The following is a 504,489-nucleotide window of genomic DNA, read 5'->3' on the forward strand; positions in this document are numbered from 1 at the left end:
GCGCCACTTTGTCCCGCGCATCAGTGTCGGTAGCGCTGGAGACGTCGGCAAGATAGAACGTAACTCGTTTCGCATCGCGGTACCACCGGAACATGCTGTTAATCGCAGTCTAGTCGATGTTGTTGGACTTGTCGATGCCAGCAGGTTTACCCAGAAGTATCGCAACCCGTGTTGCTCGCTTGGTCGGCACAAAACTTGATCTTGTCATAGCCAGCCTTGTGCTGCCAGCAGCTGGTGTGTTCGCCAAGATCCGCATAGACGACTTCGTCTGGGCCCCACGTGTGGGAAAGGATCGCGTAAGGAGGCGCATGTCGGCAACGAAGTGTCGGTCAAGCTGTACCGGCCAGCATCGTCGCATTGGAGTAGCCGCATCGTAGGGCGCAGGAGCTACGCGACTCGGCGCATCGTTGGAATGAACAAGAACTTGGATTGTGGCGATCTTGCTTCAAGAAGCTAAGCCAATGTCAACACCTCATCATAGTGAGGACCGATCAGCTGGCCCTGCACCAGGCTGCAGGTGCGGGGTATGGCTCAGCCGCAAGCCAGGGATGGCAGCAGACGAAGGATCAAGATTCGTGCATGCCCGCCGACGTTCCGTTTAGTATGCGAAATACCACAGCCAGGCTTGCTTCCCAGCCAGCTTGCGGCTCGGCCCGTGGATCAAGCAGTACGGAGCGCGCATGCGATCCCACAATTGACGTTTTCGCGAAAATAAACCGAGTTGTTGCGGAGTTACCAACTATTGGGCTTGTGGGCTGTGCTACTCGCTTCAGCCTTCGCAGTAAGAGGCAACGCCAACGAACCCATTCATCGAGTCCGATCAGGGAAACTGCCCGATCGTCACAATGGCTCAAAGTGAGCCAAAGCAGCAAGAAGCTTGCTGAAGCTCAAAACTTCAGTACGCGTACAGGGCCTGCACAAAACTGCTACGCCTGTGCACCACACTTTGGCGCAATAACCGGAACGTGGAATTGACTGGCCCAGGTACCGCTGGCAAGGACGGACATCCACCCACCCTGCACGACCTGACATCTCCTGAGCTGCCGTGTTATGCCAGCCACAGTGCGCAATCGTCGCCGTAGTGGGCAGCGTCCTCGTTATTACGAAATCCGAATCGCGAGCGAAGCGCTCGGCATAGCGTCGTTCGTGGATTATACGGTGCTGAAGGGATCACAAGCAGGGAATAGGCCACCGACGCTAGGTGGGCGCGGTGTTAGCGTACAGTACTTCGCCACACGGTCGATTCGCGGCTTTCTGGTAGCAGAAATCTGCCGCGCGTAACTAGAAACCCCGATCCCAGACACGTCGTCGCGCTTTAGTATATACACTACGCGCATGTGCACGAACCCCAAACGCGTAAGCTAGCCGAAGCCTTGCATCTTCCAGATGGAGACCTCAACTCAGCTATTCCTAGCAAGGCTCATCAGTTCGACTGCGGCTTTCTGTGAGGTCCACAACCCGAGCCTTCCGCCCTACTGATCAGCGAAAGACCAGATCGCCGCGTCTTTGACACTTTTATATGGCCCGAGATCTTTTCGGGACTTTGTGACCCATTCCCTCGACAGCGCGGTTTCGCCATTCCCTTACTTGCAGATTGCGAATCTTATGGCTGCTAGCATGGTCTTAGCTTGGGAATGGCCTGCACCATGCTTTGCTCGTTGCCGTCTGTACCACTGCCCTGTCCTCCACGCAGCAGTCCTTGCATTAGCGCTCATTCCCGCAATACTGCTTATCAGGGCACCAATGCCGCGATATATTACATTATATCAGCTACACTGTACTTGTTATTCTAAAGCACGTAATGGACCATCTCGCCTAAGAGAATATTACTATTAATGTCTACATCTACTATTTACTCGTCCGCATCCGTGCCGGAGCTCATCGAGAGCATGTGCTCCTGTGTGACATAGCTTCCCTCCTGTGTTCGTTAATCCCTAGTTCACACCAATCAGGCGTGAATCAGCGCTCGCTTCGTCTTCTTAGTTCTTCCTGGGCTTGCCATTCACTCCTGTCTTCATGTGCCACATCGGCCATTCGTTCTTGTTCTCGGCTCTGTAGAATTTTGGGATAGTCGATACTATGGTGGAAATTGAATTGCAGCCATGTTACGTAGGGTACTCGTCATTCCCAAGTTGCTCGCTTTCTGTGTACCAGTTGGACTTGCTGATCCATTGGCCCGTAGTAAAAACCTTGGCGGTGGGTTGCCGACATAAGGGGCAGGTTACGTTTGCCGTTCCTCACGCATGACGGTTCGAAAGTATATTGCCAAGCATTTCGTATGGAATATGTGAAGACTTTCACATGCAATGGTGCAATTTTGGAAAAGGTCCCCTAGTGACTCGGGAGCAAATGGAGCAGCCTTCCTCGGCGTTGATTCGAAGTAATGGGCTTTGAGCCCATTGGCGTTTCAAGGTATGTTCTTCCGTCCATGGGAGCCCATGTTGGTTGAAAGTCTTCGCGGGTATCCGGACATGGTTGTACCTTCCGCTATAACGTGTGGTGAAAAAGGTGGATGCCCATGTCGTCTCTCCTCTGTGGTTATCGTTTTGGCAAACCATAAGGCTATCCTCCCTACGATTCGTTGCATGCCGCATGCATCCGTCGCAGTATCCACAACCGCACTGTATAACCATAGATGCCGAAGGCTGTTCATGTATGGACTCCCTCCTTAGGGAATTGGTGGTGACACAGTTTTGGCATCGGCCTGCGATATTTTGCCCATGGACCGTGGTGTATATGGCTAGAAACTATACCTGGTGTCAGTCAGCAATTTGTATACTCATACTCGGAGTTGATTTACATCTCTAAATCGTTGTCCCTTTGGGTACTATGCCGCGATAGACTCGTTTCCGGTTGGGGCTGTGGGGCATAAGTAGCAGCTGGCCGGGAAGTTCGTGGTTGTCCATCGTCTCCTGCAGCTAGAGTTCTCGGCCCGGTGCCTCGTCTCTCAACACTGGTCACACCTGCGCGGTCTTGAGCGAACAAGGGCACTCCAGACCTCAGGTGAACTGATGTTTGGCCTTGAATCTCGTCGCCTGTGCGAGACTGTAGCCTCGAGGACTTTCGACCGACGGGAGGGCTGGCTTCGCGCGGCCTGTGCCGGAACGTGGCTCTCGCCGTGATGCTTGTAGCTGGCTAGGACGCCTGGGTGCCGCACCACTGCCGCTTTCCTCAGGCCTTAGGTCTGCAGGCGTCTGGCTCCTGAGCCGTGCACCATCAGCTTGAAGGCTAGCTCTGGCCGAGGAAGGAAGAGGCTCCAGTGGGGGGTCTTGGCCAGTTATTTGGTAGTGTGTATCAATACGGTCCTGCCCTTCGTCTCTGACGACGCTATTCATACGCCACGACTGACAAAGGGTGGGTCAGGCCCGTCAAGCTTCATCCAAGTATAGGTGTTCCTCTGTGGATTATTGACATGATCGTCGTCGAGCAATGGATCGAGATTTGTATATGGACATATCCAGAAGATGCCAGGTATACCATTCGCTTGGATATATTGGGCTAGCCCTTGCGAAGTTAACATACGGAGGCTTTCGAACTTCAACAACCGGATTCCCAGCTGTTCTTTCTTGCACGCATAACCACGGCGAGGCTGGCCGCGACTAAAAGGTGGCAAGGTAGAAAGTACATAACCCTTCCAGGCGGCGAGCCTTGGATTCGAGCAGTTTCGCATCCACCAGTTTGCGGGCAGCGGAAGTGCTCGTAAAATTGCCTGCCCCGTACTGTGCGAATATTCGTAGGCTGGGTCCCATGAGTACTCGGGCCATCATCCGTGGCGAATACATCAGCTTCGTCATCGGCGTCAAGAGAGGAAGTATCCGGAATAGGATTGGTATGTTTAGCTGTTTCGGCATGTCCAAGTGGCACAGGCTCAGACTCAAAGGGCGATTCCGCCGTGGCTTGCGCATCGGGTACGGATTCGGCTTCTGTAGTGGTATGTGACCTCATGGAAACATCCTCATCCGAGACCTCGATCGCAATTGGGATCTCGCCTTCGGGCGTCTCATCTAAGTTCTGGGTTGGTGCCTGCTCTGTTGTGGGTAGATCTGGTCGTCCCTACCGCACCTTCTGTTGTTTCAACTCCAGGATCTGGGTTGTTTCCTACTCTATTGCGGGTAGATCGGGTCCTCCCTAGCGCGCGTCTCCCTACTAACCCTTGCGACTCCTCTAGCGCTCAACGGTCTGCTCGATTCATGGTAATAACTTTGTTAATAATTAAGAATAGGAAGATTTGATTAGCGACGTGAACTAGCTGGGCAAGCTATATACACTGGAGGAACAGATTCTAGAAACATATTCGAAACCCGATTCCTAGAGTCTGTTGCTGCGGAACGAGTTCCTGTAAATAGCATCTCCTTCCTGGTTCTTGCAATCAGTCGAGTTCTTCAAAAGTCCCCGCCTCTGGCTGGGCAGGTACTTATTCAAAGCAGCACAGAAACCGAGCAATGGCTCGTCCCATGTCGTCTTGATGTAAACTTTACAAGCCTTCCTGACAGGGCTATCATTGTACCGCACGTCCACGGCCACCGCAAGCGCATACCTCGACGACCGGCGGAGTACAGAAGCCGTTGACCTCCTCGGACATACCATGGCGGTAACGATCCCGACCTACACGTATCGCGGGATCTACTGGAAAATGCCTATAATAGAGTAAATCACCTTAACAAGGCCAATTGGTTGAGGCATGCGGGATAACAGCACAGGACTGTGCTTTACAGATTATGATCCCGGCCGCTCACTTTATGTTGAGCTTCTCACGAGTATCGGGGATCATGCATGTGCTTAAAGGATGGCGTAATTGTGACGCTTTACAGTCAGCATACAAACGACAATCCATTCACAATTACTGTTTCAGCCTTCTGGGCATCTCGGACTTGCATGATCGTAACGGTACATGGATCGCCGGAATGACTTGTCAGGACTCTGGCAGGCATGTGCCCATGCCACATTACTTGCAGCGACCCACTGCATCCCAATCTGGAAAGCGAAAGCGGACGCTGAACCGAATTGTACGAATCTATTTCAGTCAGGGTAATAAACTCATATACATTCAACTCTGGCCGAAAGGATAGGGTAAGCTATTATAAGTAGTATGAACGAATCTTTTTAATTTGGTGTACGCACTTCGTGGCTTACCAACGCCCAAACGCTAATGTAGCAGGAGTCTCCAAACACAGAATTTTACTCAGGGGCGAGCCACTACAGCGGAGAATAAGTACCCGAATAACAAAAAACCCACCTACCATTATTGATATCCCTTTCTTCTACACATACTGCATGCATTACAACGCGATATTGATCGTTGTCCTGAAGATACCACCATTCAACGGTTATTGGCTTAACGCAAATCTTGGTGTATTTATGTTTGATCGACGAGGTATTTGTCAGGTCATCTACCGTATGCACCCATGCCCTTATTGCTAGCGGTACCGTGTTGTTTGTTCAACGTGGAGTATGCTGTCAAGATAGGTTTTGGCGTCGAATCAGTAGTAAGCTCAAGCATTAGCGTTCTGTGGTCTAGCAGTGTGGTCCATATTAGGAACACTACAGGAATGAGCTGGCTACTGGACAGTATTTGTGCCACATCATTTACGCACGGTGCATGAGCCCAATAGTGCCCCAGCCGAATAATCTGACACCTGAATGGGCAACGCTAAGACTGGACTACACTGATTGCTAGCTGCGCACTCGCCTAGCGCGCTGGAAAAAACAGGAGCTTTGAAGACTGATGACAGGCCATGATCAAGACCCCGCCTGGACACCACAACGATCTGTCGCTGGAGCCGCAGACCACTACTTCCGTAAGGACGCATACGCACTTGTGCAAATATTTGATTATACCCTAATACATAAAACCTTGATATTGAAAAATGAACGCTGAGCCTTGGACTTCCATGTGTTTCTCTCCGTTTTCCAGTATCGCATCGTATTGTTCCGAGCTATAGCGTCTCGCCCACAGACCGTTGCTCGTCAATTTCGTCGTTTCGTCTCCTGAGTTCTTCCTGGGCTTGCTCTTCGCTCATTTGCTGATATGCGATTTCAACATCCCCTTTCCTGCCGTCGGCTTTGCGTAATTCTCGGATAGTTAACAGGATGATATTTATTGAACTGTAACCATGTCGCATAGAACTCTCGGTCGTCCCCAAAACGCTCGCTTTCTGTATACCATTGAGACTGGCTAAACCACTGGCCAGTTGTAAAAAACTCTCCGTACGGCTGCCCGACACAGCGGGCAGGACATAGGCAGGAAGCGACGCGCAGCATTGCGAAAGTGACGCGCCAGGCATGTGGTGTGAAATATGTGGACAGACGCACCGACACACGTAATGGAGCAGTTTTGAAAGAGGTCCCCTAAGGTGTCATAGCAAATCGGGCAGTCTTCCTCGGCATCAACTCGAAGTACTGGGCTTCGCGCCCTTCGCGTCCATTGAGTTTTCAGCGTACGATCCTCAGTCCATGGAAGTCCAAGTTGTTTAAAAGTGCGTACAGGTATCCAAACCTTGCTATATCGTTCATTAAAGCGTGTAGTGAAGAATGTCGACACGGATTGTTCCCTATGGCTGCCATTATTTCCGCAGATTATATAGTTAGTTCCATAGTTGGCTGCTAACCGCGTGCAGTAATCGCAATATACACAGCCGCATTGGATAACCATAGTAGCCATAGACTGTTGGTTTATCGATTCGCCCCTTGAAGAACTCGTTTCTACACAGACGCGACATCTTCCTGTGATATCCCGGCCATCGGGTTCATTATATATGGCCAGAAACTAAATATAGCGTCAGTCTGGGCGTCTTCCATAGAGTTTCCAATGGGGTCTTACGTCTTCCAGCGGATCAGCAGTGCCTGGAGGTCTATTTCGTGACTCCGTAGGATTATCTGATCTAGGTATGCTGGTTGCAGCTGGTGGTGACTGGGTCAATGGTGCTGGCCTGAAAGGACTTGCTGGTCTTGGGCTTTGAGGCCTTTCGATTGTTGGCTGAGGCTGACTTTGTGGGGCTTGCAAAGGCCACTGCTGTTCCTCTTGGGTCTCAGTCCGCGGAGTCACTAGCACTCTGTCCTGTCGTGGCGCCGGTTGGGTTGAGGGGGGCAAGTACCACGCCGGAAGCTAGATGCGTCTGGTTCCTGAGCCGTGCACCATCGACCTGGAAGCTCGTTGTGGCCGAGGGTGGATACGGCTCGATGGGAAGGTGTTGGCCAGTAATCCCGTAATGCGCATCAATACGGCCTTGCCCTTGATTGCCAAGGACGCTATTCCACACTCCACAACTAATAAACGGAGGTTCGGGGCCATCAAGCTTCATCCAAGTATAAGTGTTCCTTTGTGGATAACCGGTACGGCCATTATTGAGTAATGGATCAAGATCGACATATGGGCATATCCAGGTGGATCCCAGGTACGTCATGGTCACGGATATAGCCCCTTAGTTGTTGTGCAGTCAACATGCGTAGATCGGTGAATCGGGATGACCGGATTCCCAGCTGTTCTTTCTTGCACGTATAACCGCGGCGAGGCCGGCCTCGACTGAAGGGTGGAAGAGTAAGAAGTATAAAGCTCTTCCAGGGTGGTGAGCCTTCTATACGGGCCGTCTCGATTGTATCAGTTTGCGGACACCGGAAATTCTCGTAAAACTGCCGGCCGTGTACACTAAGGATGTTCGCAGGTTGGGTGCCATGGGTACCCCGCCGTTATTTATAGCGAATATATCAACCTCGTTTTCGAGGTCCACATAGGAAGTAGCCGGAAAAGAATCGGTATGCCTAGCCTCCGTTTCGGCATGTCCAAGTGGTTCCGACTCAAAAGGGGTTTCTGCCGCAGTAGTATATGATCTTAGAGAGGAGTCCTCATCTAACATTTCGATCGCGATTAGAATCTTGCTACGAATGGCTCTGGTTTACCCCCCGAAAAGATTCCTCGTGCCCGACGGGCTGCTGGGTTAACAATGTCCAATCAAGTTTAGAAATAAGAAACTGGAAGCGCCTTTCTAGAACAATACGCATCAAGCAATTCGAAAAGGTATTATGTATTTGCTCTTTGGACTAGTACATTGGTGGAACAATATGAGGGAATCTAATATTAGCCCGGTGTCTTAGATACAGTAGAAGGAAGCATACTCCTTTGTATATACGTCATCGGATTAATATTGATCCTAGCCAGCGGGGAATCCGTCTTCCGATTCCATTACCTGAGTGGCTGATCGCTTAGGGCTGCTAACAGGGTGTTCGTGGGAATGATTAGATAGGAAAGATTATCCAGCAACGTATTGCTCTCGACCAAACCCCAACTAAACATACATCGTCTTGGTCGTCTGCCAACGGCGAGAATTGATTTACCTTCCCGTCGTAAACACCTGCAGGATGAGTTCGCGGCACATTGGGTAGCTTGTATTGTTAATTTTCCCATGCATGGTCATGGCTCTCGCTAAACACGACCTATGAAGACGTGAATAGAAGAATTATGGTAGCATGTTAGAATGCAATTGTGAAACAGCCCTCGAACTTTTTCTAACAGATCGCGCAAAATTAATTCGTTGCAATGATCCTTAGCTAATCACCAGGTCCATCACAGCGGAGCGGTTTCTGATTAATCCAGCCATGGTAGGCCCCTTTGTTCTTTGTCAGTGGAACCATGTAGGCGCTTTGCAAGTGGAAGAGATGGCGTCTCTGCATTGTTTGCCACGAGGCAGCCCCTACAATCTTTGGCAGATCCATGTTCACGGAAACTATTGATATTCCCTCATTCTAATGCCACTAAGCCCTGGAGGCTCCGAGCTTACCTGGACGTAAGTACTATCATGTAAGATCATAACCAAACTTTCACCGACTATATCAGGGGTTTCGATTGACCAATCTGTTTATTATAGATTCTTAAAGGGACTACTGTTTCTATATCACTATTCTGAATCATCTACATTGTGGCAGAAATACCGCTCGAAACCTTGAAGGTGTTCCTCCACAAACGCCAAAACATCGGCGTCGTTGGACGTGGCGGTAACAGTGACCCATACGAAGTCCCCAGTATAGGCTGTGCACGACTCCATCTCCAGCTCTTCGATTGTTTCCTTGGCAGAAGCTTCATCAACAGGTGGGAAGTATCTTTTGTTCTCCCATGCCACGCTCTCCAGCTCCTCCCGGGACGGAGCAACACGCTCCGACGATGCCATGACTGGATCAGAAGCGCTCCCGGGCATGATGAATGGGTCAGAAGTGACGACCGTTGCCGTTACTCTCTCGTCCTCTAAAAGTAATCGACAGAACTCTTTCGTTCTGGGCTTGGAAGGCAGGAGGAATGTTAGGGACGAGTTCTGCTTGAACTCTCTCAGGCCAGAAACTTCTTGCCAACCTGCCCTTTCGGTAATGTGATAGTTCTTTTTGTATTGAATCGTCAAAATACCGGCTTGATTGAGCCGTAGTAGAAGTGGCGCAGAACCAAGGTCCCCCTGATCGTCGAATAATCGCCAGCGCCACGGTAACAACACGTCGTCCTTTACAAAGCCTTCCACGTATTCTCGCATAAGTCGGATGAGGGTCTCCCAGTCATCAGCAGATCTCCATTTCGCTGATACTGGAGTGTGGCATAGAAACCAGTCTTCTTTCACCATGGATCGTATTCCAATGCTTTGGAGAGGGCTTCAGTAATTCTACAGTCTTTGAGTGCGAGACTATCTCTGTGCCTGTTGTCAACCAAACTGTAAAGCAGACATGTGGAATAGTAGCCTTCGTGTTGTTCGAAAAGATCCGATAGGGGTTGTGAAAGCGCAACGTTTGTTTCGTTTTCCCAGTCCCATAGGTTCAAAATGATCTTGCTGTCCGTAAGATGTGCCTCGCACAATTGCTCATTATAGGTATGTTCCTGAAGACATGACTTTAAGTCAGCGGTACCTTTCGCTATGTCGTGGAGTTCACCTGTGCCGTCACTCGAAATAAAGACCAGGTTGATCCAATCGCTTGTGTTTCCATCGTAGAACTTTTGCATATCTTGGGGATGACCAATGACAAAGGGGTTGAAGCCGATTGCGGAAGCTGCGTCAAGGAAATCGCCACTCCTGAACAGTCTCGCATAGGCAAGTGCATGTTTAATCTCTGTGGTTGAGTCCCCTCGCCGATGAGCTTCCGCTCTGTGGATAGGGTTGCTCAAATCCATGTTTGCGTGGTGCTTGAGAATGAAGCTTGACTGGGCATGTCCTTAGGTATATATGAGTTCATAGGCATCCCACTTTTCCAGAAACCAGAAACCTAAATTTAGAATCTTAGTCCACATTTCTGGGAAGAACGTCTCAAGATGTTTGCCGCGCGCTTAATTATCTTATGTTCTGTAGGTTGATATAAAGCGAGACACTCAGAAGTCGAAATCCAGAACAATATTCAGAAGGACCAAATCCAACTTCCTCGAAGCTGTACAATACCTACCTCAAGGTATTTTCTAACAGCATGAAGGCATCATACGCCCTATTGAAGTCGTGGAAAGGGAGAAAGAGAAATGGGATGAAGAAGATGCACGAGCTCTATGAACTTTTCGGAGCTAAAGTCTATGTTTATGTGGAGAAAGATGGCATACCATATTCATATCAGTCCCATGGCGACTTTCCTAGCTGTCCAGCTGGCCCGGTGTTGGCATCTAACAAAATGACCCCTGATGACTTCATCACTGTCGCTGAGAGACGACGACGCGATCAACCCCTTTCGCCCTCACCAATCAGCAGTCATAACTTCCAGAAAGAGCCGGTCAACATGAATGGCAACCAAAGACCGCAAACTCGAACATACTTCAATATTCCAAAGAATTGAACATTATACATTTTAATTCATGTTCTGTAAAGCCTCCTGCAGTGAAGATATCGTAGCAATGACAGATCGAATCCCAGATGTTTGTGATGTGCCCGTGGCTCCCTCGCGAGAACATTGTAAGTTGTCTAAGCGGCAGGGCGAGTTACTTATGTTTACCTGCCCCTCCTGTCTCATTGAATCGACCATTATCATGATCATAGACGAAGGAGACGATGTAGTAACTGTTAGCAAAGTTAGGAAGTCTTTCCCTTCTTTGACCTCTCTCCAACTTTGATCGGAGCATAGATCTGCCACTACCAATGGATTGTCTCCACGATAGTGGATTCGAGTTTTCTTCCTCCTGAGCGCCATGAGAAGGGAAGTCAAATACGGCCCAGGCTCGATGTGGCACCCTATTTGCAGCCCTATCTCGACGGGAGTTTCACTATAGAAATGGAAGGGCTCAACAATGTTGATGTAAAATAGAGACCCAATGAGGCTATCAACTTGCTCATCAAGGCGGGAGGAGATAGCTGGGGAGTACTGAAGTGAAACATCAATTGACGCTCCGGGCCAAAGGCGTGACACTAGAGAATTTACTTGGAAACCAGTATCCGAGGGACGCGGACGGAAGCTTTTGCGGAACCATTCTTCCGTTCTGGACGAAGTTGACTTTTCCACCATGGTGATGGGGCGTCCTCTGCAGTATAAACACAGTTTTGGACCTTGAGTACGGATATCCTTGAATGGAAAGTTTAATCCTGGGCCAAATTGAATTCCGTTCCTGTGTATTTTGACCCATTTCAGTCCTCGGAGATGGTGTATACAGTCCTCAACGCTAGCTCCTTGACAGAAGAGCATAACGGCGAAAAATATTCCGATGTTGCTTCCGATGACAAGATCGAAATAGTTCCCCATTGGCGCTGTCAGTATGCTGCGGATGCTTTTCAAGTATATTGACATCGACTGGGCGTTCTGAATGTCGCCTTCCAGGACCAGAACCCTGACTCCCGCATTATGTGGTCGAAGGCGACAGGTCACGTCGTTTGGCTCCCCACAAAATAAGCATGTGGCTAGAAGAACAGTCCGAGCATTGGTAATAACCGAAGCGTATTTTGCCATGCATGAATCGCAAAGTTCGTGCCCACACGATAAAGTATTTGAGGTCATGCAAGCAAGACATGCATAGCAGATTTTGGAGTCTCCAATTCTTTGCAATGATGGAGGGATGGACCTGATGAGCTCCATGTGTTTCCTAGTATAGCCTTGACTGGCAACGATTTGGCTGGCCAGCCTAACAAAGTGATCTTGCAGCATGGCGGTGAGTCCAGTAGCCCTCGACTGATCCTCGATGCTCGCAATCAACGAGCGATAGGTTTCTGTGAATATAGGTTCAGGTGGCAACCCTATCTGAAACTTAGTTATACCAGGTCTACTTAGTTAACAGCGAATACCTACAAATGTTGCTCCGAATTGCGTCGGACACAAGCACGGATGCGATGAAGCGGTATGCCGATCCAGCTGAGGCAGGATCTCGGGAGCTTCTCTTAACTAATTCGGCGATGTGTGTTGAAAGAAGTTCGGGCACAGGCTGTGTAGCTCGTGATGCGCGAACCAAACTCAAAGTATCCGTGGAGGCTTCTGCAAAATGAACACAAGTTACCCGTAGCAGAGTCCCGACTTGCGACCGCGTAAAAGCCCTATGGAAACCGGCATTTACATGAACTCCTGTTGAGAAGTCAACCGCTGTCTGCCCTTTGGTTGGTTTTTCCTGTACCATTAGCCCAGAAAAGCAATCGCGCCATGCATTTTCTGCTGTTTTGAAACTGTGTTCTCGCAGTACGTTGCACCTTGCTAGAACCTCAGTCGTAAATGTCCACTCCAAGTCTTTGGGAGACATTCTCATGCTTCTCTCCCTCTCCGTCAATATGAGAATGACCGGTTTTTGGCGCAATACTGGAGGAGCGGGATAGACCCAACTTGCTAATTCAGCCAAAATCTCAGCAATGCCGCCGTGCTCTGCTTCCACGAAGATGCAAGCATTAGACAGTGATAAAAGAGCTCGCGAGTAGAATCGGCGTGCAATTTCGGGACCAGTCAAAGACTGTGCACGTTGAACGGGATGTCGAATGATGTTGGGAGGGATCCAGCCAGCTTTGATCACTGGCATGGAGGCCTGCAGGTGCAGGCTACAGTCTAGGATGACGGAGGAGTCAGAGTGAAACATGTGTACGTAGCCTGGTAGTTCGCACGTCTGAGGCCCTCTGATGATAGTTATCACGTCGACCTCTTTGTCAGGTCCTTGATCCAACCGTTGAAATGGGCCAGACATCTCTTCCAGGAAGGGGCCATCAAGTCCAGGAGCCCCGCGGCGGAGATTCAACCACAATGAAGAAGGCATAAAGGGCATACATGAACAGTGTTGCTCTTTTGCCGCCAATCTGAATTTTGTTTGTTTATATAGTACGGCCCCTTTTGAGAATTCGGAAACTAGAACAAGATATCGTGCCCAGATCAAAACCCCACCACAACATGCTTATCACCGCTGCCCTATTCTTAGAACCTCTATCCAAAGCTTACATGATACTGAAAGAAGCATAGTTAAAAACGTGAATACACTCGTCAAAGCCAAAGCTGCCTTCGCTGTGGTGGACCAGGTGCCCCCCTGGGCCGTGTAAACGTTGATGAGAACTGTGATCAACCCGTTCGCAGAATTGAACATGGAGGGCCTACTCCTTAGGTCAGTCATGGAATCGAGTTCGGGATTACTCGTACATGAAAATGTGGCTCAACAGCCATATATAGTCGTGTTTCCACTTATACCAGAGCCATATAAGTCCAATAACGCCTGTCGTCGTGCACACAGCAACGAAAGGAAGAAGTGAGTGGCTCAGTAGGACATGATATTGCGAGTAGACATTAATCTGCTGGAGAGCTGTGAATGTAGCAGGAAAGATGGAGAACCCAGAGAGTAAAAGCCAGGCACAAGTTGCAGCAGCTATATCAAAAATTAAAGGCACCGCATTGGATTCAAGAACCATTTCCTCATAAGGGATTTCCATGATGATGACGGCGCAGACCACGAGACTTTGGAAAATCAAAGAGACGCACCGGGCTTATATTTGTACATGTCTATGGAGCTATTTCTTACTTCCGGTTTCCGAGCTTCATCTTTCGGATCCTTGAAGCCAGCTCATCCTCTGCGTGAAACACCTCTCGCTCTATGATCGGATTTCTCATCACATGTTTCTCTACATTCCTGGTCTCGTATCGTGTAGCTCGACTCGTGATGGCGTAGCGTTCACGCTCGACTGTTCGTCTGAAGTCGTGACGAGTATAAGCCGTGTAGTTAGGGTCACCGGTATGCCTGAACTCATGGCAGGCATACGACCGTGTAACAACACAGTGGTTGCCTCGATGATGCCGTTCTCGTATTGTGGTATAATTCAGTTGGCGGGGTGGTTGATGTGCAACTTGCAGCGGTTCAGGCAATTGCGGATAAGGAGTTGGTGGACGATAACCGTCCCGAATACCACAATTGACAACAATCGGCCGTGGTCTCCGACTTTTAGCATAGGTGGGGAGCTTAAAATGTACAGAGGCCATTATGGCACACGTCTATCGATGTAGAGCATCCAGTACGGTGCATATCGTTCTGATGAAGAAACGGAAACCAGAGGCTTCCTCCATTTGGCTTAAATACGACGACTCGGGCAGGTGGTGGGAAAACTCGTAACTAGATTTGGTCGCGCGAAAACTGCTAGACAGCCAATGCAGCTTGTGTGCGGGCTACTGTGGCCCCTGGTCGTAGATGCGCTAGTAGATAGCGACATGGGCTACTGGTAAAGGACTGTCAGTGCCAAGTAGCAGTCAGTACCATACTCGTCAGCTGGTATTTACCAACAAACTACCTGTTCTTTTCATCGCTGCCTGTACCAGCCTCTACATCTTAGGCCGAATGCCCTGAACTCGCGCTCCTTCTCCAGCGTCTCGGAGGCTTCGGCCAGTTCACCATTTACGCCACACCGTCGATATACATCACTCTAGCTTGATTCTCAAGTCTGCATAAATTCCCTCGCCAGCGATCTACATTCCTGGATGTTATCTACGGGCTTCCAATCTCCGCGAGAAGCCTCAGACGTCTTCGTTGAATCATAAGCTCAACGCGACGCCCTCGTAGTCTCACAAATTGACCTTTTTTCTGGCAGCGGCAGTGCGAGCTTCCGTGTGTCTTCAACACATTGAAGCGCATCAGGGAGTGTGGCTACGTTCGTCAACCCAGAGACGTCAAAGCAGTGCGTTTCCATCAAGTACTGTTTATGATTGTCTTACAATCTCGTCCGGCCATGAACACTATGGGCGCACCAATTGAGAGCATGTAGCGAGTATTCTCGGGCCCGAATCGTGGCGACGGTAAGACCTGTTTGCAGTAGTGGTGTGAGAACCATCAGGACGGTACCCAATCAAGACATTGAAGCCAGGAAATCATACAGCAGGAGGCGCACGCATTAGTAGCGTCGAGCGTTACCCCCAGTGATGGGCACAGTACCTAAGTGCATCACTGAAAGCCGACCCCACCCAGAAGCGCCAACTCTGGTCCGCTAAAAGTTACCCATTTGATGGTGAACTGGTACATGTAATAGGGCCCTACCACCCCTACGTGAAGCTTAACCCCTTCAATTGAACTAGTAGCTCGACGCGACAACGTCCGCCCAAGTGTCATCGGGGATGTCATCGGGGATGATTGCACAGGTCCGAAGTGAAAAGCAAGTAAATACGTGCATTGATGAATGGTAATGTTGCGTCGAGACGGTATCAAAAGTAGATACGTCAATTTTACCATGAAGGCGAGGTTCTATTGCATCTGCAGCGAACCGAGAGTGAACCAAGATGCAAGGGTGCATCGCTAGATCCAGCATGAGCAAGATCTTACCAAGATGCTCGATCTCCACTCAGAGCGTCCGAATCGGCTCTTGTAGAGAAACATCGCTTTTTGTTTCTACCTACACTCCTGCAACGCAGTACTGCCACGGCCTCACATTGGCCAGGCAGATGGTCTTCATTGTTGGTTAGCAAACCTCTGCTTGAATCGGTTTAACGCATCGTCAAGTGATTAATGTTAGGAATGCCGCAGGTGGATTGCAGTGACGGCCCAGGTACCCAATCAAATTACCATGGGCAGTGGGAGGCATGGCGACATCCGGCCTCAAAATACGCCGAGATTGCACAACTGTCAATCGGTTCTCCAGTCTGCGGAACGCCTCGTTATATAGAGGTTTTGTAGAAAAAGCATCTTTAAGCCGACTTATCAGGCTATTAGCTGCAGCACCAACTCAGCAGGGGCTTATCATATCGTAAAGCCTTGAGATGGTGGAAGCCCAAGACTGCCTCACGGCACATATGCAGATGGGAGAGATGTTCAATCCCTCGTCAGAACGTGCGTGTGTACACTTGTACAGCTCTTCGACCCCCTCCCTTCTCAGTCTGTTTGCCTCTCAACCTCGTAAACCAACAGCAATCAAGGGATCATGGCTGCGATACAGTAAGTGGCTTGGCCAGATTCTTGTGACGACCCAGCAGGACGGTACCCAATCAGTCGCAATGGGCAGTGGAAGGCATGGCAGCTTCCAATCTAGAAATACGTGGGAATTCCACAACAGCCAACTTGCATATGGTTCCGTCAATCTTTTCGTGGCCTGACAAAATGGAGAGCCGCATCAGAACAGATCAGCGCTCTCAAGCAACTCGTCTGTCTCTAGAGCAGGAGCTGGTTGCAATGAAAGCATCTTTGATCCGATTCATCGAACTTTTAGCAGCGGCCACACCAACTCAGCAGGAGATTGCGATGCTGCAAAGTCTTCAGATGATGATGGACGTCCAACATTGCCTCTTGTCACACACACAGACGGGGAACAACAACATAGAGCCAATTGGGAACTTGTTTTCGACTGTAATAACGCAACTGCAAGGGCAACAATTCGCCGAATCATCCGAGGACGAAGAGATGGAAGACGACAGTCCACCTGACTCTCCAGAAAGCAGCACTGGCGGGTGGATGCCAAAGGCGACGCTGCGTCCCGCAGGACTCACGCGAGCGGATGAAGGAAATTTCGAGGTAGATAGCGAAGGCGAAACAGGCAACGAGTCTGATGGACACAGCGAACCTGATGCAGGCTACGATCCTGGCGAGCACAGCGAGCCCGATGCAGATGGCGAGCCCGATGAATCCAACGAACCTGATGCAGGCGAGATGAACACTGAGAACTTTAACGCAGAAAACGACAACTTGTTTGTTAGTGGAGATTCGGAGCCTGACCATGGACCTGGTCTTGGTAGCCTGAGCCTTCAGCTTGACACGAACGGAAGCGCTAATTCTGATCTCAACGAGACGATGCGGCAGCTAGCCGACTCACTTCAACGGGAGCGCTTGGATGACCTGGCACGGGCTCTGCAGTCTGCGCAACATACGGGCGCAGCTTCTGAACCTGCACTCCAGCCCGCATTCCGGCCTCAAAGTATCCCTGAGCTGCTCCTGGCGATCAAGTCATTGGAGGTGGAATCATTGAAACAGGGCGTACTGCGCAGATATTTCCTCAAACAGCTTGTTTCCCTGAGAAACAACATCAAAACTCAGATACTACACGAGCATCCGGGTCGCGAAATAAAATCGAACGTGTTGAGTTCGCTATCACTCAAACGCATGATGGCTTTGGCTTACCCAGACATCCATGGCGAGGAAACAGTGAGCAAGTCGACAAAAGAATACCAATCTAAATACGCGACGTTCAAGCAGCAACTTGTCGCGGGCCGGGTATGGTGCAAGCTTGACAGTGTATTTGGGAATTGGACATTTGCTCTCATACCTACGCGTTGTCAGAGCAAGATCGAGAGGCTTAAGGGCGAGAAGTTCGTAGCGTTCCTGGAACTTTTATACCAGAGGTTCGGGGAGATACAGGAGTTGAGCCTAGAAGCAGCACGATTGCTGGAGGGCAATCTGGTAACGGGATGAGGGGCGGCATATGCGCCAAGTCGCCAATGCAGGCATATCGTGTATTTTGAATTCCATACAACACGCTCCCTTAGTTCCACTCGTATCATGCACGTCTTTGCTTGAGTAACATGGGCCCCGTCTGAATCAGCAACTAAGTGGACTTGACGATCGTAATGACGAAAACATAGAGGCACTTAGCATATTGATACATGTAATACTCCTTACCGATGTGAGTCAAAGATGAAACTATGTTATGTAAAACCCTGAAGATCTACTGTGCTGACCCATCGTCTTGATAAAATAACCTTATTTGCACGTCGCGCTGGCCCACCGCTGACCTTTGCGCAATTTCAGCATTTTGGTGCGCAACGAGCAGGTTCAATGCGGTCGCCTTTTGAGACAAATCGCATTTAGGCTGCACCATTCGCAGCACCTCGTGGCACAGAAAATATTTATTGGAGCCATGATCGCTCCGCATACGGGGTTTTTTCACCATGGCATACCTATGGCCACGAGTCTGTTGCAGAACGCGTCGTTGGGGACTGACGACCACCTGGGTGTAAGTAGCGGACTTCCGGTAATCTGATAGTAGCTTCCGGTAACCAGGAACATGTCACCCCACCTAGCAGTAGCATTGTTTTCTCCCACCATTTCTGCCAATGGCACCGTAGCATGGCCACTCCTGATGCCTCTACCCTGCACGTTAATTTAAGGCTCGTGAGCTGAGTACGTGGGATGGGCACCCAACCGAGCCTGTCTTCTCGCGCTTCAAGCTTGGTAACGACGTCGAAATGTATTTAATGGGCTATGAACGGTATAAGTTGCATCATGATGTTCGGCCGCCTATTGTCCAACACATTGCCATCGTCCAGAATGGGGTCTACTCCACCATCATGGCAAGTTCAAGGCCGTTACATCCTCGTCCCAGTTGTAGTTACACGCGACATTGTTGTGGTTGTTCGCCCAAGTGATTGTACGCATCGGGATATACAAGTGCCTGCGCAATGTGGGGCCACGGTCAGAGCCATCAGAAAAAAGTCTGAGCACCTGCTCGACCTAGTGGTATGCCATATGCTGCAATGGTTGGCGCTCACTAATACACCATAGCCAAGCTCTCGACTACTGATCATTTACAAAGGGAAACTGCTCTCAGAGTCATCGCCGCTGACATCTCAGGGCTGGGTAAATGGCGACGTTCTGAACGCATTCGTAATCCCGAAATAAATCGGGATCAAAGCTTTGTCCAGTCCGTGATGCAAGCCTCCGTCCTGAAATCTGGGGATAGTAACTGAGGTGGGGATGCGGGGAATTCGTTTGGCATTTCACAGGCCGTGCTTTGCGGAGGCTGGGAATATGGAAGGGATTCTAGCTCCGGGATGGAGGTGCCAGGCTCTACCATGAAAGCTTTAGTGGGGATACAGTGTCTTCGGGATTAGCAAGTCACCTACCTTGCACTCTTGTATGGGCCCCACCAGGCGCAAGGTCCGGCTTCTGTACCCGACGAACCCGGAGATACTTCCTAATTAGAACCCACATGAGGATGCCCAGTACTTTGCCGATGACCAAAGCTCCGACCGCGAGGCCGACGGCTGTAAGCACAGGCAAACCCGTAGTCTTAACTGGGTCCGGACTCATGGATCTGTCAGGATCCGACGTGGGGGAAACACGATGGCTCGAAGAGGTCGTCGTCGAAGAAAGAATGTCCGAGGCTGAGGAAATTTTCAATGTCGTCGTCAATGCAGTCGTTGGACAAGTTTCCTGATCACAGGGGTCGATAGGACAGCAACCGGAGAATTTGTTGTTGGAACACACATACCACCGCGTGCCAGCGGGACAACTTGAGTACCGAAGGTTCCAATTGTGCATGATTAAGTGTGGAACATAGGAGAGTAGTAAAACCACGATAGTAGATGCAGCTTAGAAGGAAGAGTGGCGTGCATAGCGACAGGAGCTACAAGGTTTATAGCCAGACGGGCTGGGGTATGTTTCAGGGCCTTGACGACAGCGCAACTGGTGGAAAGCAATGGTCAAAGAATGTGTGGAAGAGTACGACAGAAGATGAATAACGCCGTTATCGATGTTTCGTGGGCAAAGAAGAGAAGCACGCAGAAGGGATGGGGGAGGACTCAGGGATGTTCGTGCTGCCAAAATATCGGAGGCAATCGAGAAAGAGACTTCAAAGTCGAGGGGTGGGAAAGAAATAATCCATGTCTCCACTTTGCGCAAGGGGTGTACCTAATGAAGCACGCAAGCGCTCGCTTGCCGATCACCGCGCTGGTTTCTTGAATCGGTGATCATATGAGGATTGAGCCCAGCAAGGGTCGCTCAAGATGTCCGTCAATAGAAATGGTCTGCGAAAGAAAACGGCTAGCAGAAGTGAACCGAAGGAACGGTAAGGGCGGGGCATGGACACTGGTTGCAAGCAAAATTGGTTGCAGGCAGAACGGTAAATAGCTAGGAAAGTGATGCGGCCGCTGCGACCTGAGGTGAGTGAATCTAGCACTTAGTACAGTACATAGTTTCGCCCCCCGGTGAGCAAACAAAAAAGTTGTCCCAACCAAACCAATCACGACGAGTGAATCAACGCGCACATACGAACCACATGATGCGTCCTTAGAGCGAATCAAAAGCACTGGCACCCTTCAGCCCATCTTGGCCTGGTTTACTCATTCGTCGGACAACCAAACATGCCCAAAGAAAAAGAAGCAAAGAGCACGATTCGTTGAGACATCGATAACGGCGTTATTCATTCTACCTAGGAGCATAGAAATAGCTCTCACTGGGGTAGCTACAAGATTGGCCCAAGAACAAAGCCGCAAGACAAACCATCGTGTCGCTATAGTAGTTTCTCAGGACACATAAAGCCATATATTGAGACAAGTAGATCTTGAGCATAATGGGGACACTTCCGTTTCAGGAGGAAGTGGGTGACAGAGAAGTCGTAGCCTTGCCGATGGGGTTTAACGGCGTCCGCAAACGGCGTCTGGAAACAGCGACTCTGCCAGAAACCGACTGCTTTAGCTGGCGGGATTGCGGCCAAGCATTGCAGTTCTGGGATTGCCAGTCACAGCAGCGGAGACTGCCTCGCTTCACCCATTCCCTCTCGTGCCCCTCATCTCGTCTTGTACTCTATATGTGGTAAGTAGGATATCAAGATCAATGCCATCTGATGTAACCCACCTCTTCGGACTAAGAAGGGCTGTGCATTGAAGAAAGACGCCTAATGCGGGCTCTATAGGATAATCTATGCCATCCTCGACGCACCGAAGCTGGCACAGATAGGTTCTAACCTCTAGGCACGGTTGGTCTGTGGTAACAAGGCAGCACGAATAAGGCTCTGGGATACTGCATTGCGTGCACAGAAAGGAACTGCTGACAGAAAAGAACGGCTAGCAGAACAGGGCGGGCAGAAAAAGACTGATAGCAGAAAAGAACTGCTGGCAGAAAGGAACTGCTGGCAGAAAGGAACTGCTGGCAGAAAGGAACTGCTGGCAGAAAGGAACTGCTGGCAGAAAGGAACGGCTGGCAGAAAGGAACGGCTGGCAGAACGGAACGGCTGGCAGAACAGAGCGGCTAGCAGAACAGAGCGGCTGGCAGAACGGAGCGGCTGGCAGAAAGGAACGGCTGGCAGAAAGGAACTACTGACAGAAAGGAACTACTAGCAGAAAGGAACGGCTGGCAGAATAGGGCGGCTGGCAGAACAGAGCGGCTGGCAGAACAGAGCGGCTAGCAGAAAGGAACGGCTGGCAGAAAGGAACGGCTGGCAGAAAGGAACGGCTGGCAGAACGGAACGGCTGGCAGAACGGAGCGGCTGACAGAAAGGAACTGCTAACAGAAAGGATTGCTAGCAGAGAAAGGAACTGCTGGCAGAAAGGAACGGCTAGCAGAATAGGGCGGCTGGCAGAAAGGAATTGCTGGCAGAAAGGAACTGCTGACAGAAAGGAACTGCTAGCAGAATAGGGCGGCTGGAGAGAGGAGCTGCTAGCAAGGACGGAAAGCAGGAAAGAATGTTGGTATGAACGCTACAAACAGGAAATGAGAAAGAGCTCAATCGCATTCATGGATGGGGTGGGTACAAATGGGACGTTCAATTGGGGCTAGCCCGTATCGTCATCAGTGAGCAAACACCCTAAAAATAATCATTACCACCCACTTCGTCAGTAATCAATCATGGCGACCGAATGAAGAAGCCACATGATGCAGGCGCTCATGCAATCTATTTATTTAGATATAGGCCAACGAAGCATTGCCCGAGGTGAAAGCCGCAAAGGGCACAATGGGGTGGGAAAGATCGAAAACGCCGTTTTCGATCTTTCGTACGACAAAGAACCAACTGCTTATTTCTCCAAAAAAAAAAAAAAAAAAAAAAAAAAAAAAAAAAAAAAAAAAAAAAACCCTAATTGCACACCGTACCAGGTTATAGCTATAAAAGAAGCTCTCTGGTATTCTCTGTGATAGACTTACTTGGTGGGACTGGTAAAGGTTAATCACGACATCGTACATGTCCGTCTGCCACATAGCTTGGGAGGTCGGTATATCAGGCAAATCGTGAAGCAATACCGAGCAATCACGCACAAGACGCAGCGAGCGACGACCACGCCTGATGTTGAGGAAGACTGACAAAGCACTACCAGCCCTACCAATGGGGTAGGGAAAGATTGGTTTAGTTAGCGTCTCTCTGGCGGACGAGCGCCCCACCAAAGCTAATCTACCCCGCTTTACTCAGTGACTTAGTTCGCTACCAATTCCATCGCAGCTCCCTGATGCAAGATAGTTTGCCCACACATGCTTCACATTCTAACCTCTCATTGTTACAGGTCGTAGAATTGACCCTATTGGCATGCAACAAAATTCTTTCCTCCATATTCGCGATATTTTACTACTGTAACATATGTATTAATATGGTCATTAGTATGGCGTACGGCACCTATTGGTACCTCCAACACTGCCTCGAATGCAAGCCAGGTCTTACGGCTATCCAACACTGCACGAATCCAGCTCACCAGCTCATTTCCGTTACGTCGTACCTATAACCTCACGGAAATGGATGATGTTGTAGGTCGATATATGGGAACGCGTGATCTGCCTCATCGTATCACAGAACTTAGGATCACCGCAGGCTGTATTTCATCAGTAGCAACTATAAGAAGGTCTGCGATCACATACCAATCACGATGCTCTTCCCTGGGGTAGACTGAGACTGTCGCTTGATAGCGAATGATGTCTCCTCCAGGTATAACTGTTCTTCGAGTCTGGACCAGCCGGTTCTTGATGGAATGTTGATATTGCGGTGGGTATTATAAGCTATCCATACCTGCAAGCGAGAAGATTCGCTTTGGGCCCCGCTTAGACGATCGAGCAAGCCCACCGCCGAATCGTATTGATGCTCAGAGTCTAATCGCCAGTATAAATCCAGCTTCCGGAGTTTATCGTTGTTTAACATGGTAAGGGATCCAGTACGCTTGTTTCTCGTATCACTGTGCTTCCTCTCTAGCAGGGACAGTATCAAGGGCAACACGCCAGCAATGCCGATCCCTTGCGCCGTGAGAAGCACAGTTTCATAGCGGCTTAAGTTATGGGTGTCCCGGTACGGTCCTCGGATGAATGCCCGTATCGGCTCTCGTCTTGTCCTCTGGGCCTGGAAAGTGAGTTTCTCCGAGTGAAACATCCATTTCGGCAGAAGTAGTCCGAATTCGTTCGTTTCCAGCCGATTCTTCTCCCACCATGAGATATATATTGGATCAGACCTATAACACTGTCGTAATGGCAGATCTCGAGACTCCAGGAAAATATAGCTAGGTCCGGCCTCTTCTTTTTTCCCTATGGCCACGGTCATGTAAACCATATGTTCCCGCACCTCCACACTGGTAATGGAAGCTGAACGACGAAAGGGGCGTATCTTTATGGCTTGCGACAAGAACAAGGAGAAACCACAAAGAAAGACTGCGATCCAGGCCGTTGAGGAAAAAGATCTCGAAACCTCCCATGTGTGCCATAGCATAAACCCCATGGCAGCCACGGCCAGAAACCCATGTGACTTTTTGGAAATATATCGCATACTGGGCCATAAATTCATCCCAGTGACTAAGCTTGCAAAGAAGCAGAATACTGCGAGGCTGCCCGATATGATTTGCTCTCTTTTTGCCACCGACGCAAACGAAATGCCGTGGAAAAGTGCCTGTGCGACCGCACTGATTCCTAGCCAGGTATGAATCATGTGAAGAGTGTCAGGAAGTACATAGTGGAAGAAGGGAGTACCTGCTCCCAAGAATACCGGGAGCAAATGGACCAAGGAAAGCTTGATCGATACAACTGCCTGACTCTCGTCAGTCAATCGGGGTAGGAATAAAGTTAGAATGGCGTTTTCCAGCATCAAGGTGGTAATAGCAAGCACCTCAGTTACCGTAAGAGATATCCATGGCAGTTTCAAGTAGTATCCGTATCTCAAAGCCAATGCATAGAGATGCTTGTGGTACTTCGTGTAAGTAATCAGGGAAATTGCTAGGGACGCAAAGAAGATTGCATATAGGATGTACGAATCCATAATCATAGTCCCTTTATGATAAAAGAATACAATATCCACTATCGTATCCTTACATGAAGGGAAGAAAGCTGTATATATCAACTACTGGGGTCTCACTTTCTCGTTTTCTGTTTCTATATAGCAGAAACAGAGCTGTTGGTCGCGTGCTTTACATGCGGTATAATACTAGATAATTACAGCACTACTATCATGATCTCTATCAGCCCGGTAGGCAATGGTACTTAGAACTTCCCAGCTCGCTTCTATCGGCGAGTTCAGCCAAGAAGTACTGTACAAGAAACGACAGGAAGACCTGGTCAAGAGCATCGACTCGCTAACACCAGCCTGATTCCACGTTTGACATGAAGAGTATCTCAAGACCCACTCTTCCACAAGTACTTAAAGGGCCCTCATGTCTTGTCAACATTGCCTCGTTCCAGTTGCTATACACTGCTGCACTCACTGGAAATCCCAATAGACACAATGTCACAGCACGCTGCTCCACGTGACGAGACTTTCCCCCTTTGCACCAGCGGGCTTTCTCCCACTAGATCTTCTTTTGGAGTTCCGCCATGGCATAGAAACAGCACCCTGCCACCGTTTCCTCCCCCTTCTCATTCAGTCGAGACTGCTCTAGGAGCTGACTCGGACAAGTATCGTGTGGCAGCCAGTTATTGGTTCCAGATGTACAAGCATTCGCAGGCTCAGTTAGCTGAACTATCAAAGATGCAAGCCGAAGGCTCCAGACACTTGGTAAGTGTATTTAAACGTTGTTTTCAAAGATACCTGCTCATATTAGTGCAGGCTACATATCCACCAAGCCCAAAGACCCCGACATCAATGACCCTCCCCCAAGAGGAATCAAAATAGTCCTTAGACTTAGTCCATTAGCACAATTACCTCTACTTCATGTGTCTCCTGCGTCGTTCATGTGGTCGTGAAGTACGTTTCGGATGCTTCTTCGAACTACTTATATTAGCAGCAGCCCAATTTTGTTTCGTTACTGTTTCTCACACGTAGTTCACCACCATCACAACGCTCATGAGGATAAGACCGATCTTTAGAGGGCCTTTCATTTTTAACCGTTCTTGTTAGTTGTTTTGAACGTGTCAACCGTAGATCTGACCATCTGGCTATTTATAACAGATTCAATGTCATGTTTCGCGATCTAGCTACCCGTCGCTCGATTTCTGGATTCCGGATCCCGAATCCTTGCGTAAGAGGAGCTCTCATAAGTAGCTCTTGTCGAGCTACGAATAGAGGCGTGTCACCCATGCCAAAATGAATGAATTTCTGATAGGCATAGGCCAGATCCAGATCGCAAATCTCTCGGTCGATCTATGCCGTGATAAGGACGAAAATGCGATTAACAAACTACAGTCGGTTTTCCAACGCCACTGTGAACCAGAGATAGATATCAATCATATCGATGTCAAGTTGTGGCCGAGTGAACTAGACGAAGTCCTGGCTTTTTCTGCTATTCCGTTGGAAGACCTAGCGCGGACTCGCCCGCCTTTCCGACAGATCCGATCGTCTCGAAAGATTGAATGCATTCATGGAAGGCAGCGTCTCGAGGCGGCTATGAGAACGTCTGGACCAGAGACTTGGTGGACGGCGAGGTTATATTGTATTCCCGAGGGCACCGATCCCCTTCTCCTTCTCCGGCCGCATGCTGAACGATACCACTTCGAGACATGTCGTCCGGATGGATATACATATTGGAAGATACGCCAATACCAGATTCAAGGCGATACGGGATCGGAGAACGAGTGGACCGGCAGGCTGTCGCTACACAAGCAGAAGGCTTTGAAACGCCTGCTAGACATCCCGGAGCTTGTCGTACAACTAGATCGTTTGACCAAGCGCTTCCCGGGCCTCAGAGGTGGGTTGGAGCTTGGAAATATAGAGAAGCATCTAGCTTCGCGGGGTAGGGAGGCGATGGAACGATACCTGAAACGGACCTTCAAAGTTTGGGAGAAGATAACGCTGGAAGAAGAAGACATCGGGTTGGCCACGGACACACAAACAGTTGAAAACGTCCAACTGCTCGCTCCTTCTGCAAGCCGAAAAGACCGGGAACTTATCACGAAATTAATGCGTTCACGCGTTCTATATCCTCTGATTCATGATATAGACCGGCGTAGGAGGATCGAGTCCGCTATTCTTGACCTTGATGTAATAATTCCTAGCATCAAAACATTTCACGAAAACATGAAATACTTCAGCATTGGCTCAGAAATACTTAAATCGACGATACTAACAAGGCTCAAAAAGGGACAGTCGCTTTACGAGGCGATGCACCAAATATGGCATCGTCCTAACAAGTGCTATATCGAGTACAAGGGAGGAAGACTTTCGCGAGATTCAGTTAAATCCAGATTTTAGCTGGGCTTACCAGGAGATCTTTATCTCCGCGATGCGATACTCCCCCTGGCTCTCTGACCATCCGTCTCGCCGGGAGAAAGGAAGCAGTACCAGTCTTGCAGGGTCGAAAGACTATTATCTCCTGAAGCTGCTACGAAGATCTCGTATGCTGGGCTTTGCGTCGAAAAAGATTGATTCTGAGATCTTTAGGCTTTTCTCCCTGCAGAGTCAGACAGAAGACCAAGAGATCGAGAGCTCGGATCAGAATGAGGAACATATGAGCAGGCGATGTGGTCGTCCCTTCATGGAATCTTCAAAACATATGGTTAACCACTTATTCATTCCGCAGCTCCTAGATTCCAGCAACACGGACCATCTTACTACTCTTTTCGTACAGCGAGATATCCTCTGCGCGTTTTTAGGCGAACTCCCCAACTACACCGGTTCAGCTAGGTCACCGACCGGCTTGACGGTTAGGCGACCAGTACTCCGTGCTGGTCAGAATCACCGAGCTACTGGCAGCGTTCGCTGCGATTTAGGGCCACCAATGGAGTCCATTTCTCTTTCAGGAAGCGATGGGTCGATAGGCACTGAAACAGAGGACACACGTTCGTACTTCCGCCCGCAACCAGAGGGGGGGACAAACGTACGAACGAGAGGCACTGGTTACCATGGGCCGCAGGACTCCGAAATTGAGGAAGATACGCGTTCATACTTCAGTCCCCAGCTGAGGGAAGGGCCGCTTGTACGAACGAGCAGCCCTAGGTCCTATTTGGGTCCTCTCCTCCAGAGATGGCCTCTAGGCGATGAGACGAGGTCCAACTCGCAGGTGAACATCGAGGGAAACTCGCTGATTATGGCCGCTGGAATGTCTGCAAAACAAAATCGCAATCAAGACTCGTCGATCAGTGACGCATCTATAAGCCAGGCTTCGAGAACTAGTTTCAATACGCATATATCTTCTTCGGCTGTCTCTGCAGTAACTTCGCCGTCGAGACCTTCGCTGACTTACCCAGATCATGTACCCGACTATACGACACGATCAATCTCTCCGTTAAGCAGAGAAACCCGGAGCACTCGAAGGACGTTCATTGAACCAAGTTACAATAATTAGGGTGGGATTAAATTAGACCATATTATATTACAAATTGTGTACATCTAGTATTTCAAGCTTGTCCCTCCTTCTCCGCCATGATCTTGATTCTCTGTGATCGCCGTGGTGCTTCTGTAGCGACGGCCTTATGTCGGCGTTGGGCTCGATGACTGCCTTGAGTGCAGACTTCCTCGTAGAGACTGTAGGGTGACGGCTCCTTCTTCCAAGGCTCAGAGTCATCATCTTGCTTAGTGGCGTGTGCGTCCAATGCATCCTCGCCATGTCGTGGAGAGAGTGAGAGCAGTCCATCAACAAAAGCCTCGGGAGCTTCAATAGGCTTCCTCTCTTGAATAACGCCGTAACTATCGTCTGAGAGCAGGAGGATGATGCGGTAATGCTCCCTGGACGAGACGTAGAACTCGACAGGTATTTCTCGGAATGTAGTCTCGGCCCCCATGTACGGGTGCGTGGCGAAGATCATACGCCATCGTGTGTCGTTGATGGGTTCCACGACACCAGTACCATTCACCGGCGTGCTTCCCGCTGGGTGCCACTGAAAGACGTTCCCCTCTATGTCTGTCGATGCCTCGAAAGGACGGACCGCAGCGTCGGCGCAATGAAGAACCACAGTCATGCCATGGACGGGTACGTCTTCATCGCGGATGACCTGGCAAATAATGGACATGATAACAATATCACTGTGACCTTGTGCTTGAAAAAGGGTGTACAATAGCTTGGATGCGCAGACTTGTCAATCATTTGGTCTTGACCATGATACTTATAGGGCAAGGGTTGGTATGGAGAAGCGCGCGCTTATGTGTTCTCTTCAATTCCTCACTATAAACTCGTTACCCCATGCTCACACGGGCGAGTCGTGGTCAAAACTACTTCTGTAATATACACGAATCTGCTCTTCTGGTCTAGCCGAAATGACATCTTTATACCGTTCGAATTCGCGTATGATAGCGTTTGCGATGTCACCCACCAGCGCATCGCGTTTTTCCAGGCCGGCTTTGTACTGCCCGGCCTTCTCACTGACGTCCTTCCTGGTCTCTGTTTCATCGGCGAGCCTATACTGCAGGGATCTCAGCTGACGAACAAGCTCCTGGTTCCGGAGCCTAAGCTGCTCATTTTCCTCTTCGAGTAAAGAAATGTATGTATCGGGACTGTAAGTTTTATCCGAGTCCGTCGCATCGGCTGCTTGCTCAGCTGCCGGCTTGCCTGGGGTAAGGGGAAGAGCCTTTTCGTGTCTGGACGTCATGTTGGCAGAATGCTCCACCTCTACGAGCAAAAGGACCCCCGTTATATGACTGACCCAAGCGGGTCACATACCGGGTTCCGTAGACTAGGATCTCGTTGTTGGAAACCAGTTTTGAAGAACCCCCAAGCACTATGCACACACCCTTGACAAACCCTGCGGAGTGTATTAGCTAGCGGTCTATGCACATGTTTACTTGGAGGGCTGTTTTGTGGCGTCGCCGCGAAGAACGATGTAACCCACACCACACCACGTGATGAACAATTACTGCAAGTATGCATTGCGCTAGACGAACCATCCACTAGGGAACGATCCAATTGTTTGCTATCTTACATTTACGAGGTACGCTAGGGGCGCCAATCCTGTTAACGTGCTTGGTGGGTGCCATCTTTCAGCCGTGAATGTACGTCCACGGAAAAACTCCGTAGATCATTCGCTAGAGCAACTGTCGAGTCCCCGACTCTCACCAGATCCCGCTCGATCCGTTCCAATCTATTGTTCCGAGATAGCTCCTGATCGATACGGTCGAACCGCTGCTCAAGGTGGTTGCTTTTCCCCAACTCGGCCTCTAGATGCTCGAGTTTCTGCATGATGTGTCGGAAGAGGCTAGAGGCGTTGAGTAAGGAGGCATACCCATCGGAACAGTAGACTTACATCTTGCAATTGCTGCACTCAGGAGCCGGGACCACCAGTTCTGACGAAGTGGGTCCCGCCAACATCTCCTGCGTGTTGAGAACGTCCTCTCCAAATGTCATGTTGTACTCCGTGTCTGAAAACATGATCTGCTCTGTGAATTTGAATTTGATGGCTGGGCTTCCAGGGTGTTTTCCGTGTCTTTCTTTTGCACGCTTCTTATGGCTCTTCGAAAGTGTATTTCCAGCTTACTAAAAACTAGTTGTGTCATTCTGGAAAACGTCCGCTCGTTTTCCCAAAATAGATTCCCGGATTTGAGGGCTACTAGATATATACAGCTTGAAACGCTGGTGTCTGGCCATTGAGGTCTTCCTTAGACACGCGCGCTTATCAACATGAAGACCTTCTTGCCGCTTTCCGCCATGAGCTTCACCAATATTAGCACGCCAAGGGCATGCTTGGAACAACCGCCTATGCAACTGGTGGCGAGTTCACCGGTGCAAGTCTCGTAGGTGTCATGTAGAACGGCATGGTCTGGAGCTAATCAGATCGCAGAATCAGGAACGTTCTCGGCAAGCCGTGTGAGGCCAAACTCGTCTTTACCGATGACAACTTTCTCCCTGTCGTTTTCTCGTTCGGCCGGCTTCCCTGCATGGGCACACAGGTGGCGGCATTCGACGTGCCTACCGAAGCACCGAATGGGGATGCGTACCTATTTTGGTGACATTTCCAAACCCACACTTTGTGGGTAGGGTAGCACTAATCGAGATACAGGAAGTGCGCTGGGCAATCCGCTCCCACCTGCACGAAGGCAGTCATCACCAACGGCACCAACAGCCCTGAGTTGATCACATCTGACCAGAAAGGAAAGATCGGCTGCATCCAAGAGGCGTCATCGCTCCTTACATCGCTAGTCACATCCATCTCCGGATCCAGTACCTTCGTAGAAACTGTAGTCTCGACCCACCAATCACTCACTACAACCTTCTTAGACACACAGATCCATGCCACCAACACCGTAGACGCCCACTCCACTTCTTGGAACCAGCCCGGCGCGTCTATGACAACGTTCAGTACCGTGACCACCGAATCGTCAAATCGAGTACCACCAGAAACAACGACCAAATCTCCCGAGGGTCCGAAAGCGACTTCCACGGGGTCAAGGCTTCCGACTGCTTCAGCGCTTAGTACCCTGTACACAACCATCACTGCAGTGCAAACGGTTACTTCTTTGATCACCCAATCATGTACAACCTCAGCCGCCCGGGAGGCATAGCTTAGATATATAGCTTCATGAAATCTTGTAAATTATTCGAACCTAACTTGGCAAGTCCAGACACCATGGAGTCGAACAGTGATGCCGTCCTCTCAATGATGCTCAGCAATGAGATTGAGTTTCACAATACCACCAAATATCTCTTGAGCCAGTCCAATGTCTGCTGTGCGGCATGGAAGGTGGCTTCTGAGATCACCTCCTCCGATCTCCTCGACACTCAAGTAAGACTAGCAGAATCGGAGGAAAAATTGCGATTGGCGAAAGCTGAGCTCCAGCAACTCAAGGCCAAGATCGGTCATCTGGTAAGTCAGGCTATGTTACTCTCTGAGAATACGCGGCTCACGCTCCAAGCCGGCATCGAATTCGTTCGCCACAGTTGCCCGCTCGAATTTAGAGCAACATGAAATGAGAGACGGTCACGGGGATTGTATGGAACCAGCAGACATGGCTGGATCAAAGTAGGGTAGATTGTTTAGAACTAGGAACAACATACCGTTTTCTAGATTCAGAAAGGTCTTATTTCCAGAAACCGCAACCCAGAACGTGATAGCAGCAATCCTGCATAGCGACAATGTCCGTCTGAACTGCTGCCGCACAGAGCCACATATATAGCTCTCCCCAAGTCTCTGAAAGCAGTCCATCAGCACCTTTCCACTTGCATACCACTCGGTTGTCAAGAAGGCATTGCTGCAATTATCAACACTCAATTCATAGTAACATGAGCCCGAAGACTCAAACATCTAGTCGAGTTGCTAAGGCGACGAGGACGCGCGCGCAAAGAGAACACAAACAGGAGAAGGCAAAGCTCCGTAGGCGGCGACTGACGATAATCAGAAAACTGGACGAATTCCATGAACTCTGTGGAGCTGAAATGTACATGGCCATGTATATGAACTCCCGGTGGGTTGAGTATTCCTCTTCCGATAATCCAAGCTGGCCACCACAGCGCAGTCAAATTGTAGGTCATGATGCATTTGAAGGTGGCACCAGCTAATTGCGCCGGCCGTAGGGCAAGCAGTATCCGACCCCGCTGATTTACGGGCCAGAAAATATGCCGAGCAGAAATGGGCCACAGCCGACACCAGGTTATTCAGGACGGGTGAATCTAGAAGAGAGCGATACGTATAGTTGAAGATGTAACACGAACTCATAATCTTATTATTCTTCTGTCATACTTTACGAGTTGCCAACGTTACAGTAATGAAAAGTATACTGCGCAAGGTTTGCATGCGCCATTGGTCACCCCTCGCAACGCTCAGTGACCCCACTTCAACTAGACTGTACCTCAAAACATCAGCACAAGTGGAAGTTAATGCTCCATTGTTCATCACGACATCAATTTGTGCATCATGACTGGACACGAAGATGTAAACGAGCTGGAAAGGCAGCTCCAAGTTGCCCTGAAACGCGTCGAAGAGGTTGAAAGAGAACGATAGGAGGAACGACAACGCGCCGAGAGTGTAGCAACGCGGCGAAGGCGCAGAGAAAGGGCGAGAGGAGGAGCGACGACGCGCCGAGAAAGAACGATAACGAGCCGATATTTCCGAGGAAGAGACACGACCAACAACACTAGACGAACACATCGATGCTTGCCATGCCTCCGTATTTTCTAGATTCGCCATCGAACCAGACCGGCAGCTGGCATCGAAGGGTCCAATAACCAATCCTCGTGACAAATGGTGTCCGAAGAACCTGAAGCCATGGTCCGACTTCCTCGAGCAGCAAGAACTGCCTTAGGCACCTCCTGGGTTAGCTTCCTCACCGGGAGTCGTGTTTTTGAGAACCGAAACTTTCTAGTCGGCCTAGGCAACAGAATTTCGCCGCGGCTGATCGCGGACGAAAAGACCCTCGAATATTTTCTACATAATACCGTGGAGGATCCGGTCAGGGCCATTCTAGAACAGCTGAAAAGAGTGGAAGCTGTCGCCAGCGCCTATCAGCTTGGAGATGGTATCATCTTCGAGAACCCTCCTCACGCTATCAGTGATCTCGCTGAGGAGGTTGTGGCCAGGGAAACTCGCGTCGCCGCCTCGGACGCCAAACCACCGACAATATCTACACCAGCTACGGCCAAACCAGATCTGTGTTTACCGCGGCAACAGTTCCCTGTCGGCACCACATGCTATACTCTATGTTTACGAGTAAAAGCTGCCCCATAAGCTGAATGCTGCACATTTGCGTGTAGGGCTTCGGGCGATGAACATATACAAGGAAGTGGTAAACCGGAAGCTTATACCGACCTCTGCAGACCCCGATGCGCGCTTTCAGTACCATGCAAAGAGGCTGGTAGCATCCGCCATCACGCAAACATATCACTACATGATGGAAAGTGGTCTCGAGTACGGCCAGCTTACCACGGGCGAGACGATTGTGTTTCTCAAAGTCGATTGGGCCGAACCCCAAACCCTGTACTACCATTTGGCGGATCCTGGCCCAGAGGTATTGGCTCACCTACTCAATGCAAACGTCTGCTCGGCTGTCGGCCAATGCTTATTTACACTAATGGCGCTCGGGGCGCATGGGCGACGTCAGCAGCATGGGCAGGACGAGCGACAGAGAGCCATGGATGGCCTCGAGACGTGGGCTGAGGATCTCGAAACCACACTACGGTCTGTTCCAGAAAATGAACGATCGGCATCGTCAGAAAACACGTCTTGCTATGTTCCGACGACCTAGGAAAAGGTCGATCGCTCACCGCGTCGCTCACCGTATGTCCTACGCCAACAGAGACGCCGCCGATGGAATGACGGGGTGCGTAGGGACAGCTAAAGAAGGACTTACCGGAGTCATCCGACGATGATGAAACAGCACCAAAACCACCCGATAGTCCCACCCCCGTGGAACAAGAAGGGGCAACACCTGACGCATCGGACTCATCCAGATAGAAGCGGCGTGCAGGAGCAGTCATACTGTTCACAAGATGCCTTTTGGGGTTGGTCCTAGGGAAGCTCCTGCATTCTACATGCCCGAACGTGTCGCTTCACCGCAAAGGTGACGCAGGTAACCGTGGGCATCATCCTGTCAGTCATGACGAGTGGATTCGCCTCCGGGAACAGCTCGAGCAGTCTCTTGACGATGGGATCATACCCCTAGACGATGGTGGTGCGCGCAGTGTACTCTTCAAAGTGACTCTCCTCGCCTACGGCTACACCTTTGTCAGCAAGTGCATCGTGCAGGCTTTTGTCGAGGACCTCGGGCACGAGGCTGCCGTCTATCGGCGACTTAGGCCGCTCTAAGGTGCGTACGTGCCCGTGTTTCTGGGCGCAATTGACCTCCGTTCAATGAAAAAGGTTTATTACTATGACCATCGAGTCTTTGTTGTACATGTGACCTTTCCATCTTGGGCTGGACTCAGTATTCCGCGGATGGATGAAGGCGAAAGACAGAAGTTCCTTCCGCCTGCCATTCGAGCCCTGCAGACACTACACCAGGAGGGTGCGATTCATTGGGATGTGCGATCGGCAAACTTGTTGTTCAATCCCAAGACGACTGGGATCATGCTGATCAAGTTTGAGCGGGCTTTGTTGCTTCAACCACCTCTACGTCCGCTGACGCAGCTGATGCCGAACAAGCGGAAACGCAGGATGAATCTTAGACAGGCTACTCACAATCCAGGAAAGAAGAGAGACATGGGCAGTACATTTGCGGAGGACATTTCGAGAATGACATTTATGTTCTTAGATCATGGATAACGCAAATCAGAGGTAGAGTTCCTCCCGTGTGCTGCAAAACAGCCAGCCACGGCGAACAGTCAAATTCTCACGCTGACCGGTGATACACCTATATTATCTAGAAATACAGCTTCCTCTCACTGCTTGACCAGCACGAGACCTTTGGCAACAAGTTGGTAGCCACTCAAGTCCTCTAAAGCGCTCGTGGTTGTGCCCTTAGCCCTCCCATCTGGACTGGCCGAGCTCTTCGACAACTTACTCATATACAAAGCAGGAAAAAGACACAGCTGAACCGTGGGAGCTTGCCCCGTCCGACTCCCTCCCTCGGAAGTTGTGACATCAGTTGAGGTCATCGTATACGAGTCAAGTTGGCTCCCGTGCTGAGGAAAAGCCCAAAAGCAGTCCCGATCGGTAAGGTATAGCTTCGCCGCCAGTTCGATCGTGCGATGCACGGCATCTTCGAAAAGAGCTGCTGGTATCCAATCAGACACTTCACTGGCATCGGACTGCTTCGACTCCGTTCCCAGCAGTGGGGCCAGTGCGTGGCACATGTAACCCGATAACGTCTTAGAGCGACTAGCGACGAAATCTTTGAACGAGGGCTCCGATACCCAGGACCTGTAAGCAAGGGTGTCAAGCTGGCGAACATCAAGCCTATCTATGTTGGCCAATCAGCATGAGCAGCCCCTTCTGGGTGGCATAACTTACATCTTGCCAGTAACTGCTTCTTGAAGCAGTCATGCATTGGCGACTCTGCGGTTGCTATCTCTTCGAAGGGATGCTGCCACACAAGAGCCCAAAGTGATGTGGCCACAAGGGACCTGCGGACATCAACCATCTTCATTCCGAACTTCTTACAAGATGCGAAGAAGGATTTGAAATCCAAATCCTGCCCGAAAACCTTGCTGGCCCACTGTGAAAGCACCAAACTTGCACTTTGATCTTTTGACGGATCCAGTATGCGTCCATCTCCCTCAAGCGACGCGCATGCGTCAGCAACAGAATCCTTGATCAGTTCGAGCTCAGCCCTAGGGTCGACGTCAATGGGACCAAGACGGCCGACTTCGCTGCAACTAGCATGCTCTCTAGCTGGCTGGGCAGCGTGTAGTTGCTTCCTCAGTACGAGATTCCCACGCTGAAGGCTAAGCAGCAAGGCCGGTTTCTCTGGAAAGCCTTCTATCGCTCTAACGCAATGGCGAAGCTCATCCCTCTCTTGGCACGCGTCATTCAGGCGGCCGACCAGCGTGAGGACCTCGTTCTGCATCAGCTTGATCTGGCGCTTTCCAGTAAGAGAATCTTCTTCCATGACATCATGATGTATGGAAACCGTCTCTAAGCCTTGAGACATGAAAGCTCCTGTGTACGTCGCAGGCAGCGGATCAACTCGGTAAGGACGTGGAATCCCCTCAAAGGAATTTGTGCTAATGAAATCAAGATGATTAATTAGAATGATTAATGGATGGGAAAGGTGAACTGTTGGTCGAAGTAAAGTCCAGCCTCGAGGGTGGTGGTCAGGATTTATTGTTTTTCCTGATTTGTCCTCGCCTGAAAAGCAAGGCCTCCAAAAGATGGCCGAAGCGACTAGGCCCATTCATCATCTCGTCTTCGGCCGATGTTGAATAAGAACCTCGAACTACGAGACTAGGTCGAGCCCTCACGTCGCCGACGTCGACGATGAGGAAACTTATTCTCAGAAGAAGAGGTCCGAAGGGATTTTTTAAATAGAAGAGCATGCACAATGCGAAGCTGTCTCCCCTTCGTGCTGTTTGGGGACCCAGGTCGAACCGCTTCATTCGTTCCATGAAGTTCGCAACAGCCTGATCCGATGCATCACTGTTTTGGAAGCGGTACATACCCACAATGTCGTGGGTTGCACAAGCCAGTGGATAAACCGCAGTGTTGGCTTCTCAATGCAGGTCGTGGTAGGCCGCGAGATTGTTCACCAGAGCCGTAGATCCTATACCCGACCGGAGATCTGGTGTGACGCCCAGGACGTGGAATATCACTCGCGGGCACAACTGTCTCAATCTTGGACAGCTTGCAAATGTCGGATTGGTGTTTTGGGTAGATTCTCCTACAAGTCGGCTTGCTACTGTCCTGCACATTAGCATGCTGACATGCCTTGTAGCCAAAACGTCGCATCCGTAAGACGAGGCTTCCTAATTCTGCTATCTGGTGAAAACAACCTTGAACGCTCCAGACGATATAGCTAGATCTGCATTCAATCCCTCGGATAGCCAGCAGATTGATTTGAAAATTTTCGCATACTGGGTACTCCGAGAATTGAATTGATCGTAAGAAAGCCCATGCTGATGGATATGCGACGATCCTCCGAAATGCGACGGGCGTCGCAATCCCTGCGAGCTTTTGATAGACAAGATGACAAGGCTAAGTCCTCCATTTCATTGTTATTTGCGAACGTCAGGATCGTTAGTAACGCTTTATCCGGCAGTTTGTGAAGCATTTTGGGTGGTCTGATTATACATAAAGCAAGAAGATGCGTAGGTTCGTGTGTTGCGTGGCACAACCACAGAAGTGGAGAGTTCCAGCGATCCGCGGCATGGTAGTACTAGGAGCCCTGTAGTATCAGCCCTGGCGCAAATTCTTTGGCGTGCCAGCGCAATAGTAAATACCAGAAGGGTGGGCTACAGGTACTTCTGGAATGTGGGGTACGTTCCTAATCGTTTTTTAGCGGCGCACTGGCCCAGGGTTTGTCGGAGGTTGGCTCAGTCTCCCTTCTATATGGCCAGAGCGACAGAGTCGGAAAGTTATTGGCGGTGCCAACTACTACCTTTTCGACGTCCGAGATCGTGTGACTATGGGCCAGTTGATCCGGCTTAAGGCAAGTGTTGAGAGAAGAAACAAGAGGCGAACACTTTCTGTATCCTACCCAGCGAGAGGAGCCCCAGGATGTGTCCTGAACAACATTGTGCTCGAAAATTGGCCACCCCCTGCAGCTAGGTCGTTCGCGGACGGCAATGGCAGCCACAAATGATACTGCAGAGAACGCAATAGTAGGGCCACGCGCGTCGGGACGGACAACGTGGGTAGCGTTGTAGAGAATGCCAAATTCTCGTACAGGAATGGGAGTAATGCACAATGTTTTCTGGTGGAAAACGGCTGGTTTTATGCTCTATGTAGCTGTACCCATTTCTCTGTCCGGCGCTACGTGTAAGTCATGGATGCAGGTGGCAGAGTGCTACTTCAAGCTCCTGCCTCTGAACGCATTTACAGCCACTGTCTCCATCCATGATTACTACAGTCGAAGTAAAATGTGTTTTGTCCTCTGTTACTGTAGTTCCGACATGGACTTCCTGGTTAACATGGTTTTCTCATTCACTGAGTTTGTAATCTTCATCGACTGGGGCCTCGGCAACACTTTAGATGGTCTAGGCACGCACCTTATACATCGAACTCCGGTAAAAAGGGTTTTGGCGGCACAAGCTACAGCGTAGTGTCGCGCTCAACTTGAGAATCATGTCGGGAAGACAGTTTCGAAGGACAAGCTATGGCACTGCAACCTTGCTCCTTCGTGGGAGGAGCCGTTTCCCGTAGGCCCAGACATGGCATCGGCGGCAGCCGGCACATGTTCCCTGTAGCTGCGGGTTGGCTCAACCGTGAATCAGTTCCACTCATTTGTGTTTGGTACTGCGAGAGTAGCCGCCCAATTGCTTGTTGAATTCTGTAGAGTTCTTTTTTCGTCTTCTCAATCGTCGCAGTCCGGTGACCTTCGCATTTCCACCGCTCGATATTATAGACCATCTTTTCGACTCGAAGGCGTTTCTTGGCTACCAGTGCGCACACATTGCATGCGTCACGTTGGGGTTCCGTTTTCCAGATGAGTTTCAAGCCGCACGTTTCTCCGATGCGGTGTTCCTTCGTACATTGTGTAGAGAAACGGCCCCATTTCCAGTGGCCACAGGCCCAAAGAGTTTGGTAGAAAAAGCACATCAGATCTGAAAACATGAAGAGAAAAGTGCACGAGGAGAGAACGGGGGAGAATAGATCAAAAGGCAAACGCGCGAGGTTTGCGCTTTTATTTACGCTGAGGTTCCCTGCGAACCAAGCTGCCGGGACCTACAATGCTATCAAAATGTGGCCGGTAAAGAACCAATCAGCTCATGAGGGACACTATCAGTATCGTTCATCGCCCCTTTCGAGTTGCGGTCCCTTTATGATGTGAGAACATCAGTTCCTTATGGAATAGAATAACACCGTGAAGCCATTGGGAATAGCCCGAGATAACCAAGGGGCCTTCAATCGCCGGTCACACGGGCTGGACCGAGCCAATCGGGCCACTCCACCAGGCAGAGACCAGCCGCGCCGCTACTCAGTGCGCCATGTGTATGCAATGAAGCTAGGTAAGGAACAATTGAAACGGAAGCGTCAGGACGAGTGTGCGGCAGGTTCACAGAGCCGCATCTAATATTGCACACTGAACTCGTTACTATGCAGGGCCTGAGCGCCTCTGCTATTGGCTGTGAATGAATGGACTTCTGACGTGAAGCGCCCTGGAACAATAGGGCTGCGGGCGCTTGGGCCAACTGTCCCCGGCGTAGTGCTGGCGCGTAGCGACAAGCCAGTTCGAATTCATGCGCAAATAAAAGAACCTTCCCTCAACATAGCCAGCCGTCAACTCGCAGTATATCCATATAATAAACCATTGTCTTTAGGCTCGCGCAAGCGCAGTCAAACTCCTACTTCTGAATCGCTACCGAACGACGTCGACCGACGCCCTCGAAAGAAGCCGAAGCACCTCCATCCAAGCCGACCGCCACCTAGGTTCTGGGACAACCTCAGCAAAACCCCCCTCATCCGTGACGAGCTGGGCGAAGTCAATCGGAGAAACGCAGTCTAGTACCCGGGAACGCCTGCGGACGATCGTCTCAATACAAAGACTGCTACCGCAAGCCGGTCCTTCCAGCCCGCTTCAGCATACCTCGAGGAGTCGACGCCCGCGCATCTGCGCCGAACCAAACGCTTTTCATGGAAAGGAGGCCCGGATTTGTCAGATCTCAGAGGAGTGCGTCATTACTTCACCGATTCAAATGTCGTGTCTAACACAGCATAGTTCCGCAACGTGAGCCAATCCAGCCTTGGGCGACGGAAGCGCGATTCGCAATTACCAACGAAGTGTAGCTCCAACACGGCGAGCACCAAGAGTACCGGACCATATGACCGTGCTTTACAACAACATTCCATCGACCACAGTGTTTTCCCCCACAGATATGAGTACCCAGATGGCGGCACCCCTCCACCTCCCGATAATCTCGAGGAGATTAGAGCGGTTCTTGCCCAATCTCGACCATCGTTGTCTCTTTCACGCTTCACGAACGAGGACTTCAAGAAATTTGAGAAAGAGGACGCGCACCCAAAGAAGGAGTGGAAGATCTTCAATGTGGTCCCTATCATTGAAGGAGACGTCGCAGACCGCAAATGTGTGTCCGGGCAAATACCTTTCAATAACCTCGATCATCTGACCGACAACTCACTTGTATCTGGGTTTCTGGACCGTTACTACGTTGCTTGCCCATAGCAACTCGGCCGGAAAGTACGTGCCGATCTCGATGGTCTTGTTATCCCTTCCATCCAACATGATCATCCAATCATGCCGAATAATATTCTCCCCGTATGGCCCTGATGGCTTGGCTGCTGTCGCAGTACGGCAGGCGAATTACAACGCCGCTCTCAGTGCGAGAGGGACGCAGAACATTCTTTGGTACGGAAGCTCTGGGCCACAATACGACGGAAACTCATGTGATCATATCGACATATTCCTCTGGCACACTCAAGATGTTCACCAGCCATGTCAAACAGTCGATGCAACCTGGAGGCCGCCCGGAGTATGTGATGACCCATTTAAACTCATGGGCTTTGACTGGTAACATTGGAAGCTTCCAATAGGGGCTTACAACTTACTGCAATGGTCTGGGTTGGGTAAAATACTGGAGGGACGAGGCTACAAGGCTGGCAAACAGTGGGCTGCGCACAAGTTTTGTATCAACCAAAGCTGCAGGGCCTCCAACTACAGGCCCGCAACCTCAAAAGGTTATGAATCATTTGCGGACGAGTTAGCAATGGATGCACCAATCACCAAACGTAAGAAGCTGACGTCAATGAAAGGGCAGCCGATTCGGTCATCTTTCGAGGACGGGCGGCTTGGGTCAAGGCCACTAAACAACAGACTGAATAGTTTTCGCAGCTAAGATATCGATATGTAATCGACGGCTGATTAAATGCTTTGATTCGCGTAGAGTCCGACCCCTCTCTCCTTCCGTGGACGGTAATAATAAGATACAAGGTAAGTGGTGGAATGTCCCATTACAACGTCGCCTTGTACCACACATGTAAGCTCGGCAACGCAGGCCTTTCTGCGGCCATATATTCCTGTTCGCATTAGAAGGCAACGATACGATCAATATCTGTGCATAATCATACTAATAAGGTTTCCTCACAATTATTTGTTTTCGTCTATCATTCCGTCCATTGCCTCCAGTATGTGCTCGAGATGTGCCTACACGCTGTGCGTGGAATTTAACCGCTAAATACCCCACTGGCGTAGGTTGGAATCTAGCGCGTTTCAGGTTTCTACAGGTGATGTACGAGCTACAGTTACTTGTTACGCATGTATCCAGCGTCGCAGATAATACAACTTGCTTTCATTGACTGGCATTAGACCCTACAACATCAACCTTCATCTTGAGCTATGGCCGAAGGATTTGCATAACATGTTCGTTGCCAATGTAAATGAGAACGGGTGGAACTAAACTACTTGGAGCTGTTTGACTACTTCTCCATGGCAATATCTGAGTTTGAAGTTATGGACGCTGTGGGCAACCTGTCGTCGATAGAGCTCGCGAAGGAAGCCACTCTTCAATACTATAAGGCAGAATATAATTAATCCACCTCAATCATAGTCGTTTCTCCAGTAATAGTGCTATGTAACTGGTGCAGCTCGAAGGTAAGATCCACAGCGGACTCGTACGCCCCTTTCCAGCACTTCCGTACAACATCGCCAACAAGAAGTCCATCCAAGAAGGAAAAGTCGCCCCTTTGGAATAAGCTCTGGATCGCATCCTCGTGATCAAGAGCGTTCGTAGCTAGGTGCGAGAAGGGCATTTCACCAGTCGCTATAAAGTATATGGCCGTTCCCAAAGCGAAGATGTCGGTTTTTTGGTCACAGAAACTGGGATCCGCTCGTGGCATGGACGACATAATGCCCGCTAACGCCCCACCATCGTGGATGACCTCTCTTTCATCATTGAGGACTCTTCCTTCAAAGTCGGAAAGTTTTATGTTCAAGTCCGAGTCCAGTAAAATGTTTCCGATGCTTATATCGCAATGAATGACCTTTTTTTGGTGGACGTAAGCTAAACCCTCAGCAGCTTCATATGCCCATTTCAATCTTTGAAGAGGAGGGGTACTGGGGTTGTTTCGTAAATAGGCCTCAACTGAGCCATTTGGCATGTATTCGATGAGGAGACCGTCTTCGTGGATTCCTTTCAGACGAATAATTCGAGGGTGATTTCCCAAAACTTTGAGAATCAGTATCTCAACCTCTAGACCTTTGAGAATTTGGTCCCTGAACTTCCGTCGATAAGACCGACCGCTGTCTGTGAAGTTACCCGTGTCATCACGGGGTACTAAAGGAAACTTTAGTACAGTATCCGGTTCCCCATTGAAGATAGCAATAAAGGCACTAGACCCGCTCGTGAGGATTTTGCCAGTGTCGACACCGGTAGGGTACCAAGGGTGAAAGGTATCAGGATCATCGTTTTCCATGGTTGACGGCAGCAAGGCAAAGTATTGACCACAGGGAGAAGTAGGTTATGTCGTTGGCGGGGAAAAATATCATTAGTTAATAGAACTTTGTGCGAGATTCTGTTGTCACATGATGTTCGCCTATCATTGGTCCGATGAGTCCAGCACTGCCGTTCCCCAAAAGGAACGTAGGACTACAATATTATTGCAATTCGGAGCCACAACGCAAAATTGTTTTTTTCGTGGTTCTACTTGGTTATTGTTATTCTAAATACTGAGTATATCTCCACGTACTTTCACTGCCCGTTCTCTGGCTGAATCTAACACAGGATGAGACCATCCTACTCTCCTTCGCACATCCACTCGCAAAATATGTTAGTGTGGGTCTTACCATTAGTGCAGGAAGTTCGTCTATAGAAATCAAACACAGTATTTCTTACCGATGGTTGCTAGAGGGATTCAACATTTAGGACAAATACCACCATGAACAGTACTGATTCCAAAGGAGTTGTTGTCCTTCCAACCTGGACACTCGCTAGTGCCAGCCTTGGAACAGGAGATAGGGACCTTCTGTTCAATAATGTGCTTGGGACTGTTGGTACAGTTTTTGTATCTTTTCTTGTGAATCTGGCGCTCACACATTGTAGTAGCCGGGAAACTGGAAAAAGTTGATGGAAATGTACGCTCGCTGAGCAATACAATTTAGTTTAGGATGCAAGAGCTTGAAGTGACTAGAGAAACGGGAGCAACAGTACTTCCCATCTTTATAACAGTCATGCAAGCCAATGTTTAACAAGAAGATCAGCTGTGGAACATAAGTCTCCGAGTTGGTAAAGTTTCAATCACATGTGAACATGCTCAAAGCAGACACTCACAGAAGTGTGGCTCGTTAGTGCTAGCTACCCCGCAAAAAGATTGTGGCGTGGTGTCCTCCATTTTCCAGCCTACACTAGAGATCTTTTCCCAGTCGCTACAAAAGCGCACCACCATCGTCTCGACCTTCTTCAAAGTGCGATGCAGCCCCCGTTCTCTAAGCCATAAGGTACAGACATTCAAGAGGTACTCTCATGGGATAGGAACTTGGAAGGCAACGTCTAAAATGGTTTATCGGATTGTTGATCATGGTGTGTTGCATCATACTTGAGCAGCGCAAAAACCGCTCTGATCTCTTCGGGGTTATCGGGAGGTGGAGCGGTGCCGCCATCCGGATATTATATCTACTGGGATTTCCGCATTGGGATGGACTGGGCGAAACAACAGCAGATGCCACTAAGCTAGTGCACCGTGGGGTATTGACAAGCGCTACAGGGCGAGATTAGGTGGAACGCTCTATTAAAGCTCCTAACACCCCACAAGATTTTGAGACGTTGGCAAATGAGTTAGGAATAGATACACCAACCACCAGACTTAAGAAGGCGAGAGACAGGCAGTCTAATCAGCTTCATATTTAGTTTGATCAAAATGAGAGTTCCTAGACGGTATTAGACCTGCAATACAGTTCTAGTTTCCCAGGATGTCTTGGAGTGGCCGCCCGGCTAGCAACGGCGTACTTTACACGACGAATAACAAGTCGTCACGACGCATGTCAATGAGGTTTCTTGCGCCCTTGAAAATCTGCTATTCACAACTGTTATGGTTGATGTCGTCAAGCAAATCGATTACACTTCATGGCTGATTGGGGTAGTTATAATTCTTCACCAATGTCAATTCGCTGTTGACTATTTATGGGAAAACAGCATTGATAGTTGGTGCTATACCTTATTTCCCGTCCGTTCTCAATTGCGTGAGGCCAGACGAATTCCTCCCAACATTCGCACACATCAGATCTTCGGCCAGAGAACATTCTAGTCGGCCAAGTCGATGCCTCATCTATAAGTGTTTGGTTGTGCGAGTTTGGTGGATCAACATGTGAGGGGATTGGTTTGGATGGCGGTCGATTGCCGGACACACCCTTCTTTGATCCCCGAATGAAATGGGAATCAACGCCAGCAACCGATATCTTCAGTTTAGGGTCGATTTTCTACACCATTCAAACAGGACTTTGGCCGTTCAGAGGTCGCCCACCTTGATGGAGTTCTGTAGAAGAGAAACAGGCTTATGAGGCTCAAGTGGATGCATGGTTTACAAATGGGTATTTTCTTTCAGTGTCACATCTCACCGGCGGGAATGTCATCAAAGGATGCTGGGATCATGAATATAAGACCGCTGAGGAGGTGCTGAAGGCTGTTCGCATGGAGATGGTCGCGGCGGGCCGATAGGAAATACGCCACGCATCTACCATTCTTCCGTTTCACGGTCGACGACATTAGTCCAGTGGGCCACCCATGACCCAAGGATCACGGTGCTTTCTGGGACGTCGATCATTATTAGCTATCAACTACTACTTCTTGGAATGTCATACTCTTTCTATTGAAGCACCATGTCCAGTCTTTATTATTCCTTCTCAACGCCGACCAACCCCATGGTACAGGCGCTTCAAACGATTGAGGCCAAAATGGGATGGGGGTTGTCGCTTCCTGACTAAATCAAGTTGGAGTTTGCCAGGGTCCTCTGTAGTATCGAGCCAATTTTCCAAGTAAGACGTGCTATGGTCGGACATATTGCACTCACGAGTTTCATGTGTCAAGCAATAATGCACCAACTTCAAATGGATGCACGCAGCGTTGAGATGACAAGCGACCTAAAACTCATATACGCTCCATCAATTCTTAGCAAACTGGCCTATCTTGTGGATGGTCAAATCATGAAGAAGAATTTGATGTCATATGATTCTACATGCGAGACTTCGTGGGCAAGTGGTGCCAAAAAGAAAATAGGCCGGTTTCTACCGCATTTTGGTGGGCAATTAATTTCAACCCCACTCTGCTAGCGGGCCACCTACAGCCGATCGCCCATAGAAAGTACTGTTGTATGTCACATGCAACAGGTGCAAACCTCCTGAGGACCCCAGCTACAAGTCCGATGAAGGGAATCAACACTGCCACGCATCCTTCTACTATGCCCCAGGCATCATGGGGGGTTGGGGTAGAGTGCGCGATACTAGACAGCAATTTGGCTAATCGTTCCGTGCACACCCTTTAATTTATAATTAGGACGTACTTTCACTATCTGCGGGGTGCCCACCCTCTGAATACCACGTCGACGTATAAGACAGCATGTAGAGTTGTTATTACGTTGCAGCATCACAAATAAGGAAGCCGTCATGTGTACTTTATACCTCTTGTGCACCGCTGTGGTCATTACAAGACTGATTGGTCTAACTGGCATTTCACTTGTGTTCCATTATTCAGCGAGAGGTCCTGATTTTTAGGGAGCCGTGCCACTATCAGCTCCAATCCATGGTCCGTCTCCACCCTACGCTATTGTTCTTGTGGACAAATGCCCATTAATGCCTGGTAGTGCGGGGCTGGGTTCTATTAATATTTTCCTGCACGGGGTACCAAAGATCATACTCGCCATTGCAAGGCAAGCAGAAGTCGGCTCCCGGCTTATATTTCATTGCTCATCAGAACAACTTACTCCAACGCTGTCGCCGCACTTGTCTTTCCTGCTCCTTCAGTACGATCAGAAAGGTGTCGACTATGGATTCCCAACCTTCAATTCCTGGCCTTCATCAGAATCCAACAATGGCGGATATGATTCTCAGTAGGCAAATGTATGGAACAACTCTTCTGTGCATTTATCCGTAGCTAACACACACAGCTACAACGGGCTCCCCTCTGATGAAGATCAACCCGATATTGAGGAATATATGCATGACCTCGCCCAACTCTTCGTCAAATACCAGGCTGACAAGGTTTTCGGCATACATCTGGCTCATGGCCACTTTGCCATCGAAGATCAAACTGTCCTGATCGGAAACAAGCCTCCCGAAGGTGGACGATGGACTGTGCCCACCGCGATCGACTCGGATCCGACCAACATCCACGGGCATGTGTTTATTCTGACTGACACTGGTTTTCATCCTTACGAGTATCAAGCCGGTTGCCCACCTGATTTGGCAAGTGTCGACCTCAAGTTCCTCCCTGCATTGGCCAATTTCATTGATAGGAACGGGCTACGCAATGTCGTCGCGCTTGAGGTCCTCGATAACTCGCAGAAGGATATGATGGAGGTAGTCTTCATCAATGCGACAATGATGATAAACTCCTCTCGTCTGCCTGGGTTTACCACGTTCCGGCAAACTGGCTGGGCGTTCACAGCCGAGGATGGTAATGCACGTGTTCGTCAAGATGGGAATCAAACGCATGCTGCTGGTCCCAAAGGTGGTCATGTCACTATTACCACGCCACGGGATTACTCGGATGCTTTGGAGTTCTTGTATAATGAACATACTTAGCTAGTTACATTCTATGTAGACTATACTTCGTGGCAATATTCTCTCCCAAGTCCAAGGTAACCCAGAGTGAGATAAACGGTGGATAAGGGCGTGAAGGAATTACCATATTGCAAGACGATAGTTGGTTTAATGCAACTTGCACACCCTCTTGGGTGATCTGAATACAACTTCCTCGTACATTGGATGGTTCGTTGGGCCCCTCGCCACGGCATGTGGCCAAATGATTGGCCATTTCCCCAGAAACGGTGAACGTAATACAGGATCCGTACCTACCACTACAATCAAGAGCTGTCTCGAGGTTGATTATGTTGAAGAATGAAAGGCCATGATGCGCAGTAGCCCATTCTGCCTGCTCTTTATTGAGAACGTAATAGTTACATCCAGTTCCAGATGCGTTATTCGGGGCAGCTATTGCAGAAATCAGTGATGTTTTTATCGGAGTAACGAAGCACTTACCCTCTGAAGCCATGAGTACGGCAGCCTGCCTTGAACCATGAAGGCCTTCGGAATGCGATATAGTGTGCGCTTGATTGAAAGAAAAGCTGCCTTGGCTGAGGTCATCGCCTTGTTGGTCTATCCTCACATTATATCAGTCTCATAGCTCGTGTATTACAGGGTTACGATGTACCTTTGGTTACTCGCCTCCTTTTCCTCGGCGGCTCGGATTGATGCTGTTCAACCGAGGGATAATCCGTGGCTTGATCAGCCCCCACTCTAGCTGTCAGCGCCGGATTCACCTGTTCCGGAACCTGTGCAGGCTGGCTGTGGTGGTCCGTCGACAGGTTAACATCACGTCGGGCCTCTTTACTTCTGCCTGAAACTTCTTTTGATAGGCTTGTTGATGGCTCAACACAAATGGCGACTTCATCGTGGGGTGTGAGTTTCTGTTGGAGGAATGGCATACCATGTCGTCCAAGGAACTCCACGTACTTCGAAGTCTCCAGCTTATCGACTAGAGGCGAGCCTCGAGCTTGGAGTTTAGCTATTATACCTTGTTTATTGTTAGTTGATTGTGGTTATGAAGGGGCATGACCATTTACCAATAAGCTCACCCGCATCCGCCGCTAGGGTGAGGTTGTATTTGATATGCTCGCGTAGTGTCTGTCCGTCGAACTGCCAGCCAAGCCCATTTCCACTGTCGACTGCTCCAATGAATCCCTGGATGTTCTGGAGAATCTTTTCAGCGAACCCAAGGACGAAGACCCCGCAGTCAGATGTATTCCTCTGTTGAGGAACTTGGACCTCTTTTTTCTGCACCCTTCCTCTTTCTCCACGAGCTTCGAGGTAATACGTCCAGTCTTTGAAAGAGTTGCTATGCGTCGAACAACCTAAAGAATCGAGAAAACAGACTACCCGATCATGGTGGCCAATGGCTGGAACGTATCGCTTGTACATGACAAGGAGGTACCAGTGAGAATCCTCATTGATGGGCATCAGAACGAACTCCGATTCCAAGGGACACTTTCCATTCTCGAACCGCCACTTCATATTTGGATCAAACCGCTCAAGGAAATGACTGCTGAGGAAACAGACATCATGATTTCCGGTGATGAGGTGCATATATCCGTTGACTATGGTGTCGTTGAGCCATCCCTTTTCGTCGAGCCGATGCATAGAAGATGGTACGTCCCTTAGCCAGGCGGACTTCGATGTTGATGGGGCCACAAGAAGCGACAAAGACGGGTAAGAGTCGATGCTGAGTGTCTCGGTCTGGGAATGTAACAATGAAGCGGATGGCAAAGGCGGCGCTGCTGAGTGCGGGTATGGGATTGCGGCTTGATTGATAGTGTGCACGTTGCCATCCTGACTCGAACAGTCCTCAGGCTCTTCAAGAAGACTACTAGTGGCCTTTTCTGGTAATGGCAGGGGTAGTAGCGTTAATCCTTGTACTGGCCGGGCTGTCGACGGCGACACTGATCCTAGAGCGACATCCGGGGGGTAGTATGATTGTTGTTTCGAGGATGTCGGCAGCGGCGAAGGTGGTGAAAGTAGGGACGATATCGTGATCGTGGGGTTGGCGTTGGGGGGGTCACTCCTTTCATCCCAGTCTATGGACACGTCGCTGTAGTCGTCCTTCTGGGAATCTGGGGCTGACTTTAATGGCCCACGTTGCGAAGACGTCGAGCTCAGTTCTGGAGAGGGGGACAGCGGCGAACTGCAGAGGGTGGTGGTGGTGTCGGCTTCAGAGGAAGTTCTGGTAATTGACAGTGACGATGGCGATGATTGTGAAGCGGTCACATCTGAGGGTAAAGATGAAGGCGACGTTGGCGAAAGATGCGACGATATCGATGGCGCAAGTGAATGAATCACATTATATGCAGCTGACAGAGCCGGGGATGGCACAGTTGGTCCGTTTGCCGTAGAGTTGGTATCGCCCCTTCCATCATCTCCCATAGCCATGCCGCAATTGTGAATAGCGGGGGATACTGGCAATGATTGTGACAATGGTGCCTCTGGTAGGCATGATGAGGATCGCGGTGGGGTCGTTGTTGTCTGTTCTTGGGCGATGGTAGTCGAGGAATTAGAGTTATCGTGCTGGGTCGGCGTCGGCGAGATCGGTTCGTTGGATTTGATGGTAGTGTGCGTTTTCGGTAGCGACGTTGGTAAAAGTGTTGGCCCATCGTAGTAATCTGGAATAGCTTGCGATGACTTCGCAAACTTAGTTCGAACAATCAGCCCGTAGAAGTCCTTACCACAATCATGTGGTAAAGAGGAAGGGCCTTCGACCGGCCCCCTGTGTCGAATGGCAGATCTCAAAACCCAATCCGTAATCGGATTGACGCAACTCTCCACTTCTTTTGACCATTTGTGTTCGAGTGACTTGCGGTAGATTGATGCGTTAAATAACACCACTGCCTCCTGCCAATCGTGAGTAATTGCGATTTGTCTGAGTCGGTCCCAGTATGATCTGCTTTTGGCGGAAAATCCATAATGCTGGACGATGTCTGAGCCCCAACGTCGGGTGACGGTAACAACACTCGCAAGGCGTTTGTGGTGTTCCTGGGCATTGAACTCCTTCCCGCATTTGTAACCCTCTATGTCGAATACAAGCGCATAACATGTATGCACCAAGTTACGCTTGTTTTTTTCTTCTACCAAAGTAGAATATGTTTGCCCATAGTGTTGCTTCTTTTTCTTTGAGCTGAGCTTCTGTCCCGTTGCGTAGCAATTCCGAACTTTCTCGGCATCCTCGGTCGGAAGGATAGAGAGGATCGTGTCCAGGTCAGTCTCTAGATTTGCAGTCATTTTGGACGATGGGGAGTTAGTTTGACAAGTTGATTCGAATAAAGTGGAGATAGGTAAGAAGTATGGATATCAGACGGGGAAGTCGCTCGGTATTAAAAGGGACACACCCACCTTTCCTAGAAACCACAAATTGCCGAGGTCCTTGCTTGCGTAGTGTTGCAAAAGTACTTGGTGGGTGAACAAACAGCAATTTCAATCTAACATACGCCAAAATTGGCCCAACAAGTACTTCCAAGGGGAACATTAATAAAGTACCTCTAGCTGCACCATTTCGCGGGGTAACGAAGGGCACAATGTACCCACCTTGCCGTTTCGGTAACCTATTAGCCAGGTTCACCGGTCAGTGGACGCAAGCCACACCGGTGGGTTACCAAAATTGTCGACCTCGCAAGCGACAAGTTGGATGCCACCCTTAGGGTTGTCAACCCCGATGGCGTGCGGGCAGATCGTCTTGTAGTTCTCAACGATAGTAAAGTCTACCTCATATGTACTGAGACGTAATAGGCCTCTTTAACTTGAAAGCTGATTTTACTTACTGATACAGAATGGTTCAAGGAATAATTGGAAGAGACACCTTCGCAATCTAAAGTCGTTGCCATACCAATAGACAGAGTGCAAACTCGTAAAATGAGATGAGGTCCGAGGTAAACTATGTAAGCCATTGGGCCACCGGGATATGTTCCCGCACTATTGCCGACCTTGACCTTGATTCAGGTTGGGAAGAGATTCGCTGAGGTGCGACCCCCATTGCCATGGCTTGCATGATGACGCTCTGATGTCGAAGTTGTCACCTGTGGCTACTAATACGATCGCGGGACTATTCTTTTATTAGACGGGGTCGATCCGAGAACAGGGATCCAGACCTCACCCTTGGGGCTGCCGTTAAGGCGTGGTATGTTGAACCGACTACCGAGGTAACATATACTTGCACTGTGATTATCACCACCAGCTATAAAGCCAAAATCATAGCTCTTGGTTGGCATGGGGCTGTATTAATAATATAGCATGGCTCCACGGCATCCTGGAAGCTGCACGTCAGGGCAAGCTGGACGATAATCAGCACACTTCAATAGTGCACCAGTAAAATGGCCTGAGGGCGATGGTGTTGATTATTTTAAATATCCACAGCGAGGGCTGTTGTGAACATCGTTCTTGAAATATACCGGGCAGACTGTATACCATTTGGAATGGCCGTTTTCGAGGATCAACACATTGTTTACTTTGGTTGTTCACCGATTTCGTTGACTTGCAGGTTGTTGACCTTGGATCCTGCATCAGGCCTCCGTATTCTTTGGTATTATCCTTATGGATGACCTGCCAACGACGTGATATCATTCCTGACATCCGTGCCAGCATGCAGCGGCTCGCTCAGCACCCCTGATTGTCAGAGGCGAATGTGATGGATCGTCCTATTATTGGTCTTACTAGGCCGGAGATGGTCATGGATGAGTGCATGCCGCCCTTATGCAAGCCATTGGTGGTTGCAGTTTGAGGGTGAGGACTACGTTATCTCGAATCGAACTAGATGAGACTCGAACGGTATAACTATCCCTTTACTTCTGCTCCTAGGATGCCCCGAGTCATCTAGTTCATTCGTTTACTCAATTCCACTGAATAGTTTCCAAATCAGCATCGTTTCCAGAATATCACGTAGCTCCTGTCAGTACACAGTCAACGTCTCTTCAGTATCGCTATCCAACGTCACAGATAAGTCACCAGTTAGTGTATACTTACACCCACACAATTTCCTCCACTATCAAGCATCACTAACCCAGGTTACTAGTATGTATCATTATCATCGCTCATCTATACGTCTGCCGTCGAAATTAAGATCACCATGTCAGACAACAAAGGAAGCGACGGTCTGAAGGAGGAGCAGAAGAAAGAAGAGCAGAAGAAGGAGGAGCAAAAGAAGGAGAAGCAGAAAAAGGAGGAAAAGCAGAGGAATCATGATGATACAATCCCTATAGACCAGGTCATGAGTGACGATGGTACAAGATGGAGTCTATGAACCATCCTACGTGGAGTGGGGTACCACGAATGGGCCGACGTTTCTCCGCACGGCCAACTCGCCGTTGCCCGAACACCTCCATGACTCAACACAGCCTAGGCTCACATGTTCCATTCATGTATTTATAGACCCCATAGCCGACAAAAGATCACCTTTCGATGAATCCCCTTATTCTTCTGCCACCCGAGAGAATCTTCTACCATGGAAGCAGCAATTCAAACAATTTCCATATCCCCCGAGCTCAGCGACCATGTATCTACACTTAGCTCTGTGGAAATCAACGACGAAATAGCACAACCTCGTCCCATAAAACAGAGTCAAGGCGCAAAGCCCAAAGACGTCAGGGTATTTGCAATTGAGTGGCCGCAGCCGTTCAATTCTGTCTTTGACCAAGCTTTCAAGGAAGTCTTGCATGAAGCAGTAAGGCTCTGTCCCTAAACTAATTCTCTGACTGACTAAAGCAGAGATCTACCGTCAAGGCTGCGCACCCTAACCTCCAAGTCATGCGTCCCAATACTCTCTTGCTTGAGTCGGGAGGACTCACTCTGGATGAGAAACAGCTGTGCTTGATTTTACCTATAATCAAGTCGTCTGACCCCGCTGTAAAGGTTGCTTTCAATAAACGCAGCGAGCCTCTTCATTACATGGACTGGAAATCTCAGCTGTACATCATACAGCCAGGACATGCTTTGCATATAGTGGAGGGAAGGATCTTATTCATTACAATTCTATGTAAAGAGAAGCCATCCTAGCTGTTAAAGAAGTCCCATGTGTCAATGAAAAGCTCTTCGTCGAGGTCTTGATTCATCAACACGTCGAGGAAACTTGTGGTGTTGTCCCACTCTGTCGAGTGATCATTCGTGACCTGTGCAGTTCCTTCTTGGGCAACGCCCGTGCCATAAAGCCCTGTTGGCATAATATCTTCCTCATTACCACGGCAATCCACATCTGACTGGATGTCCTCCAAGTCCACTCGACCAGCGTCCCATTGAATTGATGGTGAGGTGCAAGCAGGGAATAGTACGTCGCTGGGAATGCCCTCCATGTTCTCTCTTTGCGGGATAAGTGGAGGCAAAAGGGGCCTGTCGGGCGCGGGTGATGACGCGGAAGCAAGCGCTCGCGCCGTTGTACTAGCCGTGTTCACGTTCCTTTTGCGTTTTTTGGAGCTGGAGGCCATGTTCGTGTGGGCATCTTCTTGCCTAACGATGAGCCAACATCTCTCTTCATCCTTCCAGACCAAAGGTGGGGAAATGTTAGGCCTGCTGAGTTGTCCTAATGGGATCAAGTTGAGTGGACCAATGCCAGCGTTCGGATCGCAGGCTGAGAGACTCTCCAGACCCAATTCGCGACACAATTCTTTGTAACTAACAAGGAATGAGAGTCTGCATTTAATTGGGAGGGTCGCGACTTACTCTCTTCCCAGCAGGCAGTAGAGGCTCGTGGCGGGATTAAAAAGATACAAGTTCTCTGGGACGTGGATATCATCGCTGAGTATGCCCTCGCAAACCGTTTTCGTGATCTCGTGGCCGTCGTCCTTGAAGTGGCCAGCTGCGCTCCATCGAAAGTTGACCACTACTTGAATTAGATCGGTATTAGTCTGGAAAGGGCAACTCACCACTGTATGCACAATTCACAAGAAGTCCCCAAGGACCAATCCGCTTGGCTACGGCCTCTACCAAGCTGTTGATCCAATAGGCTGACTTCTCCGGGCGGTGTCCGACAGCTGACAGTAGGTTGTCATTCCCCTGTTCGTGGTACTGCAGGATCCGGAGGCATCGAAGCAGATGTTCCCAGATCCAGTCCTCAATCTTGGCCCAGTCTCGCTGCTTGTTCCTCATTTCAGCGATTGCACGAATTGCCTCTTCCACGCTTCTGGCACCCCCTGCCAACCGGCTTGGGATAGCCAGCTCAGGGCTTGCGTAGTTCTTGCACTGGCTAAACTGGGACCGGCCGGTTTTGAACTTCTGGACCGCAAAGGACGCGGGACTCTCATCCCGGAGGTCATCCACGACCCTGTCATGACGGGACTGACTCTCTACTTGGACTGCCCTGTGGTCCGCACGCTGTCTTGCGATTGAAGTACTGTCGGTAGACCTTTGCTCGCTCGCTGCTGAATCTACATTTGCTGACTCGCCGTATTCCGCAGATAAAGAGGACTTGCTTTCTTGACATGATACGTTGGGCTTCACGGCATGGTCTTCACCAACATAGCTGCCGAGTCTGTCAGCTTTATTTCCATTGCGTGGCCATGAAGACTTACCCGCCATCAAGCCATTTGCCAGGCTCACACTGGGCATTGTAGAATCTGCGGATAACTTCTGCGGCTTTTGGAGCCTTGCTGCAGCACGGATAACCCCATGATTTGCACAGCTTAATCTCCTCATCCGGTAGCTGTGGTAGCCTCAAAGGGCTAACATGGATCTTCACGGCTACCCAATGATGTCGTGTCGATAGAACAAAGTATACAAAAGCCTCCGGCGTCTCGAGCTCGACAGTACGCACTTGCTTGTCGTTGATCAAGATATGTGATACAGCCATGAAGCGTTCTTGAGTGTATAACAAACGGTTCCGTTCCTCGAATACCTCGAAGCAGAGAACAGATTACAGAGTACTGTGGACTGAGATTCACTCAAGATTCACTTTCATACACGACGAGCAGCTTGGCCACGCTAATGCAGCCCATGTTGAAAGTCAGTTTCAACCACGCTAATGCAACCGCCCTTGGCTCAACCTGGGTCACATCTATCACCACCGTTACAGGGGTGGGATGCCGGCAAGCATCCGTAACATGTACACCCGCATCCACTGAAGTTCATCATATTACCGCTTACCGGTCATGCTATGCCGGTGGCAACGAACAGGATTCTCTCTGTATTAATTTACCTGAGCTCGACAATGGCTATATGGTTCCGTCTAGGATCGTGTGGAGATTAGAACCGGAAAGATGCTAGTCCTGAGGACCTATCCCAACAGATATAAGCCCCGGGCCTTCCTGTACGGCTCATGCAATGATACATGCCTCCATTGCCTTGTTCCTACCTCATTCTGCCTCGCTCTGCCTCTCTTGTCTGGCTTGTTGACCGCGATACTACCTGTGCCTTTCCACAAATGGATGTACACAGTCCATACCTTGCGTTCGCCTTACTCTTGGCGATCTGCCTCTATGCGGCGGTGTACGCCGCATGGTGGGTGTACCATACAAAACGATATGTGATCGCCTTTGTTCCTTTCATCTACTTGGGTCCCACCGTCCTATTCTTCGTGTGGGCGCACGACAACATGGCATGGACGGTACGACTATGGACTTGGGGATCCTGTTGCATCGTGCTCGATGTATGTACACATCTCCATTTCCTGTGCTGGGCTGACAGTCATAGTCATCATTTGTCTTACAGACACCTTTCAGCGACCAATCCATTCCCAGAAGCTACATCGATCTGATTCCCAGTCAGTTCCAGAAGATCGTCCCCGAGTCAGGCCATTCTTTGCGTTATTTGTGCTATTTGTGTATTGGTTCTGAGCTCCTTCTATTGCTGTTGTCATTTTTTCTCGACCCGAGATGGCAAGCGGGTGCAGTGTTCACTCATTGTCTCTGGACGGCATTGTGGTCCCGAAGAAAAGTACGTTCAGGCATAGCCCTGTTTCACCTGGCCGGCGCTGTCAGTCTGGCATTGGGATTCCATTATGCGTTCCTGATAGTACGTACTTCTCTGATTCGCACTAGGCTGTTGCTAACAGCTCAGAACTTTCTATTATCCATGCCCTTTCTTGGGCGACCGCCCACCGACTTTGTACATCTTGATTCATCTGCACCCAGACAGCGTACCCCAACCCTTACCCCGATAAGCCTGGAAAAACTGCGGGTGGGCCTGTTTGGCGCGAAAGGAGTCGGTAAGACTCGCTTACTCCATAGGGCTTTGGGTCGGCCATCAGAGCCAGTAAGTGAGGCATAAGCACAGGTCTTTGGACGAAGCATGCAGGACTGATTGCAATATCCTTAGTATAAAGCGACTACCGACCAATTTTTCTCGGTCTCCTGTGCCACACTTGGTGGCACATATCAACTGCTCCATATCTTAGATACTGGCGACTGGAACATGTGTGTGTCTCCGCAGTCAACATGGGCACCTGTAGTGGATGGCGGAATCTTCCCTTTCCACGACCACGGTACGTTGAAACAGATCAAGAACTGGAGCGTGCCGAGGCTGTTCGCCGGGAAGTACATCTTGTTACTTGAAAAGCGCCGAAGGGGAGGACAATCGCACGCGGCAGAAGCAAAGTCATTCGCAGACAAACATGGTTGGGATTACCAATACGAGGGTGACGTGGACCCATTTCAGCATGTCGTCCAGGCCCTCCAAGCAAGGAAAGCTGTTACAACGTCTCGCTTTTCAGTGGGTTGAACGAGACGGCCGGCTCATGCGACCAGCTCGGGGGCCCCAGGCAGCCCGGGAGCTTGGGGGATGATTGTGCCTACGTACATATCACATTGGGTGCAGATTGGAATGTACCTACTATTGCCTGGCTCTTGTTTGCCCTTTTCCAACACTCCTTTGCCTGCAGCCTATGCTTTCGCGGCAATGATCCATTGATTCGTTCCAAGCCGCTGAGCTTGCAACAGTCAATATAAAAATTGATTCCATGCCAATTTTATCGAGATAATCGGAAACTCGTTTCTTCCACGATCTGCCAATGAGAGAAACCCAAAGAAGGCAGGATCAGACTGACTTGTGACACAAAATCCAACTGACGTAGAGACTCAAATGGTGCAGGAAAGAACCCCGACACAGAGGGAAATCGTCGAGCGGTGGTTGGGGGAACAAGCGGTATGCGGTGGCGGTTGGGAATAACGGGAGCCCTGTACTCTGGCCATCACCCTGAGCAAAAGCTACTGAGGTGGTCACCAACTCACCTTTCCTATGAAGCAACAACCCACGGTCTGAGTCAAGGGCGTTCACAACCACGGCATTCAGCCCTGCGTCAGTGGCTGGCGGTCCATGTACCCCTTGATAAGAAACAAATGATCCCTCACTTCCTATGAACAAGGATCAAGCGAAACAGTATATGATGGTCCGTTGCTCTCGCCCGGTTTGTGTGGCCTTCTCGCATAACTCCACCCTGATTGCAGCCGAGCCATGGAGCCGTCATCAAGCCAACCCTTGCAGGAACGCTCATCGCCAGAGGAAGTCGACCCAACCTGGGTACACTGCTTCTACCCTACAAAGTATGTGACGACCCTGATGATGGCCAATGGCCCAGCCAATGGAATACACTTCATGGGGGGTCCTACGACCGACCCCAATTTCTGCCTGTTGGCAATGAAATTGGAAGTATCAGAGGTAATCAAGCGAGGATCAGTTCAGGTGGTGTGGAACTCTGATCATGCACTGGTGGCAACACCGTCCAAGAACGCCGAAAGCGTCCGAGGCAAAGGCGAGGCCCAGAGGCAAGCATTGCTCAAATTTCGACAGAATGCAATCGGCGGCACCGAGGTTTATGGCAATCAGATGGGACCAGTCTACCGAAACCACCATGAGTATCGGTCCGTTTGGGTGCAGGTTGAAGGCGGCATCTTGGTCCGTGATATCAAGGTAAATACAACGCCATGGATTTCTTGTTCGTCCACAAGCTGACTCTTTATAGGACTCGTCAGAAGGGACGCAAAAACTGTTTGCTCAGCTCGTGGTCCAGGCCTGCCTGCCTCTGAAAGACGAATCACATATTTTACGTCGCCTGACGGCTCGACACATCACTGAACATTGCCAAACCCTTTTTAGCAGGGAGTTGAAGATCCGCGACGAAGACAGAGACCGATCTAAGCTTCACCTGTTCGCTTTGGTCCGTCGTCTTTTCGAGCTGGCCGGAGGCCGGGAGGATCCCTGGCAGTACCATACATGCCTTCAACGTGGTTACGCCCCTGACAGAAGCCTTGTTCTTTTGGGCTCGATCGCCGGTGCATCCGGCTCTCCCAATCTGCAGGATCTTAGAATAACCCAGACGCTTCAGTTTCTGTCCGGCTGCAAAGCTTTCGAGAATGAGCGTCTGACAAAGGAAGCCCTCAAACAAAGGACTCACCTGATTATAGGATTGCTTGCCAATCCGTCACCAGCTGTAAGAAACCCCCAACAACTTCCTGTTCTTTGACTTACCTGGTCCAGGACCTCCCAGTCGCCTTTCTAGTGGATCTTTCACGCATCAAGTGCGCTGAGTTTCGCATCTACAAGATGGAGACTACGCTCCAAGTTCCGATGCTTGAAGACCACATCACGAGTGCCGGGTTCTTTCTCTGCTGGCGATCTTGTTTTGATCCATCCGTCGAGGTGGTTGACTACGTAAGGTCGCCCGAAGGACGTCAACTCCTCAAGCCCCATTTCGACACCCACTACGAGAAGTCTGATGTTGGTCGCCTTGCAATCTCATTGCTCGTGATACATTGGTTCTTCTATCTGCGGGACACTAACAACAATGGTGGAGAAATACACTCAGGCGTTGACTGCCTCAACAGCTTTTGTTCACTGCTACATGGCCAGGAACTTCCAAATGCGCAGTGGGTTGTTGCAAAGCAACTTCGTGCTCTGAAACAGGTGTTCCATTCGTTGGCTCCTGAACTTTCTACATTCTTGCAGGGTTGCGGCACATGGACCAAGATGGTTGGTGATGACGTAGAACCAGTTTTGGCAGACTTCTGGCAATCTCGCGTTCAAGGTGTCGCGTTCAAGGTGGCTTTCGACAAGGCGACTGCTCCTTGTCATGGTATTTCCTGCCATGTAGTCTGCTAGATCTGCTAATTTCATCTGCATTTACCAAGATGTCACAGGCTGGGCGATCCTCTACAAATCCAAGTACTTCCTCCTCACCCAGTGATCTATCTTCGCTTTCTGGTCTAGAGTCTCTCAGTCGGAACCCGATAACAGTCTGATATCATCCGCTGCGCTTACTGCCTTGTATTACCAGCATGTCACCGCCTTTGTATGGGCGGTACATGTACCTCTTTTCAACACTGAGTGTTCTCTGGTGTTCCGGCCCCCTTATCTCTCTCCTAAGCCCTGTGGGCAACACTTCAGCCGCAGTAGTGCATACGCCTCGCGGTTGCCTACTTAGCCAAGTCGCCCCAGGGGAGGCGAACCACATCGACTGTAAGAGCCGCATCCAGCTCCTCAAAGGTATTCCTTCTCCCACTGCCCCTGGCCGAAGACTTTACTCCTTCCATGTTTACGGCCACAAACCATCCCATGAAAGCGTTACGCCACTACCGTGATCAACCCTTGGAGCTTCTATCATTTATCCCAGTTTCACCTTATCCAAAATGTCTGATAATGACGAGAGCCGTAAGGTCAATCATGCTCTCCGTATTGATAGGTGGGTTGCAGAAGCGGGCGACCTCCACCGGCCAACACGAAGCCAAAATCGACAGCAACCGCTTTCTAATGATGGCTCCCTTGCTTTCCCTGCGACGACTCAAGTTGGGAGGCTACGGAACCCAAACGACTCAGGCCACAGCTCACCGCGCACACGTCAAACAAAGACAACAAAGTCACGACTAGAGGTTTGCGACGAGGATGATACCTACATCCCACAACTCAAGACCCGACCCATCGACCCCCTTCAGCTGGTCGCGGAAGTGAAGGGGATCTATGCTGGCTTGGTCATGGTGGAATCCAAGTGCATCGAGGTTGACAATGCGCAACACACCCAGAGGGATGCCAAGCTGAATAACGAGCAGTGGCAGGCTCTTATCGCTTTGCACCGCACCTTACTTCACGAGCACCATGATTTCTTTTTGGCCTCTCAGCATCCGACAGCCAGCTCATCATTGAGAAGACTCGGGGCTAAATATTATATGCCAGGGAGGATGTGGAAGCACGGGATCCACGCCTTCCTTGAGTTGCTGAGGCATCGTCTGCCTGCTTCCCTGGAGCATATGTTGACGTTTATTTACCTCGCCTGCTCGATGATGGCGCTCCTCTATGAGACCGTCCCGGCTTTTGAAGCGACGTGGATGGAATGCCTGGGTGACCTAGGTCGGTACAGAATGGCGATTGAAGACGATGATTTACGTGACCGAGAGGGACTTCCGTGTCACGACGTTGGTACTCGAAAGCCTTGGATGTCATCCCAAATACTGGTCGGTTATACCATCACCTCGCCGTCCTGGCACGTCCGAACGTGCTCCAGCAGCTGTTTTACTATTCAAAGGCCCTTTCCGCTTCGGAGCCATTCGACCCGGCCTGGGAGTCGATCATGACTCTCTTTGATCCGTTGCTGGGTTCTGACAGCCAACGCTCCCGTCTCCTGCCCGTTGACTTCGCATTTATTAAAGCTCACGGTGTTATGTTCAGCGGTAAACTTGGCGATGAATATCAGCCTTCCGTGACAGACTTCCTTAACAAACTTGATAACCACATCAGTAGAACAAGTCGGAAATGGATGGAAAGCGGGTAAGTGATTTGTGCAATTCGAGTGATGTGCAATGGTTGACAGTAAACAGTTACTACATTGGAATTACCAACTGCTGCGCCTTGTTGGGTTGGGGCAAAGAGAATAGCTTCATCTATCAGACAATTCGGCCCAAAAAACCGAACAATAAGGAGACGCATGAGGACTACAGGACCAGAACCATTCCCGACCCGAATGACAACCAGAATGAAAAAGCCCTAAAACAGGCTCGTGATCTTGCCGAAGGGACGTACCGCAAGGTTTTTGCCAGATTTGCCGATCCTAACATTTTGCCCTACCTTCATACCATACTCGTATTCCATCGCTACCTGATCCTCTACCCCTCGGCTATGAGTCTACTCGAGACTACCTTCCCTTGGAAAATGGTCTCGATGCTTCTGAACTCTCTTCTCCTATCCTGCAAGAGTTATGAAAGGATCCAGAGGAGCGAGTTCCCGCGGCCAGTCAAGCAGTTGCCACGGCCACTCCCGGAAGACTTTGCCCTCCGGGGTCTACTGTGGGCTGACAAGTACTTTCCGTCGGACTGGTTCTCCAACGACAAGATCGACGACGATGAAAAGTACTTGGAAGTCGCCTCGATGACGGGTGAGCGGAAAGAAAGAGTTCTCTGGCTGGCTGTTTCCATTGCGCAACACAAGAAATGGCTCCTCTACGACGACAAACTTCACCAATTTTCGGTTCCTTCCCGATTTGAACAGGAGATCGATACCAGCATGAGTACTGACACCGAGGAAGCCGACATTTCGCACCAATCACGAGCTTCCACACCTGCCTTGTCTTCAGCCGGCAACGATGCCATTGGCCAGGCTATGCATGACGACGAGGACATGCCGGACATCGACGATTGTATGACGCGGCAGCTTATCGGACAATGACCTGGCTGTGGTGGTCACCGACAAGCAGCCCCAACGTCTTGCCTAGCCCATCCACCAATCCCTTTTGGCCTATGCCGAGTAGGAGCACCCACTTCGCTCTCCGCGTACCACCTTAGCTAGTTCATGTAGAAGTATACATAATTGAGCTCCTAGTTCCACACAGGTACGGATCTCGCTGCGGCCGGGTTGTAGGTGCGCCCCATTCCATATCCCGTGTGAGTCGCACTTTCCACTAGCGCCGATTCTCAACTTGATTTCCTTGGCGAGCCATCCCAGGGAAGTACATTGTCCGGCTGCTTCCAAGCAGAACTGGACTTGCTTTTCTCCTACGAGATTACCAAGGGACCCAGATGGCTTTCTGTATATCTAGGAATGCCGCGATCCATATCATAGACCACCTAATGCAGCACTGTTTGGTTCCTGACTCCTATTTCTCGCGTATCAACAACATATAGTTTCCTCTGCTCATCATGTGCGACTATACTCAGGGCCCCGACCCCAGCACTGATTTGGGACACGAGCTCGAACTAGGCTGAGGCTGGTCTTGTTTAGGCCGAGTACTCGTGCAGCCATCTCCGCTTTCGTGTGCAGTAGTGCTCTCACTATGAGCGTTACACACCGAATGTGCCCTCCTCACCCCCCCCCCAATATTACCACAGGGGAGCTGAGGTAAGTGGCTGGAGTGGTGAACGGAGCGGTGCTTCGATACAACGCTGATAGATCTCCAGGGGCGATGGATTATGCAGTTAATGAACTGGCGTATGCGGTCGTCTCCGGTTAACAATTCCAAGTCGAATAGCGACCTCACAAGCCCGCGCCAAGGAAATACAAGATCAGTCACTGTTCGAGCCGACCAATACATCTAGCAACACAGTTGGCATCGTTTGTGCGGTTGAGAATTTCGAGCGGCTAGAGATGCATTGGTCGTGGCCGGTGTGTATGGGAAATGACCATAAATGACAATCTCTGTTCCTTGCTAGTGTGAGATGTCGAGACCGCGCCACCGCAAATGAAGGAACCTGGAACAACACAGGTTTATGGCATGACGAATGGATGGCAGCACCAAGAATGGGTGAATGCAGGTACTGCCAGGGAGGTGTTGGTGCTCCAGCTCTTCCTGGCCATTGGTCGGGCTTCGCTAACCGAAGCCCATCACAGATTCCAATACCTGTAACGTGATACATGTGCATTCGGTCGCTGCGGCTTGTGCAAGCAACCCCCACCAACACGTATAGAGGGCTTTAACTGGTACATATTGGGACTGCTCATTCAGATGAAGTGTTGTATTACCTCGCATGGGTGCTCATTTCGCTTCCACAGATATTACACCCATCGCCATGCGCAAATGCTAGCGCGGAGTACCTGGCTTGCCCCTTATTCAATCATGAAAGACTTGTATATCTTCACGTGGGCCACCCACCTACGCACTTCTTTGTCCCATTCACAGTTTCCTTTTTGCTTACTTGGCACGGTCTTACTCACCATTTGTCCCCATACTCTCCTTCTCCAACCGCCTCGCTTGTCCTTCAATATGGAGGCTCAGACGACTTCAACACAACAACCCCGACACACACGTCTATATCGTAGCCGAACTTCCAACCGTTCTGAGCATAGAAGTAGTCATGTGAGGAGTCATACTCGTCACGAACGCATAGCGTCGCATGGGGAGACGCCAAACGGGTCAACGGATAAGGCATCCAAACGCCGCCGAAGATCAGGGCTTGATAACGACACAGTCGTGACAGACGCTGCAACATTTTCGGCAAGTGATGTGGCTCCGTGGGCGTATCAGTCACAGGAGCTATTGGGCGGCAATGGCACCGATCCGAGAGTGGATGTTGATATTCCCTTCGTTGCTAATAACGAGACCGCTTATCCTGACCCATCATCAGCTGGCGCGGTCCATGAATATCCTTACTTTGGATCGTTCCTTACACTGATGCATCCCGCACCATATACTATCAGCTCTTGCTCCATGCCTCCTGGCAAGTCGCATTACGCGGAGGATGAATCACACAGACCCGTCGAGCGAATTGGGACGACGCCGCGGACAGAAACTACCGTTGATGGCGAGTTGAATACGGATGGGCTGGTCATGGCTACTGTCGACGTATTGCCCAGCGCAGTAACCGGCGGCGTGACCCACGTTGGGATGCCACAAGCAGCCTCTTGCCTCACCGCATACTCCGAGCCTGCCGGTGGCGCTTTGTCTGGAGGTGGCATCTCATCTGATGCTCAGAGTTTGCCAGTGTCTGTGTCTACCCCTCAAGACCGTCAGGACACTGAACAGCTCATCCATGTTGGAAGAACACGGCAGCTTAACAGGTGCATAACCGACGATGAGTGGATCAAAATTCGCCAATTCGCCGTAAGCAACCCGAGAAGTAGTTATGGGAAGATCGGAAAGAAGTTTGATCTGCGTAAGGAGTAAGGATGACACACCAATCACAGTAATTCGAATACATCTGACTCTGCTTTAGGACCATTGGGCGTATCTTGAAGGAGAAAAAGAGACCATTGGAAGGTGACATCCCAACTGATGCCATAAAAAGTGAGTTGAATTATCATAGCCCTTATTGCCCATAAGAAGCTGCTAACAATACGAAGACGCAAGAGCGGAACATTGTAGGGCCCCTAAACGCTTATCTGACAACGTGAAGGCACAGATGTGCCTATACCACCAGAAGAACCCCAACATTACTCAAAAAGATATTGGCAAGAAGTTTGGTGTGAATCAGAGGTAAGGACAACAAATCGGGTTGGGATATTTGAATCTATCTAACTTGGAACTAGTACTGTTTCTCTCATTTTGAGGGTGCAAGGCAAAGCGGCATTTAGCGAGGTCAATGGTCACCCTTCGTAGACACACTAGCGTAATATAGATTGTCATATTCTATGCTACAGTGTAAGGTAACAAGGGGGTGTAAAGTTTCTTCCATCTTCATCCCATCAGTCTACGAACTGCACTTTCTTTTTACATGACGACGAGTGTGGAACCCATGAGCGCCTCGCCGTACATGCTACGGCTTTTCACAGCTATGACCGAAAGGCTTGGAACTCGGCCCTACCTTGTAGCCTGTCATGCCAGCTCCGTGGTCCAACATCTGCAAGTACCTTCACCTAGCCGCCGGGCGGAACGTCCCAAATTCAGCGCCAGGGATTGTCTAACATGCGTTATAGAAGTGAGCCGCAGTCTAATTTCCACCGCGAGGGCTGTCGCGGTAAAGGTTGAGCCCACGACCTTGTCAATATGCATGGAGTGGAAGTCTGTTATAAGACGTGACCATCGCTCTCATTGCTCACGCACAAGAACCGCCTCAGACCGGAAGCTCTTCTACACCTGTTACCTGCCCTTCGCTCGTCCTTCATGGCTACGCGCTGTCTTGACGATAGCTCAACCCACTCACCAAAATTTACTGTCTCGATCGACCGGACTTCCTCAGAAGTGCAATGCAGAACGAGCAATGGCACCTTATCAAAGTCGAGTATGGGTCGTTAGCTACATACCGGGTCCCAGGTGCAGCCCAATACAGCGTTTTTACTACCCTTGGCATGCCGTCGACGAACATGTCCCCTCCATATCCATTACCTGAACTCCCATACTGTCAATTACATGACGCCTCTGGGTTCCAGTCGTACGCGCCGCAGCCTTCCGATCCTCCCATGCCCATGCTCATGCCCGATATCAATCATCTCATGGAGAGTGTGCAAGCGAGTCCCTGGTATGGATTACCACCTAACATGGAAAGGAAGATTGACAGCAGTCCGCCGAATGACACATTCTCACTTCATCCCTCAAAGTCGAAGAGCTTAAAGATTGAGAAACCAAAGAGAAAGAAGTGCCTTGACTGCAAAAAGGAAGTTTTAGACCTTACACGCCACATGCGTATCCATACCGGTGCCAAGCCTTATGTGTGTCTTTCCGTCTCAATTGTCAAGTGAACTTTTCTCTAACCGAAGAAACCAGTCCTGCGAGCACCCCGGGTGTAGCAAGTCTTTCGCTCAAAAGGGCAACATGAAGGTAAGCGTCCTGCATTCTCTTTGGGTTCATGAGTATACTAAAGCTACAGACTCACGGACGTCGCCACACTGGCGAGAAACCACACATCTGCATGGTTTGCGGCAAGAGATTTGCCCAGGGCGGAGGGCTTCAATCGCACAAGAAGGTCCACGAGCACACCAAGAAGTTCACCTGCAGAATCAACAATTGAAACTAAACGTTTGACTACAGCGGACGCCTTAAAGTATGATCTCCTCCCGTCCATATGACATATAATTACTGCTAATGTCAACCCTCTCCGATCCACTTTAGGCTCACCAAAACAATTTCCACGCCCAGTATATTTTGGAGTTGACCGAGAAGCTCGCAACTGACATCAATACGCTGTCGGATAAAGAACGCGAGCTCTTGCACGAGTTCTTCGAAGTCTACAAGCATCTCGACTAGGGCATCAAGGGCCGGGGAAGAGGCCATCGGGCCATGGCATGCACACACGACCACTCAGCTCCGCAGCTAGCACTGCCACAGCTAACGGAAGGGCACATTAGTCTACATCATGGCTTGTAAGGCGAGATGTTCCTGGGAGACTGCTCCTGTGCTATTACGATGTTTATTTTTCTCCTTTGTTTGTATTCTGTCTGTTCCCTGGTCTTCTCGCGACGAACAATAATCTGTAATACAATCCGCATATCCAAATCCCCAACCGCTTCGTTGCGTTTTTCTGCCTGTGTATGCACACACAAGCATTTTGGTACCTAGTGCATTTCTTTGTCTGAGATACCGCCATGCATGCGCACTTGGCGCCCTCGTTGAACCAACCAGGCGTGGGTAGACGGACATCCGCCTCAGGCAGCCTGCTAGCGCCATCGTAGCAAACATGGCTTTGCCCAACCCGTTGCGGATCAAGTCGCATGGAGGCTGCATGTGACGCAGTTGGAGAGAGCCATGCTGTGTTTGCTCCTAAGCGAACCCCACCGATCGACAAGGGTGCGATTTCCGAGGTCGACACCCCGATCGCGGCCCGAGGAGCCCAAACAGGGGTCTTCCCCACTTTTGCAAGATCGGCCTGCATTCTAGATAACTTTTAATTGCCAATCGCCCCGCAGTTTCGATGTCTGGACAACATCGTATAATTGCCTGGGCGAGAGATGCATTCGCGATAGCCGGTGCGAACGGGAGGTGACCATCATGAATGGAATTTGCTGATCCTTGCTCCGATAGGATGATCGAGGTCGACACATTGCAGATGGTGGCGCCTGAGACAAGCAAGGTTGGTTGCACGATTGCCTCACTAGGAATGGTTGAGGAGGGTGTAACATATCACGACAACTATTAGGACGGGATGTTTGCTTTCACAACGAACACAGAAAGTAGATGACAAGGTAGCTTTTGGGGACTCATTGGTCTTTTCTCATCCATTCACGACTCTGTTGTCACTCTGCACCACCTGAGCCTGGACCGCATCATGATGGGAAAATACCCTGTACTCATCACTTTCGGATGTGCAATCTGACACACCATCCTCCTGTCAAGCTTGTTGCAATTTCGGGCATGTGTTTCCACTAGCGAGATATATCGTGGGTAGTGGCAAACCTCCTCATTCGGATTATTGAGTCACTGCATGTACGTGTACACGAGACTTTGAATCTTCTCTGCTCGATTGCACCGCTGCTAATCCTTGCGTTTCTCTTGCGGAAGCCCATAGCAAGCACCGATCCCAGCAATTTGATACATGCATCTCGATCTGCTGCTTGTGCAGGCAAGTCACGCCAACAAGACGCAGATAGGGCCGTCACTGGTACAAGCTAGGGCCTGTCCATCCAGGAGAAGGGCTGCAGCACCTCGCATCGTTGTTCATCCGGCTTCCTTAGAGATAGCGTCCATCACATGGAAGCGCTGGCACGAACTGCACGACTATGCCCGACAAGCTTGAAAGCCGGTCCTCCCTAGAAGCCTGTCATGTCAGATCCATTTCTGATCTCGATTTGTGGAGGTACCTCCGCCTAGCCGTCGAACGGCACGTATCCAAAATCCGGGGCTGGGGATCGTCCGACCTATACCTTCTGATGGAAGCAGACTGCAGTCCAATGGGGAGGCCAGTTCCACTGCGATGGCTGCCGCGGCGAGGGACAAGCTATGACCTTGTCCAAATGCATGAGGGCAGAAGCTTGCTATAAGACGTGAGCATTGCGCTCATTGTTCTCGCACAAGAACCTCTCCAAGCCAGAAGGTCGCCAAACTTTCCCATCCGTTTCAGCATCCTATCGTTCGCTTAGCTTCACTTTCGCCCGGCAGTATGTGCGATATGAGACAGGTATGATACGAGCACTTGTCTACCGGTAAGCCTACCTAACCTCTTTTAGATTGAATACGCTTGCAATTACTGGCGCTTTAAGCGTCTGAACCAGTGTCCACAATACGAGAGAACCAAACAGTGCGCTGGTGAAGTAACAGACAGGTGGGTTCTCAATGATAGGCTATTTCGCACGTAAACCAGGTCATATCGACAAGGGCTAAGCTGACTGCGTAATAGTGAGTTGCACAGAGAGCCGAAAACAGCGTCGGGGAAGATGCTATGGCAGGAGAATGGATATGGTAGCACGTCGAAGGACTGGTCGAAATGCAAGGAACGAGCTGATACGCAGCGGTGATCTGATGGCCCAGGGCGCTCTGACGTACGCTCCGCTGTCTAGGTGTTCTTGAGGCTCAGCTGGTTACATTACTCGAACGCGTAGCAGATCATATAGACGATCTTCCATACGTGATCAACCACACCAGCCGGCTTGCTCGAGGCTGACATCAATTGACTGCAACACCAACAACATGATGGAGTTGCCGCCGAATTATGGCGCATATGCATACACATGCAAGCTCTGTACGCGTAGCGCAACGCCTCCTTGTCCGAGATAAAGCCGTACTTGTGCATTGAACGCTTTCATTGAAGCGGCCAGGAATGTTTGTGCATACGCCTTCGCCTACTGGCACCACGCAGCAAACAATCGGAAGCAAACATGACTTTGCCCAACCCGAACTGGATCAAAGCGCATGGGGGCTGCATAGTGCAGCGCCATGTTGTGTTTGCCCTTATGCGAGTACCACCGATGGAAAGGATGTGATGTGCACAGTCGGACCCCGATCGCGGTCCCGAGGAGCTCAAATAGGGGCCCTCCCCCACATTGGCAGCATGGGCAGCATTGGCCTGCACCCTAGACAGCCTTCCATTGCCAATCGCCCCGCAGTTCCGATGTCTGGAGATAACGTTATCCCCGGCAGCCTATGCGACGGGCCACCGCACGTCCATCGTGACGTTGTCGGCCCTCAATTCATCGGGTCCTACGGCACCTATTACTACGAACCCGGGCCTGGGTGGTCTGATTCACTGACAGTAAGGCTAGAAACCCGCTCTGGTGATGCTATGACCTGACACCTGTCTGACAGCTTGGCGACTTCACCACCCCCAATCAATTTGCATTCGCACAGCAGTCTTCCGTCAGCTGCGGCTATCCACAACAACAGGGCTTCGTCTGGGATTCCCTTGCCCCGTCCAGTCAACATGGCGAGCTAGCACAACCATGCACACAACCCCCAGTAGAGGCTTATCTGGGAGATCTGGCGGCTACCGATTACGGTCTGCAGCCAGAGATCCCAACTAGTTCTCAGGCATCACCTGGCCATCAGGCTGTTTCTGACCAGAAAAGGAACAAAGAAAAGAACCGTCAAGCTGCCGCTAAGAGTCGTAAACGAATCAAGCAAGAAAAGAAGGATTTGCTAGATAAAGAGGCTGAATTGTGTGGCAAGAATGAGAGACTCAAGACTACCAAGCTGGAATTAGAGGAGGAGAGGCTGTTACTGACACGGGAACTCCTCCAACACGGGAACTGTGGTAACAGCGATATCGAAAGGTACATCAAGTCGAGAGCGAACGAAGTCGCTAATACTGCAGTAGCTGCCATGCCGACCACCTGGATTAGTGGTCGTCCATAGGCACTTTTGTGCTGGTGCAAAATGTGGTGGATGCAAAGTCTAGCGAGGACATGATACACAATAGACCATGCATACAAGAAGCAGGACGAAGATTGCGCTGTGTTCTGGGCCGTTGGTGAGGCCCGAACCTTCCAAGTGATCGAAATAGCGATGCAGTCCCATTGGATGCATTGCAACGTAGATACCGAGGATGTCGCTCGGGACACCAACCTTGCTGCGGCTATTATGAATCCGCATCTCCTTGGGGATACATCGTGAGTCAGCTGGACCGTGACGCTGCACTTATTTAGTGGTACTGTCTCGCCCACCTCGTGTCGTTGGTTTCCACGTTCATTCAGCGCCAGCCTGCCTATCTCTATCAACATGAACTCCAATACCCAGCAACAAGAATTCGACCCAGCTGCATGGGCTGCCGACCCTGTGGCGTACGGAGAGCAGTTGTCTCACGATGGATCCTTGGCAACTATTCAAGTGCGGCTTGTGGCCGAAGGGCTTTCCAAACACGCACTTCCCCATGGAAATGAGAAGAGCTCTACATCCGCCCATATTGCTATACCGAAGAACCAGGCAGAGGCGATCTGTAGGTAGATCAATGGCCTAGTCACGAGCGCTCGCTAATGTCCTCAGGCGCATATCTTACCACGGAAGAAGTAAATCTGATGAGAAAGCACGGAGAAGGAGACTATTATTATGTGTACATTCCACCAGAAAGCCATTTCTCGCGTGCATTAAACCTTTGTTCTGGACGAGGAAGGGTATTGTGAGCTCTTCGCCAAACACGTCGTTTGGGGGATGAGATTCGATCTAGCAGGGGTCTGGTGTGGAGGATCGACAGCCTTTTCGATTCGCTAGATAGCCCGTAGTCACACTAAGCCATCCTTGGCCGAGCGCGTCGCGTCACGGCGCTCGCGTGTCCAACCGGGGTCAAGGGGTACGCAGCAGGTACGCAGCAACGAGAGAGCCGCCACGAGCAAGTTCCTACCACACAACGGCCGAGCAATCCGTCCTTGCCTTGACTTGTGTTGTTCCGGTACACCATGCGATGCACCGTGCGAGGTCAGCCGGCGCAACACATCACATTGAGGCAGAACGCGCCAGGCTAGCGCCTCTTTTCCCTGCAGGTTGGTCCGTCACGACGCGATACTCGCTTGGGCCGCCGGTGAGCACCATGAGATGGGAGCAGACTGCCTCGGCGGCGCTTAGATGATGCAGGCAACTGGCGGTGGCGTCGTACTTCTGGCCGAAACGATTGCCTTGTTTGCACCTATGTAGTTGCTGTATGGACGGCTCCCAGCGTTCGTCCTCGGAACGTTGCAACTTCGACAAGGCCGTCGCTGCAACCACACGAGAACATATCGGTTGATGCAAGCCAGTCCAAGGAGCAGTGGCCTTCGAAATCTGCCCCGTCTATATAAGCCGCAGTGCCCGTCGTCCGCTTGCCTAAGTTCTCCAACTGGGAATGTTCCATACCAGGTGGTCCCGTAACCTGTCGCGCCTACTGCCGTGCAACAAGCAGCCACCGTCTTCTTGCTCGTTCTCCGCAGATTCGCCCTTTCCTCGACTAGAAGGCTCCAACGAACTGTTGTCTGGCAGCTTTGGCCTATCGTCGTGTCGTCGTCTGCGGCCTCATTAGTGCCCTGGTTTGTTGCCTAGCGGAACGCACCTGTGGCATGGATGGCGATGCACGAAGAAGGCCGACTGGGCCGCCCCTCAGTGCCCCTTCGCGCGATCTGGTTCAAGATCCCAATGCGGATCGCTGGCCGTACGCTACCGGCGCAAATCAACATCAGCCTGCGCCAATGAACACGTTCCTGACGGCTCGGGGCATGGTCGGGGCTGCTGCCTATAGTGGTTACCGCCAGGACCCGGCTGCGGCGTTCTCGTTCGCCTTGCCACACAACCCAATGTCATGGCCGTCCGAGTATCGGCAAACACGCTTCATTCCCTCTCTGGAGTACGGCATCCCGCAAATGAGCATGCCGAGCACCACATACGACACAAATCAGCTTTCTCCGCTGTGGCAACCAACGCCACGCAGGCCGGCAGTTGTGGCCGCGTCTCGGTTCCAAGTTGAACCCGCCGATGCAGGTACGGCGCCTGCCCTCCCTGCTCCAGCTGTTTCATCGAACACGTCGGAAATCGATCAGTCAAGCCCAGGGGCCGAGAGTACAGAGCTTGATGACCAGCATAGCGTTGCATCAACGAGCAGGATGCCACAAGCAAGCGAGGCGCCAAACACTGCCTCGGAGCCGATAAACCTAACTGAGGCTTACGAGCAGTATCAGACAGACATCAAGGAAATCTTCACCAACATCTACTACGGAGTCCTCGATTCGGCTAGCGAATCGCTATTGACTGTTTCCGGCTGGTTGCTCTCGAACGTTGTCGAATTGGGTACGTTTCAAGGACGGTCCTGTGCCACACAGCACTTCTGCTGACGATCGATATGCTCTCCAGGTCTGACTGTCGATATGCCCGAACTATATCAGGCCCGTCTCCAGCCTTGGCAAAATTTTAACCATGCTTGGCTAGCTCTACTACAGAAGCAAAAAGACATGGTTGGCTCAGGGATGGCGCTACAGAGGGACCAAACACTCGTGAGCGAAGAGAGGCTCAAGGAGATGGGCAAGGAGATTGTACGTCTCTGTGATGGGATTAAAAGGCACGGCCTCGTGGACTATGAGTACGGTGTATGGGAAGAACAAATCATTGAAAGTATGTATTATCTGCAACTAACCCAGCGATTTGGGAGTCCTAGCTGATTTGAAACCAGTTCTTACGGAATGTCTCGACTTCTACGAGAATTCGGAAGGGTCCGGCGACACATCCATTGCGAACCCTTCAGCCTCGACGTAATCACGTTCTGCGTGGTGGCGTACAAATAACCCATTTGCCCCTGAATCTAGTGGATTAGTATGGGTCGAAAACCTGGGTAAAGGCGAATTTCATCATCATGTGCCTCGGGAGACTCCTATGTTCACTTCAGCAGTCCGGCCTAGCCATCTTGCACGCATAACAAACTATATCCCGATTGTTCATCACTACTCTGCTGCTCACTTTCTTTTTTCCATGCTAGGCTTCCATTAGCTACGATCCTCGATGCAGTGCTGCCATCAATATCATGAAGTGATAGAAGCCCCGTATGTTGTCCATTTACCATAGCAACACGCATCATCGAGGACTTTTGCGTGGCAGGTTTGGTGGGTTCCAACAGGCCTTGACTCTGCAATAGAAGATGAGATGTTGCTGTGGTTCATGGTTTGCATGTGGCAGAAGCTTTGGCGATACCGACGAGCGTTCATCTGTCAAAGTTTCCAAGATGGCTTTGCGTGCCGATTGAGGAAGCTACTGTCTTGTGATTTGTGATCTAAGTCTCGATGTGTAGGACAGAACCCCGCTGGTTGATCTTGGCGATATCCTGACGGCTGTACGCCCTGTCGTCAGGTTTCTCGCAAAGGGATGGCCCCTACTTTGTGTACAAGTCCACCCCTATTCCTGAATCGACCACCATGAAACTACATTACTCCGGTCAAAGGGCGATGCACCACGGGAAGTACCGTCTATCGATATTAGAGCTACTCGCACAGCCTGTCTTCCGGAAGTAGCAGTCTCCTGATAGCTGGTTACGAACCAACTGATAGCCCTTTACGTGCTTATGATGTCAAATGTCTGGTATGTAGTCAATCTATCGTAGCACCAAGCATCGCCCAGAGCTTTTGCGAAGCAACTGGGCCTATTTTGGCTGAGTCACGCTTCCTCTCCCTCATAGCCTGCCTCCTTCCAATACCCCTGTCGAATTATCAGTCGCGGAAGTGAAAGTCTTACCTTGAAGGCTGCAAGGGTCACTTCATGCACACTCCAGGACTCTCCTGCTATGGGCACACACATTCTGGTAGACCCCAATGAAACGCAAACCACAAAGACTCGCCCATGATACACCTATTTATACCCATCCAGCTTTCAGAGATTCCGGCTACCCTCCTTTCTACTTTCCTCATCCATTCTCACCTTCCTCGTGGTATCATCATCAGCTAGCATCATGAACAGCACACCCAAGAACCGTGCTGGTGACGACTTCACCGCCGAGATGCGGGATAAACAAGCACGAGGCAAGGATCCATACGGTGATCCAGAAGAAGAAAGAAACATCGGCGGCGAGTCTTTTACATCTCAAGAACAACATCGTCTTGCCCTCCAAATGGTGGACGATCCAGAGGCTCTTATGACCGAAGCACAACGCACCGGCGATGTGAGTCGAGCAGCCGCCGTTTTTGCACGTTGTACAGCAATTAACCCAAAAGGAAACTTGGCATACAGAGTGTCCCAGGTGTACGCCGAAAATATGTGCGCATCCTATCCGACATTCCGGAGCAATCTGGACAATGCACTTCCGCGAACTTGTCGAAGAAAAAGCCCCAAGGCGGACAGAAGTCGCACTAGCCGTTCGCCAAAGGTCCGAACGATTCGCTTCCCTAAGATACCTGCAGCGGGCACAAGGGGGCTCGGTACCGCGGCATGAGGGAATCCTCGACTCGAATTGTGACGCCCCAGAGGTGCGCGATTGGTTGATGGGGAGCGGAGAGTGTAGGGCAGTGAAAATACTAGTTACAGTCTGGCATAGACTTCATGATAATAGTAATGTTGAAATCAAATTGGCCATCAGGGCGCGATGGTGTTAATGCAGTCTTTGTATTATATCATGTATCAGTCGTTGATAATTCATTCACACAAGTATCGATAGCCGACTAAAGATTTCGGCGACTCTTTCAAGGTCTCGGGATACTTTCGGCCCAGCACCTTTTCTACCTCTACAGCACCTTCCTTTCTTTTCTTCCTTTCTTAACACCTACTATTAATACTAGCCCGTTATTTATTACTATTTTTTTAACAGCCCTTAAACGACGCCTTAACGCTAATTTAAAAGCTAAATAAACTTTGGAACCATTATCGCGATAGTTTTACTTTCCCGTAAAGATATTATCGATAAAATAATAACGGGAAATAATTTCCCCGGTTACTTCGAAAAAATAACTTTTATTTATACGTATAAAAAAAAACGAACGGGGTAGAACGAAGCTTTTACGAACGGCTTATTGCGAAACCGAAGGAAGGTCGACGATATTCGAAAAGCTTCGACGACGAAAAAAGCCGCGTTACGAATTACGGTTTAATTATACCGCCTAACTTCGAATACTTTAATTTTAATTTTAAGTGATATGGATAGACAACATAATACCCGACGATCGATATTTATTAAAATCGCTTATACCTTAAATATTATTATTAAAAATTATCACGAAAAAAATAAAAAATTAACTATAAAAATTACGAAAAGCTTTACGACGTTTTTATAAATTAAAACCGGGGATAATATTAACCCCTATCCGAACGAACGTTTATAAGAAAACGGCCCGGCTCGTACGAAACCTTTTGCGACCCTTACGCGTAGTTAAGTTAACGTTGTTCGAGTAAATTAAAATTATCTATTTTAAAAAAATATAAATAAATAAACTTAATAAATTTAATAAACGAAATAAAGAAAAGATTTTTAAATCTTAGTTAGGATCCCCGGAAGAACATCGAAACTAAGCATATAATTAATATAATTTCGCTTTATGATAAATTATATATAAAACTTTAAACTTATTTTTTATAAATATTTTAAATGTTTATTATATAGTTACGAGCGTTATAATTCGCCCGAGAAATAAGGAAACGAAGAAAAAACTTTTTCGAAAAAAAAAAAGAATTAACGCGAAGTTTACGAGCGGACACGGTCGAGGTCTTAATTACGTAAATAAATTACGTAGTCCGGGCTGCCCGACGCGGTTTTCGAATATTTTCGACGATATATTCGAAACCGATACTTTTTTACGAAAAAAAGTTATTACGTAAACCGGTATTAAATTAGTAAACGTACGTTAGGCGCGTTAAGAATCGCTTTCGGGAATAAATAAGAAATCGTATATCGTTTCGTTCTTATAAAAAGTTCGTTCGTTCCGGCTTTTCGGCGTAAACAAGCCCGCCCGGTTAATTAAAAAACGAACGCCACTTAGCCGATATAACCTAAATTATTAAGGATACTACCCGAGCCGAGTGTGTACGCGAATGGATAAGTGCGAGAATTGTAGTATTCGGCTTTTAATAAGTTATAATTACCCGTAATTGTACTAAAATCGCCCGCGATATACAAACTGTTATAAACCGGCCTTAATTAGTTACAAAAACTGCCTAATAAAGCCGGTCGTAAAATACGGTAAGCTAGTACGTTTAACGCGAAGTAAGCTAACTAAGATCCGCTAAACGGAAAATTTACTTTATAAGGCAACTTAACTTTAAAGAATAAATCAAAGCGGTACCATATAAAAAGATATTAATTCGAGATTAGATACGTTAATTGCCGACAAGAATAACGCCGAAATAGCTATAAAGGACCCGATTTACGCGTTTATAAACGCCGTAAAAAGATTGCTTTAACTTATCTACAAAAGTAGATTAAAACGTAGCCGACGGAATATTCCACGTATTAATTATAACGTAGACGATTATATAATTATTATAAACTATAAATAAAATAAACCATCGAAAATCTTCGACATATAATAAACTAGGACGGCAAATTTTACAAGTGGCGTAAGTTAACGTTAACAAATCGCCGCCAATATATATAATTTTATTATAATAATATTAAAAAGACTATATAAACATGATTCTCGTATAGGAATTATTCATTACGAACGACGGCCGGAATAGATTTAATTCGTACCCGGGTTATAATATTTACGTTTCGATAAATAATTAGGACGGTATTACTTCGCAGCCCCGAGTAATAATTTATATTAAGAAAAATAATAAACTTAAAACGAAATAAAAGCGATTATGGAAAACTAAAAATTTTTTATAACTAAAAATCGGTTATTAGACCTTTATTAACGTATATAAACCCTTATATAAACTATTAAGTCGGGCGATACGATTCCTTTAAACCTACGACTACCGCCTTATTACGTAATCGCAGAGGATTTTAACGTATAGTGCAACGCCTAAAATCCAAACGTGCTTTAAACCCGAAACGCGGGTATCGAAATTTACGACTGGGCTGTTAATAACGGATTTAGCTACATCGGGAAGATTAAGATTCCGATATACGTAGCGGGACGGATTATCGATTTAACCTTCTTAAATATTCCTTTCGCCGTAACGGAAATGGACCCGAAACTTTAGATAGGAATAGACTACGAAATAATTTAAATCTTGATCTTTCGGCCCGATTATATATTAGGAACGTAGTTTCGATACTCGGTATTAGAATATAAACTTATAGTTTTTGCCGGTACGATCGAATTGGGTATATAAAGTTTTACGCTACTCCCGCTAATATTAACGACGGATTAATTAGACTAATAAATAATAAAAATTTTAAACTTTTTACGAAAAGTATTAAAAACGGTTAGGAAATAGTTAATGAAAAATGGTTACGACGCGCCGTGGTGGATTAACGCTTACCGGGAAGCTCGGGATACGTTCCGACGAATAAAACGATACTATTAAAAGGATTGGAAGTACTTAAAAAAACGAAAACGCTTTTTCGCGGTAGTCCGGAAAGAAAACGGGAATATTAGCGATAGCGAATCGACTCGATTTAGTTTAATAAAAACCTATACGAGGTAGTTCGATAGCATAAGCTACAACCTGTTTTATAAGCGCCTCCTTTTATCATTGACGATAAAACGATTAAAAACACGGAAAAGAAAACGTACGCCCTGCGTAAAACTTTTTTAAAACGATTTATAGACGCCGAAAATTTCGAGGATAACCTTTTAAAAATCTTAACGATATTACGACGCGTTTTCCCCTAAAACACTTATATTTTTAAAAAAAAATTTATAGTTATTACGATCGCGGTTAAGAATACCTCCAAAAATCGACGATATTTCGGTACGGCTATTAAAAACGTATTAGCATATTATCGAAAAATCGGTACGATTTTTTTTTTTAAGTTTATTTAAAAATAAAATATTACCTACGTCCGTTCCGTATAGCCGAAGTTATAATACTACGAAAGCCGAATAAAAAAAACTTTTCGAACCTTCGCTCTTGGCGACCGATCGCCCTTCTCTCTTATTTGGGAAAAGCTTCGAAAGGTTCGTCGCGAAAAAGATAATAAATATTACGTTCATATATAAAGTAATTAATTTATAACAAGCGAACGCCTTATTAACACGAACTATTTCGGACTTCTTCGTTTACTTAATATATAAAATCGAATATTTCTTAAAAAATAAGGGCACGGCCTCGATTCTTACCGTAAACGTAAAAGGCGCATTCGACGCAACCCTCAAAGAAGGCAGTATAAACTGCATTAGAAGGATCGCCTTCTCAAGGGAAAAGGATGGGTAGCCGAGAAATTAATCAGCAAACGGCTGCTACGTGAATATGAGGAGGGGGCTAGTAAGGTTAGGGGTTGATCGTCTGGATCTTGATTGATTGGCATAGTATTTGATTTTTTCTTCTTTACACACTCGGTATTACATAAATGTCTCCCTTTTTTTTGTATCGCTACACTGTTAGCACCTATATCGCAGTTATTTATCCTTATAATCTAGGAATAAATTCCTCCATTCATAACTACAGTGGGTGGAAGACACTTTTGCTTGTCCTTTCTATTCTTGCAGCACAGCTCAATAGCGGCGGTGTCGACGTTCTCTGATGTCAAGAGTAGTTGGATTTCAGGGGTCTTCTAGTCACATAATCACCGCTGGGGCACATCCCCACCAGAGAACTCTTTAGATGTACTTTACGTGTAATCCCTACATCGAAAACATTCTTTTATTTCATATATATATATAGCACCTCTAGAAGCCTATATGGCTTCATCTAGCATTCCTTTCTAGACTAAGAGCTAGCGTTAATACATAGGTTGACACACTGTCCTCCTTTTGTTTTACAGTAGCAATAAATCTTATAAGAGTCGGGTTTTACAAGTAAGGGGCTCTGCTACCATTCCAAATTTATTACTAACGTGACGTAGGAGCTTAGATCTAAGAACCGTAATTTAGGAACCGCGATCCAGGAAATGCGATACAGGAATTGAAATTCGGGAATCGTAATTTAAAAACTTTATTTAAGGAACTAAAAACGTTTTAATTTTCTTCGGCTACCTAAATCCAGTGTGCATTGCGAGTGCGCGCGCGACCTAAAAAAAGTACAGTGGAATTCGAAACGGTTTCTCTTTTTTAGGGCAAGGTCTTTTCTCAAAACTGGCCCAGTCGTACTTTAGCGCTGAAAGGTACTTAGAGCAAACGTGGGGGTACTTGTGGATGTGCCTGCAGGACGGAGTGTAGAGAACGGCTGGTTCAAGCCTTAGCAACCAATACGTGGCACTGAGCTGTGTATACACACAATTCATAAACGCCAGGCGGCGATGCAGAGGCAGTTTAAGAAAGCGAAAGACGTGTCGCCCAAGTCTTTAAAGCTTGAAATAAGGTAGCTAAACTCTGCCCTTATTTACTTATATCTTCATTGTCCCAAAATCTTGTTATAGAAGTTCAACCGCCTCTTAACTTGCCCATTCGCTCGGTATGCTCTCGCCAGTTCATGTTGAGATGCGAGTCGATCGAGATCCGACTTGGTGCAGTGCTACATAATAATGACGTTGAGTAAGGTTTCCCCTTCATTCCATCTTACTCGTCATGCCAAGAGCATTTCCGCTCTTCTTTTCTTTCCTACCAACGCATTATATTTTCCTTGTTCCTGTCGTACAAATTGGTTCAAACGAAACATATTCTCTTTACGGGCGAGGTCGCGTTTACCGTCACAAGAAGGTCAAGCAACCCAGACAGGCTACGGTCATTCTTCATGATTTGACCCTTCGGAAATAAACTTTGTCAGTTAGCGTTGATCCACTTCCTGGGAATGTCTAGTTAATTGTCTGGTAGTGTTATCAGGGGTCGGGGATTAACTCTATGGGTTTGCATGCCCCTTCTTACGCTCTTCGGCAGCTCGCTCCACGACAGCCCGGGACGACTGCCAACGAAGTCCCACTGCCTGCCCTTCCTCGCAAGAGACATAAGGCTGTTGTCGAGGCCTGCACTGCGTGTCGAAAGAAAAAGATAAAGGTGCGACCCCAGCGGATGTTGATATTATCCGGCAGGTTTGCTAACTACAAGAACACGCAGTGTATGGCAGAACGGCCCACATGCTCGGCATGCGCCAAATCTGGGAGAACATGTGTGTTTTCTGGAGATGTAGGCAAAATGCGATTGCAAGCACAAAAAAAACGAATCCAAATCTTAGAATCCGAGAACCAGAAGTACGAGACATTGTTCCGACACATGCAGACAGGGGATATGATAAGTACCAATGATCTGGTACGGCGTGTCCGCGAAGGTGAAGCCCTGGAATCTTTGGTTCGTACAGTCAACGAGGGCGCGTTGCTCCTTGGTCTCGTTGGTAGCAAGCTCCTGGGTCCCGTGCTCGAAGCCTCCGGCCTACCCCACCCTCCGTGCCCTTGTACCCCAACAGCACACCAGCAAAACACCATGGCTGTTGGTGTCAGCGCTCTTTAGAACCCGTGTCTTCAACCAAACCGGTTCTGGTAGGCGCATCGGTGGTGTCAGAAAGGAAGACGCCGGCTACATAGTCATTATGTCTTGGACTTGGGCTGCTGTCCAAACTCGGCATTGCCCCATTTAGATATCAATAAATGTGACGATTGAGCGCACGCCTCGGACACAAGCACAATTCAAAGCTTATCTGAGCACACTACCCGGAGCATTTACGTTAGCCGGAGCGGCCAAACGACGACAGATTTCATGCTAGGGAAGGCGACCAGGCGTGCTGAAGCGTCACGCTGTGATTACAACTTGCTGTGTAAGAAGCCCTCCGACTTGTCGTGTTGGCAACGCGATACGTAGATGATTGCTACGCCACCGTTACTGTTGCAGCTAGGAAATTTCGTGAGGTGCAAGCTCTTTAGTAAGTCGTCCCGTAAAGCGGGGTATTGAAGCGGAGGCTGTGGTACGGTCCTGGCGATCCTGTGGATCCTGTCGTAGTGATTTTTGCGGCCCTATGTGAGAATAGTTTCTCTAGAAATCAATGAAGATGTGCTTCACAGAATATTTTTGGTGTAAATACTTATCGAAGAACCTACCTATCGTCATGCAACCTCTCGAAGTAGAAAGGGCATGCCTTTATACGCTGCAACATCTTCGCACAACTGTGATGCTGTGGGCCCTGTGTGAGTAGAGTATATATGTGCGGCGCGTTCGTGCTAAATCTGTGGGTATTTAAAAGTCTGATAACCCTGCCAGAACAAAAATAGATTCACACCTCGCGAGCCAATTCAAATAGGTATTATTCTAAGCCCACAAATACAATACATGTTCATTGGCTATGCCAATTGCGGCTCTTAAGGAAAAGTCACGTCTCATCGAGCTGCTGTTCGGCTTGCTAACTTGAGACCGTTTCTGATTATGGCCTCTTGAGATATCAAGCGGTCAGCTCGGGTTGTCTGGAATGGCTTGCGCCTCGTCGAAGGCGGCCGCTGACTTTTCCATGTGTTACCAATACTACTTGCTTTTATGTTTAACCTCTTATCAGTATGGTGCCAACTTGCATGTTTAAGTTGTGTTGTGGGCTACTTTGTGGCGGGTGACGTCACCCACCAAGCCAATAGCATGTCCAAATTACTCGGCTCATTGTACGACCTCACCTTCGTCGCCAACAGGAGCAGCAGTGCTTCCTGTAGGTACTCCAGTGCCCTGGGCTGGTCACGCCTGTCCGAAGGAAATGCGGCTTGTTGGGCCACACAGTAGACCTCCTGCAAACAGAGCCTGAACCAGCACCGTGGCGACAAGCTTGTATCACTGTTTGCTTCAGTCAACCGCTACTCCAATGGCTGGGAGGGGTAATTGCAACTATGCGTTGCTTCAATCAATGCTACTCGGGATATTACATCTGGATTCAGATGGATATACGTCTCAAGCTCATTAGCTTCGTAACTTCTGTTTTTGGTCATTCCTACCTATTGCCATCTCGGCCAGCCCATATAGCCCTTTGCAGTTCGGCGGTTTGGTAATCAAGATATCGACCTTCGCATGCCAAGTTGAAATTGTCAACCAGGATGCCAGCAGCTTGGAGACATATCGAGCCTAAACCCGAAGGCAACATTGCGGTAGAAGTGCAGGATATACAGAAATCGAAGAGGAAGCTCACCAAACTTGCCTGTAATAACTGTCGCACAAAGAAGACGAAGGTAGGTAGCCCCCTTCTGTACATTCTCGGTTGTAGTAACCTGGCTTTCAGTGTGATGGTGGCCGGCCAGAGTGTGGACCATGCAAAGGTCGAGGCCCTTGCGTTTACGAAAACAAGAATGGGCAGGCGCAGATACAAGAGCTGCGAGGCGAAAACGACCAGCTCAAGCATGAGAACGAACAGCTCAAGCATGAGAACGAACAGCTCAAGCATGAGAACGAACAGCTCACACATCAGATGAGCAAACTTGATTTGGCTATTAAGTCAAAGGTTTCAGCCGACGTACAGAGGGCACCGGGGGTACAGCTCGAGCAGCAGTTTATGGGCTCCTTGACTGAAGAACCCTCCTATACAGAGCAGCCGACTAGCACCGTCCTTTGGCCCAGTTTACCAGCTGAGCAGCAGCATGCTCTACCTTCGCAGTGCCCAGAAGGTCTGTTCCGCGCCAAATCTGACCTTGGATGGAATAGCTCATGTCCCTGTGGATGTGGCCAGCTCATGGTATAGAGCTCTGTTGTATCTTCTCGGTGTCAGCCATCGAAAATAGGGCTTACGGGCAACATTAGTGATCGATGACACGAACAATCATCCTTTGTGACGTGTAGTGTCCCTTTCGCGCTCGAATCAATGTTGTGGGGGAGGGGTGGGGCTTGTTCGTGAGTTTCATAGTGGCATGGCACTTTGCAGCGTCTTCGATCTCGAGCATCACTTTTTGTACAGATCTTCATTTGACATAGTAGTCAGCTCACCACTAGTAATTATTATTTACCGTGCACACAAACATCCAGATGATTCCATATACTTCCGCGCTTCAGTCCCACCCAGTGTACACTCGATCGATTCGTGTGCTACAAGAGCCGACACGGATAGACTTGGGTGTGTATAGTCGTACCTGTTCCAAGATGGGGTTTGAAGCTCGCATATGTAGTAGAGATTAATAAGTCTTTCGCTTCACAGAAGCTTGATGCTGGTTCATCAAATGGTAGAAGGCACTGCTACCGAGTGGAAAGACTTGATCAACGAGGATCCGGCCAGCATTTCTCTGCGCTGAGATTGTCGAGGTCCATATCTTCAGAACGTGACATAGAGTGTTGTCCGAGAACGCGTAGAGGAATTAAACGGTCGTTTTCCTCAGCCGCAAACAATCCTGATTCCTCCGCTTCCGAGCTGCCCTCATACGCGATCGAACTAGAGTTGCTTGCCCTTTGATGTTTTGGTTGCTCTCCCTTCTAGTGGCATCCAGGCTCTTCCCCGATGAAAGTTCGGGTTTCAAGCAATCCTAGACCTGTGAGCGCATCTTATATGCGCCGCTCCGCATGGCCTTCGGAAAAGGGGTTTGTTAGGTCCAAGCCCTCATCTTGTTGGCTTTGGTCCAAAAGTAGCTCATTCATGGCGACCCGATTGACAAGATCTCTGGCACGGCAAAATGACCATCCTTCGGAAACCGGAGGTCACTAACATTATATCAGCATGCAATTATACAAACTTGGCTTCAAACCTTTTGGCCATCCCAGCGCCTACGACGCGCGCGCGAGAGTGTGTTGCGGGAATGGTTCCATGCTATAATCTAGTCTGCGCGGTTACTATGTATCTTGCAGGCGTTGGATGCCCCTATGGGTATCATCTTCGAAACCTGTAGACCAATCGTTCTGGGTACTCACGCTTGTCTGACAGGGGCTTCTGGCGTCACGGTTTAGGCGGGGCGCCTTTTGCCGGTACGTTTGAGACCGCAACCTCTTCAATTTGCCAACCACACCTACTACTTCTCATGACTTTTCTGCATTCAATAAGCCTAAGAAGCTCGCACCTACATTTACTTCTACAACTAATCACGATGGAAAACACCGACCGAAACCGAGTCGACTACACCTTACACCCTGAATGGTTGTGGCCCGCCTACAAGTTTGGGCTCAACCCCGATGATCAATCCACTACCCTTCACGAACGATTCAACACGTAGAAAATGCCATTTCATAACGCACATGCCTTTCATACTGATCTCTTCGACCTCGCGCATTTATTCCAAGCCCTTGAACAACGCAGACAACTACGGTTAGGGATATGCTCGAAGCTTGGGAAGGAATCGTTTTGCCTTTGGGAATGAAGGAGAGCGACTTCGAGCCATGCGACCGTGGGACAAAATTCACGCAGCTGTCTCGAACAAGAGCACTTGATGCCTTCCTTGCCTTGTACACATTTCTTCCGGAACACGAGAAGGGATTCATTGATGCCGACATATCGAAGCGAATCGAAGCGGAGATTGGCTCAAGAAGAGCGGCAGCGGACACACCTAGAGAACGCGTCAACCTCGCCAATAAGGACGGCGTCGTCGACGATAGCAAGCGGCATGATCCCAGTCACCCGCGCAGATGGAATACCGAAGGGGGACAATATGTCGACGACCTCGCCTCGATACCCTCGACCACTTCCTGCTTCAACGGAATGGAGGTGGACGTCGACAAGGGCCAGACATCTGTTCCACCTTTGCCGAAATACATCTCGACGGAGGGCACTGCCCCCCTCCCCAATCCCTACAAACACTCCCGAAGCGATATCGTTCTAGGGCCAAGAAGCCCAACTCGGTCTTCGAGACTCCGACAGTCAAGCAATAGAGTCAGCAAACGGACTACAACTCCCCGTCCATCTACCAATCGAGAAACCAGGAACAGCCGCGTTAAGGCGGCCGAGACACCAAAAGCAAGGTATAATCTACGATCACGCCCCGTAGAATTGGAGCAGCATCTCGATCGACGAAAGCGCAGGAGGTGCGGATGAGATGCAACTTGAACTTCTCGGCGTATAGGAGCGTTCTAAGATCAGCCTCGTCCGCGACGCGCCACTGGCGTTATTGCACTCGATATAGCCTTCTCCCCAACTATCTAATCCAGCATGGACACTACCATCGGTTCCCACGTTACCGTAGGCAAAAAACATCATCGCAGCCTCTTGGAAGTGCAAGAAAAGAGCAACAAGCAGGCGAAGTCGGTGATCCTACGAAATCGGATACGGCTACACAGAGAAGGGCTGAGGAACCGGACGAGATCTCGACTACGACAAAAGAAGCTCACTCACCACGCGTCGATCGCACTCTGGACCTTGCAGCATGACGACGATACAGCCAACAATGGTGACAGTGGTGATAGACCACTGTCTTCGTAATGTTCCGAAGAAAATGCCAGGCTGTCGGCGGCGACCATATCCCCCTTTGTGCTGCTCTTCGCCTGTGCCTGTCTCCGCACCGGCGCCTTCTCACCGGACGTCCAGTTCTTGGGTGACATCACTATCTGGCAGCGAAGACTCAACGCCAACATCCGACGCGGCACAAAGGCGGACGGTGTGGCAGCTAACACCGGGGTACTAGGTCGGCTAGTCGGGCGAGTCGATCCAGCCGATCACGGAACAGAAGCGCCAACAGCAGTGCCCAGAGGACTAGACTAGTGTGGCATACGACGTACGAGCTTTCGTATTACAGTCATTGTGCTTGCGCTCGACAGGCAAAAAAAGCACGGCGAGGCGGAGCAGATGTATCGGCAGACACTGGAGGTAGAGAACTGGACTGGACTGGATGTATTATCGCCGTATTGGGACAGTGTCCCGCCTCCCGAGGGGCATCTGGCGTGCGAGAGTCTACCTACATATACACGAGATATCCCGCATATCGAGCCTACTGGCAATCCCTTGGTCAAACCGTCTCCGTGACTCCTCCGTGCGAGTTCGTTCTCGGCGCTCGTCCCGTTTTAGTAGCTACTGCTTCATGTAAAGTGTCTCCTATTACTTATCGGTGGTGGGCATGCGTCTTCATAATATTTCGTCAATGTTACGAAGAGCTGAAACGCTTCCGGACTGTGTATTAGCCGCTGCCAGTATTCTTGTGGGGTTTTCGGGTCGGGGTCGAACTTCGGCCATCGAGCCTGGTGTCGTCTCGTTTTCCGACAGTGTACTAAGTGTTCTGGCGTTCGTAGCATTCGGCACGCGCATCGGTCGTTCTGTAGGTGCCGGAACTTCTTGTGATACCAGTCAAAGTCTCCGTGTCCTGATCGGAGCGCGAGGAGGCTGTGGAGTGTCCGTCTGGGGAGGTCCAGCTCCTTTGGCGCCTTGAGCGTGGCTTCGGTGAATTCGAGTTCCCGGTAGCGCTTGCAGCCTTGGGAGGCCTCGTCCCACCACTTCGTAAACTGTTCCTGGATGGTCGTCCTTCGGTACCTCCCTACGCCCGCGTACGTGGCCTGGGCAGAGCGGCTTGGTGGAAGCACCGCCCCTTCTTTCGCGAGCCTGTCGGCCTCCTCGTTCCCTTGGATCCCCTCGTGGCCCGGCACCCAGCGAACGCGGACGTCGGCTATGGTTGCTAGCTCCTGGAAGGCGAGGAAGGCCTCTTGCGAGCTCTCTGGCGCATTCCCTGTGAGACCCTGAATAACCGACGTATTATCGAGGCAGACGTGGATTGTCGTGCCTGGGTCCGTTCGATAGGTTCGGAGTAGACCCTGCCATACCCCGACAGCCTTTCCGTTAAAGACCTCCGTTAGCCTTAGTCGGCCTTTTCCCTAAGCTACTTTCCGTCTTTTCCTGTATAGGGCGAAACCTCAACCTATTAACTCGTCAGGTCTTTTCGACCTATCCGAAAAAACGATAAAGTGGGTGTCGGGAAGCGTTAACTGTTACGTTGCGAACTCCTTCGCCGCTGTTTTTTTATTTTTTTACGGCTCCGGCCTCGGCGCATATTTTTTCGGAAGGTACTGCGGCTTCGGGAAGCTAGGCAGAAGTCTGGCCGCTTTCTGAAGCCTGGTCCGCGCGGGTTGTAGAGAGCCGTAGCCGCGGCCCGGTAGATAGGGCCGCAGCGCTGTCCGCGCGGTCAGTATATGGTCCTTATCCGTCGATTAAAGCCGCTATTCGAAGCGATAGTATGTTATCTTTAATATAATTCGTACCGTTAGGATATCCGCATCCCTGTATAATATAGCTATAGGTGTTATCTTTTATATAAACAACACAGCCCGGATCGCCTCCCGTAGGACCTGTTTATTTCGTTTATGTACGCTTCTTATCGGGGTCGATACCTCCAAGCTCAGCTGCCGGCTCGTTATTCTTCGGGGCTTCGTGCGCCCCTCGTACCATGCCTCGGCCCCGTAGGTAAGGATGGGGAGGACGTAGGTAAAAATGGCCTTCCGAAGGGCTCTTGGCGGAGGACCTCGCCGGGTATTTACTAAGCTCCGAAAGTGTTATACGACGATCCGTGCCTATGCCGTTCGTTTCTTTACGTGTTTCATAAACCGGAGTTTCGAGTTAAATTAAACGTCGAGCTATCGTACAGGTTAGTTTACGGCGCGTATAGTAATTTTATAATCCCGTGCCGTAACGTTAGGTAAATTCTCCGGGTTTTTTACGCGTGTAAAGTGGAGGAGCTCGCTTTTTTTCGGGTCGATCGTAATTTTATTTTCTTTACCCTAGTTCAGGACGTCGTTTAGGTCGGTCTTTAACTGTCGTACGTTATTTCGAAGGGATTTACTTATTCGGTAGAAGTAGATATCGTCCCGTATCTAAACCGGTGTCTTATATCCTCGAGTAAAATATCGGCAATATAAAAAAAAAAAGAACAGGAGAGGTAAGGAATCTTTATAACAGGCCGCATTGGATCGTTTATAGTGCTATTATAACGTTTTCGAGCCGAATCCGCGCTTACCTTTCTTTTATAAAAAAGCCTACAAACTTTACCAGCCGGGTAGCCCAGCCTTACTATTTTATCCGGAGTATAAGCCGTTTTTTAAAGGTTACATCGAATACGCCTTTTACGTCTACGGTAAAAATCGAGGCCGTGCCCTTATTTTTTAAGAAATATTCGATTTTATATATTAAACAAACGAAAAAGTTCAAAGTAGCTCGTATTAATAAAACGCCCGCTTATTATAAATTAATTATTTTATATATAAGCGTAATATTTACTATCCTTTTCGCGACGAACTTTTCGAAGCTTTTCTCGAGGCAAAAAAAAAGGGCGATCGGTCGCTAAAAGCGAAAGTTCGAAAAGTTTTTTTTATTCGGCTTTCGTAGTATTATAACTTCGGCTATACGGAAACGGACGTAAGTAATATCCTATCCTTAAGCAGGCTTGGAAAAGAAATCGTACCGATTTTTCGATAATATATTAACACGTTTTTAATAGCCGTACCGAAAATATCGTCGGCTCTTAAAAAAATATTTTTAACCGCGATCGTAGCAGTTATAAATTCTTTTTTAAAAATATAAATATTTTAAGGAAAAGCGCGCCGTGGTACCGTTAAAATTTTTAAAGGGTTATTTTCGAAGTTTTCGGGCTCCGTAAATCGTTTTAAAAAAGTTTTGCGTAAAACGTACGCCTTTTTTTCCGTATCTTTAATCGTCTTGCCGTCGATAATAAAAAGAGGCGTTTATAGAACGAATTATAGCTTATGCTATCGAATTATTTTATATAAGTTTTTATTAAACTAAATCGAATCGATTCGTTATTACTAATATTCCCGCTTTTTTTTCCGGATTACTACGAAGAAACGTTTTTATTCTTTTAAGTACCTTTAATCCTTTTAGTAGTGTCGTTTTACTCGTCGGAACGCATCCCGGGCTTCCCGGTAAGCGTTAATTTACTACAACGCGTCGTAACCATCTTTCGTTAACTATTTCCCGACCGTTTTTAATACTTTTCATAAAAAGTTTAAAATTTTCGTTATTTATTAGTTTAACTAATCCGTCGGTCGGTATCGGCGGAAATAACGTAAAATTTTATATACCTAATTCAACCGTGCCGGCAAAAGTTATAAGTTTATATTTTAGTACCGAATACCGAAACTACGTTTTTAATATATGGTCGGGCCGAAGGATTAAGATTCGAATTATTTCGTGGTTTACTCCTATCTAAAATTTCGGGTCCATTTTCGCTACGGCGAAGGGAATATTCGAAAAAATTAAATCGATAATTTATTCCGCTACGTATATCGGGATTTTAATCTCCCCGATATAACTAAATCCGTTATTAATAACCTAATTATAAATTTCGATACCCGCGTTTCGGGTTTAAGGCACGTCTAGGTTTTAGGCGTTATATTATACATTAAAATCCCCTACGATTACGCAATAAGGCGGTAATCGTAGGCTAAAGGGAATCGTATCGCCCGGCTTAATAATTTATATAGGAGTTTATATACGTTAATAAAGGTTTAATAACCGATTTTTAGCTATAAAAGGTTTTTAGTTTTCCATAATCGCTTTTATCTCGTTTTAAATCTACTATCTTTTTTAATATAAATTATTATTCGGGGTTGGAAAATAATACCGTCCTAATTATCCACCGAAACGTAAATATTATAACCCGGGTACGAATTAAATCTATTCCGGCCGTCGTTCGTAACGAATAATTCCTGTACAAGGATTACGTTTATATAATCCTTTTAATATTATTATAGTAAAATTGTATATATTGGCGGCGATTTATTAACGTTAACTTACGCTACCTGTAAAACTTACCGTCCTAGCCTGTTATACATCGAAAATTTCCGATAATTTATTTTATTTATAATTTATAATAATTATATAGTCGTTTACGTTATAATTAATACGTAGGATATTCCGTCGATTACGTTTTAATTTATTTTTGTAGGTAAGTTAAGGCAATCTTTTTACGGCGTTTATAAACGCGTAAGTCGGGTCCTTTATAATTATTTCGACGTTATTTTTGCCGGTAATTAACGTATTTAATTTTGAGCTAGTGTCCTTTTATATAATACCGCTTTAATTTATTTTTTAAAATTAGGTTACCTTATAAAACAAGCTTTCCGTTTAGCGGATTTTAGCCAGTTTACTTCGCGTTAAACGTATTAGCTTACCGTGTTTTACGACCGGTTTTGTTAGGTAATTTTCGTAATTAACTAAGGCCGGCTTATAACAATTTGTATATCGCGGGCGGTCTTAGCACGGTTACGGGTAGCTATAATTTACTAAAAGCTGGGTACTATAATTCTTGCATTTATCCGTTTGCGTATACATTCGGTTTCGAGTAGTATCCTTAATAACTTAGGTTATATCGGCTAAATAACGTCCGCTTTTTAATTAACCGGGCGGGCCCGTTCGCGCCGAAAAGTTGGAACGGACGGACTTTTTATAAAAACGAAACGATATACGATTTTTTATTTATTTCCGAAAGCGATTTTTAACGTGCTTAACGTACGCTTATTAATTCGATACCGGTTTATGTAATAATTTCTTTTCGTAAAAAAGTATCGGTTTCGAATATATCGCCGAAAATATTCGAAAGCCGCGTCGGGTAGCCCGGGATTACGTAATTTATTCATGTAGTTAGGACTTCGACCGTATCCGTTCGTAAGTTTCGCGCTAATTTTTTTTTTTTGGAGGAGTTTTTTTTTCGTTTTTTTATCTCTCGGGCGAATTATAACGTTCGTAGTCGTGTAGTAGATATTTAGAATGTTTATAAAAAATAGGTTTAAAGTTTTATATATAATTTATTGTAAAACGAAGTTATATTAATTATATACCCAGCTTCGATATTTTTCGGGATCCAGGTTAAAACTTGGAAGTTTTTTTTTTATTTCGTTTATTAAGTTTATTAGGTTTATTTGTTTATATTTTTTTAAAATAGGTAGTTTTAGTTTATTCGAGCAACGTTAGCCCAGTTGCGCGTGGAGGCCGTAAAAGGCTCCGTACCGGGCCGGACCGTTTTCTTATAAACGTTCGTTTAGGTAGGAGCTAATACTATTCCCGGTTTCGGCTTATAAGAACGTCGTAAAGCTTTTCGTAATTTTTACAGTTAATTTTTTATCTTCTTCGCGGTAGTTTTTAATAATAATATTTAAGGCGTGGGCGATCTTAGTAAGTATCGATTATCGGGTATTGTATCGTCTGTCTATATCGCTTAGGATTAAAGTTAAAACGTCGAAGCTAGGCGGTATGGTTAGGCCGTAGTTCGTAGCGCGACTTCTTTCGTTGTCGAAGCTTTTCGAATGTCGTCGACCTTTCTTCGGCTTTCCGTAGTAAGCTGTTCGTAAAAGCTTCGTTTTACCCCGTTCGTTTTTTTTTTATACGTATAAATAAAAGTTATTTCTTCGAAGTAACCGGGAGGGTTATTTCCCGTTATTACTTTATCGATAATATCCTCACGGGAAAATAAAACTATCGCGATAATAGTCCCAGAGTTTATTTAGCTTTTGGGCTAGCGTTAAGGCGCCGTTTAAAAGTTATTAAAGAAATAATAATAAATAACGGGCTAGTATTAATAATAGATGTTAAGAAAGAGAAAAAAGAAAGGAAGGTGCGCTAATAAAGACAGTGCTGGGCCGCGAGCATCCCGACACGTTTACGAGTATGAACAACCTGGCGAAAGTATTCAGAAACATGGGACGGTATAGCGGGGTAGACGAAGGCATTTAATAGATACCGGTTAAAGGGATTCAAATGCGGTAGGCTGGCTGATAATCGTATTATGCCTTCTTCTCTAGATTGAGCAGTATCTAGGATCTGTCTAGTATCAGGTAATCTCGTCATAGCGAAATTGACATTACAATAAAGAACAAACTAAATTCTCCATCAAAGCCATACTAACAGCTTAGGAGGGCTAGCCAGTGAATGGTGATTGCAAGTCTTATAGTTGCCCGCCTAGCCGGTTAAGGATTGTTCGTGTTGCGTGCTATACTTGCGCTTCGGCACCTCTCGATCTGCGAGTAATACGCGTTCTGCAGCCGTGTGATGGCGTAGGCTGAAGCACGTGTGCCCTGAATGCGTTCCGGATCGCATGTGCCGGACAAGAAGGCCATGAGTTGCTTACTGTATCCGAGCGCTCGGTCGGATCACAGGTGTAGCCAGTACACTGCCCTCGGCCGTGCGATGGACGACGATTCGGCGCACGTACCGTTGTCGACTGGAGTCGCCCGTACCCCCTACCTGCCATGAAGCGTGGCGGACACCCGTCAGCTTCTTGTCTCTTGCCGCGGTGGAGTGTCCTAAGCGCATATTATACTGCCGGACCAGCTGCGAAACGATTCGTAGTCGATTATTATCTGCTGTTCGTGTGCCGTCGAGTGGCACAGGTCTAGTCGGGGGCGCTGCTCATCGCACACAGGCGACTCTAGTTTCGGCGTCGTGTGACGGCCGTGGCCAAGGCGACTGCGACGGCGACAGCGAGGAGGATCGTTACTGCGTCGGTTATTGTACTGCGGAGGTTCCGGGCTAGGCTAGTAGAAGGCGGGGATCAGAGCATAAAAGCGGTAGGATCGAGGGTCTGCACGGGTGAAGCTTGCCAGTAGCTACGGCAGCCGCTGTAGAGCCGAGGAGCGGGCGGAGCTGGGATCACGACGAGCGGCAACGGCAGAAGCACCCACCAGCTTCCGAGGGAGGTCAACGAAAGAGTAGCCCACCCGGGAAGCCTTTCTAGCGCCACGCGAAAAGCGAAGGGCATGCTGGAGGGCAAACAACGGTACTTTCTGCACAGTGGGAACCGATACAACAGCCCGAGATCAGCTGTCTGTTGATCGAACGGACGCGCTACGGCTCACAGATGGAAGGCTGGGCGAGCTGAACGTCGCGACGGACGCGTCGCCTAGCGTGCTCTACAGGGGTGCCGGCTTTGTCGGGTGGATGCTTTCCCTTCGCCTGGACCACCCCGCCTTTCACTGGGTCCGGTCGCCCTAGTTCTCGCCCAAGACCGCCTGAGCTGCTGGAAATCCAAGCAGCGGCACACCTCGCCCCTTTGGCATACGTGTGGCCGATGGCACGCGTTGTCGCAACACAAACTAGCCATAGAAATCTGATTGTAAGACAGACCTGAGCCACTTATTCATCATGAAGTGTCGTGAAACGTAGAGCGAGTCAAGCCTTTCGCGTTAAAGTAATTCATTTATCCGAGTTATTCGCGCTATCCAGGCTAGGCCTTCACAATCAGGTCTGCGAGAGGATCCAGCCGGAACAGTGGCTGTCGCTCCCGTGCTCATTACACAGCCTTACGAATTGTTCGATAGTATTGATGTCAGCGGAGACACGCGAATCTCGGTCCTATTTTTAGTAGATGACCCTCCTCATGCTCAGTTGTGACGGCCATACACGTTGCTTAGGGGCCTTACACCTGACCGCCAGCCGCCGACCGGCTGACTGGCACAACAGCCCCTAGGAAGAGCCTAAGGGAAGACTGAATGTAATACTGTAGACTACCTCTTTCTTTCCCTTCTTATTTTTGCTGTCGTCGCCAACAGAAGCACCTGCCATAGTTGAGGCCTTGTCCAAATTCGTATTGATGCCCGCCGTGAGAAGTAGCATGGTTCGAACGAGAATTTGTTATGTTGCGCATTGCTATTCTGCTCAGGCCGCCAAGACCTGCTATCCTGGAAGTGCGTCGTCTAGTCGTTGATAAACTCCCGAAATAACGCCATATCCTCAAAATCTCCTGCCAGTTTCTCTATGGCAGCCCCAGCAGGGTCTATCTGTGCCAGCTCGAGGTCGCCCATAAAGGGGGCTCGGAGCTCATGTTTGCTGTAGCTCAGACCGCGCTCCTCGATGTGGCGCAGCATCTCATGGGCCTCCGCGCTCGTGATGTTCTTGTCGCGGAGCATCATGGTCAGCAAAGCCCGACCGATGGCCTCGGCCACGCGGAAAGGCCGCCGCAGCGTCTCGTACCCGTACAGGCAGAGCAGCAGGTACTGGTACCACTCCGGGTCCTGCGAGTCCCGCAGCATCGCGTTGGCCACGTACGTCATGGCGGTATGCCACAGCAGCGTGCACGTCGACGCCTCATAGTTGGACCGGAAGTGGACAATGAGGTGTTTCAGTTGGTTCACCGAAGCCATGTAGGCGGCCAGAGGAGTCCGATCCACAGCCGAGAATGTTCGCAGACGGAGGTTTTCGTCTTCGTCTCTTTTCAGAAAAGGTCGGAAGATGTCCAAGATGGCGGCGTGAAACCACATGCTGTGGGATGTCAGTCGACAAACAATATTTTCAGTTATTGAAGCGCCAACTTACTGAAGGATGACGGCATGATGAGGGTTTGCATCTGACCGATGGAGTTGAGCCGGCAGGTTCTCCGCCCACGCCAACAACTCTCGATACTTCATCTCGGCAAAGTCAAGGCTCAGACTTCCAGATTTCACCAGATCTCTGGGGTGGTGGTAAAGCAGAGAGACCTCGTGCATTAGGGCCCATAGCTCGCAGACTTTGGGGAATGTCACCCCCATGATCTCTTGGACTTGCGAACCCTTGTCGGACGGGGTTGCAGCTTCACTCGACCTTGAACTATCCTCGGCCATGTCAACTTTCGGGATAGGTACCGTCGGTGGGAGCTTCGGTACTGCGACGCCGGGTTGCTGGTAAAACAGCGATACGATGCTGAACTGGTAAGACTTACTGCATGGTTTAAGAGTACCTGAGAGGAACGAAGAAGAGTAACCTACATCGACCAGTTGAAGAGCCCCCAGGCGGTGTTGGAGATGGCGGCGCGTGAGCTCTCCGGGATAGCCTCCATCCTAATTCTGGCAACATCCTGGTCGACACCGAAGAGGCCCAGGCGAGTGCCCATGCGAATGGCGGCGTCCAGGAAATGGAGCACCTTGTGGTCCCTGCCCTGGCCGACGAAGGCAAGGCTCAGCAACTGGGCGCCAACCATGCTGAGTAAGGAGTCGTGTTCCTCGGCGACCGTCCAGAGCCGCTCTGCCTCGTCACATAAGAGCTCAGTATATTGAGCTACGCTTTTGTCGATGGCCGTATACATTTGCTGGGATCTGGTTAGCTCGCTTGCCGACAGGTGGACTTACTAATAATGGGTATGGAAAAGGTAAGAAGTACTCACACACCCCCAGTAGAGAAGTGCGTTGACGACCAGGACAGAACATGACTGCTCTCGGTGCTCCACCAAGTCGGATATGAAACTGTCTGGGTCAAACATGCCTAGGAGGGGGTGGTCTGTCTCGAGGTACATGGAGATGATCCTGGCCGCCGCCTCATTGGGTATTGGCACACTGGTCCAGTGCCTGACCCTCAACGACTTTAAACGGGCATCACAAAACCCATCATTCCATCTCGGGGAACGGTTTGGCGCCGATTGTTGAGCGCGGAACGATGCAGCAGCCGAGTCATTGTCGATATGTGCTGCCTCGGCCGATCTTTTAGGAGAGACGAACATCATTCCGCCGTGCCATGGCGGGGAATTGTCGGGTCTGGTGGCATCCATCAATCAATGTCACATTGAAACATGAAATTGGCAGGGAGTGTCTCTTCCGCCGCACGCTGCTAACCTTGTATTCTCCCGTGCTGCGCTAATGGGACGGAGCAAGTTGCTCTCTTCCAGCTCTGACATGGATATGCGGCGAAGTGGCGCGTAAGTCGAGGGATTCTTGGTCATTAGTTCCAGTTCTAGTGATGACCTTTGCGGGACGAATGTCCGGGGTAAGGAGTGCTCTGAAGGTGAATCTAGGCTGTCGTTGTCGGTTCCCCTAATGACAGATAGGACGACAGACGCATCGCCAGCTGTCCGCAGGAGTCGGAGTATGTCCAAGGCCTCCGCATACGGCGCGAGATATACGAGCTTGACGATGTCGACGGCTCCCTGTGCCGCGTCCCGTTTGTCATTGTATACGCACTTCTTGGAGCGTCTGACACAAGAGTCGCAACTCGGCCGAGTCCCATCACACTGGAAACGAATCAGATGATAGATACCCGCAGGGCGAATGTTCGGCTCAACTTACCCGAGTTTTTTTCAAGCGACAAAGATTACAGGCCAGCTGGGTGCCGACCCGTTTCCTCTTGCGCGTCTCGTTGATGACAGCCCTCACTAGTGGGGGTGGAGCAACTAAGGCTGTGTCCGGACCTGGGGCAGCAGAGGTGGTGAAATCGGATGGCAGCAGTCGCACGTATCGCTTGGAGTCCATTGCAGCAATTGGGGCATCATGGGGAATCCTGGTAAAACTAGGGTTGACCAGAGCCCGCTCCATATAAATGGGATTCTGGTGGTCGCAATGTTGTAGTTTCGCACCCCCGCCGCAAGACCGATGACTGCGTTATGCCGTATGCCTTTGGTGGAGCCGAGACCCTACGTCATTTGGTCTCGCATGTCAAGTGTCAAGAAGAATCAAAAGGTAGTCAAAACAGGAGTTTAGGGTTTCTTATTGTTTCAATTGCGTTTGTGTCTCGATTCGTGTTGCCCAACTGCTTAGCTGCAGCTGGTTGACGTGCGCATATGAGAGCCACATGATGCATCCCTAATGCGAAGCTTATGACCCGAAGACCATGTGCAAAGAAAACAACTTAGTGGAAACAACCCAAAACGCCGTTCTTGATTCACGTAATAGCAAATGACCAACTGCTACCGGGACAACTACAAGCAGAATGATATAATCGTGCATTGGAGGAGGGCATCTGGTGTGAGCTACGTAGTACAGTCTGTTTCATGTATGGGACGCTTTGCAAAGAATTTCGAAAAGTTGAAGCTGGCAAGGATTTTAGCTGGTTGTGGCAGCAAGGTATTACGAATCAATCGTATTACACCCGACAGTCTGGGCACGCTACGTCGAGTGTTTAGCTGGGGCGGACGGGGCGAAGATGGAAGTACGGGTCGTCACGACATCCACGCAGGAAAGAAAATGGGGACGATGCATGCTGCATCTACAAGGCAGCAGTGCCTGGTATGCTCCTAGCTATGTTTCGTAATCCTGACAAGCCCTATGATCTAGGTGATGCCCGGTTTATCATCAAATACCATAAGGTTGCGGTATGGCCATTTTTGGGACTAGCGGAGCGCTTGGGGCCACTGCTGGGTATTATTAAATTTACTTGATGTCCAACTCCCTCGCAATTCACTGTAGTGGCCGTAGCGGAGCATGATAGTGATCAACCCCGCTACTGGTAGCGCTAGCGAGCAACGCCAGGCCAGAAGCCAGGCGTCGAATGCCACTGAAAAATGGAATTCCTAGAGAGGTACTCCATACTGGAGCCCCCAATGGTCGCTCTCGGACTGCGACTTGGCCCTTTGGACCTTTTGTCCTCCCCAGCTGCCCGGGTCGGCCGAGTCAATCCAACCAGACGGGACTGGCCAATGACACGTTAGGAGAGATGGACTGGGCTGGCGGAACCGATGCGGACCTTGACCAAAACCCTGACGTCCACGAGCATGAGCAACCCTGCTTCAGCCGCTCTGCCGCGCTTGACTGTTGCCTCCAAAACCGGTTTCTCCACCGAGTAACGGCTTACTGGACTCATGCACCAAGCTCGTTGCGGTCCAAGATGGAAGATCGCATGCATATCCCAGGCGACGGATACCAACTACTTACCAAATATAAAGTGGCTACCGGAGGCAGTCCGAGTCTGCGTACGCGTTGTCGATTGGTGCTGTTTTCCGTCATTGTCTCCACCACCTGCTGTTATTACATCTTACTTTTGCCCCACGGCAAGGTTAACCAGGCTTGCAGGCTGATTTACCATATTGGTCTTGCTCTTCATAACCTTAGCATTGCGTCGGACTAAAAGCTCAAAGATCTAGCTATCTAGCGTTTGGCTAGCTATCCATTGTAGTACCCTACGTTTGTTTGAGGTACGTACCTTTCAGCGCCAAGGTACGACTGGGCCCTGAAAAAGCGAAACTATTTCGAATTCTACCGTACTCCTTTTAGGTTGCGCGCGCATTCGTAATGCATACTGGATTAAGGTGGCTGAAGAGAATTGAAACGGTTTCTGGTTCCTTAAATACAGTTCTTGGATTACGATTCCCGAATCTCAATTCATGCCTTGTAGTTCCTAGATCGCGGTGCCTATATCACGGTTCCCAGATCCAGGTTCCTGCATCACGCTGGTAATAGATTTGGAATAGTAGCAGAGCCCCTTATTTATAAAACCCGACTCTCAATAGACATCAGAGAACGCCGATACCGCCGCTACTGAGCTGTATTGCAAGAACAGCAACTTTTGTATAGAAAGGACAAGCATAAGTCTTTACTACCCACTGTAGTTATGAATGGAGGAATTTATGCCTAGATTATAAGGATAAATAGCCTATATTTCCACTACGATACAAGGTACCAACGGTGCAGCGATAAGAAAAAGGAGACATTTATATAGTACCGAGTATGTAAAGAAAAAATTCAAATACTATACCAAGCAATCAAGATCCAGTTAATAAATCCTTCGCCTTGCCAGACTGCTCCTCATGTTCACGTAGCAGCCGCTTGCTGATCAATCTCTCGGCTACCCATCCTTCTTCCTTGAGAGGACGATCCTTCCAATGCAGCTTGTACTGCTTCTTCGCCCCCTTCCCACGTACCCCCAAAATATCTACGCCTTCATAGACGCCATCATAGCTTGCCTCGAATTCACGGACCATTTCTTCATCGATGTCTCCACGGGGGACCCAATCGCGGGTGCTGTCTGTCCACTTGAGGAGGAACACGGCGCGACGGCCCGAACCCCAGCGCGCGATCAGATGATCAACCTCACCAATAACAACTGATTCAGCTTCTCAAAGTCAGTCGATATTGCTGAGGAGATATTTCATGGGCTGATGCATACCTTCATTGGTCTTGCCAGGCGAGTGTTGTAGCTTTTGCGACCTTTTGGTCTGGCCATGCTGCCCAACTAGAGCCTCAGGATTAGGAACATGTTGGGGACAATACGCTGCGCCCTGGGGCTTGTCAGTAGTGAACTGGAGCTGATATGTTTGCTGTCCATCCACTATTACGCATTTCAGGATACCGTTGGAGAGCGGTATTTCCTCATAAGATGCAGCGCTGAAAGGGGAGATGATATTCGAAGATGCTGAATGGGATACTATCAACGTCTCGGCTGGTCGTCCAATGGGGTTGTCGCGGTGAGGGGGCTGACTCATTGGTGAACGTGGTCGTTGAGAATGGTCGGTCCTCTGACGCTTGCGAGCGGACAGTGCTTCTGACGTCACTGTCTGGTCTCGAGAACTCACGTGGTTATCACTTGTGCTGCCATGAGGATTAAGGAGGTTGCCGTCGTTCGATGCGGATAGCTCCTCCTGGGCTTTGCGTTTCGTGCCGGCAACTACCGAGCCTCGCGAGTCGGTGTTGCTGGCAGAATCAGGTTGTGTCTTCGAGGCAAGGCTAATCGTGCTCCCATCAGTGATTTTAGAGGAACTCGGTGTCCCTCTACCTATCGACTGATCGTTACTGGTGGCAATGGTATGACCCTCCAGGGTCTGGCTGTCTTTGTTTTGAGATAGATGAGGGACGCTCTGCACCGATGCTTCCCGCGCCTTTCGGCGCTCGGCAGCAGCTTTCATCCAAGGTAAATTTTTAAATTCTTCCCTCGGAATCCCGTGGAACAACGGATTCACGGCGGTAGGGGGCTTGATAGCAGAAAGTGATCTTGGTTCTGCCCCTGGTGGCCGGACTTCGGAGACAGCCGGGTGGCCTAATCTGACTGGGGGCGTACCAACGAAAGAAACGCTCTCCGGACCTTGGGGCCTGACGACAGGCGGGCCAGAGGCGAAAAGGGCACGCGGAAGACTTAGACCCGCGTTTTGACGGGAGCTGACAGATGCTTTTGCCTGGTGATTGTTGCCGCTTCTCTTGGACGGAATCGGTGTAGGATTTTGAGATTCGTCATCCTCAATAAGCGAGATAGGGTCTTGGGAGTGAGCTCCTTTCCCGCTGCTTGATGATGGTTTCGGCTTCATTGGAAATCCCATGGTGGAGGTTGGCACGAGATTGGCCCTGCGACAGCTAGCCATGTGCGCATCATCGCCGCTCAGCTTTTCTTCGTGCGGAGTTTCACTGGGCTTAGGGAGCGGCACACTGGGGGTTGGAAGATGTGACATGGTCACCCGTGAAAGGATATGGTGTGACTGTAGCTTTCCAAGTGATGTGTAAAAGAGATCTCAGACTCGAAGTTTGATGTTCTTGAGATATTCTGGGGAACGGGGGATTTGGTTCGAACAGTAGAAATTTATACACAGAACAATCGGCGCATCACATTATTAGGAGTCTTCCCCCAATTCTTACTGAACATCTTCCGTTGCGACCCTGACCTTGTGGCCTGCTAAGACTTCGTGTAATTTGTGCCACACCTGACATATCCGGGCGTTGATTTCGGTGACTGGGAGGGCAGCATGGCGACCAATGAGTTGGCATAGCACATACTAGAGACGTCAGTCATATGTGCCACTCTCAGTTTCGGTCAATCCCTCCCGGTGAATACACGCGGAGAAATTAATAGAACAGAATTGACCGCAGTCCAGCTGCGGTACCACATACAGCCCACCGACATCTGATGACTGATTGGTCGAGATCAAGACGGAGCGCCCTTCATCCGAAGCCAAGGCAGTTAATTGGTCCTCTGGAGATGATACGAGAATGTGACCTTCCTGGTCTGGAATGAAAGCTGAGAACGTGGCTGCGGTGTTGACGTGGTTTCGCCATCATGCGTGAATGATTGGAAGAGACGAGTCGCGGAAAGTCCTGCATCCGAAGCCAAGGCAGCCGCGTGGCCGCGATGACGCGGCAACAGCGATCTTTTTCTGGAAATAAGACGATAATAAAGCGCCCTCTCATCCGAGGCCGCATAGTTGGAGGCAGTGCTGACGTAGCCTCGCCGGAAAAGGGGAGATGAGCAGAAGAGGCGAGTCGCGGAACGTCCTGCATCCGAGGCCAAGGCAGCTTGGTGGTCCTCTGGAGATGAGGCAAGAATGGGACCTTCCTCATCTGGAATGAAAGCTGACAATGTGGCTTAAGTGTTGACGTGGTCTCGCCATCATGTGTGAATGATTGGAAGAGACAATCCCGGAACGTCGTACATCCGAAATGAAGGCAACAGCGCGGCAGCGATGCCAACATGGCTTCGAGTAAGCGAATGTTATCAGAATGGGAGCAGCTCTTGGGAGACGAAGGAAGCCTCCATGGCTGCGAAGGGTTTGCTGGTAGCTGATCTCTAGAAAAGACTCAGAGTAGTGATGAAGTGAATGTTATTTTCAGCGTGACTTATATGAAGATTGGTGTGTAGTGTGGAAAGTAGGCAGTGCTGACAGTAGAGTTCGATTGAGCCGGAACGCAGATGGGATTGAAAATGTTAGGTCGGACTCGTAGCCATGGACAGGTATAATGAGTGTCGTGGTCAATCTTGTGGCAAAGAAAGAGAAGAAAGAAGTCAAGTATACATCGAAGAGACTTTGTGGGAAGGCAGTCTTATATATGTATTTAGGTGGAGACAGGGGTATATGACCGCGCGATGCCGAATCGGGAAGGGGGGCTAAACCCGGGAGGTGCGACAGCGCTTTCTCGACTACAACTTCCTATCCCCGAACCCCCCTGCAGCACACTTGTTCCCCTTGAAAGCCGCCCCTGCGGCCGCCCGCCAAATGTCCTCGGGACTTCGGATCATATCCTCGGTCCAAAACAGCCGACAGTCCGAGTACTCGTCCACGTACTGCGCGGGCGTGCCGTCCTGCCGGTGGTCCGGCAGTATGCTGTCCCGAAAGTTGACGGCGCCCCCGTTCGAGCGGTTGATGACATAGTCGGTGAAGCGCCCCAACTCGTCGGCGATTTCCGTCTTGTTGATTTGCCCGTCTCGGTCCGTCACCTCCGGCAGCTTGCGCGTGGCCCTGCCCGCGAAGCCCTGGATGGCCTGGAAGCTGGCCACCTGCGTCCCCTTGACGCCGCCCACGCCCTGTGTGAGCCGCCTCGGCTGCGGGCGCCCGCCGAACGAGACGGTCTTGACGGCGGCGTCGTGAATCATGCACTGGGAGAAGATGGTGCACGACGAGGAGCAGTAGCTGTCGTACAGCAACAGGATGTCGTCGGGGGCCCCCGAAGGGGCGGGTGAAGTTGGTGCGGTCGCCGTAGCCCGTCCCGTTCATGCCGAAGCCGAAATAGGCGCTGCTGGTGTCGACCCGGTTGCCCAGGTTCCAGGCCGACAGGTTGGTGAATTTATCACCATGAAGCTTGTGCGGGGTGTACTGCTGCGCGTACGACTCGAAGTGGCGCAGGTACTGGTCCAGGTCGTAGCCGTAGTTGAGCGGCGTCTGGCACAGCAACACGGCGACGTCTTCGTACCCTTTGTCTCTGAGGAAGTAGCCCGAGTTGATATTGTCCAATGACACGAACTCAGCCTCGGGATAGCCCGGCCAGGCCTGTTTGCCGTCCCTCTTGGTGACGATAGTGTCTCTGGTCGATCTGACTTCGGGCGCATGTTCTTCTGCCTTGGGAACTGGAGCCATTTTGGCACCGGGCAGGGCAAAGGGACAAAGCTTCGGAACAAACGAAGAGGCATCGACAACGCCCGTCCAGTCACCAAACAGCTCGGCTCGATTACGTATTTCCACAACCGAGCCGTTTTGGAACGTCAGAGTCGTCGTCTCGCCAGGGTAGACGAATCTATTTCTTGTAGTACTGTCAACTATATTAGTAGATAAAATGGCTATAGTAAAAACCAATGTATCGATTTATGAATAAGCTAGTAGCCCCTACGCTATGTACAAGTGATGCCCCTTTTGATAGCAAAGGTAGCTGTAGCCCCTGAGCCGGTGATGCCAACGGGCCCCGTGCAATCTTATACTGAGGACCTCGGGCATGAGGCCACTCAAGGTAGACAAGTGAGGGTGGGATGCTATCCCCATGGCGAAAGACCCAGGCAGAGTTGGTGCTCACAAAAGTAAAATCCAAGCCATATTCTCACATACATCTTGACTCGTCACCCGGACAGCGATGCGACGTCTTACGCCCTTCCCGACAGAACGAGTGTCCAGCCTGAGGGTCGCCTGTCCAGTAGGGACACCAACAAGACACCAGACTAACCAAACAGCCAGGGTTCCCCAACAACTAGTAATAATACAATAGTGGTATAAGAGAAATAATGGTATAAGTATTACTACTGATCATTCCATTCAAGAGCTTTAAGCATCGACAATTGACCTGGCTATTCCGGTGTCTGTTCGATGTCACTTTTGACCTGCCAATAGCCCGTACCTCACCCAAATTGGCCGTTGACAACATGACGTGCCAGGGCCAGGTCGAGACCCCAGCCGTTGGATACTAGACAGGCTGCTTGTCGGTCTCCTGAGATGTTGCCATTCAGTATCGCATGCACAAAGTGGTGTTATATCTGCCATTTTCACGTTCCGGTAGTTGGCAGAATGGTGGGCCTTCATGAACTGAGGTTAGGGGAGATATCATATGCACTGGCTTTTGCTTACGAGGTTGGGTAGTAAGCAAAGACCGATAGCTCATTGCTGATGAGAGGCTTCCCTCAGTACTAAAATTCAATTGAGGCATCATATAATCCATCAATTGTCGCATGAGCATGAAGGTCTCTCGCCAGGCAGGGCACTGGTATAGTTCTTTAAAGGCCAACCATCCTTATACATGTAGCGAGAGCATCGTCGCAAAAAGGATGGGATGCAGGAGCAGGAGAGGGAGAGGTCATATAAGTCAATAATTCGTGTCCGCAGACTCGGCTAGCCTGCCCGGTAAGTAGGTAGGTGCTATACAAAATGTGTACATGAGTGGAGACTAATGAAGGTTGGCCTCTCGGCCTCCAGAATGTCCCCTAGTAAAGTACCGACCCGGCCGTCGTGTCGTCACAATTTTCCAGATATCCTGTGTGTTTTCGTCTTTTGAATCGCCTTTGCCCATCTTGGAAAGAAAAAAAAGATGGGACTTTCGAAGCCCAAAGGCTCGATATACACCCCGCCAACGCCATGCTGAGAGAAAAATTCGAAGCGGTAATAAGACATTGTTCGTACAAACAGTGGCCCTCAGGCCTCAAAGGCACTCTTGCCTTCGCGCCGGTTGAGCTCTCGGAGCACGGCCACGACCCCGTTAGAGCGTAGACGCTCGAGAACCATCTTCATGCCGTCTCTAGACTTGATGATCTGGTCGTCCGTCTTATTCGAAGCGATGGACTCGATGCTGCTCTGGATGCGCTTGGCGCCCCAGCCGGAGATCCATCCGAATCGGCCCCGGGAGTTCTCCTCGTTGTTCACGGCCTTGTCGGTCTTGCGGCTGCCGAGGCTGGATCGGTACGAGAAGGTGGTGGAGACCCAGGTGTTGGCCGACGTGGAACGGGAAACGGCAGAGGAGAGGGTCGAGACGTCGGCCTGATCGGGTGGTGTGGCCGAGTAGTGTTGAGACTCGGTGACACTCAGCACACCGGTGAAGTTCAAGTTGCGACTCTCCGTCTTCATCCAGCCCTCCTTGATGTCGACGATGCTGTTTTCCAAAACATAGCTCGACTTTTCGCCGGCACCGCCCGTCACGCTCGCAGGCAGGAGCTTGATGATGGCCGAAGGCATGCGCGATCTTTTCAGGTGGATGCGCGTGGTGTAAAGTCGGCCGGTCTCCGGGTCGACGTGGGAGTCGATGGTGTCGGTGGAGAGGACATGAGCAGAGAAGGGATTGAGCTGAGGGGAGTAGTATCGGAGGAAGAAGGCGAGGGTGACGGTCGGGAATGGGTGGGTGTAGCTATGGTTGGTCGTGTGCGTGAGAACCATGGTGGCGGTTTGCGGCGGAAGCACTGATCCCAGTTGGTTCGTAACGGTAGGAGAGCTCGAAATCGGATGCAGCCAGTCGAATTGATCTCTACGAATTGAGTGGTGAAAGAACAAGGACCCTTCTTATTCTCTACAGACGAATTGATCTGGTCGGGTCGGGTCGGATCAGGGTTTGGGTGGGTTGGTGGTTTGGGTGAGGCTGGATCGTCAGTCGCAGTCAAAGGCAGTCGAATTTTGCCTTGACATGACAGACGACGATGATTGAGGATGGAGAGGGAGATATAACGACAAGCCGAGATGGGAAAGAGAGCGGGGGAAAGTGAGGCAAGCTACTGAAATGGCCTGGATTATTAGATGGAAATATTGTATGCGGCCGGGTGTCACCACTTTCCTTCCAAACCGCAGGCCGTGGTGTGTGGCTCCGACGCAAAGACTCGAATGATGTCGAACAACGCCCCCCTTGGAAGGAGAAAGTTGGGCCTAGACGGTGGTGAGCCTGCAAGCGCACAGCGCACTGCTGCCACACACGCACTGCACACACCCTCGGAGACCGATAGCTCCGCCCTGGTAGTTCTGGACGGATAAATTCTGCCTCCCCGATTGGCTGCAGAGGCTCTGCGCCCCGCCGTAAGCTCTTTCGAACCACTCCCATTGGCTGCCGTCGTCATCTGGTCACGCGATGCGGGGTCGCTGGCTTTTCTGGCTGCTGCAGGCCTGAAGCCTGCGCATCTGAGCAGTCAGCCGAAACGTTTTGCTCTGCAGAGGACAAAAAGCCCAAGCTCAATCCCTGGGCAATTTCCCCAGATTCCGTCCGGAACGGGTTTCGTGCGGCTCAATTGACTGCCAGTCGCCTATGATGCAATCTTCACACTACCTCTGAGATAATCAATTGCCATTGAATCTTTTGGAGCCAAATTCGTATTGAAGCGGGAGATGTGATTTCCTCAACCTGGCTGACCGTCATTTCTTGACATCTTTGGATCTTGTTTCATATGTTGCGTTGGTTTATCATGCCGGATGGGTAACGTCGCTGCAGCAAAAGCCATGCACGAGTCGCCGCATCATACCATGAATCTTACGATCATCTCTGCAAGATCTCGACTGTGTGGATCGTGGCTGCATCGGTCCGATGAATCAGCAGCCCCCATTGATATTAACTGCCAGCACGTCGCACACCAATTTCGTCCTGGATCCAATGATATATTGTTCCAACTGATTCGCTGATTGTGTGATTGCCGACAAGCCAAGCGACACATTGTTGAGCAGTCGTCACTTGTAGCTTTGGGCTGTACACATCGTACGCCAAAATCGAGCCATGTCTGCCCATTGTCCCGATCGCGAGGAGTGCGGTGTGACCAGGTCGTTTTCGAGCTCGGAATGTCCCACATTCGAACGCCCTTCGCCATCCATGCGACGGGCGCCCGGCTCCGAAAGCGACAGGGCACTGGACTTCCTTCATCATCTCCACTTCTTGCAGATTAGCTTTGCGGGAGGAGGGGAGTTAAGCTTACTTTGACCCCCGGTGCTATCGTACGTGCGGTGGATGTTCTTAGTCATGGATCCCAACGACGACCTGCGCAGCTCGCACGATCTCCGAGTGGCATAGACAGCAACTCGCATCTTTCAAGATCAACACAGTGTAAATCTCCTGGGGCATGGCAGTCTGTCTCTGATTTGCATCTTGCAACGCATTCTCGAGAAGACTGGTGTTCTCTTTTCCTATTTTCACTCACTTAGCGGCAGTCAGGGCATAGAGCCTGCCTTGCGTCTGAGCTGATTGAACTCTCCTGGTCGTACATGATGTTAGTGCGGCACAGACTACCAGTCCGCCCTGTACATTGGGCTACGTGGAAACCACTTGACCTATGTGAAGCCTGCCAAATATTTCCCTTGCCACTGATGATTTGACTACTGTTGATGGGTAGGTGGACGAACAGGAGCTGTCGCCTCATCAGGGCATCAGGGCAAAAGCTCAAGACCGCAACACAAGACAGCCTTATCGATTAAGGGTGACCAGAGATACTCTACCAATGCGAAAGGATTAGTCACATTTCCATCGGCTCTCACAGCTTTGATTCATTACTACCGAGCACAATTTCGATCCGCAATATGTAACACCATGCTTCGTCTCCCTCTCCTTCTTTTCGACAAGACAGGTTGCCATTAAACCCACGTTAGACTGGGTTTTGATAAACACACTAAACACACCTTGATTGAATGATGTTCTCACCAAGGTGGCCATCCGAGCCCCTTTTCTGAGCACCCAACCATTCCCAATACTCTCATTGGAATTTCATTTCTTTCCTCCCGGGCTGAGGGTTTCATCCCCTTTCAACCGATCATTTTACGTGATTTAATCCATCTGAGCCCAATGCTCACATCAACCATAGCTTTCCCGTCAGAGGCCTGTTCCTCGCGCAAGAGCAGGTGGATCCATCACATCCGTCTTGAATAACCGCGCTATTCCGGCCCCCCTGATCTCACCAACACGTCGCCTGGTTTGACTCTCTGGAAGCAACGCTTTACCAACGCCATTCTCCAATGCCAGTGTCGATGTACACTCGCAAGCGAAAGGCAACAGTTCGAGCCTCGCTGTCGTCGTGCAAGACGGAGGGCTCTGCCGCAATAGTGATCCGGGGCTTCGGGCGTTCCAAAATACATGGTCAGATTCAGGAAATTGAGTATATTTGAGCCAAGGTGCGCAGAACTTTGGAAAACCCAATGCGTCAATTGACCAAAAATGTCGTCTCTATTGCCACTGAACCACAGTGCCGCCGCCAGCGGGAGCGCCGACGAGCTTCCCAACCTTTCTGCAGCGCCGCAAACTCTCTGCGAAGCAAAGTTTTCCAGCAAAAAAAGAATAGATATATAAAAGGATTCCTGCCATCTAGCTATCGCACATCATATTCCCTAGGAGAACGTTCTCTTCCTAGGGCGGCCTTCTATTCTCATCAACGACATCTGTTAGAGATCCTTCGACTACGGCCTAATCATTTGCACTTGAAAACTTCGACGTTGTTTGGCCTTTTAAACCAGAGACCTTCGACTCTAGCTTGTTTGAAAGGCCCAGAGTGTGGCTACAGCCTCCTCGGGATGACGTCGAAGTCGTGGCGGGAATGTGTGGTTGGGAGGGAAGGCGCGCCTTCCCTCCGCAAATGAAAGCTATCAGCGATCCTTCGATATATACCCATGATGAGCAGAACGGTTTACCAGAACATAAACTTGCAGAAGCAGTCCGTCTCCTTGGGGAAACTGTCTTCCAAGTTGTCTGGCCGTGCAACTGAGGTATCCAGCAATTTCACCCTGCAGCCGAGTGGCTAACGGACATATCACTGTCGATATATCAACCCCTATATGATAGTCGCATGTCTGGATCCTTACTTCGATCTAGTGTTCAATAGTTATCTTTTATTTTTCAATTCGGCTCGTCAAGCGCAGCACTTTTCTTGGTTTTGACGAGCTGTCAGTCTTTGTCGCTTCGTGGCGTGGGAACGAGCAGTAGTTGAGTCCGGGGACGACGTAATATGGTCTTTGATCTCGACGATGGAGCCACCCACAGGAAATTGCATCAAGATATTGGATTCTAGTGTCGCAACAAGAATCTTCAACCATCTTTTCGTGGGCGGTTCATCAGAATCAGTCCTCATCTCTCAGATTGCCTGAACAAAGCCAGTCGTGGCGAATTCACGAAATCCTCTGGTAGGTGAGCTAGGAACGATTCCACTGACGAAGAGGCGTGTGGCCGCCCCGTGTCTCTGGAAGGCTTGACATATGAGGCAACTGGTGTAGATGCACGATGATCCCGATGCCAGGCCACAATTGCAGCTACAATCTCTGGGCGTTGGGTGTGGTGGTTTCTATTGGTTCCATAAATAGAATCACTTGTGCCCAAAAACATGACTGATCGGCACCTGTTCGGGCGTGAGCCAATGCATTTGCAGTTCCAAAGTTGTAGCTGCTGCTGCATCCAAAAGCAAAGTGAGAGTGGATATCTATCACCAGGGTCTACCAATACACAGACCCCAGGCCCCCAATCTCACGTAAGCCCTAAGATCTGGACCTGTTTCAGAACAAAGAACTGCTGCGCCCCTTACGTACTACCAACGTCCTAGGAAGCTAGGCATCGTGAAAATCGGCTGCGCCTGCGCCGTACAATGAACAAGATGCACGACACGGGGCGCGCAGAGGTGCAAGGCACCGGCAGATCTCTTGCCTCTTTCTCGCATTCAGCCCCTCCCGCCCGTCCTGTCTGCGGTTTAGCCTTGTGGGGGCTACGCAGGGGCGCTTCGACCATGGCCTGGCATTCGTCCAGCGCAGCTCACGATGTGGGCCCTCTGAAAATTACACTGGGCACTGGGCTCTCTCTCAATGCCCATCGCTAGCTACTCTTCGCAGTCATTGCTGAACTGCCGTCTTTTGGGCGGCCCACTGACTGCTTGTAATACCTTCACCCGTTCAACGTCTGACAGTAGTCTGATAGCCCCCGGTTTTCCTTCGATGCCACCGCTTTCCTGTCCGCCATTCATTGGGTCCCGTTGGGTCCGTCCCATATAATAGCCAGATCAGATGGCCCCCGTCCACTACGGGCCCTTTCTCCCCCAGGACGTTGAGCCCGCCTCCGCTACGCAGTAAACATGGCATATAACGCCCTGAGCACCTCGCTCCCGCCAGACTCCCGACGTCTGGACGAAGTCGCGGTCTCCGACGTAACCTCTTCCTACTCTTCCGCGACCATGACGGGCAACAAAGGTACCACCGTGTCGGCCATGTCGCAGTCGCCCGTGGCTTCCGAAGTCCCCTTGTCGTCGGCCGGCGACCCTCCTCGCCAGGAGTCTACGTTGGAGAAGAATGGCCAGCGCACGCCCACGTCCAAGAAACCCGACCGGACCCAGTACCGCGTGTTCACGCATTTCCAGTGGGAGATTCTCTCGATCCTCGTGGCCCTCGGCATCGTCGTCGCCATGTACGTCCTCCTGGTCCGGTACAACAGCCAGCTCGTGTCCGATTGGCAGTTCCCCATCAACCTGACCACGCTCCTCGCCCTGATGTCCACCATCATGCGGGCCGCTCTGTTCGTCCCCATCACCTCCATCATCTCCCAGGCCAAGTGGCAGCTGTTCGGGGGCGACAGGCCGCGCCCGCTCCAGGACCTGCAGGACATCGACATGGGCAGCCGCGGCATGATCGGGGCCCTCAACGTCTTGCCCCTCGCCGCGCGGGCCAGCATCCCGACGCTGGTGGCGGTCTTGCTGTCCATCGTGTCCCTCGGCATCGGCCCCTTCGTGCAACAGGCCCTGCGCACGGTGCCGTGCGACCAGGTCGTGCCGGGTCAGGCGATGGTCCCGTACACGCACTATGTCAGCAGCCCGCGCTTAGTAGACAAGGGCGTTGCCTATGCGCAATCGGACATCCAGGCCATGATGTACAACACCCTGGCCATGCCGGATGACCAGGGCAACGAGATACGCTTCCAGTGCCCGACGGGCAATTGCACCTTTGATAACGGGAGCCCAGCCTGGAGCCACCAGCGACCCGGTGGCGGTCCGCAGCGCAACGGCTCGTCCGTATTTTCCACCATGGCCATGTGTCACAAATGCCTCGACATGACCGACTTGGTGGCGTTTGAGGAGAGAGTCATTTCTGATACTGTTAGTACCCTGTCCCCACAGCTGCCCAATGGGCTGTCTCTGGAGTTGGGAGGCGCAAACATGGTGGGCATGGGAAGACCTACAAAGTTTGATTCCATGACGGGCAACGTCACCTGGGCGAATGCCAAGCTAGACCAGGAGATGCTCCACATCGCGAGCATGTCGATGGGCAACATCACGATCCTCACGCACAACAACGAGAAGGACGATCGAGAACAAGGAAGGGCTGAGCGCCGCAAGAGCATCGTCGCCTCGACCTGCTTCCTCTATGCCTGCACCCGGACTTTCAACGTTTCCATTGCTAACGGTGAGCTGTCCGAGGAGCTGATCGATACCGCAGCAGCGAATTCGGGACCTTCGGTGTTAAGGGATGACACGACCTTCCCGACCTCAGATTACGAAGTCATAATGAGCCCTTGCTGGGTGGGCGACAACGTCTACACACTCGCAAACGAACCCGGTCGCGACTCCGACCGGCTCGAGGACGTCTGGTCCTGCTCCCGCAACGGCACCCAAGTCCCGGCCGAGAAGTGCGGTGGCACACCGGATATTCAGCAGTGCTACTACCGTCAGGAAGGGAAGCACGCCATCGGCATGTTAGGAGCCTTCAGGAGATCCTTCAACATCGAATGTCTGAACGTGAGGGAGGCCATCACCTGCCGCGACAAGGCCGACTTTATGTCGGGCCCGTCGACGCAGGGAGACCACGGACAAGGAAGCTGGGCCGAATCCCTGTACGCCGCCAACGTGACGACCCAGAAGATCGACGACATGTTCGACCGCTTTGCCACCATTGTTTCGAATCGCTACCGCATGGCCTTTGGCAGCAGCAAGCCCACCTTCATCGAGTCAATGACCGAGGGGCCCTACGGTCAGGTCCGCGGAACGGTGCAGCAGACTACTGTGTGCAACCTCGTGCGTCTCGAGTGGCTGGCCTTCCCCACTGCCATCATGGCCCTCACTCTCGTCATCCTCCTGTGGACTATGTTGGAGTCCTGGCTCAATCGCAAAGACCGGCCCGTGTGGAAGGACAGCATCCTGCCATTTCTGCTGTACAGCCATCGGTTCAAGCGTGAGGCGGGTGGTGCGGGTAACGGCTCGCCTGTAGTCGTTGGCGAGAACCGGGCTATGTATTCTTCATCATCGCCACATGACAACAAGACGCTTTTGGAGGCCGGGGAGATGGAGGACATTGCGCGCGACATGGATGTTCGGTTTGAATGGCCCAAGACTGGGAAGCGTAGGGACATGGAGGTTGACTCGCTCATGGGCGAATAAGGCCTTGGCGAAATAGGAGTCAATATTGAGATTATAGACCTGGTAACTGTGTAATAGAGCTTCTCTCAACAGAGATCCGATCCCTACATCTATCCAAGGGTGTCAGTCAACCAACCAGTGTGATCCTGTTCTCGCAAAGGCACACAAGTAACGACCGACAAGTGCGGCGGTACACCAGTCGTCTAGCAGTGCTACCACCGCCAGGAAATGCGGTTGGATGGAGTTCCCAAATACTGCTATGTTTCAACGCCTTCACTAAGGTCTGCATCTGTCCTTGGGCTCAAAAGGAGAACACGACGCTATCCTCCGACCAACTCCTGGGACTGTTGAATTTCCCATTCTCCTTTCGGTTGGGCTTCGCCGCCGACAAACGCCCCCTGGAGGGCCTGGTGCTCTTGGATCACCATAATAAGGGTGGTCGTGCCACATAGCAGCTTGTGGATGTTTTGTCGATACGCTCAGACTACCACCTCGCGTCCCAAGAACACCAAAACATTCAAGTTGACCATTCCGGTTGTGAATATGCTCGTCTGCAAACCCACATATTAGTTCTTGAGCATGCCAGAAGGGGGTGACATCTTCCAAACGAAGAAGGGTACATACTTATGTCGATCTGATTACAGATGTCGTCATCGGGTCGGTCGCGGGTCCCACATTGGAATAACTTGGCGACCATTTGACATTCGGGAAGAAACATGTTGACGTCGGGCCTGATACAATCCTCTTCCCTTCCGATATCCAAACATGAATACATTGCATTACCGCTGTATGAGTGAGTCAAAGACCTACAAACAGGAGATATAGTAACGCATGCTTACTTTTTCCGCCAAACCACAGTGCCGTCGTCGTTTGCAAAGCAACTGTTAAAGTCCAACTCGGTATGAACCCAATTGCCGTTGTTGTCGAGACAGTCGGCCTTCAACCCCGTGTCAAACTCTCCGATGTAATCATAGTGTTGGCAAGATGCGGTGAAGCTTCCATACACCAGCGCGGGGTTGCTGAGGAGGGTAGTGGCAATAATAGAGGAAACGAGCATGATAGCGGCGCTGTTGGTGGGATTGGAGCTGTATTCGCTATTGTAGATGGGTGGCGCACTAAGAACGAAGACTTAATAGTCAAGTTGGGAAAGCCTCCTTTTATAACCGTGATGCCGCATCTGCTTAGGCGGTGACAGAAAAGAGTCAGCCTATACATTCCGTATATGCATCGTACCATACCCACTGGCGTTTTTACAAAAGACTGACGATGTGCCGGGCCTTGAAGGCCGCTTCGGGCCTTGTAGCCTATTCGGATCTCACCCGGATGGGTCTGCGGGGCCAACCAAATAAATACTGATGTTCCGCGCCGCAAAGTGGCCACTTTTTACGGATATTTCGGGGCTATCACGGCATAGATATGGAAACTTCAACTCTATCTGCGGAACTCTAATTGCGAAAATGGACATGGTCCCTGGAAAAAGCCATATGTTGCCGAGCATCGTAGGGCATGCCCTACTGTTCTGCAGGGTGGCCATTATGGCGAAGGGTACCAGTCGCCTGCCTAGACTTGACTGGTGAGGTGATTCTGGTCCGGCTGGTCCACATCGCTTATAACAGATGCGAAGTTATTTGCGGCGGGGTTTCGTCTTCGGCGAGATAAGAAAGTGAAGGAGATACATGGTCATTTTCCTTACCCACCTCATGTCGAGCATCCCATTTCGTCAGGCCAGGGCGTTGCCGGAAGACAAGCCCTTGCGTTCCCGAACCCCTTATGTTGTCCCTCAGACAGGTCTTTTGATGATAGGAACCCAAATTCCTCTTTGGGTGTACACATAAGGTACACAATGTGCATTGAGGATGGAGGCTTGCTTGGGTGAATGTATAAGTCACACGAGCATATGTCTCATGTTAGGTCGCCGCAGTAATCGGGCCGTCATGGTAGGGGATCAATCTCACTGGTATACACCGTTTTATCCAGCTAATATCTAGATAATTCAGACATAATATGATATATCTTACACATGACCCCTAAGATATGTTGCACACAATAACAAGTGATCAACGATACGGGTGTATATGAAGAAGACGAACCATCACCACTACCACCATCAGTACCACCAACAGCAGCCATTCAACCGCCTGGCCGATGGCTAGGTCAGGATCATGCGGACACTAGACCTATCCCATAACATACAAGTCAGACAAGAGACACCAGTTGTTTGATTTTAGATCATTTAACTTCTTAATTGTCATATATAGCAATTCATCAAAAAGGCTCGAAAGCCTAAGGAATCAGGGTATCTGAGCTCATATATACACATAAACAGCATCCGTCTCCATCTTCTCCCTCGCCAGTCGTGTGAATAAAACACGTGCAAGACTCTCTATACTAGTAGACATCAACATAATAATGGCGAAACCAAAACCAACACGAAACTCTCGTATTTAGTAGCTCTAGATCTCATCTATCTTCTCCTTCTTCACGTCCGTCTGCACATCGTCCGGGTGCGGCGCCGCGACCCCGATGCTGGACCAGCGGCCGTGGAAGAAGTCGCTGAGCCCCTTGGACGTGTTGCGCAGGTTCTCGGCCACGACCTCGCGCGTCGGGCGCTCGAACAGCTGGTCGATCTCCTCGAGCGTCTTGTTCTTGGTCTCGGGCATGAAGACGAGCTGGTAGATCCAGCCGATCACCGCGATACCACCGTAGAAGCCCAGCATGAGACCCTCGGGCCGCATGGCCTCCTGCATGGCCGAGAAGTTGTAGGTGACGATGAAGGAGGCCAGGAACAGCAGCGCGTCCGACGTCGTCATGCCGTACGAGCGCAGGTACGTTGGGTACACCTCGGACGGGATGACCCAGGTCAGGCAGGCGTAGCAGCCGAAGAAGCCCATGTAGAGGATGAGACCGATCATGTACATGGCCGTGGAGCCGGCCAGGTTGGTCGAGGTGGGGATCTGGTGGCTCATGGCGATGAGCACGAGACCGACGAAGAAACCGGGCAACATCATGTTGGCCCAGAAGCGACGGCCGAACTTCTCCATGTAGAAGATGGCGGGGATGGTACCGATGAGGAGGGAGCCACCGCCGACGAGGGACATGTAGTTGGCCTTCTCGTCGTCGAAGCCGATCTGGCTCATGAGCACCGACATGTAGTACATGATGGCGTTGACACCGGTCAGCTGGCCGAGCAGGATCATGATGTTGGCGTAGATGAGGGCGCGGCGGGCACGCGGCACGGTGAAGAAGTCGAGCCATGGGAAGCGCTTGTTGGTAGCGCCCTCGGCCACGGACTGCTGCTCGTCCAGGACAGACACCTTCATGACGAAGAACTCCTCGCGCGAGGCCTCGGTCTCGACACCACGGATACGCTTCCACACCTTGAAGGCCTCGAACGTCTTGCCCTTGTGCATAAGGAAACGCGGCGACTCAGGCAGGTACAGCATACCGATAAGCATGATGGTGGAGAAGACGAGAGAGGAGCCCAGGATGTAGCGCCAGTTGCCGGGCACGTGGAGGAACATGGCGGCGACGGCATAACCGAGCACCTCACCAAGAGCAATGTTGAACTGGTATAGCGAGACGAGGTTACCGCGAACTCTCCGCTCAACGGTCTCGGCGACGTAAACGGGGACAGTACCACCTTCCAGACCGACACCGAGACCGAGGATGACACGAGAGGCGACAATCATACCTGTGGAGGAAGATACGTATTAGCGACATGTTCGAGTCGGCAGCAATGACTTATAGTCGGATGAGAAGGTGTGTGTGTGGACTTACCGAAGTTCATGGAGCCGGCCTCCAAGGCGCCACCGATAGTGTACAGGATACAGGAGATGATGATAGACCAGCGACGGCCGAAGGTTTCGTTACAGGGACCCAAGGCCAGGGCACCGCCGACAGCGCCGAGCGGCATGGCCGAGTTGACCAGACTGTTCTGGCGGGTGTCGAGGCCGAGATCCTTGGGCAGGTACAGGTTGGCACCGGAGATGAGGGACTGGTCGAGACCGGAGAGGAGACCTCCCATGGAGGCGAAGGCGACGATGACCCAAGTGAAGTGACGGGGGTCCTTGAACTGAAGGTCGAAGAAGCCGTTGCGGAGACCACCCTCGGCCGCGAGCTTCTGCTCCATCTCGTTGATCAGAGAGTCGACGACGGCGCCGCCGGCTTGGGCGACGGCCAGGGCATCTTTCTCGTTCAGGGCCGGAAGGCCATCGTGGGGGTACTCGACCTGATCGGTGCGAGCCTTGCCCCCAGAGCCGGGGGCTTGTGTTACCTCAGACATGTTGGGGTGTGCGAACGTGGTTGAACTGACGGTATGATCGAGCTGAACGAACACACACGGGACGAGGAGAGAAAGAGGAAGGGAGAGGGAGATGCCAGGGGAAGCTGAAGGCGGGCTTGAGGTCCCTTTTGTGCAGGCGAATGGATACTGGGAGAGCAGTGCAGATCGGCAGGAGATTCGAGCGGCACTTGCCTTGCCCTTTTAATCATATCCTGGTGAACTGTATTTTCTGATCTCTTCCCCCCGGAGCAGCCTCAAGGTCTGATCGTGGTAAGTCGTAGTGCAGTGGCCACCACCGTCACGAGATTGATCAAGACGCGACGCCGTCATGGTGGGGACTTGGACTCGAATACGTACAGGTGAGTAGCTGTGTTCCGGGGACAATAGCACCGAAGTAGCAGCGATTATTTCCACTGGGGCCCCAGCGGATCCCCTCCGACAAAGCAACCACTCTCCAGCTTTTGCCCTCAGCGCATTTCCTGGAGTTTTGATGGGACCCGGGGGGCTCTGGGGCAACCCTCCGGGCCATGCACCAGACGGCCTAGAGCCTAGAACTTGGCCCAAAACAGTCGACGCATAACTGGGCCGTCGTCGTATGGTTACCGTGGTGAGATTTGCGGATGGACAAATTTTTCGCCTTCCCCAGTCAAAGCAAAAGTCGGATCTCGCCCATGACCAACCAAGATTGAGACGGCACGAGCACGCATTGCACGAACCGACTCCGAGCTCCACTCCCAGCGACACCGGCCTGCTGGTCGGCTGGCATGCCTGACTTGGACCTGGCCTACCTGCCTTACCATAACGGCCGTCTGCCCCTAATCCAGTCAAGCAAGGCCAAGGGCGGCATTGATCGTCGCTAAAGGCTTCTTTCGAGGCTAGCTAAGCGTGTCGATTGCCTTGGCTCCCGAGAGGAAGCTTTTTCAGACATTGGCTTGGAATTGGCCCTGCCCTGTAGCGGGAATTATTTTGGTAGGTTCGCAAAAAGCTTGGAGTGCGCGGCCATTTTAGCCAGGTTGGGAGTTGATGGTCGTAGTGCAGGTCCACCCCCCTGTAAGTTGCCTGGATGATGACTGAGCCGTACTGACTCGCCGGCGCGGGGGCTCCTTACAGTGACGACCCACAGCGAGCCCACGTTCTGGCCGAAAAGAGCCCGGGTCTAAGTCAGACGACTGGTTCTGCGACAGGCAGACGGCAGCAGACGGGCGGCGGACTCAGCAGGACTTTTCGATGGCCAAGCAATGGATTCGATTCTCTAGCGACTTGTCACCCCCTAGAGATTCCGATTGATTGTCGCGCTCCTTCACCGCGTTGACCGTGTCGAAGCTTGGCAGGTCCAGGTTTCAAGGATGGGGGAGACTATTAGGTAACATATTTGGCAATACTGTCTCAACAGCAAGTGATTGCGCGGAAATCTAAGATTGATATTGCATGGGCTCCACTGCTGTTGGGGTTCTGGTAGGTTTTGGTTCATCGTGCAGACTGCCATTGAATGGCAGTCTGTAGGTTAATACGCTGCATTGATAGGACGACAGCTGCTATGCTGATCTATGTCGGTTTTAGCCCGACCACGCACTTGGGAGGCAGAGTTTGGGGCAGAAAGAGGGAGTGGAATTGGGGTAAATCTGAGGGGAGATTTTGGGGAATTCACCGAGTGTGCCCGACAGACGTGCGGAGACCCCGACTTTCTGCACAGTTCAGGTCGTTACAGTGAGTGGGAGAAAAAGAAGTGGGTGACGTAGGAGAAGTGGGACCAAAAACGACAGCATGCCATGCATGGAGAAGGAAGAGAGAGAAAAAAAGTCGAAACTGTTCGTTTTCTAGCTGCTCTTTCCGGCGTGGGATGGTTAGTGGAGCTGGTCCCACCGAAGCAGCCCCTCGAGTCTTCTAGTTCCCTAGCTGAAATTTCCCAGGCTGGCGCTAGGAGTTCCTGTCAAGCTGTGGGAAGGAACACTAACTTCTCCAGGTCTAGTCCCCAGCTTTTTTGCGTCCCCAGACCCCGGGCCTGCCAGCACGGGGAGCAGTTGTCAGTTCCTCTCCCCAGAATCATTCGATCGTCCGCTGAGAGCTCGCAATTTCTCGTACACGCAGGCATAAGCAAACTGGCATCTAGATCGCAGCGATATCATGTGCAATGTTCTTTTCTTTTCCTTCTGCCGTTTCTTGCCGATTCTCGTGAGACCTCAGGCCTTTTCGGGTGTTCGGGTGCCCCCAAGTTGGTGGTGCCGCATCTCTTCGTCTGTAATCGCCCAGCCCTAGGTTAGAGCAGACACCAATTACGCCTCCCGCCATGTCAAACCAAGAGCCAAAAACAAAGATTTCCTAGCGGCGACTTGGCGTGGCATTACGGGATGGCGTTTGTTTCGACTGGAAAAGTAGGTATCGTCTTTGGACAACTTTTGCATTGCATACATCTGCGAGGGTCTTGAGATTGCCCTTTTCGGAGACAATTTCCCTGTGTCATAGCAACCCTGGAAGCGTAGCGTTTCTCCCGCTCACCTACTTTTTCCTCTACAACAGCGGGGATTACAGCGATTCGCTCCTTTAGTCGCAGCACGCTTCCAAGTCCTGTATTTTTGCAGGAACCAATCAGATCTCACGTCAAAGGGCTGAACTGTAGGGCTTTAGTAATGCAAAAGAAGGTTACGATACGGCTAACGGCAGGCGGCTTGTGAAGGAATTAGACTAGACTATGTGAGACGAATCGCGCCCCCATTCTTATTTCCGTACTATCATCGAAACCGCGCATACGCTTGACCTGAAAGATACGGCTTGACGACATCACTCAGCACTACGGCGATAGACTAGAATTGTTCTAATTGCATTACTACAGTGGCGTTGAACCGCTGCCCGATTTGCATACTCCTCTTTCCTTAAGCACTTGCTCGTCTTCCTGGTAGGCTGTCAGTTCTTGTGTAGTCTTTTCTCGCCAATCCCTTGGTTTTCGATCTGTGCCTTCAACCTGGGTGTCCCGAAAGTGCAACCTGCCCCTGACCGTCCTTGATTCGCCCTGCTTCCCCAAGGACCACTTCGACTTATGTGGACCGTGCTGACCAATGTACCTGTCAGCCCTCATCACGATACCTCCTCCCACCCCCACGACAGGGATGCATTTAGCCACTGCATTGCCATCCAGAACAGAACGCAGCTCTCTGGATTTCTTCTTGATTTCACCTTGAACCACAAATGTGACTTTCTGTATGAACTGTAGGGGACGCTTCGTCTTCTTGAACTGACTTGATATGCCATAGCTACTTCCATTTCAGTCGATGACTTCGCCTTGACACATTAACGGCCTTCCAGAGACCACATCTCGCCTGGAGGCTCACTGTAGTTGTCGCCTCACGAATCTAGTCTAGTAGCGGGGTCGAACCGAACAACATACCCCACGATTACAACATGGGGGACCAATCCCAGAACCGTGGGGGACGCACCAAGGGCCCCGTGCCCTGTCTTGGCCACGAGACATCCAAGTCCACGATCGACGTTACATCTGACTCATCCGCAACGGCGTAAGGTACGCGTGGGGGTGCCAACCTGCCATGGAATCGTGAAAGAAAACAAGCCCTACATAAGGTAAACCTCCGAGCCCCCCTGCTGATCAGGGGGCGGGCGGTTATCCGTCTTCCAGATCGTAAACGGGCCCGGACCCTCCCCCAGGGCTGCATGCTGCAAGATCTCGCGATGTCTCCTCTTCCCGTCATGTAATCCACCCTGGGATCTTTTCAGGAACGTTGGCACGTGGAGATGGTTGCCAAGAGTCTAAGCCGGGTGCAGCTGGACTCTCGAGTTCTGCAAGTACACATTTGCTTCGTTGCTCCCCTATCACAGAGGAGATATGACACGTATCACCCACGCCAGCTGAAGTTCTTGGCATAAGCACTGCACAACCCATGGAGACGTAACTCGACCAATACATAGCTGAGGCTACCCCCTCGTCATGAACTACCTTATTGTCCAGAGCCTGCATGCGACCTCTCCGGCATACCAAACGCAAGCCACGTTAATTCCAGTCTCTCCTCCATTGTACATGGCAACACATGCCGAAAACGTCGGTAGTTTACGAGAAACACGGCTGTCTGACCCAGGATCAGAGCCAACGTTTGTTGAAGAATGAGCCTAATATGGGAATTAAAACTTCTATTACCAACATCCAGTAGCATCTTCTTGTATTTTATTGTGTGTTCCACGAACGGCTTTTGGTCGCGTTTATACAATAATCTCTGCAAGGTGCAGCGCTGAATTTCCCAGTAATGCAAGAGACAGAGTCCTGTTCGGTAGTATATGTATTCATATATGTAACTCAATAATCCATACCACGTATCCACGTATATACAACTTCCGACTGCTATCGCCGCAACTCATCATTACCTTTCCATATCTCATCCCGATACAAATCGGCACCCCTTTCCTTCATTTCGTCTTGCTAGCCACCCTCTTCGCTGCATCTCGTTTGAACTCTTCGGCATCCTCGTACTGTTGTCATAGCAATATTCGTTAGTTTATACTGTCCTCACAGCTACTTCCCTCCCTTCAAATTTAGAAAAAAAAAAAAAAAAAAAAAAAGAAACTCACCAACTGTTTAACCGCCCCCCTCGCCCCCTCCCACCCCCGCCTCCCGCACCCCGGCACCCCCAACGGATTCGTCTCGAACAGCCGGTACGCGCACGGGTTGATGGGCCCCCGCGCCAGCCAGACATACAGCTCCCGATCGTGCCACCAGAGCCGCCAGTTCCGGGGCGCAAACACATAATCGAGGCGCTCGTACAGCCCCGTCCCCGCCGCCGCGTGCAGGAACCGGTTGAAGCCGTCCGCCCGCACGAACCCGGGGAGCATGGCGCGGTCCCGGCGCCATTCCGCTCGCCACCAGCGGTGGTAGGCGTCGACTTGGCAGTTCATCTCGGCTTCGAGGGGGAGGGCGGCGGGTTGGCGGTATCCTGGCGGCAACGGTATTGGTTCTTTTGCGTTGGTGTTGTTCTTCTTGGCCGTATCAGCAGCCCAGATCTGGGTTACTGCCATCGAGGCCAGTTCGCAGACGTTCCAGGCGGCTTCTTGCGGCGCGAAGCAGCTGAGGAACGCGACCGAGTCGGCCCAGCGCGGCGGAAATATCAAGTGGTACAGTCGCGGCAAGTGTGGTTGTTCTTCCTTTGCTTCTTCTTCTTCTTCCTCCTCGCCCCCCGTCTCCTTCATAGAAGCCTCGTTCCTGGCCTTTCTCTCCTTAGCCACCGACCCCGAAGTCCGTAGGGAAAGCCCGTCAGCCCCATCCATCTCCAGCTCGGGCATCATGTTGCAGTCGAAGTACTGATACCCCGTACACACAATAACCGCATCCACCTCGAGCACGGTCCCATCATCCAACAAGACCTCGCGCTCGCCCACGAACCGCTTCAGCCCGCGCACCGGCGTAATAGCCCCCCTCTGCACGGCGGGGAACCAGTGCTCGTTAGCCGTCGGGTGCCGCCGGGACAGGCTCGGAAAATCCGCAAGCCGCCACTCGTGCCTAACTTTCTGCTCGGCCCGCCTCCGCCGCTGCGCCGGCGTCTCGTCCGGTCGGAGACGGGGCTCCGACCGGGCGGCGTCGCCGATCATCTTGCGCAGCATGATCCAGTCGACCAGCGGGGCCATCAGCCGGGGCGCCCACGCGTCGAGCAGGTACTTGAGGCACATGACGGGCCAGGTGAGCTTGGTGTCGAGCGGGACCCCGTCGTCCTCGTAGCGCGAGATCACCAGCCGGCCGCGGCGGTACGAGTGGTAGACTTTCGAGGCGGTGGCGGGGCCGCCAGGGGGGCCGTGGCGGCAGAGGGCGGTGGCGATGTCGGCGCCGGTGTTGCCCATGCCGACGACCAGTACGCGCTTGCCGACGAATGGTTCCGGGCTTGATGTTTGGCACCAAGTGTTAGTGACGGTTGGTGGTATGGGGAAAGGGCACGCAAGGGAGAAGGCAAGGGAGAAGGGAGAAAGCAAGGACACAGGTAAGGGCCATGCAAGGGGCGTCGTCTTCACCTTTTGTATGCTTGGCCGTGGATCACGATGCCCTTGAACTTGTCTCTGCCCGGCAAAGACGGCCAGGACGGTATGCTTTCATTCCCACTGCCGAAGACGACTTTGTGGAAAGGAAGGATCCTATCCCCATCAGTATCGGTGACATGGACATCCCACCCATCATCTGCCGAGTTTCGAAGCACCTTTCTGACCGTGGTCTGGAACCGCACATGCTCCAACAGTTGGAAGTGGACTGCGTAGGAGTGAAAGTACTCGCCCACTTGTTGGCCCGTAGAATAGGTAGGGGAGTCTTCCCTCATGGTCTCTTGGTAAGCCGTATGCCTTATTTTAATGGGTTCGTATTTGAGTTATTCCTTCGAAACGTACCTCTGGGTAGGGGAAAATCGCTGAACCCTGTCTGCATTGGACCCATTAGCACCTCACCCGGTACAGCCGCGGAGGGACAAAACCCACCACAAACTTGCTAATGTTACACACGGTGCCGTCGATGACCGAGGTAAAGGCGGGGTTGCCGCTATAGGACCAGAGGCCGCCGATTCGGTCGCGCCTCTCGAAGGCAATGGCATTGAAGCCTTCTTCTCGCAGCGTCTTTAAGGCCGTAAGTCCCGCGGGTCCTGCGGTCCAAGATAAGTGAGTATGGGTCTTTTTGAAGTTTAATGTCCAAGATATTTGTATATTGCCCTGTGGCTAGTTGGGAAAACTTTTGAAAACTCCAGCTGAAAGCACTCTTACCTGTACCAATAACAGCAATATTGACTTTATCCATCTTCGTCTCAGTGACAGAACCCCAAGTTGACCGATCGACAGAGTGAAGGCTAGCAATGCGACATGGTTGTGATGGGAACCGTTGGATACATATTAAATACTCGGAGACCGGCATCAGTCGAGAGCCAGAGCCGGGCGTCACATTATTAAAGTACCGGCTGACATGCTGGCATAGTCCTACGCGGGGCCCTGTAATTGGCTAAAGCAATTGAAAGCGTGTAAGTCCGCAGGTAGGTACTTTTGGATTACCTGCAAGCACTTAGCGCCGAGTTCGTACCCGCCGGAAGAGGTTCCCCTGGCGTCGCGCGTGGCCGCCATAATACTAGGTCCGTCATCCTTCAGCTCGCCCCCTCCTTGCATAAATTTTACAGTGCATACAAACATGTGCATGTGCTACTAGTAAGTTCGCCGCCCCATCAATGCCAAGGAGCCGATGATCCGAAAAAGAAAGCCGAGCGATACTAGTGGCTCAACGCGAAATCCTGCCGAAAGGCGAAAGAGTCCTGCTCCCCTATCCAAAGTACTCACTTGCCTTGAATTATTTGACAAGTCAGCCCAAAAGTCACCGCGTGGCGAGTCATTGCCGATTGGACGCATCGTATGGATCAATAGGTCCTTTTAATCTTATTCTATTACTACTCATGATGATGCGCAATGCATGGGCAGAAGACATTGGTTCGTGATCTCGTATACACCGCGTAATCTCGCCACTTGATGCTCTTCAACTCCCCGCATGGTTGTGTTCCTACATGATATCCCAGATACTCTTGTATCGTCTCATCGAGAATCCTATGTTCGTGTATGCGCGCATCGCGGAATGTTTCGGAACGGACTCTTTTGTCGTTCAAACGTTCTCGGTTCCTTCCCTTCCTCCGTATTGTTCTCCAGTGGTGACTTCTACTTGGTCTCGACGCGCTGTCTCTTCTTCCGGGTGCCCGTCTCTTTGTAGGTGAAGGCCTGCAACTGTTCGCGAACGCGCGTTCTCAGATTGTATCGCTGCGAAGTAGTAGTAGGGGGAGCGGGCGGTGGCGGAGTCGGCGACGGCGACGGCGACGGCGATCGCGTAAACACCGGCGAGGGCAAGGGCGAATATGCAGACGAGGGCGACGGCGACGGCGAAGGCGACCAAGGGGGAGGAGGAGGATGACGCGACCAGATAACCTCGCGCCTATCGGCGTCGACGGCGCAGATGCGGATAACACACTCGAGCTTGGGGCCGAAGAAGGGCCACTCGTCGCGGTAGAAGTGGCCGGTCCGCGGGATGCCGTCGAGTCTCTTACCGGGCGGCAGCAGCACGTACGCCGTGCCCGAGCTCCCTTCCGCCAACGCGGTCGACAGATTGCGCCATGCCTGCTTGTTCTTACGGTACAGTCTGGTGAAATCGCCCGACGTGTGCTTCTGGCAGAGCGGCTTGTAGCCCTTCAGGTACCATCGGTTCTCGGCCAGCACCTCGTTAAGGAAGCCATTGGCCGCCATCCCACCCGAGTGGAAGAGGGTGGTATTTCGTTTGAACTCGATGACTTGTTTACACTGCTCGACGCTCGGGGTGTGGACTGGGTTGATGATGGTGCCGTTGACGGCAAAGGGTTCGTTGAAAGGCAATTCGCGCGGTAGATTCTCCCACGGCTCGGGTCTTGCGGGCGAGGGGGAAGAAACTTCTCCAGGCTCGGGAGAGGAAACGCTTCCGGGCGAGGAGGGAGCCGGCGCCGACATGGTTGACGAGGATGATGTGGATGCGTCAGGGTTGAGGACAGCGGGCCACAGAGGGGAGCGTATGATTCGGATTGGCAGATGGGTGACGGTGTGGAACCACTTGCGAATGCACCGGGTTGGGGAGGAGGACCTGCCCGGTGCAGGTGGTCGGCCGGTGCACTGCTGCTCAAGCTGTTCAAGCTGTTCGACCCCACCGCCGGCGACCACCCCACCGTCGGCGCCGGCAATGATCACGATTATCCTGTGCTTCCCTGTGCGGGCCGGCTTTGTTTTTGCCCCCATGGGGGATTTGGGTGCTATCTTTCTCCTTCCTCCTGTAATCACTGCGCAGATAACATAGGCCAGTCCAAGGAGCAACACTATGATAATTAGACATATACACGCCAACAGATCTAATACTGCAGCAGCCGTGAGGATAAGGAGATGGCCGGCTCGATGGCAGAATCTCTTCCATCGGGTCATCCTCCAAAATCTAGGAAGACGTAAGGAATAGACATGTTGGAATTATTTGTGCAGGCTGGGGTCAATAGGTCATTAGTTCTAGTTTACTGGCGCATCGCAAATTTTACGCCCTCACGATGGAAACTCGCTCACGGGTCAGCTTCAAGGGGTCCTTGGTACGTATTGTATGCAAATACAAAACCTTCGAAGCCATATTGTGACATGTTAATTGTTGTTCACCGGCTTCATGCCTATCAACCAGCCATTCCATCATCGTCGTCAACAACAACAAAACATCTACAATGTTGCCAAGCCGTTGACCTACATCCCCCACCAGTTTGCTTATGCAATCAGAAGCCGTTTTTATTTGCTAGTCCCCATTTAGGGAGCATGATAACTTGCGCCAATACTTGCTCGGCCGGTGCACACTTTCAGTTGACTGTCCTTTATTGAGAGCCTCATTTTCTCAGGATTGGCTTAGCCTGCACATACCACAATGATTGAAACGCATGACCATCCACAACCTGAATCACTGAGCTGTCCCGATCTAAGATTCGTGGTATTAGGGACGCAAGCCGGGTTCCAATTTGCGTCAATGTTTACCCTCCCATTGGCACAACTGCAATACATCGTTGATGACCAGGGGCGTCAGACACGATAGCACAGCCCATGGCGGCAATTGGAACAATAAAGTCTGCTTTGGAATGCGGCGTGAAGCCGCATGCCCATCTTATATACCGCTAGTAAGTCAAACTCCAGCCTCATGCATGCCGCACCATACGGGACGAATGACTGGTGCGGCGGACGCCATATTAGCTCCCGACAAGCAGACTGACTCGGGCGAGACCAGTTTGTCCCAATCGAAAACTAGAATTACAAAAAGAAAAATAATCCCAGAACCCCAGATCAAACCAATCCACCCATCCGAAACCTCGAGCCTTCCATCCATCCATCCATCAGGGTATCAATCATAGGCCACCAAATACGATCCTGCAGAAGATTATCTCGAATCTTAGGCTTGCCCTCCACATCATCGACCGAATTGAATGAAGCGTAGCTGAACAAACGAACAAACAAACGAAGCGAACGGGACGAACAACGATGACGAAAGTGGCGGTGGAAGGCTTACATGGCGAGTTCGTAGTTGTTGAAATTCGGCATGCTCATCATGGCGTGGAACCCGTGCGACCGGGGGTCCGGACCGCGCGATAGGTGCAGGCCCTGCCGTTCGGGCAGCTTGCTGTAGTAGAGATCCTCGGGGAGTGACATCCCTGTCCTGTAGCCGACGACAAGCGACGCCCAGTCAGTCAATCTCCAATGATACACGATGTATAATAACGGGGCGAAACCGAAGGCGAGGTAGGAGGAGCTTACCCGCAATAATCGCATCCACACGGTTGCGGGCCGGTCCCGTGGTGGTCGCAGCCGTACGCCATGTCCCCCGTAGTACCACAGCACGTCCACCTATCCACCGCCATATGTTAGCACCAGACCAATAGGAAGTCCCAGTGCAGGACGAGTGATCCCCCCCTGCTTACCGGAAGCCCTGGGGCCAGTACTCGTACAGCTTCTCGTCGTCGCCGCCAAACTCGTGCTTGTACTGCTTCTTCATGAACTCGACCTCGGACAGCTGGGCCCGGCCCCAGCCCAGCTCCCAGCCGGCCTCCTCGCCGCCCCAGGTGATGAGCTCGAGCTCGCCGAAGTGGACGGAGCCGTCGTGGCACTGCCGGTGCTTGTCGTACCAGTTGTTCTGCCGCCGAGAGTTGATGTCTTCGTCGGAGGCGGCGGCGGCGTCTTCCTCGTGGTGGTGGGGGTGCTGGTCTGGTCGGTCTAGCATTTGGGCGTCTCCTTCTGCATGAGGGCGGATGGAAGTCAGCTTCTTGGGACATGTAGGTAGCCAACATCGCCACGAGACTAACAGCGAACGACATAAAGGGGAGAAAGGTCAGGGAACTTACCGCCACATGACGAGCACTTCCCGTCGTACTGGCGCCCGTTGGCGCCGCAGACCACGCACTGCTGCTGCTGCTGCTGCTGCCCATTTCCAGGCATTTCTATCGCGGACGCTAACATCTTGGATATCTGGCTGGTTGCGAAGGCTTAGCTGCTGGAGATCTAGGGACCGATCATTGAAAGGATGACAGATATGACGGGCAATAAATATTCAGTAGCTAGCCATTCATCTACTTACGTAGCTACCTACCTTGCCAAGCTCCCCAGCTGTCCCACCCCGCCAGCCATGAGACTCGAAGGCGTCAAGCTCCCAGCTTCTTGGGTTTCATCTTGGGTCGTGCGCCCGCCGTAGCGCGTCATGGATGAGGGCAGAGCCGCAACGCAACTGCCTGACTTTTTCGACGTATCAGAACAGGAACAGGAAAGAAAGATCAGCCGAAATTGTCGGAGATAGCAACTCGGGCCGACAAACCCAAGCTTAGAGGGAAGGGAAGGGGGGGAGGGGAGAGCTTATTCAATCAAGGCTCGTTCCATCTCCTACTTACACACAAGGTAGGTACACACCTCTCCACCCACATCGCATCCGAAGCTATTTCTGGTTACTGTGAAGCTTCGTGAGCAGACAAGCATGGCAGGAGACTTTATTTGGCAGGATCATGATGACATCGGCATATGGATCAACCACTTACATATATGTGCATGATGTCCTTGTGGTTCAAGATGGGGAGCAAAATACTGTCGGTAATTAGCAGGATGTTAAGATCTAGGTATGCGCAATTTGAGACTTTCCTTCCTACTCCACGTTCCCCGTTGTCTAACACACGACCAAATTCGTGGTCAAGGAAAGACACACCATGCCCTCGCCACCCTGGGCGTCGCCATCACGGCCACCACCGCCCCCAGCAGGGCCATCCGCGCCGCCGCCGTCGCCGTCGGCCACCAGGGCCGACAACTCCGATTCCATCTTCCAACACGTGCCGACCCGGCAGAAAAGGCAATGGATCCAAACGCCCAGCCTCTCGCCCGCGCAAGCAACGGGGACCAGGTAGTCGGCCGCCGCAGCGGTCCCATTCCCATAAAAGTCGAGGCCGGGGACGCGCCGGCGAGCCCGTCCGAGGGGGTCGCGCCAATCGCCCTGTCGGACCTCGTGGAGCCGCGCCCCCTTGTGGTCGTCGTGGAGGCCGCTCCTCCAGGACCTAAGGACCCCCGGCTCCTGCAGGCTGCATCCGACGCTGTAGCGGATGTGGCCGCCGTGGTTGTTGCTTTCGTCGTCCTCTTCTTCGAGGGCGTGCGTCCGCAGGTGCGGGCAGACCCAGTACGGCGTGCTTTCGAGGTACCGCCGCGCTCTCTTCCTCGCTTCCGCGTCGTCGGTGGGGGCCACGAGCTCGTGCCGCACCGCTAGGAACAGATTTGGGCGGTTTTTGGTTTCCCTGTGATAGAACCAGATCCTACGCCGCCAACGAGGAGCAGCCGGGACGGCCCCGGCGGCAGGTAGAGGCACAGCTGCTTCAATCGCTCTGTTGAAAAGATGCGCGGGGATGCCGTGGCCGTGTTGGCAGTAGTGCTCTATCAGTTGAATCTGCCGCCGCGACACAAAGAAGCCGGTGTCAAACAGCCAACGCGCCCGGGTATCCAGAAACTCGCAACGACCGAGACGTCCGAGATATCGGTATTCGGGAAGGCGGAACTCCGGCGAAAGCTCGGTGGCCGTGTCGTAGAACGGGTGCAGCTTTACGCAGCCGTGGCAGTAGACGTAGCTGGCGGTGAGGTCTCTGGCCAGGAGCTGGAGGAGCTGGCGGCAGTTGTCTTCGGTAATAGCGCCGCGAACCCTCCGATGGCATGGCTTGCCCCACCGAGTGCGACGGAAGGCCGTCCAGTCCAGGTTGTGCAGGTAAGGGGTGCACAGGTGCCGCGCTGCGCGGGATGTGAGACTGAAGGCTACTAGAGACACGAAGGGGAGGTCGCTTACCATGTCGCTAATAATCTGTTCAACCAGTTCCACCGGAAAGTCCAGCAAACCAAGACGAGGACGGGGCGCCGGGCGACTTGGCACAAGAGTAGACATGGTGTTATCGGATGACAAGCGTGGGGAGTAAGCGACACTATTTCCAAGCCGCCGGGGTGTAAGGGTACGTTTTATTATAGTGGCAGATGGCCAAGAAGAGAAGAAATTCCCTCTTTCTCCAAAAGTCCTCCCCACATGTAGTCATATAATTGCCTCTATCAGTTCGGTGGTTAGGTTTAGTTTTGCGTCGATCCAGGGAACCACCTGAGCTTAATCTCCTTGGCAACGTAAAACGATCGTGATTATCCCCTTGGTTCTACAATACAGAATTATGGCAAGAGCTCTTGCTTTTGGTAGAAGGCTTTCCATAAGGGATCTGTTGGCCAATTGGTTTATCTGACTACCACTGACCCTGGGATAATGATTGATCTAGCGTGTAGACTCGCGCGTCTGCATCAATCAGAAACTGGCACACCCTGTTACCCACTGCAACTCTTCTCAGGCAATATTCCCTCCGCTTTAGTCAAGCCACAGCTCACTACACCGAGTAAAAGACAAGCACACGGTGCCCTCCTCGTCTCCACCACCGACAAAGCCATTCCGCGAGTTCTTGTCTGGTCGCGGCACCCACATGGAGTCCATGTCCCAGGTGACGGCGCAGCGCTGGCACGTCAGCCATTCCCGCCCGTTCATGATGGGGTCGAAGACAGGGTCTTCAGGACGGTCGGCGCAGTCCCACTCCGCCGCCGCCTTGACGAGGTGGAGGCCGGGGACGCGGCAAATACTGCTCGCCGGCAGCGGTATGGCCTTCTCCCTCGGGTCCGGGTATCTTTCCATATGCCTCCAATGTGTGCCAGGCGCGCGTCTGTTCCAGCTAAACCCGGGGGGGTAGTAGCCCTCGCCGTGGTCGGACGCGTTCCCGATGGCGTGCGTCCGCAGGTGGGGGCAGATCCAGTACGGCGTGGCGTCGAGATACTTCCGCGCGGCTCTCTTCGCACTGGCGGTGCCGGCTCCTTGTACAACGAGCTCGTGCTTGACGAGAAGAACCATGTATTTCTTGTCCACGCGTGGCACAAACTCGATCCTCCGACGCCAGCGCGGGGCGGATTGCGGCGAGAGCATGGCTTGGTACAGCCACGGCGTCACCCGTACCGGGATTTCAATGTCGCGACAAAACTCCTGCGGGTTGATTCCGTATCCGTACCGGGCATAGTGCTTCATCAGGGCGCATTGGCGCTGGGTTATGGAGAATTGGCCCATCCCCTCGAATAATGAGACAGGCTCGTCGACACCTAACAGTTCTCGGCATTAGTGTTACTCTTCTTGGAATAAATGGTATGTCTTTGGGGATAAACAATGGAATCCAGTGGAATAATCACCAGATGTCACTTACGCTGCATAATGCAATCCTGCCTGTAGTTACTGGGATTCACATCCAGCACGCGGGCGATGACGCCGTTGGAGGTCTCGGTCGCCGAGTCCCAGAAGCGGTGCAGCTGCACGCAGTGGCGGCAGTACACGAACCGGTCGACCAGATCCTTGGCCAGACGACACTCGAGAAACTCACGACAAGCCCTGGCATTGACGTCTCTACCTTCCGGTCGAAGGCGCCAACGCCGGAAGGAGATCCAGTCCACGTCGCGCAAGTGGTCGCCATGCAGCACTAGCCGGTGCGCGGCGTGGCAGGTGATGCTGAAGGCCACTTGGTCCACCACTGGAAGCTCCTCAATGACGAGATCAAACAGCTCCATGGGCAATCCCAGTAGCAGATCAAACAAAGACGAGCTGGACATGGTGGTGGTTGGCTGGGGTGCAGTGATGGTTGTTGGTGAGGCCATTTTCCCAACGGCGTTGCATGAAAAGATGATTAGGTAGGTTGAGTCGCAACGGGCGCAGAAGGAGAAAATCTCCTTTGCAGAAGGAGAAAATCTCTTTTGCAGAATGGGAAAAATAAATGCATCCGAAACTTGCACCATTAATTGGTTCGCGTCCTTGTATTCACGTGGGCCAGTTCACCTGAAGTGCAAACCATAACAACCACTCGATTGAATAATATGGGCCACGGAATAATTGACTTCGGTCCCTGGGAAGGTGCAATCAGTGGGATAACCAACATTGGTCAACGGGATAACCAGCATGAGTCAACGGGATAATCGGTATCGCGCAACACAACAATGAACGAAGTGGCTCCATTCCTATCTGCCCAGGGAAACCACCCAAGCTTCCAATGAGGTTTTCAAGAGACGAATTGGCAGGTACGACTGGGTCAATTGTGTTGAAGGCAATTGTTTCCTACTTACTTAATATGCTTCTCGAACATGTGAATTGGCCAAAGCAGGTGTGCCACGCGACAGACAGAGTTACCATCCGGATACACATACCTAATATATGATTATTGCAGACAACATTCTCAAGATGACTTCTAGCAGGTCAGGGTGGTTTTTTCTAGGGCAGGAGCAATTGCGGCAAGTTGAAGGGGAAGTCTCTGTATTATGTATTCCACAATAGCACGGTTGAACAATCTCGTTATTTAGAATAAATCAAGTGATGGCGATGTATTCTGTTCAGTATCCAAGCCTGCCGCTTTTCGTAAACTACCGTCCCCAGTGTTGCTACCCTACCAACCACCCATAAATCACCCTCGCGGTGGTCAGTTACCATCTAATACCATCGCCCGGTGAGTTGGGTACCCAAGATACCGGTGTATGTGGACGGTCGATGGACGCCACCGGCCGTCCCGGGTGACGGGGAACCAGCTCGACTGGCCGCCCCAAAGTGGTATGGTGCGTCGCGGCAAGCCACACCCTGCCCGGCCCGAGGACGTCGCCGCCGCCAAAGTCCCACCCCGACCGCCAGCTCCAGGACGCGTCGCAAGCGTTGCACCAGAACCAGCCCCAATTATCCGGCTTGTCCGTGACGGGATCGCCGCGTCGCCCGTCGTCCGGATCAGGATCCAGCGCGAGGCCCCTGCAGCGAAGGGCGGGGTGGCCCCCGAGAGCCCTTCGTCGCCGCCGCTCCTCCCAGACCGGGCGGCGGACCAGGCCGCCCCCGCCCAGGACGCGGGGCCTCGTCGTTCCCGGGAACCACTCGAGGCTGGGGCCGGGGCCGCAGTCGCGGGCGGCCAAGGGGCCCACAGGGGGGCTGTACTTGGGGTCGTGCGTGATCAGGTGCGGGCAGAGCGCGTGGGGCGTCTGGTCGAGGAACCGCCGCAGCGCTTCCCTGTCGCTGCCCCCGTACACGAGCTCGTGTCGCTCCCGGACCAGAAAGTTCCTATCGTCTCGTATGCCGAATTCGATGCTTCGACGCCACCGCGGCACAGGTTCCGTTGTTGGTGGTGGTGGTGGTGATGGCGGGGAGGAAGCCAACGAAAGAGACGCCGGCGCTATCTCCCTGCAGAAATGCGACATGGGGATACCGTGGCCATACCGGAGAAAGTGCTCGACGAGGCGCAATTGCCGCAGCGAGATGGAGAAGCGCCCCTCTTTCTGGTCGCTGGCTGCCTCTTCTATGGTTCCCGTTGCAAAAGCCTCCACAGGCTCTGCAAGTATGCTTGTCACAAGACATGTCCGCTGCGGCCGTAGAAGGTGGTTCATTGCGGCGGGTGACGTCTCCGTGGCCAAGTCGTAGAACGGGTGCAGTATCATGCACTCGTGGCAGCAAAAGTAACGGTCGGCCAGGTCTCGCTCTAGAATGTAGAGGAATTCCCGGTGCGAGGCGGCATTTGCCGGCTCATTAAAAATGTTGAGCAGGGCTTTACGCGAAGCCCAGGTCTTATTATTTCCATGGAGGGTGAGAAACACCTGCCGCGCCGTGCGGCAAGTAATGCTGAGAGCGATCTGCGATTCGGGAGGCACTTCACGCAAGATGAGATCAAAAAGCTCCTGAGGCAGGTCTAATAGCAGTTGTAGTCCATTGCGCGTTTTCTGAGAACTTGTTTCTGTCGACATGACGGCGCTGTGTGTTTGGGTTGAGTCGGTAGCTGAAGCTGAGCATTCCATCTTGTCACGGTTGCTTGGAGAGTATGTAGACACAGTAGTAGTATACGAAACGATTAGTGACGGAACTATGAGAGAGATGTTTTTATTATAAAGAAAACAACCCGATGCAATGGAGAAAGTTAAACGGAGAAAGCACGTCCACCCAAGAACACCATTACACCTCGATCCAGCTTTCCACAAACTCTAGTTTCACAATGCCGAATCGTTACAATCCAATAGTTTGTTTCTTCATCATTGGTACTATATATATACAAGAGCGAGAGTATTACTACAGCGTCTCGTCCTCCAGCAGCCCCATCATCTGCTGACTACTATTAAACCACCCCCCCAACAACATCCCCTGCTGCGGCAAGCTCACCCCCTCCATGGCCTGGTACCCGGCCCACGGCCCCCCCGCCGGCGGCATGTGCGCCTGCGACGTGTTGATGCCCGGCGTGCCCATGCGCGCGCTACTCACGCTCCTCGCGCGCTGGTGTGCGGCCGCCGCCTGTGCCGCAGCGGCAGCAGCATGATGGCTGCCGCTGCCGGCATCCGACATGTCGCTGCTCCCCTGATAGCTTCCGCCGTTGGCGGCGGCGGTGACGATGCCGCCCATACCGCCGTACGTGGGCGCGGGGCCGTAGCCCAGGGCGTTGAGGTAGGTGTCGAGCTCGCGGCCCACCGACTGCTGCTCCCGGCTGGTCTTGACTTCGACGTACTTGAGCGCGACGTTGTAAAGCACCTGGAAGAGGCGCTGCATGCGGGCCGCGGGCTCCGAAAGCTGAGACACGGGCTCGAGCGACGCCACGAAGCTGTGCAGCCGGTCCAGGTCTGTCTGGTCAGTCGTCTCGATGACGTGGCAGAAGATGACGATGAAGGGGATGAAAGGGGTGTAGAAAATTGTCCTGATAGAGTAAGGTTGTCAGTATTTGCAAAGGTCTGTTGCGGGTGTCGGCAGTGACATACCATTGGAAGTAGATATCTATAAAGGGGGAGCCGTATGGAGTCAGAATAGCCATGCAACTATCATGCTTCCCCAAGGCCTGCCGCGCCGAGGCGATGCAAGCTTTCGTAAAGGTTGACGTCGCACCCCTGGGCACCGGCACGGCGCGATATATGAGTGTGAGTATGGAGTGGTGAAGCACTTCGTCCGAGTCGGCAATGTACTGAATATCTTCCAACGCAATCGTTTTTGTCCACGTCGGCAGATTTTGTTCCTAGCAGCATACCGTGTTAGTCAAGCCTCTCAACAAGTGACTGTTAGTAGGAAAAAGACGAACCTCTATCTTCTTCTTCTCCTTCATGATAGTAAGCAGCTCGTCGACCAGACTCTGCGCCCTGGCCGTCCGTACACCGTCATCCTGTGCCAGAGCTGCAGGGCTGTAGAGAAGCTCGTATACGCGACCCTGGCAGCGGGAGACCTTGATCCAAGTCAGGAGGCAGTGCTCGATGGCCGGATGGCGGTCGATGCTTGACGTCGGTATCGGCACCGTGATATCGTAGTCCTGGATGACAGATGGCCGTCCAAGCCGGAGGGAGAGCCCCTTGTCCAGAACGTACACGTTCCAGAACAGCCAGGCGTTCTGATTCCTGGCCGTCGGGGACTCGTCTCTCCAGGTTGCACCGCGGTGAAGGCCAAGGTTCAAACACATCTGGGCAGCCACGGATATGAAAGACCAGGCCTGTGACGGTTTTGATCGTGCTATCGAGTAGTCCGCCTAAAGCATCATTAGCGAGTTGTCAGAGAAAGGCTGGCCCTGCTTCCAGCAAGGGTAGGTAATAGCATACCGCGAGTCCTAGCGCTATTACGTTATCTATCGTGGCCGGCATGTGGAAAGGAAGCGCAGCTAAGGCAGCCTCGAGATGGTTTCGACAATTCGTGGCTTCCCTGTCCAAGTCCTCCGGCCGAAGGCAATGCTCGAGCTTATCCACTTCTAGGCTCATCTCCTTGAAGAGCCAGGTGAGACCCCAGAGCACAATGATGTACTCGGCGTCCGAGAATTTAGGCGAAAACATGACCCGGAGGACGTAGTCTGTATATACCGACGGCGAGATCATGCCACAGAGAGACAGATAGCTCACAGAGAAACCTTCTTTCGAGATGCGCAAACACGTCATGGTCAGCTGCACGTCCGGAAGCGGCCGCTCACGTGTGGGGCCCGTCGTGAGAGAGCCGGCACTGGCTTCTATCGGCGAGTTGGGCACATTGAGTTGGGTCTGCTGGGCTTTGACGAGCTCCTGCAACGAACTCAAGGTATCGTCCAGCTCCAGCCGGAAATCCTTCAGGGGCCCGGCCCGGACGGCCTCGTCCAGGAAGGTCCGGGCAAAGTTGGTATGCGCCGTCATGGACGAGCCGCCCTCGAACTTGGGTTCGGGGGGCTCGGGATGGTTCGTAGTGTTGTAGAAGCTCACGCCCGAGTTGGACGTGGGCGTCGACATGCAGAACCCGACTTTCTCGGCGGGCTGCGATGCCGACCGATCGGCCCTGTTGGAGGAGTTCTGGGCCACGGCAAGGTTCCGTAGCTCACTGACAACCTCGGAGAGGCGCTCCTCGATCCGATCAATCTTCCTCTCGCTGATGGGGGACGAAATGTGTCAGTGTCATTGTAGTCACATGACTTGTGCGACCATCTGGTGGCTTACTATTGGGTGGATATCAAGACACGTTGTCGTTTGTGCCTGATACTCTGTGACGCCGTGTAGGTGCATTTTGTCCTCGACCGAACACAGCTGGAACACGGCTCTTCCCGATCACAACCAACCTGGACAAGGATAGTTCAGCACTCCGGACGACTGAAGAAGGAGTAGGCGTATGGGCTGGTAAGTATACACACCTTTCTTGCTCGACATGGGTCACACTAGAGATCGGTTGGATATGTCAGTCACACTTCGCAAAGGATGGTCACAAAAGTGCATAGAGATCTGCAGATCCCTATACCTGTGTGCTGCCGGGGATCTGCAGTAGTGCCGATCGGTTATCGGGCGCCGGTGTCACTTACCGCTCTGCGTGGGACGGGCGTGTCGTGGGATGGGTCCTTGTTTGAACCCTCGTCCCCAGAGTCCCCCTCCTCGTTGATCATGTCATCGTCCGGGTGGTCCCGCATATCCATCATGGTGTGGGGGGCGGCAGCGGCAGTGGCAGCGGCGGGCCAATGTGCTTCCGTTGTGCCTGTGTAATTGGTATTGTGTCTCGCGGCAATGCTATTAGTTGGATGGCAGAGCCAACTGCCAATGCATTAAGCGAAATGCCAAGACGACAGAGTGGAACGATGCTGCGATGTACCGAACAACCCAGGCGACCAACCCGTAGGGCTGGACTGCTATCTCCGATTCCGCCGTGAAGGATGGAGCCGAAAATTCGATCCCGCTCGGAGCCGGCGCTCGGGGCTTGACCGAATCCAGAAGGTGGCGAATATGAATTAGATGAAGAATAAAGATATGCTTATCTCTCGGCACAAGCTGTTTGTTTCGGTCCTGGTGTAACGGATTGCTCCCAAGAGTGGTCGGTAGCAAATGAATAGCAAAGGAGCGCCCTCGGGAACGTTGGAGTGCGAAAGGGCCGCAACTCATAAGATGGGATCCTCCAGCAATAGGTGACAAGCATGATGTTCCTGGCTCCGCAGCCCGAGGGTTGCGAGCCTCCGACACACGCGCTGATGGGGCCCCCTGGCTAAGAAAAGTCCTATGCTCCAGCCCACTTATCGTCGGGGCCCGAGCCACCGAGTTTTCCTGGCACTCGCCTAGGTCGATCGTGTCCCACTTAGTGCCGGTCTGCCGTTTCATAGTCACCTGTCAACTTCCAGATTCGGCGTGGCCCTGCCGTACTTAACGAAAAACAAGCCGCTCCCACGAGCGCTTGCAGACTTCTGCATTTAACAGAGTTCAGCGCTTGTTGAGGCTTCCATGCGCTACCTGCTCCCCGAGCTGTCATGGCATTATTGGCCGGCCAGTTACCATGTTTCAACCGACCGAGGAAATGTCAAAGTCTCCTGGTGACAACCCCAGTTTCACCGCCGCAGCCCTACAGCCGTTCGTTGATGGTCGGTCGGCATTTTGGCAGGAACCACTGTGTTTCTGCTCGGGGAATGGCATCGTGGACGAAACGAGCGCATCGAACTCCCCATTGACCCGTATGGGTCAAAAGCTAGTGGCCTTGACACGACCGACTAGCGCCAGGGGGTGGCCTGACTTGACGACGTGACTGCGAAAAAGAGAGGAGCACGAACTGTAATGCCTTCTGTCGCTGTCAAAGAAAGTTCAAATACCTCGGTCCGAGAGCAGTCGGCAGTTCGTCGAGGCTCCTCTCGGGGAGGTGGGCAGTGGGCTTTAGTTTCAACGGGTTGCTGGTACCATCCAGCCGGATGGACCCGCCGTGCGCGCCGCTGGAGACGGTGCATCTCCATTTCCAGAACCATTTCCGCTTGGCTTGGCATGCGATCGGCGCTTCAAAGAGGCCCAGTACTCCCCCATAATAGGATCTGTCAGAATGCAACCTGCCTTCAAAACTTGCTCATCGGAAAACCGGGGTCGTGGTAGCAAATGATGGATTTGTATGACTGCACATAGCATTCCGTTCAGTTTCCAAGGCGTGTTTCATGAAGCGACGAGCCGCATGGCAGCTACTTGCCGTCAACCCGCATACAGAAACCTCCATGCGCAAATCTGCTCGAGATATCAGGGGTGTGGCAAAACCCTTGCGTTATTCAACGCGAGTGACGAACCCTTTGCTTGGCCAAGGCAGTTCACGATTGTCCTGAAGGTGGCTATCGAATGAAGCAGTTCTCGGAATCCTAAGGCCCACCGGAGATCGCTTCTGGTCGGCGATCTGGACGGCAGCCGTTCTGCCCGGCTTCGAATCAGAAGTCGGGTGCTCATCCGCATTACCCAGTCCCGCTCGAATAGGACACCGAGCTGCCATTCAATCTGGACCTGGTGCTGACGGGGAAATACCAGCCCGCTTGACCCATTCAGTTACAAGTATGCGTATCTTCAAGTGCGAACAAGCCGACGGGTCCATTCGTCGGATTCGGCGGGACGATATTCGATTGCGGCATGGATGGTGCATCCGTCGCCTTGATGTCAGCTGGCGATACAGATCTCTTGCCCCCACCATAGTGCTCTTCTGCTTGATGCCAGACGCCTGTCCTCTTGAATACCGGGGAGCAAATTTCGGAGCAAGACCTAAGCAGCGCAATCACCTGCGACGAGTCAAGCCCCTGATGCACAATTACTCTCCAGAGCAGCTCTTGTCGATCCGATCGTCGGTTGCAGTCGATCCGAAGGTCCAGGCTTCGCCAAGCCAAATGGCACTGCAGGTAAACATGAGAGATGGAAGTCTGGGTCACGCCACCTTGGACAGGTATGTATGTAGCCCTGCGGAATTGAGGTTGGGAAAGGAAAAGTAAACAGCAAGGTAGGTAGGTTGCCGATGGAGTTTCGTCGGTGAGAACAAGGCCACCCGGAGGGACAACAATCGGCTGTTGAAGTCAAGGCTGTCCTCCACGTGGTCGTAGCATGACAAGATGGGATCCTCGGGTTCGCTCCACCCGGGGAGGGCATTGATATATACTTTACAATTGTGCCCTGGCTTGATGTTGTACCGGCAACTCTCAGGCGACCAGCGGAAGTAACATCGAATTATAGCGCGGTACGTCCCGGAAGCAGCAATCGCATGCACAAGAACTCACATCCTGGATGGCTCCACTTGGCGGGGATGGGATCGAGGCAACAACGAGCCTGGAGTGCATACTACCTAGATGAGCATGCAGGCTCGAGAAGAGTTGGAACCTGAGACTCAAATAGGCAAGTGAGGAAGAAACAGCAATACTAGGATCCGTGGAAGCAACAGCGGTCAATTGAGCAGCCTAGTTGCTGCTGCTAGTAGACATCTTGAACCGACTCCAAGCGAGCCAACAAAACGAAAGCAAATTTTCCTCTCCTCTCTAAAAACAAAACTCCTACGGAGTATTACCATCAGCAGTTGTAGCGCTCTTCCCCACTGAGCAGCTGCCAAAAAAACGCAAAAAGAAACGCTTTTGCTCCCCCGCACAGGCTTGAACTGTGAACCTCCCGATCGCTACTTGATAACAGTCGGACGCGCTAGCCAATTGCGCCACGGAGGAATCCAATCTATTGATTGAGTGGCTATGCTTGCTTGCTTGAAAATCTTGGCCTTTAAAGCAGTCCATATCCCTAAGCTGCTGACGAGCCACATGTCATCACCGCTCAACAGCGCAATTGTTCACGAAACAAAACTCCTTGCTCCCAACTACATACTTAAAACATGTGCCCATGCAATGTGTCGCTTTCAGGTGTCTTGCCGACTAACACGGCATTTCCTTGGATATCCGGAAGGGATAAGTCGACCCAAGTGCGCGAAGTGAAATCGTGCCACATTGGTTGCAGGGCAAATCCGCTTGTAGTCCTTTCAACGTGCATCCCTTACGAAATCCACTCGATGGTATGGGATCCCCGTCGTCGCCGCGCAAAGTGCTTCTGGGCAAACTCGCCCAAATCAATTCAATAGAAGTCTAACTATCCTCGACGCCGCCGACCGTACTGTCGTCGACCCTTACTGACGCCTTTGCCATTTGTCGCTCTAAACGCCTGAGGAAAAAAGAAGAATGCAAATTTGGCCTGAACGCAACAACAACAGCAGCAGCATCCGGCTAACCCTACTATAGACAGAGAAATGAAGCAATAAGAATAAACCATGTCGAAATTAGGTCGTCGCAACGTCACTTCTCCCAGACCATGATTACCACGCGCAACATCTTGCAGGTGCAGTATTACACACCGGCGCTCATCCATCCAAACACACCCGCCGCCCCGCCCAGCAGTAATATCGTAATGATGGCCGCGCCGGCCCGATCGCCCGCGGTAATGGGCGCGGTGTGGCCCGTAAAGTCGTCGCCGCCTATGCCGGCATTGTAGTTGCCGTCGCTGGTGCCGCCCGTCGAGTTGGTCAGGGGCGGCTTGGACTCCTTGATCAGCAGGGACGAGACGGCGCCCAGGACGTTCATCTGCTGCCCGGCCCCCACGCTGCCGTCGAAGGCGCCCGTCGCCCACGCGAAGCCGCACGCCCGCTGGTTCGGGCCGCCCGTGCACGTCTTGATGGCGGCGGCAGCCGAGTCGCGCAGGACGGGCAGAGCTCGCTCCGCCATGAAGGGGGCGATCGTCGTCGCCGTCGAGATCCACCGCGCCACGTAGCCCTTGAAGCTCAGCATGTCTGTCGTGCACGTCATGTGCTGCTCGCACGAGATCTCGTACGCGATGTTGTTGGGGAAGAAGGTGTTGAGCGTGGCGTTAAGGAGGTCCTCGGTTCGCTTCCGCCAGATGTCGCTGCCGTTGGTCTAGAAGACGTTTCATGTCAGCCCATACCCAAAGGAAAATGTCACGATCACTTTAGCACTGAGTTGTCGGTTTGCTACTTACGTAGTTGTACATGTGGGCGGCGCCCAGCAGGTAGACGCCGTTGTTGTACGAGAACTGGGCGCGGTTGATGTCGGTGCAGTTGGACTGGACATGGGCGCCGTCGTAAATGTTGTACTTATCATCCATGAAGCCGACGCTGACGACCCAGTCCCAGGTCTTCTCGGCCCAGTCGGCATAGGTCTGGTTGTTGGTGTAGCGGGCGAGGCGGGCGCCGAGGTTGAAGAAGCAGCCGTTGGCGATGCTGTTCTTATAGTCGTAGCCGTTGTTGCTGAAGGGGATCTGCCACCGCAGGCCACCGTTGCACGTCTTATCGTGACGGTTCGGATCCGCCTGCGTGTTGAAAACGCCCTGCGCCAGCGCCAGCCACTGCGGTTGGTCCTTGGGCGGGTTGGGAAAGTTCTCCTCGGCCGCCTGCATCGCCGTCATGCCCCAGAATCCTTGATCGTCGTTGCCCAGCGAGGCCGTCACGTTGGGCGGCATGTAGTCCTGGTTGGGCCCGACCTGCCATAGCAGGGCTTCTTTGATGATGTCGTTGTAGGTCGTGTCGCCGGTGAGGTGCCAGTAATCAATCATGGCTCCCCACATTGCGCCTCCTTCCCACCAGTAGTAATCGCCAGCCGGAGGTGGCCCGGGAAGGATACCGGGCGTCTGCCCAGACTGATTTCCTTTGTAGTAGGTCATCAAGTCGTAGGCAAGCGACTTCGAAGCCGATTTGATGGCATCTGGAGTGAGTCAGTAGGGGAGCGATATGCGCACGACCATCTGGCGACTTGGTGAACTGGATGTCGGGAGCACCACTGCGCCAGCAGATGGGAGAGATCGGAGGTGCGTACCATTGGAATCAATCGAGTAGGTAGTCGCAGCTGATACGACGGCGATGCCAAGAAGGAGCGCCACGGCGGCGCGCTGAACGAGCGAAGCCATCATGAGATGGGCAACTCGGTGGAGTTGGGACAAGAAACGAACGAGCGACGGGGGGCGGCACGACGGGGGACAGACGAAAAGAACAGAAAGCGATTACGCAGAAAAGAGCGGCACGTGTGACAGTGCAATCAGGTCGTTTCGGTTTACCTCGTCGCACATGAGTCGGGCCAAGACCTGGGTTTCCTGTGCTCGTAAGACAGAGCGCGCTCTGAACGACGAAGCTTGCAGATGTTCGTGCTCCAGGGTACAAAAAAGAGGGAGAAATAATTGATTACCATAGAAAGAAGCTGCAGAGGGATGCCAAGTGATTGATGGGTGAATGGATGGTGAGTGTTTTGGGTCAGCAAACTGGCAAATTGGCTCAGACGCGGCGGGAACTTCAAATGAATCAAGAGCTGCAGATAAGCACATGTACATATAAACTGTATAGTAGTACAGCAAGCGTACCGGGTATACGAAAATCAGGACCCTTCTAGTGTACACAGAAAAAAGGTAAGGAGACGTCAGCAGTACAGCGTCAGGTGGCGCAGACGGGTCAAACGGCATCGCTAGAAGACGTAGAGGGCGTCGGCGACAGGCGTCCTCGACCACTTACATGTTGTGAGATTGCGCGACATGCCGACTAGACGTGACTAGACCCGAGGGAGCAAGCGATTGGGGAAGGGGTTCAGAGAAAAGAGCCCCCATTCTTGCTCAAATCCAGTTACCGGGACCAACCAAGTCCAGTTGGGAGGAGTCCGTCACAACAAGCAACAAGCAAGACCCAACCCAACACACCCAACACGCGGGATACACCGTACATACTACTACACGGGGCTAAAACGGGCATGTTTCAATACTTGCGACGCGACAATCTGAACCTTGCCATGGCCCATGGGGGACAGACAGTTTGGACTTGATCGTCGTCTCATTTCGTAATAACATCGCCTTGATGGGAAAACCCAAACACAAAAAGAAAAGGGCAGGTGTTCATGTCGGTAATTGACAATCGCTCGACGTGTTGATAGCTACCACCGCCCACCCCAGAAGATCCATGGACAAGCTTTTCGACGTGGGGTCCTCGCTTCTCGCTGTCAATCTCTGGTTGGGCATCTCAGGGCCCCCAGGCTCCCTAGCCCATGTGGCCCAGAAAAAGGCTTGTTTTCCCAGACGATGGGATTAGCGCCCGGCTTGGCCCTGGGGTTATCGACAGGGAAATGAATCTTGGGCGGTCGCTACGTAAGCCATTTGGCACAGCCTCCCAGCGAGTCCCACCCTTCTATTTCTAGTCATTGTGCTATTCTTCCACCTTACGGCTAAGCGGAACGGTATGAGAGGTGCGTTATATCTAGGTTGCTGGGTGAGTGGTAAGGGGGGCATTTGCATGAGAGGGAGCATTGCTTGGGAGAACCTCAGGGTTCCGGGGAAGTGTCGGGGGTGGAGACAGACACTGGGCAGACCACTACTGGGCATTTGGAGATTTGGGAAACTCCGCAGTAGGCTCCAGAATCCTGCCGTATCACAGCAGGCCGTCTGTAGTCGGGTCTGAACAGAAAGGTTCCCAGGTAGTGGTACGATTATGTGTGTAGTGGCAGACACGCACAGTCTCGTATCTCGAGCCCTGTTCGGAGCCACCGCAGCTGACATGCATGCATCCGCCTCAAACTAGAACTTTGGGTGTGAAGCAAATATTTCGGACGGGAAGAACTGTAAGTTATGGTTGCGGTTCCTACCAACCACCTCAATTGGTTTTTGGGGGTTTCTATTCCAAGCAAAAACTGGCATTACGCAACCCTACTGTAGTATTTCGACCTCGAGAGTCGGAAGCTCGCGGGAGCGAGTCTGTGGACCGGCCCGGCCAAATCCATTGCGTAGGCCCTGCGCTTGTTCCAATCGGGGCTACCATCATATCATCTGGCCATACCATTTCAACGTGACGAGCTGATTGAAAAATTCAACACACAATATTTATTAGTCCAACCTCTAGTGCCCCCAAAGAAACACGACTTACGATGACGGTGGTACACATTGTGCAGTTCCGCTTCAAGGATGGCACAAGTGCGGAGGCAGTGTCGCAGGTCTGTCCCGCCTAGCGTTGGTTGGAGAGTTGGTTCTGGCGATGGTGGCTTGGAACTCATGTTGACATTACTCGCCCGTCCAGGCCTGCGCGCACATGCTGTCGCTGAAAGAGACATGCCTGCATGCTCAATCCAACAAACCCTACATTACCGCCCTGACAGGTGGTAAGGACAACTCTCCCGAGGGCCTACAGGTTGGTGTTTCCCTCCTTTTCCGTCGTTCGCGGTCCTTGTTTGTCGTTCGCTGAACCATCATCAACCCATTGTGGTACAGAACGGCATTCAGTACGCCTTCGTTGTGCATTTTGCAACCACCGAGGACAGGGACTACTACGTCAAGACCGATCCCGTCCATCAAGAGTTCATAAAAGCCAATGGCCCGTTGATTGAGAAAGCCATCGTGGTGGATTACACCATGGGGGAGTTTTGAGGCCAAGGATGCACACGGTTCCTGTTCCCCTCATATGGGCATACGTGCAACCCCGCCCAAACCCTGTCGCAACTCAACTCGAGTCTGGTCAACGCCTTTTCAGCCAGGCATAGACATGGTCGCTTATCAGCAAACGCAATGCAAATAAACGCAGAGAACTACATATATAGAAGTTCAACTTCGTCTTCTACTTGCCAGACCTTATGTTCTGTGAATGTACTATCTACATAAATGATATGAAGCAAGTTGCCAATGGAACGATTTGTGTCAATGGTCGTCAGCAAGTCGACTTTTGTCACTCGCTGAAGCTACCCTGAAGACAGGAGGCTTCTTCTGGGTTTGCAGCGTCGCGTCTGCACATAGTTGAGGCACTCGAGTGGCGCATCCCATTGCACTCTCTTCAGCGACCGCCATCCAAGATCAAAGCATACCTAGCAGGCAACAGAAGCAATGCGCCAATCTTTCAGTAGATCCACCATTAATCCCGCCGGACGAGAGACTATCTCCGTCTGGGCGTAGCACTCGCTTACAAATATCATACCATAGCAATTCTTTGTAATCGTCATGTATTTGACCATGAAGTTGGAATGAATGGTAGGTATACTATAAATATACTTGCATAAAAGATTGCACTTTCCCGTCCTATTTGGAATATCATCACTCAGCCCAAACAACTCAGGAAACCATGGCCAACTTAGCAAAGACGATTGTCGCGACAGGCGCCACATCCGGCCTGGTAAGCTTTCCCCGCCCCAAAGTTCAGCGCAGCATCCGACAACAGCAGTGAAGATACTGATCTCGTCTCCTCTCTTTCCCTTCCCAACAGGGTTTCGAGCTAGTCAAGCAACTGCTCGCCCAGACCCAGCCCTACAAGTTCATCCTCGGCGCCCGCGACACGCAGCGCACGCAGGCCGCCTACGATGAGCTCAAGTACGACAACTCCAAACACAGCCTGACCATCCTGCCCCTGGAGCTGGCCAACCTGCCCACGGTCAAGAGCTTCGCGCAGCAGGCCCTGCAGACGCTGGGGCAGGACCCCGTCGACTACCTGCTGCTCAACGCGGGCATGGCGCGCAACGACGATGCGCCGGGCCCGGGCCCCTCGCGCTGGAGCGACTCGTACCTGGTCAACCACCTCTGTGAGTGAGCACCGGCCGGCCGGCCGCCTCATCTGGCTCTATCTTGTGTTTCGGGGCTGCTTTTTGACTGACCTGACTCTCAGCTCAGCATTACCTGACGCACTTGCTGCGGTCTAAGCTCGAGGCCTCCGGGTCGCGCATCGTGGTCGTGTCTTCTGGCGCAATCCGGGGTCTCACAGATCCGAGTAAGTCACCCTCGTAATTCCCAATCACAGGTATATATATGTCCGCCAGATTGGCCAGATTCTATGCCACACGTTCCTTTCTTCCATCGTACTCACACATCTTCCCAGGCGTTCTCGACCAAGACAACAAGCGCCACCCCGAGACCGAGCGCAGCGTGTACTCAGCGACCAAATTCACGCAGCTGCTGGGCGCGCAGTGGTGGCAACGAGCGCTCCAACCAACCAAGTGCGCCGTCGTCGCCGTCTCCCCGGGGCTGATCCCGGGGACCAACCTGGCGCGGCACGTGGCCCCGGGGCAGCCGCGGCCGGACCCGAACCACCCGGACGCCAAGAGCGTCGAGACGGGCGCCCAGAGCATCCTGGCGGCGCTGACGCGCGACGACCTGCCGGCGGACCCGGGGCGGCTCTTCCTCACCAGCTGGGGCGAGTGGTGGCCCAAGGACGTCTACGGGCTGAGCCTCGACACCGCGCTGCAGGATAAGTGGTGTCCCGGCGTCGAGGAGATTGAGAGGGAGGAGGGTATCTCGGCTTAGATTGTTCTGTAGGATGCTACTCACGAGAAAAGAAACACCTAGCATGATCATATTCGGTTCTGCTCCTGTTTCCCAGTCTATCCCGGCGTCAATCGCTAATAGGTATGGCCCAGTGCAAGTCATCCAGGGCTGGGTCGTCCAATTGAAGATCCCGCCGGGCGGCACCACCCACGCCCAGAACGTCGGAAGATGCAAAAAGGCACGCACGGCCTGGAGACAAAAAGTGAGTGCACGTATCAAGCTTGCAGACGAATCGGAGCAAAATGCAAAAAGTTTGGCGGCACCCGGAATCGAACCGGGGTCTACACAGGACCATTATGATGCTAGACCACAATGTGTTGTACTGACCACTATACTATGCCACCTGAGGTGAATGGGCTTGCCAATTGTTGAGATTTTGGTGGCTTACCCGTTTCTATAACGACCAGGTCAGTGACAAGCTGCATGCATTTGACGAGGTGGTCTTGATGGACTCAAGGGGTGTCGACGAAAATTCAGATCCCGGCATCGACTGGATGAGCTTATCCTTGGTGGGCGACAGAAGAACATTGGAGCGCACGCCTTGTCCGGTTAGCTCTGATGGGAAGGGAAGCCGTGGTCCTGTCTGAGACAGCAAGGTCGGCCACGAACTTGAGGTTGGAAATATTTTCAAGAAAGTAGCACGATCATGTCTGGGTGAAATGGGAATGTTCTAATGTGGATAGGCAGATGTATATAAGCATGAGTTCTCAAGGGGGTTCTCTAACGTCATGTTGTTAAATACAGGTGATTTGTCAAGATATAGAAGCACTTTAAGAGAGCGAAGAGGCAGTGTATTGGAATGTGTCTGCATATTCAGGGGGCAGACGCGTACATCTTATCAGCTTCCCGCTACCCCTGAACTACATCGCACATGTCGTATGGTGTGTTTTCAAGACTCGATGCCGACAACCACTGCCGAGCGTCGCGGGTCTCTATCACATCCACCTGAGCATACCATTGAGCCCACACCTCGTCCATCCCAGTCCTCCCAGGAGCACGTCATGGTATGCAAAGCCCCCAGCAAGGAGCAAACCTAGGCAGCCGCCTTTCCAGGGGCTTCGTAACCCAATCGCGCTGAGGAAGACGCTGGTGCCAGTGGCGATGCAAAAGGCCGAGACTAGCCGGATAGGACTCAGGAGTCCCAGAGTATACCTGGGAACCCTGGTACTGAGGCTGGAGGGGGTTCCCTTCGCATCACCTCCTTTTCGTCTTTGATAGGTGGTCGAGCGTCGATTGGTGTCTTCTCTATAGTTGGAGATGATGTGAGTGCCTGATTGCTTATCACCTCCATTGGTTCCGCAAGAAGTGATTTGTCAACAAAAGGGGCCGCAACTGCCGTATCCCTCCTTTCCGCATCGAGAAGCTGAGTTGTAGCTGGCAGTTCGTGGGCAGTAGAGTCGACAGGCCCCCGTGGCAGCTCTCTGGAACTAGAGCAACAGCAAATCTCCTGGGTATCTCGGTGATGGCGCCGGGACGTGTCGATCTGGTGGCGGGACTGAGGTAATGAGCCGCAGGACGGACAAGGCGCCTCCACCAAAGGCTTGGTCGCTCGATGGCCTTCATGGTCTGCGTGGAGGCGGCGACCAATTCGCTCTTGCATGTAAAATTCGGCCAGTAATGTTACCAACTTCAACCATTCTACGTCTTGCCATTGAGGCTGTCGTTTTCGGGGAGGCTCTGTTTCCGCCCAGAGATAGTAATTGCCTCCCAGCTGGTTATTGGATGCTGATTCGTCGTCTGTCCGTCCATCATGGCTCTCGGCGTAACCGAGAGTATCCCAATGCAGAGCATCCATGGTGTTATGAGGTGTATCCGTGTGAAGCTTAGTTGAGAGTAGTTACACGGATCAACAAATGGGGGATATCGTACAATTCGCGGAGTGCTTTTTTGTTTCCTCCAAAGAAGCATCAATCCTAACAGTTCTTCTGCGGTGGGGATGCGGTTTGGCTTTGTAGGTTCCACGTCAACATTGAGGCGTTCTCGGGGGTGAAATCGTTCAAACTTGGGTATACTTTTGGTTTCCCAGGGGACCGCCAATGCCAAAATAGTTGAAACTGGACTGTGTGTAACCTTCGTCCCGTAATATTTCGACTTTTGGCTCAAAGGCTTACCGACGAAGGATGGACTGTAGTTTGGTTCTTGGTACAAGCCCCCGGTTTGAAGATGATGCAGCGCTTGTCGACAACACTGTGTGAAACTACCTGTATAACCTACAACACATGGGAGACGGCTCGTCGCCAGCTCTGAGGGGCTGGCAGATGCCGGCTCTATGCTCAGCGTAAACCCAGGACTGACGGTCTTAGATGCAGAGTGCGGTTCCATATGTGTCCATGCAGACAACTGAGGAGGCGAGTAAATAGCTTGATGAGAGGCTTATTTCCAGTCATCAAAGGTCATCACCGGCATCCGAATACCAGGCCACGACGGATTCGCTGTCGTTATCAGGCAGGGCAAGTTCACATCTCCTGGAAGATGTTTACGACTAGAGCTGTGGGCACATATTGCGTCCGTATCGACGAGCCTAGGGAAAGCAAAAGTAAACGAATGGAGTAATCGATTTTTGCATTGGATTTCATGAGAAATTGGGCTATGTTTATTACCTATGAGCCATGCGTGAGGTGAAGTGTAATTCGCTAGACGCTGCCGAAATCCAGCAGCCACGACTGCGAGTTAAGCTAATTTGGCTCCACTTCTGCGTTTTGCTACATATTCCGCATTTTGGAGCAAATCTTTCAACAAATCGGGGTGTTCCTCGAGCCTAAACAGCCCGCTTGGCTTAGTGGTAAAGCGCATCACTAGTAAAAGGGAAGTCACGATCCTCCACAAGGAAAGCACGACCGACCGACGACATGATGAGATCACTGGTTCGATTCCAGTAGTGGGCAATAACTATCCTTTTGCACCTTCCTCAGGAAGGTGCGATCAATTTTACCTTCTTTTTTCTTTTCAATTGGGAAGTCGCGATTCAACTTCGGAAGGCGCGACCTTGACATTTTGAGATAACTGGTTCGATTCCAGTACCGGGCAACTGCCTTTTTACCTTTGTTCCTGATCAAGAAGGCGCGACCGTTGAACAATGAACTCTAATGGGCAACTTCCATTTTTGCAGTACGCCTTAATTCTTATCTGTTTCAATGCGAGGCTGATGCCCAGGAACTCGCGGTCTTTCTTTTCGCAAAACAAAGCAAGGCGCGAGATTGATTTCCAGTCAAGGCGAGGTTTGGATGAACTCCACCGTGGGAAGGGCGAAAACGCGAGGCGCGGCGCAACTGACTCGATCCAGCAATACGAGGTTCGCAACTTAATTATTTTCGCTTTTACCAGGTAGAACACCCAATACAATTAATTTGACTTGTAGTAGATTGGCTGGGTGAGCGTCTTTCTGTCCTACACACTGCGATTGAACAATATAAGCGAATATCGAAATTTCATTATAGCAGCTGTGAAAGGAGAAGTCGTATGGCGCATACGGATATGCTAATATGCCATTAATCTTGGTTGAGAGCGTATTCCAAGGGGTCCCTGCTTGAAGCACGCGAAGCACGTGCGTGCCTCTCGGCTACTCAGACTCAGGCATACACTCTCGAAGCCACAGGGGAACGTAGCAGATTGATTGCAAGACCAGATGCGCCTCGCATTGCTCGTAGTACTTGGGGATTATGGTGGAAGTCGGTACTGAAGTCCCAAAACTCAAATAGAATGACGGGCGCATGCACCCAAAGTAACCGTTTGATGAACGTTTTGGCGCTGGTCACGCGAGCATGCGAATTGTGGAAAGTTGATGTAGAGCTACAGTACATCCATGAAGAGTACTGCAGCTATGAAGCTTCGAGCTTCAAAGCTCCCAACTCTTGTGTCATAAGTCATCATCTCTCCTCGGATTACTGGAGAAGGCAAGCTGGCGAGCGAATAATCGGACAGCGATTGAAGAAGACCCTGATGATCCAATAGGGCAAGGCTGGTGATTATCAGATTCGAAAGGGCGAGAGGAGAAGAAGCCGAGGCGATCTGGTGGATGGTTTTGGCTCCAGATTTCCGTCATCGGCCGGTCGAGAAAGGGCTCGGTGGCACGGGGAAACCGGATAGGCGGCGAATCACAAGCCAAGGGAGATCTTCCAGGACTCCAGAGGCCTCGCCTGGCCTTTACCACCCTGCTGGGCCCGAAGCAACAAAGCAGAAGCGCAGCAGGAGGGTGGCAAGCTAGGCCCAGCTGAGCCTGAGCCCGGTATCAGCGCTCCGGTTTTTACCGCAGGCGGTCCAATCACGGGCCTCGCCATGTCACCCATAAGCCCCCAATCATCAACCGTCGCTCTTCTGGTCGCTCCAACTGAAAATTTTCGGGTAATGGTGATTTTGTCTGTACCAGGCAGGGCCCCGACCGCTGGAAGCCAGTGCGTTATCGCTGATAAAAGTAAAGCCCGCAAATCGCTGCGATTCCAAATTTCTCCAGACTAGCATTTTAGCCTCTCGTCCCCCCCCGGGCCCCTGCCATTTCATTCACATTAATCCTCAAATTGGGCTTGAACTTTTTTTCTTTCCCATCGCAATAACACATTCATTATATATCAATAAACAGGAGCGACGGGCTTTTCTCTTGATACGCATTTCATATCATTTCCCCGACGTTCTTCACGGTTTCTATTCTCGGCAATAGACAAAGACTTGGACACCCCCGTCCTTGACTCACTTTCTTTCCTGCATCTCCAGAGCAAGAAAGCGGCAGCGCAAGCACTGCAAACAACCGCGTCCACCGGATCTCCGAAGGACCAACATTCGCGAAACAAACCCAACTCAGAACCCCTCAACAAGAGTCTGACTGACTCATCACCGGTCGGTTTTGTCGTTTCTCATCTGAGCTCTTTTCGAGTTCTTCTCGGATTACTCAATCAAAACACCGCATACACACAAACCGCCAAAATGAAGGTCTTCTCCAATTCGGTCACCTTCAACTATTCCTGGGAGGAGGTATCCATTGCCAACTGGCAAAAGTACGGCCCCTGGAACGACAAGTCGGCACATGTCATCGCCGTCGACACCCTCAACCGATCCGTCGACCCCGAAACCGGCATCCTGCGCACCGAACGTCTCATCACGTGCAAACAGTCCGCGCCCAAATGGCTCCAGTCTGTGCTGGGCAGCGCCGACACCAGCCAGGTCTTCGAGACCTCGTACGTCAACCCGGCCGAGAAGACGGTGACCATGGTCTCGCACAACCTGACCATGTCCAACCTCATCAACGTTGAAGAGACGGTCGTCTACAAGCCCGTCAACGGCAAGCAGACCCAGTTCGTCCAAGACGCCCGCATCACGGCGCTCTGTGGCGGCTGGCAGCGCATCAAGAACAACATCGAGGACGCGCTCGTCACCCGCTTCCGCGAGAATGCCGTCAAGGGCAAGGAGGGTTTCGAGTGCGTTCTGGCCATGAGCCGACGTGCATTCGCCGAGGAGCGCGAGCGCGAGCAGAGTGGACAGCTGATGATGGCATAATTCCCCATTGCCCTCTCATCTACAGCTAGCTACAGCGACACATAAAAAGCACAATTAGGTACGACACCGCCCGCGCCTTCCGCCCTCGTACTGAGCGATTGAGCGTGCGTGCCGGCGGCTGTACCCCCAACCCACTCTACTCAAGACCAAGAAGACCACGATAGACGACTGCATTTGGCGACGGCGTTTCAGAGGATTTGATTCGACGAAATAAAAAGTTTTTGGCGTTACATGGATTACAATACCCACCAATTGATTGGTTTGCGGTGGAAAGCGACAACACATTGGGGTCACTGTCCTTGAACATACCACCAACCTCTTTTGATCATTGGACTCATTTAGACATACATTAGAATTAGACACTCAGTAATGTTGACTCTACTCAACTGCGCACAATACTGCCCCTTCGAATGTCCCCCGCCTGCTACTTGTGTGATTTATAATGACTTGCATTAATCTATATGGGTATCGTGTCTCGCCAAGCGCCATGCAAAGCATGCCAATTGCCTAGCCGTTGTTCAACGGCTAGGCACTCTTAGCGGCTGCTGACCGCTCCCTGCACCGGGATTCGTAGTGTTTCAGCAATCTGCGCGTGTCGGTGTCCAGCAGCTTCGCCTCACTTCCTGCTTCTTCTTCACCGAGGAGGGCCTTGCGCGCAAAGTCGGCGCCTTCTTCAAAGCGGCGGAAGAAGTACAGCTCTTCGACGGCGTGCAGCAGGGCCTGGGCTTCGAATTTCGAGGGCTGCCGGGCCAATGGCAGCTTAATGGTTTTCCATATCTTTCAGAGCCAGCGCATAAGTTACTTGTTGCCGGGGTAGAATGAGTCACTTGCCAGGGGAGGGGATAATAACAAATACTGGGAAGATATCTTGGAGATTGGATGCGTTGGCAGCAAGGAAGCATGGATGGTCTGGGCAATGCGCGGGGGTGAGGGGAGGGGGTTATCGTGATTGTTGGACGGACCGGGGGAGGGGGGTAGGAGAAAACAAAAACATCAAAAAGGAACTTACATCTCCGTTCTCGACGTTGACCCTGTAGCCCCTCCGCACTGCTTGGAACTCCTCTTCGGTCTGGCCCGTCCGATCTGCCGGGGGCGCCGAGGCCGTGGCACTGGCGCCGGCCTCGGGATCGTCTTCGTCGTCGGCAAGATTGATGGAGAAGAGTTCCGATTCCAGGTCCGACATTTTGGATTTTCTTCCTCTCGGCTCTCTTCCGGGTTTGTTCGTGCACTATTTTTCTTTGCAAGTGGAGCTCGATGATGTAGGTTACATCAATTGAGCTAACGTCCTGCTCGAATGTCTGTCTTTGACAGACTCGAACCAGGGGGAGAAGAGACGAAATGGAGGTATTGTCGCGTGATTGTGGATAGACCGACTCGGTGAAAAGAATGCTTATTAGATGGCGACTGGAAATTGACATTGACATCAGCGTGGAGTGCTGGGCGGTTCCCTTTTTGGTGGGGTTGGTTTGGAAGGTGAGGGGCAGCTGGGAACTGCTGGAGCTGGTTTGCAACAACAGGCTTGAGTGAGCTCATTCATCGAAAGCAGGGAGACAAGAAACCATCAACTAATCCCAGACGCATACCTATCCTATTTTGGTCGAGTTGTGCTATCGTTCGACTTCATCATACTGCTTTACCAGATATACAGACTGAGAACTACCTGGCTTTTAGCTCTGCTTAGGTAGAAATCGCCCAGTATGGAAGAGCAGGTCACTCGGTTAGTGGACAAGGCGTGGGAGGGCTTCCAAAACACACCAGAGGACCGCCGTTACTGTGAGCTTCCCCCTTTCGGCAACTAAATGACATCACTGCTTCCCCAGCCAGTTCTCTGTTTCAATGTGATTCAAAGAGACACGGCAAAGCAATTTTGGCTCATGGGCGCCAAGCCCAAGATAATTATAGCCTGCTAACATGATAATGCAGTGATCGCCATAGCTGGCATTCCCGGCTCCGGTACGTCGCCTGCTTGGGCACCCCGGCCTCCCTTCTTTCCACCCATGTCATGAGCAGAACCTCTCTCCCCACCCGAAGAAAAAGAAGCAGGGGCCGCACAAAGGTCTCTTCTTGCAGCTACATAGGTTGCCTACTTAAGTATTCTTACCTACCTACTTACTAACCGTCTTCGCGTGATGTAGGCAAAACCACACTCTCCCAGATCGTAGCCGACCGGCTCAACGCCCGGCACGCGACGCTGCACCCGGAGCTCGTCGAGTCGGTGCCCGTCGCGGCCTTTGTGCCCATGGACGGCTACCACCTGACGCGGGCGCAGCTGTCGTCGATGCCGGACCCGGAGCAGGCGCACGCGCGGCGCGGCGCCGAGTTCACCTTCGACGGGCCCGCGTACCTGCGGCTGATCCAGTCGCTGCGGGAGAAGCCCACGGGCCCCATCCACGCGCCCTCGTTCGACCACGCGGTCAAGGACCCCAAGGAGAACGACATCACCATCCTGCCCGGCCACCGCATCGTCGTCTTCGAGGGCAACTACCTCACGCTGGACCGGGAGCCCTGGCGCGAGGCCGCGGGCTTGATGGACCAGCGCTGGTTCGTCGAGGTGGACTTTGCGGTGGCGCGCCGGCGGCTGGTGAAGCGGCACGTGGCTGCGGGTATCGCTGCCGATGAGGCCGAGGCGGGCAAGCGGGCGGACGAGAATGATCTGGTGAATGGCGAGCAGATCATGCGGGAGAGGGTGAGCACGGTGGACGAGATCGTGGTGAGCCGAGAGGACGGCGATTGGAGAGTGCAGAAGTAAAGGGGAGACTTAAGATGCTGCTTAGAGTAGGGAACAGAGAGAGATTTCTGAATAGTTATCATGGAAAACTGTACTTATCAGTTGTACGAGGGGAAGAGCTGATTTATGAGAAATGAATTACTACAAGGTCACCAAAAGGGGTCAGCATTATCGATTTAAAGCAAGCTGTAGATTGCACTGGCAGTATATGTGGAGTTGGCTCAAAACATCGGCAACAGGACGTCCACGAAGCTTGCAGGAGTTTTGACGTTTGATATCGCCAACAGAGTACTGTGTCTCCCTGGCCCGTTTAACGAAGCAGTCAGTACAAAAGATCAGCCTCTAAGATAGGAGTTCGGGGGCAGAGCCGCACCCTTGGCGATTGGCTGGGCGGTGGGGCCCTTCCCGAGCGCTATCTTATCAGCCCCAGAGAATTTTTGGAAAGCGCCTAAACTTGCAACTCGCCAGTACATACGTCCTGATTGACAGGCAAACCCAATCGCATTTTTGTAATTGCATTGATTTCTTGCAACTCTCCCGAAATTTGTCAAGATGGCGCCCAGAGATTCTTCCTCGTCTGCGTCTTCCTCACCAGAGCCCGAGAAGGCGGCCCCCACATCCCCGTCCCGGAAGCGCAAGTCCCAAGTCGACGAGATCGAAGTCGACCTGCAGCTCCCCGAGCCCCCGTCCAAGAAAGCGAAGCGTCTCCTCAAGAAGGGCAAGTCGCTGCCCGTCAAGCCGAACAGCGACGATGAGGCCGAGCCCCAGGACGGCCTCGAGGTGCCCACCGGCAAGAACGGTAAAGGCGCCAAGGGCGAGAAGAAGTCGAACCGCTCCGAGTACGGCGTCTGGATCGGCAACCTGGCCTTCTCCATGACGCGCCCCGAACTCTTCCAGTGGGTCGTGGACAACTCGGGCGGCGCCATCAAGGAGGAGAACATTACCCGCGTCAACCTGCCGACGAGCAAGAATGCGCCGCCGCCCCGCGGCCCCAAGCCCGCGGGCCCCCAGAACCGCGGTTTCGCCTACATCGACTTCGACACCGAGGCGGCCGCGATGGCGGCGCTGTCGCTGACCGAGACGGTCCTGAACGGCCGCAACGTCCTGATCAAGAGCGCGACCAGTTTCGAGGGACGGCCCGAGAAGAAGGCCGAAGACGACGCGGCCGCCGGTGGAGAGGCTGACGGCGCCGCTGGTGCCAACGGTGCGGCCGCCGCACCCAAGAAGGCCCCGAGCCGCAAGATCTACGTGGGCAACCTCGGCTTCCAGACGACGGAGGACGACCTGCGACACAACTTTGACAAGTGCGGCGAGATCGAGTGGGTCAAGGTGGCTACGTTTGAGGACACAGGAAAGTGCAAGGGCTACGGCTGGGTCAAGTTCAAGGAGCCCGAGGCGGCCGACTGGGGCGTCAAGGGCTTCGTGAGGGTCAAGGAGGAGATCGAGACCGAGGACGACTTCAAGGAGTCCAAACCCGAGGACGCGGACGCGGACGGCGCGCCGGCCGAGAAGAAGTTCAAGATGCGCAAGTGGTGGGTCAACCGGCTTCACGGCCGTCAGCTCAAGGTCGAGTTCGCAGAAGACGACCAGGTCCGGTACAAGAAGCGGTACGGAAAGGACAGGCCGAGAGATGGGGATGTCAGAGGCAAGCGGACGGATCCCAACGACGACACGAAGCCGCCCCGGAGGCCGAGACCAGAGCCTACGAGGGCGCCCGCGCCCAAGAAGGTCTACGGTGACGAGACGGTGGCCAATTACCTTACCGGTGGTATGGTCAAGGCGGAAGGCAAGAAGACTACCTTCGATTAAAGCTACTACTCTCAGAGAATTACATGCGTGTGTATGGTCTCATTTCATGAGCAACCAGAAAGAACGAAAAGGCAAAATTGAAATGAGCAACCACAAAGAACCAAAAGGCAAAATTGAAATGAGCAACCAGAGAGAACCAAAAGGCAAAAATAGGACGCCAGGTCTTGGCCAAGGCAGCGTCCCTCTCCTTCAACCTATCTCGCATCAGTTTTCCGTGCAACATTGTATTCGCCTATCACCATATGCACCGCCGAGTGGCGGCGGATTGCATGTTCCCATCTTACTCGGTTCATAACCCGAGAGATGAAAAAAGTGACCCGGTTTCCATCGACTAAGCTGACCGAGCCCGCCTCAACTCACACCCACCTATCGAATCCGCTGGGGTATCCGAGCGGATTGCTGTATATGGCAATTGATTCTGTCACTATGCGTCTCTCTGGCCATTCACGAGAGGCACGCATGTCCTATATGCTACGTCATTAGCTGCTGTTCGTATTTGAGGTGGTATGATTGTTTGTTGTTGTTGTTGTTGTTGTTGTTGCTTGCTGTTCTTCGTTATCAGCCCCATTCGCCGCCAAGAGGTCAATCCCATCGCATCATTGCCCGTCTTGGATATAATGCCTGCAGCCACAGGTCTGGGCAGTGACCCAACGCTCGCTTTTCAACACCATAACTCAGACCACACTCTTTTTCTTCTCTATTTCTCTCTCTCTCTCTCAGTTCCATCGACGGTGAATGATGGGGGTCTCCGTGTTTCTGCGGGGGTGGGTTGGACAGCCTAGATTACCAGCGTCACCTTGCAGCTTCTCCTCCAAAAGATGTGCAGGTTCGTAGTTGTTGGGGGGTGCCTTGACGGAGCAACAGCAACAATGCGCGGCGTGGCGCGGCACAGCTCGACGGAGATTACGGATGATACGGCTCTTGCATTTTTATCTCTCTATCTGTTGGCGCTGACCGCTTATTATGATCTTCCAGCCTTGCGATTATGGCGTGTTTGCTGAAGTCTGGGCACCGAAGATTCACGACGTTGCATCAGTTCTGGTCAACTAGTCTAATAATGCTCTCTCCATATAGACGGCTCTAATTACTCGCATCGACCTGCCGAGTGATTTCCCCCAACCATCCTCCTCTCCATCTCCACGCCCGGTAGTGGCGCGACCTCATATCGGCATGTACGACAGAGAAACCGGGTCGAGTACATGACCTGCATGGGATTAGAACAAAAAGCAACGACATGCGAACTAAGCAAGCCCCGCCTTTCCCTTACATTCCAACATACTCCGTACATACCGCACATATACTATTGAGTCAGGCGTCAAGCCATGAGCAGAAGGTGTGGTAGGCTCATCCAGATCACCAATGACTTACACAGATACCGCTAGATAGAAACCACCCCCTGTTACGGGGTTGGCTGACTGCTACTGCGGCCTACTTACCAGCACCGGAAGGTGTTGCGGCAGGCAGCGCAGTAGCCTGCATGTTGGCTTTCCCTAGGCTCCTGCACCCGCCCGACTCGGCAGATCTCCCTAGACGGACGATCCACCTGGCCGGTAGCTCTCAGCCATCTATCCCCAGGCCGGGAAGGGATCCGCAGGCGTTCACCATGGGTGCTGTGGGAAAACATCTACTTTACCGGGCTCCTGCTGCTCGCGGGCTAAGACCATGGGATCCCTTGTCTGCCCATGCTCCTCGTATCCCTGAGCGCTGTTCGTCCATCTTACTCACTCTCACCCCCGCGCTCACTCCCAACTGCCCGGGCAGCTGAACAACAACAACATTGCTGCCTTCCCCCGCGCAGCCGCGGTCAGATAAGCTGATCTCGGCGTCAGACGAAATGGGACAACAAGGACTTGGACGACGTCAGACCCTTATATTGGGCCTGCACTATTAGTCCTATTTCTCCAGAGAAAATCAGCCGCATCATTGGTGTGATAGGACAATGGCAATGACAATAACGCGTGAGTTGGCTGCCACGGCCTGGACCGGAGGACGACTCATCGTTTGCATTTCCCACCTGCGCGACGGGGTGCGCATGATGCATGCTTCTCGTACAAGTCCCTTGACCGAGTTCACGTCTCTCACCCCCCTGTCGTCGACTCTCCTTTGCAAGTGCAAGTCGGCAAGCGTTGCTCGTTCTGGATCTGCTTGACATGTCTGACACGGGGGTTCACGGCTGAACTACATATCTGTCTCTATATATATCACGTACGTTTCCTATCTTTCGCTGAATTAGAGAACCGCCGTCACCAGAGAGTCTCAGCAACCCCCTTTAACTTGGTCCTACCTTGAAGTTCTTGCTACGCCTCCGCATTGATCGCGATCATCCCATCTCACACAAACTATCTCTGCCCGCCCTGTGTGTTTGTGGCTTTATATACTTCCCTCCTTGTCACTGCCGTAAGAAAGTTACTGTAGCTCACCCGCAACCCACCATGTATTCCATACCCTCCTTCCTCTGCCCCATACTCTTGGCAGCCGCCCTGGCTCAGGTCAGCGGCCTCGCCCTCCCCCAGTCGTCGTCCTCGTCGTCGTCGGCATCGGGGGCAGTACTGCGCCCTCGAGTGGACACGAGCAGCATGCCGCGCCCGCAGCTCGGCAGCCTGCCCTACGGCGTCGACATCACGACCTGCAACCAGCCCAACATGGTCGCCGTCACCTTCGACGACGGCCCGTGCCCCTACACGCCGAAGCTGCTCGACATCCTGGAGAGCAACGGCGTGAAAGCCACCTTCTTCATCGTCGGCAGCAACGGCAACGGCCTCATCAACGACGAGTCGACGGGCATGCCCGCCACGCTGCGCCGCATGCACGCCGCGGGCCACCACATCGGCTCCCACACCTACACGCACGCGGACCTCAACACCCTGACGACGGAGCAGCGCCGCGCCGAGGTCGTGAACAACGAGGGCGTCATCGCCGACGTCCTGGGCCTCGTGCCGACGTACCTGCGCCCGCCCTACACGTCGTGCGACGCCGGCTGCATGGCCGACCTGGGATCGTTCGGCTACCACGTCGCCGACTACAACGTCGACACGCTCGACTGGGAGGGCGACTACGACCGCGCCCGCAGCATCTACTCGGGCGCGCTCGGCGGGGCCGACCCCAAGACCAGCTCGTTTATTAGTCTGGAGCACGATATCCACGAGCGCACCGTCAACGAGCTCGCGCAGTTCCTCATCGACACGGCGCGGCAGTACGGGTACCAGCTCGTCACCATGGGCGAGTGCCTCGGCGACCCCGTCGGCAACTGGTACCGGAACCCCACCACCGGCCAGGCGTGGCAGTAGGTGGTAGTTAGTGTCTACTATGCCGTATGATTCCTCCTTCTCGCCTCGCGCATACAGAAGAGAGCGGTGAAAGTTGAGCGGTCTGGTCCTGATGACTGGGTGGGAGGTTTCTCTCCTTTCTCTTTCCGATGTATTGTTTACTTATTTTCAAATGAATCTAAGGGTGGGACACGTTGATCCGTTTGGGGCTGAACTCGTCATAGATTGGATAGGACCAAGGAAAAGCTTGTTTTGGAAGCGTGACGCATGTTTCTGGTCTGGAGCCTCGAGTGTTGATTGGGAGGCGACGAACGAGACAGCTGCTTGCTGTAGCCGCAGCAAAAAGAGTATTGAGACTTCCAAGTCCCCTGACTCGCGTCCGAGTTGAGGAAGATGGGCTGGGAACTTGGGTATCCGCCTGTATGTATATCTTTTGTAGACTAGAGAAATACTTTCTGTACCTACCACTCACTCACTGTACGCTTTGGTGTTTCCATTCCTCTCCTCCCTTTCGAAACCCCCCTCGAACTCTGGTTATCAAGTTTTTCTCAGCCATGAAGTCAATGTTACGGCGGCTCAATCAAGAGTGGCATCCCGTGAACTCTGGAATCAGACGAGTTCGTCGGAACTGGTATTTCGTTTCGGCAATTGTCGGATCTTCTAGATGAAAAGAACATGACATGAACCTTGAGTCAACTTGGCACGGGACGAAGCGCAAGAAGCCCGAGAGATTCAGATGGGATTGTGCATTTTTGTCGTTCGCGAGCGGTCATGACAGTTCGTCCCTTCAATGATTCATGCAGCCCGCCAGACTACCAGACTCGGAGCAAAAGAGAGCCAGGTGCCGCTTATGCAAGCATTTACTCAAACTTCCCGAGGCTCGGAATCGCTAATGCATTTGATTCGATGTTCAATCGTCCATCGAAGAAAAAGGGTCCAGCCAGACCAGCTAGATACACCGCAACTACTAGCCCCGATATCACATCTGACCGACATCGTCCTGCATGCCCTCAATACCGCTCCATGATCCACTGCCGCCGCTCGCTCTCCCCCCAACTGACTCAGGATCCCCATCTCGGCGTTCTTGACGTCGACGTACCGCTGCACAAACTCAGGCGAGCCCATCTGCTCGATCAAGGCGGTATCCGCCTGGAGCGCCGCCAGCGCCTCCCCCAGGTCCGCGGGGAACATCTGCGTGATGCCGAGCTCCTCGCGCTGCTCGGGGGTGAGCTTCGCCGGGTCTGACGAGCAGTCCTTCCAGACCATGGGCTCCTGGTCCGCCACGCCCAGCGTCCCCGCCGACAAGATGGCCGCCGCCGCAAAGTACGGGTTCGCCAGGCCGTCCAGGCACTTCATCTCCCAGTGACTCGTCGGCCCTCCTGGCGAACCGGGCTCCCCGCCGCACTGCCGCAGCGGCGCCTCCTTGTTCTGCCGCCCCCACATGATCCAGCGCCCGCCGGCCCAGAAGCTGTCGACCATGCGCTCGTAGCTGACGGGACTGCTGTACGTGAACGCGATGACCGCGGGGAAGTGCCGCAGGATCCCCGCGTAAAAGGGCTCATACACTTCTGGATTATCCTCACCGCCTGGCGTATCGGACGCGACCGACATGTGCACGTGCGACGCCGTCCCGCAGCTCGCGGCGAAGGGCTTCGGGTGCAGGGTGGCGCGGAACCCGTGGCGCGCGGCCACGGACTCGATGAGCTGGCGGGCATGGACCAGGGCGTCGCAGGCCTCGAGCGGCGGCAAGGGCGACAGGACGATTTCGTATTGGCCCGGCGCGCTCTCGGCGTGGTACTGCTCGATCTCGATGCCGGCCGCGTCCAGGGCGTCGGCCAGCTCGCCGTCGAGGACCGTGTTGAAGCTGCCGGGGCGGCCCGTGTCGGCCAGGGACCGGGCCATGGCCCAGGCGTGCCCGTCGTCGGCCTGTAGGGGTCGGAACTTTTCTTTGGCAGTAGTAGTAGTAGTAGTCGTAGCGTCGCCTTGGGCGGTCTGGTCGTTCCGCTCCATGACCACGAACTCGATCTCGAACCCGAGCAAAAACGTCAGCCCGTGGGAAGCCCGCGCCCGCTCGACGACGCGGCGCAGCAGGGTGCGCGGACACAGCGGCGACTCGACGAGCCCGTCGGGCTCGCGGAACTCGCTGAAGCAGCTCATGTGGCCCGGCGCGGGGCCGGCCCGCAGCGAGGCCCAGTCCACGGCCAGCTTGTACATGCCCGTCGACGTGATCTGCGGGATGGGCATGTCGATCTGCAGCAGGCCGAAGGCGGCCATGGTGTTGGTCCAGCTGCCGTTCCCGCCGTTTTGGTGAAGGGCCTTGAGCACTTGCTTGACGGGGATGACGCGGCAGCGGGTGCTGGCTGTGTAGTCTACCCAGACCAGCCTCACCCATTTGCAGCCGGTTTCGTGCAGCAGCTTGGCGACGTCTCGTTTTGGTCGGCTTGATGACGACTTGTTGCCAGATTGTGATTTCACAAGCGTTGTTGTGGAGATGGACTCTGGCTTGGGTAGTGTGGTCTCGGTTTGCAGGTTGTAGAGCCTCTTGGAATTGGTGAACAGGATGTCTTGCGCCAGCTGAATAGCTTGGTGTTCGTTCAAATCGCCTTCATGGACGAGATCGCAGAGCGTCTGTCCAGGTTAGAGCTAGATATTCTAATGAGTACACCCCGGGGATCATTGAGCGACTTACAGTTTCGAGCACGTCTCTCATCTGCATCGTGGCCAGCACATAAGTCTCCGGGAACCAGTGGCCATCCGTACTCCAGAGGATCTTGGACCACGGGCACAGCTCGAGAATCTGTTTGAAGACGGACTCCTGGCCCTGGCGGCTGATAAAGGGGAACACCTCGCCGACATCGGCATAGACATTGGGATACATGGCCGCCAGGTAGCCCGCCTCGCGGGTCCACGGGTAGCTCGCGTGCAGAATCACGATCGGAACGGTGGGGTAGTCGGCAATGAAGGTCTGGAGATGCGAGGGCGACGACTTGGTCAGGATGATGTCGTTGTCGCCCAAGCCCGTGTGGAACTGGATCGGCTTCTTGGTCTCCGAACCGCTGCCGTTGGCGATGAGCTTGGCAGCCGCGTGGATGAGGAAATGGTTCAGCGCTTTGTGCTGAAGCCGGGTGAACTCCCCGCCCTGGGCGATGCTGCCAATCTCCTCTTCGGCGGCCTGGATCTGTGTCTGCGTCTCCATGTGCCGCTTGCTGGGTATGTCGAGGCCGCCGCGGTAGCAGATGATGGACTTGAACCCCACGACCTCGGGATCGGCCAGGCAGCGCCCGATCTCGCGCTCGAAGTCGCCCAGGATTTTCAGAACGGCCCTCCGTCCCCATTGCTCGGCCCTCCCCGCAGTAGCGACGTGGCGCCGGATGATGTCCACGGCCAGGGCTTCGATGCGCACGATGCGCTTGCACTTGCCCGTGACGAACTGGTCGTGCCAGGCATACTCATGGGTCTCGTCGCCGCTGTCCAGCCCGTCGTCCAGGAGAAGGGTCTCGATGCCCTGCATGCAGCTTCGGACCCAAGCAGTCCAACCGCCGGCGTCTGTGCCGGAATTCGGCGAAGAACGCTTCGCATGCAGGGCCGACTCCACGGCGTCCCAGGTCGGCTCGGTGTCCAGCAGCCCGGCCAGTTGCTTCACCGCACGGATGTGGGCCAGACTAGACTGGGAATCACCGAGGGCGTCGCCATGGGCCTCGGTGGCTATGGAGAGCAGCGAGTGCTTGAACTGGTGCTGGACCTTCAGAAGAGGGTGGGCATGGTTGTCCACGATGGGCGTGGTGCGGATTGCATTGCGAAGAGCCTTGAGATCCATAGTAGGCAACTGCGGTGTGTGGTGTAAGTGATCTTTTGGGTGGAATTGATGAATCAGAAATGGATTCCAATTCACCCGATGGCAAACACTGAGGTGGCCTTTAGTGTGACTGTGGTACAATAACTCCTTACATCGAGAATCTAAGTAGGTATTTGGCGGTGACGGAAGGAGGCTTGAAGTGTGCTTACGTATCTTGTACAGTACAGGGTAGTAGGGGCAGGGGGCAGCTTGGCTTCAGTAGGTATTTGCGAGACGGCGGGGGAGATCTCCGTCTAGATGCCGCAAGCTGACGTAGGAAGCAGTGGATGTGATTGGGGATGAGAGACCCCTTATTTGTTTTTGAATAATGAGTGCTGCATTAGCTTGTCGTCTGCATACTTTTCTCCCGCTGTGTCGGGCGAAATCTTCCACCAAGAAATGGCACTGCCAACAAGTCTCTCAAGTACTTCAATTGGTAATTTGTGCTCTTACGAACAGTGCATGTTGAAGGTAGGGTGGCCTGAACGGTTCATTTTGGTGGTGCTGACGCGGGGTTTTAGCGAGCTTACATGTCAAGCCGCCGCCTGCCTGCATTTGTGACATGCAACATGGCCCAATTAATATCGAAGCAGATGGGGAAGTAGGAAACACATTCGTGCAACAGGCACCGACTACTCAAAAAGATATTTACACCAACGACAAGTGATCAGCAGCCCCAAGACGGAAACCTGCTGCTACTTCCCCTTTCAATCCTTGGCTTTGGCACCACCAGCGATCCAGGCCGGAGCGAACCCCTTTCCTGCTCCCCCTCAGCCCCTCGTTTGCAACCCGTAGTCCCAATCAATTGATCGCCCCCTTCGCCCCAAATCCCTTACTTTACCCACCTACGACACAGTAATACTCGACGACCCGCTGCTCTGCTTCCCCTTGCTGGTGTACCCCTCGGTCGCCAGGATCATGTAGTCGTGCTGCCCGAGGTTCATGCCGTGGCGGGCCCACTCGGCGTAGTGGTTGCCGGTGGTGATGGTCCCCCCGACGCGCTGCTCGGTGCGCACCGACCAGAACTGCTGGAAGGTCGCCGTGCCCACGATGCTCGGCTGGTTCACCCGCGTCGACGTGTAGATGGTGTAGGTCCCGCCGTCCGACGTGAAGTTGCCCTTCTCCGTCCACACCTCGTTCGGCGACAGGTCCCCGTGCGCGTCCACCACGTAGTACTCGATCAGCGGGTTCCGGGTCCAGCCGTACAGGGCCAGGTAGCCGGGGCCTTGGGGCTTGTACGTGCCGCTGTACTGCACGGATCTGTCGTCGTGGAGGGTTAGTGTACTGCGGGCTGCCAAGAGGGGAAGGCAGGAGTCGCAATTTTACAGATCTGCAACGATTGAATGAAAGGTGAAGGAGTCTGGAGAATAGAATGGAAGAGTAGATAGCTTACCGTTGCCCCCCGCGGCCCCATCCTTTCCCGCACACGAACCCACCCGGGCCGGACCAGTCCACCGTGTAGGATCCACCGGCGCCGTTGTTGCAGCGGTAGTTGATGCCGCCCTCCGACCACGACGAAAAGGCATAGCCCTGGCGCGCCATCACATTGCTGATCCGGTCAAGCGTCGCCGCCGGCGCACTCAGAACGCCCTGGGTCAGTGAGGCGGCGGCGATTACGAGAGAGGTGAACTTCATGGTTGGTCGATAAGACGAGGAGTGTAGGATAGTTGGGACTATGTGTGGATGGTCTTGTGAATCTGCTGTGATTGTAGTCTTCCCGTCGATTACCTACTCGCCTACCTACTTATACAAGATCGCTTCCTTCCAGTGCTCCGTCGCTCTTTCCTACCCCGCGATACATCATTGGCTGCCATCAAAAAGGGGGTATGGCACTCAATCTAGATTGCCCCCATCACCCGGAACAAGATATTGCACAGACGTTCGGCAGTGCTTGCGAGCAAACCAGAGATGCCGCGAGCTAGACATGGCGGCTAAAGTCGAGCGCCAAGATCCGGGGTACTTCGACATGGCGCCATCGGGTGAGCATCATATATATAAATAGTATCTAGGGTGTGACTATTGGGATCTTTTCATTCTCCAGGGTCTCCGAGGTACCAAATACAGGTGGAATAGAGATACGCTCATCAGCCATAGGTCGACTTCTTCCGCGGGCCCGGTAAGGTTTGAGGCATTCATCTGACATTGGTGGAAACTTGACAGAAGCACGGTGCTGCAAACAACGGCTGATCTGGGATTTGCTCCTGTGTAGCGGCCATATCTTCTAGAAACAAGAATAGCATCTGTGCATCCGGCTAATTACTTGTATGTTTGTGTGTACAACATCTTTATGCCCGAGCTAGATAACGAAACCGCATTGGCGGTATTGATCGTGACCAAGTTCTTTGAGTTATTGGTACGTATGTAGATTCCATCGCAATAGATTCTACCAAGTCATGTCATCTGAACGGGGATGCGTTGTCTCACTACACTGTGACCGTCATGAGAAAAGATGCCCAAACTCGATGGGGATAGGGTTCACCAAGGACCGCGACCGGGAAGTATTTAGAAAGCTGGTACAAGAAACTTCCTATGTGTTAGCTTTCGATACCGATATCCCAGCCAGAAGAGGTTGCAGATCATCAACCCATCTTGCCACGCCTCATCCCGCTTTCGTCCCTTCGCCCTCCTTAACCCACCCCCTCTCCCCCAACCACTCCCCCAACACCTCATTGAACCGATCCGGCCTGATCATATGGTGAAAGTGCCCCGCCGGGATCACCTCCATCCTATTCCCCTCTTCCTCGGCTCCCCCAGCCTCCCGCTCAATCCCCAAGTTCCCCTCCGCCGCATTCGTCACCAGCCGCGGCACCCCCGCCGCCCTCCCCGTCCGCGCCAGGTACGCCGCCCCCGACTCGCCCAAGTGCGCCCGCATCTGCCTAAACGTCTCGATAATGACGCGCGGCTCCATGGCCCAGGCCCGCCGCTGGTGCGAGGGCGCCAGCCAGGCCGGCGTCCCGTGCTCGGCTAGGTACATGCCGCCCATGGCGAAGAAGTCGGTCGCGCCCACGGCCGCCTGCTCCGGGGGGTCCGCGCTCTCCAGCATCTGGACGACGTGGGTCATGATGGGGGGCGTCAGGGTGTAGGCCGCGTCGACGAGGACGGCGCCGCGGACGAAGGGGGCGTGGCGCAGGGCGAGCTGGTGGGCGACTAGGGCGCCGATGCTGTGGCCCATGACGATGGCTTGTTGGCCGTCGTTGCTGCTGTGGTTGCCGTTTCCGTTGCTATTCGACCCATTGCTACTGCTGCTACCGTGGACACCGAGATGTTCCAGTAGGGCGGCGGCGTCCTCGGCCAGGGTCACGGGGTCGAACTTGGTGACGACGTCCGTCACGGAGCTGTGGCCGTGGCCGCGGTAGTCCATGGCGATGACCCGGAAACCGAGCGAGACGAGGAAGGGGAACTGGAGCGCCCAATCATTCTGGTCGCAGACCCAGCCGTGTAGAAGCAGTACCGGTATCCCGTCCTCCGGGCCCTCCAGGCTGTAGTAGATGTTGGCGCCGTCGGCGACGGCGAAGTATTGTCCGCCTTTCATGGTGGCCAGGTCGATACTGACTGGTAAGTCTAGTAGAGGAACAAACAGATTGATGTTACTCAAGGCATCCAAGCGTTTATGATTTGCGTGTCAGATACGAATGGACTCTTGGTTACACCTTCAGAAGATTGATCGGTGGAAGCGCAGCCATTGTTGAGGTGGCAGCTTGCTTATATCACTGGACGCTGATAGCCCGGGTCCACGAAGCAAGTGGATTCCCCATCTGTAATCGCTACTGGGCTTACCACAGAAGGAACTTTTCGTACATTACACCTTTAGTGCTTACGCAGTGGAATTGCATTTGTCAGCCCTAAAGGGAGATGCAGCTTCAGCGACGTGAGGGGGAGAGGGATGATTGTGGACAACACCGTCTTACAGAAGAAGGATAGATGCAGACTGGCCGACAAAGCACTATGTAAGAGGTGGCTTGGCTAGAATAGACCACCAAAAGTAGGTTGTGCTCCACTACAACACCCAAGTGTGCGTAGCGGCCAATTGCGACACACGGAAAGCTGAGCAGTCGCATCCGGCGTCCCAGTGCCGGCACTTCCTGTGCAGCACTTATCGATAGACCCTGCCCAACGTCAACCTGGCGTCGTGGCGGACGGGGCTGGCAAGGTCGAGGTAAGGGGGCAGGCTGTTCTAGAGGTTCCACCGTCAACCCTAGACTAGAAACCATCGCTTCTTCCTGACAGTAGCGTATTGCCATAGGGATATCACCGCTCCTACGACTCCCGTCACCCTCACACAGGAGCAGACCACCTCTCACAGAACCGGGTGATCGTTACGGAGACTCGTTTAGATGCCGTCCTGTGACACGGTCTATGACTTCCGCATGGCGGGCGCCACTGTGCCGAACTTGATTCTCTTAAAGGCTGCCCGGGCACGTTATTCTCTCGCTATAAGTCCAAGGCATGGTTGATCTTTGCCCGGAAGCAAACGCTAGATCAATCCAGGGCTGTATATCGTGTGATTACTGTCATACCAATGAGATCTAACTACATATTGGAAAAGTCGTGCTGCCAAAACGGAAGCCGCCCGCCAACCCAACTAACCCACCCCCTTTCCCTCTTCAAATCCGATCCTCCGCCTTAACAGCCATCCCACCCCCACCCGCACCAGCAACAGCACCACCTTCCTGACCGTTCTTGTTGTGGTGGTGTTTCGACGACATCTCAATCCCACCTCCCCCCCCAGCCTCCGCCGCCTCCCCGGCCGGATCGTCCTTCAGGGGCCGGTCGTAGGCCCGGCTCGCCGTGGGCGCCAGCCGCTTGCGCCGCTGCACGAACCACCCGACCAGGATCAGCAGCAGAACCCCACCCACCGTGGACCCCACGCCGATGCCCGCCGCCGCCGCCGTGCTGAGGCCGCTGTCGGGGGAGTCGATGCCGCCGCCGCCGTCCTGGCTCTCAATGCTGCCGGTCGGTGCCATGGTGGGAGAAGAGGATCCCGGGTTGTGATGGCCTCCTTGTTCGCTTGAGGGTAGGGTCGAGATGCTGCGCAGAGCCGGGAGGGAGGGCGCCGGGGTGCTTCCTCCTGTTGCTGGCAGTGTTAATGTCGACGATGGGGCCGGGGCCGTTATGAGCGTGTCTGGGGTGCCCTCGGGGAAGGGCGAGGGGGAGGTGATCTCGGAGGTAAGCTGCGTTTACATGATACGTGAGCATATGGGCAGAAGGACCATGAACCTTTTTCTACTCTGAGGACGAAGTCGACAGGAAGCTATGCTTACCAGGTTACTGTCGGTTCCGGTGAAAGCTTGTCTTGCTTGCTGACGGACATTCGGCGCCGACTCAATCCATGCCTTACTGTCACCCATCGCACTTTCTTCTCGCCTTCCCACTACTGCCGGGCCTTCTTGTCTTTGATAAAATCGAGCTGCGGGTTGAAGGTTTGCCATTTCGTTGCTGTGGGGTTTCGAAATATTCCCCTTTCACTCGCATGCCAATTCGAAGCAATCATCAAACATTCGCAGACTCCTCTATATCGTTTCCGCAAGCAATCAAACGAGAGAATGATTCAGGAAGGTTAGGCTCCACCGCCATGTAAGTCGGAGAGAGCATCTGCATTTGGCAAATCACAAACCAAAGGAAACACCAGAGCAAAATCAAGAAGTGGGAGCGACGTAGGGAGAAGAACAAGTACAGTACAGTACAGCCGCGCGACCACTTCCCAGCATCCCAGACCCGAGACAAACATCCAGTCCGATATCATACCTATTGCGTGTGTACTGAACCAACCCAATCCTCGATTACCCAGCCATTGACGCGAAGAGAGAATACCCTTCCATCCAGACGCCCGCGGCAAAACGTGGACCCCAGCACCTCCTGCACCCTCCCGCCACGAGCCACCCCCATTCCTCCCGTTTGTTTCCCCCTCGTGCAACGTCGAGAAACAATCCTGTCTTGATTCAGTCCGTCCGTCACACGTGTGGCATTGTACTCCGTAACCCAAATGACGATGCGGCTCGCCTGCGCTTGTAGTCAATTGGGGGTGTCGCTCACCTGTTTCAGGAGGTCGGTGCCGCAGCACAACAAGGTGGGCGGTGAATGAGACTCGGCCGTTGGTCGAAGCGCAGTGCAGCAGCATGCATCGCCTCGATTCAACCGAAGCAGACAAGATTCCATTCCCATGCCATATTGCGGAGATGCCCGTAGGAATGCATCATGAACTCTAAGTCTAAAAACAGCCTATCTTGTTTCTGTTGTTTGCCCGGTGTGAGATAAAATTGCCCAGCGGCAGGCTGCTGCCTCCCCAGGAGAATTTCCATTCCATACTTCGTCACCGGTGTCCCCGACGACGCAAACAAACGAGAGACAGCTGATCCTTGCGACTGGGAACATGTAAGATAGGTAGGTATCCGGTATATTGTATTCTTCCGTTTTAGGCTCTTGCTGCTCTAGATAAAGTACTCAAGGCATGTGTAACGTAACCTCTATTCTTTCATTTCCCGTCTTAAGTAACCGCCGCTCCTCATTTCGGCATCTCCCCCCCAACCATGACGATCCGCCCCTCGATACGAGGCGCAATGGCCTTGGTCCAGTCAATCTCAAACTCCCCCTCCTTGAGCTCGTCGCCGACGCGGCAGTGCACCCCGGCCACCCGGCTCCACTTGCGCACCACCCGCCGCATAATCTGCAGCTCCTTGTCCAGGTCCTCGACCTCGTGCTCCGCCACGTGCCGTCGTTCATCGCCCTCGCCCTCTCCATCGTCGTCGTTCTCCGCGTCCGCGTCCGAATCCTCCTCCTCCTCGCGCATCCTGCCCACGCTGGCCCGACGCGACCGCAACTTCTCCGGCGTCCAGTTGTCCCACCCGCGCTTATTGTCCTTCGCCGCCGCCGACGCACGCGGCGCGTTGGGGCTAGTTGACTCCAGCGGCGCTATGTGCGGGTGCGACGTGCTGACCTTGCTCGACACATTGTCCCAGTGGCGGTTGATGGCGTTGCCCATGTTCTTCCACTTGCCCATGACGCGCAGCGACAGGAAGTACTGCCGCAGCATCATGGAGATCAGGATCCCGTTCTCCTCCGAGACCACCTCCTCGCACTCGCCGCCCTCTGATTCTATCAGCAGGCTGTCGTAACCGTCCTTGCCGCGGCCCATGTAGCCTCGCGTGACCAGGACGTACTTCCTGGCCAGGTCGATGGGCTCGCCGCCGATACTGGCCGACACGATGCGATCTCCGGCGGGCTTGCTGGAGTCGAAGGAGAACTCGATGTTGGAGACCTGAGGGAACCGCCCCTCGAGGGCGGGGAACTGCGAGACGCTGTTCTCCAGTGCGAGCCAGATGTTCTTCCCGCTCGCCTTGATGACGACGACGGGGTCCTCAAAGGGGAAGCAGTTCATAATATCCTTCATCAAGAGAGGACCGGGAACGTAGACCTGGTCGCCGCGAATGGTCCCCGACGCCATGATGCAGCAGTCGCCGGAATAGTAGTGGCGCATTATGTCACACACGAAGTTCCCGATGTTGCTCTCCTTCAGCCGGACCGTCCTGAACCGGGCATCGAGAGGCGCCGCGGTGTAGCCGACGGGCTTCTGGAGTGTTGCATTCAGACTAGAAGTCAACTTCTCCACCAGCTTCACGGTTGGCTCGTGCTTGGGAATGGCCGAAGTGACGTCTCTCCTGGTGATGTTGAAGTCCCAGCGGTTCGAGCCGTCGGGCCGTCGCCGGGCCTCCAGGTAGGACAGCTGCTTGAAATCGGTACCAGATCGGAGGACGTGGGTGTCCTTGATCACACTATGGTTGTAGTAGTGGTCGTGGCCGCCCAAGATGATGTCGATGATGCCATCGGTCTGCTCGGCCAGTTTGTTGTCGTTGGGCTCGCGCATGTGCGTGATGGCAATGACAATCTCCGCACCCTCCTCGCGCAGCTTGGGGACCAGCTCCTTGGCCGTCTCGCTGGCGGACTTGTAGATGAGATCGGGCGGAAGACTGTTAATGGTTTCCAGCCACTCCCGCTCACCCAGCCCGATGAGGCCGATCTTGATGCCATTGGAAGAGGTAATCATGTGGGTCCTCTTGCAGTTTCCAATTGGGACATCCTCCCCCAGGGCAGGGTCAAGAATGTTGGCGACAAGCCAGGGGAACTTGCATTTGGACGCCAGGTACCTGAACTGACGAACTCCAAAGTCTAAATCGTGATTCTACAGGCGGTCAGTTATGGCTCCAGAGATTTGATTGCTGGGTAAAAATACCCCGAGAGATGCAGCATCTGTTCCGATATTGTTCAGAATCGGATGCATATGATTTCCTGTGAGTTGTGTGTCAGCATGCGAGTCGGTTTTGGTCACCACGGGGTAAAAGTCCCAAATAGCGGTGGGATGCATTTGCACAGACGCCAGATATGCAGGGGTTGACCTTGGACTGACCTTTGGTGATGGAACTCTCGAGACTCGGGTTGAACGCATCACCGGAAAAGGAAAGTGAGCAGGTCCGACTGCCCCTGAAACTGCTCGCCGTGCCGGTACTCCTCCATCAGGGTCATGAAGCGAGCCGCGCCGCCCACGGGCTCGGCCGAGGAGGAATCGACGTGGTAGACATCGTTGTAGTGCACCAGCCTCAGATCGGGGGGTCCGTCGGAGTTGCCCGAGCTGTAGGTCTGCGACTCGTTCGGGGGAGGCTCTACCTTTTCGCGCATCTTGAAGAAAGGGGGTTAATATCAATGAGAGTCAAATGTCAAAAGTAAGTAAGGAATGCAGCAAGCAGGTTGAATCAATGTTTAGGAGTTGGTAATTGGGGGTGTATGTGTGGACGTGGGCAGTCGATCAATCGGGGAAGTGAGCTGAACTGCCCCGCCAAATCGCTGGCCTTCTACGCTACAGGGGGTGGTGGGAGGGGCACGAAATTGATTGATGGCGGGGCAGTGCCGTCTGTCGCTCACACTCGCATTGAAACAGGAACGGGAAACAGAAGAAACCTGAGGGATTCTGGGGTCGAACATGTGTGCCGCTAGGTTAAGCCGATGCAACATTCTCACCTTTTACATAAGCAAACACATTTTCCAATTGCAACGACGAGTGCAAAGCGATCAAATAAGGAGCGTTGGAACAGTAATACGACCAGCTGCACTGAGGGTTGCGGTGCTTGGTCGGAGCGTCCCATCGCGCCAGGACAGCTGTACCTGTCTGTAGCAGGACAGCTCATCAATGCATCGGCGCCATCGACCAACCAAAGCCCCCAACCACCAACTGTAGGTAGACGGCGTCTGTGGTATGCATGAATGTGACACGTGAGCTCTGCTGGAAGGATACACACGTACACACAAAGATGAGACACAAGCCAAGCTGCTTGAGTGACTGAAAACGATTGAATGACCTGACCGACTTTTTAGAACGCTGCAATTGCTATGGTGGGGTAAATATAGCCAATGGCTGGAAAATAGTGCAAAGCTTCAGAAAACCACCAAGCAAGCAATCAAGTACCTAGTTAAAATCAATCAAGGCTCGCCGGGCCAGATGGAGTCGGCCAGCTCCCGCACCAGCTTGAGCTTGGCAATCATGTCCTCGCGCGTCACCGAATTGCCCAAGTGGTGACTGGCGAAGCCGCACTGGGGACTGACGCCGAGCCGCTTGAGGGCCTCCTCGCGCGTCTGGCCGGCGCCGCTCGCGACCACGTCGGCGGCCTCGTAGACGCGCTCCTTGAGCTTGGCGACGTCCTCGAGCTCGGGGAACTTGCTGGTAATAACACCTAAAACAACATTCTTGTGCTTGGGCAGGTGCTTGAGCGGCTCAAAGGTGCCGGCGCGCTCCGTGTCGTACTCGAGGAAGTACGTGTCGGCGCTGATGCCGTTGAACAGCTTGGTCGCGATCCGGTCGTAGCCGCCCTCGGAGAAGTGCTTGCTGTAGGCGAAGTTGCCCCGGCACAGGTGGATGCCCACGTGCATGTCCTCCGGCCGCCCGCTCAGGCAGTCGTTGTACAGCGTCACGTACGAGTCCAGCAGCGCCTCGGCGTCTTCGCCGTCCTGCTTGAAGCCCTCCAGCATCTTCTCGGAGCAGAAGTCTTTTGAATGCATTAGCCACTGCCATTTGTCTCGAAAAAGTCCCAGTTTGAAATACTCACAGGCAAGGTTGGGGTCGTCAATGGTGACATTGCGGCACCCCGCGTCATACAGCGTCTGCAGTTCAGCCCGGTAGGCGGCGGCGATGTCGGCAAAGTACTCGGCGTCGTTGGCGTAGACCTCCTTGGGGTACGCCTTGCCCTTCTTGTAGCGCAGGTGGTACCACTCGGGCGCCGCCAGCGTGATCTTCAGCTCCTTGACCCGGTCCGCGGGCACCTGCTTCTTCAGGTACTCCCAGTCCTTCATGTAGGAAGAACCGACATGCTTGATCTTGCCCGTGCACACAATCGTCTCACCGGGCTTGTGGCCCGTCTCAGCTGTTGGCAACGGTCAGAACAGGGTCGCAATCACCAATAATCTCATCGCCGCCTCTCACTACTCATCATCTTTGCTTTCAATTGCTATTATGAGTTCAACTTACTGAAAGCGGCAGTGTCGGGAACGTAGAGACGGAACATGTCCCAGTCCGGGTTGGGGATCTCCTCGAAGCCGTCCAGGTTGGGGAAGAAGGTCCCCCAGAACTGATGCCGGCGGTACTCGCCGTCGCCGATGGCGTGGAAGCCGAGGTCCAGCTGCACCTTGACGATCTCATTGATGGCCTTGTCCTCGAGGTCGTGGAGCTCCTTGTCCTGGACGATCTCGAGGGCTTTGGCGTTGTCCAGCGCGATGCGCTTGTCCGTGATCTCCTTGGGCCGGAGCAGCGAGCCCAGGTGCTCCGCTCGGAAGGGAGGGCGCTGCTTATTGGTCGCCATGGCTGTTTGGGGGCGGGATCAGGATTTACTTTATGACAGGGTGGTATGTAATGAGAGGGGGTATGGCGTGTCTAGAGGTTGAAGGACGGACTGGAATATGGCATGCTAAGTAAGTAAGAGGGCAGGCACGGCAAGCACGCCCTTTATCGCTTCCATGATATATCTCGCACATCTCTAACACTACATCACTCCTCTCTCCGCACCACGATTCAACAAGTGGGGGGTTGCCACAATTTCGTTAGCATCATCATCCTGACACGTCGGCGAGTCGAAGAGTCCCTCCTTCTGAGACGGCCAGCAGCTTGCAGCAGCCGGCGGTGGGGGGCAAAGGAGGCTTGAGGGGTAGGTTGCAAGCCTTCGGGGACCAGGTGCATAGTTGGCGATTCCTCTTGAGCTTTCACCCAAGACTGGTTGACTGGGTGGTCTGCCTAAGTAAATGAGCTCATCCGTAGCCTTTTTCGGTTATTGGACAATATATTTGGATTGGCAGCGTGGGATCGTTCCGTCGCGGAAGAGCCAATGCTCCAGCTTTTTGGCCCCAGTTGCCTGTCCATCTAGGCCTAGCGCCGACACCCCGCACGCGCCTAGGCGATTACCAACGGCTGACTGGTCCCGGCTTCGGCAATCTCGTAGCATTCTGTATGGCCTGCTGCTGGCTGGACTGGGTAATAGTACCTGCGGGCTCTTCTGTAGCGCCATCTCGCGTTCGTTGCATGCGCGTGTGTGCCTGGCAAGCTGCGTGGACAGTGTGTGGTGGCATTGCTGCTGTATCAAGAGATTGACAAATACCTCTCCTGGCTTTCGGCGGGGTTGCCTCGATATTTCACTGCGCAGAGTCAGTTCCGAACGTGAAGAAGCTTTCGTGCTCGGTCTAATATGTCGGATAATCATTTGATTATCGGAGAATTTCCATTTCCATAAGTGAAGAAGGATGGCAGATGGGATGATGCTCCGGCGGTGCTCATGCATGTTGTCGCTACTGTGAGCCGAGTATCTGACGTCATTTTCCTGGCTCTTGGTTGAGACGCAAACACACCGATTCCGACTAAGAATTGGATACGCACTGAAGGAATACACTCTTCGAATAGGAACTGCATCTTCAGAGTTCTATACTATTTGTACTGGAGTTTGTAGAATTAGCCATGTGGCCCAAGTCGCCTGAATGCATCAAACGCTGGGAAGCACTAAGGGGCATGACAGGCGAAACCACGTGCTCATCATCATCAACTTACTCGCCTGCCTGAGGAAGCCTTTCAGTCTAATCAATATTGTGGCTACCTCACGTCAAATCCGTCTACATTGAGACCGCTCCTTCTAAAAACGGCATCAACTCCTCTGGATAGAGACGTGTTTCTAGACCTTAGACTGAGGTCAACTGAAACACCCTTTTGATCTCGCTGCAGTAACTCTTTCAGTGGTGCCACAATTGGTCAATGCCCATTACTGCTGCTAGCTGATCCGTCGCGAGACACCCCAGTCAACAACCCGTTTCTCCATCGCCGCCTGTCCCCCCGATCTGATTGCTCCATTGTGGTATAAGCAGCTAGCAATGGACCGGCTTCCCCGTGAGATCTTGGCCGAGGTTCTCGAGTTCCTGGCCGGGCCGGCCCCGTCGGACTGTCGGCTCCACGAACAACCGAGCGACGACCTGCTCAAGAGCGAGACGCTCGACCTCAAGTCCGCGTCGCAGGTCGACAAGCTCTGGCGCGGCCATGCGCTCCCCATCCTCTTCCGCCACGTGCAATGGCGGCCTCAACTCTCGCCGTGTTTCAACACCCTCGATCCAGGCCCGTTGCTACAATTTCTTCTGGGAAACCGGCTCCACCGCCACGTGCTGACCTTCACCCTCCTGATCGACTTCCACAGCCAAGAAACCGATGCAACCAGTGTCGCCTACCAGTTCTGCCCGTCGGATCTAGAAGTGCTATGGAACCGGGTATTTGCCGTCATCGACCCCCTGAGGTTCACCATCATCGCCCCGCCGACAACCCTGGCGGCTCTGCTCAATCGGATGCTGTTCCTACAAGATGCATGGTCTTTCAAGATCCCGTACCACATTTTATCACTCGCCCGATCCCACAGAGCCCCCCGAAAAGACCCCGAGATGACTCTAGAGATGTTAACGAAGGCTTACGGGATGGGCACCCTATCTCAAGGCCGCTGCTCGGCCGCCGCATGCGTTTTCAAGGGCGCCCTGCCCGCGCCGCCCTGCCCCCTCCTGACGCTCCGGCCCTGGACGTCGATGCTGCTGAACGAGGGGTCGTCCATCCCCGTGTACCAGACGTACGAGTTCTTCCTGCGCTCGCCGCCCTCGGCGCTGAGCGCCCTGCTGGGCACGGGCGAGTACCCCAATGACGCGCCCCTGTTTCCCGCGACCGTTGTCGACTTCAACTACATCGCCATCTTCCCGCTCTCGTCGCACGTCAGCCACCTCGTCCACGCCCTGCCGAGGGTGGACCGCCTCTTCGTCCGCTTCACGCCGCGGCCCCGCAACCGCATCCTCGAGGACCGCCAGACTTTAAAGCATGTCGACCCGGCCGACCTCTGGATGGAGCGCTCCACCGCCTTCCGCCACCTCATCGGCGAGATGGTCAACCCCAGCCGCAGCACCAGCAACTGGAAGGCGTTGAAGGTGTTCGAGATCAGCGAACTCGGCGAGGAGCGCGAGGTCTGGAACCTGGCCAGCGAGTGTCTGCAGCGCGACGGCACGCCCGACGGCAGCTGGGTGCTCGAGGAGGAGGGGTTACTGGTGCGCCTCGATGACGACGGAAGGAGCCCGAAAGGGCCGTTGCTTCGGAGCAGCGGGAGCATCCCTCACCCTTCTCCTGTTCTCGACGACCTGATGCACGGGGCGAGGTTCGCGCTCGTGCCCAACCACCACTTCCAGCCTGTATGGTGATGACTTGGGCATGTTGTCCATTGGCAGCTGTCCCCGATGGCCAGGTATCCTATGGTCAGTCACAATGGGCGTTATCATCCAAAGTGCATGCGCCGTTGCTCCTGGAGTGTATATACATCTGTGATAGATGGACACCGAATGTGAAGTGTTCGCATACAGCAAGAAGGCCCACACTTGCAGGGGCATGTTGGTTTCGTATTTAACATTGCAATGTTCTATCATCGTACATCATTAATTAATCGTCGTCATCACCATCAGTCATGCATGTTTGAATCCGATCATTTCCTATTTCTGGGCCTGAAATTGAAACTACAGGACAGACCACCCTAGAAAAAACCCCCTTCCTCATGATTCTCCCCCTGGCTGCCCATCGGCCTTCTCCTTCTCCGCCAGCGCCGCGTAGATGCCATTGTACCCCATAAAGAAATCCGACTTATCCTGAAACTTACCATGCCCCGTAAGCCGGCCATGGGTGGCGCGGACGAGCGCCAGAGCGGCGCCGGCGCGCGGCCGCCGCACGCTCTCGATCCGGCGCAGGACGGCGGGGACGTCTTCGCGATGGACCGTGCCCGCCCTCGTCCCTGTCCCTGTTTCTCCTGTGGCGGCGGCGGCGTCGTCGTTCTCGCCGTTGAGCAGACGCAGGCCCTCGGCGTCCTCGACGCTCATGGTGGCGCCCTGGCCCTGCATCGGCGTCATGGCGTGCGCGGCGTCGCCGATGAGGATGGCGCGGCCGCGGGTCCAGGTCGGGAGGGGGCCGAGGTCTTGGAGCTCCCAGCACTTGACCTCGGTGGCCGAGCTGGAAGCATGGCGCCGCTTTCATTAGCTTTCACACAAGCCCGTCTCTCTTGTTTTGTCTTGGGAGGTCGGGTTGGAACGGGGAGAAGTAAGATAGTAAGTAGGTTACTCACCCCAGAATGCGCTGCAGCCCCCGGTCCCACCCAAACGCCTCGAGCATCGCGTCGCGGTCGCCGTCGGCGTGCCAGGACTCGGTGGTGCTCCGGCTCGAGACCTGCGTCTCCATGATGCACGAGATGTTGAAGCAGGCGTGGCGGCGCATCGGGTACGCCATGGCGAACCGGCGGCTGCCGGGCGGGCCGTTGATGAAGAGGGACGCGTTGCGGCTCGTTTCGGGCCGCCACCAGAGGGGCGGCGGCAGGGGCGGTTCCCCGTTGGCGCCCCGTAGGGCCCGGTCGGCCGCTTCGACGTCGACGGCGACGCGGTAGGCTAGGTGGCCCGTCTTTTGGACTTTCGGGGCGTCTTCGCCGGCGATGGCGGGGCGGAGGCGGGAGTGGATCCCGTCTGCGACTGTTTGGGGGTATCAATGTGTTAGGAAGGGAGGGCACTCTTACATTGACATGGCTTAACAACCAGTCACGGGGCGTATCAAATATTGAGCCACACTTGCCTACGATAACGTCTCCAGCTACTGTCGTCCCATCACTCAGCGTAATAACCCCCTCCTCCGGATCCAGCCCCACCACCGCCTTGCCATACACCACCCGCGCCGGCCCCCCACCAATCCCCAGCTCCCCCGACGCCGCCGTCGCCAGCCGCACCAGCTCGTCGCGGAAATCCGAGCGCTTCTGGGTCAGCGTGTCGGCCCCGAACCGCTTCTTCAAATCCATCCGGACTTCCTCGACCATGTTGTTCTGGCCGTCGAAGATGCGGTACCAGTGGCAGGGGACGCCGCCCACGCGCGCGCCCTCGCCCTCGTACCCCAGCGGATTCAGGATCTTCATGCCGTTGCTCCCGATAAAGACGCCCTGCCCGCCCGTCGCCACCGCGGCGCCGCCCCGCTCGTAGACGGTCACGGCGTGGTGCTCGCGCAGGACACGGGCGGCGGTCAGGCCGGCGAGGCCGGCGCCGACGATGAGCACCGCTAGCCTCTTGCTGTCGCTTTCGCGCTCGCTGGTCATCTTGCTGGGTACTACTCGTTGAGAAGATCGGGCTTTCTTTAGCTTGTATAGGGGGTTCAAGGATTGCTTAATCTGATGGGAAGAAGCTACTTTTACTGCGGGCAAGATCCTTTCAGTGTGTAGTGTGAAGGTGGTTATTCTAAACTGCGGATTTGGTGCCAAGTTGAACTCCGCATGCAGTGTTTCCATCCTGCAGTTGTCGCTATCATTGCTGCCGCGGGGTATTGCCTCGATACTCGATGCATCCTGCACCCGATTAACTCCCGAACGCAAGACCGTCTTATCGCCTGGCGCGTAAGGAAAGTACCCCTACTCTAATCCATCATTCGCCTCTACGATGGTGATGCTGTAGTTGCTATGTCTTTGGTTGCAAATGTAAAAACGGTGGAAACTCTGTCTGATCTAATCATGCCTCCCCGCCACGTCTAGCATCATACTTTATCTCAACGAGCATTAGGAAGCGGGGACTCGCCCTGTACAAGCGTCCTGATCGGCCGGTATGCGACGAATATTTCGGTGCTTGAGTTGCACCCTCCATCTGTAAATACCAATGTAACCACACTGCATGTTGGTTCGTTGTCTTTGACTTGGTGTGTCCCGGGTAGGTCACTGCCGATCTTGCGAACACCGCAGCTTATACGTCGTACTCACCACAAGCCAACCTTCCAATGGAAATGGTGCTGGCGTCTTGTTGGTATCGTGCACCGCTGCCCACGGACGTGTGTTCCAAGCTTCAAGTACAATCGAGACGCGTCATGGTCTTTTTGGACTTGGATCCTCTTAATGAAGAGCGGATGCTCCCACAACCATCGAGATGCAGTGCGCCTCCGACATATGGTCAGGAGTTGCGGCGAGAAGCAACATCTCCCATCAGCTCACGGTGGACATTGGGAGATGCTGTAGTTGTTTGGGTCAGTGAATGAGTGGCCAACATAAAGCTCAGGTTTCGGGGTAAAGCTATCTCCTTGGTTGTTGGTTGGTCTCGGCGTAGCTTCATGATATGGGGGGTACTGGCGCCATCAGTTTGTTAAGTATGTCAGCTTCAGACATAGCGGGGCATTGCCGCTTTCATGCGCCTCGTCATAAAGCGCATTCTCTAGAAAATCCTATCGTCTCCAATACTTCTATTATTCTCGGCCGTTCTATATCAGCTACGGTCAGTAAGTTTGTACATCCTGAGGGTGGAGGTATTGGCATTCCGTCCTGCAAGTCAGTCGAGCAGTCACTTGGCCTAGATCCACGGCTGCCCCTGATCCGAGCAGGCGGGCGCGAACTGAAAAAGGAAAACAAAACAAGAATAAAGTCAATAGAAGTGCATTACACTATTCGGGGAATTCTTCCTGTGGCTTTAGTTAGAAGTGCAATCAATGAGCCCGTACAAATCTCAGCTCCGGACGGTCGATGGCGGCACCAGGTCCGCCCATAATGGAGCCTAGACCTCCGGCGCGATGGTGCGGAGCTAGGGGTTTTACAGCGAGAGCGCCCGCTGTTTTTGCACAGCAGACACCAGCAACCACTCCCCTATTACCCTCCTTCAAGCAGGCCAATCTGCCAACCATGGACACAGAACGACGGAAAATACATTAGATATCCATATTGAATGAGTACTAGCCACACCCCTACTTATTTAGCCTAAACTGACCACTCTTAGCGACTGGCTGACAATGGGGCAATGGGGGCCACTATGTGCATGTATTTGCCCTCGACTTGGTCATTTGCCCACCTGATATCGCAAGCCTCATCGCTAACAACCAACCCCTGAAAAGCAGCTCATGAGAGCGAGCAGCTGAAGGGACGAGGACACTATGTATCATATCCAAAATTGCCCTGGCGTGGAAAATCCCATCAATCAGGGGGGCAGGGTACCAGCCATGGTGACGCCTTCTGGTTCCATCCCGGCCCAGTGGATACAACCACGGCCGTCCCGCTTCCGGGCCAGATCGGGACACTGGCAAGATGGAATCATCACGGCCGTCGCCCACTGGCTCGCAGTCAAAAGGCCAAGCCCACGCCAAGTCCAAATATATAACGATTGACGTCCCTCGATGCTCGATACACTCTGGGTGTTGGGAAACAAGCAATAGCCAAGCCGGCAAATCGCTCAATCGCTTGCAGATCTCCAAGATCCAAGACCTCTATTTGACCTGTTTGTCGTCATGTTGTCCCACACTGCGCTTCTCAGCCTACTGGCTGCCGGGGCCGCCGCCTTCCCCTTCAATGTCACCGAGTTGACTGGTGATCTCGTGACTCGGCAGTCCATCAGCAACAGCCAGACGGGTACCAACAACGGCTACTACTACTCTTTCTGGTAAGACTCGACACATACACCGAGCCCCCCATTCTCCCTTGAAGTACTGAGAACTCATCTTCCCCCACGCCAGGAACGCGGGCGGCGGCAACGTGCAGTACTCCAACAAGGCGGCCGGCGAGTACAGCGTCTCGTGGCAGAACTGCAACAACTTCGTAGGCGGGAAAGGGTGGTACCCGGGCAGCAGCCACACCATCAGCTACGCCGGCACCTTCAACCCGGGCTCCAACGGGTACCTGTCGCTGTACGGCTGGACCAAGAACCCGCTGGTCGAGTACTATGTGCTCGAGAACTTCGGGCCCTACAACCCGGGGTCGGGGGGCACGCGCAAGGGCAGCTTCACGTCCGACGGCGCGACGTACGACATCTACGAGAGCCAGCGCGTCAACCAGCCGAGCATCGAGGGGACCTCGACGTTCAACCAGTACTGGTCCATCCGCTCGAGCAAGCGCACCAGCGGTACTATTACCATTGCCAACCACTTTGCGGCCTGGGCCAAGCAGGGGATGAATCTCGGGTCCCACGATTACCAGATCCTCGCGACCGAGGGCTACCAGAGCTCCGGCTCCTCCGACATCACCCTCAGCGCCGGCGGCAGTTCCGGTGGCGGAGGCGGGTCCAGCAATCCGAGCCCCACCACCCAGCCGGGGACCTCGCAGCCTACTAGCCCGCCCAGCGGCAACGTGAGTGCTCTTCTTTGATCGGGTCTTCCTTCCGTTCGAATGGGTAGCTAACGGAATGCTGCAGTGTGGGGCCATGTATGCCCAATGCGGAGGGCAAGGGTGGTCGTAAGTCTCCCCTCCTTGGCGCTCGTAGTTCGTACTAACCATCGTGCTCAGAGGCGCGACCTGCTGTTCCCAGGGGACTTGCCAGGCTTCCAACGAATGTGAGTCGAAAACCTCTTTCCCTGTTTCCCTGTTGAGCGCGACCCCAAAAGGCCTCTCGCTAACTCCTTCCTTCTTCCGCTAGACTATTCCCAATGTCGCTAGGTTCCTATCCCCGCCCGCCTTAAATCAGTTGACATGGCCAGTTTCCGGGGACGGGCCGTACCCCTGAGTTTAAATGCGCTGGCTTGCTTTTGCTAAGGATGGATGTGTACTTTTTCCTTTCTGGAAAATATCTCGTAATCAAGAGTTTGATGGTGATGGACCAGCGCCTCTGTCATCAGGTTCAGGAAACATCCGTGCTTGGCGGTGTTACTATGACATAGCAACTCCTAATGTCTACTATCTCATCCTCTTCTATGTAATGCTACCCAGATCTCGCAATACACCCCCCTTGCGATTGATTGTAAGCCCAATGTGACATTCTCGGGAGTTGCGATCCCCATGATTGGCCTCGGTATGCATAAACGAGACATACATGCTTGCCGCATCAAGCTAAAGTACGGCAAGAGAGAGAGAGAGAGGGGTCAACCCGGGGTCTTGGCCCAGGAGCGGCCAAAGAAACCACGGATCGGCGGCAACCTCGCGTCGTCCTTCCTGCGTGTTTGCATCGCAAAACCTGCAGGGTCTGCCAGTGCCGATGCAGTGTGAAAGTGATGAGACATGCCCCCAAGTGACGGAAGGCGTGAGATTGCGTAACATTGAGCTCAACCTCCTTCCTTATGCCGGAGCGTAGATTGTCTGACTCGCATCCGTAGCGTCGGACTTTGGCGACATGTCACATTCACCCCCGAGTATGCGTGCGACAGGTATGGGGCAGGACCACCACCACTACCCGCGCAGTCACAAACAAACAAAACATACCAACGTGAACGAGTGTTGGTGTGTATGTATATATAAGGTAGTAGGTAGGTTACAGAACTATGTGCACTTGCTGAAACTCAGAATGTGGCCATCCGCAACCGTTCGAGTCACAGTCCGTCCCATAGCGAGATGGATAACCAGAGGGACAAGACGGCCGAAGGCGCCGTCGAGAAGACGCACATTGACGGCACGGTCGACTATGTCTCGGCGGATGTCCTCGGTGGTGAGGTGGCCGAGATGCCGGCGGGCTATTTCCGCAGCGCGCAGTTTATCGGCACCGTCGTGGTAAGCAATCTTCTGTAAATTCCCCATTACTCCCCGTTTGGTTATACGGTGATGTCGTGGGATCCGACTTCACTTGGGCCAGCATCCCATTCGTCACTCCTACACGAAATGGTATAATATCATCATGTAGTTATCTAAACAGTCGTTGCACAGGCAACCTGCACCGGCAGCATCTGCGCCTACCTCAGCTGGGTCATGCCCGCCAACACCTTGAGCCTCATCAACGCGGACCTGGGCCCCTCCCCCGACATCGGCTGGGTCGGCACCGCCTACCTCCTGGGCAACGGCATCGGCTTCCTGCTGGTAGGCCGGCTGAGCGACATCTTCGGCCGGCGCTGGATGGTCCTCGCCTGCAACACCCTGAGCATCGCCGGCTGCGTGTTGGGCGCCGCCGCCCCCTCGGTCGGCGCCCTCATCGCCGCCACCCTGCTCAACGGCTTCGCCGCCGCCGGCCAGCTCTCCCACCAGGTCGTCCTGGGCGAGCTGGTGCCCAACCGGCTGCGCGGCCCCATCGTCACCGTCGTTTTTCTATCATCGCTGCCCTTCGCCGTCTTCGGCCCCGCCATCGCCCGGCTCTTCATCTTGAACACGTCCCCCGCCCCCGGCAGCACGGGGAGCGCCCGTCGCGTGGGCGGCTGGCGCTGGTCCTTTTACCTGGGCATCATCTTTTCGGTCGTCACGGTCGCGCTGTACGCCGTCTTCTACCACCCGCCCCGCTACGAGCAGCTGCACGTCCGGGGGCGCACCAAGTGGGCGCAGGTCCGCGCCCTGGACTTCGGCGGGCTGTTCCTCTTCTGCGCCGGGGCGACGCTGTTCCTCGTCGGCCTGTCGTGGGGCGGAACCGCCTACCCCTGGCGCAGCGCGCCCGTGCTGGGGACGCTGGTCGTGGGCATCGTCGTGCTGATCGCGTTCGGGTTCTACGAACAGTACGTCGCCGCCGCCCCCCGGGGAGGTAAACATGGTGGGGCTATCATGCCGCCGCGCATTTTCCGCAATGTGGAGTACATCGCCGTCGTCATGATCGCGACGCTGAGCTCCATGATTTATTTTTCTATGACGGTGCTGTGGCCGACCCTGATCGAGCGCGTCTTCGGCGCCTCCGTCCTGGCCGTCGGCTGGCAGTCCAGCGTCGTCGGTGGCGGCGTCCTGCTGGGGCAATGCCTCAGCGGCCTCTCCATCTCCTACGTGCCGCGCGTGAAACTGCAGACCGTCGTCGCGTCGGTCTGCGCCGCGGCCTTCATCGCGAGTCTGGCGGGTGTGATCGGCCCTGGGGAGTCGAGCAGTCACACGGGCGTCATCGTCCTGGGCGTCCTCGCCACCGTCGCCGTGGGCTTCAACGAGAACATCGCCTTCCCGGGCGTCACGCTCCTCTTCGACGCGTGCGACATCGGCCTCGCCGGCGGCGCCCTGGCCTCGATCCGGTCCATGGGCGGCGCCGTCGCGCAGGCGCTCTACAGCTCCGTCCTGAACACGCGGCTGGCCGAGAACCTAGAGTCCAGCGTAGGGCCTGCGGCCGTGCGGGCGGGGCTTCCCGAGTCGTCGCTGCCTGCCTTGTTCGAGGCGGTCAAGCTGGGCGACTACTCCGAGGTGACCGGTGCCACGGGCCGGGTCGTGGAGGTGGTCGCGGCGGGGGTCCGGGACAGCTATGTGGCGAGCTTCAAGGTGGTGTTTTACGCGACGATTCCGTTCGGGTTCCTGTTGGTGCTGTTTGCTTGTCTGGTGCCGGATATGGAGAAGTATCTGACGGGGAATGTGGCGAGACGGCTTCAGAGCAAGGATACGGAAAAGGGGTCCACCACCGCCAGCGATTAGATTCAATATCCTTACTGTCGTATAATATCTGGTCGAATCATGAACCTTGATTTTCAAAACTATCTTATGTGATCATGTAATATGTTGACTTGCTCCAACATCGTTTTCTCGGCTGCATTTCCGAAGCCAGGGGCGGGGTGCGGAGAGGGCAGCATTTGACTGCGGGGAAGCAGCATCGACATGCAGTTATTCCAGAAACTCTTGTCGTATCATGGCCGACAGTGAGCCGCTCCAATCAGGTAGACGTGTCGATGCGGCAATGGGACGCCATATGAAGTCATGAGTAGATGAGATCCCGATATTAGAGGAGTGGTTCCAGGAAGCGCAGCTCATTTCTGTGTAAGCTGCAAATTCTTACGAAGTCGACACCATGACTACCACTGACATTCCCACCGAGATCCTCTTCGGCAACGAAGCAGTCAATGTAGTACTGCGCATCGACGACGCGGGATGTGTGTACCTCCACGACATCCTTCCGGTAGATGCGTCTCCCCGAGCCCAGGGGACTCCTCATTTCGAGAGCTCCGCGACCCCTCTCTGCGAAGTCCGCCTCAGCGGCGAGGGCAACAAGCAGAGCAAGACGTCCAAGGCGTTGGTCGGGAGCTATGTCGGCACGCGGCTCCAGTACCGATCCCACGCCATCAAGACCGACGGCGGTCAGGGCCGCAAGACCCTCGACGTCGTGCTGCACGATGCGCGGACCGGCATCACTGTGACGAGCCACATGGTCCTCTTCGACGGCCTGCCCGTTCTGCGGTCCAGCACCACGGTCCGCAACGACGGGGCGAAGGACGTGGTCGTGACCCAAGTCTCGTCTCTGGTCATCGGGGGCCTCACCAGATCCAGGGAGTGGTGGGCCGACTTCACCGTATCGTACGCGACCAACACCTGGTTCCGCGAGGCGCAGTGGCGCGAGCGCTCCCTCCCGGACGTGGGCCTCGACGACCTCGGGCTGTACCAGCTCAACCAGGGCCACCTGGCCCCCATGTCGACCTTCGGCCTGTCGAACAGGGGCACCTTCTCGACGCAGGGCCACCTGCCCATGGGGATGCTCCAGCGGCGCCGCGGCGACCGCGCCGAGGCCTGGCTCTGGCAGGTCGAGAACAACGGGTCCTGGAAGTGGGAGCTCGGCGACTGGAAGGACGACATCTACCTCGCCGCCGCCGGGCCCGACGCCAACAACCACGACTGGCGGCAGCGGCTGGCCCCGGGGGAGTCCTTCGCGAGCGCCGCGGCGGCCGTGTGCCACGTCTTCGGTGACACGGGCGCGGCGTTCGGGGCGCTGACGCGGTACCGCCGCCGCATTAGACGAAATCACCCGGACCACGAGCGCCTCCCCATCATCTTCAACGACTACATGAACTGCCTGATGGGCGACCCGACCGACGCGAAGATCCTCGCCCTGGTCGAGCCGGTGGCGCGGTCGGGCGCCGAGTACTTCGTCATCGACGCGGGCTGGTACGCCGACGACGCCGACTGGTGGGACGACGTGGGCGCCTGGGAGCCGTCCGGGAAGCGGTTCCCCATGGGCTTCGGGAACCTGCTGGACCGGATCCGCGCCGCGGGGCTCAAGCCGGGGCTGTGGATCGAGGCCGAGGTCATCGGGGTGCGCAGTCCCGTCGCTGACATCGAAACCGGCGAGCTCCCGCCCGAGGCCTACTTCCAGCGCGACGGCGAGCGCGTCCGCGAGAAGAACCGGTACCAGCTCGACTTCCGGCACCCCGCCGTGCGCGCGCGCATGGACGGCGTCGTCGACCGGCTCGTGGCGGCGTACGGGGTCGCGTACTTCAAGTTCGACTACAACATCGAAGTGACCCAGGGCACCGACATCCACTGCAGTTCCCCGGGGGCGGCGCAACTGGACCACAACCGCGCCTACCTGCGCTGGGTGGCGGGCCTGCTGGACCGGCACCCGGGGCTGGTCGTCGAGAACTGCAGCAGCGGGGCGCAGCGGATGGACGACGCCATGAACGCCGTGCACACGCTGCAGTCGACGAGCGACCAGCAGGACCCCGTCCGCTACGCCGCCATCGCGGCGGCGGTCCACTCCGCCGTCGCGCCGGAGCAGGCGGCGACTTGGGCTTACCCGCAGCCCGGGTGGGACGACGAGACCAACGCGCTTACCGTCGTCAATGCGCTCATTAGCGGGCGCGTCCACCTGAGCGGTCGGCTCGATCTCTTGGCTCCTGCACAACTTGACCTCGTGTATCGAGGCATGGAGGTCTACAAAGATATCCGCGGGGGCATTGCGAAGGCCGTGCCATTCTGGCCGCTGGGCTTCGCGGGGTGGCACGACGTTTGGTTGGCGGCCGGGCTGCGGGTGATGGGTGATGACGATCGCGGTAGCTCCGGAAAAGGAAAAGGGGGGAAGTGCTATCTGGCGGTTTGGCGCCGCGGCGGGGGGCGGGACTCGTGCGAGTTGCCCCTTTCCTTCCTCGAGGGCGCCGAGGACGTTTCGGTTTCTTTGCTGTATCCGGACCTGGCCGGGACCAAGTTGGAAGTGGTCGGCAAGAAGGGCTTGCGGGCCACGATTGCCTCCAAGGTCGGAGCCCGGCTTTTTTCTGTGGTCTGGAGTTAGATAAGTTTTATGTCCGCCTCATAATTTTTTTTCGTACACACCGTTATCTCGAGGTGTCAGTCTGCCTCTTTCAATAAGGGTGATTCCGCACTGAGAGCCATCCTCAACACAGTCGAGGCTTGACTCATTCCAGGAGCGACGTGCCGCGCTCTTTATTTACTGAGTTTCTCCAGGGCCAATTGGAAATTACCATTGGGGCCCGTACACATGGCACTTTGGTTGATTACTCATGCACATCATTTCAATGAGAGGAGAATTCTTTAGACTTCCTTCTAGGCAGAGCAATCCATTCTTCAAGCGTCACTCGATAGCTGCCCGCAAAACCGGTACTGTGGAACTGGCTGAAGAGGCCGCCTAAACCGGGACCGAGGGGCGCGGGATCGTGATCTCCAAATGTGTGCCCGGAGAACAGAAACCGCGTAGGGAGAGATACCACTAGCGTCTTCTAGAATAGAATCGAAGTCTATTCATCTCCTCCAGCCCAGACCCAGCCCTCTCGTCGCGTTCGATCATGAAGGGAGGCGGCAATCAATATCCACGAGTCGTGGACACTGGAGGCTTATGAAGCTGTGAAGATCATTACTCAACTCCAGTTGGAAAGCCCGCCCAACGAGGAGAAAGGAAAGGGCTCCGTAGTGCATGCCGGCCAATCGATTATGGGGGGTACGGCCGCTTGCCGAACTTGGGACGGGAGCTAGCTGCGGTATCAGAGAGTCTGTTCGCCAGGGAAACCCTATGAATTGGGGGAGCAGCGAGCTCGGTCGCAAGCCAGTCCCCAATTCGGGCATTCCCCCCAGCTGTCATGTGGGGAGGCGCGTAACGCTTTCGAGATTGACGTGCCGGAATCAAGATGTTCGTGGCCGGCTTAGACTTTGGAGCAGAAGGAGCTTGTACGGGGGTAGTGCGGAGAGCGAGGACCAGGGACGAACTATGCTGACAAGGCAGCTCGGGCATCCCTCGCCATCCTGATTCGCAATGCTGGGGATTATAATAGGTAGAGTGCCAAGACAGGCCATGGACCAACTTGTCCATGACTTCCACGACCCTCTCGTTTTGCCAGACTCGTCTTCAGAGGCATCACCATGGTCATCGACAAGTCTAGTGTTGGGGATCCCGTCCCCCCTGACAGCCATCTCACCTGGTTCGCCGTGATCCTGCTGGTCGTGGCCGTGAAAGTGAGTCCCGTCCTAAACAAAGCAGGCAGGGCCCAGTTGGGGTTGGGAGATAAATGGCTGACTGGCTGTGTAGTTATCGCACATTGCCTTGCGTGGTCCGATGGCAAGAGTTTCCGGTCCTTGGTACACCCGGTTTACTTCGGCCGTATACACCTACCATCAAGTCCGGGGACAGGCACCCGTCTACGTCCAGTCCCTCCATGACAAATATGGTCAGCGAGTGTGCCCCTAACCGAACGAACGAGCGGTCATCAAAACGTAACTTGACTTGTGCTTCAATGCTGACAACATTGGCCAGGGCCCATCGTGCGCACCTCGCCCCACGAGGCCGACATATCGGACCCGCACGCGGTCCAGGCCATCTACCGCATCAAGGGCGAGTTCCTCAAATCCCCCTGGTACGACTCGTTGGTCTTGGGGGCGCCCAACGTGTTCAACGCGACCGATCCGAACCTCCACCGGCGCCGCCGGCGGCTCCTGTCCCAACCGCTGTCCGAATCCGGGCTCCGGTCGCTGATCCCCATCATCGACGGCAAGATCCAGAAGGCCATCGACAGGATGGCCTGGGAGATGAACGAGAGGGGCGCGGCCGACATGTACAAGTGGTGGCTTTTCATGGCGACGGACATCATTGGCGCTTTGAGCTTTGGTGATTGCTTCCGAATGTTGGATAAGGGGGAGGTAAGGGATCTTTTCTATCTGAATCTGTCCTCCCCTGCCATTTCGTGTCTAGTCTAGTCTTGAGTTCAGTAGGCGGTAGAGTTAAGGTAGCTAAACATCCGATCAACAGAAGAACCAATACGTGGACGACCTCGAATCCACCGGCGACACCTTCAAAGTGCGCGCAGCCTTCCCCTCCCTGACGCGGTGGCTCCGCAAGCTGCCCGTCCCGCTCGTGCCGCTCAAGAGCCTCCGGCAGGCCAACGAGGTCGAGTGCCGCACCATGAACTACGCCCACGAGTCGCTGCAGTGGCACCGGCGCCTCGTCGAGGAGAACCCCGACACCGCCGTCCCCACCCTCTTCAGCAAGTTCTACCAGGAGAAAACCATCACGGCGCGCGAGATGGAGGTCGACGCCCAGGCCTACATCATCGGCGGCAGCGACACCCTCTCCAAGACGCTGACCTACCTGGTCTGGGCCGTCTGCCGGCACCCGGACGTGAAGGCGAAGCTGGTGCGCGAGATCCAGCAGCGCCTGCCCCTGCCCGGCCAGCAGCGCAGCGGCTTCACGGACGCGCAGGTGCGCGATCTGCCCTACCTCGCCATGGTCATCGAGGAGACGCTGCGGCTGTACCCGGCCGTGCCCTCGGCGCTGCCGCGCGTGGTGCCGCGCGATGCGCCCGAGCTGTGCGGGCGCCGACTGCCGGCGGGAGCCACGGTGACGACGTCGGCGTACTGTCTGCACCGCGACCCCGATGCGTTTCCGGAGCCGGAGCGGTTCTGGCCGGAGCGCTGGCAGAACCCGACGAAGCGGATGAGGGATGTGTTCATGGCGTTTGGGGGAGGGAGTCGAGGTGAGTTACTTTCCGGTTTTCTGTTACTTTGGTGCTGATTGATGGCTGACGTCTTAATCGCACTTACAGTGTGCTTAGGCCAACATCTCGCGCGGCTAGAGATTCGACTCGCAGCTGCGAGGTTCTTCCATCGGTTCCCTAATGTGGAAATCTCCAACTTGGAGGGGATGAGCGACGATGACATGGAGGCTCAGTGGCACTTTGTGCTGACACCGAAGGGCAAGCGGTGCCTCATCGAGGAACCGCGGAACAGGAAGTAGTGGGGTTTAATGCAGCAGCGCAGATGGTGGAATAGCTGAGTATAATAATGACCTGAGATTATTCCATATATTCCATTGCCAAGTACTTTGAAGATGACAGTGGCGTAATCGAGGTTTATGTAAGTCATGAGTGACTCTCACGAACCCAGGTTGTGCTCATGAGGCAGTCACACAAACCACCATGTCTCCTTTTTCGTCCAGAATCTCTTGCGCTTTCACCTCAACCCCACTCTCGCTAATATCCGCCACACCAGCAATCCCGAAGGCAATATTCATTTCCTCCTCTTCTCCTTTAGCATCATCTTCTTCGTGCAAGAATGCCGCAGCATGCTCCAAGATATCCACGACCCTTTCCTTGTCCTTCCGCCCCCGTAGACGGATAATACTCAACTCATAAGCAAAGATAACATCCTCCTCCCCGCTCCGGAACGAGCTCGTCTGCTCATCCCGCCGTTCCCCGCCCAGCTCTCCGCCGACGCTGGCAAGCACCCCATCTGGCGCCACGGGCACGTCGGCCGAGACGCCGCCGCCCTCCGTGCGTTTCTTTGAGTTCGCGACGCGCAGCCCCCGCGCGATCTTGAGGCCGCTGATCATGTACACCGGCGTGCGCCGCCCGAGCACGCGGGAGTTTATCACGGCGCGGACGCGGGGTTCGTCTAGCCTGGCGCGCAGTTCCTTCTCGGATTCAAGCGGGTCGGCGTTGCGCAGGTACTGCGTCTCGAGCCTGTCGATCTGGTAGGCGACGTCTGTATCTGTGCCGCGGCTCACATCTACCCCGGCACCGACGCTCTGGAGGAAGTGGGACCAGAGACCCGCGTGCACGGAACGGCCGCGTCCATGTGACAGCTCGTGGTCGTATTCCAACACAGTCTCTACCGGTGTGTTTGCAGCCGCATGGCTTAAGGCTGAGAGTACCTTCGCGGGACGGAGCGGGTCGGCAATGATGTTGCCCAGCTGGATGGGGCCGGATGGCTTGTAAGTGAAGTTGGGCGCCAGGAGGTAGGTTTTGATCTGCGCCATCTTGTCTTGCCGGTAATGGTTTCTTGTGTCGTGTCCACTCGGTGAAAACGGGCTCTTCTGCACTGAAACTTGGGGATCTCCAGCTGCATCGGTAAAGGCGGCCCAATAAGCACGTGATAGGGCCGCGGTATGCATAGCCCGTAGATCGCTGACATGCAGGACTACAGTGGCCTTTCATTGGTGGGCTAACAAGATTCATACGCCTTGGGCATTTGTAGGAAATCTTTTGGTGGTTTACGTCTTCTAGAAACCCAGCTCTGATAATCGAAACACGTAATCTTGGATATACACAAGAAGAGTTTAAAGCATATTGGAGTCTCACTTCACGGGGTAGTTAGTATGCCCGTCTCTTAAGTACTTTATGCATGGTTTCTTCGATCTACTGAATCACTACCTACAAGCATCGACCATTCCGGCCCAAAACTCATCAAGCGACCTTGCCCCTTCGGTCAGAAACTTGACTGGTGTCAAGAACAGGCACCTGTTTCCCATATCTACCGACATCTTGGCGAACATAGAAACCATGCCCCGTCGCGTCCAGAGCTGTCCCACTTTTGGGGATACTGGCTGGTGTGCCTGGGCAAGCCCCAAGTTCGCGTACATCAGCATCATGGCCGCCGTCCCGGCCGCGATGGCGGTGGCTACCGAGGAGCCGGACTTGGCGACTTCGCCGTCGATGTTACTTAACCAGGCCGACGGCACGTTCAAGCCGAGCGTGCCGAATACTGCTGGGCCGTTAGGGTCCGCGGGCGGGTTCGTGTCCGAGAATAGCCCGTTGGCGTTGGTCTGACGTATGGAAATGACGGCGTCGTGGCTCGCCGGGAACATCTCTCGCTTGTTGCCGCCCGAATTCGACGCGGCCGCGAAAAATAGAAGCTTCTCACGTTTCTGCAGCTCGGCTTCCCGGATGGCGATGCTGATTTCGGGGATCTCGGATTCGAAGCCAAATGACATGGAGATTATGTCAACATCGCACGCTTCCGTTGCCCATTTGATTGCCTTATTATGTTGTTAACCCAAATTAATACAGAGTTCGTGTCAAGTCACTTTTACCTGACATATGGCATGAGGCGCCTGGCCCATGGAATTCCTATCTCGTGCGACCCTTGCGACATATATCTCGGCATAGGGTGCCATCTTCATCACAAGGGCCAGAGTGTGCGTCCCGTGTCCATTTTGGTCGATCGGATTGTCAGAGTCGCCGGCAAAGTCCTTCCAGCCCTTCAACTGGCGGCTGCGCAAGGGTGTTTGAAAAAATGTCGAGTCCTCGTCATAACCAGAATCCAGAACGGCAACTCGAATAGGTCGCATATGCGAATCATGAGCCGTAGGCGTAACCGCGTTAGATATATGAGTGGTAAGTTGCCCGATTCTCTCGATCCAGTCGATCGCAGCCCCCGTCTCCCTGGACTCTCGACTTGTCGCCACAGCGTTTGAGGTTGGATTTCGTGGAGCATTGGGATGTTTAGGAAGAGGCCGGCTAGGATCGGTTGGGGTCATGGGTTCAATGTGGTTTAGAGCGTCTTCGTATCCCAGGAGGCTTACAAGACGGTGTAAAGGTTCTACGAGAACTTCATATAAGATCTTTCTTCTTTCGTCGAGGTCGTGCTTGAGATCGTCCCACCCTGACCCGGTCCTCGTTGACGCTTTGTCAAATGTCCTACTGAGTAGGGTTTTCCGCAAGGCTGCTCGGAAATCGGTATACTCGAAGTCAATCCACTGGTTTGGATCTTCGACCGTGCGTGAAGCTATATCCCATCTGGAGTTTATGGCTGTCTCGACGGTATCGGAATTGTCGCTTTCAAAGGCGCGTCCTCGCATCACCTCCAACAGAATCACGCATAGTGCGATGATGCGCGGATATCGGAAGATGACAGAGTAAGAATCACAGTATTCTTGGAAGCAATCTTCTGCCGTGTCGAATGCAACCGCAAAGCATGGCTTGGAAGCATACAGAGCTCCTTCCCCTGAGTTTTTAGATGATGACTCGAAGAGAAAATGAATTGATTCGTCAGTCCAGGCACTGTTCATCCATGGGGAATCATAATACTGCCAGAAGGAGCGTGCTATTATATAGCACAGAACCAGTTTCATTTTGTTGGATAGACGATAACTATCCAAAACACGTCCCAGCGGTATGCTGAGGTTCGAGCTGATTCGCTGCTGAATCGGAATCCCTTCATAAAGTTGGTAAAGTTGGGAGTCATTGATCTCGAGGTTCAGTCGTGACTCAAGTCTGATGTTAACCAAGCCACAGAGTGATCCTGGCTTGACAAGTCTTGGAGGTTCTCCGCCGTAGGGCTTGGTCGTGTCGCCTTCGTATCTAACACTTTTTTTATTTTTCCTATGGTATCTCGTATTAGGCCACTCATTCGATTCCGTGAAGGGTCAAGACATACGTTTTGACGCTCAGTCGGACATCTTGCCAGTGATCCATGGTTTTCAGCGATGAATGTATGAGCATGTCAAAGCCAAAGCCTCCGTTTAGGCGGACAAAGTCGGCTTTGAGCCGTAATCTAGTAACATGTCTACCATGCTTTCGGCTGGAATTCTGAGTTGCAGCGCAAACGCAGGCAGAGTGTTCGCGGAGAACATTGTATAGAATTATGTTCACCTCGCGCGGGTATTCATATGGTCCGATGTCAGTGACTGGTCTGTCACTTCTGTCGCTAGTGGTTGGCCGTGCCTGCGAGTCCTTCGAGAAGCGCTCCAGCTGCCTGAACCACTCTTGCTTGACGAAATCGGGGCCATGCAAGAACTTAACGAGGCCGGCCCGAGCTCGTTCTTCCGCTTGATGGACGGCACGGTATGTGCTGTATTGCGCGAGATTACGAAGGATCGACTGTCGTCCGTATGATGGAGGAGTTGGCCACTATATGGAGAAAGTGTTGTCAGTACTCTGTTCCGAACAAAAGCAACCGGCGTGGTGCATGGCATACACAACAGATGCGCTCCAATTGTCGCATCAATTTGAGGGATCTTCTTTCGAGCTTAGTATGGTGCGCAGCGTCCACCGACTCGATGGTTTTCTTTGCGATCCATAGTTCGGCAGCAAGGCAGCCGGCGGTTGCTGATTTCTCTTTGAATCCGATATCGGCAGCCAATATGGCTATCCTGCCAAGCACGTGTTGGGCAAAGTCGAGAGGGTCCTCGTCTTCAGGAGTGATGACTTCGTCGCCGGCATATGGAGCCATGTCGCGATGGAACGGTCTCGCCGATCTGTCAGGGTATCTGCCATGAAGAAGACATCTCCAACCAGGCAGTATGCCAAGTACCAACATGTGACCTAGGTGCCTTTCCAGCGAGGCTGAGATGCAGGCATATGCGACTGAATACTACCTATTTAACCATGCTTAACTGCTCGCTTTTAACCCCCGTCTGCTTACTTACCTTCGGCTTCAAATGTCAACCCCGCCATCAGCGCATGCAATTGATGATTCTTTTCTCTGCCCATTATTTAGACATACGTTCGATACATCAACATTGGCACTTACATCTTTGTTGGGTCTAATTTATGAGATATGAAGGGTGCGAGTACTTCCTTATATTTGCATCCAGAAGCCAAGAACGCACACAGGTAGCCAGATTTGTCAAGATGAACCTGTCGACATCCACTGCTGAAAATAGCTCCATATATGCGGCTGCTACGGAATGCCGAGAGGCATTTCTCCCTTGTCTCACATGTCCTGCACTGATGGACATGGAGTGGGCGGAGAATCGTCTGGCTGACTTCAATCTCTGGGCTAATGGCATTGGTGCTTTCGCAGCAAATCGGGCTTCTCTAGATGAGCGTTTGAACCGCGATACCGATACTCGGGGCATTATTGTTCATGTTATTGGATTGATTCACAGTTGCCTTCAACAATGCCTGAATCTAGGTATAGTAGCCTAGCTCTCGTTTTCTCCAACTTGTGCTAATTTCACCAGCATCAAATCCGACTTCAAGGGAAGCATCAGTACAACGACCGTCTTTTGATGAACAACCAAGCAGCAAGCTCCCTCTCGATACTTTACCTAGATCTTTCACCCCATTTTCAGATGAATCGTCGGACTCAGAGTCGGTGGCTAGCTGTACGAGTGACAGTGACGGCAATGGCTCAACGCTCCTCTCTAAGGCGATGCACGACGTTGAGCGACTCATGAACCAACTTGCAAGGCTTTCTGTTGCAATCAGAAATGCTGGAACCAAGTCTAGGTTCCGCAAAGCCGACAAGCTTTTTGATCCTGAAGATTACAGCGAGTTCCGCATGTATCTTGAGAATATTATCAAGGCACGGCCTCCAGGGCAGAACGGAGTTAGTATTGACTTTGCAAAGATCGATATGACGCCTATTCAAAAACGTCTTATTGAAGCAAACTTGCGGCGCAGAAATCGGTTCGCTTATGCCATGCGTCACTCACAAAAGCTCGCCATGGTATCGCCTAAACTTCCCAAAAGGACTTTCGTAGCTCCGGATCACTTTGGTGCCAAGTTATCGCCGATGATTCCTGAAGCATCTACAAATGTAGGAGTACACGAGACTGTCAGCATCACCAAAGGCTTAACCGAGACCAACGCGTCCTCTATTGGCACGCTACCTCTGTTGCCGGCCAGGGTGCCGCCCTCCCGTGCTGATATGACTCAAATCACATCCACGGCCGCCAAGTTGATCTATCCGGAGCCCCCTAAAGCAAAGTTAGGCCTGCAACAGTTCAAGTGCCCTTGCTGCTGTCAGGCTCTCCCACTGTTATATCAGGAAAGTACTCAGTGGAAGTATGAAGTCCAGTGTGCCTCACATACCAGTCGTCGTTTACTAACCCTAAGATGTCAAGGAAACATCTCATGGACGACATTAGGCCATATACCTGCATTCTTGACGACTGCCAGTCCCCAGAAAACTTGTACATGCTACGTTCGGACTGGGATATGCACATACAACACGATCATAGCAAGTCGTGGCAATGCTTATACTGTAGTGCACCCGGAACGATCCCTCGCCTCTTCACAACTGCAGATGGACTCACCAAGCATATCCAAGACTGCCATGCCGATGCAGTCTCGGAGGACCAGATTGCTGCCGTTGTGGTCACTGCGCTAAGGCCAACCCCGTTTGGCGTGGACCATTGCCCTTTGTGCGATGCCACAGGGGCGTCAGATTCTGGTATTCTGTTCGACCACATTGCCGAACATATCCATTCGTTTGCCTTACAGTCACTTCCTTGGCCTGACGACGCTCAAAACACAAAATACTTTTCGCAGAATGACTATTTCGGTGACGAGTCGGGTGATATCTCACAACGCTACAATGTCTCGAGCATGTCTGAAAGAGACTCAGAAGGCCTCCCTTCTCTCAAGGATCTATCTGATGCCAGTAGCATTAACCTAAAAGACTATCCAGACAGGACAACTGCTGCCGAAGCGGAAGCAACCGGGCAGCTAGAGACAGAAGCTCAATCTCTCGCTAGAGCACATAGTGCGGTCGGTACAGCCAAAGAAGGAGACTTGTCATTTCGCCAGGGAGATACGGTGACTGCCACGGATGATGAAGACGATTGGTTGAGTGATGAAAACGACAGCGAATCTGACCCAGGCTTTTTTTTAGAAGGCAAATTTCTCGCCAGAGCACTCCACACGTTCGATGGGCTCAGAGAAGGAGATATGTCATTTCGCCAGGGTGATATGCTGACTGTCACGGACGATAAAGACGATTGGTGGGAAGTCATCGATGCTGAACACCATAGAGGACTTGTCCCGGGCAGCCTCTTGGAAAGAATACCATCGCCGGCTGAGCAGGCCCTCGATGACGAGGCGCATAGGGTCACCGAAATGCAAGAGCCACAGAAGGGTGCCAAGAATATATTTAAGCGGATGGTGGGGTTTTTCGGAAATAGCAAAGAGTAGCTCGACGACATATCTGTCTGCCTATGCTATTCATATATGTTAATCCTCTCGCATTTCCTTTCGACATCCTTCGGATTGGTGGCACCGACATATCCCATACCCAATATGGTCCATGATATAAGGTTGAGCCTACCCAATCCATGGAAGACCACAGGGCTAGCAAGCGTTTTGAAGACGGGTTTTCTGTTTTTACTGAACAAACAGGATATTCCTCATTCTGAAGGCTATTCTCTCCGTTCGGCTTCTTCAACGGGGTGCAAATGTGTTGCCGGATTGGGCCGGATACGTCACCCACTTGTAGCAACATTGAAGCAACGTTGAAGTAACTTAACCTACTCGGTTAGGCAATCTGCGAGAAGGGGTCCAGCCTGAAAGCCCACTTTGTTGGTGCAGATATAGGGGAGGTTTTAGGGGTTACAGTGGATGCACTGGGCACACCGCGGGGTAGAGCTTACCTAAGAGGCGCTCTAGCCAGGTACCTAAAGTCAACATCGGGCGTTCGCGTAAGATCGGCAATACCCATGCATCTGCATCAGATGGTTCGAACCTCATGCTGCACTTCGTTCCTCCTTTCCGAATTTCCTAGCACCAAAGACCTTACAACTTCATTTTCGATAGATTGCCCGAAACAGCTGGATACTCTTTACCTGAAGTCGAACACAGTCGCGAGCATTGTTGTTGTCCCCATCCTGTACAACACCATGTCGTCAGGGCTGCGGCAATGGAGGCAGGATGTCTCTCCCTACCTGATCTTCCTCATTGCCGTTAGCACGCTGGGGTCCCTGCAATTCGGTATTCACTTGGTACGAGAGAACTTTCCCATCTAGCCCAACCCGTTGCTTGCTGCAGATGACATTTGATAAAAGAGCACGGTGGCTGACTTTCCATTTACCTCTGCAGGCCGAGCTGAACGCACCCGAAGATGTCATCACCTGCCGAAAGAAGTCGATCTCGACCCGCGCCCTGCCGGACTGCATCCCCATGGACAACGCCGCCTTCGCCGCCGTACAGAGCGTCTTCACCATCGGCGGCCTGATCGGGTCCCTCGGCGCCGGGCCCACGTCTTCGGCCAAAGGTCGCCTGTTCGCCATGCGCCTCACGAGCGCCTTCTTCGTCCTCGGCTCCGCGATCGAGACGCTCGCCACCGCCGTCCCCGTCATCGCCATCGGTCGACTGCTCGCCGGTGTCGGCGCCGGCGCCGCCACGGTCATCGTGCCGTTGTACATCAGCGAGGTCGCGCCGCCCAAGGAGCGCGGCTTCTTCGGCGTCATGACCCAGATCAGCATCAACGTCGGGATCCTGCTCACGCAGACCCTCGGCTACTTCTTCAGCTACGGCTCGGCCTGGCGATGGGTCCTCGGCACCGGTGTCATCGTGGGCGGCGCCCACGCTTCGGGGCTCTTGGTGGTTCCCGAAAGCCCCGCGTGGATGGCGGCGAACGAGAATGTCACAAAGGCCAAGAAGACCTTGCAGCGCATCCGAGGATCGGGCTATGACATCAACGAGGAGACGGCCACTTGGGGACCTGATGTTGCCGTTCCGGAAGAGGAGGCGGCGCTGCTGGATGCGGAGAACGTAGTGACCGCCATGCCTCCTGCAGACCTTGGTCCAAACGGCCGAAAAGCTGCAGGTGAGTCGGGCTCACACAAGAGCTTCGTCGAGGTGATTCGCGACCCTCTGACGCGCCCGGCCATCATCGCCGTCGTCGGCATCATGCTGTCCCAGCAGCTCTGCGGCATCAACTCGATCATCATGTACTCGGTGTCCCTGCTTGCGGACCTACTGCCCATCAGCTCGGCACTGCTGACGATCCTGATCTCCGTCATCAACCTCGTCACCACGGTAGCGTGCTCCCCTTGCCGGACAAGCTCGGTCGCAAGACGTGCCTGCTGCTTTCCATCGTCGGCCAGGGCACGAGCGCCCTCCTGCTCGCGCTGTCCATCATGTTCGGGATCAAGATCCTGAGCGCCTTCCTGGTGCTGTGCTTCGTGGCCTCGTTCGCCGTCGGGCTGGGCCCCGTGCCGTTCATGATGGCCAGCGAGATGGTGGGGGCAGGACGCCGTGGGCGCGGCGCAGAGCTGGGCCCTGGGCGCCAACTGGGTCGCCACGTTCTTGGTGGCGCAGTTCTTCCCGCTCGTCAACACGGCCCTCAACAGCGCCTTGGGAGGCGCGGGTTGGGTCTACTTCATCTTCGCGGCGCTCGCGGGCGGCTGCGCGCTGTTTGTGTGGTGGCGGGTGCCCGAGACCAAGGGGAAGGCGAGCGTGGATGAGGTTTGGGGCAGGACGCATCGGTTAGAATAGATGGGCTCCATGGGGGGCATTGTGACTATTACTATAGACTAAGTACATAACAAATACACGGGCTAGTACGCCTGACGTGGGCGTAACCTAGAATCCTTAATCATCTGGTCAATCTGGACAATGCCTGCTCGGACACCATCGACGACGTGGAGGACCCCGTAGGCAAACTTTTCGCCCTCCGTCTCACATACGGCACTGCGGATGGTCTCCTCCAGCCCGGCCATGCCGGCGCAGCCCATGACGATGCAACTCACTCGGCAATCACGGGTCCCCTTAGCCAGCAGCCTCTGCGTCGCCTCCCGGATCTTCTTGGTGACGACGGCCGGATCGACCCCGTGGTGAAAGTCGGAGGCGTTGAGGCCCGTGGACTCAACGCCCGCAAACCGCTCTCCTCCCGGCACCTTGGCGCCGGAACCGGACGGGACACCGGTGCCCAGGATCTCGGCCACCCCCTCGGTCAGGTGCTCCTCCCAGAACTTGCCCGTCGTGACGATGCCCCACTTGTCGCCGCGGTGGACGTAGGTCAGGGACATGGCCCGCAGGACGGCGGCCTCGAAGATGTTGACGGCGGCCACCAGCGGGGCGAAGCGGGCGACGAGCGGGTGCACGCTGAAGCAGGCGACGAGCACGCCGTCCCAGCGCGGCGGCTCGGCGGGGTCCCACTCGGGCAGGTCGCGGCAGACGACGTCGGTGCTGGTCAGGATGTCGTCGGCGTCGTTGATGCTGGGCGGGGAGGGGGAGGGGGCGGTGTAGGTGTGGATTTCGACGGTCTGGAGTAGGTGGTGAGAAGGGAGGGTGAGTGAGTCGGTGGAGAAAATGGGGGCGGGAAGGGGCAGGCAGACAGGCAAAAAGATCAAGAAGAAGAGGGGAAAAGAGAAAAGGAACTTGATTGGATTACGGTGGGAAAGATCAGACAAGAAGGATAGAGAGACTTACAGGTCCGAGGTCTACGGAGTTGATGACGGGCTTCAGGCCATCGGTCATGGACTGGGAGGAGTTGGGGTTCAGAACCAGAATCCGGGTGGGTCTGGGCCGGACAAGCTGAAAAGACATTTTGAAATGATATCTGGGGTTTCCTTCCTACTTTACACAAGGAATTGATTTGTTTGTGATGGAGGATGGGATTTGCTGTCGGTCACCATCGCCAATATCGCGTCTATAAGTAGGTCAGGCGGGGGATGTACAAGTATATGTAGGTCATTGGTCCGACAGTGTTTCTTAGTACTACTGGCACTGTCAATTTTACCTACTCAATCTTTCTCCTCGGATTTGAATTCTCCGCAAGTCACCGTTCTACATGACGGCTTTTTGACAGCACATGATTTGTTGTAACACATTATTTCTCTACGTTCAACGGCGTTGCATGGATTTAGATCTACTCTGTCCTGGCAGTCTGATTCTAATGCCGGAAATGTGATATTCAAGTGTGCAAACTACCCCTCACAGTGCATTCTCTACTGTAGCGCCCAGGAGACAACACCGACGGTAGGTGAGAATATTGTTCCTGGGGAAATATGGGACAGAAAAGGGGTAAAGTACAGGATGTTTATTTCGAGGCAAGCAAGTGGGAAGGTCGTTCCGAGTCGCCATGCCTCTGGGTATATCTGGGAAGCCACAAAATGAATAGATAAAAACTCAAATATACACCGTGATAGGCTGCCGCCGAACCTCGTCCCGTAGCCCGCCAACCATGGCCGCATTCACCATCTGACACCTTGCCCTCCCCACCAGTTCGGCACGAAATAGAGAGACCGCAGAGGCCCACGCCACCTTGCACAGATTCCACACCCCACCGCCCGCCGCGACCGTCTGCTCGTACGCCCGCTGCAGCTCGTCGAACGGCACCCACTCCTGGCCGTGCCCCTCGTGAACATGGCCAAATACATGTAGCCGCAGCTTCGAGCGGACCCGCCACACTTCCCGCAGGAGGTGTTCGCAGCCCAGCCCCTGCAGGTCCAGGTGCGCCTTCGGCGGGCCGTGCGTTACGAGGATGTCGACGTCGTCGGGGACTTGGTGGTCCCAGACCTCCTGCCCGCCGTCTCCGCGGGGGTACTGGAACGCCCAGTTCCCGTTGCGCGGCGAACGGGGGCTGCCGTACACCTTGAGCCGTCTCGGCCCGTTGCGTCCGTTCACGGTGGTCCAGACACTACTATCACACAGATACTGGACATCGCCCCAGTCGATCCGGGCCCGCTCCTCGTCGCGCTGGCGGCGGCGGAGAACCTTTCCATCGAAATCATCGCAAGCTAGCTTGGGGGCGGGGTGGTCGTAGTCGCACGCCGGGTCGAGCAGGAGGTCGTGGTTGCCCGCGACCACGATCTTGTGCCGGTGGGGCTGCGCGCGCAGCCAGGCGACGGCGGCCTGCAGCTCGGCGAGGGTGCCGGACTGCGTCAGGTCGCCGGCGTGGACGAGGAGGTCGCCGGTGGGGAGGGGGCCGCACCGGGCGTTGGCGTTGTGGGTGTCGGAGATGCACACCACGGACACGGGGCTCTCTTCCTCCTCTTCCTCTTCGTCCCCTTCTCCGTCAAGGCGAAGAGGCTGCGCGATGGCGGCCGGGGAAGATGGGGAAGGTGGTGTGGCGAGAGGACGGAGGCGGCGATGTCGCGAGTACAGCGCCTCGGCGAGGAAGACGCAGGGGCGGCGGTGGAAGAGCTCCCAGGCCGAGGGGCGCGGCCGGTGAAGGAGGGAAGCGAGCTCGGACATGTCTTGTTTAGTGAAGAGTCAAATAGACGCCGATGGCTACCTTATCAATGATCCATTTCGGGTTCACATCAAAAGCATGTAGCATTTTTCTGGCCATGGTTTAATCGACGGCAGGGAGGTATAAATAGGAACTCGAAAAATAGCCGATGTTGTCTTCGGAGATGCCATAAGGTTAAACGTGGCCACGCCCCAGATAGGCAGCAGCTTAACTCGCACATAATCATGTTGGATCCCAACTCGCTTTTCCACAATTACTTGAGGATATATAATAATAAATAAAGTTAATTTTTATCTGGAATAACCGCTGCTTAGTATTGATTGGAACACCGTCGGTTAGCCCACATGGAGTTTCGTAGGCGGTTATACCAAACCTCCCAACGATCCAAGATTGGCAACTGAGTATGCCATTGATATTACTGCGCCGCGATATCCATACCTTCAAGCCTTGCATTCAACACCTGCTTGTAGCTCGGCCAACTCGTGATATCCGCCAGGTACGCGCCGGCGACCTGCCACCTCTGCGCCATAATCGCCAGCAATTCCACGACGTCCTGGATCCACGCGTCGGCCTCGCAGTTCTCGTCCTCGAGGACGAGCCATTCGCATTCCCCGGCGACCTGATACAGACAATGGCAGATGAGCGGGCTGAGGTTACACCGGACTTCTCCATCATCCTCTTCTCCTTCCTCTTCTTCGTCCTGGTGGAGCTGTAGTCCATCCGCCGACGTCGTCAAGATGAGCTGAAGCTGCCGCCGCGCAAGGCCGGCCACCTCGCGTGCCACTTCATAGATACCACCGAGCGCCAGCTGCTGCAGCTCCGTCTCCTCGGCCGAGCGCGTGCAGCCCTCCCAGCGCTCGTTGCAGGCGTACAGGCCGCACAGGATGACGCGAGCCGAGAACGTCACCGCCATGGCCGCCGAGACTGCTACGGGTGCTGCTGCTGCTGATGCTACCCCAGTGCCAAGGACCCCGGGATCGACGGGGACGGCTTGGCTGCTGCTATTGCTGCGGCTGCACAAGTGCCGGGTAAAAGCGGAGGTGGCGTGGTGCAGCTGCCGGGCTTCGCGGATGTGGAAACCGATCTCCCCATCACTGATACCTGTAGTCCCTGCAGAAGCAACGGTACCATTCGCCACCATGGGCTGTTGTTGCTGCTGCAGCTGCGGCAGTTGGGGCTGCCTCCGGCCCAGCTCCTCGCGGTGTCGTAAGACGAGCCCGAGGAGGTGGGCTGATTGGCACAGGTTGGCAAAGGACCCAGTATTGATGGTCATCGACGACGCTTCTGTCGGGTTCGACGCCGCGCTTCTGCTGCTAGTAGACGATGCCATGACGAACAGGGCCTCGTTTACCCCGATCGCCCCCAGGTCCCAAGACTCGTCGGGTGCGGGGAGTAGCTCCCCCGGATGGGGTTCCGGGGCCGCTAGGGGCAGGCCATGGATGCCTTGATGGGCTAGGCTGCAGACACGAGCAGGTTTTCACTTTTTAGCAAGTACTTCTTCGTATTCCTCACCATGTCGTATTTCTTAGGTAAATAGGCACGTAGGTCGTAGGAAAGAGATCTTATGTTACTTTATTTGATCTGAAAGTTACGTACCGGTCCAGGATGACGACCGCCCACCACGCCCGCCGCTCCTCCTCTCGCCCAGTCCAGGTCACGGGGCTCTGGAACATCTGGGGGCCGTGCTCCCGGTCGTGGAAGCCCATCATGATGCCCAGGCGGGCGGCGTGGCCGGCGCTGAGGTAGGCCGCGGGGTAGATGCCGTGCGCGAGCTCGTGGGCGGCCACGAGGATGGTCGCTTGGAGCAGCGCGAGGGACGGCAGGCATCGCGTCTCGGCTTTCGTCAGGCCCTCCTTGGCGGACAGGTACCGCGGGCACGTTGCTGCGGCGGCTGGTTCCTGTTGATGGCCCGGGGAAGAAGGTCTCGTGGTGAGCAGGCGCATGCATGTTAGCAGCAGGGCGAAGTTCGTGTCGGTCCTCTGGGCCGGCTGCTGCTGCTGCGCGAGGGTCCGGTACAGCTGCTTCTTGCTGAGGATGGGCAGCCAGCAGTGGACGGTCGCGAAGTAGCGAGCGACTGCTGCGTCCAGGCCCGGTACCTCTTCATCTAAGCTGGACCAGAGCCCGTCCAGCAGCGGGTCGGGCGCAGCACGTTGGGGGCAGACGGTGGACGACGATGGCAACCGTGGAACGCTGTTCTCGGGATCGAGAAAGTAGAGCGCGGGGAAGCCGCTCGTCGTCTCACACGATCCTCTTGATGCAGGCGCAGCCGCTGCAGGCCTGCCATCGCTGCCGTTCACTTCATTGCTACTTCGTGTCGACGTTTTGGCAGTACTACTAGTGGGAGGAGCCCCTGAGTCGTCGGCCGGCGGTATGTACGCCCGTGCAGGGTACGCGCAGTCCTTGTCAAGCCGGATACACTTATTTCACAGCCAGAGCGTAAGTTATTTATTTCGCTTGGCACTTTTCTTTCTTCTTTTCGGCCCATTCACAAGATATGCAAGATGTTTGAAAAAGGGAAGTGGTGGTGAGATCTTACTAGGGAGCAAGACGGCACCTCTTTGGTGCATCTTCGCTTCAGTCGTCTGATAATGAGATGCGATGAATGAGCGGGTACGGACGGGTCTCACCGCGGCGGTTCATGACTAAGGTATGCAATGGAGTCGTAGCCGCAATGCCAACGTACCTGCAAGCATGGCAGGCAAAGCGAGCCTTTTTACTGGTGGACCTCCTCATTGATGGATGGCCCTTGTCGTGGGTGAGGATTCCTGGAGTCCGTAGATCTGGGGATATCCTCCCAGGCAGCTCGACTTTTTCAAACAGAAACGGCGATAGAAACAGATGAGGTCCCAGGTTGAGTACCAGCAATCAATCGGCTTTCAGTCGAAACATCAAGAGCTTGTTTCACCGAATATCGGCAGAGTCCTCGGTACCGGGTGAAGGTTTTGCTATTTGTGTTTTCGTCGATAGTTGCGCAAGGAGAATGCCGTTCAATTGTCCCATTGTCGGCTCGAAGGGTCCCGCTGCGCCGCTGTCAGCTGCTGTGCTGGGCTGCAGCATTGTCCGCTCTGACAGCTTGGCCTCCAGAATTTTGGGAAAGTCTGAACTCTGGGCCGGCAAGCGCTGGGCGCCGTATCAGAGGGCGGCGTTGCTATCTATGGGCTCTCCCTTCCTTACCTATGCAGCTAAAACCCCGCACGAACTGCACTCGGATGTTTGCAACTTGGCATCTTGGGGAAACGCTGAGATCGCATTGGCTTGTCATAATTTTTTAATCGGACGTTCAAGGGTTCCCAAGACCCCTCGTGTCTGTCACCCTCCCCTCCCCTGGGTTCTTGCATGCATACGACTACAATGGCGACATTCCACAATCCCATGGCGCGTCCGAGAATTGTCCAGCCTGCCAAGCCGTCTGTTTTGTTTGTCATGGAAACATGGAAACGGATATCTATCGGCGATGCAAAGCAAGCCGCGCGGTTTTTTCCCTTTGGCTCGCGTGTGCCGAGTGATGCCACTTGATCGTGACGCCGGGAGGAGGAGGAGGCAGTTACTGTGGCATTATGCCGAGTTTCTGTCGACCTTTCTCTCGCAGTATTCCGTCACACCCAACCTAGGCCCTTCTAGTGTTGAGGAAAAGAAAAAATTAAGTTGACAATTTCAGGGAAATTTCGTGGGCGTCACGTCAGAGTGGTTGATCTCAGCCGAGGCGAAGCTGAATCTAACGGGCGCCGTTTTGTGACTTATCGTCCTTCTCCCTAACAGCTAAACCAGGGCCCGCTGGCCGGCGCAGCCACCGCAGCCAGCCGGGCCAGTAGCTTGGGGAGCTATCGAAAAAAGTTGCCCCATCGGGGCTGGAGCGTTCTATGATCGAAGGTTGCCCAAAAAGTTGCAAGCCAGCCAAGGGGTAAATGAGGGGGTGAGGCAGAGGGAGACTTTTTGGCAGGGTAAGGTAAGGGTAATACAAACATAATGGACACCCAATGGGACAGCATGAAACCCATCGTACGGTCCTATTAACCCCCCACCGGTGAGCTCCATCGCATTTCATTGACAAAGATTTGCCCATCTCCCCCCCAATTCCCTTTCCCCGCCGCGCCTAGAAGTCTGGACGGCTAGGGGACTCGGAGACTCGGGGCGATACGGCAGGGGGTTCTGAGGGCAACAGCGTTACCATCATACCACATCACACACACAAACCCAATTGCTTGTCGCAGCGTCAAACGCCCTCGCCCTGAGCCGGATCCTGACTTATCTCGGTGGCTGCCACCTAGAAGCGGGCAGCACATCTGCATCTGATCTAGCGGGGGCCGTGATGCTGGCTAGCGCTATATAAGTCCTGGCGCTGGAAGACAGAGCCGGTCCCAACTTTTCCTCGGCTGCCAGCTAGCCTGACTCTCCTACTAAAGTAGCACTAGAGGCAGCTGCGAACCTGAACCATCGCCAACCCGCGCTACTGGCGCATGCACACACACACGCTTTACACGCTTGGACGAACTTGGACTCCCGTTGCTACCTACCACTCACTACCTCGCATAGGAGCACCGCTCAGGTTATCAGAAAACTGCCGCACCGTTGGCATTGGGTAGCCACACATTTCCGTCTCAACCACACCAAATTCGTAGGGAAACGTTATTTGGAAACGGATATCATAGGTCGCACTTGGGGACAGGCCTGCCTGCATACATTAGCTCTGCGTCCTGCGTATCGCTGGCGGCAAGCAACAATAGATAAAAACCACCACACATCCTCCCGCCGCATCCTACCCTGCCTCCTTGATTCCTCGATCGATTATCATTGCCGATTGTCAATAGTGTGTGCTTGCTTGGTTGTCACTCTATCACAAAAATACATCCATCCATCCCATCTCCCTACCTAGTCAGCGCCAATCAATCTCCATCCTGCCGGGTGATTGCCTGCAACTTGCCTACAACTCATCCCTCATCTCTTGGGGCAACACCAAAAAACAAGATATCCGATTTAATTATCCCACACAAAAATTACTACAACGCATCTTTTTTTATTCTATCTGTCAAGCTCTGGGCTGGCCTCATAATCTCCTAGTACCCGATTCGACCTTATTTTGTCGGTGTGGAGATCTACATCAAATCGTGATTGCGGCCGCGTCACCTCCTGCTACCACCCTCTGCCACGTGCGATAACGACTTGCTTCCCTCTGAAACTGGCCCATATCCGGATGCCCACCACCCAATCCCAACGGGGGCCCAATTAGGGATCGACAGGGCAGAGCAATCAACTCGCAACTTCTTCTAGGAGAAATAGAGCCTGGCAGTGGAAGGAATAAGTGGGAGAGAGGACCGGCGGACGGACTGCACGAGATCGAGAAAAAAGAGAAAGAGTACAAGTACTTAACCCAAGGACCTTTCAGCCCGCCCCCGGTGCCACACACACACACACACAACGACACATCAATTGTGTACACTCTACTGTACCTCTTACTAGACCTACCCCCAGGGCTATCACGTCACCGCCGAGAGCTGAACAACTTATTTCTCTTCTTATATTATCGTGGCCTCCCTCCTCCAATTTCCAAAGGAAAATAAGACTCCCTGCTCCCCAGGAAATCTATCTACCTTTCTACCAAGTCGTTTCATGACAATACATCCATCCCAACTACTACTCCTCCCACCACGACAACAAGGCGCATTCCTAACCTCAGCCACATACCAACCCATTGTCACCAGCTCATAACGACGAGAACCACATCTACTCCGATGCGCTCGCCCGTAGTACTTTTAGGACCACGCACCAGACTAGAGCATCTTGTAACTACTACTATTGCTACTACTCAAATAACAAACTCCTCTTCTTCAACCTCAACAACAACACCGCATACCGTCAGCCACCATGTATAGCGGCACGTTTGAACAGCAGCTGGACCGGGTTGCCCAGCAGCAGCAGCAACACCATCACCACAACGGGGACTTCGTCATGCAGAAATACCTCCTCCTCCAGAACCAGCACGACGAGCTGCAGCAGCACATGCACGAGCTGTGCCCCCTCTACACCACCTCCTCCACGGCCGTGACCTCGCCCTCGTCGTCCCCGACGCGGATGCTGAACCCCCGCTCCTCCAACTCCTCCATCAGCAGCAACAGCAGCTCCGGCAGCGTCGCCTCCCTGTCGCCGCCCCGATCTCGCCAGCACCGCCGCCGGTCGTCCATCCCTCCCGCTGCTGCCAGCAACGTGTGCGGGGTCTACTCGCAGCTGGCCCCCGTGCTCGACGAGGAGGTGATGCACGAGATGGCTGCCGACGAGCAGATGCTCTGCGACGTCAACGAGGGCATCAAGCGCGCCCTCACCGAGCTCCTCAACTGCGACAAGGTGCGCCAGGACCGCGCCATGCGGTCCTGGGTGCAGACCCGCCTCATGGACACGGAGCGCGAGCTGCGCACGGGGCGGCGCCGGAGAAGCAACGGCGGGCCCGCCGACTATTGAACGCGCATACCTACATGCACTCAATTTATTCGGTGCCTTCCTTGGTCGAATATTGGAGCCTCATTGGGGGCTTGGACCATTGGGACCCCGCGGACGCGTGGGGATTTGGGAAAAACTGGACAGATGATCGGCATAAGGAAGAAGGAAAAAAGTGGTTGGGTTGGTCGACGATGACGACGATCCATCCCACTTCACCTCCCGGTGACATAATTAATCAGGAGAGACGGAGCATCGAATGCTTCCTCACCGCGTCTTTTTCTTGGTTGGTCACGAACCAGCAGGGACACTTAGGGATACTACAGCAGAGACTGCATTTTGATGGATATCGTGCAGCACGAACGAACGGGTGGGACTGGGAAGAGAAAAAAAAGTTCAAGGGCGTGCGCGCCGGTCTGGGAATGCGACGGCCGGCATTTTACGGGACAGGGCTGGCTCTCAGGAGTTGTATATCGCACACTTTCTTCGAAAGCGTATGATGGGTTTATTTGGCGTGGCGTTTTCACGGGCGCTTGCTTGATGGGCTAGCAGCACAGCAGCATCATTCGGTTTTTGTTTATTTTGTCATTTTCAACAACAACAGCATTCTATGATGATCGGGTTTTGGGTATTTTCACATACCAAACCCATAGGAAGAGGAAAAGCATAGAGCGGGCGAGCAGAGAGAGGCAGAGGAAGAGATGAATAGCCCGCCGGCCGCATTGGAGACAGGCCATGGGCACAGAGATACCAAAACTTACTTAATATCCACCAACCGAAATACCAATTGACCAAGATTCAATTTTCATTCAATCTTTCGAGCCTATCTAAGAGTGCCTCCTTTTTCCTCGTGAGGATCCCCCATCAATGATTTTCGTGATATTTCCATCCGATAGATAGTCAGATACCCAAGTCAGTTTCTCTGGATGATCTGCGACTAGTTCCTGAATGGTGCCGGGTACTATTTTCAACTAGCTACATGACATAGAACAGACTGAAATCGAAGATGGCGCCACAGAGGACGCCTGAGCAGATCGCCACCATCCCGTTGTGGTTGTGGATGTCGGCTTGTGCCGACATGGTGTTTTTGTCACTTGTTACACGCATCCCCAGGCTGTTTTTGCCTTGGCTCCCCGGCGGACCTTCAGCTCCCAAGCCACACAAGCACAGTCGGGACACACTAGACGGCTAACCTACATCATGCTGTACTACAGTACGTGCCGAGATTCCTTAACACCCTTTAGATCCCGTAACTCAAAATGCTGTGTGTTTGTTAGCAAAAACACCTAGTGCGGTGGCGAGGGTATTAAGGAATCTCGGCACGTACTGTAACTTTGGATCCCCTGACAGCCTCGGAGCCTTAATTCCAGCCTGAATGCGTGCCCTGGCTCAATCGACATTGGGGGATAATCAGTCATGGGGCTTTTGAGCTCTTGGTTTAGATGTACATGATTGACGTAGGTTTGGAAAGCTAGAAGCCAAGCACCAATATTTTTAGCAATGATCCGTACCAGACATGCATCCATGCGTCCATCATTTCTTTCTTGCTTATCCCCAGGATTGGAAGGGAAGCTTTAGTCGGGCAGTTAACTAGCTGGTTCGGGGTTTTAGCCTACGATTGTGTTTCAAATTACAGTTGAGACAACACGCTGGTTGCGGGATGAGTCAAGTCAAAAATCTCCTTTCAGGGACCGACACATCTTCCAGAATAAGACATTATGATGTCAACTCGTCAGCGTGATGTGCCACGAACGACACCCTCCCCCCAATCCCGAAGGAGTGGTGCATACGGAACATAGCCTCCCTCTTGTCCAAGTGTTGATGATGAACATCCCTATTTTGTTGGTTGTTGGGGGTTCTTCGATATCGAGATTTCCTCGTTTTTAGTTCTGTACCTTGCTGACGACTGGGTCCTTGCCGGGTTGATCTTCCTTGCTCTTGGCACTTGGGTGGTCTTGGGGGCGGCGATCTTTTGGGTTTGTACGAGGCCCTGATCAAGGACGGACATCTACCAACGACCATCCATTACGGGGAAGTCGACACCCGTGCGAGCCGTATTGCGTGTTCCGTTGCATGCTTGTGAGCTTGGAGCAAGGCAACGCAAACACGTTCCGACATACTGTAATTGATTTAATCGTTGCATCACACCAAACGGCTTCTTGACAAGGGTAGACAAACACAGCACCAGCAGCAGTTTGTTCGGGCATTAGTCTCACATATGTACCTACTAACATGCAGATCACATAACGCCACCTTTTACCGGAGCTCTGGCTCCAGAATATGCAGGTTGAACTTGGGTATCATTTTCCGGATATCAAAACTAACACGGTCGACCAATCCGAAGCATCTGCGCAGGTATTGCGCAATATCTGAGCAAAATGCCAGCCAGCACCGGCTCATCGAGTGTGAGCAAGAAAAAATAACGGAAAAAAAAACCCGATGCAATCGGGACCAAACTCGGGAATGAATGTGCCGTAGAAAACAACATGCCTGGTTTGTTTTGCCTTGGCTGCATACGTCTGGACCCCTTCTGGTCTCAACACCTCGTCTCCTCTGCCAATTGCAAGGTAAGCCACAACGGCGCGACGAGTGATGTGCACAGGCATCACCACCTCCGGTCCGTAGGTCACTTGTTTGGCTCGCACGCAATCCTCCACCTACCGTGACACAAACAACTGGTAGCTGGTAGTCTGTAGATCACGGAAGGCAGGAGCTTCAGCTCCTTGGACTGACTGACAGCAAGAGCAGCCCTACATGTGTACGTTCTGGCCCTGTAAGGCTCGAGCTTACTAGATAAAGTAGGTAGGTAGGAGGAGCAGCCGCATGATTGTTATGATATCATGCCTGTTGATATCTTCACCCCCTACTCTACGGCCCGCGACCGTGCACGTTGGCGGGATCGACTTTGTGGGATCAAATCGTTCGTTCGAGGGAAAATAATTGCCAAGAGACCGATCCATTTATCCCCACGATCGAGAGCTGGCATGTCTTGCTAGCTTGCCATGTCACCGCTGTCAAACTGTTTGATAAGGCATGCAAATAGGGTCAAGTGACCATCCAAGGCGAGAAAAAGAAACTAGCTTCTCCCCTTATCTCCTGAGCTCCTTTCATCCTGCCCAAAAGCAGCTTCAGCCCTACAACGTCCGGATATCCCCGGTAACTGTGGGATTGCAACCTGACACTTGCCATGGTAAACATATACACTGGAGCCGCAATATAGCGTTGGGTGCCCGGCCGCCAGCAAGCATCAAAACATCAGACAGCGACGGTCACTGTACGAGGGACCGCGACCTGGGAGCCAGAGTTGGATGTAATGCTTTTAATTCTAACGCTCTAGGCATAGTCGTATAGATGCTTTGGGGGTATCCCTAAGTATGTATAGTGCCTCCCGTGACATATGTATGTTGTTCACAGAAGAGGATTGGTCATCCCGACCAATATGGCATTTGATACGTAGTTGCTTCTACCCATGTATCTGGCCATTGTTCCTTTACGGGGGCATGCCGCCCATGTCCAACATATGTCCCATCTTCTCGATCTGTGTACGGTTTCATGGTAAGCAAAGTGTCCTTCGTGGAATGCAATTGTACCTGTAACTTGAACAAGTCGGGGTGGATTGTGTCAGTACTCACCTTCGTCCGCAAGTACCCCTCGACCTCCTGGCTCCGGAACCCCTCCCCCTTCTTCCCCTTCCAGCTGAGCGGCACCATGGCCACCCGCTCCACGACGCGGACCTCGCGGTTGGGCCCCTCGACGGCGCGGATCTTGTCCGGGTTGTTGGTCAGCAGCCGCACCCGGTCCTGGCCGAGGTCGCGCAGCATGGCCGTCGCTAAGCCGTACGACCGCGCGTCGGCCGGGTGCCGCAACAACAAATTCGCCTCGACCGTGTCCGAGCCCAGGTCCTGCAGGTTGTACGCCTTCAGCTTCTCGCCCAGCCCGATGCCCCGGCCCTCCTGCCGCAGGTAGATGATGATCCCCCCGTGCTGGGCCTGCGCCGGCAGCGACATCAGCCGCGCCGCCTCGTCCAGCTGCTCGCCGCAGTCGCACCGCGCCGACCACGCCGTCTCGCCCGTGTAGCACTCCGAGTGTATGCGGACCAGCGGCGCCGACTGTGTCTGTGTTTGCTGTTGCTGTGTCGCCGCCGACTCTTCTGTATGTGAACTACTACTAGCACCTGTCACATCCATGCCACTCTGCGTCCGCCCCGGGAACAGGCGCCCCGTGTAGGCGCCGCGCACCATGCGGTCCATCTCGGTCTCGCCCTCGCGGGGCGCGTCGAGCGAGCGGCTGCGGATGTGCGGGCCGAAGACGATGGCGAGGTGCTCCTTGGCGTCGACGTTGTTGGTGTAGAGGTGCAGGAACATCTCGGTGCCGGCGACGGTGGGGATGCGGGCGCGCACGACGCACTGGACTTCCGGTAGGGTCTCGAGCAGGCGCGGCCGCTTCTTGCTGCAGTTGTCGCCGCGGGCCGAGTCGACCGGCACGCCGCGCGGGGGCGCCTGCTCCGAGTTGGGCGTCGCGATCCCCGGCGTCGAGGGAGGGGTGAACTGCGGCGAGGAGGAGCGAGGGGGGCGGGGGTTGCTCGGTGCTGGGCGTCGTGGCGCCTGTCGTGGTCGCGTGCGTGGAGGAGGGGGCCGAGGTCGGGGGGTTGGCGGTCGCGGCTAGGGACGAGATGTTGAGCAGGTCGCTCCTCAGCTTGTGGTCGCCCTCATGGTCTGTGACGACGGGCTGTGTCCGTGGCGAGTAGAAGGAGGGGAGCTGCTCTGTCGGCGTGGACACGTGTTGTTGAGACGAATTGTCGCTGTGTGGTTGCTCTCTCGGCTGCCCAGCCTGGCCATCGGCCTTCCCGGAGTCCATTGGGATGTCAATTGCTATGCGCTGCGCATGCGACAATGGGTTTTTGTAATGCAAAAGGTGAGGATTATGGGCAATTGGGTGATTTTGCTGGAAGTTCCGGCAGGCGGGCGTTCGGCTTCGGGAATGGCGGGGTTCTGGGGGAGTCTTGTAGTGGGGTGGGTAACTCAGTTGAGCAGATCTGGAAACTCTCCTTCTGCCGGGGCAATGGTACACGTGAAATCGCTCAAAGGTTGGAAGTTGAAATGACAGATAAGAATGATCAGGAGGTCATTTGCACACATTCAGGCAGCCTTCGTATGGAAAGATACTGTTTATAGCCCATGGAAGGGGGAGGAAGATTCGCTCAGCGATGATCTAACCTTAGCCTCTTTTTTCGCCTGGGTCTGGTCTCGCTCCAGGGATTGAAGGACCCTTCAATTCACTGTCGGGGACCCAGTTTGATCAATCATTAGCTCATCACGCATGTCAGTATAGGCCCAACATTAGTCAGCTTACACATGCTGATGCTGAGACGCCAACCTATCCGTGTCGGCCGTACTCGTGTTCCTAACTCATGTTTCTAGATAATTGCCTAGATTGGGATGCCAATTCTTTGTCTATATTTCGTTCTGTTCAAAATCTATCTTTGAATGCAATGGTCAGGTATTATCAATAAAGTAACCATCCCCAAATCAAACAGCTTGGCTGGAACCGTAACTGTCTCGCTTCGTGATATTCAAACTCGAGGGAGCCGCCTTTGCCAATCCTTCTTGATCGCCATGCCGCTGAAGTGATTGTTTGACCCGGCAAGCTTTATGTCTCCTATGTCGCTACTTATTTCTTCGCGGCCAAGATGGACGCCACCTTCTGGACGTTCTCGGCATTGGACAGGTCGATGGGATCCTGCCCGCGGCCCATCTGCTGGATCTGGACGACGGCGGACCCGACGCGGGCCCAGGCGTCGTCCTCGCCCATGGCGTATTTCATGATGCCGCCAACCTTTCCGGACAAGAGCTTGCGCGGCAGGTCCGGCTCCTGGGCGGCAGCGCGCCCGATGCCAAGCCCATCGACGCCCGTCTTAAGCACCGCCACCATGCCCGCCGCCGTCTTGAGCCCGCCCGTCGTGTAGATCTTGGTCGTCTTGACCCGCTGGGCGATCTGCTCCGAGAACTCGACGAAATACGCCTCGCGCGCCCGCGTGCTCTCGCGCCGGTACATCTGCCCGATGGCCTCGTACGTGCCGCCGCTCGTCTCGACGTAGTCGAACCCGGCCTTCTCGAGGGCCTCGCACAGGGAGGTGGCCTCGTCGGACGTGAAGCCCCGCTCCTGGAACTCGACCGAGTTGATCTTGATGCCCAGGACAAAGTTCTTGGAGACGACGGCCTTGATGGCGGCCGTCACCTCGAGGATGATGCGCATGCGGTTCTCGAGGCTGCCGCCGTACTCGTCGGTGCGGCGGTTGCTGGTCAGGCTCAGGAACTGGGCGAGCAGGTAGCCGTGCGCGCCGTGCAGCTGGATGCCGTCGAAGCCGGCCTTCTCGAGGTACTCGGCGGCGTGGGCGAAGGCCTTCACGATCCCCTGGATGTCCTCCTTGGTCGCGGGCCGGGGCACGCCGAACGTCTTGCCCATGGCGGGCGCGACCAGCTGCACGTCGCTGGCGCTGAGGGGGCTCATGGTGACGGTGGTCTGGCGGCCGGCGTGGCCGACCTGGGCGACCATCAGGCTGCCGTGCTCCTTGCCGGCCGCGGCCAGCTGCCGGAACATGTCGAAGCGCGGGCCCGAGAAGGGCGCGTCGGCGGGGATGATGGGGTTGCCCGGCGACTCGAGGTGCTCGTGGTCGATCATGACGTTGCCCGTCACCAACTGGCCCCAGCCGCCCGCGCCCCACCGCCGGTACAGCGTCACCAGCTCCGGCATGGGGATGCCGCTGGCCTCGGGGTTCTTCTCGTCATACGTCGACAGGCGCTCGCTCATGGCGGCGTTCACTGGGGTGTGGTATTCGCATTAGCATGGCACATTTCTGCAGCAGCTAGATGTCTGAGTTCGTGGTGATATACGACAGGTATACTCATACGCATATCGTGTCAGGGGAAAAGGTAGTAGTACTAACTCAGTGGGTTCGAGGCGACCCGGCCGGAGAAGGGGAACTCGATCGGCTTGTTCAGCAGCGTCAAGTCCGCAGGCTCGGACTCGAACCGAGGGGGGTTCGACGGTCTGTTCGGGCGACATGATGGGCAGATCAAGATACTATCTCTGTGAAGTGTCGCAGATCTGAATTTAGACGACGAAGTTAAACTACACACACCGACTCTTTACGAAGGTGAGTTTTGTAGTGGGATGTCTGGAGTGATATAAATAGTCTGCTACCTCTCCCAGCTGGACCCTTATTAGAATAGGCAGACAGCCTGCGGATAGTTTTATATAAGTAGATTTCTAAGGCGGAACAACAGACACACCGCGGAGAGACTAACGTTTCCCATGGAACCGGCGATTCCATCTCGCAGCCACTCGGACCGTTTGCTATAGTCTCCCCCATTCCTTTGCTGCTGTGCCGATGCCAAGCAGCTTGCATAGGGTCCATTTATCGACACGACGGGCAGATAGAGACTTCCGGGGGTCTAGCCACTCTCATACGACCCCATATTGCCAGCTAGCACGCGCCGGAGGACTTCCCAACGTAGTAATAGCCCCCTTAAAGCAGGACACACTTGGCTTCCCATCTCTGTCCAGAAATCATGCATTCACGGCATGTTACTTAACATAGGTTTTGCAACCCTGCTCACCGCGCAAAGGCGGAGCTGTTAGTCTCTCCGCTAACGTAATACCTAGAGGGGGGCAGGAACGCGAAAATACGTGATACGTGTGCTGGCAAGACCTGATTTCAAAGCATGTCGGAGATAAATTTACGAAGTGGAATTTACGGGCAGAGGTAAGCCGTCGCCAGCTGCCTAGAATAAGGTGAGTCGTCGCCGGCAATCCGCATTCTGTAAGGTGGGGTGAGAATTGACCCAGAAAAGAAAAGATTAGACGTGCGCAAACCAATCACAGCGTCAACCATCCACCGGCGTGCTCGATAGGTATCTACTGTACCTCGGCACCGTCGTACATAGCGCCGGGAAGCCGTGATAGTTGGAAAAATGTCAGAAACAGAAGAATCTATGTCGACCATGAATTGATGCGTGAACCCGTTGACCCCCCCAATCGGTCATATCGCCAACCCAGTTATTCGTAAGACACCAAATGTTCCCGCTCCTGGTGCTGGACACGTTCAATCAAAATGGTATCTGCCGCTTAAATCCGGGAGATATCTTCACCAGTTGAGCAGATAACCCACCACGATACGCTGGATCCTTAGCCATTTCTGAATAAGGCATTTCCCCCTGCCGCGTCGTGTCGGCGGTGAGTCACATGTAAACGCCCCAGGATCCCAGGTCCGTAAGATGGTGTTCACGTAGGATTCCGTGCCTCATGAATGCGTTCCTCGTAGCGAGCTACAGTATATGCCTGGAAGACTTGTGACATTTACATTGGGACATCATAGATCATCTGCGAAGCCAGGCGTCGTCCTTGCGGAGGAACTATGGCATATTGCATACATATTCACCTGGGATACGATTCCTTGCTTCCCGATGGAACGATGGATGCACGGAGTTTTTGATGGGCGGCTCTTAACTCCGAGGACGGTTGCTGGTCGTTTTTTCTGGACCAAACCAAGACTTGCTGTAAGCCAGTCACGATGACCCAATCAAGAAACATATACGTAGTAGACCAACAAGGGGCATGGGGCATGCGCCGCACAAAACCTGCTCTATTGCCCTCGCGTGATTCTACAGATCCGGATGGGTACCTGGTCACTGTAGAAGGGACCAGTCTGTTTGTCTCGGGGCGCAATGTCAAAATCTACCTCCTGAATGTTGAGGCCTCTTTTCTGGCAGACGTTGATGAAAGCATCAAAGGTGCGGCGGTTTCTTTCAGTGGCAGATATGATCACGAGAACGCGAGGGAACATGTCGAACAGGTCGTCTATGGTGCCCACGAGCGACGGGATGACGCTCTCGTCGTATGTCACGTCGGCGCCGAGAACGAGATCCAGAGGCTGACCACCGTTCCATTCGGCCTCCTCGGTCCCCACAATGGCCTGTCCCCATTTGAGATCCATGGCGGAGATGGCCCGGGAATCCTGCAGCCCGTTCACGTAGAAGCTCTCGGGGAGGTTAGCCACGACATCGTCCGACCCGTCCGAGGCAATGACTTGGGATGGACCCAGATGCTTGGCGCACAGGATCGCGACGTAGCCGGTCCCGGCGCCCAACTCAAGTACCCGCTTGTTCTGCACCAAAGAAGGGTTTGCGCAGAGATACTGGCCGAGATGGAGGGCAGCTTCCCAGGTCCGAAGCCCTGTGGTCCCGCCGGCTGAAATGAGCTGGCGCGACTCGAGCAGAGTAACATGAGGGTAAAGGCCTGTCGCAGGCGTAGAGTCGCCACTAAGCAACGTTTGTGAATAGGTGACATATGCCTTCTGCTGAACAGCAATGAGCTCCTCCGGTAAGGGCGACGCAAGCAGCTCAGAGAGATGGGTCATCAGATCGTCGGATACTTCCTAGGAAATGGAGTCAGGCTGGGGTATTCTGATGGGAAACGGGTATAGCGCAAGATGGGACGCAGAAGGGAAACATGAAAGGCAAGAACAATTGAAAGGATGGCAAAGCTTCAGTAACGTCTTCTCGTGTTTCGTGTGCTTGTAGGTATATACCGTACATGTTCATCCCAGTCCTCGATGCTCGTTTCGATCCTCGAGACCAACTCTTTCAGGACTCGAAGCTGATATCTAGCCGGGGGTGGATGCGCCAGAGCGTCATCTGCAAAGAGCCGACGGTGCAGGGCATCTTGTACATGAGCCTCCCTCAGGACCTGACCACTGGGAAAATCAAGGTCCCTTTCCAGCTGCAAGTACTGGCTGCAGAAGCGGTTGACGCCCACTTCATCCATTGGACAATTTAGACAATGACAAATTGAAATGGAGATTGAGAATCTTCATTGCGGCTCTGCCAACTCGACTGAATGACAAGTGGGTGACAAGGAACGGCACCTCGGGAAATGTGGAGCAGTGAGATGCTGGACAAACATGGCCGTTGGAGGCTGTCAACTGTGGCTGTGGCTACTTATGGCTGGGTAGGGCCAGTCAGAAAAAAGCAGAGAGCACAAGCCACAGTTTTCAATTGATTAGGGTAGGGCTTCGAGGTGCGAAAAAAAAGGGCACCAATCCACCAGCGCGAAGAAAGCACAGACCATTGCCGCACCCTGGGCTAGCCCAAGCCAAGCAAAGCGACGCACACCCAGCAAGAGCGGATACTGAACCACTAAGGTCAGAAAGAAAAATTAAGGCGAAAGTCGACATTTCCTTCCACCCCTCTCAAATAGCCATTTCTCTCAACCATCACCGACAACCTCGATCAGCAGACATCCGCGCCCGATCGTCAAAATGGCTGACTCCGAGACCCCCGTCACCCTGCGAACTCGCAAGTTCATCCGCAACCCTCTTCTGGGTCGCAAGCAGATGGTCGTGTGAGTAACAATTCCTCCATTCCCAAGCAAAAAAAGACTCGAACCGCCCGCCGCCTGCTTCGTCTGCTTGCCGAATGAGTCGAATCACTTCGAGCGATGTCAATTTCGACAGAGCCATCCAATCCATCATCTTCGCGTCCCGACCCGACCGGCAGCTTCGTGGCAAACAAAATGAAAGAAAGAAGAAAAATGATCGATTGATTGATTTGAAGAGGTCTTTTCTTCTGCCTGGCTATTGCGATTGCGATCACGAAGATGATGGAGGGCAGTTCTGTCTGGCACAAGTCTTGAGCTGCACTTCGAGTGCAGGCTGCTTCCGGGAAACCGAGCATGATTTGAGCGATAGAAACTGACCTTCGTGTTTTCTCTTCTTCAGTGACATCCTGCACCCCGGCCGCCCCAACATCTCTAAGGAGCAGCTCCGTGAGAAGATCTCCGGCATGTACAAGGCCCAGAAGGACCAGGTCTCCGTCTTCGGCCTGCGCACCCAGTTCGGTGGTGGCAAGACCACCGGCTTCGCTCTGGTCTACGACTCCCCCGAGGCCATGAAGAAGTTCGAGCCCCAGTACCGCCTGGTCCGTGTCGGCCTCGCCACCAAGCCCGAGCGCGCGTCCCGCCAACAGCGTACGTTTTCCATCGCGAAATTTTCCCTGAATTCGGAACCAACCATACTGACTTACTTGGTGAACAGGCAAGCAGCGCAAGAACCGCCAGAAGACCCTCCGCGGCACTGCCAAGGTCAAGGGTGCCAAGGCCAAGAAGGAGAAATAGACGACTCGATTCAGGCGTTTTTGTCTTTGGCGGAGTGGGTTTGGCTCTGGACATCGGCTGGCTTATGGGTGCATCTATTGTGTGCATTATACAGATCAACGGCATCCAGATGTGAAAGGCATCTGGTCCGTACGTATACTGGCCTCGGTCTCGCAACAGCCTATTGATATTGGGCTGGCGGACCTTGTTTCGAGGCAACGGCTGGACATGAATGAGACGAATTTCTTCCCCATTCACGGTAGCATACAATAAAGGGTTTTCCGGTTCTGAAAACAATCATGACAAAAAGTACTAAGCCATCTTTCCGATCTTGAGTCCTGCTGCTGCCTCTTGTGATCCGTGTTGCTGGCAAACCATGGCAGCAAGAGTCCTACATAGGAAGATGTGATAAATTGCCATGAGACCTCCCATTCGTATTTTTGTTGTACACTCCCATTGGGACAGTTTCCCATGCGAATTGACTTAACCAGTTCATTCAAGCTTGCAATCCACCACCCATGAGGTCGAAGACGCCAGTTATCTCTTCACTTGAATTCGCGCCAGAACCTATGATGCGCATTGCTTTACTGATGCCTTTGCCTTTACATATCCGACGCTCCATCTCCATTCGCAATTATCCTACACTGTTTGAAGCGCACCAAGCAAGATCAATCTCGCCCCTAAGATGTTGTATCATCCATCTATGACGCCTGGTTCACTCACAGCTGATTATTACAATTTCGTTTCCAGACGCTTGATCCTACCCGCTCTGGCTTTTGCCCTCCGAATTTAATCTTGCAATGATCATCTCTTGGGGTCACTGTATCTGCTTGTTCTTGTGGATGTGCACGCCATGATAGGAAGAGACTTCACGCAACCTGCGGTACTATTTGAACCGAGTTTCCTACTCATGGGGAGAGTTAGGATTCTTCCTTGCGCCAGTCGATTGCGCATCCATCTGTCTACTTGCGATGAATTAATGCTAGTCCTTATGAGAAGATAGTCGTCCACCATGGATGTCAAGTAGTAAAACGAGCACCATTCGACGAACTTACTGCTGTCCCTCTTGGAGCCAGTCACTCAGAGGAAACCATTACTGTTATTGAGAATCAGCGCGTGTTACTGCAGGACTTCAACACTGAGTAAATGATCGTGGTGGCCTGCCTCTATTGTTCTCGCTAAATTGGGCGGGAAACTACTTCTACTTCTACTCGACCAGGGAGTTTTCCCCAAGGAATTGCACGTCGCTGCTGGCACTGGTTCCTTGGCTATCTCCTGCGCCCTCGTGGCTGCCATTCTCTTCCACGTCGCTCTTCTCCCCGTTCTCCTCTTCCACCACGTCCTCCCCCTCCTGGTTCTTTCTCCCATCATCCATCACCCCGTATTTTTCCCAATCGATTTCGGCCACCTCCTTGATGCCGTCGTTGACCCGCTTCTGTTGGTCCTCGCTCATGTGATTTCTATAATACATTTCGACAATGTGAGGCTTGCCCGTCTGACCGCGTCGGTTGACCCGATTGCAAGCCTGGTCTCTGTCCGCCGAACTAGGCGGGACGTCGAGCAAGACCGCCATGGACGCCCTCTGCAGGTTGCCCCCCGTGCCGCCCATGTGGTAGGTCAGCACGACGATCTTGTTCCGGGAGTGCTCGTTGCACGCCTCGTTGAACGTCCGCTCGAAGGCCTCCCGCGAGTGCCAGTGTTCGTTCTTGGTCTTGTTCTGGGGCGGCAGGTCCGCGTGGACCAGGAAGACGTCGGCGCGCGGCCCGACGGCGCGGTGCAGGACGAGGGCCGCCAGGTACGCCGTGATCGGGGCCTGCACGAAGACGAGCAGGTGGCGCACGAAGCTGCCGTCCTCCGGGCCGGCGTCCCTCTGCTGCGCCGCGGGGCGGTCCGCCAGCTTGGAGCCGACGAGCTCCCGGTTGATGAAGTCGATGAGCTTGGTCAGTTTGGGCGAGGTCGCCTGCAGCTTGCCGACCTTTTCCCAGAACGGGTTGTCCTGCTCCAGCTTTCTGTTGATGACCTCGGGGCTCCTGTTGCCCGGCGCCGAGTTCAGCACGGCTTTCGAAAAGTCCGTCGCCAGCTTTCTCAGGTCCGTGTCGGCCCTCAAGTACGTCCCAAGGGTCGTGGGGAATATCTTAGCCCAATAGGCGACTATTGGAAATGTCGACGTCCACTGGACGACGTAGAGGGCTTCGCTCTTGTCGGCATTCTGTAGAACCGCTTGTTGCGTTTTAGCCAGCGACCGAGGGGTTTTTAGCTTCTTTTGGTGCTGCTCCATTTCCCCCTTTACAATCTGGAAGTAGGCTATGAGGCGTTTCCTCTCCGAGCCGTTTGGTATGTCGAGTGGCCACGTCTCGTACAACGGCTCCTGGATGCCCAGTATTGGCCTGTTGCGGTATGTATCCTTCTGGCCACGGCGAACAAATATCTGGCCCATCACGGTGTCCCAATCCTCTCGCAATCTGCCCAGACGCTCTATGAAGGGATTCTGCTTGTCCGCGTTGTCGTCGCTGATATGGTCTTGCAGGTACTCCCAGTCGTTGACCATCTCGTTCCAGCCTTCTGCCTTGTCTCCCTTCCCCAGCCTTCCCAGCTTGTCCTCGCGGCAATGCTTGCGGGTGTGGTCGAACATGTACCGCCACCCGCGCGGGCCCAACGACCCGAGACTCCCGGAAACCGCCACGGCCAGTGTGGGCTGGGTGGGATGCGCGTCCAGAATCTTCAACAGCTCGAAAGGTTGGGTAAAGGAGCCATTATACTTGTGCATTTCGTCCAAGGCCAAGATGGCACAGCCGGCGACTGGCACCGGAACCTCCTTCTTGCTAGTAGCTCTGAGGAAACCTGATTTGTCGCTTGTCTTTACCAGTCTGCGGCACGTGGAACTTGGCGAGAGGAGCACGTGGCGGCTACCCCCTTGGAAGCCCATTCTAGCCTTGAACAGCGGAGCGTCCCCTTCGGCCCAATCCTTGGGCATCTCTTCAGGCATCGGGGCGTCGCCCATCTCTCGGACAAAGTCCTCTAGGTGCGGCTTGCCTTGGAAGTCGTCCTTGTTGACGTACAGCCGGAGGAGGGAGTCCGGACCCACGGTCTTCTCCCATTCCGACACCCAAGTCAGGATGCCCTGGCCTTTCAGGCAGATGACGATGCTCGGCCAGTTGGGCATGTACTCCACGATGATTCGCGTCCACCCGCGATTCACGCACGGGCACTGGAGGCCGTACTTGGCCGTTACGTCCTTCTGAGAGGGACACACCTCTCCGGGCAGGGTGTTGCTCGGGTTGTGTTGAAACTCGGACTCGGCCCGCTCCCGGAACTTCTTGACGTCCTCCCAGGCCTCGTGGGCGTGACACAGCATCTGAATCGCCACGATCAGGATGGTGGTCTTGCCCAGGCCCGGGTCGTCGCCGAGGATGGGCCCGGCGATCCGATGCACCGAGTACCGGGTCAGCAGCCAGTAGGCCCCGGCCAACTGGTAGGGGTCAATCTCGCGGCGAAGCCCGGGGATCCGCAACGGCGCCCACGACTGGTCCAACGAGTTTTCCACTTGGAAGAAGGCGCAGACCCTTTCGTGCCAGTAACTCCACCGGTCCAACTTGCGGTTGCTGTCTTGGCTCGATATCAGTTGCAGCACCCGGGTTCGGTGGTGGGCCTCTTCGGACGAGATGGGGGTTTCGCGCATCTCCTTGTCTGCCTCTGGCTGTACTCTCGCCTCGGAGGCGCTTGCGCCTGCGCCAGCGGATGGGAGGCGCCTGTCACCGCCCCCTTCAACTTCATCCTCCACCGGCACCTCCTCCACGGATGGCAAGACCCCGTGTTTTTCAAAGAGTTTCGTGTTCCGGAACTCAAAGTACTCCAGCCCGTTCCTTTGCACAGGGAGCCTGATTTTGCCCATCTCCCAGAGCGCCACAGCGGAGGAAAACCGGACGTCGTCGTGAGGATGTCCCCGGTCGTTGAAGGTGTGGTCTGTATAGACGTCCGTCCGCGCCCACTCTCCGTCCTCGGTGTCCTCGCCCACCGAGTCGTTAATCATGGTCACGACCCACCGCTTGACCCGGGCCCAGTCCACGTTCCCCGCGTGGGTGTAGCCCCCGTCGTCGCGGAGGATGGCGCCGAGGAACTCCGAGAAGTATTTGCCGTCCGGCGCCGCGACCCGGATCAGCAGGTTCGCGCCCTTTTTGCGGATGATCAAGGACATGTTCTGGTTGAGCTCAACCATGTTGTTCCTCACCTCTTCCAAGAGAGTCCTGTCGGGCTCGGCCCCGTTATTCCCGTTATCCGCCATTGTGTCTTTCCAAATTCAGGGGAATTGGGAACCGTGTGTACCAAGATGTCGCAGTTAGTTGATTTTGGTGTAAGATAGTATTTTATGCGAATTTGCTGTCTCTGCTGTTCCTGCTACTTTCTCTGTCGAAGAAGTACTGTTGCCTCGTGCCGAAGATCACGGCATCGACACGCCTCTTATAGGACGAGTCCCATTGTCTTGGGGCCTCGGCTACATAGCGAACCAGACCCTTTCTCTGCCTCGCCTGAGATGACAAACTTGTTCGTTATAGCAAAAGCCATGGCTGAAAGCAGTACTGTTATTGTGCTAGGAACAGCTGGGGATAGACCGGGTTCGTCGTTGTTTGCTTATAGCCACGTTTGCATCAACAAACACTTCCCCTTTGCCCCTTCCCTATTGGTCTTCTTTTCTACCCCTGAGTGGCCCAGGCAAGGTTCAGCGTTGGGTACATCACTACTCTTGCTTACAGGAACGTGAGTAGCTGTCCAACGTTTGCGTTGAAACCCCACAGGTGCTCGCAGAATAATACAGACCGGAAGCAGCGAGCAGTTGAAAATCACCATCTGGTTATATCGCAAAGGCAATTGTCATTAGACGCGTACGCCGGAGGTAAGCAGGTCTGACTACCTCCACAAAATGGAAGTGACTCGGCACCAACTTTGTTAACTTGATGATCGATAGTGTGAAGGAAGTGTTCTTGCCTTATTACTGGCCTGGGCTGCTTATGAAAGTGAAGTCGGTAGCCCCTGGCCATGTACGTCTTCGCCTCGATACGTAGCCGGCTGTTTGGGCGGGCATGTATGCCAGAAGACTTTCACATACGCATCCGTTCCTTGCAGATGGTACGACAAAACCCATGCGTCGTTCGGCGTGTTATCCCAAAGCAAGCCATTCCAGATTGGGGGGCCGTCTCTCCTCTTAAGATACCTGTTACGCGTCACTGCAGTCGATATGATCAATGCTGTTCTTGCGATTCCAATTGACTACTAGAGTAGGTCAAGGGTGCCCAAGATGTAGCTTGCGCTTCTACGAATACTCGATTCAAATACCGTCACTTAGTTCGGATGTTCCGCAATGGCATTTACAGGACAAATTTTGTAATTGAGTAGGTGCGTTACATTCTGCTATCTGTTTTGAAGGAAAATGTAGGTATATAGTAATGATCGTTGGAATTCACGGGATCTGTTCGGTCTGATAAGCCGAGGGGGGGGGGGGGGGCTACTTACCTTTCCACGGTCACTCACGGTCCTCAGGGTCACTCAGTCGTAAAGCTCCGAATCACTTTCCAGTACGGGCTGCGGCGCAGGCATGCCGTAGTCGTCCCAGTTGATCTCGCTCATCAGGTCGATGCCCTCGTTGCGCACCTTGCGGGAATGCTCGTAGACGTGGTTCCCGTACCACATCTCGGTGATCTGGGCGGCGACCGTCTGGCCGCGGCGGTAGATGCGGTCGCGCGCCTGGTCCCGCTCGACCACGGTCGCGACGTCGAGCATCACCGCGCTCGAGGCGCGGTAGAAGTTGTGCATGGTCGAGATGAGGTCGTACGTCCCTACCAGGATCTTGTTCTTGTCCGTCTTCGCGCAGTTCGCCTGGAAGTTTCTGAAGGCGATCTCCCGGCAGTGCCAGGGTCTTTGAGAACCCTCCGGCGGCGCCCGGTCCTTGAGACTCACGTGAATTAGAATGACGTCGACATCCTCTATGAACTGTTCCTGCAGGAGAAGCGCGGTCAGGTACGCCGTCACCGGCGCCTCCGCGAAGACTACCATGTGCCGAACAAAGCTCCCGTCGGCCGGCCCTATGTCGGGCTGATCCCCTCGTATGTTATCCTCTCTGGTGTTGATCAGCTGCGTCCTTACCAAATCCCTAAGTGCCTGGTACTTAGGCGAACTCTGGCGCAGCGTCGAGGCGTGCTTTGTGAACGGAGAACTATTCAGCGCTCTGCGGATGGATCGGGTGTTTCTCTCCGGGTCGAGCGTCGCCAGCGTAAAGGTTGTCGCGAGTGCCCCGAGCTCTTTGCCGCTATAGTGCTTCGCTAGCTCTCTCGTCCCGCGTGCAGCGGCCAAGTTGGCCAGTGATGGGAAGGTCACCGATCTGACGGACACATTGAGGGCATCTTTGTGTGCCTGGGAACCCTTTTTTGGAAGCCCATCCTGTGATTTTTCCAGCTTGGGTTTCGCGCCCCTTTTCCCATTTTTTGCCCAATCCTGCACTTGGGCTCGGTAGTCAGTTTGCATCCACTGCCCAATCTGGTTGAAATTAGCACGCAGGGCATTTAGTGTTGCGCCTCCCGGGATTGCCAGCTTCATCGGCGTAGTAACGGGCTCTGCGATGTCCAGAATCTTTACCCCCTTGAACGAGTCCGCCTTGGTGCGACGGATGACCATCTTGCCGATTCCTTTCCGGAAATCTCGTGCAATGTTGTCTCTGTATCCGATGTATGTCTCTCGACTGGCTTCGCTCACGTACTCTTCTTCTTTCATCGCCTGGATGTGTGTCTGTATGTAGTTCCATTCGGACATCAATGCAAGGTACTCGTGATAATCCTGGAGCCTGCCCAGATCAGCGTTCAGCCGGTGTCTAGCGATGCATCCCTGCGTGTGTGCGACGAGATTCACCCACGCCTCCGGTCCGACGCCCAGAAGGTTCCCAGAGACCCCTATCGCCAGCGTGGGGCGGTATTGGTGTTTGAACAGGTGCAGCAACTGGAATGGCATCGTCGGCTTGCCAATGGTGCCCTTGTATTGGTGCAGTTCGTCCATGGCAAAGATGCCGCAGCCGGTAACGGGCACCCCGGCCTCCTCATCCCAAGTCGGCTGTACAAAGAGCCCCGCCGCCTGTCTTGTTTGGCGGCTCTGCCTTGTTTGGCGGCCCTGCCCTGCGTCGGGGACGCCCGCAGGCCGTTCGGGTATTTTTACGAAAGCGTAGCGGTTGGCTCTGTCGTTGCCGTCTTTGGGGATTTTCAGTCGGTTGCAGCCCTCCCGGGTGACGATGAGCACGTTGGTGCTACCTTCATGGAAAGCGCGGCTACGCTGGACCAAGATATCTCTAGGACGGGGTAAGGTGGCGTGGCCTTCCTGTACGACCCTTGGCACCTCGGGAGGCCCTGCGGCCCTTTCCATGTCCATGCAGAACTGCTTCAAATCCATCTTATCTCCTCGGTAGCCATTGACACCGACGTAAAGCGTCATCCCAGCTAATGGGTTGATGAACTTGTCCCATTCCGAGATCCAGAGTGTAGCTCCGGCTGAGGGGGTGACGATAATGTTGGGCAGGTCCGCCATGTTGTCCACAATCCTTCTTGCGGCCGAACCAGCCACGCAGGGGCACTGCAGGTAGTATTTGTTAGAGACCTGCGAGGGGCAGCGCTGTCCCTGGGGGGCGTTCGGCGGATTGTGCTTAGGTTCAGGGCGGAATTGAGGTTGAGATGGACTCTCCTCCCTTGCCGCCCTTGCCTGGTTACTCTGGCGGGTCCAGTCCGCCTTGACCTCCGCCATGGACTTCTGGAGGGAGGCGTGCACCAGGATCGTGACGATAATGGTAAACGTCTTACCCAGCCCCATGTCGTCGGAGAGCATGGGGCCGGCCACCGAGGCGTCGGGGATCCGGAGCAGCAGCCACAAGACGGCGGCGGCCTGGTAGCCTTCGATCGGAAAGTTGAGCCCGGGGAGTATGAACTGGTACCTTCCCGCGCCCTCGTGGGTAAACAAAGCCGTGACCTCGTCCCAATGGGCGGGCTTATCAAGGAGGGGGTCATCGCCCTTGCGGATTACATCTTCGAGTACCAAGTCGTTGTCCACGGCGCCTCTGGATATGTCATCCGGCGTCCCCTCGTCCTCTGGATCGCTCCTGTCGCCTCCATCTTCGTCTTCATCTTCATCTTCGTTTTCGTTTTCGTCTCCACCTCTATCACCCTCATCCCCGCCGTTGGCTTCGGGGTTGGCGGGATTGGGATTGGGATTGGGATTGGGATTGGGATTTGGAGCCGGGGCCCCCGGTAGCACAGGCCGCCGGTGTCCCTGGACCAACTTCGTGTTCTCGAACCTGACATAAGGTAAACCGCCGACTTCGGGCAAAACAGTCGCCCCTTTCTCCCAGTTGATCAAGCCGCTAATAAAGAGGATCTTGTTAACGAGCGTTGCCTGCAGGTCCTGCCCCCTCTCATTCACGACTATAAACAAGTCGGTGGCATCTTCCTCCTGTTGCGTCACCCTATCTGAATCGCCGACCGATAGGTTAATGTGCCTGATAACCCACTGCTTCACCAGGGACCAGTCCAAATTCCCCGGCTGGGTATAGTCGCCGTTGAGGATCTGACCGAGGAATTCCTGGTAGAAATTCTCGCCCCCGTTGTCTTGTGCGACTCTGATGAGGACGTTTGCGCAGCTTCTTCGTGCAAAATGAAGCCTCTGTTCGATACCAGGTATCCTGTCGACTCTGTTTTTGATTTGATTCACCTGATCCAGCAGGAGATTTTGGAGCTGCTGAGCCTGCGCGCCATTTTGGTTCTGCTGAGGCCCCCGTGGGCGAGCGGCACCTGCCTGGTTGCTCATGTTCGTTATCGTGTACCTCCTTTAGCCAATGGGCGGGCGGGCGGATTCGGAAAGATGAGCAACACTGAATCGGATCTGGGTTGCAGTTCTAGACGGAATATGTAGTTCGTATAGGCGATACCTTAATTCGAATGCGCTTTCTACTTACTTCTCTTGAGCCGAGTACAGCCATCCGACGACGGGCATCGACGCCCCTTTTATAACACAGACCTTGACTACGCCGCAAAAACAGGCTCTTTCTCCTACCGAGACAAGACTCGTACATTACAGCCAATACCATCATCGTAAGCGGAGGCCCTGCAAGGGTTGTGACGATTATAGACGCCATGCTTCATTGTCGCTTTGTAGCAATGCCATCGTCAACAATACCGTCGTCAACAATACCATTGTCAACAAAGCGCACCCCCTTTCTTTGGCGGTAACCTTTCGTCAAATGCCGCAGCAAAGGTATCCCAGCCGATCATGGAAAAACCCCCCGGAAGCAAGCACGGTTTCGGTTCGGCCATAGACCCTGATATTGGCAGGATTCTTGTTCCGACGGACTGGATTGGCAAGTCGGAGCTGGGATGCTCAGGTTTACCTACCACGTTTCCATTGGGCTTCCGAAGGGAGATAAAGGAAAGAGGAAGATGAAAAGGACGAAAATAGCATTACGAGTTGGAGCCTCCCTCCCCCCTGGTTCCTTTCTTTCTATCGCGCCCGAATCCGGCTTATTGGGTGAAATAGTTGACCAGCCACACACATGTGGCTTGAGGAATCTGTATAGGGGGCCTATGAACTATCCCAGCGAGTGCGATCGTACATGGCAACTACAACCAGCGAACTTTGTATGGATAATCGATATAGAAATGCTCTCATTGGCCAAGTTCCATGGAATTCTTGGTGCCGTCATTGTTCGCGTTTCGATTGTTGGGGTTACCAGATCCGGATGTATAACGGCGCAGGCTTCTGCCAGACAAAAACCACCAATCAACGGCTTTCTTATGACTACGGGTTCGACTTCGGTGGCAATGTTGCTTCGAATCACTTCTTCAAATCAAAAGCTCGTCCCTTGGCCAAAAGTGCATCACATGGGACGTATCACTTGCACTTTGCAAATTTTGCCAAAGAATAAACAGAAGCATGCCCGCTGTCAAACTGGAAAATGTGTATAGGTGAACATTAAGAATCTCTCTTCTTTTTCCGCTTCGTCTTCTTCTACTCGGCCGTAACGCTCGCGGGCCGGCTCCCCTTCCAGATCTCGGCGCGCTTCCCCTGGTCCTCCTCCTCCTCGTCGGCGCCGAACTTGGTCACGCTGAAGTCGGGCAGGAAGCGCGTCTTCTTCCAGAGCCCCGGGCCGCCGCTCCGCAGGTCGCGCCGCCGCTTGCGCTCGAGCTCCTCGGCCACCTGCTTCTGCTCCTCCTCGGCGTCCAGCATGGTGCCCTCGATGCTCAGGTAGCCGTACTCGCCGCTCTGGCCGACCTCGAAGCTCTTGATGCGGAACTGCACCGTGCCCTCGACCTTCTGGCCGTCCTCGTCGGCCCAGTAGCCCGTGCTGTATAGTTGTGTGACGTCGCCCTCCTTCTCCGCCTCCTTGGCGTTTTCGCCTTCGCCCTCGGCTTCACCCTCGCCCTCGCCCTCTTGCTCCTCCTCGGTCGGCTCTGGTGTGGGCAGCTCGAACTCGTCGTATCGTTTCTTGCTTAGCGTGTTGACCCATGTCCAGCCCTTGGGCAGGCGCGAGGCCTCGATGGCGGCGTTGAACATGCCCCAGCAGACCACGCCCAGATGGCCCTCAGTGGCCATGTTGAGGACACCCTCGAGCGGGGGCGCCCCGGGAGGGCTTGAAGAGGTCGACCTCGGCCGTCAGCCAACCGAAGCCGCAGGCGTACTCGTCAATGGTCTCGAGCAGCGCCTGGTCGCCCATGTCGCTCTCTTCGGTGAGCGAGCCGCGGTTGGGGGCCTCGCCGAGGCGGACGTTCCGGTAGGCCAGCAGGACGCCCTTGAACTCGCGCACGTAGCGGTTCAGCAGGGGCTTCAGGTGCTGCTCCGCGTAGCCGTCGATCGGTTCTACCATGCCGGCGGGGAAGAGTGGTAAATAGCGTGACACGGTCTGTCGGAAGAAAGGGAACGGTTTTTGGGGTAATGTTTTCAGGTGGCCGGTTGCCGAGGGAGCGGCGGCGGGCTCGTCGATGTCCATTTCATCTTGTGGTTGGCTCGCTTCTTCATCGGGGGTATCTTCGCTGTGCTTGTCCTTCTTTTTCTTCTTCTTCTTGTCCTTCTCTTCCTTGCTTCGCTTCTTTTTCGGCACCTCGGGCTCGTCGGCCTCGTCGTCACTGGGCTTTTCGCTCTTGGAGCGCTTGTGCCTGCGTTCTACCTCGGCGCCCTCGACGTCCTCGTGGCCCTCTCGTATCCGCTTTTTCGACTTGTGCTCGCGCTTCGTCTTGGTCTTGGTTGATTCGGCAGCCATTGTGTTGAGAGGCAGCACCCGTCCGGTGCTCTCGAAGCGTACCACTTGGAAAAAAAGAAGGGTTGGTGGTTGGGTTTTCGAGGACTGCTGCGGCGACCCTCAAGTGTCAAGAAATTGTTTAAGACGGATTTGCTTGCCTAGTGGGGAATCGTCAGACTGCTGCAATTGAGCGCCTCTGCGACGACCAGCCAGAAAAAAAAATTGGAGGATAATAGTCGCCGATAAGATAGAGCACTCAATGGCTTGCGCTAGAGGGGTACGTACTGAAAGCTTAAACGGTGCTTGGCCAATCGATAAGATCAATTGAGCACCACTAACTGATTATCGATAAGACTTTCCTTCTTCCCCTGAACGAGCGAATGGATTGTCTTCCATGTTGTCTTCGCTTCCCGTTGCTAGACGCCATCGCCTGCATGGGCTCTGAGATACTGCCAGAGTGAGGCGGGGTTAGCTAGCATGGGTACATGGTTCAAGGCAAGCTAGGTTCTATATTCCAGAGTGCCTTATTGCCAGGCTTCTATCTCTGCCGCCGTCCAAGGCAATCCGACTAGCGTTAGGGAGAAGCCTGTTTATGTGTAGCAGTATGGTGTTTCTTTGCTGCGACTCTGGCAAGGTGGGAGCATATCGTGACAAGTCATGATTCGTGTGAGGCCAAGGAAATCATGATATGTGTTGCTCAACGGCGTCATTGTCACATGTGTTTGATATATCCAGGGCTGCGATGTTGTTTCAATGAATCGAACTCACTGAGTAAACAGGTACTCGGCTCGACCCGCAACGGCATTTCCCGCCCGTGCACCACGGCTTGCTCATGTCGCTTACACGCCATTCGCCTGCATGAGTAGGCCGCTGACTAGAGATATCAGAATTGTGTTGCACGAATGAATGACTTGCTAAGTTGTTGAAAGCAGGCCTTTCTGGATCGGAATTGCAACAGTGGCATAAAGGAATTCCGATGAAAGGAGTATCCATGACCTTGAACCGACTGATTGAATAGGTAGGTCAGGTGGCTAATGCAATCATTCGATTTCGGCGCGTAAATGTCGTCAAGCTCAACCAGTCGGCTTGCTGTCTCAGCCAGTGGACACCGGAAACAATTGACCGCGAAGAAACAGAGCACATCAAATCAAGAGCTATTTCCGGCTGAATCAAGCTCCAACTCCTCCACGGTGGAGATGAGCCATACCGCGCCAGAGAGACGAGGGTGTGGTGTGACGGGTGCTGCAACGTTTCTGGTTCCTAGAGCCGTCTCGGAAATGCGAGACGGGTAGTAGGACATTATGCATACAAAGTTATATGAGGTTACACGCATTGCATTGTCAAAGCAATTGCCTGGCCAGGGTAGAGAGAGAGTACCTATGTAGAGAGAGAGAGAGAGAGGAAGAAAAGGTGCGTCCGGTGTGGTTCATTGCTGCAGGGCGCGGATGTCCCTCGGGAAGAGGTGTGTTCACACGGAGATGAGGATGCCCATCGGCCGGCACCTTGCTGCTTACCTAATTAGAGGACGCGAATTGGCAATGTCAACTCAGCCTCTTTGACCGCGGGCGGTGACGAAATCGACAATTAGAATCCCGCGATGCCACGTGCAGCAGTTACGTGCATGTCCCGTTTTCTGTAAGCACTGCCCGGACGAGGTAATTAGCGTTACATGCTGCAGGAGGGGTCTCATTTCTACCGCAATGATCCGGACTGGATTGGATCAGTCGCAGCCGGTATGGTTGCATTCGATGCCAGGGGCAACCGGTAGGGAAAAAGGAAACATTTGCTGAACGGACCAGTCAACAGTCTGCATTTGTCGCAGCAGTTGAGCGACTGTGTTCACTGTATTTATAGCTGCTACATGTGCATACGTTTCCAATTGAGACACAACAACAACAGGAGAAGGAGAGGAGAGTAGGCAAGTATGTCATGAGAAGGCGGGCGTTGTGGATGAGTGGAAGCTCTGACTGGACTGACTGGAGGTGCCCAGTTGTTTGCAATAATCCAGCGAACCCCCATGAGCGAATCCAATTCATTCGAGTCAATTGGAGCCCTCGCGGAAAGTAGGGGCCTCTGCTAGATCCGATCTCCGACCTGGTAAATTCTTCTGCTTTGGGAATTGGGACGAACTCCATGATTTCCCCCCAACCCCTAACTAGCAGAGGAGACCCAGCAGCAGAGCCAGGGACCCAAAGAGCTAGCAGTACTGACCGGAGAGGAGGGTACTGAGGAGGGCCCCAGAAGAGGGACCAGCACCAGCGCCAGAACCTAAACATCCCTAGCCAGGCCAGGTACCAGTTTGCCAGTGCGCGCAGAGAGGTACCGCCCAACCAAAAACCCCATCAAGCCATTGATTGATTGCATGTTCATTTCGATCAATTAGCCAGACCCGACCTAACCTGAACCTGTCCACGAATACCACCTGCTCTCGCGAATTCTCCGCAGATACCAATTTTCTGCTCGTGTTCTGTTTTCCCTCCTTTTCCCGACGTTGTCAACTCTCTTGTTGCTGTTGTCTGTCCTGCCCGCCTTGCCTTGTCCTGCCCCCCGTCTCTATTCCATCGCCCCCCAAACTCGCGACCTTTGGATTTGTTGGGCTTGAGCTGTCCCCTTTTGGCAACCTTCGCAATCCTGCCGCAACTTCCTTCTCCCCTGAACCTCGCTTCGACCCGACCAACGGAGCTGCTGCTTGCCCTTACGAACCCGTACCGGCAACAAACAACCCTCGAAGAAATATCGATAAAAGCAAAGAAGGAACCCAGGTCCAAAAAGGAAAAGGAAAAGGAAATAATCAAAAAGAGCGCTCGCCAAAATGGGTGGACAACTTAGCAAAATGATGGGCAAGATCTTCGGATCCAAGGAGATGCGCCTGTTGATGTTGGGTCTCGACGCCGCCGGAAAGACCACCATCCTCTACAAGCTCAAGCTCGGCCAGGACGTCACCACCATCCCTACCGTTGGTTTCAACGTCGAGACCGTCACATACAAGAACGTCAAGTTCAACGTGTGGGACGTCGGTGGCCAGGACAAGATTCGACCTCTGTGGAGGCATTACTTCAGCGGTAAGTCTGCTTCAACTCCCCCCAGACGGACGGACAGGAAGACGAAGAGAGAGCGCGCGCACAGGAAACTGCGCTTTCCGGAAACGTGGAATCGCAGTTGCGGCGCCCGCCACGACGGTGATGGCAAGCGTCACCTCTAGATGAACCCCCCACTGACATGATCTTCTCTTCCCGTTACAGGCACGCAAGGTCTCATCTTCGTTATCGACTCGGCGGACCGCGCACGAATCGACGAGGCCAAGCAAGAATTACATCGCATCATTAACGACCGGGAAATGAAGGACAGTCTTCTGTTGGTCTTCGCAAACAAACAGGATGTCAAGGATGGTAGGTCGACCCGCCCCCTTTCCTCGTTCGATCCAGTTCCCCAGGGACCACAACGACGATCACTCTCTCAGCGTGCTTGGTGGAGGATATATGTGGAACGATGCTAACAATGATCCCCTAACAGCCATGAAGCCCCAAGAAGTCACCGACGCGCTGCAACTGAACAAGCTTAAGGACAAGGTTTGGTACGTGGTGCCGTCTTGCGCGACCACAGGAGAAGGCCTGCTCGAGGGCCTGGCCTGGCTGTCCAACAACGTCAAGGCCCCGCCCGCGCCCGCGAAGAAGTAAAGACCTCTCTCGACCGACTCAAAAACGGCTCGTTCCACTTCCGAATATCGTTAGCATCAGCGGCAGCCATTCTCAACAGGCGTCAATAACTGCGCCCTCGGCTTCGTCTATCTCTCTTTATCTCATTCCAAGACTCGTGGCCCTCGCGCGACCAACCAACCAATCTCCGCATGACCGACCACTCCTCCTCGGGCCCCCCAATCTTTCAATCGCATACACTACTCGAGACTCGATATTTCGGCATCTGACTTTACTACCTGTCCTACTTTCGCCACGCGTCGATGTTGAGCGGCCCGAGACCGAAAAAGCACTCAAGGGGGGCCAGGAGTATTTCGATGGGCCGAGGGAACTGGGCCTCCTTTTCCTCACGAGGTGCCACACCCCCACACACCACTTTGTTGTTTATATACAGCCCGCGCGAGGCAAATTCGGGTTCCTATTTTTTCACTCTTGTCTTTTTTTCTAGTTTAGTATTCCCCCGAACCGCGAGGCGAGTTGCCGCTGTGTTTTTTGTTATTTTGATTTATTGTAGTATCCATGTTGGAGAAGCGAAGAGAAGAGAAGAGATAGGGGCAGGAGGCGATCTACCTACCTACCTCACTTGCCCAATGATGCGCGCGAGAAAGGGAAGAGAAAAGAACAAAAGCGTTTCCACGAAAGACAGGGGAAGAGAAAAGAGAGAGTGTGGACTTGCGCTTTTGGGTCATAACGGAGTCGGGGTGGGGGCCACCATCAAGAGTTGCTTCGATTGCGCGCGCGTCTGTTCTTTTTCCAAAGGTCCGAAACTCGAAGATGCCTTCGAGACATTCATACCGAGCCAACGAACTGGGTGGTTCTCGAAAGGCGGAATCGAAAAAAGAAGAAGCAAATCAGGACCATGTGGTGTAGGCGTGTAACTGGAAAAAAGAGAGGAGTATCGTGGCGCAACGAGGGGCAACTTTACCGGAGCGGCAGAGAAAGTAGTAGACAGAGAGAGTACTTTAGTTAATAATCGAGGTTGTGTATGTGATGCGTGTGTATGGCTTGAACCGAGTTCCGTTTCTTCTAGGTGGCCAAGACTAACTGGCAAAGAGTTGAGACGTGGTGCATGAGAGGGTGTGGACAACTGCGTTCAAGGAGAGACGATACGACGGGGCACATGAAAAACAATGCCCAAAGCCATAGGATCCCGGGATTATGACATGACCCCGTGTCGTATTTTACCAAAACACACGATACGTTGATAATGTAGGGTATACGCTGGAACGTTTCTTCGACGATTGCTGCGGTGCGGAAGATGGAGTCTTAGTGTACAATTAGGTCGCTTTAGGTATATATATACTGTACAATCGTAATGGTCTAAATTACAGTACCATCTCCGTCATTGAATCAATCCGCGCCCAAGGCTGTTCTATGCAGGCCTCGTTAATGCTTGTAATGATGTTGTGCTCGTCACTATTCGTCCGCCCGCCATGTATTCGAAGCGGACACGCGTAATATGAGGTCTGCCCCATGGCCATCAGCCTCTGTGTATCTATCTCATTTCACTTTCTCGTCGATCATTACAGGTCTCTTTCTCTTGCCCCCCAATATCCGTAAATCATCACGCCTCCTTAACCCGCTTCGCCGGCCGCGCCAGACTGTCGTCGGGCAGCCCCGAGCGCTTGGTGCCGGGCAGCGAGCTGGTGCGGATATCGTTGTCGTCCTGGCTGACGCGGCGGTTGGGGTACGTCGTCTTGAGGCCCTCGAAGCAGTTGTTGCTGACCTTGTCGCCCGTGGTGAAGAAGGGGTGTTGTAATGCTTGCTGGGCCGTCAGCCGCTTCTCCGGGTCGTACTCGAGCAGGCCCGCCAACAACTTGTAGCCCTCGGCGCCGAGGGAGGCGAGACCGCCGCTGCTGTTAGAGGTGCTGGTGCTGGTGCTGGTGCTGGAGCCCGGGTGAGCGCCGATGGTGCGGTAGTACCACTCCTCGAGGTGCGAGGTGGACGCCGAGGATTTGGAGGAGGAATGGTGGTGGGAGGAGTGGTGGTGCATCATGGGGGTCTGCAGCATGCCCAGGTTGGAGTACTCGTGCATGCTGGTGAGGTAGGGCCAGCGCTCCTTGGTGGGCATGCCCATGATGTCGACAATCTTCTGCATCTGGTTGCGCTGGAAGGGCACCGTCTTCTTGGAGTCCATCTTGGCCTCCTCGCCCTTGAAGATGGGCCGCAGCGACAGCAGCTCGGCGAAGATGCAGCCGACGGCCCACATGTCGATGGCCGGCGTGTAGTGCCGGCTGCCCAGCAGCAGCTCCGGCGCCCGGTACCAGATGGTCACCACCACCTTGTCGCCGCCGTAGAGCGAGTGCAGCGGCTTGTGCCAGAGCCGCGCCAACCCCAAATCGCCGATCTTGATCTGGCCCGCCGACGTGACCATGATGTTGGCCGGCTTCAGGTCGCGGTGCAGGACCCAGTTGGCGTGCAGGTACTGGCAGCCGTTGAGCAGCTGGAACATGATGCTCTTGACCATGGTGGCGGGGATGGGGCAGCGGGGGTTCTGGGTGTGGTGGTGGATGATCTGCAGCAGGTCGTGCTCGGCGTACTCGAACACCATGAAGATGCACTTGTCCTCGAGGATGATCTCGACGAGCCGGATGACGTTGGGGTTGGCCAGCTCCGAGCAGAGGGCCATCTCGCGCACCGCCGACTGCGAGATGCCCGTGTACTGGATCTGCTCGCCCTCCTTGTCGGGCTTGAACTTCTTGATGGCGAACTCGCCCGGCTGCCCCTGCCGGCCGACGGCCTTGTACACGCGGCCATAGGTGCCGCTGCTGATGAACCCGATGACCTTGTACCGGTCTACGACGCGCACCTTGGATTGGTAGCCCGAGCCAAGGCCGCGGTCGCTGGGGTCTGTTCGTCTCATCAGCAAAGATTGTCCCGGTATTACGAGATCATTTCATGGGAAGGAAGTCTCTCTCTCTCTCAAAAGGAGCTAGTGATGAGAGGTCGTCGTTGGAATGCCCGGTTTCAGAAGTAAGCATGGGGTATCTGGGTGGGTCAAGGGTTTGTTTGTCGGTGGGGAAAAGGTGCATCTGTCATCCATGGGGTGGAGCGGGCGACTGGCCGGTTTCCATGCCCGATGCCTCCTTCGGCCTCGAATCAGGCCAATCAACGGGGGCTGAAGTAAGATCCTCCGGGTGAGGGCATATAAGACGACGATATGCAGGTCCGTAGATCTTCACCCGATCACAGGAGAGAGAGGGGGGGGCGGGAAATAACGTCTTTTTGAACACGAAGAATACGATGGGGACGACAAAGAAGGATAAGTACGGGATTCACTTACCGTCGAACGCAGCCTGGACACTCCTCTTCATAACTTGGGCCCGCGCGGTCGACGGTGCGCTGGAGCTGGATTGCGAGTTCGTGAGACTCATGGGGACAGAACGGAGACAGGAAGAGGCCGCTAAATGGGCCGAGGTCGCGCTCTATGTGTAAAGTCGGGAACGACTGGCCGATGGGTTGCACCGGTTTCGTACCCTACCTAGGTACCACCTAAGCTGCTAGGTCGTGTAAGGGGGCGGATTCCGTTCAAGGTATATCGGATAAGTCGATCCACGTCTATGTGAGGCGTTACTGCATGGATGAGTGAGCACGCCGCTTCTGCACCTTCAACGTCGAGAGTACCGGCTTTCGCTTCACCTGAATATTGGGCAGAGCTTCGGGCCAATCTTGCAACGAGGCACCCAGACGGGCTTCGATGAACTGTATGTGATTGGTAACGATTTGATGGCGGTCGTGTCTTTAGGCTCGGCCCCCAAGGATTGAGAGCAATTGTGGCTTGCGTTACGAGATCTGTGGCGCTTACCTAATGTACCGACCAGTAGTAAGTGGCGGCACTGGGCACATGGTTGCTACATGCATCATTCAATAGGTGTTGCCAGAACATATGGCAAGCTGGCGGACGTCGTCGAGAGATGATGTAATTCCAAATCCGGAATGAAGACTATATGCTTGAACTGTTCCATCATTTCTGACTATTTTTACAGCGAAAGGTATCAACGTTCGACTACAAATCTCAAGGAAACGAAAATGCACTAAGGGATTTCGGAGGATAGCGGTACTGATATATGCATTGGTTCCGTTTTCCCGTTATCATAACTGCTACGTCTGGCAGTGAAGACAGCTGTTCTATTTACACGTCGCAAGTTCTTTCCCCAAACTTGATCGATATGACGCCGTTCCAGACCCGTGCTTGGTCCGGAAGTTGGACCAGCCAATGCACATGAAGAAGCAGTCCATAGGAACCAACGGACAAGCACGAAAACCTTGGAGAATCGCGCTTCTCCATTTGAAAGTATATACAGAAGAATTTGGTGGGATTGCGCCCCCACCTTCCCGCCCCCTCCGCCTGCTTCGCTCAAGCGGCGGCTAGGAAGAGCCCGAGGAGGCCCGCCACGAGACCCGCGCCCGCCGCCCGCCGCGGACCCTCCTGGCCGCGACCGGGCAGGCCCGCCCCGTTGCTGGCGTCCAGGATCGGCTCGTGCCAGCCGCAGTGCACTGTCGTGGGCCACTGCACGCAGCTCCAGTAGGTGGTCTGGACGAACTTGAGGTTGATATTGTGGGAGGCGTTGGCCGGCAGCAGCCCGCCGGTGCCGTGCAGGGAGGGGACCACTGGCGCGGCCGTCACGGCCGAGGAGGCAGCGCCTGAAGAAGTGAAGGAAGAGGAGAGGCGCGTGTTGTTTGAGAAGAACGAGGTTGCTGGTGTCGGGGTGGCGGAGATGGCTAGTCTGTGGGACGGCGAGGCCATGGGGAGTGGGGAAGATGGTGATAGTGATGTTGTGGTTGCTGGCTGGGAGAGGAGCTGGGATGTGATGGGGCTTCCCTGGATTAGGGGGAGCATGATGAGAAGCCAGAGCACGTGGATCTGCATCCACGACGTTGTTATAGACAGCATGGCTCTGGTCTTGTTGAAGAATCAAGTATGGTAGATATACTTTTGTCTTTGGATAGCGGCGATGAGTCTCGCTTTGGAAAGGTTGAAGCCGGGTTATTCGAGTTGGCGATGATGATGATGATGCCCAAGCCGCCAGTGAATAGTGATATACAATTAAGCCTTCAAGAGGAAATGCTTGCAGGGCAATCGTTCAACGATGATAACCTGAAAGGTAGAGATGGAAAAGGTGAGAGCAGACACCAGGCGCTCGTTACACGCAGATAGACGGCCAGAAGAAATCGAAGCAAAGAGTCACAGACCCAGGAAACGCAAAGCGAGTAAGAAGCAGGAATCGAAAGTGACAGAAAGTCAAGCGGTGCAGCCCTGTTTGAACGGATGACTTACTCATATATCTCACAATTAACCTACTGCTACTGGGTTAGGCAGTTGGGATATTCCAACAAGATGCAAGTCAGGGCCAAAGGGGGGTGCCATGCTGCTAGGAAGCCCCTCATCGTTTGGGCTTCTTTTGCCCTCTCGTCTGCTGTGCCCAGATTTGCAGGAGTGCATCACGTCGGCAGTCTGGTAGGTATCCAGCAGCAGGATTCCGGAAAATTCTATGACTCCCTTTATCAATCCCCATATACGATGGTGGCTTGCCTGCTGCTTGCTTGTTTCGTGCGACAGGTAGCAGGAAGCCGATGCCAGTAGCTCCAAAGGGGTCGTTTGCCTACTGTCGCGGCCTAAGGCGTTGGCGGCCAAACGGCTGGCCAGCAGGCCGTCTCCCACGGGGTTGCCAAGAGCCGCCGGTGTGGGGGAGCTTTTGGGCAGGTTTTGGGACGGATTGGCCGCCCGCCTGTCATTGTCCGGTTTGCTGGCAGCGATTTGATCATTGATCGTTAGGTAATCCGTACTAATCACTGATCACAGTGATCGAAAATGCGACGAACATTCCCGTTGGAACCGTTACCGATCCCCTTGACCCCTCCCATCCATTCCTCGTCTTTTGTTTCTGAGTCATTGGCCTATGTAGGGGTTTTTGTTTCCTCTTCGTATTTCAGTTTGTCATGGAAGAGGAGGTTTGGAGAATTTGGGCGGGGTGAGAGAGCAGGCAGCAGGTCTTTTTCTGATGCGACGTGGGCGTGGCTTGCTGCGAAGGCGGGGTTCGATCATTTTGCTGGGATCCTGCCATCTGCCATCTGATAAATAGCTGCTGCGATGTTATTCGATGCCGCCCAACCGTACACGATATTACGTATGGGCATTTATCTTGCTGACCACCTCCAGCTTGGTGGGCTGAAGAAGGCTCCAAGAAAAACAAGCTGGGTTGCTCTGATAAGTGCTGGCAAGGGCTTGCCTTCTACGTCAGACGAAACGTAGGCTTCAAGCTGCCTGTGAGCCCCGATAAGGCTTGATCGCTCTCCATGTACCTTCCTTGCATTATACGTGGTCAGTTATTGTGCTACGCTTGCTCTATGCATGCGGGAAGGGCGGAAGATCCAGTCTCCAGCCTGCCCCCTTGACAGGTGGGCATGAAGCTAATCATCGCCTATAAAAGTAGGTAGGTGGGATACTCACCAGTGTCGCCAACTCTCCAGCAGGCTGACTGTGTTTGGAGAACTGAGAAGGTCCTTACATACATGTAGCCGCTCTGTGCCAACAGGAAGTCCCAAGGCCCGATCCAATCACAGGCCTGGTACCATTTGCCAGCGGTTAGCGTCCGTCCCTAAGCCTCCCTCCCACTGCCTAGCAGCCAAGCTTTTACGTCAACAGGTAGGTTCCATGGTGGTCTTTTTGCAGAGCAGCGCCTCCGACCCCATCGAATCACAGCCTGACTACACGGGAATAGACGAAAACAACCAAGTAGGGAATTAGGCACATGGGCTCAACTCCAAGGACTGAGGTGCCTGGTATCGAAACACCAAAGCTATATTTATCTTCGCACGGCTTACCATGTGGGAAAGGACTGGGGTCTCTCGTCAGACAATGCCCCCGTACATTTCGCTGAACATCTGATATGCATAGCCGGCTGTATCCCCAGCTCGGTCGGTCCATGGATGAATGGAGGGTCTCTCGGCAGGCAGGCGACTGGCAAGCCTTACGAAGGCAGGCACCATATCCGCGATCTGGCCTATCACGACCCGAGATGCCGCATAGATCAGCTCCTCCTTGTCACCTCGTCAGCGTATACGGTACCGTACCGATCATGGCTCGGCCTGCCTGCCTGCGTGCTGCTGTTCCACACATGTCTTTTCCCCTGGTTCCTGTCAGCCCTTTTTCTTCTTCCTTGCTTCTTTCCTTTGCTCCTACTACTTGACTACTCGACTGGACATTGCTATAAATTGCAAGCCGTAAAGAAGCCCATTGTTGCGCCGGAGGAATTTGCTATCCTTGACCGTCTTGTCTTGTCTTGAAACCTGGATTTCAACGGGCCGATCTGCTAGATATCAATCTTTGTCTGTTTCATTGGCCTTTGCCCGGCACAACTTGCCTCCCCCTCCACCCCTCCGTACCCGTTTTCTCAAAGGCAGCTTTCGGGTTCCCCGCTTTCACTGTCGCATCCTGAGCAGGACGAGAACCAGCAAACCCCCCTTCTCTCCCCTCTCTCCCTTTTTTTCTGCCGGAATAATAACGACGACAACTCAACAAGTGGGATCAAGAAGGAGAAAATAAAAAACCGCAGGTCCGAACTCGCAATTGCTGTGGACGATAAGCCGGCATACAGCCAGGACCACTACCGAATCACCCACAAGGATTGAAAGACCTCTTCTTGCCGCTTTGTCTAGGTATACAGTTCGGTCCACATCACGTCGGTAGCGCTTAGTTGGCAGACCAGACCGGGATCGCATTGTCTTGTCCACCCCATCCGTTGCATTGTCCAACAGCTATTCTCCGGCCTGTGACAAGACAAGGAAGGCATTAGCTACCTAGCCCGATCTCCAGTTGCTCTTCCCTGCTCCTGCTCCTGCTTGCTTGCTTGCTCTCCTCAGATTGACCTTACGTTTTCGAGCTTCTCTCTCCCCAACCCAACAACCGCAACCAACATTGATACATCGTCCACTTCCCCGAGGCCATACATACATACATAGACGACACAATGGCCGATTTACAGGGACGCAAGGTCTTCAAGGTCTTCAACCAGGACTTCATCGTCGACGAGCGCTACACGGTCACCAAGGAGCTTGGCCAAGGAGCGTACGGTATTGTCTGGTAAGTGCTTTCTCCTGCGCTGCAACTGCATTGTACCGCTGCACTGCACTGCACTCTAGGCTGCGCCGCGATCGAAATGAGTACCGGTACTGACATGACTTGGATGGATGCAGCGCCGCCGTCAACAACCAGACCAACGAGGGTGTCGCCATCAAGAAGGTCACCAATGTCTTCAGCAAGAAGATCCTGGCCAAGCGTGCTCTGCGCGAGATCAAGCTGCTGCAGCACTTCCGAGGCCATCGCAATGTAAGTGGGAGAAGGAGATTAAGAACCGACCCAACCCCTCCATTTCAATTTCGGTCCAACAGCGCAGCACGCGCAACACGCAGCTTGCGGAAATGCGACCGAGACGATTGACCCCTCCCCCACCATCGAACATGACTTGGCACGACGACTGCAGCGCAAGCCGCACCTCTTGTCTGCCTCCATGTCTCTCAATTGATTCGACGGCCTCACAATTATTCCTCAAGACCGACAACACCAGTGTCACAATACATACACCCGCACCCAATTGGCATGGACGATTGCAACCAGAACGCTGACATCATGTGTTGCCAACACTCTAGATCACATGTCTCTATGACATGGACATTCCCCGCCCGGACAACTTCAACGAGACGTACCTCTACGAAGGTAAGAAACCCTCCGGCACTCGGCAGCTGCATTGTCGACTATGACAATTCTTTACTGACTTCTCGTCCCGATTGGCAGAGTTGATGGAATGCGACCTGGCGGCTATTATCCGTTCAGGCCAGCCGCTCACCGACGCCCACTTCCAATCCTTCATCTACCAGATCCTCTGCGGCCTCAAGTACATCCACTCGGCAAACGTCCTGCATCGTGACCTGAAGCCCGGTAACTTGCTCGTTAACGCCGACTGCGAGCTTAAGATTTGCGATTTCGGTCTGGCCCGAGGCTTCTCGGTCGACCCCGAAGAGAATGCCGGATACATGACGGAATACGTCGCCACGAGATGGTATCGCGCCCCCGAGATCATGCTCAGCTTCCAAAGCTATACGAAAGCTAGTAAGTGGCACCCGCCCGTTTTGGTGGATTGAAATTTGGTACTAATACTATACTCTCTTCTAGTTGATGTCTGGTCTGTAGGCTGTATCTTGGCCGAGCTGCTGGGCGGAAGGCCATTCTTCAAGGGTCGCGACTACGTCGACCAGCTCAACCAAATCCTCCACATTTTGGGAACCCCCAACGAAGAGACCCTCGCCCGCATTGGCTCGTCCCGGGCGCAGGAGTACGTGCGTAACTTGCCGTACATGGCCAAGAAGCCCTTTGCCACCCTGTTCCCCAACGCCAACCCCGACGCGCTCGACCTCCTCGACCGCATGCTGGCCTTCGACCCCTCGTCGCGAATCTCGGTCGAGGAGGCTCTGCAGCACCCCTACCTCAAGATCTGGCACGACGAGACGGACGAGCCCGACTGCCCCACCACCTTCAACTTCGACTTCGAAATTATCGACGACGTGGGTGACATGCGCAAGATGATTCTGGAGGAGGTCTACCGGTTCCGCCAGCAGGTTAGGACAGCGCCGGGCGGTGGCGCCGCAGGAGCTGCTGGGCAACAGCCTGCAGCTGGCGCAGTGCCCATGCCCAGCGGCCAGGGACAATGGACGCATGAGGATCCCCGTCCTCAGGAGTACATGGGCCAGGGTGGGAACTTAGAAGCCGAGCTTCAGGGCGGTCTGGATAGGCGATAAAGAGTGACTGCTGGCTGGGAGGGTCTGGAGGTCTGCCCGGTTCAGGATTGATCTATTGGATGAATCTCCGATTGGCAGGCACATGTTGGATTTTCATACTACTGGGTAATTTGACCCAGGGGCTGGGGCCGGGCACTCAATGCGCCATGTTTGGGTACAACCACTCACTGGGCGCCAAACTGCATTATACGACTATCAAAAAGCAAATGGTGGGAAAGCGAGCGCCACGCCCGCCCACGTCTCAATGGGTATTCCTTTTTATATCATTTTTCTCATGTCGCAAGTGAGGAGGGGAAGAAGCATGGAAGAAGAGCAAGCGCTTTGTCTGTCGGTCTACTTTGAGTTCTTGTTTTTCTAAAGATGGATAGCGAAAGAGAAGGCGTCTCTGTCTTCCCAACTCTCAGACGAGATGAATCCAATCCAAAGTAATCATAATTTCCGGCAATGCTTGCTCGTCTGCGTCTGTGTTACGGCTGATTTGATTGGCCGGACGGAAATAAACCTGGGCGTGGCAGCCACAGCCACTCCCCGGCGCTTAATTGGCTAGGGGGGCCTTTGCCGAGGGCGGCTTTCAGGTAGGCAGACTGACCAACCCATTACGAGGCATGGGCAGAGAGTATGCTTGGCTGTGTGTGGTAGGTCGTTGTATGCCTGCCAGCCTCTTGTCATGTAACACATATGCAGGATTTATTGATTGGTGCGTGTGCCTTGAGGTAGGTGGCATGCATATGTAGATGTCGGCTTTCTTCAGCTGGGCCGTCTTCAGGCTGGGGACTTGGATTGATTGAATGCCACGTTATGAGAGAACGAGGATAAGGCTTTGGGGTCGACTTGGACTGGAGGTGATTGTGTGCCCAACGCTTGAGGGGGTGTTCTTGGGTGGCATCTATGTAGGTAGGTATGCTTGGGTTAGTGCGTCTTTACATGGCTTCATGTACGCTATACTAATGAGGATGGCATCATGCCCATACAGACGTAGTTACAGGATCATCAAACATCCTTTCCGGCAAATTATCCACGAGAAAATATGAGTCAAGTTGTGTTGGTTTTATAAATAAAAAGGGCAGATCTATATACACTCAAGGAGCAGACGGAGACGCCGCCCGTCGTGCTCGACTGTGATGGTTCCATCTACATAAGACCCGTGAAGAAAAGAAGTGAAAAAAGGGCTCTCATAAGAGCCGAAAAACATCCCGAACCGTAATAGGTCCCTTCTTACCCCCTCTCAAGCTCGTCCCTTCCCGTTTTGGTGAAATAGTAAAATGACCGCCAACGCCTTGGTCCCTTTATGTGACGATGAGAAATCGTAAAATCCCGTATTAAATCCAACTCACTTCGTCACCGTTTCGTTCGTATCGTATCCCTTCTCAAGACAGCAAGCACGGTCGTCCCCCATGCGTGTTTTACACCCTCATTAGGCAAACTGCCGCCGCTGCTGCACCCACAGCTCTCTCTCTCACTCTCTACCCGTAGAACCAGTACTGCGCCGTATACGGCACACTAATCGTCGTGTCCGCCTCGGAACACGCAATCGACGCCCCGCCCGACGTGTAGACCCGATACACCTCCGACACGCCCCCCTGCGAGCCGCCCGACCCGTTGTCCCCCAGCTTCAGCCAGGCGACGGCGCCCGTGTCGAGCAGACCCTTGTCGGCGCCCGCGGGCGCGGCGGTGTCGTTGAGCTTCTTCGCCACCAGCTTTTGGCTGGTGCCGAACAGGTCGAACGTCGGCACGCCCGCGGCGTCGAAGTAGTGGTGTCCGATCGCCTTCCGCGGGGAAGAGAGGCCTTCCATGGTCAGGTCGGCGTCGGCGCCGACGGCTTGGAAGGGGGCCGCGACGTCGGCGGCGTACTTGGTCAGGGCGTTGCCGACGATGTGGAGGGGGAGGTCCGTCTTGCGGAGGACGCTGTCGGTTAGGCTGGACCAGGCTTCCTCGCTCATGGCCTGGGACTGGGCCTGCGAGGAAGGGGAGGAGCCAGAGCCGCTACCGGGTGCCAGGTCGGTGATGTCGTAGAGCACGGCGAGGGCGCCCGTGGCCGACGAGGCCGTCGAGTCAGCCTTGGCGCAGGTGTAGTTCTGGATCCCGTGGCCGACGACGATGTGCTGGAGCTGGCCCGAGGGGCCGGGGAGCTGGGTGCCGCCTGGAGAAAGGGTGGGGTGTTAGTGTATGTGTATCTACATGTGTTTTGGGGCTATATGAGGACGCATATAAGGGGTATATCATGGCTCGACTTACTACCTGTGGAGGGGAGAGTCGGACCAGTGGCGGGTCCGGCCGTGGCGGACGCGGAGGCAGAGGTGGACTCCGTCGCAGATGCCGTCGTCGAAGACTCGGGGAGATTGCTGGAGGAGACTACGGGTGTGCCACCACACTTGGTTTTGTTAGTTGTTGGGTCCACTACAGCAGAGCGACGATGATATATCACGACCAAATCAGATAGTAGGGGCAGAGGGGGCGGCTTCGATGAGACACAGGAGCAAGAGTTGAGAAGCAGGAAAAAAAAAAAGACTTACTCGTCTCCTTACAGGGCCAGCCGTGGCCGAGGACAGAGCCGTAGCAAACACGAGAAGAGTTTGAGGCAGCATTTTCGTGGTTTTGAGTGTATGGGTTGGGGGAGAGATGTGTATAAGTCCCAAAGAAGAAGAGTGACGACAGACGGGCCTGAGATATAACAGAGATATAACAGAAAGGAAAAGCCCAACCACGAGAGGAGAAAGGTTCGAGAAAGGTAATAGGTTGTCTAGCGCGCGCCACCCATACACAAGGCAGAAAACCAGCCAGAGGAGAAAATGCCACTCTTTTTATCTTCTTTCCTTTTTCAGATTGAGAGGCAGCGTGGGTAGGCGGGCAGGCAGGTGCGTGTGTGTGACCGGGTCGGGCGGCCGTTGTTGGGCGCTTAAGAATAGAAACGGGTGGGTGAGCTTCCGGAGCTAAAAAAGACTGGTTGGCCTGGTTAAGAATAGAAATAGTGTACCAAACAAACGGAGATGAATCTACACCCCCACGATGAATGGATATATAATGATCTAGTGATATAGGAACAACGAAAGACTAGGAGAGAGAGAGAGAGAGAGGAACAAGTGGGAAACACCGGTTATGGTTGCTGTTACTGGGTCTTCTTCCGGAGGCGTAGAGGGAGGAGAAGGTAGGTGAGAGGAGGATGCTCATGTTTATATCCTTTTTTCACAGATCTCACCTGCTCGTTTACTCCTTGTTACGGTTAATACAACTACGACGTACAACTTACCCCTTCGTCATATTGCTGGAGTTAATGAATATTCAAGACGGGGTACGATTGTCTTCGTGTCGGAGAGATGCCCGGGGGGTTGCCAGAGTGCTGGGCAGGCATCGCCATCCCACCACCAACACGAAGAGCGAGAGAATGGAAGAGAGCAGGCAGGCCCTAACTCGGTTACACACCCCTCTCCCACATACACACACACTCTCTCTCTTTCTCTTCCCCTCGTCCCCTCGCCAATGCCTGCTGCACTCGATGGGTGGGTGGATATTCAGTTCAGGCCAGTACCACCTCTGTAAGTAAGCCCGGCCTGGCCTGGTTACAGCCGTGCATACATATGCAGGTACGGTGCAACCGTCCAGCTTTAGGAAACAAACTCAGGTGAGAGTCAGAGTCGAAAGAACTCGGACCAAGAAAGAAAAACCTAGACAAACTTGAAATATGCAGAGACGGACGGGCTGACAGGGTAATGGTAGTGTCAGGGACCGGGGGGCTTGTTGCTAAAAGGAAGGCAGGAACAGGGTTAGATAGACGGGCTTAGTAGCATGGATTCCCGGGATGGGTGGGCCAGGGGTGGAGAGAGAGGTCGGTCTTTTTTTCGACGATACACACACACAAGTAGGTAGGTACTTGAGTCTTGCATACGGAGGCGCGCACACGAATAAAACCCCTGCGCCTGCAGAAAGATGCGTTTCCGATATGATATATTCGACGGGCGACGCTGCCAGGTTTTTCTGTGCGTCCGTCGACCGTGTTCGTGGTCTGCTTGGTTTCGTGAGTTGTACTTGTAAGGTTAGTGGGATGGATCGATCTCTTCCACCAACAGTCAAGGCCCATTATGTCAGGTCCCTGTTATAGAAACAGGGCATCTGACATCGGACCAAACTCCTGTTTGTTCGGGTTCGCGGCACGCAGAAGGGTCCATCAGAAAGCGGTCCTTGGCATGGGTTGGCGGCAAAAAAAAAGATCGATCTTGGAATGTACAGTATTGTCCTTCTTGGCTTGAGGGGGGAGGAGCCTCGAGGCAAACCAACTCACGATGCGTCGTCGCATGGGCCGAAATGATATTAAGGACAAGCCTGTTGTCGTTAGTCCAGTCTCACCCTCTGTGGCTGGCTCGTGGCTACCGACCTGACGCCAGCGGCGACGCGGCTAACGTGTTGGTACCTAGAATGTGGAAGGCAACCAACACCAACTTGCATCTAGCGCGGCTCCCATCTGCCTTCGCTTTGCTCCCTCGCTCGTCGTCAGAGTAGCATTCCCCATCTGTGTCTAGAATCTCTCTCAAGCCTGGTGGCCCCCCAGCCCTGGACGGACGCATGGACCCTATATGATCCTCCTGCCTATTGCGACACTGACAGTGACCCTACCCCACCGGTGCGCAGGGATGGAGACTGGTAAAAGCCAGCTCAACTTGCAGCAGAGCTGGATTAGCGAGCGGCACGATTTTAATTAATCGATGCCGGTAGACGACTGCTGTGAGATGAGAAGCGCTGAAGAAAGGTATGCTTATCAGGTATGCTTGTTTACGAACTGGAAATAGAATTGATCGATTGGAGACAGCAACACGTGAAGGCAATACCGTAGTTGTCCTGATGTGTTGTATGTGAGAAACACATTGGACGTCTGCTCAGAGCCCTACCAGGGAAACGAAACCCCTCCCGAGGGAGCGATCTGCAGTCATTGTCCTAGCTCAGGTCGGGACGAACACTAACCAGATGCGAGAGTCGTGGAGTATGCAATTCTTCCGAGTCTTTGAGTTTCACGATCTGCACCTATGTTCCTGGCCATACCAAAAGAACTCAGCTTGCCAAACTACAGACAGACAGGCAGGACCGGGCTTTGATCAAGGCAATCCAGATTCCTATTGCCATGGAGCTCGCTTGGAGTTGGAATTGGAGCCAGCCTGCGTCAATATTCTGCAAGTGCACATGACAGCAGAGCCAAGCCCGAAGTTGAGATTCTAGCAAGATTCCAACAGATCCCGTTGACATGCCTCTTTTTACCACCAACCACTACCTCCCGTTTGGGTGGGGGGTCCGAGGGGGGATGGACGGAGCGGGTGGGAACCCCCGCATAAGGGTCTCATTTGGCAAAGTCGTTTCCAGTCTCAGGGCTGCCACAGACAGATTGACTCCTACGTGAGTTACCTAGCATGCTACTGTACATAGACTGCCATGCTTGACCTTCCACTGCGCAGCCATTATTCGCGCATGGCATTGATGGTATGCTGGTCTGACGGTCGCTAGACTTGAAGTCGTCCATCAACCTTGACAGGGTCAATGCTCTGTGCTGGATCTGCCAGGCACAGTCGTTATGTTGCGACGCCTTATCTAGAGTTCATAGCTCCATGCTACGATCTCCCCCCCCCCCGGTTTGAGTTGTATTGGGCAATTCCCAGCTGGCAGGATCAAACACGTTATCACCCCTTGTTGAAGTCAAAATCAGTGCTGTTGGTTCGAGGTTGTGTTCAAAATGCACACACACAAAACAACCGCAATGACTACCTAGCGAGTGGATTGCCTACCAGATGCAACCTCGCGACAAAGTTTCACGGGTGTGATCCGGCAGATTCCTCTTCCTGGGGCGATGTCGTTGCCCTCGTGGTAAAGAGGCAGACCGGAGGGGGGGGGGGGGTGAGCAATTTTGATGGTGCGGCGGCGGACCGGGAAAGAATCCTGTAGGAAGCTATCTACTACTTACCTACTTGAGCCACGGCCGAAAGACGGCTGCCGCATGCGCCTCCCCTAGCAGAAGGAAGCCATATTGAACTACTTTGCAATACCTAGGAAGAAAATCCCGGGCCTCATTATGCGGCCTTGATATCCCCATGTACAGCCCCTCGGGCCGGCGAAATGAGTGGCGGGGCATGAGGCGCTGCTCGGAAGCCCACGAACCCATATTGATATGTGCATCGCTATTGCTGCAAGTAGGTACAAAGACTGGAGGAAGACGCTCGGGTCGCGCGCATGTGCAAGCTCTACATTCGGCCGCCGGCACAGTCGCTCTCACAAGGGGATCTCCCAAGAAAAAGGCCGCGCATATCTTGAAACTGCCTTGTAAGGCGCGTGAGAAATGCGGCGAGGGCGTTGGCGTCGAACAAGGGGACGGGAGGGGCTGTGTGGAAGTTACCTAGCGAGTCGGCTTCTCGTCCAGCTCAGCTCGCTAAAACGCCGTGGCGCACAGCTAACACTATTGCTTCTGGAAGAATGCAATCTTTGCACTCCTCCTCATTTCGTATCTGTTTCCGGTTCTCTAGACTTTTCTGGCTTGCGACAACTAGGGAACCTACGCTGACATCCAGCAACTTGCCAACCTCAAACCCGCCGGCAACTTTCCTACGGCTACCGACGTGTTGGTCGAGCGTGCCAAAAGGGGTCGAGCTCGGTCCACTATTGGTTTCGAATGTCCGTTCGCACCTGTTTGATGTTCGTTTTAGCGTCAATCATCCCCCAACTGTCACTCATCCATCAACCCATCATCAAACCGTCCGTACTTTGTGAGTTCGGACGATGCCAAGCAAGGGAAGTTGCGATGGCAGCCCCCAGCCCAGACCCTCTTGCCTCTTTTGAGCCCACCAGTCCATATGATGATACTCATGATACCTAATGATGCATTCACACGCACCACCCCTATCCGCCACAAGCTGGTCCGAGTCCGTCCATTCATCCTGGCTGTTTGATATTCTGCCAGGTTCGGCACGAAGCACACCGGGAAGCATCGCATGGCATGAAGAGAGGAAAGGCAACTTGAACCGCGGCAGGCTTGAAACCTCTTTCCTTCCCCGTTTTTCCCTTGCTGTTGGGTCTCAGGATCTCGTTGGACGTGACCGCTTACTCACTGTGAATGCCTCCCCCTCATTGCAGTTATCGGGAATCTCGGAGTGATGGAGGGAAGAGACAGCCAGTCTGTCCGTCCGTTCGCCAGTTCGTTTCAGAACCGATCTCTCATCCATCCCTTCCATCACATCGTCGCTCGAAAGCCAGCCATCCCTTGCTCGGCCCCTTGCCCCCCTGATATGATGTTCGCCGTAATTACCACCGCCGTTATTGTTGATCCGATGCGAACAATGACCCCTACGGCACAGCGCACATTGATCGCTTAGACGTGATCGGCGCAAGAGAATACCAAAACAGGGGAAGGAAGCAATGCTAAGATCAACCACCCTTTCCCACGTGTATGGATGGATGGGCACGTCCGAGACCTATCACCCATCGAGGGTGTACTCTTGTGGTATTTGCACAACATCTGAACCCAGGTGCCGGCGCTCTGGCCGCACACATTGCCGGTGGAGCTGCGTCCCCTTCTCTCATCTCTGGGCATGGGGCTATCGAGAGACGCAGAATGACCGGCCGAGATGTCCTCGGCAACCCGAGCGTACGACCCGACCCGAGCGGAGGTTAATGATGACTTGCTGCACAGTCAGTGTCGGGAAGCGAAGACTGCCTAAAGGGGGCGGAGGTGTGTCCGTCAGTCAATCCGCTCATGGCGTGAACGATGCAAGGTCGTCATCCTTACCTTACCTACCTTCCTGCTCGTGGTTGGTTGAATCGACGCTGTGTGTCACTCGTACCGCAGCTAGTAGGCAGGTAAGCAACAAAAGTCATGGGCAACCGCATCCCATCCCCAAAGAGAAGAAAAAGAGGAAAAAGAAGAATAGGAGAAAGGAAGAAGAAATCGACAGAAAAAAGAAAAAAAAAAAAAAGAAAAAAAAAAGAAAGAAAAAAGCTGCTCTTTGAGGGCCTCGAACGTGGAAATCGCCAAAAAGCGAAGGGCCCGTGGGAACGCGCATCCACGGGCATGACAATTTATTTTACCATTAAGCTAATCAGCTACAGCTACTTCGCTGGGGAGATCTGGGGCTACTGGGCTTAAGTACCAGGCAGACGTTCCAGGCCCGATTGCTGACTGGAAGTTAGGTTCGGGTGATGGGTAGGTAGGAAGGGGATGTGGGCGTGGAAGGTTTGATACGTTCCCTGGTTCGCCCAAACTTACCGGTGGCACCCACCACCCGAACTTCCCTCCTCTGACACACGTCAGAGCACTCGCTAGATGTGTGTGTTGCTTGATAAGGTGTTGCTTTCCTCTCTTTAGGATCGGGCTCGGCGCGCAGAGTCTCTCGATCTGATATGCGGACAAGATGAGGAAGTCTGCCTCGTTCACTCTCTTCTCGTGGCCGTCACGCGCGTACCCCCTTTGCCAGAACGAGTAGGAAGAAACAAGAAAAGCCATCAAGTGCCGCGGACATTGAGCGATGGACGCCAACGATTTCCCCAGCGGCGACCCGCCGTGCCTCCTAGGGGATACCACATGAAAAGTGGTCAACCGCCTGGTTTTCCAGCCCTCGACGAAAGCAGACGTCGTCCCCGAAACGTCCTTTTATCATCCATCAAAGAAGGGAAGAGAGAAAGACGCGTCGAGGATGCGCTTGCCTGCCTTCAGCCAACAGTAAGCCGGCAGCGAATCCCCGTCCATCTCCTTCCTTCCCCCTGACCATGGATCGACGGGGATTCGCAAACCTTTGCCCCCAAAAGGTCGAAAAGGGGGAAGGGGGAAGGGGGAGGGATATAGCAGTACGAGCGTATTGAATCCCCGAAGGCGCACCCCTCCCAACGAACGAACGGGTCGTCTCCTTCCACTGCGATCCAGTGACGTGCGCCGGGCATCGAGTCAGAAGGCAAACGGGCAGCAGACCGGCACACACCCTCCTCAGCCGCACACTTATCCGTCTTGGACTGTCGTGCGGTACACCAGAATCAACAGCCCGGCAAAAGTCCAGGGTATAGAATCAAGTGTTGGTATGCGGGCGGGCTATCCTCGGATCCAAAACGTGAACCAAAGCGATTGAACGGCACAGCAAGTCCCGAACCTGCCCGGAGTAGGCACCGACATGCTCCCGTTTGGATCTACCATTCGCCCCCTGGAGGTCCGGCGCCGGAGTGCGATCGAGTGACAGTCACCCCATCGCCACTGTCGTGATACCTTCCTTGGCCCTATGCCAAGCGGCACGCATAGGCAGGCACCAAGTGAGCCTTGTCCAGCACTGATTTTTCTACACTGCCAGCAGTAGCAAGACGGGCAGACCCTGGTTGGCAACACAGACAGATCAACAGATCAGCAAGCAAGCACATATCTCACGAAAGCCTCCCCATGCAAAGTTGCCATTCATCATTCATCATAAATATTCGTTAATATTCGTTGCAACCTCTCTCGTCTAGTACAGAAAAGTGTTCGTGCAAGAGACACTTCGAGGGTCGGCTATACGACTCGCTTGGCCCACAAACAAGGGGCTAAACGCCGTTGCGCCCTCCCCCGTACCAGTTGGTGGTTGCTGGTTGATATTGTTGTACAATGATGAGCAAGAAATACCCATCCCCACGGCAAATGCGCGCGCTTAACTCATGAACCCGTTAAAACATAGCTACCCAAAATTTGTCCCACTGCCAGGCAAAAAAGCCAAAAAAAAGAAACCCGGATGCAGCCGGCCGTTTAGATGGGGGCGCAAGTGAAGGCTCCACGGACGGTACCGTCGTCGTATTGCTTGATCTGTGGTGATTGGGTTAGCAACTTGCCTCGTGTTTCTAGGGGGGTTCAACGGGATAGAACTTACGATATCAACAATCGCGGCGTAGGTACCAGCGACGAGAGTGATCATTCCAATGATGAAGACGAGGGCGTTGGCGATGGCGCTCCAGATGTTCTCCTTGGAGTACCAGTTGCCCTTCTTGATGAGCATGAACCACATCATGGCGGGGAAGTAAAAGGTGAAGCCGGAGATGAACAGGGCGGAGCAGATGGCCAGAAGGTCGGAGAAGAAGGGGATGGCCTCAGCGATGACCCAGGCGATCACAGTGATGGCGGTGATGAGGACCAACCACGAGATCCAGCCGCCCTTGGTGTTGATGAAGCGCTTGACATCGTTCTTGTACATGCGGCCGTGGATGTAGCGACCGACGACGGTGGTGTTGATGGAACCCGAGATGAAGATGACGGGCAGGGCGACACCGAAGGCAACCTTGGACATCAGAGTGCCACCGGAGAGCAGGGCGGGAGACTTGACGTCGACACCGACAAAGGCGTAGATCAGAGCGCCGGTGACGGTGTAGATGAAAATCTCGATCAGGCCAAGAGCCCAGATGGACTTGACGTAGTCCTTGGGGGTGTGCATCTCGTCCATGAAGGAGAACTGGCAGACGGCGAAGCTGTAGGCAAAGACAATGTTGGTGACAGCTACGAAGGCCTCGGAGAAGGTGACGTTCTCCTTGGGCCACGCGGACCAGGCTGCCTGAGCAAGACCGCCCTCGGCGTGGCTGCCAGCGACACCGGTGGCCACAATGGTGATGAGGATGGCAGCAATGATGGAGACGAAATCGATGTAGCCCAGAATGGCCACCTCAGCGAACGAGGGCGGGACAGCCAGCGCGAGCAGGATGATGGCCGAGACGACGCCGAAGACGACGGAGCAGGTGCCGTTGTTGGTGATGTTGAGGAACGCGATGGTGCCGGTGAGCGTGTGCGAGCCCACCAGGAAGGTCAATTGCAGGGTGAACATGGCACCAATGATCTCGTAACCCCAGCGACCCATCATCAGCTTTCCAGCATCGGCATAGTGAGAGACCTCGGGGAAGAGCAGCTTGACCTGTCCCACGACGTAACTGGTGTAGATGGCGATCAGACCGAGGCCCACCGTCAGGATGACACCGGCCACCATGCCGAGCGTCGCGAAGGCGGACGGCACACTCAGACTGCCCAGGGCGATGGCCTCGACAATCAGAATGACCGTGAGGCGCTTCCAGCCGAGGCGGTGGAAGTGAGCATCTCCCATGGCCGCCTTTTGCGCCTCCAACTCTGTGATCTGGCCGACTCCGTTGTCGACGGAGCTCTGCGACTCGGGTGCCGTCATCTTGACTCCGTCCTTCTCGCTCAGGTCGCTCGAGCCATTGGTCTTGGTGTCGGCCGAGGCCTGAAAGATGCCGTCGTCGTGGTTGCGTTCCTGCATATTGGCGGTGCTAGGAGGGGCTGTTGAAATAAGGTTGGCTCTGCCTCGGGGGTGCGTGACAAATATAGAACTGCGGCACGCGACAAGAGAGCGAAACACGCAACACAACGGGGCAGCGGTATATTAAAGAGCGCTGGGGGGGAAGGGGAGGGGGATAAGCGACAGAGGCAGACGACGGAACAGAGAGAGTTGAGACTCAGGGAGGATTCTCTGGCGTAAAATTTATTCCAGAGACTCCAGCGCCTCTTAAATGCGGCCGAAGTAGTAACGATCCAAACGAGCCCTAGGTGGGTCGGATTTAGCACTGCTGCATATCTCTTCCCCTCCGGGGGCGCCGTTCAAGCTGGGTCGGTAGTCAGGCATGGCTGTAACAGGGTGGCCGGGCTGTTATCTGCAAGCGAAACACGGACGGGGACCACGGTTCGAGCAGCATGGCTCATCTCGTCGATCCGGTTTTTTTTCTTCGGCCTGCCAGATTCCCACGCATTCCTCCTCTCAGTCAGCAACCAGCGCGCGGGCAATTGGGGCCCTGCCTCGGTCGGCTCCTGACCGACGCGCCGACTAGACAAAGCGGTGGCGGGAAAACCCTCTTCTAGGGGCCCCATTGTAATTCAATCCCTCAGCAACTCGACTCAACACATCTCTCTCCTCAATGGATCCTGTGTGCCCATCTCGCCCATAAACAAAGTTGCGACGCAACCGAGTAGACGGAGCCAACCGGCTGATCGGGACTGCATAGGGTCTGAATGTCGTTTCTGATTACCTTTCGGTTTGTCATAGGCTGTGGTTAGTCGGGCTGATCGTGCAGTTCCATCTCGTGAATGGCAGGCATGGCTCGAGATGGGCGCTGGCCCCATGTGGGCATCTCCCAGATTGAACCACGGGCGTTTTCGCGGCCTTGCTCAGTTAGGCTCTCACAGCCGGGCCAGCGTGTGCCAGGAATCCATCGGGGCAGACAATAAAAAAAAGTCGTACCAGCGTTCGCTGATGAGAGTGGGCCTGTGACGCGGGGCGAGGGTTTCTGTTACCTCACCAATTCCACCGCGAGGCCGCAGAGTGGCTTTGCTCCGAAGGGGGGCGAGTCATTTCTGGTCATGTCTTCGTGTTCGTCACCATTTGTCTAATCTGGTCCGGCTCCTGCTGCGTTTTGTGGGCATGCGGGGGAAGGTCAGGAAACCCAATCTTCAGCCAGGCAGTTGGACGAGGGATCCGACAAGTTGGTTCATGCAAGAGTCAAAAGGAGTCGCGTGCGAGGATGATAACGGGCACCTATTTGTATTGCTGCCAGTCATTGCCAAGGGCCAGCACCTCCGACTGGTCGGAACCCCAGATAGAGTTCCTGGGGGTCATGCGCCACTAGCAAGGCAGCCTAATGTACACGTTGGCATCTCCAAGCCTTGAGAGGAGACCAAGACGGACGAGATAGGTAGGTGCAAGATGCTGGAGCCGGTGAACTGGCCCGGAGCAGTGGAGGCTAAGAAATGAGGCTGCTTGGCTGGACCAAGATGGCGAAGGGTTGGAGATAACGTCCCTTGTCCACCGGCCGTCGGGGGAAGCATGCGCCAGGGGATGCACCAGGGGCACGACAGAAGCTTAAAACTAATGGCCGGCCTAAGGAGGATTAGGCTGCGATAAGCACGCCGGACTTTGGTCGGATGGCAGAGATAAGCAGAGATAGGCCCTGGACCCCCTGAAGGCTCCCCCTGTCGCACCTTCCTCGACAGCGCCCAGAGGACCACCTTTTCCAATGCACCCCGACATTCGGTGGGTTCTCGCTAAAGAGCATGGATGCGGAGAGACTGGCAGTTGACCAACTCCTCCAGCATCTTGTACGTAAAAGAAAAGCTAGATCTTGGTTGGCGTTGACGTATTGACCATTTGCGCCTATCTCCTGTCGCATTCAGAGCATGGTGCAGCGCGTGACACTCTCTTTCCATGGGCGGTTTGGCTGGGACGCCTTGGACCCTGGCAGCGATTGCCAGAATTGACATCACTAGCACGAGGCCCTCAGCGCCAGCTCCATTCTTGGCGCAACAATTCTGCTGTGCTTGCTCCAGCTGCAGCTCTGCTTTGCTCCAGCAGGGGTGGCTCCTTTACCGGCGATAAGCGGTTCCGCGACTGATGTCAGCCATCGGTGTGAGCCAACTCCAATTGGCGCACACCGCATTCCCATTTTTTGAACCTGCTACCGGCTAGCGAGCGGCGAAGATAGTGACCGCCCAGCCGCCCTCAGCCAATTGCCTTGACACATTGAGCTGACCATCCATTACTTAACATGGATATCAACAACCTGCGCAAAGTGGATTCCACGGATCCATCCAATTGTTCTGGCTGCGGTTCTGGCCGCTGTCTGGCCGTCCTTCTCGACCATCGTCGCGTGTCAAATAAAAAAATGTTCATGCCTTATTGGCTGCCGGTGTTAGATCAATGGACTGCTACTATCGTCGGACCATTCCCAAAAGCCCAGACTCCAGACTCGCTTTTCTCACGCGCCAGGCGCGGATATAGCCACGAAAGATGGGGAAGTCGGGGAAATCTTCCCAATACAGCATCTGTTGGACATTAGGTAGGAGCGATGGGCAAGTCAAGACCAGACGGCAGCCAAAACCGCGTGTTCATCATCCCGTGATTCCCGTTCGCCGTGGTTTGGTGATCGACTCGTGATTTCATTTCACTGGGTGCATGTAACCTGCCTGCATTGCAGTTCCATAAGCCATGATCATTCGACACCCAACTCCGTTTGTCTTGGAAATACCTACAGCTATTCATCTACAAACACCGATTACCTGCATGCACAGCTGTACAGTCTGGGCGGCGGGATATGCTGCTTTCCCTTGTTGGTCGTCCTGTAACACGTCGTAGAAGGCCGATCGAAGGGCTTCAGAAAATTTTCGAGATGCCAGGGACTGCGGTGGCTGCCGGCTACCGGCATCCGGCACCTTCCCCGACCTCACTGAGATCTCCCAACCTCAGACATCATCGTCAGATTCTGCAGCAGGCCAATGCAATATCGCTCGCCCGTGCTATATCTGATGCCATCGACATAGTAGACGCAATGTCGGGAATGCACCCGCGCCACCTGTATCCTACCTACAGCTTTCCATCTTCAGCTCGACGCACCTGCGCTAAGAGGCAATATTAGACGAGCGAGTTCCAACATCTACCGGCACAACCCGCATGTCATGTGCCTCATCTCCTCCGTGAACCCTCTCGAGACCCTCCAAGCGTTGCCATCTTCAGTACCGAGCAACATGGACGGTTCCCACAAGGCTTATCATGATCCTACATCAATCCACTCGCTCCATTGCTCCTTCATTAAACGGACTCTCGGACATGGCACGATTCCTTATCAGCTTACAAGTACATATTTGACCATATGTGATGAGATTGGGGGGGTCCACTTCGTCGTGAAATGGACTTCTACTGCATCAAGAGGTCGGATTAGGCATGGCCGTGAATGCCTAGGACACGAGGTACAGATTGAGATATTCAACACGACACGCCGAGGAACCCCCTCTCCGAGCTGAGCCATAGATCTGCGACGACGTGAAAGACATGTCTTGGTTCCCAAAGATTCGCTCCAGACAGACAGGTTGGCGGCGGGGACTGGTAATATCCTATTCGGCCTCCCGAAACAGTCGCGCCCTTCAGCCTATTGATAGCAGAATCATGTATCAGCTGCGAAGATGGAGAGAGAGCTGAAGATGACAGGGGACCGGCTCATGCAAAGATTGACGTACGGAACTACTGAACTGACAATATCCTCAGCACCGACATAGGAAGATGTATGTGCAGGTCGTCCGTCCCCCGACTACATGGAATTGAGTACAGTAAGTCAGTAGGCAGGCAAGTACCTCTAGTAAGTTGCATTCGTTCTACTTGGGGCAATGGTCACTGCACGCCAATTTCTCAATATAGTAACTGCTTCGCCCCGCTTCCAATTGGCCAGACCGCGCCCAAATCACCAGCTCAACGATCAGAGACAGATGCCTCCCTGCAGCCAATCAGACCAGACCATGACCCCCTCGTCCCACGCTACACCGGGTGGCTGCATGGCCGCTGTGCGACCGTGGAAGGCAGCCCACTGCCGCCGTCCGCTGCAGGACTGGAGGAGGGTGGGAGGATTGAAATCTCCGCTGTCCTCTCGGGTCTACTTGCGCCTGGTGTCTGCTGCTGCTGCTGCTACCTACTGTGCGTCTCCCAGCAATCGATCAAAGAACTGCGCCGACATCGAGATGCTACGCTATGCACCAGGCGTTTTCATGTCCCTCGGCGACGGCCCTCCACGAACCGGTCGATAACTAAACTGTGTTTCATCTGAGTACAGTATCTCATGTCTGTCTTAGGTCTCACGTGGGGGCCGTCCGTCGCGGCCGTTTCTAGGTGAGGAACGACTCAGAGTCTACTGACTAATACTTGTAGACGCCAAGTCGATGCCATTCGCATGTCCTCGATTGAAGTGTAGGCCAAGAAGTACGAGCTGGCTTCGCACCACCTGCCCCGGGTCTGAACCCGGTCTGTCTGCCTCCAAACTCGGAGTTTGACATGTTACCTATCTTCCTAAGTACATATGTAGGTACGGAACAAGGGGGTGCAGACCAGCGTGGAAGGTTTCGATTGGCCTCTCTCCCCGCAGCGACAGCAATCACGTCCTCGCAGAACCGGGTTCGCGGAGAAAGGATATGTCTGAGTCTGAGCCACCACGGAATAGGCAAGCAGCTCGAAGCTACGGAGGCGTTTGAGACCCCGGCTGGACATGGGCGGCGGAAGGAACCCCCGATTTGCTTGAATCTGTCAATGGCACCTCGTGGCGCCCCCTTTCGTATCGCCTATCTGCGCCTATCGAGAAAATCTAGATGACATGTTCCGTGCCAGCCAGCCAGCCCTGTAGCAGGGTCCCGGCTATGTACGTTGCGTCGTCGCGAGCCATTGTACCGGCCAATCAAGGCACGCGCTTATGCGCCTGTCAACCGTCGCCCTCTTCTGCAAGACACGCTGAACGCTTTCCCACGTGCCAGGATATGCAAACTGGACAACGGGAAGGCTTTTCTTCTTCTCCCCCTACTAGCTCATTTTCCCAACCAAGTATCTTCTTCGTCTGGCGAATCGGATCGCCCAGTAGCATTGGTTTGTCGGCAATCTGTCGAGCTCGTCCGTTCTTTCTCTATCACTCGCCTTCGAGAGATAGCGAGGGAGAGGGGGAAGTCAAAAGTTGAGAGTTGAGAAGTGACAGGTCAACCACCACAAGAAAATGTCATAAGTTGACCGGGCCGTCTGTCATCTCCTGCTGTGGTTGGCCAATGTTTGGGCGCACATCCAATCATTTCTTCCCCAACACGAACCCGCTCGTGGAGGAAAGACGCCTCTAGAGAACGCGCCCGAACGATGCATCTCGGGGCAGAACCCGGGGCGCCTTTACAGGTACACACGTCTCTTGCCTCGCCCAACATGCAAGTGGTGGCCTCATGTGAGTATTCGAATCGACCTTCCTTGGCATGTCCTGGAGTGAAGGTCAAAGAGGGGAGGTAAAGGCACAGCAACCAGCAACATTTTGTCTCAGCTGACCCCCACGACGACAGCTACATCGATACATGCCCGTCTGGGAGTGAGTGACCACAGCACACACAAGGGAGAAGGGGTACAGCAATGCTTGCAAGCTAATTACTGTCAGTTGTTCCGGGGACAGAAGACGTTACGCCTTCTTCTGCAAGTGAGGAGTCGTGTAACTGTTAGAGAAGGCAGTTGTCAGAGGCACGCCGTTTGCCCTGTGCTTGATGCGTGCGTGACGGTCGTCGAACCAGGCTATTGGCTTGCCGCCAAGAGAGAAAAAAGATCTCCCCACCATAGTACTGGTGGCCACCGTAACCGTAACCGTCACCAACAGCACCACCACCACCGCTTTTGGAGGGCAGCAAGCAAACATGACAGATGCAGCACGCTGCTGCTCCTACTACTACACTTTCTTCAACGGCGCGGCCCTTTTCTGTTTGTTTGCTTACTCGGGTGCAATCGTTTCTGGGTTGAGGAAGCAACCATCATCCTATTTTTTCTTCCCCTTCCCCTCTTTCACACAATAATACGTCTGAGCCCCCTCCCCTGCTGCAGAATAACCTTGGAATTCATTTGGCTATGGCCCAACGGCTTCTTTCGCACTGCATGGCCCAGAATGTCTCTAGGAATCGCAGGGAAGCTTCCCCGGTGAGATTCCGTTTGTCCTGGGGAGTACATGCCTACCTGCCCCTTCAATCCTGGCCCCCATGTCCTTGGCAAAGGTATGCAGGTAGGGGCTCCGCTTGCCTGGCACAAGAAGTCTAGAAGACGTGTACCGGGAATCCTGAACCCAAAGTCGCGCTGCGTTTTCGCTTGGAAATCAGCTACATCTTCTTGATGGATGACGACGTCTTGCGTCATGCGTTTGCTGGGAGTCTTCGTCAAGCAGGTCGCTCGTAAGGTAGGCAAGTACACCTGATAGGCAGGCATCTGGCTGGGAGACACCAAGGTGGTTACGCTGTCTTACCGTGCGTTTGCCTCTCCAGTGAGACGAAGAAGGTATTGGTCATCGTCGAAGGATATCACATCACCATCCAGTTCTCCATCACCATGTTTGCCCAGGCCTCCTGCCCTAATCTGGGAGATCTGTCCCTCTCACCCAAGTTTCCAAGGATCTTCGTTATCTGTCACTTGCTTGGCCTCACCACCGCTGCGTACAACACGTTACTCCGTGGATCGCATACAGGCCTGGCATACCGGTTGAGAGGTCAGGCTATTCGGCTTTGCCTCCCCGGCCAAAGAGTACATGCACATATACACATACATAACATGGGTTGATACAGTGCATGTACCATATGGTCAGGCCGGCGGAGCGGAGAAGCTGTGAGTATTCGGGCAGTGATTTCAAATCTCTCTCTTTTCTTGCCTCCCAATTTCCAGGGTCTCGATGAGCGAGATGTCTGGTTTCAGCTTACGGGCCACTTGGGTTTTCGGATCTCGTTACACGAGATTGCGTACGATTCTCCTTCTGCCCTTTTCCTCTTCTGCTCATGTACCTCAATCCCTTTCCCTCCCTCTCTCTCGTGGCTTTGTCTCGACCGCGCCTGAGGTACATGGGCTATACGCTGCACATCATTTGTACCTGGCAGGTGACGCTTGCCCAGGGTGATGACGCCAGCTGTCATTGGACCGCCCCCGGCGTGTATGTGTTGTGAGACCGGATCAGCCCACCCGCCCGCGCTACCTAGGCCACCTTACTACCTTACCCAATCTCAAGACGAACTGGCGAGGAGAGGGAGGCTGGCCAATCCCCAGACGGCTGTTCTGAGGATCGCCGCTGGGATCATTGAGCATTCCCCCCTGCACCCAATTCTCCCACCTCTGCGTATCAGTATTAGCCTGCCGCTGTCAGGTATCATCCATCTTCCCACGGCCGCGAGATTCCAGATTCGCTCCAAGACACTGACATGTAAGCTGAAGAAGACACCGGCCCAATCTCTGGCACATGGCTCTGGGGTGGGTCTCCTGCACGTAAGGGGAGCACCCCAGCGTCGGAAAGCGGCATTTCTTATGTGTACCCTCTCTGGACTGCCTGTCGATCATTGCAAGTACATATGATGGATGACTGGGCAAGATGCTGTGAATCGTCTCCTAGAACAGTACGACAAATTTGCTGGTGCGAGTTACATGGCGACCATGGCCCGATTGTGATGTTCAGTCCCAGCATTGCAAACACAGCTCTCTTCATGGAGGGTTTGACTCTCTTTCGGTCTCGGTCTTTGCCTTCATATGCCCTTCCCCCTCTTCTTCCGCCATTCCGAGTGACACGAGGTATAACAACCGAAGAGGTATGGGACTTGCAGCCTCGTTTATCCTCGCTTTCCCAACCACTACTAACACCACCATCATCTTCACCTCTCTCCTATTTCTCCATCCTCTCTCCACCCAACCCCGTGCACCATCCCATTAGAGGAAACTTCAACCGCGTTCTGCAAACTTAGCCATCTCCCAAGTCTGACCAGACCTCTTGATGAAACACTCTCGAGTCTTACAACAAGAGCGCAATCTGGCCAAGGAAGCTTGACATTGAACCAAGCTGACCAACTTCAGGGCGACTTGCCGAGGAAAGAGAAAAAAGCCCACCTGTGCAGCACCACTTACACTTGCCTGTGTGTGCGTGTGTATGTGTGTGTGTCAAACATCCCAACCCCCAGTCGAACACGCCACCCCTGCTTCGGCCCTTTGCAATAGACAGGCAGGCAGGCAGACGGACAATACTCTGCTGCTGCGTCTCGCTCTGGATCTTGCACCTCTCCCACCATCTATCTCACTCTATCTATCTCGCCTGCGGACCCAGATTAGGAACGACATCAGCCCCGGTGACGACGGGCATCAACATAACACAAGCACCGGCGGCTACCTTGTCCCCTTTTTGCAGTTATTACCATTTTATTTTTATCTTTTTTTAAATCATATTTTCGGGGGCTGTGACGACGCTGTCTCTCCTTCTTGTACAGGCAGAGGACCGATCGAAGAAACCCTGACTAACACACCCATCACTCGCTCGCTCGCTTGCTCTCACCCCATCCGCGCGCCCCGCCCCTTTTACACACATACAATACCTTTTTATATTACAGCACGCACCGGGCCGCTCACGCGCGCGCGCGCACGCACGCATTTGATAAAGGGCCCCAGCCGAAGGGGAAGACCAAGACCAAGACCACACACGACGACTCCTGAATCATAAAAGAGAGAGAAATACTTTTCTTCTTCTTCCTCCCTTCTCCCCCCCCCCTTTTCCTGCCCTTCTTCACCATGGTCACTCCGGCATGCTACACGCCCAGTGAGACAAGCCGTCGATACAGTCGCGCTTACCCGCCGTATCCCCTTGGCTACCTTGAACGGCGCTACCACCCTCACCACCACCTGCCCTCCCACCACGACACGCGCCTCTCCAAGACCATGGTCGAGCGAGACGACGATGCGCCGCGCAAGAGGATCGCCGTGGCGGTAAGCTGAGCCCCTGCTTCCTTCCTTACCCCTGACTCTTCTTCGTTGGTCGAGAACGTTGGACACGCGGCAACAGCAACAACATGAGCCAATTGGAGAGAACACAGAAACTTCAGCAATATCAACAAGAAGGAACGGAAAACTGACCATGTGCCTCCCCAAAACAGTGCGGTCGATGTCGAAAGCGCAAGATCCGGTGTAGTGGCGATCCAGGAAACGGCGGGCCATGTTCTAACTGTAAGAACGCCGGTCATGAGCCTTGCCTCTTCCTAAGGGTATGCAGATTCTTTTTCCCTCTTTAATTTCGTTCTTTTTTCTTTCTCAAATACCCACTCACCGTGTTAGAATTCCCTGCATTTGCTGACGTTGCTTGACTTGCGCACGCAAAAGGTCTCTTCGACCGAGACGCACCTGAGAGACGGGAGCGGCGACTACGGCTACAACGTCGAGACGGCCCGCGCCTACCACGCCCGCTCGAGCGGCGGTGGCGGTGGCGGCGGCGGCGGCGGTGGAGGCGGCGGCGGGTTGTCGCCCTCGTCGCGTACAACGCCATGGCGGACGCGGGGGCGGCTTACCGGCAGAACTCGTATCCCGGCTACGCGACGGCGGGCGGCAAGGGCTACTACTCGACCGCCGCATGGACCGGCGCGGGCGCGTATCCCGACGACGGCGGGGTCTCTGCCGCCGCCGCCGCCGAGTACGGCTTGGGCGGCTACCCGCCCTACGCCACGGCCGCGACGCTGGGCCAGGACCCCGCGGAGCAGCTCTACCGCTACGGCGGCTCGACTTCCAGCAAGGCGGCGGCCGCGGTGGCGGCAGCCGCCGCGGGGGGGTCTGTCTACGTGGACCCGGCAGAGGCGGCGTCGACTTATCCTTATGGTAGTCTCGTCCACCGCCCCGCGGGAGCGGCCGTGACGGTGGGAGCGGCGGTCAGCAGCAGCGATCTGCCCAACTTCTCGCTGTCGAGCATGGCGGCGTCGCTACCCAGCAGCAGCCAGAACAGCACGAGCAGCAGCGGCGGCACCACGTCCAATCGGCTGCCGAACCCGCACCGCACGCTGTCCAGCTCGTCGTCGTCGGTCTCGGCCTACCGCGGCGCGGACGGCCTGCCCTCCTCCTCCGGCTCTCCCTACGCCAGCAAGGCCTCGACTGCTGCTACTGATGTTGGTGGCTACGGCGGCGACTTTGGCGAGTCGCCCGGCTCGTACAGCACGGGCGCCTCGTCGACGGCGACGCTCTCCGGCGGCGGCGGCCGCTCCCTGTCGGGGCAGTACCCCGCGTCTGCTACGGCCGAGTACGGGGCCGCCGACCACCACGGCGGCGGCGGGTCCTACATCTACGAAAGCAAAGTGCCCACCTCCCCGCCCCTGGCCTCCCCTTCGTCCTCGCGGCGGGGCTCTTCGCACCACCACCACCAGGCGGCGACGCTGGCCAACGGGCACGACTACGTGCCCGTCTCGCACGGGCATGCGCAGTCTGTGGCGCAGCATCCGAGTTATGGCGGTGGCGGCCACGATAGTCACTACGATGTGCATCACCATCATCATCATCACCACCACTCATCTTCCTCCCACCACCGCGCGCAGCAGCAGCAGCAGCAGGAGTACGAGACGGCGGGTGGTGGCGGTGGTGCGACGTCGGACGGGCATGTTGGGGGACGGCATCATTTGCGAAGATAGGGGCGGGGAGGGAGAGAGAAAGAGGGAGAGAGGGGATAAGCTGGGAGGGCTTCGGAGTCCGGTCCAGACAGCGTCATTCGCGGATACAGACACACGCACACACATACAGAGAGAGAGATTTCCCCCAATCATTCAACCCTAGTCCGATCCGACCAGCGTCATTCGCAGACAGACACCAAACACACACACACACACAGAGAGAGAGATTTCCCCAACCATTCATCTAACCAACCCCCTTTTCCTTGCCCGGCACCCCCATCCACCACTACCCCCCACCTCAACAAGAAGGACAACACATACACAACAGACACCGACCGGATAGCGACCCCTTGGTTCGACAAAGGGGAGGGGGTCCTGGTTTTTACGAGCTTTGGGCTTGAATGCTGTGCTCGCGTGTCGTGTCGTGGTCGTTGTCAAACCTACGACATGCTGCTGTGCGACGGTGGCGTGTGGCTTGTTTCTCGCCCGTGTCCTGCTGCAGGCCCCACGCCCTGTCAGGTACCAACAAGCTTTCTTTGAGGATGATGATGATGCTGTGCCGTTTCGCCACCCGTCAATCATCATCCCGCGGGGCGTGGTGTGTTGTGTTGCGAGAGCCGGTCTCGATATCTCTCCCGAGGCATCGGCTGTCAACTCCATTGGGCGGCACGCGCACAGCAGGAGAGTCGGTACACAGACACGACAGGGACGTACATACATACATACAGCAGCAACACCAGCCAGCAGGCCCCATCTCGGTTTTCTGATTAGATGATCTGATTATTCCCGAAGGCCACCGCATTCTCGTCTCCTCCCTTCGTTGCGTTACTGCCAGGCAGCTTTCTGCGGCGGGCTCGCATGCATACATAGGGGTCGGTCGGTCGTCGGGCAACCGGGTTATCTCGCTTCGACTTGTCCCGGTGTGTGCGTCTTCGTTGTGTACTACACCGTACCCTACTCACCGGGCGGCGATGGGACCACAGACACGACGCACAATGACAGCTGTATCCCTCATTCGTCAGCGGCGTCGGCAGCAGTTCATGTGTCCAATCTATTCCGAAACGGCCTTTTCCCGGTCGGGTCGGTGTACTGCTTCGTCGCACTGGGCTTCTCCGGTCCTTCACCTTCTTCCGACCACACCACCACAGCATACCACCACCCACGCCCCCCTTTCCTGTCACTTTTCAGCTTGATACCCGTTTTCTAAAAAAAGAAACAAGAAAAAAGATACAGATCACTATGCATAACCCGCATAGCATATACCCTCTCTCTCCACACACATCATCATCATCATCAGTATCATTTTGTCATCCCTCCACCCTCTCTCGTGTTTGGGGTTCTGGGCCTGGCTGGCCGGATGAGAGACTCCCTTTCTCTCTCTCTTGGCCAGTGGAGTCGTACCTGGAAACCGCCCACAGCATATGCAAGCAACAAGACTCTTCCCTCTCCCTCTTCCTCGAGGTGGGAGGAGGTCCCGTCCCGACGGTTTCACACGTGGCGCAGCTTTTCTCCTCACCAGCCTTTCCTTTCCCCTCATTCCCCCTCATCAGCAAATCTTCTTTCCTCCATCTCTTAACCTATTTCTCCGCAGTCTTTCGCAAGGAGGCAACAAATGACAAAGGCAGGGCAGGGGAGGGGGACCCCTGGTTGGTCACCCACACACACAATACCCCTTGTCTATAATCTGTCAGAGAATCCCGGATCCGCGTGGCGGGGGCGCAAACATGGGTTGAACGTTCTGTGCATATCCGGCCGCTGGGCTGGCTGGATTGGACAAGGGCTCTCTCTCTCTCTCTTTCTCTTCATCTTTCGCATGTCGGTTCTACCAAGTTTCAAGTTTTTCTTTCTGCAACATGCTGTTTTGATTACCTACCGGTTATCGTTCTCGAACTCGCATCATCTTCGCCCTCCCACCCCCGCGGATCTCCCTCCCTAATCTCCGAAAGCAACGTTATCTGTCATTCCCAAATCATACGACAACCACATCAACCACCTATTTACCCGGGGAGCTGTGTGCGTGTTCTTGGTTACACCCCATACACACATTGCCTGACTATTTTTCAACTTTTCCTGCCTTTTTTTTTTTCGACCTGTCATTTGTCTCATTTTTTTGTTTCCATCCATGTATTGCATTTGTTGGGTTATTAGAGTTCTCGTTGGCTCGCAGCGGAAGGCTCGGCTGCTTCCACACGGAGAAACATGATAAGAGTAGGTTCCTGTTCAGGGGTTCGCGCGAGAAAAAGGGGAAGGGTAATGCAGAGAGAAAAAAATCGGCGAGAGCAGGGAGTGCATTGCAAATTGGTCTTGTTCTGTCAAATTACTGTTTACAAGTTTTGCATTGATTGCGGAATCCTTCCTGTCTGTACGTTTGTCGGGAGATTGTCATTTTGTTCTGTTTTATTATTCCTCTACGGAAGGTTTTTACACATCCAAAAGCATCATTGCTGCCACCATCGGCCTGAGATTCAAGAGAGATACCATATGATCATCGCATCATCACCATCATCATCATCATCACGCAGGGAAGGAATAGCCTCGAAAAATTGCATCTGGTGGCATCAGCATTGATAAAGGGGGTCAGCGGTCAGCCAATTGTTTATGTTCGAGACCGAACCAAACTACAATGTACATATACTACCAACCCTCAATCTAAATGATTGACAACAACACCGTCTTACAGCCGCCTGCCTGATTTTGATTTCTCTCCTTTATGCCCACTCGAGGGATACGAGAAACGGTTGACAGGGTCTTCTACCGGGACTGACGTCACTGGCCTCGGATCAAGCCTGGCCAACGTCGAATCGGGTATCACTATCATCTAATTATCGGTAGGCTTGGGGCTTTGTGGTGCGAAGTAGGCATGTGTTTTCGAAGAAGTAGCGATTTACTTTGATCAGGCACCTACTTCTGACTCGGCTGCTATCGCTGCACCCGTTATAGCTCTTCGGGTCTCTCAAGGTCAAGGGAGAGTGGTTCAACAACGCCTGTGGAAAAGTGCCATCAGCGAAGCTGGTAGGTCGAAAGTCTCATCGGGCAGGCCCTGCAATATGGTCTGCTCAGTTTGGCATATTGCCCACTTGAACCATGCCAAGGAGGGAACCACAGTAATGTTGCTGCCGCTTTGCCGAAATGCCAGAGACATACTGGGTCAGTAAAGCTGTAGAATCGGCCATTTCGCATGATGACTGCTGATGGGGGTGTCTGTCACCAGTGAAGTCGTAAAGGAACGAGTAACCGGTGAGCTCTATGGTTTCCTTCCATATTGAACGTCCCGAGTGACTTGGCGTCCTCGCATTTCATGTCTCCACGTTGTGCGTGAATGTGAATCGGTAGAACCACTGGTCCATGCCACCTTAGATATGAACAGGCGAAGAGGTTGCCGCGGACCATTGTGGTCGTGCAGCGTGGCAAAGGAGCCTTCAGGGGGTTGGGCTGGGAGCTTCCCGTCAAGTGATCATCGTCTCCGGTAGTCGTTGTAGCTCGAGCCCCCATCACGGGGCCGATCCCTGCGGTCCTTTCCATCGTAGCGGTCATCGCGCCGGCGCTGGCCATCATGCCGACGGTCATGACCTCTGTCCCCATCTCGACGATCGCGGCCTCTATCTCCGTCTCGGCGGTCGCGCCCCCGGTCCCCATTTCCTCGATATCCTCCACCTCCTCTTGGGCTCCGGCTGCGACTGCGCCGCCTTGATTCAGGCGCGCCACCTCTTCCTCTTCCACCGTCTTGCCGCCTGGAGCGATCGTCATCGCCCCGGCCGGCATCGTCGCGTTCTGGGCGGTCGCCCTGCTTTCCATGACGCCCGCGCATCTCTTCATCACTATAGACCATGCCGTACTTGTCGTTCCTGTCAGCCACTCGGTCCTCGTGACGGTACTTTCGCCACTTCTCCAAGCCTTCCACACCACCCCATCCACCACCTCCACCGGTCCGTTTCCGTTTGGCAACCTCGCCCGAGCGCCATTCTTCGCTCAGCTTGCTGACACTCTGACTGAAGTCGACGTGAATGCGACGATCGTCAATCAAAACGCTCTGCATCTTGGAATAAGCCGCCTCCGCCGCCGTCTTCTCGTCGTACTCGATGAAGGCATACTGCAAGCTGTCGCCCGTCTTCTTGTCGCGGATCACCTCGCAGGACAGGATCTTGCCGAAGCGGCTGAAGATGAGCTCGAGGTCGGCGTCGGTGGTGACGGGGTTGAGCTTGCAGACGAAGAGGATGTTCTCGGGCGGCTTGACGTCGGCGAAGGGCAGGTCGCCCATCATCTCGAGCGTCAGGGCCTGGGCGCGCGCCTCGGCCTCGCGACGTTTCTTCTCGGCCGCCTCCTCGTCGACCTCCTCGTTGAGGTCGGCGTCGTCGGCGATGCGCACCGTCGCGAGCTGGGCCTTGGTCGGCGGCGGCGACGCGCTCGGCTCGCGCAGGCCCGCCGGGTCCGGGTACGGGTCGTCGAGGATGACGGTGTGCTTGATGCGGATGTCGACGAGGGGGTGGCCCTCCTTGTCGGTGATGGCCGCGTTGATCTTCTCGAGGACGTCGAAGCCCTCGACCACCTTGGCGAAGATGGAGGCCTTGCCGTCCAGGTAGTCCGTGTTGTCGCCCAGCGTCACGATGAACTGACTGCCGGCCAGGCGCATCTCGGGGTTCGTCGGGTGCGGCGTCGTGGCCATGGAGACGGTGCCGCGCTCGGCGTGCTTCAGCTTCGGGTGCAGGGTCGCGGGAAAAGTCTTCTTGGCCGCGCCGGAGAGGACGCCCCAGATGGAGGAGCCGCCATCGGAAGAAGGTGCGGTTGGGCCAAGAGGATCGCCGGACTGGAAGGAAAAGTCTTGCTGGACCGAGTGGACGGGGGAGAAGTTGTAGTACTTGATCTTGGCGAGTTTGAGGAAGTTCTCGCACTCTTTCGGGGCGTAGTCGACGAGGAGATCGATGACAATGTCGCCTAGACTTGTTTCCAAAAGGACCGACATATTGGCGATTGGAGCCGTCGAGTGGCTAGACTCCCAGGAACCGTGTTTTGGAGGGAAATAGTTCAAGTTGTTTATTCCATATAGCGGTGGTAGGTCCCGCCCTCGTCGTGGATGGCTAAGGAATTGACAGTTTCTTCAAAAAGCGAAGATGATTGTTTTGTACTTTCGGAGGCTGGTGTTGAGGAAACAGCATTGAAAGTCGGTGGAGACGCAACGTGCTAGAGCAGAACCTAGACTCTGAGCAGGCCTGAAAATGACATCGTTGGTCCCCTGGAGCGATAAACTGAAGCTCCAGGAGCTCTCCAAGCGTACCCCACATGACCCGTAACCCCACCTAATTTTTCTTTTGCTTCAATTGCATTTGAGCCTCCAACGCGTTAACCAGTCGCGCCTGCAGCATCGCAGTTCGGATCAAAGATCTGCGCAAAGTTGAACATTGACAATTTTCTACAATTCAACCCAGGCTTTCTTGACAGCAGTCGACCAGGTGCTGGAAGTCATAATACCATGAGCTGGGCATAGCAAAAACCGACTTGCACTTGACATTCACTTTTTTATTGATACCCATCGTGTTTTGCATCGTTTAATATCCTGTTTGCATTGCAACCAGCATCAGAGTTGCCTAGGTCGTTCTATGTATCTCAACTTTCTGTCCCTCCCTCCCTCATAATGTCGCAAACACACATGCGCCTCAACTTGGCCATCCGCCGCAACGGTCTTCCCGAGGCCAAGGTGGTATGGCCTGTCCCCCTTGAGGAAAACCCCACGGTTTCGAAGCTGCTCGAGCAGGTCAACGACATCATCCCCCTCGAAAGCGGCGACTGGGGCCTCGAAGACTACGCCGTCGAGCTCTCGTCTCCCGATGGTTCGAACTTCGAGTGCCTCCACTTCCAGCTCGTGCGAACCGTCCTGAAAGAGGGCGACCACGTACGCATACGCCCTCTCCTGACCAACGACCTTAAGCAGCGTCGCCTCTCTGGTCGCTATCAGATCTCCACCGACGGCAAGCACCTGATCGACGGCATCCCGTTCGGAAGACCCCTTCTCAAGGCTCCCAGGGGCAGACCGGCCCTCGACATCCCGCCCCGCAAGCGCCGAAGAATTGCGCTTGACGAGGGTTCCGCGGAGGATAGCGAACCCGAGGAACCAGAGCAAGAGCAAGAGCCGGACAGCTCCATGCTGCTCCTCACCAACGGCGAAGAAAATGATAATGGCGCTAGGCGTGTCACGATCAACACGGTACCTCAGGTCTTTGGCGATGCATCAGACGATGAGGAGGACGACTCGGACTTTGAGGAAGACGATATGGAAGAGGATGAGTCAGACTTTGAAGACGAGGACGACGCTCAAGACCATGAATCCGAGTCGGATGGTGAACCGCAAGAAGATGATCCCATGGACGACCACGAGCCTAACGACGATGGTCAAAACGAGGATGCCGAGTCGGAGCATGAATACTCATTACAAGGGGAGGATGGGCTTGGCCGTAATGAAGAGGACGACCACAACTCTCCTGGTCAAATTTCTGACCTGAAGGACAAGGATCTGAGCACGCTGGATGGCCCCGGTCTTCTCCATGCTGCTTTTCCCACAATCACAGTCCTCTGCGATACGATGCTCGCCAAGTTCGATGGAAACCTGGACTGGGCGTACAAGGCTCTCCGGAAAATATCTGAGCCTGTTCTTCCCGCGACGAGTTTCGAAAGCGATGCAAAGAGCTAGTATCTACCAAAGACAAAGCCGCTGGAGATGCTATGTCTGGAAAAGCGCCATCCAAGAACCGACGTTCACGAGAACGTCCATCGTCCGCTGGCGAGCCACACGACCAAGCTGGCCTGGTCGACGACGAGGACGACGCTGAGGATGACGCTGAGGACGACGCCGAGGATGACGCCGAGGACGACGCTGAAGTCGATGACGTCGATGAATACGTCAAGAAATTTGATCGCAAAGGTCTCCCGCCTGGCTCTATCTCGACGGCTCCCCAAGCGGGTCGTAAGGAGAACCACATTGTGTTTGAGGAGGATCCGAAGCCAAACAACAGCTCACTGCCGAGCCGCGACGCACTTGCAAAATCGAGAACCACAGCCGGCGAATCCGACGACAGTAGTAGTGACAGCCAGTCGGAAAGCAGCGACAGCGGGAGCGATAGCGACAGCGACAGCGGCCCCGAAGAGACTTCTGCCAAACCCAACGCTAAACCTGCCTCTCGTGGAAAGCGTGATACAAAATCGGATAGCGACTCGGAAGATACCTCATCCGACGAAGATTCCAGTAGTAGTAGTGATGAAGAGAGCGATGCAGAGCATAGTGACGGCGAGAGCAGCGACGAGGATTTCGCCCCCGGTTCTGGTGCGCAAGACTCCGATTCTTCATCTTCGTCCGATAGTGATAGCTCTAGCTCTGATTCCGATCAAGAGGATTCTGGTCGCCAAAGCCAGAACGTTGAGCGCGGGCCGACGGTCAAGGGAAACCAGGTCAGTCGTGGTGCCAACGCGCAACCGCCTCAGAATACGGTCGTTCCAGCAGCCAAAGAGTCTCAACAGCCCGAAACTCTTGTGCCACCTGGCGCTGGAAAGCAATCTACCAAGCAACGCAATGCTAGGCGACGTCTCGCGGCTAGAACCAAAAAAATGGCTGCGGAAGCTCCAGAGACCGATGCGACCCCTGACGCGGCTTCAACGCAGGTTGAATCGGCGTTTAAATCGGAACCGCAAAAATCGACAAAAGATGCGGAGAAAAAGCTTTTCGAAGCCAAACGCAAAGCATTATTGGATGCCTTGAATTCTGGCGGCGCGGTTGTTGGTCCAGACGGCGAGCTAGAGGTGAACGAGGTTGAAGATAACACCACCATTTCACAAAAGAGCAACAAACGCAAACATGGGAAACGATCCACACCGGAGCCTGCTGTAGGGGACTCTGCTGACAAGAGCGTTGCGACACCGGCCAGTCAAGAGACAGATCCAGACACTTCGGCTCAGAAGAGGCGTCGTGTTGATCTGGGTGCGGGCCGTCGTATGCTCTTCGGCGCTCTTGGACTCCGTAATCCGAAGACAAAGGATGATGAGAGCAACCTCCGTGCTAAGCTTATGGAGAATGTACGACCGCTGCCAAACGCTCGATTGGAGGCGAGTGCTGCTGAGAATGCAGGCAGTCTGGCAAAGGATACAACCGCGGACCCCGAAGTCTTGGAAGAAGACCCGGATGCCTGGCGCGACAAGATTGAATACCGAGCTGTAGAATGTTGGTATGAAGGGGTTGATCTGAGCGAGCCGCCGTTCCCCTTTGAGCAGCGGTGGGATCCACAACAGCGAAGGAACGGGTCCCGACGGGCAAAGAAGCAAGCCCAGGAGATCGAGGCAGCTGACAACGATCAGGAAGAAGACACCACTTTTGCCGGCAAGAAAAGGAAGCATGACGAGTCTGTACAGCCAGGCGAGGAATCGTACTACAGCTATCAGGGCCAAAAAGGCAGCCAAGACGAGAACCTGCGGCTCAATTACGACGACGTTGAACCCGAGCAGCAGGGAGACAAAGACGATAACGCCCATGCTGACCACTCGATTGCCGAGTCGCATTATTCTGATTTGGATGACCTCCCCTCTCTGCCCAAGGATCTGAGCGTACTGAGGCAGCTTCAGCCGGGACAGGCACGGGTCGGCATGGTCATCACTTGGAAACAGGTAAGTAATACTCCTGGACAAACCCGACACTATGAATCATTCGCTAACATTTTTGCCGCAGTTCATTCTGTCTGAGGCTGTCAATTGGCAACCGCAGGTCATGGATCTGACTGGTCTCATCACTGAGGTCTATGAGGACGATGCGCTCGAAGTCATCCTGGCAAAAAGAGATCGCCATCTTGAGCGTCCCGAAAAGCAGTACGACGAGTACACCGGAAAACGTATCTATGGTCGCTTCGAAGCCCCCGACGACGAAGATGAAGATGCCCAAGAGGAGAACGAGGACCCCGAAGAGGAAGCCCGTCGGAAGCTTAGCTTCTCCGTGATGGATGGCTACACTGCAATGATGGAACCAAGGGTTCGGCAAGACCCGTTAAAGTCGCCATCGGCTGAAAGACACGCTGATGTGACCATGGGCAGCCCAGACGATGAAGCTGGCGAGGCTGGCGAGGCTTCAGAGAGCCGTGATGTTGCGGGCGATGGGACATCGTTTCCTACATTCGAGACCACCATGGATACGGAGTCCAGAATGGAGGAGTCTCACCCTACCCAAGAAGACGGTTCCTTGATGACGGGGCCTTCCAACTCCTCCAATGGTCAGCCGGGCCAAGGTCATCGTTTCATCAATGTTCCGTTATCTGACTTATCGCAGATTACAAGCTCTAGCCAGAGGGTCTCAGGATCTCCCGAGCCAAGACCGACCAGTCATCAACCTGCTACGGATTGGCCGGCTCCCGCTTCTGATGGTATGGAACCAGACTCTCCTCATGGCGGCCCTACTTCACCTACTCAGGAGCAGTCCTCTGTCCCAACCACCAATTTTAATGATACGAATGGAGAAATACTGACCGGGACACCAAAGTCGACATATCCGAAAGTGGTCAGGCGTCCCTCGTCAGCCAGCAGTGAGCACAGCGGCCGTCAACCGGACTTTGCCACATCAGCGGACTTACACGACCCTGACGCGTTCAAAACTACTGTAGAGGGCGAGAGAGATCGCCGGGAGATCAGTGACGGACAAGAATCCGTCAAGGGAGAAGCGAGCTTGCCTCCTGCAGCAGATGTAACGGCAGAGGCATTCGAGCAAGATGGCGGCAATGATTCCGACGCATCGTTTTCCTCGTTGCCCTCGTTGAGCACAGCCCTCCGGGAAAGCTCGCAGAAATCCTCCCAGTGGTTCGGTTCTCAGGAATCACGCCAGCAGCCCCACCTACCACCGGACTTGAGCTCGGAGAACGAAGAATCCCAAGAACTGCCGGAACAACAGCACGCAGACGACGAGGACTCCAACATTATCCCCGACAGCTTCCAGACTGCTCTGCAGTCGAAGGCTAATGCCGATACTTCCTCCATGGCGGGTGACATGGGGCGGGAAAAGATGTTGGCGTCGTCGCAGCCCCATTTACCAGGCTCGCGAGGTCGTGTTGAATCCGACATCTCCCCGCCTCCCGTGCTCCGCAAAACCAAGTCGACGAGCCCCTTTGTTAAACAGCGCAACTCTCCGCCAGCCCCAGCCCCAGCGCCCAGGTCATCCCTGCAGCATTGTATTCCGCCCGGAACACAGGTTGTCGAGATAAGTTCCGACTCCTCATCCGACGAAGAGCAGATCTCTGGCTCCCAGTCGGGGTCCGCAGAGGATGAAGATGAAACAGGGGCACCAGCAGATTCCTCGTCGGCCTTGCCCGACGGATCTAGGTGGGTTCAGAAGAAACTACCGGAAAAGCTGCCCTCCAAGAGCGGAAGAAGGGCCACCTACCATGCATCGCAACCCGTTCGAAAGCGCAAGTCGCAGACGGCGGCATCCGTGTACAAGAATCGCGTCAGGTCTCGTCGGACTGCTTAGTTGGCGGCTCTGCGGGATGCATGATTCTGAAGGCCGCATCAGGTAATCAGCTCGGCGACTGGGAAGAGTGCTGGACCCTTGGTGAAGGCATCATGTCACAATATCCGCTTAACAAGCAGCGAACAAGCTTTAGCTTTAGCTTAACTACTACCTTAATCTGTACAGTGGGCCATCTGGATGTAACCATACATCGGATGGCCCCAGTCGACTGCCTGTATAATCATGCCGTTTTCCGTTTTGCCCATGTCCATGTCCTCGAAATGTGTCAAGTGTCAAGTCATTAGGCAACTGTTAGTATGCGGGAATGGAGGCTTTGAAATCCTCGGATTGTCGTTGGACGGCGGAGAGAATACTTTACGTCACGCTATGCCACCAGCTCTATCCACCCGGAGGTTAACGCTTTGAACCGAACCCGCTCGAACCCGCCCGGCAGTTCTCGGTCTTATAATAGAGTTGCTCTGGAATTGTCGTCGGTCGTGTGGTATAACACGATGTCCATGCAGGCCAAGGCCAAGCTCCACCTCGGCCGAAATGCCGGCATGCATGCTGCGCTGCGAAGAGGAGGCGAGATGGCCCCTGAGGCTATGCAGGTGCGGGCGATGTTGCGGTCTGATTATCGATAGAATGTTGTTCGGTTGTGGATGTGGGATGCGGTGCGGCGGTAGGTAGCACTGCATGCAGCAGTTGCTTGGACAAAGCGCAGAACAACAGAAAATTCTCACGAGGGACATACGTTCAGGGTCCGGGAGAGTCGCATACAGTGGAACCGGGATTGCGGAATTACGGCGTTACGGCAAGCAGAGCAGGCTAGCAGGCTAACTGAGTGATTGAGTGGCCGTGGGTGTGGATTTACTCAGTTATAGTAACTGGCCATAGCTCTTGGCAATATCTAGTCAATCGGCTTGGTAGTACGATGGAAGTGCGATTATGGTGATTTTACTCGTGCGGAAATGGAGGAGATGGCGGATTGAACAGACCATGCCTGCATGGCCATAGCATTAGTTAGCCAGAGATCCCGATGGTGGACTCCGTTCGTGAGAGAGAGAGAGAGAGAAAGAGAGATGTATATAATGTCGATCATGGTCGCCCGTATCAACCGTCTCGCTACTCTGATCAGCAGCAAGCAAGCAAGCGCCTCAGTCTTCAGCAGCCAAGCACTTGATCTCCTACTACACTCTTTCAGTAGACCAGACAAGACAAGACATTGAAGACTAGACAAACCCAAACCGGCACCATGTCCTCCAAGGCCGCTGCTATCCTCTCCACCTTCGTGGCCGCCGCCCAGGCCTCGTCGGTTCTCCTTTCCGGCGGTACCATCATCGCCTTCGACCAGGCCAGCGAGGCCCTCAACGTCGTCCGCGACGGTTCCGTCCTGATCCAGGACGACCGCATTGCCGGCGTTTACGAGAAGGGCGCGGCCATCCCCGCGGCGGCCGACAACGCGACGCACGAGGTGGTCGACTGCACGGGCAAGATCATCTCGCCGGGCTTCGTCGACACGCACCGCCACGGCTGGCAGACGGGCTTCAAGACCATCGCGTCCAACACGTCGCTGGCCGAGTACTTCAACCGGTTCGGCGAGTTCGTGGCGGGCGACCACATGACGGCCGACGACGTCTACATCGGGCAGCTGGCGGGCCTGTACGAGGCCCTCAACGCGGGCACCACGACCTCGCTCGACCACGCGCACCACACCTGGTCCAACGAGACGTCGCGCGCGGGGCTGCAGGCCTCGGTCGACAGCGGCGCCCGCGTCTTCTGGGCCTACGCCTTCCACAACGTGACCAACTTCGGCGTGCCCGAGCAGCTGGCCAACTTCCGCCAGGTCCTCGAGGACGTGCCCACCAAGGACACCCTCGTCACGCCCGCCATGGCCTACGACTCCTTCTACGCCAACCCCTACGGCCAGGAGACGGTCGATGTTATGGCTCTTGCTCGGTAAGTTCCCCTCCTTCTTCTGCCTGGCAATACCCCTTAATCGGACAGCGAGCTAACGGATTTGGTGGTGCAGTGAGTACAACATCTCCGCCATGACGGCCCACTACCTGGGAGGTCCTTGGTCCAGTAAGTTTCTATTGCCCCCTTCCCCCTTTCCCCTTTCCACAGTAGCTAACGGGTCTTCTCCGCCACAGCCAACAACAGCCCCGAGCTGCTCCACGAGCTGGGCTTCCTCAACGACACCATCCCCGTCGTCTTCTCGCACGGCTCCTTCATGACGGAGAAGGACGCCGAGCTGCTGCACTCGTGCAACCAGTACATCTCCAACACGCCCGAGTCGGAGATGCACTACGGCCACTCGCACGAGCCCAGCATCCACTACGGCGTGCAGGACCAGATGGCCCTCGGCGTCGACACCTTCTTCACCTACTCGACCGACATGGCGACCCAGGCCCGCATCTGGCTCCAGCACGCCCGCTACGCCCTCTACCTCGACGTCCTGAACCAGGGCGCCATCCCCCCCAACGACCCCATGTCCGTCAACCAGGCCTTCCTGCTCGCCACCCGCGCCGGCGGCCAGGCCCTGCGCCGCGACGACATCGGCGTCATCGCCGAGGGCGCCGTCGCCGACCTGCTCGTCTACGACGGCCGCACCCCCTCCCTGCTCGGCTGGGTCGACCCCGTCGCCGCCGTCATCCTGCACGCCAACGCCGGCGACCTGGAGCACGTGATGGTCGGCGGCAAGTTCGCGAAGCGCGACGGCAAGCTCACGGCCCAGAACTACGCCAAGGTCCAGGACAAGCTGCTCGAGAGCGCCCAGCGCATCCAGGCCACGTGGCGCGACCTGCCCATCCCCGCCATGGACGGCGAGTTCCCCTCGTCCGGCGCCCCCTACGTCCGCGCCCAAGAGGTCAACATCATGAAGGGCGTTGCCGCTGCCGAGGCGGGTAACGATGGATACGGCGTCAAGTTCGACTAAGCGTCGTTCGTGTCAACTAAGTCAGAAGAGAAGAAAGGGGCGGCTACTGGCCAGCGCAGCCAATCAATGGATTGATGCGTGTCCACTGTACCTAGCTAGCATCCCTGCTTGCTCCCCGCTGCCGGCTGCTGCCAAACAGCAAGTTCCGTCATGATTCTTATGATTCTTACGATTATACCACTAAATGATCGGACTAGGTACTTGCTTAGTCAATTACTACCTACTATAATAACTAAAAACATCAATAATAACAAGAATAATGATTCCCAAACACTGCTTCCTCGATTTCGTAAAGTTTGGTCCTGGTCATCCTTGTCCTTACCCCACAGCGTCGCAGCGAGTTCTTGATTTTAGGTAGGCTGGCAGCAGGGAGCAGGGGGGCTGGGATTCTAGAAGAAAAACTCCCGAGACCCGTATCTCCTGCCAACTGCCACCTGCCAAAATTCTTAAATCCCGAGAAGGGGGGAAGGTAGGGGGAGAGGAGGCCACTTAATTAAAGAACGATCTTCAATCTTGGTAATAAGCTTGTTTCTTGTGTTCTGTCTACCTAACTCATAGAATCTTAGTACGTACCTGCGGAGATACGCATATGCCTGTACTGACTCTCGGAATTAGACCCAAAGAGAAGATGCGTGCCCGGATTTGAATCCCGGATCTGGGCTGGCATGATCGGCCGACTTGGACGGCTCGTCCGGCAGCATGCACAACGCACCATGCAAGGTTTACGGCATCAACTACATCATGATCCATGAGGAGTTTTCTTTTCCTTCTCCGAATAGCCAATGTCAAGGAATTCATGGGGTGAAAAAGGCAGTTGTGGGCACAAGCTCGGCTTGACCGGAACACTTGTCGACGTACCTTGTTCTTGACTGCCAGCAGGGCAAGTATGTAGATATCCATGTATACGAAAATTCGTGCGGTTTGTTTGTCCATATCCGAGCATGATCGGAAAACCTGCGACATCCTCCTCCCCGGCACCTTCAGGCACTGTTCGTCTCGCGAGCCTCAAATCCACGTGTTTCTCCGACGTGACAAAAATCGGTACAAGGGTTGATATTGGCAACTTGGAAGCGGCTTGTCCACAGTGTCTTGAGGCCAGAGGTCTTTGTCCCGATTCACGAGTTCTGAAAAATCGGAGTCGTGTGTCCATATCCGAGAATAACCAGGAAATCTGTGTTTCTCCTCCCCAGCGCCCTCGGCCTACGCGTGGACTTTGGCAAGTAAGCCAGTCCTACATGCACGCAGACGGTGGTTTTCCGAAATGACAACATCGGTCTGGGGGCCCCGAGGCCAGAGGTCCCCTGTCACGGCTCAAGGCTCACGCCCAATGTCGGTTGCCCTCGGAATCCTGGTTCTTTGTTGGCCCAGCCATGCGGGCCTGGCAGGCTGGCGCATTCGGCAGAAGCTTCTGCCCGGGCCGTGACAGTCCCGGCGGATTTGCTTCAAATTGAATCTGAATCCGTTCGATGGAAGGGCGTATACCCAGGTAGTTAGCCCTGCCCTCTCGCCCCCTCCTCCAAGGTAAACAAACGCTCCACTTCAGAGTCCATGTATGTCCTCCAGAGTAGCAGAATCACATCACCAAGAGTGTTTGCAAATATTCGAGGCAATGGCCCCAAAACCTCTCAGGCAGCACAGATATGATCCAGGACATAGCGGGTGATCTCTATTCGTATCAATTGCGGTCGTTGCTTCGCCGTTTTCCGCTCTCGCGGGGGCCTATATGTACAAGGTCGTTTCCCCTCCCTCTTCCCTCCCTGCCGCCTTCCATCTATCCGCGGCGGCCGTTGGGGGTAACGGCCTAGTTGCTTCGTGCGCCCTCCTTGGCCTCTCGGAGCTCGTTCATCTTGACCACCCGCTGCTTGAACTCCTCGTATTGGCACTTCTCGTAGCTGTGTCGCTCGTCCTGAATTGGTAAATAAAACTGTCAGCATGCGATCATCCTGTAGGTAGTGTCCCCCGCGGTTCCTCGTGGCTCGTCGGGTCGGGTCGGGAGACCGGAGGCTGTGTGATTGAATGAAACGTACACCGCACTTCCAGGGCAGGTAATAGGAATCCTGACGGCACTTGTTGAGGGGGATCAAGAGGTTCGCGCAGCCGTCCCGGTACTGGATCGGCAGCTTGGCTTCCCGCATCTCCTCGCGGGTCGCCTCTGTAGAAAGAAACAGTCAGTTCGTCGTCGATCCGAAAGAGAGAGGGGCGCATGGCTTACTGGGCAGAGACTCGGCAGAGCTTCCGGCCATGTTTGCTGGTCGGAAAGACGTGCTCGTTGCGGGGTGGCGGGGTGAATTGGGTTGGCGATGGCGCTGTCGTCAAGACGTCGTTCAATGGCTTCAAAGCTCTCTCTCTCGCTCGCGGTGCCAATTGAACCTCAATGGCGCATATCCGCTTGGAGGCACCTTAGCTCCCGGGGTCGTCCAATTGGCCGGCGGCGGTGGAATGAATTGCCGATTTTGAGGCTGTAGGGTGGGCCCCACTTCGCCTGCTGTGGCTGGAGCTATGCTATGGCAGTTGACACGGGCAAAGTTGAGGTCAACCAGCATTGATGGACGTGAGAGACCTCTTTTGTTTGAACCCCGGCCAGTTCAAGAAGTCAATTGGGTTCGACTTTGCGTACCATTTTTGCTATAGCTGCCGAATCTATTTTTGCATCCACTTGGTGTTTACCAGTCATGTCCTTTGAAGCATCCTGGAAAATCGCAAAGTCGTTCCTGAGCACCAAAAACGGCCGTGCTTGTCTCCCGCTCCTGCTTCTAGAAATGCATGCTGTTTGCCACGGCACCGTTACCTGCACATAGCAGACCCATCGATGGCTTTACGGCATTCGCTTTCTTGCAACCAAGTCAGATCGAAACACGCGAAGTCGCGATGAGCTTTTGGATATTGGGTGCTGCTGTGGACTCCCGGGCAAGGAAATCGATGATGACAATAACCAGCCACCATCCAACCGCATCTGAGTTTCTAATCTACTGACTCCGACGGGCGCACACATGGGCATGCTGACTCGCCTAGCAGAGCGCAGAGCGTGACAATGACACTATCTAGATCTTGACCTTCCTTTTCCTTTTTTACACTTTTCGTCAGATGCCCCAACTCACCTGCCGCCTCGCCAGACACTGCAGTGCCCTTGTACTCGCTGCACTCGGACCTTCTACAAGCGGCTTAGCGGTTCCTGCGGCATTGGTCAACCGTCAACTCAACTTCCGGACTGAAGCGGTGGTGGGACCGTCCATTGGCAATCTGATGTTACCTACTTCCCCCTTCGGGCCATCGCGGCCGTCTGCTTGTTATCTCTTGGCCACCCCGGCTCGAGATACGCGGGCAGCCTGGCGATTGGCCTTTTGGGGGCCCTTGGCGAGATATAATCCCCGTGCCGATCGGCTGCATTCCAGTCGCATCGATGCTGCGTTTTTCTGTCGAGTCTCAGCGCAGGTAGTCTACATTAGTCTGCAGAGCGCCCCGGCACATGCCGCAAAAAGGATCGGGATTCCATATGGACCGTTATCGCCTTGTGCGCTTCTGTGGGCAAGTATGTAAGTATGTAGGTAGTTTATAAGCTATGTGATCCCCCCGTGCACCCTCGGGTTCCTTGGTAGGTCTGGCTCTCTGCGGTTCCCACCGACCCTTCATCGCGTTGGACTTGGTTTTTCTTCCGTCTGCTACCACATCTGCTGGGCTGAGTCTGCCGCCGAGATGAGGAGCTCCTTGTTGGTGTCTCTTGTGACGGGAGCCGCGTGGTTCCAAGCCGCTCTTGGCTTGTTCCCGCCGGCACCCAAGATGGAACCTCTCGAGTTGGCCGACAACGAGATGACTAACCTGATGGATGATGCCCAGCCCATGACCGGCACTGGCACCTTCACGCAGTATATTGACCACAACAATCCCAGTGTCGGCACTTTCTCCCAGTCGTTCTGGTACAATGCCACTAATTGGAAGGGTCCTGGGTCCCCCGTTGTCATCATGACACCAGGCGAGGTCGCTGCTGCCGGCTACACGGGCTACCTGACCGAGAAGGCCCTTACCGGCATGTACGCCAAATCTGTCGACGGCGCCGTCATCGTCGTTGAGCATCGCTACTGGGGGAACTCGAGCCCATTTGACGAACAGACGACCAAGAACTTGCAGTACCTGACGTTGCAGCAAAGCGTGGCCGACTTCGTCAACTTTGCGCGAAACGTCAAGCTGCCGTTCGACCCCAGCGGCAAGACCAATGCGCCGCAAGCGGTAAGCGATTCGATTCCGAAGGCTGGCGCACTCGCACTCGATATAGCTGCTGACTCTACCAGCCCTGGGTTTTCACTGGAGGTTCCTACCCTGGCGCTCTAGCGGTCTGGATCGAAAAGTTGTCTCCGGGCACGTTTTGGGCATACCACGGAAGTAGCGGTCCGCTCGAAGCCATATACGACTACTGGCAGTACTTCTCGCCGATCCAAGAAGGCATGCCCAGGAACTGCAGTATGGACTACTCGGCCATCATCGACTATGTGGACCAGACGTTCATGCAAGGCTCGGATGAGGATAAGAGCGCGCGTAAGTACATTGGCATAGGATGCCTTGATTAGATCGGTCGCTAACACCGTGGGTGCCAGTCAAGAAGATGTTCGCTCTCGACGAACTCGAGATGAACAACGACGCCGCCAGTGCCATCTCGTCCCCTATTTGGGCATGGCAAAGTATCCAATTCGACTCGGGCTACTCCAAGTTCTACCAGATGTGCGACGCCATCGAGGGCGCATTCACCAATGCCAGCTATACCTACGGCGACCAAGGGGTGGGGCTGAAAAACGCACTCCCCAACTTCGCCAACTGGTACAAGAAATCGTACCTCCCAGGATGTGAGTCCGCACCGAACTCCAGGCTTTGGTGAAGTCCCTGCTGACTATTGTCTTTGTTAGACTGTGAGCAATACGGCTACGATGACTGGAAGGGCAAGATGAACGTCCAGTGTTTCAACTCGTACGACAGCTCCATGCAAGCCTTCAAGGACTACTCGCCCCAGAACACGGTGGGCCGAACCTGGGTTTGGATGACATGCAACGAGCCTTTCTTCTACTACCAGACGTAAGCCATCTCTTCTTTCAATCATTTGCTCTCCATAATAATCTTGGGCAAACCGCTGACCATGATCTCCTCCTTTCAGCGGCGCCCCGGCCGGCATGCCCTCCCTCTTCTCCCGCCTGGTCAACGCGAGCTACTACCAGCGCCAGTGCGAGCTGTGGTTCCCGCGCGAGGGCCAGTACACGTACGCCAGCGCCAACGGCGACACGGCCGAGGCGCTCAACGCCGAGACGGGCGGCTGGCTCTACACCAACACGACGCGCGTGCTGACGTCCAACGGCGAGTTCGACCCCTGGCGGTCCGCGAGCGTCTCGTCGCCGTTCCGCCCCGGCGGGCCGTTCGCCGGCAACGCGCAGGCGCCCGTCATCCTGATCGAGGGCTCGCGGCACTGCAACGACTTGCTGCTGCGGAACGCGGTGCACCCGCCCGTGCAGGCGGCCATGCGGGCTGAGATTGAGCAGATGACGGCGTGGGTTGGGGACTTTTATAAGGGGGGTCAGGGCCAGGGTCAGGGCCAGGACCAGGGGAAGAGCAAGGGGAAGAAGGGGAAGGGGAAGGGGAATAAGAGGCGGGTGACGAGGGGTGAGATGGGGCATAAAGATACCCTGATGTTCTGATGCTCTGATGGTCTAATTGGAATTCGGTCGATGTTTGCTGCATGAGGTGCGGGAGTTGGCGTTGGCGGACTACGTTCGAACATATGACTCTTACATAACGATATTTCTACATGTGAGACTTCATAATGTATACAATTTCACGACGATGCAACACTATTCTTCTGCGATGCCAAGAGAATGTGAGAAGTGAAGCAGGTCTATCATGGTCGGCGGAATGCTGATGCTGATTTGCATTGCGCATGCTTGCAATTGCCGTGGGTGCTGAAAGGGGCTTGGCCATGCTTCGGTCCAGGCGGAACTCATCCCATGTCAAATCATCCCACTTCCCTGCACACTTGAGCAAACGCGCAACTCAGATCTATTCAGATGTATTTGGGTAAAAAGAAAACATTCTGGAAATACGGACGTTCTAAAGCCGGGGTTGGCTTCCTGGGAGCAACGACTCAGTGGGAAAGCCTTGGCGGCGCGACGCAAGTCACTGCGTTTAGACACGTCCCAGAGTTAGGTCAATGGTTCCATGGGCTTGTGACTGTGGCAGGAGTTTTCGAGTCGGGTTCCTCCAACCGCGGGTGTCAGTGCTTGGCACCGCTCGATGCAGATTCGGCCGTGATGGCCTGCTTTGGCAGCCGCGCATTTATGTTGACATGATCAAGAGGCGTTGCGTGTTGCGATATAGATGAACAAAAAGCAGATATGGGGTTATCTGGGCCGGGTATAGTAGCAGGGGTATCATTTAGTCGTAGGAGAAATACAACCACCAACTAACTGAATGCGGGGAAGTCGCATGCTCAACCTTGCCGGCGCTTAACCATGTAATTCGTCACTGAGAAACAAAACTCAATTCGTTACTCGATTCCTAACACCAAACAAGTCGGCTAAGATGGTATTAAAACCCAGTACCAACCTGGCCAAGCGGCGATTACTTACTTGGAGCGAGATTTGTATGTCTCCGACGGCTCCTTTATGAGCATCTCACTAACACACCTGCGCTTTCCCCTGCATTACAGTGCCATGGCAACGGTTCGTTCGACTGTGCCAAAACAAATCTGCTGATGTGGGCGATACCCTCGCCATGCTGACACCGGCTTGGTCTCCATCCACAGCGATAACGATCGCATTCTCACAGGATACCGGTAGGTCGCTTGAGCTTGGTCTAGGGGAACTGTCCCAAAGAGGGCAAAAACATGAATCAACTGACAGGATTCCCCTAGCACTGCGAGCTTTTCCCACTCCAAGTCGCTGAAGAGCGTATTCCAGGTGCATAACGAGACTAGTGAGCTGACTTGCTCCCCGAGAGCCTCCCTCATCTTGGCCTGTTGCTAAGTCAAGCCTTCGACAGTGAACATCTGGTCGCACCTGTTGGGCGCGCTCTGGTTTCTATGGTGCCTCCTCGATCACCCGAAGTACCAGCGCCCCTATCCTGATGCCTCGTTGGGAGATAGCCTGGCACTCGGAGTCTACTATCTCGCCGTGGTAGTCTGCTTTGCCTTATCGACTCTCTTCCACACCTTCTCAGACCACAGCCCTGGAATGCACAAGTTCGGCAACGAGCTGGACCATCTGGGCATCGTGCTCGTCTTGTGGGGGACCGGCGTCTCGGGAGCCCACTTCGCCTTCAACTGCCACGAGGGGCTGGAGGTGGCCTACATTGGGTTCCTATCCGCCACGGCCATCGGGTGCGGCATTTTCACCCTGCGCCCCATGTTTCGGCAGCCAGCATACCGCACGACACGATTCCTGCTGTACCTGTTCCTCGGCACGAGCCTGTTCGCCTCCATCGCCCACGGCCTAGTCCTGTACGGATATACGGCCCTCAACGCCATGATGAGCCTTGACAGCTTCTTGGGACTGGCCGTCATCAACTTTGCGGGCTCGGCCGTCTACGCTGCCAGGGTCCCCGAGCGCTGGTTCCCGGGGACGTTCGACTACATCGGCCAGAGCCACAACTTGATGCACGTCTTGGTGCTGACGGGCGCGCTGGTGCGGCTCCGGGGGCTCCTGGGTGTTTTGGAGTACTGGCAGGGGTCGTCGGGCAAGGACGTCTGCTTGGGGCTTGCTTAGAAGAAAAGAGACCCGCGCTACGCTACGGCTACAGCTGACGGACTGGCGCCTCCGATAGACACAGACACCGTGGTGGCCACTTGTCTCCCAGGTCGCCCGAGCAGCACGGCTCAACAAATACAGAAGATGCAAGAGTATCTGCATAAACGATGGGAAACGCTTTTGTCATTGACTGATCTACCTCGATCATATATATAGACGCCTTTACGCCGGCGAAATGAGTTATCGTAATCTCCGTACCGGGGCCGATGACCTCCAGCTCCGAGGCATCATGTGCTCGGGCATGCCAGCCAAGTGGTTCGCGTGTCACCACTAAAACAGTAGCCATGCTTTTACCATGCCCCTTATCCCTTCTTCTTTCCTCTCATTCTTCTAAGATCCGAACATTCTGTTTCGATAACCCATGGGCCTCGAGTGGAATGCCCCCAGGCTCGACATTAATGGCTGCATTCTTCTCAGACAAGGCTCAATGATCGCGTGCCAAATACAGATCGTCGCCAACGGCTCATTCTCAATATGCGACCAATACTGCGTAGGTGTAGGCGCCTGTGTGTTGCGCCTGATTATGGTTGTTTTCTTTCTCCATCGTAACCGGGCAACCGTGCCTTCCCCAATCAAACCCGAGAAAGCCGCTTGATCTCGTGGTTCGTCCGCGTCTGCCGCGCCCGCCGCCACTGCACCAGCTCCAGCATGGCCAGGATCGCCACGACGAGCTGGATGACGAGCATGGGACACAGGTTCCAGAACCAGCCGTCCATGATGCTGACGGCGCCGCGCACGTCGCCGCGGCTCTCGACCAGGTCCAGGCCGAGGACGGCGGGGAACCAGCTCTGCGGCGTCCAGGTGTCGAGCGGGTACGGGTCCGCCCCGCCGCTATTCGAAGAGGCCTGCATGGCCGCCTCGATCCGGATGGCCTGCCCCTGCCGCGCCGCCGTCACGTTGTAGACGTAGCCCAGCGTCGCGGCCGTGAACAGCAGCAGCGGGACCTGCAGGCCGACCCAGGCGTAGTAGCAGTGCAGCAGCGTCTGCGACCGGAGCGACGAGGTGTGCCGGAGGTGGTAGCTGTGGCGGTTGTACAGCCGGAGGTGGCGGCGGCGGGCCCAGAGGGCCAGGAACCCGCCGGCACCCACCAGCAGGAAGGCGGCCCCGCCCGCGTCGGCGAGGGCGACGTAGACCTGCGTCATCAAGAAGTTGGCCGGCTCGCCCGCCAGCGTGTACATGTCCGAGTCGGGCGAGACGCCGTCGTAGAAGTGGAACCCCGCGCTCGCGGTGCCGCGCAGCCAGCCCAGCGTCGTGCTGATGAGGCCGACCTCGACGAGGAGGAGCAGATGAGCAGCACCATGCCCAGCTCGAGGCAGAGGGAGAGCGTCGTCGTCATCTCGGGAAGGGTGTGTCGGCTAATTGTGTCCCCTTGTTGTGTTCTTCTGCGTTGTCTCTTCTTGTGTCTTCGCCCCTGTCGCCGTTTGTCCTCAACACCGACGACGACAACACCGGATGTTATAAGAGGGGAGTGTAACACACCACGTCGAGAACAGGAAAGGAAAAGAACGAGAACTGAATAGAAAAGAAGAAGATGAGCCGCAGTGGCTGGCTTAGGGAAGAGTCTGTTGTTATGATGGGATGTTTGCTTCACAAATGACAAACATCAGACAGCTAGCTGCGTACGTCGTAGGGGGGACCCAAACGCCACCACACACATACACACTTCCCTGGCAACGCCCACGAAGCGCTTGAGACGCCAGGCTGAGAAATGACAGGCGGACGGGGGATCTTATGCAAGCATCGCCAGGATGCGCGGTATAGCAAATGCCGAGCGAGGACTGGTTGCTCGAGCCGGCCACTTGGATTTCGTGCGAAGCTTAAGGAGAAGAAGGAGAAAAGAAGAGGCTCAGGAAGAAAACTAGAATTGAAACTTGTCCAGTTCTGCAGGAGCGCCGCCGTCCGCCTTTTTCCTTTTCTCACCTTTCCCCTCCTCCCCCAGTCCTTATCTCCCCATCCACTCGGCTGCAGGAGGAGGCTTTTGGTGGTAGCTAGCTGGGTGGGTGGGAGGAAAAGGCAGGCCAGCTGATTGCGTAAGGAGGTAGGTAGATAGGTACGGAGTAGGTCAGCCAATATGCTCAAAAACCCGCGCGGGCTGCGTCTTGCATTGCATGACTGTTCTGCATCCAAGTAAGTAGCTTGCTTGCGGCCCAAAACTAAGAAGGGCTTCCCCATCTGCTTCTTCCCCTCATCCTACCGGCTCGTGGTCACGAGTTGACCTACTGCTTTATCTCCACCGTTTCTTTGTTCTCCTCTGGGCCGTCCGTCGGTTACCAGCCATATCCGACGTCGCACGGCTTTTTCGCGCCGCCAAGCGGTGTCTTCCTGCCAGTGTCAAACCATCGCTCTAGCTCCATCGTGACATTTGCGCTCGGATTTTTGATGAAGAAAAAAAGGAACATGTTACGTCTTGGATATTGGGGGAAATTCGTGGGCGCAACGCCTGTAGATTGCGATTGCGGTGGCGGGCTTGCGGGGGCGCGGAGGAGGAAGCAGGAGCCCAACTCTATATGATGGCTTGCATCAGTGGCTTTTTCTGGCCCCCCTTCCGCACCCACCAGCGTTTGAACCATGTACCGAGCCTAACATTCCTTCGCGCCTCCAGAAAGAAAGCGTTCAAACGGGTTATCCGATTTCCATAACGAATTACTGATCGAAGCTCAATGATGATGTTTACTGAACAGAGCCCGTTCCCTGAGTTCGTTTTGCGGTAGATCAATACGTCCCGGCGTTTGTGCGTGGGGCTGACGATGACGATGACGCCCGCCCGCGCGCGTCTCTACTGACTGCTACGAATACCTTTGTGGAAAGTTGGATTGATGATATATAATCCTCCCACAGGTTCCTAGCTTCACATGTGCTGTCCGACCCCCGCGAGCAAGGAGCCGTGCGGCTCATATGGGGTGGCTGTTCCACACCTCCGACCTGCATATGCCGCCGTCTCCTTTCGGTGACTGCATTGCGTATGCCGCCTGCCGCTCATCACCAATCACACATCATATCGATATGCTCCGATGTGCCGGATGGTGTGGGCTGGTGTTAGCAAGATGGTGACCCGATCCATCGGTTGGCTGGTTTGCCTACTGCACTTCGCGGTCGCAGGCAATAGAGGGCTGCATCTCCTCAAATCCATAACCAGCCAGCTCGTCGCTCTCGACTGCTTCACGTCCATCAATCGTTGCGATAGAAACAGGAGAGAACCTAGAAGGCAAAACGCAAAGCGGGACGTGCCATGGTGACCAACATGGTTTGGCAGGATTCTTTGACTTCAACCGGGGAGAGGCGGACGGTATCGCGATCCTTCCAAAACCATACACGAGCTTGTTGCATCTCTTCTCAACTGCTGCATACCCTGTCTTTCCATTAATAAACCAAAAGCATCGTGCCACCCACCCGCCAAGCATCGTGTATGCAACATACAATCTAGAGATTAATTGAGTAATAAGTATTCATTGAATGGCAGCGACCGACCGACCGACCGACCGACTTATGAGCGCCATATCGTTTGTTGTCAGTGCGTACGTGTACGTGCGTGTGGCTTGATACTTACCTGCATCCCGCCACCCCTCCCACTCCGGTTGTCGGTTTCGCTGTCGACGAACCAGAGGGGGAGGAACCGGGCTGAGGAGAGGTCGGGCAGCAGTAGCAGCATCGGCAGCAACCAGTCAATTGGCTCGGGACACCAACCAAGCAGCAGTAGCCGCATGCATGTACATGTATGGAGACCAACCACAACATCGTCCAAAGGCAGGAAACGGCCGGTTGGCGTACGTCGGCCGGCTGGGGACGCGACCGACGCGACGAAGACGACGAACGAAAGCCCATCAGAGCCAGCCCAGGCTCCCATATCGTGAAGACGGCCATATCCGATTCCTGAAACCCCCTTTCCCCGAGCCCCGCCGCGTGCACGCCCGTCCGTCATCCTCCCAATTGCCAGCTTCGACGTCGCAGTGGGCTGTCGCTGCCGCCTTGCCGATCCGCGGTGAAGGCCTGCCGACCGACCCCTCGCGACTAGCGAGTCGCTCGCTACCAGCAGCCACGAGGAAGAGGAAGAGGATGGGGGGCTTTTCGATTCGGGAGTGCAAGACCATACCTACATATTTCCCCACAGGAAGCAAAAGCAGAGGCCATCTTCCGGCTGAGCACCCATCTCTCGGTGTAGGGTGAATACATAGAGATAGCCAAGCTCTGTGTGTGGTGTTGCATCTAAAGCAGGTAGCCGCCGCCGCAGCACGTGTCTGGGGAAAGGGCCAAGAAATCAAACAAGTGCAGGCACGTGATGCGGAACTGGTCACTATTTTCCTGGTGAAATGATATCTTGTCGCGAATCGTTGATCTCCTGCACAGTTCCCGAGTGAGGAAGGTGGGAGACAAGAAAGAGAAGCACCATTCACGTACCAAGCCTGCTTACAAGTCACATGGTTTCCCTAAAGGCATCGCAGATCGCAATGGGAGCAGATCCCGCCGATCGGGCCCTCGAAGTAGCAGACAGGAAAGCGCATCCCCGGGTCCCGATCATAGTCCGTTAATCCATTGATCACAGTTCCTCCCCCAGTACTCCCCCCTCCCTCCCGAAATTGATCAGAAGTTGCCAATCAACAACCCTTGAACCCACTTACTAACCAACCCATATGTCAATAGAGAAATTGATGGCGGTGAGTTCCGTTCGGTCAATACAAAATAGGTAGACAAGGAACAGACCGGCAGCATCGCGTGCTGCTTCCCCAGCAAGAAACTGAGGTCAGACCAGGAGTTTGTGTGTGTACCGACTTGGTATTGAAGTATTGTGGGCTGGGCTCATTTAGACCCCTTCCCAATTAGTTCGTCCCACCCGACTTGATTGGTCGTTTTCGACTAGTCTTTCGAAAGAAAATCGGACCGAGGCCTGCCAAAGTCCAGGGTAGCGACAGGCAATTGAGATTGGATTTATTCCCCAAGATTGGCCAAATCGTAAGTCGGTCAAGTAGAAAGGGGTACATATTAGGTAGATCGATGGATGCAGTATCGCAGTAGTACGATTGATACCTAGATAGACCCGTCCGGATATACACCCAACCACGATTGATGCAACGGATTGAGGAGGATGCCATATTCACCAATGCTGCCTGCCTCGTTCCAAGATACATCGAGATAGCTTTCTCTGCCCTCAACTGATTCACGCTACCGAGGCCTGCATAGAAGTAAAAAAAGGTTGACCAAGTAAAAGAAGGTTGACCTGGAGCTACCCCTGCAAGATCCTGCAAGAACGACTACCCGTTGAACTAAATCGCGGTCGTCTGCAGCTAGCAAACGCCATCAGTAGAGAGACCCAATGAAAATCACGAATTGCGCAATAACAGAAAAATACTGCATAGAGTTCACGCGTTTGGTAGACAAATCTGGAAGAGGCGGTTGGCAGGCAAAAAAGCTTCTATTGTTGAGAATCTTGCTTTTTATACCGACAAGTTGGTTGCTTGAGATAGTTCGGGCCCCGTGAGGATCAAAAATGCATGACCGGAAAGCTTCAAAGCCCCGGCATCATCCATCTTACAAATCATTATAAATTACACACGGAAAAAACTTGGTGGCTCTCGTTTGCCACGATGCCCTCATCCCTCTCCCTCTCTTCAGCTTCCGCAGATGGACAAACCACATGGCGCGAGGGACATGTAGAAACCATCAGAAAAAGAAGATCCTCCTCGGGGGCCCCCTTCCATCTCTTTCTCGTCCTCTTCTCGCTCGCTCTTTCAAGTGATCGCTTATTCGTTTCTCTTAATGGCTACGCTTCGCCTTGGCCTTGCAAGAGTCCTTGGTGGACTTCTGCTCCGACATGTCGGGTTTGTGAGATTCCTGGGGGTGTGCCGGCAGTGTCGTGTTGCTCGGGTGCTGGAGCTGCGCCGGTTGGGTGCCGTTGCTGGCGTGTTGAGGTTGTTGGGGTTGCTTAGGCTGAGCGGGCTGGGCAGGCTGGGTGCCGTTGCTGGCGTGCTGAGGCTGCTGAGGCTGAGCGGGCTGCTCGTGGTTGTGCTTCTCATCCGCGGGGGTGCCGGCGCTGGTGGACTTGCTGTCGTCCTTACCAGCGGGCGTAGATAGTCAATCGAGGTTCTTGTTGGCCCAGCCGAGGCGGGGCTCGCCCTGGGTGCCGGCGTCGAAAACGACGAAGGCGGCCTTGAGAGCGACATCACCGAAGATGGAGAAGCCAATGTCGGTATCGGGCTGGATACCACCGAAGCACTTCTTGCCCTCCTCGTCGGCCTCAGCGTAGTTGATGAAAGAAGCGGGGATGACGATGGAGACGTCGCCGACCTTGTAGGTGAAGTCGGGGATCTTGGCGTCGCAAGGGAAGACGTAGCCACCGAGCGAGTAGGACATGGAGGCACCCTGAACCTGGCTGTAGTAGGCCGTGTTGATCTCCTGGGGCAGCATGGCCAGAGATGTACCGGTATCGGCGATACCCTGGAACTTCAGGGGCACGCTCTTGTTGCCGATGGCGTAGCCGCTGGCCTCGAACGACCAGAAACCCTGCGAGCTGTCGACGGGGACGTAGCTGATCTCGCCAGTGTAGGCCTCCTCGTCAATGTAACCGAAGTTGTAAGTGCCGGCTGGAAGCAAAAAAGAATTAGTACAGGATCGCAGTAGCAGTGACCGACACCTCATGATGGGAGGGACTTACGGGCATCGTTCTTCAGGTCAGAAGTCCAGACGGGCATATCGAGGTCGTTCATGATGTTGTCGAACCAGGTGGTCTGCTTGTTGGGCTTGACCGTGTTGATCTTGCTGAAGGCGAGACCAAGGAGACCGTCGTTGTTCTCGTCGGCGGAGAAGGAGCTGGAGACCTTCTGGGCGACCTCGACGGACTGGGCGGAGAAGGAGACGCCGCCGACCTCGACCTTGTCCTTGACGACAATGCCGGAAGAGGCACTGCCATCACCGTAGGAGATGGACCAGGTCTGGCCGTCGACCGGCTCGGAGGTGCTGCTCTTGGAGGGATCGTACTGCGCCTGGCCGTTAACCTGGCGCGAGGGGGTCTCGGAGCTGAAGACCCAGAGATCCGAAGAGCCCGAGTCGAAGTCGAGGTTCAGGGTCTGGGGCGGGGTACCGATCTGGACGGGGGTGAGGTACTGGATGTCGTCCTTCTCGGGGACGGCCGCGGCGCTGGCGTGGGTGCCGACGGTGCCGTTGCGCTTGCCGAGACCGAGGTTCAGGTCCAGGGGGATGTGTAGGGCGGTCATAATCTTGGCGAGACCGGCGGGCATGTGGGCGCCGTACTTCAGGTACGTCTTGGCCAGGACCTTCTGGCCACGACGCTTGCTACCCTTGTGCTTCCAGTGGGGGTTGAGGACCTGGTTGATCGAAACGGTTCTGACGCCGTTGGTACGGGGGGCATTCGGGGCCGGGGCGGCGGCGGCGAGGCCGGCCATACCCGCGGTCAGCAGGATGCTGGTCGTAGGGAAATGCATGATGGCGATAACACGTAGGAGGGGTATCGAGTTGCTGAAAGACGGACGAAACGACGGCGACGGCGAGGAAACGTCAAGTTCCCGTGATGCGATATGATGCGATGCGATGCGATGCGATGCAAGTGACTACTAAAAATGAGAAGGAGGGAAATGCTGCAGCGACAAGGGCTAGACAGCAGGTAAGAAACGAATGGATTGGCTTGCGAATATCGACCAGGAAAAAAGAACGAGGGAACGAGGACTTCTAATGAGCAAAGAGTCAAAAGAATGAGAACTCTTGGTGGAGGAGAGAGACCGGAAAGAGAGGCAAAAGCAAAAGGGCCATGGACGGCTTCTAATAAAGTATTGGCTGACGGGGCCCGACAAGCGACAGACTGGAGAGAGAGGGCCAAGCAAAAGTCACCACATAATTTTTATGAACTGGTTGCCGTGTATCCTGACCACTGCAGCCAGTGCCTGCCGTCCAATCAGCAGGCCCCTGGTCGGTCGGGAGATGTCATAAATGGGCACACAATGGGCCACACTGGACGGGCGACTGAGATTGATGGAAAGGGCTACAACGCAAGTGCGAGTCGGGGTGAATTGCTCAGAATGGAGCTTGCAGTACATAGAGAAAGGAACGGGTTCCAGTCGGGATCCCTGCGGGAGGGGCAGTTCAGAGCCCACTTGGGGTGCCAAGCTATGACATACCCATTGAGATCGTCAAGCTGCAAGTCTACGACCAAGGCGGGAGGAGGCTGAACAGAGGTCGACTGGCGAAGATCTCGGCTCTGGCTTCGGTGGCTTGGCGGGGAAGCTGGGCGCGGGTTGATTGATTGGGCGATCGTCCCCTCAGGTTATTCCTCGTCGTCGCTGCGCGCATGAAGCGTGAGGGCAAATCCTCTGCAACGGCGCGCCGCAACGGTCGGGGAAAGATGATTTGACGATGCCCATCTCCCCTGCTACATTATGCGACCGGCGGCTCCGCCTCATCTCGAGCCTTCTTCCTGAGCCTCTCACAGGCACGCTTGGGCTACGGCAGTCGGCCAAAAAGTGGGAAGTGGGTAGCAGCCAGAGCGACTTGACAGGCGAAGGACAGGCCAGAAAAACGAGATGAAAGGGGTTGGCAGGGGTCCGTTTGAGTTTAAGCTTCTACCAAGAAGGGACGAAAGATGAGATGATCGGTTATTTGGTTGGAGGGAAAAGGGAGGTCGCCAAGCACCCTAGCGACTCCAAGCGGGCAAATGACGATGATCAGAGACCCACCCGCTTCGTCAAGTAGATTAGCAGCCAGTGAGCCGGCAGCTGGTGTGGTAAGGACATGCCTGCTTGCCCTCACTACTGCCACGGGTACCTGACAGCGAACCGCAGCGCGCCTGTCGGGGGCTTATTGAAACACACCAGCGCTAACCAGCACCTACGTAAACAACATCACTGCATTTTCTGCCAATGCTCATTGCCGTCAATTGCGATGCCATGGCGACAGCATCTCTCGTGGCTTGCAGAAGGCTTCGGCTGTTTTTCCAGAGGCCACCGCCTATCGATATCAAGTAAGCACCAGTCTATCCCAAGAAGCATGTGCAGCCCATGTGCAGCTAAGCAACAAACAAAAGCCCACCCCACAGTGCCGAGTTGGGAATTTGGGGACGCGCGTAAATACAAGAATCTTTCCTCTTCTAACTTGCAACCCCCAACGCCAAGTCGCTAAAAACAATACATTTCGACTGCATTAAACCCATCCCATTCGCCTGCGTGCTGCGGTGGCACTAATTGCGGAAGCAGCCAACAATGACAAGGCCGGGTCAGGTCAGCAATCTACTGCTCGCTACCGTCCATATTTCCCGTGCGTGCCTCTGTCGACCGCCTACTACTGCCAACTAAGCTACGGGCTATCTATTTTGATCAAACGTCGCGGCCAAATTGATTACGACTGTTTCTCGTCCGACACGCCCGTCCGTTGTACCGGTAGGTGCTGCGCCATCCACTCTTTTCAGGTTGCGTACCGCTTGCCAGCGCACTTTGGTAGTCCGGTTTGAGGTTTTGAGGTGTGACAGCCCGCCTGTCAGTGCTCGCTCTGCCGCTACTACTGCTGCTGCTGCTGCATTTCCGTGCCGTCTGTCAATCGGATGATGGATGCTGTCTAGAACTTGATGGCTGGAATGTCTGGAAGCTTTCGCCACGGGGGATCCATCCAACCCCCCTCCAGCCGAGACATGATCTAGCCGGTGTTGGCAGAACAAGACGTCTGTCTGGCAGGCAGATCCAATCCAAGGTACATACATCGCAGCACTCGCCCACAGACGCGTTCGTTTGCACTCATTTGAATCCAGGGCTGGGGAAGTGGTGCCAAGGTCGCACAACCCACACCCAACCCCTGAACTCAACATATGCTTATCTCATCCACGTTCACTGTACGACTGCTGCAAGACTGAGACACAACACCTGGCAGCTCCAGGCGCCAACCGTCATCCATTACCGATCCTTGGGGCGATAACCCAGACATGCATTGGGGGATTGTACCACTTTGCCTTTATTCGGTCCTGATGGTTGCACGTATTGTCGCAATCCATCCAAGAACCCGAACGTCACTGCATGGATGCTTACGGCTGCCAACACATATGCTGACTGACCTGCCGTTGAAAAGCAACCAATAACCAACCTCTTCGGAGTCCAACAAAACACATTGCAGTCAGTACGACCAACTGGCTTACTGGCCCTTGTTTTTGAAGAAGCGCACCCAGCCTGGTGTCTCGAAACCCGCCTCAGTACGTAGCGACTTCGGAGGCGACGGGTAAGCCATACCTATCGGGCGCGCGATCCTCTTTCACTATTGCAGGAAGAACCCCGGGACCCTACATGCGCTGTGCAACTTTCCGGGTTCGACGCATGCAGTTTGCTTGATACGAGACTGGCTGAGACATGTGGCTGACCGTTACCATTCTGCACGCCGGGGAAACGCTGTATCAGAAGTGAGCTTTCAGGTAATGGGAAACTGGAAGCAGAGATCCCTTCTGAGGAGAAGCGACAACCCGACCGAGTTAGAACGTCTATCTGCGCCGATTCCTCCGAGGCCGAATAGTCGTACGTAGTGTCCAGCCCATTCCAGGCACCTTCACGGGCTTCATTCTTATCGTTTGTCAAGGTGGAGGATCGCATCCTCGCCATTCTTATGGGCATCAAACTCCACCGGGGCCACATGAATCTGATCCTATCATGGGCGCCCGTCGAGTGATTTCGCCCGGTCAAGGCAAAGTAAAGGCTGTCTCGAACAGGCTCGCAACCTGGGCGGCGGATTTCGGTACCAGTACCTTGAGTTGAATGTAAAATTTGTCATCGTCCCAAGCGATGCAGTTATGGCTGATGCTGCCACGCCTTCGATGCCGGTAGCATTATCTCCAATGCGCATATCGATATCGCCTTGATCAAAGACCATCTATACTGCGCTCGCTTACCACTTCCCCCAATCCGCGCTCCAGCTGTACTGGTCTCATCGTAAGTAAAATGGAATTTCGTAGCAAGAGTGTTCGCCAAGCCAGCTCATCACCTGGTGACTGGCGCGAGGGACGTGTCACCCCTATTGCCTACCGTTGAAATCTCCGGCGGCTCACTCACTCGTACGAATTGGCCAGCACTCCCAGAAATGGCGTGTTTGACCCGATTAGAAGGGCAAGCCTATCTCTTTCCGACATGATGTTCCACTATGGCCCAGTGATGCCAACAAGCGTAACACTTCGTCCATCTTAGACAGATGCCGATATCCGGTCGCCCCCTTGTCGACCCCCCGCTACTACTAACCGAGGTTCTCCAGTGCAGCGGGACGGATAGATATATAGATGGTTGCTGAGATTACCATCCACGTGGGATAGCTCTTGGCATTTTCATCGTCCATTGTCGGCAAATCTCATCCCCGCCGTTTCTGGTCCGACCATATCGGTGGTACCTTGGGGACTCAACACTGCCCGCCGCGCCAGCGTACGGGGACCTGGAGGGGCTACTGTGCGGGCTTCGTTGCCGTCTTCCGAGAAATGAGGTGGCCTCCTTTGCAAGCGAAAAAGGACGTTCCAGATCTTGTCGCCCGTCGTCTCTATCTTGAGGGCAAGGATATACGCGGCGACGCCGCGTCAACTCTAATGAGATCAAATGCAGTTTCCTTTCCATATAGCCATCAGCCAAAGCTATATATATGACCAGGGGCGCGGCCACCGCCGAGTTCAGCATTCCAGCATCGTTGACCATAACGCCGCGCCGAGAAGCCAGAGGAGTGCTATGGGTGGTGCTGCCTGGGTGAACTGAAGAATCTAATCGTTGTTCCGAGGTAAATGAAGCCTCTGAGGCAGGAATAGTGGCATCGCTTGTAATAAGGTCAAGGAGCGCTTCCCCCTTTCATCATTGACCGCCATAGAGTGACTCCCTTAAGTATATATATAGATGCGTTTGGAAATACAGATAATGCTAAGTAAAAAGGTGAAGTTGTGTGCTTGCTGCTGGACTCGCACCAGCATCCCCTTTTGGTTTCTTTCCAGATGGAGGTGCTTTACCATTAAGCTAAACGAGCCTGCTAAGTCTCATGGCCACTACACCTTCATGCGTTCATGCTCGGCGATAGGACTATTGCTTATTATAAGGCCAGAGCAAAGAGTCGTTTTTTATGGCCAGGGAAATATCCATATGTCACTGCATTCAAGGGGTGGCATGATACAAATCAAGAAAGGGGGATCATGCATACTTGGACAGAGACACTGCCCCTTGAATCCCAGTTTGATAAACAGTGAATGTGAGCACCGTGTTCACTGTGATCCGTGTTGACACAGCCGTATCACTCATGCGTTACAAGTCAGATGTGCACATTTCTATGAACAGGAAATCTTTCCGAGACGGTAGCACGCAGCAGGTCAGTGTCCACAAAATATGAGGGTTGAGTTTGATACAGCGCCTATACGATCTCCGTGGACCATGTTAGGGAGCGGAATGGGAGAGGTTAGATGTCTCTGAAACGGTAAAGAAGGCTTCCTCATCCCCTTCTCGTCTCCTCTTCTTCAGCTCCTTATACTGCGCCAACTCGTCCCACGCAGCCTGTCTCCGCCGCTCGGAGCGCGCTTCGTAGTCCGCCTTCTCCACCTCCGTCAGGGCGTTGTAGCGCTTCTTGAGCTCCTTGGGCTCCAAGAGCCTTTGCATCATCCTGTGGGGGGCCATGTCTTCTACGGCGAATGCTTCGGGGTTGGTGGTCGCCCTGTTGCTCAAGAACACCTCCTCCCACCACTTCTGGTCGCCCCGGTGATCGTCCCGGAAAAGCATCAGCGGCGTCTGCGGGTATTCATGCTCGAGCCTCCACGGCAAGCTGGGCCACACTGGTCGTCCGTCCTGGCCGACGTCGTCGTCGTCGCGGGCAGGGCTGCCCGATGAGGCTGCGGATGGGTTGTCGCCGCCAAAGGCAACAACGGCCGGCGGTCCCGATGGCCCCCGCCGCCATAGGGGGGAGTTGGGGCGACACCCCAGCGGCGGTCGCTCCTGCACCAGCAACCCCGTCACCCCGGCCTCCTCGGCCGTCTCGAACCTGTCCCACCACGCCATCCGGACCCGGTGATCCGACAAACCGTGGTTCCAGACCTGTTGGCAAACCTCCTTCCACGCCGCATCGACGCCCTCCATCGCCTCGACCAGGCCGCGCGCCAGCTCGTTGCCGGGAAAGGCCAGCCACCGCACGTCCCGCTTGCGAACCGCGAGGGGCTGGAACCCCAGGATCAGCAGCTCCCGCTCGTCCAGGGATAGCTGCGCCAACGACGCGCGCGCCTTGTCGACCAGCTCCCGAGGCTGGCTGATGGACCCGCCCGAGGCGCGGCGGACGGCCGCGGACAGCTCCTCCGGGGGGTTGGGCCAGCCCAGGATCTCGTACCGCTCGGCCTGGGTCAGGGACTGCGGGTGCGCCAAGGCCCTACCTACCAGGTCGCCGCGGCTGAGCAAGAGGGCGCGCTGTGGAGAGAAAAACGGATGTCAGTATCACTTCCTACCCTCTATCTATCTCGCTGGGAATGGGCGCGGAAGTAAAACTAGCCATCACTTACTTCATCATCGCTGAGGTCTGGGTTGTTTCTCCCGGCCTTTTCGTAGAGCGCCTTCGGGATGTCGAACGCCTCTCTGGGCCCGTATGGCCTGAGCTTCAAAAAAAGGTACTCGTCTTTGCCTTCAGGGAAGTATGCGCAGAAGACCTTGCTCGGTTCGTCTTCCATCCTGGTCCAGACCGGCCGGCTCCTGACGAGTTGCCGTGCTTAGATTCAGATAAGCAGGCTGCTGAGTGTCAGGGATCAGATAGCAAAGTGTAAGTGATGCGTGGTAGAATCGAGACTCGCATCAATTAGGTCGATCTGGCGGAGTTGGAAGGTAGACCGACTTGGATGCAGAGTTGATGGCGTACTAAAAGGTAAGGCACAGGGGTTATCTCAAAACTGATACTGTCGTTGTTCAGAGAAGATCTCAGAAGCCGTAGTGGCCAGTTCCTCTAGGCAGCAATGTGGATCCCGTGATTGACCCGGATCTAGATTCAAGCAAGTATTCGGCCGAGATGAAGACTACCCACACCCACGATCCACTACATACCTGGGCAACCTTTTGGCATCCGAATTCGGCTCTGCCTAGACACCTCTTGATCATCTCACTTTTCGTCCGATATTGGCAGCTTTGTTAGGTACTCGGACCCGGGAGATTTCATGTTGAGCAATGATGCTGATTTGCTAGGTTACCAAGGATTATGGAATGTCATTAGTCCACCGCTCTTGAGCGTCTCGAGCTCGAGAGGCGAGATGCCCAGCTGCAGAATCGCCCGTTCCACGTAGGAAAGGCAAAACCAGGCCATCCGACCCACCGTGACGGCGCGGGAGAGTCCATCGGCCTTTTTCACCGCGATGATATCGTCTAAATCGATGGTGGGCATCGGCAAGAGTTTGGCTCGGATGAGATAGGAGAGTTGGTAGCTGTCGATCAGAAACATGTCACCGTTTCGGGGTTGGAGCATGCCGCCGCCCATGTCGGCGAAGAAGCCATGTCACATCGTCCACTGGTCACCATGGCCGAGTGACCGGGATACTTCCACTGAATGTCTCGCGGAAGTCCATTGCTCTGCAGTCAGCGCGACTAGAACCTCGGGGAAGAAATTGGCACAGTCCAAGTTCAAAGCCAGATGGTGCTCAAAGAGGCGTAGACGAGTGTAAACATTCCTCGAGTTTCCGGGGATGACAACCAGCCGCAAGCAAAATCAGGGGATGGACAGTAGGCCATTGGATCGGGTTTTGGAGCGTGGTACGAGGTGAGAAACAGAGACGAGGAAACAGTCCATGGCCAGGATCTGTTCCCTTTCAAGATGAGAAGAATTCGGACTCAGATGCGATGTATCTAATACCCGGCAGACCTTCCGAAAACCAGTTCTTGTCCCGTTGCCATGCCTTTCTTTGCTGAGATTGAATCGTTTATGAGGCTCCCAACGGTGCGACTCGTCAGATCAGGGCTTAGATGAATATGCTCTGTGACACTCTTTGGGTAAGCCATTTTAAAAAACTTGAGTCGACTGTCACCAGCAAAGGTTTCTTTGATCTTGTCTCCTCGAGCAAATAAGAACGTGCGATAGGACGACCATTGCACTGCACATAATTGTGGTTGCTTGGAAGCTGTGTGGTTCCAATAACCCTGGGCGTCTCTTGTGGCACTCAATGTGATGCTTTGTACCACCCGACGCGATACTGACATGGGATAGGAAAGCGCCAAGCTGAAAAACGATTCCAGGGATATATGAGCCCTCTGTACCCGACCAGACCCCAATGTTTCGAACAGCCGCCGATCTGCCGGGCATGGCCTGTGTAGCCAACAAAGGCAGGGTTTTCGTCCCTCCGCTGGCATCTGAACACGTGCGACGTGCAACTACACAGTCGGAACTCATTCACCAAACTCCGATTCAGAGCCGCTCAAGACCAGATTACTTGACTTGCTATTTCCACTTTCGGACCTACTTACCTGGCATCCAAGATGGGGATTAAACGTCATGAGACTGCCTTGAAATCAATCGTTGCCGCCGTGCAAGCCTTCCACCAGCGCAAGCAGACCTGGAAGCACGGCCTGGTGCCCCCGGTGGTGATGGAGTTTCCCGGAATCACTGCGGGGGGAGGATACGCCGGCTCGGCGGGCGAGAGCAGCTCCTTCAAGTACGGCTACTTCAGCGAGACGGTGAACTGGGCCGAGATAGTGCTTGCCAACGGAGAGGTTGTTCGCGCTTCCCGTACTGAGAACAAGAATCTTTTCCAGGGCGCTGCCGGGGCTGCGGGCACATTGGGGATCGCCACGCTCCTCGAGCTGAAACTGGTTACAGCCAAGAAGTACATAAAGTTGACCTATCACCGAACTTCAAGCATAGAGGAGTCTGTAGACTCCATCAAGCGGGAGACAGCCAACCCTACACATGACTATGTAGATGGCATCATCTACTCGAAGCGCCTGGGGGTCGTCATGACCGGGGTACTGACCGACGAGAAACCTGACAAAGCCAAAGAGCAAACGTTCAGCCGCCCCTGGGATCCATGGTTCTACTTGCACGTCCAGAACAAAGTCCAGGAGCACTCTTGGGGCGAAGCCGTCGACTACATACCTCTGAAGGACTACCTCTTTCGCTATGACAGGGGAGGGTTCTGGGTCGGCCACGAGGCCTTCGAGTACTTTGGCGGCCTCATCCCCTTCAGCAACCTGACCCGATGGTTCCTGGACGACTTCCTCCACACGCGGATGCTGTACCGAGCCCTGCACGGGGCCAACCGATCCTTCGGGTTCATGATCCAGAATCTTTCCCTTCCCTACGCCACCGCCCCGCAATCCATGGAGTACACGGCCGACACGCTCGACATCTGGCCGCTGTGGCTCTGTCCTTTACGCGGCATACAAGCCCCGACCTTCCACCCCTCGACGCCCGGAACCGGCGGCGGCGACGCCAAGGCTCCGCCCGAGCCCATGCTCAACATCGGGCTCTGGGGCCGGGCCTCGCAAGACCTGGCGAGCTTCGCGAAGCAGAACCGCGACCTGGAGCAGCGGCTCGAGGAGCTCGGGGGACGCAAGGTCCTGTACTCCCACACCTACTACACGGAGCCCGAGTTCTGGGGCCTGTACGACAAGGCCTGGTACGACCAGCTGAGGCTCAAGTACGGGGCCACGGGCCTGCCGTCCATCTACGACAAGGTCAAGGTCCATGTGCCGCGGCTCTTGGGCACGCAGTCGTGGCTGCGGCGGTTCCTGTCGCGATGGCCCTTTGCTGGCATCGCGGGCATCGTTGTGGCGATCCGTAGCAAGGATTATTTGCACCACCGGGAATCATTCTGGAAGAGATTGTGGAAAATCGTAAGCCGGCAGAACTTGAATTAGTCAATGGTCAATAGCCTCTGGCACATGTGGGAGTAAAGGCGGCATCCCATCGGCCCCTTTTATTCAACGTGAACCAATGTTCCACCCATAATGCAGACCTTCGAAGCAAATGTTGTCATTGCAGCAGAGTTGGCAACACAATCCTTTTCAAGTTTCCAATGGATCTTCATGTAATGCATTGTTATGTATCGCAGTGGCCCCGTAGCTTGCTCAAAATGTTATGCAGTTCTGTCATGCTTGCAAGTTAAGCTTGTTTTGAGGCCCTAAGGTTTCTCCACGATACTGTATTCAAGAGGGAGGCACCTTCTCCTTAGCCGAAATGACGCTGCCTTCATCAAAAGGATTCTAGGTAATAGACTGGGACATGTATAAATACTGGTACGTCTTGCAGAGGAAGATTTCTTGTTCCTTCCTTCTTCTTTCAGAATATGCAGCCAGACAAGGGGCCAGAAACTGCGAGTCAAGGTAGCTTCTAATACTCCGAGCCCCTTAATCACACACAAAATTTCCAAAATACAACAACTCTTTCGAATCTTCCATCATGAGATCCATCTTCGCCCTGGCAGTCTTCTGGACTCTCCTCCTTTCCCTTGCCCTTGCATTCCCTCTGGCTGCTCCGTCCGGCAACAAGCCGGGCGTCAGGTACCTGGACATCGCCACCCCTGAGCGCGTCGCCAAGGCTAAAGAGATGGTCGACAAGAGATACCAGGAGGAGGCCAAGAGAGTTGCCCAGGGACTGCCAGACAAGTCCAAGAACTCCACCCATCCCTTTCCAATCAAAGACATCGTCAACTGTGGCAAGCCCCATGTCGATAAGAAAAAGTTCGACACGGCCCACGCGATCTTCAGGGAGTGGTAGGTGGTTTCTTAACCCCCCTTGCTATTTCCAGTGACTCCGTGGGCTGTAATCATGTTTTCGTCTTGTCTGATGCATAAGTTTGCTTTTCGTAAGTACTTAGATAGAACACTGACACCGAGGTAACCGCCACAGGTGCGACAGCGACGACGGCCAAGTCTCGCCCTTCCACCACCAGTTCATGGACGTCGGCGACGTGCGCATCGCGCTCTGCAACTGGGGCCTGACGAACCCGTGCAGCAACGACGAGCTCGACATGGCGTGGGAGCAGCTCGGGCTCGTCTGCCCGGACGAGGGCTCCGCGGCCGCCGGCGACGAGTCCATCGCCACCGGCATGTGGTACCGCGGCGCCTGGCTCAAGGGCTACTTCCGCTCCAACTGCACGACGGGCGACCTGTGCGACGGCGACCGTACGGGGATCGCGTGCCAGAACTCGGATTGAGGGAGGGGGCCGGGGTCGTTGGATGAGAGGTGGCAAAGAGGGGTTGAATGGATAGCTGTTCACGGGGAAGGCGTCTGAATGTGTACTGCATGTACCACTAGATAGAACCTAGTCTAGCCATTAATGCGATTGATTTTCTCAAATAACTGTCCAGTTGACTGTACGTTGCTGTGGACTTGCATAACAACATATCCTCTTTTGCCCTCTCCCTCTAGACATGCCCAGAAATGGGTTTCACATCGAAGACGACTATGCATTGGTAGGCGAAACCTCCGTCCTTAATTGATTGTGTCTAGAGATTACACAAGCGTCCGTGAGCATGATGAATCCTCGTTGCCCTTATAAGCCCCCCATCTCAATCGACATCCCACTGCCCCTGCTCATCGGCAAACTTGTTGTAAAGCCCCCAGCCGACCGGGATGTCGATCACACAGTACAGGAACCCATCGGCCTCGACCACGGGCGGGTCCAGGCTGGGCGACGAAAAGTGGCGCACGCTCACGTCGATGAGGTCGGCGACGTCGTGCCCGCCGATGGTCAGGTCCTCCTGCTGGAAGTCGGTGCGGAAGGCCCCGAAGGCGCAGTGGTCGGTCCACAGCAGGTCGAGGTAGCGCTCGCCCGTCTGGTCCCAGTTCCAGCCGTTGACGACGAAGCGGCCGTAGTTGGCGTCGTCGCGCAGCCAGCCCGACAGCGTCTGGCAGTCGTAGACCAGGCCGTCGCCGTCGCCGCGGTGGCCCGTCAGGTTCTCGTAGTTGTTGTTATCGGTGTCGCACACGGCCTGCGGGATCGTGTTGGCGATGCGCTCGTACTTCAGGTCCGGGTTCACCGTCACGGGCTTCAGGGAGGCGCGGGCCAGGATCTCGGGCGGCGTGGTGGACACGGCGGGGGCGGCCGTGATGGTGGGGGCCCAGTGGTGGGTGTCGTCGTGGTCGTCTGCGCCGTTCAAGTACCGGGCGGCGTCGACTTGGGGAGAAGCATTGGCGCTGGCAAGGCCGAAAAGACCGAAGAGGAAGCCGAGGGATGTGAGAACCTCAAAGATCTGCATCTTGTTGACTTAGATGAATGATTTTCGGGGAAGGTGATGGTGTTGATGGGTTGCTGAGTTGGTGACCCCGAATGCTCGCTTGTTCGTGAGAGGAGCGACAGGAAGGGTTGAATAAATGCCACAATTGGATAGCATTTTGGAAAGGGAAGGGTAATCGATTTTATTTCTCATATGGAGTTTCAGAAGCCCGATGGAGTGAATACAGCCGGAACCCTGTACACGCCCTCATGATGCGTCACATTGAATACTACAGCATCAGCAGTCGCGCACAACCAGTAAGTTTGGCCCCATATAAGAAAATGAAATTCTAGCTACATTAAATTCAAGTCTATAAACGCAAACATTTCATTTCCCCGAGTCCTTCATCAATTCAACCAAAGTTGGGAACCGAGTTTCGTCGCCGAACACCACCGCTTGCATCAACGACCACGCCGTCTCCAATACCATTCCCTCCCCCCTCGCGAGACTCTTGTCGTCCGGCTGTAAGCTCTGCATTTTCTGTAGAAGGCTCTTCCGCACCTCGACAATATCGATCGAGTCTTCGCCGCGGCACATCGTTCCCGGCGTACTCTCAACCGGCCACGATCCCAACTCGTGCTCTGTCTCTGTGGCAACTTGAGTAAGTTCCAAGTTGGCAATGGCATCCCCAAGCTTCTCTAAGAAAGCGTTCGACAGAGCACCATTTTCGTCGAAAAAGGCCCTATCCTCGTCTGGAAGCTCCTCAAGACTGCAAATCTTCAGGAATCTGTGAGAGGAACAGGCGAAGCAGGGCCGCTCGCGTGCCGGACTGTAATCTCGGTTCAGCAACCGAAAATTGTAAGTCAGCTGTCGTTCTCGAGAGCCCGACACCGCCGGAGCCGCAGCACCTTTCGAGGCTTCAGAAGACGACTCATAGTATCTGAGATACTCCAGGTCGTTGATAATCCCCACCAAGATCCATCCGGGCGTCTGCTGCTCCTGCTGCTCTTCTAGGTTGTACCGGTGTTTGGACCAACGGCGGTACCGCTCTTCTATCTCGGCGAAATATCCCCAGAGCACGTCCCCCGCACTGTCGAGAACCCGGAGCAGCGTGTTGATGCCGAACTGGCTCACGTCTTGAAGCGCTCTTCGGATCGGTTGCATCGCCTGCTCGAGCGCTTCCAGCTCCAGCTGGCCCCCTTGGCCTCGTCCCCGAGTGAAGATGCTGTGGCAGGACGGGCACAAATCGACATCCGCGCACTCTGCACAACGGTAGAAACCAGAGCCCTCTATATCGGCTCCGCAAATGTCACAGCACCTGAGGCCTTCCTCGAACAAACTCGTCGACACCAGAGCGGCTTCTGGAAACATCCGGACTTTAAACAGGAACATGCGAATCAGCCCCAGATCTGAATCCTTGTCGTAACCAGTCGCTACTGTTTCTTCCGAAACCTCTGGATCGCACAGTCTCCGGATGATGGATGTGATTGCTTCCCGTGCTTCCTCGATATGGCATGGGGGACTGGAAAATTGTAGACCATCAGCTCCGCCTCCCAGCAACGCTGATACGGTGCTGGTGGCGTACTCCGCGGCCGTGAATCCTGCAATGTCCCTGGTACGAACATCTGCATCTGCTCGTAGTAGTGACTGCACCGCGTTTCTGCATCCGAGGCCGGCTGCGTAGTGCAGCGCAGTCCGCCCATACGAATCGACGTCGTTGACACTGACCCCTTTGTCACACAAGACCTGCACCATACCCGACATGCCACACTTGGCCGCCCATATGAGCGGGTACTGCTCGTTGCTGCAAGATCCTGCCTGGTTGATGTGATCGAAGTCTGTCTCGCTGAAATGCCCGATGAAGTTTGTGCGCCCAAACATGGCGGCATAGTGCAGCGCGTTGAGCCCGGTGGAATCGGTTTCCACTGCCAGTGAACTGTCGCGGGAAACCAGCATCTGCCAGATCTCGCGGCTACCGCCCCAAACGGCCGTCAGGCCAAGGTCTCTATCCAATTTCGTGTTGGACAGGAGACTGTATTTTCCATATGGCGAGAGCAGCAGGGAGACGACGTCGACGTTTTGCTGGCCGACCGCTATAGCCAACAGCCTCTGCAACCGGTCCTCGGCCTCTCGTAGCATCGGGTCGTTGTCTAGCACGAATCGCATGGTTGCCTGATCACCGTAGATGGCAGCAAGATCCCACGCCGACATGCCAGCGGTGTTTTCCAAAGCGGGGTCAGCCCCCCTCGCGAGGAGGGCAGTGGCGACGTCGAGGGGCAGACCCGTCATGGCTAGGTGCAAAGGGGTGTAGTCGGTAGAGCCGCATATGATGTTCATACCGGCCCCTCGAACCAGCAGGAAGTCAATCATGGGCACTTGAGACTCAAGAACCGCGAGATACAGAGGTGTGTAGCCATTCCCGTCTTCCTTGTCGATCTGGTCTGGGTCAAGATCACAGATGTGTCCTGCATACTCGACGTTTCCAGACGCCACAGCATGATAGAGGGGCCACCAGCCCTCTTGGTCCGCATAGCATAGAGATGTCATTTTTGCCAATGGCAGACCAGCTATATGTTTTAGTTCCATGTTGTCTGGATCCCGATCATCCAACAAGAACTTGAGTACCTGAGAACTGCCATGCTTGCTCGCCAAGTGGAGAATATTGGAGTGAGTCCGGTTTCGCGCTGTCAGAGTCGCCCCTTTTGATAAAAGGGACTGAACGGCACCTGGGTTGTCATGCTCAGCAGCTTCGAGCAAAGGCGTGACACCTGCGTCATTCCGTTTCTCCGTGTCGGCACCGCGGTCGCAAAGAAGGCAAATCATCTCGGTACCTGCTTTGTTCTCGAGACGGGATGCCAAGAAATGGAGAGCCGTTGCGCCATCGTAGGTTTGCATGTTGATATCTGCACCACAATCGAGCAACTGTTTCACCATGCTTATGCCTGACCACCTCGCCGCCATCATAAGGGGCGTAACTCCGAGCCTGTCCCTTATGTTGGGGTCAGCGCCGGACTTGATCAGCACTTCTGCCGTATCCATGTCCCCAGAGGACGCCGCTTCGTGCCAGTCAGCGTCGAGAACTTCGCGCGGTCTAATATGATCTCTTCTCGAATGCCTTGGAAAGAGGACATCGTCATCGTCGTCAAACCCTGCCACCACGGCACTCGACATCATATCTGCCCACTTGTGTTTTGCCGCCTCTACGACGAGATTAATGCGACGGCTCAGAGGTTGGGTCGTTGTTTCTTTGTGGGTGTCGATGCTGCTGCCAGATGGTGGTTCCGGTTTCGAGATTCTCCCGCGGGACAGGAGCCACTTGGACATGGTTTCATGCCCCTGTGCCATGGCATAATCGATCGGATACCAGGAGAACTCGTCAGGTATATCGATTTGTGTTGCAGCTTCGGGGAACCAGCTGAGAAGGTCTTGAAGCCCGAAGGCGGCAAGCACATGAAGCACCTGTACCGACTCGGGCCGTTTGAATGTAGCATGGTGATGCCCGAGCGTGTTGTAGAAATGCAAAGCCTGTATCACGAAGTTGCGACTGCTTGAGCTTAGTAGTATTTGGCACGCCAGCTCGATGTTCTTTGGGCTTTGAGAATGTCGGAGGTAGGTACCCCAATGCCTGGCAGCATGAGGGAGCAGCGGATATCTCTCGGCCAGGTCTTCGAGATCTTCTGGGTTGTCGACAGACCCTCGTTTGAATTCATCAAGCAGCAGGTAGCCCATGCATAGTGTAGCAAGTACCGCATCGGCTTCCTCTTCCTTGCCCCTGGGGCGGTTCGAATGGATGGCATCCATAGCGGCGTCCGACTTCAGGAACTCCGCAAGGGAAAAGTGAAGAAGCTGGAACTGATCATCTTTCACATCCACTAGACCATAGCAGCTAGACAGGACGAGCTTCTCATCGATGAGATCGTCGTTGTCGAGTTCGACCATGCCAGGCTGAAAGCTGAGCGCGTGGATCGTCTCCGTCTTTGACAGCGGTTCCTGGGAATAGGCGGCCCATAAAAGTGTTTTTAAGGCTAATTCGCGTCGAGAGGTGGGCTGAGCCAAGATCCTTTGCAGAATCATAAGGTACAGTTGATCCACACCTTGTGACATGCGTTGCGCTGCCGTCATCTTGGTTCTGTCTGATGTCTCCATCTCGATGATTTTGATGCTTAAAGAAACCCAGAGGAAGACACCATCTGCGCCATACAGAAGCCGGTTTCGGATATGTTGCAGCGCGGAGGGCTTCTTTGCCAAGCCCACGGTTTTGTCTTCAATGAAAGCTTTGATGTCGTTTGCATTCGAACCGTCGTCGACTGATATCTCGACAGCATCCAGAGGAATATCGCTAATGGCCGGGCAGCCGGCCCGACTGAACACGTGGATTTGTGTAGGACTAATCAGCTCCTTTTCTGCCAAAGACCCAAGGAATTGGCATAAATTTTCGATGTCGTCGCCCCGAAGCCCGCTGCATTCGTCAAGCCCGTCGACGATGATGTAGGCTCGAGTGAAATTATGGACTGCACTCCGGATGCCATCCATAATCTCATCTGTTCGGATACCGTCGAATCGACTCTCCATATAGCGTTTCCGAATGGCTTCAACGTGTCTATCTCTTGGCAGTTGAGCGTAGAGCTGTCTCAAGATCGAACCCAGTAAGGTTGAGATAACTGGGACTGTACCACTGGAAGATGTCTTGGTGTTCATGTTCGGACTGCAATAACAGTATGCTAGGGCTGTGGGTTTATCATGACCTCTTAGAATAAGGGCATCACGGCCAAGACAGCTCTCTCGAAGGTGTTGAATGGTATGGGCAGCGAGATGGGACTTCCCGCTGCCAGCTTTGCCCGTGACCCAAAGGAAATTGGAAGGTCCTCCATCTTTCCATTCCCGGAACGCCTCACGGCCAAAGAGCCATTTACCTGTAGTTGGTAGGCTGCTACTGAGGTTATCGTCTTGGATAATATCGTAAGAGCTATGAGGTATCCAATCAAGAATTTCTCGGCGTAGTACCTCTACCATATAGTCAGCAACAATTACGACGGTAAGTTAGCTTCATTAAATCAACTAGACCTGGTTGATCCGAGCCTTGGACGACCTGAAGTGTAAGCTCCTCACGGTCTGAACCAGGGGTCTGTTCATTCGGTGAACGCAGACCCATAGCTCTGAGAAACACCGAGGTGAGGCATGGTCAGCATCTTCGTATACTAAATGAGCTGGAAGGAAGACATACAATGGTGTAGTAGCATCCATTCGAACAGTACGGCCTTCAGTAGACTGCGCCTGCTGTCCCATGACCTCCTCGGCGGGTGTATCCTGACGACCATCGTTGCAGTAGTCTGGCTGCGTTTCCGTCGCAAGCTGGATGTAATTTACCAACGGCTTCCCAGGGGTAGTTTGCGGGAGCTGGGCTGCATACACAGTAGATGTTGTACCGCTCGCCATGCCGTATTAAAGAAGCTCTCGAACCAGCCGCATGTACGACTAAGACTGAATGGTGGCTTATGGGAATGATAATGTGCCAAAAACAATGTGCTCGATGCTGAGGTAGCGCGTGCTATTCTTATCAGCGTACGAGCTTTTACGGACAATAACCACCCCTATCAGAAGGGTCACTTCGACCTGGGTCCTTGAATTTGCCGATCCGGCTGAGCCGGCTGATGCTCTCACAAATGTCACCAGCGCTCATCGTCGAGCACCGACCAGTTCACCGAGGGTATCAGCCAGCTCGCCGAGAGTATCAGCCGGCTTACCGAGAGCGTCAGCGAGGTTCCAGAGACTTAGCGCCAACTGAACTAACTAGTCGTGCCGAATGCGTCGATATGATTAGTCGGCTAAAGGCAACCGATGTCGGATAGATAAGCCGAATCATGACATGTGTAAGCCAGGGGCTGTATGCTTCGCAAATTGTTCCCTACAAATGGTGGCAAAGATAGCCAACCCTGCATCGCTTTTCCAGTCATCCACTCTTGCTTTCAGAGATCGCACCTGGTCCGACTGCCCCTGGTCGGTTCACCAGAGCACCACTTCGTCCCACCGCGAGGACACAAGCCAAGCATTGGGGCTGTGTGGCTCTTATCTCAGAGTTTTCGCCGATTATTGCCTTCACGAATGCGTCTAGATATTGCTTCTTGGATTGATGGTGAGGTAGATCAGATCGACGAGTTGAATGCTGCTTGATATGTAGTTGGGTCCATATATATTCCGCTAACGTGGAAGACCCCTGCTCAAACTTTGGTCATGCAGGGATGCGAACTCCAGTGTTCGGATGATATCATGTGAAACGCGTCTGTGAGCCCCGAGCGCGTTCTTTAATTCAACTACCACCATCCAACCCATCTTGTCAAGTCAATTCGACCATCACCATGACCGACCAAAGTGGAGACAGGAGCAAGGTACTCTTAGCGGAGGCCATCGACAAGCTGGACCTCCCGACGCTGAAGAGCGTTTTCAGGACTATGTGCGACGCCTCAGAAGATTTTCGCCAGGAAGCGGCGGCGCGTCTCCTGATCACGGGGTCTGCCGTGAAACGCGCGGCCAGCGACAGCGATTCCAAGGAGGAAGATTCCGCCCCCAACAAGAAGCAGAAACTGGAGGACGATAGCACGGCGCATTCGCGATACGAGCCCTGTCAGAACTGTAAGCAGGTCTTCGATGTCACCAAGAACACCAAGACAAGCTGCCGCTATCATGATGGTAAGTCCATGCCCGCCTCCCGCGACCCCGAGTAGGGCAATCTCGCAAAAGACCGATGATGGTCACGCGAATCCCTGGGCTAGATCCTTGTACTCCTTGCTGAACTTTGCACCAGGTGAACTCACTTTGGACGAGGAGATGTTCCCGGATGACGACGAGGTCGCATACCATTCTGAGGGCATAGACGTGCACACAGACTGGCGTCGAGATGAATGCCCCGACGGCTTCATTTGGGATTGCTGTGACAGAAATTGCAAGAATAGGGGGTGCATTGTCGAAAGGCATGTGGCCGCCAAGCCATTCCCGAAACGCGTTGGAATCAAGAGTGCCCCGGAGATCATCGAGATCGAAGATGATGACGAGGACGAGGACGAGGAGGGGGATGAGTCTGAGTAAGATGATTCTGGCTTGTGGTTTGTGACGAAGTGGTGTATGGTGATATCCCAGAGGGGCTTGTAAGATTGAACAAGTAGGCTTTACTCAGCCAGTCATGTTTACCTCTGACCAGTCTGCCTCAAAACTGCCTACTTTCGGTAGTTGCGCGAAAGAACCTGACGCATCCAACGAGAACGGTACCCAGCAGCTCAGCTACTAGCGTTGGACATACCATGGTCTTTCTTGTTCGCATAGCGACGTGATCTGCTTCCTACTTCCAAATAACTCGCCAGGCGCTTTTTCCCACTGCCTTGCAAAATCAAATTACGAAGCTATCAGTTATCGTAAAAAGCAAGACATCAATACACTACCATAAATTGTTGCTAGAATACTCTCAACTTTCCTCCCTCCCGAGCTGTGTGGCAAGAGTGATTTCTCATTGCCACATATACTCGATCGATTCCCAATTCAAAAGATCAGTACTTAGCGCTCGATTACCAAGGTGGCACCTTGCAGCATCTAGGTGACGTATCATCTGGGAAGAAAGTTCGAGAGCCCTGAAATTATCGCATGAGACCCATTTTGGTAGCAGGGGTGGAAAGAACAGCACTTACATAGGCTTCTTTGACGAGACAGATAGAGCATCGGTGCGACGTTTGCCTTTTGTAAGCGATGTTTTCGGGTTTGCTTCCAGCTCAAAATTTATTTCTCTGTAGTTTGTGGAAACCCATGGTCCAACCCAGCGACTGTTATAGATGGGCTTTGGCATTCTCCTCCATTCACGATCTCGATCAATAGCCCAACGTTCGTGTATGGGTTTACAAGTGACTGACGCAATGTGGGCTTCAAACGTTTGGGTCGAATCTTGGGTATCGGTGTGTCTAGGGGACGGTGTTATTGTATTCGTTTTTGGCTTGAACTCCGGCACTTCGTAATGCGTGGGTCCATCCGTTGTGTAACTGTCTTCGAGGAAGACAAGATCTTCTTCAGCTGGTCGCGAGGCACTTGCATATCGCTGCGTGTATAGTCGAGCCGCGCGGCAGTATTCATCGTAGTCGGTAACGAACGTTTGAGCGATCTCGGGTACAAGCGGATCTTCAACATTTGGACTGACCAGAAGCCCGCAAAGTGCGACCAGCAGAGCTCCTAGAGAGTAGAGATTCAATTCGTTTTCGTAGTTTCCGAGTTGTGGGGCATAATAAGGTGTATTGGTCGGCTCCTCTTCCACCACTGTATTATTGTACCACCAGCCCATATAATCAGCACATATCTTGCCAGTATGATCGATGTTGGGGTGGTAGATGCGAGTATGGAACCGCATGGCTGGAGGCTGGGAGTCAATCATGCGAACAGTGAGCCAGAAGATGCCACCATGATACGGTGTTCCTGGCGGTCCTTCAATACATGCCAGTATCCTGTCAAGGGCGTCGCCGACAGGTACTGCGCTGATGAAAGGTATGGCTGCATGCCGAATGTTCCATAGCTCTTTGTAGACTCGTCGCACATGTGGCATGTTTCTCCGGGGTCCACGTGCAACTCGATAGCATGTTTCCCTGGAGACTTGGTAGTCTCGACCTTTGAAAGACTCGATCGCTTTGCCGTAGTAGGTGTCATCGGGAGAATCGGGAGAGAAAGCCAGTGAATGCTTGACGCCTGGTCGAGTAGAAAGAAGAGTGTCCATCCATCGCTGATGCTGTGGTATCGACTCGTGCATATTGATTGAGCCGTGCTTTGGGGCGCCTATTAACAGGCCATCGTCGAAAGGGTTATCATGCCGGTCTTGATTGATGCTGAGGTCCTTTTCCCTGAAAGCCTCCTGGGGTCGAACCCTTCTGCCGTATGTGGAGTCCATCAACGCTGTCAGTCCCATTTGTCCGACCTGTTCTCGCAGTATAATATGATTGCGAATCACATCTAACTATTGTGAGCCGGACACTGGCTGTTTCCGAAACGACTCTCAGTGCTATGGACGCCGAGCTGGACGATCCGACTTCCTGGAGAAGAGACAGGCTCTGCGCATCGGAGACTGAATCGACTTCCTGCAGCAGAAGTTCCCGTTGCCTTTCGAGAACGCCTAGTGCATTAGTAATGCTCTCCAAGTCATCCAGCAGCTTGCGGATATTATCAACAAGAGTTTCGAACTGGGCATAGTCATGGACGGACCAGCGCGTCACCTTCCACACCGACTTTTGTGTTTGGTTCTTTCGGATGCGCTCCTTGAACTTCTGAAATGAGTCGCGCAGGACGAGCATGCCCCTCGGCGTCTGCGTAACCTCCTGCTCATAGGCTTGCGCAGAAGAGGCTGTACATTCAAGGGCGTATCGCTCGGTGATTACGTCGGCCTTGGAGAGCAGGTTCAGGAGCTGGTGCAATGATGCAATAATGGATGGTTTGATATCGTGTCGGTCAATCGCGTGATTGTACGGTACTCGTCTCGCTCGTATGGATGAAGGCGGCATCAAGCCTAACGTTTCGCCCCATAGCGCCAAGCGTATTGTCAGCAACGAGAGCTATGGTTCGTGTGAGCAAGTCACGATAGACTGATGGTGACGGCCGAAAGTAAAGAGAAACCTACCTGGGTGCACAATAGATCAAACTCCTCGCCAAAATTCTTCGCTCGCACAATTATGTCAAAGTTTTCGATACACGACGTAAAAAGGCCGGCGATACCCAGTACGCCCAGGGCGAGTCCAGCAACCTCGGCCATGGCATCAACAGCAAACCGGCAGCAGTTACTGAATGCTGGAGATGGGATCAGCGAACGTCACGGTTTTTTGAGGGCTAGGTCTAGGTAAGCAACGAGCGTTGTCAAGAAGGCTGTGCTGCTGCTAGTAGGCGCAGCAAGGTGCATTCCAGCCAATCCCTGCTGCTTTCTCTGCAGTTGACGTCTACAGCCATGGGCGGAATTCAGATCTTTTGGGGGGCTGCGAAGGAGACACGGGGTTGGTCGTTCACATCATGCAGTTGTGCGGAATCCGGGAATCTTCTGAAGCCAGCTGGCATGGTCAATCTAGAAAGACCGCAATGATATACCACTTATATTCGTCGCTATCTACGTGTAATGTTTTGATTAATTTCAGTCTGAATGAAACTGATCTCTGACCATTTGACCATCGTGTTAAAGAATGGCGCTGATATGGTGGATGATGCGACCGATGTTACCGGCTACTGTAGGCGAAGCCAAGGCTTCGTTTACTAACCAGACGTTTCCTTGGATAAATAGAAGCAGAAAAAGATAGATATCAACATTAAGTAAGTGAAACATGCATTTGACGTTGTTTACGAAGAGTTAGTCGGATGAGGCGGATTTGGCAAGGGGAACACGTCGGTGTTACGTGTAGACGTCACTGCTTGTGGTCGCCACAACCGAGGGCGCGGGGCAGACAACGCTACGATGGAACCCGTCACCCCTGTAGCTGTTCGAAGACTGAGTCGAACCTGAACCCACAGCTAAAACCTATGTACGACGGTCCGCCCAGAAAGACGATCCAATCACCGGACGAACAAGCATGTGTGAGGATCATGGATAATGCGCGAGCGGCCAGCGGGTTTTTATGGAGTCGAGAAAGCTTAGCCTGCTTAGGTATATGAAGACGGCGTACTCTGTAGCTCTGATTCACGGATAGCTATGACAGCTTGAAGAACCTCAAGATTAAGGTAACTACCACGATTTCAACCACCAATCTTGCTGAATAAAAAATAAGATAAAAGACCGACTGGGCATCAATATCATGTCTTCTTTCCCTTACAAGAATGTTGTCATCATCGGTGCCACGTCTGGCATCGGCCTCGCGCTGGCGGAGCGCATGATCGAGAACGGGGTTTTCGTCATCGGTGTCGGCCGCCGCAAGGACCGGCTCGACGAGTTCGTCTCCAAGCACGGCGCCGACAAGTGCGCCGCGTCGCAGTTCGACATCACCCACCTGGAGAGCATCAAGTCGTGGGTCGAGGGGTAAGCTCCTTCCTCCATTGCGCCTGCAGGGAGGCCTGACCGCATGCTAACAACGCAATTTGCAGCCTCCTTAAGCAACACCCCAACGTGGACGCCGTCATGCTCAACTCGGGCATCCAGCGGACGCTGGACTTCACCAACCCCCAGGGCATCGACCTCAGCCGGGTGAACCAGGAGATTACAACCAACTACACGGCGTACATCTCGCTGCTGACGCACTTCCTGCCGCACCTGCAGGCCCGGGGCCCTTCCAACCCGGCGGCCGTCATCGCCGTGACGTCGGGCCTGGCGGTGGTGCCGATGCCGCGGTGCGGCAACTACTGCGCGACCAAGGCGGCGCTGCACTCGCTGCTGTGGTCGGTGCGGGCGCAGCTGGTGGCCGACGAGCACAGCCAGCATATCAAGATGGTCGAGATTCTGCCGCCCGCCGTGCAGACGGAGCTGCACACGCAGCAGCCGGACCTGGTGGCGCGGGGGCTGGGCGACATCGGCATCACGCTCCAGGAGTTCACCGACGCGGCCTGGGCGGGCCTGGCGCGGGGCGAGGACGAGATCGTCGTGGGGCCGAACCGCGAGAACACGATCAAGATCGAGGAGGGGCGCCGGCAGGCTTTCCAGGGGATGGTGAAGAATCTTGGTACAAAATAGAGGGGGATCTGATACAATTTCCCTGTCTACTACCGAATTTCTAATAGAAACATACTAAGAGGTACCCTGTTTTCAAAACTCGGGTTCACTCACCTTGTGAATGCTTTCCAATACTGTGCTTTGCTGCAGAAGTAAATGAGAACAGTCCCCACCAGATCATCCCAAGTGTTGGCGGGGTAGCTTCCTGCGGGACGGCAGTTGGGGTTCAATTGCCGGGCAGCTTGGCGTAACCTCGCTGAGTGAGAGCTATGACATGATGCTCAACACATGCAAGGAAGTACCAAGTTGCGCAAGATGCCATCGTATGCTCATGTCTACTTTACGTATCAGGGATCGCTTGATGGTATTAGTATAATGATTATTCCGTTGAACATCGTATTCAATGGAATAAACCGGCCTGCCGATCATCCACCAGAAGTATTATTCCAAGAGCAGCGCTATCGCCATCAAGGGGATATGGTTATACCACAAGGGAATCCACACTGACCAAGTGGTTTTGGAAGCAGCAGTCTCCTGCTTTCCAGTTCAACGTTGCTGCATCTGGCAAACAGCCAAACGAGAAAGCGCGGCTGGCCCAGCACCACCCAATTCCATTCAAGTGGTCTCTGGCCCCAACAACATCCCATCAATTGCATCTTCCCAATCTTCTTGGACTTCCACCCACCATCCATCAGCATCATCATACGCGTCGACAGCTCCATCCATCCACATCTACCAGTCACTCACTCACTCTTTTGGACTGTATATCTTTCGTATATACTCCATTGAATTGAATTGGAACCCCGCCGCTCGTCACGCGATATGTTCACCTCTACTCTCTCCCCCAACAACAGCAATACCCATATTCCCCGCCCGGCCACCATGGCTTCCCCCTTCGTCAACCGTCCGGTCTTCAACCCGTTCCGGCCCTCGACGACCAACACCGACGGTGGATCCAACTAGTTCCTCGATCCCCCGCCACGACCCAACGGCACCAGCCAGGGCGGTCCCGCCCTTCCCCCTCCCTTCGGAGCCTGGGGCGGCAACACCTCATCGGCGGTCGTCTCGAAGCAGCCGCCGCCACCAGCACCCTTCACGAGCCCCGCCCCTGCCGTGGCCGCCCTGTCCAGAACGGCCTGGCTCGCCAGCCACAAGCCGGTGCCGCCCTCCAAGAACCCGTTTCTCTTCCCCCCATCGTCGGTAGTGACGCCGGCCCAACAGCGCCAGCGCGAGCTGCCACGGGCCGCCGAGAACAAGGCTTTTACAGCATATCCGGACCACTACTCCCCCGCTCGTGACAAGGTCAAACTCTGCCGCGAGCTGCGCCGTAACGCCCTTTCGCCTCGGAAGCTCAATGGAGTCCTCGACTGCCTCGAGGGGGTTAACCGACTGCAAGATCAACTTGTAAGAGCTAGACGCGAGCTCGCCAACCTGGCCCTTTTCGGAACCAAGTACGGCCGGGAGAGGGAGCCGCAGCGAGGAAGGGGAGACGCGAGAGGCGGCAGCGTCTCGCCGAAAGCAGCTGCCTCTGCCCTGGCTCGGTCGCCAGCTGCCAGACGCTGGAAAAAGTTGAACAAACGTCGAGCAGCAGCAACTGCCAACGGTGGGAATGGCGCCAGCCGGCGTACGGTTCAACGGGAGCAAGACCGGCAACGAGCCAGCCCTCATATTAAGCTGGAGGACCGGGAGCATCGGGACAACGCCATTCGGCGTGCGCCTCTTCAAGACATAGCGGTGCCCAACCGGGCAGTGGCTCAGCGCATGAATTGGCAGAAATAAGGTGGTGATTTTTCTTTTCACGGTCATGGGGAAACGCAGTCTGTTCAACGACGGAAGGAATACTTCGGAATGCATTGTTTAGTCGGTCAGTCACAGTCACACAGCCAGTCACTCGTTCTGATTATCACGATGATAGAAATGGTTTGATAGAAGTGGTTTAGTCCAGAAGCTTCATAGCGTTTAACTCCGTCTATTGGTGTGTCTACTACTCTGTTCAGCATCCCCTTGCTGAGAATTCGTTACTCCTGTCGAAGGCCTTCCATCGTAGTCCTTCCAACACCCACGTTCCCCCATCGTTCTGTGACATCGGTCGAAGTCCTCAACTCTCCAATGACCTATTTGCCCATGCCGGGGATGTGATGTCTTCGCTTCCGCTTACTGCCGCCGTTGCCGCCCTGTTGACCAGGTGATGACGGGCGCTCCCTCTCCTCCGGAAAGGTGACGGTGATGACAGGCTGTCCCTTGTCGGTACTCCCCTGATTCTTCCAACCCGCGACGGCCCCCTCCAGTCGCGCAACGACCCCGTCCCACCGGACCATAACCTCGTCCCGCCGCGCGCTCGTCCACCGGTGGACCCGGGCGTGGCTGCGCCGGGCCCAGGCCCGGACGCGGCGCCAATACAAATGGCCCAGGACGCCGCCGGCCACAAAGGCGGCGACGAGGCCGGCCGTGTAGAGCAGGTGCCAGATGGTGCAGTGGCTGACGAGCCATGACGAGATGGTCGAGCTGTTGTTGGACGACTTGACGAAGGGGAGCCAGGGGGGGAGGTGGTAGGAGGTGGTGTGGAGGGAGGCCATGGTGGGAGGTGTTTTGTTCGGTTGTGATAGGGGAATGAATAAAAATAGGGTGTGGATATGATGAAAGCGTGATAGTGTTTCTTGTTTGGTATTGCTTGGTGCTGCTTGATGGTAGAGTGATCTCTGGGGAAAGCAAAGTAGAGATCGCTACGTAGGCTGGTATATATAGCCAAATCTCGACGCACAGCATGGGAGTCGTTTACCGTTTTGAGCTTCATTCTGGCAGGTTCTCTCCTATCCTTCCGGTCTTTCACCTTCTTTGCGATAAAAGAAAGGTCTCAGAATATCTCCCCGTGTCTCGAAACGCAAGTCAAAATCGTAGACACAAGCAGCAAACACCCATTGCCTTAATAAGCTTGCTTCTATGGTTCAACTTTCGGTCAAACGATATCTCAATCAGAAAGTATTCACAGCCACGGATGCGAGACGGATTGGCATTGTTCTGCATCGTTAATGATGCAGAAATACGTCTTGATTGAATCGCTGTACCCTACCAACCGGGGTAAATAAACGACAAACGGTCTGATCTAGACTAAACACTATGGGTGAACCTGTATCCCTGTGGTCCCATGAACTCCATGCCCCATGAACCCCCCTGCCTTTTGCGCCATTCGCTGCCGTTGAAATTCTTGAAGCAAATCCATTCCATTAACCCCGGTACTCCAAGACGTAATGTCGGGTGACAGATTGCATCGTATTGCTACTCTCTTCACCTTCGAACTTCAAGTTGACATTGCCATCTTCCGTCATGCCCATCACCTCGGCCTTGTAGAACGTCGTCGTATTAGGATACAGAGCTAGCACCACCTTGCCCGTGTCTAATGAAGGCAAGGGGTCCTTCTCCTTGGAGATGGCAATCATGTTGCTGGCGCTGGTCCGGAATTCGCTTCGGTTGCCGGCCTCGTCCGGGTCTGCATCAATGACCTTGTATCGACGCGACTTGCCTTCCCCTCGTACTTCCTGGACGTAGCCGAGGATCCAGTCCGTCGGCTCGTTGTTGGCGCCTTTGGGTTTGAAAGCGACGTGGTCCCCTTTCGAAAATGACACCTTGGATCGTGCTGCGCTAGCCGCGGCCGAGGCGGCGCCTTGAGGCTCAACACTGCCAGCCTTGGCTGCTGGTGTCGACCGATCCAGCTTCGGGGGGACAGAGTCGCGATCCCCTTTGCTGCTTCCTGCGCCGCCGGCACTTCGACGCGAGGCGCTTGGGTTGGGAGACGGCACCGGCGAATCACCGGCACCGTCAAAGTCATACACAGACGACGATGCAGTAGCCGATTCTTTCGCGCGTTGGGTAGCCGATCGCGACGTGGATGTCAGCTGGTTGCCGGTCTCCATCTCGTTGGCCTCCTTTACTGCTTTGAGGATCTTCAGCTGTTCTATGATCTGCTTGATTTCCGCCGAGGTAGCGTCGGTCACCTTGACGCCGGCTCGAAGGAGTCTGTCCATCTCTTTAAGAAATTGGGCGGGTGATTCTAGTTTATGTCAGCAAAAACAGACAGCTCGGAGAACGTGTAACGAGGCAACTTACCACCAGCCTTGTCTTTGGCGGCCGCGCTCTTGTCGTTCGCAGCGACATCCCGGGTCATGCGGCTAGTTTCGTTGATGGACTTCAACACCGCCGCCATCCTTTCCCGGGTATTCTGCCAAAGCTGGAACTCCTCGCCGCGGCCGACCGCTTCGTTGGTGCGGCTCGGGCCGCGGGGACGATTCCGCTGCGACATTTCGCTTTCTGACTGGGACAAATTGCCCGACTTAGAGGCTCGATGGGTCTTGCTCTTCTTAGGACGAGGACCACCAGACTGCGCCTTCCTAGGAGGCGTCTCGCTCTCGGTATTCGCCGATGTGCCCTCCTTGGACTGGGATTGCGACGAGGCCTCTTCGGGCTGGGGCGCGGATGGCGGCTCCGGCGGACGTGAGCCTGCGGAGGGGTTGGATAGCGGGATCTCGGAGCGAGACTGGCTGCGCGACTTGGACTTTGGTCGGGAAGCAGAAGGGCGCGGGGCCGAGGGAGTGTCGTCGCGCGAGAAGGACTGCGAATGCGAACGCGAATGGGAGTGCGAGTGCGAGTGCGAATGCTGATGCGGCAGGGACGGGATGGAAGCCTTGCGCGGGGAGTGGGCCGTGGAGGCGGAGGGAGAGCGGGATGCGGAGAAAGGAGTGTGTCTCCGGGGACCCAGAGGCTCTTCCCAATGCTTACTAAGTTCGCTGGAGAGCTCGTTGAGCTGCCTGGCGGTTCTGCGGGCTCGCGAGTTGTTAGACGACATGGTCACGGGCTCGGTAGAGCTAAGGGGGGAGAAGAAGGGGCGGTAAACAAAAAGAGCGAACGCGAAGATGTTGTGTTTTGAAAATACAGTGGGCTTGACTGGGCTCTGCTGGGCTCGACTGGGGATTGGGTGGTAGGAGAGCTGCCTATGTGGGAATGGCAGAGGCGGACGAGGGAAATCGCTCATGCACAACACTCACTATCCGAAAGAAGTCAAAGCTGATCCGCCGCAAAGATCAATAGTTGCCAAACCAAAAACCAAATGGAAGCAGTTGCGATGCGGTTCCCCCAGAATTCGAGAACGGGCAAGCACGTAGAAATGATCGCAAGGGTAGGTCAGAGAATGAATTGTGATGTATCCATGTACCAAAAAAACGGAGGTAGGGGTCTGGGTCTGGGTGCTTTGGCGCGTAGTAGTGCTGTAATGTTTGGTATGGTAGCAATTTCCAATGACGATGCGATGCTGGCGAAAACAAGAGACTAGAACCGGGAGTAGCAGTTATATAGGGTGGATATAAGGCCGATTGACTGCAGCCAGAGGCAATTCGAGCGCGATTCGATTGAGCCCTGCCGGGAATAACAGCATATCGGGGGGCAATTAAGCATGCAAGGTAGCACTCATTATTAGACGGTCGCAATTGCCCTCAATGGGCAGCACCAGTTTAGGCGTTGGGAGACGAGATGAAGGTGGACTGGAAGTGTGGACTGGAGTCGCGACTAAAACCAGACTATGGACAAACAAGGCGAAAGCGGATCTGCGACGGCCTGGAGGTTGCATTCGGGCCACGCGCGCTTATCGCGCCAGCAATGGCAGGCGGTGACGACGATAAGGAAGATCGACAAAATGGCCATAGCTCCACGTGGGGAAGAAACGAGGGGCTGCACGACATAAGGCCAGGATACATCAGATTCAGGCAGCTCAAGCACTGGCACTGATAGCGGGGTTCATCCAGGTCATGTCATGCTGAGCTCTGCTGCTGCTAGATGCACCTAGGCAAGGTACGAGCTATGCAATTCAAGCTTCACCGGAGTACCGACGACTCCAACCATCATTGGTAGAGATTGACCCGAGGAAAGCAGTTGCATCATCAGTTGTAAACAAACAAATCACCCAAACCCGATTACCAAGGACCCGACGAGACCAACATCAAATCGCATTACCGCTTGATCGGCCATTTCCCATATCCACCCGTCACAATGCAGGTCCCTCTCTTCCGTCTGCAATGCGGCGTCAACTCCTATGACTGGGGCAAGATTGGCTCCGACTCGGCCGCCGCTAGATTCGCCGCCGCTACCCCAGCTGCCGACTTCAGCGTTCAATCTGAGAAGCCCTACGCCGAGGTATGTCAAGCCTCAATAGTTGCAGTGCTACCGGCGCATATCTTCAGTCCCATCTAGCTGACATATGCCATCTCTGGTAGCTATGGATGGGCACGCATCCCTCCAACCCCTCCAAGGACCTGGAAACGGGCCGGACGCTGCTGGACATGGTTGATACGAACGAGGCCCTGCTGTCGTCCACGATCAAGGCCCGGTACGGCGCCAAGCTCCCTTTCCTCTTCAAGGTCCTGTCGATCAACAAGGCCCTCTCCATCCAGGCGCACCCCAACAAGAAGCTGGCCGAGCAGCTGCACGCCAAGGACCCCAAGAACTACCCCGACGACAACCACAAGCCCGAGATGACCATCGCCGTCACCGACTTCGAGGGCCTCTGCGGCTTCCGCCCCCTGGCCGAGATCGCCCACTTCCTGTCTGCTGTGCCCGCCCTGCGCCAGCTCGTCGGCGAGGATGACGCCAAGGCCTTCATCGCCACCGTCCGCGGCCAGGAGGGCGACGACTCGTCCGACTCCACCACTCAGAACAAGCGCGCCCTCAAGTCTGCCTTCGCGGCGCTCATGAAGTCCGAGCCCCAGGAGATCGCCGCGGCGTCCAAGAGTCTGGTCGCCGACGCCGAGACCAAGGGCGCCGACTTCGCCAACGGCGGCGTCGAGTCCGCCAGCGGCGCCGTGTTGTCGGAGCTGGTCGCGCGCCTGAACACGCAGTTCCCCGAGGACATCGGCCTGTTCGTCCTGTTCTTCCTCAACTACGTCCAGCTGTCGCCCGGCGAGGCCATGTTCCTCAAGGCCGACGATATCCACGCCTACCTGTCGGGCGACATCATCGAGTGCATGGCGGCGAGCGACAACGTGGTGCGCGCCGGCTTCACGCCCAAGTTCAAGGACGTCCAGACCCTCGTCGACCTGTTGACGTACGACTATGCGCCCATCGAGGAGCAGAAGATGGCGCCCCGCGAGTACCCCTACATCGTGATGAACCGCGCCGCTTACAGCTCCAACTCGGAGGCGACCCTGTACGACCCGCCCATCGACGAGTTCAGCGTCATCCGCACGGTCCTGCGGGGCGACGCCGCCAAGGCCACGTTCGACCCCATCGACGGGCCCAGCATCGTCATCTGCACCGGCGGCAAGGGCAAGATCTCGGTCGGGCCCACCTCCAAGGAGATCAAGGAGGGCTACGTCTACTTTGTCGGCGCCACCGCCGAGCTCGTGCTTGAGTCCGAGGGCGGCAAGGAGGATGAGTTCATCACCTTCAAGGCGTTTTGCGAGGTGGATGAGGGTGGCAACGAGGAGAAGCTGTAGATGGAGGGAAGGATGAGGTACAGAATAATACGTGCACGTTACGTGAAAGCGTTATAGTAGAGACAGTTGAAAAGTAATTTACGATTGCGTCCGAGAGGATGCAGAGATACCATGAACGTGCGTTCTTATTGATCACTATTGCGACTTTATGAGTCTTGTGATTGGTAGGAAGCCTACTCTTAATGATGTGGCCCTACATTCCTGTTAAGGCCAAACAATGTTTGTCCAAGCTTGCAAAGCCTGTGGTCCAATTCAACTTGTCCATGACGGAGATTCCCAAACCCTCCAAAGTCGTCTCGTCTGTCGCAACGTTGAGATACTAATGGCCAAGATGTCGAGGTCGGAAGGATGGGGGAGGCATCTGAGCATGAGCGACAGATGGAATCATAGACAGGCTTTCCCTAGTCAAGCTTGATGAGGATGCTTGAACCGCTGCTGGATGCTCGCTTGTGCGTGTGCTGCTGCTGCTGCTGCTGCTGCTGTTTCTGCGGATATACCTCGCGCAGCTTCTGGAACGCCTTCTCCGCCAACTTCCGCTCCTCCTCCTCACTTCGTTTCATGGCGATCAGTTTCATGGCAGCCCGTTTCATCTCCTCCGGGTCGATGACACCATGGCCAGGAAAGCGAGGAGGGTGTGGGGGAGCCGGGCCGAGACGGATGCCGGCTTTGGCGGCGCGGCTGGCGAAGTCTGGTTATCGAGGGTAGGAAGTTAGTCTGTTGTTTCATTTTCCAACGGATGAGGGTGGGAGGATGGGCTCCAAGTAATTGACCAACCTTGCATGATGGCAGGCGAACCAGACATCTTGTTCTTCATTTACTGTACACGTCAAGATGGCTGCGCTGGCAAGTTGAAATGAGATGAGGTAACGTGTGATTTTGTTGACGAGCTGGTGCCATAGGTCGGAAGAAGTTGGGAAAAGGTTGATAGTTGGCTGGGGGGGCTGTCTCCAGGTGAGAGTGGGAGTAAAGAGAGAGATTGTTGCTGCGGCGGAGCCGAGCTGTACTGTTGTTTGTCCCCCCGTAGCTTGTATTCAATGTTGGATTGTATGATCAGGCACAACCTTCGCGGAGGAAACAAACTTGACTGGAACAATGAACCACTTTCTTCTCACTTGTTGCTCACTTGTTGTCCATTGAATACAGGAGGGGTCAGGGATAGGGCTGTGGCTTCATATCACCAAGGGCAACCCTCTGGGCCGTAATTAAAAACACGCTGTCGCGCTTTTCAGGTTGAGACCTCTCTTTCCAAAAGAGAAGGGCTGGTAGCATTACAGCCGACAATGTTGCCCGTATTATGGCTGCGTACCTACCTACTGGTGTTGGCCTTGCCCCGAACAAACCTTTGCAGGTTTTTCGGGCAGATGAACTGCTCGGCACCATATCAGGGGTGACCAAGGACGCCGATGAAGAGGATAGGGGCCTCATCGTCACATCGTCAGGTCAGACCTGGATTCAACTATATCAAACCCTTCACCGGGCAAAAGGGCATGTGTTGTCCAGTCAGCTGCCTAATACCTAATCAGATCTCGCCAAGACCTATCTGCATATCCTAAGTTACGTAACTCCGGAGCACGACGAAGATGCAGGCGAAAGAGAACATGAACCGGGTCGGCTACTCTTCCGCGATACCATGCAATACAGTGAACTTAAGGAAATCCCAAAGCAGGAGCCGGTACACCACGGCGCCGAACTGAAGTGACGCAAGTTTCTAGCCGAGTGGGCCTTTATCCACATCTCAGCTACCACAGCCCGGTCCTTTTATGGAAACAAACCTCTAGGCAGCCGAGCCCACATGTGCCTAGACAGTTAGCAGGTAGTGAGTGAGTACTGGACATAAATACGCACTAACATACCTACCTACTTGAGATCTGGTGGCTCGATTCCTTCATTTTCGTGGTTGGGTCAACTCATAGACTATTCAGTTGCCCATTCTGCCCATTCTATCGTCTCATTCCTCTCTCTCGTGCTACGCAACGCTCATCTCGATTCTGAATTTAACATCCCCCCTCTCGTCTCGAAGAGCCATCCATTATGCCCCCGCTAGAGGAGGATCCAGATTACCCCGGTGGTATCGTGTATCCTCAATTCTACACGGAACCATACCCAAAATACTTTCCGAACGGCATCCCACACTGGGGGAATATCCGGCTACGACAACGAGGGCCTGAAAAAGGCCTCGAAATCCCCCAAGAACTGTACGAGAAGGCTGGCTCGCGCAATGACGAACTGACCGAAGACGAGGTATGAAAACATAGCAACCCCTGCAGGATCCTGCAAATGCAGTTATTAGTCTGACCAAGATTTATCCAGCGCACTCTCCTCCTGAGTCGTGGAGATGCCGTAGGAAAAGCCCTGGCTTACCCAAAGTCACTCACCTTGGCCGAAAAGTACGAAGCTATGGGATGGATGAAACTGGACGAGCTCCACGCGGCGATTAGTAAGGCTTCCGGCGGCGCCATCAGTCAGGCCTCGGATCTCATGGCCAAAGCGAAAGCCTCGGTCCAGTCGCTGAACTTTGACGAGGTTATGCTGTTAGCCCAGGAGTTCGTAGTCCACCAAATGCAGCATTTCGGTTGGCAGAATTTCCCCGGCAACAGTGAGGCCTGCCGCTTGATCGCTGACCAGGAAGGCATCGACGCGGGCCTCTTCCACCAAGTCCAAGCCTACCTTATGAACGACCCCGAGATGCGCAAAGCGGGCTATGCAAGGTATTTAGCCGCGGAAGAGAACGGGGAGACCGGACTCTACGTACAAATGTTCGAGCCCTACGGCTTCCGCAAACTCCCCGACTGCATCACCGCGCCGAGAAGGACCCCCTCCCCACCGCCGCCGCCCCGCGATCCGACGCCCGAGCCCCCGACCCGGGATGACTCATCCGGCTACTTTGAGCCCACGCGCCGCGACGGAGTATACCCCGTGACCGGCCAACGCCACTGGCCCGGCTTCTTCCGCTACGACGGCGGCTTCTACCCGCTCTCGTCCAAGAATCTGTTCATGCGGGACCTGATGCGGAAAAACGGGACTAAGAAGCCGCTGCCCGCCGTCGCGCTCTCGGACCAGTACCATGCGCTAGAGGCGGACGAGCAAGCCGCGTACGAGGCGCGGGCCGAGGCGGTCCGCCTCGCGGCGTGGGACCAGTGGGAGCAGGGCATCTGGCCCCAGCTCTCGGCGCGCGATCACATGCCGGAGCCCGATTGGGAACGACTAGACAAGCTGGCGCAGCCGCTGCCACGGGAACAAGGAACACCCGGGCCGCTCGCGCCCGAAGTTAATCTGAAGGGCCGTCGGAAGGGACTCCCCCGCCGCGACGGGACCGACCTTGCGGGTAACCCGGACTGGCCCTCGCTCGTCTACTCGAAACCCTCTGGCGCCTATCCTTTGCCGCCCGACCGGCTGCTGGCGCTGGACCTGAAACGAACGGGGGAGACGGGCTACATGATCGGAGGCCAGGACCTCGAGGCGCGGTACGACGCGCTGCCGCCCGAGTGGAAGGCCGAGCTCGCGACGCGGTCCGAAGTCCTCCGCCAGGCCGCCTGGGACGTATGGGACGAAGGCGGCTGGGCGAAACGTCGAAAGTACGGGCCCGAGAAACCGAATTGGGAGCGCTTTGATAGTCTGAACGTATTACCACCTTGGCGGAAGGTAAAGGGTAATGACGAGTAGTTGGTAGCGGACAGAGACGATTACTCACAATCGTTAAATTTTTGGTTAGTAGTAGGAGCGATAATAACACAGCAAAGAAACCACCAAGACTGACACGCGAATATTCTATGTATTCGATTACCGAGATTGAGGTATTCCCTACTTTGTCACAAGCTCTTATGTTCTATGAAGACATGGCGCCAGACCACCAATATAATTCCGTCCTGTCTACACCCGCCAACCCTTGACGCCTGAAACTGTTCCACAACCCAACAGTGCCGAAGTAAAAGCAGCATGACAAGGATTGCGTTGCTCATTAAGCCCTGATGAGTCTCTATTAATGTTTGCGGCAACCCATGTTACATCTGCACGCGCCAAGACCCGTCGAAGTAGTGCTTCACCAGCCCATCTTTAGGCGTGAGCCAGCGGTAGCTGCCCGAATGAGACTGTCCGGATCCAAACGCGTTGATGGGATAGACCAGGACGTCCCCGAACAGCCTTGGCTCTTGCAGGCATGAAAGGGCCGTCAGGTTGGCCAAGCCCTCATGCCGTCTGAGATATCGCCAGATCGTCTCCGTCCATGCCCGGGGGCCGGTGGCCGTCCAGATCTCCTCGTCGGTAAACTGCAGCGATTCTAGTGTCGTGTTGTGGACCCTTGTCAGGTTCTCCAGCTGGACGAAGACGTAATCCAACATATCTTGCAAAAGCGGATGACCGGGTGCTGCTGCTATGGTCCACTGCTGGAACTGGATCGGGTAGAAGAAGTATCGTGGGAGCTTTCCGTCCCGTTGGTCCCACTCGAATCCGATAAGGAGTCTGGCATGCGGTTGGTAGGCGTCGGGGATCCATTGGTCGATAGGCTTGAGGGCTCTGGTGTCTAGGTCGCTGTACACGCCACCGGCTGCGGCAAGCACCAGATAGCGCAGCAAGTCGGACTTGAGGGCGGGGTTCTGAAGGGCCTCGTAGGTTTCAAGGTACTCGGGTCGGTCCGCGTAGTGCAGTTGGATGAACTCGCGGGCGTCGTCAATGCCAAGGCGGATGTAAGTGTGATGCGGGTTTTGGCGGAGCCAGGAGCGGACGTGGGTTTCACGGCGTATCCCCGTCGCCGGTATGGACTCGGGCATGGGGAGCTGTATCTGCCAGATCCTCTGGGGGATCTGCGAAGTTCTCAAGTTGGCCCTTTGCGGTGGATCTGGAGGCGGCGAGAAAAACAGAGGAGGCTCCCATTTCAGCGAAGCCCAGGATGCAAGGCACATGAGGACTAGGAGAACCAGGATTTGGCCATTGCGACTCTTGAAGGGGGCGAAGATGTACCTGATTCCACGTCTCCAGTATGCCGAGCTGATGGTTGAGATGCGCATTGGAGCGCCTGGCGGAAGCAAAGGCGTCGCCGACGAACGGAAGGTTGCTCGAAGAACCGCTCGTATCTTGGTGTAGATCAGGGTGGCAGGAGGAGGGATTGCGACGAGATGCGCAGCTTAGGAAGGACGGCTGAAGCCTATGTTGGACGCCGTCTCCTGTCTACCGCAGACTGGGCATTTGGCAAACATGAGCCCACGCGAATTTCCAATCAAGTGCACAGGACTGCATTCACTGTGACGCTGTGAAGGAAGGCACACCCGACTTAGAACGTCCCCCGGAGAAGTGGGCCCCCTGCTGGTCCCCTCCATAGAATGTCTTCCGATTGATGGACCAAACATTGAATGCAATTCAATAATGAACAAGCGCGCATCAATTGTTTATGATAGGAACGTTGTAAATTATGCTTCTTTTTATGTATCTATCACCAGTTGATCTATATATATCCCAATGCGATGGTGTGAGGGTGGTTCATGTGCAATTGAGCCGCATGCGCTAACGTGGTTCTTCTCCAATGCACCCACCTGCCACCCACCCCCAAGCTGATCTGATCCTGTCCAAGATTGACTTTTTTGGGTCAATAGTTCGCATCGCCATGCGCATCTACTGCGGCTACTACCCTACTACTATCTAGAGCAATCAGATACTCCTGACCCCTGCTCGTCTCAATTCAATGGCGAGGCACCGCTCGTTTCAAGGTTCCTATGCTGAACGACTGGTGGTGGGGTAAGTTTGTATTCAAATGAGCTCACCGCTCCCACCTGCTTCATCCATCGTGTCCCAGTCCTTTCACGCAACTCTCACTTTCAGTCCTTGCTACATAGATCACCATACCAAACATCGTCATCGTTTTGCAACCACGACCAACCATGGGGAATGACCAAAAAGACTTCGTGGCACTGGCCATGTTCCAGCTGCCCACGCCATCGTCCGACCAGGAATTGACGCCGTTGGACCTGGTAATGCCAAGAGTCTACGGCACCCGCTGGATTCTCTGCTTCCCTCTATCGTCAGAAGCTGACACGAAACAAGTGTTGGTCAGCCCTTTTACCCCGTACGACGACCCATGGTCATGTCCTTACTGATCCTCTCCCAGATTTGAGAATTTGCGTGCAGGGTTGGCGCACACTATCCATGCTGTCCCATGGATCGCCGGGAACATTGTGGGTACCCCATGGCCGCTATCTTGGCGCCAGTAGCCATTTGTCGGCATCCTTGCTGACTTGAATATAGGGGTCTGGTCCCGGCCAAGACAGAGTTCAGATTGTGGGCTCGTCCCAAGGTGGTGTTGCGATTGGGTCCGTACCGTTTAAAGAACACGACAATGTAGAACGCACACTGACAAGGCCAACAGCTGCAAAGATCTGGCCAAGGACATGCCGTCGTATGCCGACTTGAAAGCGCAGGGGTTTCCCCTCGACAAGTTCTCGACAGCCCAACTGTCCCCCCTCGGCGTCATGCCAGAGCCGCCCTCGCCCGTCATGGCGGCCCAGGCCAACTTCATCGAGGGCGGACTCTTGCTTACCGTTGCCTTCCACCACTCTGCAGGTGATGCCACGGCCCTCGAGACCATCCTCGGCATTTGGGCCCAGAACACGGCGGCTGTCGCAAGTGACAGCAAGGCTTTTGCCTCCCCCGACGCCCGGTCCACCGACCGGAGTGCCCTGATGCAGGGCACACCGCCCGCGTCCATGGACGGCTTCCCCGAGTACCTTCTCAAGCCCGACGAGAAGCAGCCAACGGTGCCAGCCGACGAAAATGCGCCACCGCCGGCTGCTTTCCAGATGCCGCCTATGCAGTGTCGCATCTTGTACTTCTCCGGGGCCAAGCTCGCAGAGCTGAAGCAGGAGGCCGCCGCCTATTCGACCAACGATGCCATGAGCGCCTTTCTCTGGTGCCAGATGACGGCGGCCCGCAACCCCTCTTCTGACGTGGACGGTAAAGTATCGGCTTTCGCCTACGCCGTCAACATCCGCAGCCGCACGAGCCCGCCGCTGCCGCCGACCTATCTGGGCAACGGCTCCATGCCCAGCATGACGGACCGGCTTCCGGTGTCGGAGCTCCTGGCCAGCGGAGGAGGATTGAAGCGCGCCGCCGCCGCCATACGCACGTCGCTGCAGCGGTACGACACGCCGAGCCGGGTCTCGGAGACGTTGGGGCTGCTCGGGTCGCGGGCCGACCCGGCCGACTACAAGCTGACGTTCAACGCCTTCCTGGGGCCCGACATCGTGTCGACGTCCTGGGCCGACATCAAGGTCTACGCGCAGAGCTGGGGTCGCGACTTGGGATCCCCCGAGGGGTTCCGGATGCCCGGCGAGGGGGCCGATGGCATTGTTATGATCATGCCGCGGCGGCCCGGCGACGACGGGCTGGAGGTTCTGGTGGGGCTGGAGCTAGGGGCCATGGGCCGGTTCTTGGAGGGTGCCGAGTTTCGGCGGTTCGCCGAGGTTCGGTGCTAGTGGTGGTCGCGAGAGCTGAATTTACTGAAGCATAGTATGTTGCATAATGATACACCCTTTTTATGAGACGTTATAGTTCTATACCTAACTCAGAACTATCTTCTGGAACCGTGACTGATTGTTGGAGACATGATTGCCTGGTTTGAGGTCCTGGAGCAAAACGGGATGTTTCGTTAGGGATGCATGTCCTCTCCAACCAATATGGTCATCCAGCAGGATGATATGGCGTCTTTCTTTGTATATAGACCGCCAATGAGACACTTTCTTTCACATACGACCATATCCTGCTGAATACTAGGGATCCCGTCCGCTCTCCCATATATAAGCAGCAGAGAGCCGAATTAGTACTAGGGTCGGTGACGACCTGGGAATCCTCGGTGTTGTATGTTTTTTGCCTTGTTGAACACCCTCTATATACGCTGTCGTGCCTCGCAGTGTCTTGGGCTCCTAGTCTTGGGCTCCTAGTCTGTAGGCAAGTACAAACTCATAGGCCCATGATAGTCAGTAGATCGCAGGTGAAACAGAGATACAGGAAAGCTAGCAACACGGCGTCGGAGCCGCGGCATGGGCTTATTGGGACTTTGGATCGATGGAAGGTAGGTTGTTGAACCATTGTACTATTGTATCATCCGCATAGCAGCCTCCCTCCAGAATACATATTTTTATGGAATATTCCATGTCCGTCAGCGCTTCAGTATCGTCAATGCCCGCAAACAAAACAAGCAAACAAAGACAGTCATGCCAATTCCAACATCAAAGAGGACAAAGAGTTATTCGAACCAGCGGGGCCAGCCTGGTATGAACCGGCCAGAAAAGAGATCAAAGAGAGAGCAGCCTATTGTTTGCAAATTCCTAGCCATCGCGTTTGAGCCATAGTGGCCAGCATTAGCATGCTGTTCTTGTAATTAATTCCGTGGATAAGTTTACGTACTCGTCATTGGTGTTCTAGGTTTTGTTTCCCATTTCCAAGTGCGACTGGTTTCGCATACTTGCAGAGCCGCATAACTACCCATCGGATAATGCGCTGGTGTATTGCCTCAGCAGTACTGACGAACCATGACTTCAACCCCGGGCCCCGATGACATGAACGTAGACAACCGTTCCGACAGTCCTGTCGGCGTGTCGGCCGACGAGATGTCAGGCCTTAGCCTGAGGCCTTACAACACTAGTAACATGATTGACTACAACGCCCAGCGAAGCGATAACGGCAGCAAGGCGAGTCCCGGCAGTCCCGTTGGCGCGACGGCCGACGAGATGTCGGGCCTAAGCCTGGAACCCTACAACACGAGCAGCATGATCGACTACAACGCCGCGCAGGGAAGCGAAAAGGGGGGCTCCCAGACCAGCGACGTCGCCTGGGACCGACTGCAAGACGTCAAGACCTACTTCACCAACGCGGGCCTCAAGTTCCGGAGGCCGATCGCGGTGGGCAACCACGGCGGCACCGTGCTCTTCGACAAGTTCGACCAGGATGAAGACGGCGGCGAGGTGCTGGCCAAGAGCCTGGTGGTCAAGTACGCGCTCGACACCGAAGAGGACGCGTCGACGAGCAACGACGCGGACCTCGAGAACGAGATGGGCTGGCTCCGGAAGATGCACTACGCCGAGCACATCATCCAGACCGACCCCGCGTACTGGAGCTTGTGGGACGACGACAAGGACAACGCCGGGGCCGGCCAGCTGCTGAAGAAGCCGGTCATCGTCATGGAGTATTTGGAACACGGCACGCTGGAGCAGCTCATCAAACGTTTCAAGTTTGTTGATCTTCGCATCCCTGACCGTATGATATGGTACTTTGCCTTGTGCTGTAGGTGCTTTTCCCTTTCTTTCTTTACCCGCTCCCGCATCCCTCGCCGCAGCCGTAACCCCCTGCATCCCCTTTTCTTGGACGACCAGAAACTGACAGGGACGTGTGTGATTATATGAACAGTGGTCCGGGCTTGTACAGCCATGGGCTACCGGGACCAGTTCGTCGGCGTAGATAAGACCAAGAGAGAACACGTGTCGAAAACGCCGGGGGCCGCCGGGCCCCCACCGCCGAGCGGCCTGGCGCAGGACTCGATGAAGGGGGCCAACGTGCTCATCGGCCAGCTGATACCCGGGGACAAGGAGCACGAGATCACCCCGCTCCTCAAGCTCATCGACTTCGGACGCGGCGTAGAGTACAAAGCCGACGACCCGGCCAACGCGGACTTCAAGGAGAACACCGGGCTTACGCACAACCTGGACGGTGTAGGCTTTGTAAGTTTTTCCTTCCTCTTCTTTATCTGTAGAAGAACTCCAGAGGGCCATCCATCGACTAACAAGCGCGGGGGAAAAAAGATATTGACCGATATGATCCAACGGGGTGCGGAGTATTACACGGGCACGACCAGGTGGAAGACGGAACCGAACGCCATTTTCAACTCTATGGACTTCGAGACCGACGCGGACCGCAAATTGTTGGAAAACCCCCTCGTCGACCGGCAGCTCCGCGACATGATCGCCTACTTCCGCGCCCGCTCCGCGTGGGCCTTTCCCGACCTGGTCGAGGCCCGCTCGATGTGCATCGCCGGCATCCGGGCCAGCATGAAGTCGACGAACCCCATCGACTCGGACGCGTCCCTGCGGCTGCTGGTGCAACGGCTCGTCTTCAATGCCGATGAGGAGGCTATGATCTTCGACTACCTTTTCGAGGATGAAACGTTGGAGCAGGAGGATCAGAGGAGGGCACAAGAGGAGATTGATCGCGGCGAGAGGGTGTAATCTATGTCAATTTGAGAGTTCTATAACCAGTCGGCCTGCTCACTCCAGTGCTCTATTGTAAATACTTCTTCAGTCTCTGTAGCAGTGTGTTAGCTCCCACTTCTACGTCACACATTTAAAGGGAATCACTTACCTCCCACCTCTTCTCCTCCGCCTTGTCGGCGTCACTGATGGTGTCGAGGGACATGTTGATGGTGCGCATCTTGTCCTGCTGCACCCATTGAATGTACTGGGTCCGGGTTTAGTCACGGGTGATAAGACAGGGCTGGCCTGGGAGAAAGGAAATCGACTCACGCTCTCGATCGAGGTCGGTACTATGTACCTGATGACTGTGACTGGTCTCGTCTGGCCTATCCGGTGTACTCTGTCCACCGCTTGCGCTTCGGCCATTGGGTTCCAGTGGGGCTCCAGGAGATGCACGTACTGTGCTGTGGTGAAGTCGACGCTTAGTGAACATTGCAATGGTCAGCGTTGTTCTATTGGTTCGTAGGGGATTTGTGGTTTACCCTTCTCCTGCGCTTCCAATAGTAGCCAACATAACGGTACACTCATCATCCTCATCAAAGGCCTTCATCGCATTGGAACGACCTTGGAGGCTGGTCTGGCCGTCGATTCGTTGGCAGCTGAAGCCCCTTGACTGGAGGGCTTGTTGGGTCAAGTCTAGCATCTTGGTCCACGCAGAGAAAACAACACTATCGAAATAGTCAGTGGGTAGGTATCCTTGCTGTTTTGGCGGAGCCGAAAAAATACCTCTTGGGAGGCCGTTGCCCCTGGAAGCCCGTCTTATGCTGCTGAATGTTGGCTACCAGTGCTTCAATTTTGGCTGAAGCTGGGACGTTTGCATCATTCGAGGTGTAGATGGCGGACCCATGGTTCTCCTGGGCAAGACAGGCCTTGCATGACCCTTGGCTGCTGGATGGAGATGTGAGGTCATCGTATTCTTCCCCGCATACATCACAGTACGTGGTTGAATCCAAGATTGTAGTGTTGCCCGCATCATCCCAATCGCCTCGTCTCCAGGTTTCGATGGCCTTTGGTGACAAAAGCTGACTGTGGTCGCAGATGCGTCTCAGCGTGGTGATGTATGCCAGGACATCGCCGTGCTTCGTAGTTTGGCCCCGAGATGCATGTCTGTTTGTAGAAGCCCCTGTCACCTTGTCCTGAATGATCTTCTTGAAAAAATCGTACATCTTCTGGTCACTGGGAAATAATCTAACATCTTGGATAATGTCCGAACGTTCTGGCAGCGGGTTGGAGAGGTTGACCGTTGCCTTTGTCCGTCGGAAACAAGTCGAGAGGATGAGACATCTTAGTCTGTCAAGCGAAAGCGTATCGTTCTTATAGAAAGGCTTCGCTATCCAACGATCAAATTCACTCTTGTCCTGGAATGGATCGACTTTCAGGAAGCTTAGTAGTGATCCATAATCGTCGAGTGAGTTCTGGACAGGCGTCCCCGTCAGACACCAGCGGTATCTTGCTTGGACATTGCAGCAAGCCTGGAAAATTTGGGATTGCCGGTTCCGGATATGGTGTGCTATGGGACTGTAAGCCAGGTTTTTGAGACTCCATCGACTCATGCTTACCCTCATCCAGTGCCAAGCGTAGCCATGCATGTGAATACAGCGGGCCGTTCAGGGTGCACTCGGATCGCAAAGTGTCGTAAGTTGTGAGGACAATGTCGAATCCTTCAAAGGTGCCGCCATGTTGGCTTCTGTTGGCCCCATGGTAGAGCAGCAATCTCACTCTGCCATTGTGTATATGCCTATTGGATAATGGGTTTTAGTGGTTCCATGTTCGTTGTTGGAATAGAGATATCTTACCTTATTGATTGCGTTTCCCACGCGCTTATAACTGTGTCGGTATATCTGTGAGTCTTTCTGCTTGGTTGAATAGGGTTGCAACCCTGGACTTACCTGACTTGGGAGCGACGATCAACGTTGATGAAGCCATTTCCTTGGGATCCGTCTTTTGATGATGATCCAGTGAAGAGCATATCAGAGCCAGCAGACTGAGACTCTTTCCCAGACCCATATCCTATGAATAAAATGTTAGATGTTATCCACCCTCAAAGACAATAAAAATGAAATCCTACGTCTGCTATAATTCCCCCGGTCAAAATGCCCGGAATGCGAGTGGAGAGACCGGTGATCCGATGACGATATCTAGAGTTCCAGGGTTAGTAGACGCATCACTTGGACGATACGAGGATTGTTTCACAGTATCTGATCGGGTTCGTTCTGATCCCGAACCCAGAGAAGAGGGAACTGCTCGCTTTCAATGACGCCGGACTCTCGTTCCACCATCATGCTGAGAGCCTTCAGTTGGTGCCTACTCAAGATTAGCTTTGTTTACGCTGACATGGAGATTGAAAGTGGGTTTTCATACGGCATGAGAGGTGTCTTCAGACGAGGACTGGGTGAGATGTCGGATATGGCATTGCCAACAGTGACATTAGCATCATCAAACAATCTCAAGAGTCGCGCCTTGGCTGTGTCATCTAGCTGCTTCGAGCGCAATTTCTGGTCGTCATCTTCGATAACCAGGTCTTCGAGATTCGGCATACTTCCCCCGGGAAGAACAAGATATTGCGGGTTGAAATACTCGAGAGCAGGATCGCGCTCCGATGCTGACGGGTGTTGTAAGAACAAATCAGCCCCTGAAAGGAGGCGGCCCACAGCTTGTCCATCCTCTTTGGACCCCTCTATCACAATTCTGAGGTTGTACTCGGAAGTTGAACCAGATACTGCACCCTTACTCTTCTTGGGTTTTCCCGGCGGCGCTGGTTCCTCGACCGGAGACATATGTGCTTTGAGCCTGATCGAGACAGAATCCATGAGTTCGCACAAGGTGGGCATGTTGAGTAGACCAAGATATTTGTCAGTCGCCTCGTCATGTATTTTCAGGAAGGTCCCGCAACTGTCCAATCTGGCTGCAACTGAAGACATCCGCTCGTTACCGCTCGCGAAGCATGTTGGGGTTGTAATGATCTTAGTAATTGTCAGATAGCCATCGTAGTGACAAAATCTGTACGGATTTTTACTCACCACACCAAAGCACGTATCAATCGTCGTCTCGCCTTCTGAGCCCGTCTTTATGTCGGAGCTTTCTTCTGCGCTTTCCGGGCAAGGTGAAGTACGAATTCCCGACCTATCAGGCTCTTTCACTGCTAGAGTTGACGCGGGGTAATGAGGTGTGAGTGTTTGTAGGTCATTGACGGTGGCCACTTCGACGAAACTTGTAGAGATCGGTTGGAAACTGGGTACGTTGAAAAACTGGTCAAATTCAGTTGTTTGTCCTCCAATGGACTGAAATGACGCGTTGAGATTGCAAGAGATTGAATCATTCGTAAAGTTATACTGCATGGGATCTTCAAGAGGATCCAATACACAATGCACAGATGGCGGTTCAATTTGCGTGGAGAATTGTCCAGGAAATGCAGGATTGTAGGCCTCCAATTGGTTTGAGTACCCATATAGCAGATCTGAGCTGCTGTCCCGATGCTGTTGAGCTTCATCAAAGAACCCCGTATAGCTCAGAGACTCCATAAAGCCCTGATGAGGCAGAGAGTCGATTTTCGAATGTCCAATTGTTGGCCATGGGGATGGTGATCCGAATAGATCTGATAATGATGGGAGGACTCTTGAATCAACTGACTGGTGGGTGGCAGTTTCTTGGTCTGCCAAGGAATTCTCACGGTGAATCCTCTTCAAGTCATGGCCAGCATCCCAGCCGGAGCTGTCCGCTTGTCGCTTCCCCAATATCTTGTCATCGGACATTGTCGGTACTAGACAAGCGAAAATGAACTGGGCGAGAGCTGTGGCATGGGCTTGGGCATGTGTGAAATATAGAAAAGCAGCCCCGAAGAAGGTACATAGATGCGAAAGGATTCTGTGGCAATGCAAGTGCACTCTGATCGGTGTCTCATAGCCCCCTCCGGGGCTGACACGCCACCACCAAAAGTCACCTGTACCGCCACTGCGGTCTGCCTAGTCAAGTACCATAATGCAGGAAAAGCTTCAAGGGTTTATTTCGCATTATGCTTCTGTCTACAAATGAATCGTTCTGGAAAAGATGGTCCAACCATTTTATTCTAGACAGTTTCGATTGAATAACATTCGCCCCCGCCTGTTACTTAATATAGGTTGGGTAGTAATTATTAAGAATGCATTTGATTACTGTTCTGTATTAGGAACGAAGCTCAATACATGTAATTGGTCATCATAAGTCGGGAAGTTGAGGCTGTGCCTGCATGCATCGGAAATGGCGGTCAGGCATAGCCACCGCCGAGGCAGACCAGGAAAAGCTCGAATGCAGCAACACTCACCTAGATAGTTTTTTAATCAATATGACTGTCTCGCAATTTCCTAACTTCACTTACCATTTCCTCGATGACTGATGATCATATCCTCTTAGCAACTCGAAGGCAGGTACGCGAAGACAGCATGGCGTTGGCTTCCAACGAGCGGATCGCCGCCGCTTTCGAGCGGGCAAAACACAAATTCCTGGTGGAGCTGAAAGACGACAAGATCCGCCAGGAAATCCAGACAGCCACAGTTGACCAAGTCTATAAGGTTATAGCTGATATCCAACAAGAACAAGGTATACTTATCTGTTTCTTTTATTTCGTTTTTCTTTACTTTGAATTTTGTTGTCCTCTCGATATACACCGAATATCCCACGGAAACCAATGACTCACCGTATGCAGGTTCAAAAGGGCATCTGCGTGACCTGCAGAAGATATCGCCCTACCTTGATTGCATCAAGGAGTACGCAGCAGTAATCGAGGTTTTCGCGCAAGTGAAACCGGACGTTATTGCCTTGATTTGGGGCCCAATCAAGCTTTTGCTTCAATGGACCAGTGTCATGCTCCGCTCCTTCGACGCAATCACCAAAACACTAGGGGAGATTGGCGAGCTATTGCCCGAGTTCAAGCGCGTAAATGCGCTGTTCGGTGAGCATGCTATATTGAAGGAGGTGCTAGTCTTATTCTTCCAGGATATATTGGTAAGCAACCCTCAGTGTTTATTATGTCATATCATAGCGGTCACTCCACACGATCCAGTAGTCACTTCTCATTACCCCTGTGCTCCGAGGGTTGCATGCTTCGTTCATTCCCTTTTCCATTTGCTCGTAAAGCAAGGATAAACCATCTGTCCGTCTTTAGGCATCCTGTCCACTCCAAGAATCTCCAGTAGCACTAACGCTGAGTGTCGGTAGGACTTCTACCAGGTGTGCATGAAGTTCTTTCAAATGCCTCGTAAGTGGCGTCACTCACGTATCCTACCAACAAGCAATTCTAAACAACATACTTTTCCAGGCTGGAAAACCCTATTTCAAGCACTTTGGCCCACGCACTACGACAAGGTCAAAGTTGTCATTTCACACATCAATCGTCATACGCGTCTTCTGCGGAACGAAGTGCGCCTAGAACACATTGAACGTGAGCATGAGGTGCGGGTGCGAGCTATGAAGCATTTCGAAGAAGAAACGCGGCGACGACAACATGAGGAGTTCCACCGCATCAAAACTGACCTGTCACCTAAACTATACATCGAGAGGTATCTTGATCTACAAGGGCGTGTCTGCAGGGGGACCGAGGAGTGGCTTTTGGAGGACCCGACATTCCAGAAATGGAGGGATATGTCTTCGATCCCATCGGATATCCTATGGCTACAAGGCATCCCTGGTGCAGGTATGTTCAACTCCTTGCTTCCCACATACATTGGAAGCTTTCCCCTGTGTTTATGAGTTTTTGTACTCATGGCTTCGTCGTGTCACCAGGAAAAACGTTCATGGCAAGCAGCGTCGCCAAAGCCCTTTCGCTGAGGGCCCCCACGAGAAAAGCCATTGTATTTCTCAGCTACAACGACAATCCTCGAGCAACTGCAAGTTCCGTCCTTCAATCCTTCGTCTTTCAGGTTGTCTCCGATGACTACGACCTGCAAACGGTTGTGTGCCAGTCTTGGACTGCGGAAACAAACCAGAGTCTTGAAGGCACCACGAATTTTCTCTCGACCATCCTTGCTTGTGCAGGGCCAACATATCTTATCCTAGACGGGCTGGACGAGATGGAGAGGATAGAACGTTCTCTGCTTTTAGATCAGCTCATCTTGGTATTAGAATCATCGAACGAGACGAGGCTCTTCATCAGCAGTCGACCGGAAGCAGATCTGGTAGCGAAACTGAATAAGAGAGCGACTGATCTGCCAATCAACAAGCAGAATACTCCTGGTATTGAAGCATTCGTTCATGACTCGATGAGGTCATGGTTTGCAAGACGCGGGTTTTGGCCTGAAGAAAAGGCCGAAATTGGAGCTTGCTTAAAGCCACTGGCATCTAAAGCAAAAGGTATCGAAGCCTAACTTATAAATGGAATGGGGTTTATCGCTGACAGAATTGATCAGGAATGTTCCTCTATGCTAGCATCGTGCTCAGCAGCGTTGAAGACCTTGATCATATCGAGGACATTCGTCAAGAGCTCACAGTGTTACCAGAAACACTGGAAGATGCGTGAGTATTTACCGAGTTCTAAAATCTTATAGACCGAGTGACTAACGATATCTAGTTATGGCAGGATTCTGCAGAGAATCAATGAGTCAAAGTCTACTGCGCGCAGGGAAAAGGCACGTGCAATCCTTGGATGGATTGCCTGCGCCCCAACACCCCTCACGGTTCAGGAGATACAACAAGCGCTCAGCATCGATGTGGAAAGACCATCGAAATCAGGTCGATTGTTTGGGAGTCTCGACATAGTTGAGATTTGTGGCCCAATTGTGGAAGTTGTCGACGAATACGCCCGTTTTGTCCACTTCACTGTCAAAGAGTTCGTACAGCCCCTACGACCTATGTTCCTTGCGAATACCTCCGAATATGCTAACCTTGGAGTAGGTATTTGTTCAGTCCGCAAGTCAAAGGCTTCATACAAATGGATCTGGCTAAACTCGACCTCGCGAGCCGTTGCATCACTTATCTTTGTCAACATCACCACGACTTGGACTTGTCAGATGATCAGTTCTACGAGAACATTCTAAACGGCATCTACGTACTGAACTGGTTCGCCTCCAACATGTGGGACCACTTAACGCAGGCTTATCTCGAGGAGACTGAAGCTGAAGAGGTAGCCACAGAAGCAGTGGCAGCGCAACTTGAAAACCTACTCGTTACGAGGAAAAACCATTCTTCACCCACCATTGACGACGAAGACGTGTCATCACTCTATGAAGCGCTCTCAGAATGCTACCCAGAGCTGGATAGCTTCCTACATCGTACAAAGGAATTTCGTCGAGTCACGGGGTCATCCGAGCACCGAATGGCTTTGGACGCTCCTTGGATGGAATTAGATCCGTTGACCACGTCAAGAGTCTCATCCCGATTTTATATCGGCCTGGCGTCACTTCCGTCCCGCAACGAGGAAGAGTTGAACTCTAATCACACGAGGATACGACGGTGGTACGGTACGCAGCCTTACAAATGCGGCCTTCTTAACTGCTCTTTTCATCGGACAGGCTTTGAGGACGTTCAGCAAAGACGCTCCCACGAGAAGCACCATGAAAAGCCGTGGAAGTGTGGCATTCCCGGTTGCGAGTTCGAAGAAGGTGGCTTCCTGTCCAAGAAGATGCGAGACGACCACCTCGAACGCGCGCACAAGACCACCGCCCGGGCACCTTCTCTGGTCCGCACGAACACAGACGAGACAGGACTGATTCTGGTGGACCTCGCCAAAGAAGGACTCATTGACAGTATTAGGAAGATTTTCCCTAAAGATATCGATATAAACAAACCTCCAACTACCACATGGTTCTTGGAGTTCTGCAGCGCAGCCGCCTTCTCTGGGTCAGCTCCATTGCTCAAGTTTTGTGTTTCGAAATGCATTAAGAGCGAAATGGATGCAGGGTCTTTTAGTACTATGTTTAGCAGGAGGGAGTTCGTTAAAGCCCTTGTTACCCCAAGTACACTCGACTCGTTCAAAGAGTTCATCAGTCACCCTGTTGACCTACCGGAGAAAAGATGGCAATTCTTCATTTTTAGCTACCTCTCTCTTTTTCCCAACTTGCTTATCCCAGATGCTCAGCCTCACTTTGAGCATTGGTTGGATGGTTGGGTAAAGGGTTTTGCAAAGCTCGAAGAAGAATCGCAGCACTTTGTACTCTCTAAGATGGTGAGGGCCACGAACAACGACAACCGCAAAGAGGAGCTTCTCCTACAATTCCTAAGTCGTACCGTCCCATTAACAAATTTGTGCAAGGACGGGGAAAGCAGAGTGCTTCTTCTTGTGGCACGTACCACGCGTTCTTGTAGACTCGCAGAATACTTACTTGATAACGGCGCATATGTGAACTACAAAGAGGGGAATTCTGGGACGTGGACACCACTTTTTGCAGCCGTTAGCGAGGATTCTGCACGGGCTGCAGCATTGACGAAGCTCTTGCTCCTCCATGGAGCCGATCAAAAATATACAAGGGTTGCGAAAACAGGTAGTAAGGGCAATTGGATCGGACAGAGGCTGGTGTTGCGAGATCAGAAGGGTGCCAAGAACATCAAGAAATGGCTTGGCATGACGTGGAATGAGTTGGTTGCAGATGTTCAGAGACAGCGAGAAATCGGCGGTAAAACGTGAATACACAAGCGACATAAGATAGTGTTTCATAGCGCAAGGGTCTGGACATGGTTATACACTTTGTAGTTAGTCTTTTCATCGGGCTTGTCGTTTGCCCTTTTGCTCACCGCGGGAAACCCCCTTTCTATAAGACTGTTGAAGTGCTACAAGTTGATGTGTTCCGATTTAATCCATAAATCTCAACTGAAGTTTCGATGTGGCTCGACAAGGTACGTAAGTGGGTAGCTGTACACATACAAAGGGCCCTGAGTATGGACGAGAACAAACTAAACAGCTCAGACCTCAAATAAAGGTGTGAATCGCTATCAAGTAGGACGTCATCAAGCAACAATCCTGGGCTTACATCCCTTCGGGTGCGGCCCTCCTGTCGACACCACATCTGGGCCACGGACGGGCACCCAGTAAAACCCTGCTGCACTTGACAACGAACTGCAGGGTCCCTAGCCGAAGACGTCGGTCAGCACGTTCCCATACTCAGTGTACGACGACCCCATCTTCTCGATATCGTAATCGTTCCAGTACCCCGCCCCCTCAATGGACCCCTCGGCGAACCACCGCTCGAACTCCTCCCGGGCCGCGGCGGGCGTGGTGCCCTCGTACGGCTTGGCGTCATTGACGACCCACTCGACGGGCGCAATTTTCATGCCCCCTAGTGCACTTTTCCATGCGGCCGGGTCGTTGCCCGCGCCGCCGTCGTAGACCTGCAGATAGACGTGGTCCAGCAGCTGCCCCTCGGCGTTGATGCGGCCCAGGGCGTCGGCCCAGAAGGCCCGGTTGGTGTAGGGCGCGATGGTGTACTTGAGGCCCATGACGCCGAGCATCTGCGCGAAGGCGACGGTGCTGGTCATGTCGTAGACGCCCTCGTCGTCGTTGTTGAGGGCGTCGAACCCCCACGCGGCCTGCAGGGCTGCGAAGTTGCGGTACAGCGTGGACGCGGGCCCCGTGCCCTCGGACGCCACCAGGTCGCGGATGATTTGGAACGTGGTGTCGTGCGACACCAGCGAGACCTCGACGCGGTCTACCAGGCTGGAGGGCGACGTCTTGAAGGAGCGGATCTTGTCCGTGAGGGCGGACCCGCCCGTGTAGGCGCCGTTGTTTACGACGGGGGCGTCGACGGCTTCGCCGGCGTCGCCTGTGGAGTAGTACACCAGGTCGCCCGCGTCGGTCAGGCCGATGCGGAAGATGAGCAGGGTGTTGAAGCCCGATGTCGTAAGGGCGGTTGTGTTGGACTGCAGGACGTCCTTGAAGAGGAACATGGTCTTGGGTGCGGCGGCGGCAACTGTGCTTCCCAGTACGAGAATGCAGGCCAGGGCCGTCTGCAGGTTACAGGTGAAATGCATCGTGGATAGATCTTGTCTACGAGAGATCCCTCAATCGGTGGTGAGAATCCAGATACGCCGGAGGCGCAGAGGGGGGTTACCGGGCGCATTATGTACCGCGCGCCCTCCCCGGGGCAGCGCGTCATCCCGTAAAACGGTGATTGGTGGCATTATAGGACAATGATGGCCCGTCGGCAGATACAGACATATAAAGGAGGATCTAATGCACTCTGGCCTGGATTCGGGGTTCCTTGTTGTGGAGGACTCGGCGCTGTAACCTTTCTATCCGACATCTCCTGGTTCTTGCGGGGTTCCATCTGCATCGGGCGTTCTGCCCCGTCGGCGGGTGTCAACCGTCGAAAGGCGGGCATGTGACATAATAGAGGCTACTAGTAGGAACGACCTTTCCTGCATTTGTGCAGCATTGCATGCATCATATATTATGGTAGTTCTGTTTGTTGCCGAAAATGGAAGGATATGAATGACAGTGAAAGAGAAGGAGACATCCGCCAAATGCGATGGCGACTAAGCGCTTTGCAGCGTGTGGTGGCCCCGGTGAAAATGGAATGCGACCACACCTCAGGGCCCACACTCGATTTTCCGGCGGCAGATACGGTGGTATGGTGCAGGCCGCTGAGCACCATCCCATGGCTCGACAGAGGAAACCGGCGATGTCATGCTCGAGGCCCAGCATGAGCTCGTACAGACGCGCAAGGTTGACGTCGGTCCCTTAATTCAAGTTCCCATTATCTATCTACTTCATTCAATGGGAACGTGAGGCTTGTACCTACCAACTCACAGTTGGTTCTCCGGAAATGTGGGGTGCCGAACTCCGTCGTTAAGCGCTGGTGGCCCAACAGCACGACGGTCAGTGGCTACATGTATGTAGCTTCCACTTATTCAGGGGAACACTGGCCAAGGGGAATTCATCTGTCTGACTGGCAAGCACTAGGTAGACGGAAATAAAGGCAGGATTGCATGAGGTGCTGGGGGCGGCAAGCTACGCAAACCATGCACACTCGACTCAATGTGCTGGTGCTGAAAGACGATGGCCATTATGTCTCCGTGGAAGGCGGAAATGCGACTTGCTTCTCGTGCTAACCAGTTCTGACTCGAACGAGCCAAATTGGTCTACAAGCATTCCGAATTCGTTACAGTGCTATTACTGATGTAGCAGTTGGTAGCTTGTCCCTGAGTAAGTAGCAACTGGCCCTATTTCTGCCCTGACTGGCCATTCTGCAAGTAGTAGGGCCGATGCTTCAATCTGATGGTTGCGCCGTTGGGAGCCTCCACTAAATCTGCCGTTGGGTGTTGAATGTTTGGGTGGTCGACCTGTTAATTGACCCGCGCCCTTGCCATGATCGGCGTTATCTTATCGCGCCCGGGCACTACAAAAGTTGGCGGGGTACAAGGTCGCAAAGAAACCAAAAACTCGAGACGGATATTCCCCGTCCATCCGCACAAATCGTCGAAAATGGCTGCGCAAGCTCCGGTAGACGAGCTCAAGAAGCTCAGTGGTAAGCCTTGTCACTCTTTGTCCGTTTCAATTGCAATCAATCATTTGGTCTAATGTTGTCTGTTATTGGTATTTGCGCGCAGTCAGCAACGGCACTGACGCAGCCGACGCAAAGGCTGCTGCTGCTGCCAACGGCGCCACTGCTGAGGAGCACTCGGGCGGCGAAGATTCCGACGACGATGGCGACGACGCCGCCGCGGGCACCGCCGAGGGTGCCAAGAAGAAGAAGAACAAGAAGCGCAAGCCCCGGAAGAAGAAGAAGGCGCCCACCGCCCAGACCGACCCGCCGAGCGTCCTGATCTCGACGCTGTTCCCCAACAACAGCTACCCCGCCGGCCAGCTGGAGGACTACACCGAGGAGCACAGCTACCGCACCACCAGCGAGGAGAAGCGCCACCTCGAGACCCTCAACACCGAGTGGCTCGCCGACTACCGCCACGCCGCCGAGACCCATCGCCAGGTCCGCCAGTGGGCCCAGAAGAGCATCAAGCCCGGCCAGACCCTGACCGAGATCGCCAACGGCATCGAGGACAGCGTCCGCCGTCTCCTTGGCCACGATGGCCTCGCCGAGGGTGACGCCATCAAGGCCGGCATGGGTTTCCCCACCGGTCTCAACCTCGACCACATCGCCGCCCACTTCAGCCCCAACGCCGGCAACAAGACCATCCTGCAGCAGAACAACGTCATGAAGGTCGACATCGGCGTCCACGTCAACGGCTGCATCGTCGACAGCGCCTTCACTATGTCCTTCGACCCCATGTACGACAACCTCATCAACGCCGTCAAGGATGCGACCAACACGGGTGTCAAGAATGCCGGTATCGACGTCCGCCTGGGCGAGCTGGGTGGCCTGATCCAGGAGGCCATGGAGAGCTACGAGTGCGAGATCAACGGCACCACGTACCCTGTCAAGTCGATCCGCGGCCTCGCCGGCCACACCATCCACCCGTACAGCATCCACGGCACCAAGAGCGTGCCCATCGTCAAGACGTCCGACACCACCAAGATGGAGGAGGGCGACGTCTTCGCCATCGAGACCTTCGGCACCACCGGTACCGGTCACGTCACGGACCAGGGTGAGGTTTCGCACTACGCCCTGCGCCAGGACGCGCCCAAGGTCGACCTGCGCCTCAACTCGGCCAAGTCCCTGCTCCGGGTCATCAAGAACAACTTCAGCACTCTCCCCTTCTGCCGGCGGTATCTCGACCGCATTGGTCAGGAGAAGTACTTATTAGGCGTGACTAGCCCCATATTTTTACATCAGTCAATTGCGATCTTTCAGTGCTAACATATCTCTAGCTCAACAACCTCGTGCAACAAGGTATTGTCGAAGATTACCCGCCCCTGGTGGACAAGAAGGGATCCTACTCTGCTCAATGGGAGCACACCATTCTTCTGCGCCCGACTGTCAAGGAGGTGATCAGCCGTGGAGAAGACTACTAAGTTTCTGAAAATGATACGAATGACAACATGCTTGGGAATGATCTGCTGTGACCACGCCTTTATCTGTTTTCATCAATTATGTGACTTGCGTCAAGACTGTAGATACCCAAACAGCAAGTGCGTGTGTCCTGTAATTTTCATCGCAAAGCAGGAGCATTCTAGCGAGCGCATTGCTCTCATCTGGTCATGGTTGGTCCACGGTTAGTTCGATGAGCTACCATAAGCTCTTTGTTCCTCGCGCAATCGGTGGCGTGTTGGTCGTAGATATCGAGCAAACCAACCAAGCTGCGACAAACTTGAAATCACGAGAACAATGAAGCTGACCCCATAAAATAACCCGGAAAGTGGTTTGAACTTGCCGCCTGCTCTGACCCAAGATCAGGTCTTTATCCTTCTTCCCCCATCGTGTACTACCCTCTCCAGAGTATGCACTCAATATTCGTTTCTTCTTTCTGTAGAGCTGAATGATGGCCCAAGTGGACAGTCCCTACAGGCTCATGGAGAGCTACGCCAAGCTCCAAGGATCCTTCCCCATCTTGGAATCTTTCTCTTTGCCGGAGGAGGTCCGTGAGCCAATAAGTTCAATAAAGGCGTGGTGTGATGAGTGGGAGGACCTGAGTATACCTGCAAGTCCGGTTGTGAGGTACCTCAAGGGAAGGGGGTCAGCACCGCATCACACGCTAAAAGACGCCCTGGATAGGGTCTTCGAGGCGTTTGCGAGCGAAGCCGGTACGTCTGGCAACTCCATCCCAACTTCTAGGACATTTTGATGCCATCGTTCCTGCTGCCCTATGATTTCAAATGAATACTGACATAAATGACCTGTCTGCAGTGACAAGCCTGTCCCAGCCCAGGCAAGAACAAACCGATGCTCTTACCGGACGATTTCGCGAAGCAAGGGAAAGGATCCAGCAGGCTGTCAGGAATCTCAACAACCAGTCGGGTACGGACCCAGATCGGCTGGTGGGTCAAACTGAACACCCAGAGCTACGTCGATCCAGCAACGCGCAGGACGTAGAGAAGATCAAGCGGGCTAGAGATAAGATTGGGGCGGCTTGGAAGGGACTGATGCTCTCCGGGCGGGAGGTCCTGAGCGGGGGCGTGCCTCCCGTGTTTGGGGAGTGGGACTTCTGGCGAGAGCTCGCTCGTATCGCAGGGCCCCGTGCAGGCGTCGTCATGGAGGCCATGTTTATCGCGTACGGGCCAAGGGTTTTGTCGTACGGTTACCCCGGTAGGCGGCGGCGGATATTTTTGCACAACGTATCGTCATGACTGGGAATCAAACAGAGGAGAAGAAAAAGATTGCGATGGGGGCTTGCAGGATGAGAATGAAAAATGCGAGATAGTCCCGCCGTATTTGTGCTGTTGCCCACTGTGCCGGGACACTATCTTAATCATGTCGAAGATCATCTGGAGAATATAGCATTGCTGAGCGTCCGTTAGGACATAAATCTTATACTGCAACCTGGAAAGCCTTATCACACGTCTTCCCCTGGTGCACAATAGTACCACGGCTGTCAAAGTAGTGTCTTTTCGCCCATCTCAGGGCTGCCCGCCTTCCCTTCTCCCCGGAACAGGGTCCACGAAATCGCCAGGTGCGTTGCGACGGTTCCTCGCCGGCCACGGCGACGGCTCAGTCGCCGTCGGCATGAACTTCTCCACCGCTGGAAAGACTCCTCGAGCGATAGCACGACGTACGGCTCGGGCAGTTGCACGAGCAAGCCCTTCTCGCCGCAAGCCTCGGCCGACTCGAACTTGGCCTGCCGCGCCGCCCGGATGACGGGGTCCGCCTCACAGCGCGCCAGCGCCTTCTGGCACACCCGCTTGACGGTCTCGTCGTCGACGCCCTCGCGGGCCCCGAGGAGGCGGCGCGCCTCCCACTTTCCGGGGAACCGATCGTTGTCTCTGAACAGTTCCCCGAAGGCCATGAACTGCGCCAGCAGCAGCTCCAAGGCCTCGAGGGTCAGCGCTTCGACCGAGAACGACGACTGCTGGACCATGTCGACCAGATCCCGCGGCGTGCTGGCCTCGCCCCCGGTGGCGTCGCGGATCGCTTGGTGCAGCTTGTCGGGCGGCTCCCGGCCCATGACCTCGTACCGCTCGGCCAGGGTTAGCGAGTCCGGGTGGGCTAGGGCCTTGCCCACGAGGTCACCGCGGGCGAGGAAGAGGGCGCGCTGGGGCATTCCAGATCAATATCGCCACTGTCTTCCCAGTCTCGTGCGTGCTCCATTGGAATTTGCTCACCTCGTCGTCGCTTAGTCTGTCGTTTTCCTTTTCGGCCTTTGCATAGAGCGCTTGGGAGATATTCAGCCCTTCCATGGGCCCACACAGCATCAGCCTGTTCCAAGTCAACTGGATACAACCTTCGGGAAAGTATTCACAGATGGTGTACGACGGCTTGTAGAAGCCCATCCTCGCGATATCTGTCGGGCGGGAGGCTACTGCAGTGGAGGAGAAGTGACGGGGGTTAAGGGAGTCTACGGTAAGACAAGGATAAAGGGGAAGAGGACAGACCGACTGCTAATAGAAGAGGGAATGATTTATATTGGGAATGAGAGGAATGGAATCACCTCTCAGTTTGCTGAAACATCAGAAGGACAGACCGATTGTTGACTACCCATGATGCGTATGCTGCATTTAGGCAACACTCATTTATTGCACGTAAGATGGCCTGACCCTCATCTAGATCCCCGCTCGGCCAAATTTAGAAGTCCCGAGATCCAGTCCCGTCGCCAACTTCTTCGGTGGCCAGGGAGCATGTCTTTGCGCGTTTCTGCCCGTTCACCAAGTGTCCCGTCGCGAACTGCAACATCCCGAACTGTGATTACATACGCGGACGGTTAGAAGTGGAGCACGCGTGTCCAAATTGCCCACTTCAAATTGCTGTTTCCCTGCCTCACCGCCAGGCGCAAGGAGCGGCAGTCTTTTCGGGAGCATGAGGGAGTATCAGGGCACATTCGGGAGATGCATCTACCTAGTGGGCCGGGATCGAGGCCACTCCATATCAATACTGATGGGCACTTGCTGGAAAAGCGAGGATGCACAATCGCGGGTTGGACTAGATGGCAGGCACTCCGGAACACATGGCCTGTTCAACCAACTAATCAACGTGTGAACCTACCATGACGCACCGTACCACAGATTGATATCAATTACCTCGGTGTGGCTCGAGGTTGCAGGGCTACGATAACCAACCTTGTCGGCTCTAGCCAGATGCATTATCTAAAGTTACCTGAGAAGCTGCGCAGGCACGAGTGCTCCCAACCCACATCATAGGGACTAGGTTACCAACAACCACATGTAGAGGCCTTACATTCTACGTCAATGGGAACACTGAGCGACTTGGGGGTATACTCAATCTTATTTCATCTATCTCCTACTCAATACAATGGTTGTTACACTGACTACTTCACTACTCTATCAATCGATTGTTCTGGCCAATTTTGTGTGTTCCTGCGGAGTCCGATCGCAAGACCATGTACACAAGTCCGTCATGGCTGTCTGCTCAAGTGGCTGCTTCCTCCTCCGCGTCCGCATCAGCCAGTGCTTGATCCCCGAAGGTGTCGAGGAACCACGCTTGCATAGCGTGATGCTGAAGCTGTCTGAGCTCTTCTTCTTTGAAATCCGGATGATCCACAACTTCCATGATTTTGTTGCCATGGGCGAGGAGAACAGCTGGATAGACGAAGGGAGCCTGGTCTTTCACCTGGTTCATCCATGGGAACTTATCTGAACCCCATTTTATGCCCCCTAGCACCCTTGGCAGAGTAGTTGGTGTCATTGCAAAACGTTGATAGAACCAGAGCTTCCAAATCGCGCGTAGGTGCTGCTTCTCTCGATCCCATACGTAACGGGAATGACCCATTTCCCAGCTCTGTGGCACCGTGCGGTTTACAGACTGGCCCATCCAGTCGCCAGGATAGCTGCGCGCGAAGGTGTCTTTGGGGATCGAAGCCAGGATCCGAGACTCTGATTCGATCTCACGAATGAGGGTGAAGGCCTGGAAACGGACATTCTGCAATAGCTGCTCGAGTGAATAGTAGTTCCATGTGCTATCAGATGCGAGGACAGCTTCCCGCATAATACCGACGCTCTGCAGGTTGGGGAATACTTCGATGCTGGGATAGAGTGTGACCCGCCGGCATGTAGCCCAGGTGTCGTCAATGGAATACCCCTTAACATCGTTGTCGGACGAAGCCAGGACATGCCGTACATCATTGGCAAGAGATCCAGTCAAGAGTTTCAGCTTTCTTCCGATCTCATAAACACTCTTGCGTCGAAAAGTCCAGGCCGCATCCAGTGCAACGCGATCGAATACCGGTGAGAACCAGGTCCATTTGTCCCCTACGCGGTACACATGGCCGTACTGGAAAGCAATCGCGCGCGATTCATGGCAGGTCCAGGCCATAGCCGGGGGTGGTATCGTAACGATGGCCTCCTTGCGGTCGCTGATCATCAACACGTTGCGGTCGTTCGATGCTGCCAACTCCCAGATCTGAATTCGTAGCTCGGGCGGCAGCTTGTTGAAGTTGCAGGGTTCGTCGGCGGGGTCGGTTGAAGACGACATGGTGGCTTGGTACAATGGACAATTCTGGTGGGGTGGAAAGATGTCAGTTAAGATGTCTGCATCGAAAGATTATGGATGACATGTCAAGAACTCAGAGAAACACACAGCATAAACCAATGCTAACGTACCTGAATGATTGTTGATGAGAAGATTCAATCCATACTCTGGCGGAGGAGATGTGGAATGCTTGTCGTGTTGATACAAGGCCTGGTATCTAGGCGAGAAATGGAATCCAGAAAACAAGCAAAGTGGTGCGCAATCTGGCAGGCTCAGCAGCTGGTGATGTGGTGAAAGTGAGCGACAGGTGACAGATGCTTTCGAGAGCTCGAGTGTGTCTTGCCAATTTCTGACGCAGCTTCAGAATCGCGAAGGGAAAATGAGTGTATCGAAATGCAGGACTGTCAATTCAAGCGAGGACCAAAGAACACCGTGACTGGGGCCTACTGGTAACCCGGTGGTGAAAATGTGATGTGGAATTCGGCAGGTGAATCAGTGTATGTTGTGAAAACAGACGGAGAAATGAGAGAAACACTCTCGAGAACGATTGTGTATGGTTCAACTTGGTGACGCAGCTCCAGAATGTGAGAAGGAAAAATGAGGGTGTCAGGCTTGAAATGGAAGGAGCGATGATGAGGTCGTCACTGGGATCAAGAACGTGTTGTGTGCAAACCTCGGGGACGCGATGCAGAGATAACTGCTGGATCCCCAGGAACGGAATGATGTTGATGACGTTTGGTTGTCAAAGAGATGAGTGTAGGAGTCGACAGCTCATGAGAGTGAGTGGCGGGTTAGGATGGTTTGCAGTTGCAACCCACCACGAAAGTAATTGAACGCAGGCAAATGGCTGGAATAGGTAGGAGAGGATCAATTAAGCAGGTGATGGCAGCATCTGCCAAACATATTAGTGCAGTGCAATTATTCCAATTTTGTAGCATTCAATTTAGGTACAGCTGTCACTATAAGTAGCTTAAGCAGCTATCCACAAGCGCTTCACAATCACTTCACAAGCCGACCTCTATAAGTAAGAGATTGATTCTAGGCACTTACAGCTACCTACTCTAACTGTTACCCCACACCATTTCGGTCACTCGAGAGGACTGGACGCCCACATTGCTCCAGAGCAACATTCGTCCCCTCCTGAAGACAAGGCTTGTTCCCTAGAAGAATGATGCTGATGCCGTGAGTCAATCACAACATTGAATATCTGCCACGTATGCCCCGGTTCTTCCCCTGCAATTGATGATGGACTTATTGAGGTGTAGAACTAGCAACACTGCGATGAGAGTAGAAATTGTTCATTCTACTATAAATATTTCTTACACACAACCGTTGCCGTTCACTCAGGGCCACCGTGCCCACTACCACGCCCACTCCAAATTGTTCACTCGTCCCCAACCACACCGAACCCAAACAGTCCAAATGCCTGCTAGCAACACCCGTGGTAATCTCCACCGCGCACCTCAAGAGTCCCGGATCAGCGGGACGTAGTACCGGAACTTGTTGTTGGGGTCGTACGCCTTCTTCAGGCTCCGCAGCTTCTCGAGGCGCCAGGGCTCGTAGCCGTAGATGGACTCGAGCGACTCGTCGCCGAGGCCGTAGTTGACGTAGGTGGTGGGCCGCCGCGTCGGCTGGCCCTGGTTCCACATGTCGACCGCCTCCCGGCCCCACTGCACGGCCGCGTCGTCGAGGGTGGCGTTGGGGGCGTAGTTGACCGAGATTTGCCTGTAGCACACATTCTTAGAAAACACACCCATGGCCTATGTGGCATGCTGAAAACTTACACGAGAAGGTAGTCGTCCCGCATGGGAAACGCCGACGAGGCCGGGTCCCGGCTGACGACGCCGCCGACGCCGTAGCTCTCCATGACGAAGAAGGTGCCGGCGAGGCCCGGGTAGGCGGCCGACTTGTCGACGAAGTGGTCGAAGAGCTGGCGCTGGGTGGTGACGTTGTACTCCTGGAGGCCCGCGGTGCCGACGACGTGGCTGGAGCCCTTGGCGCACAGGGGGTCGTCGAGGCCCGTCCCGGTCGCCGGCAGGATCTCGGGATACGGCAGGTCGGCCTCGGTCACGTTGACGGGGCCCAGGGCGTCAAAGGGGGCCAGCTTGGCCTCGACGTCGCTCTTGGGGCCGATGTAGGTGAAGTCCCACTGGATCACGGGCTGTTCACACATTATTAGCAAAATCAACAGGGCTAGGTGTCCGAGACCGGCGGAAACGTGGGCCTACCTTGGTTGTGTCAAAGGCCTGGTTCCAGAAGTAGAAGCCAAAGTTCAGCATATGCTCCGGCTTCTCCCTGTCCTCGTCGACCACGTTCAGCAGCTCGAACAGCTTCTCCAGCTTGTCCTGCGTGAAGATGTAGGTCTTGTGGTACCACGTGTCGGGGCCGCGCGGGTAGATCTTGAGCTCGAAGCTGGTGACGGCGGCAAAGTTGTGGCCCGCGCCCTGCATAGCCCAGAAGAGGTCCGCGTGCGACTGCTCCGAGACCGTGATAGCGGTCCCGTTGGCCAGCACGGCGTTGATCTTGAGCATGTTGTCGCTGATGAGACCGTGCTTGTTCTGCATCCGCCCGTGGCCGCCGCCGAGGCCGGGGCCCAGCATGCCGACGCAGGCGCAACTGCCCGTGGCTGGTAGCAGAGTGCATGTTAGTTGAGTACGGGAGCTGCAGGTCGTGGGGCTGCTTACTTGTCACGTATCCCCTCTCCCAGAGGTAGTCGATGACTTGCTGGTCAAAGGTGCCCCCTTGGAACAGGCCATACGTGCCGTCTTCGCTGATGGTGATGTTGCGAAGGAGGCCCACATCGATCTGGATGCCGTTGAATGTTCCTTGAGATACTGGCAGACCGTGGCCGCGGTTCACCACGTAGAACTCGACACTGTTGCGGTCTGCATAGGATATCTGTTCAGGTCATGACACCGATTAGCCATATGCATAAAGCTCCCAGGAGATAGCTAAACTTACGACAGCCGAAACATCCTCCTCTTTGCCGACCTGGACCACGAGCTGGATCTTGGGGGGCATGTAGGCCTGATATCTCTGGGTGAGGTTCTGGAACGAAGGGTCGTCGGGCCCGTAGATGTGGGCGTCAGAAGAGATCAGGGCGCCCAGCTCGCGCTGGACCTGGTCCATCGTGATGTCGGCGCGGGTCTGGAGACACAAACCATCAGGACACGATGGGCGAGGCAGCGCGGCGGCTAGCAAAGGCAAGGCGGCCAGGCCGCAAGCGACGAGGGAGTTGAAGCGAACCATATTTGCAGGTGCTGCTGTTTGTCGGTGAGGACTGATCCGTCCAGAATCTCCAGAACCGATTGCTAACTCGTCTCTATTTGTATCCGAGCAATCAGTATGGGAATCATCATCATCGAAGGTATGTCTGCCTGTGCTGATGGATACTCCTGGTATCATCCATCCCGCCTCGCCGCACGACCCGTGCCCTCATTCTCACCCCAGCCGACGGAGTGGCCCTCCTCCTGACTACCAACATCCCGCAAGTCAGCTCGTCAGAGGGGCGTTCACATCGTCGCCTTGTCACCACCCAAGGCCGAAACCGAGATGGGCTGAGGATCCTGTAGGATTTGCATCGCCTGACCCGTCTGGGATAGCCGGCTCCATGAGAGTCCTTTCGCCTGCTACAGGGCTGACTTGGCGACGAACCGCGGTTAAAAATAGGGACACGAACCCACGTGGCTTGGGGATTTGCATGTTCCTATTGGCCGCAGGGCGGGCGCTTATCGCTAAGCTGACCAGTGGCGGTTCGTTTAGATGAGACTGATGATCACAATTAATACTCCGTTCGGTTAGGTTCAAAATCCAGATCCAGGGACCCGGGGATCCGGGACGAGGGCTGAATTCAATATTGTTTTGGGTGAAGATGTACAGGGGGCTACTAAGATCGCTGTAGGTCCAATAGCATCATCTTGATATATTATTCATGGAAAGAATCAAGCTAGAGGTTTGCATGAGATTGGCAAGCTGGGACCTGATTGCATTACACTCGCGGTAATTACTACTTCTGCAGAGCTTAACAGAGAACATTAGCATTGACGGGATTCAGCACGATCCCGACCCTGATCGTCCGTGGGTGTGCATACGTCTTGCATGAACCCCTCGCTGGGCAGGTCGCTTGGTTGGCAAACTCCGTGCCGAGGTCCCATCAGGTCGTGCCCCCCAATTCCGCAAACCGTGACTTGACTGCATCTTCTCCCGGGACCAGCCAGAGCTGGATGAACATACTAGCAATGGCGCACGTGGAGCTATGAGACCCAGAGGTCATTGCTAGCTGCCTCACGGCGAGACCAAGTTTTTCCATCACCCCTTGTAGCTTTCGAAATTGCAACAGTGTCAAATCTAGTTTTGGCTCCCACTCGCCGTCTGGACCCGGCTGGGCTAGGGACCAAGATGTTCTAGTTCCAGGGCTCGTTGTGTCCGCGCCAGAGACGGATGATGAGTGGCTGCTGGCGTCTGGTATCAAGTTTGACAGGCTTCTCAGAGTGCGACCGAGAAGTAGGCAGACGGTCACTGGGCGTGGTTACGTCAGTCTCGTGAAGGAAGCACTTGTGGCTATGGGGCCCACCGTACAAATAATACTGTCATCATATGATACGCAGTGGCAGCTGATGCAGTCTTCAGCCGCAATGGTAGCTTGCCGGATCCTGGAAAGCTGCTCATGGAACGCGGCCTGCCCAGCTGCCGGCATGTCGCAGGAAATCAGGGTAATCTGGTGGGCCGCGCGGGTCATGCATCCACACAAAGCAAATGCAGACGCGGGCGGGCCGTTGTTGGTCCCGGGCTCCGTTTTGCCGCCGCTGGTTAAGGATGGCTGAGCAAAGATGCCGTCGCCATTTCTCGTCAGGGGCAGGTCGTCACGTTGCTGGAGCATGGTTGATGACTCGAGACTTGTTGGGAGATAAGTGTCGAAATCAGTCGGCGGATCCAGTGGCGATAGTAAGCAGCCGTCTCCCAGATATAACCCTGCGTCCAGGGTTCCTAGGGCATCCTGGCTCTCCAGCACGGCATCGTTGCTTATCGCGGCATGGCAATACGAGCCCAAAGTATCATTGCCATCACCTTGTTCACTAAGAGCAGGCGTGGTACGCACTGGAGATGGGGGATTGTCGGTATGGCCCAATAATTGGGGGCTTTTTGTTTTGTTAGATCTCGAGTCGCCGATTTTGGGGGCATCCCTATGACTCCGGCGAGACCGACCGTAGACACACCGAGTTCCTCGTCTGACACACCTTGCACACTCGGGCTTGTCTCGGCCACAGCGTACCTTGAGCTCACTACAAGTGTCACAGGAGGCTCGCAACTTGGTGAAGTCGCCACTTATTATGGGACTGGGGGAGGCCATGCTAGTGCTAGAGGTTGATTTTGGGTGGATGAAGACGGCAGGAAGTTTGAAATGGACAAGCAAACGTAGGGTCTAAAACGCGGGTAGTAATGCATTTCGACGTCTCGTCTATACTAGCTCTATATGGTGCTATATACTCCCAGCTGCAGCCAACCTAGTATGCTGAAGCTCACGGCCCAGAATGAATGAGTAGTCTCACTTGTTCATCTAACCATTGTGTATTGCCCTGCTTTAGTCAACTGCGAAGGCATCTTGCTTCCTGCATGCATAGAGGTATGCAATGTGTGACTAAGCCTATGACGAGCCGGGCAGTCGGACTTTTATCTACCAGATCCCGATGAAGCCAGCTGACGTGTCCATGGTCAGACAAAAGCAGAGGTACCTGACTGCATGTACTGTGTAACATAGCTTCCCAGGCATCTCAGAAGATCCTTGCCGAATAGGAGCCTTGTATCATTCAGGAGATAAGAGTCACGTCAGACCTGGCCCTGTCAGCAAACGTGGCGGAGTATGGATTTCACCGGTGCCCAAGTACGGTGGTAAGTGCTGACATCTGAGCCGGCTGTCGGGTAACACATTGTGGACGAACTGCAATTGGTCGCCCTGGACGCGTGTCCGATATATCCGGCTCGGCCAGCGCCGTAAGCCCTTGTTAAGCCACAACGCCCCACACGTGTGACTTGGAATACGGTGTGCGGACAATAAGATATACCGAAACTACCCAGAGGCGCCTTACTTTAAAGCAGTCCCCACCCCCGGCTTTCGACTCGGGTAGTATTAGTCCGACGTGCAGGGAACTGTTGTGCTCCAAAGCCCAAACCCTTGTGTGATATCAACGGGCATGCCAAGCGGGCGCTGATCGTCAAGAACGATCAGCCAACAATGCATACAGACAGCCAAGCCGTTTGGCATCAGGCCCAAGTTTCGACGCTCCACCGCGTACCGCATCGCGGGCCAAGTCTATGTGCATGGCGATCAGTGCAATCCCTGCCCGTAGCACATTCGGCGAACGAAGTGTTAATACTGACCCATCGCACGTGTTAGCGATGAAGAACTGTCTGGAATAAGTCCCAAAATACTGGTCAATTGAATTGCGCAGTATCACAATCAAGAAACATCAATTATCACGTGGAACAGAAACTCCCCTGCACAAGAAAGCATCGACAACATGTCTCTCTGGAAGACTGTCTCGGATTTCCGGACCACCCACTCGGCCCTCGACGCCGTCAACAACGAGATTGCTTGCGACCGCGAGGACCGCGAGTACTGGTGGGCCACCCTCAGTCCGTCCCTGGCGGCTCTCCTGGAGAGGTGCGAGTACAGCGAGCAAGACCAGCAGTACTACCTGAGCTGGTTCCACCAGCACATCGCGCCCGCCCTGGGCCCGCGCCCCCGGTATGGGAAGCCCTTCTACTCGTCCGGGCTGACGCACGACAACACCCCGCTCGAGTTCAGCCAGAACTGGAAGGAGAACAGCTCGGCCCAGCTCGTCCGCTTCACCATCGAGCCCGTCACGCGCGCGTCCGGGTCCGCCGGCGATCCCTTCAACCAGAAGACCGCTCGCGATGTGCTGGGCCGGATCGCCCAGGACGTGCCCGGCGGGGGCGTCGACCTGAAGCGGTTCGACCACTTCTTCCGCGAGACCTTCGTCCCCTACGAGGCGTCCGAGGAGATCGCGGCCAAGCTCCAGCCCGGACAGGCCCGCGCCCGCGTCCTGCTGGCGTTTGATCTCGACCACGGCGCCGGCCTGGCCGCCAAGGCCTACTTCGTGCCCCAGCTCAAAGCCACCCACACGGGCGTCTCCCAGAAGCAGGTCGTTTTCGACGCCCTGCGCAAGTATCAGACCTCCGCTGGGACGTACGAGCCCTCGGTGGCGGCGCTCGAGAGCTACCTGGGCTCGCTCGCGGCCGAGGGCCGGCCGGAGCCGGAGCCGTTCCTGGTGGCCATCGACTGCGACGACAAGCCGCGCTCGCGCCTCAAGGTCTACCTGAACCGCACCTCGGTCGACACCCTCGCCAAGGCCAAGCACATGTTCACCCTGGGCGGGCGGCTTGCGGGCGGACCCAATATGGCTGAGTGCCTGCGGCAGATCGACGCGTGGTGGTCTCACGTCTTTGGCGTGTCTTCCGAGACGGGCCCCGAGGGTGCTGATAAAGAAGTGCTGCCCGCGAACCCTGGCTGCGTGTTCGCGCTGGAGATGTTCCCTAGCCCCGAGGGGAGCCGCGAGCCCGACATGGAGGTCAAGCTGCACATCCCCGCCTGGCTGATCGGCAAGACCGACGCCGAGCTCGGCGAGATGCTGGCGCGGTGGTTCGGGGATCATGGGCATGGCAAGTTCTCGGCCAGGTACTTGCAGGACCTGGAATACGCCTTGTAAGTCTTGCTCTTCTTTCTCTTGTCAGCAATTACTAACATGATCCCGGTGGCAGTCCGAAGAACAACCTGGGCGGAGCGGCCGGAACACATACCTGGATCTCGTTGACGTGGACCCCTAAGACGGGTTTGTACATGACCATGTACTACACCCCGAGGCCGGCGGAGATGAACGGCCGATGGAGCTAGATAGTACACATGCAATGAAGCACATCGGCTGCAGTAGATGTAGTAGTTATTACGGAAAGAGATAGTGCTACAGAATCAGTTGAATACATGAACTCAGTACCTAAATCTATCACGAAGACGCCAGCCAGCTGGTTTCGTGAGAACTCGAACCTTAGCGACATTTGACGAGCACCATGGTGTGATGTTCCAAAACGAGCACTATAAGATCAATAGCTACGTAGTATCAATAGCTACGTAGTCCAGGGTGGTGGCTTCCCCTATACCGCCGATCAACACAGACTTGGGTTATGTAGTTTGACAGGAATGTTAACTCTCATACTCAGACGGTCTGCGTCTAATCATTATCACTTTTCAATCTTGATGGGTTTTGTAGGCCTGTAACAGCTCTTAGACTGACGTAAGCCACTTAGAGCCCAATTTGGACAGGGTTATGAGGTAGATTGCATTGACTTCCGCATCACTTATTATGCATGCAAGTAAGATGGCATTTTTCTGGAGAAATTCATCGAGGACGATTATATCGAATTCTTCATTTTGATTCTGTCAGATTCTACTTCAATCTAGCTTTCCTTTGGCCGAGAACCACTTCTTTCGAGTGGATCCAGTCTACCAAGGAATAAACCCCTCCTTGTCCAAGATCTTCCCGGCGTCGGCGTCCCGCTTCCCCTCGGCCACGGCCAGCAGGCGCTGGCCACCCTCGCTGGGGTGGACGGCGCCCATGGCCTTGGTCATCTCCTCGGGCAGCCCGCCGAGCCCGGTGGCGCAGAAGCCGGGGCTGACGCTGAAGACCTTGACGCCGTCGGCCTGCAGCTTGTGGTTCCAGTCCAGCATCAGCATGCTCAGCGCCGTCTTGCTGCAGCGGTACCCGATGGTCTCGAATTGGATATCTTTCTTGGGCCACCCGGCCGCCAGCGGCGGGGTCGGGAAGTAGGGGCCCTCGGCCGCCGCCGTCATCTGCGACAGGCCCGCCAGGAACAGGAGGCGCGGGGTGCTGGCGGACTTGAGCAGCAGGGGGATGAAGGTCCAGGTCATGACGTTGGTGCCCGTCACGTTGACGTCGTAGGCCTGGTTGAAACAGTCCCGCAGCGTCGTCTTGCCCTGGAGGAAGTCGTGGTCGAAGCCGGCGCCTGAGGTACCAAGTTAGAGGAATGCCCCACCTAAATCATCAAACATGAAGAATACATACCTGCATTGTTGATGAGGACATCGACGTGGCCGGGGCCGTTCTTGACCTGCTCAAAGGCCTTCTCGATCGAGGCGTCGCTGCCGAGGTCGACTTGGAGCAGCTCGACGGTGTTCTGGGTCTGGGGGCACAGGGCCCGCAGCTTCTCGATGGCCTGGGTGCCCTTCTGGACAGACCGGCTGCCGAGGTAGACGTGGTACGAGTTGGGGGACTCGAGGAAGGCCTTGACGGCCTCGAAGCCGATGCCGAAATTGGCGCCGGTCACGACGACGATTTTGGGAGCCATGATTGTGTTGTGGAAAGGTGATGCGAAAGGAAAATGAGATGTGTGTTGACTAGAGGTGGGATTGATTTTCTAGTAAGCCTCTTTTGGCCCCGGCTTCAATGCATCGTCTTTTTTCGTTACTTATAGCAGTTTTGGGACAAAGGCGCCGCCAACTACGTAAGCGGCGCAACCGTGGAATTAGGCTACGGACTTAAGCGACCATCAGGCGCGCGGGCCATGCCCAGTGTTCGCCGGCAAGACGGGGCCGTGAGACTGGCCGACCCCGATGGCTCTCTGGGCAAATCAGATTCCAGTCGTTCAGCTGCACCATGCGTCGGGCCAACAAATACTCCATGGCACTTATGTCGTGTCACCGCCCCGGTCACCCCTTGCGTACTTCAGTCAGCATTGAGAGCAAATTGTAGCAAATTGAATCCAAAAAGGAAAGACAAAATGCAGTAAGATTCTCCCCGATTGGGGTAAGATGTGCATCTTTTCGTCAAACAATAAGCAAGGCTATCAATTACTCCAACTGAGTGGGGGTTACATGCGAATGCGTCTTGCATATGACATGCAGGTTCTTTTTCTGCTTTTCCCCATGTCAATATCAATCAGCTAGTAGGATTATATCCCGGCCCCTCCATTCGTGGCCCGCTCCACCGCCGATCCCGTCGGAGCCTTGCCCGGGTGCGCGGCTTGGACCAGGGCGAGCTCGCTTAGCGTCTCCTCGTACAGGCGCCGGGCGATGGACTGGCCCTCGGGCGTGTACACAATCGGGGGCATGCTGCAGTCAGCCCACCCGTGTTAGTCCGAGGCTGTCCAATCGTGGGATGGGGATGGATGGGTTGGCGGGGACTTACGGCTGGAGTTTCCCGTCTTCGATGTATTGGCCGTGGGCCTTTTCGTCCAGCAGCGTGGCGGCGTGGACGATGGGCCTCGCACCGACAGTGCAGGTGCGGCCCAGGAGACGGGTGGCCACTTTGTTACCCAGGCGCAGCCATCCCACGGATTGGCGACCCAAGCCCGAACCGTGGCAGAGCCCAGGGTTGGCGCACGTCACGAGGGTGGTGCCAGGCTGGACGTGCCGCACCAGCTCGGTCAGGAACAGCTGGCCCAGCAGCTTGGACGTCCCGTAGCGGTCCGCCATGTCCCATTTGGGTCCCATGGGCTCGCGGAAGGCCGGCAGCAGGGGCTGTGCGGTTCGTTCCTGGAAGCTGGCCCAGGCCGCCATGTCAGACGTGACCCACACCACCCGCGCGGGAGCATGGCCGGCCAGCCGCTGTTCCTGGAGGATGGGCAGGAGCATGAGGGTAAGCAGGGCGGTGGACAGGTAGTTGATCTGCATCACCTGCTCGTAGCCCGTCGGCGCGAAGGCCTCGTGGCAGTTGAACACGCCGGCATTGAGGACGAGAATGTCCAGCGGCGCCGAGGCCCGGACGCGGCCGACGAACCCGACCATGGATTCGTACGAGGACATGTCCAGCTCCCACACCTCGATCCTGTCGGCTAGCAGAGCGTCACCAGCGACAAGTTGGCGGCGTGCATCCTCGCCTTTGGCGGTGTCCCGCACGGCCAGCACGACGGCAGCGCCCAGTCGCAAGAGCTGACGTGCTGTCTCCAGCCCCAGCCCCATGTTGGATCCGGTGACGATAGCCCGTTTTCCTTCCAGGTTGACATGGTCGGTAGAGAGCTGCGGAGTCTGGACGCAGAGCTGACGATAGATGAAGTGGAGCTTTCCTGCCCTTTTCTCCGGGCTAATGTCAAACGACGAGTCCATGGCCAACGATTGTAGGCAATAGTGTGAAATTCAGGATGAGGCAAGTAGAGAGAGTGTGCTTTGATGGAAAGCCTATCAACATGCAGAGTTGGGTCTGATAAATAGCCATGGGCAGGGGGATGGGGTCAAGCGCCCCGGTTGGTGGTAATATCACTGATCAACTCAGGCTTGGGAAACAATAAGTCCGTCGTGGCTGTCGATTGATTGGAGTATGTGTCTGCATCTCAGCAATAAGCAAATACAAAATACATAGCTTGGCTTGGTCTGACAATACAGCCCCGATCATGCGGGCGCTTTGGCTAGTCTTGAACCTTCTAACTTTATCCGAACTGCATGTTCCTGATCTACAATGGGAACGTCTAATATTATTATGTACAAGGGGCCGTCGTTTACTCGCCCATGGAACACGGCAAATTCATCGCATTGAGTCCCAGCTGGCGCAGGAACCTCCGCGCCAGCCCGTTGACGTTCATCAGCCCCCGCAGCGCCGACGATACTCCTCCCATGAGTGCCATATACGAGTTGTCGGGTCCGTTGTGAGCCAGGCAAAACCGGCCGCACATCAAAAGCGGCATCGGCGTGAACGGGTGAGTCTGTAGCGTTGATTAGAAAACATGATACTACAGTATAATTCCAGACGTTAGAGCAAGGAAGAGAAAAAGCCCACCTGGAAATGATTCAGCTGACCAAGCACCGCAATCAGCATCCCAAGGTTGCGCGTGGCGTCGAGCGAGCGCCGCTTGTGGTCCGCCAGCATCGTCTCCTGCAGCTCGAGCCCGGGCGGCGCCGACTCGATCATCTCGCCCAGCACGAGGATCGTCATCTGCGCCGTGATGGCCAGGAAGAGGAGCACGGGGTCCGAGTGCCCGGACATGGACGAGATCTGCAGGGCCAGGATCTGCAGGCGGCCGGCCAGGAGCGTGCTGAGGCACTGGTGCTGGCGGTAGAAGTCCTGCCGCTCCGGCGGCGGCTGATGCGTGCCTACTACTCCTCCTGCCCCTCCACCGCTTCGCGTGGCGGCGGCGTGCTGGCGTCGCTTCAGGGCCGAGGCCCGCGAGCAGATGGTGGCCACGACGACGGACTCGGCGAAAGGGGACAGCTCCGCTTCGCACGACAGGCTGTCGGGCCACCCGCTCTCGAACCCGCTGCTGATCTCGGACAGGAAGATGACCACGATGGGCTGACCGCTGCTGAAATGCGAGTCGGGAGCTGGCAGCCGAGTCTCAATCTGTCACCCGGTTGCAATAGCCAAAGTCAGCTCCGAGCGATGGTTTTGGTATCGGCAAGCGAAAGAGGAAAGGAGGGAGTCGAGTAGGGTGTGCGCACGCGATCATGTCATTTACGAACCTCGTTTTCGTTGAATGTCAGGGGCAGGTCGTCGGCCACGCCCGTGAACCGATCAAAGCAGTACGCGATCCAAAAGGTGCGCCGCAACGACTCCACCTCGACCCAGTCGCCCTGGAAGCCCGCCGGCGGGTGTCGGTCCACCTCGTGCAGCCGCATCAGCTGGATCAGGCGGAAAGCCCGGCCGGACGTGACCAGCCCTCGCTGGAACTCGTCGTTGGTCAGCTCGTAGATGGCCAGCAGGATCCAGGCCTGCGGGTGCTCGACGCACCACTTGGGCTGGTGGTCGTCCTGGTGGCCGCCGCCGCCGCCGCTCTCGGTGCTGCTGCTGGCAAAGGCCTCGAGGAGGCGCCGGGCCTCGGCGTACAGCTCGCGCCGCAGCGTCTGGAACTGGCTGGACAGCGAGGCCGCCAGCGTCCACATGGCGTACTGCAGGCAGACTTGGGCCTTGGACTTGTCCGGCTTCCGCGACCAGGCCAGGTAGCGCGACTTTTGCAGCATGGGCGCAAACGTATGGACCCGGTCAAAATACAGCTGATCTCTGGCATGGTCAGCTTGGAGCGGCACCAACTGAATCACTTAGAATGATGGAACTCACAGGTCACTGCAGACGAGCGGGTTGAGCTGTAGTCCCACAGGCGACGGCTCGACTGGTGGGAATGTGATGGCCGGGTAGGGATCCTCCGTCACCCCATTGGGCGGTGGGTGAGTGCTGTTGAGGGTCAGCCAGGCCGAGATGTTGTTGAAGTCGCCCGCCGGGTCCGCGGAGAAGGCGTGAGACATGGAGGACACAAGACCGCTGTCGCTGCCCTGTTCATCGTTTTCCGAGGTTTGGGGTTGATCCGAGACGGTCGTCGGCGGGGGCGAAGGCTGATCCCGGACCTGCTGCTCATTCAAACGGGCTTCTAACGTAGCTGTTGGTTCATGGGATTAGGGCCATCATCACAAAAGTAAACGGCCGGCTCACCTATCTTGCTGCGCAGGGCGCTGAGATGTCCCTTCTTTGGCCCTCGTGGGGCGCAGTCATTCCTCGTGATGCAAATGAGGCCAGAGGTGGCACAGCCCAGACACTGGGGCTTGTTCCGATCGCAGCGGAGTTTCCTCTTGCGGCATTCGTCACACTTCGGCACGGCTATTAGTCGAACAGCTGGAAACAGGCAGAGCTATTTACTGGCACGACTTACTGCAGACCCAAGTTGTTGTCGTGGTCGTGGGCGAGGGGGCTGTTCCTGATGTTGGGGTGCTATGTCGTTGCTGAATGAGAAGTTGGAAGACATTTTGGTTTCCCCTTTACACTCATTGTGTCACAATCTGATACCAGGCGGGTTTCTATTTCAGGGGACCTCGGCCCACTATAAGAAAATAGGAGGTATATCGTCGGGATGCTCGGAGCCTGATAGCTGTCTGTCATACCCACCCTGTGCTTATCTTTCCGCTCACCGTACTTGATCCCACGCGAATCCTACGATCCTATTGGGCTAGTCTGGCTTATCCGTAGGATTGGCATCGTTGTACCACCGAGTTGCGTTGCACAGCATTGACATGAGTCCTATAATATGTGCCGTACTGATATATCGCAAATAGTGTCTCAACGCCATAAGCTGAGTGCCGCGCGGGCTTGGCCTGCAATAGGCTCCCACGCCCAGGGGCCGCGAGTGTCTGACCGGGTCATATCTCACATCTATACACGTCATCCCCCCCTTTTTCGACCTGCCTAGTCCTAGTCGTACATTGACCTGTAGCCAAGCCAAAAGGATGATGAGACGCAAAACGGCATGGTTGCCGTCTCCAGCCCTATGCACCGGGGAAAATACCCTTTTCGGCCCCGGGCCACTTCTCCTGTCATGCGGCAGGAACAAAAGCCGCGCCTCCACGCTTGACAGGTACGAAGCTCGGGTGTTCCTCGGTAGTGCTTACTTGATGCATGGCGGTGAGACCACCACGAAGGAAGGGTAAGCAAATTGCGGGGACCTCTGTGGTTGTACTTTACTTTTTCATGTTTTCGCTGCACTCAATATACTCCGCAGTAGCTTCGGAGGAGCAGGGCAATATAGTCCGGTCGCAATTGGACGAAGCCCGAGGCATGTTTTATAATGGAACAAAAAGTCTTTTTCCAAAAAACCAAATCTTCTTTATAGGATCTCCGTTCGGTGACCATGGCTCCAATGACACAGACACCCCATCTGCAAGCCATGTCTCGCCGTTCCCCGCCCCCAAAGCCACTAACTGTCATCATCGTCGGCGGCGGCATCGCTGGGCTGACGCTCGCCAACGCCCTGCAGCATGCCCCCGTCGACATTGACTACATCGTTCTAGAAGCACGCGATAGCCTGGCGCCGCACTTGGGTGCCGGCATCGCCCTGGTCCCAAACGGGTCGCGGGTGCTCGACCAGCTGGGCGTGTACGCCGATCTGGAGCCGGGCTTCGACCCCATTGTGGACACGGGCCTGATCGACGCGGGGGGGCCGGCCTCTGCTCCGGGAGCGCACGGACGGCGCCAAGCTGCTGGGGCTCCGCATGTCGTACCCGCTCGCCCTGGTCCAGCGGAGCACCCTGCTGCACTCCTTGGAGCGCCACCTGCGGCCGGCCAAGGGGCGTCGCCAGGTCCTGACGGGCAAGAGGGTGGACACCATCCAGCAGGATGATGCCGGCGCCACCGTCTACTGCACCGACGGCTCCTCGTACCACGGCGACATCGTCGTCGGCGCCGATGGGGTTCGCAGCAAGGTGCGCCAGGAGATGTGGCGGGCTTCGGAGGAGAAAGGCATTGGCGAGATCGATGTTAAGAAGGAGCGCAAAGGTCCGTTCACATAACCTGTTTTCATTCCTCTGTGACTAGACCTATTACTGACAAGATGCATTATTACAGCCATGACGGCAGAATACCAATGCCTCTTCGGCGTCTCTGGCCCCGTCCCCGGCCTCGGCCCCGGCACGTCGGACGACATGTGGGCCCAGGACCTGACGGTGGTGGCCTACAGCGGCGAGCGCGGCAAGGTCTTCTGGTTCGTCTACGCGCGCATGGACCGCGTCTACGGGGGGCACGAACTGCCGCGCTTCACCGACGCCGACGCCGCCCGGTTCGCGCAGAGGCACCTCGGCGTGCCCCTGCGGCCCGGCGGCGCCGTCACGTTCGCCGACGTTTGGAGGGCGCGCGAGGTGGCGACGATGCTGCCGCTCGAGGAGGCCCATTTCGGGCGCTGGACGGCGGGTCGCATCGTGTGTCTGGGAGACAGCGTGCACAAGATGACGCCGCATTCGGGCGGGGGCGGCATGCTCTGCATCGAGACGGCTGCCGCGCTCGCCAATGCGCTTTGTCGGCTGGCCACCGATGGGGTTCCGGGCTCTACCACCCCCTCCGAGAAGAGCGCGAATGGCAATGGCTTGGGCTCTCAGAAACAGTCCACAAGATTCACACTGGCTCAGATCCAAGCGGCCCTGAAGGCGTACGAGACCGGGCCTCACAACCTACACCGACGGGCCATGGAGAACATCAAAGCCTCGGGCGACCTCGGCCGCCTCTCGGCCCTGCGCACCTTCACGCAGCGCCTGCTGGTGCCCTACCTGGTGCCCGTGTCCCTCGACACCCGCGTGGACCTGTTCTGCGACATGGCGGTCGGGGCGCCGTGCATCGACTACCTGCCCATCCCGCCGCGTTCCATGCAGGGCACCATGCTGTTCAATCCCTCGCACGGCTTGGGCAAGAAGGAGAACCGCTGGCTACGCGCCCTCTTCGCCTTGCCCCTTCTCGTCTTGGCCGTCGGCTGCTTTAAGGTCCTCAACGGACTCTTGCCGGTCGACCACATCCGCCAAGTCCTGGACCGGGGCGTGTACCAGCCTGCCAGCGGGGGCGCGCCGGTGGCCCTTCTATCGGGGATCACGGGGCTGCCCTTTGTCGACAGCCTCACCCGTATCCACAATTTGGAGGCGGTCGTCTGTCGCGAGAACGCCCTGTTCCTGCTGCTGACCATGCATGCCGAGTACGGCGTTTGGTACGCCATCCTGCTGATCGAGTCCGCGCGAAGGGCCAACTACTTTTCCATACTGGCACCGTAAGTTCCACCTACTGTATTCCTTCTCCGAAATGCATCGATTGGCTTAGGTACTAAAATGACATCCGTTCTCCCTTCTAGTGCCGTGTTCTGGGGCTCGGCCCAGGCGTGGGGCATAGCCTCCGTCGCGTCCATCTACCGCTTCCTCCACTACGTTCTGAGCCCGATCGACAAGTTCGATGCGCTCGACATGCGGCTCACGGATCTCACGTACACCAAGATGGTCCTGCCCGCGCTGGCCCTGACGCACTACGCCAGCTACCTGACCGCCTACCTCGGGCCGGAACCCCACCGCCAGAGGGCCGGCCACCTGTGGATGCCGTTCCCCCTTCTCCTGTCGCTGGGCCAGTACCTCGCGGCGCGTTTCCTGATGAAGCCCAGCTCCGTCGGCCAGGACCGCCTGTACCGCCCCACCCGAGACGTGCCGGTGATCCGTCGGACCATTTTGTGTTTGGTCGCCGTCTCGGCCGCCACGTGGCAGTACACGCTCTTCTGGCGCCACGACCGCCCGTCGGCGGCCGACGTCTTCCTGCCCGCGCTGCCCATCCCCCGCCTCGCCGACCTGAGCCTCGACGCGGCCTACGTGGAGCTCCTGAAGTGGGACTGGGCCTTCTTCGCGGCCAGCCACTTCGTCTGGGTCGCCCTGGCCGCCTGGGACTTGAAGGCGGCCGGCATGATCCGCGCCAGCTGGTTCGCCTTGGGTCTGGGCGCGGCGGCCGTCGCGCTGGCCGGGGGGCCGGGCGCGGTCCTGGGACTGGCTTGGCTGTATCGGGAGGAGGTTTTGGTCACGAGGAGGCACAAGGATGCCGTTGGGCCCAAGGGCTGATGGGGGAGGTTGCGGTTCATGGATGATTACATGGGCACTCTTATTATTTTACTCAGACTTCATCAACATACATTCAAACTTCTAGAATTAGGTTAGAAAACTATTGTAAAGCGTATAGACAGAAATCATCAGAATAGACAGGTATTCACAGTTGGACTTGATGCAAAGCATTATTGGCTCGCGAATTCTTCGTACATAGCGCTTCTTGCTAACGGCCAATGAAGTCGAACAGAGGCGTCGAAAACAGGAAAGAGCAGGCGTGGTTGTAGCCGGACAAACTAAGTTAAGAAGTAGTAAGATGCACGTCATTATTGAAGAATTCTATTTGTATTATAACGCAGTAGTGTCATATCAGCTAATTGATGCATATAAAGACGGTGCGGTAGCACCAGTCAATGGCCTTCTCAACCCAGAGCATTTTGAAACTTTATGGAATTCGGTGGGTGAGCATCTGGCATAACCCCATTCGATCTTTCTACGACTATGGCGTCTTACGTTATCACGGGGGTCTCCAGGGGAATGGGTGTAAGTCCTGCCGCAGCTTTTGGATACGTACTTTTGGGGGAGGGTGTTTGCTGACAGATCTGTGCCATGCTAGTGGGAATTCCTGAGGCGGTTGTCCAGTGATCCCAATAACACGGTTATCGGCATCGTGCGCGATAAACCACCGACCGCCAAGCGAGTCTCGGAGGAGCTGCCAAGGCGTTCCAATGTCACCATACTGGAGGCTGACGTAACACAATACGAGAGTCTGAAGGTGAGCCAAGAGAGTTTCGCCAAGGTGGAGGGGGAACGAGCTGACGCATCCTCAACCCGTCAGAGAGCTTCTGCAGAAGCGGCCGGTGTTACTGGTGGCCGCCTCGACTATCTCATAGCGAATGCTGGTCTGAACATGTCTTGGGATGGGCTAGACCCCATCGGCGACCTGTAAGTCAAACCCATTGTCTGCCCACGTAAGCCATCGGAGACGAACCCGAGAACTGACGTCAGAACAGCGCTGCAGAACCGGAGAAAATGAGCGACTACTTTGGCGCCATGATGAACACCAACGTCTTGGCCAACATCAACCTCTACGCCTCCTTCCTGCCGCTGATCCTTCGGGGCAAGGCCAAAAAGGTGGTGCACCTAACCAGCGCCCTGGGCGACGTCGAGTTTGCCCGCGACTACGAGCTGACGCTGGGGTCGGTGTACGCGGCCAGCAAGGCCGCCATGAACATGGTCACCGCCAAGTTCGCCGCCCAGTACCGGGGCGACGGGGTATTGTTCCTGGGCGTCTGCCCGGGCGTCGTGGACACGGGCCAGTTCAACGACCGTAAGTACCTGCTTGCTTTGCAACGAGGAAAAACAAATGAATCCTTTGCTGACCGCCACCGCCACCTGCCTGCAGTCACACCCGAGGAGATGGCCAAGTTTGCGCCCATGCTGCAGAAGTGGCAGGCCTATGCGCCCGACTTCAAGGGCCCTGTCAGCCCGGACGCGGCAGTCACGGATGTCTTGGCGGTCATCGACAAGTGCAGCGTGGAGAACGGGGACAGCGGGGCCAATCTGTCGCATTTCGGGAATAAGCAATGGCTTTAGCAGACAGGGCTGCATAATAGCGGACAATTAGAGGCCCCGTGGACAAAAGGAAGTTTATGCAATGCGGTGTTGTTGCTGACTGCATCTCGGGTTTCCTTTTACGAATAAGCAATTAGGCCATTTGTGCTCAGCATGGGCCGCCCCGGAGTGGCGCCCGTCAAAACACTACGCCCACTCGTAACCGGGATAGTGGCAGTATTACTTGTATCAGCAGCGGTGTAGAGAATTTAGAGGATTTGCAGGCCAAAGAAATCATAATGAACCTGGCATGGACATGGGGGGAAGCGCCGATGCTCCGTTTTGTAGGGACGTCGCCGCTTCACCAATCAGAAACTGCAACGATTTTGTCATGTATTCAGAACGGTAGATGGATATTCTGTCGTAAAATTTCAACGCTATTGCAGTTCAGGGGTCGCATTACGTGTGCGTAGTGACTACCGGCTTGGATGACGGTACCCCTAGGCCATGGACGGTGTGAGGGCAGAACTCCGCGCAAGCTTCGCCTGGTACTCTATTTGCACGTACTTTGCGAGCCAGTTGCCTGTCGCGGGAAAGAGACGGGGTAGCTTCCGCTTTCCCGGTTTCTGGGCTCAAGCAACGCTGTGCCAATTTCGCGTCTAGTTGACCCAACAGTGATCAAGTAGAGGGTATTCCCACTGGTGAAACCATCCTGACTGCCTCCAAACACTCTACCTCCCTAACTGAAACTTGCACCTCCTCATACGCCGTGTCCAAGATGGCCTTACATACCCTTTTCGCTGGTCTAGCGGTGCTGGTCCTCCTCCTCAGGAGGCTTGTCAGAGTCGGCCAGCGCCCGAAAGACTTCCCTCCCGGGCCCCCTACCATGCCCCTGGTGGGAAACCTGCACCAGGTCCCCTCGGAGAAGCGACACCTTCAGTTCGGGACATGGGCCCGAGAGTACGGACCGGTCTACTCGCTCATGCTGGGGACCAAGGTCATGATCGTCCTCAACTCGGATATCGCAGTCAAGGAGCTGATAGACCGGCGCGGGGCCATCTACTCTTCTAGGCCGGAAGCCTATGTCGCCCAAGACATCCTGAGTGGCGGCCTTCGGATACTCTTCATGGCATGTCTCCCTCTCTCTTCGAGTCCACTGAACTTGAACGGAGTCTCCTGCTGACACACTCCCCAGCCGTCCAACGGACCGTGGATGTTGGCCCGCAAGATCGCCCGCCGCGTCCTCAGCGTGTCTGCTGCGCGAACCTATGTGCCATATCAAGATCTCGAGAGCAAGGCTATGCTTGTGGGCTTCCTGGAGAGCCCCGGAGACTTCATCAGCCATCTTCGGCGATATACCGCCTCCTTGACCACGCAGATGACGTTCGGGTTTCGTACCACCAGCCTGCACGATCCGAGGTTTAAAGAAGCATTCGAGGTTGGTAAAGACGCAGTATTGTTGTAGTTTTCCTCTTTCTTTTGGTGTACTAATCACTCCTGTTGCCCAGATCTTCGATCGTAGCTCGGAACTCATAGGGTCTAGGGTAAGCCAAGCCAAAGTGAAATGGTCGACTTGGTACTAACTGCTTTCCCAGATCGGCGCTCTCTTAGATCTGGTCCCCTCCTTGAGACAATTGCCGGAGGCCGTTTTGCCTATCAAAAAGGAGGGAAGAGAGCTGCATCGCCGAGAATTGAAACTTTACCGTGACCTATACCTCCAAACCAAGAAGGGATTGCAGGATGGCACAGCCAAGGTTCACGCCCCCCCCCCCCCAGCCCCGAGGATCGACAGTCTTGCTGACCCAACGGTACTAGCCGAGCGTTTGCGTCGACCTGGTCAAGGAACAAAAACAAGAGCAGATCTCGGACGACCAGAGCGCCTATTTTGGGGGCTCTCTGCTACAGGCGGGTTCCGAGACCACGTCCGCTGTATTGGTCGGCTTTGTGCAAGCCATGGTGATTTGGCCCGAAGTAGCCCGGGCCGCGCGGTCGGAGCTGGACCGAGTGTGCGGTGACCGGCTGCCGGATCTCAACGACGCGCCCCATCTGCCGTACATACGGGCGTGTGCCAAGGAAAGTCTCCGGTGGATGCCCGGGTTCGCGTTGGGCATCCCCCACGCCGTCACGCGAGACGACGTTTACATGAACTACCGCATCCCCAAAGGGGCCACCGTCATCATGAACGCTTGGTACGTCTTTCTTACCCAAGACAAGCCCCTTTCAAAATATCAGTTGCGCGACTAACATCGACACAGGGCCATCCAAAACGACCCCCAAAGACACGCAGACCCCCGACGTTTCGACCCAACGAGATATCTAAACGACCAGCAGAGCTCCCTGGACGCGGCCAACAACCCCGACCCTACGCAGCGCGACCACTTCGCCTTTGGGGCCGGGCGGCGCCGGTGCCAGGGCATGCACCTCGCCGACCGGTCGCTCTTCCTCGCCATCTCGCGCCTGCTCTGGGCCTTCGACTTTAAGAGGGCCGTGGCTGATGGTAAAGAGGTCGTGCCGGACCCGGACGACCTGCTGGACGGCATGATGATACTGCCTAACCCGTTCCTCGCCGACATCCGCCCCCGGACCGCGGCGCGGGCGGACGTGGTGAGGAGGAGGGAGTGGGAGCGCGTGGCGGAGGGGCTCGATGGGGAGGGGCAGTGGAGGGAGGTCCCCGAGGGGCTGATCTGGAAGGACGAGCAGCTTTTGGAGTCGCAGCAGGCATAAGGTTGGAGTTCTGGCCTTCCATATCACAGGTGAAATTAGTTGTGTCCATCATGATTATTAGACTGTTCAATTCGATTGAATCTTCACCACTCTCACTGATTGCACATGCTAATAGACATACAAGATGTCAACTCATTCTAAGTTTTCAATCGTCTTGCTGTAGCTTCAGAACCAAATGAGTGATAAACCAAATGAAGGTAATGGCCGAGCTGCTGAAGTAATCGCATTTTCGAATGATGGCAGATCCAACATGGAACTTCAGGTATTGTAATCTTGATGATCCTTCCCCCAATGTATTTTGGTCATGAGAGGCAGCATTGTAACTAAGTCATGTTTCTCGGGCCATTCATCTAAATATCCAACCAGAAACAAGTCTCAATATTTGTCTAATTAAGTGCTACCTAAAACTCACTCTCCATAAACTCGTTATCCGTACCTCCACGCTTCTTGCCCGCCCCGTTCGTCGCGGTCCCATCCGCCCCCTCGTGGCCCGGCAGCCCCACGTAGTCCTCCCCCAGCTCGCCCAGGAAGCCGTCCACCTTGGCGCCGGCCACATTCAAGTCCCGGACGTCGAGCAGCACAAACAGGACGCGGGCCGGCAGGCAGCCGCCGCCGGTGACGTTGATCCACTGGTGCGAGGTCGAGCGCTGGATGGTGACGTCGCCGCGGTGCATCAGCCGCTCCTCGCCTGAGTCGAGGACCAGCTTGAAGCTGCCCTCGATCACGACGGCGTAGTCGAGGCTGTTGACGCGGTGCAGGGGCGAGGCGGCGCCGGGGCCGAAGTCGATCATGCGGCAGACGGTGCCGCCTTTGACGGTGATGCCGGGCTTGTGTATAGTCAGACGAACAATCTCTATCGAGAAAGATGAACAATACAACGGTCTCAGTTGATTTGGACTTACCTCGTTCTCGCGAGCATACTTGAGGTCGGCATCGTTGTTGAGATCCACAGGGTGCTCTCCCGTCGTGTAGAGGATGTTGGCCAGACCCGACTTCTTGACAAGCTCACGGTGGTGGTCGCCCGTATCCGTGGACAGGAACACGGACTGGCCCTCGGTGTTGACACCGGTGATGTGGCGGACGACGCGGGGCAGGCCCTGGATGGGGTGGGATGTGGTCACGTAGCCCTCGGCCGGGTTGCGTTCCTCTTTGGTTGCCATGGTTTTGGTTGACTGAAGAGGTGGTTTCTAAAAACAAAAGTGAGCTTCTACAGGCCTCAGAATCACGAGCTGCTGCTTTTGGTTCCTTGCAGTACCAACAAAGGGGAGCATATATGGTGTGTTTGGAGTGCTTGCGCACGTCTGTGGTTAGTCAGCGGGTACCGTATTTACTACAAACTCGCTGGGTGAGGCCAGTTGAAGATCAGCAACACGAATCAAGGGTCTTGGTCGCCATGTCAAGTTGAAAGGATCCACAGGGCTAGTACATGCCGCCGTGATGACAAGATTGAATGATCCTTCGCCCTGCCAAGCTTTTGCCGGGTGAGAATAAGCTCGGAGTATCCACTTGTCAGTTGCCGTAGGGCTCAGCCAAGGTTACCCAATAGGGTGGCTACGCTTGTTAGCGCTGATCCAAATTTGTGCCGGAGTATCTCGTTAGTCCCACCTGACGGCAATGCTTGAAATCATCCCTGTCCAAAACATCCCTGCCTAGACTTGACACAAGGGTGTTCCCTGCTGATGCTGCATCTCGAGTGTGTTGCCTGCCGGTGGAAACTCTCCAGCGACAACAGCTGCATCACACCGAACAGCTGGATGATGTGACAGACGAGATAGAGCATGCCATGTTGCTTCAAGTGATGGCTCCTTCCCATGGCCATAAAAACAATGTATGCTACGAGTCGACTTCTAATTCTTGCATTGTAGTCCAGCAAGCCCGCTGCATCTGATTCACCCCATCATCCCCAATGTCTACTCCTACTCTTGCCACTGGGTTCCCCGGTCCGGGCCTTCGTAGCCCGTCCCGCTACATCACAGGACACGACGCCAAGGGAGAGGCCATCTTCCTTCAGGTAAGAGCTTTTGCCAGTGCGCACATCGCGTAAGTATCGCGTAAGTCGGGACTGACAAATATTGGGCAGACAGACCACGGCGACCATGGCGACATCATGGTGGGCGGCATTGCCGCCCAAAGCCTCTTCTACAGCAGCAACAGCAACCCGATCGAGCTCACCGACGACGCCGACCTCAAGTTCGCGGCCAACAACAAGGTGAGTCTGAATGAAGCCACCAAGAATCCTTCCTATACTCTCTCTCTCTCCGTCTCGGTATTGACAAGCAGTCTTCGTAGCCCTCTCTCCACATGCCCAACGGCTGCGTCGTGCGCATGATCGACTTCACGCCCGGCGCCGCGTCCATCATGCACCGCGCCCTGACGCTGGGCATCGGCACCGTCTGCGAGGGCGAGATCGAGCTCACGCTGGGCAGCGGGCAGACGCGGATCCTGCGCCCGGGCGACGTGTCCATCAACCGCGGCGCCATGCACAAGTGGCGCAACACGTCGGCGGACAAGCCCGCGCGCATGCTCTTCACCATGCTGGACGTCAAGCCCATCCTGGTCAACGGCAAGGCCCTCGAGTTCGAGATGGGCGATCTGATGAAGGAGTACGCCGAGTATGCGGAGGGCGAGGGGGACCGGAAGAAGGCGTAGAGGGTAGCTCATCGGGTCTTGTTCTGAATCCATTTACCATCGTATTACTACAGCTAGTCTCATCAATGCATATACAAGATCTTGAATTGGATATGCTAGTTGTTCGCTTATATTCACCATTCGAATCGGCTGGACGAAACAATTATTCTCTGCAAGACCAACTGGCTCTCGTCTAACCCCATGTATATCTCTGGGATATTCGATGATCAACCATTCCGTGTGACAAGACCTCATATTAGCCCGCAATCCACACCTCGAAATCAGCAATTCACGTAGACTTCGGGGGTTTTCGAGATAAAAGTCACGCACCCCCATCGGTCGTGAACTGTGCAACACTGCTATATAAGAAGCTCGTATCCCCTCAGAACCGCCGAGTGATTTCTTCTTCACTTCAACTGTCATATTTTCTGTCTAGTCGAGGACGTGTCAATCACCCATACCAACAGAATACTTGCAAACATGCCCGCCACTACACGTAAGCCAGAATTCGCACTGGTCACCGGGTATGTGCAATCCATTTTTAAAATTTCATATCTCCATAAATAAACCCTCATGCTGATGCTAACATATTCCCCAGCTGTGGCCGTGGAGGCATCGGCGAAGCTCTGGTCAAAGAGTACGCCCGCCGTGGTCTACACCCCATTGCTACGGTGCTCCCCCACGAGAACAGTGATCATCTGTCAGAAGCCGGAATCACGTTCTTCCCGCTTGATGTGACCGTCGAGAAGTCTGTCCTCGATCTGCACGTTGAGGTACAGAAGTTGACGGGCGGCCATCTTGACATCCTCGTCAACTGCGCGTACGTTAAGACAGGACCATCTCTGGTTGAATGCAACGGGACCTACTAGCTAACATGTCAAATCGAGTGGAATTGCCTACACCATGACTGCCATCGACACAGACGTCGAGGCGGTCAAGCGCATGTTCGACATCAACGTGTTCGGTCCCATGCGCATGGTGCACCATTTCCACCCCATGCTCATTGCCGCCAAGGGCGCCATCGTCAACATCGGGTCGATTGGCGGCATCATACCGTTCCTATATGGCTGTGAGCACTGTCCTTGTCCCAACTTGTACCCAAACACGTCCGACTTACGATGAGGGATATAATAGCTTCCTACAATGCTTCCAAAGCAGCGCTCGCCCACTGGGGAAACACGCTGCGCCTGGAGATGAAACCTTTCGAGTAAGTCACTTTTTGGGGGTCGACAGGGAGTGATTTTCATTTTAAGACAGTCATATACTTAATCGAAGATCGCTTCTCTAGTGTCAAAGTCATCACGGTCATCTCTGGTGAAGTGAGCACCAACATTCTCAAGAGCGACGCCAACCGAACGCTCCCAGAAGGTAACACACTTTCCTCATAGGCCCTATATAGGTCCTATGATTGAACAACACAGCTTCTAACATTTTGCCAGGATCCTTCTATACCCCTATCGCTCAGAACTTCGAGCAGCACGTCAACCGCACGCCAGGCAAGTCATTCCATGTGCAGGAGAATGGACAGTATGTTTCTCCTACTAATCTAAACTGGGAGCCATATAGACGGCGCTACGGATCGGTTCAAGTACGCCACCAATGTGGTATCCATGAGCCTGAGACCGGCGCCTCCGGCTTGGTTCTGGTACGGTAGCTTCACGGTTCTGACCCGGTTCCTCGACACATTTGGCTGGCGCACCGTTTGGGTAAGTTCCCCCCACCTAGAAACTACGTACCTCTCACGCTTTCCGAGCTGACTTCTCTTACCCCTCAGGACTCCATCCTATGGAACATGTTTGGTCTGGAGAAGCTGAAGGTGGCCCATCAGAGTCCTACCAAGAAAGTGGTTTAGGAATTCGAGAGTGACGTGATGCTTACTTCTCAGCCTTGTGTATGTAGTGGAGTTTCAGATTATTGTCCAATGCAACAGTTCATGGTCCGCTGTCAAAGCTCCCCTCCCCCCGTCAGCTGATTCCTCGTGCTCTCGGAGTTTTAAATGCAGAATTGCTGTTCCTGCACGGACGATAGTGGCAGGGGTGACTAGCCCAATCATTTCGGGATAAGAAGCAAGTAATCAGATTGGAGAGATAAGATCAACAAAGTCCGGCCGTAATCAAGTACCCACTCCATAATCCTGTGAGCTGCTAGGTACCGTATCCTAAGCTCTGCCAAGTGCCAAGTCCCGACTCCACTCGTACGAATCTGATCCCCCATTGTCCCTCCCTCAAGCTCAGCCTCATCAACGTGCATAGTTCTTCTGCGCCAATCCTTATCTCGAAGCGGTCAGGGTAGTACCGCCATCAATGATGAGGGAGGACCCGGTCATGTAGCTAGATCTAGGACTGCAGAGGAATACCACTGCATCCGCCACTTCTTCTGGCAAAGCAATGCGCCCCACCGGGACAGCCCCTTGGATGAAGTCGGCAAGTCCCTCCACCTTCTCCATGGCCTGCCGCACCATGGGGGTATCGACCCAGGTGGGGCAGACGCAGTTGACTCGGATCCCGTAGCTGGCGTTGTCAAGGGCTGTTTTCTTGTCAGCTTCTGCCTAATTTCGCCATCGTACGTCGTAAGGCTGAGTTTACTCACCGCTGCTCTTGGTCAGACCCAAAGCGGCATGCTTGGATGTCGTATACGAGGCGATCCGGGGGTTGCTACCAGCGATGACGCGGAAGCTAGATTCACAATGGCGCCGCGGGTGGTGCCCCGTCCCGGGCTGTCCAGCGACATGGGCTGCGGCTCCTGGGCCCTCATGGCGATGGACGCCTCTCTGGTTACGAGGAACATGCCGGTGGCGTTGAGGTCGAGGAAGCGCTGGAACTCGGCTAGCGACAGGGACGCGATGTCAGAAGCCTTGTCAGCGCCGATCTGGAAAGAAAATGTCATGTTAGAAGTCATCTGTGCTGCTGAAGCAAGTTATGTCACCAACTTACACCGGCACAGTTTACGCAGTAGTCGATACGGCCCACGTCGGACACCATACGGTGGAAGACGCTGCGTACCGAGTCTTCTTTGCTGACGTCGATTTGCACCGACGTTGCTTGGAAGAGTGGACGGGTGGCTGCCGCCTTGCACTCGACTGCAGTGGTCTCGGCGGCCTCGATAGCCAGGTCGGCCACCACGATAGCAGAAGCACCCTCCCTGGCGAGCATGACCGCACAGGCCCTGCCAATGCCGCCACCTAAAAATGACAGCCAGTTAGCTCATTTCCCCCTTCTAGGGCTTATTACTGGGACTTGGGATGGGAATCATGGGCCACGTACCCCCACCCACCACCAGGACGTTGCCGCGGATATCCATGTGTAGGTGCTGATGAATATGATGTAGTTGGCAATAGAACGAGTAGCTCTGTTGTTGTTGCTGTTGTTGCTGGTGGTGTTCCTTCTCGTGTTGGATACTAATCCACGCTGAACTTTATCTGTGCTTTCGGACTATCAAATGCTTACTGACCTTGTCGTGAGATCAAATCCATTGCATATCGTGGCACCCAAGGTGTAAGACGGGACAGCCATCCTGTCGGTCATATTGATAAGGACTTGTTGTTCGGCATATGAATTCGGCAATGATCGACGTCAGTCATCAGCACGGCTGGGAGAGACCGATGTCCGATCTTATATCCGGGCGCGGCTACCCGGTAGATTCTCCGCTCCCCATAGCGGCTCGGCTGGGGTCATACCCGGCGCACTGGGCACGCCCCGCCTGGACCCTTATCTTGTAAGCCAGGACAACCCTTGGTGAGCATGCCATGGGAAAAGTCCTAGTAAGACGCGCGGGATAGGTCCAGAATACGATGTTGGCTTACAAGCCATATGGTCGGAATACCGTTCAGATTGCTTTCCGGCGGGAAATCCATAGGCTCGGGACTATGTTGGAAGACAATTGGCCAAGGATCTGGCCTGCAAGCAAACGCCATGTAGGTCAGTATCTGACATCCGGGGGCCTCTCGATTTCCACGGCATAATTGGGTCAGTCGTAAGCAGTAGACACGTGATGAAACGGGAAGAGACTCCCTGTGATGGTCGTACAGGCTATGTTCATATGGCGAAGGAGACTTTGTGTAACAGCTGAAGGGGTGATGGACTCCATAGCAAGGCAGTGTTTATACTCATGCCATATTTAAATATTACCATCTTTCCTCGTTACAGCGGTTCTTTGCCATCCATTTCATCATTTCTCGCATTACCGGTGTCTTCCACAATCAAACTGCTTCACCGCACATTATCGATCGGTTCTGCCTTCCCACGTATTACTTATTAATCTCTGTGTATCATTTTCCAAGCAGTTTGAAGGCTCATTGACATCACCGGAAAAATGGTTGTCACTAAGCAAGACCCGATCTGTATTGTGGGAATGGGTAAGTCACTATCCCTCCCGACGAGCAGATGTCCAAGTAGCTAACAGACACGAACAGCCTGCCGCCTTCCCGGGAACATCTGCTCCCCCGAAGACCTGTGGAAATTCATGGTCGAGCAAAAGACGGCCCAGGGTCCGGTGCCCCCCGAGCGCTACAACCTCGAGGGCTTCTACCACCCGTACAAGGACCGCAGCGGCAGCATCAACGTGCCCGGTGGCTACTTCGTCGACGAGGACGTGCGCCAGTTCGACAACAACTTCTTCGGCATCAACAACCTCGAGGCCACCTACATGGACCCCCAGCAGCGGAAGCTGCTCGAGGTGACGTTCGAGGCCCTCCAGAGCTCCGGCACCACCATGAGCGCCATCTCTGGCTCCACCACCGGCGTCTACGTCGCCAACTTCTCGGTCGACTACCAGCCCGGCCAGACGCGGGACCCAGACTACATCCACCGGTATACCGCCACCGGCTCGGGTGCGACAGTCATGTCCAACCGGATCAGCCACATTTTCAACCTGCTGGGCCCCAGTTTTACGGTCGACACTGCCTGCTCCTCCTCCGTCTACGCCCTGCATCAGGCCCTGAACGCCATCAAGGCTGGCGACTGTGACAGTGCCATTGTTGCCAGTGCCAACCTGGTGCTGTCCCCCGAGCTTCACATCGGAGCGGCCAAGAGCGGGGTTCTGTCACCCACCGGTGCGTCTCATACGTTTGATGTCTCTGCAGACGGTTACGGTCGAGCAGAGGGTATCAGTGCGATTCACGTCAAGCGACTCTCCGCCGCGATCCGCGACGGGAACCCCATCAGGGCAGTCATTCGGGGTAGCGCCGTCAATGCGTAAGTCAACCTTTCATACGATGACTCCTAGGTTAGTGCTAACAAGATTGGAACTACAGGAGTGGACGCACACCGGGTATTTCGTTGCCCAGCGGTGAGATGCAGGAGGTTGTCATGCGCAAGGCGTACCAGAACGCCGGCATGGATGCCTCTGGGACAGACTACGTTGAGTGCCATGGTATGTTACCGCACATTTCTTTTTTCATTCCCCTTGCATGTTGCTAATAAACTTTGTTATACAGGCACCGGTACTCCTGTGGGTGACCCCATTGAGGTCAACGCCGTCGGGCGGTTCTTCAAGCGCGGCGAAGGACCCCCGCTTCTGATCGGATCCGTAAGATGCTCCTCAATCCACTGCATGATGAAGAATCGACTAACCTCACTCGGGTCGTCGATTAGGTGAAAACGAACGTTGGCCACAGTGAAGCCGCCAGCGGCCTGACGTCGATTCTCAAAGTGGCCAAGGCCTTGGAGGTTGGCAAGATCCCGCCCACGTACGGAGTTGTCAACCTGAACCCGAAGTGTAAGTCACGCCAATGTTCCAATCCCACCTACCCCCAAACCCGGCTAACAACTTGTCAATAGTGATTCTGAAGGAGGCCAATGTCAAAATTGCCACTCAGGTGGAAGACTGGCCCCGCGACCTGCGCCGCGGCAGTATCAACTCGTTTGGTTACGGTGGTGCCAACGCACACGTCATTGTCGAGTCGCTCGAGAGCTACCTTGGCCAGCATGTCGTTCCCAGTCCGTACAATGGCATTCGCTCCAATGGTGCCCACAGCAATGGTCACCATAAGGCAATCACCAATGGCCACACCAACGGACACAGCAATGGCCGCACCAATGGACATGTGAATGGCCACACAAACGGTCACTCGCACTCTGAGAAAGAAGAGACGAGCGTCTTCGCGCTGCCCGTGTCCGCCGCCTCTGCGTACTCGCTGAAGCCGCTGGTACAGCAGGTAACCGAGGCCGTTTCCAACTGTCAGGATCTCGCGACAATGCAGAGCATCGCCCACACCCTGACCAACCATCGCGACCACCTCCGGTACCGCACCTTCGCCCTCGCCTCGTTGGACAAGTCGTCGGCGAAAGCCCGACTCCTCGCCGAGCCGGCCGTCCTCTCCAGCGCCGCCGCCGACCCACTGCCCTTCGGCTTCGTCTTCACCGGCCAGGGCGCGCAGTACCCCGGTATGGCCAAGGAGCTTCTGGCCCAGGACCCGAAATTCCGCGCCACCATCCGGGGGCTCGACGAGACCCTGCAGGCCCTCCCCTCGCCGTACGCGCCCTCGTGGACGCTCGAGCAGACGCTCCTGGACGACGCCAACGTCAGCCGGATCAACGAGGTGACGCACAGCCAGCCCATCTGCACCGCCGTGCAGATCGGCCTCGTCGACATCCTGCGCGGCTGGGGGGTCCGGCCCGCGTCCGTCGTCGGCCACTCCTCGGGCGAGATCGGTGCCGCGTACGCCGCCGGCCTGCTGACCGCGACCCAGGCCATCCTGGTGGCCTACTTCCGCGGCTTCGCGGTGGGCGAGCTCCGGTCCAAGGGGTGCATGATGGCGGCCGGCCTGGGCCCCGCCGCGGCGCAGGCTTTGATCCAGGAGAAGGGGCTTCAGACCCAGGTCCGCGTCGCCTGCGTCAACGCCCCCGAGAGCGTCACGCTCAGCGGGTCCGCCGCGGCCATCGACGCGCTGGAGGCGGAGCTGCAGAGGCAGAGCAAGTTTGCGCGCAAGCTGGTGACGGGCGGGCGGGCGTACCACTCCCACATGATGGAGGAGATTGGCCGGCTGTACGAGGACCTGCTCAGGCCCGTGTTCCACAACAAGAGCAAGGCGGAGCTGGCGGCGTCGGCTGCGGCGGAGAGCGGCGTCAAGATGTACTCGTCTGTCGGCCACAGCCCCGAGGGCTTGAAGGTCATGACCCCGCACTCCGTGGGCCCGGCCTACTGGCGCCAGAACCTCGAGCAGCCGGTGCAGTTCAGCGCGGCACTGACGAAGCTGGCGCAGGACGGCAAGAAGACCCACTTGATTGAGATTGGCCCCCACGCCGCCCTCAAGGGTCCTATTGAGCAGATCCGCAAGGCCATCGGCATGGACGCCAAGAATCTGGTCTACTCTTCGACCCTGGTCCGGAAGGAGGATGCCAGCGTGAGGGTTCAGACGCTGGCCGGCACCCTGTTCGCCAACGGTCACGCCCTGAAGTGGAACGAGGTCAATGGACTGCCTGAAGATGCGGGCAAGCTGGATCTGGACTCGGCCATCCGAACCCTGCCCGCCTTGACGCGCTACCCCTGGGACTACTCGGGCGGTCTCCTCTGGAGCGAGCCGCGCGCGGCCGTCGAGCTCCGCAACCGCAGCCACATCCGCCACGAGCTTTTGGGGACGGCGGGCCTGGCCGGCAACAAGATCGACTTCACCTGGCGCAACATCCTCAAGCTGGGCGAGATGCCGTGGTTCCGGGACCACAAGGTCGAGGACCAGATCGTCTTCCCCGCCGCGGGCTACATCGCGACCGCCATCGAGGCCGTCTCCCAGGCCGCGGGCATCAAGAAGCAGCTCCGGGGCGGACAACACGACTACGGCTTCGAGCTCCGCAACGTCAGCGTCATCGCGGCGCTGACGGTGCCCGAGGAGAAGGACGCGGCGGGCCGGGACCTGGAGCTGCACACGACGCTGTGCCGCAGCAAGATCTCGGGAGCCCACACGTCGGCCGACTGGCACGACTTTTCCATCTCCTCCCTCTTCTGGGTCGAGGGGCAGACGACGCTCCACTGCACCGGCAGCATTGGGGTGGTGCAGGGCAAGGGCAAGACCGCCGCCGATGCGTCTAACGTCCGGGTCGAGAACACCGAGGGCTTCGACCTGTGGGCCTCGACGAAGCGGTGGTACAGCAAGTGGGAGCAGGAGGGCCTCTGCTTCGGGCCGCACTTCCAGTCCCTGACCAGCTTGAAGACGGACAGCGCCCGCAGGCGGCGCGAGGCCATCGGGACCACCCGCCTCGAGCCCGACATCAAGGCCGGGCCCTACGAGTTCTACCCCGTGCACCCCATCACCATCGACGCGGCGATCCAGGCCGCGTGCCTGAGCGGCTGCGCCGGCCACGTCGCCTCGCTCAAGGTCTGGCTGCCCGTCTTCATCTCAAGCTGCTACATCCAGCCCTCCTCTAGCGGCGGCGGCGACGCCGAGGGCGAGGTGCACGTCCGGTGCGAGGAGATGGGCATCTCCAGCAACCGCATCGACGCCACCATCTACGACGCCAGCGGGGCCCCCGTCGTCGACCTGAAAGATTCCCGCATCGCCTTGTACACCGGCAAGAGCGCCATGGCCGCGGCACCCACGCCGGAGCAGAAGACGGAAAAGGCCAACACGGATACCGAGGCAAGCTTCCTCGATACCCCGGCCGACGTCTACACGCAGCGCCAGCCCACCCTCCGCGTGCAGTGGAGACCCGACCCGACCCGCCTGTACCCCGACGCGGCCGAGAAGCTGCGGGCCTACGTCACCGAGTTCGTGGCGCGGCAGCACCCCGATATCCGCGATGACGAGAGCATGGCCACCATCGGCGCTCTGCTCGCGCTCCAGGGGCACAAGACGCCGCGGATGCGCGTGCTGGAGCTTGACGGCGATGCCAAGGGGTACAAGGCCGCGCAGTGGATGAACATGCTCGGCCGGGGTACCGCGTTCCCGCTTTGCCGCTCGTGGCATGCGGGTCACTTGGACGCGGACGGGGAGCTGTCGATCAAAGATGGGGCTGAGGGGCCATTTGATGTTGTGGTCATCCCGAGGGTAAGTTTTCCGATTGTCACTAACCTCATATAACACGAAACCTGATGACTGACGGATACATGTTACACTGATATAGCACTCGACTTTCACAGCTCAGGACGACTCTGCGACCCAAGACCTCATCACTTCCTTGGTGGCGCCGCAAGGTGTGGTTCTGGCTCGCAAGTCGGATGTTTCTGAGAAGGACCTCCGAGATGCCGGGTTCGACGTGTACGATGCTGGAAAGCAGGTCCTCTTTGCCGTGCGACCCGTGCCGGCCACGGAACTCCAGGGCCGTAAGGCTCTGATTCTGACAGCTGCGAACTGCTCCGGCATCATCGCCGAGTTCTCCAAGACCCTGTCTGCCTACCTACAGAAGGAGGCTGGAGTGAGCGACGTCAAAATCCTGGCCATCAACGAGATCCACACGGTGGAAGTCCAGGAAAGCGACATCTGCATCTCCCTGGTCGAGACGGAGAAGGAGTTCCTGGCCACCATGACCCCGGAAGACATGGACAACCTGCGCGCCGTGACCAACACGGCCAACGACCTGCTCTGGCTCACGGGCGCCAACATGCTGGGCCAGACCCCCGACCCCACCCTCACCCTCTCGAGCGGCCTCTCGCGCGCCCTGATGCTGGAGCAGCCCACGCTGCGCTGGTCCGTCCTCGACGTCGGCCCCGCCTCGGACCACCTGGCCGACGCATCGAAACCCCACCAAGTATGCGGCAACATCGTCGCCGCCCTCGTCCCGCGCTACGACAAGGACGACTGTGAGTTCATCTCGGTCGACCACGTCCTGCACGTCAGCCGCTACGGCCCCGACGTCGAGACCAACTCGCTCTTCCGCCAGCGCCTCGAGCCGGAGGACGTCAAAACCGAAAAGAGGCCCCTGGGCGAGCTCGGCCCCGCCCGCCTCGCCATCAGCCGGCCCGGCGCCACCGACACGATCCACTTCCAGCAGCTGCGTGAGCCCGACTCCTCGAAGGGGCAGGCGCCGGCGGGCTATGTCGACATTGAGCTCAGGGCCGTCAGTCTCAACGCCAAGGACGTGTACGCCATGAGCGGGCGCGTCGAGACCCGCGAGAAGACGACCGGGTTCGACTTTTCGGGGGTCGTCACCTCGGTCGGCGCCGGTTCCGAAAACTCGCTGAAGGTGGGTGATCGCGTCGTAGCGTACGCCCCCTTCCACATCGGCACGACGGCGCGCGTCCCGACCGGCTGCGTGCACCGACTGCTGGACCACGAGGAGTTCACCGTCATGCCGACGCTGCTGCTCGTCTACGCCACCGCCCTCTACGCCCTCAACGACCGGGCCCATCTTAGGGCCGGCGAGTCTGTCCTGATCCACGCCGGCTCCGGCGGCGTCGGCGTCGCCGCCATCACCCTCGCCCTCAACATGGGCGCCGTCGTCTACACCACCTGCGGCTCCCCGGCCAAGCGCGATTATTTGGTTAACGAGCTGGGCATGGACCCGTCCCACATCTTCAGCTCCCGCGACGCCTCCTTCGTCGAGGGCGTCTTGGCCGCCACGAACGGGCAGGGCGTCGACGTGATCCTCAACTCCCTCGTCGGCGACCTCCTGCACGACGGCTGGCAGGGCTGCCTCGCCGACTTCGGCCGCTTCGTCGAGATCGGCAAGCGCGACCTGCTCGACGCCGGCAAGCTGGACATGCGCACCTTCCTGCGGGGCGTCACCTTCACCGCCTTCGACCTGTCGGAGCTGTTCCACTCCAAGGTGCCCGCCGTCCGCCGGGTCTGGGACCGTCTTTTGGGTGAGACCCTGGACCTCTACCGCGCCGGCAAGATCCGCGCGCCGCCCATGAAGGTCTTCCCCGCCACGGAGCTCGCGCAGGCATACCGCTACTTCGGCAACAAGGACCGCGTCGGCAAGGTGGTCATCTCCCTCGAGAACCCCCGGGCGCGCGTGCCCGTGGCGCCCGCGGCGTACCTGAGCCTGTTCGACCCGGACAAGGTTTATCTTCTGATCGGCTGCCTCGGCGGGCTGGGCCGCAGCCTGAGCCGCTGGATGGTGACGCGCGGGGCGCGCAAGTTCGTGTTCCTGGGCCGCTCGGGGGCGGACAAGCCCAGCGCGCGGGAGCTCGTGACGCGCTTGGAACGGAGCGGTGCCACCGTTGGAGTGGTCCGCGGTGATGTTTCGAGCGCCGAGGACGTCAAGGCGGCGGTCGCGGCCTGTGTAGCTTCCGGGGCGCAGGTGGGCGGTGTGGTCCAGGCCGCCATGGGCTTGCACGAGGCCCTCTTTACTCGCATGCCCAACTCCGCTTGGTAAGTCTATTCCCCCCTTACTCTCCCTCTCAGGACCTCCAAATAGTATCAGTGTAACTAACAAGGTAACCCTCCAGGCACACCGGCATCGACCCCAAATACCAAGGCACCTGGAACCTCCACCGCGCCCTCGAGGGCCACGACGCCGCCCTCGACTTCTTCCTCCTGACCTCGTCCGTGTCCGGCACCGTCGGCACCGCCACCGAGAGCAACTACTGCGCCGCCAACGGCTTCCTCGACGCCTTCGCCCGGTACCGCCGCGCCCTCGGCCTTCCCTGCGTCTCCGTGGGTTTGGGCATGATCTCCGAGGTCGGCTACCTGCACGAGAACCCCGAGATCGAGGCCCTGCTGCTGCGCAAGGGCATCCAGCCCCTCAACGAGGACGAGTTCCTGCAAATCGTCGACCTGGCGCTCGCGAGCGAGGCGGCGGGCAAGGTCGAGGAGGCCCATCTGCTGACTGGCCTTGAACCGGATGCGGCGCGTCAGCTCATTGCGCAGGGCTTCGACGTCACGACGCACGGCGTCCTGGTCGAGGCCCGCTCGGGCATCCTGATGGCCTCGCTCAAGGCAGAGCAGGAAGCTGCCGACGCCGCCAGCTCGCGGTCCCAGGGCGCCCACACCTCGGCCGCCCAGGCCGCCGCGCCCTGGTTCAAGGACGTGCCGGCGGCGCTGGCGGCCGGCTTCGCCCCCGAGGCCGGCGCGCCCTCGATGCAGGAGGCCATTGTTCGGCTGGTCAAGAAGCGCTTCTCCAACCTGATCCTGCTGCCGCTCGACCAGGTGGACGAGGGCAAGCCGCTCGCCGACTTTGGCGTCGACAGCATGATCGCGTCCGAGTTCCGGTCCTGGTTCTGGGCCGCGTTCCGGGTCGACTTGCCCTTTTTGGATCTGATGAGCCCGCAGAAGAAGCTGGTTACTTTGGCGGAGTTTGTGGAGGAGAAGGTGACGCAGAGTGTGGCGAAATAGCATCACTTGTGTCTAGATTTATCACATTTAGCTGAAGGAATATTGTGTTGGAGAATTATAGTTTTGGTTTACATTTTAGATTCCCTTCACATAGACCAATAGACCTCTCTCGTTCGCAACGATCAGAGTTTCTCAGCTCTACGCTTGCCATTACTATTGCTATGTCTGAACAACCTGTTTCTTATCGCAGCCTGGTCTGAAGAGGCAGGCTAGACGTAGATGTAGCAGAGCGGTCCCCCACCCAGGGTACTGAAAACGTCTTTGAGTGCCACGGCCGGAGCCAGACCCTTCGTCTCTAACAGGTCATCTATCGTGGCATTGCGGCTCGGTGGGTCGTTGTTCATAGTGATGGTACTATCGATGGTGGTGGCCAGTGTGGGATGAAGTGCCTGCCACATCCACCACACACGATCAACCATAGCGTCTATAAATCATCAGATTAGTGACTCTAAAGAAACAAATAATAGAAAGTCACTCACGGTGAAGGAAGAAAGCCGGATCGTTGGGCGACGAGAACACATCCGTCCCGTCGCCCCCAGCACGAAATGCCCTGCGGCATGCATCCCAAGGTGACCAGGATAAAACCCGCCCTGCAGCTCTTCCTGGAACCGCTTGATGCTCCCGGACGCGGCGCCCAGGGTGACGTTCAGCAGGGCCTCCGTCGTGAAATAGTTGGCGGTCACGTAGCTGTTGAGGTCGCGGCGGATGCAGTGGGGGTTGGGCACGAAGAGGTCCTTGACCGTCGGGAAGCCCTCGAACACGCTCAGCAGGGGTCCCACGCTGACCTGCTGCCCCGCAAAGGGGCCCTCCTTGATGCAGCCGCCGCCGCGCCCGGACGGGAGGGGGATCTGCAGGACGCCGCCCGGGGTGCCGGGGTGGTAGAAGAACTCGCCGTCGCCGCCCAGGCTGGTGGGGCTCCCGTCGAAGACGGGGGACTTGGTCACGTCGTCGCGGTGGGCGAACCAGTTCCAGTACTAGCGCTTGAGTTAGTCCCGACCTCTACGTGATGGTTATAGAAGGAGAATGGAAAGGAAGAGAGGGCCTACTGGTGAGTAACCCGTGTAACCACACTCATCTCGCAGAACCGTCTCATATACGTGGACAAAGTACCGGTGCCAGCCCAGAAAGTTGCCGGTATTGTGGATCGTGGTGGTCATGTTGACATGCACGGCCACGAAGTCGTCGTATCGGCTCTTGGTCGGCCACCCGTACTGTGTCAGCTTCTACGGAGAGTCCAACAGACATTGAACGGCTTGAACATAGCTCGTCCTCATAGGTATAGTCATGTGCTCCCTGGGGAATGTGAGTGGCTGCGGCAGTCTGCGCTCTGAGGGTATCTCTTACCAGTCTTGCCTAGTCTGGGCAGTACCGAGGGAACAGGTGCTGGGGACTGGGCGACCGCTGACCCGCTCGGCGCCTTCCAGAGCTTGCATGCTCATGGCTTGCAACTTGGTCAACACATCGCTCGGATCTTGTGCTGTGGTTGGCGGAGTGGCATCACGCAACGCCAATGAGTGCCACATGAGCGAAGCAATGGCGCCGATAGGTAAGAGTGCCCTCATCTTGGGACAATTTATGATGCAAAGGGTCTAGCCAAATGTATGCCGGTGTGGAAGGAGTGCGCCGTATCAGACAATAGATCAGCTAATGCTTCACTTTTGAATCCAGGTGGCAACTCTCGCTTGGCTTGAACCAAAACGCCAGGCCTGTAGCGGTGACCGACTGTGCTTACGTGAGATACGTAGCGACGGTTAGGAAAAGATCAGTATAGACTGACACCATCGCAGGGTCACTTTGGGGTAACGGTGCTAGGATGCAATGCAACATTGGAACCCAGCCACCAGGCGAACAAGGTGTCTTAAGTAATGAATGCAGTGTCAGCGGTGGCCAACGGGCCCGACAATGCGGCTCCACTGATGCGGAATTCCACTATACTGGCAAGGATTACAAGGACCTTATGAGGCCTAGAACGATGCAGCCAAGAGAGCCAAGGATTTTCGGCTTACATAGTAGTATGCAAAGTGGCTGGATCAGGGCAAAGGTCCGGGTATCCGCCCAGTTCACCGTTTGCATAAGACTATTGCTTTTAGTCATAAGGGATGCGTGGTAGCCATACGAATAGACGTACCTACTGTTGGTGGAGACAGCGTCAAGTAAACTGGCCAGAGCCAAGCGCGGCATTGGCTTGACTCCCCCCCCCCATCCAACTACCAAGCAGCTTTATTTCGATAACACCTAGAACTCAACTGTGAATCGTCCCCAATATCGCATCCACTCTCTTGTCACTCCGTACCAGATATATGTCGAATCTTATTGTTAAGGTTACCTGGAATTCGGTATCAAGAAAACCATCGCTGGGGGGGTCTTAGGAAAATCGATAAACATATATGACTTATCTTGGTGTCACTCTTGCTGTTTGATTTCTCTTCACAGTACTACCAAAAGACAGGATTGTCTCCAAGGTAGTCGACAGGGATCGTTACAAACCCATTTGAAAACATCTGCCGAGACCTCAACGATGGCCTACCGTCCGCGAGGTGCCCGACATAGGTGCCCGACATCATACGCACACCAATTCTAACAAACCACCGACCCTTTCTTCCATGACGCCTTGGTGATTCCTACTGATTGGTTAAACGGTGGTGGTGGCAAGGGATCAGTCAAACATTGCCCGATGATGATGCCATGTCCGATGTCTGATAACCCTGCTCGCCGGCGGTGGCAGACATGAAATAACACGCGACGGCAACTGAGGCCAATATGTAGATATCGAGCAAGAATAATACTGGTAGGGAATCAATATGGGCGCAAACTTCTCTACCCACTTCGAGGTGAACAACGGCATGATTGATGGCTTGTGTTGAACTGAGAAGGCTTTGGAAGCAGACTTCGGCATGTCACATCACATAAACATTCCACATCGAGGTAATGAGGCGAATGGGGAATGCATCAAACCTGTTCATCAATGAAGTCAAAGTCTAGCTACCCAATTGGAACATCCAAGCCCCGCCAACCAACTAGAACAGCCAAGAACCATGTTGTGCCAATGGTGGGCGAAGTCGGAATCGGAGAAACGCCCGTGGGGCTCGGAACATTTGCGGAAGTCGGTTGGAATTGTTTGAATATCGTGCCAGTCGATTGTTTTAGGGGTCAGCCGAAGCTGCCCCAAGGTGGTCAAAAGGGATAAATGGAACTAAACATATAATCAACTGCCAGGACCATCCTCCAGCGGTCCCCCACCAGAGAATGCCTGGCATCATAAGTATCTGATGTTTTCAATCCACCTGCCTTTGGTTTGTGAGAACTGGGTGATTCCAGCTCGTCGGCCGGAAGGTAGGCTGGAGAAGAGGAAGTCAAAGGGATCATTGCAACAGTGACCGATGATGACGAAACGTCGCATGTCCGAGATTCTGCTCGCCGCTGGCGGTAGATATGAAAAGGACTCGACAAGGACTGAGGTCACGATCGAAATCTCAAGAGAGAAGGGGAAGACTGCGGCAAGTGATGTGGATGGCTGACGGGTGGCCGACGTGATGGAGAGTTGTAGAGACTTGAACAGCGTAGGCGTCGCAGCCGAAGAGTGAGAGAAATACCCAAAGGACGAATGACTTGTGAGGAATTGAGATCAATAGAGTGTTCGTGAACGAGAAAAGAGATGGAAGTTGCTGTGTTGGAGATGCGTTGGATGATGGAAAGGAATGGAGGCAGATGGGAAACTCCATGGGTATTTATAGGTTAGGGATATAGAGGACTTGGGAACATTGGCGACCTGGCCACCTTCCTAGGAAGTCTCCTTGTCTTGGAAAGTTGCCGGACAAGAGGCACGATGCAAGTTGCAGCAGGTCATCACGTCTGCTGATTACCAATTGTCGTCATAGCGAAGGTAGCTGCCGACAATGATGCTCGGCAACTTCCCGTCCAGTTTGGAGACTTTGAGCAAATGTGGCCTGGGTCCCTTTCATCTCCTGGGACCAAGCAGTTGCGGTTTTGATGGGTGGCCAGCAAGGCGATCATTACTATTCGCGAAACCGCACAACCACATGCATCAACAGGAAGTTGCAAGAGGTGTAATGGTCAGTCAAGGATTACTCACCGACCAAGGCAACAATGTGACGCTTCGCGTCTGTAGGAGGACACCCAATACAAGAGGCGACCTGCACATTTGATCACATTGGAATTGAGGCAGTGGGATGAGAAATATCTTCTCTTTGATTACCAACCTAGCCAGGACATAATGCGAGGCAGCATCAATCGACCTGATGAGATACAAGACTCTTCCTGACGAGCAAAGCTTACATGTAACTTTTCTTTGATTGCCGCTGGCCGCTGAACAATTGATACATATGGTATTGAGATTTTGGCATGATAATTACGACTGCGAAACGGAAACGGAGCGGTTGCTCTGCGAAACCACGTCAGTCCATTTCCCCTCCCTCCCGCTGTTCGAAGAATGCACTTCTGGACTGCGGGTAAGTAGGTACATGTATGTTTTGCAATTGCAATGCACATGTTAGGACCTCGAAGACCTGCTAGATGTCGTCCACAGAATAACTGCCAATGGTTTGGCAGTTCCCCGCCAGATGAACCTGACTGACAGCATATAATTAATACTGGTATCTTCGGACTGGTGGCGTATGCAGCCGAATCTGTCGCACGGTCGGACTGCTATGCCACCGCTAGGCATTCTCACCTATCGCGATGGCCGTGCCACCTACATCGCCATCAGGCTAGAGGAAAATCAGCGGGAAGTGGCCAAGGGCCAGTGGGCTCCGCAACCTGCTGCTGATCGACGTCCACGTCACCGGGGTCGCCCACGAGCCGCGCGAGGAGGTCCTCCCCCTGCACCCAATCATACGTGACGCCTCTCATGTGCATGCAGCGCGGTCCCGGGGTCGCCCGTAGGTGCCGGTCGCCGTACCCCGTCATCTCGGCCGGATAGACGTGGGGCGCCCGGCGCTTGGTCTGGGTGACCCAAGCGACATCCATGGGCGCATCGGAGGGAGCGGTATGGGGCGTCCGCAGGGTATTTTGCATCTCGAACCACAGCCTCAGCATCCGCCATAGACTCTTGGAGTTGTAGGGCCGCGCCAGGTCCGGCAGCCAATGCCGGTTGCCTGGCGGCTTTTCTGGGCCTTGGGAGCAGCTGCAGACGGCGGGCTGTCCGGGATGGGTGCCCGTCGGCTCGTGAGGCCGGACCCGCCGGGTGATGCCGGTCGCGGAAAAGTTCTTGGTTTCGTCCCAACGGTGCCAATCGCTCCCCTTCTCGATGAATACCCCCGACTGGATCACGCCGATGCTTCGTACGTTTGGGTAAAGGGCAATGCCGGCCGGCTGGAGGCCCACCTGCCTCGACCAAGCCCGGAGCAGGACGTCGGTCAGCTGGTCCCACTGGTGGTCGTACGTATACGTATCCTGCACGAGCACATGGCGCACGTCGAGGGCCAAGGTGCCGGACCAGCCGTACAGGACTCTGTCATTTTGACGGTACGCAAAGCTCAGCATGACCCGGTCCAAGTCGGGGGAGAACCACGTCCATCTCCGCTGGGATGGTTCACGGATTCGGCCGAGGGAGTAGTAGCGCCCGTGCCGCAGGGCAATGTCGCGGGACTCGCGGCACACCCAAGCGAGGACGGGGATAGGGAGCGGGCGCAGGGCATCGTATTCTATGCAGGCTAGGAGGACGCGGTCGGTCGGGAGGGCGAAGGTCCAGATTTCGTTGCGCAGCTCGGGCGGCAGTCTCATGAGAGCAAAGGACGTCTCAGCAGCATCGGCTCTTTGCACCACATCTTGTGTGGTGTCGTCCGGTGTGTCGTGTGCAGATGTTTGGGATCTCATGATGAGTTTCTTTCCAGCTGTTAGAAGCGTCTCTGTTGTATATTGCCGTACTGGCTGAACTCAGGGTCTCGCCACGTGTTTGAGATACAACGGGAATGGTTGATGGTTTTGAAATCAAAGGTGGCCTTGAGCTCCCAAGAAACTAAAGTACCATGCTTTGAAATAATAGCGATGGGAAAAGTCAGGTTGGGATACCTTCTCATGAACACGCATGGGTGGAAACCTTCTCAAGGGAAACCGCTCAGGTACAGAACCTACATGAAAGTATTCAACGCACCATGGTTCTGGCAAAGCTTTTTGGACATGCCGAGATCTCTCTCTTACTTCTTGGTTGACGAAACTCTCCATTTTGCCCAGGACTCTAGTCCTGATCTTGTTGTCTTCGTACATCTGGCATTATGCTCTACTTCCTTACGAAGTCACTTATTCATCTTTCATCACCGGCTGTGGCATCGTGCACCCACAGACCTAGATATTGTCCATGGTATTGATAGAAATAGCTTCGTTATAACGCATACATTCTACGGTGTTGCTTGCTCATACTGGCAGCTCGACGAGAGATGCGCGATACAGAAACGCTGTGGGTGAGTTGTTGCGTACAGCCTGAGGCAGCAACGACCGCCAATCAGACGTCTGGCCTGGCATTCGCACCTCTGAGCGTTGCTATTGGTTCTGGTGTATGCAAGTTCAAGTCAGCACCGAGGTCGCCAGGACGTTGGCTAGTGCATCTGCCGCTCATGCCGCAATTGTAGCTCAATGACTTTCCTGTCCAACGCCACCTTTCTTGGACGTAGCATAAGCAATCAGTTTTTTTGCCATTGCTAACCGCTATGGGTCAGATGACCCCCAGCCGTTACTCGCGATTGGATGCATCCGAGATTGATTTAAACTCTCCTTGATAATTATTTACGCATCACGCTTCAACTCTGAATTTTGAATATGCCTTTGTATAAGCCGATCCACAAATGGCAAACCCGCCTCACCGTTATTAAGCCGAATGCAGACCGCAACGCCCGTCTGGAACTCGGTCTCGTAACCGCCACCTTGGTCGATTTCGATGACGAGGTAGTGGTTGATGAGGAGCGGCTGGTCAAGTACGATGCACTCTCGTATGCCTGGGGCAGCGCACTAGCTTCCGTCGCATGTACTTGCGACGGAACCGAGCTCCTCCTGCGAGGCAATCTTGCCGCGGCGCTCCGATTCCTCCGGAGGCCTGACCGTGACCGCTACGTTTGGGTCGACTTCATCTGCATCAACCAGCAGGACAACGTGGAAAAGGCCTTCCAGATCCCCCGCATGAAGAGTATCTATTCCAAAGCCAGTACTGTCTTCGTCTGGCTCGGTGAAGTGGCAGGCCTGGAACAGGTTCTGCGACGTTGCAACACGGAGTGCGGGTCAAATCCGGCTAACGTACTGACTTGTCCAAGGCACAGTCATTTGGCATGGAGCCGCAGCTTAGGGTGCTCTTGGTTTCAACGGACCTGGGTCCGCCAAGAGGTATACGCGGCGAGAAAGTTGGAAGTCTGCTTGGGTGGCTTCTCCGCACCTTGGGAGACATTCATCAAAGAATTCAAGGACAGTATCAGGCACTGGGGCAGAGCGGCGCGGAACGTGACCTCGCTCAACGACACGTACAATGGGCTCCGAAACCACCGACTTGACTACCGGCCAAGAAGATTGCTCGAGTTGTTATACAAGGGGTGCACATTTCAAGCCTCGGTGCCCCATGATCACATTTACTCCGTTCTTGGCATGATCATGACTCCCGATGACGACAGTGAACTCGTACCCATTGACTACAACAAGTCGTACGAGGAGGTCTGCGGCGATGTCATGCGGGCCCTTATCCGGGAAAGTCGGGATGTTCGTATTCTAGAGCTGTGCGCGCTGCAGGACGACAAGGCTCATGCACTCGATTGGCCACATATCCAATGGCCACCTTATTACGTTTACAAATTCGAGGCAGCGCTAAGTCAGAACGACAGCGGGCCTGTGGAGTGGTTTGAGGCCGAGAACCCCATAAGGGATGCCGTCGTGTCCGCGCCGCTTGATTCCATTGGCTCCGCCTTGGCCCCATGTCCGCCCATCACACCGAGGCCTCTTGTCCTGTATGGGACGGTATGGGGGGCTTTAGGACGAACGAACAACGACGGGAGATTCTTGGTCGAAAACACATCGGAAGACCACCCTGAGAAGAAGGACGACGGAATATATGGTTCTCGGGTTTGGCCTACGCTTGTAAAGCATGGGCTCTTACGTTCAAAGGACGGGAAAAAACAGGCAAAGGGTTACTTTGAATGGGATTATAGGGGTGAGGCGAAGGAGGGAGACCTGTTTGTCTCTCTGGAACCGGGCTGCAGGAACTTCATACTTCGAGAATGTGACATGGCAGAAAGTATATTCGAGGTTGTCGGTTGTTGTTTGGAGAGAGCCGGTCTCGGGTCCCAGGTCTTGTCCTGGTATGATTTCAGATCGGTCAAAGACGAAGGAGCCTGTTTCCTAGGCCATGTGAAGTACTTTGATAATGGCGGCTATAAAGCCATAGGAGAGAACGGTCCCCCGGGACCTAGGAAACGTTTCTTGATTCGGTAGTTGCGTACAGCAAGGCTATGGAGTATATAGTTGGTTTCTTTGGGTCATGTAATGGGTATGAGAAATGTACTAAGCTAGGTTTTCGTAGCATTTGATTACACTGCGCAACAATAACGGCAAGTTCCAAAATAGCTTCAATCTACCCCCTCAACCATGCTGCCACATCACATTCGTCTTCCCCAGAATTGCATGCTCCTCGAGCTCGCGCATCTCCTCCTCGGTCAGCGTCCACTCATCGCTAGCCGCCCGCGCATTCTCCTCGACCTGTGCCGCGCTCTTGACGCCGCCCAGCGGGATGGCCCCCTTCTGGATGACCCACTTGAGCGCCACGGCGCTGCACTTGACCCCGTGCGCCGCCGCCACCCGGTGCAGCACCTCCAGCAGCGGCGACAGCTGCTTCATCGGGTAGTTGCTGAAGCGCCTTCCCGAGGGGGGCGGGTTCTCGGCCGAGTACTTGCCGCTCAGCCGGCCCATGCCCAGGGGGCTGTAGGCCATGAGCACGACGCCGCGCTGCTTGCACTCGTCCAGCAGGGAGACGCCGCCGCCCGTCGCGGGGGTCGCCGTCGCGGGCAGGGTGCGCAGCAGGCTGAACTCGACCTGGTTGCTGGCGAGGCGCAGCCCGCGCTTCTTGAGGGCCTCGTCCATCTGGATCATCTCGTCGCGGCTGTAGTTGCTGACGCCGACGGCTTTCGTCAGGCCCAGCTCGACGCACTTAGCCAGCCCCCCGGCGACGGAGTCGATGGAGTTGAAGACGTGCACGGGGCCGTGGATCTGGTAGAGGTCGACCTGCTCGACGCCGAGCCTTTTCAAGCTCTCGCGGCAAGCGTCGGGGATGGCCTTGCCGACCATTAACCGCGTCGGCGGCCAGGGTATGGGCAGGAACTTGGTGGCCAGGACGAGGCGGTCGGCAAAGTCCTGCTCCTCCTTGCTCTTCTGGCGCAGCTGCCCGATGATGCGCTCCGACTCGCCGCGGCCGTAGACCTCGGCCGTGTCGAGGAAGTGCAGGCCCTGCTTGCGCATCTCCGACCACGCGCCGTTGAGGTTCTCCCGGGCCGCGGCCGTGTTGTTGTTCCAGGTGCCCGAGTCGCCCCAGGCCCAGGTGCCGATGCAAAGGTTGGGGAGCGGAATGGTGCCGGCCGATTCCTTGGCGCAGTTGAGCACGAAACGGGCAGTATTAGGAGCCGCCATCTTTTTTAATTATGAATTATGATTAGTGGCTTAAATTGGGACGGGATGAATTGATCAACAAGGGAGAAAGCGAGCACTGGTCCTGACTAGCGGCAGCGGAAATCTTCAACGGGCGGCAGATAATGGAGAGATTGGCGACGATGGACACGACCCCTGAACATTCGCGAGTCGTGGCGTCATGACCCGCTGGAATGAAACGCGCACGTGGACGGGGGGAGTCAGCACTCCATCGAGGTTAGCGTTCAACTCAATCTGTCCGCGATCTTTGAAGATTCGAAGCGTCGTTCTTCTTGTTCGACTTCGCATCCTTCTGGAAGCAGACGTGCAAGGAAGGCCCCTGGATCTGAGGTCGTCTTCGGGGAGTTTCCAGATTCGCGGGTCGGGCAGATCCCTATTCAGCTTTGTTGAAAGCCGATCGCTGCTTCTGGCATGTCTCAACCGAGATAACAGTGCATCATATCATCTAAGACCTTTCAAGAAAGATACTTAAAACTAACTGGACATTGTCTACTGTGAAACATATTTCCGATTGGACTTAAGGAGGAAGATGGAAGACATGATGGAGACTAAGCAGAAGCAAAGAGTATCTTCCAAGCGCTGGAATCCTTAGTAATGAACCCCTGCTCCACTACAGCTCAGCCTTAAGAGCCAATGTACATACGTCAGTCAGTGCCTGCAGAACTACGTGGGGTCGCAATTGAACACCAAAAACAAAAACCAGTTGCGGTCTGTCAATGAAAGCTGCATTCGCGCGACACCAACACTTACGTTCTCTACATCCACTTACCACAATAAATAAACTCGACAAAATGCCCGAAAAGGTCTCCGTTCTCTTCGTCTGCCTCGGCAACATCTGCCGCAGCACCATGGCCGAGGGCGTCTTCCGCTCCCTCACCAAAGACGCCCCGTACAAGGACCTCATCGACACCGTCGACTCCTGCGGCACCGGTACGCGCCAACCCTTGCTTCTTCTTCCCAACACGAACGATCGCTAACTTTCTTGTTTCTAGGCGCCTACCACGCGGGCGATGACCCCGACGACCGCACGATGAGCACCCTGGCCCAGCACGGCATCACCGACTACGCCCACGCCGCCCGCAAGGTCCGGGCCTCCGACTTCGAAGAGTTCGACTACATCTTCGCCATGGACCGCTCCAACCTGTCCGACCTGCAGCGCGGCTACGTCAAGAAGAACTCGTCGTCCCAAAAGGCCAAGGTCATGCTCTTCGGCGAGTACTCAGGGGAGGGCAAGGCCGAGGTCGTCAACGACCCCTACTACGGCGGGCGCCAGGGCTTCCAAACCGCCTACGAGCAGTGCCTGCGCTTCTCCCAGAACTTTTTGAAGGAGAGGCTGGCCGAGGCCCAGAACGAGGCATAGAAGATGCGGACCATAAGATGAAGGAGTACAAACAAAAAGGTGGCAAGAACAGACATCGAGGGGTTAGACAATTAGACACGTTACAATGGATACCCTTACAGGCAGGCGTTTAGGGTTACAGGCTGGATAGACCAGAAACAGAGAGATAGATGATAGAATGCAGGTAGATGATAGAATGCGACCTGCATCTTCAATACGCATTGCAAGAACGGCGTACTCCCAAAAAGAGAACATACAACAAATATCTAGATGCTGCACGAGATCCTGCGCTACACTGATCGTCCAATCCATCGTGGCTTGCCCCCTCAAACCACCAACCGCACCTTCAACTTATCCCCCTCCACAATCTCCCCCTCCCTCCGCACCAGCTCTTCCATATCCCACGTCGCGCTGACGTAGCGCCCCGCGAGCCACTCCCGCCGCTCGCTCGTCAGCCACGCCACCGTCTCGGCCACGAGCTCCGGCCGATCGCCCAACCCGGCCAGCGTCTCGGCCGGCATCCCGTCCCGCGCCAGGTCCGTCAGCACGCCGCCCGGGTGCACCGAGTACGCCAGCAGCCCCTGCTGCCCGGCCTCGACCATCAGGAACTCGGTCAGCTTCAGCGCCGCGAGCTTGCTGGTCCCGTACGCGCTCGCCTGGGGCCGCAGGTTGTGCGCCGCGACGCTGTTGATGTTGATCATCTGCCCTCCCCCTCCCTGTCCCCCGCAAGAAGACGATGCAGCGCCGTCGAGGAGGAGCGGCACGAAGTACTTGCTCATCAAGTAGGGCCCCTTCAGGTTGACCTCAAACGTGCGCCACCATGCCTCCGAATCCGACTCCGGCACCGGCCGCGCGGGCGTCATGTACCCCGCGTTATTCACCAGCACATCCAGGCGGCCCCGGAACTCCTCGGCCACCAGCGCCGCGCACTTCTTGACGCTGCCCTCGTCCGCCACGTCCAGCTGGTGCAGGATGATCTGCGGGTAGTCGTACCCCCGCGACTTGGCCGCGCCCAGCAGGTCGCTCGCCAGGTTACCAAACGCTTCTTCCGAGAGGTCGGCCACCACGATGCCCGCGGCGCCGGCGCGGGCAAAGGCCAGGGCCAGGGCGCGCCCGATGCCCCGCGCGCCACCCGTGATCAGGACGTTGTGCCCCGCATGTTGCGACTGGCTGATGTACGGGTACGGCTCCGTGTGGATCTTGGCGGTGAAGTTCGCGCCTGTGTAAAGGGGTTCGGGGCTACTGTTAGTGCCTGGCTGGAAGGCCGTGTTCGCGAACGAGGGGCAGCGGGTGTTGTTGACCTACCGTTCTCGGGCGCCTGCGGCGGATATGACGACATTGCCAAAGTGTGGGATAGATGAGGTGAGTTGAGATTAGAAAATCACTGATAAGTCTCAATATTGACCGTTTGCTATTTGATCTATTCTCTCGGTTTACGATTTACCATTTGCATGTATGCGCCGTCGGCGATTGTCACTAATGGGCGCTGCGCGGACTTGCTATGTCCGATCAGCTGCATCACGAGCCCCACTGCTACAGGGGGGCAAGGTAGTAAGCATATGAACCACAAACCACGCTTGTCACACGAGATCATTCCACAATGAGGTCGAACAATATGCCAATCGACAGGAAGCTAGAACTGGACTAGCATAACAGCTTGATAACCAGCTGGGATGACAAGCTTGAACCACATAACGATCATTCTCCTGACATTGCGACTCCGCTGTAGCAAGCACATGTTTTCGGTGTCGTTGACATAACCCTTGAGCAAACCTTCCAGGCATCAGCTATCCCACTCTCCCAATCACAATCCAGTGAGGTCCACCACCGGCAGATCATCATCCTCGTCAGTCTTGGCTCGCTTCCGCTTGGACTTAACCGAAGCAACGTCCAACTCGACACTGCATTCCCGCTTGACAGCCGACTTCGGTTCCGCCGTCCTATCCGGAATAGGCGAAGGCGATCGGCTTCGTGGAATAATCCACTCCTTCTTCAGCGCCTCCCTCGAACGGTACTTGAACACGTAGACCGCGAGTGGCCCGTTGTCCTCTGGGAGTTTCCATGTCAAGTATCGCTGTCGAGAGGGGTTCTGGGAGGGACTGTTTTCGATGGGCTCCCCTTCGTCAAGGCTATGCGCAGGTTGATTAGGAGACCGATTAGATGAAACGTGGGCCGGCATAAGGCAGCTTACCTTGCGCCGTGGGAGATCTCCTTGCCCTTGAACGCCTTTTCGGCAATGGGAGGAAGGCCGCGACCAGATGCGCCATTGGATGAGCCGGACTTCTGGGCCCTTGACGGCTGGCCATGGTCAGGGCGGACTGTGCAGCGCCACACCTCTACCTTGAGCACGCCGAGGTCTTTTGCGATCTTCTTGTCTTCCTCGACTCTATTCTTGTCGGCGTCATCAACTGAGCTACTGGGTTAGTGGGAACGTATAATTGCAGCAGGGGAGGCCTACCCTTCTCAACCGCGTTGAACACGAACTTGTGACTGTACCACTTGTTGGTGCTCGCGTTGAACTCGACCTGCTTTTGGACCTCTCCGGTGGCAGGTTGGGACCGAGTCGACGATTCCTTGATCACGGAGCTCTTGCACCGCTTGGCGCCCAGGTAGAAGTTCAGCTTCAGCCAGTGGTCCTTGTGGCCCCAGTCATACGTCTTGTCCACCTTGTAGCGGAAGGAAAACGCCTGGTTGTCGACGCATTCGATGTAGGCCGACGAGAGGAAGCACTGGTTGGGCATCTCGTCCGGCTCGGGATCCACGTGCTCCTTGGCGGGAACACCAGCGACGTGGATGCTGATTTCGACGCCGGGGACGTCTTCGATGATGGCCATGATAGATGGATGTGTCGCGCGGGCGGTTTTCAGTAGGCGAAGCGCGACGAGGGGATTGGCCGAAACTGTGGTTTTGGGGGAAGGCATGAGAAACAAAATCAATCAATTCAATTATTCAATGGTCAAATGTTGCCTAATCGCGCTGGATTCTGCCTGAACGCGCTTGCCTTTCCCTAAATGTTGGGATGGAAGGTGCGATTTGGTTGCCAGGGAATCAGTGGTGCATTGAATGCTCTTTCCTCCAATCAGCACCTCAGGCAAAAGTAAACCTGCCAAAGCTCGAGAGATTGATAGCAGACAAAGACATCAACCCATTTGAAAAAAAGACCAATTACTAATCCCTATAAGCAACGAGGTTTTCAGTTGTTACCCAGCCCTGAGAAGCAGGACTTGAGTTGCACAGGGGTCCCGAAACAGTGGCATAGGCGTCTTGTCATATACCCGTGGGCGGTTGAAGTCGTCGCTCAACCAGACATCGTGTCGACCAAAGGACGTTATACGTCCACTCGGTCACTTTGCACACACTATGTGCCTTTGGATTGAATTCATTCATCTTCAAATCATGATTGGGAGAGGGAACCATGAGGCTCGACGGTTCTTCGCATGCGCTGGAGCCGAGGTTGACTTCACATCACGTCTGCAGCAGTCGTGATGTTGAATCAGTCCAGCCACCATGTGGTTGCTCATACATCATCCCTCTTCTAATTTCGAAGGGCAATAAATCGGATCCGCAATGACTGACATACTACCTGAAATTGATTGAACGCACAACTAAGCTGGTATACTTGGGACAGACATCAAAGGAGAGAAGAGAAAAGACAAAAAAGACCAACTCCATCATATCCCCCACTACAACCACCATTTAAGGTGACATGTACCGTACTAATTTGATTTAATTTGATATCAAGCCTCTCAATTTGGTTGTGGCCAGGAACGGAACTCGCACAAACGCAGACCAACATCCTAACCGAGCATTGATTCATCTCGAACGTATGACTTGTGATAGCCCTCGTCTGAAAGCGAGATCGCAAGCGGCGCGGATCCCATATCCTGAGGTTCTCTGAATGGCAGAGTACCACCAGGCGACATGTGCCTGACATCGTGGCCGACCGTGTTCTGTGCTTGGTGTTTGCTTGATTTCCGTACTGGCTGGATCGGGGTACTCGATTCGGCCTCGAGGATATCGAATATCTTGTCTACCAGGGTGTAGATGACGTTATCCGGGGCGGCGATGGCCGGCTCCGTCTCCAGCAGTCTGAGTTCGGCCAGGAGCTCAGAGTGACGGGTGCTCCATATGTCGCGCAGTATCTCTACAGCCTCTTCTCGTGGGCTGTATCGGCTCACACTCTTTGGTCGAGGGACTCCTGGAAAGAGAATATCCCAAATATTGAACCACCGTTCCATGGGCGTCTTGTTGCGGCCGCTGGGATGCGCTAACTGATCCTTTTGATCTTCGGTGATCCCCTCATATTGATGATTCTCACGACGATGGCAGTTCGATTTTCTCGTGTGCTCATCGCGCTCCTTCGCGCTGTGAAATGTGTCGTAGCAGCGAGCGCAATAGTAGTCGGGGGTTCGATGGCTGCGGTTCAAGTGTTGCTTCACGTCTTGTATCCTCTTGAGCACGTACTTGGAGCAGTCACGGTGCTTGTTCGGATGCCGTTTGAAGAAAGGGCATGCGAAGACCATGTCGTTGGCCGACTGCTTCATTTTCTTGGTGCTGCTGTGGCGGGACTCTGTATCGGAATCCGATTCGTAGCAGTCAGGCTCCACTTGGGACCGCTTCCTGCTCGAAACATCCGGGCTGCCAACGATGTCGCCGCTGTCTGTTGTAGAAGGGTCTCCAGCGATAGATGAGCAGTTAGAACCAGGTGATACCTCATCGGCGACCGATGGGGTTCCAAATGCAGACAATGCAAACTGATACGGCCCTCCGTCTCCCCCATCCCCACATAAGCCGTAGCAACAATGATGGGGGGGCTCTATAAGATGGTAGTTCAACGGAAGCCAAGATGTATCGCAGAACGCAGATATATCAAATTGTGTGTTGAGTGCAGTACGTTGATATTCGGCAACAGCTGGGTCAGGAGATATGTACGCTAGTCTCGTGTCAGTCAGCCCACTATCAAATAAGAAGCAGTTCCAATGTGACAACATACGCCCGAGTGCCGCTTGCTCGAAAAGATGGCTCTGCGGCCGGTTGTCAAGGTGCGTCCGATTTAGCGCACACAGCCCGTTCTTGCCTATTGAGTCATTGCTATCCAATGGCATTAGCTGGTGCGCCTCTATATCCGGGTTGTCTGGCTCTGATGTTGATGCGCGTGCTGGCGCTGTGCTTGCAATCATGGTTGATGGGCAAGGTGGGTTGAAGTTGATTTCGAATTGGAACATACACAATGCAGGCTCCAGTGCATGTCTCTTGGGCAAGGAGCTCTGTAGATATACCGGCGATCGAGAACTGCTCTTGTTGCGACTCGCTCGACAATATGGCGCCATCGTGAGGGCATCCCTGCCCAACCGTGCCAAGGTGGTCGCTGGATGGGCCAATGCTTGGGTTGATAGGCATGCTCTAATCAATGACCTCGAATGGTTGAAGCCGCTGCTGCGTGGTAAGGATGTCCACGGGAACGCTGATAAAAAAACAGACAAATGAGATCATAACCTGCCAAACTTATGGCAAGTTGAGATGCCCTATGTATGCAAAATCCCCCTGTCTTTCCTTCCATTCAACTTGCCCCTAGCCGGGTGTGCCGCGCGACTGAAACCCATTAGATCGCTAGAATACGGGTGCGGCTACTCGGGGCGCTTACTTGCGTCACACCCACCTGACAATGACTTCCACAGTTGCGAGCATGCCAAGTGCCAAGACTCGAGGCAGTCCCCTGGGCAGACCTCCACAGTTGTGGTGGATACACCTGGCAGCGCGTTAAAGTGGATCTCCACGACTGCGGGCGTCTCGACCTGGGGTACCATGTAATTACACTTGGACTAAAGTGGATTTCCACAAGTGTGTGAAACATACGTGCGCTTATCACATGTAACTGCCTGCCTACCTACCTAATACTACGTATGTACACTTCAAAGCAAGGCGGATTTCCACAGCCGTGGACATCTGAGATGATATGATATCGACGTAGACTTCCACAGCTGTGGTGGAAGTGCACATTTCCCACAGGTCACCCAAGCTGCAAATTCTATCCTCTTCCATCGATCCAAGTAATTAGAGCTAGGTGGCCAATGATTGAAAGGCTACACGAATCTCACCACCATGAATGCCTGCATACCAGAAGCAATTGCTGCTGTTCGCAGGATTCAGTACTGCAGGATGACGGCAAGCCTCAATGTGCTAATTCTGCAGCATCGGAAGTCCAGGTAGCCGTTAAGAATAATTACCAGGTCTTGTATTGTCGATCGCGTATACCTAAGTAACAATGCAACATCCATTCAGCCAAGTCTTCCCCCCTTGCTAACTGCATAATTCTGTCCCCATAAACCTTTGCTCCGTGCTCATGTCCTGGACTGCTTATCGCTTGTTCTTTCGGTGGATGAAGACGATCGTTTGCTAGCTTTGGTTTTCTTTTGTAAAGGCTTTTTGCCTGGCCACGGAAGAGTGTGATTGACAGGAGGTGAGGCTTCCCTCTGCCAGGCCTCCAATCGGGCATTTGGCAGTGAGCTTGTACAGCTAGTCAGCCAGCCCGCCTGGCGCACATGCAGTAAGAGCCGCTGTCTACCACTCACCGATTTTGCTGTTTTTTGGCAGAGCTGTTATGCGTGTCGGCCATCTCGGTGAATGGCAAAAGCAGCAGGTAGGTAAATAAGAATGTAAACAAAACGAATGATAGAAACATCTCTCAAGAATCTCAAGATTTCATTCCAAAACTTACTCTTTTATGAATCCGGTGGTTACCTCTAAGTCCATCACGATTAGATTCGAAGCATGCTTTTTTGGGTACGCTGTTGTGGATGTCTTTCAACAACGCTATGTGTGATCGTGATGCTTGGGGACTTGCACATTTGGGTGCTGGACTATAGACTTGCGCAATTGCTATTGAAGCACGGAGGCATTCCCAATCTTTAAATATCAAGGTAGTGACAGCCCATTGCTAATCCTGAGGTTGCACTCGTATATCTTCTCCGATGACTCTGGTGCATCTGGCATGAGTTCGATTAGCGTCCGCAACTGCGTGGAGGAGTCGCTCGCAACTGCGGAAGAAGCATATGGGCAGCTGACGGCCACGAAAGCATTGCCCCCCTGAATGGTGTGCGTTGAGGCTCTAGGGACTCGGTAACAAGTGTGTCGAGGCAGATTTATATGCTGGTATAGCCACGACGAGTGACGCCCCAGTGCGATGGCCTTGTGTAAGTAGTCCTGGTGTCCAGTGTTCTGTTAAAATTGAACAACCTCTTTCAAACCTTTCTTACTTCGGTGTGTTGATTGACTCACTTGTCGCTTCTTAACTTCGTCGGGAGGCAACAATCTGGTCACGGATCTGTGTGGTCTTCTTTGAACGTCCTTGATACAGAGTTTCGGCCTCTCCCGCACGGAATGTCGGACCAAGTACCTCAGTGGCTACAGCTTCGCATGGACGGCGGAGACCCCACTGAAGAATCCCACCCTGCGCTTGACAACCTTTACCCGGGGTTCATTCCAGCATTGAAGGACGACCTAAATTATGGTTTGGACTTCGGTCCAAATTACGACCCAAATTTGGATTCTAGTCACGATCCAAATCATCGTTATAGTCGCAGCCATAATGGCATAGATGCTGCTTTACACCCACAGCGGGTAGTTTCAGTGCAGCGCACACGCGACAACGGCTCAGACGCATGGGCTGCGACCGGCAGCACAGTTCTGAGCACAGGCCCAACACTTTTTGAAGGCACCACTACCGACTCTTCCTGGAGGATAATTGACAAGACCCAAAAAGGAAACGGCAAAAACAAGGAATCGAGACATGGAGAAGACGAATCACATTGCAATAAGATCTCGGTCTCTTCTGCTCGCCAGTCCGGTCCTCGGTTTGCTTGCCCATACTTTGTGCGCGGTACACTGGGGGAGCAATGCACAGATGTTTGCCAACATGGGTTCAAGCGCCCCTCAGACGTCAAGCAACATATCTACAGACGCCATCGAAAATTACCACACTGTCCCATCTGCGGTCGCATATTCGTCGACCAGGATCTGGAACGCGAGGCACATATCAAGTCAAAAACATGTTCCCGGGTTGAGGTGGATGTTCCAGGACTGTCAGAAGACAAATGGGAAGAACTCTGCAAGGCCAGAGCCCCACCTCACACTGTTGGCGGGGGCGATCCTGAGCGGTGGTTCATGATCTGGGATATCATATTTCCGCTTGTCAAACGGCCCTCTTCACCCTACACATCGTCTGGGAAGTCTTTTCGCGAAACTGCGCTCGCATTCTTAACCCAGAATCAAGGTGGATGGAATTTGATTATGGACCGATTCCCATCAAACACACCAAATATCCATCCGGATTATCGCGAGGAGCTCCACCAACTCCTTATGGAGTTCACACAGAATATGATTGAGTATGGTGAGCAACAAGAGAGAGGAGAGGGGTCTGGCTAGATTGCCAATGGAAACGTCTTCTGATATTTTCCCCTTTCCTTCTTTCATTGTATGATTTCCCATTTGCTGTATTTCCTATCTTCTTAATGTCTTAAATACTGCATTCTGAACATGCATTGAATCGTAATACGAGTGAGCAAGAGAACTGCGGCTTACTGGTTGCCATGGTTCCCCACTACATGTCAAATCGTGTCAAATTGTGTCGCATTGTGACATAGAGCGGGAGATGTTGATCAGATGTTCCAGGGACTGCGAAACTGACATGCTTATATACAGGTCCGTAAGCAAATCAGGAAAAGTGTTCAAAGCACAATGGCGCGGTTCACCTAATTACGTAGATAGCCCAACGTGGGCTTAGATATATGATGTAGTCCATTTCCCCATTCGCTATTCATAGCCTATGGCACGGTGATGTCGGCGTAATGCTGACAGGCTTGCGGAAGTCTAAGCATGCTGCTGTGCCCTGAAAGGCTCTGGAAGGCTTAATACAAGGCAACTGACCAATTGAAGGGATAGTCACTGAAGGGACGGGAGGGTTGCAGAGCTGTCTCATTGGGTGCATGTCGAGGTGAGATGCACGTGGCTGGTTGACCCATTGGGGGCCTCGTACGTGCCCGTGCCCGTTGACGCACGCATGTGCTTGTACTTGCCACGGGCGTGCTGTGAGGCTGGGCGGATCGCCCGACATTCTTGATTATGATCAGCCTACAGCCTGCAGCCTGATTCATAAGTTCGCCTCATCCTTACTTGAAATATGAAAATGTTTTCTCTGATGGCACCGATACAAAAAGCAAGCACTTCCCTTCCCATCGACCAAAGCTACAATCAATCGACTCTGCGATTTCGAAACTGGTAGCTCCGTGCGACATTTGAAGCTACCTACCCCACCGCCTCTATCTCCACAAGACCTCGAGTTCTTAGCGTCCTGCCTCCTGTAGCTTTACAATGGGACTATTTCCCACTTTGAACAAGTTCCAGCTTCAATTGCTTTTGGATCGTGAATCGATGCTCCGGTCCCATTATGGGGATACCGGAGAGTTACTTCGTGACCACCAGCAGAGCACCAGCTGGTGGGAGCAAAGAGGTGGATCTTTTGAGTTACCAGGGGGTTGTTCCGAGTCTTTCGGAAACCACATGTTAAATCGACTTTGGTCCGAAACGGTCTGCTTTCACTGTTCGTCAAGAGCTGAACTGTCGGAATCGATCAATTCTATTTACCAATGGTATCGCAACTTCACCATTTGCCTCGGCAATGCAGGTGCTCCCGGGTCGCTCAAGGAGATGCCAGCGAGTTCCGGGCTCGTTCAGCAATCCTGCAGTCTGATCGAACTGTTTGGATCGCAGCATATGCAGTTCTATAGGGCAGATTGGCTCTTAATCGAAGCCAAGGCGACCCTCATTTCAACCCTCTCATACGTCATCAAACTTGACCAGGCGGTCCTTGGAGGCGCGGAAAGTTCGGGCGACATACACACCGAAGATGGGATGTATTGGACAGTCCAGCATTCCTCTCACTGGGTTGATGGTACATTTCATCCAAGTCTCGGCGATTTCGGCGTTGACGTCACAACACCCGCCGTGACTTGCGAGTGCGCACCAGTTGGAGTGGACGAAGAAATGTGCTGGCCACTTACTGAGACTCGCGACGAGCCAGGGTACCGCGGAAACTTGGATGATAATGCGCGAACGAGGCAAGGGGCCTCACTTTGTTCGGGTTCTCAGCAGTCCGTGGTCTCTTCCTGTACTCAAGGCACGCCCACGAAACGGGGTGTCGACACCAGAATGTCACATGTAACAACCCAATATGTGAATCCAGAGCCTATTCCCAGCGCTAGCCCGTCCTGCGATGCTATGACGGACCTATCTGCCGAGAGCGACGTTTCAGACGAGTCGAGTGATTATGAGGATTTCCTCTTCTCTTTTTCACTACTGGATGCGCAGCCAATGGAGATGGATCCTCCATTTTCAGGGCTGGTCAACAAGTTGACCGAAGTGGCTTTGGACCATTTTTCGATCTGGCTGAAGGGTTGCTCGGCCGCTTTTGAGCAATCGCAAAATGTAGAAGCCCCCACACACCGCCAACCTATCCGGATGGAGGACTTCTTTGATCACATGAAGCTGAAGTCAAGAGAACTGACTGAGGAGGGTGACATCGTGCTCATCGAAACACCAATATCGAAGTCATTCGCCTGCCCTTTTTACAATCATGACAAGACGCAGTATCTCCAGTGTCTTACTCGCAACGACTTTCGCACCATCCGAGACCTCAAGCAGCATATTTGGACGGTTCATCGCCAGCCATACTACTGTCCAACTTGTAACATCACTTTCTCCCAAGCCTCGTTGCGGGACCAGCACATCATGAGTCGGACCTGCAATACGCAACAGCGGAACAAGGCACCTCAGGGCCTTTCAGAAAATCAACTACATAATCTCGCTAAGAGATGCAAGCCAGGAACCACTGAGATAACTGAATGGTTTCAAATTTGGAATTTAGCCTTCCCTCAGACGGACATTTGGAACCCTCCAGAGCCACCTCACACACCGTATCTAACCGGGGTCTTTGAGCTCGCGGTTTCCGTTGTCCGAGACTACTGGTCTAGGACCGGTACACAAATCATTGCCGACTTCCTCGATGAAAGAGGTCTTCGGGACTATGATGTTCCCAACGAGGAGCGTAATCTTTCGGCAATGTACCATGTCACTCTTGACGAGGTAGTTGATCAGCTAGTATGCATCTTCCAGGAAAACAATAATCGAGTCAATCCGATCCACTCTATAGCCGCCACTCTGTCCTCAATTTGGAAATCATGGTTTTGACCAAAATAGTATCCTAGTTGGAACAGGGGCCCATAGTTAGCAACATTTCCGGGGATTCCTATAACATCTTCGAGCCGGAGTAATGGGTTGATAATTCCACTTTGATTTTGACTGACATCGATCAAGCAGCAGGGCAAATAACAAGCAATCTTTTGATCCCGAACATCAGATGTTTGTATCTTCCGTACATTCAGAGATAGAGATAGAGAGAAAGGGGAGGGGGGGTGGAACGATTCCATAGGGAATTGTGTATCATAACAAGCAGCCTATTTCTTTTCTAATTAATAAAATTCCGACTTCAATATCTCAAATGGTATATGTTCTCATCATAAGGCCAGTACCCAGAATTTCTTTTGTTGGTGGCATTGGCCTCGATCCGTCAAACTGATGGACTGACCATCGAGGAGCAGAACAATCTTTCTAATGTCAACGTAGGGGCGACGGCTCGTCCCCGTCGCTCAGACCAGGCGTTGCGCGTTTGGCCGCTTTTGCCGTGGCTGCTAGGCCCAGGCCGATACCGGGCAAGCTCTGCTGGCCTTGGCCCTCGGCATGGTCGACCAACAGTTGTCGGAGCTTCTCGGCCTCGCGTCGGGTGTGATCCTGGTTGTTGTGCAACATACGATAGGACATCTGCAGGTCGCTCTCTTTACTCGGAGTGGAGGAGTCAGTCAGGGGCATGTGGTGCTCCGTCTTGCCCTTGGCGGACGGTTTGGTTTAGTGGCAGTAAAACACCAGGGCATGTCAGGATCCAGCTGTGAGGGTTATACACAGCAGTAGTTTGTTCTCGTTAGAAACTAGGGTTTGCGTGTCGAGTCAAACTTTCGAAGCTGAATACGCTGTGTCATAATAAATATGGGAGTCCGATTGAAGTTATTACTCGAACAAGACCTCTACTGGCAAGTTGCTCAGAAAGCTCGTGTTCTTGGTCGGCAAGGGGGCCTCTTGGGACTCCAGGGTTCCGAAAATTCCGACTGTTGCTGGAAGCGTCAGCCCCACCCAACGGAACAAACGCCACAAGCTTTTTCCCAGGCGATCGATTCGTTCGTGATCTTGGCTCTTTGGATTTGCAGGGAATCGCGGCCGGACGTTGGTTGACTGCCCCCTTTAGGGAAGCCCACCGCAGATGTGGGCCGCAGGTCTTGGCCACAGAACGACCCCCCCCCTCTCAACTCACAAATGAGATACATGATGAAATCCGGCATCTCCAACACATGTGTCAATATAGATGTATACAGATTGTGTTGTTCTTAATATCAGAACGACGACAATGCAGTAGCAAACTCCTAGCTTTTACGGCGCATTGATTCATGCCGGCGGAGGTACGCGCGAGGTGCTTGAGTCGGATGCATATGCAAAGTCCCGATCCCGGCTGCCACACGGTGATGCAGACAGGTACCAGTCAGCAAAAGGTCGCTGACTGAAGACTATATGAGAATCTCGACGGCCAGTCTTTGTACTACCCTCCTTCCACTCCGAGTCCACTCGCCACAGCAAGTCCCCAGCCTTCCTCGCTGCCTCCTCCTCCTACCCAACATGCACAACCGGCTCGTCTCCCAGGCCCTCTGCCTCAGATTCGCGGCGCAGGCGACTTGCCACGCGCCCAAGACCACGGCCGACACCAACCGCGACGACCAAGTCGACGAGGCCAACCGCACGAGCGACAAGGGCACCTGGACCACCGCCGAGTGCGCTATCTTCCTGCCAAACCTCGGCGACAAGCACCGGCGCTGCGCCGCGCGGGACGGCGCCGGCCACCCGCTGAGCAACGACGAGCTGGCCTATTGCAGCGACGCGTCGGGCCACCGGACGGCGGGCTGGCAGGTGTTTGAGCAATTGCGCGGCCCTGGCCTCGGCGGGTACCAGCCGACGAGCGGCACGGGCAGTGGGTTCGGGCACCTCGAGATCAACAGCTAAGGCAACCTTGAGACGATGCCGCCCTACACTACACATCGCGCAACGGCACGCGGTACCCGGCCGGGCGCATCATCATGGGCAAGCACTTTGACCGGCGGACCGCCATCCTGCCCTTCCTCGAGGCCCCGGCGGTGCAGTCGCCGCTGCTGCTCGAGACGGGCTGGATGGTCATCGGCCACGTCGACGAGTTCGTGCAGTTCCTGCCCTTCAACAACAGCCTCGGCTTCACCGTCGCCATCGCCTACGCCCGTCGCTACATCGACGCCAACCTCGAGATCCTGCTGGCCAAACTGCCTCTCCACCGTGCCGACGGTATCCGGGTTCCCACGCTGCTCCACGCTTCGGAGCCCTTTGGCAAAGCCAGAGGCGGGGTTCCGTCGGAACCCGGGACCGCCCGCGCGGGCGAGTACCTGACGGCGTCCTTCCGGCCCGCCAGCATCAACGGCATGGTGGCGGGCAACCACTACATCACCCCGCGCCCCTGGTGCCCCGTGGTCAACGGCGTCGACATCCTCATCAAGGCGGTGGGGGCGGCCTACGACCGGGGCGACATGACGCTCAGCTACTCGACGACTTTATGAGCCACCGTGCCGGTTTTGGAGACGTGTACTGCGGCTCCAGCACCCGACTGGCGAAGTTTATGAATTGTGACATACGACTGTGCCAAGGGAATGCACATGATCGCACGTTGAGTAATGCCGGAGTAGGTCCATGACCCCCCAGAACCTAAATAGGAAGAGTTCTGGGAAGAGAAAACAGTCAAGGGCGTGGCATTGACGCAATCCTGTACCAGCATAGACCAAGTTCTTTAGCTATACCAATAGCCTGTACCGCCACTGGCCCAATGAGTAGTATGCTAATTACTAATATCTGTTGAACAGGGGCTAATACACTCCACCCCATATGTACATATAAGACCCGCAAGTCATCCCTAGATCTACTTTTCAATCCAACGGTGTTACCTTTCTAAGTTTGACACTACCTGATAATACCTATATTCATCAAATCCCACGATTCCCCCCCGCTGCGCGCAACTCGTCACGAGCTACCTCCTCTGACGCTGAAACTGGCGGACCTAGCCGCCGCCAGCTCGGCCACCTGCCGGATGCAGCTCTGGCTCGTCATGTCCAAGACGGTCAGGTCGGCGGCGACCTCCTTGGCGAACCAGGACCGCAGCTCGACCGCCACGAGCGAGTCGACCCCGTACGCGTGGAGGGGCTTGGCGGGGCTCAGTTCCGCCTCCCCGACGCTCAGGATGCGCGACAGCTTGCTCAGGAACGCCTCCAACACCACCTCTTGGGCTTCCTTCAGCGTGTTGGCAGACGCCAGACGATCTTTGGCGCTGCCGGTCCGCGCCGCCGAGTTCTCTAGGGCATCCCCCTGACCATTGGCACCACCCTCGGAGTGCTGCCACAACTTGAGGGGCTGCAGCAGGGGGTTCTTGTCCCAGCTGGACGCCATCTGCCCGGAAGTCTGTGACAGGCGGGGAAGCCAGAGGCGGGGCGCCACTTGGGCCCGGCGCACTCGGTCTTCGCGGGTCAGGCCAGGACCGCTCGGTGAATGGTTCTGGTGGAGGCAGTAGTATTCCAGCGCGGCCAGGAGCTCGCGGGATGACATGCAAGGCCAGCCGGCGCTGCGGAGGTGATGCATCAGCTCGGGCCGCTCCGCGACGAAACCCACATCCGAAAGCACGGGGACATTGACCGAGACGGCCGGGTGGCCCTGGGACGCCAGCTGCCGGGCGAAGGCATCTTGGAAGGCATTGCCGGCGGCGTAGTTGGATTGGTTGGCGTTACCGAGGACCGAGACGGTCGAGGAGAGCATGATGAAGAAAGCCAGTGGCGGCGTGCCAGGTGTCGCCCCGTTCTCCAACAAGACCTTCCAGAGGGCCTTTGTCCCTTGGACCTTGACCCGTACCGAGGCTTGCCATTCGTCCACCGTCATGTCGCCGAAGACGTTGTCCTGCCGGGTGTGCCTGTTAGTAATTCCACGTATCGCCAGGCGCTCTGACCTGCAGTCTTCCCGAAATGCACTTACTTTGAGAACCATGGCTCCGTGGAAGCAGCCCTTGATGGGAGGCATGCTGACTGTAGCGTCTCGGACTACCCGGCGCACCATGGCCAAGTTGGTCAGGTCGCAAGCCGGTGCGACAATCCGCCCGTACCTGCCCTCCAATTCGCCAAACATGCTGTGGACGTCGGTTTCTGGGAGCCCCCTTCTCGACAGGAGCAAGAGAAACCTCGCACCCCGCTCGACCATCCAGCGCACCACCGCCCGACCCAGTCCTCCCAGCCCGCCGGCCACGACATACGTGACATTGCCATCAAACCTGCGACGGATGCCGCTCGGGCTGTTACAGAGAAACGGCACCATATGGTCCTTCCGGGGCTCGAGGACGAGCTTGCCAATATGCTTGCCGGACTGCATGCGGCGCATGGCGGTCTGAACGTCCGAGAAGGGATAGGGGACGATGGGGGTGGATCGCACGAGCCCGCCGTCCTGCTCCAAGACAGCGCGGACCGCGCGCTGGAAGACGTCCTCGAGCCGACGCGGCGCGTGCTGGGCCATGTAGTGCAGCTCCACCGCCTCGAAGCGCGCGTTGCGCACGAAGGACCCCATCGGGAGGCTGGCTTGGGCCTTGATGTCGACGAGGCCCATCTCGGCAAACCGGCCGAACGGGGCAATGCAGTCCCAGGTCGCGCGCAGGGCGTCTCCCGAGAGACTGTTCAGGATGACGTCTACGCCCCGTCCATTCGTCATCCGTAGGACCCCTGATGAAGCAGCTTTCGTCAGTGGGGGGGCGGACTTGGAACTATGCATGCAATATTGGCTATCTTACCGTCCCGAAACGTCAAGTCGCGGCTGGAGAAGATATGGTCGCGGGGAATGCCGTACGTCTTCTCCAGGAAGTCTCGCTTCTCCACGCTCCCCACCGTCGCATAGATCTCTGCGCCCTCGCGCTGGGCCAACTGGATGGCGGCTTGGCCCACCCCTCCAGCGGCCGCGTGGATCAGAACCGAAGGCCGGCTGCTGCTTCTACTCTCCAGTCCCCCAGCCCGCTGGTATTCCCCGAGCCCGCCAATGTCAAAAAGGCAAGCGTAAGCCGTCGAGTACACGACGGGCATCGCCGCGGCCTCGGCATAGGAAAGGGGGTCGGGGATTCGGGCCAACAGGCCTTCCTGAGTCCGGAAACGCGTCCGGAAAGCCCCGTCCATTGCGAAGCCAAAGACTCGGTCGCCTGCACGGAACCGCGTCACGCGCGGGCCGGTTCTCGTGACGATGCCGGCCCCCTCGACGCCCAAGGGTGACTCTTCTATGCGCCCTAGCATGACGGACAAGTCGTAGAAATTGACGCCGCTCGCCATTGTCTGAACCTCGACATCGTACCCGTGCAGCGGGCCGGATGAGCAAGCGGTCCTCCTCGAATTGGAGGGTGTCGAGGAGGCCCAGGTCTTTGATCCGAAGACGGATTCCGCGGTCTGTCTTGATCCCAAATTCCTTCTCCGTGCATTCGGGGGGCTCGGAAGTGTCCCGAATATGCTCGGTGAGATAGCTGGCTTCGACAAGCCTGGGAATATGGAGAAAGCCGTTGGTGAAACGGAAGGTGTCGTCCAGGCTATCGGCCGTGGGCTCTGACCGGGACCCCCGGAGAACTCGCAGGCACGTGTCCACAATGGTGGCCGGCGCGCACCGACTCGGTTCGTCAAATGCGACGGTGGTGAAATTCAACTCCGGGTTCTCCAGTCTGAGGCACGTAGCAAAGCCCCGGACGAGCTCCGATTCGGCCTCGTGCGCCCTGGTGAGCCACAGCCATGTCTTGCATCTGGTCATGTGCTTGAAAGCCAGCAGCGTGCCCTCGGACAGGTCGGACAGAATCGGCGCTTCCAGCTCCGTCAGGAATAGGCATGTAGAGCCACGAATGGACTCGAGGTCTTCTTCTCTGGCAAACTCCTCTAGTGTTCTCGACATGACGTGCGTGAAGGACATCCCCGAGGCTGTGGCCTCCAGACCTGCTCTCAAGTCACTGACCAGACCATCTTGGAACTCGGAGAGGGGATCCGCCACAATCATCAGGTTTTCTCGCGGCCGGTCGCCAGCTATTATTGGGTCCCTTTCTGGAGAGACGTCTTGGGAGCTCTTTGGTGCACTGCACACGAGCACCGAAGACACATGGTACGCGTCATCGGCGTAGTCAGGGAACACGGCATCCAAACCGGCGAAGCCGCTCTGGACAATGTACCGCTCCCATGCGCCGACAGACAAGAGGGGCCCAGCTGGACGGTCTCCCTCCTCCGACTTCCACCAACCCGGAAGCAGGCCGAACACGAAGTTGGTCATGATGCTAGAGGGGCGGACACCCTCGGTGAGCAGCAGCTTGCCGCCCGGCTTGAGAAGCGCCAGGCAGTTCCGCAGCGCCGCGACAAGGTCCTTGGTGGCGTGCAGCACGTTGGAGGCCACGAGGACGTCATAGGTGCCGACCTGGAATCCTTGCGTGGAAGGGTCTCCTTCGATGTCTAGTATGCGGTATTCCACCTGCTCCATGGCGGCGAACCTGTCTTTTGCCCTGTCCAAGAACCAAGGAGACACGTCGGTGAAGTCATAGCGGCCGTACCGAAACCCCAGCCTGTCCAGAACGGGTTTGGCGGTGCCACCGGTGCCGGCGCCGACCTCGAGTATCTTCATCAGCGGGTTCTTGTGGGCCAGGGCGTCCAGGTACCCGGCGAGCTGGGCGCTCGTGCGCTCCATCCCGTACCCCGTCTGGTAGAACTCCTCGGCCAACCCGTTGCTGAACAGGATCTCGAGCGGGTCGGCAGTCCCGCTGAGGACGTTGGCTAACTCCTTCCCGACCGCTATGACGAGGTTTCCAGTGGCTGTGCCCCTCTTCTTAAGCCTGGCTTCCAGCGTCTCCATTGACTCGAGAGCCTCACAAGGGTTCTGCTGCTTTCGGTTGGCTACCATCTGTCTCATAAGTTGGATGTATCTATCCAGATGGTCGGGGACGCATGGGGCTTCCGCTCCTGGGGAGGCTGTCATTCCGAGCGGCGTCATTTCGAGAGGCAGATCCACGCCCGAGTCGGTGCGCACATGCGTTGCGGGTGGAGACTTGTTGCGGCTTATCCGCAAAAGTGCTCCTTCGACATAAAGACAGGATAGACTGTTGCAGTCGTCCAGCTCGGCGTAGGTTTCCAAGCTTGGGCCTTCGCCGAGCCGAAAGGCCGACTCTAACTCGGCACGGTTCAAAAATGTCACGTCTGGCTTCCAGTCCGTGTTCCATGCCACATGACGAGAGTTGTTCTCTATGGGAACCACCGTGGAAGAAAGTTGTGCCGCCGACTTCATAATGAGACCGTTGACCAAGACCTGCGGCTCCAGAGTCTGCTTGTCCACGGCAACACAAGTACACCGGGCTTCGTTACGGCCGTGAAAAGCGGCATCCGACCGCACCGGCATCATGAGAGTGTCCTGGTGAGTATTGACCGCTGAAATCCAGAATTCCTCCATGTATACTGGTAAGCACGGCTTTCCCAGGCACCTGGCATCTTTGTTGATCAGAAGCGGTGCCAGACCGGCTTGTAGAACGCCATCAATCATGGTGGAATGCAAGACCAAGCTCTGCCGGGTCCCACTCCCACCTGAAGGGGGCGGGAGATTCGGCCTCAAGCTGGCCATAGTCGTGCGCGGTGTCAGCGGGTCGTCCATGTGGACGTCAGACAAGGTCTGGAACGTGTCCCCAAAGTGGAGGTGCCCTTCGGCGAAGGCCGTATACAGCATCGCCGACGGGATGCGGGTGCGGCAGCAGGCGATGGCGTGCCGGATCTGCGACCGGCACTGATCCGCGAGCTTCTTTTCCTCCAGCCCTCCGTCGACGGGTGTGGCATTCTCCCGGTGCTCGACCAGAATCGTGCCACGGCAATGCTCCACCCATGCGTCGTCTGGCTGGACTGACCACAGCTCGAATTCCTTGGATCCGCGGGAGCTTGCTTTGGATCCACCCAAAGCTGCCTGGCGAGGACAGTGGAGGTAAAAGTACGTCTCGACTCCGGCACCACCGTCAGTTGGGATGTGCAAGGCCGAATGAAACGAGACATGACGAAGGCGGAAGCCCTTGATGGCCCGGTCGTCCCCCGTAGCTTGGCGAGCAGCTTCGACCGCCATAGCCAGCATACCGGCGGCCGGGAAGAGGATCGCGTCCCCCACCCTGTGGTCTTGCAGCCAGGCTATGTCGGCCAAGCGGAGCCAGTGGTGCCACATGCGACGGTTGGGGCTGCTGTGGGCGACGGGAGTTCCCAACACTTCGTGCCGGCCATGCTTGCGGTGCGCAAACGCCTTGCTGAGCCGGCTTTCGGACCAGTACTCCTTGGCATGGTTGAACGGATAGCTGGGGAGGCCAATCAGCATCTTGGGGTCACCTGTCTCGCCCTGGGCGCTGTTGACAAGCGGGATGTCAATCGTGAGGCCGCGGCCGAACAGAGACCCGGCTGCACCGAGAACACTAACGACCTCGTTGCTGCCGGACTCCATCAGGGAGTGATACCTCAATGCTTGGCAGAGCCCCAAATCCTGGGCGATTTGCTTGATCGGCCCTTTCAGCCCGCTATGCGGTCCAATCTCCAGGATATCGGTGAAAGGGTAAGGATCTTGTCCACATTCCGCCATTCCCCTGTTCTCCGTCATCAATGCGGTGACTGACTGCTGGAAATGCACAGGCGATACCAGGTTCTCAACCCAGTAGGCGGCACTTCGAAGCGGGGAGGCGTCAACAGCGGCACAAACAGTTGATGAATAGAAGCATGGTGCCGAAGAGTCCCGGGCGACAGAATCGGTAAAGTTACCAAGGTCACCAATCCAATTGGCGTATTCGTCTGCCATGGGCTGCAGATACTGGGAGTGGTACCCGATGTCCACCTTGAGCTTTCTCGCAAACACTTGTTTGTCACTCAAGTTGGCCACCAGCGCATTGATCCTGTCCATCTCGCCGCTCATGGTATGGCTGGTCCGGCTGTTGAAGCAGGCCACTTCCAAACGACCCGGATGCTGGAAATGGTCGCGCTCCAGACCTCGAACCGCCGCCAAAGCTTCCCCCAGCTCTAGACCCACTGCAGCCATACCGGTGCGAGGCTGTAGCTCTGCCTTGACGAGCTTCGTCACGAGCTTTCCTATTTCCTCGGGGTAAGCAGGTTTACCATGTCCAGCGCAAAGCCACTTACCGCGATAATACGCGACCCGCCAGGCATCCTCTGCAGTAATGGCCTTGGCCGCATACGCTGCAGCTATCTCGCCCGACGAGTGTCCCACGACCGCTTCCGCGCGAACGTTCCACGATACCACGAGGTCGACCAGCGCAACCTGCAGGGCCGTGCAAAGCGGCTGGGAGAACTCGGCCTCGTTCACGCGAGACATGGCGCGCTTTTTGCTTAGTTCGTCTGGTGTTTTCCCGGAGTCAGCACACTGGGCAAAGGAAGGACAGACGCTAGCAAAGCGCCCGCGACACCTGCTGATGTGGCCTACATATCAACGACCAACGGCAACCCAGGCTCCGGAGGTAGGCGTCGGCCTTTTCGAGGCTCTGGCGGAACACGGGGTACGCCATCAGACCCAGACCCATGGTCGGCCACTGCGTTCCTTGTCCCGTAAACACAAGTGCCAATCGCCGGCTACCGTCTGCGCGCACCGGCCCGGCCGGGTCCTGGGTGTCGAGGGACTCTTGGAGCGAGGAGATGCTGTTGGCCACGACGGCGGTGCGCCAGGGGAACTGCGTCCTCCTTTCCGCAAGAGTAAAGCCCAGATCACGCAAGAACTCCTGCTCGGATGCATCCGAGGGGTGGGCATCTGATGTGGACAGAAACCGTCGGTAAGCCTGTCGCATGCGGGAAACCCCGTCCTGATCGTGGGCCGTGAAAACGAAAAGCTTGGGACACCGGGGTGGAGCTGTGGGATACGACGGCGATGCGGGTTCGTAGAGTCTTTTCTCACAGGTGTCGACTGTGCAGTGCTTTCCCACCAGTCCATGGTCTAGGAGAAAGTGAAGTGCGTCGTCCTAGAGGCCATCCATTAAGATTGGTGTCGTCATCGTAAATTAGCAGGGTGGGTCGACGTATCAACAACATACCAGAACGACATGAGCGTTGGCCCCCCCGAGCCCAAAACAGTTGACTGATGCCCGGCGGAGGCCCGTCGCCGTCCGGGGCCACGGGATGGACTCGGTGGGAAAGGCAAGATGCCAGCTGTCCGAGATGCTCGGGTTGGGCCTCTCGAACCAAGCGTTGCCGGGAATGATGCCGCGTTCCATGGACAGCACCGTCTTGACGATGGCGGCGAGGCCGGCGGCTCCCTCGAGATGGCCACAATTGCTCTTCATCGCACCGACGTACAACGGTTCCTCGTCGGTTCGGTGGATGGCAAAGGCGTCGGCTATGGCCCCGGCTTCAATGGGATCTAACCACGGGAGTTAGTGTTGTGGTACGCTGCACGGTGACCGGCAGTCCCCTTCCCAAATGTGTCGATGAAGTCAAAAGTTGGAAAGGGCTCAATACCTCCGACGCGTGTACCCTGCAACTTGGTGATCAGTCTCGGCAGTCGAAGCAGGAAAGAAAACGCCAAACTGGCTGGACTTACCGTTCCATGTGCCTCGACGAGTCTGGTAAGTGACATATCCAAGTCCCTGTATGTCGTGTTGATCAAGTCCAGAAGCGAGGCCCGGGTCGAGTGGGTAAGCGCTGGCGAACGGCCGTCTTGGTTTGTGCTGGAGTTCCGAATCACCGCGCGAATGGCTAGATGGAGCAGCCCCGCGGTGCATGGTCAGGCAGTGCCTCCTTATAGTACGGGAAGTAGACATGTGGAAACTTGGGCTCACTATTCCCGTCACGCAGCGCTTCGGGCAGTCGCTTCAGAACGACGGCCGCGAAGCCCTCTCCACGAGAGAAGCCGTTGACCCGGTGGTCAAAGCTATAAGATATCCCATCCGGGCTCAGAGTTCCCATGGCGGAAAACGTCATGGTCATCTCGGGAGAGAGGATCAGATTCGTCCCGCCGACAACAGCCTGCAAGTATGTCAGAATGCTCGCTTCTGGAATGATGCGCGGCGCTCTCCTGGCTACCTAGGCATGCGTACCATAGAGACTTCTCCAGCACGCAGAGCCACGACGGCCTGGTGGAGGGCGACCAGACTGGAACTGCAGGCCGTGTCGATGGTCATACTGGGGCCCTTGAAGTCGTAGAACCACGAGACGCGGTTGCTCAGCATGCTGTTGATGGTGCCAGTCCCGGCGTACCGCATCGAACCATCCAGATCCTTCAGGACAATGTCGCGGAAGTCGGCGCTCGAACAGCCAATGTACACCCCGGTCCGGGTGCCGGCGGCATGATGCAAGGCAATGCCCGCGTTCTCCAAGGCCTTGTATACGGTCTCGAGCATGTTGCGCTGCTGGGGGTCGATGCCCGCCGCTTCCGCCGGCGTGATGGAGAAAAAAGGGGCGTCGAAGGCGTGGACACTTCCCGCCAGAAAATGGCCGTACTTTGAAACGATCTAACAAAGGGGGAAAGGGCATGATTGAGGTTAGTGCCGTTAGGGCGCATGGACAGTATTCGAATGGACAAACATGAGCACTTTCGCTTCCGCTCGGGGAAGCGGTGGGACCGTATGCGTCCACATTGAACCTGCTAGCAGGCACCGCGGACCTGGCGGACCGACCCGAGCAGAGGAAGTCGAAGAATGCCTCGGGGGTTTCGCCACCTGGCATGCGAGCATCGAGCCCAACTATAGCAATGGGCTCCTCCATACTTTGTGAACAACGCTAGGAAGGAAGCACTACAAGTGTATTATTTCGGTATATATGCAACTGTTCCTCAATGACACTGCGCATTTCCGGGAAAACAAAGAAACCCCTCAGGCCTTATAGCAGCTTCCATCCCACTTTCGTCCGTAGTTATGGAGGAAAAATGTCCCCGATGGGGCCCGACTTCCTATCTAGAGAAAGGCTCGGGGAGTACTATCAGCAGGATGCGTTGTTCAAATGCAGTCCTCTTCTAGCCGCTGGGCAGAGCCACCTTTGGCCTGCACGCGCGAGTGCCAACGGTGGGCATTGGTACACTCCGTGGTAGAGCTGGACCAAAGTGTCATGCAGTCCTGCGGCTGCCCTGCAGATTACCCATGTAATTACTTGCGGGATACCACCGTGGCGGAAATTGACGGACCAGCACTGGAGTATGTGCATGGCAGCCAATGCCAATAATGCGTCTTCGCCCTGGTTTGGCAAGGATCAGCAAGCGCTGCTTGTCCCGGCTGATTGGGTCGGTCCTTGGTCTCCCATGCCACCGGAATTGCCGGAGCAAACAAAATGCTGACAGCAGTCGCGCCGCACTCGTCCCTTCCACCAATGAGCAATGGGTCATTCCCAAGCCCATGGAGCCCTTGCAGCCGAACACAGGGGCTTCAGTGCCTTGCGTGCGGTGTCACCTGTTCGCTCCCTTCATTCTTTACGACCCTCGGGGAACTGTAGGTTGGATGAGAAATCAAGTGTTTGGACTCCCCCAGAAGGCAGGCCCCGCGGCGGAGTTTCAGCTGTTTCTCGTCACGTCGGGTACAACGCCACCAGGCGCAAAAGCACCGAGCTCGGTTGCAAACAAGGCCGCCCATGTCCGACTATGCAAGCCAAGATATGCAGCCATCAGAAATGGTCCAGCCAACAGTCCTGCTTCCAATCCCGCGTCACTTGGCCTCGGCTCCAACGTAAATACCGACTGCGGGAACTACGCCCGTCCGCTTTTCCTTCCATCACTTGTCTATGCTAGAGCCGAACTCCAACTCGCCATGACTGCAGGTGGCTCCCAAAAGGGCGAGGGCCACACCCCGACGGCCCAGGCGGTTGGTGGATCGCAGGCTAGCTCGGACGGCCTCGCGCCCTTGACAGCAAAACGACGTGGATCCATCCACGTCCCGCCTCTGGTCACGACGTCCATGTCGCCGTCCAAGCCTGCAGGCAGTCATGCGTTGCACCGCGTCCAGGACGTTGCGCCTGATTCGTCAGTCGTGAAACAAGGCTTTTGGCCGGGCTCCAATCAGAGCGACTCGGATGATGACGAATACGGGGCGTCGCAGCATCGAGCTCAAAGGTATGACGACTACGTTTATTCCATGACGGACACTAGGGGACAAGGGCGTGCTGACGCTGGCGTGTGTTGCACCAAACCACAGGAACCTGGGTAGCAAGTCGGGAAAGCTTGTGCAGACAATCCTCAAGAGCTTGGGGCAGCCATCAAGCAAGAAGCAATCCTGGGGCGGATATCAGCGAAGTGGCATTCAACCAAACACCCAGGCGAGCAAACCCAGATGCGGCTCTTCCCATGCCTCCAAGCCTTAGTGACTGACAGAGATTGGTGATGTAGAGCGAGAGAGAAAGGAACGGTGAGTCTCGGAGTCGGAGTCAGAACCAGTAACAAAAAGAGTCCGTTGGCTGATATTCCGGCTTGTAGACGTGCAGCATCGTACCATGGTCAAAATCTGGGGCGGGCAACTCCATCTGAGCCCAGTCGAGAAACCCGCGACAGTCCTCGACGTCGGAACCGGCAGTGGACTCTGGGCTTTAGTACGTCCAGCCCGAGCGGTACTTTGGTCCAAAAACGTCCCTCAGCTGACTTTGATATGCGACAGGAATTCGGCAAGACATGGCTCAGAAGTGACCCAGCTTTGGGAGACACCCGCTAACCAGTAACATACGAGGCAGGCCAGAAGAACCCAGAGAGCCGTGTCCTGGGTGTGGATATTTCTCCCAGCAACCCTGCTTTCCATGTGCCCGGTTGCGCGTTCAAGACGATGGACGTGACCGAGCCATGGACACTCGACACGCAATTCGACTTCATCCATGCCCGCGGGCTCCCCGACTTTGCCCCGGCCACGCGGCAAGCCGTTTTCGACGCCATGTGGGACAGTCTCGAGCCGGGCGGCTGGCTAGAGATTACCAATTGGAGCCTGAAGCTGCGCTCACCCGATCATTCCACCGAAGGAACGAGGCTGGAGCAGTGGTTCTTTCTGCTCGAAAAAGGCAAGCAGGCACCTGCACAAGTTGAAGCAGCAGCATGCTAACCCCGACGCAGCCATATCACTGTCTGGCGGATGTCTCCACTTTGTGCACCTGTGGCCGACGCTGATGAGGAAGAAAGGTGCCAGCGATATCACAGTCAGGAGGTACCCGGCCCCCCTGAACAACTGGGCCCCCAGCAAGTCGTCGCAAGTCAGTAACTTGGCGCTGCCACCACCCACCGCGAGTTGGTGCTGATACTGTGGCCGAGCAGGCAATAGGCGATTTGATGACGAGGAACATACGCTCCATCCTTGACACTGTCACCATGCCTGCATTCTCCAAGGCCCTCGGCTGGTCGGATGACCTGGTCGAGAAGATAGTGGCAGATTGCCACCAGGAGCTGCTTAACCCAAAGTACCATCCCTTCATGATCCTGTAGGTTTCCATCTGGCCTGTGACTTTGCTGGCACCGAGTCACCTTGCTAACGGCATAACGAAGAATGACAAGTTTCTGCCAAAAGCCTCATGAATCCGTCGAGGCTGGATGACATGGCGGCAACGACACGACCTGCGCCTGCGGAAGACGCCTTGTATAGAGATATTTACGCATACATTGGGGTGGGCGCGTCGCTCACAAGAGCTCCTGTCAAGCGGCACCTTTGTATCGGGTGAGATGGTCTGTGATTCGGGATCGAAGAAAAGCACCAAGGGGATCTTTACAATATAGATTTTTCATTGACGTAGTTCAGTAGCCTCTCAGTGAGTACAACTGCTCCAACCAATCCCAGCCAATTCCTTTGCAGGTCATTGCATCATACCGGTGACTTGGTGCAGAGGGTGGCTTGGCGTGTGTTACGATCCCAGATCCTCCGTCTCGGTTGCATCCCCACCCCCGCATCCGCCGTTGAGAGGAGGACCTAACGCCCTGGGAACCCTGAACTCCCCCAATGGTGATCTTGTAAGCGACCAAAAGGTATTGTGAGTTTACACATCACGTAGCACCAACCGGAGCAATCCGTGTTTTCTTTTGGTCTGAAGCCATGTCATGCCCCCTACCTGTTGGCCGGACAGTACGCGTCGAGGGCCCGGTTGTCGCAATCGACCCCGTTCCCGCCATGCTGCCAGCACTCGCTCGACCACCGGCTCATCAATCCGAAAACGCTGTCGAAGCAGTTGGCCCAGGCCGCCGCCCCCTCGCTCTCGCAGACGGGCAGGCACCGCGGGCAGTCGTCGCGATAGCTGTAGGCCACGGCCAGGCACGCCTCGAGCGGCGTGGCGAAAGAAGTCGGGGTGGGCGAAGGCGGGGCGACGGTGCTGCTGGTGGTGGTCGTCGTCGTCACGGGGACGATGCCCCAGTTCTGCTCAATGCAGTACGAGTTCCCCAGGACGAGGTCACAGCCGCCGGCCTGGCTGGGGTTCTGTAGGTGGTAGCAGCAAGACTGGTTAGCAAACTGCCGGAGAAGTGGGGCGGGGATTGTCGCTCGTAAGGACCATCAATGACTTACGTAGGTCTCGAACTGGTCAAGTGTGAGACCCCAGTACTGCGCGATACTGACACAGGTGTCGTTCTCGGCGGCGACCTGCCAGTAGGTGCAGTCCTGGATGGTGTCGGGGGCGGCCGTGGTCGGGGGGTCGACCGTGTATTGCGCCGCGCCCAGTGCAGGCAGCAGAATGAGTCCGAAGGCAAGGGCGAACATTGTAGTGGATGCGTGATGGAACAACCAAACTGACGCTGGTGAGGGGGACTCGCAAGATCTCTTCTTCCGGTAATGATGGTTCAAGTGGGCTATCTCCTTATATACGTCTACTCGAAGACTGGTTCACTCTCATGGGCCTGGATGGCTGCCTGCCTGCACCGCTTGCTGCCTGCATTGCATAATTTCCCGACCAAGGTTCCTCTTTCCTGCCAAGCCCATAGCGCTTACGAAGGATTCCTGTATGTGCACACATTCAAGAAAAACCCACTTTGCCTTCACCTTCTACTTGTTCCCGTACTCACTGCCGTCTTTGGTTGGTGGGAATCAAAACAACTCGTCCAGCCTAGGGATGGCGGCAGGTTTGGGGCGAACGCCGGCGACACAGCGGGCACCGCTAGTGCATTTGCCCCCACCTCCCCTGAAAGCGCCTGGCGCCGACTGCGACGGCCGGCAGGGGAAGCCGAACTCAGAGGCGCCGCTTTGCCCGCCGCGACTAGTTTTTCAACGAAATGGGTTGAGGCAGGCAGGCAGGCCCTAAAACCTTAGGCTTTCACGTTAGAAGACGGGCCGCCTGTCGTTGGAGCTCGGTGCACCGAAATGCAACGTCGACCCGGGCAGGCAATTGTGCTGCTGTCAAATTGAAATCATATACCAGCCCACGGGCTGCATGGCTTTCGCATGATCAGAGGCATCCTTGAAGTCACGCTACATTATTGACTATCCCTGGTCACTACTGCATCTGGGGCTCGCTAGGTCCTAGAATCGATGCAATTAGCACTCGGCATCGGGAAAGACCACAAACCCAGGTCTATTTCGTGGGAGAGAGCAGCTTCATCCATCCGATAGCGGCTAATCTATCTGATGCTAGTACAGCCATACACACCTGCAAGACCGGTATCTCCCAGGACTGGCTCAGCGCGGCCAGTTGCTCAGTCGCGGTTGCCTACCGGTGTTGTATCAAGGGTCGATTTCGAGGACACCAAGAAGGACTTTGGTCTTTTCGTCATGCTTTTCATTTGACACGATGAATGGGACATGAAGAAGGATCCGATCGGTTTCTATCTGGTATATAGTCGTTGGGACTATCTTAATGGGAAGCTTGATTGCCACTGGTCTCGCACGAGATTGACTGGGACAGAATGATGGGCACCATGAGCCCAGTCTGGAACACTTGCTACCCTGGCAATCGTGAGCTCATGGCATACTCACAACGCTACATTTCTGGTGTCAAGGGCCGCGTCGAAGTTTGGGATTCTTGCGGCTCAATGCCAGATCATCACATATTGCACCACACAACAACATAGATCTCCTGTCCCACGCACCCCGGGTTCCTCTGCCTACGTTGACCCAAGGCCGTGGCGCATCAGTTGGCGTCGCCCAAGGCTCCGTACTCCATCATCTCGATGAAGAAGACCGGCACCACTCTCATGCACTCGTAAAAGTACCGGTCCCGGCGGATGCTGTCGGCACAGTTCAAAAAGAGCTGCATATACAGCTTCCGGAGCGGGGCCTGACAGACCCGGTCCCCGTTGTAGGCGAGGCGGACGGCTTCGACCAGCTCGTCGAGCTGTTTCTTGGTGAAGCTGCGCGGGGCTCCACCCTCAACGTAGCGAGTCGACACGATGAACCCGGCGTGGCGTCCGATCTCCGCGAGGACCGCCTCTCCGAGCCTCGGGGCCTTGAAGTGGTTCGACATGTTGTACAGCTTGGCGGCGACGCGGTGGTTCTTGATGTCGGGATGGTGAAGTTCTGGGGACCGAGTTAGTCGGCCACAGAAACCTATGTAAGGGGAAGACGGGAAACAGTTTCGACGTACGTGCTGTGTAAATGAACCAGAGAAGAGTGTGGACCAGGTCGGTCTGGAACCCGTACAGTCTGATCACGGCAGGGCGTCCATCCTATGCGATCAGTGTTGAGTTTTTGGTTCGTGTCGAAAGAAAGATGGTTGTTCTAGGGGAAGTTGGAATGATCACGCGTGGCTGACGTACCTGGGGCTTGGCCGCTTCCAACTTCTCCTTGAACCACTCGCATCGGGATGAGAGGATGCTTTTGTGCAGGGCCCAGCGCACGTTCTTGCAGTGCACCACGGTGTCAGAGTGCATGCCGGTACGGAAGAGGCTATGAGTAGTTGTTAGCTGCGCATACTCCACACGCATATGGCTGCTTCTTACGTCAGATCGCCCACGGTCCGGATGTCGTCCAACGGGGATGCCATGGTTTCTGATGGCTACGGCTTGCGGAGCTGCTCAGGTGGGAGAATCCTTAAGCTAGATGAAGGAGAAGGTATCAAATACTGGCAGTACGATCGGAAGTGAGGTACGGCCTTGGTGGTTTTTGACAGCGTTGCGAGCTGAGGTAGGAACGTGAGGTGATGTTTGGTTGTTAGGCAGGACTGGCTCGTACCTGGTACGGGTCGCCCTGATATTCTAGGCAAGAAGGGGCACGTTGGGGTAGGTATACTTCTTTTCAGGGCACCGTCGCAACTAGAAGGCCACTGCTAGACGTGGATGACGTGCCGCGAAGGTAGGTTGTGTATGAACCAAGTAGCCGAATAGGCAGGCATGGCGTGAGTCTGGGGTTGGTTGCCGAGGACTAAGTGACCAGTGTAGACGACGTCCACAAATTAATTGATACGACTGAAAACTCACATATTCTCTTACCGCAATCTCCGTTTGGGGGTCGGCATTAAGCTTCTCTTGGTCCACGGGAACAGTGAAAGCGTTTGTGAGAGTTTTGGAAACATTGGCTACGAAAAGTATGATGTCCCTTTTTTGAGTTTCGATATGAGTATCGAGAGGTGAGCCATTGGTTTAGGCAAGCTGACTTGTACCGAAAATGAGGCTAGAGATGAGTATTCGCGTACATTCTCGACAGAAGGGGATTGCAGTTTACGAACTCTTTCACAAGATCACAAGAGAGCACTGGCAATTATGAGGTGACACCTCCGTGGATAACGGCTGTATAACTCCAACTAAGACGGGATTTTGTTCTCTTAGTGGAGCATCTCTACTTTGACTTCTCCGCCTTCCAGCTCCCCTCCACCTCGACCGAATAATCCCCGAGCTCCTTCCAGCCCAGCCTGCTCCAGGTGTCGGGGTTCCGCGACGCGTCCTCGAAATGCTTCAGCGCCAGCACGGCCTGGGCGGCCCAGCGCTCCGGGCTCACGCGGCCCACCCCGGTGGCGAGCGGCGTCATGAGCACGCTGCGAATCTCCTCCGCGTCGTCGTCGTCCTCCCCGCCCACCTTGCCCTCGCGGACGGCGCGGTTGTGGTTGTCGACGGCGCACAGCAGGCTCCAGACGCACTCGTAGACGACCTCGCGGTTCCACTCGGCGCCGCTCGGCAGGCGCATGGTGGGGCAGAGGGCGACGCGACGGACGCCCCAGGCGTTGCGGGAGCGGGTCTTGCCGGCGGCGAACTTGTCGTCGTCCCACGGGATTTTGATGAGGGTGCAGGTCCCCGGCGGGGCGAACCCGCGCCACTGCCGGTAGAGACGGGCCTGGACGGCGCGGGTGAGGGCGTGGTAGTCGTCGGCGGGGCTCAGGGCGCGCGAGATGGCGTCGTCAAAGGCGCCGTCCATCTGGCCGTACGAGTTGGCCGGCGACACGATGGTGTCGAACTGGACCGAGGCCGGGAGCTGCGACAGGGCGCAGTCATGGTGGGCGATGGAGATGGTGTCGGGCAGTTGGTGGCGCCGGCGGGCTTCTTCAAAAGCGGCGGCGTACTTGTCTTGCATGCACAGGAGCTGGATGTGGGGGATGTGCGGGTTGGTGTTAGTGTTGGAGAAGGACGAAGAGGACCCCATTTTGATTTGTTGCTGAGTTGGCTGGATGCAGATGAGATGAGATCAATGATCAATGAGAACGTCAAGCTACTGAAACCAGATTGGATGAAAGATGATTCATTGGCAGATAAAAGACAAGTCAATTGCAATGAGTCGAATATAACAGATGCAGGACTGGGCGACGAACAGTTATCCTGTTGCCTGTCGTGCACTAGCAAAGTACCGTCATCCGTAAGTACTTTGGCTTTTGGGTGTTGCGTGGCGGCACTAAACTAGAGGCGCAGCAGCTGGTTTACCTCATCAGCCCCACTACCACCATCACCCCAGCTACGTTTCTGTCTTCACAGGTTGGCAGCCGGCAGCAAATGGTCTGATGCGCCTGATAGCATATGATCCGAAGAAGCTGGATCATTCTTGTGTGGAATTGGGAAATGTTTGAGGAATCGCGCAAGGCGTGGGCTTTGGTGGGTTGCTGCTCTGTCAATCATCCGGGTTCGGCGAGGGGCACCATGGAGCAAAGGCGCGGCGTCTCGATGTCAAAGGCCGCCAAATTGAAATGTTTCTTTCCCAGTAAGGAGAGGGTGGTTCGCGCATACGAGTCTTGGCGTGGCGACTGTGCAAGGCAGACACCAAGTAACAAAACCAGTGGCTGAACAAGACTGCCGTCGATTTTACTATAGGGGCTCATGTATGCAAGTCCAGCTCGTCCGCCAGGGGCATGTTCAGATTCACCGCGTTGGCGATCCGCGTCCTAAAGACGGCACACTGGACGAAGACGGACTACCCTACATGGAGATCGATCTGCAGTGCCCTTTACCGTCACCTTGTCGAAGCTTATATGGATGTACTTGTCGGCGACGGGAGTTGGGATTTCCGTCTAGGCGTGGCATCAAGGTGCAGAGCTGCATAGCCCTGGATCAATATGATGTTGCACGCTATACCTCAATTCCTCAACGGTTACTGGATATAGCCACGTTGAAGTCATTGGAAAGGGTACTAGACATGTTGATGTGCAGGCGCCATTGCAGGAGTATCAGAGCTCGTGATGATGAGATTTAGATATCACCAGACATTATCACAGAAGCACAACCACCACAAAAAGCACACCGGAACCACAAATACCGTAACTTCGGGATATCAATTCATCGCTTGTACGCTTCAGCCAGCCCTCTACCTAGCCTAGCCTAGACCAGACTAACTGCCCACCTCCTGCCCCAAGCTGTGCAGCGGCCCCGCGACGAACTCGGTCGCGTTCATGATCTCGGTGGCGCCGTAGATGGCGCGCTTCTTGGCCCGCTCGTTGGCCTGCCCCGTCCGCGCGATCCACTCCTGCAGGTTGCCGTACTCGTCCATGCTGCCGCCGCCCACGACGAAGACGATGGCGTCCGTGTAGCCCTGCCGCCGCTGCCCGAAGCTCGGCGCCATGCCCGGCCCCTGCGTCCCCGGCAGGCTGCCCGGCGTGCTGCCCGCCCCGGCCCCGGACCGCATCGCGCTGGGCGGCGGCATCGTGCCCCGCGCGTTGGCGCTCCGCGGGTCGAAGAACATGTAGCTCTCCGTCTTGGCCAGCGCCGATGTCGAGGCCGTCTGCGGGTCCATGATGGACTCGACAATCTTGGTCACCGTGAGGTCCCGGTTGACGGGAATCAGCGTCTTGAGGGCGCCGCTCAGCGAGTCGAGGTTGAACCCGCCGGGCAACGTGACTCCGGCATCCTTGACTCGGTCTGTAAGTCGGGTCGAGAGGTTGGAGAAGCGCCCAAACAGGTCGGAGCCTTGTTGGGACGCGGGCTGTGTGGTGTTGTTGATGGTGGTCAGTTGCGTCATCTTGGTCGTCGCGCGAACCCTGTAGAGTATTGTCAGTAAATTGAGCGGCGGGAAAGTGGGCAGCGGGAGAGCCCGAAACAATTGCAGAAACTTACTGCCGGACGTAGGCCAGCGACGTGGTGTCGACGCCAATGGCTTTGAGGGCCTCCTCGAACTGGGTCCACTCGGCCCGGCTCACCTCCTGCTCGGTGCTGAGGAACCAGATGATGAAGAGGCGCAGCTTGTCGAGGGGCTCGCTGCCCTTCTCCTCGTTCTTGATGACCTCGAGCACCTGCGCCTTGGTCTGCTTCATGACGTCCTCCTCCATCTGGAAGTAGTTGTCGAGCTGGCGGTTCTTGATGCCCGTCAGCAGCGCCGCCAGGATGTTCATGTGCATGTCCAGCACGTTCTTGCGCTCCCGCAGCTCCGGCAGCAGCGTGATGGCCGCCTTGAGGTGGTGCGCGCTCGCGCCCGTGTCGTTCTGGAGGTCCTCGATCGAGTGCGCGCCCGTCTTCTTGGTGATGTCGGCCGCGTCGTCCTTGTACCGCGTCAGCTCGGCGTCGATGTCCTCGGCCACCTGCGGGAACGGCAGCGCCGCGTTCTTCTCCCAGAAGAAGTCGGTCGCCGTCAGGTCGTACGACTTCTTGGTGGTGCCCTTGGCGGGGTTGCCCTCCTCCACCGGCGTCTCGATGGTGATGCGATTCAGCTTCATGTTGAGCACGTCGTGGACCAGCGACTGGTACGTCCACGAGTGCGAGAGCATCGGGTTGAGGTCGACGTTGCGGTCCAGCAGGATGAGCACCGGCCGCGACGTCGGGGTGCCGGCCGACGACGAGGGGCGCGCGCTCGACGAGAAGAGGTTGTCCTTGGAGTTGAGGATGTGGTCTCGCAGCTTGCGGTCCAGCTTGCCGGCAATCATCTCGGCGGCGGCGCCCTTGGGACAGCGTATTATGGGGATGACGCCCATGGTGACGACGACGCTGAAGAGGCCGCTCACTATCCTGTCCACCACATGGTCCAGCTGTTCGTCCTTGGTCTTGGCGCTGTTGAGGGCCCAGTACGTGTTCTCCTTCTGCATGCCCAGGCTGAAGAGGTCGGGCTCCGACACGATGAAGTTGAGGTACTGGTCGAAGAGCTGCGCAATGTGCTCCGAGGTCTCGGTGGCGGCGGTCTGGGCGGCGAAGTCCTCGAGCAGGGGTCGCGGTATGGACGAGGTGAAGTTGATGTAGGCGGGAGTGTAGAGGCCCCGTTGCAGGTCGCTGGTGATGCTCTCGAGGTTCTTGGCGCTCGGCTCGAGGAGGTAAATGGCCGGCACATCGGGTATCGGGTGGCGGTTGGTGTTGATGTGTCTGTGGGAAATAGCCGTCCGTCTTAGCCAGATGCATACCCATGCTCGACGAGGGAGAGAACCTACAAATGCATGGTGACGCCCATGGAACGAAGATCGCTCACCCGGAGCACGCTGCTGATGACATCCCGTCCCAGGTCGTCAAACACCAGGACCTTCCAGATGGGCTCGCCCTCGGCCGTCAGGATGGGGCCGGTGGGAGCCAAGGCGCCGTTGGCATGGGCGGCTGTGTCTTCTTCTTCCTTCTGCACGACTTCGTTGAGGTTGAGGATCTTGCGCAACGAAGCGATCTGGCGGTCGCGCAGAGACGCCATGGCTGCGAGACTTGTGGATTGCGACAGGAGGGGGGAGCGCAATTGGGTCGGTCGGCAGGTGAAGCTATTCGCAGGTGGTTGTCGGCCGTCGCTGTCGTGCGTGCAATCGTTCGTAGTATGGTAGGTCTCGTTTGGATGATGTATGCCCACTTGCCTGTGATACGCGTGTCCAGATGGATGGTGGGCTACTACTTTACGGTGGGGCGGTCGAGCAGCAGGCAGGCAGGGATTCAATGTCTACAAAAGACTGGAGCTGGCAATTGCAGCTGGACTTGGGACTTTGCAGATGGTCAAATCACATGGAAGGAATTGGGAAGTGCTGCCTGTCGTGAATGTCAATGTTCTATATTTGGGCAAGTTCGTTTTGGATAGAGAGGCAGTTGAACATTGAGAACGTGAAGTCAAGTCAGCTTCAAATGGACTGCATCTGTAACCTGCATCAATTGCGCTGGCGGTACTGGATGGGTGGCAGGTGGGTGGGTTTGGGAGCTATGGACTCCAAATGGGGGGAGGCAGCACTGTAATCAGAAGCTAAGGACTGGACGTAGCTAGGCTTCCACCAATTGACGGCGACCGGCCAGGTAAGCACTTCCCGACCGTGGCTGACGATGAGTCGCATGCGCATTGAATCCTGACCTCAATTGAACGGGCAGCTGGCAGGGGTCGCTGTACAGCATCTGCCCGCCTGTCGCGGGCAGTTGCTTTTGGGGTTTCATTGTTTCTCCTTTGCAGGAGGCAGGCTTCTGGCGGGCCACCACTTTGGCAGCAGCTCAGCATCAGCTACAGCAACTGCTCTGGGAGAGCGGCACGGCTGGCTGCCAAACCGAGAGCCACTAAAACTCAAGTAGGTTTAGGCATGGATGGGTGCGTTGTAGCAGCGGGCAAAGTCCACTTTCTCTCGCTGCTCTCACTCGCTTATGTTCCTGCCTCCGCCTTGTCTTCCATGTCTTGTCTTGTCCCGATTTGATTTGCTCCATCCGCCGTACCCAACCCAGCCATTTGCCATTTTCTCCCTTGACCTGTCTCTGTCCCTCTGCCTGTCCATTCTCCTCATTCCCAACTCCAACCATCTCGACCACAACAACCAACTTCGACCACGACTGTCGCCGTCGCCCATCGGAAACATTGCGCGACCTCCAGTTTCCATCCAGCAACGGCCCTTCATTCCATTTCTAATTCGTCGCTGGTAATCGCGGATTCCTCATCCATCGCCTCGCCCGCCCAACTCGACGACTCCTCGTTTTCTTCTTCCGCGTCCGCCGGGTTCTTGTTTTGGTGTATTTTGAAATAGACCGTGGAATTGTCTCGTCACTCAAGTGGATCCCTTCCCCAGTGCAGCAAGCAAACCTTTCGTCGGCCGACAACACATCCCGTCAATTCGCATTTTCTCCCACTCGCTCGCTTTCTCCTCGCCCCCCAGGTTGACCATAATAGGCAGGGTCTTTCCGGAGATTCTTCCAGGACAAAACATATACACTTTCTCTCATTTAGACACCTGGGAACATGTTGTAATCATCGCGCAATCTCTCACCTAAAACGAGAGCATGACGATATCTTTGTTTCCTTGGTAGGAAGATTCAGAACCAGCAAAAGCAGCAAACTTTTCGGAATTGGGCAGTGGGAAAGGCCACTTGCTCGCGCGTATCGTCACGTCTGGACCATTAAGGGTATGATAATTAACCACCTCCCTCTTCCCCTTTTGCCCATCACCTTTGCCTCTCTTCTTGTTGCGATGTACACGCTGCACTGCACTATATGCCCCTCTAAAGCACTGTTTTGAAATGCGCGGTTTTGCGCGGGTACCCTCTCCACGTCCGGGTTTCAAGTATCCTAGTTGCGAAGCTTTGCAGGATGAATTGCAAAGTCCCCCCATCAGGCATCTTGGATAGGAGCGAGCGCACGCGCGCTTGTGGCAGAGATACATAACTTCAATGACGGCCAGGCCAGAGCAGATGCAGACCAGACTCGTCCTGCAGAGGAGAGCGGTTTTAGCGTCTACGCGCCCAGCAGCAGTGGACAGTGTCAGAACATTTCAGTGGATCGGACCAGACACCAGACAGCCCCCCGGACTGGACAGACAGACACCCCTTCAGCCTATCCACCCCGCCCATTACACGTACAGTAACTTCTGAAATTCCCTTCCATAATGGAACGGGAGAGTGAAGAGAGAGCAAGAAAATAACCCCAATGCCCACGGGGAGCATCCTCAATTGATTGAGAAGCATCTCGGGGATCGTCGTGTACTTGGGAGGATGCGGTTTTGTTGCTGTTGTTGTGCTTCCCGCCAGGTTTCTTGGCACATCTGCACCCCTTAATCATTCAATTGGCCTGGCCTATCCTACCCCCATTCTCTTCTCAGTTACCCGTTCAGAGCAGCCGCCGCAGCATTCAATTCGCCATACCAGGAGAAAACCTCCATGCTCTCGACACCAACACCCCCAAATTGCGTGGCAGTTCCTAGAACTGGTAATATTCACATGCACCGGGTGTTGCTGTTGCTTGCATATCTTCCCATTGCCAATTGAAGGCTTGTGGGACTTGTGCGCCTCTTGAGGGAGTTGGGGGGTGGACTTTTAGGTGGTGCAGGTCTCGTCTTTGTCTGTCCTGTCCTGTCAGGGCGGGCGCTTCGAACTCCGTCCTCCGTCCTCCGGCCGTTTTCCAACCATCACTACGACCACCATCGCATCAGTGGTCTTGGATGCTCTGGGGATCTTGTCAAATACCCTCCTTGGGTGAAGCTTCGTTCAATTGAGCTGCGACTAGTTGAAGCATTCAGTTGCTCCATTGGATTGGGTCTTATCTATGCCGGCCTGGGCTGGGAGCACAACCTCTCTCAAGATTGACATTCAGGGGTTTCTGGACTGATGCTGGGGCGCAGAGACAGTGTCCTGCAGCCTTGAGGACGCCCGATCTGCCATCCTACCGTTCCACACACTTCACCAACCTCACCGTTCCTGATTCTCTTCTGCCCGGCTTCTGCTGGCCTTTGACGTTTCGTTGCAGCTGATTGATTCCTTTTTGACTTTAGATCTGCAGACTAGTCCCAATCCGGCTTGGGCTACTATACCCCCTGGTCCGCTTAAGCAGCAGGCTCCGCTCGTGTGTTTTTGTGTGCAGCTCCGATTTAGAAACACGCCCCTCGGCCTCTGCACCGCCAATACCTCCGGCACCCGCCTCGACACCGGTACCGTCTTCAACACCTTGTTGACGTCTGTCAAAATCAATTGACTTGGAAAAATTGAATTGGAACACCATTTGATCTGTCGGCCTCTTCCTGTTGGACAATTGGTGAGACGCAAGGAGGTGAGTACATTGAATCTAGTGGTTGTTTGTTGTTGTGCTGCTGTGATATGGCGACCCCACCCCATCACCTAGCTTTTTGTGCCTTCTCTGTTAGACGCACGCCTCTACGCCCAACTCGTGCTAATTGATTATTTGATCAGCCAAGTCACGTGCATCACCGTCCGCCCCTTTCGTCGAGCCCAGCAGACGCATCACTGCATCGCCCAGGACTGCCGCCGGGCAATGGCTCAAGGCAATCCTGCCTGGCCGTCGGGTCAGTTCAACCAGGAGGACTACCACTCGCACCCTCACAGCCTCTACTCCAGCCAATATCAACCCAATCCCGCCTATGACGCCCACGGTGCTCATGGAACTCATGCGACACATGGCGCTCACTCTGCGCACCAGGGCTTCGAGGGCCCCAACGCACAAGTCGACCACTCGAGCATGTACATGAACTGGACTGGGAACTCGGCAATGGAGCCCGGCGAGCATGCTGCTGGTATGGACGAGTACAATCCAAACACCTTCACCGGCCAGAACACGGCCAATCCCGCCTCACAACAACCCTACTCGGGGCAATCCTACTATGCTCAGGCAGCTGCAGTTGATGCCGGTTCCGGCGCCGGTGCCGGTCACGGCCAGGGTCGCCAATTCGACTACCGGACGTCGCCCGACTCTCACCAGATGTGGATGCCGGCCATGCAAGCCCAGCAACAGCAGCAGCAGCCACAGCCGCAACAAGCACAGCAGCATCACCAGCAGCCGCAACGGCCCACGGCCTCGCCGGGCCCGGCCAACTTCTCCGGCAACGCGTCATGGCAAGCCACATCCAATACGCCGCCCCAAGGAGCCTTCCCTCAACAGAACCTCCAGCAATACGGCGTCCCGGCATCGCATTCGGGCTACCCACAAGCATCGCCGCGCACCCATTCTGCGACACCTTCCGGGGTCAGACCCGCGGTACACGGAACCCACACTGCCGGCGCGGATCCGCAGCACATGTATGAGCCGCCCTACCAGCAGCCCGTGCAAGTGCGAGATGGTGCAGGGCGCTCGACACCCCAACCAACTGAAGCCAGAAACTCGCCCTACCAGTTCCAAACCGCCCAGGGCATGGTAGGTGGCCACCAGTACGCCACCTTCACGGCGCCCAACGGTCAACCCCAGCAAGTCATGTACCAGAACCAGATTCCCTACTCGGTGCCCCAACCATCCCAGTCGCCTGCCAGTATCCCGGCTCATCTCCAGCCGCAACGGACCAGCCAGGCCGTCTTCTCCGCCCAACCGCCCATGCAGCAGCCGCACCAGCAGCCGCACCAGCAGCCGCAACTTCAACAACAGCACCAGCCCGTTGCCCAACCCAAGCGAACGCTCACACCTACCCAAAAGCAGCAGCTGATGAAACCCAATGGCACCGGTCCGGTACCAAATGTTGCCGCCGCCGCACAAGGTGCAATTCCCCGACAGCCTGGCAACTCCGCCATGCCGCCACAAGTCACGATGCAACAACAGCCACAGCAGCAGCAACAACGGCCGCAGCCAACGCAATCCACTTCGCAGGTGAATGGTGCGCCACCGGCCGCTGCCGCATCGACGGCACAATCTGCCCCGTTGCCGAGTCACAATTGGATTCCGGTACCGGGAAGCCCCGTCCTGTTCTACTCCAACACCCCGGTTCAGATGGAACCGGTGCACAAGGGGAACCGCGGTGGGCTTTTCATCGCACAGTTCAATGAGCGCCAGAAGCCCTTACTGCCTGACCACCCGAACAGGCTGCCTGGTGAGATCCTCCGGGACTTCCAGGCCTACGAGAATGCCGTCGGAAACCCCAGCCTGAGCCCGGCCGAATCGCAGGCCATGCGTGAGAAGCTGGCCCGGCTCGACCAGGAAATGCAGCAACTGACTGGACGGAAAGGTATGTTCTCCCAGCCCAGCCCCTCTCGTCTCCAGTGGATCTATCCGATTACTGACTGTTTACCAGCACAAACCTACCCGAGACAAGCTCCCACGAAACGGGCTTCCAGGAAGGCCAAGAGCAGGGTGGGCAAATCAGGGCCCGACTCACCCGAGATGGAAGACTCCTCGGACTACTCGAGTGAGGAAGAAGAGTCACAGCTGGACAAGGAAATCCGCAAGGTAAGCAACTCCAGCCTCTCTGTGTGGGACGAATCGACTGCTAACACCGCATCCACGCAGCGCCTGTCGGAGCCACGTCCCAAGGATCCGCTCCAGTCTGTCAGATGGGACGTCGAGAAGATTGTCTGGAGGTCGGACGAGGCGCCCGCCGGATGGACCGCCAACGCCATTGCCGAGTTTGGGCGGTACCTCAAGGTGCTGTGGGACGACCTCAAGCAGCTGCGGACCGACGTCAAGGCGACCGAGGAGAAGTCCAAGAAGTGGGCGCCGCTCAAGAAGGAGCTCGAGGCCAAGTCGGCACAGGTGCTCATGACGATCCGCACCGCCGTCGAATCCTCGTACGACCCCGTGCTGAGCAACATGGGCGGCAACCAGCAGCTCTGCTCCATCTTCTCCAACATGCTGCGCAGTGCCTACCTGATGGAGGACTACTCGGGCCCCCTGCCCAAGACGATCCTGCAGCTCATGTCCAAGATCACCAACATGGACAAGACCTTCCTCCTGGACAAGCTCAAGTTCCAAAAGGTCCTCGCCAAGTACCGCAAGAATCTCGACAAAGAGAGCGTGGCCGCATTCGAGCACATCGTTTCGTCCGCGAGAGACGACAAGGATGCGCCCGAGGCCAAGCCTACCGAGAAGCGCAGCGCCCCCACCACCACCAACGATGTTGCTCCCAAGGCAGTCAAGGCGGATGTGGCCGCGCCGCCCAAGAGGGTGCCGTCCATTCTTGCCAAGGACCTGAAGTCGGCCTCGAAGCTCACGGGCCTGAAGAGGCCGACGCCGGGCAGCTCGATCGGCGCTGATGCTCGTCGGGTTCTTAGTGATTCCACCAAAGCCTTGGTCGCAGCATCGTCAGCTAAGAGAGGCCGTGACGAGGAGGAGGATTCGCGAGCGACGAAGAAGGTGGCCACCGACGTGGGCCTGGCGAAACGGCCACGCGATGACGACGGCGACTCGCGCTCCTCCAAGAAACTCGTCATCGATGGCACCAATGGCGCACAGTCAACGGCGAAGCCATCGTCGACCAGCAACAACACCTCTGGCACCACCACCTCACAAGTCCGGACCAAGCCTACCAGTACCATCCTCCCCGGCAAGTCGCGACCGGTGGCCAAGCCGGCGGCCAAGAAGCCCGAGGCGCCCGCATCTTCGAGTCTGTCCACGATTAGTGGTCTGTTGGCACAGATCTCGAAGCCCAAGTCGCCCCCCAAGACGCGCGCGTCCGAGCCGGTCCGCGCCCCCGAGACGGCGCAAGAAAAGGAACGGCGGCTGCGCAAAGAGGCCCGGAGGAAGCTGCGGGTGCAGTGGGCGCCCGAGGGCGAGCTGGAGCAGATCCGGGTGTTCGAGCACGACGCGGCCGAGGACGAGGGGCGCGCCAGCAACATGATCCAGGACGCCCGCGACAACCGGTCCGAGGGCCAGATGCTGAAGCGGGGCATCTCGAGCGACGACGAGGACGAGATGGACGTCGACGACGGCGACGGCGCCGAGGGCAACAAGACCAAGACGGGCGCCATCAGCCTGCGTGCCTGGGCGGAGCCTGCTGCGACCGACTTCTCGGCCATTGATGGCAAGAAACGCGACAAGAGCTTCGTCGGGCGCGGGGGCCTTCGCGAGGTGTCGACGGGTCAGCAGAAGTACATGGAAGAGTACGAGCGACGTGAGCTTATGGTGGTCTACACGTCTGCCTCGGACATCCCCGAGTCGCCCAAGTCCCCACCACGCAACCCCAAAACCGAGGCCGCCAGCACGCAAACGCGCTACGGCCAGCTGCCCTCGGACAAGCCTGAGCTGCTCGAAGTCCACCGTCGCTGGGCCGAAAGTCACCAGTACGGCCCCAAAAAGGCACTGCAAGGCGCCATTTACCGAATTGGCGGAAGTCAAACCACCGACCTCGCCAAGGTCGTCGCCCTTCTCAAAGCTGCATCCATCAACAACCAACCCCTCCGCGCCAACAAATCGTCGTCGTCGCAACAGCAGCAATCTGACAAGGACGCCACCGGCATGCCCGCCTCCTTCACCAACATGTCGCAAGCCGATCGCGACGCCAAGGTCCTGCAACTGCTGCAGTCCGACGCCGTCCGCAATTGGCAGGACCCCAATCCCTTGGACCCAAGCCGACCCCAGACCTCGCGTCGCACCGACTTTGCCGACCCCAAGGTACAGGCCGACGTGGATGCCTTCGAGGCTGTCGCCGCCGAGTTCGCCGGCAAGCCCTTCCCCGCCACCGAGGTGCCCGAGCACATGAAGAACAACCCGAGCCACGTGCAGCAGTGGGAGGCGGGTCACCAGGCCCAGATGGCCGCCAAAGCTCAGCAGGATGCCGCCGAACGCGCCCGCAAAGCGACCGAGGACCAGGCCCGCCAGGCCGCCGCTGCCCTTCAGCAAGCCAACGCACAGCCTGCCCTCGCTGCTGCTGCTCAGCAAAGCACCCAGGACGCCCATGCCGCTGCCTGGGCTGCCTACTATGCCCAGTACGGCCAGGCCACAGCCCAACAGCAAGCTCAACCCCAACAGCAGCAGGCTTATGCTGGTGGCTACGACTACAATTCCATGGCCCAAATCATGCAGGCGATGCAAGGTGGTCAAGCCCAGAACCCTCTCGCCGTCGCGCAAGCCCAGTCGCAGCAGCCTGCCCCGTCGCACGATCCGAACTCGCAGCTCATGTCTTTGCTATCTGCCCTTGGCGGTGGCGCTCAGTCAAGCCAGCCCGCCCAGCAGCCGCCGCCCGGCCAAGCATACGCTGCCCAAAGCACCGCCGATGCCCAAGCTGCTTACTGGCGTGCCCTGATGGAAGCGGCCCAGAACCCCGCCGTCGCTCAACCACAGCAACAGCAGCAAGAAGCAGTTCCTCGACAGCAGGCCCCGCCGCCCTCGCAGCCGTCGCACCAGCCCTCCAAATCGCAGCAGTCGTATCACCACAAGGACCGAGACCGAGCCGCCAGCCGGGCTACTGCAGCTGCTGCCGGTGGTGGCGACAGCGGCTTCTTGGATTACGGACCCGGCCCTTCCGACTACGACTACGGCAACGAGTCATCGTCCCGCGGCGACAAGAGCGGTGGCGGCCGAGGCGGCCGCAAGGACAAGGACAACTTCCGCGGCGGCGGCGCCAAGGACAACAAGGACCAGAAGGGCATCAACCGCGCCCTCATCGGCACCAAGCCTTGCTCCTTCTGGGCCCAGGGCAAGTGCGCCAAGGGCGACCAGTGCACCTTCCGACACGATCCCAACGACCTCAAGTAGATGAGTAGAGAACGATGCCAAATCATCATTCTCCTCGTCGCCACATCACGAGCATTCCACGACAAACATTCTCGCCGTCTTCGTTTCTATACTTGTAGAGTATAATTGCACATTTCTCTTTTGTTCCTTGTCGGCCCGGCATGTACCGACCGGCAACACACCTTTGTATCGAACAGGGGACCATTCGGCGTTTGGTATTTTCCCCCACTTTGGTTCTTGATCATTGCCGACTGGCGGCGATGGCCTAGGGTACGAAACCAACAGCATTTCGTCATTTTGTTTCTCTTCCCACAAAACATTGAGGGTTCTTGCATCGTTCTGGCGTATTGAGGAGTTTTCACCAAGCTGCCGCTGCTATTGCACGCCCATGTCATTCTGAGTCACATCGGCCTTTTGAGGGGAGAGAAAGAGAAAAAGAAGAGAGAGCGTTGCTGCTGCTTTTGGCACGAAAGAAGAAGATGAAAATCACTTTACTACTGAGTACAGGGTATCGTCATGGAACACCTGCGATGGATGATGGGGTTTTTGGTACTCGTGGTCTTCTCATTGTCTGTCTGTGATTGCCAACATCGCCGCGAGATGACATACAGGAGAAGAGTCGCGATGAGGAGGGACCAAGACTCAATTGATACCTAATGTAAACTAGTTGTACTGATGGGCCTGCTAGGGGCACCCATCTTAATGAGAACTCATATGAGCATTTTTCGTCGCGTTTTTCAAACGACTTGCATGTACATTTCCGTTGCGCCGCAGGCCACTTTCCAAGGCAGTGAGTGTCGCACAGTCTGCTACCAACGAGACATGTCACTCTTTGCTCTTCTCGCGCCGCAGTAATCGTAGAGTGACGACTAGCCTGCTTTTGCGATATTTGTTTTTCGCGTGCTGAAATCATTGACGTCATCGCGCTAGCAAAACAATGACTGAAAGTGACGACTAGACTTTCATTTGAACAGTAGCAAGTGTTCATGTCCGTAGGTTCTGCCTCAAACCAGCAATGAGGAAGACTCTCAACTCATGCTTCACGACAAGACCCTTCCGTCTGGTTGCCACCATCATGCCGTCCGCTATGGAGCCTCCGAGCAGTGTGCCGGCGACGTATTCGGCGATGGCGAGGAAACAGCTTGTTCATACAGACGCACCAACTCTGACTTCCTCCTCTCACGGTAATGGCAACAAGGACATCGCTTCTACTTCATCTCAACGGGATCACCATCCGCCGCAGCAGAAACCGCAGGGCGGACGTGGCCATGGCCGTGGCGGCAGGGGCAGGGGCAGGGGCAGGGGCAGGGGCAGTCACACGTCCACATACTACCAAACCCCACGCCCATCTCAACAGCCACACCACGGAAGAAAGAAGGGGCAACACAACAAGCACGAAGAAGCAACACAGCAGGAGGAAGATGACGTCTACGTACTGACGCTGCTCACGGACCCGGCCCACGAGCAAGCCATGTCGGCGCTGCGGCGGCAGTGGTTCCCAGCCCGGCGGCTGAAGGTGGACGCCCACATGACCTTGTTCCACGCGCTGCCGGGGCGGCTACTGGAGACAATAAAACGAGACCTGGGGGCGACGGCGGCGAGGACGGAAAAGTTCCCGGTGGAGGTGGATCTGCGAGAAGATGCGTTCCGCATGGGGCGCAAGGGGGTCGCGGTGCAAGTCCGGGGGCCCTGCGAGGGGATCGTCGGGAATATGCGGCGGGGGTTGATTGATCGGTGGGAGCAGATGGGAGAAACAGCATCAGCCATAAATGGGAGCGAGAACATGGTTGCTAGCGAGGAGGAGAAGACGCACGGCGTGCTGAGTGTCCAGGATGTGAGGAGGGGCTGGAAGGCGCACTACACCATCATGAACAAGGAGGACGATCCCGCGAGGGTGGAGGAGTGCTTCAACGAGCTGAGAGGAGGGGTCAACGACCATTTGGGCCCGGGGCAGGCGAAAGGGACGGTCTTGGGGCTGAGGCTTTGGCGGTACGATCGGGGGTGGTGGCGGCAGGAGGAGGACTTCTTGTTCAGTGGGGGTAGCAGTTAGCAGCATTAGAGTTACCACTACCATGGAGCTCTTGAGATGGCTGACGTTTTATTCTATGTGATTGTGTCATGGAAAAATCAGTTTATTACATAGCCAGAGATAGAGGGTGAGATGACCATTCTTACAGCAGACAATGGCACAAACGCATTACAAACTGGCGATAGCAAGAGAAGGGACACTCCACTGACGGCTGGATTGTGTCAGTTCCAGTGAGTTTCAGTATCAGATAGGTGGCATTTGTCAGTTCACTAAGCCAACAAGTCAATTGCCCAAGGCATAAACAATCAGGCTTAGTGCTGTGGCAGCTCTACAACTCAAACTCATCCACGCACAGCTCACGTTGCCTTCACAATTCCCATTCACACCTTGTGTTAATGATTGACTGTTTCTGCCAACAAGCCAAGTACCAAACTAGGTACTTATTTCATCTCACCCAGGTACACTCCAGCTTTTGCCACACCCATCCTCCCTCCATCCTTCTCTTCCTCATCAACAACCATCATTTGCCTGACTTTGGCCCAAACCAAGTCAAGCAGGAGTCCCTGGGTGGAAGAGAAATTGATTCAGCCACTTTGCCCGAAACAAATCAGAATCACCAACGGTTCGTTTATGACTTTTCCCCGACTGAGTCCATATCGTACTGACCGTGGCTTTGTAGCGACCCAGACCAACCAACCGCCATGGCGACTCACCAGATCATTGAAGAGGATGAGAATTCGCCGCACGAGGCCTACGCCAAGACCAATCCCGAGGTCCTCAAGGCCTGTATCATGTGCGAGAATGCAGGTAACCTAGCCTGCGCCGTCTGCGGCACCAAGTACTGTTCTCGGGCATGCCAGAAGCAGGACTGGAAGTATCACAAGATGCTCTGCAAGTCCTCTGTTGGCACCGAGTTCCGTCTCGACAACCGCCCCGGCCCCGATTACCGCCGAATCATCATCTTTCCTGTCGACCAGAAGAAGCCCGTCTGGGACTGGGCCCGGTTCGAAGGCGGCCAAAGAGGACTTGCTAACAAGGAATTCAAGCGACTGGCCAAGTGCCCTTCCGCCAAGTTCATCAACATGGGCATGCCACTCAACGTCGGCAACTTGAACCCTTACATGCGATTTGGTCGTGGCCTACAGTTATTCGCCCTCGGAGAGATGTTTGAGGGTCTTCCCAGCATCAGTCCTCTGCTCGCCATCAACCAATCGATTCTTGAGTTGGCCAAACCAGGCCACGCCCAACCACACTTCGGTCCCTATGCTGTTGCCGCCTTCTCGAGTGAGGAAGTCGGTCGCCCCATCGTCATGGAAGGCATCGTCTGGGAGGACGCCACCCTCAAGGATTTCCGGCTCGCTGTCGACTCCCGCATCACAGACGAGAATAACCCTTGCATCGTCGATCCCCATCGCTATGAACTCAAGACTCGTAAGCCCGAAGCCAGAGTTTGGCATGCTTTGAAGCTTAATTGTAAGGGCGACATGCAGAGATTCAGCCTGAAGCCGGAGGATGATATTGAGCCTGTCCTGGTGACATCTATCTCTGCCGCCGATGAGTCGCGACGTGACTGCGGCATAGCCAGCAGCCTTGGTCTTTCTTGGGTCTGGGAGGGGGCCAGTACCAACGGTAGCTTCATCGTCAAGGACAACCGTGAGCTGCTCAAAACCGATCAGGATTTCGGTTTCCACTTCAAGTCCGTCAAGGTGCCCGAGAATGCTACGCCTGGTAACCTGCAAGATGCTTTGCGCGATATGCGACTGGAGGACCACAGCTACGTGGGTACCATCCTCCTCATGCACAAGCAGGGAAGGCATATCCAGCGCGCTCATCTCCAAGCCGTGGTGGAGTACAATGACCTCGTCTGGGCCGAGGGTTTGAAAACCATTGGGACCGGATGCATGAACCGCTTTCCGACATCCGCATACTTCGACCGTAACTTAACGCGTGAGAAGTTCGTGGCGTACTGGAACGAGAATTGGGGTGATTCTGGTGTCGCGTCCCCTTACACTCTGGAGGACTAGGCGCATCGCGACTGGGTTCTACCATTGGGAGCTTCCGGGGATATGCCAGGGTGAGCTGGACCGAGACGGATTTGACACGGATGAGCAGGACATGCATTTGATATGAGAATGAGACACACGTAGAACTCTAGATGCAATCAAGGAACGTTTCTACTGAAATACATGCATATCGTAACTTATAGTGATGACTCCCACCAGTATCCCACCGTTATCCCACCACCACTGGTTGGAACGAACTAACACGTCTGGGATAGATGTTGCGTGCTTCATGGGGAAGCAGGTAATTACGCTGGTCGTGGTGATTTCACTGTTACTGGTGCGTCTTTTTGAGCCAATTGATTGCCTTACCGGTTGGAGTGTCATCGGCTTAGGATAGAACATTGAAGCACCTGTGTTGGCCAACGCAGGCGAGAGTCATCAAGCCTGTTCCGGACGAAACCATCGCATCAACCAAGGCGCCAGCCGTGAAGTAAGAAGAGAGACGCGTAGACGAGGATAATTTGGTGGTGCACCAGCTTCTGAGGGACCGGCCTCGGGGGAACGGGCGCTGGACTGCATGAGGAGCATATCAAAGCAGCATCTGCAGCTGCAGGCAAATGGGGAAGTTTCCCCTGATCATTAATCACCTTGCAATATATTGAAGTCGTCACGAAATCTCCCGGAGGACACTAAGTCTGCGGCGCTTTATGGAGCTGAAGCAACAGCAGCACCTGACTTTGGTACTGGTGCTGGCGGTGATGCCACCGACGGAGTATGGTTCATCGTTCCCGAAACCCAACAGACCAACGACCCCGATCAATCGTGGTACCGTAAGTAGTGACGTGGTTGGCGTGTTGTCGGGTTTAGCAGCATTATTACTACACACAGTAGATGAGAGCACCATGGTTGATGATGCCGTTACTGCTGCTGCACCTATACGAGCAGGCTTGGGGAAAATATCATCACATCGCAACGTTGCTGTTCGGGTGGTCCTCGTTTGACACCGCAAAGAGTGCTGCACATACCAATAATTGACGGTCTCGGATTACCACGTTGTATCGCATTGCATTGCATTGCATTGCATCCAACGGCGCGGCCGCCAAGTATGCAGCAACCATCGCACATCGTATACCGGTGTGTGAGCGACTAAGATCTTGCTTTGGGCGATGTCGAACGTGGCCTCCGTTCTTGGCGTGAGATCTTATGGGAAGGCTAGAATGGAATGCCATGGTGCAAGCCGCCCCAAGTGCGAGAAGACGTCTAGCTACATTTCTCGATTAGGTATACGGTAGTCTCATAGTGGGGTCATTGGATCCTAAGCGACTATGATGTCAGTATGTATGTACGGCGTATGGGCTTGCCAAGTGTGGCGCAGGCTACTGCGAAGGATTGTCCCGTATTGCTCACCCCCTCCCAGGCCGCCCGACCGCCAACCCAAAGAAGCAAACGAGTTCGTGTTACTCGGCCAGCGCCGCCTGCATCAGCTCGTATTGCCATTCTCGGCCTGCGCGGCTTGCATGGAGCTGAATTTTTCTATAGAGACTCAGCGACATGTATAAGGACTTGAACAAACCGATATTCGACAGCAAGGAGATCAACAGCACCAACAACCATCTTGCCTCATTCACAAGTAGCAAAAACTGAACTACTCTAAATTTCAACAGAACCAAAATCACAACCACATCATCTGAAAACATGCACTTCACCCTCCCCCCTCTCCCTCGGCCTCCTCGGGCTGGCCTCCGCCATGCCAGTGCTAGACCCCCGCGCCGGCGGCCCCATGATCAGCACCTCGACCGGCGTCCAGCTCGCCTTCACCAACACGACGGCCGCCCCCACGCCCGAGCTGTACGAGCGCGTGTACACCACCATGTTCTCCCTGCAGCGCCTGAGCCAGGGCGTCAACGCGGGCGTCGTGGTGCCGCGCAGCAGTGAGCGCGACGACGTCAACAACAACCCGGCCAAGGACGTGCCCGTCTTCTACTTTGCCGACGAGTCCGACTCCACCGGGGCTTCCACCGTCATGCGCACCGCCGTGCCCGGGGTCTACCCCCTGAGCGCCGTCGTCGGGGCCGGGAGCGAGCACCAAGTCGGGCTGTACACCGCCTCGCCGGGGACGGCAGGGCTCTTCGCCTGGACGGGGGCCGACGGCATCCCCGTCCTGTCCGGGCCCCGCGACGGCGGCCTGCCGGGCCAGGGCACGTACGCCGTCTGCCCGCGCTCCATCGGGAGCCTGCGGGACCTGCTGCTCGTCAGCTACGTCTACCCGGGCGAGACTTTGCCCGCCGACTGCATCGCCGGCAACTTCGTTCTGCTGTGCGGCACGCTGCCCGAGACCGAGTGGGCGAGCGGGGCGAGGGCGGTGCCTTGTGTCGTGCAGTGATGGGTGAGGCAACGATGCAGATGACGGGTTGGATTTCGGGAGTTGGTTGGTAATCATGAGGTAATGTCTGAGTTTTGGCGTTGGATCACAAGAGGGGCAGGCATTCATGGTTATCCTAGAAGGCAGACTTGAAGTATTGGGTATCATTCTTGTCAATCGAATTCTATCTCATTTAAGTACTTTGACCGGACTCGAGGGATGTCATCTTTTGTGAGCATCCTGCATTCTCACTTTGATGAGCAATGCGAAGGCACTCTCCGTTCCACGATAACATAGTCATCTTCGTCAATGTCGGTGACTACCACACCATCCTTGCCAGCAAACCCATCCCATTGCCATTGGAGGCTCCGCGGAATATACCAATCCCGGGCGCCCAGATACCGGTCCACCGTCCACTGCCGGCACGGCTCGGTCTGGCAGGACACGCGAAGGCGGGGCTCGTAATTGTCCCAGTCCTCGCGATTTCGGATATCGCGTTCGCCATGAATGCTCCAGACGGACAAGTAGTCGTCCAAGTTGTCGGTGCTGTGCAGGTCGATGGTGAGCTCTCGAAGACGGGGCATGCGCTCGTGGGCCACTCTGGTCAGGTCCTCTAGGAGCGGCCCGGTGGTGTTGCTGTCGATGGACCGACGCCACGGCTTACACGCGACATCGCCATCCCAAGGGCTAATGTGTCCCAGGACTGGCCCATCGGGCAGCGGGTCCGCAGTGGCTGGGGCGAGGCCCGTAGTATACCACTCCCCATCTGGCGCCACCAGCTGGGCCCCCACATCCAATCGGCGGAGTGCTCGCCATATATCGTCATCCTCTTCTTCCTCATCAGTACTGCCGTGCCGGTTGCAGAGCAGGTCTCGGGAAAGAAAGAAGTTGTCCAGGACGAGCTCCTGGACGGTAGGCTGTGCCAGCCGGCGGATGGCCTGGCTGACCAGGTCGATGCCGTGGTCGTCCAAATGGTCCGGGTAGTAGTCGTGGTTCAACACGCAGTCGGGGCTGATCCTCTTGATCTCCAGCCTCTTCAGAGACGGAAGCTGTCCGTGTAGAAGCTCGAGCCCGGAGACGAGATGGGACCGCAGTACCACCTGCTCGTCGTACCTGTCGCGAAACCCGTCCCGGTACTCGAATCGGAAGGATTCCAACGAAGGAAAGGCCGCCGCAATTTCGCAGCTGGCACTCGAAAGGAGAATCCAGGGCACTGTCGAGGGTCCGACTTTACCGCCCTCGACGCTAAGGGACTGCACTCTTCGGATGGTGGGAAGGGGGCCGTCCATCAATGAAAGGGTCAAGTGTTCGACCCTGAGCCACACGTCCAGGGCCATGGCCTCAACCGGATTCTTCAGGATTCTGGCTGTTACTGGATCCTCGAGCAGATACGATAGTCGTGGGTCGTGCAGGGGGCTATCCCACTGGTCCTCCGCATCCCAGGTTCTTCCCGAGCTAGGCTGGATGCGAAGCTCCAGGTTGGCCCGGGTCGGCGAGCCCGTCGTCGTGTCTTCGTCCTCCTCCCACTGCTTCAAGGTGGCGAGGAGGGAGGTCAAACACCTCCGAAATACCATATGCTCGGTAACGAAGTGGCTCACCGTTTCGTCGTCCAGTCTCTCCATTTGGAGCGCGAGCGTGATGCGGCGCAGATAGCTGCGCCGGTGTGGCAGTCTCGCAAAGATGCCGGGAAAGGCCGACATGTTCTCGACGGTGAGCTCCACGTTTCTGAAGCAGCGTCGTTCGACCTCGTGCTGCCAGGCGCGCGAGATGGTCGCATGGCAGCTGAGGCGGTCCGTGTCGAGATGGTCGACGACGAGGGAGAGGATCTCGGGGCTGAGTTTGTCCATTGTGTTGACGTGTCGGGGTATTGGGAAAAAGGTAGCGATGGGAGATGAACGGTCAAGGGAGTACCTGGATGAATCAGACAATAGCTTTGTATCTGTGGCTACAGAAAAGAGTCGATATGGATGATAGATGATCAAGTGTGGTTGATGGCAGGATATTGTTTGCCTTATGTACCTTGGGCCGTTCAGTCAACGGAGATAGGTTGTTATAGGCACCAACGGAGAAATGTTCATATATGATATATTCTTCGGGCCTGCCTTGGGTTAGCCAGGGACAGCGAAAAGCCTAACCGCCAGTGTGCTTGTAGATTCCTCGCCTGGGCCCAATGCATTGGAAACTCTAAATGCAATGCACTCTGGGATTGATACGTCTAGATGAACTCATACTAGTTTCTACAATGAACGCTTGAACCCGCCCTCTGATATCGTCAGCGGTAGGAATGTCTACAGGCACCGACGGGGGGCACTGAAAATCTGGCAACGATACTGGGCCAAGTCACGATGCATCCCGCCATCAAAGCCCGTTGTGTCCATTTTCATGCCTCTTCGTTTTTGCGGTCTATACCGGGCCAGCCTAGCCGACGTAAAACACCCAAAGTATTTAAAGCCAGGGTCATCATCGCTTTTTTGGACGCTTTCCCTCAGTTCATTTCGGAATCACTCGACATATCGCCCCCTGCATCCACTTCATCCTCATCTGCCGACGAATCCATGACCTCGTCTTGGACTTCCGTCCCGGGTTCAGGCTTCATCTCAAAATCCTGTATTAGCAAGTATTGCCAAGCATCTCGGAGGCTCTGGGGTATGCGCCACTCCCGGAAGTTTCCCTTGCGCTGTACATTCCACAGTCTCTGATCATCTTCGAACCTTTCGTCGTAAAGCACCGCGAGGGAAGGTCCCCTTGGTCCATTGCGGTTGTCCTGTGAAGGCCCTCCTATGAGGAACTTGACCTCGCGGCGTTTCGGCATGTGTTGGGTGACGGCCTCGGTGAGACTCTCCAACAGCGGGTCCATCATGTTGCTGTCGACATGTAGACGCCAGCGGTGGTGCATGTCGGCCCCATTTTCGCGGGCGGTGCCGGCGCCTGCGGGCTCTGTACCCATGCCCGCCTTGGCATCCATGTTGGCCATGAACCTGAGAGTGTCGTCGGGATGTGGTGCGGGGTCGAATGGCTCGTCCGACGGCTGGCCGGTGACGTACCACTTGCCATTCGGAGCCATCACGGAACTCGATACGTCAAGATCCTCCAGTCGAGGCCACGTCTTGACTGCTGACGGGTCTCGCTTATCGAGAAACAAGTCTGCGGATATGAGCCAGTTGCTGAGACACAGCTTCTCGACCGTGGGCTGGGCGAGCTTTCGGACCGCTTCGCAGACTAGGTCGATTCCCTCGGCGTCCACCAGACGTTGGCAGGCGAGACTATGATTGGACACGGAATGGTACTCGATACGGTGGATTTCTAGATCTTTCAGACGTGGGAGCTTTCCACACAAGGAATTCAACGCGCGAGCGAGAGCGTCTCGCTGGGCCAGACGAGCTGTGATTAGGGGGTCAGTGAGTGAGTCTGGGGTCTGTAGCCTTTTTGTTGCTTTTCTACTAGGGAAGAGCTTGATATGAATCGACAAGAAAGATCAAGAATGACGGCTCACCCTGATGGCGCCCAATGGCAGGGTCGTAGCAGAAGAAATAAAGAGTTTCCAACTGCGGCATGGCAGACGCGAACTGCGCAACGGCAATGGGGTGCACCCCCGCATTCTCGACCCGGAGTTCCCGGACGCGCCGCGACGAAGGCAACGGTGGTGGGCTCGGATCCTCCAACAGGGTCCACTCGGGAAAAGCTGGCAAGCAGGCGGAAGGCACATGTACCTGGTCGAGTCCAAGGATTCCCTCGTCTGCCTCGTCCATGGGCACTCTGGAGCCCCAACCGGGCCTCAAAACGAGACAGATCATGGGATCGGTCGGAACCCCCGCCCTTTCGTCCTCCTCATCGCACCGGTGCAGTGCGGCGAGGAGGGCGGCCACGTCGTTCCGGAACGTCAGCGGGTGCTGAGAGAATCGCCCGGACGGCATGGTCTGGGGAAGGCTGGCCAGCTTGATCTCCCTCAGATAGAAACGCCGCCCCGGGAAGCGGGAGAGCAGACGAGACAAGACGGCGATGTCTTCGGCGCTGTACAGCTCGAGGGACCGGAAGGTGCGGCGTTCGACCTCATGCTGAAAAGCACGCGAAATGGTCGCGCACGTTTTGTAGTAGCGCCGCCAAACTCTGTCTACGATGAGCGATATGATCTCGGGGCCAAGCCTTTCCATTGTGCATTTGCAAGCCGCGGCGGCTATTCTCGACCAGGGTTCTCAGTCAATTGGTCTTCTTTGAAAGCCAATGCAAACCAACGTTATTAGAAACAACTGAAAGAAGGGTGACCGATGTTGGAAATCAACTCGGAGAATAACACACATGTCCCGTCGCGTTACTGGAGCAGTCGAGGTGACCAAAGTGGGTCATTGGCTTACCGCTTATGCATCCGACGCAGCTAAAGCAACAAAACCAGCCATCCTTGCATATCGTCCCACTTCAGCCCATTCCATCTCTTCTCGACCGTCCCGTCCCGTCTTGCCGATGTTTCCGTCCCCTGTTACCCCTGGAAAGTTGGAAACCCAAGGCACCACCACCCCACGCTGGAAATATGGAACTCGTCGACATGGCCCTTCGAGGCTCCAAGGCCAATTCCCAATCCAAATCCAGCCGGACTAGCACGCCGAAAGTGCGCACCGGCTGCAACACTTGCAAGAGGCGGCACATCCGCTGCGATGAGGCGAAACCTAGTTGCCAGAATTGCGTCAAAGGCCAGCGTCCTTGTGGCTACGCTAGCGCGGGGAAATCCGAATCCGCCGCCACCACTTTGACTTCCCGGCGGCCGTTGGCGGTGCACGTCGCCTCCCCGCAAAAGCAGGCGCTGTTGGACGCCGATTGCCTCCACTTCCACGATGCGACCGGGGCGAGGTACTTCCAGGAGTTCGCCAAGCTGATGCAGGGCTACTGGATCACCGGCACCTCCAACCGGGACTTTTGGGGCGTCACGGCCCCGCAGTTTGCGCGGACGAACCCCTTTTGCCGCCACGCCGCCATGGCCATTGGCGCCTTGAGCATCTGGTACCGCGAGTCCGACGCCCGATCTCTCCGCGCCCGCCGCCCCAACGAGGAGAGCGCGCATTATGTGCAGGCCCTGTCGCACCATGGCCGTTCACTGAGGACGATGCATCACCAGCAAAGCTTGTCGCTTCACGATGCATCATTCCTGGCGGTCCTGCTGCTCTTCTTCGACCTGCTGCGCGGCAACAGCCAGGCGGCGCTGACGCACGTCAATCACGGGCTGGCGCTCGTGCTGGCGTTGATGACGGACGACCCAGATGGCGGCGATGATAAGAGCAGCATCCAATGCCTCGCGCCGAACCCCACGCGGTTCTTCGTCGAGATGGCCGACGTCTTCGCCGACATCGCGCTGCAGGCCCGGACCATCCTTCCCGGGCGGGTCGGGCACTGCGCCCCCTTGCCCAACTTTGCGCGCGGGCTGCGGAGCAAGAAGCAGACGCTGGAGTCCTTCATGGTGCTATTGGGCCGCCAGTTCCTGTCGTCGCCCAGGGCCAGCGACCACATCCCCGACGTGTTCCGCGACCTGGGCGAGTTCGAAAACTGCCTCAACACGGCGCTGCGCCGCCACACGGCCATCGGGCCTGTCATGATGGAGGTGGTCGAGGCGTCGGGCATCCTGCAGTCCAACGACCCCGACATCATTGACAAGTACTACCCGGAGATCCTTGGCAACCCCAAGATCAAGGAGTACTGCGAGACGGTACGGCGGGACATGCAGAAGCTGGGAGACGCCTTCCTCCCCTTCTTCAACCAGATCTTGCTGTCCGACTTCGACAAGCCGGCCTACTACCTCCGGGCCATCAACCTGCGCCTGCAGTACCTCGGAGTCCTGCTCTTCTCGGACCCCACGCGCCACCTGTGGGTCGAGTCGATGCAGAAGCTGACCCCGTCCTTCCGCGAGTACCTGTCGCTGGTCGAGATCGCCGTCCGCAAGATGAAGGAAGCCACGACGGCCGGCGACGGCGGCCCGGCCCACCAGATGTCGCTGCAGTGCAAGCTGTCCTACTACGTCCTGATCGTCGCCTTTTTCTGCCGGGACCCCGGGGTGCGCGACCAGGCCATCGCCATCCTGGCCGACTACCCGGGCCGCGACGGGCTCTGGGACACGCGCGCCCTCTACGCCCTGGCGCTGCGGGGCCGCCTTGTCGAGCGGAACAATGTGATCGACGGCACGCCCGACGAGCAGTGGCGACGCCTCGTGCGCCGCGAGTTTGCCTTTGAGGACGGCGGGGCGCGCGTCCTCTTCCGGTACCTCGCCCCGAGCAAGGACGAAACCACGGAGGGGAAAATCAAGTGGACGCTTGTGGAAGAGGTGGCAGACGTCTCGGAGGGTTTGGAGGTGCTGCAGTGGGTGCCGCAGCCGCTGACGGGGTCGGGGAAGCTGCTCATTGGCGACTTGCTTCCGTCGTAGGTTGCAATGGTGGGATATCACATATGGCATTTATCTAGGTTACGCACATGTATCCTGAACCTGGTTGCCGTAGGAAGCGTTTTCCTCTGGTGTCATAAACCTTTTGAGGTAACCTGCCCTTTGTGAGTCTTTGGTTTTTGCCAGGCAGGCTTGGTATGAATAGAAATAAGGAATCGCTATATTGGGCACGTCACATATCTCTGGGCGACAGCATCGTTTAACGAAGTACGTCCATGGGGTCACACTAACGTAGAGTCGAACATGACACCTGATTCATTACAGAGTTTGATGTTAAACGGGTACAGTCAGAGTATGTAGGAAATATTATTAAGTAGATATTCCGAACACCAATGATCCAAATTCACTTGGATTAGGACCCAGAATTCCATCCCAATCCCACCAAGTAAGACACCCAAAGCTCCCATCCCAGAAAGCCACCCGGACTGCGATGAAGAAACTAAGTTGCACTGACCCCAAAATCCATCTTTCATTGATCCATCGCCTGACTCTGGCACTGCCAAGTATGTTAGTATTTCGAATAAATCAGGAAACGAGTTGGATTTCCCAAGACTTACCATATTCCAGTACCTCCCCCGCAGCCTGAGGAGCTCTTCGTGCGTACCCCGTTCCACCACATCACCCTTGTCCAACACAAAGATGACGTCGGCCGACTGAATCGTCGAGAGCCGGTGGGCGACGACGACCATCGTCCGTCCCCGGCGCGCCCGCTCCAGAGCACCCTGCACCGCCCTCTCAGACTCCGAGTCGAGGGCCGACGTCGCCTCGTCCAGGAGCAGGATCTTGGGGTTCCGGATCAGGGCGCGGGCGAGGGCGATACGCTGCTTCTGTCCGCCCGAGAGCGACACGCCCCGCTGGCCGACGTCGGTGCCGTAGCCGTCGGGCAGGGACGCGATAAAGTCGTGGATGGAGGCGTCACGACAGACATCCTCAACCCTTGCCTGTGAGATGTGCTCTGGCTCCGGGGCCCCAAGCAAGATGTTGTCGCGGATGGTGCCTTGGAACATGGTCGGCTCCTGCGCGACAAGCGACAGGTTCCGGCGGTAGGAGTACCGGTCCAGGGTGTTGATGTTGGTCCCGTTGCAGAGTACCTCGCCCGAGTCTGCTTCGAGGTCGTAGAAGCGCTCAAGGAGAGAGATGATGGTCGTCTTGCCGCAACCCGACGGCCCGACAATGGCGGCGTACTGGCCCTTTTCGATGGTGAGTGACGTGCCTCGGAAGACCGGGACGTCGCGACGAGTGGGGTAGCTGAAATGCACGTTTCGCAGCTCGATCTGGACGCCGCCTTCCGTGTCGGGGATGACCGAAGAACCCCTCCTTTCGTTGACGTGTTCATTCGGTGTTGGGTCGCTTTCGGCGGATGTCCGCACGTGGAGGATGCGGTTCGCCGCCGTGAAAGCCTGGGCCGCGTTGGGCGCCAGGCCGAGGGCGATGCCGGCGTTCTCGGACCCCTGGATAATGGCCATGAAGCACACGAAGAAAGCCTCCAGCGTGTACTCGCCCCGCAGGAGCAGCCTCCCGCCGTACCAGAAGACCAGGGCCTGGCAGCCCAGGCTCGCACTGTCGGTGAACCCGAACACCAGGGAGTTGAAGCGCGCCCGGCGCACCGCAACCCTGACGTGGTCGTCCAGGAGCACCCGGTACCGCTCGATGATGGACTCCTCCAGGTTGAAGGCGGCCACGGTCCGGAATGCCCCGACGGCCTCAGTCGCAAACTGCGCGCTCTCGGCGAAGACGGCCGAGTTGAGCTGGTCGAACTTGACTTCCTGCCGCAGCTTCCAGAGGCCCGACGCCAGTATGACGGGCATGGTCACGAAGGTGCCGATCAGAGCCAGCTTCCACCCGAACGCGAGGGAGACGGCGAAACAGCCCGCGACGGTGAAGACGCCCGACAGGAAGATGACGAGGTTCAACCCTAGTAGCTCTTCCATCTGCTTGGCGTCGCTGGCGATCCGGCCCGTCAAGGTCCCGTGGGCGTTGGCGTCGTCGTCAAAGAAGCTCCCCAGGGGTTGGTACAGCATGCCCCGCAGATACGACGTCTTGCAGTGGGCGCCCACGAGGGACTGGACCCCGACACCAATCCAGGCCGCAGCGCAGTAGCTGAGGCCCACGCCACCCGCCAGCGCGAGCCACATGAACGCCCAAAAGTCGGCCGCGCTCCGGAGCTGGGCGGGGTCTTGGATCGTGAAGACGCCGACGACTTTGGCGAAGAGCCAGGCTTGCAGCGGGGTGCCCGCGGCGATGCCCATGGCGGACAGGAGGACGCCGGCGAAGAAGAGCCAGTGGATGTGCTGTTGTTGAATAAGTGTCGCGAAGCTTCGGAACGAGGCGGGAGTTGGCGTCGTCTCGTTTGTCTCGGGACCCGGGTATGTAGCTGGATAGGGGGGGATGTCTTCATGTGTACTGGTCTCGGCATCTTCGTCAACCGGTGGAGGTGTTGTCACTTGCTTATGTCCTTCCTTGGCCTCACTACCAGGGCTCGAGAGGGTCGTCAGGGCTTGAGAGTGAACGAGACGGCTGTAGTGTCCGGCAGTGATGCGCATCAGCTCTTCGTGTGTGCCCTCCTCCACCGCGCTTCCGTCTCGGAGAACGATGATGCAATCGGCCTTCTTGATGGTCGAGAGGCGGTGGGCAATGGTAATGGTGGTGCATCCCTGGCTGATCCGGTCCAGAGCGGCCTGGACAATGCGCTCGCCGTGGACGTCGATGGCGCTGGTGGCCTCGTCGAGGATGATGATCCGAGGCTTCTTGACGATGCTTCGGGCAATGGCGATGCGCTGTCGCTGGCCGCCCGAGAGCTTGATGCCCCCGTCGCCGATCCGGCTGTCGTATCCCTGGGAAAGTCACAATAGTTAATTACTTGATTATTTAGAAAAAGCCCGATGGGTTTGGCACATTGTGCCTTAGAATGAACTCACTTCTGGAAGACGGCATATAAACTCGTGGGCGTAGGCCTCTTTGCAGGCATGCTCTACTAGTTGTCGCTTTTGGGACTTAGACTCGTTGGCCCATTGTGTTCCAATAAGACCCCTGGCGACGTTTTCGAAGATGCTGTCGTTGAAGAGGAACGGCTCTTGCTGGACAAGACCGATCTGGTTCCGCCACCATTGGACGTCCAGCTCCTCGACGCGGTGGCCAGCAATGGTGATGGCACCGGACAGCTCGATTGGCGGATCGTCCATAGTCGCATTTGCTGCAGGAGCTATGGAAGAGTCTTGGTCATCCTCATCTCCCGGCTCCTTCTGATTCGGGTCTGGCTGGACTACCTTTGGTATTCCTACAGGCTCGTCACTGAGTGAGTACCACCGCTCCAGCAGCGCCACGATGGTGCTCTTTCCCGAGCCCGAGCGTCCGACAATGGCCGTGTTGAGACCCGCCCGGATGCGCAAGCTGAGGCCGTCCAAGACCTTGGTGCCCGGCCGGCTGGGATACGCGAACGTGACGTTGTCGAAAATGATGTCGTTCGCGCCACTGTCATCCTCCAACCCCATCCTGGCCCCGCCACGTTGAGGGGCGGGGGCGTCGATGATGGTGAAGAACTCGCAGGCGGCCACCATGGCCTTGCTGACGGCCGTGAGCGGCGTCGAGATGCGCTCGATCGAGGTCAGCACCATCATGACCGACATCAATACGACGATGACGACGCCCACCCCGCCGGCGCCTTCCAAGATGAACCGCTTGGTGCCGTACCAGAAGGCCAGGCCGTAGGAACCAAAGATTCCGAGGTACTGCCTCACAGTCAGCATGAAGACAACCAAGTTGCAACGAGGAATACAAAAGAGATACGACATACGATCAACCCAAAGTACACACCAAATATCGGGGCCGTCTTGCGTGTCTGTCTTTTCGCCTCCTCAACCCACCGCTGGTATTGTCGAACCACCCGCTCCTGCGCCCCCGCCGCCATGACCAGGCGGATCGCCCCCAACGCCTCGCTGGCGACGGCGGTGGCCCGGTTGTCGGCCCGGGAGACGGCGGCGTGGCTCTTGAGCAGGATCGGCATGGCGACGGCCATGATGACAAACGAGTACAGCACCAGGCTAGACGTGACGAGCGTCAGCTCCCAGCTCCATATGAAGGCGACGACCAGGGCCGACACGATTGTGCCCGCGTACTGGAGAAAGGTCCCCAAGCGCTCCGAGACCCCGATCTGCAGCGTGTTGGCCGACGCGGTGATGGCGGCGGCGGGGGCGCCCGCGGGAAGTGTGTCGAGGGCGTGGATGTTCTGGGCCAGCAGCGACTGGAGATAGTGCAGACGCACAGCGGCCGAGAGGCGCAGGCCCGTCGTCCGGAAGCAGAACTTGTTGATGGAGTTGAGGACCCAGCGGCCCAGGAAGAGGGCCATGATGTACAGGGACTGCCGGGACAGCAGGCTTTCAAAGTCTTCAGCGGGCATCGACGAGGACGGGGAGGCGTGTTGGGTGAACTGGCTGGCGAGCTGGCCGAAGAGGATGTTCATCAGGGGCATGGTGACGCCGGCGGCAAGGGACGAGAGGGCGCCGATGGTGTAGATGCAGACGTCCCATCGTGTGGCGTAGCTGAAGATGCGAAGGTAGTCGGTTAGGTGGGGTTGTCGGTCGGTGGGCTTGGGTTGCTCGGGGGTTGGTCTTTGTGACGACGTTCCTTTCTCCGGGTTTTGGTCCACTGTGATGGAAAGAGGCTCTTCGTCGTTGGAGTTGTCCATCTTCTGGCTGGCCATGACGGCGGCTACGATGGGGTCATAGAAAGTCTCTGGAGGAGCATTCAATTCTGCTATCTAAGTAAGTTTTGAGGACGCAAAGTGAGGAAGACTAATGATTTGGGAAGGTTGTGTACAGTTGTGCAAACACATAGAGTGACGCAAAGTGAACCAAAACATGTTTCGTGTCCTCCCTTTTATGCCACTAGAGGAGATTCTAGAAGTTGCAGGCGATTCCCAAAACCCGGGCCTACCACCGCGTTGCAATTTTACCAGAGCCACCACTTGTGGTTATCTACAGGCGGCCTGGAATCCGGCTGGCTTAGGGGACCGGCGCTCAACCAATCATATGGCGCCAAGACTCAGCTTACAGCAAGTGGCAGGGTTGGCACGGGTCGTAAACCGTTTACGGGCCGTGCGCTCGTCTTTACGGATCTCCATGACTCAAGAGGCTGTGGCCAATCAGACACTTCAGATTTTACCTAGGGATGGAGATGACCTCCCGCCCGCGCGGCTTACAGCTTACATCATCTGCCCCATGCATCATCTGCTCCGAACCAATCCCTCTGCTAGCATGTTGTTCTCTGTTTTCGTTTGCTGCTCTCACCAGGCCAACAAGTCTTCCTTCACTTCTAGAATGCACGTCAATACTACTATGTGTGGTGTGCCGCACAGGCCGGAGATACTATGCTAGATAGCCGGGGAGCATCCCTGTATAGCTGGATCTGGGGGCACAGTGCGCCGTGGACCAAATGGTGACCTTACGTGTTGGCAGGCTGGACAACACACTAGAATGGCAGCAATTGTGAACGACCTACCCAATCCTTGCCTCGCATCCCGAAGATCTGGGCCAAAAAAGGCAGCCTCGTGCGTGCAATTCTGGAACACCGGATCCGCAATGCCCAAGAGATGATGTGGTATCTGTTCCAGCGGGAGACACTCATTCAGGCCTTGCACATGAACGGCCACTCTTCTGAGTCTACAGATGGGCCCCCCTCTGTTCAGGCTAAGTCCCCCTGAGCCCCCAAGCACTGGGACACTTCACTCGAGGCTTTCCGCACCAGACAGAGTCCGTCTGGCAGGGTATAGGGGAGTCCGGGGTGATGAAGCGCCTGGTTGAGAAGTACGTGTCGGATATGTTCCCAGGCTGCACCACCTTCTCCCCCTTTTCTATGTACATTTGGCCACTGCTACCCGTTTTGCAGCTGCTCTAAGGCCTGAAAGGCCAGCACCGGCGATGGCAGAGGTCGTACAGCTACGAGCACGCCATCATGTTTAAGGCAGTAGACGAGGTCCCCTGACTGGTGCAAGAGTGCTGTGTGATGTTCCCGGCCACGCTAGCAGTCGAGTACATCACAGTCAACGCCGCGCTCACCTTCCCGCTGCATCAGGACCGAGTCTCGCCTGGGTAGGTCGGCCGAAGCCTCGAGGAGGAAAACTTCGGCAAGGTCATGTCCGTTTACAAGAGGAGATTTCTCGACGGCTGCAAGTGCCGCCCGATTTCACCCGCAAGGAATAACCATTGACTACGATTACTCGGGTTACCTCAGAAGCTCAGACCTCAATCCAGACCAGGGTGTATGTGCTGATGGTGATGAGAGGTTGGTGTGGCTGGTTTGTGGCTAGTGTTGCTTGGGAATTGAAATTGACAGAATCGAGTATGTCGGCAACCACACACACAACCCGGACGATACATCAAAATGAGCCCGTTTCACAAGACAAATACATGTTGAAGATGGGAATCTGATGGCGATTCCAATGTATTAGTTCTCAAGCCAATGCGACCGATAACGGCTGCGATGGAGGCGAGTTTACCTTCGAAAGAGCAGGTACACACCCTCGACCCGACCGACACTCGGCCAGCATTTCACCAATTCTAGCCCGATCCGACCCAGACTGGGATCACAAGAAGCGCCTTTCCAAGGGCTATCCCCGAGCGTTTTCAGATTTATAATCGGGTAAGATTTAGGAAAGGTAATACTCTGGATGGTGTGGTTATCGCCCTGCTCACGCTTCCGACCGCATTGTTGTCTCAGAATGCTGCTGGTGCAGCCGCAAAATCCACACTAGCCACACACCATCCTCCTACGCCAGCTACAGTCTGATGTCTGAGGTAATGCTCGGGTAGTTGGTATTGGTTCGGATTTCCAAAACCCTGGAAGGTCCATGCCGGCACGAGCATTTGTTCACATGGGAGGAGTTTCGCAAGGAGATCAAGCCTGCCAGCTTCGTCACGTCACTGCCGGTTAGAATGTCAGAAGAATAGTTCCCGAGACGGGCCACCAAATGAGCCGTGGCTGGAGAGCGAGCCTCACGCGGTCAATTGGATATACAACTGAAGCCCACGTTGAGACGACCAGCAGAGTCCAACTACACTTGTCCACTGAAACTGGGCGGTCGAAATAAGCTGCGGCTCGTGCACCGTCTAGCGAAAACGTGGAGCAAGCTTGAGATCGCTGTGGGGGCGGAGCACCTGGCCCGGGACCCCGCCCGCATACTGTAACAGCGAGATTGCAACTTGCAATACGGGACCAATTCCCCCAACCTAGTATTGTCGCGCATGCAAATTGAGATGTGATTGCCCTTTGCATGTTTGCGTCTTGCTGGCGTCGGGTTCCAATTTCGGCCTGCAGAGAAGATCGATGACTTGGCGACTGAGGAAGTCGATGCTGACACAACAGGCATGTGAACATGGCACCAGCAGTGACGCAACGTCCAACTACTTACAGGACATGCAATCTACCTTGCATTCTCAACGTGGCATGAGAAACGGCAAGCAGCACGATGCGTCCATGATGAAGCAGCAGTCTGCTGCCAAAAGAGGCACACCTGCGTGGTCCAAAACGACAGACCACCCAGGATATCTCATACCATACTGGTGAAGCCGAGATCCGGATGGAACACTTCAGAGATTACAGGTGATGCATCAGATATAGTTTCAAGTCCATGTGATCATCGGCAAGAACTTCCCAGCCGTGTGCTTGTCTTTCCGGATCGCCATAACTTAAGAGACTGTGGCCAATCAGACACTTCAACTTGTGTGGTGATGAAGATTACCTGTCACTGGCGCCGCTTACATCAACTCCCCCGAAACATGGTCACTGGCAACATCGTGCTTGTTGCTTCTTGCTAAGAAGGGGCTTGTAGAACAGGGTGCACGTAGTCCGCTGTCAGGGACCTAGGCTTGTGTTACATCTGCCCCATTGGCGTCGGTGTACACCAAATGTCTCAAATCAGATAGTCTTCATTTACTAGGCGATTCATGGTGTCATATCCGGTCCTCTAGACTTTCACCGTAGCGGAAATGGCGCTGCTACGAAGAGCTTTGGTTTTCCGAATGAATGACAACTATACCACCGACAGTAGCGCAGGTAGAACTCAGTTGCTTGGGTTGCGTCGATTATCCTGCCTCATGCTTGGTCCTCTTTCGTCCCGCCTTGGTAGATCTCCTATGGGACGCCAGGGCCTCGAGGAAAGGTGGTACTTGGCAGCCCGCCCCAGTGCTGGCCCATGATGTGACCAACACGGTATCAGGTGCCGGTTCGGATCGTGTGGTACGGAATCAGCCCAATGATACTGCAGCGATTGGCCTTCCGGTGCCAGACGTTTTCGCTGGACCTGCTCAGGGGCTAGTATTTGCCGACACCCTGCCAGGCCTTCTCAGCTGTTAGAGGACTGGTCCCTGGCCGTTCAACTGGACTCCGGTGACCATGCTCGCGGCCGGTCTTGGATGGGAGACGTGATGCGCAGCTTGTCCATGTCTTACGCAGTGCAGAGAGTGGGAAATCAAAGTCACAAAGTACGCAGTACAGCATCGCCTGACTGCAGGACAGCGATATTGATACTCTTGGGGCAGCAGCTGTCACCCTCTACGATGCCATGAGGCGCTCTATCCTGCCTTGGTCAATGTTCTTGACCGCCATTGTCCGTCAACCCCTTTTGGTCATTCGCGCCTGGCGCTCTGGCTTGGAGAGCTCGAAAATTGGCGCGCCCTCCATCGCGAGTCCCTCCAATCTTTCAATTGCAAGACGTCGGGCCAATCGAGGTCCGGCATGCGATGCACACGCGCTAGCGCTGGCACGTTCCACCTGGTTTTGGGGTTGTCCCACATCGCGACTTCCTTCCACTGTCGTTCATATGCACCCAAAATGACGCAACTGCCGTGCCAAAATGGTCGCCTGTCGACTTGGGCCAATTCCCCCAGCCCACCATGTAGTCTCCCCTCCTCTCTCGTCAACCATTCCTCCATCCACGCAACCACATCTTCACGAACAGGGCTAATACCGGACATTCACCGGGCGTGGACCGGATTGAACCGGATTGAACCGCGCCCAGTCGTCGCACATCTATCGTGACCATGGTCCAGGGATGAGCTTTTCGCGATACTATATACTCCAACTCAGTGCCTGCAATAGCCGCGATCTAGCCAGCTTCTTATTCCAACGTTGAACCAACTCTGAATCAACTCTGAACAAACTCTTTCAATCTCTACACTTTTCTTTCAAGATGGATTCCGAAACAGAACCTGAACATGAGCAACAGTTCCTTGATCCTCGCGGCAAGTTTCTCGCCCGGAGGAAACGAAGGGCCGCCTCACCTGCGCGTGGCCCTCGTCGCCCGCCACCCGCGCCGACTCAGCTGCCCTTGCGCCCACCAGTGACGACTCAGCTGCCCTTGCGCCCACCAGTGCCGACTCAGCTGCCCTTGCCCCCACCAGGAACCCAGGAGAGTGTCATGGCATGGCAGCATATCTCGACACAGCCTGCCGCCCACTTCCACCCACCTGCACCAGTGGCACAGATGACCACCCCTCCCGGGTCCGCTCCCCCTGATGGTACCCACATGAGCACCAGCTGGCGACTTGGCCATGTGCAGACATCGGCTCCTATCTACATCACCTCCAATCATTACGCCTCTCCTTACCAGATGACCCCCCCAGGATCCTGGGACCATGGCCACGGCTACCACAGCCATGGATATGGAGCATCACATGCGTCCTGGGCACCGTCTACTCCGGGACTATCGTCACGTCCTCCTCGCCCAACGGAACCATGGTCACGGGGTGCCCACACTCACGGCGACGGCGGTCCGCATCCAGGACTATCGTCACGGGGTGCCCATACCCACGACGGCGGCGGCGGCCCGAACCCAGGACCATGGTCACGGGGCACCCACACTCACTGCGACGGCGGCCCGAATCCAGGACTATCGTCACGGGGTTCCCACACGCACCACGGCGGCGGCGGCGGCGGCCCGCACCCAGAACCATTGTCACGGGTTGTGGCGCGCGCACCGCCCAAGAGCCACGCACCTGACACCTCCATCGACGCCTTTGCAAGCATCGACAAACACACTGGGCTGTGGCAAGAACACCGCGCCAAGTTGGCCGAGCACACAGCCGCGCTGGCTGGGGATTTGGTGCCGGACGTTCTACGAGAATCTCTGGACCGCAAGATTCGGGGCGTGCAGCGCGCCATGGACCAGTTCGAGACCCAATTGGTCGGCAAGTTGCACAAGAAGTTGAAGTTCGAGAAGGAGGGCATCAAGTTCGAACGGGTCACGCCAGTCCTTGCCTTGCACATTTACGACTTGTCCACCAAGCTGTCCCCGGAGGACAAACACCTCACCGACGCCCACGTCGCCAAGCTGGCCGAGGCCCGAGCCCCTGGCGGGGAGCTCCATGTGGCAGAGGCTCCCAATCGACCTGTCGTTCCAAAGTCGCCTGCCTCACCGGTTCGGGCGCCGCCTCGCCCCCCGGCGCCACATCGTTCCTCGGCCTTATCCAGATCACCTCCCAAGTCCCGTCAGACGGGCGATCTGGCCACCGACTCGGAGCCTGAGCCTGAGCCTGACGATGACAAGGGTATGCATCCCTGGCCGCTGGTCCGTTTGATGTTGCATGTACTGACTTGAGCGCCGGCTAGACGAACCCATCCACGGCCCCGAGAACCGATCGAAGCAAACGCGCTGCCAGCGAGGTTACCGCCACCAAGCAGACTGCATCTGGGACGACCTGCAGAAGGAGCATCGCGTGGCCAAGGACATCGTCGAGTCCTACTCGAGCGATGCGTGCAGTACCTGCATCACCTTCCTCCCTTTCACCCTGTACGCGTGGCCTATCCATCCCGGATTGCAGCTCGTGTCCGGCCTCCGCAATCAGCGTAAGCGCTGGCAGCGATCCTACGGCTGCAAGCACTGCCGCAAGACGTTCCCTTATTTCCACGCGATCCGCTTCCAGCTCAAGGCACAAGTTCGCGAGTACATCGACTCCCAGCAGCTCCCGGAAGCCAATTGGATCACGTTTTCCCACCTATGCGGCAACAAGTGGTGTTTCAAGATCGAACACGTCCACCTGGAGCCCCTCGACGTCAATCAGGGCCGCGAGGACTGTTTCCGGAAGGCCCGGCTCCTCTTTCAGCGCGGACAGGGACATTTGGCAGAGTGCACATGTGGCGCCTCTCCCCCCTGCGCGGTCGACGAATGCAACATGGAGTTTGACGCCGCCTTCGTCCTCGAGTGGCTCAACGTCAACGCTGGCCTCACCTTGCCGCTCAAGAAGGACTACATCGCCCCCGCGCTGGTCGGTCGCGGCCTCCAGCATGGAGATTACAACTGGCTCATGCATGAACACGGTGACATGTTCCTGCAGGACTGCCGGTACGTCAATGCCTTGAGCAGAGACCAGATGAACTTCAAGTACTACTCTGCCGGGGAGTGGTACGACCTCAAGCTGCCTCCGATGTGGCGGGACAACCTGAAGATCGCCTGGCTCTTCCACCACGAGGTCGAGTCGCTCGCGACCTACTCCCGGGCGCCCAAGATGTCGGACCTCGACGGTCTCCTCGCCAGAGTCACGGACTTCATGACCCATGCGCAAGGCATCCCTCTCGACCTTTCCCCGTGGCGAGCGTTCACCGGACGTCCGTCTGGTGACCGAAACAGCCTGCAGGTCGTTCGTGACAAGTCAGTCGGGTACCGCTACGAACTGTGCCACATTGGCTTTTACCAGTGTCGCTCGACCACGGAGCGCGATCAGACCAACCCCTCCAAGCGTCCGTACAGCAGTCTCCGTAGCATCATCGAGCACGTGTACTTGAAGCACAGGGAGGTCCCCCGGTGCTTGCGAGCGGCCTGGCTTGGCAAGGAAATCAAGGCCATCGAGGGCCTATGGGACGAACTGGTGGACATGTTCCCCAAAGTCGCCGATGACGAGGTCCCTGGCCAGTTGGTCCAAGAGCTGGTCACCGGGACCTTCGCACCGGAAATCCGCGTGATAGCAGGCGACGCCAACAGGGACATGAATGAATGAAGGCAACGCGTGGGCGGATTGGGCGGGTGGGTTGCTAAGTAATGGGTCAAACTATTGGGATGATATCGGGTTATGGGCTCATGTGTGGACATTAGCATCGTGGCTGAGAAGACGTGTTCTTTAGATTGTCCATAGCTTTTAGTCAATCTAACTGTCGTATCTCGCATTCACATCCCGTGACCATGGTCACTTCATTTGCCTGACCATAGTTCCGGACTGCGGCGTGTGGCAGGATTCTCACGATCAAATGCCTGGTAACACGGGATTTGGAGAAAGAAATATCATTTGAGCCTGTAACTGAGTCGAAATACGAATAGCAACTACCTGGGAATCAGATCACCAGTCGACTCTGTCATAAACCTCGCCAAACAACAAATACGCAGATATATGCCGCGTGCGCCAACCCGTGACCATGGTCATGGGATGCACCCTATTTCAATCCTCCGTCGAGGTCCACCGCCGAAACCCATGGCCAAATCCGATTCACTTTCGGTCCGGCTCCCCGTTACGCTTGGTGTTCTCCAGAAGCTGTCGCATCAAGTTGTTTCCCTCCGCGCCGTTGTCAGCAATCGTCTTGAGGATCGCGTTGTTCTCCTTCACCCCTTTCACGAGCTGCTGCAGCAGTGTGGTAGTATCTGATGAGACCTGGTTCTCGTCATCATCAGGCTTGGCAGCAGCAGGCTCGACAGCAGGCTCGACAGCAGGCTCGATAGCAGGCTCGACATCATCATCTTGGGATCCTGCGGTATCAGCAGAGTCGACTTGAGCCTGGGGCTTCACGGGTGTTTTCTCCTTGGTCTTCTTGTCCTCTCTCTCCTTCAACAACTCCATGGCCAGGTCGTACGCCTTCTGAGTCGCTTCGATCTAGGCAGCAACGTCCTGCGAAACTCAGGTCAGTGGAAGAACCGGGCTGACGTGTCACGAGGCAGTGCCAGTACTTACAGGGTGTTTCGCGTCGTACCAGTAATGGGTGGCGTCTTCCGAGATGCAATTGGCCGCAATCATCTTTAGCCGTGCCGCCTCCATCTTTCTCTCCAGATCATGCAGATCGCCCACCTCTTCGGGCATCTGCTCGGTGGTTGCGTGAATTGCCTTGGTGTAAAGACAATTTGCGGCTGAGTATGGTTAGTGGAGACGACCTGCACGAGGGACAATGTGTACTGCTTACAATAGGCCCTCATACATCGCCGAAACGGGTGGAAATTGGTGGCCCGTCCTCTTCCAGCGTTGAGGCCACGCCAACAGTTCGCGCATCGTGTGTCATTCTCAGCCTGTGAACCCTCTCCATCGTTCAGTATCTTTTTGGCCGCCGCCGATGGCTTCTGGATCCTGACCGAGTTCGGGCCCTTCTTGGTAGACTCCTTCCTTCCCGGGCCCTTGGATGCAAGCATGTTGGATGCGGGGGCTGGGCCACCCTTTTCCGCGTGCTGGCGCTTTGCTTGCTGTCGCTTTGCTTGCTGTCGCTTTGCTGGCTGGTCGCCGGTCTCGGAACTAGTACGGGCGCGCTTCGGTTTAGGTTTGGCTTCCTCGTGCTCCAGGTCTTCCTCTTGCTCCAATTTGTTCTCATCGTCCGTCTCGCCTTCGTAGCGCGGCAAGCACCCGGTCGACTTCGAGGCCATGGCGACGTTTGAGGTGGCCGGAACTGACTCCTTGACTACGATCACGCGCTTGGCGGTCTGTTGGTCCGTCGGATCAATGGGGAGACGGAATGGGCAGGGAATAAGCAGGAATAAGCAGGAACAAGCAGGGAATGGGCAGGGAATGGGCAGGGCTGGTGGAAAGTGGTAAGAGGTAAGAGGGAAGAAAGTGAAATTTCCAAACTTGGCGTCGCAAAATGGCAAAGTCGATTAGGAATTTCCAGATTGATTGGTGGCAAGGTACAATCGCAAACTGGATTGGGATTCATTTCAATTCCAATTCATGGCTATTTGTTTACTGCTCAACTGCGCGTCTGATTGTTTACTGGAAATTGCCACAACCAACGGAGGGGAGAATACCCCCATTGTCTCTTCAATTAATTGAGTGTGACGAGGTAGGAATTGGAGTTTGGTCTGGATTCGAGTACGTTTCGATTGAGCATTGCGGCTGCTGGGTATGTTCTGGATGGCCAACCGATTGGCTGACAGACCACCTCGTAGCAGCGTTCTCCGGTTCCAGTCGTTCGTTAGATAGAGCACTCGTTTGGCCCATCATCATAGATAGATGGAACTTGCGGGAGATTGGATTTGTGGTTCTTCTTGTCTTTTGTCCGTCACACTCGCCATTGACTTTGTGGAACAATGCTGCAGAATATTGGGCATTCCAGGCTAACCAGCTACCGTCAGCTTCGTCGGAGGCGCACCGTGGCCGCCCCTGGACATCATGAGGCCCCGGGAGGGTCAGCCAATCCGATGTAACGACAGCGACTCAAGAACCGCATATACGTGGGGCTGGCTCCAAAGTGACATGGTCCAGCGTGCCGATCAAGAATGACATTGACGTCCTCCCGCGATGTCAGTCGTCCGGGATCCGGGTCCAGAGCTGCAAGTGTTTCAATTGAAACTCGTGGAAGATTGCGTCTTGCCACACTTCCTGTTCAACCACGGCAACCTGGCCTTGGCGCACCAGGTATATACCTAATCACAGCCACAGCAGGACGTTTGCTTTCATGTGCTGTCCACCTAGAAGGCTTTACACATCAACCTCGGTCACATCTACCTACTCTCTAGATAATCGCCTGGCCATGACGATTCCTGATCTGGGCGGCTCAGCCAAAGCGCGGTTTGACTGTTGTCGACCAAATCACTCAATCCTGACGGGATGTCTGGTCGCTGTTCCTCTTGCCCCCTTGGTGTCTTTGTCATTATCCCTGTCCCATTGCCGGCCTCAGTCCCCAGCGCACTGATGGCGAATCTAGATGGCACTGCATGGAGCGTATGAGCGTGGTTACTTACACACACACACACCATGAAACAGCGACTCCGCACGTGCCACCCGGTGAGACTGCTCCCATTGGTTCCCAAAAGGGGTTGCATGCTCTCCTGCTTCGCGACCCTACCGCGCATTGATGACCCCGGATCTACTCACTGACTATCTTCACCATGAGGACCCGAAGTTTCGCATTTGGGTTTGCTATGCCCCAGATTTAGACAGTTCCCCTCTTGTATCCCGCCACTATCCCGAATCAGTAGCGGGCACACTCTGTCATCCTCTCCTGTAGTGATGGAAACGAGCCTTGCACTGGTTAGCAAGCCGCCCGAGTCGCCAAAGATGGGAGCCAGGACCAATTACACCACACAATTAAGACGTCGTCGGATCACGACAAGCAACATTACTTGGCCTTCACGTGGCTCAGCTCCGGGCTCTTCCTGTGAAGATCTCGTGACCTGTGAACTTGTCCAGGTCTGACCTGCTCTATTCCCTCTTCCCCGCATAGTCATGGAAAACCACTCTTCAACCGAGCCGGTAGAGATGAGGTCTAATCAACTATTACTACTTTCTTGGCTCTCCCCGGCACGTGTACCTTTGTGAATGCAGCCGAGTCGGATATGCAGCCAGGTAGACACCAGAGTAGGAACTGAGTAACTGTGATACTGGCCTCTCGGGGTTCCAGGTTCCCAAGCCAAGTAACTTTACGGAGTGCAGATGCGATAAATACGCGATTGGGCACTGGCCGGAGCTCTGCTCGGTGCATCCCAAATTTGGCGGTGGCCTCCCTCCCGCGTCCATTCTTGTACTTGGACTACTGAACAAGATGAACAGGTTACAAATCGTCGGTTGATTCTCACGATGCGCAACCTACGAAACCTCTGGGCAATACCGTCTACCAGTTGGGAAATCGGCAATCAGCTGAGGCTCACCATTGAGATTTGTTCTATTCAAATCGGATGGAATCGTGCTTTCCAAATTCAAACGCGTAAGTAGAAGACATTCGCTCGTCAACTCACGGCAGACGATGCAGGGTCCGCTGCCATTGGCCTCGTCCGAGTAGGCAAAGCCTATCACCTTTTCAAAAGGGTCATTGGGGTTGCTGCCACTGCCAAGACCATCATCGAACTGCCCAACTTCAATGTATTTGCTGCTACGAGAGCCGACACTCTCGCCACAGCCCCTGTAGTGTCGCACGATGACAACCGTACCTCAACCTTCGTTGTGTTGATCGCCATTCCAAAGTCGGGAGGCAACTTCGCCAATGGTTCTATAACTCGTGGGCATTGGTTGCGTTCATTCTTCGCCTTGTTGGAACTGCTCATCGCTGATGGATTGGAAACATGCCTCTGTTGCGTCTGTCTCGTCTCAGAGCATGCCGACATGATGGCATGACGGGTCGAGACTGGATCAACGATCATGGACCACGGGTCGGCATCTCGTAGCCGCCTTCGCCCATGTATTTGATCGGGATAAAGTTCTTATGTTTTGCGTATGACTTGTGCACCATTTCAATCCTGAATTTGGGACAAACATGACTCCCAATCCACAATGGGCAAGGGTGACATGGTCTAGCAGGTTGCGCCGAGTGATTGGCGGTTTCTGATCATGTATTTACCCCCTTCCTCCCCCCTCATCTGTTTCCCGGCCCGTTTTGATGCAACATTTGGATGCGCAAGCCCCGTAGAATGACTGGTCCACCTGTGCCACGCGGTAGAGTCTTTTCGGTGGACTCCTCTAGCACGGTGATGCTCATTTGCTTCAAGGACTTACCGCTCGCGGATGTGCCTCGGACTATGTCCGGGACCTCTTGCTGAGCATCTACATCATCATTGTGTTTCAGCACTTCCCTGAGCGGTGGAAGACTGATCGAGGGGAGTAATAGTCCAGAGTTGGTTCGTTCATGGCGCTCATCTTGGTCTGACGACTGTCCTCGGCACTTACTGTCAGTCACGCTGACGTTCGATGACCCCACAAGGAGAGTCCCAGGTCTGTTGTATTGCTGGTTGTGGGAGCCCCGGCGGTGGTGGAGAACCAAGAGCACGGATCCCCACGGAGTCATGGGGAGAAGTAGGCGACCGAAAGAGAGAAGAGACCGGTCATCAATGGTCACCTCCCCAGAGGACTCGAGTGGAGTGATAAGGCACCATCAAGGCTGTGGCCACCACTGCAGATACGTCGGGGTCAGGGTCACTTAAGAACAGCGCCAGCCTTGCTCTTGGTATCGTATGGGCAGGAAGCGTCGTTCACTTCCTCTCCTTGTTCTCCTGGAGCTCGGCCATTGCGGTCCCGATCAGAAACTGGGAGCGCTGCGCTGTTCCTTCAACTAACAGCCTCCACGGGATATAGAGAATCCGATCGAGTAACGACGCACTCACCAAGGCAAGGAAAGCCTTGCTCGCCACGTTTCAAATTCGTCTTGTCAGGATTCAGCCGGACGCTGCCCGTTATCCTTGCTCGTCCGGCAGTACTTCAACCACCACCCCGGTGAGCTCAAGTCACGGCGCCTGGATGCCTCTACTCCATATCGATCGGTTCAGCTTCTTGTTCAACTTGAATACCACACACGGTGTGCATGAGAGATTCGTCGATCTTGCTCGAGATCAACTAGTAGACAGTGGAGATGATTGCGAGATGCGAGGGTTCCGGTGTATTAGTGCTCCTGAGGGTCAAGCCCCTTGAAATGTTGGTTGGACCTTGATATCAGGAGTGATGTGCTTAGCTAGTTTCATTTCTCAGGGTCGGCAAAGGACTGGCTTGTACGAATACCCAACTCCCTGCAGCATTTTGATCAAAAGACGCAAATCAAAAGACACACATCCTGCTACTTTCGCGATGGCAAATGGCCATGTCAGCTCACTGCACAGACGCAATTAGCTCGGGCTGGTGAGTTTCACCGCAACAGTCTAGGTCCAATGGAAGATCAAGTATATTTTTGGGGTCATGTAATGTCTGGGCCGCACCACCCTTACATCTGATGCCTCTTTCACTGAGGTGATGGCTGCCGGGAACAATTGCGGCTCGCATGGCTGTCAGAGATATTGTCCTCTTGGCTTTCGACTCGCCGTGCCCATGTGCTCTTATCGATTACTAGCTATGTCGTTGGGCCACCAAGAGTGAGCCTGCAGTTGTGACAGCCTTTTAGATAATCCAACACGACTTGCGGGTGAAGAGCCGACTTCACGTTGACTACTGGAGCCAATCTATCCTTGCCAGATCCCCATGATTGTGCTTTCGTTCTCAACGTCGACGACACCTCCTCCTTCGTCGTACAGTGCTCCTGGATGCTGATAGTGTTTGGCAAAAAGGATGCAGGACCTGAGCGAAGGTTGACCGCCGATGCGGCAAACGCAATGTCACCATCTGACCCTCATGTGCAAATTGGTTCACATTTACAGTACCACGCCTAGGATTGAAACAGCAGTCAAGGTTGTCTGGCAGGTGTGACCAAATCGTGAGATTCAAGTGTGATGAGATACAAGAAGCTTGCAGTAACCGCCCCGCTCTAAAGCTCAATGATGCAGTCGTGATATCCAGAACCCTTGCTTTCTGATAAGAGGAGTGAAGTTGATAATTTCATGGCAGCACCCCTTATCAAGGAATGCTGGACTAGCTAATTGGGCGCGTGCTTCAAGTTCTAGCCGATCTTGGGCTGACACTTGGTTCATTTCCCAACGGCGGAATGTACGGTTGTTTTTGGATCTTTGACTTTCAACATAAGCCAAAGCTAGCTATGACCAGAGACCTGAAGGTCGCAAGGTTTCATCAAATATATGAGCGGCGGACAGTGTTCTCTGATATGCATGCAAATATGTCTTCGCCAATCCATCGCAAACCCCTGATTGTAAACCTTTGAAGTTTCACTTTCTGTGTCCATACTTGAATATGGAAGTAATGCCATACCACCTTGCTTCACCGGCGCCGAAATTTCCTCTGTCATACCCCTATGCATACTACTTAGTCACGTGTCTGTTGTCTTGAAAAGCCACCATGTCGCGAACCAGCACCGCGCCAACACCTAGGGCTGTTCGCAAAGACATGCCTCTGGCTGAATCGTCTGACACCTGGTAGATGAAAGCCAAGATGTCTAACTTGGTGCACCGTACGTATGATTCAGCCGGGTGTTGTATTTCCCTTCCACCGCGGACGTCGAGACAGGCCGAAATGGTTAGTCGATCTTCCTAGCCGTCGTGGTTGGCCTCCGTATTTCGATTCAGCCGCGGGTAACTAGACGCATGTTGCATCTCGGCTGGTGTCCCATGAAGCTACGCCAAACGCGAACGCGCGTAGAAATCCGTGGTCTCGCATGGCTGCCTTATGCCAATATCTGTCTGTTCTAATGTAGCAACTAGATCAAGTCCTCATTCATCTTGATAGCCATGCAGCGAGAAGTCGCTGTTGACCTCAATGGATCAATATTGGCTTCGCATTTGAACAGTCCCATCCGGCTGAATAGCCAAGCATAGTCCAGATTGGAAAACAAACGATCAGTCGAGTGGAATCTAGATCTGACCCGCAATGATTGCATTTGGGTATCTCGCTCGTCTCTGATTTCATTAAATGGATCAGTATGAATATGTCGGTTTAAAAGACGGCTATGAATGCCAGTATGGCTGGTATGGCTGAACCTCGACACGTTCGATGCAGGTCCAGGGGCCACAGAACTTTCTGGGCAGGGTTCGAGATTGCGCTGGGAACATGTCGAAAGCAATCACTCTATACCAACGGTGGTAATATGAACCGGGCATCCTCAATCTTGGAGGATCAAATCAACAATCTCGGCTTGTAGATCATCATGACTCCTATCAGCCTGACGGCCGACGCGACCATAGTCCAGGGACGGCAAGATCACTGAAGCCGGTGGGGAATATAAGCTGCCAATGGTATCAATAGAATTACTTGGTCCAGCAGCTGGAAGCCCGCCTACATTCTCGGTGTCAGATAGAATGGAAATGAATGAACAAAGCGGTTGATCGGCCAGGAGACCGATTCACGAAAAGCATACCTGGACCATGGTCAAGAAAAATTTCACAAAAACATGGTCAAGGGATGGAGAATCAAGAATTAAAGCCACGATGTCAAATTGGGATCTATCTATCATGAAATTCCCTGCTTCTTGTTGGCAGGCGTCATGATGCTATCTGCGTCCGTGTTCGTTCTTCTCAAAATCGTCAAAGCTTCTGTCAATCAGAAATAGCAAAGCTGAAAACGTGGTACTCGTTCCTCTCACTTGCGGCCACCACGACCACGGCTACCACGACCACCACGGCCACCAGGAGTCTTTCGTTTCTTGGTCGCGCGACCATAGTCCCCGTCATCGTCGCCATCATTCTCGTTGTTTTGGTCTGATAGCTCGTCGGATGAATGATCGATGGCCTGACTCTTCTTGTTTTTGTTGCTAGGGGCGGCTGTGTGCGAACGTAGCACTCGTCCGGTCGTCGTCGTCGGAGTCTCTCGCTCCGGGTCTTGTTGGTTGACGTCCTTGGATGCATCGGCTGTTGGTAGCGATTCGGCGGAGGCGGGAGGCGCATCGGCGCTGGTGGCAGCCTCCAGGGCTGGTTCGATCTTGACGTGATCTCCCTGGGCTTTGACTCCGGTGCCCAGAGAATGGGTCGCCGCAGCTTCATCATCTGGTAGGTTCTGTGAAGGCTCTTGAACAGCCCCATCACCCTCCAGCTCGGCCACAGTGGCTGGCACGTCAATATCCATCGAATCGCTGATATCTCCGTGCTCCAAGTCACCTTGTTCATCCGCGTCGTCCTGTTTGGCACCAAGATCGTCTCCGGCAGCGTGAGGCTCCGGGGAACCCTCCTTCTCGTGATCCTCCGGCTTGACGAACTCAGACGGCGGAACGGGAGCCGCCACGACATCTTCCATGACGACCAAATCTTCCTCCACGTCGAGCCCCTTGCTCGTCTTGGTCGGCTCCTCATGTCGGCCGGCATCCACACTGTTCTGGCCCACCGCGTCTTCATCAGCATCAGCCTCCGAGAAGAGACCAGGGGAACTGTCCTTGCCAGAGGCATTACCATCCTCAACTTCAGAGGTGTTCTCCTTCTCAGACTCCTGGGGGACCCGATAGTAATTGATTGATAGGGCACCAGGTCGCTGGATGAGCCCGGATTGACGAGGTTTGACTACCGGGGTGAACTTCCGGCCAACATGCTTGGTGAAAGGCGTGATGGGGGCTCGTGTAGAAGGGCCAGCGCTGTTTGACATGTCGTCATCGTCTTCTTCCGACTGGTCGTGATCGAGTTTGGAGAGCTTTACTCCACCGTCATCGTCTTCATCGTCGTCATCGTCTTCATCGTCTTCATCGTCTTCATCGTCTTCATCGTCTTCATCGTCTTCATCGTCTCGTACGCCCGTGTATCCCTGCTGGTTCTGCTCCTCTTCAAGCCACTTCTCGTCATCGCTATCGTCCGTGGTTTCTTCCTCGTCATTGGGATCCTCGGGCTCGCCAACTTGGTTGTCGGCAGCAGGCTGAGATGGACCGGCAGGTGCAGGCTGATCGGGCTGATCGGACTGCTCGCCATTGCCAGCATCCCTGGCGATCTCGTTGCACACGGACATGAGTGTCCAGCCCAGTTGGTTCTTGCCCCACTTCGATGGGGAGACCTTCTTGGAGTCTTCCAGGCTGTAGCCGATGCCCCATATGGCGTCTGTCGGGGAGCACTCCACCAGAAAGTGGCCTTTGAGGCGTATCAGTTGTTCTCGGATATCCGCAGCATCTGGGCTGGAGAACTTCAAGTAGTTGCCTCGGAACACGATCTCCCTCTTGTGCTTGTCCCACACCTTGGTGTCAAAGTTCTTGACCTGTCTGCCGGTAGACAAAGCCCGGTTGGCATGGCCAGCATCGAGCGCCAGTATCTTGTCGGCGGTCTTCTTGTCGCCGAAAAGGATAGCCTTGCTGTAGTGCATGTAGTGCTCGGCGGTGGGAAAGTAGATGCCGGGAAATTTCTCGTCGTCCTTGAAGCCGCTGGGGTACCACTGACTGAGGAATCCGAAAGGTTCCGTCTTGCGGTAGAAGTACCTGACCGGACCTTGAGAGATCCGGTCACAGTATTGGGACAGGTCCTTGGATTTCGGCATTCCGTGACTATAATCGGGTGTTGTAGTCGGGTTGAGGAGGGTTGGCCGGGGCCTTGCAGTTACGCACCCCGTGACAATGATCGGGAGATCGGCCGGGAGTTGGCAGGGAATAGACCGGGAGTTGGCAGGAATAGACCGGGAGTTGGCAGGAATAGACAGGACCGCAGAAATGTTTGTGAATGTGAGAAGGATGTGAAGGTGGAAATTTGAATGTTAGATTGGGCCTAGTCAATCAATCCACCACAACAATCAACTAATTGCTGCTTGCCATTTCTGCCAAAATTTCTGCCAAAATTACCTACTGAACAATCCCCAGGTCACTAAACTTCCTCCATTTTCTGCCCCAGTACCCGGTCAAGATAGCAGGGCCCTGTCAATTGCCGATCCACTGTTTCCTACCACCGATTTGACTCACTTTCCCCCAACACTCTTACCACAATATCCACCCGCCCGGTCTATTGCGGTCTACTCGTGGTTCATTCCGGTTCATTGCCCGCTTACTTACTACGGCGACTGACTACCTTACCTCAATTTCCTGCTACCGATTTGACCCACTTCCCCCAACACTCTTACCACAAATCCACCCGCCCGGTCCATTGCGGTCTACTCGCGGTCCATTCCGGTCTATTGCCTGCTTACTACGGCGACTGACTACCTTACCTCAATTTCCCACCACCTATTTAACCCATTTCCTCCAACACTCTTACCACAATATTCACCCGCCCGGTCCATTCCGGTCTATTCGCGGTCCATTCCGGTTCATTCCGGTTTACAACGACGCCCGATTCCGTGATCATTGTCCTGGACTCACCCCACCCGACTCCGTGACCATTGTCCTGGATTCGAGCCACCCGACTCCGTGACTATTGTCCTGGATTCGAGCCACCCGACTCCGTGATCATTGTCCTGGACTCGCACCACCCGACTTTCTCGACTATAGTCCTGGACTCGCACTAGCCATGCCTCCCAAGCGCAAGCGCGTGGACGACCAGCCGGCATCGTCGCCGACTGCTGCATCCACTTCCTCTCCCGCAGCCGATTCCGCATCGTCCCCAGCCCCGACCGGAAAGCAGGCTAAGCTGCGTAGGAAGAAACAGAAGCTGCAGCAAGAGGTGCAACCCGACGACGCCACCTATCCCTTCTTCAACAGCCGGGATCTCAACGACATCCAGCCACTGCCCACTCATGAGTGGACACCTGCTACAGATGAAGAGATTGACAATGCCGTGAAGAATATCACAAAGTACAGCGAGGATGCCAAGAGAGCCCGGGTCCGAGGCACCAACTACGACATTCAGAACGTGAAGAGCCTGGGCGTGAACCTGAACTGGTGGGATTGGGACTGGAAGTACCAGGAGCCACCCAAGCGCGATCCCAACGATGGGGGGAGCCCACACGTCGAAAGGTACAGTCTGGCCATAGCAGCATAATCAAAGGCCAGACCATCATTCACACCATCTCCGCCAACTTTCCGGGCAATGATCTATCTGCCTCCCTCCTTGGATTTGCCTCCTTGGCAGCATTATACACCTGGCTTGACACTCAAGGTAAGCTTTTCCAGTCCTGGACTATGGTCACCTGTTTTGGCCTGACCATGGTCACGGAATGCGCTGCCCTCTGCGCCGCCCTGGATCTTTGACCATGGTCCCGGGATGCCTTTCGTCTCTCCGATCGGTGCTAACTTGTATTGCAGGCACAGACTTCTTCGGTGACCTTGAGCACCTGCGACTCGACAACTGGCACCCACATCCCGGCACCCCCAGCTGGGTATCTATACCGGCCATGCTCAGTGAGCGTTCCAAGTATAGTGGCGTCCACCGTATCCTCGAGGCCGCCTCAACCATTGAGTCACACCGGACCTTCCACGTCCGCAATGGCGATGTGGACCCAGCCTCGCAACCCGTTGATGAGCGAAACAACACACATCATGGCGCGACCATTCTGGCCAATGTGCTGGGTGCACTGATGTTCGCCACCACCGGTCCCGACTCTGACGAGCGACGATTTGCCCGCGTTAATGGAGAAGAGGGGAACAAAGTCCCGTACTACTATGGCTACCACGCGAATCAGTGGCTGGCTATGATTCAGGGTGGCGTCAATCTCATCCATTTCCGTCGTCGACCCTCATCACACTATATCGTAGACGGCAAGCCCCATGGCAAAGTCTCAGGAATCCCCATTCTGTCTGTTGACCACATGACTGGTGTCGTGTCGGGAGACATGGCCGAGAAGTTGCCCCAATCTACCTTGCAGAAGATCCAAGACGACTTCCGCGGTGCTCTGTCTCAGTTCAAGCCCCCGGATGCTGATGAGGTTACCACGGACAAGAAGGATGGTATACTCCAAAAGATCGACAAGCGAATGAATGCTCGCTTGGAATTTTTATGCTCGACCCCTCGAAAGAGCAAGGCCTTTCGTGCCAAAAACATCAAGAAGAACAAGTCCTCCAGTCAAAAGATAGACAAGGAGGAATTTCGGCTGCCACCCATCTCGGAAGACATGCTCGACAATACATTGCAGGCGGTTTCGGCATGTCACGGTGCTCCCAAGACCTACCATAAGGATGGGCAAAGTGCCGAAATTCTCAATGACCTCATCTGTGAATCGGATGGCACCATGGGGAGCTTCATGGCTTCGCAAGAGGCCATGGCCGAGAGGCTTGCCGAGGCTCAACAGGAGTCCATGGGGCTGTCGCATGACGAGGCAAAGGCACGTATCAGACAGGTCATAAAACAGGGCTGGACTTCGAGTAAGATGACTAGCAACATGCGCCCCCCGGAGGTAAACTTCAAGGAGGTGCTTGCCAAGTTCGACCTCGCCACGGACAAGCCGCAACGCGAGCACCTGAAACTCAACCCAGGTGGCAACCCAGACTTCACGGTAATGCACCACCAGCTCGTCGATGCGTTCCTGCTATGGACGATGGAGAACTCTGTTCTGCGCGGCGCTCTGATGGCCAACAAGGTGGGCATTGGCAAGACCATTACGGCCATTTGCGTCATCATCCTAGACTGGCTCGACATGAAGCGCAGGGCGGCCGAGGGTGAGCCGATCGAGGCGTACCCGACCTTGATGGTAGTGCCGGCAGGCCTTGTGGGCCAGACTTTCAACGAGGTGACCAAATGGTTCGGCGGTCTCATTGACGTGAAGTGCTACTACGGTTCTGCCGCCGAGTTCACAGGCGACCGCCAGAAGAGAACACTGAGCAAGTCACAGTGGTGGCAGGAGATGGTGGAGACCATGGACAGAGCGGTTGTCACCACCAAACCTGAGGTAAGTTATGGAGTCCTGGACCATGGTCAGCTGCCCGGCCCCCATGAATATTGTCAAGGGATGCCTTTCACTGAGCCCACCGCTAACTTGTTCGCAGAACGGACTCAAACTTTACCTGACTTCCTACTCCACGGCAAAGATCCGCTTCTTCAAGCGCTTCATATCTCACAACATGGCTGAAGTGGACCATGTCGAGGCCAGAGAGGCGGGAGATACGGACGAACTCGACCTTGAGGCCGAGGCAAATGCAGAAGTTCAGGAGCTAATAGACGATGCGAAGGCTGTGCAAGCCGCTCAGCAAGCCGCCAACAAGCAGGGCGAGCCTGATGAAGGCGAAGCGGACGAAGATGGCGAGGTCGAGATGGACGAGGACAACACGGCCACGGTATCGACGCACACTTGTTATCGTCTGACCTTCAGCTCGGTCCCTACGGCCAAGTTCAAGCGCATCATCATGGATGAGGCCCACGCGCTGCGGAACCCGAAATCAGGCTATTCCCGCATGATGCGCGTTTTCCCTCGCATGAGCACGCTTTTGGTCACTGCCACGCCTACGCTGAACCGCATGAGCGATCTCCAAGGACTGCTGAACCAGATACACGCCTTCTCGGACCTGAACATGTCCACAGAAGTCTTCAACCCCGAGGTGCTGGAGGACGGCTACGACTTCGACAACATCAGCCATGCCTGTGATCAGAACGGGGGCGAAAAACACACATCGCTCTTCAGCCCGGAGGCCACACAGGAGCAAATGAAGAAGGTGAAGGAGTTTGCCGTCAAGACAGGCAAAAAGCCTTGGGCCATCCTCCCTCAGTTCAGTTCCCAGATTTCCGGCGACGCCGACAGCTCCAACAGCACGAGTGACGCCATCTACAAGGCCGGTCTGGACTCGGTCCAACTACGGCGCACCATGCAGGATCCCGTCAAAGTCGTAGTGCCGATCATAGACAAGGATGGGAATGAAGTTGGCGAAAAGGAGGAGCAAATGTTCCCGGGTCAGAATATCCCCCCCAAGTCAGTTTACATGAAGGAGCTCTTCTTCAAAGGACTCAACGAGAAGGATGAGGACAAGCACCTCATCCACCATTACACCAACATGCTGGCCTCGGAGCTCAACAATGTCGCTCCTCCAGGTGATGAGTCGCTCCCTGACACTGGAGAAGCGGGGTCCGGTTCCGACGCCGACGCCAAGCCACGTATCAATATGGCTATCCATCGGATGCTGCTTATGAGTGCTTTCGACGCACGCACTACCGAGGTGTTTTGCCGCGAAGACAACGTCAGCAATTTCTTGGATTCTGCTCACCTGCGCGCCCGGAAGCAGGAAAATGGCGCGAAGACCTACCAGGGTCGCAAGCCCACCAAGGCGGGCGCCAGAAAGGGCAAATCCAAGGCCGCCCAGCAGGCACCGCCTTCGGTCTGTGGCGTCGAGCAGGTGGAGCTTCTGCGCAGCAGAGATCCGGATGGCGGCATGATGTACACCTACAACCTAGTAGACTACGACAAAACAGGCATGCCCTTCCCCTTGGACCGCCCTAGCGCCGTTCACTGGGCAACCTCGAGATCCCCCATCCTGGCCGAGATTGCCAAAATGGTTGCAGCCAACATGAAGAAGAAGAAGCGCACCTTGGTTATGGTCGACAACCAGTACTGCCAACAGTAAGTTTACCCTCCCTGGACTATGGTCACGCGTCCTAGCTCCGTGATCATTGTCCAGGGCTTTGCTATTTCGTGACTCCCGGCTAATATCTGTCTGAATCTAGGCAAGTCGTCGCCATGCTCGAGATGATTGGTTACGAGGTCGGTTCCATCCGGGCTTCCGATTCCAACAGAGACCGCGAGGATGTAGTGGAGCAGTTCAATTCGCCCGATTCCGGCATGGCCGCCTTTGTGCTCAACGCCTCCACCAACATGTCGGGCCTCAACCTCCACCACTGCTGCTCCAAGGGCATCATTGCTCAATTCACCTGGAACGTGGCCAGCTTGATTCAGATCATGGGCCGCATTGACCGTGTCGGCCAGGAAGACTCAGTCACGTGGACCATTCTGCGCGTCAACGGCTCCTACTACGACATACAGGAAAACAAGATGTGCCAAAAGTTCGCCGAGGTGTTGCGCAACGAGGGGCACATGCCCAAGTACCTCGCGAGCGCCAACTTGCAGCGCATTGTGGCCTACGAACAGATCCGCGTCATGCTGTCGCAGCCCTTCAACCGCTACTCGTGGTGCGCCCCTGGCATCGACCCGCCCGGAACAATCCAGGAGTACAACGACATGCGCCACCGCCGCCTGGGCCAATTCTACACGGCCATAGCCCGCCTCCTGATGGTGCTCCCAGAGGAGCTGCAGAATAGCACCGACGACCTGGCTCTGTGCATGTCGAGCCTCGCACAGGAGTTTGAGAAGCTCGATGAATCTCACGACTGCTACCAGGAGCCCTCGGCTGAGTGGATCAAGGAGATGCTCGACAAGCATGCCGAGGCCCACAAAGATGTCCCGGCCACATCCCGCCCCAGACAGCTGTCTCAGAGGTACGTTATGGACTCCGACGACGAGGACGGCGAGGGTGGCGTCGAGGCACATCTACAGCGCAAGGAAGCCCATCGCCGGAAGAGAGAGGCCGAGAAGGAGAACTTCTTTGCCCCAGCCTTGGAGATCGCGATGGACCTCGAGAAACTGAAGAAGGGGAAGGAGTATGCGGCAGCGATTCCGAACTACGACAGAATCCTGGGTCCTCTGTATCATGCGCGGTCATGACGGAGAAGGACGCATCCGTGGATAGATTTGTACATTGGGCGGATATTTGGGACATTTGCTACATGGGGATGAATATTGGTGCGATGCGCACGTTGACTGTACACTAGATTTCAGAGCCGCCCTACTGATACCGGGAGGGCTGATGTTGTGGGCGATGCCCTCTTTTCGCGATGATTACATGGCCGAGGCCATTGGCGACGCTTGTTGTGGGCGAGGCCTTATCTTCTTCTCGATGCATTCCTTAGCTGCAATGATAGACATCCCACTGAGACCTTGATACCCCAAAATGTGATGTGTCCCCAATGTGGTGACAACGGTTGTTTATCTCGAAGCTCTCTCGCCTTCGACAGGCTACCCCTTGACCATGTTCACATCTATGGTTCAATTGTATCCCTTGCGGCCCCAAGAGTTCGAAAGAACCAGCATGGGTTGCAGCTGTCACATTACTGACGATGTCATGCACCCCCGGCGGACCGTCTTGCCAGCATCGACTTCGTGAGGCGCACGATAGTCATCAGTTGCATGGGGAGGCCGACGATTGGCACGAAACTATTTAAATCTTGTGAGAAAGAGTATTCTCAAATGAAGATGCTGGTCTACGGGGGAGTTCCGTGCGCAATTTTGCATTTCGCCGTCACAGGTGGGGGTCCCGGCGTTGGGTGCCCCGCATGCCGGTAGCGCGCGGGGCGGTGCACGAGCCGCAGCTTATTTGGACTACCAAGCTTCTGCATGGAGTGCGAACCAGACCAGATACAGCTGGTGGGTGATACGACTGGAGTTGGTATTCAGGTTTGATGTGAAGTCGGCCAGCCCCTCTCGATCGCGGACCTAAATCACTTACATCACATATGCGAATAAATCTGGTAAGGCGCGACGTCTGATTCAGCATCATGGGAAAGAAGTACTCAGGGATGTGTAAGAGGCGCCAATGAATTGCTTCTCGACACTGGCGGGAGAGACGCCATCGCTCGATGCATAGTATCTACCAACGTACTTAAAGGTGGGTCTGGTCTGGGTGACGGAACGAACGCAAATGCAATATCCCACCGACTACTCTGAGGAGCTTGACTATTTTGCATTTGGCGTGACGCATTGTTGATTGCAAAAAAAAAAAAAAAAAAAAAACCCAAATTTGGAGGTACCAGAGCAAGGCGGGGCCACCGGGCTCATAGATAGACCAGTCCATAAGACGCCGTCCGGAACTGGCCTCCCCCAAAGTAAGTCCTCACATATAATCTCTCGCTTTGTTTGCCAAGTAACGCCCAGTGATTATCTTCCGCTGCCGTGGCACTCCATGTTGAAGAACTATGTGCGTTTGAGTTGCAGATGTCAGGGACGAGCAATCTCAAGCTGCATATTACCACAAGTGTAACGTCAGAGCCGCCTTCTTGGTCCGTCGTTGGCAGCGCATTCGAGGCAAGCTTTCCAATCATATGGTAAAGGCATTTGTGAGATATTCAACTAGCATCGACTGACACTGGCGATGGCATTTTCTTCGCTGCAATTTCCCTTTCGAATCTTGTGATAGCTGACAACTGCCTCATTGACATTGTGAGCTAATCGATGTACACAATCCAACACGGCTGTGGTTCCAAGATGCGTGGTAGAAGTGGGCTCATCAGCTAGGTCCTCCTAGTGCGGACCGCAGGCTGACATCAACGTCGATGTTCTCACGTTGTTGTGTCCGCGGCGGGTACTGTGCTGCGTACCAACACCGAATCCAGGGCAGTCAGCATGAAGGCAACCGGTAATATGGACATAGCACAAACCAGGGACGTAACCCACGGTTATCCGAGCCAGTCTGCTCAGGGAACGGACGTGGTTGACGGTGACACCGAAACACCCAAGCTCGTGGGACCTTGGCCTGTGATGGCCCGCATTCGCCCACTAATTGGACCAGCACGTCGTATGATATGCATACGCTGGACTATGTCTCAGTGATGGGCTGTTTGCTTATGATGTGATTCACCCATTCCTATCAGACACTGGAGGGTGAAGCGATGGAAAACAGGCTACCAAATCTAGGATGTCTACATTTTGCCGTAAGTATCTGGGTACATGCAATTAAGCTGATTTGTCGTGAGACGGGAATCATGTGATGCAGCATTAAGAGAATCACTTCATTGGCTATGGTCTTAGTACCTGTCAATCACCGAGACAAGAGAGATTTATTTTATATATGGGTCAGATCCTATTCCTCATTCGAATAATGTTTGCAGCTAGCCTTATCGTAACACCTACTGCGGACCTGACGTGTGATTAGCATGTCCCAAGGAGCACGGGGTTTGGGGACTACCTTGTAAGCAGTGCCACCAAACCCCATCTTCACAAGTCTTGGGGCGCCTGCCAGTACCCCCGACCTCGCGGAACGTGGTGCGTCATCATCTTTGCGCAAGTACAATTCAGTGGTAGTTTCTAGCAGTTCTGCTAGGTATACCCTGATGAAACAGGATTCTTCCAGTGTACACACCGCATGTGGAATATCGAGTGTGTGCGTGGACCACGCAGTTGTCACGGCCCAGTCGTTGCACCGCCGAGATTCTGAATAAATCGAAGAGCTACGACTATAAACACCGGTCGGGCACTGATTACTATGAGAAACCCTGCGCCAGAGATTCGCTGCTTGGCAGCCGGAGTAGTTGCATCTTAACACGGGATTTGAAACTTGCACGAAGTCTCTACCCCGCACTAGCTTCCAGTATTTGTTGGCCACCCCTGTCTCATCAGAGACCGCGGCGACCTTTTGAGCTTGAAAAGACAATCTCGCAATGTGTGTAGCGGTTCCCCCAAGGCAATGCCTGATCAGCATGGCACGGCAACCATTGTCAAGGTCTCAGGGATATTGGACCTAAATTCCCACAGGTGACCACATGCAGCTCACGTGTAGGGGAAAGAATTGTTCAAGTTGAAGGCGGCGGTACCCACATGTAGACATATCTCTCGTCATACCCATATAAGCGCCTCCAAGCAGGCCCTGCGGATGTTAGATGTACTTTGGGAACGCTTCGCAAAGCGAGAGCGGGGCGTGCCATCTTCTAATCAACCAACCGTGGCGCATCTTGACCTGTGAGGGGAATGCCTTGGTGTGCGCTCTACTGCATCCCTCACAGCTAGTTGCAGTCAGTTCTATCAACTTGAAACCTCTGCTGTGACACTTGTTCGAAGTTGACATGCAGACGCCTTTGCATGTCTATTAGGTAGAGGCTGCCCAAAGCGAAGATGGGGAAAAGCCATCACATCAGAACTCATAAGCGAAGATCTCTGCGAGAAAACATATCGCAGGGGAGAGATTCAGGTCCCTGCCTCGGATAGATTTCTAGGTTTGATACGAAACACGGGTACTATGTGCTGGTGTCGACGGCATATTCCGAGTTTCAGTGACCACTGGTGGTTGATATTTCATCCTATCTGCTCGAACCAGATTCTGCTGGTTTGACGTGAGCTTGCTTCCCAAACGCCTGCGATATAATGCCTGGGTGTGAGCTGCCGACAGCTGCCTCGGCTCTCATCATGGGCGATCTGCGCCCCCCTGCGCCGCGGTGACAAATTCCACTCTTATCTGCTAGCAACCGGACACCAATGTAGAAGGTCATGTACCCGGTTGGCCCCAGCCTGATTGCTACAAGTATTATGGCAACAGAAAGCCACTGCATTTTGCTTCCACCGTTCACCGTCATGTCTAGTCTAGATACGTTCGCTTCATCACAAGTGGACCATAGTCTTGATGACAGACCTTGATCCCGGTTTGGGGACGCCAGCGAGTTTCACGAGCTGATAGCTTATATTGGCGGATGTTGCCATTCCTTGTCACACCTCACCGGGAATCGGGACGATGGGGGCAAAAAGCGTTCTTCCGCCCAGGAATCATGTGCAGGCAAGTAGGAAACAATCCTCGTCGTCCACCGGTAGCCCATTTGTGACAGCGACTACCTCGTGTCTACTGACATTGCAGGGTCCATGGCTAAAGCAAATCCCAAGGATGTGCCTCTTGTTACATTATTCGACACACTTTCCCAAGCAGACTCAGGCCCATCCAGTCCTCCACAAACGCTGACCAGCTTGATCATTGACTCTCCCATGGCGAATCCGAAATAGCTCCACTCGAACGACGTGGGCAAAAACGCGCTCGAGGCCCAGAAGAGAGGCACAGTGGATGGGACGCTTCAGTGACGCGGAGTTTGGTCCACTATCAGTGGCTTCAACTGCCGTCTACTGGGATTTGGGATAGTCAACAATAACAGCCAGCCGCAGTTCCGGGCCCGCGGCGTCGTACGGTCACCGACCCGGCTCTCCGAGTCGGCGGATCCAACGACAAATCTCACAGCGCTCGGATTCTTTACAGACGAGAGCTTGGAAAGACCGGTGCTGGCAGCCCGCTCAGAGTAGTCTGTTGGTTTGAGACAGTCAGTCGCACGGGTCACACTGGTGGCCATCCTCACTCACAACATCCGTCATCGCAAACAAGCTCACCAGTAGTCAGACTTGGTCAAACAGCGTGCCAATTCGTGGTTCTGGCTCGATACATATAAGTTGCGACCTTTGTTATCTCGTCCTCAGTGGTGAGACGTACGCGTCACTTGAGCTCATGGGGGTTTTGGGGACATGGCAGGCGCGCGAAACATGCACAGAGCGCCTGGTTACGTGCTCCCGGGTTTGAAGCCCGTCAACAGAGCCCAGAGAAGAACTCAGCTACCTAGATGTGTACGAGAAGAGATGCCGGTTCTCCAACGGGAGTTTCCTCTCTTGTTCAGTTGAGACATGATATCTTTCTGGAAGTCGTCGGAGCAGTGATTTGAAGAAACCCCTGACACCGACGTATAGCCAATTCATAGTGGTCAGGAGCCCGAGGATTATCTGCTATACAGGAGCACAGTGACACTTCACTCAAACCCGCAGATAGTACCGATGAGGTGAGTAAGTCTTCGGCCCTTGGGCCCAATTTGGCAGTCAGCAAGTGGACATCACAGGCGACCTTGGTGACCATAGGCGAAGGATATTGCATCGGGGTCCAGGTACTGTTCGCTTTCGAAAAGGAGACTCGGGGTGTCCATGTCCAGTTGGGTGAGAGAAAGGAGGTCCTTCAAGGAGCTCGACCAGGTTGCTGTGGGCCTGGAGGAGCACCGATCCCACCAAGGCTGGCAATGTCGATCCCGGTAAGGGGTGTATGGTCAACATGCCGCTGGTCAGGTGTGCTACTGTATAGCTTGGCTTGGACATCGTGTAGCATACTGAACACTGGTAATGGATGGTAGTGGGTTGTTCGCCGCCCCCGATTCCGGAGAGCTTGTTCGGTGTTCAAAGACGGCAGGTTGTTATCGTCGTCCATAGATATACCCAAATTGTTCGGCCATTGGAACCAGAGCTGTGGGCCACAGGAATGTCACCAGCGAAGCCAACGGTAGGCTATTAGTTAAAACATAGCTCAATGCACATTGGGAGAAGCTCCTTTTCTTCGAAGCCTTGTTATAGACTTTGTACAAGTCTGGTGGACACGACCACGTCCTTGATCTAGATCACGACCCTTGTTCAGCTGTATCTCAACTCCTCGATAGCTCCCCTGAGACACCATTGGGTGTGTTGGCCGAGGGAGTAGGTGGAAATCTGGCACGATCCCCTGCGATGGATGAGAGACATGGGGAGATGTAAAGACAAACCGCCAAAGGTTATGCGAGGTTCGTCTTGATCAAGCACGAAGGCCACGCCCCGGATCTATAGCACTACTACTTTTGGAAGATGTGCCGGTATATCAGCAAGTCACCACCTGCACGCGTAGATGATACTACTATGGGGGTGGTGGGGTATGGATGTCTGTCAAGCCGGCAAGCGCAAGCTTGTGTATCCAAATATCCGTTCCAGGGGCCCCTATATATCGTCACCGCCGCTTCTTCAAATCAAAAGGACAAGAACTTGGTTCTGCCATCACTATTGCTGACCTATCTCCTTGTAGCTCAATCGGATCCCCCTTTCGCGATGATGTTTCTTGGAGTCTTCCTAGAGCCTTTCTGCCGCAGCACCCTGGTCAAGAAGCCGGAAAAGCGCGGCAGCCAATGAACCACTTCGGCATATTTGAACCAATGCTTCAAAAGGTGAGTTCGCATGGTCTCCTTTCCGGTTATGCCTAAGGCACCGTACTTCTTTGCCATGGCGCGCCCCTAGCTATTACCAACGTTAGGTTAAGAAGCGCATCTTGTCTTTGGCATAGTGGCCATTTGAAATCCTCCCGAAAGGGACTGAGAACCGGCACCGAAAATGTCTCCTCATGAAGAGCGTGAAGTCGCCACAATATCTTGCATCGTTGATCTCTTCGTTGACTAACATTTTAAGTTGGCAATAACGGACCACAACTCTGGATGCGAACGCCGACCAACAGTGGAGAACCATACGGCGCATCGTTGACAGACCATGAAGTATGTGGCTGTCGCGGAGAAAACAGAGGGTCTCGTGGTGATCGTTCCAGCTGCGACGCCGTGGGTCTCAGGACTCGCGCCCAATGCACATCTTGGCTTGTTAGTTGAGATGGTAGTCACGTGCCATGCCTGCACGTACATATCGTCAAATCTCAGAGCTTCGCTCTGCGGGTCTCTCCTTTCTTTATTCGGGGTCGTTGCTCATTATACCGTTAGTCCTATGTTCGCAATCTCAGCAGTCATACTCTCCGAGAACTCGAGGGGTGGGTGCGTGAAACCATGATTCGTACCTCAAGCAATTGGGATCATGGGACCCCTCCTGGTTCGTGTCAACTCGCAAATGAACTGACATTGCTGCTCCAGTTGTAGATGTTGACGCAGCAGAGCTCTGGGTGCAGGAGGCCAACCTGGAATCAACAAATGTAGCATGAGACTCCCATGTAAGAGAGACTATTATCTAGGGGTGTTGTGAGTAGAGTAATGAGCCGCCGTTCAGCACCATTATGGTGCTCCACGAGTCCGATGTCGATAACATTGGCATCAACATACCGCTTCGGGATGAAAAGTACTAGGCATGGTGACCATCATTTAGTCCAGCCTTCGTGGCGTACTTTGCAGTTTTGACCAACATATGTCTCGATGACCGTCCCAGAATGTTCACACTTGAAGCACTGAAGTGTACCAGCATAAACTTATGCTGTCAGCTCGGCTCCTGCACGGGCAGGTCGTCCACTGGGAGCTCTTCCAGGCACATATCTACTATCTCGATAACTTTCTTGTTGTCTGAAACCCCTTGCTCCAGTTCATCGTGAGAAGCACGTTTGCGTGCCGGCATACTTGTTGCGATCTTCCCTCATTGGCACCGCCGCTCTGCTTGGAATTCTCATGGATTGTGTTGACACGTAAGTCTGTTGGGTCGAAGATTCACTCATGTGACCTGCGTTTCTATTTCGACACGATGCCGCTGTCCCAGGCGTGATCTTGGTGCGCCATAGTCGGTGTCTTCGGAGAACTGTGTTGAAGCTCAGAACCCTTATCCCGAGATGCTACATCCGTCGACGTCCTCGCATCGGTCTCCGTCGACTGGCAAGTGTCTATATGAGACAACGACGCCACCCCACTTGGCCCTTGCGATCCCAGCAGTGCGACCTCGATATATGTCAAGCCAATAAGCATTTCCAGCATGTGACACTTCTGGGAGCAGCCATGTCTCCAATAACAGCGATGGAGTGCTTGCGTACCATCAAGATCTAACCATATCTAGAGACGAAGGCCACAGTGCACGAGAGCTAATGGGTAACTACGTATACATGATTAGTCGACCAATAGCTTTTCGGCATTGCAAGACGTTTCCGCCTCCTCTTGTTGCTCACCAATGGCGACCAGACTAGCATCGCGACCGACCAGGTCGAACAGAAATGACAGAGACTCACTGGCAGTCCATTCTGTATCGGATGACTGGCCCCCTGCAGTATGGCGATGCTGACACGGCCTGGGGCAGTCCTGGCATCTGGTAAAGGTGGGAACCGTGTAAGCCGTCACAATCACCACCCACACTTGACACATGAGACGTGAAGTATATCAAACGCCAGGTCCTGGATATCCTCTCTTCGGGATAGTTGGCGGCATTTGGTCGGGTCCTATCACGACTTGCACAACTTACATGACTTACACGCGCAGTGGGGGTGGTGGAGAGAGTCCATGCACAGGCGCCTGGCAGCCACTAGATGAACTCGAAGCAAATCAACTTGTACGCAATTGACTCTGCAGAAACGCACATTGACAACTGGGTGCATACTGTACTTGACCAGTTCCATCGCATCTGATCTTCCAAAACCCATGCATTGATGTAACATAACTCAAACACACCTGGTGAATTGATTGGGACTGTTTCCGACCGTCGGGCACCTCTCTGCTGTTGACAATCGAAGTGCGCTGCATGAGCGTGGACTCTGCTGCATTGGACTTTGCTACATAGTTGGCGCAGCGCACCGGCCACAGGTCACCTCCCAGTAGGCTGGGTGCACGTGCCCCCACGTGTGTGCGGTCCAGCATCGAACACGCGGGGTTGCGGGGTACATTTGAGGTACATTTGATCAAGATTCGTGCGGACAGCGACAACTGATAACAAAAACTGCCAGCACGGGTGATAACACTCACAGCCATCGCCATCTCCATCTCCATCTCCAACTCTCAACTCCCAACTCCATCACCACCACACACCCTCGCTTCTTCTCTGCTGCAGCCATCATCGCGCTGCTTCTCCTCTACGTCCATTGAGCCCATATATTGTTCAATCAACCCATGGATTGGCCAGCCCTCGTCCTCGTCCTCGTCCTTCGTCGTGATGTTGCACCGCACTTCGCTCTTCATTGGCTCCTCTCTGGCAATGGCGGTTCTTTCGCGTTGCTGGAAGGTGTCGAATCTTCCTTATCATGCTTCGCTGGCTTCTCTCCAACTGTTGTCGAACACCCCATTCGCTGTGTTGGAAGTTGTCGAAGCGCCCCTTCACGGTGCTTGACTGGCTTCTCTCCGGGAATGGCGAACACCCCCTTCGCGTTGCCGGAAGTTGTCGAAGCTCGTTTCGAATCTCTCACAATCATCTGCTTCATTGGCTTCTCTCTAGCAATTGCCGAATACCTCATTCGCTTTGTTGGAATTTGTCGAAGCTCCTCCTGATCCACTGCCTTCACTGGCTCCTCTCCGGTACTGGCGAACGCCTTGTTCGCGTTGTCGGAAGTCGTCGAAAACCCCCCACAGTGCTTCACTGGCTCCTCTTTGGCAACGTTGACCAGCTCGCGTTGCTGGGAGGTGTCGAAGACTACCAGTCATGCTCACCAGCCCAGGCTGCTAACACCTCATTCTCTCGTCGGAGAAGGCATTTCCCCAACCATCTTTGGACGGTGCCGGAGACCCCATTCGCGCCTCTGGAATGGTCCCCTTCAACATCTTCTCCGGGCGCTGCCACCGTCACATTTCCGATCCCACCCTCTCTTGGCGGTGCAGAATCTCGCATTCGGCCGCCTGGAAGGAAGATCTCCTTCCCCCATCACTTTGCTGGCGCTCAAGCAATGGTGGCACGGCAGGACAGAACCGTGCTGCAGCACTGCGACACTGACTTTGGCTCGACAGAACCCACCACCCGCACTCCACCACGTCCGACCACTGCGACCACCAACACACCAATTGATCTGCCAATTGGCACGGGTAGATCGACCTGCCTCAGGCTTCTCCCCTCGGTTCTTCTCTTGGCCCTTCTCGCTTGGTGGCATGCCCCAGCGGTCGCCCCAGTCGCACCACTCAATGATCCAACGCTGACACTTCGCAGGCTTCGACCGATATCCCTTCTTCGTCGTCCCCCAACCTCTTCTCCCACGAGCGACCGACCCCCGCGAGCGACCGAACCTTGCGAGCGACCGAACCTTCATGAGCGACCGACCGACCTTCACGAGCTGAACCCACACCCCAGCTTGATGCGAGAGTGTTGGCATTGTCAAGAGGCGGCGTACAATGGACACCTACATTGGCACATCTGCACATCTCTTGTGTCCCAACAAGTGTTGGGAGACTGGATGCTGCTGAACGCTCCACAAGTGTTGACATGGCACTGAGTGCCGAGGGCTACACAAGTGTTGGCTCAATTGGCGACTGCACCGACGGCAACAGTATTGCTGTCGGTTGCTTCTCTTGCGGCTGCCTTTTCTGCTGCTACTGCTACTCCTACGGTTGGTCTGCTTCTCCTGCGGCTGCTTTTCTGCTGCTGATCCTGTGGTTGCTTTGCTTCTCGGCGGCTCCTGCGACCGGTCCTGCGGCTGTCCTGCGGCTGTCCTTCGGCTGTTTTGCGGCTGCTTTGCTGCTTCTGCAGCTACTACTTGACTACCGCTTTGCTGCACTTGTAGCTTGGCTGCTCTTTCGGCTGCAAAAGCAGCCGTTCTGCGGCTATTCTGCTTCTGCTGCTTCTGCTGCTTATCTCGCGGCTGATCTCGCGACTGCTCCTGATACCTCTATGTCTATTCGACTGCGCGGCTGCTCGGCTGCTTCGCTTGTATGCTGGCTACATTGCTGCTGGCTTGCGTCAGACAGATGTCGCCGTTTCTGCTGCACCTGCTGCACCTGCTGCTGCTGCTGCTGCTGCTTTGCGACTGCTTTGCTGGTCTCGCGGCTACTCGTGCGGCTATCTTGCTGCAGCTGTGCTGTGATTCTTCTGCGGCTGCTTCTGTTGATGATCGTGCGACTGTTCCTGCAGCCAATGTGCAGCTTCTGCGCTGCTTCTACTGAAGATCGGCTGCTCTGACGCTGCTACGGCTACTCGACTGCTCGGCTGCTTGTCTGCTTGGCTGGCATGCTCTAGGCAGACGTCGCTGTCGCTCTCACCACCACCCGCGGCAGCGATGTTGACACCTCCGTCTGGCTCGTACTGGACCTGTTCCCCTCCCTTGTCTCTGTTGTCTCGTCTGCCCCATGCTGCCAATCTGTGGCATCGCAACTGAGCCCCACCGTTTCTGTCTTGTATGTTGTGTGATCCGTGATTGTGTTGTTCCCGGTGCTCGAAGCTTCTGGTGTCCCTGGTACGTGTTCCCCTCGTCGCGCTTGGGTATTTGGGGTGGCTCTTCCCTCTGGCTTCTGCTTTCTGCCCTTCGATCTGCATTCCGATCTACCTTGTCATCTACTCTTCCATATTGTGTCTCTGGGGGCGTCTCTGGTGAAGCCTTGCGTGTCTTCTTCCCTCTTCCGCCACCTGGATGTTGTCCTGCTGTCCTGCTGTCTCGATGTCATGCTATGTTGTTATCTCGCGGTATCATTTTGCTGTTACTTAGGAGGCGTCAGGTTGCGACCTTCCGTCTCTCTGCTTTGCTTTCTCAATGGTACAGAGTCCCCTGGTGCAGCTCGCCTTGGTCCCAATCATCTTAGGCCTGGTCACCTCCTGCTCCGCCTGCTCCGCCAACCCGAGCAAGGCGCCCTGCTGGCTCTCGAGATGCCCCAGTCCTGGTGCCACACTGAAGCTTCTATCTTCTTTTGAACCTCACTGCATCATGATGTGGGATGCAGCTGCGTCCCCAGTGGCCGGGGATTCACGAACTGGGTCCCCGCGACTTCTGCATTGGAGTCAACCCCAACTTCTGTTGCATTCGACTCCTGGTTTGCCGTGAGCGGTGGCCGCTGGAGGTTGGTATGCCATTCACGCAACAGGCCAGTTTTGTCTGACCTACGGCCATCGTACTTCACAATATAACTGAACAGCAACGAAGACAGCCTCACTTGGAGCTTTTCGGTTGTCGGCCGCAACAGTGACAGCATCTCCGGGCAGTGCATGATGCGATGGACTTCCGATGCATGCAACAAGAAGTTGGCGGACATGCACTGCAATTGGAATACAGTCTTATTGCGTTGGGGGCCCGGGTGTCGCAACTGTCGCACCCTCAATCAACACTTCTCAGTAGTCGGTGATGCGATGCGCTGCACGCACTGCGACGGGCTGCAATTGACTGCATCCAGGATTCATCCACAATTGCTAAGACTGCGGTTGCTGCATCTTCAATTGCCACTGACTTGATTACTGCACCTGCGAATGCTACTCGAATGCTGCCACTGCGATTGCTGCAATGCACTGCCGATACGGCGCACTTGACCTGACGCACCTACCATTGCCGACTTTGGTTGCTGCACTTCTGATTGCGCACGTGGTCCCGATTCGGACAGAGCTAGCCCAGCAACCCAGGCACCCGCCCTGCTAGGGCCACCCATTCCTGTTGCTGGAGCTGGCAGGCTGGTGTGAGTGCGGGGTTGGTCTGCCATCAAGGTGGGCTGTCGGGCTGTCTTGTCCTCAGCTTCAGAGCTGACTTCATCTTCAACTTCATTTCAACTTCACCATCATTGCGTTCCCTCTTCTATCCCATCCTCGTTTCGCCGCGTCTCCGCGCGTGGCCTCTGGCCTATGTCGTGCGCTTGGTAGTCCCATTGCGTGCGAGTGGTGCCTGGCACGTTGCGTCTTCGACGTTGGATTCCCTGTGCTTTGCGCTGCTTTTACTGTTTTCCCTACGCTGCTTTAGTTTCTTCTCTTTTCTTCTCTCGCGTTAATTTCCCTGATTTCGATTGATTTCGTTGACTTCGTTGCGCTGCTTTCACTTGTTTCCAGCGTGGCTTTCTGACTTCTCGGCGTTGCTTTCTCGGCGTTGCTTTCTCTGACTTCATCGCGTTGCTTTCGTTGCTTTCCGGCTTTGCTTTCTCGGCGTTGCTTTCTCTGACTTCATCGCGTTGCTTTCGTTGCTTTCCGGCTTTGCTTTCTCGGCGTTGCTTTCTCTGACTTCATCGCGTTACTTTCGTTACTTTCCGGCTTTGCTTTCTCTAACTTCATCGCGCTGCTTTCGTTGCTTTTCGTTACTTTCCGGCGTAGCTCACCCGCGCGTAGCCACCCGTCCATTGCGTTCTCGCGTGGTGCCCCGGCGCGTTGCGGTTGGATATGCTCAGATTGATTTCTTTAGCTTCTTACTCGCTCGCACGTTCGCTCGTATATTCGTTCGTTCGCATCCCTCCCTTTCTTTAGCTTGCTTCGTTCCTTAAATGATTTCGTCATTTCTTTCGCTTGTCTACACGTTCGTATGTTCGCTCGCACGTTTGCCCGTTCGCCCGCTCGCTTCTTGGTTTCCTTCACTGCTTCATTACTTCTTGTCTCGTTCGTATGTATGTTCGCTCGTAGGCATGCTCGCGCATGGTAGTTTAGTCTTGCAAGTGCATGTGTTTTGAAATTAAGTCAAGTGATCTCCAAGTGGGCCAAGTGGTCTTCATGTTGCAGATTTCTGCTTCATGTTGAGGTTGGCATTCCTGGGTGCAGTAGAGCGCAGATGAGAAGGCCACCGCCTCCCTTTCCAGGTGTCTGATCATGGGCCTTGGCACTTAGGTGGGCCCGGATCCGTTCCTCAGGTCAGAATGAAGCTGCATCGTTGGAGAATCTGGATGATCATTCGGTCGAACACTCGAGTTAGGCTCCTACACATGCGCTAGGGGTCGGCTGAAGACTGAGGATTCCAAGATGTGTGTGCTTCGCATGCTGTTCATGAATTAACCCGGGTCCCCTGAATGCATGTTCAGACAATATATATCTTTCAAACCATCTCAAAGTTCCCTTGGTCCGGACACTGGTGATCCCATCACTGGTTGCATCACTCGCTCAGGTTCACGTAGATCAAAATTGGAAACCTTGCTCTGGGGTTATTGAAAGGTACCTTGCAGGAATTGGCAGGCCATCGTAGTTGTGCTTCAATAATGAGTGCCAAACTCGAGAACCAAAACCAATTGCAGTACATATCACGACAGTGACTATAGTCTAGGTCTCACTTTGAAGGTCAAAACGTACTCCTTGGTTGCCTTCGTGAGCCATGTCTGGGTTCGTTGGGGCCGCGAGTCTCGTCTTGGTGGTTCTCTGTACTGGGCCATTTTCTATCACCCGCCAAAACCTCGGGCTCCTCTGAAGCCCATAGCTCACTAAGTTGCTCAGAAGTTGTCAGCCGAGTCAAGGGCGGGGTATCGAGAGCGTGAACCTGCCACCGGTCACCACAGATAAGTCCCTCTCTAGTTGCATACATATATGCGACGCAGAGGCATTGGATGTGTCGTGAATAATTGTAGTGATCTCCGCCGGGTCTATCAGCTTCAGACCAAGCCTCTCGGCAGTTCTCCTGCCCTGAATCTAGTGTTTCCATAGGGCAAAGGTGACGTGAGCGGATGAGTTAGCGACCAATGCAAGATTGAAGGTTGGGAACCATGGGTACTGGCCAGAATTGTATGGCTCGGCTCGGCCCTGGTCAGTTGTTTAAAATCCCGTCTTGGTGGTCTGCTTCCCTTCCTTTGGCTCCAGTGCTCCAGTCACTACATCAAAGGTCATGTTACAGTGTGTGCCCAGTAGCTTGGCCTCAACGATTCCGAGCCATCTTTTGGAATCATGTGTACAGGGATGTATGCTGACTTTTCAACGGGGATTTCGTTTGTTATTGAAACCCTGAGCCGCTGATGTATAGCCAATGTACCGTGGTGAGAGGTCAGAGGACCGCAGTGGAGCGAAGGGAAGCTACTGCATGATCTTTTACTCAAACCCGCACGTGGTACCAATGAATTGGGCATTCCCTCGGCACTTGGATCCAAGCTCGTCGCCACCGATCCCGGAGAGCACGTTCAGCCTCTGGAATTGGCAGGTGGCTCTTCTTTACAATCCCCCTTGAATTGTTTCGAGAAGAACCTCTATCTCAGCGGAGGCGAGCCGCAGTTTCCTTGCCTGTTGGCCCTCGTGCCGCGATCTCTGATTCGAGGCTCGTCACGGCTCGGACCGTTCAGGGTATCCTCACAGACGAGGTCTCCGGCGGAATACACTAAGGACCGGGATCACCAGCTGGAAGTGCGTTTCAATATCAAGTCATTGATGGGCACGGTCTTCGGCATCAAGCTGACAGTCACCGTCTCTTTTCTACCTTGTAATGAGGGTTGGCCATCTGGAATAACACAACGTCGCCTCTCACGATGCCAACGTACCTCTCCGCCGCCATCGTCTAGGTACCGTCTTGAAAACTCGACTGTGACCGCGGGCCCGGCTACTACTTCACGGACCACTCACCTGGGTCGGCCGTCGTCGATATCAACATCGCGACTACCTTGCTTGGCTGCTATTTGCGCCCGGGTCCTTCTCTGCCAATGTCATCATACGAACGAGAGCGCTTTCGACTCTCGGAAGACGCCCAAGAATCGTGTTGTAGCTTGGCGACCAGGAACACCTTGGGGCACTTGAGGATCGTCATCCCACCCTTATCTCTATGCTCGTAGTTAGGGTACCGAGTTCGCTATTGCATCTGCTGCCAGGATTCCCTTGCAGCTGAAGGAGGGTGAATATTTCGTTTATATTTGTATCTGCAGTGGCTACGATGGGGAGCCAATGCCGAGAGAACGCACCGTTGATAAATGCATCCTCCCCAATAAGAGATTTCGGACGCTTGCATCACCCCATGCTCTTCATTTGCATATGTTCCTGGAAACATCTACGGATGAACATGTCGGGTCGCACCAGTGTTTCCCAGGCAAGATATCCCCTTCACATCGATCGGCAGCCAGGCGGCGATTGTTCGTGGATGGGCAAGCTGCGAGCGAGAGGGAGACGATGCTCAACAAAACGAGTAAATTATTCGCTTCCTGAGTCGACATCAAAGACGTGACCCACGAGGAAAACGACGGTTGGCTGTGTGAACATGGATGGGACAAGTTCTTCGTGAACACGAAGCATACGTGCTACCACTCGTAGCTTTGGCGTTGATGGATGATATGGCCACATCTACTGACGAAGAGTGGACAGTGAGCGGGCCTTTGGCAGCCAGGACATTCGACAACAGGGATCCGGATCTCGGATGTCGAGACACTTGGCTAGCACGAGTGATCCTCGAGGAAGTATGCCTGCGATACGCACAATCCTGGTCCAAGGATCTCAGATCAGGAGTATCGTGAAACTAGTTGGTACCATGTTACCAATGCCGTAGGGACACACCATAAGATAGCCACAACTGGCTGTGGATGTGCGAAAAGAACGTGCTTGTTCCTGCATTTCCACCGACAGCCGCTCATCGCCAGGGCATCTTGCAGAAAGGAGTAAGTGTACCCCTCGAATTCGCCGTATTCGGCGTCCTCAAACACCTGACTGATCCCGTCCGTGATTACTGACTACTCTGATGCAATGACTGTCGACGAGGAACTTTCGAAGTAGATGGCCTCCTTGCTACGACTGCATATAATGTCAAAAACACTCCCACCACCGTGGCACCTGAGTTCCAGCAAGCAAAGACATGCTATTGTGATGAACCCGGAACTCGTCAGGTTCACCGGGCCATTGGTTCATCTCGAGTCATATAGGATGCTGGCCGGGTCTACGTCCCCACCTAGTGGAGAGCTGGAACTTCCGTTCCGGAGGTACATGCGAATGTGCACTGGTCCTTGTGGCGCAATGCCCACTGTCAAGCGATTCTATTTTACCAAGGATTCCTGGAACAAGCTGGCGCAATGAACTGAGCCTGCCAAAGGTGTCTATGCGTAGCCGGAACATTTACTCTGGTCCGTTGACTGGTTGACTTTTAATTCGCCGTTGACATTGAGGCCAAAGAAGCAGCAACATACGTATCGCTCAAGGGAACTGATCGATCAGGTGTTCTACGCCGGAGGCAGCGGCTTGGTATTGTCATACAATGATCCATGTTCCAATGTATGCACACAGGATGATGACAGATTCCAAAACTCCTTGCCCTGTCCTCTTGAGATTGGATCCGCGGCTACTATCCCGAGTCCGCCCTTCCATGTGAGCATGAAGACCTTGGCAGTAGTCTGTTTGGCATGCAAAGCTTTGGCGATGTGGGTGAACGGAGCCCAAGAAGCTTCCCTCTGTTACGACTTGCAGAGCATACGAGGTCACGCTGGATTCTTTTTCAAGTTGTACAGTAAACACAGCTATCGTGGGAACGTGGAAGGCAGACATCTGGGGATCTGGGGATCTGCGAAGAAGAGCCTATTATCAACATTCCCAACCATGCTGCCCATGATGCCTGCAGGCGTGATGAGACTAAGACCGATCCCATGAGCTGATAGTGGACAGAGACATCGGCATCCACAAAAAGGTAAGATCATACTTGGAAAAGTCCGAAACCAACCACTGTCGCATTAGAGTTCGGGACTGCTTCATATATATTGACATCTGTTTGTCCTCCGACATCACCCACACGCGCACTTTCATGTGCCTCGAGACACATGACATTTGATGGACGTGACGCCCATGCCTTTGGAAAAACTCAAAAGTATCTAGAACGATAGGACCTGTTGATTTGGAATCCCCTGGGATCTCTGGGAAACATGAGTATGCATCCAGACCCGAACCTTCTTGTTCCGCCTGGAATCTGACATGCATACGAGGAAGAAGCATTCGAAATGACTGATCGCTACTTGAAAGTTCTACAGGGCTCTCGAGGAGCTCAATCAAGGCGTACGTCTTGAAGTTGGGCGATCCGTAGTTGGACTCACGACCGTGACGGAATCTCATCTGGTGAGGTATGCCAAAATGCACTGAGGGTTGAGCCAATCCTTTGTGAGATCAAACGAGACATTGTAGCCATAGTGAAATACAGGCTCAAGTCTCAATATTCCTGACAGCCCGTGATGGAAACCCGAGTCAAGTTCGGAATTCGAACTCAGGTGAGAAAGGTCGGCAGGTGACAGCAACCAACATCGGGACGATGAAGCTCCATTGCAGATATCGCGGGAAGCAAGTCATCTCTTTCTTCTTGTCTGCTTCAAAGTTGTCATGGCCAAATACGGAAAATGATTAGCTACCGACAAACTTCGAGACAACTGGGTCGAATGATGTCAGTTGGTTGTCAATATCAAGACGCAGGTTTCGGGACACCAGGAGAGCAGCACTGAGGAACTCCGACCTTTCCCTTGCGAAGTACGAATGCTCTCACCGCAATGCATCAATATTGTGCCGAGAACAGATGGATCAACTTGAGCGGCGTCAATACGGGACTCTTCAGCGAGATCACTCTCGGACTCATGATAAAGAACTGCAGTGGTGCGGGACTTGCGCTATCTGTGGGAACCACTTAGCCCCATGGTCTGCCCCTGTCACCAAATGGATGCGAAGCCGTACTCAAATGGGGACAGAAACTGAGTGAGGCAGTACATTTGCGACGTCGAGCATGCTGGACACCAACACTTGCGCCTACCACGAGGGTCCCTGGCTCCAACTGAAAGCAATGCAGCCGGGAAGACTGTGATCCATTCATCGAATCTAGCTGCAAGAAGCTGGCACATCCGTCGGTCATTCGATCATTTGACACAGCATCGCGAACTATGGATGCCCAAACTTGCCGTGTCTACAGAAGGCAAGAGTCAGCAGAAACGTTGCCAATGACCCATGCGCTTTGAAACTTGTGTGAGAACGCCACCGCAAAACTTGACAGGCCAGTTTTGAAACCGAACCCAGCAGCTAAGGGCACAAGGACCATTGCCTCCGCACCATGCCAAAAGCAGAATTTCGAGGGACGTTTTTGGGAAGCTGTCATTCCCACGTCATACTCCATCCGTCGTGGTTACCGTGGTCTACACATGCAACGTGGGATTTGAACACTGTGAATTCAACATGCGCGAAACTGATCACACCAAAACCAAAGCGAAAGTCAACCAATACAGGGCGAAATTGGAACCACCCACTGGAAAACCAAACCAACTAGCGAAGGAAACATGCAGGAATGAGGACGACATTATTGAATACTTGGAAGTGAACCAGTCTGTAATAGCCAGAGCCAAGAGGGAGACTTCGGGATGAGCAAGAGAACAGCTTGGTCAAATCAGCCGAACGAACATTCGTGTCTCCAACCAATCAACTGCAAATGAGCAAGCAGAGAGTCGTGATCATTACTGCCAACCAGACGATGCAATCCGATTGAAAGACAGACATCATTGGAAGCGAACCACCGAAGGGTGAAGTTGGAAGGGTGCACCACCGTTGGACTGCCGCAGGGGTCTTGCTGAGCCAAAAAGCCAGACAGTTGAACTTTTCCATCTTTGCACCTTTTTGCAAACCACATAGCAGGAGACATTACGATAGATTGCCCCGGTCGCATCAACAAGCTTGTCATCCCACTACGAGCCGTCATCACCACCGACAAACACAGTGCATCAGGTCAGCCAATTGACCACCGGAAGCCCACTACGAGTTGTCGCCAATTGACTGGTACGAAAGGACCACCGCCACGACGCGACCCCGAGACCACACGACAGTCAACCAACTTCTGCAACTACTCAACGTATGGTTTCGCCATACTCCTTGACCAATGTTCGACGACGAAGTGATTGACCAACGCGATCGCGATTGAATTGAGCACGTGCAAGCTAGCTTCTCGACCGATTGCGCGCAGCGAAATCGCCAGTCCAGTCGCATTTATTGACAACCGGTTGCCAACACCGTCCCGCATTTATCGCAGCCACGAGAACAATAGAAGGCAATGTCCACATCGGTTGCAAACGAAAGGGTCTCGAGAAAAGGAATATGTTACCGAACACAACCTATCCATCCCTAACCCGAACCCGTCTCACTACACCCCCCGACCGAACCCGTCCCGCCCCCCCGCTAACCGTTAGAGTAGGAGAAATAAACAGAGCGGAGATAAGATGTAAAATAAGAAGTGCGAACGTAGATAGAAGGAAGTAATGAGGAAGATAGCGCGGGCGGAGCGGAAGCGATGAGACGGCGAGCGACGGAGGGAAGTGCGAGGCGGCGGGGAGGAGAGTAGCGAGAGGGCGAAACAGAGATAAGAAGTGCGGAAGAGAAGCGCGAGAACGGTCAAACGAGACGCGCGTAAAGCAGAGCAAGCGTGCGCGTGGAGAGCGTGAGACAGTAGCGGCGGCGGAGCAGAATATTACCATATAGTATACTTAGAGCCGTAGTACGATTCCATAAATTTTACCCGTACGGCGTAAGGCAGCCGGAAAAGCAGAGGTAGGATTCTATATCGGAATAAAAATAAGATTTTATATTTCGTACGATATAAAATAAATATAAAACCGTAGTATAATTTTATAAATTTTACCCGTACGATATAAAATAACCGAAAAAGTAAAAGTAAAATTTTATAACGGAATAAAAATAAAATTTTATATTAAAATTATAATACGATTTTATAATATTTATAAAATTTAATTAAAGTTTTATAAATTTAATACTTATTATATAACGTTAAAATTAAAAATTTATAAATATAAAATTTTAAGTATTTATAAAATTTCTGTTATAATTAAATTTATAAAAAAAAAAATATTAAATATAATTAAAATAAGTTTTTAATATTTAAATATTAAACTATTTTTTAAACTAATTATATATTATATATTTACTTTATAATATTTACTATATAATAATATTATTAAAAAAAAATAAATAAAAAAAACTAAAATAAATATTATTTATTTAAATACGGTTTATTAGTTATTATCGAAATTATCGTAATTATTTTATTATATAAACTTATTATATAATTTTAATTTATTAATTTAAATTAATCGGGTTTTTAATACTACTTAATAACGCCGAAATCGATCGAATAACACTATTATAATTACTACTATAACTATTATTATTCTATTTATTTATATTAATATTTATTTTTATATACTTTATAATATAATTAATTTATTTATAATTAATATAATACTCGTCGAAATAACTTAATAATTATATATAATATAAAAACAGGTTTATAAAACCGTTATTAAAGATTATTTATCGTTAATATTTCGCGTAAAACGAATTTTAAAATTAATTATAATTAATAATTAATAAACCGTTAATATAATTTAAATAAATAAATAAAATTTAATTCGTTAATATAAACCGTTATATAATTAATATATTAAAATCAGGTATAATAAAAACGGCACGTTAAAAATTATTATAATAAAAATATTCTAATTATTACTATTTAATAAAAAAAATTACGAAAAAATTTTAATTTTCGAAAAAAGTAATCGCGATATTAAAATAAGCCTAATTATTATTAACGAAAAACAGAAATATAAACTAAATATATTAAATATTAATTATATAATAAATTAGGGTTAGGGTTAGGGTTAGGGTTAGGGTTAGGGTTAGGGTTAGGGTTAGGGTTAGGGTTAGG

General features: G+C 54.5%; 158 protein-coding genes across 158 annotated transcripts; 76 read left to right on the forward strand and 82 right to left on the reverse strand.

Moving 5' to 3' along the window:
* Window positions 1-2,999: 2,999 nt before the first annotated feature.
* Window positions 3,000-4,587, reverse strand: PG985_016192 (uncharacterized protein; the record flags this gene model as incomplete). Its single annotated transcript, XM_066835958.1, has 3 exons — window positions 3,000-3,344; window positions 3,721-4,053; window positions 4,585-4,587. 3 exons carry the CDS (start codon window positions 4,585-4,587, stop codon window positions 3,000-3,002), a joined length of 681 nt encoding a protein of 226 aa, XP_066675974.1.
* Window positions 4,588-8,891: 4,304 nt separating this feature from the next.
* PG985_016193 (uncharacterized protein) lies at window positions 8,892-9,188 on the reverse strand (the record flags this gene model as incomplete). Its single annotated transcript, XM_066835959.1, has 1 exon — window positions 8,892-9,188. The coding sequence occupies one exon, from the start codon at window positions 9,186-9,188 to the stop codon at window positions 8,892-8,894; it is 297 nt and encodes a 98-aa protein (XP_066675975.1).
* A 4,157-nt stretch (window positions 9,189-13,345) lies between these two features.
* On the reverse strand, window positions 13,346-14,127 carry PG985_016194 (uncharacterized protein; the record flags this gene model as incomplete). The annotated part of the gene is made up of 3 exons (XM_066835960.1): window positions 13,346-13,493; window positions 13,540-13,851; window positions 13,916-14,127. Coding segments are annotated over 3 exons (672 nt in total), but the record flags the coding sequence as incomplete, so codon positions are not given.
* A 2,341-nt stretch (window positions 14,128-16,468) lies between these two features.
* On the forward strand, window positions 16,469-17,773 carry PG985_016195 (uncharacterized protein; the record flags this gene model as incomplete). Its single annotated transcript, XM_066835961.1, has 1 exon — window positions 16,469-17,773. One exon carries the CDS (start codon window positions 16,469-16,471, stop codon window positions 17,771-17,773), a length of 1,305 nt encoding a protein of 434 aa, XP_066675977.1.
* A 21,249-nt stretch (window positions 17,774-39,022) lies between these two features.
* On the forward strand, window positions 39,023-40,109 carry PG985_016196 (uncharacterized protein; the record flags this gene model as incomplete). The annotated part of the gene is made up of 4 exons (XM_066835962.1): window positions 39,023-39,053; window positions 39,247-39,425; window positions 39,498-39,596; window positions 39,645-40,109. The coding sequence occupies 4 exons, from the start codon at window positions 39,023-39,025 to the stop codon at window positions 40,107-40,109; spliced, it is 774 nt and encodes a 257-aa protein (XP_066675978.1).
* Window positions 40,110-41,470: 1,361 nt separating this feature from the next.
* On the reverse strand, window positions 41,471-42,355 carry PG985_016197 (kinase-like protein; the record flags this gene model as incomplete). Its single annotated transcript, XM_066835963.1, has 1 exon — window positions 41,471-42,355. The coding sequence occupies one exon, from the start codon at window positions 42,353-42,355 to the stop codon at window positions 41,471-41,473; it is 885 nt and encodes a 294-aa protein (XP_066675979.1).
* A 3,560-nt stretch (window positions 42,356-45,915) lies between these two features.
* On the forward strand, window positions 45,916-46,673 carry PG985_016198 (uncharacterized protein; the record flags this gene model as incomplete). Its single annotated transcript, XM_066835964.1, has 2 exons — window positions 45,916-45,989; window positions 46,037-46,673. The coding sequence occupies 2 exons, from the start codon at window positions 45,916-45,918 to the stop codon at window positions 46,671-46,673; spliced, it is 711 nt and encodes a 236-aa protein (XP_066675980.1).
* Window positions 46,674-46,677: 4 nt separating this feature from the next.
* PG985_016199 (uncharacterized protein) lies at window positions 46,678-49,919 on the reverse strand (the record flags this gene model as incomplete). Its single annotated transcript, XM_066835965.1, has 5 exons — window positions 46,678-46,684; window positions 46,943-47,081; window positions 47,130-47,246; window positions 47,302-47,655; window positions 47,714-49,919. 5 exons carry the CDS (start codon window positions 49,917-49,919, stop codon window positions 46,678-46,680), a joined length of 2,823 nt encoding a protein of 940 aa, XP_066675981.1.
* A 1,837-nt stretch (window positions 49,920-51,756) lies between these two features.
* On the forward strand, window positions 51,757-52,423 carry PG985_016200 (uncharacterized protein; the record flags this gene model as incomplete). The annotated part of the gene is made up of 3 exons (XM_066835966.1): window positions 51,757-51,910; window positions 52,142-52,350; window positions 52,397-52,423. 3 exons carry the CDS (start codon window positions 51,757-51,759, stop codon window positions 52,421-52,423), a joined length of 390 nt encoding a protein of 129 aa, XP_066675982.1.
* A 255-nt stretch (window positions 52,424-52,678) lies between these two features.
* On the reverse strand, window positions 52,679-54,468 carry PG985_016201 (uncharacterized protein; the record flags this gene model as incomplete). Its single annotated transcript, XM_066835967.1, has 4 exons — window positions 52,679-53,294; window positions 53,343-53,502; window positions 53,546-54,141; window positions 54,191-54,468. 4 exons carry the CDS (start codon window positions 54,466-54,468, stop codon window positions 52,679-52,681), a joined length of 1,650 nt encoding a protein of 549 aa, XP_066675983.1.
* An 8,325-nt stretch (window positions 54,469-62,793) lies between these two features.
* PG985_016202 (CENP-B N-terminal DNA-binding domain) lies at window positions 62,794-64,125 on the forward strand (the record flags this gene model as incomplete). Its single annotated transcript, XM_066835968.1, has 4 exons — window positions 62,794-63,689; window positions 63,743-63,813; window positions 63,870-64,002; window positions 64,056-64,125. The coding sequence occupies 4 exons, from the start codon at window positions 62,794-62,796 to the stop codon at window positions 64,123-64,125; spliced, it is 1,170 nt and encodes a 389-aa protein (XP_066675984.1).
* Window positions 64,126-64,712: 587 nt separating this feature from the next.
* PG985_016203 (uncharacterized protein) lies at window positions 64,713-65,473 on the forward strand (the record flags this gene model as incomplete). The annotated part of the gene is made up of 3 exons (XM_066835969.1): window positions 64,713-65,174; window positions 65,230-65,283; window positions 65,333-65,473. The coding sequence occupies 3 exons, from the start codon at window positions 64,713-64,715 to the stop codon at window positions 65,471-65,473; spliced, it is 657 nt and encodes a 218-aa protein (XP_066675985.1).
* A 2,742-nt stretch (window positions 65,474-68,215) lies between these two features.
* Window positions 68,216-69,246, forward strand: PG985_016204 (uncharacterized protein; the record flags this gene model as incomplete). The annotated part of the gene is made up of 2 exons (XM_066835970.1): window positions 68,216-68,647; window positions 68,701-69,246. 2 exons carry the CDS (start codon window positions 68,216-68,218, stop codon window positions 69,244-69,246), a joined length of 978 nt encoding a protein of 325 aa, XP_066675986.1.
* Window positions 69,247-69,609: 363 nt separating this feature from the next.
* Window positions 69,610-72,102, forward strand: PG985_016205 (uncharacterized protein; the record flags this gene model as incomplete). Its single annotated transcript, XM_066835971.1, has 4 exons — window positions 69,610-69,826; window positions 70,840-71,640; window positions 71,704-71,961; window positions 72,020-72,102. The coding sequence occupies 4 exons, from the start codon at window positions 69,610-69,612 to the stop codon at window positions 72,100-72,102; spliced, it is 1,359 nt and encodes a 452-aa protein (XP_066675987.1).
* Window positions 72,103-73,285: 1,183 nt separating this feature from the next.
* PG985_016206 (uncharacterized protein) lies at window positions 73,286-73,686 on the forward strand (the record flags this gene model as incomplete). Its single annotated transcript, XM_066835972.1, has 2 exons — window positions 73,286-73,495; window positions 73,564-73,686. The coding sequence occupies 2 exons, from the start codon at window positions 73,286-73,288 to the stop codon at window positions 73,684-73,686; spliced, it is 333 nt and encodes a 110-aa protein (XP_066675988.1).
* Window positions 73,687-79,211: 5,525 nt separating this feature from the next.
* PG985_016207 (uncharacterized protein) lies at window positions 79,212-79,814 on the forward strand (the record flags this gene model as incomplete). The annotated part of the gene is made up of 1 exon (XM_066835973.1): window positions 79,212-79,814. The coding sequence occupies one exon, from the start codon at window positions 79,212-79,214 to the stop codon at window positions 79,812-79,814; it is 603 nt and encodes a 200-aa protein (XP_066675989.1).
* Window positions 79,815-81,370: 1,556 nt separating this feature from the next.
* On the forward strand, window positions 81,371-82,008 carry PG985_016208 (uncharacterized protein; the record flags this gene model as incomplete). Its single annotated transcript, XM_066835974.1, has 2 exons — window positions 81,371-81,502; window positions 81,553-82,008. The coding sequence occupies 2 exons, from the start codon at window positions 81,371-81,373 to the stop codon at window positions 82,006-82,008; spliced, it is 588 nt and encodes a 195-aa protein (XP_066675990.1).
* A 1,327-nt stretch (window positions 82,009-83,335) lies between these two features.
* PG985_016209 (uncharacterized protein) lies at window positions 83,336-84,608 on the forward strand (the record flags this gene model as incomplete). Its single annotated transcript, XM_066835975.1, has 3 exons — window positions 83,336-83,457; window positions 83,559-84,266; window positions 84,365-84,608. 3 exons carry the CDS (start codon window positions 83,336-83,338, stop codon window positions 84,606-84,608), a joined length of 1,074 nt encoding a protein of 357 aa, XP_066675991.1.
* An 8,256-nt stretch (window positions 84,609-92,864) lies between these two features.
* On the reverse strand, window positions 92,865-95,384 carry PG985_016210 (uncharacterized protein; the record flags this gene model as incomplete). The annotated part of the gene is made up of 6 exons (XM_066835976.1): window positions 92,865-93,429; window positions 93,484-93,864; window positions 93,912-94,231; window positions 94,307-94,673; window positions 94,752-95,146; window positions 95,202-95,384. 6 exons carry the CDS (start codon window positions 95,382-95,384, stop codon window positions 92,865-92,867), a joined length of 2,211 nt encoding a protein of 736 aa, XP_066675992.1.
* A 5,457-nt stretch (window positions 95,385-100,841) lies between these two features.
* PG985_016211 (uncharacterized protein) lies at window positions 100,842-101,680 on the reverse strand (the record flags this gene model as incomplete). The annotated part of the gene is made up of 3 exons (XM_066835977.1): window positions 100,842-100,848; window positions 100,892-101,202; window positions 101,246-101,680. The coding sequence occupies 3 exons, from the start codon at window positions 101,678-101,680 to the stop codon at window positions 100,842-100,844; spliced, it is 753 nt and encodes a 250-aa protein (XP_066675993.1).
* A 1,536-nt stretch (window positions 101,681-103,216) lies between these two features.
* PG985_016212 (uncharacterized protein) lies at window positions 103,217-103,951 on the reverse strand (the record flags this gene model as incomplete). Its single annotated transcript, XM_066835978.1, has 1 exon — window positions 103,217-103,951. The coding sequence occupies one exon, from the start codon at window positions 103,949-103,951 to the stop codon at window positions 103,217-103,219; it is 735 nt and encodes a 244-aa protein (XP_066675994.1).
* A 4,634-nt stretch (window positions 103,952-108,585) lies between these two features.
* PG985_016213 (uncharacterized protein) lies at window positions 108,586-110,877 on the forward strand (the record flags this gene model as incomplete). The annotated part of the gene is made up of 1 exon (XM_066835979.1): window positions 108,586-110,877. The coding sequence occupies one exon, from the start codon at window positions 108,586-108,588 to the stop codon at window positions 110,875-110,877; it is 2,292 nt and encodes a 763-aa protein (XP_066675995.1).
* A 255-nt stretch (window positions 110,878-111,132) lies between these two features.
* On the reverse strand, window positions 111,133-111,913 carry PG985_016214 (uncharacterized protein; the record flags this gene model as incomplete). The annotated part of the gene is made up of 3 exons (XM_066835980.1): window positions 111,133-111,407; window positions 111,481-111,641; window positions 111,696-111,913. The coding sequence occupies 3 exons, from the start codon at window positions 111,911-111,913 to the stop codon at window positions 111,133-111,135; spliced, it is 654 nt and encodes a 217-aa protein (XP_066675996.1).
* A 1,396-nt stretch (window positions 111,914-113,309) lies between these two features.
* Window positions 113,310-115,138, reverse strand: PG985_016215 (Myo-inositol transporter 2; the record flags this gene model as incomplete). The annotated part of the gene is made up of 2 exons (XM_066835981.1): window positions 113,310-114,547; window positions 114,634-115,138. The coding sequence occupies 2 exons, from the start codon at window positions 115,136-115,138 to the stop codon at window positions 113,310-113,312; spliced, it is 1,743 nt and encodes a 580-aa protein (XP_066675997.1).
* A 4,410-nt stretch (window positions 115,139-119,548) lies between these two features.
* Window positions 119,549-121,904, reverse strand: PG985_016216 (uncharacterized protein; the record flags this gene model as incomplete). The annotated part of the gene is made up of 6 exons (XM_066835982.1): window positions 119,549-119,611; window positions 119,711-121,010; window positions 121,139-121,442; window positions 121,505-121,535; window positions 121,616-121,752; window positions 121,871-121,904. 6 exons carry the CDS (start codon window positions 121,902-121,904, stop codon window positions 119,549-119,551), a joined length of 1,869 nt encoding a protein of 622 aa, XP_066675998.1.
* A 1,142-nt stretch (window positions 121,905-123,046) lies between these two features.
* On the forward strand, window positions 123,047-123,517 carry PG985_016217 (uncharacterized protein; the record flags this gene model as incomplete). Its single annotated transcript, XM_066835983.1, has 1 exon — window positions 123,047-123,517. One exon carries the CDS (start codon window positions 123,047-123,049, stop codon window positions 123,515-123,517), a length of 471 nt encoding a protein of 156 aa, XP_066675999.1.
* A 1,665-nt stretch (window positions 123,518-125,182) lies between these two features.
* PG985_016218 (uncharacterized protein) lies at window positions 125,183-126,130 on the reverse strand (the record flags this gene model as incomplete). The annotated part of the gene is made up of 3 exons (XM_066835984.1): window positions 125,183-125,297; window positions 125,596-125,908; window positions 126,016-126,130. The coding sequence occupies 3 exons, from the start codon at window positions 126,128-126,130 to the stop codon at window positions 125,183-125,185; spliced, it is 543 nt and encodes a 180-aa protein (XP_066676000.1).
* A 694-nt stretch (window positions 126,131-126,824) lies between these two features.
* PG985_016219 (uncharacterized protein) lies at window positions 126,825-128,075 on the reverse strand (the record flags this gene model as incomplete). The annotated part of the gene is made up of 1 exon (XM_066835985.1): window positions 126,825-128,075. The coding sequence occupies one exon, from the start codon at window positions 128,073-128,075 to the stop codon at window positions 126,825-126,827; it is 1,251 nt and encodes a 416-aa protein (XP_066676001.1).
* Window positions 128,076-128,534: 459 nt separating this feature from the next.
* Window positions 128,535-129,808, reverse strand: PG985_016220 (uncharacterized protein; the record flags this gene model as incomplete). Its single annotated transcript, XM_066835986.1, has 2 exons — window positions 128,535-129,307; window positions 129,409-129,808. 2 exons carry the CDS (start codon window positions 129,806-129,808, stop codon window positions 128,535-128,537), a joined length of 1,173 nt encoding a protein of 390 aa, XP_066676002.1.
* Window positions 129,809-130,669: 861 nt separating this feature from the next.
* PG985_016221 (uncharacterized protein) lies at window positions 130,670-131,962 on the reverse strand (the record flags this gene model as incomplete). Its single annotated transcript, XM_066835987.1, has 1 exon — window positions 130,670-131,962. The coding sequence occupies one exon, from the start codon at window positions 131,960-131,962 to the stop codon at window positions 130,670-130,672; it is 1,293 nt and encodes a 430-aa protein (XP_066676003.1).
* Window positions 131,963-132,281: 319 nt separating this feature from the next.
* On the reverse strand, window positions 132,282-135,105 carry PG985_016222 (uncharacterized protein; the record flags this gene model as incomplete). Its single annotated transcript, XM_066835988.1, has 6 exons — window positions 132,282-132,897; window positions 132,959-133,209; window positions 133,273-133,710; window positions 133,781-134,567; window positions 134,732-134,754; window positions 134,992-135,105. The coding sequence occupies 6 exons, from the start codon at window positions 135,103-135,105 to the stop codon at window positions 132,282-132,284; spliced, it is 2,229 nt and encodes a 742-aa protein (XP_066676004.1).
* A 3,675-nt stretch (window positions 135,106-138,780) lies between these two features.
* Window positions 138,781-140,350, reverse strand: PG985_016223 (glycosyl hydrolase family 76; the record flags this gene model as incomplete). The annotated part of the gene is made up of 3 exons (XM_066835989.1): window positions 138,781-139,344; window positions 139,427-140,148; window positions 140,260-140,350. The coding sequence occupies 3 exons, from the start codon at window positions 140,348-140,350 to the stop codon at window positions 138,781-138,783; spliced, it is 1,377 nt and encodes a 458-aa protein (XP_066676005.1).
* A 1,991-nt stretch (window positions 140,351-142,341) lies between these two features.
* PG985_016224 (uncharacterized protein) lies at window positions 142,342-142,837 on the forward strand (the record flags this gene model as incomplete). The annotated part of the gene is made up of 3 exons (XM_066835990.1): window positions 142,342-142,407; window positions 142,491-142,601; window positions 142,682-142,837. 3 exons carry the CDS (start codon window positions 142,342-142,344, stop codon window positions 142,835-142,837), a joined length of 333 nt encoding a protein of 110 aa, XP_066676006.1.
* Window positions 142,838-143,522: 685 nt separating this feature from the next.
* On the forward strand, window positions 143,523-144,694 carry PG985_016225 (uncharacterized protein; the record flags this gene model as incomplete). The annotated part of the gene is made up of 4 exons (XM_066835991.1): window positions 143,523-143,573; window positions 143,664-143,976; window positions 144,060-144,161; window positions 144,270-144,694. 4 exons carry the CDS (start codon window positions 143,523-143,525, stop codon window positions 144,692-144,694), a joined length of 891 nt encoding a protein of 296 aa, XP_066676007.1.
* Window positions 144,695-145,847: 1,153 nt separating this feature from the next.
* Window positions 145,848-146,510, reverse strand: PG985_016226 (uncharacterized protein; the record flags this gene model as incomplete). The annotated part of the gene is made up of 1 exon (XM_066835992.1): window positions 145,848-146,510. The coding sequence occupies one exon, from the start codon at window positions 146,508-146,510 to the stop codon at window positions 145,848-145,850; it is 663 nt and encodes a 220-aa protein (XP_066676008.1).
* A 3,122-nt stretch (window positions 146,511-149,632) lies between these two features.
* Window positions 149,633-150,202, forward strand: PG985_016227 (MSF1 domain-containing protein; the record flags this gene model as incomplete). Its single annotated transcript, XM_066835993.1, has 1 exon — window positions 149,633-150,202. One exon carries the CDS (start codon window positions 149,633-149,635, stop codon window positions 150,200-150,202), a length of 570 nt encoding a protein of 189 aa, XP_066676009.1.
* Window positions 150,203-150,727: 525 nt separating this feature from the next.
* PG985_016228 (uncharacterized protein) lies at window positions 150,728-151,385 on the reverse strand (the record flags this gene model as incomplete). The annotated part of the gene is made up of 2 exons (XM_066835994.1): window positions 150,728-150,979; window positions 151,212-151,385. The coding sequence occupies 2 exons, from the start codon at window positions 151,383-151,385 to the stop codon at window positions 150,728-150,730; spliced, it is 426 nt and encodes a 141-aa protein (XP_066676010.1).
* A 514-nt stretch (window positions 151,386-151,899) lies between these two features.
* Window positions 151,900-152,951, forward strand: PG985_016229 (kinase-related protein; the record flags this gene model as incomplete). The annotated part of the gene is made up of 3 exons (XM_066835995.1): window positions 151,900-151,975; window positions 152,126-152,155; window positions 152,338-152,951. The coding sequence occupies 3 exons, from the start codon at window positions 151,900-151,902 to the stop codon at window positions 152,949-152,951; spliced, it is 720 nt and encodes a 239-aa protein (XP_066676011.1).
* Window positions 152,952-153,482: 531 nt separating this feature from the next.
* Window positions 153,483-154,739, forward strand: PG985_016230 (uncharacterized protein; the record flags this gene model as incomplete). Its single annotated transcript, XM_066835996.1, has 1 exon — window positions 153,483-154,739. One exon carries the CDS (start codon window positions 153,483-153,485, stop codon window positions 154,737-154,739), a length of 1,257 nt encoding a protein of 418 aa, XP_066676012.1.
* Window positions 154,740-157,171: 2,432 nt separating this feature from the next.
* On the forward strand, window positions 157,172-158,026 carry PG985_016231 (uncharacterized protein; the record flags this gene model as incomplete). The annotated part of the gene is made up of 1 exon (XM_066835997.1): window positions 157,172-158,026. One exon carries the CDS (start codon window positions 157,172-157,174, stop codon window positions 158,024-158,026), a length of 855 nt encoding a protein of 284 aa, XP_066676013.1.
* Window positions 158,027-158,995: 969 nt separating this feature from the next.
* PG985_016232 (Protein fluG) lies at window positions 158,996-161,822 on the reverse strand (the record flags this gene model as incomplete). Its single annotated transcript, XM_066835998.1, has 2 exons — window positions 158,996-160,633; window positions 160,695-161,822. Coding segments are annotated over 2 exons (2,766 nt in total), but the record flags the coding sequence as incomplete, so codon positions are not given.
* An 863-nt stretch (window positions 161,823-162,685) lies between these two features.
* Window positions 162,686-163,475, reverse strand: PG985_016233 (Endo-1 4-beta-xylanase A; the record flags this gene model as incomplete). The annotated part of the gene is made up of 2 exons (XM_066835999.1): window positions 162,686-163,100; window positions 163,234-163,475. The coding sequence occupies 2 exons, from the start codon at window positions 163,473-163,475 to the stop codon at window positions 162,686-162,688; spliced, it is 657 nt and encodes a 218-aa protein (XP_066676015.1).
* Window positions 163,476-164,439: 964 nt separating this feature from the next.
* Window positions 164,440-165,372, reverse strand: PG985_016234 (alpha/beta-hydrolase; the record flags this gene model as incomplete). The annotated part of the gene is made up of 1 exon (XM_066836000.1): window positions 164,440-165,372. The coding sequence occupies one exon, from the start codon at window positions 165,370-165,372 to the stop codon at window positions 164,440-164,442; it is 933 nt and encodes a 310-aa protein (XP_066676016.1).
* Window positions 165,373-166,444: 1,072 nt separating this feature from the next.
* Window positions 166,445-167,188, reverse strand: PG985_016235 (uncharacterized protein; the record flags this gene model as incomplete). The annotated part of the gene is made up of 2 exons (XM_066836001.1): window positions 166,445-167,011; window positions 167,102-167,188. The coding sequence occupies 2 exons, from the start codon at window positions 167,186-167,188 to the stop codon at window positions 166,445-166,447; spliced, it is 654 nt and encodes a 217-aa protein (XP_066676017.1).
* A 1,154-nt stretch (window positions 167,189-168,342) lies between these two features.
* On the reverse strand, window positions 168,343-170,510 carry PG985_016236 (uncharacterized protein; the record flags this gene model as incomplete). Its single annotated transcript, XM_066836002.1, has 3 exons — window positions 168,343-170,016; window positions 170,068-170,230; window positions 170,284-170,510. 3 exons carry the CDS (start codon window positions 170,508-170,510, stop codon window positions 168,343-168,345), a joined length of 2,064 nt encoding a protein of 687 aa, XP_066676018.1.
* Window positions 170,511-171,308: 798 nt separating this feature from the next.
* PG985_016237 (uncharacterized protein) lies at window positions 171,309-172,681 on the reverse strand (the record flags this gene model as incomplete). The annotated part of the gene is made up of 3 exons (XM_066836003.1): window positions 171,309-171,871; window positions 171,932-172,246; window positions 172,351-172,681. 3 exons carry the CDS (start codon window positions 172,679-172,681, stop codon window positions 171,309-171,311), a joined length of 1,209 nt encoding a protein of 402 aa, XP_066676019.1.
* Window positions 172,682-174,230: 1,549 nt separating this feature from the next.
* On the forward strand, window positions 174,231-175,580 carry PG985_016238 (F-box domain-containing protein; the record flags this gene model as incomplete). The annotated part of the gene is made up of 1 exon (XM_066836004.1): window positions 174,231-175,580. The coding sequence occupies one exon, from the start codon at window positions 174,231-174,233 to the stop codon at window positions 175,578-175,580; it is 1,350 nt and encodes a 449-aa protein (XP_066676020.1).
* Window positions 175,581-175,925: 345 nt separating this feature from the next.
* Window positions 175,926-177,496, reverse strand: PG985_016239 (FAD binding domain protein; the record flags this gene model as incomplete). Its single annotated transcript, XM_066836005.1, has 3 exons — window positions 175,926-176,376; window positions 176,489-176,885; window positions 176,956-177,496. 3 exons carry the CDS (start codon window positions 177,494-177,496, stop codon window positions 175,926-175,928), a joined length of 1,389 nt encoding a protein of 462 aa, XP_066676021.1.
* Window positions 177,497-179,652: 2,156 nt separating this feature from the next.
* Window positions 179,653-180,694, forward strand: PG985_016240 (uncharacterized protein; the record flags this gene model as incomplete). The annotated part of the gene is made up of 3 exons (XM_066836006.1): window positions 179,653-179,804; window positions 179,878-180,487; window positions 180,644-180,694. The coding sequence occupies 3 exons, from the start codon at window positions 179,653-179,655 to the stop codon at window positions 180,692-180,694; spliced, it is 813 nt and encodes a 270-aa protein (XP_066676022.1).
* Window positions 180,695-181,681: 987 nt separating this feature from the next.
* Window positions 181,682-183,649, forward strand: PG985_016241 (uncharacterized protein; the record flags this gene model as incomplete). The annotated part of the gene is made up of 2 exons (XM_066836007.1): window positions 181,682-181,837; window positions 181,991-183,649. 2 exons carry the CDS (start codon window positions 181,682-181,684, stop codon window positions 183,647-183,649), a joined length of 1,815 nt encoding a protein of 604 aa, XP_066676023.1.
* A 370-nt stretch (window positions 183,650-184,019) lies between these two features.
* PG985_016242 (Melibiase subfamily) lies at window positions 184,020-186,227 on the forward strand (the record flags this gene model as incomplete). The annotated part of the gene is made up of 1 exon (XM_066836008.1): window positions 184,020-186,227. One exon carries the CDS (start codon window positions 184,020-184,022, stop codon window positions 186,225-186,227), a length of 2,208 nt encoding a protein of 735 aa, XP_066676024.1.
* A 1,082-nt stretch (window positions 186,228-187,309) lies between these two features.
* On the forward strand, window positions 187,310-189,176 carry PG985_016243 (cytochrome P450; the record flags this gene model as incomplete). The annotated part of the gene is made up of 5 exons (XM_066836009.1): window positions 187,310-187,402; window positions 187,476-187,614; window positions 187,701-188,083; window positions 188,193-188,916; window positions 188,986-189,176. The coding sequence occupies 5 exons, from the start codon at window positions 187,310-187,312 to the stop codon at window positions 189,174-189,176; spliced, it is 1,530 nt and encodes a 509-aa protein (XP_066676025.1).
* A 156-nt stretch (window positions 189,177-189,332) lies between these two features.
* Window positions 189,333-193,390, reverse strand: PG985_016244 (subtilisin-like protein; the record flags this gene model as incomplete). Its single annotated transcript, XM_066836010.1, has 5 exons — window positions 189,333-190,357; window positions 190,595-191,195; window positions 191,250-192,519; window positions 192,596-193,068; window positions 193,136-193,390. The coding sequence occupies 5 exons, from the start codon at window positions 193,388-193,390 to the stop codon at window positions 189,333-189,335; spliced, it is 3,624 nt and encodes a 1,207-aa protein (XP_066676026.1).
* A 401-nt stretch (window positions 193,391-193,791) lies between these two features.
* Window positions 193,792-195,616, forward strand: PG985_016245 (uncharacterized protein; the record flags this gene model as incomplete). The annotated part of the gene is made up of 4 exons (XM_066836011.1): window positions 193,792-194,074; window positions 194,124-194,936; window positions 194,963-195,547; window positions 195,579-195,616. 4 exons carry the CDS (start codon window positions 193,792-193,794, stop codon window positions 195,614-195,616), a joined length of 1,719 nt encoding a protein of 572 aa, XP_066676027.1.
* Window positions 195,617-196,778: 1,162 nt separating this feature from the next.
* On the forward strand, window positions 196,779-198,378 carry PG985_016246 (metabolite transport protein; the record flags this gene model as incomplete). The annotated part of the gene is made up of 3 exons (XM_066836012.1): window positions 196,779-196,880; window positions 196,978-197,919; window positions 198,133-198,378. The coding sequence occupies 3 exons, from the start codon at window positions 196,779-196,781 to the stop codon at window positions 198,376-198,378; spliced, it is 1,290 nt and encodes a 429-aa protein (XP_066676028.1).
* A 62-nt stretch (window positions 198,379-198,440) lies between these two features.
* On the reverse strand, window positions 198,441-199,431 carry PG985_016247 (Hydantoin racemase; the record flags this gene model as incomplete). Its single annotated transcript, XM_066836013.1, has 2 exons — window positions 198,441-199,148; window positions 199,315-199,431. The coding sequence occupies 2 exons, from the start codon at window positions 199,429-199,431 to the stop codon at window positions 198,441-198,443; spliced, it is 825 nt and encodes a 274-aa protein (XP_066676029.1).
* Window positions 199,432-200,013: 582 nt separating this feature from the next.
* On the reverse strand, window positions 200,014-201,081 carry PG985_016248 (Metallo-dependent phosphatase-like protein; the record flags this gene model as incomplete). Its single annotated transcript, XM_066836014.1, has 1 exon — window positions 200,014-201,081. The coding sequence occupies one exon, from the start codon at window positions 201,079-201,081 to the stop codon at window positions 200,014-200,016; it is 1,068 nt and encodes a 355-aa protein (XP_066676030.1).
* A 413-nt stretch (window positions 201,082-201,494) lies between these two features.
* On the reverse strand, window positions 201,495-203,719 carry PG985_016249 (uncharacterized protein; the record flags this gene model as incomplete). Its single annotated transcript, XM_066836015.1, has 3 exons — window positions 201,495-202,536; window positions 202,676-203,410; window positions 203,694-203,719. The coding sequence occupies 3 exons, from the start codon at window positions 203,717-203,719 to the stop codon at window positions 201,495-201,497; spliced, it is 1,803 nt and encodes a 600-aa protein (XP_066676031.1).
* Window positions 203,720-206,941: 3,222 nt separating this feature from the next.
* On the forward strand, window positions 206,942-207,532 carry PG985_016250 (uncharacterized protein; the record flags this gene model as incomplete). Its single annotated transcript, XM_066836016.1, has 1 exon — window positions 206,942-207,532. One exon carries the CDS (start codon window positions 206,942-206,944, stop codon window positions 207,530-207,532), a length of 591 nt encoding a protein of 196 aa, XP_066676032.1.
* Window positions 207,533-210,998: 3,466 nt separating this feature from the next.
* Window positions 210,999-212,365, reverse strand: PG985_016251 (GTP cyclohydrolase-2; the record flags this gene model as incomplete). Its single annotated transcript, XM_066836017.1, has 3 exons — window positions 210,999-211,046; window positions 211,099-212,007; window positions 212,057-212,365. 3 exons carry the CDS (start codon window positions 212,363-212,365, stop codon window positions 210,999-211,001), a joined length of 1,266 nt encoding a protein of 421 aa, XP_066676033.1.
* Window positions 212,366-213,178: 813 nt separating this feature from the next.
* Window positions 213,179-214,318, reverse strand: PG985_016252 (FMN-linked oxidoreductase; the record flags this gene model as incomplete). The annotated part of the gene is made up of 1 exon (XM_066836018.1): window positions 213,179-214,318. The coding sequence occupies one exon, from the start codon at window positions 214,316-214,318 to the stop codon at window positions 213,179-213,181; it is 1,140 nt and encodes a 379-aa protein (XP_066676034.1).
* Window positions 214,319-216,152: 1,834 nt separating this feature from the next.
* PG985_016253 (Protein-lysine N-methyltransferase EFM3) lies at window positions 216,153-217,333 on the reverse strand (the record flags this gene model as incomplete). The annotated part of the gene is made up of 2 exons (XM_066836019.1): window positions 216,153-216,944; window positions 217,103-217,333. The coding sequence occupies 2 exons, from the start codon at window positions 217,331-217,333 to the stop codon at window positions 216,153-216,155; spliced, it is 1,023 nt and encodes a 340-aa protein (XP_066676035.1).
* Window positions 217,334-217,826: 493 nt separating this feature from the next.
* Window positions 217,827-218,680, forward strand: PG985_016254 (40S ribosomal protein eS24; the record flags this gene model as incomplete). The annotated part of the gene is made up of 3 exons (XM_066836020.1): window positions 217,827-217,909; window positions 218,286-218,533; window positions 218,601-218,680. 3 exons carry the CDS (start codon window positions 217,827-217,829, stop codon window positions 218,678-218,680), a joined length of 411 nt encoding a protein of 136 aa, XP_066676036.1.
* A 1,186-nt stretch (window positions 218,681-219,866) lies between these two features.
* PG985_016255 (uncharacterized protein) lies at window positions 219,867-222,941 on the reverse strand (the record flags this gene model as incomplete). The annotated part of the gene is made up of 1 exon (XM_066836021.1): window positions 219,867-222,941. One exon carries the CDS (start codon window positions 222,939-222,941, stop codon window positions 219,867-219,869), a length of 3,075 nt encoding a protein of 1,024 aa, XP_066676037.1.
* Window positions 222,942-224,200: 1,259 nt separating this feature from the next.
* Window positions 224,201-227,491, reverse strand: PG985_016256 (uncharacterized protein; the record flags this gene model as incomplete). Its single annotated transcript, XM_066836022.1, has 1 exon — window positions 224,201-227,491. The coding sequence occupies one exon, from the start codon at window positions 227,489-227,491 to the stop codon at window positions 224,201-224,203; it is 3,291 nt and encodes a 1,096-aa protein (XP_066676038.1).
* Window positions 227,492-228,688: 1,197 nt separating this feature from the next.
* PG985_016257 (DNA-directed RNA polymerase I subunit RPA43) lies at window positions 228,689-229,937 on the reverse strand (the record flags this gene model as incomplete). Its single annotated transcript, XM_066836023.1, has 2 exons — window positions 228,689-229,310; window positions 229,360-229,937. 2 exons carry the CDS (start codon window positions 229,935-229,937, stop codon window positions 228,689-228,691), a joined length of 1,200 nt encoding a protein of 399 aa, XP_066676039.1.
* A 2,791-nt stretch (window positions 229,938-232,728) lies between these two features.
* Window positions 232,729-233,593, forward strand: PG985_016258 (ADP-ribosylation factor 6; the record flags this gene model as incomplete). Its single annotated transcript, XM_066836024.1, has 3 exons — window positions 232,729-232,978; window positions 233,159-233,305; window positions 233,430-233,593. 3 exons carry the CDS (start codon window positions 232,729-232,731, stop codon window positions 233,591-233,593), a joined length of 561 nt encoding a protein of 186 aa, XP_066676040.1.
* A 1,582-nt stretch (window positions 233,594-235,175) lies between these two features.
* Window positions 235,176-236,985, reverse strand: PG985_016259 (Pkinase-domain-containing protein; the record flags this gene model as incomplete). Its single annotated transcript, XM_066836025.1, has 2 exons — window positions 235,176-236,461; window positions 236,895-236,985. 2 exons carry the CDS (start codon window positions 236,983-236,985, stop codon window positions 235,176-235,178), a joined length of 1,377 nt encoding a protein of 458 aa, XP_066676041.1.
* Window positions 236,986-237,968: 983 nt separating this feature from the next.
* PG985_016260 (uncharacterized protein) lies at window positions 237,969-238,358 on the reverse strand (the record flags this gene model as incomplete). Its single annotated transcript, XM_066836026.1, has 1 exon — window positions 237,969-238,358. One exon carries the CDS (start codon window positions 238,356-238,358, stop codon window positions 237,969-237,971), a length of 390 nt encoding a protein of 129 aa, XP_066676042.1.
* A 3,223-nt stretch (window positions 238,359-241,581) lies between these two features.
* On the forward strand, window positions 241,582-243,406 carry PG985_016261 (MAP kinase; the record flags this gene model as incomplete). Its single annotated transcript, XM_066836027.1, has 5 exons — window positions 241,582-241,694; window positions 241,808-241,940; window positions 242,261-242,327; window positions 242,406-242,720; window positions 242,784-243,406. 5 exons carry the CDS (start codon window positions 241,582-241,584, stop codon window positions 243,404-243,406), a joined length of 1,251 nt encoding a protein of 416 aa, XP_066676043.1.
* Window positions 243,407-244,869: 1,463 nt separating this feature from the next.
* On the reverse strand, window positions 244,870-245,991 carry PG985_016262 (uncharacterized protein; the record flags this gene model as incomplete). The annotated part of the gene is made up of 3 exons (XM_066836028.1): window positions 244,870-245,546; window positions 245,642-245,777; window positions 245,920-245,991. The coding sequence occupies 3 exons, from the start codon at window positions 245,989-245,991 to the stop codon at window positions 244,870-244,872; spliced, it is 885 nt and encodes a 294-aa protein (XP_066676044.1).
* Window positions 245,992-253,133: 7,142 nt separating this feature from the next.
* Window positions 253,134-254,643, reverse strand: PG985_016263 (N amino acid transport system protein; the record flags this gene model as incomplete). Its single annotated transcript, XM_066836029.1, has 2 exons — window positions 253,134-253,190; window positions 253,255-254,643. 2 exons carry the CDS (start codon window positions 254,641-254,643, stop codon window positions 253,134-253,136), a joined length of 1,446 nt encoding a protein of 481 aa, XP_066676045.1.
* A 4,016-nt stretch (window positions 254,644-258,659) lies between these two features.
* On the forward strand, window positions 258,660-258,944 carry PG985_016264 (uncharacterized protein; the record flags this gene model as incomplete). Its single annotated transcript, XM_066836030.1, has 1 exon — window positions 258,660-258,944. One exon carries the CDS (start codon window positions 258,660-258,662, stop codon window positions 258,942-258,944), a length of 285 nt encoding a protein of 94 aa, XP_066676046.1.
* Window positions 258,945-263,448: 4,504 nt separating this feature from the next.
* On the forward strand, window positions 263,449-265,322 carry PG985_016265 (uncharacterized protein; the record flags this gene model as incomplete). The annotated part of the gene is made up of 4 exons (XM_066836031.1): window positions 263,449-263,643; window positions 263,811-263,918; window positions 263,989-264,087; window positions 264,123-265,322. 4 exons carry the CDS (start codon window positions 263,449-263,451, stop codon window positions 265,320-265,322), a joined length of 1,602 nt encoding a protein of 533 aa, XP_066676047.1.
* A 3,433-nt stretch (window positions 265,323-268,755) lies between these two features.
* PG985_016266 (RNA recognition domain-containing protein) lies at window positions 268,756-270,261 on the reverse strand (the record flags this gene model as incomplete). Its single annotated transcript, XM_066836032.1, has 1 exon — window positions 268,756-270,261. One exon carries the CDS (start codon window positions 270,259-270,261, stop codon window positions 268,756-268,758), a length of 1,506 nt encoding a protein of 501 aa, XP_066676048.1.
* Window positions 270,262-270,930: 669 nt separating this feature from the next.
* Window positions 270,931-271,983, forward strand: PG985_016267 (clumping factor b protein; the record flags this gene model as incomplete). The annotated part of the gene is made up of 1 exon (XM_066836033.1): window positions 270,931-271,983. The coding sequence occupies one exon, from the start codon at window positions 270,931-270,933 to the stop codon at window positions 271,981-271,983; it is 1,053 nt and encodes a 350-aa protein (XP_066676049.1).
* Window positions 271,984-272,015: 32 nt separating this feature from the next.
* PG985_016268 (uncharacterized protein) lies at window positions 272,016-275,787 on the forward strand (the record flags this gene model as incomplete). Its single annotated transcript, XM_066836034.1, has 2 exons — window positions 272,016-273,944; window positions 274,006-275,787. 2 exons carry the CDS (start codon window positions 272,016-272,018, stop codon window positions 275,785-275,787), a joined length of 3,711 nt encoding a protein of 1,236 aa, XP_066676050.1.
* A 1,234-nt stretch (window positions 275,788-277,021) lies between these two features.
* Window positions 277,022-278,704, forward strand: PG985_016269 (amidohydrolase; the record flags this gene model as incomplete). The annotated part of the gene is made up of 3 exons (XM_066836035.1): window positions 277,022-277,725; window positions 277,799-277,851; window positions 277,920-278,704. 3 exons carry the CDS (start codon window positions 277,022-277,024, stop codon window positions 278,702-278,704), a joined length of 1,542 nt encoding a protein of 513 aa, XP_066676051.1.
* Window positions 278,705-280,505: 1,801 nt separating this feature from the next.
* PG985_016270 (NADH-ubiquinone oxidoreductase B18 subunit) lies at window positions 280,506-280,947 on the reverse strand (the record flags this gene model as incomplete). The annotated part of the gene is made up of 3 exons (XM_066836036.1): window positions 280,506-280,610; window positions 280,732-280,856; window positions 280,917-280,947. The coding sequence occupies 3 exons, from the start codon at window positions 280,945-280,947 to the stop codon at window positions 280,506-280,508; spliced, it is 261 nt and encodes an 86-aa protein (XP_066676052.1).
* Window positions 280,948-282,397: 1,450 nt separating this feature from the next.
* On the forward strand, window positions 282,398-284,379 carry PG985_016271 (uncharacterized protein; the record flags this gene model as incomplete). Its single annotated transcript, XM_066836037.1, has 5 exons — window positions 282,398-282,928; window positions 282,991-283,234; window positions 283,294-283,539; window positions 283,600-283,765; window positions 283,845-284,379. The coding sequence occupies 5 exons, from the start codon at window positions 282,398-282,400 to the stop codon at window positions 284,377-284,379; spliced, it is 1,722 nt and encodes a 573-aa protein (XP_066676053.1).
* Window positions 284,380-285,451: 1,072 nt separating this feature from the next.
* PG985_016272 (uncharacterized protein) lies at window positions 285,452-286,440 on the forward strand (the record flags this gene model as incomplete). Its single annotated transcript, XM_066836038.1, has 2 exons — window positions 285,452-285,512; window positions 285,719-286,440. The coding sequence occupies 2 exons, from the start codon at window positions 285,452-285,454 to the stop codon at window positions 286,438-286,440; spliced, it is 783 nt and encodes a 260-aa protein (XP_066676054.1).
* A 614-nt stretch (window positions 286,441-287,054) lies between these two features.
* Window positions 287,055-287,818, reverse strand: PG985_016273 (uncharacterized protein; the record flags this gene model as incomplete). Its single annotated transcript, XM_066836039.1, has 2 exons — window positions 287,055-287,750; window positions 287,780-287,818. The coding sequence occupies 2 exons, from the start codon at window positions 287,816-287,818 to the stop codon at window positions 287,055-287,057; spliced, it is 735 nt and encodes a 244-aa protein (XP_066676055.1).
* A 4,730-nt stretch (window positions 287,819-292,548) lies between these two features.
* Window positions 292,549-293,915, reverse strand: PG985_016274 (uncharacterized protein; the record flags this gene model as incomplete). Its single annotated transcript, XM_066836040.1, has 2 exons — window positions 292,549-293,057; window positions 293,129-293,915. The coding sequence occupies 2 exons, from the start codon at window positions 293,913-293,915 to the stop codon at window positions 292,549-292,551; spliced, it is 1,296 nt and encodes a 431-aa protein (XP_066676056.1).
* Window positions 293,916-298,850: 4,935 nt separating this feature from the next.
* On the reverse strand, window positions 298,851-300,121 carry PG985_016275 (uncharacterized protein; the record flags this gene model as incomplete). Its single annotated transcript, XM_066836041.1, has 2 exons — window positions 298,851-299,864; window positions 299,957-300,121. The coding sequence occupies 2 exons, from the start codon at window positions 300,119-300,121 to the stop codon at window positions 298,851-298,853; spliced, it is 1,179 nt and encodes a 392-aa protein (XP_066676057.1).
* A 506-nt stretch (window positions 300,122-300,627) lies between these two features.
* Window positions 300,628-300,915, reverse strand: PG985_016276 (uncharacterized protein; the record flags this gene model as incomplete). Its single annotated transcript, XM_066836042.1, has 1 exon — window positions 300,628-300,915. One exon carries the CDS (start codon window positions 300,913-300,915, stop codon window positions 300,628-300,630), a length of 288 nt encoding a protein of 95 aa, XP_066676058.1.
* A 992-nt stretch (window positions 300,916-301,907) lies between these two features.
* On the forward strand, window positions 301,908-303,287 carry PG985_016277 (uncharacterized protein; the record flags this gene model as incomplete). The annotated part of the gene is made up of 1 exon (XM_066836043.1): window positions 301,908-303,287. One exon carries the CDS (start codon window positions 301,908-301,910, stop codon window positions 303,285-303,287), a length of 1,380 nt encoding a protein of 459 aa, XP_066676059.1.
* A 541-nt stretch (window positions 303,288-303,828) lies between these two features.
* PG985_016278 (uncharacterized protein) lies at window positions 303,829-304,585 on the forward strand (the record flags this gene model as incomplete). The annotated part of the gene is made up of 2 exons (XM_066836044.1): window positions 303,829-304,142; window positions 304,279-304,585. The coding sequence occupies 2 exons, from the start codon at window positions 303,829-303,831 to the stop codon at window positions 304,583-304,585; spliced, it is 621 nt and encodes a 206-aa protein (XP_066676060.1).
* Window positions 304,586-304,940: 355 nt separating this feature from the next.
* PG985_016279 (uncharacterized protein) lies at window positions 304,941-305,630 on the reverse strand (the record flags this gene model as incomplete). The annotated part of the gene is made up of 1 exon (XM_066836045.1): window positions 304,941-305,630. The coding sequence occupies one exon, from the start codon at window positions 305,628-305,630 to the stop codon at window positions 304,941-304,943; it is 690 nt and encodes a 229-aa protein (XP_066676061.1).
* Window positions 305,631-305,975: 345 nt separating this feature from the next.
* On the reverse strand, window positions 305,976-311,024 carry PG985_016280 (uncharacterized protein; the record flags this gene model as incomplete). The annotated part of the gene is made up of 2 exons (XM_066836046.1): window positions 305,976-310,554; window positions 310,813-311,024. The coding sequence occupies 2 exons, from the start codon at window positions 311,022-311,024 to the stop codon at window positions 305,976-305,978; spliced, it is 4,791 nt and encodes a 1,596-aa protein (XP_066676062.1).
* A 920-nt stretch (window positions 311,025-311,944) lies between these two features.
* PG985_016281 (uncharacterized protein) lies at window positions 311,945-312,671 on the forward strand (the record flags this gene model as incomplete). Its single annotated transcript, XM_066836047.1, has 2 exons — window positions 311,945-312,275; window positions 312,391-312,671. The coding sequence occupies 2 exons, from the start codon at window positions 311,945-311,947 to the stop codon at window positions 312,669-312,671; spliced, it is 612 nt and encodes a 203-aa protein (XP_066676063.1).
* A 589-nt stretch (window positions 312,672-313,260) lies between these two features.
* Window positions 313,261-315,357, reverse strand: PG985_016282 (ubiquitin-conjugating enzyme E2-16 kDa; the record flags this gene model as incomplete). The annotated part of the gene is made up of 3 exons (XM_066836048.1): window positions 313,261-314,529; window positions 314,570-315,160; window positions 315,226-315,357. The coding sequence occupies 3 exons, from the start codon at window positions 315,355-315,357 to the stop codon at window positions 313,261-313,263; spliced, it is 1,992 nt and encodes a 663-aa protein (XP_066676064.1).
* Window positions 315,358-316,381: 1,024 nt separating this feature from the next.
* On the forward strand, window positions 316,382-317,250 carry PG985_016283 (uncharacterized protein; the record flags this gene model as incomplete). Its single annotated transcript, XM_066836049.1, has 2 exons — window positions 316,382-316,602; window positions 316,668-317,250. The coding sequence occupies 2 exons, from the start codon at window positions 316,382-316,384 to the stop codon at window positions 317,248-317,250; spliced, it is 804 nt and encodes a 267-aa protein (XP_066676065.1).
* Window positions 317,251-318,111: 861 nt separating this feature from the next.
* Window positions 318,112-319,008, forward strand: PG985_016284 (uncharacterized protein; the record flags this gene model as incomplete). The annotated part of the gene is made up of 2 exons (XM_066836050.1): window positions 318,112-318,138; window positions 318,193-319,008. 2 exons carry the CDS (start codon window positions 318,112-318,114, stop codon window positions 319,006-319,008), a joined length of 843 nt encoding a protein of 280 aa, XP_066676066.1.
* A 335-nt stretch (window positions 319,009-319,343) lies between these two features.
* On the reverse strand, window positions 319,344-319,805 carry PG985_016285 (uncharacterized protein; the record flags this gene model as incomplete). Its single annotated transcript, XM_066836051.1, has 1 exon — window positions 319,344-319,805. One exon carries the CDS (start codon window positions 319,803-319,805, stop codon window positions 319,344-319,346), a length of 462 nt encoding a protein of 153 aa, XP_066676067.1.
* A 648-nt stretch (window positions 319,806-320,453) lies between these two features.
* On the reverse strand, window positions 320,454-322,069 carry PG985_016286 (uncharacterized protein; the record flags this gene model as incomplete). The annotated part of the gene is made up of 2 exons (XM_066836052.1): window positions 320,454-321,253; window positions 321,334-322,069. 2 exons carry the CDS (start codon window positions 322,067-322,069, stop codon window positions 320,454-320,456), a joined length of 1,536 nt encoding a protein of 511 aa, XP_066676068.1.
* A 1,196-nt stretch (window positions 322,070-323,265) lies between these two features.
* On the forward strand, window positions 323,266-324,707 carry PG985_016287 (mannose-6-phosphate isomerase; the record flags this gene model as incomplete). The annotated part of the gene is made up of 2 exons (XM_066836053.1): window positions 323,266-323,409; window positions 323,490-324,707. The coding sequence occupies 2 exons, from the start codon at window positions 323,266-323,268 to the stop codon at window positions 324,705-324,707; spliced, it is 1,362 nt and encodes a 453-aa protein (XP_066676069.1).
* Window positions 324,708-325,108: 401 nt separating this feature from the next.
* On the reverse strand, window positions 325,109-325,509 carry PG985_016288 (uncharacterized protein; the record flags this gene model as incomplete). The annotated part of the gene is made up of 2 exons (XM_066836054.1): window positions 325,109-325,395; window positions 325,482-325,509. The coding sequence occupies 2 exons, from the start codon at window positions 325,507-325,509 to the stop codon at window positions 325,109-325,111; spliced, it is 315 nt and encodes a 104-aa protein (XP_066676070.1).
* A 1,229-nt stretch (window positions 325,510-326,738) lies between these two features.
* On the forward strand, window positions 326,739-328,370 carry PG985_016289 (uncharacterized protein; the record flags this gene model as incomplete). The annotated part of the gene is made up of 2 exons (XM_066836055.1): window positions 326,739-326,948; window positions 327,018-328,370. The coding sequence occupies 2 exons, from the start codon at window positions 326,739-326,741 to the stop codon at window positions 328,368-328,370; spliced, it is 1,563 nt and encodes a 520-aa protein (XP_066676071.1).
* Window positions 328,371-328,708: 338 nt separating this feature from the next.
* On the reverse strand, window positions 328,709-329,710 carry PG985_016290 (glycosyltransferase family 32; the record flags this gene model as incomplete). The annotated part of the gene is made up of 1 exon (XM_066836056.1): window positions 328,709-329,710. The coding sequence occupies one exon, from the start codon at window positions 329,708-329,710 to the stop codon at window positions 328,709-328,711; it is 1,002 nt and encodes a 333-aa protein (XP_066676072.1).
* Window positions 329,711-330,577: 867 nt separating this feature from the next.
* PG985_016291 (uncharacterized protein) lies at window positions 330,578-332,167 on the forward strand (the record flags this gene model as incomplete). The annotated part of the gene is made up of 4 exons (XM_066836057.1): window positions 330,578-330,762; window positions 330,805-330,871; window positions 330,942-331,006; window positions 331,063-332,167. 4 exons carry the CDS (start codon window positions 330,578-330,580, stop codon window positions 332,165-332,167), a joined length of 1,422 nt encoding a protein of 473 aa, XP_066676073.1.
* A 1,056-nt stretch (window positions 332,168-333,223) lies between these two features.
* Window positions 333,224-334,912, forward strand: PG985_016292 (uncharacterized protein; the record flags this gene model as incomplete). Its single annotated transcript, XM_066836058.1, has 2 exons — window positions 333,224-333,974; window positions 334,098-334,912. 2 exons carry the CDS (start codon window positions 333,224-333,226, stop codon window positions 334,910-334,912), a joined length of 1,566 nt encoding a protein of 521 aa, XP_066676074.1.
* A 52-nt stretch (window positions 334,913-334,964) lies between these two features.
* On the reverse strand, window positions 334,965-338,688 carry PG985_016293 (uncharacterized protein; the record flags this gene model as incomplete). Its single annotated transcript, XM_066836059.1, has 11 exons — window positions 334,965-334,988; window positions 335,046-335,141; window positions 335,235-335,340; window positions 335,419-335,604; window positions 335,663-336,446; window positions 336,496-336,674; window positions 336,733-336,763; window positions 336,826-336,946; window positions 337,162-337,240; window positions 337,298-337,899; window positions 337,957-338,688. The coding sequence occupies 11 exons, from the start codon at window positions 338,686-338,688 to the stop codon at window positions 334,965-334,967; spliced, it is 2,940 nt and encodes a 979-aa protein (XP_066676075.1).
* Window positions 338,689-339,339: 651 nt separating this feature from the next.
* PG985_016294 (uncharacterized protein) lies at window positions 339,340-343,529 on the forward strand (the record flags this gene model as incomplete). The annotated part of the gene is made up of 7 exons (XM_066836060.1): window positions 339,340-339,511; window positions 339,618-339,916; window positions 340,130-340,604; window positions 340,694-341,260; window positions 341,317-341,422; window positions 341,478-341,735; window positions 341,801-343,529. Coding segments are annotated over 7 exons (3,606 nt in total), but the record flags the coding sequence as incomplete, so codon positions are not given.
* Window positions 343,530-343,969: 440 nt separating this feature from the next.
* On the reverse strand, window positions 343,970-344,869 carry PG985_016295 (uncharacterized protein; the record flags this gene model as incomplete). Its single annotated transcript, XM_066836061.1, has 1 exon — window positions 343,970-344,869. One exon carries the CDS (start codon window positions 344,867-344,869, stop codon window positions 343,970-343,972), a length of 900 nt encoding a protein of 299 aa, XP_066676077.1.
* Window positions 344,870-346,322: 1,453 nt separating this feature from the next.
* PG985_016296 (uncharacterized protein) lies at window positions 346,323-347,807 on the forward strand (the record flags this gene model as incomplete). Its single annotated transcript, XM_066836062.1, has 3 exons — window positions 346,323-346,365; window positions 346,448-347,601; window positions 347,664-347,807. 3 exons carry the CDS (start codon window positions 346,323-346,325, stop codon window positions 347,805-347,807), a joined length of 1,341 nt encoding a protein of 446 aa, XP_066676078.1.
* A 467-nt stretch (window positions 347,808-348,274) lies between these two features.
* Window positions 348,275-349,079, forward strand: PG985_016297 (uncharacterized protein; the record flags this gene model as incomplete). The annotated part of the gene is made up of 2 exons (XM_066836063.1): window positions 348,275-348,536; window positions 348,640-349,079. 2 exons carry the CDS (start codon window positions 348,275-348,277, stop codon window positions 349,077-349,079), a joined length of 702 nt encoding a protein of 233 aa, XP_066676079.1.
* Window positions 349,080-349,324: 245 nt separating this feature from the next.
* Window positions 349,325-349,990, reverse strand: PG985_016298 (uncharacterized protein; the record flags this gene model as incomplete). Its single annotated transcript, XM_066836064.1, has 1 exon — window positions 349,325-349,990. One exon carries the CDS (start codon window positions 349,988-349,990, stop codon window positions 349,325-349,327), a length of 666 nt encoding a protein of 221 aa, XP_066676080.1.
* Window positions 349,991-351,312: 1,322 nt separating this feature from the next.
* Window positions 351,313-352,374, reverse strand: PG985_016299 (uncharacterized protein; the record flags this gene model as incomplete). Its single annotated transcript, XM_066836065.1, has 1 exon — window positions 351,313-352,374. One exon carries the CDS (start codon window positions 352,372-352,374, stop codon window positions 351,313-351,315), a length of 1,062 nt encoding a protein of 353 aa, XP_066676081.1.
* A 1,460-nt stretch (window positions 352,375-353,834) lies between these two features.
* Window positions 353,835-355,620, reverse strand: PG985_016300 (uncharacterized protein; the record flags this gene model as incomplete). Its single annotated transcript, XM_066836066.1, has 5 exons — window positions 353,835-354,096; window positions 354,156-354,532; window positions 354,600-354,997; window positions 355,056-355,269; window positions 355,333-355,620. 5 exons carry the CDS (start codon window positions 355,618-355,620, stop codon window positions 353,835-353,837), a joined length of 1,539 nt encoding a protein of 512 aa, XP_066676082.1.
* Window positions 355,621-356,899: 1,279 nt separating this feature from the next.
* PG985_016301 (uncharacterized protein) lies at window positions 356,900-357,250 on the reverse strand (the record flags this gene model as incomplete). The annotated part of the gene is made up of 1 exon (XM_066836067.1): window positions 356,900-357,250. The coding sequence occupies one exon, from the start codon at window positions 357,248-357,250 to the stop codon at window positions 356,900-356,902; it is 351 nt and encodes a 116-aa protein (XP_066676083.1).
* Window positions 357,251-358,889: 1,639 nt separating this feature from the next.
* PG985_016302 (Indole prenyltransferase tdiB) lies at window positions 358,890-360,283 on the forward strand (the record flags this gene model as incomplete). Its single annotated transcript, XM_066836068.1, has 2 exons — window positions 358,890-360,094; window positions 360,151-360,283. The coding sequence occupies 2 exons, from the start codon at window positions 358,890-358,892 to the stop codon at window positions 360,281-360,283; spliced, it is 1,338 nt and encodes a 445-aa protein (XP_066676084.1).
* Window positions 360,284-360,889: 606 nt separating this feature from the next.
* PG985_016303 (uncharacterized protein) lies at window positions 360,890-361,752 on the reverse strand (the record flags this gene model as incomplete). Its single annotated transcript, XM_066836069.1, has 2 exons — window positions 360,890-361,410; window positions 361,470-361,752. The coding sequence occupies 2 exons, from the start codon at window positions 361,750-361,752 to the stop codon at window positions 360,890-360,892; spliced, it is 804 nt and encodes a 267-aa protein (XP_066676085.1).
* Window positions 361,753-362,355: 603 nt separating this feature from the next.
* PG985_016304 (uncharacterized protein) lies at window positions 362,356-363,508 on the reverse strand (the record flags this gene model as incomplete). The annotated part of the gene is made up of 2 exons (XM_066836070.1): window positions 362,356-362,515; window positions 362,592-363,508. 2 exons carry the CDS (start codon window positions 363,506-363,508, stop codon window positions 362,356-362,358), a joined length of 1,077 nt encoding a protein of 358 aa, XP_066676086.1.
* Window positions 363,509-363,897: 389 nt separating this feature from the next.
* On the reverse strand, window positions 363,898-366,129 carry PG985_016305 (uncharacterized protein; the record flags this gene model as incomplete). The annotated part of the gene is made up of 6 exons (XM_066836071.1): window positions 363,898-364,101; window positions 364,176-364,736; window positions 364,856-365,393; window positions 365,451-365,766; window positions 365,820-365,973; window positions 366,037-366,129. 6 exons carry the CDS (start codon window positions 366,127-366,129, stop codon window positions 363,898-363,900), a joined length of 1,866 nt encoding a protein of 621 aa, XP_066676087.1.
* A 915-nt stretch (window positions 366,130-367,044) lies between these two features.
* On the forward strand, window positions 367,045-369,730 carry PG985_016306 (FAD binding domain protein; the record flags this gene model as incomplete). The annotated part of the gene is made up of 4 exons (XM_066836072.1): window positions 367,045-367,374; window positions 367,424-367,652; window positions 367,722-368,904; window positions 368,986-369,730. The coding sequence occupies 4 exons, from the start codon at window positions 367,045-367,047 to the stop codon at window positions 369,728-369,730; spliced, it is 2,487 nt and encodes an 828-aa protein (XP_066676088.1).
* A 483-nt stretch (window positions 369,731-370,213) lies between these two features.
* Window positions 370,214-371,308, forward strand: PG985_016307 (uncharacterized protein; the record flags this gene model as incomplete). Its single annotated transcript, XM_066836073.1, has 3 exons — window positions 370,214-370,255; window positions 370,329-370,657; window positions 370,726-371,308. The coding sequence occupies 3 exons, from the start codon at window positions 370,214-370,216 to the stop codon at window positions 371,306-371,308; spliced, it is 954 nt and encodes a 317-aa protein (XP_066676089.1).
* A 736-nt stretch (window positions 371,309-372,044) lies between these two features.
* Window positions 372,045-373,990, forward strand: PG985_016308 (cytochrome P450; the record flags this gene model as incomplete). Its single annotated transcript, XM_066836074.1, has 6 exons — window positions 372,045-372,395; window positions 372,462-372,704; window positions 372,775-372,810; window positions 372,862-373,020; window positions 373,082-373,455; window positions 373,522-373,990. The coding sequence occupies 6 exons, from the start codon at window positions 372,045-372,047 to the stop codon at window positions 373,988-373,990; spliced, it is 1,632 nt and encodes a 543-aa protein (XP_066676090.1).
* A 401-nt stretch (window positions 373,991-374,391) lies between these two features.
* PG985_016309 (uncharacterized protein) lies at window positions 374,392-375,150 on the reverse strand (the record flags this gene model as incomplete). Its single annotated transcript, XM_066836075.1, has 1 exon — window positions 374,392-375,150. The coding sequence occupies one exon, from the start codon at window positions 375,148-375,150 to the stop codon at window positions 374,392-374,394; it is 759 nt and encodes a 252-aa protein (XP_066676091.1).
* A 746-nt stretch (window positions 375,151-375,896) lies between these two features.
* On the forward strand, window positions 375,897-376,639 carry PG985_016310 (cupin; the record flags this gene model as incomplete). The annotated part of the gene is made up of 3 exons (XM_066836076.1): window positions 375,897-376,001; window positions 376,071-376,199; window positions 376,280-376,639. The coding sequence occupies 3 exons, from the start codon at window positions 375,897-375,899 to the stop codon at window positions 376,637-376,639; spliced, it is 594 nt and encodes a 197-aa protein (XP_066676092.1).
* A 459-nt stretch (window positions 376,640-377,098) lies between these two features.
* Window positions 377,099-378,470, forward strand: PG985_016311 (short-chain dehydrogenase/reductase; the record flags this gene model as incomplete). Its single annotated transcript, XM_066836077.1, has 8 exons — window positions 377,099-377,142; window positions 377,217-377,438; window positions 377,506-377,687; window positions 377,753-377,825; window positions 377,907-377,986; window positions 378,058-378,145; window positions 378,177-378,324; window positions 378,393-378,470. The coding sequence occupies 8 exons, from the start codon at window positions 377,099-377,101 to the stop codon at window positions 378,468-378,470; spliced, it is 915 nt and encodes a 304-aa protein (XP_066676093.1).
* Window positions 378,471-378,887: 417 nt separating this feature from the next.
* Window positions 378,888-380,142, reverse strand: PG985_016312 (NAD(P)-binding protein; the record flags this gene model as incomplete). Its single annotated transcript, XM_066836078.1, has 5 exons — window positions 378,888-379,144; window positions 379,255-379,486; window positions 379,552-379,799; window positions 379,882-379,927; window positions 380,065-380,142. 5 exons carry the CDS (start codon window positions 380,140-380,142, stop codon window positions 378,888-378,890), a joined length of 861 nt encoding a protein of 286 aa, XP_066676094.1.
* Window positions 380,143-380,929: 787 nt separating this feature from the next.
* PG985_016313 (uncharacterized protein) lies at window positions 380,930-388,826 on the forward strand (the record flags this gene model as incomplete). Its single annotated transcript, XM_066836079.1, has 8 exons — window positions 380,930-380,972; window positions 381,030-381,810; window positions 381,870-381,988; window positions 382,053-382,144; window positions 382,210-382,333; window positions 382,396-385,598; window positions 385,675-387,863; window positions 387,941-388,826. The coding sequence occupies 8 exons, from the start codon at window positions 380,930-380,932 to the stop codon at window positions 388,824-388,826; spliced, it is 7,437 nt and encodes a 2,478-aa protein (XP_066676095.1).
* A 209-nt stretch (window positions 388,827-389,035) lies between these two features.
* PG985_016314 (uncharacterized protein) lies at window positions 389,036-390,388 on the reverse strand (the record flags this gene model as incomplete). Its single annotated transcript, XM_066836080.1, has 5 exons — window positions 389,036-389,250; window positions 389,306-389,376; window positions 389,436-389,800; window positions 389,873-390,049; window positions 390,233-390,388. 5 exons carry the CDS (start codon window positions 390,386-390,388, stop codon window positions 389,036-389,038), a joined length of 984 nt encoding a protein of 327 aa, XP_066676096.1.
* A 3,160-nt stretch (window positions 390,389-393,548) lies between these two features.
* Window positions 393,549-394,661, reverse strand: PG985_016315 (uncharacterized protein; the record flags this gene model as incomplete). Its single annotated transcript, XM_066836081.1, has 1 exon — window positions 393,549-394,661. One exon carries the CDS (start codon window positions 394,659-394,661, stop codon window positions 393,549-393,551), a length of 1,113 nt encoding a protein of 370 aa, XP_066676097.1.
* Window positions 394,662-395,600: 939 nt separating this feature from the next.
* On the forward strand, window positions 395,601-397,253 carry PG985_016316 (uncharacterized protein; the record flags this gene model as incomplete). Its single annotated transcript, XM_066836082.1, has 1 exon — window positions 395,601-397,253. The coding sequence occupies one exon, from the start codon at window positions 395,601-395,603 to the stop codon at window positions 397,251-397,253; it is 1,653 nt and encodes a 550-aa protein (XP_066676098.1).
* A 147-nt stretch (window positions 397,254-397,400) lies between these two features.
* PG985_016317 (uncharacterized protein) lies at window positions 397,401-398,441 on the reverse strand (the record flags this gene model as incomplete). Its single annotated transcript, XM_066836083.1, has 1 exon — window positions 397,401-398,441. The coding sequence occupies one exon, from the start codon at window positions 398,439-398,441 to the stop codon at window positions 397,401-397,403; it is 1,041 nt and encodes a 346-aa protein (XP_066676099.1).
* An 809-nt stretch (window positions 398,442-399,250) lies between these two features.
* On the forward strand, window positions 399,251-399,819 carry PG985_016318 (protein-tyrosine phosphatase; the record flags this gene model as incomplete). The annotated part of the gene is made up of 2 exons (XM_066836084.1): window positions 399,251-399,389; window positions 399,452-399,819. 2 exons carry the CDS (start codon window positions 399,251-399,253, stop codon window positions 399,817-399,819), a joined length of 507 nt encoding a protein of 168 aa, XP_066676100.1.
* A 305-nt stretch (window positions 399,820-400,124) lies between these two features.
* On the reverse strand, window positions 400,125-401,137 carry PG985_016319 (NAD-P-binding protein; the record flags this gene model as incomplete). The annotated part of the gene is made up of 2 exons (XM_066836085.1): window positions 400,125-401,017; window positions 401,104-401,137. 2 exons carry the CDS (start codon window positions 401,135-401,137, stop codon window positions 400,125-400,127), a joined length of 927 nt encoding a protein of 308 aa, XP_066676101.1.
* Window positions 401,138-401,602: 465 nt separating this feature from the next.
* PG985_016320 (uncharacterized protein) lies at window positions 401,603-402,632 on the reverse strand (the record flags this gene model as incomplete). The annotated part of the gene is made up of 3 exons (XM_066836086.1): window positions 401,603-401,927; window positions 401,990-402,206; window positions 402,257-402,632. 3 exons carry the CDS (start codon window positions 402,630-402,632, stop codon window positions 401,603-401,605), a joined length of 918 nt encoding a protein of 305 aa, XP_066676102.1.
* A 963-nt stretch (window positions 402,633-403,595) lies between these two features.
* On the reverse strand, window positions 403,596-404,342 carry PG985_016321 (uncharacterized protein; the record flags this gene model as incomplete). The annotated part of the gene is made up of 1 exon (XM_066836087.1): window positions 403,596-404,342. The coding sequence occupies one exon, from the start codon at window positions 404,340-404,342 to the stop codon at window positions 403,596-403,598; it is 747 nt and encodes a 248-aa protein (XP_066676103.1).
* A 2,836-nt stretch (window positions 404,343-407,178) lies between these two features.
* Window positions 407,179-408,222, forward strand: PG985_016322 (uncharacterized protein; the record flags this gene model as incomplete). Its single annotated transcript, XM_066836088.1, has 1 exon — window positions 407,179-408,222. One exon carries the CDS (start codon window positions 407,179-407,181, stop codon window positions 408,220-408,222), a length of 1,044 nt encoding a protein of 347 aa, XP_066676104.1.
* Window positions 408,223-409,167: 945 nt separating this feature from the next.
* PG985_016323 (uncharacterized protein) lies at window positions 409,168-411,042 on the forward strand (the record flags this gene model as incomplete). Its single annotated transcript, XM_066836089.1, has 1 exon — window positions 409,168-411,042. One exon carries the CDS (start codon window positions 409,168-409,170, stop codon window positions 411,040-411,042), a length of 1,875 nt encoding a protein of 624 aa, XP_066676105.1.
* A 426-nt stretch (window positions 411,043-411,468) lies between these two features.
* Window positions 411,469-411,720, reverse strand: PG985_016324 (uncharacterized protein; the record flags this gene model as incomplete). Its single annotated transcript, XM_066836090.1, has 1 exon — window positions 411,469-411,720. The coding sequence occupies one exon, from the start codon at window positions 411,718-411,720 to the stop codon at window positions 411,469-411,471; it is 252 nt and encodes an 83-aa protein (XP_066676106.1).
* Window positions 411,721-412,575: 855 nt separating this feature from the next.
* On the forward strand, window positions 412,576-413,537 carry PG985_016325 (uncharacterized protein; the record flags this gene model as incomplete). Its single annotated transcript, XM_066836091.1, has 2 exons — window positions 412,576-412,924; window positions 412,969-413,537. 2 exons carry the CDS (start codon window positions 412,576-412,578, stop codon window positions 413,535-413,537), a joined length of 918 nt encoding a protein of 305 aa, XP_066676107.1.
* A 457-nt stretch (window positions 413,538-413,994) lies between these two features.
* On the reverse strand, window positions 413,995-422,735 carry PG985_016326 (uncharacterized protein; the record flags this gene model as incomplete). The annotated part of the gene is made up of 9 exons (XM_066836092.1): window positions 413,995-414,918; window positions 414,994-415,727; window positions 415,796-416,278; window positions 416,337-420,370; window positions 420,477-420,994; window positions 421,067-421,392; window positions 421,811-421,997; window positions 422,069-422,482; window positions 422,556-422,735. 9 exons carry the CDS (start codon window positions 422,733-422,735, stop codon window positions 413,995-413,997), a joined length of 7,800 nt encoding a protein of 2,599 aa, XP_066676108.1.
* A 452-nt stretch (window positions 422,736-423,187) lies between these two features.
* On the forward strand, window positions 423,188-424,316 carry PG985_016327 (uncharacterized protein; the record flags this gene model as incomplete). Its single annotated transcript, XM_066836093.1, has 2 exons — window positions 423,188-424,068; window positions 424,151-424,316. The coding sequence occupies 2 exons, from the start codon at window positions 423,188-423,190 to the stop codon at window positions 424,314-424,316; spliced, it is 1,047 nt and encodes a 348-aa protein (XP_066676109.1).
* Window positions 424,317-424,445: 129 nt separating this feature from the next.
* PG985_016328 (uncharacterized protein) lies at window positions 424,446-425,038 on the forward strand (the record flags this gene model as incomplete). Its single annotated transcript, XM_066836094.1, has 3 exons — window positions 424,446-424,541; window positions 424,607-424,631; window positions 424,680-425,038. The coding sequence occupies 3 exons, from the start codon at window positions 424,446-424,448 to the stop codon at window positions 425,036-425,038; spliced, it is 480 nt and encodes a 159-aa protein (XP_066676110.1).
* Window positions 425,039-425,102: 64 nt separating this feature from the next.
* On the forward strand, window positions 425,103-425,415 carry PG985_016329 (uncharacterized protein; the record flags this gene model as incomplete). The annotated part of the gene is made up of 2 exons (XM_066836095.1): window positions 425,103-425,186; window positions 425,248-425,415. The coding sequence occupies 2 exons, from the start codon at window positions 425,103-425,105 to the stop codon at window positions 425,413-425,415; spliced, it is 252 nt and encodes an 83-aa protein (XP_066676111.1).
* Window positions 425,416-426,028: 613 nt separating this feature from the next.
* Window positions 426,029-426,673, reverse strand: PG985_016330 (uncharacterized protein; the record flags this gene model as incomplete). The annotated part of the gene is made up of 2 exons (XM_066836096.1): window positions 426,029-426,394; window positions 426,482-426,673. 2 exons carry the CDS (start codon window positions 426,671-426,673, stop codon window positions 426,029-426,031), a joined length of 558 nt encoding a protein of 185 aa, XP_066676112.1.
* A 1,363-nt stretch (window positions 426,674-428,036) lies between these two features.
* Window positions 428,037-428,888, reverse strand: PG985_016331 (uncharacterized protein; the record flags this gene model as incomplete). The annotated part of the gene is made up of 4 exons (XM_066836097.1): window positions 428,037-428,422; window positions 428,490-428,571; window positions 428,662-428,791; window positions 428,845-428,888. 4 exons carry the CDS (start codon window positions 428,886-428,888, stop codon window positions 428,037-428,039), a joined length of 642 nt encoding a protein of 213 aa, XP_066676113.1.
* Window positions 428,889-429,679: 791 nt separating this feature from the next.
* PG985_016332 (uncharacterized protein) lies at window positions 429,680-430,477 on the reverse strand (the record flags this gene model as incomplete). Its single annotated transcript, XM_066836098.1, has 1 exon — window positions 429,680-430,477. The coding sequence occupies one exon, from the start codon at window positions 430,475-430,477 to the stop codon at window positions 429,680-429,682; it is 798 nt and encodes a 265-aa protein (XP_066676114.1).
* Window positions 430,478-431,650: 1,173 nt separating this feature from the next.
* PG985_016333 (protein sly1) lies at window positions 431,651-433,918 on the reverse strand (the record flags this gene model as incomplete). Its single annotated transcript, XM_066836099.1, has 3 exons — window positions 431,651-432,296; window positions 432,373-433,605; window positions 433,671-433,918. 3 exons carry the CDS (start codon window positions 433,916-433,918, stop codon window positions 431,651-431,653), a joined length of 2,127 nt encoding a protein of 708 aa, XP_066676115.1.
* A 3,525-nt stretch (window positions 433,919-437,443) lies between these two features.
* PG985_016334 (uncharacterized protein) lies at window positions 437,444-442,582 on the forward strand (the record flags this gene model as incomplete). Its single annotated transcript, XM_066836100.1, has 1 exon — window positions 437,444-442,582. The coding sequence occupies one exon, from the start codon at window positions 437,444-437,446 to the stop codon at window positions 442,580-442,582; it is 5,139 nt and encodes a 1,712-aa protein (XP_066676116.1).
* A 1,054-nt stretch (window positions 442,583-443,636) lies between these two features.
* Window positions 443,637-444,611, forward strand: PG985_016335 (uncharacterized protein; the record flags this gene model as incomplete). The annotated part of the gene is made up of 1 exon (XM_066836101.1): window positions 443,637-444,611. One exon carries the CDS (start codon window positions 443,637-443,639, stop codon window positions 444,609-444,611), a length of 975 nt encoding a protein of 324 aa, XP_066676117.1.
* A 680-nt stretch (window positions 444,612-445,291) lies between these two features.
* On the forward strand, window positions 445,292-446,614 carry PG985_016336 (uncharacterized protein; the record flags this gene model as incomplete). Its single annotated transcript, XM_066836102.1, has 1 exon — window positions 445,292-446,614. The coding sequence occupies one exon, from the start codon at window positions 445,292-445,294 to the stop codon at window positions 446,612-446,614; it is 1,323 nt and encodes a 440-aa protein (XP_066676118.1).
* Window positions 446,615-446,798: 184 nt separating this feature from the next.
* PG985_016337 (uncharacterized protein) lies at window positions 446,799-447,594 on the forward strand (the record flags this gene model as incomplete). Its single annotated transcript, XM_066836103.1, has 3 exons — window positions 446,799-446,894; window positions 447,258-447,423; window positions 447,485-447,594. 3 exons carry the CDS (start codon window positions 446,799-446,801, stop codon window positions 447,592-447,594), a joined length of 372 nt encoding a protein of 123 aa, XP_066676119.1.
* A 746-nt stretch (window positions 447,595-448,340) lies between these two features.
* PG985_016338 (uncharacterized protein) lies at window positions 448,341-448,976 on the forward strand (the record flags this gene model as incomplete). Its single annotated transcript, XM_066836104.1, has 1 exon — window positions 448,341-448,976. One exon carries the CDS (start codon window positions 448,341-448,343, stop codon window positions 448,974-448,976), a length of 636 nt encoding a protein of 211 aa, XP_066676120.1.
* A 227-nt stretch (window positions 448,977-449,203) lies between these two features.
* On the reverse strand, window positions 449,204-450,802 carry PG985_016339 (uncharacterized protein; the record flags this gene model as incomplete). Its single annotated transcript, XM_066836105.1, has 1 exon — window positions 449,204-450,802. One exon carries the CDS (start codon window positions 450,800-450,802, stop codon window positions 449,204-449,206), a length of 1,599 nt encoding a protein of 532 aa, XP_066676121.1.
* A 638-nt stretch (window positions 450,803-451,440) lies between these two features.
* On the reverse strand, window positions 451,441-453,106 carry PG985_016340 (uncharacterized protein; the record flags this gene model as incomplete). The annotated part of the gene is made up of 2 exons (XM_066836106.1): window positions 451,441-452,336; window positions 452,449-453,106. The coding sequence occupies 2 exons, from the start codon at window positions 453,104-453,106 to the stop codon at window positions 451,441-451,443; spliced, it is 1,554 nt and encodes a 517-aa protein (XP_066676122.1).
* A 389-nt stretch (window positions 453,107-453,495) lies between these two features.
* PG985_016341 (uncharacterized protein) lies at window positions 453,496-455,358 on the forward strand (the record flags this gene model as incomplete). The annotated part of the gene is made up of 1 exon (XM_066836107.1): window positions 453,496-455,358. The coding sequence occupies one exon, from the start codon at window positions 453,496-453,498 to the stop codon at window positions 455,356-455,358; it is 1,863 nt and encodes a 620-aa protein (XP_066676123.1).
* Window positions 455,359-455,845: 487 nt separating this feature from the next.
* On the reverse strand, window positions 455,846-460,075 carry PG985_016342 (P-loop containing nucleoside triphosphate hydrolase protein; the record flags this gene model as incomplete). The annotated part of the gene is made up of 4 exons (XM_066836108.1): window positions 455,846-455,872; window positions 455,934-458,210; window positions 458,295-459,104; window positions 459,170-460,075. The coding sequence occupies 4 exons, from the start codon at window positions 460,073-460,075 to the stop codon at window positions 455,846-455,848; spliced, it is 4,020 nt and encodes a 1,339-aa protein (XP_066676124.1).
* Window positions 460,076-464,560: 4,485 nt separating this feature from the next.
* PG985_016343 (uncharacterized protein) lies at window positions 464,561-467,363 on the forward strand (the record flags this gene model as incomplete). Its single annotated transcript, XM_066836109.1, has 2 exons — window positions 464,561-465,917; window positions 465,979-467,363. 2 exons carry the CDS (start codon window positions 464,561-464,563, stop codon window positions 467,361-467,363), a joined length of 2,742 nt encoding a protein of 913 aa, XP_066676125.1.
* Window positions 467,364-467,846: 483 nt separating this feature from the next.
* Window positions 467,847-468,982, reverse strand: PG985_016344 (uncharacterized protein; the record flags this gene model as incomplete). The annotated part of the gene is made up of 3 exons (XM_066836110.1): window positions 467,847-468,227; window positions 468,306-468,478; window positions 468,532-468,982. 3 exons carry the CDS (start codon window positions 468,980-468,982, stop codon window positions 467,847-467,849), a joined length of 1,005 nt encoding a protein of 334 aa, XP_066676126.1.
* A 2,149-nt stretch (window positions 468,983-471,131) lies between these two features.
* Window positions 471,132-471,665, forward strand: PG985_016345 (uncharacterized protein; the record flags this gene model as incomplete). Its single annotated transcript, XM_066836111.1, has 2 exons — window positions 471,132-471,258; window positions 471,304-471,665. The coding sequence occupies 2 exons, from the start codon at window positions 471,132-471,134 to the stop codon at window positions 471,663-471,665; spliced, it is 489 nt and encodes a 162-aa protein (XP_066676127.1).
* A 3,831-nt stretch (window positions 471,666-475,496) lies between these two features.
* On the reverse strand, window positions 475,497-477,362 carry PG985_016346 (uncharacterized protein; the record flags this gene model as incomplete). The annotated part of the gene is made up of 1 exon (XM_066836112.1): window positions 475,497-477,362. The coding sequence occupies one exon, from the start codon at window positions 477,360-477,362 to the stop codon at window positions 475,497-475,499; it is 1,866 nt and encodes a 621-aa protein (XP_066676128.1).
* A 959-nt stretch (window positions 477,363-478,321) lies between these two features.
* PG985_016347 (uncharacterized protein) lies at window positions 478,322-478,792 on the forward strand (the record flags this gene model as incomplete). Its single annotated transcript, XM_066836113.1, has 1 exon — window positions 478,322-478,792. One exon carries the CDS (start codon window positions 478,322-478,324, stop codon window positions 478,790-478,792), a length of 471 nt encoding a protein of 156 aa, XP_066676129.1.
* A 211-nt stretch (window positions 478,793-479,003) lies between these two features.
* PG985_016348 (uncharacterized protein) lies at window positions 479,004-483,392 on the forward strand (the record flags this gene model as incomplete). The annotated part of the gene is made up of 3 exons (XM_066836114.1): window positions 479,004-480,635; window positions 480,733-482,294; window positions 482,399-483,392. The coding sequence occupies 3 exons, from the start codon at window positions 479,004-479,006 to the stop codon at window positions 483,390-483,392; spliced, it is 4,188 nt and encodes a 1,395-aa protein (XP_066676130.1).
* An 8,711-nt stretch (window positions 483,393-492,103) lies between these two features.
* Window positions 492,104-494,819, forward strand: PG985_016349 (uncharacterized protein; the record flags this gene model as incomplete). The annotated part of the gene is made up of 5 exons (XM_066836115.1): window positions 492,104-492,367; window positions 492,469-492,873; window positions 493,269-493,844; window positions 494,151-494,308; window positions 494,627-494,819. 5 exons carry the CDS (start codon window positions 492,104-492,106, stop codon window positions 494,817-494,819), a joined length of 1,596 nt encoding a protein of 531 aa, XP_066676131.1.
* Window positions 494,820-504,489: the final 9,670 nt, after the last annotated feature.

This window comes from Apiospora marii (genome assembly GCF_038362585.1).
Source record: "Apiospora marii strain CBS 49790 chromosome Unknown utg000014l_segment0_segment0, whole genome shotgun sequence".
NCBI lineage: Eukaryota > Fungi > Ascomycota > Sordariomycetes > Amphisphaeriales > Apiosporaceae > Apiospora > Apiospora marii.